The 562939-nt window shown below is 37.9% G+C and overlaps 2 protein-coding genes, 1 non-coding gene and 1 pseudogene across 9 annotated transcripts; 1 reads left to right on the top strand and 3 right to left on the bottom strand.

The window, feature by feature from the left end:
* Window positions 1-91079: 91079 nt before the first annotated feature.
* Window positions 91080-409968, bottom strand: NTNG1 (netrin G1). Of its 6 annotated transcripts, none has more exons than XM_063106026.1 (7): window positions 409723-409968; window positions 240491-241131; window positions 174053-174225; window positions 162331-162357; window positions 152779-152844; window positions 150396-150455; window positions 91080-91315 (listed from the first exon to the last, which is right to left on the bottom strand). In XM_063106026.1, exons 1-7 carry the CDS (start codon window positions 409966-409968, stop codon window positions 91080-91082), a joined length of 1449 nt encoding a protein of 482 aa, XP_062962096.1. The 6 variants fall into 6 exon arrangements, with proteins under 6 accessions (XP_062962096.1, XP_062962094.1, XP_062962093.1 ...); XM_063106024.1 differs by lacking the exon at window positions 150396-150455 and adding an exon at window positions 135748-135882; XM_063106023.1 differs by lacking the exons at window positions 150396-150455; window positions 152779-152844 and adding exons at window positions 135748-135882; window positions 142329-142496.
* Window positions 263388-264838, top strand: LOC134385262 (elongation factor 1-alpha 1-like; annotated as a pseudogene).
* Window positions 409969-494851: 84883 nt separating the features above from the next.
* LOC134385297 (U6 spliceosomal RNA) lies at window positions 494852-494958 on the bottom strand. The gene has a single exon (XR_010024290.1). It is a non-coding gene; the product is annotated as a U6 spliceosomal RNA (small nuclear RNA).
* Window positions 494959-502311: 7353 nt separating this feature from the next.
* PRMT6 (protein arginine methyltransferase 6) lies at window positions 502312-509420 on the bottom strand. Of its 2 annotated transcripts, XR_010024233.1 has the most exons (3): window positions 508312-509420; window positions 505883-506002; window positions 502312-502390 (listed from the first exon to the last, which is right to left on the bottom strand). XR_010024233.1 is itself a non-coding variant. In XM_063105536.1 (1 exon), exon 1 carries the CDS (start codon window positions 509389-509391, stop codon window positions 508264-508266), a length of 1128 nt encoding a protein of 375 aa, XP_062961606.1. In that variant the 5' UTR covers window positions 509392-509420; the 3' UTR covers window positions 507943-508263. The 2 variants fall into 2 exon arrangements, 1 of the variants encoding a protein (XP_062961606.1); XM_063105536.1 differs by lacking the exons at window positions 502312-502390; window positions 505883-506002 and having other exon boundaries at window positions 507943-509420.
* Between the last annotated feature and the right edge of the window lie 53519 nt (window positions 509421-562939).

The following is a 562939-nucleotide window of genomic DNA, read 5'->3' as shown; positions in this document are numbered from 1 at the left end:
CTCATAGAATAAGTGTGGGAGAATGGCCTCTATTTCAATTTTTTGGAATAGTTTGAAGAGAACTGGTATTCATTTCTCTTTAAAGGTTTGGTAGAATTCAGCAGTAAAGCCATCTAGTCTTGGGCTTTTCATTGTTGGAAGACTGCCAAAATCAGCTCAAAGTGGATTAAAGACTTAAATGTAAGACCTGAAACTATAAAAGTCCTACAAGAAAACATAGGGGAAACATTTCAGGATATATGACTGAGCAAAGAATTCGTGAATAAGACCCCCAAAATACAAGCAACAAAAGAAAACATAAACAAATAGGATTATATCAAACTAAAAAGCTTCTGCACAGCAAAAGAAATGATTAACAGAGTGAAGACAACCTATGGAATGGGAGAAAATATTTGCAAACCATGTATCTGACAAGGGATTAATATCCAGAACATACAAAGAACTCAAACAACTCACAGTAAGAAAACAAGTAACTTAATTTAAAAATGGGCAAAGGAGCTGATTTGAAATTTCTCACACAAAGATAAACAAATGGCCAACAGATACATGAAAAAACATTCACATCACTCAGCATCAGGGAAATGCAAATCAAAACCACATTGAGATATCATTTCATGCTAGTTAGACTGGCCATTATCAAGAAGATAGAGAACAACAAATTCTGGTGAGGATGTGGAGAAAGGGGAACCCTCCCACACTGTTGGTGGGACTGTAAATTAGTGCAGCCACTATGGAAAACAGCATGGAGTTTCATCATTCAGCTACAGATAGAACTGCCATGCAATCCAGCAATCCTACTGCTGGGTGTATACCTAAAGGAATGGAAATCATTATGCTGAAGGGATACCTGCATTCCCATGTTAATTTCAGCTCTATTTACAATAGCCAAGAGTTGGAATCAATCTAAATGCCTATCAACAGACAACTGGGTAAGGAAAACGTGATATATATATACACAATGGAATACTACTCTGCCATAAAAAAGAATGAAATTCTGCCAATTGCAGCAATATGGATGAACTTAGAGAAAATTATGTTAAGTGAACTAAGTCAGGCACAGAAGGGAAATAACACATGTCCTCACAAGTGTGAGCTAAAATAAAGAAAAAAGAAAGTAAGAAAGAAAGAAATAATCACAATAATGCATTGAACTTTCACACACACAGAAAAGAGAGAACAGAACTATAGTTATTAGAAGTAGAAAAGGGGGAAGGGGTGGGGAGTTGGCAAGAAATTAGTTAAGGGTCACAAAAGTTGACTATATTTGGTAAACATAAGTATACTAATTATCCCGATTTGATCACCACATATTGTACACATGTATTGATGTTCAATTCTGTACCCCACAAATATATATAGTCAATTATCTTTCAATAAAAAGAAAAAAAGAAAAGGAATGAATATCACTAGGAGATGGAAAAAAGGACATATGAGATTTTGTGTATCTTCTTTTTGGGGGAAAAGTTTATATTTTTGAATTGTATCATGTTATATAGAAGCATGATTTTGCTACTGTCTTTATTTACATATCAAATATGCTTAAAGAGGAATTTATGGATGCCAAGTTGACAAAGAATAAATTGTGCTGTATTAAGCTCTATTGATTTGGTTAATCTGGATTATACATTTCCCAGAATCTTCTTGTCTGTATGGTTCCTAGTTACAGCTGGCCAGACAAGGAACTTGGATGAGCTCTAGAAGATAGGGAGCAAGTGGTCCCTACTCTAAGAAGGCTTCGTGGTTAGAGAAGTGGTGATGGGTAAGCACAGGGAAGGCCAGCAGGTCCCAGCTTCTCCTGACTTTCCTTTACTCTGCCTCTAGCTCTTCCTCCTGCTTGCTCGCCCTATTGACCAAAAGTGGTGCCAAACCTAGTACCAGATGCTTGAATATGGATGCACAGCCGTGGTAGTTACATAGAGGCAACAGATTCCTAGATCTTTCCACAGCTTCCTTTGGTGGTCCCAATTAAGTGGCTTCTCAGATATTCCTTCAAACTCTGACCTATCTTCAGAACAGTGTCTGACCAATCTTCAGGAGGGCTGGTTAGTGACTTATTTTCTGATCCTCCAATTCCCCTTCCCAGACATTTACTTCTGTTATTGCTTGATGTCTAATTTCTATAATAAATCCCTTATCTCATAGCACTCATCATGATTCTGCTTCTTTCACTAACAGACCCGTTGACCTACCTAAAATTCTCCGTGGATAACTTTTACTATGTCCAATAACTAATGGCCCTGAATATCCCTAAGTTCTCATAGTAGCTCTATCTATTCTCATAAGAGAAGGATCTGAAATCATTTTGCTTTTCTTCTTGAGACTGGTTACAAGGAAAAGGGCAAGGAATGCATATTTTCTTTGTTATAAAAATTCCATGTAATTTTTTATTCTTCATGTTAAGTTGATAGGCATTGGAAGGACAGGCAAGACATCTAGTGTTTTATCTGACACCAGAGTTAGGAGAGCCAAAGACCTACCTCAATACATCTAACATAGTTATTATAAAAAGTCAAAGGTAAAGCAAATATCCTTGCTAGTGACACTAACTGTTTTTTTATGCAATATTTATTGCTATAGTGACTTATTTGTTCTTGAACATCAAATTATTTTTTCCTGGCTATCAGGCAATTCCTCTCAAAATAACTTTAGCCTCAGAGGAGAGTAAAGTTGTGTATCAAGTCCTACTTGTCAAGCCCTTGGGGGTGAAACTGGAAAGGACACCAAATCATGAACAGAGTGGTTTATTTTAAAAAAAGGAGTCGTCTCTGAATGACAGTCCGTGTATTTTCAAAAACCCAAGAATTGTAAATGTTGGTCAAGTGCTCACTTCTATTTGGAGTGCAGGTTAAGGGGGATTGAGTGTTTTTCCTGTGTATTTAATGGAATGATATCTCATGCTGTTTGACACAATCTACATGAACTGCGTTAAGTCATGATCCCAACAAAAGACACATGGCCCATGAGGAGAGTTTGACGAAAAGATGGTTTACAGAGCCCAGGTCAGGGTTCAGTGAAGCCAGTCAGGCTTGGTAAGGCCTCCTGGGCTAGGAACAGTGGAGAGCAAGGGCCAAGCCCAAAGGAGCAGTGGGACTAAGCAGTTTCAGGGGACCTGAGGTGAGTAAGTACCTTGACTTCAATATCTTCCATCCTCCTATTCCTGCCAGGGCCTCCCATTGTCCAAATGCAATTATATTACAGAGTGCACTGGACTCTAGTTGGCACAGTCCAGAAAGATCAGCCTTCCAGGGCCTATACAGGGTGGGGAAAGGTGGAGAGTAGACCTAGGGGTAAGCAGAGTGTCCATCCAGGCTATTGCATCCAGATGTACATGGAAGGAAACTAGTCTTCTTAATCCAGATGTAATGACCATGTTATAAAATGTCATCAGGGATGTCTCTCCTGCCATGGTTATGCATGAAAAGGCACTCTTCATGCAGCAGGACATAGTCAAGCTCTTTATCTGTTACACATCAAGGTTAGCAAGAAAGTAAGTGCTCATTCATTCAGGTGAAAACCACTTGGCTTGAATATTTCAATGTCTCTTTGTATTTTGGTCTTTTTTTTTAAGAGTCATGAGGGCATAGATTTTGAATTTTGCTGTAGTGTCCTATACATCAAAACTTACCAGCCTGTTTTGGGACTCTTGCATTTGGGATAGCTCACAGAAAGATGTAGGCATTTTATTGTCATTAAAAATATCAATGGAAGAGCACAAAAATCTTAATGATGTCTTCACAGTGACTCCTGGTCTTGTTAAATTATTTTAATTGGATATTTCCTCTTCATTCAACATTAGAGTTTTCATTGAATGTCACAGCATTCCAAATACCAAATGATTCTAATGAGCAAAACAATTCAAGCCATTTTAATCAGAGAAATGACATTCACTAATCACAAAATGTCTACATGGAATGACTTGTGCTGAGTATTAACAAGGATTTCCCTCCGACAGTGGGACATGCAGCAGCCAGGTCTGGTCTCCCTGCACATCTGCTGGCAATAGCAAGCTGGGATTTCTTATGGCTGAAAGCAGGATCCCTGATTCTTTCTGTCACTGGAAACAGTAGGCCAACATTATATCATCAAACCTCTGGGGTAACTTATTTGTCCATGATGAAACTACTTGGTTGCTGTCCTCCAATGTCAGGTTTTAGCATCTTCTATCCATCTGATCTTTTTCCTCCTTCGTGCCACTGAATAAGATTCTTATATCCAGGACCATCGTTATCTCCTTGTGTCTTCACAACTTTATTTGACGAATGATTATATTAGGTAAATCGTAGTAAAAAGCAATTATTTCTTAAAATTTCTACCAAGGTTTCTTACAGCAGAGGAAAGGAAATATGTACTTCTGGGATTTGGGGGAAGTGTGGGAAGGAGAAGAAGACAGGTGCATCCCATTGTAAACAGGAATTTCCTTTGAAGTCTCGTGTTTCCTCAGTAAAATTTGTATGGGTTTTTGTATTCTATGTCATGATATTGTGAAATGTAAAAATAATAGTTTTCTGTAAATCTGAAAGAATTGCAACTTCATGAAGATGTGCCATATTTTTCTGTGGCCTCACACATCCCGGCACACCACTATGGAATGTTATCTGAGAAGCATAGACTTTCACTTATCAAATAAGCAAAAATTAAAAACATGTATGCATGCACTTGATTACATACAGCTCCCAGGATTATAAGGTATTTATTGTGAGAGACAAGGCTTCTGGAAGAAAATTTATCAGTATTAGTCAAACATTCATATAATTTGACCCTGCAATTCAGCAGTAAGAATTTATTCTAGGAAAGTAATCATGGATATGCACAGAGCCACAGAATGTTTGTTGTCGGGGCAGCTTATAAGAGTGAAAAGTCATGGTGTCACGAATAACATGATTTCATTCTTTACGGTAAGTGAAATAAGTCAGGCACAAAAAGGTAAAGACCACATATTCTCACTCATATTCTCACTTTTTTTTTTTTTAAAGTTAAACTCATAGAAGTAGAGAGTAGAATTGTAGTTACCAGAGGCTGGGAAGGATGGAGGTGAGGGACAGGGAGAGGTTGGTTAATGGAGACAAACTTACAGCTACATGGAAAGAATGAGTTCTAGTGTTCTACACTAGTGCCGGGTGACTATAATTAACAATAATTTATTGTATATTTTCAAATGGCCAGAAGAGAGGAGTGCAAATGTTATCACAAAGAAATGATCAATGTTTGCAGGGATGGATATGCTAATTAGCCTGATTTGATCATCACAGTGTATATGTGTATTGAAGTATGACTCTGTAACTCATAAATATGTGTAATTATTATGTTAATTATTACATGACAATTAAAAAATAAAATTTAAAATAGAGTGAAAAGTCAGAAAGAAAATAAATGTCCAAACTTGTTTTATAAATTATGGCACATTCAAACATGGCCTACTCTTTGGGTATTGGTTAGCTGATTACCAGCACCCACTTCCTCCTTTTCCCTTCTTAACAGTACTCAGATTTTGTTACAGGAACACTCCCAGCCCATTTACTTCAGGCCATGAGCATATCCTCCACTCAAGGAATAAGCACTGATTGGTTCAAGCTAATTAGGATAAGCACATTTCTTGTGCTACAGTTATTGGTTCAGGCAAACAGACCCAAACCAATCAGTACAAGGTACTTCCCTCCAGTGCTTTCTTCTAGGATCGACTTTCTACACCTCTATTTTACCCTCTTTTGACTTGGGAGGCTAGAAATCTAAACACTGTATGTTCAAAACTCCTTGAGACCAGGTTTTTCCCATTAAGTTCTCCATAAGCTCATGTGAGATTTGGAAGCTGGCAGAAAGTTGGACCCATCTTTGTATGATGTTGTGGATAGACCTGAGTGCTGGCCATTGCCAGTTTCTCTGAACCTATTTTCTCATCTGTAAAACAGGAATAAATTGGATACCTCAAATGGTAACATGATAGATGCCTTTATGCCCTCTTTTTCAATGTTTCTCATCTAGATATTGTGATGGCAGTGTCACTCACCTGAGGGGTCTGAGAATTCTTGGATACAGATGGCTATTTTTGTCATGACTTCTTATGCCTGAAACCAGGAGTCTAGTTAAGGACCTGAGCCAAGTGGGTGTTGGCATTCGGGTCAGATCTGATCTGTTCAGAGCCTGGGTTTTCCACACCACCCTGTAGCTTCCTTAGGAACATATCCTGGGCCTGCCTGACAAAGTTCCAGACAATAAAGAATTGATTTTCCCACAAGAGAAACTGAATAGGGGCTCAGGACCCTATTCAGCTCAGAGCTGCTGTTGGCTCTGATCCTTTATAACTGTAACCTTGGGTAAATAAATTCACCCCTTAGGACCCCTGTTAGCTCATCAGAAGAAAGGTTTGGAATAGGTGTTCTCAAAAGGCCCTTCCAATTTTAGCAGCTCCTTATATTAGTGAGACAAAATCACTAATGCAAACTCAATCTTTATGCAAAACTCGATCTTTATGCAGCTGAAGGTCAGCCCTGCCATGTCTTTATTTCATATACATCTTTTAAAAATGCCCTTTAGTAAATTTACCCCAGAGTACAAAGTATAAAGAATAACAATTACCATGTACTGTACAGAATAGTAAGGTCCAGGGCATATTATAAATTGGCCCCTATGAAAATTGCTGATATTTTACCTTATTTGATACACAAATGGGCATTTTCATATGATTCAACCTAATAAAATCATTAAAATGCAAAACGTTTAATGTGTTGTGTTTATCTTGAACATCAGCAGATTAGCAAAAAAACTGACAATTTCATGTTTTTCTCTAATTTTACACATTGATGCCAAAATCTTTTGGGTTATTTTATTTTTTCCAGGGTTGGAGGGGTATATGTGGTGGAAGAGAGAAAGATAGAACCATATTTAAATTATTATAAAAGATAAGAAGATATATAAATTCCCTTTGTCCTCTAGCCAGAAAGCCCTCACCATTGATTCTCTCCTGCGCAGCAGACTCTGAAATGTGGCTGACCTGAGCTCTATGATATCTGGTCCTGCCTTGGTTTTCTGGGCATCTTCATGGTGACAATCATTGAAGCTCCTGGACACTGTGGCTAACTTGTCTCTTTGTGTCCTTTTAATCCATTTCTTTGCAGAGTAGACATAGAAGCTGTGTCTATGTCAACAATGTTGGTAATATTAAAGTAGTAAGTACTATGTAGAACTTATTACGTGCAAGGTACCAGTTGAAGTGCTTTGTACACATTAAATCATTTAATCTTTACTTTCCTATGTGGGTCGTACTATTATGACCCACTTTACAGATGAGGAAACTGAGGCACATAAGGTTTGCTTTACTTGCTCAAGGTCACACAGCTAGAAAGTGGCCCAGACAGAATCTCAGCCTCCACTGTAACCTCAGGCTTTGCTGCCTCTATTGTTATTAGCATATCAGTGTTGTGGAAAGAGTAACTGCCACCTACAATCCTAGACAAGTTTACAAAAGTACCTTACAATGAATAAACTGACTATACAGTCACAACGTTTATCTGCCTCAGTGCAGCTGGAGAACCCTCATGCTCCCTTTCGCATCTGTCCAGGGATGGAGGTAAGGGCCCTGTGCTCACAGTAGGTTAGAATTTCCCGGTTGGGGGAGGCTGGTGTAACTGACTTTCACGTCTGAGATTGTGATGTACTTTTTTAGTGATATCCCCATTTAAACCTCTGCCCTAGATATTGATGAAGAGCAAAATCGACTTGAACTATTTCCATTGTTTTTCAAGGTTTAGATGGACGAGAGAGTATCATTTAAACTAAGTTTATTAATAAAATTACTTCATCTTATTTGCCTAGTGCATTACTTATCTGTCTACTCTAGATGAGTTTTTAAACAGTAAACCTACAGCAATTTTTAATTCAGATGCAGATTATTGTCTTCAAAGCCCCCTTTGGGGAGCTCTATTCACATTTCATTGATTCTGCCTTTTTCTAGAAGGGTTTGGAAATGTTGGCGATTGGTCTTCTGAGCTGATTGGAAGACAGAGAAACGAGGCTAGTTACTTGATGAACATTAGTGAACACCATGAAATGTTATTCCTTCAATTCCTGTATGAGAACAGCAAGGGAGGAGCTGTCCAGCACTGCCCCAGGAACTCAGCTGGAGCCCTTGTCCTAGGGGTCCTTAGGAGAGAACCACTCATTCCAAATTGAGACATTAAAATTTTAATCTCCCCAGGGTCTGTCACAAGAACCTGCAAGTAGATGATGGACTGTCTGTAGAGCTTGGCTGTTTTCCTTGGATGCACTTTTAAGTCTGAGAAATTTGCACATCTTTTTCCTTAGCAAGCAAGTTATTTTAGGAAAAGAAAATGCACTCATCCATTTAGCATCGTAGATTTAAGGGAAAACTTTTATCTTTCCACAGGTTGGGGTTTTGTAATGTTTTTTCATTTTACTTGTACAGTGACATCTGCCCCTAATTTACACACAGAAGTTGTCTTATGGACTTGCTGGATTTGGGTGGTCCATCCTTAGGTCAAAAATGATTTTTCTACTCTAAGAAGTCCTGAAAGGACATTATCTGATGATGTCCTTGGTGGCCCAGGCGCAATGATTTGAAAACATGCCCATGGTTATCACTTTGCCTTCTTTATCCAGACTAGAGTCCTTTCACAGCCCCATCTGGAGTTCTTGGCTCAGTGTTATAGAAGGACAGATTCCTAGCAGATGGTTTATCAGAGGACCTGGCACATGGTTTGGCCAAGAAAACCTCATCTAATACCTCTGAGTTTGGGAAGCTTTAGAGTGAAGAGTAGCTCCAAGCCTTCTGCACAACCAGGAATGTTTTGCTTATTAGATTTTTTTAAAAGATGCTCAGAGTAAATATCTAGACAGCAGCAGTTCTGGAGATCTGGTGCCACAGATGGCGCAAAATAATGTATCCCCTTAGACCAGTTTAATGACATCTATGAAGTGTGGGGATAAGGCCAGAGCCTTGAGCCTGAAAGGAATGAGGCAAATCCTAAGAGATATTAGGCATTTTGACAAGTGATATTTCAATTTAAAAAATGTAACTCTGGTCTAAACTGTTGTTTAGATCTTGTATTTCTCTGCTTATTCTTTGCCTAGATGGTCTGTCTAATATTTAGAGTGGGGTGTTCAGGTCTCCTGCTATTATGGTATTAGTGTCTATTTCCTTCCTTAGGTCTAATAGAGTTTGCTTTATAAATCTGGGGGCTCCAACATCGGGTTTGTATATATTTATGATTGTTATGTCTACTTGATGGATCAATCCTTTTATCATTATGTAGTGGCCCTCTTTATCTCTTTTTATGGTTTTCAGTTTAAAGTCTATTTTATATGATATAAGAATAGCTACTCCAGCTCATTTTTCATTTCTATTTGCGTAGTATGTCTTTTTCCATCCTTTCACTCTTAGTCTATATGAGTCTTTACAGGTGAGGTGGGTCTCTTGAAGGCAGCATATAGTTGGGTCCTCCTTTTTAATCGAGTCAGTCAGTTTGGTTCTTTTGAAGGGGGAATTTAATCCTTTTATATTAAGAGTTGCTATTGAAAGTTGTTGATTTACTCCTAACATTTTATTGGTTTTTGTTTGGATGTCTTAAGTATCTTTTGTTCCTTTCTTTCTATTTTTTTTTTAAATTTTATTTTGTCGATATACATTGTGGCTGATTATTGTTACCCCTCACCAAAAACTCCCTCCCTACTCCCCCCCCACACTGATGTCCCCTCTGTTTGCTTGTCGTATCAACTTCAAGTAATTGTGGTTGTTATATCTTCTTCCCACGCCCCCCTGGTTTTTGTGTGTGTGTGTGTGTGTGTGTGTGTGAATTTATATATTAATTTTTAGCTCCCACCAATAAGTGAGAACATGTGGTATTTCTGTTTCTGTGCCTGACTTGTTTCACTTAATATAATTCTCTCAAGGTCCATCCATGTGTTGCAAATGGCAGTATTTCATTTGATTTTATAGCTGAGTAGTATTCCATTGTGTAGATGTACCACAATTTCCGTATCCACTCATCTGATGATGGACATTTGGGCTGGTTCCAACTCTTGGCTATTGTAAAGAGTGCTGCGATGAACATTGGGGATCAGGTATACCTTCGACTTGATGATTTCCATTCCTCTGGGTATATTCCCAACAGTGGGATAGCTGGGTCGTATGGTAGATCTATCTGCAATTGTTTGAGGAACCTCCATACCATTTTCCATAGAGGCTGCACCATTTTGCAGTCCCACCAACAATGTATGAGAGTTCCTTTTTCTCCACAACCTCGCCAGCATTTATCGTTCATAGTCTTTTGGATTTTAGCCATCCTAACTGGGGTTAGATGGTATTTCAGTGTGGTTTTGATTTGCATTTCCCGGATGCTGAGTGATGTTGAGCATTTTTTCATATGTCTGTTGGCCATTTGTATATCTTCCTTAGAGAAATGCCTACTTAGCTCTTTTGCCCATTTTTAATTGGGTTGCTTGTTTTCTTCTTGTAAAGTTGTTTGAATTCCTTGTATATTCTGGATATTAATCCTTTGTCAGATGTATATTTTGCAAATATTTTCTCCCACTCTGTTGGTTGACTTTTAACTCTGTTAATTGTTTCTTTTGCTGTGCAGAAACTTTTTGTTTGATATAATACCATTTGTTTATTTTTCCTTTGGTTGCCCGTCCTTTTGGGGTCGTATTCATGAAGTCTGTGTCCAGTCCTATTTCCTGAAGTGTTTCTCCTATGTTTTCTTTAAGAAGTTTTATTGTTTCAGGGTGTATATTTAAATCCTTAATCCATTTTGAGTTGATTTTAGTATATGGTGAGAGGTATGAGTCTAGTTTCACTCTCCTGCATATGGATATCCAGTTATCCCAGCACGATTTGCTGAAGAGGCAGTCCCTTCCCCAGTGAATAGGCTCGGTGCCTTTGTCAAAGATCAGATGGAAGTAAGTGTGTGGGTTGATTTCTGGATTCTCTATTCTATTCCATTGGTCAGTGTGTCTGTTTTTATGCCAGTACCATACTGCTTTGGTTATTATAGCTTTGTAGTATAGCTTAAAGTCAGGTAGTGTTATTCCTCCAGCTTTATTTTTTTTGCTCAGCATTGCTTTGGCTATGCATGGTCTTTTATTATTCCATATAAATGTCTGGATAGTTCTTTCCATTTCTGAGAAAAATGGCTTTGGAATTTTGATGGGGATTGCATTGAATTTGTATATTACTTTGGGTAGTATGGACATTTTCACTATGTTGATTCTTCCAATCCAAGAGCATGGGATATCTTTCCATCTTCTTGTATCCTCTCTAATTTCTCTCAGCAGTGGTTTATAGTTCTCATTATAGAGATTTTTCACCTCCTTGGTTAACTCAATTCCTAAGTATTTTATTTTTTTGGTGGCTGTTGTAAATGGGCAGGCTTTCTTGATTTCTCGTTCTGCATGTTCACTATTGGAGAAAAGAAATGCTACTGATTTTTGTGTGTTGATTTTGTATCCTGCTACTGTGCTGAAATCATTTATCAATTCCAACAGTTTTTTTGTAGAGGTTTTAGTCTGTTCGATATATAGGATCATGTCATCTGCAAACAGGGACAGTTTAACTTCATCTTTTCCAATCTGGATGCCCTTTATTTCCTTCTCTTCTCTGATTGTTCTGGCTAGAACTTCCAACACTATGTTGAATAGGAGTGGTGAGAGTGGGCATCCTTGTCTAGTTCCTGTTCTTAAGGAAAAGCTTTCAGCTTTTCCCCATTCAGGATGACATTGGCAGTGGGTTTGGCATATATGGCTTTAATTATGTTGAGATACTTTCCGTCTATACCTAACTTATAGAGGGTCTTTGTCATGAATGAGTGCTGAATTTTATCAAATGCTTTTTCAGCATCTATAGAGATGATCATATGGTCCTTGTGTTTGACTTTATTAATATGGTGTATCACATTTATTGATTTGCGTATGTTGAACCAACCTTGCATCCCTGGGATGAATCCCACTTGATCGTGATGAATAATTTTACATATGTGTTGCTGTATTCTGTTTGCTAGTATTTTAGTGAGGATTTTTGCATCTATATTCATCAAGGATATCGGCCTGTAGTTTTCTTTTTTGGTTATATCTTTACCTGGTTTTGGTATCAGGATGATGGTTTGCTGCATAGAATGAGTTTGGGAGATTTGCGTCCGTTTCAATCTTTTGGAATAGTTTGTAAAGAATCGGTGTCAATTCCTCTTTGAATGTTTGGTAAAATTGTGCTGTGAATCCATCTGGTCCTGGGCTTTTCTTTGTTGGGAGCCTTCTGATAACAGCTTCAATCTCCTTTATTGTTATTGGTCTGTTCAAGTTTTCTACGTCTTCATGGTTCAGTTTTGGGAGCTTGTGTGTGTCCAGAAATTTATCCATTTCCTCCAGATTTTCAAGTTGTATAGTTGTTTATAGTAGTCTTGAATGATTCCTTGTATTTCAGATGAATCAGTTGTAATATCGCCTTTTTCATTTCTAATTTTTGTTATTTGAGTCTTCTCTCTTCTTTTTTTTGTTAGCCATGCTAATGGTTTGTCAATTTTATTTATCTTTTCAAAAAACCAACTTTTTGATTCGTTGATCTTTTGAATTGTTTTTTGGTTTTCAATTTCATTCAGTTCTGCTCTGATCTTAATGATTTCTTTCCGTCTGCTAACCTTAGGTTTGGATTGTGATTGTTTTTCTAGTTTTTTAAGGTGAAGTGTTAGGTTGTTAACTTGCCATCTTTCCATTCTTCTGAAGTGAGCATTTAATGCAATAAATTTCCCCTTAATTCTGCTTTTGCAGTATCCCACAGGTTTTGGTATGATGTATCATTGTTTTCATTAGTTTCAATAAATTTTTTGATTTCCTGCTTGATTTCTTCTTCGACCCATATATCATTAAGTAGAATGCTGTTTAATTTCCATGTGTTCGTATAGTTTCCAGAGTTTCATTTGTTATTAATTTCTACTTTTAATCCATTGGGGTCTGAGAAAATACATGGGATAATTCCAATTTTTTTGAATTTATTGAGACTTGATTTGTGACCTAATATGTGATCTATCCTGGAGAATGATCCATGTGCTGATGAGAAGAATGAATATTCTGAGGTTGTTGGATGGAATGTTCTGTAGATATCTGCCAATTCCAATTGGTCTAGAGTCTTGTTTAGATCTTGTGTTTGTCTATTGATTCTTTGCCTAGATGATCTGTCTAATATTGACAGTGGGGTGTTCAGGTCCCCTGCTATTATGGTATTAGTGTCTGTTTCCTTCTTTAGGTCTAATAGAGTTTGTTTTATAAATCTGGCTGCTCCAACATTGGGTGCATACATATTTATGATTGTTATGTCTTCTTGATGGATCAGTCCTTTTATCATTAAGTAGTGTCCCTCATTGTCTCTTTTTATGGTTTTTAGTTTAAAGTCTCTTTTGTCAGATATAAGAATAGCTACTCCAGCTCGTTTTTCTTTTCTGTTTGCACGGTAAATCTTTTTCCATCCTTTCACTCTTAGTCTGTGTGAATCTTTATGGGTGAGGTGGGTCTCTTGTAGGCAGCATATAGTTGGGTCCTCCTTTTTGATCCAGTCAGCCAGTCTGTGTCTTTTAATTGGGGAGTTTAAGCCTTTTACATTAAGACTTGTTATTGAAAGGTGTTGATTTATTCCTAGCATTTTATTGGTTGTTTGGTTGTCTTAGGTGTCTTTTGTTCCTTGCTTTCTGATTTACTGTTTGGTTTCTGTGTTTGTTGGTTCCTTAGGTTGTAGATAGCGTTTTTGTTTGCTTGTTTTCTCTTCATGAATGCCATTTTTATTATACTAGTGGGTTTTGATTTTTCTTGGGTTTTTATAGCAGTGGTAGTTATTTTTCAGGAACCAAACCCAGTACTCCCTTGAGGATTTCTTGTAAGGGTGGTCGTGTGGTAGTGAACTCCCGCAGTTTTTGTTTTTCTGATAAATATACTATTTGCCCTTCATTTCGGAAGGATAGCCTTGCAGGGTAGAGTATTCTTGGCTGGCAATCTTTGTCTTTTAGTATTTGGAATATATCATCCCATTCCTTTCTAGCTTTTAGGGTTTGTGATGAAAAGTCTGATGTTAGCCTGATTGGGGCTCCCTTATAGGTGATTTGACGCTTCTCTCTTGCAGCTTTTAAGATTCTCTCTTTGTCTCTGAGTTTTGCCAATTTGACTATAATATGTCTTGGAGAAGGCCTTTTTGGGTTGAATATGTTTGGAGATCATTGAACTTCCTGGATCTGAAGATCTGTGATTTTTCCTATACCTGGGAAGTTTTCTGCCACTATTTTGTTGAACATGTTTTCAATGCAATCTCCGTTTTCCTCCCCTTCTGGAATACCCATGACTCGGATATTTGAGCGCTTAAGGTTGTCTGATATCTCTCTCAGATTTTCTTCAATGTCCTTGATTCTTTTTTCTTTCTTTTTGTCTGCTTGTGTTATTTCAAACAGCCCATCTTCAAGTTCAGAGGTTCTCTCTTCAACTTTGACAAACCTGCTGGTTAAACTCTCCGTTGTGTTTTTTATTTCACTGAATAAGTTCTTCAGTTCAGCAAGTTCTGCTACATTTTTTTTCAGGACATTGATTTCCTTGTACATTTCCTCTTTCAGATCCTGTATACTTTTCCTCATTTCATCATGATGTCTAGCTGAGTTTTCTTGTATCTCATTCAGTTTCCTTCGAATTATCACTCGAAATTCCTTGTCAGTCATTTCAAGGGCTTCTTGTTCTATAGGATCTAGAGTTTGAGATTTATTAACTTTTGGTGGTGTACTTTCTTGATATTTTGTATTTCTGGTATCTTTTTTTTTATGTTTATTCATTGTGGCAGGGGGTTTCACAGTCCACGGGTTTGAGACTAATGACTAACTAAGATGTTGCTGTGGTTGCCAATTTGTTATGGCTACCTCCTTTACTGCTCAGTTGGCCTCTAGTGCCTTGTGTGTGTGGCTGCCTCGGGTCTTGGGCCTCTCCTGGGAGCTACCTCTCTGGTCAGCTTGGACTCTGCTGGGCTGCTGGATCACGGGATGGTACTGCAGGGTGTGTGGTCTCTGCTGAGCTTCCATTTCCTGTGCAGGACTTCTCCCTGTTCTGTGCGCTCTGGCCCGAGCTGTTGGATCGTGCAGTGGTGACCCCACAGGGTGTGTGGTTTCTGTCGAGTCTCCGCCTCCCTAGCTGGACGTCTCCCCCCTCTGTGTGCACTGGGCTGGGCTGGGACGTGTCTTCTGCAACCCTCGTCTATCAGCTTGGCCTTCAAGACCCTGCTCGGCACTGCCTCACCCTGGAAGTCTACCAGGTTTCTGCTAGGCGCAGACTACCAGTCACTCTGGGTGTCTTTGTAGCACTGTGTAGATCTTTCTCAGGACTTATCACCTTCCTCCTGGTATCGCAGTTATTTGTGTACTTGTCTTATCTCCCACATCAGAGCGTGAGCTCCTCGGGGGAAGAGCCCACAGCACACAGTTCACCTTTGAATCCCCCCGGTGTGGACTGAGTCCGGTGCCCGCCCGCAGTCAGCTCTCCGGCAGGTTCAAGCGAACTTGGGAACTCTCCAACCACACTATTCCTAACCAGGAATTGGTTAGGTGTTTTTCTGAACTGGTGGCTGCAGAGATGGTATCTGCCTCCCAGTAACAGGAAGTTTACCGGGGGCCAGAGCCCAGGGTGCAGTGGAGTGACAGTCAGCCCTGCCTGCACTTCCCTGCCCTCTGGATGCTGGCCGGAGATGCCCCATGCCACCAGCCCTGCCAGAGAACCACGGAGGGAGTGGGAGGGGAGGCTGGCCCGCAAACCCTGGGAAGCCCCGCGCCAGGGCAAGCAAGTGGGAAGGCTCAGTGAGGAGCTGAGCCGGGCAAGGAGGACATGCTTGGACGAGCCAGGCCGGAGCTGCCACCACCTGAGAAAATGGAGGCAGCCCTGGGCACGGTCAGTGGCCTGGTGGAGCAGGCGGAAGCCGGGTGGGCATCTGCTCCCCGAGCAGGGCCAGGCTGGTGGTCACTCGCAGGGCTGTGCCGGGTCGGGTGGCTCCCTCTCTGCCTCTGCTTTGTCGCTGTCCCCGTTCTCGGCCGCCACTGCCTCGGGCTGCTCAGTCGGTCTTGCAGCACAGCTTGGGCGCTCCCAGGAATCTTCTTTTATGCCGGCCTGAAACCTCGAATCCTGAATAGGACATCTGGCCACCTTCAGTGTGACCCTGGCCTCCGGGATCCTGGCTGCATCAACAGCAGCCCTGGCGCCATGTTCCCTGTTTAGAGACTCGCTTTTGCAGCTAAGAAACAGTTCTTTTCCTGCTCCATACTTCAAAGCTGTTGCCTGTAAATGAGGCAGCCTCTCCTGCCAAGGGCAAAGTGGCAGTCAGCCCCCATGACCGGCCAGCAGCAGTGGTCCTCCCTTAAGAGACGGCAAGAGGAAGGTCCACAAGTTTCCCAGCTGCCTAAGGCCCAGTGGCCGCCTTTTCCACCTCAGCTACTCTGCGCCAACCGCCGCAGCCACTGCCATCTTAGGATCCCCCCTTTTGTTCCTTTCTTTCTGATTTACTGTTTGTCTTCTGTATTTGTTGGTTTCTTGGGGTGGTAGATAAACTTTTTTTCTCTTTATTTTTAGCATTTTAATTTTAATAGTGGGTTTTGTTTTTTCTTGAGTATTTATGGCAGTGGTGGTTGTTTTTCAGGTACTAAACCCAGTACTCCCTTGAGAATTTCTTGGGAGGCTGGTTGTGCAGTAGTGAACTCCCACAATCTTTGTTTGTCTTTCATTTTGTAAGGATAGCCTTGCTGGGCAAAGTATTCTCGGCTGGAAATCTTTGTCTTTTAGTATTTTGATTTGGACTTGGCAGATATCTACAGAACATTCCATCCAACAACCTCAGAATATTCATTCTTCTCATCAGCACATGGATCATTCTCCAGGATAGATCACATATTAGGTCACAAATCAAGTCTCAACAAATTCAAAAAAATTGGAATTATTCTATATATTTTTTCAGATCACAATGGGTTAAAATTAGAAATCAGTAACAAATGAAACTCTGGAAACTATACGAACACATGGAAATTAAACAGCATTCTACTTAATGACATATGGTTCCAAGAAGAAATTGAACAGGAAATAAAAAAAAATTATTGAAACTAATGAAAATAATGACACATCATACCAAAACCTGTGGGATACTGCAAAAGCAATACAAAGGGGGGAAATTTATTGCATTAAATGCTTACTTGAGAAGAATTGAAAGATGGCAAGTAAACAACCTAACACTTCACCTTAAAGAACTAGAAAAACGAGAACAATCCAAACCCAAAGTTAATAGATGGAAAGAAATCATTAAGATCAGAGCAGACCTTAATGAAATAGAAACCCAAAAAACTATACAAAAGATCAATTAATCAAAAAGTTGGTTTCTTGAAAAGATAAAAAAAATTAACAAACCATTAGCAAGGATAACTAAGAAAAGAAGAGGAGAAGATCCAAATAACAAAAATTAGAAATGATAAAGGTGATATTACAGCTGATACCTCAGAAATACAAAAAATCATTAGAGACTACTATAAACAACTATATGCCAACAAATTTGAAAATCTGGAGGAAATGGATAAATTTTTGGACACACACAAACTAACAAAACTGAGCCAAGAAGATGTAGAAAATCTTAACAGAACAATAACAGTAGAAGAGATTGAAACTGTTATCAGAAGTCTCCCAACAAAGAAAAGCCCAAGACCACATGGGTTCACTGCAGAATTCTACCAAACCTTCAAAGAGGAATTGATACCAATTCTCAACAAACTATTCCAAAAGATTGAAACAGAGGCCATTCTCCCAAACTCATTGTATGAAGCAAACATCACCCTGATACCAAAACCAGACAAAGATAAAACAAAAAAAGAAAACTACAGGCCAATATCCTTGATGAATATAGGTGCAAAAATCCTCAATAAAATACTAGCTAATGGAATACAGCAACACATGCACAAAATTATACTTCATGATCAAGTGGGATTCATCCCAAGGATGCAAGGTTGGTTCAACATATGCAAATCAATGAATGTGATACACCACATCAATAAAATAAAAAACAAAAACAGTATGATCATCTCTATAGATGCTGAAAAAGCATTTGACGAAATTCAGCATTCATTCATGGTAAAGACTGTCTACAAGTTAGGTATAGGTGGAAAGTATCTCAATATAATTAAAACCATATATGATAAGCCCACTGCCAATATCATCCCGAATGGGGAAAAGCTGAAAGCCTTTCCCTTAAGAACAGGAACTAGACAAGGATGCCCACTCTCACCACTTCTATTAAACATAATGTTGGAAGTGCTAGCCAGAACAATCAGAGAAGAGAAGGAAATAAAGGGCATCCAGATTGGAAAGGATGAAGTCAAACTGTACGTGTTTGCAGATGACATGATCCTATATATTGAATAGCCTAAAGCCTCTACAAGAAAACTCTTAGAGTTGATAAATGATTTAAGCAAATTTGCAGGATACTAAGTCAACACAGAAAAATTAGTAGCCTTTCTATACTCCAACAGTGAACCCAGAAAAAGAAATCAAGAAAGCCAACCCATTTACAATAAAATACCTTAAAATACAATAAAATAAAAAATAAAATACTTAGGAATAAAGGTAACCAAGGATGCGAAAAATTTCTACAATGAGAACTATAAACAACTATTGAGAGAAATTAAAGGTGACTCAAGATGATGGAAAGATATACCATGCTCTTGGATTGGAAGAATTAACATTGTGAAAATGTCCATACTACCTGAAGTGATCTACAAATTCAATGCAATTCCCATCAAAATTCCAAAGACATTTTTCTCTGAAATGGAAAAAATTATCCTAACATATGGAATAACAAAAGAGCATGAATAGCCAAAGCAATTCTGAGCAAAACAAATAAAGCTGGAGGCATACCACTACCTGACTTTAAACTATACTACAAAGGTATAATAACCAAAACAGCATGGCACTGGCATAAAAACAGACACACAGATCAAAGGAATAGAATAGAGAATCCAGAAATCAATCCCTACACCTACATCCATCTGATCTTTGACAAAGCCACCAAGCCTACACACTGGGGAAGAGACTACCTCTTCAGCAAATGGTGCTGAGAAAACTGGATATCCATATCACAGAGAATGAAACTAGACCCATACCTGTCGCCATATACTAAAATCAACTCAAAATGGATTAAAGAATTAAATATACACCCTGAAACAATAAAATTCATTAAAGAAAACATAGGGAAAACACTCCAGGAAGTAGGATTGGGTACAGGCTTCATGAATATGATCCCCAAAGCACAGGCAACCAAAGGAAAATTAAACAAATGGGGTTATATCAAACTAAAAAGCTTCTGCACAGCAAAAGATGCAATTAACAGAGTTAAAAGACCACCAACAGAGTGGGAGAAAATATTTGCAAAATATACATCTGACAAAGGATAAATATCCAGAATATACAAGGAACTCAAACAACTTTACAGCAAAAAAAACGAGTAATTCAATTAAAAAATGGGCAAAGGAGCTGAATAAGCATTTCTCACAGGAAGATGTACAAATGGCCAACAGACACAGGAAGAAATGGTCAACATCTCTCAGCATTCAGGAAATGCAAATCAAAACCACACTGAGATACCATCTCACCCCAGTTAGAATGGCTAATATCCAAAAGACTGAATGATAAATGCTGGTGAGGTTGTGGAGAAAAAGGAACCTTTATACACTGTTGGTGGGACTGCAAAATGGTGCAGCCTTTCTGGAAAATGGTTTGGAGGTTCCTCAAATAATTACAGATAGATCTACCATATGACCCAGCTATTCCACTGCTGGGAATATACCCAGAGGAATGGAAATCATCATGTTGAAGGGATACCTTACCCCAATGTTTATTGCAGCACTATTTACAATAGCCAAGAGTTAGAACCAGCCCAAATGTCCATCATCAGATGAGTGGATATAGAAACTGTGGTACATCTACACAATGGAATACTACTCTGCCATAAAAAGAATGAAATACTACCATTCACAGCAACATGGATGGACATAGAAAAAATCATATTAAGTGAAATAAGTCAGGCACAGAAAGAGAAATGCCACATGTTCTCACTTATTTGTGGGAGCTAAAAATAAATAAATAAATACACAAACAATTGGCGGGGAGCAGGGAAGAAGATACAACAATCACAATTCCTTGAACTTGTTAAGACAAGTGAACAGATATGATGTTGATGACTGGGAGGGGGGAGAGGGAAGGGGGAGGGAGGAATTGGTAAAGGGACATGAAAAACAACTACACTGTATATTGATAAAACAAAATTAAAAAAAATACAACCCTGATCAGCATGAAATGTCTTGCATGCCTATCAGGCTGCTTAACATTAATATGTTCAATCTTACCTCTTCCACAGTCTTCCATCTTCACATTTGCTGAGGCCAAAAACCATTAGAATCACTCTTGATTATTCTCTCTAGTATGCAACATCCAGTCCATCCATAAATCTTGTGAACTCTGCTTTCAAAATATATACCTAATTCAACCTCTCTGCTACCACCCTGTTTGGAACCATCATTGTCTATCAACCAGATGATGGCAGTAGCCTCCTATCTGGCACCTTGGCTCCCATCTTTCCCCCTCTTTAATCTACTCCCAACAGAGCTGTCTGAGTGAGATTGCTGAAATCCATGTCCCATATGTCACTCCTCTGCTGGAAACCCTCCAGTGGCTTCCCATTGTCCTCATTGTGAAAGCTCCACAGGCTTGCAAGGCCTATGTGATTGAACCCTTATGTCTCTGTTCTCTCTGCACTGATCTCTCACTGGCTTATTCTGCTCTAGACACACTGGCCTCCTTTCTGGTCCATCAACTCTCAAGACACCAAGGCATATACCTAGCCAGGACCTTTAAACTTTCCAAGGCTTACAGTGGGACTGAACTTGGCACATTTGAGGAACAGAAAGATCAGTGTGATCCAAGCTGAGTGTCAAAGGGGTGGGGGTGACCTTGGAGAATTAGGCTGCTCACAGTGTCTTAAGCCACGGGATAATGTCAGCCAGAGAGGTATGATATAAACTTATCTGAATGAATGTATTGCATAGCCCAGGTGAGGGAAAGCAGCCTTTCCTTGTCCGACCTTAGAACAAAGTCCATGTCCCCTTCTGGTGTCCATGTCCACTTCTAGTCTAACACCAGCTCTATGCTATGCTGAGATTCTCTATACCACACTTCTAGAAAGAAATAAAAAAGAGAGAGATAAAAGAGATATAAAAGAGGGGAAATAAACCACATCACCCAGAGCAGGTGGGGGGTGGGTGGGTGAATGATTGCATACCATCCCTGAGATAGTGAAACAGGAGGTCACAGAATGTTCTTGGTAACATAAGTCAGATCCTGTCTCTCCTTTTCTCAAAAGCCCCCAATATCCCTTTCTCACTGACTGTGAAAGTAAAAGTCATCACTTTGATGAAGCACGGTGTAAACTGGCCCCACTCCAATCTTATCTCCTCCTGCTTCTCCTTTCCAACCACACTTGCCAGCTGAGTTTCTACCTCCAAGGCTCTGAGCCTGCAGTCGTCTCTGCTGGGAATGCTCTTCCCCCATGTATTCTCATGGCCCTCCCCCTCACCTTATGCAGACCTTTTCTTAAATGTCACCTTTTCAGTGAGGCCTTCCCTGGATATCATATCTAAATCTTTAATACCCTCAACATGTAGTGGTTATTAATTGCTTTAGGATATACTTTCTATTTTACTCTATCTTGTTTAACCTCATCTCCTCCATTGAAGTTCATTTCCTGAGGGTGGATGGTTTAGACTTCTTTGTGTACTGATGAATCCCCAGCACCTAAGACAGGTGAGTGAGATTTAATTGTGCTTGAACATTTTAGGAAGAAGACAGTGATAAGGCAGGAGCTGCATTTGTAACCCTGGCACATAGCAGACACTCAGTAATTCACTGTTGAGTGAATGAATGTGTAATGATTGGTGTTAGGTGAGAAAAAGGACACCTCCTGCATTTTGACAGTCTGGGAGCAAGAAGGACAAGTATTTGCAGATTTGTGACAACTCTTTGAGGCTGCTCGATCTCATGGCCTCTACTCTCTTTGTGAAGTGGCAAGTGAAGGTGGGAATGTGGTAGCGGTATGAGGTCAGGGGTAAGGCATGGGGGAAGCTTCGCAGTGTTTATTGTGGAGAAGAGTGAGCTGACTGCAGAAACAGCGTAATGTTAACAGGCAGTGATGAGGACAAGGCTGACTCAGGTGGTCGTGAGTTTATAGTGGTGCTAACATGCCTGGATGGAAACGTCTACATCAGCAATCAGTAGGCCAGGGGCAGGCATGGAGAAGATGTATAGATGGAATTTTCCAATTGTTGTGATGACTGGATAAGGGACTTGCAGCTACCGGAAAGAGAGTTGTTGAAAAGGTGGACCACTGAATCTGAGCTGGATTGGTAGGAGGTAAACACAAAAGGAGGTGAGATAGACGAACTGGGGACTGATAGAACAGTCCGTGGTCTGAAGTCATGGCTCTCTCACCTTTGAGAGCAAAGCTTTATCCACTGACTTTATCGGAAGGATTTATTCTTTGTCTCGTTCCTGACATCTGTCAGCGTTGGGAGGCGAGGCCACTTTCCTCAAACCTCGATGCAATCATTGGCTGTATTCCTTCTATCATCACTTCTTTATAGCAGGCACAAATTGGAAGTAGGAATTGAGGGAAATGATTTGATGATTGGAGGAGTAAATAATGAATTCAGTTTTTAACAGAATGAATAAAGATGCTTATGAGATACCCAGGGGGAGACGATCTGTAAATAGTTGGATCTATGGGTCTGGAGTATAACCTAGATGGGGAGAGAGTTGTGGGTTGAAGATGCGTATTTCTAAATTATCCATATGTAGGTGGTGGTTGTAACCAAGGGAAGGAATGAGCCAAGAGAGACAGGGCCAGGACGTGCCATAGGGACCACTTGTGTTTATGAGGTGTGTACAATAACATCTATTGAAGAAGATTGAAAAGAAACCTTCAGAGAGGTGGGAAGAAGCCAGGTATGGTACTGACCAGGGGAGGAGAATTTTGAGAACAAGGGAAGAGTAAACAGGGACCAGTGCTGCAATAGATCAGGTAACACGGGGACTGAGAAGAGTCTGGGGCACGTTCATGAGGCATTCAGAGGCAGGGACTGCCAGGAGCCATAGGCACTGCAGCCTCAGAGAGAGCACTGGTTGGAAACAGTGGGGAATGTTCTATGAATTCCACCCCAAGGTTTGAGACTCCCTTCAACTTTCGTAAGTCAAATGAGGAGCTTGGATTAGATGACAAATTCCTTCTAGACTGAAAATCATGATTCCAAGATCTTTTACAGGAGTGAGACCCAACGACACAGCACTGCCCTTCACTGGGGAACATTTTAAAGCTGGTTCGTTAACGAAGCCACATAAACAGCCTCAAGTAATGAAGCCTTGATCTCACTAGAATTCTCTTCTGTGAGCGGGGAGTACAAACTCGCTGCCCCAGTGGAGGAGTGTGCTGGATCCTGACACCAGCATGCTGCCCTCTGCCCACTGCAGGCCTGCCCCAGGGAGCTCCGGGCCCCATGAGGGCTTTCGACATGTTGCCCACCGTCAGAGGGGGCTGCCACGTGGAGCGCTGAGCTGCTGGATGAGGTTGGATGAGGCTGGATGACTGCTTGTCTGGAAAGTTTTTGGAAAAATCCAGGCAGTTGGTGGCAGCTGGACTAGATGACCTTGTGGTTATTTTCAACCAAACAAGGCATGTGGTCTCTGAGGGAGGCCTCATTCCTGTTACTAATTTTGTCACCTTTCCAATGGGGATTCTGTCGCAAAAGACTTCTGCCCTGATTTCCACTCAGGGGGTCACTCAGCTGGCTTCCCTTCCCTGCTGATAGATCCTCTTCTTTAATATGAGGAGAGGCAAGGCCTCTGACCTTGATATGCCAACTCAGCTGAGCTTCTCTCTCCCCCCAGCTGGTATGTGGGACCCTTTCCTTCCCCAGGGGTATGCTTCATGCCTTTTTTGACTATGGTGGGGCTTCTGGAATTGGGGACTGGATCTCCAAGAATGGTGGCAGGGGGTAGATCCAGGGAGGCCACGGCTATGAGCCCCACGGAGGAGGCGTGTGCCCCTCCCAGGCTTCTTCCTCGCCCTGGCTGCAGCCCCCAGGCATGCTGTGCACCTGCTGAGGCCTCTGCCTGGAAGGAACCTTCTCTGCAAATTCTCTCACGCCTTGTCCCTCCTTTCATTAAGGTCTCTGCACCAACAACACCTCTCCCCGACTCCGCTGTCTGAAATAGCATCCCTGTTAGTCTCCGTACCCTTACATTGCTTTACTTTTTTCTTCTGAGCTCTTATCACTCCCTGTTATGTCCTCTAGTTCTTTCTTCACTAGTTTATGGTCTGGTTCCACCAACAGGAATGCGAGCACCTGAGAACAGAGGGTTTGCCCGCTTTGTTCACTGGAGCATTCCCAATGCCTGAAACAGTGCCTGGTATAAATCGGTAAATATCTGTTTATTAAACAAAATAAATAATCAATGAACCATACAAATAATTTCTAAATTATAGTTGTGAAAAGCGCCTCTAAGGAGAAATTCCAGTGTGCTTTTAGAACATTTCTCCGAGGGTGTGTGCAGGTCTCAAGATATAAATAGGGGATCCTGAAAGTTCTCTTTTGTTGGGTCAGCTTGACAAGCAGGCTGGTGGGTGTGGGGCTTCCCCCCTGCTGTGGAGATTCTGGGCCTCGTTTCCATGGGGTCACTGAGCTGTCCAATACATTAGCCACCAGCTGTGTGCGCCTATTTAACCTTAAATTAATTATAGTTCAATAAAAGTAAAAATTCACTTTCTTAGTCTCACATTTCAAGTGTGACTTAGTCACATTTCAAGTGCTCAGTACTTACATGTGATTAGTGGCTACCATACTGGGGAGCACTATTAGATAAACGCTATTTGCATCATTGAAGGTAGTTCTACTGGACAGCACTGGTCTAGAGTGTGTTTTCAACCAGCAGGCCAGTAGATATTGTACAAGCTAACTTCCACATTTAGCATCTCTACCCACTCACATTAGCAGTACCAAAATAAATAAATAAATAAATAAATAAATAAAAAGAGAGAGAGAGAAACAAAAAAACAAAGGACCTGCTTACTAATGATCCCCATGGAGTCCATGTCATATTTCTTGTAAACTTACTCTTTCCTCTGAATCCCAAAATAGCCTCTTCCCTCTTGTCTCTCTATCGTACCCCTGCCCTTTACCGTAGGAGCATTCTCTTATCACAGTGCTGGGCTCAGAAAAAGAATCCAATAAATGGTGGCCCTTATTGACATTCTCACATTTCCTACTAGAAGGAGAAAGAGGACATGCTTTTGATATTGATATTGAGGAATGAAGGGAGAACATAGACTTTGGATGAAGGCTTCTTTGTGACTAGTGACACTCCTGCTGAGAAGCAGGGAAGTAGTGTGCATTGCCCCTTTTTAGGCTGAAGTATAGCATTCTCAGGGGAAAGACTGCAGAAAGAGAGGGGTCCTTGAGCCTCCACAGCAAGGTAGCTAGGGAAGGATCAGAAATCTGTACTTTGTAAGCAGGCTGTTTTATGATTCTTACTTTCTCTGTTTATCCCTCTTTTGTACCTTAACTTTTTTTTTTTTTTTTTACAGGCCTAGCCAGGCTTTAACCAGGGACAGAAGATTTTGTCCCACTTGTGCTAGAGCACTCAAGGAGAGGCAGCCATTTCTGGGGATAGGCTGGTAGCAGAGGAATTTGATGTGAGCAAATCCCAAGGGGAAAGTGACACTCTGCCAAACAATATTGGATCTGTTTGGTGAATTATTTCTTCCTGCCTGGCGCTTCATCTTCTAGGGTAAAACCTTGCATGTTTTAATAAGAGAAGTGATAACAGCAATACGTTCTAGACCTGAGGTCTGGTAGGGTACAACACCTGTGCTGCATGTAACCATGGCGATGCATGGAAATCACATGTTTGCATATCTTGCAGGACCTGGTTGTGTGACCAGAAATGAAGGAAACTCAAAGGTGGAAATATTAATATACATATGAATTATTTGTCACCTCCCATTTGTAATAAAAGAAAATTCTATTACAAATATTCCTCTTGAGATTATATGCTAATGCTAATTTCTTATATAAATGCAGGATAGATTTTCCCAAGCAGTTCAGCATGCAAGTTTATTGGTGACTATGTGTCAATATGCTCATTTCCAGGGATCATTTACAAGCGATGAATTCTGTGCCGGTAATAGCCTTTGTCATAGTTATTGTCTCACACACCTCTAACTAGACAGCCCTCCTGGAGTCACTCCAATGGCCAAGGAGCAAATCGGAAAAATGAACCATCAATCAATTTAATACTAGCCTTTTCTTTCACACGAAAACCTCCACTCAGCTGATGATGACTGACATAAAAACTAAATCCATCTGCTTTATCACTCCTCGCCAAAAGGACAAGTCTGAGCAGCAAAGAAGAGGAGAAAATACGTAGGATTAGTTTTACCTTTAGTCACTGGTCTGCTGTTGTACTAATAATCTATCCATGTGGGGGGAGAAACTCAACTGTTAAAATATTCCTCTTATTATTTAGTGCAAGTTTGGTATAAAACGTGAAGATGTGAATCATAAGCAAGTAGGATTTTTGAAATATCCTGTTTAATATTATGGAAACCACCTTAAGATAGGGTCTGATAATATGGTTAGCTCATGCATTCATTTATTCATTCATTGGACAAATATATGAGGATATGTCAAAAAGTTGGTGGAAAAATAGCATTGAACGATAATACAAATCTTTCCATGAACTTTTTGAAGTACCCTTGTATACTGAGTACCTATTATGTCTCAAATGCACAATGGATGTTGAGGGTATGGTAGTAAACACCACAAAAACTGGTTCTTGCCTTCAAAAGCTTACAATCTGGTGGAGAAGATGGACATGTAATAAGTAACAAGTGAGATAAATGCTACCGGAGTGGAAGAATAGAGTATTTTGAGAGCATGTCACTGGACTGTGACAGGCCATGTGGTGGTAGTGCTGGACGGTGGGGCCCATATCTGAGAAGAAATACTTTGGATGGGACATAAGGGGTGGGAAGGACTGAGGTAGCAGGAGGTGGGGCAGGTGGGAATAAGAGAAAGAAACGTATATGTGTAAGTCCCAGGGCAAGAACGACAGGTGACATGTCAGGAACTGAAATGAGACAAGAACGGCTGGTGCAGAGAAAATAAGAGGAGAGTAGCATGTGATGAAACTGGAGAGGCTGGAAAAGGTCACCTCCCGAACAGCCCTGCAAAGCATGATGAAAAATTTCATATCATGAGAATGGGAATGGGGAAACAATGTATTTTAAGTACAGAATGCAATGCTTTAACAAGATCTCTCTTAGCAGCAAGAATGATTAGTAGGGCATAAGACCAGAGACATGCGGTCCAGTTAGGTGGCTAGTGCAGTAGTCTGAGTGGGAGATGACAGTGGCTTAGACTAGAGTAGGAGCTGTGAATATTTAGAGAACTGGTCAGATTCAACTGGTTCCCAGGAAGTAGAACCCACAGCACTTAATGATTGATTTGATGGTGGAGGGATGAGGGCAAAGAGGGAATTGGGGTGACTCCTAGGCTTCTGGATCAGGTGATGGGATAGAGGCTGATGCTCTTCACTGAGCCTGGGCAGTGGAGAAGCAGGTTAGGGGAGCTGGGAGAAACATGATGAGTTTGGCTGTAGAAAGGTTGGATTTAAAATACCTATGGAACATCTGAACAGAAGTGTCCAATAGACTGTTTGAAACATGGCTCTGGTACTCAGTAGAAGCAAAGGTGCATATCTATTCCATTTTTGTCTCCAGTTCTCTCTACTCATTTAAACAGAGAAGCACATTACAGATAATACCTGTGAAAATTACTTGGAATAAGTTGTAAAAATGGACCTATCCTTTAACTTCCCAATTTAACCTCTGGGGAATTATCTCAAAAAAACTATCCAGAAAAAGAAAAGAGCCATACACATTAACTTCTGGTTTATGATAGCAAATATTTGGAAACGATGTTCATGTCCAACAGCAGTTAGATAAATTATAGTTAAATAAATTGTAGCATACCTATAAAAAAATATTTTACAGATGCTAAAAACAGTAATTTTGGATATTTTATAGCAATTTAAAAGTGTTTTGTCATTTCAAGTTAAACAGCACAATTCAAAAATCTATTTATGCTATCATAATTTTCTAAAAATGATCATTATATGGGCAAATCCTAGAAGGGCACTTAAATAAACAAAAAGAGTTGACTTGCTCAGTGATAGAGTTATAGTGATATTTTCTTCTTGATTTATTAAAATGTTGTTTGTAAACATGCTAAACAAGTAAGATAAATAAGGCTTTGCTTTTTTGTGTGTGTTTGAAGCAAATGAGTTTTCTTCTTAAATAATCTTAGGCCCTGTCTTGCTGCATCGGAGACACGGAGTTCAGTATTTGTGTGGGGCTCAATGGACTTTGTCAACAACGATCGTGTCTCCCAGGTAAACACACAATTATGCAGTAGTCTCATTTCTGAGCATGTCCTAGTTTCTCCACCAAAAAAGAAGTCAGCACACCTGGGAGGACGTGTGAGTCTCCACTGGGTTCCTGTGGACTCGGTCCTTTAGCATCAGATCTTCTCTCATCCCAATTGCTTTTCAGTCTTGGGACTGAACACCTGATTGATCTATTTTCATCCTTTTCTGTATTCCTGACTTGCCTTAGGAAACTAGTAAGAATTAATGATCAAATGTCCTAGACAAGTTTTCCTCCACTTTGTTTAATGTTTTTATCATCTCCCTCATTGAAGGGCTCTCATTAAATATTTGCAAATGGTCATAAAGATGAAGAGCCAATGGTGTCCAAAGGAGAGATGCTCTATAGATACTGGATGCCCATTGTTACCGTTCTTGTCTATTCAATTATGTGCCCCTTGTGATCCACAGAGGACATACAGGTCTTTGCTCACAGGGAAATTTTATATAATGATAGTACCAGCAACAGCTGAATCAAAATGCAACACTCCTGGGTCAGATGTCATCCTGAAAGAGGCTGTGAGCAAGATCACCATACTGTCAGGATCCTTTGTTTTCCCCAAAAGAGAAGGGATGCCTGAGAACTAGTATAGAAAATGAACTCCAGTGGTAATGTATAGTGAGGACAGATTCATGTTTTTTCAAATAATCTGGGCTATGTGGCAAAGAAATCAATGCCAATGAAATAATGGAACATAAAGTCCCAGAGGTAACAGAGCTCTTTTTCATTCTAGGAGGAACAAAACAGAACCAAACAAAAATGGATTTAAAATGTCCTTGTCCTGTTTTATGACAAATGGAGAAATAAGAAGATTGGCTGGGTGGGTTCTCTTGGAAGAGATAACATGGCTGAATATTCAGATGTTCCTTTTCTTCTCTAGGGAGCCAACAAGAAACGTGCAATGAATGCCACAACGGAATGGTCAGGGGACAGGGGAGAGCAGCAAAGGAGCCCTGTAGGGCATTGCTGCAAGCAGAGTTCCCCCTCCAACTGCTCTCTTTCCCAGGCAGGGGGTGATTTCCCATGGCTTCCTAGCACTTGACATTCCCCTGGGAGATGGTCAAAATAATACTTGAAGTTTTGAGAGTTTTTGTGTCTTCTAAGATTGAATGCAATGCCCTCATAGGATAGCTGCCTGGGTACAGGATTTACAGTTGTCAAAGGGGTGGTTTAGTGCTTTTTTAAAAATGCCCAATAGCCCTATTATATTTTTAAGTTTTTATTTTGAAATCATTTGAGATTTGCAGAAGAGCTGTAAATATAATACAGAGTTCCCATATACCCTTCATTCATCTTCCTCTAATGTTGACATTTTATATAGCCATGGTACATTTTTCAAAAAAGAAATTAAGATTGGTACAGACTTTATTCAGATTTCACCATTTCCACTAATGTCATTTTCCTGTTCCAGAATCCAATTCAGGATACCACATTGTGTCCAGTTGTCTGGTCTCATTAGTCTTATCCAATCTGTGATAGTTTTTCAGTCCTCCCTTGTTTTTCATGACCTTGATACTTTTGAAGAGTTCGATCAGGTGTTTTGTGAAATGTCCATCAATTTGGGTTTGTCTGATGTTTTCTATGATTAATTGGGGGTTATGGATTTTAGGGAAGAATCCTACTGAGGTGAAGTGCCCTTCTTATCCCATCATATCAGAATGTGTGTGACAGTGACGTGACATATTACTGGTGATGTTAACCTCGACTTGCTTATGGTGGTATCTTTCAGGTTTTCCCACCGTACATTTACTGTTCTTCCCTTTCCATACTTTATTCATTAGAAGAGAGACATTAAGTCCAGCCCATACTCAAGGGGAGGGAAATTGACTTCCACCTCCTGAGAGAGAAGTATCAAATAATTTATGGACATATGCTACACTGCCACAGTAATTAATAGATGCTTTGGAGGAACTACTTGGAGGCTAGTTTTATTATTTTAAAAATAAATTTACCTTTTTTTCTAATTACGAAAGTATAAAGCGGAAAACCTATGATGGAGTTTGGATGTATTGTCCTCCCAGAACTCATGTGAAATCTGATCCCCAGTGTGACAGTTTGAGTCACGGGGGAAGATCCCTCATGAATGGATTAGTGCTCTCCCTAGGTGGGGGGAGTAATAAGTAAGATCTCGCTCTATTAGTTCCCACGAGAGCTGGTTGTTTAAAAGACCCTGGCACCTCCTCTCTCTCTCTCTCTTGCTTCCTCTCACCATGTGATATGCTTGTACCCACTGGCTGCCTGCCACTTTCTGCCATTAGTAGAAGTAGCCTGAGGCCCACACCAGATGCAGCTGTCCCAGAATCATAAGCCAAATAAATCTCTGTTCTTTATAAATTACCCAGTCTCAGGTACTCTGTTATAGCAACACAAAACGGACTAATACAACCTAAATCTCATTAATCTTGCAGAAATCCACACTTCAGCATTACTATATATTATATATAGCTGTGTGTGTATGTGTTTACTATTTGGTAACTGACTTCTTAAACTTAGTACATAGTGAACATATTTCAAAGCAAAGTTATATTTGGGAAGACCATAAACTATGGCATGACTCATTCATTGCCTAGCCCCTACCGAGAATGGGTGCTTAAGATCAATACCACTAGCAGGGGCTTAAAAATACAAGGGCTCCTAATTTAGAGCCATGTAATTGGGGGTAAGTAATCTAGATTGAGGTTGTCTGTGCTCAGACTGGACTTAGAGTCAGAGACAATGAGTGATCCTCTAGACCCCAATGCCACAGGCTCTTCTCTCAACTCCTGACCTCTGAGGCCACAAGTCTTCATCAAGACCAAAGCCACAAGTCTTCGTCAGTGGAAACAGACATTTAGACATTTTAGAATGCTAGCTTAAATCTCATTCAAAAGTGTTTGCTTTTCACTGACTGAAAAGAAAAAAATTCGATGCTTTCCTTCTCATCTTAGGATCCCTCACCTGGGAGGAGGGCACTGATCTGGTGACAATTAGGTCTCATTTCCCCATCAGCCTTCAGAGAAGCAGCAGAGCCTGGGTGTGACAGTCTATCTTTCTCTCTTCCTGGTCCCCCTCTTCAGGACACTAGACAAAGGTAACGAGTCACAAAACAATGCTCGTGCTATTGAAGAGGTTTGTGGGTAACTAAATAAATAACTCTCTTGGTCTGAGATTAACACCATTGACTTTGGTATTGATGCCAAGCAAGGTGAAGAACCAAATTAGACTACTTACACATTTTGTAAAAACGCTTTGACAAAAATGACCATATCTCTTGTCCTTTAGGATGAGTTTCAAGGTGATCAACAGGAACACCCAAGTGACATTTGAGTGGTTGCTGTGGCACATCAGAATCACGTGGAGGGCTTGTTAATGCAGATTGCTGGGCTCCATCGCCAGCATCTCTGATTCAGTAAGTCTGGGGTGGGGGCCAGGCAGTTGCATTTTTAACAAGTTCCTGGGTCTTGCTGATGCTCTTGGCCCAGGACTATATGTTAGGAATGACTCCTATAAACCAAGCTATTTGTGTAGATTATTTTTGGTATAAGTTTCAGTGCTGACTAGGTGGATATGATGAACTAATAATGCAACACCAGGACAAAACAAATCCAGTCTGCCTTGCTACAATTTCATTCTAATTAACATCTGCTCTCTCTTGGGCTCCCTCAAAAAACCTTTTCATGTTTGAGTTTGTAATCACCAAAATGAGCTTGATGCAAAAATTCATACAATTGCCAGTCATTTCATTTGTGATGACAAAGGATTTTCCTTATTTCTCTAATTTGAGAGATGTTTTATCTTCAGTGGTGGCTTGAGCAGGTGTTTCTTTCTGACATCTGCCCGGCCTCCCTGACTAAGAGTTTTCTGGTTTTTTCTCACCCTTTATTCTGCAGAATTATTATATTCTAGGGCCTGAGACTTGCTTTGTATTTTAGAGATCTTTGACAACTTAAACTGTTGCTCTTTAAGTCTCATAAATAAATATGAGCTCCTAAAATCTGAGTCATAAAGTCAAATGAAATAGTTTGGGATAAACTACAAGACCGTGCCATTCTTCGGGAATATGATCCAAGATCTTCATCATTTCTCAAACTTGAGAATTCCAAATGCGGTCTGTCCCCCCTCATTCTCAGCGAGGTACCCTGGAATGCAGCTCCAGGGACACTAGCCAAAACAGTAAGAACAACAAAAACATCTTAAGACAGCAATACGAAGAGTTCAGCAGATAGGAAGTGAGAGCCAAAAAGGTTTTCTGGAATGTATCACTGAAAATGAAATAGTGCAGGAGAGAGGGAAATGAAATAGTGCAAGACGTTAAATGATTCCTTGCTTGCCAATGATCACTCTTTTAGAGGGAAATGAAAATAAGGACATGAAATGGAAAGGGCTAAGTTGTCATCCTTACAATTTAGTGCATAAGCAAAAATGGTGCCCATTTGGGCTACAGAAACAGCTGGTATGGAGCCAAGGGCATAGTTTGTTATGGGCCTGGGCTGGGCTAGTGCCCAGTGTAAATAATCAGGCACGTAACGCTGAGGCTAGAAGTTAGTCAGACAAGTAAGAACAGGACTGTGGTTAGAGACTCCCGACTAAGCGGACAGGTGAGGGTAGGGGAGGATTAACTTCACTGAGCACTCAGCGAGGGCCTGCTTGGATTTGGAGTAGGAACATGAGTGTGCATGCCTGTGTGCGCATGTGTGCGTGTGTGTGGAGGGGGGAGTTAGGGAGCCGCTTTAGAGAATGAAACAAAGGCATGATCAGGACGAGGGTGCCAGATAAAATACAGAACACACAGTGAAATCTGAATTTCAGGTAAACAATGAGTATTTGGGACCTACTTATTATTTTCTTTGCTAACTTTGGTAACCCTGAGTTCAGGGGGCAAGGGTCAGATAAGGCAGGAGAGCAGCAGCCTAGCTGAGGTTGGAGGCACCCTCCTGGGTTCTGCTCAGGAGGTGGGCTTGCTGCGGGGTGCTGTGTAGCTTACTTGGTTAGTGGGGAAATCAGCAGATCAGGAGGGAAAGCTGTGTAGGCATCACTTCTGTGTCCAGCCGGGTTTTTTGTTTGTTTGGTTGTTGCAAAAAGCAAGAAAAGGGTAGGAAGTCCTAGAGGCTAAGAGGACAAGTGTGAATTCTTAGCTAGCTGGTAAGTGTGACCTGATATGGGGCAGAGGGGGAGAGGACACTAATGAGCATCTACTCTAGGCCAGGCATTTTCTATTTGCTACTGTATTTATTTTCATAACAATGGCGGTAACGCAGGGGAGTGGCAGTGCCTATGAGCCCCGTAGCACCCCACTCCTTATTGGAATCTGTTTTGCTTCTGCCTCCTTTCTTCCTCCCATACACACATCCAGAGCCTGGACTTGGCAGCTCTAGTTTCCATGTAAATCTTATTATCGAAACTCGGCATATAAGAAACTTTCCTGAAACTTTGAAATAAGATACAGAGACTGAGCCCCTTAACTGTAGGAAGAAAAGCTAGAGTATCATATGGACTCAGAATACTTGTCTGCCATTGTGGTGGCCAAAGTGATCCAGTGCATGTCGTTAATGGTGCAGAGAAAGCCGGTGCACAGAGGGAGCAGGAGGTGGAAGAGAGATGCAGAGACCAGCAGAGAGGGAGAGAGACGGAGACAAACTATTGGCAGCGTTCCAGTTCCTGCGAGATTCAGCTTTCCTTTGTACAATGGGCCTGGCTGAACCATTCCTTTATAATTCATCCCAGTTTTGTCTTTTAACATTTATTTGTACATATCTGCACGATCAATGTATTGTTTCAGTACATGCATATACCATACATTGCTTCACTTAGGGTAGATAGCCAATTTTGGTTTTTATGTCCTATAAACCAGTAGGTATCATTAACACATCATATGGCAAATAAATGGTAAAACCTGAAATTGACCCCAACCTGGCCAACCTCAACCGCCCTTGCCTTGCTCTTCTAAGGTGCCTGCTCTTTCTGAAGTGTCTTGCTGAATTCCTTCCTCCCTTCATGGCAAGAGATGATGTTGGGTGTTTCCTCTTCTGTTGGGTAGCCCACAGATATGGCAAAGGTTTACCCAGAGACAGACATGGGAGATAAAGGAAACAGTGTTGAGGTCGAATACTTGAAAGTGGAAGACTGGGCTGGGCTGGTCCAGCAGGGAAGACAGTGCTCTCCCAGCCACATGGCCATCAGAAGAGACGGAGCTGCTAGAGACTGCATGGCTGACTGTGGCAGAAGGTTCAAGTGAGACAGCAGCAGGGCCAGTGTAGGAGGTTGAAGATAGGATGATTCGGGTTGGCTAACTCCTGATCTCCTACAGAAGCTGCCGAGCACCTCTGTGCAACTGGCACCATGCCAGGCACTAGGGACACAGTGATGGCACCAGGCTGAAATGGTTCCTGCCCTCGGGAACTTACAGTCTAGTAGGGAAGAATGTAGTAAAGAATTATAACCAATTAAGTTAATTAATGCAGATGAGCTACACAATATGAAGAAAAAGTACAATGTGTAGCGGGAGGGGAAGGGGGTGGTGAGGTGATGACTGCAGCAGCTTAGCATGGCCCAAGAGGAGCCCTGGCCCTCCAAAAGCAATAGCTGTAGACCCATCAGATCAGGGCTTCAGAATTTGTCTCGGGAGTCAAGGGAGACCCACTGCTAGGATAAATGGACTAGTTCACCTAATGGGAAACAAGAAGGGGTAGTAGGTGAAAGCTAAATTTCGTAAGTTCCCTTTGGATTTCATGTTTTCAATCCATCCACCTTGGTTGAGGTGTTTGGGCTCTTAGCCAAGTCAATGAAAATCAATTATTCAAAGTCAATTCACCTAATGGCCACCTTGCTGAATAATCAAATTACTAAAATTGGTCAGATACATTCTTCAACGTGACATGGAATAGTGTGTCATAGCCATTGTGTGGGCAATGGCACGCAAGGTCAGGGCGAAGACAGGGGCATGAGGCAGGAGCAGCAGAAGAGGAAGAAATGGGGGGTAGGAAGAAATAGGGCAGAGCCCCCGAATCAGAGAGGGTGGCACACGCTACTGGAGGGAAGTTCATTCCATTGTCATATAAAACTTTTAGCCTCCAAGACATTCTAAGCATTTAAGATGTGAAATCTAGAGGAAGTTGATTCAACTTAGAAGACTGACATGATAGGTAAATGAGCTAATTGCTTGTGTAACAGCCTCAGAGAAGCCATGGCTAAACTAAAGCTTGGGGAAATCCTGTTTTGTGACTAGTTTCTTCAGCAAAGAGATTATTTGAAGAACTGGGTTTGGGCAAATTGGTTAATCAGAGAGTTGGCTTTAAAAATATAGTGATTCAGGGTACAGTCCTGTTTCCATCTGACTTGGTCCATTTTTTGGTCAAGACCCTTTTGCAAGTGATAGAAACTCAAAACAGCTTTGGCAAAACAGTAATTTACTAGAAGGATAAGGGAGTGTCCTATGTAATTGAAGGAAGATCCAGCAGCCAAACAGAAGGGACAGAGCTGCAGTGGGTTCTCAGGAGCTGCTGGTCCCCTGCTAGTGTCTGTCCATCCTCGCTCCTGGCACTGTGGTTTCTCCTCCAAGGCACTGATAGGTCCTGGCCTTACACCCCACAATTCCCATCCCTGGAGTAGGACTAAGTCTCTGTTCAGTGTTGGTCTGAAAATTGCAGGGAGGTTCTCTGATTAGCCAGCCTGAGTAAGATGCCCAAGACTAGATGGGGCAGGCTTTCCAGAAGAAGGGGATGATGTGGGCAGACAAAAGGGATATCTCTATGTCCTTTACAGGCCTTGTGAGAAGCAGGGAAAGGCGCCCTTGCAGTTTTTGGTGATATAGAAGGACAAAACCAGCCACCTTCCCAAATAAATAGATCCTCTGTTCTCCCTACTGGCCAGCTTACAATGGTGATCCCCTCGTCCACCTTCAGCTCAGAGGACAGCAGAGTGCCCCCCGAACTTCAGCTCTGTGGATAGCAGATGGATATTACTAGTGGGGACAGAAAACCTTCTGGCCAGGTTGAGCCCCACTTTGAACACGGCAATGGCTGTTTAATAAATTCCACAGGGGCCTTTCGTGAATGGGAAGAAAAGAGGAAGAGGGCCAGGGACACAGCCAAGGGGCGCTGTGGTGCTCACCAGAGCTTGGCGGGAATCAAGGTTGCCTAGCCGCCCCGAGCCTGGCCCTGAGAGTAGGCAGGTGTGCTGTCTGCATAATGTCCTTGATCTCTAAGAGACACACTGAAGGACCAATCAGGTGGCCACCTCCTGCTAGCGACTCTATTAGCCTGCTCTGGTGGCTGCCTCTGAAGTGGCGGCCGCTGGCTCCGCTTACTCTCTTGTTCACAACGGACATATGGGCCAGGCAGGGATCAACGGGGGAAACATCTGGCACAGGAACAAATCAAACAGCCCCAATGACTAATTTAGGAGTGTTGCCTCTCCATTGTTCTCTCTGTTGCCACATGCAAAGGTCACCCTGTGTGGCGAGCTCAGAAAAGCAGCCGCTCCATCTTCAGCAGTCCCCAGGATCCGACTTGTTTGCCTTGGAAGAGAATCGATAGCGTCTTCTGTGAGGGTGGAAGCAGCGGCTCCCTCTCACTGGATCCTGAATTCTCCCGTGCACAGTCAGCCCCTCCTTGCCAGCCCCTAGGCACCCCTGTTTCTTATTAGCCATTTATCATCTTGCCTCTGAAGCCTCTCTTTTTTTCAAAAACTACTGAATTCAAGTGCGACATGTTCTATTTCTGCAACTGAGCTTTTCCTTCTTTTGGTTCAAATAAAAGAAAGAGGAAATATTAAAGAGCATGAGAGAAAGGGCACAAATGCCTGGACCATTAGTAGACAAGTTTGCCTGTGGTTCTGATTTTGGTGGTTTATATAATAGCTTCAAATGCTGGTGAAAATAGGTCTCAGCCTTTTCATAAATGATCTTTAAATTAAGTCCATTTTCTTTTAAATTATCTTTAATGGCACATTAGAACCACATAATTTTCAGCCTAAAAGGAGGGTTTGGGAGGATATCTGGTCCTACCCTTTTTCTCTTTTTGGGTCAGGATCACATATCAGAAAGCTTATTTGTAAAATTCTCCACTGAGAATGATATACCTTTTCTTGATAATTTATTCTAATGTGATAAATGTGTGCTGTGGGATAAGCCAGGTCTTCTGCATTTGCCTGTCTGTGTCCTAGCTCACTGATAACACCCAGATGGCTGCCATGGCACCCATGCTGCCTGCTCCGTCTCCTCCTCTGGTATCACACTTTCATGGGTTGTGGGGGCCGAGGGTCATGGGCTCAAAGGGGTGATAGCCTACTGGTTGGCCAGTCCAAATTACACATCCCTCAGAAACACCTGGAAATAAACTCCTGATCCTCTTCCCAGTGGAGACAGCATATTCCATTTCCCACTCATTCAATTCCCAAGGAAAGCAAATGCTAGCTTTCTCTACTGATTTGTCTTGCTGTTCCCGTAGCTCCCAGGGTGATTCTGGAGTTGCCTTACTGGGTTATCTTCACTGGATTCCTTCATTGCAGCACTAGTGGCCCTCCCTTCCTTCACTTACATAGATTGGTGTCCTTTGTAAGAGAGGCACCTAGGCAGCTGGATGGTCCCTGCAGTGACAGAAGTAGATTCTAGTCCTAACTTAGTCATGAACTTGCTGTATGTTCAGAGACAAGTTATAACCTCTCCGGGCCTCAGCATCTATACTTTCTTTTAAGACATACTAATATAGATCTTCTGATTTGGCTATAACATAAGGAAGGGGTGAGTAACAAATTCAGGGGAAAAGAGAAACAGGAAAAGCTATCCTTCATAAGCAAGGTGATGATAGTGAACCAACATGAGTTTTGGAGGCCTTATCTTTGGTGTTCACAGCATGCCACGTGTGACTTCACTATTCTAAGCTACTCAGAGACATATTCATGAATCACAACATCCAATGAATTCCTCTGGAACTGGGAGGAACTGGAACTTGGCAGGAAGACAACTCGAGGCATTGTCTGGAGCTTGTTCCTCTTGGTTGTGTGACTGTCATTATGACTGCCTAACGATGGCAATAAGATCACTTGTCTAGTAATTACAAAGCATTTTCATTTTCACAGGATTCCCAACAACACTGTGGAGTAAACAGTATTTCCCATGTTTTAGAGATAAAAATCCTGAGGTTTAGAAAGTTAATGACTTATTAAATGATGCTCAGGTACTAAAGGGTAGAGTTGGGATGCAAAGCTACGACTTCTGATTTCTACTGTCATACTATTCTCATCTTGCTAGTGGTTTTCAAGCTGTGCCCTTGAAGGTCTAGTTTTGGGGACATATCTCATGGGGGCGAGGGAAGCTAAGTCAGTGGAGCTCAGACCCCTTGATTCAATCAAAGCACTTTTTGGGTCCTGTTCCATATTTATATGATTCCACGCTAAATTTGGTTCAGAGAAAAATGTTTCTGGTGTTAAAAAGAAAATTTGGGAGACACAGCACTATACCATAGCAGTGTTGAAAATGAAACATTTTTCAGTCCCCCATTCAGTACCCAAAGGATTCTTCACTCTTTGTTCTGACAATCTCAGCTCTAAATCATCTCTCCCCGAGGAGCTGACCACAGATGCTCTTACTTTTCTCAGTCCGGTGAGCCACGTTCTGTTTTGTGGCACAGTCACAGGAAAGTGTTCTGTGGCTAAGGTAGCTGACACCAAGCCAGGTGTTGTTTAGCCTAGACTGAAGCCCATTTCTCTCCTTAGAAAAATTGAAACACATGTTCCAACTTGCCTTATAAATATAAAAAGAAAAGGCTAGCTTCCATTTTAATTAGATGAAATAATTACATGTCACACATCTCCTAAGCAGTTTTGTATTTGCTCTAACTGTAATGCTGACATTAGCATTCAAAGATGCTGCTCACATTGTGTACAGATGTTGGGTTTACAGACTGTCGTGCTCCTTGTGGCCACAAGATGTCAGGCAAATATGGTCATGGGATGTAGGTGCAGGAAGGGGCCTTGGCTCCTGGAAATGCCACTGATGAGTTCATTAGCTGATTAAAATCCTTCCAATAAGCTTGTTGGAAGAGCCCAGGGAAAGTCTATGAAATGTGTCATATTGTTATCCTGTTGATGGAGACACTGAGCACCGCTAGCTGGTAATCAGATTAAGATCAACAAATATTGATTGTACATGCTTGCACGATTAAGTTCTGAATAATTAAAGGCCACTGAGTTTCCCAGCTCTTATTTTAGCATATGTTACCATAAGCAACATGTGCTGTGTTTACAATGTAACATGAGTGGACATGACTACAGAAAAGAAATAAGATCAGTTAGACAAGCAGTTGCCTTTGAAAGTTTTGGTTTGAAAATCTGGTGAAATAAAGAAATAGGTTTCAAGTTAACAGCTGTCATATAATCATGAGATATTTTATCAGCCCAAATATATTAAATTAAATGAAGCCATACATCTAAACATGTGCACACATGTAATGTAGATTTTTTTACTCCGTGACTTGAATGACTTGTTAGTTAGCGGCTGATCTGACACACCACCCCTCACTATTCTTTTAGTCTCTTAACTGACTTCCTATAGCAGCTTCCTTGGGGTCTGGCAGAAGGAAGCAGTCATGACAAGCAAGAGTTAGACTCAGTCAATATGTGGCTATTGGCTATTGAGTTGCTGCAGAGGGCTAGGTGCTAGTGAAGACACAGTCAACCTAGCAGACCTAGAGGGGATGGTCTATGCCCCACCGTTCCTTCCCTTCCACTTACCTTCCTTCTCTAATTTTCTGTGGTCTGCTTCTTAAACCATCAAATGCATCTTACTCCTAAATTAGAAGATAAAGGGATGAGCCTTTATTCATCTCCCTTTGGGAACACATTGACTTCCTGCCATATGCTAATCTTTAAACTTTGGCCTGAATATTCAAAGACTAATTTAAAAATGGTTCTTACCTTTCTGATAGAAGGAGATAGTAAGGGAGCAGACAAACCAGAAGTCCAATTTCAGCAGCATGTTGTTGGTGATGTAATCAAGTAAATGTGTTATGGCGTGCACAGGCAAGGAGGGATAGTTCTACTTGGTCCTGAGGAAACTGTGGTATTTCACAAAAATGGTGAGTTGGAGCTTACCAAGTAAACAGGGACAGGGCAACTTGAAGAATTAGAACAGGTGAAGGTAGGTGTGATTGGGTAAAGGGTAAGCTGCTGTAACAAAGAGATCTATAATGCAGTGACTTGAAAGAAGTCTGTTTGTCTCTCACGTAACAGTCTAAAGGTGGGTGGTCAGTCTGGCGGGGCAGCTCTGATCTGCAAGGTCATTCAGGGACCATGATCCTCGAGGCATTTTGCACACTGGTGGAGTATCGGCTGGCTTGCTGCTAAGTGTAAGTTCCAGTCCCAGGAAGGACAGAGAGAAAAGGTCCAGGACGAGTTAGTTCATTTTAGTCATGTGAGGCGGAAGTTGCGCATTTCTTTTTGTTTCGTCGGCTCTGAGAACAGACACACAGCCACATCTAGCTGCAAGGAGAACAGGGAAATATGTTTTTAAATATGGGCCTGTACTCATGAAAAAGAGAAAAGCAAGTTGTGGGGAACAACTAGCAGCCTGCCGTAGCAAAGGAGCATAAAAGGGAACAGTGTGTTGTGGAACTTGCTGGTGGTGGAGTGTAGGTGGGTCGTGGCTCATGTAACTGGTAAGTGGGGCCAGGATGTGGAAGGGTTTGAATGCTACATTACTAAAAAAGTTGTAATGGGCCACCACGCTGAGCTTCTTGTTTGGGGTAGATCACAATACCTGGTGGTTGAGCAATCATTTGGAATGGTTAGACCGGATGGAGGCAGTTGTTGTGGGTCCAGGTGAGAAGATGAGGACTTCATCAGGGGTGGGGATCTTGGAGAACTTGGAACAGTGAAATGTGGTAATATGGGCCTGGTATGAGGGTGAGAGTGGAGAAGATTTAAGAGACACTTAGGCAATAACTTGGACCGAAACTGGCTAAGTTTCTACTGGTCACCTCAATCGAAAAGTATTAACAAGCCATATTGACAGTATTTCTACTATTAGCAGAGCCTGTTAAACAGAAAATGGACAACTGTTTCTCCCAACCCCTGTCCCCAGCTTTTATTAAATGTGCACACTATGGAAATCAAAGCAGTGTGGTGGATTCTTTATGGTTTAAGTCCATGTTCACTATTCATATAATTCTCTTGGCAATCTTCCAGGGTGAAAACTCAGAACACATTGGTACATTAAGAGTGTCTCTGCCACTCAAGGACTGGGACACATAAACCAAGTTCACAGAGACAGACATATAGAAGCCAGGACATCAATGTAGTCATCTGGAATGAGAAATGCTCCTGGGAAGCAGACATATCTCAATCTGGCCTGCTCTCTAGAGGGTGCTCTACATGGTTAATCAAATTAACAGAAGATTGCTTTAGGGGTGTGGAATTGAACAAAGGAAATTATGTATTTGAATATTAAATCCTTTTAAGATCTGACAGTTTAATGAATTCATCTCCAAAGTGGGAATGCAGCTATCAGGGACACTACCCTCTTATGCTGGACTTACCAGGCATCTTATTCTAGATAAATCTAGGAAGAAATTTCCAAACTTGGAAACTTTGGAGTTTCCATCACTATAACCAGAATAGGGGACATTTATAATCAAGTGCCACACATGGAGATTCTGATAAAAACCAGGACCTCCAACCCCGATTGAGGAAGTGATAGGAGTGTAATTTATTCCAGAAATGAGCTGGAAGAGATCAAAGACTAAGAAATCAAGGACGGATCAGGGGCTCGCACACTTTTTCTGTAAAGGGCCAGGTAGTAAATATTTAAGGTATTGTGGGGCATATGATTCTGTCATAGCTACAGAACTCTGTCATTGTCACACAAAATCAGGCATAGATAATATGTAAATAAGTGTTCCAGTGAAGAGTTATTTATAAAAGCGGGCAGCAAGCAGGACGTGGCTCACAGGCTGTAGTCTGTGGACCCTGCCACTCCTAGATTACATTTGTTCACAAAGCCTTTCTTCAAAGAGGATTCAATAACTATTGATTTTTTTTCCTGCTGACTAAAGCTTAATTATGCTCAAGTTTTCCCTCCCTGGGTTTGCTCCTCAGACCACCCTGACTGAAATTGGGGTGTTCCTAAAGCTACGAGTCACAGAGAATCTCTTGCTTTACTCCCATAGACATTTGTCATGTCTATTGCATGAAATTCCACTAGTTGAGTTTTCAGCAGCCAATCTTATTTCTCTCCAAGTTCCAGAGTAGCAAACCCATTTCACAGATGAACAATCCAAGGTAGAGTGATGCTAGTAAACGGCAGAACTGAGACTGGATGCCAAGTCATCTACCTCCAGGTCCAGCACTCCTTCTGCTCTGTCCTCCTTTCCTGGGTACATTCTAAATCCATTTAGCTCAGTGTAAGGACAACAGTCACATGTGATAATATGGGCATGGTAAAAAATGATCAGGTTTGGGGGGCTATAAAAACAAAACAAAACTGAAATGTAAACCTGACTTCACTGCCTAACATCCTTTTGTATCTATGGCAAACATGACCCTCCTGGAAAAAAGCAAAGAGGTGATCTGGTCAGGTTTATGTGACTGTGTTTGGAGTTAGTCTCTGTACTTCACTGAGTGTGCAGTGGTGAACAACATGAGGGGGATGTGACCAGAAAAGTCCTGTATCTTCTGTGAGTGGCTTCTGGGTGCTGCCAGTCTTGGCAGATGGAATTCAGGAAAATGTTGATTCTATGTCCTTCACTGTGATGGCAATTGTGCTATAAATTGGAGTTCCTCATTCTGGCCAATGACACTCCTGTGTCATCCCGAGCCAGAACCCCACCATTGTTGGAATCAGCCACTCCCTCTTCTCTGTAAATCTTGCTCTATTAAGGCCTGTGACACTTTATGGACATCCATTTATATGTCTCTTCCTCTTTTCCCTTTGAAGGTAACAATTAGGTTGAATCTCTCCACCTAGCACAGGGTCTGGCCCTTAATGTCATTCTATAAATATTTGGTCAGAGGAAGTAAGTTTCTCAATGCACCTTGGCCCACCTTCCTTCTGTATATACACTCTCCCAATGAGTGTGTGGCAAGACTTGCCTCCTTTTTTCCTTCTGCCAGTTGGTTCTGTTTACCTTTGCATTCAGTCTCATCATGTTCCAGGCACTGTTTTAAGTGCTTCGCATGTTTTAGCTCCTTCAATTCTCTCAACACCACTCTGTATCTGACTGCATGCCAGCTCTAGCATTTGGCAGCTTGGGTTTGGATTCTGAATTCTTTGCTACTTAGTTGTATGACTTCCTGTGTGACTCTCCATGTCTTACCTTCCTAGTCTATGCAATCATCAGAAAAATGATAGTATTCAACTCATAGATCTCATGAACTTTAAATGAGATAATACATGCAAAGTGTTTAGCACAGTAACAGGCACAGTCAGAGCTCCTCAGATTTTAGCTCTTAATACTATCTATGCTTGAGAGATGATAGATATTAACAAATGAGAGTCTTTTTGGCTTTTAGATGTGTTATATTGAGGAACATAATGATCTGCCTAGCACCTACTTCTCTCAGTGGAGCCAGGAATACATCCCACAAACTTGAACCACAAGGAGCCACAACTAGATGGAGCCAGAACCTTGAGGAGCAGAGAGACATAAAAGAAAAAGGAGGGTGGAATAATGGCAGGGCCTTTCTCTGAACCCAAGCACAGCAATAAAGATATTGTTTGCCCCATTCTCTGGCTTGCAAGCACATTTGTGATTGGCTAAGAGTAAGATTGAATTCTCTCTAGTAATAGATGGCCTGGCCTTCCAGACATTGCACAACATAACGGCAAGATTACAAATGTCTTACTGAGGTGGTTAAGCAGTTGATCAATAATTATTTATGGTGTGCCTAGCAAATCACTGTCCTGAGAAAATATGTTCCCTTCTTAAAAATGGTCACACATAAACTTTGTGATAATGCTAACAAGAGTGGACTAGGAAGTGGTCTCCAGGCAGTTGTAGAAGGGTCTGCCCCTGCTGGAGTGACTCCAAGGTGTGGTTCATGGGCACGAAGCAGACTGGAGAGGAGATGACAAGAGTAAGACATTTCACCACACGAAGGTCTTCTGACACATACCATTCAAATGGAATTGAAAACCATTACAAATTAAAGAAAATTAAAGGCTCTTCTAGTTCCTTCCCCCTCCAGGATACATTCTGTGGTGCACGCCCCGGTCAAACAGACCAGAGAGGTCAGCATTTTCCACTTCCAAATATGCATCCGAGTTGCATTAAGGAGGAAACGCGTTGAGCTTTTAGAAGCTGAGGGCTTCTGAGCAGGCTCCAAGAGGAGAGGGCTTAGCTAGCACGTCCTGATGGTGGGGGCTTCCCGGGACCTCCATCTCCACTCCTGCCAGCTCTGGTTCCTGTCAAACCTACACAACTTCCCTAAACCGTATCTTGCAAGAGAAAAAAAAAAAATCACCCTTAATAGCATAAGCGGGTATTGTTAGGAAGAAGCATGTTTCCCTCTTGGATGTATAGGTGTCTGTTACAATATGTTATAAATAAATAATGTTTCTATAAGAGAAAAGAAGACAGAAGGGGAAAAGACAATGTTTATCAGACAGAAAACGTGCCAGTTAGGAAAACCTGGACTGGAACGTTAACGTGGATTAAACAGGAAAACATGCTGCTGGCGAGGAGAGCTCAGGTATAACCAGCTTTGACTGGGCACTGACGTGGCGTCTGCTGGGGAGATGCGTTTGGACTTAAGGCGTTTGCTGTCTCAGGCAGGGGCATGAGCAAGCCCCAGTCAGTGCTGCTTTGACAATGCAGGCAGCTCTGTGGGGGAAATGGCTCCTGCAGGGAGACAATGTAGGATTAAGGGAACCCTGGGTCCCTTTGAGAATTACCGGTGAGGGATAAAGCAAAACAAAAGATATTTACTGACTCTAGTAGTTATAAAGGGTAACAGTTGGAAAACCCATGAATCTCAGTATAGGAAAAATATCTGCCATGCATCCGTCTTAATCAACTCCTGACTTCCGTCTAGGGATGCGTTCATTCATTCGTTCATTCACTTATTCATCCATTCATTCAATAAAAACTTATGAGTACTTCCTATGGGACACTTGAGATATATCTTTGAATAAGATAGACACAGGAGATGAGAACATGATAAATAATAAACATATTAAATAAGCAATGTATGTAGTTTAGAAGATGATAAATACTATGGTAAACACAGAAAAGAAAAGAGTAATAGGAGTGGGGGGAAGGAGATTAGTTGACAGAATAAAAAGGCCAAGGTATTGAAGACAGCCACATAGCTATATGGGAAAAGAGTGTTCCAGGCAGAGCAAAGGCCCTAGGGTAGGAGCAGCCGAGCTTGTCCTGTGGAACAACAAGGGGCCTGAGAAGTGAGCGGGGGGGTGGGGTGGGGTGTAAAAGACTGAGGGTCTCACCGCATCTCCCCCTAAGCCCATTATGAGAACTTTGGCATTTACGTTGATGGCATGAGGAGGAAGTGGCAGTGGTTGTCACTGAGGAACTGCTCTCTTTCCATCTGATGTAGGATTTCTGAGATGACAGCAAGCAAAGGTTCTTGCTGCTACCACAGCAGAAAACTCAGCACTGTAGAGAGCTATGTGTGTGTGAGCGCAGAGTGGTCAGTTGTCTTCAAAACAATAACTGGGATGCAACAGCTTCTACCTGTTCAACTCCAAATGGCATTTTCTTTTGCATTTCAATTTGTTTTCCCTATGTTTGTCCTAGAAATAGGTGGTAACATGTTGAGTGTGAAAAATACTCGGATAGGAGTTGGAGATCATAGATCTTCCACCTTGCTTAGTCTTAGACATTTTTTCCCTCATGATAATAGGAGTGATTAAATGCTAGTGAGCTGACCTCACAGGCTGGATGTGAACATCACACAAGATAAGCTCGTAAAGCAGGAAGAGAAAGGGAAATGACATGTCAAGCATCCCAGGCACTGGGCTGGAAGCTTGATAAGGTTTATTTTGAAGGATTTTCTAGTAGAAGACCTATTGAATACTGAAAAATATTTTCTTCTTAAGTTGACAAAAATAATTGGGCTATCATTCTGAAGAGGCTTTTTTTTGGTGTGTATGTGTGACAGACTGAGATCTAAACCTAGGAAAAATAAACCCAGTATTAAGGCAAATACAAGGAGCCATAGGAACCTGGTGTGTTTTTATCAGAATGGAAATGGTGATTATATCCTAGAGAGTGAATTTCGTAACGATGGGATCTTCCTTTTCTTGGTCTATTTATGTCCAATAATTATGCCTTCATGGATAAATAATGAATAAATAAGAATTGATAAAGAAATAATGAGCCAACAATAAATGAATGAAGAATGGTTGGATAGATGGATGGATGAACTGATGTTTATTATTCTCCATGGATTGTAGTTTTCTTTGTTTTTTTGATGTAACTTTCTCACTTAAGGAGGCCTCTCTGGCTTAGGAAGTTATTTTTCTACTTAAAGAGTGAGAATTACAGAAAATAGATGCCGAATATATGGAAAGATGTGATAGGAGACCTTACAGCACCTGCTCATGATTACAACCTTGCCATATTGAAAGTTTCCTGAAGCATGCACTACGAGTTGAACTGAAAATATGGCCAATGCTTTTCTCCCTCAGTGAAGTTCATCTTTCAAAGTCATGATAAGAATGTTCACATGTGCAACAGTGTGCGGCACGCCAGGGACTTCCTCCCTGTCTCTTTCCTCATCCCCTTCACTTTTTCCTCTTATTTCTCTGCCTCTTCAACCTCTTTCTCCCCCTCTTTCTCTTCCACTTTTTCTCCTTCTTTTTAATTATTGACATGTGGCACACACTGCTGTAATGTAAGTCTCTTCTTCAATACATTTCTTTTATTTTGTTTTTCCTACAGACTCCCATGTATTTGCTTGACCTTTTTGAGTACCTCTAAGTGTCTCTTGCTCTGTTCCACTTCAGGTTTTCCCCATTTTAACTCTCCTGTTCAATTTTGCATTTTGATTCTCTTCCATCCTACCCTGTTAACTTTTTTTTTAAAAAAAGAAATGAGTAAAACTTGTTGTTGTATCACCAACTTCTTATTAATGTTCATGTGACCCAGCAATCTTAATTGCTTGAAACAAAACCTTTGAGAGACAAAGGTGAGACTGAAGAATGCAGTTGTATGTTCTGATGCCAAGTGTATTGACTTTAGGGTAATCTGTGCAATTCTAAGACATGGTGATTTATGAACTAATTAATGACACACAACAGAAATACGTACAGAAGCTTGCTCTACCCTCAGCTTAAAAATCTTCTAAACAACAGGAAATGGGTTTTGCATGTTAGGAAATTAAATTCAATATATATTTATGAGGCCATTCAAAATGTGCAGTCCTTTCCTACTAAGTCCCGAGTAAGCAGAAATGTCCATGTATCAAAACCTAATTGTGCCAGTGCTTGGGGAATAAATTAAGTCTTAAGCTACAAAAGACATTGGACATTAATTTTAAGGCTTATTATAGCTCTGATGATATGAGCATTAATAAATCCAACAGGAAGAAAGAATAAGGCAAGATGACAGAAAAGAAATGTCTATTGGTTTTCCCTGGCAAAATGTTGATTGTTGATAATTCATTTAAAGTTACATAGATATTTGTACACTCTAGGGTCATTGTTCCAGCAGCTTGTTAATAGGGACTGAAGAGGGTGTTGAATATTTCATGAATTCTTAGAAGTCCATTTCTTATTTCTGAGGTAGGGAGGGGATGAAAAGGATTTCATACTATTTAAAACATTCCACATTCATCCCACAAACCTTGACTGAGCACTTTGCACGATAAAGTGGTACTATAGGCTACGGGCTATAAAGGCTATGGTAAAATCTGACAGACATTCAGAGGAGAAAGACATTATTTCAGACTGGAAAGAGAATTGTCTTTAGAACTGGCCTTTGAAATATCTGTAGATCTTTAAAAAAAATCTGTAGGATTCAAGAATAGAAAAATGTAGTTATGAATGCTTACAAGATGAGGAAGCCGGGTGAATAAGCACAAGGATGGGAAAATATGGAGTATGTAGTAGAAATAGCAAGTAGCCTAATTATGTGATAAAAGAAGGTCATAATGGCACGTAATGGGAGATAATGCTGGAAAGGTGGTGGGGGCTGGACTGTGGTTAAGCCCAAAAATCTGGACTTTATGTGACAGACAATGCAGTTAGTGAACCAATTTTTATTGAGCACCTATTAGAAGGGTAGCCCTATGAATAAGATATGATGTTTATTCTCAAGGAGATTTCAGGTTTCTGGGGGCAATATCACAATTCAAAAAGCAATTTCAGTGCATAATGAAAAATGTATGATAAAAAAGTAAATGCAGGGTCTGTGAAAACACATTACCAGGGTATCTAATATATTCTTGAGGGGTTAGAAAGGATTTACTGGATAAATGACCTTAACTCTGAAGCCGGAGAATTTAAACAAGACAATATGGAAGAAAATCATGCTGTATTTGGGAAAAATGGAATTATCTCAGCAAAGGTGGAACTTAGATTGTGAAAGGGAAATAAGAGTACCTGAAGGTGAGCTTAGCTAGATAAGCAGGGGACAGACCAGACCATGCAAAAGTTAGCAAGCTGTAGCAAACCTTACTACTGTTCACTGAAGTCTTGCTGGCCCCTTCTTCTGGGCACAGGGAAGGACTGTACTTCTATACTCCTTGAATTTAGGCATGGCCATGTTGTTTCTTTTGGCCAATGCACATGTATGGGAAGAAACATTAATTACTGGTGCTCAACTCTATATCTGGTTCTTCTACTGCCATGAGATTATGAAGACATGTGTTGATATGGAAGAGCGACACTGACTCATCATATGGAGGATGGCTTCCTTGGAGCATCATTTGAACCCATATCAAACTTTGTGTAAATGAGAAATGATAAACAATAAATGCATTATTTTAAAGCAACGAGACATATGGGGATTGTTTGTTATTGCAGCAATTCTAGACTATCCTGACTGATACACAAGCCATGGTGAAGAGTCTAGATTTCATTATGAGGTCAATGAGGGTTAATTGGAATGTGTGTGTATTATCTTTTTAATTGCAGGGCAAGTGACACATATGTTCAGAACTTAGATTTTTGAAATACTACTTTCTAAGCAGAAAGTCATGTTCAACAATCCAAGCAAGAGGTAATGAGAGAAGGATTAGGACACTGGCAATGGACTAGAAAAGAGATGATACATAAGAGAAAGATCATAATTGAATCTACAGCATTTGGTGAGTGATTAGCTATGAGAGGTGAAGGAAGAGTCTAAGAGGACTGGATTTCACCAGCAGCACTAGAAGAACTGTGTGGCCCTTGATAGAAATAAGAAACAGAGTAGCAGATATGCATTGGGAGGGAAAGAAGAATTTAGTCCACGAACCGACTAGAATGGGAGAATTCAAGACAGAGTTCAGGGTTTAGAAATCACCTGCTTCTAGGTGGGAGCTGAAGTGAAGACAATGACTACGTAGAGAAGAAGGTGGACAACAGAAGCTTAACAACTTATTTGGCAGCAGGAAAGGAAGAGTGGCCAGTAAATAAGCAGAAGAAGGTGTAAATGTTGTGTCACAGAAGCTAAAAGAGAAGAGACTTTCTGAAAGGAAAGGATGCTAAATGCTGTGGAGACACTGAGCAGAAGGAAGGCTAAAAAAAAAAAAAAACTCCCATGGGAGTTGAGGTTGGCGAACCACACTGGAATTCTTTGAGGAAGGGGTTTCAGGAAAAACTACCAAGATCGGAGAACTGATTTTGAGAGACAGAGGGCAAGGGTGCTGAGAATGAGGAGGCAGTGGGTAGAGATGGATATTTTAACAAGTTTGCCAAAAAAGGGCCATAAAGAAATGGGAAAACTAGACTGAAAAATAAGAGTAGGATATAAATAAAACATTAACGTTTCTATAGAAAGCTGATTTATAATGGTAGTGACTGCAATTAGGGATGCATCATAATTGTTAGGGGTTTGGGCTGTGGGGTCAGACAGACCTGGATTGGAGTCCCAGTTTTGACAATGGCAAGTTTTGTGACCTATTACAAGAGGACTTCACTGGAGTCCCAAATCCTTGTGAATAAGGATTTCTTTTTGATCTGACCCCTGTCCACCTGTTTGATCTTGCTGGGTATCTCTCTGCTCTTTGTTTGCTGTGCTCCACCCATACTGACATGAAGTAAGAGTTCAATAAATAAGAGCTACTAACAGCCCTTTGGGTGCAGGATTCTTTGAACAGGGATGGAGTGGGTTTAGAGAATTTCTGGTCTTGGACTTCAAAGAACTTGCTGAATATCCAATTGCAGTTGATGTCCCTGTTTTGAGATGATGGTGGTGGCCAAAGCACCATCTGAGGACACAGGGAATTTATCTTAAGAACAGGTTTAGGTCCTGGCCTGGTCATGAGAATGGGTGGATGCAGGAAGGCATCACATGCTCTTTCCATCCTCATGACTAAATATGGTGCTGCCCAGGGAGCAAAGGGCCCCATTCCCTTATCTCCCAGCTATTCCCCTGAACACACAGAGGAAGCCTGACCACTGCAGGGCAGGGAGGAGCTCCTATATTGGCATGGGGAAATGGAAGCACTAGTCACAAAAGCTAGAGCACATCCTGGAATTTACTAGGTCATTACTCCTCTGATGCATTGTGACATTAAGTGTTGCACTGGAATACGTACTTTTCATTAAAAGAGATATTGCTAGGAGGATGACATTACTAGGAGGGCCTAAGGAACAATAGTTTCAAAGTCTGTTTTTTAGCCATGTAAATCCTTGGTCCCATTTCTGCTAGGCATATATGACTAGCTTTAGCCATTTTTACCCAGTATACCACCTGATAGCAGGGCAGATAAGGTTGTGCCCTGGATATCACAAAGAACTTCCCAGAGAAACATGATAAGTATATCTTAAGAGTCAGTCTTGCTGGCCAGGAGAAACATATATGACCATGGCAGAGAACCAGAAGTCCATGTGAGGACTGAATGTGTTGCTCAGAATCCCAGTTTTGGCCTCAAACTGGCCCTCTCACAGGGAGAAAGGAGTTTACCTGACAAAGAAAAAGAATGTTGTCTTTCTTACAGAAGGAGGCCTCTCTGGGAACCTTAACAACTCAGGTTATAGATCCAGATTTTTAGGGACTTGTATCTTTCTTCTGTTTTTGCTTTTTTGGCACAGCCTATCTCATTGGACCATTCATGATATCAGGCTACACAAGTGGCACTTTTATTTATTCACAAATATTTACTGGTCACCCACCATTCACTGAACCCTGTTCTGAGCACTGCAGAGAAACCAGACAACAAAATGAAGTCCCTGAATTAATGACATTTACGTTCTAATGGGGGATCAGTGAGAGAAGGATGAGTGTGTGTATGCACACATCCATGCACACTGGTAGTGCTAAGTGATATGACAAAGTAAAACAGGAGGGATATAATGGAAAGGGGTGCAGTTTGGTCAAGATTCTCTTCAGGATGATGACATCTGAGCAGAGGTCTCAGTGAGGCAGGGAACATACCATGTGGATCACTAAGGGGAAAGTGTTCCAAGGCAAAAATCCCCAAACTTCAAGTGCAAAAGCCCTGAGCTACAGATATTCTTTGTATATTTAAGGAGCAAAGAAAGGGGCTTGAGAGCAGGAGCTGGGAGCTGGGGTGAATACAGTCATTCCCAGCACTTACCGTTCTTGAAACAGAGCATGCTCAGGGTTTTGTTCTTGTTTCTTGTCAGTCTTCCCTCTGTGAGTACAGGAACTTTGTTTTCTCCACCTCTATATCTTCCATGGTGATAACCGTGTCTGTCACATAGTAAGTCCCAAACTGGCTTTGGACTCAGAAAGACTTTATTATAAATCCCATTTCTCCCCTTAAGATCTGTATATCCTGGGCAAAGCATTTAAGCTCGTTAAGTATCGGTTTCCATATTTGGGTAGAATAATAACAATACCCAACACGAAGGTTGTCAAATGGATTAAATGCAATAATTAAGGGTGACCACATAAAGCCCTTAGCCCAGAGCCTGGTAAGTGCTCAGTAAATGGTGGTTATAGGTAGATTACAGATGGTTATGGATGGGCAACGGGGTTCCAGTGACTACACAAGCTGTTATAGGGACAAGACACTGATCTCTATTAATACTTGGAAAAATTGCTTGGTAGATGATTAAACTTGGAGCTGCTCTTTCCAGTTTATCACTTTAGAAATCTAACAAGACTCCTTTACCATGTAGTCTCATTGTCTTCCTTGTTAGTAGCCACCATATGGAGCATATAAAATGCTGCTCAGAATAGAATATGGCTTTTGGAAATATCTTTTCTCTGGTCCTTAACTACTGGTTGAGTGCTCAGGGACTGGGTTCTGCTTTCAGTTATACCCAGTTTCCCTTGCTCCTAAGACTGGGTGAGATTTATCTTCGATGTGTTTTTACAGGTAGTCCATATGCTTATTCTCCATGTCAGCAAATAACACATTGTGTTGCAATTGCTGGTTTACAGGTTTTTTCAATTGCTGAAAACCATTCAATGGCAGAGACAGCCTGATGTTCATTATCGAATCTCTACCACCTGCATTGCATTTACCGTAAAGCTGGTGAAGCTTAGGTTTCACCTCCCTAACTTGCATTGTCCCTCCACTTGGAGGTGGGGAGATCCTTAACAAAGGTTCACATGGTCATTTATTTTTGGTAAAATTTGCATGAGTAAGATATTTTAACTACAATCAATTAAACTTACACATCTTTTCCCACTGACTTCTCTGTCACACTCTTTATCATGTTGAGTAATGTTGATGTAGCCAAGTGTGCTTTTTTAATTCAGCTAAGGGAAAGTTGAACTGCATATATGTTTAATTTTAGTTTAATGATATATATTTATGTGGTTCACATTCACTTGTTTGTGTAGCTAAGTTATCACTTGCTGATCTAGTCCAAGATCAGCTTCCAGAAATAATCCTACTGTCTCCTGTGCCAACTCATCTGGTGTTGGGATATGATGATAAAGGACTAGGGGTTGTACTTTGAAATGAGTGTGTTCCTATGGCTCCAAGCAGGGGAGATGTAAGGGTAGCAGAGGAGAAATAAGATTTGAACTCTATAGTACCAGAAGTCATTTTATAAAAAATTCTTCCAATCATCAGCTGTGTAAAATCATAGAGGATTTGATTCTCATTTCTGGAACCAAATCAAAAGAGATCTCTCCTTGATAGATGTTCTCCCAAATTTGATGACAGTTCTGAATTTTGTATTACATTACTAGTAATGAGTTGTGAATATGAAAAAAAAATTTTTTTCATCGTGATTCATCAGAAACAAATTTTGATCAATGATGCTGAAGGAAAGATGAAAATACCTTTTCTTTTTTTCTATAGAAAATGACATTACAATATTGTTATTATAGAAGAGGTGATCAAGGAATATGCAGCCAAAATTACCAGGAATAGGTATAGTAGAGCTATGTGTGATAGGCAATTATTTAATAAAAAAATACTATTTTTCTGGATTTTATGATGCTTGTATAATTGTTGGCTTTAACTTTTCTGTTCTTTTTTCCTTCAGTTCTGGCTAGTGTTTCTGTATTAGATTTAAAAAAAATTTTTTTAATTGACACATATTGATTGTATATATTTATGGGGTACAGAGTTACAAAGTTACATTTCAATACATGTATACAATGTGTAACAATTAAATCAGGGTAATTAACATATTCACCATCACAAAAATTGACCATTTCTTTGTGACAATAGCATCCAAGCTCCTCTCTTCTAGCCATTTGAGAACACACAATAAGTTGTTCATTATAAATGCTTAGCACTACTGCAGACCACTAAAACTTATTTTTCCTATCTAGCTGTAATTTTGTGTCTATTAATCAACCTTTCCCTCTACCCCCTGCCCTTCCCAGGTGCTAGTAACCACAATTCTACTCTACTTCTATACGCTCAACCTTTTTTTAGCTCTCACATATGAGTGAGAACATGTTTTTCCATTATTCTACATAAGTATTCATTTTTTGACATAATTATACATTCTACTGTTAAAACTGTGTCAACAGGGATCCAACCTGCCTATCATTTAGCATGGCACGAGGCTTATCATAGGTGTTTATTAAACGCATATAGAATGAATGAATGAATACAAATATGACCAGAAAAATCACTTGCACTCTTTGGACCTTGGTCTCTTTATCTGCAAAATAATGGAGTTATGGTAAGAAAGTTGGAGGTGATGTCTAACCAATATATCCTTTCAGTGTTAATGATTCTAATTCAGTGTTCTGGAATTTTCCTTGACAAGTAGGAGTCATATTCCCATGTTCTAAGTTTTCTTAGTGCAATCTTTGCCCCTTAACTAATCACCTGAGTCCTGATTTTATAGTGTTAAAACTTGCTACTCAAACAACTTCTGGGATGAGTATATTCTATTTAATATTTGTATTATTGCCACACAAACTAGAATGGTCTCATGCAATCAAAGAACAAGATTTTGAGCTTTCTTATTCTCAAACACTTGTCAAATCCATATCATTAGGCCACTGCCTTATTTCCCCAAAGAGAGTTTTAATATAATATATAAATATCCTCCTCTTCCACATGATTCTCTTAAAGATGACCCACAGGAATATAATAGCTGAATAAGGACTGACGTTTATATCTTATTTCTTATTAGCAAATTCAAAACAAAGACTCATACCACACAGAACCCTGGCTGGAAACTGTTTTAAAAAAATTAAGAACAGGATTTAACAGTGCCTTCATGTTGAATTTCTCATCAGCTGAATATCCTACACACTTTTGCTGAGAACATCTGTGACAGTCTAGCATGTGATTTTTTCTCAGTGTTTGACTTTATGCTTACTCTAAGTATCAGACACCTTCTCAGATCCTGTGATGTGTATTAGTACAGTATTACTGAAGAGAATTCAGTTATGCCTGTATCTTGAATAGTGTCAATCTGAATTGAAAATGTGCCAGTTTTCTCACTAACAGCATTTAATTCACCAGCTGATGATGTCAATAATGCTTTCCATTGATGGCTCAAGAGTCGAGCTGACCATGTCTTTTACTGTTTAAGTCTACAGTTCCTTTAAAACTAAACAATTTTTTTCAAATAAATGAGAAATTCAGAAAGAGCATGAAAGTGATTGATTTAAATTTGCCCCTCAGTGTATAATTATCTGCTACCTATCAACTCCAGTTACATTAGTTATTTATTCTAAAATTCCAGTATTTTTCATGATCTATGTTTATGTCTGATAGAGTTTGGATGTATTGTTCCCCCCAAACTCATGTGGAAATCTGATTCCCAGTGTGGCAGGGTCTGTCGGGAGCTGTTTGAGTTATGGGGGCAGACCTTCATGAGTGGATTAATGCTCTTCCTGGGGTTTCAGGGTAGTCAGTGAGATCTCGCTCTGTTAGTTCCCATGAGAGCTGGTTGTTTAAAAGGCCCTGGTACCTCTGTCCCCACTACTTCCTCTCTCGCCATTTGATCTGCTTGTACCCACTGGCTGCCTGCCACTTTCTGCCATGAGTAGAAGCAGCCTGAGGCCTGCGCCAGATGCAGCTGTCCCAGAATCGTAAGCAATATAAACCTCTGTTTTTTATAAATTACCCAGTCTCAGGTGTTCTGTTATAGCAACACAAAAAAGGACTAATACAGTGTCATCTTGTTCATAAGGCAAGAATTAGTTTTAGCAGGACGTCTTGGGGGTGTTAAGAATGAAGATTCTACCATTTTATTTCTTAGAGTTGTAAACATATATGCACTTAATTTAATATTTCTATTAGTTTGGCTCATTGATTGTGGTAAAGAAGTCAGATGCTCATACATAGGCTGGCATAAAAGGACATCCCCCCTAATATAAAATGAATCACTGTGCTTTCAGGACAACACACATTGAGAAGCAGTAAGGATTTTTTTTCTTTGTCTGTTTTTTTCAGTAACTTGTTGACCTCTGCTTGGTGCTCTGAGCATCAGACATATGCCAGAGGTTGAAAGAGCAGAAGGTAAGATGTGGGGAAGAGATGGGTCTCAGCAGGAAAAGGCAAGAAAAGAGAAGGGAAATATTTTATAATTTATCAAAATGAAAAATACTAGGAACACAGGTTTTATGAAACAATAAACATTGCCCTTTAAAAAATAAAATGTAGAAGTTCACATTTTACTTAGATTGAAATAAATAACAATTTTTTTTTGTTTTCACAAAGAAATAAGAATGATATTTCATGGCAGAAGGCAGAAGCATGCCTGGGGTCCTAGGCAAGAGCCCGGGCAGCCCCCACTGCCTGGCAGAAGGCAGGCACACACTCAGGGTCCTTGGCAGGAGCTGCAGGCAGCACTCACCACTGGGGAGAAGGCAAGAGAATGCCAAAACTTTTCAGCATGGGTGGTCCACCACAGCCACTGCTATAGCCACTGCCACCACAAGGGTGGCTTGCTGCCACAGTAGCAGCCACAGCCACTCTGCAGATGACCTGCTGCCTACTTGACTACATTGACACAAGGAGAATCATCAGCAGAGACCAGAAAAATATGAGGAAGTCTCTCTCCTCAAAACCCACTCCAGAGTAATACAAAAAGCAACTTCATTACCAGATGCAACTTCTCTACCTCTAGCCTTCAGAAATGAGGGAGAAATAGTGTATTTTCCAGGAAAACAAAAACTGCAGGAGTTCACCACCACACGAATAGCTCTACATGAAACCCTTAAGGGAATCCTGTATCTGGAATCTGAAAAATGATAATCACTACTGCAAATACACAGAAAGAACAAAACACACTGGTAGAACAAAAATGCAAATGAGAAAAAGAAAGACACTAAGTCTTACCACCTCAAAAACCCAATAAACATCAAAGACAAACAATAAAAGGGGAAGAAAAGAACAAAAGATATTTAAAACATCCAAATGAAAATCAGTCAAATGCCAGGAATCAAACAATATCTTTCAATAACAACCCCAAATGTATTTGGATTAAATTCCCCACTAAAAAGACATAAACTGACTGATTGGATTAAAAATCTAGACTCAACTATATGCTGTCTTCAAGAGACTCAACTCAACTGTGAAGACTAATGGTGACTAATAGTGAAGGGGTGGAAAAAGATATACCATGCAATAGAAACTAAAAACAAACAGGAGCAGCTATTCTTATATTGGATAAAATAGACTTTCAACCAAATACCATAAAAAGAGACAAACAGGGCCAATATATAATGATCAAGGGATCTATGCAACAAGAAGACATAACAATTATAAATATATATGCCCTCAACACTGGAACACCCAGACATATAAAGCAAACACTATTAGGTCTAAAGCAAGAGATAGACCCTTATATGATAATAGTAGGGGATCTGAACACCATTCCCTCAGCACTGGACAGATCCTGTAGGCAACAAGTCAACAGAAAAACACAAGATTTAAACTACACTTTAGACCAAATGGACCTAGCAGATATCCATACAACAATTCATTCAACAACAACAGAATATACATTCTTCTCATCAGCATGTGGAACATTCTCCAGGGTAGACCACATGTTAGGTCACAAATCAAGTCTCAACAAATTTTAAAAAATTGAAGTCACTTCAAATGTCTTTTCAGACCACAACGGATTAAAACTAGAAATCAATAACAAGCAAAACTCAAGGAATTATACAAATACATGGAAATTAAACAACATGCTTATGAATGACCTATGGGTCCAAGAAGAAATTAAACAGGAAATCAAAAACTTTCTTGAAAGTAATGAAAATAAAGATACATCATACCCAAACCTGTGAGATACTGCAAAAACAGTACTAAGAGGGAAGTTTATTGCAATAAATACTTACACCAAAAGAATAGAAAGATTTCAAATAAACAACCTAATGCTATACTTCAAAGAACCATAAAAACAAGAGCAATACAATCCCCAAATTAGTAGACAGAAAGAACTAATTAAGATCAGAGCAAAAGCAGATGAAGTAGAGACCCCCCAAAATGACACAAAAGATCAATGAAACAAAAAGGTTTTTTTTTTGAGAAGATAAACAAAATAGACAAACCATTAGCTAGGCTAACTAAAAAAAGAAGAGAGAAGACCCAAATAGAACAAATGAGAAATGGAAAAGGAGACATTACAACCAATACTACAGAAATACAGAAAATCAATACAGATTATTTTAAACAACTATAAGCCAACAAATTTTGAAAACTTGGAAGAAACAGATAAATTTTTGGACACATACAAACTAGGAAGACTAAACCCAGAAGACATAGATAACCTGAACAGACCAATGACAAGCAATGAAATTAAAGCAGTAATCAGACTGTAATCAGTCTCCCAACAACGAAAAGCCCAGGACTGGATGGCTTTACTGCTAAATTCTACCACACCTTTAAAGAAGAATTAATGTCAGTCATCTTCAAATTATTCCAAAAAAAAATGAAACAGAGGCCAATCTCCCAAACTCATTGTATGAGGCCAGAGTCACTGTGATACCAAAACCAGAAAAAGATACAACCAAAAAAGAAAACTAGAGTCCAATATCTTTGATAAAGATAGATGCAAAAATCCTTAGCAAAATATTAGCTATCAGAATACAGCAACACATCAGAAAAACTATACACCGTGATCAAGTAGGATTTATCCCAGGGATGCAAGGATGGTTCAACATACACAAGTCAATAAATGTGATATACCACATCAACAAAATCAAGAACAAAATCCATATGATTATCTCAACAGATACAGAAAAATATGAGGAAATTTTACAAAATCCAACATCCCTTCATGATAAAGACTCTCAGCAAATTAGGTATAGAAGGAAAGTGTCTCAACACAATAAAAGCTATATATAACAAACCCACTGCCAATATCATCCTGAATGGGGAAAGTTGTAAGATTTTCCTTTAAGAATGGGAATAAGACAAGGACACTCACTCACACTACTCCTATTTAACATAGTATTGGAAGTATTAGCCAGAGCAGTCAGGCAAGAGAAACAACTGGCATTCAGATTGGAAAAGATGAGATCAAACTGTTTCTGTTTGCTGATGACATGATCCTATATATAGAAAAAACCTAAAGCCTCTGCCAAAAAACTCATAGTGGATAAAAAATTTTAGTAAAGTTGCAGGATACAAAATCACCACACAAAAATCAGTAGCATTTTTATATTACAGTAATGAACTAGCAGAAAAAGAAATCAAGAAAGCAAGCCTATTTACAATAGTTACACACACATACACACAAAAACCCAGCTAGAAATCAATTTAACCAAAGATGTGGAAGATCTCTACAATGAGAACTACAAATCACTGCTGAAATTAAAGAGGACACAAAAAGATGGAAAGATGTTCCATGCTCTTGGATTGGAAAAATTAACATTGTGAAAATGTCCATATTACCCAAAGTGATCTACAGATTCAGTGCAATCCCCATCAAAATACAAATAACATTCTTCACAGAAATAGAAAAACAAAACAAAACAAAAACTCTAACATTCATATGGAACAACAAAAAATGCTGAATAGCCAAAGCAATCCTGCACAAAAAGTAAAGCCAGAGGTCCCCACGGTACGCCCCACTGAGAGGTGAGCTGAGCCCAGGAGACCTCTGTGGCTGCATGGTCCACCCTTCCCCTGTTGGACCTGGAGGTAGATGCTAGGTCCCTGTGGCATGCCCTGCTAAGAGGTGAGTTGTGCAGCTCATTCTATGGCCACAGATTCTGGAATAGGGCCCAAAGTGGTGTGATCACACCCACTCTCAAGTGAGAACCATACACCACCACAGTAACAGCCAGGGATCTTATATAGTTAACCTATGGCTCACTCAACTACACTGATAGAAGAGTTACCAGTAAATCCTGCAAATAGAGGAAGAAATCTTGATCCTCATAGCCAACCTCAGTGTAATAGAAGAAGCAAACCATCTGCCAAATGACGAAACATCAATGCTACAACTACAAATAAACAGAAAGGTATGACACCACCAAAAGAATACAGTAATGCTCAAATTTCAGACTCCATGGAATAGGGAATCCTTAAAATGTCTGAAAAAGAATTCAGAGCAATGGTCTTATCAAAACTTAAAGAGATAAAAGAAGGCTCAATTAGAGAACATAATGAAACAAGAAAAAATATCTAGAATATGAAGGAGGAAATCTACAAAGATATTAATACCTTAAAAAAGAATGTAGCAGAGGGCTGGCCCCACGGCTCACTCGGGAGAGTGCAGTACTGGTAGCACCGAGGTCGCGGGTTCGGATCCTATGTAGTGATGGCTGGTGTGCTCACTGGCTGAGTGTGGTGGAGACAACACTGAGCCGAGGGTTGCAATTCCCTTACTGGTCAAAAAAAAAAAAAAAAAAAAGAGTGTAGCAGAAATCCTAGAAATGAAAGATTCAATGAAATAAAAAACAGAACAGAGAGCTTGAGCAGCAGAGTAGAGCAAGCAGAAGAAAGAACTTCAGATCTTGAAGATGGTCTTTTCAAAATAATCCAGGCAGACCAAAAAACAAAAAAACAACAAAAAAAAAAGGAGGAGGAAAAAAGAATTAAAAATAATGAGGCAAATCTAAGAGAGATAGCAGACAACCTCAAGTGCTCTAACATCTGAATTGTGGGTATTCAAGAAGGGGAGGAGAAAGCAAAAGGTATTGAAAACCTATTCAAGGAAATAGCAACAGAAAACTTCCCAGGTGTAGGGAGAGATACAGACCTTCAGATCCAGGAAGCTCAAAGGTCCCCAAACAGATTCAATCCACAAAGATCCTCCTCAAGACACATTATAGTTAAATTTGCAAAGCTCAAAGACAAAGAGAGAATTCTAAAAGCAGCAAGAGAAAAGCATCAAGCCACCAATAGGGGAGCCCCCATCAGACTAACTGCAGACTTCTCAACTGAAACCCTCCAGGCCAGAAGAAAGTGGAATGATATATTCAAAATACTGAAAGAAAAAAATTGCCAGCCAAGAATTCTTTATCCAGCAAGGCTCTCCTTCAGAAACGAGGGAGAAATAATGTATTTCCCAGACAAATAAAAGTTGTGGGAGTTCACCACCACATGACCAGCCCTGCAAGAATTTCTCAGGGGAGTCCTTCATCTGAAATCTGAATGGTGATGACTAGTATGACAAATACACAAGAAAGAGCAAAACCCATCATTAAAACAAAACTGCCAATGAGAAAGAGAAAGAAGCTAAATCATGCTACATTATATCTCCAACTAACATTGAAGAAGAGAAATAAATGGGGAAGTAATGATCAAAATATATTTAAATCATCTAAACAAAAAGCAATTAAATGATAGGAATTAAAAAATACTTGCCAATAACTACCCTAAATGTGGATGGATTAAACTCCCCATTCAAAAGACACAGACTGACTGATTGGATTATAAAACTAGACCCAAGTATATACTGTCTCCAAGAGACCCACCTCACCTCTGGAGACACACACAGACTAAAAGCGAAGGGATGGAAAAAGCTATACCATGCAAATGGAAACCAAAAACAAGTAGGAGTAGCTATTCTTATATTGGGCAAAATAGACTTTAAACAACAAAACATAAAAAGAGACAAAGAAGGCCACTATATAATGATAAAAGGATCTATCCAGTTAGAAGACGTAACAACCATAAATACATATGCACCCAATACTGGAGCACCTAGTTATATAAAGCAAACACTCTTAGACATAAAGAAAGAAATAAGCCCTAATAAGTTAATAGTGGATGATCTGAACACCCCTCTCTCAGTATGGGACAGATCTTCCAGGCAACAAATCAATAAAGAGAGAGAAGATTTAATCTACACCCTCGACCAACTGGACCTGGCAGATATATATAGAACATTTCACTCAACAGCTAAAGAATATACTTTCTTCTCATCATCACATGAAACATTTCCCAAGACAGACCACACATACAAATCTAGTCTTACAAATTTAAAAAAACTGAAATCATTCCAAGTATCTTTTCAGACCACAATGGACTAAAACTGGGAATTAAAAATAAGCAAAACTCTAGAAACTATACAAATACATGGAAACTAAACAATAGGCTCCTGAATGACCTATGGATCTAAGAAGAAATTAAACAGGAAATCAAAAAATTTCTTGAAACTAATGAAAATCAAGATACATTGTACCAAAACCTGTGGGACACTGCAAAATCATGCTAAGAGGCAAATTTATTGCAATAAATGCTTACATCAAAAGAATGGAAAGACTTCAAATAAACGACCTAACACTATGCCTCAAAGAACTTGAAAAGCAACAACAATCCAAACCTAAAGGTAGTAAATGGAAAGAAATAATAAAGAACAGATCAGAAATAAGTGAAATAGAGACCCAGAAAACAATAGAAAAGATCAATGAAACAAAAAGTTGGTTTTTTGAGAAGATAAATAAAATAGATGAACCATTAGATAGGTTAAAAAAAAAAAAGAGAAGATATAATTAACAAAAATCAGAAATGAAAAGGGAGACATCACAACTGACACCACAGAAATACAAAGAACAATTAGAAACTATTATAAACAACTGTATGACAACAAATATGAAAATATGGATGTTATGGATAAGTTTCTAAACACATACAAACTACCCAGGCTGAACCAAGAAGAGACAGAAATCTGAACAGACCAATATAGAACAATGAGATTGAAGCAGTAATCAGCAATCTTCCAACAAAGAAAAGTCCAGATTTGGATGGCTTTACAGCCAAATTCTATCAAACTTTTAAAGAGGAGTTAATACCAATTCTCCTCAAACTATTCCAAAAAATTGAAGTAGAAACTACTCTCCCAAACTTATTCTATGAGGCCAACATAACTCTAATACCAAAACCAGATAAAGACACAACAAAAAGAAAGTTATAGGCCAATATACTTGATGAACATAGATGCAAAAACCTTCAACAAAATATTAGCAATCAGAATACAGCAACACATCAAAAAAATTATACACCATGATCAAGTGGGATTCATTCCAGAGATGCAAGGATGGTTCAACATATGAAAGTCAATAAATGTGATACATTTCATCAACAAACTCAAGGACAAAGACCATATGATTATCTCAATAGATGCTAAAAAAGCATTTGACAAAATTCAACATCGCTTTATGATAAAGACTTTAAACAAATTAGGTATAAAAGGAAAGTATTTCAACACAATATAAGCCATCTATGACAAGCCCACTGCCAGTATCATTCTGAGTGGGGAACAACTGAGGGCCTTCTCTTTAAGAACAGGAACAGGACAAGGATGTCCAGCCTCACCACTTCTATTAAATATAGTGCTGGAAGTACTAGCCAGAGGAATCAGGCAATAGAAAGAAATGGAGGGAATCCAGATTGGAAAAGATGAAGTCAAACCATGTCTTTTTGCAGATGACATGATACTATCATATAGAGAAACCTAAAGACTCTATCAAAAAGTCCTAGAGATGCTTAATAACTTCAGTAACATTGCAGGAAACAAAATAAATGGCCCCAAATCCATTGCATTTATATACTCAAATAATGACCTAACAGAAAGAGAAATAAAAAAAGTAAGCCCATTTACAATTGTCACACACACACACACACACACACACACACACACACAGAAAAGTACCTAGGGATCAATTTAACCAAGGAGGTAGAAGATCTCTACAATGAGAACTACAAACCACTACTGAAAGAAATTAAAGAAGACACAAAAAGATGGAAAGATATTCCGTGCTCTTAGATGGGAAGAATGTGAAAATGTCTATACTACCCAAAGCAATCTACAGATTCAATGCAATCCCCATCAACATGCCAATGACATTCTTCACAGAAATGGAAAAAAACAATCTTAACTTTCATATGGAACAACAAAAGACTCTGAATAACCAAAGCAATCCTGAGCAAAAAAAATAAAGCCAGAGGCATAACACTACCTGACTTCAAATTATACTACAAAGCTATTGTAACCAAAACAGCATGGTACTGGCATAAAAATAGACATTCAGACCATTGGAGCAGAATTGAGAATCTAGAATTCACCCCTCAAGCTTACAGCCATCTGATATCAGACAAAGACAACACAAACCTACATTGGGGAACAGACTGCCCCTTCAACAAGTGGTGCTGGCAAAATTGGATATCCATATGCAGAAGAATGAAACTAGATATGCACCTCTCACCATATACTAAAATCAACTCAAAATGGATGAAAGACTTGAGTATAAGACCTGAAACTATAAAATCACTAAGGGAAAATGTAGGTGAAACACTTCAGGAACCAGGTCTTGGCACAGAATTTATGAACATGAGCCTGAAAGCACAAGCAGCAAAAAAGAAAATAAACAAATGGGATTACATCAAACTAAAAAGCTTCTGCACAGCAAAGTAAACAATCAACAGAGTGAAACAACAACCTACAGAGTGGGAGAAAATTTTTGCTAACTATGCATCTGACAAGGGATTAATATCCATAGTATACAAGAAACTCAAGCAAGTACACAGTAAAAAAACAAATAACCCAATTAAAAAATGGACAAAGGAGTTGAATAGACAATTTTCAAAGGAAAACATACAAATGGTCAATAGATACGTGGAAAAAATGCTCAACATCCCTAGTCATCAGGGAAATGCAAATTAAAATTACATTGAGATATCATCTCACCCCAGTTAGATTGGGTGTAATCAAAAAGATGGTGAATAAAAAATGCTGGCAAGGGTGGAGAGAAGATAATGCTTGTACACTGTTGGTGGGACTGTAAATTAGTACAACCACTATGAAAAACACTATGGAAGTTTCTCAAACAACTACAGATAGATCTTCCATATGATCCAGCAATCCCACTTCTGGGTGTATACCCAGAGGAATGCAAATCATTATGTCGAAGGGATACCTGCACTCCCATGTTTATTGCAGCTCTATTTACAATAGCTAAGAGTTAGAACCAACTTAAATGTCCATTGATGGATGACTGAATAAGGAAATTGTGGTATATAGACACAATGGAATACTACTCTGCCATAAAAAGAATGAAATACTGCCATTTGCAGCAACATGGATGAGCTTGGAGAAAATTATGTCAAGTGAAATAAGCCAGATGCAGAAAGAGAAATACTGCATGTCCTCACTCATAAGTGGGAGCTAAAAAATAAAATAAAATAAAGAAAGAAAGAAACAAACAAAGATGCAACAATCACAATAATCCTTTGAACTTTCAATAGGAGAGGGCAGAACTGAGGCCACCAGAGGTGGGAAGGGGGAAAGAAGGTTAGTGAGAAATTGGTAAAAGGCCATAAAAATGTCAAACTCAGAGACAAAGAGAGAATCTTAAAAGCTGCAAGAGAGAAGCGTCAGATCACCTATAAGGGAGCCCCAATCAGGCTAACATCAGACTTTTCATCACAAACCCTAAAAGCTAGAAAGGAATGGGATGATATATTCAAAATACTAAAAGACAAAGATTGCCAGCCAAGAATACTCTACCCTGCAAGGCTATCCTTCCGAAATGAAGGGCAAATAGTATATTTCTCAGATAAACAAAAACTGCGGGAGTTCACTACCACACGACCACCCTTACAAGAAATCCTCAAGGGAGTACTGGGTTTGGTTCCTGAAAAATAACTACCGCTGCCATAAAAACCCAAGAAAAATCAAAACCCACTAGTATAATAAAAATGGCATTCATGAAGAGAAAACAAGCAAACAAAAACACTATCTACAACCTAAGGAACCAACAATCACAGAAACCAAACAGTAAATCAGAAAGCAAGAAACAAAAGACACCTAAGACAACTAAACAACCAATAAAATGCTAGGAATAAATCAACACCTTTCAATAACAACTCTTAATGTAAAAGGCTTAAATTCCCCAATCAAAAGACACAGACTGGCTGACTGGATCAAAAAGGAGGACCCAACTATATGCTGCCTACAAGAGACCCACCTCACCCATAAGGATTCACATAGACTAAGAGTGAAAGGATGGAAAAAGATTTACCATGCAAACAGAAAAGAAAAACGAGCTGGAGTAGCTATTCTTATATCTGACAAAATAGACTTTAAACTAAAAACCATAAAAAGAGACAATGAGGGACACTACTTAATGATAAAAGGACGGATCCATCAAGAAGACATAACAATCATAATTGCCATCAGGTATGACTGTTACCTAAATGTACTGTTACCTGATGACCAAAAAAGGGTGTTTACCCCTTTTCCTTTAAAAAATGGCAAAAACAATAAAACTATTGAGATTGAAGCAGAAGGGAATGGGAAATAAAAAACCACTTTTGTGCCAAAAAAAAAAAAAAAAGGCCATAAAAAATGATTATGTTGTGAAATGATAAATATAGTAATTATTCTGAAAAAAAATCCGGAGACAGAAAGAGAGAGTTAATTTATGAGTTGTTTAGAAAAGCCTCTGGCATACGCTAAACATTAAAAAGTTAGTTACTGCGATATAATGATATATAATGTAATCAGTGATACTATAGGAAGTGAGTTTAGAAAAGATATGTTGGAAAATCATAGAGTTCCAGTGAGCGAGTTCTAGGATGACCCTGGCTCTGTGGCTGTCAATGATTTAAACAGTAAAACATGTAGCTTCTCTGCTTTGAGAACCTGCTATTGGTGAGGCACTCTGTTTAAAAAAAAAAAAGAATGATATTTTATCTATTGCCTTTTTAATAAACTACAAAACATTTTTTTTGGGGGGGCACATTCTTCTAGCTGGATATGTCAAAGTGAAGCATGACAAAAGATGGCACAAACACAAACGGAAGAGTGTGTGTCCAGGGACTTTCCTCTGATTCTGTGATGACTAGAAAGCAAGTATCGAATACATACCTTCTGCAAAGTTTATGAGACAGTGTGTGGATGAGCTCAACAAAACACCAGATGAACTAGCAGCATCCAGATTTGGATGCATTTCTGCTGGCTACTTGATGAGTGCTTAATAAACATTTATTGAGTGAATTCGGTGACCTAGAAAAGGAGGATATATTTCTTTTTTGATGCTCGATTGTAGATATTTTCAGCCGCTCACGCTGAAACATATGTACTAGTGTCTTTGTGCCTCCTAATCTCTACCATAACCAAAAGTTTGTTTCTGCTATGGGAAAGCTGAGAACTTCCTTACTTCAAGATTTTTTGGTCAAATGATTCAAACTACTGTTTACTTAAGGAAAAAGCAGAAGCAATCTTCCAGTGCTTTGCTGGCTGTCTCCCATTCATCATAAAGAAGCCGAAGACTATGTGGATGGTAGAGCTACCTTTTCCTCTCACTCTTTGCTTTTCACTTGAAAAGGGAGGTGTTGGTCAGGCTTATACTACCTAAACTGTTCATTGTTCTTTTCTCTAGCTCTCTCTGCCTCACTGCCAATGGGTTTATTATTTATCCCTATGAGTCTTTGGGTTTGCATTAGTTGTTGGGGTGCTAAGACTATGTCTCAAAGGCAATTCCAAAGTTACCTTATGTGAGAGCACTAATGAGAGCAGGTGTGCCACAGACACCCTGGGGGTGGCAGGGAGGAAAGGTAAGAGAGGGAATGTGTGCAAGACCATAAAAAACAAGAATTGCAAGGATTTTTTTCTGGAGTTTTTGAAGGCCATGTATGATAAATAAAGCAGAAAATATCCAACCCCATAAGTTGAACATATGTTAGGAATAAACACCTAATTCATGTGTTGGTTAAACATCCATTCAGGGAGTCTCATTAGCAAACACATTAATTAGGATCTTGTTAACTTTTCTACTGTCAACAATTGTTTGTTTGAGCTAACCTATTCTACCTTCATTAAAGTAAAGCAACACCAGTCAGCACATGAAAATGTGGTTCAATTTTATAAGAAATTTAGAACCCATACAGGGTTTATATTTCTCTGCACATCTTCTGATCATTCAATATTTTAAATATATGAACAAGGCATAAGGTTTAACTTTGTTTAACAAGAACTGCAAATGAAACTATAAATTGTATGACCCCTTTTGTGGATATTTATTTTCTGATTGATTGATCAATTGATTCATTCATTCATTCACTCATTTGTATAATCCTGGTATTAAGAATGTCCAGATAAACAAGACATGGGCTCCTGTTAATGTGGCTTACAATCTAGTAGAAATCACATATATCAACAAATAAAACAAATATGTCCCCAGCCTCACTGTCTTGTGGGTACAAATAAGGATGGGATTATGTGATACCCTAAGCCTCAATGCTCTAAACTAGGGCTCAGCAAGCTGCTGCTTGAAGGCTGAGTGCAGCCTGACACTTGTTTTTGTAAAGTTTTATTGGAACACAGCCACACCCATTTGTTTAGTGGTTGTCTCTGGTTGTTTTCATCCTGCAGTGACAGAATTATGTATTTAGAACAGAGAATACACAGCCCACAAAACATAAAATATTTACTACTTAGCCCTTTGCAGAAAAAATTTGCTGCTGAGCCTTCTTCTCATGTCTCCAGAATGTCTGAGATTCCCCTGGAGACCATTCAGTCCTGGTCATGGCTCTGAGGATTCCCCGCTTAAGGACCTGGGAGTTTGCAAGGTCCCTTTGAGGCCAGGCTCAGACACCAATGCCCTCCAAACATCCTGTAGGGGTGCCAGGTCAAAAGGACCATCCACTCCCGTTGGCCTGGTGGCCTCAGGCCACACCCAACAGGAGGCATTCACTGTCTCCTCTGCACTGGCTGCCATGTTGTGAAACATGCTAATTGCCTTTGCGAGAACCAGAAACTTGTCAACGTTATGAGGGGCTGCCAGGCAGCCAAGACAGAACAGACCCCTGACAGTTCCTCGGAGATGCCTACTCAAGTCACTTGGGTTGACCTCAGTGAAGACTGTTTCTGAATGACCCAGCCAGTCAGGTTCTGGGGAGTGAGAAGGAAAACGTTGCTGCACATTCTCCCTTTGACCCTGTGCATGGGCCCTCCACCTTGGATGATCCTTTAGGGTTCCTTCCCAGATCGTGTGAGTAGGCTCCTTTGCCCTCTGGATCCCTGTTGGGTGTGGCCAGTGAGAGGCACTGGCAGGAGACTAAAGAGCAGAGAAGAATGGGAGCTTGTTCCTGAGGGTCCCTTCCTGCCAGGATGCAGGCTGGTAGAGGCTGTCTCCTGTATGGAAGCCTATGCCTCTCCTGAAGCTGCCAGTCCCTTTAGGTTCTGGTGACAGCTCTCTCTCCTCACCCTTCAGGCCTCTGAGGTGATAGCTGCTTCCCCAACCTGATACTTCACCATTTCTTTCTTCTTAACTTTGCCCATAGTCCTTTCATTAAATTCTCCTCAATTTCTGCCTTTGAGTGTCCCATCATTTTGTGCTGGACTGTGACGATACCCAGAGCCATTTCCCCAAGGCATCCCCTTGTCAGGAGGATGACCAGGTTGGAACCAAGCCTCTCTCCTGGCTTGGGCTGTGGCACTGACCCCAAAGTCATTTTCCTTTTATGGCTCCGTATGTCCTTTCTTGTAAATTGGTCTCAGGTATGATTCACCCCAGGTCAGTGTTCTAATAAATTAGACACTCAAAAAGGTACATGTGGGTGTAGAGGGACATAGACAGGACATTACCTTATTCCACTCCTTGCTAGTGTCTGAGCCCTAAACACTCGAGGCTGAGTGGGGGTAGGTGCCTCTTAACACCACTCGTGATATTGTCTGAGCTCTAGTTGAGGCAGATGTGAAGGCGGACAAGGAAGGGTGGTCTGCTCTTCTCCCCAGATATAACTGAGGCCCGGGTCCTGCTCAACCCAAATGTGCTGCTTCAAAAAAAGAAAGCACATCTGAATATCATGAGGCTATGAGCCTGTTTTGTCTGTAGTCCTAACATATACGCATGGCTGCGAGTTTCCTTCTAGGTACAGGTTCAGAGAAAAAAAAAGTGCTGTGATTACATTATCGTATTTACAAGGCCATGGTACAGACGCAGAAACATAAAACAGAAGTGTAATACTCAATAGGGCAGCCACAGTCTGCCAGCAAGAGAAGACTTGGCAAAACTTATAAACACCTCCCGATTCCACTCTTAACTGTGATCTCAGGGGAACTTCAATTCTGCTTGATTTCTCAGACTCGCCCTCTGCCCTGCTGCCGGAGGTCTCAGTCAGGAGACGCCTCTCGGGTTCGCCGTTCTGACTGATTTAATTTAGAAAATTTCTCGCTCTTCACATGGCAGCAAAGGTCTCGTGGCTTAGCTATTATGTTGTTCAGGAAACAGCTTCTTTACTGCTACGGTTCTGTAACATTGGGTGAAATCTCCCTTTTTGTGCTATTTTTTTGTTGTTCTTGGCTCTGAGATTATAAGGTCCTACCAAATAGTTTTATGGCCACGTTTGGAAAATCACATTTTTTTTTCCTAAGGCTTTATTGCCAGAGAAGATGAAAATGTGTATATGCACTTGCATAAATACATTTTTATCTCCAGAGTACAATTTCCCATCCCATAATGAGAGCAGTAGGTTGGGAATGGAATCACCTGCAGACAGTGAATTGGTGTGAACTGAAGGCAGCCGTATCAAGGAGAAAAGGGCCTGGATAAAAAGAGGGGAAGGCCTGGAAACCAAAGGAGCTTAGGTGCCATTGCTTATGATTTCATTTTATTTAGAAAGCTGGACTCTGCCTATAATTGGGAAATTGAGTTCCAGAAACCCTTCCATGGTCATTTCTTTGGCTCTGCTTTTCCTGATTTAATAGCACCCTTATAATGGAAAACCAATTCTACATTTGTGAATCCCACGGGACTCATTGGGGTAGGAATTTTTCAGAGGAGTTTTCAGAGCAGAAGACTGAGGCTCAAAGATTTTGTGTCACTTTCTCAAAGACACACAGCTCCTTAGAGGAGGTGAAACACCATCCTGGATGTGAAGGCTCTGGCTTCTTGGCTCTTCTCACCCCACCAGATGCAGTTTGCAAAGGGCTTCCAGTGGGCTGGTCCTGCCCTGCTGAGCTATTTGATTTGTCACAGAGTTTTGAGAGGAAATGGAATGGGAACGCTTAGGCATGGCATGCTGTCCCCACCATTCCTTATGGGTTTTACAACCCACCCCTTGTCTGACTGCTACAAGTGTTTGATTTGTGGCCCCTCTACAACACCATTCACTTTATCTCCCTTCACCTGGCCCAGCTGCTCTCCATTCTCTCTCAGATTTGTTCATTTAGTCTAAGTGATTCAACAGTTAATGAAACAACTCATTACTGGTAGCACTTTAGATAAGCCCCCTCTACGCAAGCACTGCCAGTTAGATGTATCGGATCGGACCCTTTCCACCTCTTCCTGACACACATTTCTGTGGGTCTCTGCCTATCTCTCCTGCTGTGCTGTCACCTCCTGGAGTGCAAGGACCAGTGCTCATCCTCTAATCCCTAGCGCCTGCGATGGTGCCGAATCAGAGAGGGTGCTCAATAAACGTTTGCTTAATAAGAAAGCAGGATATATGTGTTCTGGGGATGTTGACCAGCCAGATTGGCTATTGGACATTAGGAAACAGCAAGGCATATGGATTTTATTAATAAAATGGGCATCTCTGAGGGTTTTGTTACAGAGGCAGAATTGGAATTCTCAGTGTATTCCGTGCAGACCCCCTGGTGGCAGGCAGTGGCATGCACTGGCTGGGGAAGGCTGGGAACAGGCTATTGCAGTGGTCCAGGTGGCAGCCAGAGAAGGTATGAAATGTCATGGGGCAGGGAGGATGAAAGACAGGGGACCAAGACAAAACACCTGGTGGCAATCTAATCAATAGGATGTGTCGATTGAAATTGAAAGGGCAAATAAGGGAGGTAGCAAATATGACTATAAATTTTGGAACCTGGTACTGAGAGGAACAGACAATTCTCTTTTTATCACTACACCCCCCACCCCATTCCCTGCCATTTTACTGTTTGCTTAGCTCCTCAGTCCCTTTTTAACTGACATGGCTTTTCCCACCCATTTAAACTTGAAAAGGAAAAATTTCAAGGCAAGTTTTGCTCCTTTAGAATCCTGTAAGACAAAATTGGTGCATACTCTTTGGCCATTTGTGCTCAAGATTGTGTCAGGACCTCCCTGTCAGAACTGATTCCTGCAGGGCCCAGCCAGCTAGCCCTGGATCCTGGCTCCCATTCAGACCCAGGCTGGCAACTCTGAGGAGGGGGTTAAATAGAGGGAGGAATTGGGGGGTGTCCCCATAAGAATGGAGGCTGAAACAATGGGAGTGGATGACAGCACTAAAGGAATTTAATAGTAGCAAAAATACCTTATGATGATAATATCTAATATTTATTAAGTGCTTATTATGTTCTGAGCTTGAAATATGTAGGGATGCATTCAATTCCTTTAACAACCACGTGAAGTAGATATCATTATTAAACCCATTTTGCAGTGAAAAAGTTGAGGCACATTAGGGTTAAGTCAGTGCCCAAGATTGCGTATCTTTAAGTGGAGAAACTGGGCTACGAGCACAGGCAGGTGGACCTCGTGCCCACACTCCCAACCACTCTGCTGGACAAGGCAGGACATGTGGAAGGGCACGGGGGTAGGGGCCAGTTGGCAGTGAGAAGGCTGCTGTGCTATCCAAGCCTCAGCACGCCCCTTCTATGATTCAGGCATGTCCTTTGCAGTCCTGAGGGGCTGGCTTTCCCCCTCTAGAGGTGCTGGAGAAGTGGGGAACTGGATTTGCTGGGAGGGTGGTGAGCCTGGCCCTGCCCTGGGCACTGCGGTTGCAGATGATGGAGAGAACAGCGAGCCTGGAGTCCAAGATGGAGCTCCTGCTGCTTCTTTAAGCTACAGTTTCCTCCTCTGTAAAATGCATTGTGATGGGGATTGAAGGAGACCTGGTGTGTGAGAGACCAGGTGTGTAGCTGGTGTTTGGTAAAAGTTGTTTGTTCATTACTTCACTCAGAAAATGGATGCCTAAGGGGCAGAGGGCAGCCTTCTTACTCCCAGGGGAACCTCTTATGTTATGTGTGTTCATATGATAATGTTTGAACACTTAGCCATGGCTCAGAAAGACGTGTCAAATTGTCCTTATGTTTCCTCATAATGGCAATGCTCGTCTTTTACCCCCAGTTAGAGTAGGAGTCAGGATCTAGAAGAAACTCTTCTTGCACTTGGTATGTTCTGTGAAGTATTGTTTCTTTTTATTTGTCTCATGTAATGTGCTGGTAATTTCATTGCGTAAGTTGGCATTTCCAACCAATGTAATTACATTTAAAAACTGTTATAAGAGGCTGTTACTAAAGAAATCAAATGTTCCGCCTCTTTATGTAAAGTGGAGATAATAATTCCTCTTAATTTTTGTAACATGCTTGGAGAGCCCTGGCTGAAAGAGGTTTTGCAAACACAAAGCAGCGTTCACTGTCTCACTTTGTCCTTATTTAGCACCTATCACAAGAGTGCCATGCTGGTTCAAGGCAATGCAGAAAGCTCTGTCTCTTGGGACTTATCAAGCCATCATGCCGCCTGAGTGACAGGTGTTAACGTGAGAAGACAGGAAATGTCAAATGTAAATCAAGGGCTCTTGTCACAATCATGAGCAATACTCTCCTCAAACTTCTATAGGAGCATGGGATGAAGACGGTACCATGTCTTCACTCCCTGCAATCCAGAGAGATGCCAGCCCAGAGTGAGCAGCCACACCACTTTAGGCCATGCTAGTGGGAGAGGCTGGGGGAGGAAGCTGTGCTGACGAAGGCAAGAGGGTCCGGGAGCTTCTCTGGAGCCAGCTGGTGGTGAGGAGTGCCTTCTCTTTCCAAACCCTCAGCTGAGCATGGAGGAGATAGGGGAGGAACGCAGGGTATGGGGCAGAGTGCTTGACATATATTGTGTCAATTTGCAGAATTAAATCGAGGCTACCATATCAAGGGTTACTTTTTACATGGGGCAAGTCACACAGCCATCCTCAGTGCTTCTGTTCGTCTACTGAGCATGAGCTCAGCAAACACTTAACAGGCGCCTGTTAGTCCCAGACACTGGCAGGTCCACTCTTTGGGAACAGAGAGACAAAGAAAATAGTTCTTTCCATAAAAAACAAAACAAAAACAAAGGCATCCCATGGTTTAGTGCAGGGCTGGCATGTCATTTCTATTTCTTGCACTGAAATACTTTTAGATCATTCGTGGTCACTTGGAGCACTGCTCAGAGGGTCCTCAGGCCTTGACTGGGTTCTGTAGGCAAGTGCACTGCAGCCAGTGTTTTCCCAGAGCATTCATTTATCTGTACATTAATTCCACAAGTATTTATGGGGTGCCTTCTATAATGCCAGATGCAGTTCTGGGCGCTCAGAATGTAGCAGCGAACACAGCAGGCATTGGCGTGCAAGGAGACAGACAATGAATACATGGTATAATGCCAGTGGAGGTGAGTGGTACGAAGAAAAATAAAGCAGGATGAAGGACTAGAAGGTGGCTGATGAGGAAGAGGGGTCTCTCTGATGAGGTGACATTTAAGCCAAGTCCTAAATGGATTATGGAGAGCATCTAGGGACGAAGGCTCCAGGCTGAGGAAACAGCAAGCAGAGCCTTGCGGCAGAGCGCGCTTGAGGGGAGGGCGAGGAGTGTGGGCGGTGGCGTCAGCGAGGGCTGGGCTGGAGGGAACTAGGCCGGAGATGTAGCTGAGGGCTGTGCACGTAGAGCCTTGTGAGCCTTAGTAAGCCTTTTGGATGTTAATCTACCTGTGAAGAGAAGCCACTGGTGGGTTTGAGCAGAGGAGACGCACAGCCACATTTCCTTACTGAAGGGGAGATGGCGTGAAGGTGGCATGGCCAGGAGGAAGGGAGCAGTGAGATCAGGTGGCAGAGGCACTGGGTTCGGGATATGATGGAAAAGTGGGGCAGAAGGGCTTGACGTGTGGTAGAAAGAGAAGATTCCAAGCTTGGGGAGCTGAGAAACTGGGAGAAAGAACAAGCCACAACCTGAGATAAGAACGTGGGGCAAGCAGGTGGGGGTTGGGGAGGGAGGACACAAGTGTGGCATCTTAGACATATTGGTTTAGCTCTCTGATTAGACATCTGGGTGGGTGCCCACAGGCCATTGGATGCAGAGGCTGGATTCCAGGGAAAGCTCGAAGGTGTAAAGTGGAGGGCAACATCGGGGTAGCTGTGCCCTTGACCTCCTCTGTGGAGCTTGTAGTTCTGTTTCATGAACATTAAGATTTTCAGGATTTGCCAAGTTTCTCCTTTTGTTGTGGAAGAAATACAGGTTACCCTGTAAAACTTACTGACCCTGTTGTTTGAATCAAAACCCAGCACAGATGGTCCGATAAGTATCAGTAGTTCAAAGTTGAAGCTGTTTGGAATATCTGGATGCATTGTTGCCGAGTTGGCTCATTCATGTGTTCGTGAACTCATTCATTCCACAGCACTTATTGAGCACCTCCTGTACACTTTGCTGCTTTTTTTTTTTTTTTTTTTTGTAACTTGCACAGAAATAAGACTAATTAATGCAAAACTCTCTTCGGGGGCTACTTTTCTCATTTTATTTCCTCTGGGCATCAGAAATCCTCACTCAGGTATTTCATATAACAGTATAAAAAATACAAGGGCCCCGGCTGTCTCTCTTGCTCCATCCCCTGCCCTCCTGTGGCTCAGCCTGCCCAGCCACACGTCCTCCTTGCTGTTCCTCAAACGTACTGTTGCTCACAACTTCTGCTCTTGCTGTGTCTACCTCCTGTGGGGTTCTTCCCTCAGGTACTGGTAATCCCCGCTTCCTCACTTCATCTCGGTTCCCACTGAAATGTCATTTTGTCATGACACCTCGTCTCATCTCTATCCCAGGTGGCCCCCTCCTCCATCCCTCTCTATCCCCAGGTTAAGTATCACCCTCTGACATATCGAATCTGGGCCTTTGTTCTGGACGGTCACCCACCGCTAGAATATGAGCTCCATGAGAACAGGATCAGATTGACCTCCACTGCATCTTGTCGCTAGAAACAAAATCATTTCTGGCACATAAATCCTCAATGAATAGTTGGAGAATGAAGGGATAAACTTCGTGGGGGCTTTATTATTACTTTTTCTTTTTTAAACTCAGGACTTTAGATGGTATATTAGTTTGCGGGGGCTGCCATAACAAAGCCACAGACTGGGTGGCTTAAACAACAGACATTTGTTTTCTCACAGCTCCGGAGACTGGAAGCCCACCATCAGAAGGGTTGGCTCCTCCTGAGGCCAGCCTCCTTGGTTTACAGAGGTCGCTTTCTCACTGTGTCCTCACATAGCCTTTCCTCTGGGATATGTCCTGTGTCTCTCCCTCTTCTTATAAGGACACCAGCTGTATCAAATCAAGACCTCCCCCCTTATGGCCACATTTAAACTTAATTACTGCCTTAAAGTCCCTATCTCCACATACTGTCACATTGGGGTTAGGGCTTCAACAAATGACATTTGAGGGAACACAGTTCAGTCTGTAACATATGGAGAAATACTGCAGCTTAGAATGACGGACTCTTTACGGGATGAGATTAGCTTTTATAACAGCATTTTTAGTATCTGGAGCCTATTTCCCTTTGCTTAATCCAGGCTCGACTGTGCTAATGGTGGAGTTTCCTTAGTGCCTGGTCTGCATGAATTCTCTTTTCTGCACCCCACATTATTCCTGTCTCTGTTTCTCCTCCACTGGGAGGTCTCCTCCTCTGGGAGGTCTCCTCCTCTCCTGGGACCCTTGGCTTGATCATGGCTGGCATTTGTCTTTCATTACTCACCTCTGGTTATGGTAGGCTGCTGTGGCCGCTGGCGATCTCTCTGAGAGGGCTGAGTCTGCGTTCTCTTGGTCACCAGGTCCTCTGCTCAGAAACATTGCTCTTCCACATGGCACAGTGGGGCTGGGCTCGGTAATGGGGGTTCGATAACCTTTGGTGGAAGGGATATCTGCGTGCTTGGAATCCAAATCTAACAGACCTTTCATTTGGACAATGCTCAGAATGATTTTACTTAAGCACTGTGTCCAATATCATATGTGAGCCATGCCAGGCCCTGCAACACCATGTCTGTAGGGAGGTCAGGGCCCATCATGGAAGCTGGTGGGCTAAACAGCCTCACAGCAAAGCCAGAAGAGGGCATTGATGGAGAGCACAAGGTACAGGTGAGCAGAAGAGAAAGTTCCCAGCCTATTTGCGAGAGGTCAGAGAAGGAACAAGGTCCTACATTCTTTGATGCTTCTCCCAACGAGAGGCAAAGTCAGTGTCCTCTCCCCATGAATCTGGGCTAGCTTGTGACTCTGTTGAGTGATAGAACGTGACAGAAGTAACACTATATGAGTTCTGAGGCCAGGTCATAAAAGGTATCTTGTTCACTGGAATACTGAGCCTCTAGATAAGATGTCCTACCACTCCGTGGCTGTTGTGTCAGAGAAGCTTTGTGTAGCTGCCCTGGTTGACAGTCCCAGCTGAGCTCAGCCTTCAGCCACCTCCACCAAGGCCATCTTGGGAGTGGATACTCCAGTCCCAGCTGCCGGCCCCCAGTCATTTGAGTCACCCCCAACCGAGGTGCTGGGGGAGGAGAGACAAGCCATTCTTAAACTTGTTTTATTCCACTAAGTTTGGGGGTGGTTTGTTACATAGCAATAGTAACAGGAACAGGGCATCAAAAAGAAGGCGCTTCAACTGGGTCTTAAGGGATAAGCTCACCAGATGGGCATAGTAAGGAGGCACACATCAGGCAGAAAGGACAACACATGCAAAAGTATTAGGCCTCATGGCTAGTTTAACATCAGCACAGCCAGGGTAAGCAATTTTCCCCCTTCTCCCCCTTCTCTTTCCCTTTTCTGCTCTGGGAACTGAGATTCCTCTCCTGGGAAGGGGTAAGTATTACAGTTATCACCAAAGGAACGTCTTGTGGGCTGCGTCTAGCAGGCTTCAGGCTGGAATGCTTTGTACTGAGATAGTGCCTAATCGAGAGCCTATGACTTAACTTACCAGATGTCATCAGACCACAAGGGCTGTGTCACCTTGCATACCACTGATTTCAAATTTTCCCATTACTCTGTCTGAACCCTCTCTAAAAGTCTTATAAACCCCATGCTTTCCTTAGTTCGCAGGAACTGATCTGGTTCAGTCTTCCTTCCACTTTAGTGAAATAAACCATTTGGCTGAAATGGCTCCTGACTTGGTTCTCTCTCACTTTTCTCTGTCTCACCAAACCTAACACAAAAGCATGTAGGACATTAGAGACTGGTGTCTTCAGGAATTGCAATCACCTGTGCTGGGCTGGAGATGAGGCTGTAGAAATATGCAGGAACCGGGTAATAGGGAGCCTTTCATTTCTTGCAAAGGCCATCAGGCTTGATTACATTCAGGCCAATATAAACTTGCTGTTGGTCCACAATTCCTGGTGATTTATTTGTGCCCTGATGACTTCTTAGTGAAGTTAATTGTCAGGCAATACCTGAGATGCTACATGTAATATAGAAACTAAAGCAGCTCTTTATTTCCTATGTCACCGAACCTCAGGCTTCAAATTTCACTCCTTTAACATGTCAGTCCTGAATGTAAGACAGTCCTCCAGTGTCCATTATGTTGCCACCAAAAGAAAGGGTGCAAGTGTCAGACCTCTGCAATGCTGTGACTTCCAGGGGACAGAATGGACTGGGGCTTGGGGAGTCTCTCAAGGGTACAGTTATGATTGCTCTACTTCTTGGAATTCATTGTTCCTCCAGAACACCTCCATCACATTTTTTCTGAACTTACCATTTCCTTTCACTTTTCATAGAAATAAGAACTCCCTCCCTGAAAAGGAGGCTCACCATTCTGCATTCTTGTTGAGGCAATTTTAGAACTACCTTGCTCTGTGCTGCAGGATATTGTACTGCGTTTCCATAACACATTTAAAGGCTCACTCCTTAAAATTGTCACGTCTGGAGAGCCCTAGATAAGTCAGCAAGGACACAGACGTGATCACTCTCTCCTGCCCCTAGTATTACAGGCAGCTATCAATTCCAGCTCATTTAGGCTGATCCAATCCTGGCATCAAAAGCCATTTCCATATTATTACACTGAACTGAAAATTACAGAGCCTGTGTATTCCTCTGCAAAGTCTCCAATTTAGGCTTATAACTTAGCACTGGGTTATTAGTGACATGCATCATTATTCTCAAGATACAGTCTATCTGCAAAATTTTGTTCTCAAATCCTTTGGAAGATCTCAGCTGTGCTGCCCAGACTCTCCGCTAGGCAAGCTGCACTGCTCATGTTAATGGGCTCTGACCACAGGCTTTAAAATTAATTTTTGATCATTGATTTCTTGTGGTAACAGCCCCCGAGCCCTTCTAGTAGGTAGAGAAACATCACAGAGTGAGGCTATGGAGTGAGTCACTGGGCCAGCTGGAGTTGGAACAAACTGGGCTTTAATTACGTGGGATCTCACAGGGACTCAGAACCTCCGAGTGGAAGCTACAACCCCGGGCTGACAAGAAAAAAAAAAGAACCTCATTTCTATTTTTCTTTTAGTCTGGATGTAGCTTGTTTCAGTCACATGATTCAATTTAGGAAAAAACAAATATTCAAGTTGAGAAATGATACATGTAGTCTGTTTAATTGTTTTGTTTGCTTTATTGAATCAAGAAAGTAAACCAAAAAGTTTGACTATTTTATCTACTCCACAACATTTAACTACTTGCTCCAGAAAATCTCTAAGGTCTTTGCCCACTGTATGAATTTATTATTTTGTCATTTTGTCAGTGAAAATAGTTGAATTTAGAGATAAGAATTTCTAATATAGTTGGTTGTACATATCTGTGGGGTACAAAGTAGAATATCAATACCTGTGCGCAATATGTGATGCTCAAATCAGGATAATTAGTATATTCAACATTATAAAATGTAATCGTTTTTCATGGCCCTTTACCAATTCCTCCTTTACCTTCCTCATCCTTCTTTCACTTTCCCACCTCTGCTAACCTCAGATCTCTTCTCTCCTTTTGAAAGTTCAACATATTATTGTGATTGTTGTATTGTTGTATCTTTCTTTTTTTTTTTCCAGTTCCCATGTATGAGTGAAGATATGCGGTGATTCTCTTTCTGTGCCTGGCTTATTTCACTTAACATAATTTTTAGCTAGAGTTTTTGAGTGGGAGAATCTAGTGAAATAAATGCGTTAGCCATATTTTATGGTTAAGTTGAAAATATGTGGTTTCCACTCATATTTTCTGAATGTGAACCTCAAGTTAGGCAGTTTTATGTACATTGTATCATTTAATTCTCACTACAACCCTGTCGGGTCAGAATCACTGTACTCATGTTAATGTTAGGCCTCAGGCAAGGGGTTAGGTTAAGCCCAGTGAACGTCTCATTAAATTTCAGTGAGGTTTTTAATTAGCTTAAGCCAATGGTTCTCAAAGGGTGATGTCTCCACCAGCAGTATCAACCTCACCTGGGACCTTGTTACAACTCAAACCCTTAGGCACCACCCTGGACCTACTGAATCAGAAACTCTGGGGCTTGGCTGCAGCAAACTGTTTTACTAAAGTCCTCCAGGTGACTCTGACACACTCAAGATTGAGAATGATTTGCTCAAGGGCTACATATGACAAAGATTGAGAAATACAGATGTTTCTATTTCAAGAAAAGGAAATTTGAAATTACCTTCTCTAATTTCTAAATTTGAAATTAGAGAAGGTACATTGGTCTACACGGATCACATTATAAAGAACAATTTGCTTTTTGTAAAAGCATACAAAAGCTTTAATTAGGAATACTCTCAAAATGGATTTAAAAGAAGATTTGATCTGTAGATCTGTAATGTATATACATTTTCTTTTTAGGAAATCTTATCTTAGTTTTCACTTATATTACTTAATAGTTATATTACCTAAATAGCATTATTTGAATATAATGAAAGGCACACACTCAAATTTGTGTTCGACTTTGTTGCTTCAATCAACTAGACCAGGGTCTGGCACATTAGTGTTTGCTCGATAAATATTTGTGAATGCACGTAGAGAGCCCTATTATATGCAAGGTCCTCTGTGCGTGTGTCTGTATGTGAAATGTTAGCATTAACGTTTATTGTCTAGTAGGAGAGATAGCAAGTAAGCATAAGTCACACGGCAGGAACCAAGGAGTCCCTCCATTAAGTGTGGATGGACAGAAGCAGTGAGGATGATTTGGCAAGAGTGGTGGAACTTGACTTGAGTAGGATTTTTATGGGTGAAGAGAATTGAAAGGCATTCCAGATTTTTCTAAGAGACCTAAAAAAAGTCAAGAAGTTGATAATGTTCAGGGCGTTTTCCAGGCTCATGGGTTGGGAAGGGGGCCAGTGTGAAGATGGGATTTGAGTGCGAGGTGTGGAATGATCAGTTTATCTTAAAAGATTGTTAAATAGGGTGATGAGATAACAGATGTGCTATCTCACAAAAATTATCCTTCAAGCAGATAAAATTAATGTGAGTTTCAACAGTGGGATTCAATGATGGAAATCCTGACACCTTTCGCATTCTGCATGCGGTCTCCCTGTTATGCAGCCTGTGCTCGCACTGTCGGCTCAGTGTGCCTTTGTCCGCTTGACTGCTGCTGCTGAATCACATTCAGCATCTTCCACTTGTTGTATACTTGTATTACTTAGCAGAAGCAATTAAGTTTACAGAAAGTGAAATACAAGTTGACAATGTGTTCATAAGCTGTATTAATAGAAGGGCAGTGTATTCAGAATAAAGATGATAAAAAAATACTTAACACCATAGCTGGCTCAAGGCTTTCAGTACAGGTTAGCTGTGTTGTTGCTATTACTATCAATTTTATTACCATTATTATTCTCCTGTTGACATTGTTGCTGACGTATGCACCATGTCCAGGTCATGTGTCACAATCAGAACTTGAAAACAGTTGCATTCACCTTGGCTAACAACTTCTGGAAAAATCTGGAAATATGGAATAGGAGCTTGAAGATATCATCATGATTATCATCATCATGGTAATCAGCACTTTACACTCTTCCTACGCTTTACTATCTACCAAGTATTTCAAGCTCGTTTTGATTTTCCCATAACTCTGGAGAATAAATACTATTAATCCCATTTTATAGATGGGAAAATTAGATGTCTTAAGCAGTGTTGTGCAAAAGAAATACAAGTGAACTACATATTAAAAAAAAATCTCCAGTAGCCACATTAGAAAAAGAGAAACAGTTAAAATCAATTCTAATAATATATTTTATTTAATCCAACATATCTAAAATATTATCATTCCAAAATTGTAATCAATATGGAAATAATTAAAGAGGTCATTCACATTCTTTTTTTGTTTGTTGTGTACTAACACTGAGATCTGCTGTGTATCTGACATTCACAGGACATGTCAATTTGGACTAACCATATTCATGTGCTCAATAGCCAGAGGTGGCTAGTGCAGGTCTGAAGGATCTATTGGGAATGTGAGTGCCTCACATAGCCAGAGTAGTGCCTACAACTCGGAACCAGAAAGACAATTAGGAAGACGTTTGCTCCTGATCTGATGCTCATAAGCTAGAATAACTATAAAAATGAAACAAACTAGTGAAAAGGAAAATGACTTTGTGCCATTTAATCCAACTATGTCCCAGTGTCACATATGTTTTATTTTATTTTTTAAAAATTTTATGACAGGTATGGGGAAGAAAGAATTGGAAGACTTACTAGCAAAATGTCTGCAAAGAGAAAAATCAGAATGAGAGAGAGAGTGAGAACAGACTCAGAACCACATTATTTCAGACTTTTTCAGAGTGTGATCCTATTTCCAGTGACAGAATCTGACTAATGAAGAGGGATTTAAATCTATATGATAACATCACTCAGCATTTGGAAAATGCAAATCAAAACCACTTTGAGATACCATCTCATTCCAGTAAGGATGGCTAATTTCCCAAAAACTGAGAATGATAAATGCTGGCGAGGTTGTGGAGAAAAAAGAACTCTCATACACTGCTGGTGGGACAGCAAAATGGTGCAACCTGTATGGAAAATGGTATGGAGGTTCCTCAAACAATTACAGATACATCTACCATATGACCCAGCTATTCCACTGCTGGGAATATAACCAGAGGAATGGAAATCATCATGCTGAAGGGATACCTGTACTCCAATGTTTATTGCAGCACTTTTTACAATAGCCAAGAGTTGGAACCAGCCCAAATGTCCATCATGAGATGAGCGGATAAAGAAACTGTGGTATATCTACACAATGGTATACTACTCTGCTATAAAAAAGGATGAAATACTACCATTCTCAGCAACATGGATGAACTTAGAGAAAATTATATTAAGTGAAATAAGTCAGGCACAGAAAGAGAAATACCACATGTTCTCACTTATTTGTGGGAGCTAAAAATAAATAAATAAATACACAAACAATCGGGGGGAAGCAGGGAAGAAGACACAACAATCACAATTCCTTGAATTTGTTAAGACAAGTTAACAGATATGATGTAGATGGTGGGGAGGGGATCGAAGGAGGGGGAAAGAGGAATGGGTAAAGGGACATGAAAGTCAACTACAATGTATATTGAGAAGTTAAAATAAAAAAAAGAATTAAGAAATTGTACAAGATCAGATAATTAATAAAAAGGGTACAATCCAAACAAAACAAAACAAAACAAAAAACTGTATGATAACATCCTCTCATAGGTGAGCCTCAAATCAATTGAGTGCTGTCTGCTCTTAGTTAGAGGTAGCCCTCACTATCAATAATACAGGTATGGTATTGTAAATGTAAATATGTTATGTGCATTAAAGTGAGAATTTACATAAAAATATGTACATATTCAGTTCGAGTTGAAAATGATTGCCATATTTCATTGCCACTGAATTGGAATGAGTTATGAGCTATGAGGCTTTTATTATCAAAATATTAATGTAAATATTTAAAATATTCAAAAACATAGATTTTCCCAAGAGCTTTATTTGAGATCCTTTACTGGAACCAACACCCTTTGAACCCTAAAGAAAGGTTGGTCCAGGGACCCAGAAGATGTGAGTGTCCATTGGTCCTACATGTTACCATGAGAAACATACTGAAGTTGCCAAGGTATTTTTGATCATTTGGCACTCACACTGCAGTTCGGATCTGATCCATCTTCATTTTTATTTCATACCTGGCTTCCAGCATCATGAATGCATTAAAAAAAGAAAAGTATCCACACTTACACACATACACGAGGGAATATAGTTGCCCTTAGCAGCTCAGGGAGAGATAAGGTCAATACGAAATGAATAGATGAAGCTGATTGCTGGAAACCATGTGTTTTCATATACCTGCCTGGCATTATCATTCATCCCCTGACAACAATTTATTATTTAATAAGAGCTTCCACAGTTGGGGTAAATCTTCATCTTAGGATTCGAAGCAGTCATTCCTATGCTTTTAGGCCTTTTATAAATTTTTTTTTTTAAATAGGATATTTTCTCTGCCCAGAAAAAAAAAAAAGATCGTCTATACACAAAATCTTATACATAATTTAAAACACTTCATGATAGACTCCGTACATTGCCTTCCTCAAATCTGGTTTGAATTCTAGGTGTAGAAGTCCTGTTTTTAGGAGTCACTCATTGTCATGTGTTGTGCCGGGTCTCCTTGGCAGACTGAAAACCATTGATCAGAATACATTTAGATTTGATGGCTTCCCCAATTATGAATTGTAATTACACAGGATGTAAACATGACTTTAAGTGGCTGTAAAACTGCTCCAATACTTGTCACACTATTAATTTAATAAACTGAGTATTTAGCTGGGGTCTTCATAATTAAGCATCAACCGACGGAAACATTCTTGTAAATGTTGTCATACTATATTTGGACATCCCCTCTCCCCTTTTTCTTTCCAAAGGGAGAGAAAAAGAGATGGAGACTGATGGCACTAATCTCTTTGCCTCTAGGTGTTTATCACACCATGAAAGCCAAAACAATTACTCAGGGCTTCATGGGGGAGTCAGGACTGGTAAATAGCAAAATGCTATTTCCTTGGAGAGTGTTTCCTTGCAGCGTTTCACACTGGCAGAGGGAAAACCGTCCCCCAACAGGAGAAGCCCTCCTTCAGAGCGCAAACACAAACGAACAAAAATGACATTATGTTCTTGCCTGCCTGGGGCAAAAAAGAATCACCTATTCTTAACAGGACTTCAGGTGTGTGATTTTGTGCCATTTTCCTTCTTTTATTAGATTAAAATGACTGCCAGTTGTAAGAGCAAAGCTGTAATGTGGTACTATCAGGGCTGCTGGAGGATACAACCGTTGTACATTATGTCGTTAACGTAACTTGACACATTTCTTGCAATGCAGGAATTTCAGAATCTATTCAGACAGATATAGGAGGGGTAGTAATTATTTTTTCTCTTTCCAGTTGGTTTTTTTCCCCCCCGTAGAATTCATAGTTCACTAATTAAATAATAGTTAAAACGGATGCCTCTGAAAAAATGGAACTAAGAAAATGGGGATTATTTTTACTTCCGATCCTCTGCAGTTTGCCTCACCCAGTCTAGCTAAATCTTTAGTGTTAACATAATTAGGTTTTGCAGAATAATGGCCCATTTTACCAGCTATCATTTCAGGTTAATAAAAACATCACATAATTTTAAATGTTACTACTCCATTTTAATTCATTTGTCAATTAAAAACAGCTTTTGGGTACTGGGAAAAGGCAGGGGGGATTTCAGCATTTATTAAATGCTCAGCTATTTAAATCTAAACAACACCCCTTAAAATCATTTAAGTTTTTTTGCTAGATTTGTTTCAGGACCTACTTAAAAAAAGTATTAGGGGCAGAATTTTTCTGCCATAATAATCTCAAGTAATTGCATTTTACTCAATCTTAATATAAGTTTTTCACGGATGTTATTTTCTCAGTTCTAGTTAAATGCAATAATATGTTTTATACAACGAATATGTCTGTTTCTTAGTTATTTGATTCTTCAGATACAAAATGAAGATGGCAATATGTGAGTCACACCTTACCAGGTGTTGTGAAGAGTAAAAATTCTCTATGTTCCCAGGATTGTTGGCGAAAATTGAAAATATGATAGTTGGCATTCTTAACTCTTTCTGACATCATATTATGTTTATGTGCAGTTTATGCTGGGGATTTGTTGGCGTCTGTTTTAAGTAACTACAGGAAAAAGTTACTTTTAATGTAAGAAAATAAAAATATAGTTAAAAGTAAAAAATCATTCTATATGGATATAGTTTAGAACTGTCGGAATACTTATGTCAGATGAACATCTGATATTCCTTAGAAATAAAAATTGATTAGACTCTAGTCCTGATTTCCTGAAGCAAAGAAAGAGTTGTCCATAGCCAGATACTTGGATGAAAACCTTGGGGTTGTCTGGTATCTATATTTTTCATTCCTATACATTATTAAGGCTATCCAATTGGATTTCATAAACAAAACAAAACAAAACAAACAAACAAAAAAACAACATAGAGTTTTACCTGGATATTCGTACTATTCTAAGATGCAGCTTAATCTCTGCTGCCACTATTACTATCCTGTCAACTAAGGCTGGGGGTACCAATGGTAGGTAAAGAATTCTAGTTCAGGTTCCAGAAGCTGAAGCTTCAAATTGCACCAGATCATAAATACACACAGAGCTGCATACAAAACAAATATATAGAACACTCAGTTCACAGTTATGACATATCCTGTTCAATCCTGTGAGCAGAGAAACTGTTAAATAGGTATTTTATTTAGTATTTAACAACAGGTGAAGTACAACAACCCATTTTCCACATAATATAGAGCATCCCATTTCAGAATACCGAGGTTTTACAGCCCAATAATACTGGATGATTGATGGTGGAGGGTGAAGGAGATGGGACAAAAGATTTGATTTCAGGATTTCCTCACTGCTGTCCCCAATGCACCCAGACCTTCACTGAGGCCACAGGTACAAGGGCAAAGTGGTACATGAACTCTCCGGGCAGCTGGACTGTGGAGCAGATGCCTTCTTCCAACCCGCACCTGTCTTTATGTTCCCTGGGTGAGTGATTTGTGCCAGCATAGGGATTTGACTTAGGGTACCACAGGCAGATCCACTCCAAACGTTTGTAAGGCTCAGGGCAAAAGTGCCATCAGAGGCCCACATGCCATTTTTCTAAATATTTAAAATTTATACATCAAGCTAACAAAGTGGTAAATAAAATGTTCCATCCTGCTGCTTTGGCACCTATGCTTTCGTAACCATCGGAAGCACAGGTGGAGATTTAGATTTGTTAGCCTGCTCAGAGTTCCGTACCAGAGTCTGGCCCAGGGTCTCTCCTAGCTTGTGTGTGAACTCCCCAGTGAACACTGCAGGCCTCAGGTCCTAATCCACCCACACATATGCGCCCCTTGCCATACCTGTGTCCAGGGATGTTCACTCATGGTGCTGCCTGCCTTCAGGAGCTTGGATCCCAGATGAGGCCCACATGTGCTCTGAAAGTATGTGTGTGGAGGGTGGGTGGGGCTCTGAGTAGGGGACTCTAGGTTCCTGAACACTGGGACAAAGCTGGCAGAAGGTCGTGGGCCACTCTAAGCAAGGCCCCCTCCTCGCTGTATCAAAGTGCTTCCTCTAGGCTGTATAAAGTGTCAGAAATGAATCATTCCCACAGCATGGCAGGGAAGGTTCATTGCTTTCCAATAAACAGGAACACTGTTTATACAGCTGAGCCTTTGTCCCATTGTTAGAAATTTTATTCTCATCAGTAGTGTTGATGGAAGGAATCAACTGTGGGACAGTTGATAGATTAATTCATATGCAAGACTATATTAACCTACCTTAAGAGATATATCCCAGGAGAAACAGAGCAAGAACTGGGACCTCAATTGTGTGAAAAACTCAGTACCCACTTTTCACCCCAATCCTGTTCTTAGGACAGGATTGCAGACAACACCAGCTTTACAAGAAGGCTAAAAAACGGCAGGCAAATAAAGTCCACTGAGTTGGGATTTCTTCAAAGGAATAGGCCCTTTAGAAGAACTTCAGAATCCAGATTAAAAAGAACATTTCATTTCCACTTGTTGTATACCTAAAAGTGCATTTTTATTAAAAGTAGATCACATCACTTCAGGAAATTCAGAAAACTATATCTAAATACACTGAATGCAAGATATTCCTCATCAATTTAGATTCTTATAGCCTCATAAAGATAAAATGCAGATGACTTGATTTAGATCAGGCCTTCATTAAATTTTAGAATTAGCTTTTGGAACCCCACATATTGAAAGGTGCAGTGTCTGATTTCTGAGCATTGTGACAAAGCCATGAGTCGGTAATGATAAAGTGCATCGTTGCCAGAAATAAAACAGTCCGCCTTTGGTTTGTGCTAATAAACTATAAGACAACTTAAATTCCAATTTCAATATTAGAAATCCACCTCAGTATAAATAATCTCAAACTCTGTATGTTATCAGAATTTTCATATGTATTCTTTGCTGAGCCTGAAATATAATTTTCTGTTTATGCTTCTAATATAAATCTCCAATTTCTGGTTGGCCAGTATGGCACTAAGCCAAAGCTCTAATTTATTTCCATCTTTTCTTATTTCTTACATGAAAAGAGACTGTTGGTTTGAATAACAAACGTTCAATCGACTTAGACGTGGGGTGGCAGGCAGCGCACGCATTACCTGTTTACCTTTTATTGCTTTCTTTGAATTGGCTTTTCTGGGAACAAAACCAATAAGACATGCTGTTCCTTTGTCTAGTTTTTACCCAAGTTATTTATCAGGAGACATTTTCTCCCCTCCCTGTTTCAGCAAGGAGTGGCGGCAGGGTGAAGAATTCAGACTGGAACTAGGCTTCCATTCTAACACTATCATAGGTTATATTGCTCTATCAAGTCATGTAGGACTTCATTGTCCTTAAGACTCTGGCTTGGGCTGATAATTGTTTTTGATTCCAGAAGATGTTGCTGCTAACACATTCGTAACCTGTAGGACAACAGTGTGCTGGGAATGAAATACACGCTGTTTTAGCCTCTTTGAAAGTTTGTAGTGGTTCTCCCCACCTGCCACCCCTTGCTGTCTTGCACAGTAATTGGCCTAATAAAAGGCAGAGAAACAAGAATTTATTACACCTTGGGCAGTACTTAAAACAAACGTTATTCTCAGGAACAGCAGTTATGTCTACTTGCTGCTGTATATTTTGATATTTCCTCTAAATACTTAGTCTGAATATATTCAAAGTCAAACTGCTAATCACTCAATTTCTCTGCTACTTTCCTGATTCCTCAGGTTGCCTCTTATGATACTCCATGTAAACACTGTATTTGGAAAGATACGTAGATCAGCATCCCTAGAGTCACATGATCACCATCAATCTGTGAATATAGCATGACTTAAAAATAAAAGTCTCTTAGTACTTTGCCAACAGGCTTTGGCATAATCTTGGCAATCACTTAGATTTTTTTTTTTTTTTTTTGCTGTTATATTTTTTCCCAAGTGGAAATAGTCTCTATATTTTGCAGAAGTTGTCCAAGCTAGTGAACATCAATCCATCTTCCTGGATACTAAATTCATCAGCTGAATGTGTTCAGTCCACACAGAAATCAGTAAAGTGAGTGTGAGACTGCTTGGTGGCTGCTCCTTTCATCTTAAGAAATTGCAATACAAATTCCTGAAATCGTTTATGCAGGAATTTTTATTCTTTAAATCTTCCAGTGTTAAAGCAACAAGAAAACATTTAGAATGTCCTTTGGTGGAATCTTATTACACTTGTTATATATGTAAACTGATATTCTTTGATGCCAGCACGTTCGTTGCCCTTACAGAGAAATCTCTGCACAATGAAACAAAACAGAACGAAAGAGGACAAAATAAAATGTCAGTCTTTGCTGATTCGAAGTTAGATACAATAACAGATTGTCTGGTAACACAAATTGGCAATAATACAAAAAATCTACATATTACAGTATTTCAAGAAAAATAACTTCATTTGAATACAAAAGGATAGATACACTTTCTTTTTTCCTGTAGCCACTCTTGTATAGTGGGTGTGTGCTTGCACTGGGATGACTCAGTGCTCCTAAGATATACAGGGGGATGACTGGCTTGCGCTTTTGGAGGGGGCTGTTACACGTGTGCATCACTAACATCAGACAAAGAAATCTTTCAACCAACAGGGTTACAGAGCAACGTTCACTAAAGCACAGGTTGGAAGGGATTCAGGGACTGAAGCAGGCCAATATGGCAGCTTGTCGTAGATTTCATTATACCCACAATGCACCTGACAGCAAAGAATGCTATTTGGTTGGTCCACACGCTGGGCAGAGTGGCGCTAGGGTGCACCGCCTCAGAGTAGCCAATGTTTTTAGGTTGGTTTGACTTGTTTGTTTTTTGTCTTTCCTGTTTGGGGGGCTGTCGCAGCCTTTCCAATCCACAATAAGCTCTGCAGCTGGCAATGGGATGTGCAGTGATAATATCAACAGCTGCCAACTCCTCTGGAGTCAGAAAATAACAGTCTTGACTCGGATGTGCTGTCCACGGCTGATAAATATGGCTTAGTTCAGTTAGGCCTTCTTTGTTCGCTGTTTGAGTGGGGGTGTCTGGGTGTGTGTTTCCTGTGTTAGTAGCAAATGCTTGGATTGTGTTTGCTTCCCCACGGCACAGGCCCCTCGGGTGGCTGGATGCGACGCTTAGAACTCCAGGGGGCTGGCTGTCCCCAGCAGCGCGGTCAGCAGCAGCAGCAGCAGGGCCGGGGAGCCCCGCGGGGGCGCCCCCTGGCCCGAGTCGGAGCCGCAGCTGCCCGCCTCCTCGCAGCGCAGCTTCTCGCACAGGATGCCCGTGTATGCGGCGGGGCACAGGCAGCGCACGTTGTTGTGGCATGTCCCTCCGTTCTGGCAGTGCAGGAGCTCGTTGTCGCAGACATTCGCTGCAGAGTGAGGGGGAGAGTGGGCGGGGGGGGGGCCGCGGGGAGGAGAAGCAGAATCAATTTAAGTTCATCTGGTACATCATGTTTTCAGCTTTTAAAAAATCTCTATCGATCTTGTCTCCCGCCCCCCACCCCCGCCACAAACTAAGCATGTGACTCCAATTTCCAAACAAATGTAGTTTGCTGCCTTTGTTTTTTATCATGTTAGTCCTTTTCATACAGATTTTTTTCTTCTGTAATCTTGGATATTACCATTGTCCATTTCAGCCTATCAAATACAAAGTAATGCAATACTCCTGGTTTGTCAGTAACTTCTCTTGGTGGAACTGAGACCTGTTGCGACCTCCTGGGTTTTTAAAGGACAAGTGCCTGATACAAGAATGCAGAGCTTTGAAGCCAGATGAATGGCATTTAAAATGCAAAGCAGTATTGCTAAAATGACCAAGAATCTCTAAGGGGTGGGACCTTCTCTCTGCACTGATTCCAGCCACTGCATGCATGAAGACAGAGGCCACAGGGAAGCATGGGATGGAGGGTTGGGACGTGGGGAAAGTAGCATGTTTCAGGCAGGTGGCAGCCAGATGGAAAGAGAGAAAGCTCCTTTCGTGGGAGGAGTGTGAGGAAGAGCAGTCACATTTATCCCTGAAGCCTATTAGGATTTTTATCACTTTGTAAATATGGGAAGTAGAGCCCAAGGTTACCTTGATTTCTGGGAAGAGTAATAAGTGCAATGGTGAAACCCTGATTATCGAAATTTCATTATGTCCATCAATTAACAGAATCACTTTGAATAAATCTAGAGAAGCAATTCCAGAGATTAAAATTCACTCGCAGCCCCTGTCATGTAACTTTCACCTCTAATAATTTCTTATTTCTTCAGAATTCTGGTTATCCTCATTAATTCTGTGTCTCCTATTCTTTTAGATAATCAAGGTTTCACTGATTTAGCAGAATATTAAATAGAACCCAGGGAAATTAAGACAACAAAGAGTAAGAGAGCCAAGAACACTTCCCAGCAACATATGCTGCCTGAGCACTTAACATATAGAACCACTGTGGAATAGGAAGGGGGTAGGGCAGAGCAGAAAAAGTAGCTTTTTATAAAGAATAACATTTTTCATTTTTTTTAAATGTCATGGTCAAATTTCCCCAGGGGTGCTACATGAATTAAACACACACACATACACACACACACACACACTCACACACACACACACACACACACACACACACACACACTCATACACACACTTAATATTACTATTAAGTGCAAAATATTTAAAAAAAACCAACCTCCCCTTGCCAGCTAATAACTCAATGGAGAATATTGCCTTGTCCATTAATCACATGCAATAGTTATGTCACCTTCAAAAGAAGCTTCTTACACACAAACATGCTAATAGTTTGTGCACAAATGAGCTGAGAAAAAATGCTGGTGGATACCCACAGAGTTAATAACAAAGTGCCCTAAATAAGGCCCCGTTTTACCACCTTCCTCAACATATCCTTGCTGACCTCTGACACAGTTGCATAGTGTATTGGTATAAATTTCAAATGTATCCACACTTGCTATTTGTAAATGTCAGAAGTGACTATTAAGTCCTACTAAATCCTTCAGTCTCAAAATATTGATATACAGTGCAGTGTTCCATGGATTCTAATGATTATATAAGCTACCTCTCATTGGGTGGCTTAGAAATCATGAATATTAGACCCAAATTATAGTATTTTATGAGTCATTGTCAAAAAATGTCAAGATCTGTAGCTGTGAAGCAAAGTTCACAAGTGTAGTGTGGTTAGCCTCATGGTCAAAACTGACAAAAGCCCTCATTTTTTTGTTTGTTGTTAATTTGGAAAGCATAGGTAGGTTCCCAGGATTTTGTTTTGCTTACACTTCAAGAAATATCTTTTTAATTGGGGCAACTTGGAATAAACAGATCCAAATAACTGTTCCCATTTAAAGTCAAAGATTCTTGTTCCAGGCAGCAGATGCTGAATGGGATATTTCCTTTCATTTGGGCACTAGAGGTAGGGAAATATCTGCTCCATCAATATCGATAATTGCTTGCCTTGAATAATTGAGAAGAAATCAATAGTTAATTAAATATCATTCCCCTTAAAAAAAAAAAAGCTATTTTTCTTCTTCTTGGACTTGGATGTAAATCAGTTGTTGAACAGAGGTTTCTTTTTTCAAGAAGCTGATGATTAAGTTAAAATTCAATATCTTTCCTCCATTTAAATAATCTACTAGTTGATTTTGATGGTTGTGAGATATTTAAATAAGTATACAAGAAACAGATGTGGCCCAGGACTAATAATCTCATGAATTAGGGGAATATATTTTCTTTAAGGGATAAATAGAAAAAATAAAACCTGGAATGTATTTCATTACTTTACAATTTACTAGTTAAAACACATTTGGTCTTTTGATTGTGCTATTCTTCCAGCAAGTACAGAAATTTAGCATATACACAGAGCTCTGTACTGCTGGAATCATGTGCTAGAAGCAAATCTCACCCTAACTACAGATCTTACCTGCTATTCATAAACTCATGCTCCATCTTTATGTCATTTTGAACCAAAATTGTGGTGGTTGACAAACAAACTAGGTGGTTAACAAATATCATTGAGCTCTTCTTCAGCATATGAAATCTTGTACTACATACCATGAAGAAAATAAAAGAAATATAAAGCATGATATCTGCTCTTATGGAGTCTAAATCTGGTTGTTAAGATAGAATATGTACAAGAAATGATCTAAAATTAATTTCATTAAGCTGCCCTTATCAATTTCATCCAGCTTAATCAACATCTGCTTCATACCAGGCATCCTGCTAGATTTTATGGTTGTAACTCTAACTGCCCTAAAGGAGCTCAGAGTTTGGCAGAAAATAAACAGATATATATCGAGATATTATGATACAATATAAAAAGACTACAAAAGAAGTATTTGCAAACTGCTACGGGAACTCAAATGACAGTGGAAATAATTACTTTGAGGAAGATTAGGGATTATTATAGAAAAGAGATTGTATTTGAACAAAGGCATATATCAGGCAGATATTGGTAGAAAAAACATTATGAATGGGGACACCGTATGAGTAAAGGCAAGGAGATGGGAAATGCATTGTGTTGGTTATTAAGGAATTGTCTCTCAGCTCTAAATCAACTCTTGTGATGTTGAGGCAGAACCCTGCAGACTGTCTTCTGGAGTCCACCAACATGGAACACTACAGAGGGCAGAAAAGGTAGGAGAAAGAAAGAAGAGGTTTCTTTATTCCTGTTTGATGGCTGTGCCTAACAGTATTAGAAATGGCCCTTCATCCCAACAGTGACATTTGGTTCCAGTGCTCAGCTTTATTCAGAACCAGGTTCATTTGACCCTTAGCGGTTCCTGCACCAGCCCGGCAGCATCTCTTCCCTAAAGGGTTGAGAACTCCAGTTCCAAGGGGCCCCTGCTCAGTATTTCAGAGGTGGCAGCAGCCAGGCATTATTCCTCCCCAGAGATGCAGGTCCTGGGTCTATGGGATATCTCGCCCAAACTTTTAGTTTCTGATAATCCCATTCTCTTTCCTGTAATCCCTTAGCCCCCGAGGGATGGCTGCTTCCTGCTTATACATTTACTGTCTTGGAGTTAGTTCAGTGTTCTGTTCTCGTTCTTAAATTCTCAAATACCTGTTTAACCATTTCCTTTAATAAATTCTCAGTTGAAATACTTTGCATGGTTTAAATAATGTACTAGTTGATTTAGATGGTTGTGAGAAATTTAATAAATATACAAGGAACAGATGTGGCCCAGGATTAATAATCTCATGAATTAGAGAAATATATTTTCTTTAAGAGATAAGTAGGAAAAAACAAACAAACAAACAAACAAACCAAAACCTGGAATGTATTTCAGCACCTTAGAATTTACTAGTGTTCTGACTGGAGCCTGAATGAGGGACACATGGCACACGTTAGTGAATGATGAATGAACTGGTATGGCTAGAAAGTTGGATGCGCGTGGGGAAAGTGGAGATTGGGAAGGTAGGTGGTGGCCTGCTTGTGGAGTTTCTACATAACATGCCACTGAGATTAGGTAACAGGCACAGGAAGCTGTCAAATACTTATGAGCAGGGTGGAAAAAGGACAGACTGGAGGCAAGTATACCAGATACTTCAACAGAATGGGCTTGGGCTACGTTGGAGCAATGGAGAGAGGAAGGAGGGAACAGATTTGGAGATACGTTATGTAAATGGGTAAGAGAGATTCTAAGATTTCTGTTTTGGTATTGGGATGCATCACAAAGAAGTTTATTAAGAAAAGAAGATAGGAGGAAGAGATTGATCAGGGAAGAAAAGAAACTTTTTTTTTTGGACCTGTTGCTTTTAAAGGGTCCGTAGGTTTTTTTGTAGGTGTCTTGTTATTAGTTGGAAAAACTACTTAATGGTTCAGAAGATAAGTCACCCTGGGATACAGCTTTGGATCAGGGGTGGGGCGGTGGTTATTGTTACAAAAGAGAAAGCAAAAGAAATAGAAGACCTCATCCTGGGAGAATATAGACCAAGTAAAATGAGGGCTGCAGATAGAACACTGAAGAATATCAGCATTTAAGCCATAGGAAGAGAAAGACAGACCATGAAGGATGCTGAGAAGAAAAGATGTCAACAAAATTCAGCAATCATATGAGGGTAGGAAATAAATTGCAGAAGTTTTCCTGCTATAAATGACCATATCTAGGAATAAACAGACTGACTGGAAGAGTATAAAACGAAGGGCATTTTGAGTTGGGCAAGAAAAATATGAAAAATAAGCATTGTATGTTCTTGATTGAATCTGACAGAGGGACTTCAGAATAACTAGAAAAAGGATTTGAAAATTTTGAGAAATTAACATTAATGGAGGTCTTTGGATGTTCGTCTAAAGTTGTGGTCTCAACATTGGATGCTTTTTGCCTCCCAGGGGACATTTGACAATGTCTGGAGATGGTTTTGCATTGTCACAACTGGGTAGGAAGGGCACGCTACTCGCTTCTAGTTGGTGGAGGCCAGGGGTGCTGCTAAACATCCTGCAATGTACAGGACAACCCTCCACAAGAAAGAATTACTTCTCAATTAATGTTAGAGGTAAAATGATGAAGTAAAATGATTTCAGCCATAGCGATGAAGATGAACAGTTGTCCCTTATGTATTTTGAACAAAGGTGAATGTAGAAGCTGTGACAGTTGTAGATCAGAGAGACAGTGAATTTTCAGGTACAAAGCCATGGGAATTAGAGGCGACTGTAAATATCTGAAGTGAAATGTAAGAGTGAACTATCTTCTTGGGGGAATAAATACAGAAGATTGAGGTCAAAGACAGACCTTTTAGTACTGCTCACAATTAAATGATAAGAGGAATCAAAGCACCCTTGTTGTGTAATGTGTTCTCTGCTCTCATAGAAGCAGTCAAATCAGAGCTTTCTGGAGACTTTAGGAACCATCTAGACAAGCTCCAGATGAGGAAACTGAAAGCAATTTCAGGTAGAACTAGAACTAGAACCAAGGTCTCCGGATTTACAGATTCCTGCTCTTCGCACAGAAAAGAGCAGTCAAGAAAAACACAGGAAAGGTGGTTGCACAGTGCCGCATTCTGTGCTCTGCAGGACAAGTCTGACTTCTCCACTTACAAGAAGACATGAAGTTACTCTTCTGCAGATACTCAGAGGACTTTCAGTTTTATGGACTAACTGCTCTGCTCTCATACCACACTGTGAGGAGGTTGAGGTCTTTATTGATAGCATTCAACATTACATCTTCTGGAGTTCTACCACATTCTGGAGGAGCTCCAAATACATATCAATTTATACAGAAAATAGAACCAGAAATGTTGAAATGCTGAAGATCTAGGCTGGAAATGCAATTATGCTGACATCTATATTGTCATTTCCTCTTCCCCTGTACATAGGAGATTGCTATGGTTTGAAAGTTTGTGTCCCCTCCAAAACTCATGTTGAAATGTAGTTGCCATTGTAATAGTATTAAGAAGTGAGACCTTTAAGAAGTTTTGGTCTAGGAGGGCTCTGCCCTCATGAATGGACTAATGCCATTACTGTGAAAGAGGTGTGCCCCCTCATGTGCTCTCCCTCTCTCTGCCCTCCCACCACGTGATACCTCACATCATGTGACAATGCAGCAAGAAGGCCCTTGAAAGATGTTCGCACTCAATTGTGGACTTCCCAGCCTCTGTGAGATAGAAAACTATGAGGCAATAAATTTCTATTCATTATAAATTACCCAGCCTGTGGTGTTCTGTTATAGCAGCACAAAATGGACTAAGACAGAAATATAGCTACTTAATTATGGCATTCTTTTGCAATGAACTTCAGAATCCTTCTTAACATAAGTTTCCACCAGTTCATACAACTGGCATGAAGATAAACATCCATATATGATACTGGAATTATCTCCATTTCGTTCTTCATGTAGTTGCAGATTCAAGATCCAACTGGGGATTTCTACCCAACATGCGTCATTCAGTTATTGTTCTCTTTACTCGGCACCCTTCTATGTGGATTTACCTCAAACTGAAAACTCCGAACTTATTTTCTGAAGTACTTATTTTAAGCATATCCCAACTCTCTCTTTATTGTCACTGATAATATAAGAGTGTCCTATCTCGGTAAACAGGAAGGTTCATTTTTAAATCCCTCATATAACACGTGATCCAGTACTGGAGGTGAATAGTTATTTGCTAGACACGATTCTTTTTGTTATGGTAAAATATGATACTTAGATATAGGAAAAGCTAATACTGCGTTGGTAACAGTTTATATTCTAAGGGATTCTTTTTACTATTGGTAAAAATAATTCATTTATAGTATGCCCAATATCATACCATATGACCTATAATCCTCTGATGTTTCACTATTAGAAATGCTCTCAAATACGGTGGCCAAGATAATCTGTGGACTGTAACAGATGAGGGTATAGCATGAGTGTTAGACTCAATCAGAGTTATGTCGCCAAAAAGTGAAGTGTGGAACCCTGGTGGAAAGGTGAAGTGTTATAATAAGCTTTGATCACAGCTTCAGTAAGCAAGCCACAATAGTAGATAAATGAGCTCTTATGATTGCCATGAGTTTATAAAAACACTAAAAATTTCTACAGAGAAAGAACTGGAACAAGCAGCATTTCTTCCTCTCTAACTTCTATTTATTTTTCTTGTACCTTGGATGAGGAGAGCCCCAGGGACGTAGCTAAATTATTCAGTTTTTCAATTTGTTTGTGTGTGTGTGTGTGTGTGTGTGTGTGTGTGTGTGTGTGGAGGGTGGGGGTTGATTGTAACACATATTTCCTCTTCCCAAACTGCAATCTATTGTCAAAATGTGAATAATGAGACCTCGATTTCTTTTCCTTCTATTAGTCGTTTCTGGAAGCTATGGAAAAGCAGACCTAGGGATGGGTCCCCTATGATTAAAGAGAGCACCAGCCAGGACTTAGTATGGCTACTTGTTCTATTCTTTTTTTCTTTTATGACCTGAAAGGTCACTTATTCCCATATGGTCATGATGATCCATTACATTACCAAAGGGAAGTTTTCTTTTCTCTATTTGGGTTTTGTTCAAAGTTATACATTTAGGTTGACCCTGTCAGTGAGCTGCTATGCTCGAACAGTGTCGTGTCTGTATTTATAGACTTGAAAGTTTCTCTTTTTGGCTTTGTCTCCCGCACTTCAAGCAATCGATGTAATGCGTTACCATGACAGCTTGCCTTGATGGTTATATTAATAAAGTGACCTCTACCTTCACCACCTGAAACAAGCCCAGGAATGCTGAGGGAAAGAGGTTCCACATTGTTCCTGTCCTTTTCAAAGAAACGTCAAAGAGTGAATAACCTCCACCAAACAGGCTAATAACAAAGGTATGTTTGCTACATTCAGGTCTGATTTAGGCATTTGAGAGTATGTGGCAGGAAGCTGAAGAGCTGTGATTATGACCCATTTATTTAGGCTTTGTGGCTGTTTTACTAAGTTGTGAGATGCGAGATATAAAACTGAACCTACAGGTTAGCTCCTGGGGTATGGAAGAAACTTTATAGACTGTTATCTAATAGTCTCTTCTTTTTTGGAGGGGGGAGATTCTAGATATACTAACTGAATTTTGCCCCTTTTTTCTCCCTTATATCTGGCCATGGGAGGGGTGTGGTGTAGGGGGAAAAACATTGGTTAAGATCCATGAAACCTGAGTTCTAGTTCTGACTATTCATCAATTTACTGTAAGGCCTTGGATATATCATGAAATCACATCCATCCATTCATTCATTCATAGTGACATCCATCTATGCATCCCTCCATCATCCAACCAGGCACTGTTCTTGATGACAGATATATAGTGATGACCCAGATCAACAGTGTGGCTACACATACGGAGCCTGTATTCCAGCGACACCTGTAAAGCTAAAGATTTCTAAAGTTATCTTGAGTTTTATGATTTGCATCAATATTTTTAATGGGAAGCCCGTCGTTTTAAAGACAGAGTTAGGCATTCCTCCTCTTTGTGATGAAATATTTAATGACTGTTGGACTTCTGCAATATTAGGAGGTCCTGGTGATGATTCAGGTGACTGTTTCTATTTGATCTCCTTTGCCTGCCAGTCTTATCTGATGCTCCATGGAATGGGGACAGCTTTTCCCTCACACGCACTAAAAGCATGAGGTGGTATGAAGAGAACTGGGTGAAAGTCTTGTGATTCAATCCCATCTCTGTGGGTAACGGGCTGGGTGAACTTGGAGAAATCACTCAACCTCTTGGTGCCTCTCTTTCCTCACTTCTAAAGCAGGGATAGTAACACTTGTCCTGTTTACCCACCTCACAGTTGTTGGGAGCCTTGAGAAGAATTTTGTGGAGGTGCTCTAAAAAATATAAAACACAACCTAAGTATACTTGTTAAAGTTCAGTAACTTCCTCAATCCACCCTAATGCTAGAAGCTCAAGGGAGTGAGATGCTAATTACTGTCTTGGCCGGAATAAAGAATCCATCTTTACCTCTCTGATTTGAGGTACTTGAAGTGAAAAAGGAAGCAAATGCCCTCCCTCAAAGACAGCATCTGTGTATGTCTTCTGCAGGTGTGAATCTTGAGAGAGCATGGGGTCAAAACATACAGTTCTTGAATATTTGTATTCAACTATGGTGTACTCCACAGAGCCTTGCAAGGTCAGCTCGGAGTGGCAGTGCCCATTTTCTCAAAGGTGACTTTTATACTCTCCCTCAATGTGCATTCTCTCGTGTCAATAAGAGTACATAAATAAGGTGTGTTTCCAGAGTAGCAGTGAGGGGCTGAGCTGGAGACTACCAACCTGCTTCCACTGCTCTGTAGCCCACCTTTTGTCCTTTGCAATGTTGAAGGTGGGGGAGGGGAAAAGGCAGGTACAGACAGGAACCTGGGGCATCATGGGGAAACACCCTTGCTTTCCTGCTGTCAACCTATACTCTTGTCCGTGTCTGGATCTACCTGGGGACACTGTTACTAGTGGCATGAACCCTGTGTGACAGCATCCATCTTGCTTGGTTTCAGTGTGATGATGTCAAGGAGCAGAACTGAAGGGGCTGCAGGGAACAGGTTGGAAGCTGTCAGTTGGGTAAGCAGACATGTCTATGTAATCAAGTACAGCAAGTTCTGACCTTAGGGAGTAGCCATTCTATTCTTGCTCATCTAAAATCAAAGCACCTGTTATAAGAGTGACATTTCCTGTTGTCCACCCAGAGGAAACATTGCTTAAAACACTGTAAAAAAGCCCCATTCATCTTGATGGAGCCCATGTCTGCATTTTGCAGTACCCCAGCTAGCATGACAGAGGGGACAGGTGACACTCAGGCAGGAGCAAGAGGCACTGCTCAAACACCCCTAAAGTTTCTGGCTTTTGCAACCTGAAAAAAAGCCTCTGCTAATGTTGAGAAAAAATTAATTCACTGAGAATCCTACAAGCCAAAGGCTGGGCACCTTTCCCAAAGCGATCATTAATGATATATTGAAATCCTATTTAGGTCAACACCTTCAGACACACACATAGGCAAGATGCTCATAAAAGTGGTGCTGAGAAATCACAGAGTTTCTTATCCAGTATCAGAAAATGCACTTGTCTAGTTTAATAAAAGGTGCAACCTCCACTCTCAGTTCAAGGTGAAAGATGGCATTCACGGGGAGGCATATTCACATACAATGGCTACACACATCAGGCAAAAACCATCATTTCAAAGTACATGACATGATGTCAGGAGAAAAGCAGGTACAAAATGTTTATCAAGCACAATCTCCGTAAGTACAGGTATGTACTTCTACATTATAGAATATAACCTTAGCAAAAATACTGGAATGAATTGTACCAAATTGTGACCGGGGTTTTTCTCTGGCTGGTAGGAGTGCAGTTGATATAGTAATTTTAATTTTTGTTTTTATACTTTTTACTCTTTCCAAATTGCCTAGAATATAGTTCTTTGAAGATATTAAAAATGTTAATAAAAGGAATTTCTCTTCCTTAAAAAAACAAAAATATCTTTTACTTAGATGATAAAGGTAATTCGTTTCAGAAATTAATCATGTGATCACACTTTTGCCAAATTTTAGTATTTATGTTATTAACATATTTCTAATAAAACTAACAATTCTCTTAAATGTCCACAAAAATTTGTCTCAGAAAAGGCGTGAGTTCCTACATGATCCCACAATCATAAGAGGGTCCTAGACTCTGATTTCTTGCCTAGCCAAAGTCTCCACAGCCTCAGGTGTGGATGGAACCAGCAGGGCTTCCTCAGGTAAAGGGATCTGTATCCCAGTGGCTGTCTTGTTGGTAATTAGTGTATACTGATGCACAATGAGTGGACATTTTTACATTTGAAGATCAAACCACAGTGATGACTGTGATTGAATTTCCCTGCCTTCCCAGTAGAGGGGACCAAAGTCAGATGTAAACTAACTTAAAGAAAACCTATTTCATGCAACTTGAGTTTGTGGGAGACTCTAACCTGCTATCCTCATGCATGTTTGCACCATATCTGTTACCTGTTCACTTTGGTTATATCATTAGTGTTCAGCACTGTCCCAGGCACTAAACGGATGCTCAGTAAATACTTGTTAAACAAGTAAATAAAATTTGTCTTTTGTTCTCTGCCTCTTTCTGAATGGTGGATATCTATATTAGTAGTAGTTAGCTAGCTGGCTAGGTAGGAGAGGAAAGTAGGTAAAGACAGATTCAAATGGATATAAAGCTTGTATAAGTTGGAAGTTAGAAAGTGGAAGGAATTTTTCCTTGATGGCCTCATTTCAGTTTCTGGAAAATAGGAGATGAGGCTATCTGCTTAGCACAAGGAGGCAGTCAAAAAGGTGGTGTCTTGAAGGGAGAGGTGAAATATTTGGCAGGAAACGAGGGAGGAAACTAACTAGGAACACATGGGATAATTGCTGAGCAACTTCAACCCTTCATGGTATTCAGGTTGGATACCATGATTTGTCAGAGGTTCTAATACATGATTTTATAATGGAAAACATTAACAGGAAGAGAATGGTGACTTGTATTAAGGTATCTTCCTTCAGTTATATGATATAAACACCTGGGGAAGGGATGGAGGTGAGAGGAAGAAGCAAGGATGACCAGTGTTTTGAGCTAAGCAGTCAGAAACATTCCCTTAACTTTTCATTAAGCAAAATGCATTAGCTCTAATTAAAATCTGGGCATAGCAGGTAATTTGAAGGTGAAAAAGATTTAGTTCCATGGCTCTGAGGACCTGCAGGGGACTTGGTGTCCTTTTTTTTTTTTTTTTTTTTAATTGGGAAGGTGATTAGTTAACTTTTAAATGCAGGCTAAAGAAAAATCCAGATGGAGCTGTTCAATGTGGGAGTGGGATGGAGGTACAAGACCATTATGCGGACATAAAAGAATGCAAGCAAAAGGATTTGGTGTTCTTTGAAATGATGTGGGAATTATGAAAGACAATCCATGCAGCCCCATACAGTGCTGAAGACATTCTGGTTAGATAGTAGAGCAATACTATAGGTCTTTGATATCTGGCATTAAAAAATGCAAGTATCTTTGGCTGAAAGGAGATAATTGTGTCATTAATTCAAATGCATGATTTTTTTTTTAAAGACAGAATTTCAATGCCTTTGAGCACTTGGTAAAACTAAAATATAATTTGAGGTTCCTGTTTGTCTAGCTCTAGCCAAATGTCTCCTTAGAGACTTAATTTTTCCTATATATATTTGGCATGAGTGTTCTAAATATGGTCTAAGCCCTCTTAGGATTTTTAAACAGCAGGGATATTTAAGTATGAAAAATAGCTACTGAAATCACACAGCAGTAACTTTTCTTAATGATTTTTTTCCTGGGAATCACTGTAATTCACTCTTGTCTGCCGTAGCCTTGCTGTCACCATAACCACCTCCTTACAATGTCAAACCAAGTCTTAGGAGGTGATTTTATAATGTCAGGATGAAACAAAGCCATTTCCCTGTTAATGCCAATGTCAAGGTAAAATGAATTGGTGTCAATAAATTCAAGGAGAGGAAAACAACATTACAGAATCAAGAGAATGTGTGAAATGATGACAGGAGCCATTTAGGGATGCCTGACTCCAAGTAAAAACGACTGCTAATTTTAAAAAATGTATTTGCTACTTTACTGGAGACCAAACATTTAAATTTTTAAAATACATTAGCGAGGTTAAGGAAGGACGAAGGGATTACAATTATAGATGAGTCATACGCATACCTTTTCAATAAAGTCAGTGCTGAACACTGCAACTCACACTGTCCTTTCCCATTTACAGATTCCTGAGACACTTAATTGTTACTATGGTGGTGTCCAAAAGTCTGGACTTGAATACTGACATTACCACTGATGGCTCTGCAATCTGAATTTTTAAGCCTCTATTTCTTCATCTGTAAAAGAGGCCATTTTACAGGACTGTTGTGAGGTTGAGAGATCATTCAACTCAATGATTACTAAGTACTTCATAAGAGCTGGGCACTGCTCAAAGATCTACAGTAGAAAGACAGACTACAGGAGTCACAGAAATAGTGTTTACTAGCATAGGTTTGTGTATTCACATCTCAGAGAATGTAACTTCACATAGTCTATATTTGTGTGTCTTCTAGTTGACTTTTATCATTAATAATATCTAGCTTCCTTGTTGCTTAATAAATAGTTGTCAATTTGAAAATAAAATCATCTTTCTCTCCTGCAGTTCCTTAGATGAAAAAACAACTGCTTACCTGTTGAAAAGAAGATCTATTTGTTCATTTTTCTTTAACGAAGAGAAAAACAGACAAAAGCCCTTATTTAAGAAAAAGTTTAGATAAAGACAGGGATGTTAGACAATCTCATAAGTAACGTTAAGTAATTCTGTGCAATGTAACTTTTACCAAAACTAAACTTCACACATGAGGCATAAAGAAGAGGCACTGAATCCTTTCCTAATATCCAAAGGAACCCTTTCTTAAATGGTTAAGAAAAATGGTATATGAATGAGAAAAATCCATCTAGTGAATGGCCTGAAAAAGGTGAAATGAAGTCATTGCAGGTATACAGAAGGGCATTTTAAGGCTTTTCCTAAGAAGAGCAAGGCTGTTGTGTCTCAGGAGAGAGGTGAGCAACGTAAACCAAAAGCAGAGTCTGGCAAGAAATGTGTGGAAGCTGTGCCTTTGGGGATTTTCAGATCCAGCAGCAGAAAAGAAAACATTTATGAATAGCTTTGGATACAATTGGGAGGCTGTGCACATTATTTAAAACACGGTGAAAAGATGCTAGAGCTTCTCTGTAAAGCCGACTAAGACATACCAAGGTTAGACTGAACAGTGATGAATAAGATTTGGGTGGACTGATCATAGAGTAATCCCATGACATGCTTTTAAAATATCTTGTTCTAACACATTTCACTTCCCTCCACTTTTCTTATCCTTATTTTTTTAATGTAGTACTTTTATGTTAATAAAAAGTTATTCTAGAATAAAAGCTTCATTAAGAGAAGGATTTTGATTGTTTTGTTCTTTGCTCTATGTGCAATGATTAGAACAGTGCTTGGTAAAAGACTGTACACAATTAATATGAGTATTTTTGAGTTAACAAATAAGTGAAATTTTTAGAAAAAAATCATATATTCCATATCAATCGCTTCCTTGCTATTTCTAAAATAGCTTCCCAACTGTGTCTACTCTCTCTCCTCTAAATTAAATTGCACAGAAGTGCTGTAGCCAGATTGTTTCTTCACAAAGTGTTTTCACAATACTTCTCACTCATTCTCTCACTCACAACCTTCAGTGACTCCCCATTACTAATTGAATAATACTGTCATCAGGATCCCCCACAATGTGATCAGAATCTTCCAATCAGGTGCTTTTACTTCACAACATAAACTTTCTACTCCTAGCTAACATAGTCATTGTCTTAAATGCACACACACAATTAAAATTAAACTAAGTTATAAAATAAAAGGTCAGAAATTTTGATGTATGTTATCTCACTGAATATTTCCAATAATCTGGTATATAGGTATTATTATTATTATTATGGCAGTTTTATGGGGGACCTGTGGATAAGTCCAAGCCTGACCATCAAAGGCAGTACTAGAACTGAGGCCTCTCTGACCCCAAAGCACCGCCCATGTAGCCCTCCGGTGTCCTGACCACCACATGCTCACTCCAGAGTCGCTGTTTCTGCTCCTGATGTGTCCTTCCCTAAACTCTCTACCCATCCTTCAAAGTCCTGCTCATGGACAAACCCCACCATCAAGTTTTATTTCTCTGATTGTTCCAGCCTTCAGATGCCATCTAAAAATAGATTTAATTGAACAGCCTGGATTTAAGTCTCCGTTCCAGCAAATACCAGCTGGGTGAGCTGGTGAGAATCATTCAACCCAGCTTTGTTTCATTGATAAAATAGAGGTAACTTAATAAGTAGTTCCACCTCATAGGACTGCTGTGTAGATCAAATGAGTTAATACATATAACTCAATAGGAACAATGCAAACATACAGAAATCCTTCAGTACGTGGTATGTTTTATTTGACTCTTCAAAACCTACAAAAACCATTCCTTTTCCATGTGCATTTCTTGTCTCCTCAACTATAATAAGCGATCTGAGGGCAGGCCAGGTCTTACACCTCTTCTCGTTGTCCACATTGAACAGCATGGTGCTTGGCACAGAGGGGGGCCGTCTATCAACACATTCTTTGAGAGTAGTAGACAGTCCCTCTTTTATCTTTAAATCCTAAGCATCTATTCTTTTTTTCTGGCACGAAACAGAAGATTCTCAATGATTTTTTTTTTTCTAATGATTTTTCGAGCAACTTCTGCCTTTCCAAGGTCATGAAAGAATTAAATCATTCCTGAGAGTATAATTGGAAATAATCTGAGTTTTCATTTTCTGCCTCCAAGTAGTGGCTTCAGAAAAGTCCCTTCGCCTAGCAGTTTTTAATACCTTTTCCTTCTGTTTCTTGTGCTGTGGCAAGGAGAGCAGCACAGGGAGAGGCAGGGAGGACGGGGAAGGAGGGCTTGGGCTGACAAAGCAAAGTTGGGCTTGGGCTGACTGGGAGAGAAATGGTCACCTGCACCTACCCAGTGACCCGGGTCCTGTGCTCCTCTGTGAGCGCCTCTAGCTCTGTTCGTTTGGCGTTAGGGATGACATTTAAAGTTGAAAATTTCAAGGTCTTAAACTAAAACTGTATGTTGGATTTAGCTTGTATCTAGACTATTTTATTCCAAGGATCAGAACAATGAATGAATGTCATGTACTCCCCATAAAAGGCACAGAAGAGTGAAAGGCAGATCCCCAACCTATTGTACTCCCCAAAGTACTATTCAGACTCGTCCCAAGGCCAAAACTAAGAACCTGCACTTGAACAAACTCTTTTCTTGTCCCTGGATATGCTGCTGCTTGGTATTCTGTGTGATTCTATTTGCCATTTTATCTGGTTTTATCTTCCAGGTTCTAATTGTTTTTTTTTTTTCCCCCAGTCATTCCATGTAGGCCTCTTGGTTAATATAAAGTTTTTGCTCCCGTTCACCTCGTATTCCCTCCTGCTGCCTGTCACTACTGCATTAGATCCTACATGTGTGTCCAAGTCACTCACTTCCACGTGGCACTTGCTTTTTATACCAGGTACTTCTAATTCATCAAATCTTTTGAACATCACTCCGTCCTGCTGGGGTCTGTTTCAGGCAGGTCTCTGACCTGTTTAATCAAGCAATTTCTTTGTGCTAACGATGCTGCTGGTTATAAATCTGTACACTTGTCAAGTCTGTCTACAAAGTTTAAATGCTCTAAAGGTCAGGCCATGGCTGGCCCGGCTTTAACAAAGCAAGGCAAGATGGTTTATTCACAGATTGCAAAGAAAGAAAAGATTCACAAGGGGAGGGGATGGATGACAGAGGTTTTGTGAATATGTAAAGCTGATGTCCCTGCTTATGGTAAGTGGAGGGGAAGAAATACACAACTCAGAGGATATTGGACAAGACTGTTACTTCTAACTTGAATATTGAAGCCTTCACCCTGTCGCCTTTACTGGCTTTGATTTTTAGAAAATGATTATCAGAAGCCTCCTTTTTTTATAGTCTAGGGAGAAAGTAGGCATTTTCAAAATATCTTCATATCTTCCAAATCCACCAAAATGGAAAAATTAATATGTAACAATTAATACATTACATTTTCTCTGTATTGTGGGTATTCACCAATTTTTAGGGTCACTGATGATATGAAGAAGGAATAAGGACTAAAATTTAATAAACATGGAAGTAACTCCCAAGAAATAATTAGGACCCTTGTTTTGTAAGACCAGGTAACTGTTTGAAAAAAAAAAAAATACCTTGCAAAACACAGTACATTTTAGTTCTTGATAAAGGTCTGATGAGAACCCTGAGACTTTCTTTTGATCTAATGCTTAAACAACTAAAGACATCTTAATATTATAGATTTTTCATTTGCTATTTTAAGTCCAATTTTATTTTGGTGGGACAAGTGGAAAAAACAAAGGTACTATGGATTAAAATAATGTCTTGTTTTTTTCTAGCGTTACGTAACTAATAAGATAAAAATTATGACAAAAATTCAATCAGTAAAGAAGAATCATACCAAAATTTCAAGATAAGTAATTTTATGAGCAATTTATAAACTACAAGATATAGATTTAGTTTACAATGCTAACATCAATAGATCCCTAACTATATTGCCAAAAGCAATAAAGTGAGAATAATGGGAAAAGATTGGATGACCAAATGCAAAAGTAATGGATTTTTACTGATTTCTAACCTTTATCAGTTTATTTCCTAAGAAGCACCTGATGAATTCATTTTGGTGATGGGCACTTGTCTAATGACATCAAAATGCAGGATCAATACATGCTGCCTAGGCTAGGAATCTAGCTCAGAACATTCTTAATTGGAAACTATTCAAAGCACGAGGAAAACCTGAGCTGGCATGGGGTTAAAGGAAGGGAGAAATCTAATTTCCTGGTTTGTTTGCTGATGGACCCAAGAGACAACTGGAGGTGGCTTGGTATAGTTTGTCTCTTAGGTCTAGAGTCTCATCTTGGCTCTTCAACTCACTACTCATGGGACCCTGGCCTGGCAAGTAACCTCCCTGAGCCTTGGCATCCACATTTGCGAAACAGGCACATGTTTTTACCAAGTAAGGTAATTTTGAAGATGAGAATAGATACCAACAAATAAAAAGCTTACCAACAAATGGTAACTGTTTTGAGTATAGAGAGTTCTAAATGAGATGTATATGAAACATCTGGCAAGTATCACGAACTTAAAATGTTAGTTACTCTTCTCCTCCTAAGAGATATTAAAAAGAAACAATTCTCTACATAGTCCCTCTTCCTACCTATTTGGCTACTAAAAGGAAAAGCACATTTTGATATGTCATTATATGTATCACACTGGGAGGAGGGTCACACCATAATAATAATAATAACAATAATAATAATGATAACAAAAGTTAACATTTATTTAATAAGTATTTATTCTGTTCCTGGCATTATTCTAAGTGCTTTTCATGCACTGACTTATTTAATCCTCTTAACAATCTTATAAGGTAGGTATTTTCATCCTGACAATTTTACAGATGAAGACACCAAGACTCAAGGAAGGCAAACAGCCTAAGGCCACACAGGTAGTGCGGGCAGAGCCTAGGATCCCGTCCAGCACAGTGGTTAATCCCTTTGCCATTTTGCCTGACTGCCACACTCTACATCCATGTGCTGGGATGCTGCGAATGCTGTTACTTTTGTCCCTCTGAGTCTCACTCTGCTAAGCAGAAATAGGTAGGAACCATAATGACATGGTATCCGCACGGCAAGGGCAATGTAAAACAGAAAAGGCACATCTCTGCTGCAGAGCACCTCAAAATTTAGATTAATCCTGAGTTCTTCAGCAAAGGCAGGCACAGACTACAAGTCTTGAATCCATCCATTTTCATTATCTGCTTTGCTCCCAGCATTGTCCACGCCACTAACACCTCTTACCTGGACTACAGTAATCTCGTTGGTTCCAATCTTGCTCTCCTCTTCTTTCCCCCCTTAGAATCCATTATCCACACAGTAGCCAGTGTTACTATTTTTAAATTTAAATGTCTGTATCATGCCACTCTCCTGCTTAATGCCCGCTGCACTTACAATAAAGCCCAGACCTCTGGTCCCGGCCTTCAAGGACTGGTGATCTGGTGCCCCTCTCCCTCTCCTACCTCATCTCAGGCCACCTTCCTCTCTCACCCTCCAGCCACTCTTGCTTCCTTCCATTTTCTGAACTGACTGAGCTCCTTCCTACCTTCTGGCTTTTGCAGGAAGTGTTTCCTCTGCCTGGAACACACTTCCTCCAGAACTTTCTACTGTGGGCTTTTCCTTAACTCTCGAGTCTCAGCTGAAGTACCACTGTCCCAGAAAGGCGTTTGCTAACTACACAGTCTACAGTGGTCTCTGCCCACTGTTTGTTCCTTTACTTGTTTTCCATCCACCTCCCACCAGCATGTGAGCTCCTTTAGAGCAAGTTCTGTGTCTGTCTTCCTGCCACTGTATCCTCTATACCACAGCAGTGACTGGCACCGAATCCAGGCTTAAAACACATTTATTGAATAAATTGAAGGCTTCTATGGCTTGTTTCACCCAGCATCCATCCTTTAAGGGCCTAAAAATAGAGTAGAGATAATGGATTTTGTGGAGGCTCTCCTGGCTGGGATGGATTTTAATTGCTTGTCTATTCTGGGATTAGATAAACTCTTCTGACCTTCCGGGCTTTAAGACCTGATGATAACTATAGAACACAAATAGCACCCTGGTGCATTGGACTGCCAGACCCTCTAGGGTTAAATATCACAGGATGTGTCACAGCAGTGTTGTTTTATGCAGCTTTGCTCCAGGGGAATATTATGCACTTGGCAATCCAGCTGAAAATTCCCCTCAGAGAAAGGATCTTTCCTTGTGATGGATGGACAGTTTCCAGCATTGGTTTCCGCAGCAAGGCTACCTCCTAATTTCTAGTTTGGTATAAAAGTGAAAGCTGAAGAATGTACTGATGTCAAAAAAAGAATATCAAATAATTACAGCTGTTATTTCACCTAGAGCCACCTTTTCCCCTGGCAGTGCAGCTAAGATGCTGGGAATATAAATATTCGTAAGAAGTCAATATGAAACCATGGGCCATAGAAGAAATACTCTTAATTTCATATCCCAAATAGGAAACTATTGGATTTTTTGTGTGATTTAATTGCCAAAGTTATTCCAATGTGTAAAATCTGTCCTGCCTGATAAAATATTATGTCTTGGTGCTCAGAAGGAAAGCTGAGGAGAAATCAGCTCACCTCTTTCTGAGAAAAACTGCAGAGGAGCAATGTCATGGTAAACGAGGCGCTAATGACCTGAGAGTGCGCTGCTGGCGAACTGTCAGCGTGGCACTGCGCGGGGGCATGGCTGAGTCGTGGCGCCAGGGCATGAGCTGATTTTTATGAAGCTCAAGACGAGGACCAGGACCAGCCATCTGTGACTCTGAAACTGCCCCTGATGAAATGGGCCTCGGTCTGCACGCTCATTGCACCGAGAACTGTTTTTAGAGATTTTTCTCTCTTGGCAAAGCAAATTGTTTTCTACTCTCAATGTTCTAAAGGAGTGGAAAAGAATGAAGAGAGAGATCAGAAATAAAAAAGAACGACCATTGTATGTTTATTTCATACATTCATTTGTTCTCCCTGAGTGTACATCTGGCTAGTTGGGAAGCAGGGATTCTGATTTGTGATTTAAAATCCCCCACTGGAAAATCCACAGGGAAATAATTTGCTCTAGGAGTACCTGGCTGGTTCCATCTTAACATGCTGCTGTGAACACTTTTATTTAGCATTCTAAAACCGTTGTGTTGGAACAGCTCCTTTGTGCAATGTTCTAGGTAAAAGCACTCTGTTCCGACGGTGTTTTAACAAACTCTCCCCTGCCGGCTTCCTGCTACCGTCACTGCATAATACATTTTGTCAGGAGAAACTAGTGATGATGCTGCTAAGTCCTACCACCACCTGTAAAGAATCATTAATCTTGAATGTGAATAATTCTGAATGACTTGACCGAATAGAAATAACTGCAAATTGGAAATATAGTTTTTTTGTTTTTCTCTTGGCAACTTATTTTCTAGTCCTGCCTTCCTCCCACCCTCACCTTTTTTTCCCTTTTACTAGGTTAACATCTCTGTGTCCTGGCAAGGGTATTTTCAAAGACTCTCCAACAGCCATGAATGCAGAGAATGCGATCTTCAGAAAGCATATATTCTATTTTGAGGTTGAATGAATAGCATTACCTGAAGTTAGTGACCTCTGCGTTAGAAAACCAAACACAACAGCACCCAGGTTTTACAAAGGATATGTGAATAAAGTTATCCTAGGTTTAAGACTCAAATCAAATTAAATGCAATTTTTCTCTCTCTTTTTGAATAATATGCTTATAAATCTTTGCAAAGTTGCAAAAGCAGAGAAGCAATGAACTGCTTTAACTTTTTTCTCTTTGATACACTTCAAGTAATAATAGTGTGAACCAATGCCATATCAAAATCCAGTAATGCCATTTTTCAGAGGTAAAAGAGAATAATACAAATAAAGTAAAATAAAATAAACAATATGCATTGAAAATAGCTTTTAAATAGCATCCGTCCAACTTTCTAAACCGTTTTAATTCCTTCTGAGACTGTAGGAAGTAGAACAACATTAGGCAAAAATTAAATTATATTCTGTACCAGGGAATAATATTTTCAACTTCAAAAGGAAGTTTATATTTAATGAATAGGATTCCACATACAAGAATATTATAGAAATTGGAGTAATAAATTTTGCCCACCAGTTTTTGGCATGCGAAAATGTTATGCAACAAACCAACATATGGAAAACAGCACTAAGGTAATATGGAAATGGTAATTAATGGTAAGACATTATATGTTTCTTTTCCTCTTCTTTCTTTTCTCCTGAGTTCAGCTTCAAAAAGGCCATCAGGATAATTTTTCAACAATTGTTTTGTAAAGATGGTTAATACGTGAATTAACTGAATTTTCAGGACTTTAAAAAGGAAGCAGTGGACACTCTGCTCATTTCTGTCCACACTGCAAATGATACCAATTTTTTAGTTTTAAGCCAGATGGCCAATGAAGGCAGTGACCTCAGTAATAGCCAATGTAATTACCTACTTTATTTTCACTGAAATTGAAACTTCATTGAAAATAATTTTGTCCCTCAGTTTATTTATGGTGAAAAGTGCTTTTTACCTTTTGAACTTTAAGACTACGGGGCTGAATATAATGGCTAGAGATCTCCTTTAATCACCCCTAAAGGCTTCAAAGTAGGCTGAAGTTAAATTTAAAATGATATAGAGTTCTTTTGCTTCCCCTAGACTGGCAGTTCCTAATTTTAGAAGATTGCCACTGGAGTGGTATCTCATGTGTCATCCCCATTAATCGGACTGATAGATTGAAAAGAAGGGGATTTTGAACCAGCTTTTTTATTGTTCTGTGTGTTTTAATATTTGACATTAGACATATGGTGAATAACACTTCCAAACTTTCAGATGCGAACATGTTGGAATCGAGTATAACTGCACTTGGGCTATTAGAGCAAATGAGATCAACTTTTAATGGGAAGTTGAGTCTTTTTCTCTAATATAATGCATAAAAACTTACATCCTGAGGATGCATTCATTTTCTAATATCTCTTGCTAAGGATTCTGGGATATATAAGTGAAAAAAAGCCTTCAGAAAAAATTTGTTACAGTATTCCTAACACAAGAAGCCAAGAAATTAATGCTCTTCTTAGACATTGTGGCAAAGTATTAGATTCATAATTTTCTAATACATCAGGAGGGGAACACATCCTTACACTACAAACTAGTAAGTCTATTGATATAAAGAATTTATTATGGTGGCTTATGTATGATGAAAACTGTCATATTTATAAAAGTGTTGCAATTTTCTTGTTATAAAAAAATAAATTAGAGAAAAAAAACAAACAGCATTTTCTAGATCATTCCAAAAAAAAAAAAAAAAAGAGAGAGAGAGAAAACAAATCCAAAACAATACCTCTCTTGGTCTCTTATTGCATGAATATCTGATAGACACATTAAGTTATTATTAAACACAATATTAAATAATATTCTCAAATTCTGTATTAATTGACCATAAAACACATTCAACATAATCTTGTTGGGTGAGTGTTCATATCTCTTTATATCTACAGCACGGAGCACAGCACATGCACAGAGGTAAATGTGAAAGATGCAGATAGGATTCTAATGCATTGCTTCCAAACTTTTCCAAATACGTGCTACACTATGTAGCTGAAGTACTGGATTGGGATTTGGTATCAGAAGAGCCAGAAATTCATACTAGACAACCAGCTGAATGATAGATGGATGGCGTTTTTTCCAATTTGGATGTTACCTACTGGTCTTTATTTCTTACCAAGAATGCTTTCCTAATGAAGGAGAACTGATTGGAACAATTCTATGTATATGCACCTAACACAGCACAAAAAAGATTGTGTTGGACAAACAAGTTTAAGGTTTGAGATATGTATTTTCTTCAAATAATATAACATAGGTGTGCCAGTAATTAGAATCATGATAGAACAAAATAGAAGCCATTTCTTACATGTGTGAATAATAATGTATTTCTGCAGGAGAATAGTTAATTCATCTGTATGTTGATTTATATGATACAATACTTCAAATGTGTAATTCTATATACCCAAGATCTAGCATTCCAGTATGGTCTTATGAGAATGATTTTATGGTGAAGTCTCTGGTAACTACTGGTCCCTCAAAGCACAGCTGTTATCCAGCTTGGGGATTAAAGTCTTGTACTATGTTATGTAAGCAACAGCACTGCATTGCATAGCCAGACACAGGTGTTTGCAGACCATCATGAAACTGAATGGAACTGCAAACCCTGGGTTCCCTAGTTGGTACGCAATACTTCAGTCTACCATGGGAGTAAGGAATTGGATGAGGTGCAGTGTGGTATCTGCAGCCACATCAAAGGTTATTCTAAAATCCAGCTGGAAGTTTCAGTAAGTAAGCAGGCCAGCCCCTTGGTGGGTCCACTTGCTTATGATGGGAGCTCTCAGAGAGACTTGTCCAATTTGCTTGAATGAGAGTGATCCTACAATACCAAAGTCCCCAGGATTAGGCATGGATCTACAACAGACTCCCAAGTCAGTCTGAGTAACAGAGCGCTTGCTTGTGCTATGTCCAAATCCCACTTTCTCTTCAAAAGTTTGAAAATAGGGATTAGACATCCACTTGATTTCTAAGGGCTTTTCATTTTGTTAAAGCCAGGTGGCTTATAGCCAAGTGAGCCCATGGAGGGTGTCAAGGCCTCCTGTGGCGCTCTCTCATCTTGCTACTTATTCCAAGCAGATCCATTCATTTCACGTAAAGCCCCAAGTGATTCCAGGATGCCTCCCACTGCCCTATTTCACGGCCTTTGTGTTTCATTGTTCATCTCCCTTTTCATGAAGATGGTTTTCAGCTTTTAAGATGAAATGACTTATTTCTCTTCATGACAGGTCACTGTATAAGGGCCTGGAGAATATTTCTGTCCCTTCCTGAAATGGATACATCCTTCCAAACATCATCAAGGACTATTCCGTGACACCTCCCCATGTTTTCGAAGATCCTGTTTTCAGCATTTGCAGCCACTATATCGAGCCATCTCTACATCTCCTCATACTCCCTTCCAGAAGGGATGACAGGCTTAGGGAGGACATGGAGATGAGACAGTGTGTCTGCCACCAGCAGCTAATGAATTGATGATGAAGAGAAAACTTGCCAGTCCTTGTCTCCAGGCAACAGAGGGAGCCTGGCCATGCAGTACTGACATGACATCACGGAAGCTGCTACCACAATAAAGGCTCGTCCACATATTGTTCTTGCCATGCCATCCAATGCTGTCATCTCATTTCACAGGAGTAGCTGCAGTGCTATGGCAGTCACTCTCCATTTCACCACAGAGTAGCAGATAGAGTCACTTTGTAGTTACCCTGCCTGTTGGAAAATATCGGGCCTTCTAAGTGAATCAGGCACTTATTACTTCTCACAAACACTAACACTGCTGTTGAAGTACAAGCCTGCTACTTAGGAAAAAAAAAAGATGGGCACCTTCTTGTTTCCAGCATCCAACATTCAGGTCCATTTGACCCTAAAGATTCCACACTAGGCTACTGGACAACATTGTGAATAATGACTTTTTACTGCTTCTACAAATTGTCATGTGAGTGTCTGAGGTCCAGCAGTCCTGCTCACTGCACCTCACCTCTGGCCTCGGCTGCCCTGCGAGGTTCCCCAGTGAGCTGCCGCAGCGCAGGGCTCCGCACACGCACCGGATTGTGGATATAGGCTGATGTGGGCTAGAAGGGAAGAAACTGGGTTTGAGCCTCATCTTTCTCTTTTAATTTCATGACCTCAGTTTGTTTCACCTCTCCAAGCCTTAGCTTACTCATCTGTAAAATGCAGAAAGTGGTACCTTCTATTATAGTGATGTTGCAAAGATTAAATATCAGGCAGGGTGCTCACCATGATGATGATGTTGGAATAGGGTTGACTCTTTTGCCATATATGACCCAGTGAACTAAGTATATGACAGCTAGTTATGTATGCTGTTCCCTTCTTTGGGCTATTAATTTGTTAAGTGACATAGGGTCTGCTAATTGGGCCACAGTTTAACGTTGACTTATTTGAATCTTTGACATTTTTGAGGAATTGGCCAGAAAATATTTTCATGACTAGTTGGAGTAATGTTTTTGTGTGTAAAAAAAAGCAGGATTTTTGGCTTGAGTTGCATGATTTTCAGCCCTGGAATGACTGCCTGTTCTTTCTGCTAACATCCTAAGCCTGTTTGAGTTGTAGGGACTACATCTCAACGGTGTTCGCACCTTACAGCAGGGTCTCTCCTCGGCACGCATCTAAGCATTGGCCTTGTGGGGTGGGAATCTAAGCATAACTTGCTTGTTCAAAATGTGCATGGGAGGACTAGTTGTTGATTCTGAAATAAATTTACTACACATACATGGCAGTGAATAAACATTTGCTCCTGTTGGCAGATGATAAAGTGATAGTGAGAGAGAGTTGGTAACCCTTGTCAGTCGATGCTTGTTTTTATCCAGAATGCTCTTTCTCTGTTATGAGGTATTGTTTGTGTTCATGAACACTCCCATTAATGACTTCTGAGGGTTGTTTCCTTCTCACTGAAAGCAAACTGATTTTGTAGCTGGGCTGTGTTCCAAGATGAGAACACTGCAAGCTCTTATTACCCTCCCACTCTCAAGGAGAGTTGAGCTTAAAGTGGATCTATTTTGGACCCATCCCAATGAGTTTGTGTGGCATATGGGCAAGGAGTCAGATCTATATCTTGGTTTTATAACAGCTATCTAACCTACTAGTTGTTTGCTTTGAACAAATTAAACTCGCTCAACCTCTGTTTTCTCTTCTATAAAACGGGTATTAGTACTTCCTTGCAGGGTTATTGGGAGAATAAATGAAATAATATGTGTAAAGTGTGCAAGCACACTAATGGCACATGGTGTGTTTATTACCGAAATACTTTTGAATGTAATTTAATTTAGAAAGTGTTTAGAACATGGCTATATTTATTTCTAAGAGTCCAGCCTATTTTTCCTGTTTTATTAAAGTCATTGCATTTTGAAAAGAAAGACATAGTCAGCAAGAAAATCTTAAGGGCATTGGAAAAAAATTGGGCTTATGCTGGACTGAAGAAACCCCTGGGGGGCTTTGGTCATGATATCCAGTCATGTTTTCAAGCATACTCCATTGAGTAATGCATACTCTTGTAGCTGGGAACTAGGTACCTGCTGAGGGAAAGAAAAGATCCCCAGTGAACTCCTGTCTTCTCTTGAAAGGAAATGTGTTTGCAGCATCCTTTTTGACTGTCTGTGTCTGGATGAAGTTTTGCAGAGAAATCCATGCTCTAAAGGAACATTGTTTTCTGTACTGAGATTAAATTTAGAGCAAGGACCAGGAAGTGCTTACCTTCTTGATTAAAGAGAAATAAAAGACTACCTTTATATTCAGATTTATGAACAAACTTGAAGTGTACTGTGCTGTTTTACGAAATAATAAAATTCTAACTTGAAATTGTATGGAAGAGAGAACTCTTTCTTTCACTATACAGATGGTTACTGCCGACCAATGTTTTGAGACAATAAACTAGAGTCAGGAAAGTGAGCCACAGCTAATGGGAGATCCATGCTTTCACTTAGAGAACCCAGATGGAAGTATTCACAAATCCTGAGCAAGGCTGCGGGTCTCAGGCACTTTCTAGAACTTCATCGCCTCCCTAAAGCCACAGCAGCAGGCCAGCATGTCAGGTACCTCCTGAGTAAAGGAAGGACTTTCAACTCTTTATCTTTATGACACTTCCACTCCCCACTGAATATCAGAACTTTAAGGAATCCATATTAAGGGATCTATCCGCCACCAGAGACTTCCCACATTCCCCTGGCAAACCCACATAATTAATTGCCTTGTCAAATACTGCTTAAAAACTAACATTTATGGTGGGGGTCTCCATTTACAGGTTTAATGACTCTCACAGACAATTGCAAATCCTTCCTAGCTCTTCATCAAGGTTATCTACTGGCATTGCTCATAGTAGAGTAATACCAATAATAGCTATGATTCATGGAGCTCACTATACCCCAGGAATCATGCTCAGTAGTTTATAGCCATTTCATTTAATTTCCTAACAACCCTATGAGGTAGAATCATCGTTTTGAGAGAAGTGAAATCTTAGGTTGGAGAAGTTATATACTTTGCTAACAAGACAGCAAGTAAGAGGCAGGGCCAGGATTCTAACCACTATATTGGACAGATCTACTCAGATAAAACAGACCTAAAAGAGTTTCCAGTACTCTGGACAGGAAACTTCTGTTGTTTCACTCTATGATTTCATGCATTTTACTCCAATCTCTTTGAAAGCACAGGCTGTGTTAAACTTTTTTTGCATCCTGTATAGTATCTTTGATAGTGCAGGGTTCACATGGTCAAGAAATGTTTGGTTTTTGATTAACTAATTCCTCAACTCAAGGTCTCTCCTCCTACCATGCTCTTTCAGTGTGGTTCTTCTTATGTCATTTCTCTCTCCCCTGTGATTCTTCACTCAACTTGCAGTTGCAGTGACTAATATATAAACATAAAATAATAAGCAATAAAATAATATGCCAGGAGAGTGTGTAGAGGGACAGCACGTTTCAAATGCAGACTAAACCGAGATAGCTGACCCATGACGATGGTCCGGTGTAAGCGTGCTGCTCAGTGACAGTCACACTTACACTCTCCTTCCTTCTTGGAGGTTATGTTCCCTCTCATTTTTACAATTTGTGGTAACATTTTTAGGGTGGCAGAAATACAAACTTATCCTCTGTTCTTCAATGCCTTTTGGTTCATTATGGAGATTCAGCCTCACTTCTTTAAGGGCATTATGACATGTGGTTAAATTGTTATTCATACTTCTCTATTTTTAAAAATCTTCTGCAGGAATAAACAACCTATTCCCTTCAAAGATAGAGTCTCAATTTGAGTATCTTTCTAGTATAAGAAGAGAAATTTCAACTTTGCTGAAAAATAGCACATAGCATGAACTTGCTAAGAATAGCCAAAAAACCCTGTGGAAAGTCTCCTGAGGAGTTAAAAAAAAAAGAAAAATGAGAGAACTGCACACAGTTCTGACATACAAACCCCTAAGGGTGTCACTAGTCACCAAGCTGAAAATAGTCAGGTATCCAATAGTTCAGACGGTAACTCAGTGGATTGTAACTGTCTAATCATCACTCCTGAGAAATTGATTTATGTGCAAGTGCAGAACCCAGTCTGGTTTTTGGTCTGTTTTCGGGATCACCATAATCCAAGACCCATCTAGGAGGCAGGCATTTTAGCATTACAAAGTAATTTCCAGGACTTAGAACGATCCTAAAATTGATGAATTGCTGCTAAGGCTAGGGTGAATTTAATGGACAAAAGGGCTTTATTTTTCCTATTTGGAAACTGTAAAACCAAAAGGCAGTGATTGTAGACAAAATCTTAACTAAAATTTTGCATTTATAGATAGCAATTACAATTTGAAATAAACACAAAAAAAAAGACATAATAGATATTAAATTCCATACATTTTTTAGCTTTCTTTTTTTCAGGAAGGAGCCATGGCTATCACAACTTTCATTTTAACACCTCATTTGTTTGTAACTTGATTGCTTTCTTACATTCGTTAATCCAATCCCCATCATTTTCAATGAAACTTTGAGGTCAGGTGCCATCACTCTTAGTTTTACTGTGGCTCACTGTGAGCCCTTGCTATGTGACAGAAACTGGGTTAAACATTTTAATTCATTGTGTTATCTAAGGCTCACAGGTAATGAGATGAGTCCAATTCTTATCTGCATTTTACATGAACGAGTTGAAGCTAAGTCGCCCTCAATTTTTTTTTCAACACTAAATATATGAGAGAGAAACAATAACAGATCTCTACTTAGCTGGTTCTACAAGAATTTATGCACATTAGCCTAGGTTGCAAATATTACATTTTATTTCATTATCTTTAAAATTCTGTTATTGTCCATAATGTACTTCTTTATCCCACGATTTTAAAAATTAGCAAGTGTTAATGTATTTTAATAATTCCATTAATTAAAAAAAATAACTGAACATAAAAAGAGATTTCCGAAGAAAGACGACAAAGCTATCAAAAGGGATGAAGCAGCCATATTTTTTTTCTTTATACACACTTGCTTTCTCTTTTAGAAATATTTTATTGAGACGAGTATGCAATGAGGAAGTTGATTTTAAAAAATGGTAATCGGGAACGTGGTAAAATATATTTCAGAGTAATGCTAATCATGTGTGTCAAGATAAAGGAAATTAAGGTGGCTTAAGTTTTCAGTTCTCTTCAGAAAAATCAATTATAAAGCAGTTACGCTGCTGACACTAAACAATAAATCCCTGGATTTAGTTAATAAAAAAAGCTTCCACTTTTTGAAGGTTTGTTTTTTTATCCAGCAGAAGAAACTTAGAACATTGATTTTTGAGAAAGAAGAGGCTATTTAAATCAGGTATTTTAAAATCGAGACATATTCTTGATCTTAGCCTGTTTGGATCAGAAATCACTCACCGTCTAGGGAGCACGTCTTTATAAAGCTGCCCCACAGTCTGCAATGCTCTTGGCATTAGTGTGTGCCCTCTTTCCTCATACTCTAACTTGGGGTGCCAACTGGACCCTGGCTTGCATCTTACTTGGGGTTCTGAATATTCAGAGTCAATTCGTGGCTGAATGAAATCTCTCTGAGAATACACAATTACTGAACATGCAGTCCTCAATCCTGGCTGCATATTACAATCGCCTAGGGAGTTTTGTAAAATACAGATGCCTAGGGCCTACCCCCAGAGAATCAGAGTTAAGTATCCTGGAGTGGGGCCAGTGATAACTATTTCATTTCAATCTCAATTAACCTTTATATAGTCACTGAGATGTTCACTGTCTTGTTACTTTCTAGTTTTGGACAATTAGAATCTTGCTGTCATTCTTTCCCTTTTGTTCTCATAAAACCAATGACACAGAGGTTAAAGCCACTTGAGAAAAAAAGTTTTTCAACAAGTGCAGTTCTGCTCATCACTTTTCGAATGAGCAATTAATAATTCATCACAATTAACTGAGTTATGATTTTCTCTTTCAATACGTTTCCAAACATGAATAGATTAAATGGTAATTGCTGTCAAATTTTATGTTCTATTTCATGTGCCCAATAAAAGTTTATCTTTTGGAGCTCACTTTGTCTTTCCTCTTGATATATTCATAAGCAAATGCAATATACTATATTAAAATATTTATTATTAACCTATCAAATATTAACCACTTTTAAATTGTACGGATGAAAGAAAACAAATAGGCTTCTTGTTTAAGTTTTCATGATTTTCCTTATTTTAATGTGACTTAGATTTGTAGAACACATGCAGATAAAAACTGATGAGGTGAGATACTGTATGAGTTCCTGTCCCCATCTGAGTTTTCCCAAGGTATATGGATGCTCTTAACTACCCAGCCACCATTATTCTGTGAATACAAAGTGATGAAAACAAACAACAACAACAACTCTTGGATTTAGGAGTCAGCCTCTCCTAGGTGAAAACCCTCACTTTCCTATCTAGTCCTCTGCTTCTCACATTTTAACGTGCATATGAAACCCCTGCATACCTTGTTAAAATGCAGATCAGTAAGTCTGGAGTGGAGCCAGAGATTCTGCTTTTCTAACAAATTCCCAAGTGATGCTGATGCTACTGGTTGAAGGATCACATTTTTGAGTTGCAAGGATCTACTTGTATCTGCATGACTTTGTCCAAGTTACCTAGCTTCTCTGAGTCTCAGTTCATTTATCTCTAAAATGGGGATAACTGCTAATGGGGCCTTATGCAAATTAAACAAGGCAGTGTAAATAGTTTGACATAGTGCCTGGCACATGGCAAACACTTAATAAATAGTGGCCATTGTTGTTATTACATATTAATAAGAAAAGCTAGCCTATGATTTAAAATGAGTGGCTAAACTAGAATATTTCTAAGGTTCCAAATAATTATAACATTCCAAGGTTATAGGTCTGGGATACCTACAACCAGAACAGCAGCTAGAAGAGTAGTACTGGAAGTCAATGTTCTTATAGTCCCATTAGAGCAAGGTACTGTTAGACTTGAGACCCCTTTTAAACCATCAGCCCTTGGAGGCAGGGTTCATATTTTGTCTTTTGATGCCAAAATTTAGCATAATTCCTGGCACATACTTGGACTTCAATATTTGTTAAACAACTGACTGTGTCAATTAATGAATAAGTACATAAGTGAATGAATGATTGGGTGAACATGTGAATGATATGGGCAACCCCATAGCCAGCCCAGTTTGCTGGTAGGAGAATTCAAAAGATTTAGCAAGACTCTTAAGAAGCTCTTCCTATCACTTGGTTAAAGTGAATTCAGTAACCAAAGATGAAACAAAGGGCACAGTTTTCTTGTAGAGTTATTATTTGATATCATTTGTTGTACATGAAGAAACATATGGTATGGAACGTGGTTGATTTAGTCATGTTTTATTAGATATTTCTATCAAGCGAAGCACAAACTCCTCCGTCCTAAGACTTTGGACGGTTGTTAGAAAAATTGTTACTTCAGAAATTTTAAGGCCTGATATAATTAGATGGAATTCATACATTATGTCTATACGTAGTTTATCCTTGTTGCAAAATTGGCAACTTTAATTTTTATTTTAATCAGAAAGAATAGGGGTTCCATATTTCCTGAAAGACTTAATAGTACATCCAAATACTTCCATGTGAGCACTTGTACAAGCTGGGTCAGTATCATCAGAGAGAAGGCAGTGATTATGGCCTCCGACATTACATCACTAATAAATTGCCAAATCATCTTGGTAACAAACCCTCCCATAACTCCCAAATGTTGTCTTTTTGCATTCAAAATCCATGTGAACAATGTAGTTGTCCATATTATTGACTTTCATGATAAAGAATATGGAATAACATGCAAACTAAGTCCTTAGGGTCAACAATACTAATTGAAAAGACGTCTAAATATAATTCTTAAAAATGATTACATCAATATTTTACCATTTTTGTAGTGTTTTGTGTCTAAAACACATGCCCACTTTCCCAAATGAATTGTAGTTTAGAAAAAATATAACTGTGCAATATAATGTTAATCTTATAAATTTGCAGAATAGGGAAAGGAATATTGTTAAAAATACATTGTGTTAATTGTTTCTGTTTTAAAATGAACATCCAGTGATGTCTAGATGATCTTGACTACTAACTCTCAGGATAAGTCAGAGACTGATGTTGGATGCAGCTCAGATGAACCGTGTGTGTGTATGAATTTCTGTGTGTTTATGTGTCTGTTTGAGATGAAATCCAACTTTATTGGAATTTACATCAGGATAATCAATTGATCTGTATTTATTTATTTATTTATTTATTAATTTTTTTAGTCGTTTTTTCGTGACCGGCACTCAGCCAGTGAGTGCACCGGTCAGTCCTATATAGGATCTGAACCCGCGGCGGGAGCGTCGCTGCGCTGCCAGCGCAGCACTCTACCAAGTGTGCCACGGGCTCGGCCCTTGATCTGTATTTATATAGCCTTCTTCTCCCTACCTTGCAGCAATGGATAACTGAAAGTTGACTATAATTTTTGAAAACAGAAAACTTGTCAAAGATGGGATGAAAAGCATACATGCATTTAAATAGGGAGGTATGACATTATTCCTGTGGGGAATCCAGAATGACCTGGGCTCAGTGGGCTCAGTCATACTCAAAAGAGACCTGGGACAGAAAGGGTAGAGATTGACAGCATCGACATGTTCTTTATTCAGAATAATTACCTCCAATATTAAAGGCAATGGTAACAAACTACATTCTCAATGTGTTCTGTAGGTATTTTTTTTCCTTGTGCCCTTGGTGTTGTAGCCTGATATTATTACTGTAATTCTCGCTTAGTAGAGCTTTTTGCTGGTATTCAAGGTGACGGGTTGTTCCTGCAGAGTGCAATAGAATGATTCCTTACACCAACATGAGCAATCCTGATCATATTATGGCCACCCTGACTTCTCTTTCATTAGGTGCTGATTGCACTAAATTGATGCTAAATTGGCTTGGCTGGCTCTTAAAGCCTTTAAACAGTTGGCACTGACTGTGTCTGTGATCTTGTCCTGGAAATTATATGGTCAAAGCCTTCATGTTTCTGGGAATCCTAACATTTTTCTTAAGGTCAATTAGGGCCTTGTAAATATCAACCAGTTACAGCAACTCCCTGAGATATCCATGTCAAGATAGAGGATACATATTAATAAAATGTATTCCTTTTAAAAAAATTGTTTGTTCCTGCCTCCTGCAGGATAGATATTCTCTCCATTTTGTTTAACAGGTGTCTCATTTCTTCATTTCTGCTGTGTGAGTTCAGAATAAATCCCATTATGGTCTGTAGGCTAAATCCAACCTGCCTCCTATTTACACTAAGAATGGTTTTTACATTTTTTAAATGATTGAAACAAAATCAAAAGAATGACATTTCTTGACACGAAAATTATATGAAATTCAGATTGCAGTGTCCACGAAAGAGTTTTACCTGAACATAGCTACACTCATTCATTTACGTGATGTCTATGGCTGATTTTATGCCAGAGTAGTGAAGATAAGGAGTTGTGGCAGAGACCATATGGCCCCAAGAGCCTAGAATAGTTATTATCTGGACCTTTGCAGAAAAAGTTTGCCAATCTCTGGAATAAATCATCCAAGCTTCTGTTTCCATCTGCAAGGTAAAACTGATAACATACTGTAAAATACCACAGTAAACTTGATAAACAGTAAATATTCACTAAAAACTGGTGTACCACTTAGGTGTTTGAGTTGGTGGCATTGCCCTCTTTAAATCTCAGTTTTGCCATCTACAAGGTGAGAAAAATAATCTTACCTCCCTTGTGGGATGAGATAATGCATAATGTTGCTAACACATAGAAAGGGCTCAATAAATAATATTTATTATTTTAAAATAATTACATTTTTCAGAAATTGGTCCACATGCAAACACATCAGACCATTTGTAAAGTATCTGGATTATAGAATTTCAGACCAAGATGGAGACTTAGAACATTCCAGTCCTCTCTAGGATTTCACAGAAGGAGATGCACAGAGAAGGCTGAGGTGGTTGAGCCAACAAGCTTTCAAGAAGTGGTAGCAGTTACACCCAGAATCTAGACCGCTGACTCCAACTCTAAGGCCTCACTGTGTTGACTCCTAGCATTAAGTTTTCAAGATCCCTCTTTATGTGGTCTACCTGTGACTGCTCTACCCCAGAATTCTGCTCTGACAGGGGCTGAGGACTGGTCCTTCATGTAAATGAAAATTTTCTCCTGCAAGTTTCAAGCGGGGTGGTCCTTTTGCAATTGGGCTGATTTCTACACTTAAACATATCTTTATATATGCAGCTTTAGAAGATTTTGAGACTCTCTCTCTCTCACAAACACACACACACACACACACAGATGTGTAAAGAATGGCTCAAGGTGAATCTCCACTTATGTACTGTCTAAAATAAGGAAAGGGCTTTACATATTGTATTTCCACTTGGCCTCCTGATCATCTTCACCAGGCTGCTGTGTTGATTCCGGGCTACTAGTAGATAAAATTATGCCTGCATTTCTCTGTGTACACTGGCATGTCACACACTTTCTCTGTTAAGCTTGGATGGTTCTGTGGTGTGCAATGGTAGAGTCTGGGCATACTTGTCATTGCCAATATTCTCTTTAAATAATGGGGAAAATGAGCATGGATTGCCAAGTAAATATGGAAGGTTGCCCATGCAGGTCAGAGCTTAGTCTGCTCTATGAGCCGAGCACAGGACAAGCTAAATAGTAGGCAGGTCTCAGAATTCCAGGAGGTGCCTGGAAGTGCTGTCTAGTTGGTCCACCCTTTGTGTTTGTCCTAGGCTGAACTTCCACAATTCAGGAGCAGTGGGTTTGGGATGTATTCAGGATATTATCCCACTGTGGAGGGCACTCTGACTCATTCCTTTCAAGCTGGCTCTATCAGCATCTGCCCGGTAGGGTTGCTCCAAATGGAGTATTAGTATGTGAAGAGTTAATGCACTTTCCACAATCATAAGCCCTGACCCCACTGGTGGCATCAGGTCCCCGATGTTTTAGAGGTTGGTGGGCTTTTTCTAACAATTTCAAATTAAAGTTATGCTGGGAATAAGGGAAAACAAGAACTGCAACTGGAAAGCCATGGCTATTAGCATGACCCAGTGGCATGGCATCTTCCTGCTGAATCAGGAGAAATTTCACAACTGGGGGCAACCCTGGGGTTTGCTCTTCCAGCTGACAAAATGAGATTTTTTTGGTTTTCCCCAGGAGGACAACCCAGTATATTTGTAATGCCTACAAATTACCACTTTCTATCTTCTGTCTTCCAAATATTTCCCTTTTTAAATTACCTCTGGGAGGCTCCTACTGGTTCTGCTTAAGGAGCACTTCCTTCCCCTGCTTAGGAGTTCTACAGCAGTAACCTCAAGTGCCCTACTCTGAGTATTTACTTTTCATCACCATTATGTACGTGATGCTTAGCAAGGGAAATGATACTGGCCTTCAAGTTGCTATTATTGAAATTAAAAACCTGGCTTCAGTGATGCCATTCATTTTATTGATGAGATCAGCTTTTAATGGTAAAGATATAGGAACCAAATGAGTAAAATCATATGTCTAGGACTGCAAATGCTCTGCAGCATCACATAGACATCCCTGTCTAAGTGACATGCTGCTTGTCAAGGGATTCAACATGTGAGGTCAACTGGTGAAATGTGAAGTGGACATTTTTATGTAACACAGCAAATAGGAAGCGACAGCAACTAGAGGCAATTGAAAAATTACAAGTTAGACTGCAGGTATGTGTCTGTGGAAGTATAATCTTCCTCACACAGAAGCAATTGGAAGAATTATCCTAATATCTTCATGATCACAAGTTGTCAGGTCTGTAGTAGTTAATCTCACACTAAAAAAGAAAAGAAAAGAAAAAAGAAAACCTTCTAGACTATAGCAGCGGTAGAGCTATGATGGAAACCAATTAATCTGTAGAGTAAAAGGAGTTATATATCTTTAGTTTCTGACTTTAGGAAACCAGAAGTGAGGACTGAGAACATGACTAGTGAGAAGCATGAGAATGCAAGATCTGTGTGCAAAGAGAGATTAGAATGTAGAAGTTTTTAAAGACTGAGGGAGGCAGCCTCATGATATCTTTCCTCTGCCCCATGGGCTTGGTCTGAAGTCAGAGAAGGAAATTTGAAAAGGGCTGTTCAGTGGACTTTCCATTTAAGCCAAAACTCTCCAGAAAGCATCACTCATGGGAGCCTGTTCAGCTTCTACTTGAAGTTCTCCAGAGTCTGGGGAACTTATCATTACCTGATGCACCCTGCTATATTCTCAGACAGCTGGAGAGTATAATTATTGGAAAATGCTAAGATGAAATGCGCCTCTCATTTTTATGCGTGGTCCCTGTTCTATCTCCCTGCACCAACATGTCTACTTGTTACTTTATAGCCTTTCTAACGCTGGTTGACATCTGTAACATGCCAAATCATATGTTTACCAAGATGCTTCAACTCTATTTCATATGAAAAACCCCTCATCAGAGGGGACTCTCTTACATCAGTCTGTTATGTTAAAATGTTGTTTCCAAGGATTGGACTCTATGTGGGATGCTCAAGGCATGTTTCAGTGGGACTATAGCCTCCTTTGATCTTTGTTCAGCCTAAAATTGTGTTAGCTTCATTGCCACTCATGACATTCTGCTGCGTAGAATCGAGCTTGAACGTAAGCTAAGATCTTTACATTTTCGTCACTTGAACTACTGTTAACACAGCTCTATTGCATCTGTATTTTGCAATTTATATTTTTAGCTTAAATTTGCAGCACAGTGTATAGCACATTAGTAGGGACTAAATTGATATTCATCAGAATTTCATAAGAAAGGCCCATTTGATCGTCAAGTTGGTTACTTAAGAAGTTTCCCATTTTCTCTAGGTTATCTATTAGGACCAATTTGTGCTTTTATTTTAAAAAAATTAGTGACTGTATCAGTATATGTGTGTGCATGCACACCCATTTTTAAAGAGGATCTAAAATCTTACCTTTCTTCCCCAGGAATATTTTGAATTTTTCTTAATGTCTGGGATGATACTTCTTTGGTTTTTAATAGCATTTACTCCCTTATGTGACACTGTCATCTCCATGCTACCAATAAGTGGTACTAACAGTTCCCCTGACTGCTTCTTCCACTCATATGAGTGCAGCAATTCTCAAAGATGCAAGTCAACAATTTTAATAGAACACATTTTCTAGCAGATATCTTGATATTTGAATTACCTCATTTTGGAAAATAGAGTTTAAATTTTCTAATTTTCCTTTGGACAATGTACTCTCTAAATGGTCAAATAGTTTATAATATACTCTCACAATATATTTTTTATGTGGTCTTTGGTCTTGACTGAAAAACATTTCTACCTCCTAATGCATAGTACTAGTCTACACCTGCTTGACATATATTACTCGCCCCTTTCTAGTCCCGTTATGTATTTTTCTTGAGTATGCTTTACTCTTGCATATCTTTATTCCAAGCATGAGTTGCATCCCATCTCCATGATACCTGCATATTTAGCCCTGGCATTAAAAGCTGGCATTCTTGAGGATTATTGTGGTAAACAGTCCTACCACAGTAGGGTCCCCAAAGATGTCCATGTCCTAATCCCCAGAACCTGTTACCCTTACAAGGCAAAAGAACTGTGGATGTGATTAAACTAAAGACTTTGAGATGGAGATTATCCTTGATTATCTGTGTGGTCCCAATCTATTCACATGGGTCCTTAAAAGTCTTTTCCCAGCCGTGGGTAGAGAAAGCTGTAATGATGGAGTGAAGGTACAGAGATGGGAAGTTCCTGGCTTTGAAGATGGAGGAAGGGTGTTCATGAACAAAGGAATGCAGGTGGCCTCTAGACATTAAAAAAGGCAAGGAAACAGATTCTCTCCTAGAGCTTTCAGAAGGGTCTTCCAGTGAGACCCTTGTTGACTTTTTATTATTATTATTATACATACATGTGGGGTACAATGTTGACTTTCAATAATTGTGTAGAATGTGTGGTGGTTAGGTCAGGATGGTTGGCTTATTCATCATTACAATATGCAATCATTCTTTACGTCCCTTGACCAATTCCTCATTAGCCTCCCTCCCTCTCCCTCTCCCCCCCCTTTTCCACCTCTCTTCTTCTAAAAGTTCAGTGTATTACGGTGATTGTTGTTTCCTTCTTTCTTTCTCTCTGTCTCTGTTTATTGTTCTAAAACAATATATTTGTGTTGTTTTAAGCCACTAAGTTTGTGGTAGTTACAGCATCAGTGGAAAACTGATACTTACTGAGTATTCTCTGGTAAGGGATATATCTAAGCTATGAAGTTTTTTTCCCCAAACTTTCAGTTATTCTTCTCCTGCAAATAATTACTGTCTTTTTTTTTCTTAATCTCTGTGGTTTGCTATAACACCCAGTTTGAAAGTTTCATTAAAATATTTTCCCTGTATTCCACTTAAATTTAATGAAAAATATTCTTGATCAGGTCATTGAGTCTCCTATTAAACATGTGTTTTCTTGTTCCTGGTAATGTATGTACTAATCCCTTCCAAAAACCCATATTCTGATTTTGTAGGCCTTAGTCTGGAAACTGAATTTGTCTCCTCCTTCTATGTGTGCTTAGTTCTTGATTTTCTATAGCTGCTATCTTCCAAAATTATAACATTTAACTTGTGTCATCAAATCTTTTGACTATAATCTCAATATGCAGACTATAAACTCTTCTGAAACTACCATCAGTGGTCACATAAGTTAGGTAAAAATGGGTGAAAATTGGTGGCTTTAACAAACACTGCAGGATATTTCAATGTACCATACAGATTCTTTAGAAAGACAGCGTATTTCTTCACCAGCCTCATTAGTTCTATATGTGGCTATTTCCTTTCTCTCAAACTGAAAAATCACAAATCTCCCGTATGTCCAGTCTTTCTGGTGCTGGTAACAAGTGTTTCATTTCTTCCCAACACAAGTTAACCATTTGTATTTATGTGAAGCGTGGAATTCTGCTTCCTCTTTAGAAGGTTCAGCTTTACTTCTGGGACTTGATTGGCTATTGCCTCTTCTCTGATTTCAAGAGACATATATATATTTCTTAAAAACTTCTCTTTCTTCTCAATGTCTCATTCTCCTATTGGGCAACTCCAACAGTAATTTTGATTCTGCCAGGCTTCCTTGAAGTCTTTTTATTTCTGTGTTTTTTCCCCTGCATTATTTGTTCCGTGTTGTCTAATGACCATTCATTCTGGTGGTTTACAAGTATTTCACCTTTTATATCACAGAGACTAGCTTACATTTATGGAGCACATAATTGGTGGCCCCCTCAGGCAGAAAGTTCACCAATGAGCCTGGAGTTCTGTATTTCCCCTGCTGAAGCTACACAATTGCTTTTAGGGTCAGCTTAGCTTCAGTTTCTTGAATCATCCCTGTGTCTAACCAAGAGGCTCTTAAAAAACCCCTAGATCAACAGGTTGATACTTCAATAGTGCCCAATCTTGCTGCCAGCTCTGCACTAACACTGTACAATAAGTTTTTGAACATGGATTCTTCGAGTTCTTTGGCGCATCAACATGTGCTTGGATTTAAATAATAACAATCAAATGCTTATTATGTACCATGAGGTCCACACTCATTATTTTCCTTGAATTTTCACAATTACAACATGTGTTAGGTCCTATTTTTACCTTATTTTAGATGACAAACCAGGCTTAGAGAGTCCATGTAACTCCCTCCAAGTCTTGCAGGGAGTAAGAAGTGGAGAAAGGATTCAAGCCCAGGACTGTGTAGCTCTAGAGCCCTTCAAAGAGCTCAGTCACTTGGTTCTATCCATGGGATGCAAGCAACAGTGTCATAGAGGATGTGAGTGACTGTAAGTGACAGTAGGCACTTTCTACTTTTATTATGTAATAAGTGACAGGAAGTGACCAGATCCCCTTTCTTTATTTTCTATTCTCAAATCCAAGTCCTCTTGGGCCACAGTTCCACATTGCTCCTTTTTCTAGTCCTCCTGGGGGACTGAAACCCTGGGCCTGGACTCTTCCTGATCTTCTCTGGGCCCTCCCTGGAAGTGCCTACCTAAATGTCTGCTTACTCTCAGCTCATCCCTGCCAGTGCCACTGTCAGCCCTGCACTACCACTGTTTTTCTTCTTCTATGGGTTTCTTGTTGTCACGTTACTATCTCTGCCACGAATACTCTGGCGAACCCAAGGATGGGTTCAACTCAGGGCAAACAGAAGGGGGAATGGGGGGAGAGAAAGAGAGACACTTACTTGGAGGGCATTTTTGAGTGCATTCATGTGTATGAAGACACAGGAATGAAATGAAAAATATGTATCAACCTACCAGCACCAACTAATCAGAATAGACACCTGCTATAATACCGGAACCTATAATACTGAAATACTGTGCAGGTGCTGGAAGCGTGCTACCATGTCAGGTGTTAGCCTATTAATTGCTGGATCTTGGTGTGGTCTAAGAGATTCCAGGGTAAGGCACTTTGGAATCTTGGTGAAGTAACCATTTACCAACTGACTGAAGAAGTTCTATATTTTTTATTATTTTTAATTGATACATAATAGTTGTACATATTTATGGGGTACAGTGTGATATTTTGATATCCGTATACAATATGTAATGATCAAATCAGGGTAGTTAGCATATCTATCTCCTCAAACATTTATCATTCATCATATCTTTGTGTTGGGAACGTTCAAAATCCTCACCTCTAGCTATTTGAAAATATAGAATAAATTATTGTTATATAGTTTCCCTGCAGTGCTATAGAACACTAACACTTACTCCTCCTATCTAGATGTAATTCTGTATCCATTACCCAACCTGTCCCTACTCCCCCACCTCCACTCTTCCCAGCCTCTAGTAACTACTATTATACTGTATCCTATAAGATCAACTTATTTAGATTCCACAAATGAGTGAGAACAGGCATTATTTATTTTTCTCTGCCTGGCTTATTTCACTTAACATAATGTCCTCCAGTCTCATCTGTGTTACCATGAATTATTCCACTGTGTATATATACAACATTTTTTTATCCATTCATCTATTGATGGACACTTGGGTTGATTCCATCACTTGATTATTGTGAATAATGTTGCAATAAACATGGGAGTGCAGATATCGCTTCAACATACTGATTTATTGTCCTTTGGATACATATCCAGTGAAGAATTTCTGTATTTTAACATAGAATATCAGCACTATGTGAGTGGGTCTGAAGGAAGGAAAGATTTCAGAATCAGAAAAAACTCTTGTGTGCTGAAAGGTGTGTTTGAAATATGTTTTATTTATATATCATATCTAATCTCAACTCATTCTAATTCTTTCTTTACTGAGTAGCCAGAATAATCTTTCTAAAAACAAATCTGATCCTTTCATTCCTCTATTTAAAACCGTGTGATGGATCCCACAACTCCTCTATATGATGGCTCCCATTTTCCTCTCTGAGATGAAACTTCTTAGCCTGGAATTCAAGAAACTATATAATCTAGTCCCTGGTTGCTATTTTAACATCTCCTTCCCTCCCAACACACACACACACACACACACACACACACACACACAGACACACACACACACACACACACACACACACACACACACACACTACTTGTTCCCTAGTTATATCAAAACTATTTCATATTTCTGGAACATAGTGTGTTAGCTCATGCATCCTTTCCCAACACACACACACACACACACACACACACACACACACACTACTTGTTCCCTAGTTATATCAAAACTATTTCATATTTCTGGAACATAGTGTGTTAGCTCATGCATCCTTTCCCAAGTTCTATCCTGGAATGCTCTTACTAATCCTTCAGTACTGAACTCACATGTCACTTCTCTGGGAAGCCTTATGCCTCATCTGGGCTTCACTAATAAATTGCATGTACATACCTCTTCCTTAATTCTGGCTACTGTTTATCATAATTGTTGGGTTACATGCCAGTCTCTCACTCCAGATGGGGAACCACATGTCCACATGTCCACAGCTGCTCTTTTTTTTCATCTTTGTGGCCTCTACCATTGCCAATGCCTAATCATAGTAGGTACTCAGAGCATACCCCAAAGAATAAATGCATTTCCTGCCATCATCTCCATGATCCACATAATGAGTATGTGAAATGCTGGAGCTAAGGCATAGAGGGTTCTGTGATTTGTATATCACACAGCCCTTATGTGTTAGGGGCAGGCTGAAATCCACTCTTCTGATTCTGGAAGGGTAAATTTGGAGACATTGTACCTTTCTATAATATTTCAATAAATAATAAAGGAAAATTGGGTTAGGCCTTTTTTGGGATACATTTCCCCAAAGCAAGATTAATTTATTTTCCTCTCCAAAGTCTTATCCTGATTATACTCCAGAAACCCATTCATTAGGTCCTGCTGCATCAGGAAATTTACATGAGACTTTCTCCTTGAGAAGTGTGTCAATTGTAAAGTCTCCTTATTCTTTGTGCCTTGTGTCTTGGTGCTGGTTTGGTTCTTTTTTCTGTCTATCCCACCTTCTCTTCTCTTGGCTTTTGGCCTGTCCTAGACCTCAATACCTATCTGTTCTAGAAATGATGGCTGCTTCTGAGCCCTGGCTCAACATGTGGCTCCTGGGATCCACCAACTCATCCAGACCCATAGGGACTAGTGCTTTCTGGAAACCTACAAAGTATAGGACTTTTAAACCATGGCCTTATCCAGAGCTTATGTGCATGTGTGCTATCTGACTTGTGATGATTTGACTATCTTTTATTGCCACCCTCCAGCATGGCTGGAGACCTTAGCCCCTAGCTTCCTGGATTTCATCCTAACCTTGATCTGCTCAATGCTAAATTTCTCAATTTATTGCCACAGATCATTGCTGCCCATGGCATTTCACTTTGGCTTTACATTATGTAGAAGTGTAGCTGCTAGATAACTAGAAATTCCACAAGAAGCAAATAGAACATTCTATAATTTTCTATAGAAATTGGCTCTAACAGTTATTATAGAATTTATCAAAGAATTATTACATTGAATATAAAATTTATTATATTATAAAAAATAATATATAATTTTCTATAGAAATTGGCTTTAGATTGTTCCTGCTTGTTGATATTTTTTTCAAATGAAAAGTAAGCATAAATAACTCCAGAACTGTGCTGTCCAATGTGTAAAACACATGTAGCTATTAAGCCTTGTGATATGCCAAGATGTTTTATAAGTATAAAACACAAATCTGATTTCAAAGACAGTATGAAAAAAATATACTTATTGATTTTGATACTAATCATTAAGTTGAAATGATAATATTTTATATATTTGGGGTTAAATAAGTTGTTAAAATTAATTTTCCTATTTCTTTGTACTTTTTTAATGTTGATAACAAAACATCTAAAATTACACGTGTGGCTTGCATTATTCTCTACTGGACTGCTCTGCTGTAGAGGATATGCCTTGTGGGTCTTGAACATTAGTAAGTTAAATATGTATAGAAGGAATGGAAAGTTAGTGCAGAATTTAAAAAGCAGAAAAGGTTATGAATGACAGAAGGAAGCTTCTGCTCGAATTTTTCAATTTATGTTCCCTGTATACACTGACATGTCACCTGCCTTGACAAGCTTTTAAGAAGATCTGATAATCTCCAGAGAAATGAGGCTGAGCCAGATGGCATCTGTCTAAGGCTTGCTGCATGGTGCCTAACCTCAGAGGCTCAAAACCAATATTAACTTTTGTTGTTTATTTTACCTTAGCACTTAAATATCCCTTAGATTTATTACCTTTAGGTTTTTGATTAAGATTCAGTGATGGGTATGCTAGCAAGGGTGGTAATAAGTTATGCAGATATCACTTAATTTATGAACTCTAGAGTTCCAGAGTAGCTTTCAGTTCAAGAAATATATTAACCACATACACATCACCCTTCATTTTGCGGTGAGGATTTCCACGCTGGGTCCCTATTGTGCCACTTAATTTATGGTCTGGCCAGGTATATGGATCTCCACACAATATTTCAATATAAGTTGCTCCAGCTATCAGAGGGGATGAAGATGGGCTTCAAAGAAGCCAGCTGGACAGCTGATGGATTGCTCTCCTATCCACAGGCTGGGGTATTAAGTAGCTTCTAAAGCTTGTCAGTGGTTTTGGGTCTTTTTCTGCTCTGAGGCTGCACACACCAGCCTAGACAAGCAGAATCAGCCATGCTGCAGCAGGCAGAGGGCAGCTCCCAGAGTTACTTACGTTGACAGCCGTAGTGCCAGGAATTTCCCGGCAGACACTCATCACACTTAGGCCCTGTCGTTCCAGTCTTACACTCACAAAATCCTGAGCCATTACAACGATCATGGATTGAGCCCAAAGGGTTACAATAACACTCTGCAGAAACAAGACAACACACAGGCTGGAGACAAGTCCACATAGCTTATAGGTTATCAACACAGGAGCATCACTTACTTAAATGCATCACTTACTTAAATAATCATGTCCACTAATGAAAAGTTTCAGCAAATACAGCTATTTCAAGACCATTTATTTATTTTCTCAGCCTTCTATGATATCATTTTTATGATATGGGAGGAAATCAACTGAAAACTTCCAAAGAAATAAGACATCATGCTTTTCACTGGTAACAGATCATAATGGAGATTCCATTTGTAAGGGCATTTTTAGATGGTTTAATGAGCACCATGAGAAGTCTGTATATCAAGGATAAATCAATATGCCATCAGTGTAAAATCTGTTTTAAATTATTCAAATGGGCTTCTCTGTTACACTCAATATTTGGGAACTGCTGAACATTTTAAAAGTGCAGTATGAATGCACTTTGCTCATTCAAAGGTAGATTTACTTTATGAACTGGGACAGCATCTTAACTTATTTATGTATAGACTGTTTTGTGACGATCCTTTAGATGCTGTATTTGCTAGGCATGTTAGTACAGCTTTTATGCAGCCTAGATTAACAATCATGAAAGAAATATAAATTTTGTAATCCCAAATAAGTTTCAACATAGGTATAATTTGAGACAAGTATTTTTCATTATTAAGTCTGATGGCAAGACAATACAACTTAGTATACTAAAAAGTAAATTGATTGTTTTCTTGATTCCTCACATATTCTTATATAGGTCATTTTTACTTCTGAAGTTCTATTTTGCTTAAGGCTTGAAGCAGAAATGGGAATTCCTTAGGCTTCCATTAGTATAAAAGGTAGCACAGGTAGTTTGCAGCTTTTGGAATTTGTGGGCCAAAGTTACTTTCCTCAGTAACCCACTGAATAATCTTGGCAAATTATTGTGCCTCTGTCTCTGTTTCCTTTATTTAAAAATGGGCCTATTACGTGGTTCCCTTGCTAAAAATCAAACAAAAGTATCCCAACCAACTAACCAATCAAGAGAAGTCCTGAGAACTTCAGTTTAATATAATCAAATCTGGCATTTTACATTAGCAATGAGGACTCAGGATTTAAGATTATAGAGGTATCCAGGGGATTGGCTCTCACTTTGTGTCAGACACTAATTAGATAATTTCTTCAAAGAATGTGGAATACCTTAGAATTATGATTTGCTTCATGTTGATTAAGTCAGTTTTTGAGCTCAGCATTCTTATAAGATAAACATTTATAAGATTAATAGTGAATATGTAGGTAAAATAAAACTAAATAAATTCTAAAATTCTCCCTCTTTGCCTAACTTGGTTTTTACTTAATAACTAGGATTTTATTTTAAATGACATTTTCTATTTTAATGTGTGTATGTGTATGTGTGAGCTTTTTAAAAATATTTCAAAATAGTAATTTTGTTATGGCTTCAAATATTTGTCTGTACTTATGTATACTATAAGTTTATACGTATATCAAAACTGTAATATATTTCTTATTATTTGAAGTGTAGAAGTTGACAATGACTCACCAACAGTTTGTAAGCCAGGGAGCAGAATTACATCTGACCAACATGAATTCACATGCTACTCTAGTCAATTAACCCATAGCAATTAATTAACATAAGGTTTTATTTTATTATTATTTTATTTTATTATTTTTAAATTAATTAATTTATTTTGAATATTTATGAGATACAAAGCTGATTGTCCCCCCTCCAGCCCATGATGTGGGGGACAGATTCATATTGGGGGCATACCCATTACCAAAAATTACTATTGTACTCTTTGACCCCTTCCAATTATCCTCCACCCCCCCTCCCCTTCCCCCTCTCCCCTCAACTCCAATTTGTAGCCCTAGGAATGTTCCCTCCCTCTGTTGGATCATGGGACTACTGTGGTCTTTCTTTCCTGCGTTCCTTTCTCTCTTAGCTCCCACATGAGTGAGCACATGCAGTATTTATCCCTCTGTGCTTTGCTTGTTTCATTCAACATAAGTTTCTCCAGGTTCATCCATGTTGTTGCAAATGGGGGTATTTCATTCTTTTTATGGCAGAATAGTATTCCATGGTGTATATATACCACAGTTTCCTTATCCAATCATCTATTAATGGATATTTAGGTTGGTTCCATATCTTGGCTATTGTAAATGGAGCTGCAATAAACATGGGAGTGCAGGTATCTCTTCGACATGATGATTTCCATTCCTCTGGATGTATACCCAGAAGAGGGATTGCTGGATCATATGGAAGATCTATCTGTAGTCGTTTGAGAAACCTCCAAATTGTTTTCCAAAGTGGTTGTACTAATTTACAGTCCCAGCAACAGTGCAGTAGTGTTCCCTTCTCGCCACGCCCTCGCCAGCATTTGTTATTCACCATCTTTTTGATCATAGCCAGTCTAACTGGAGTGAGGTGGTATCTCAATGTGGTTTTAATTTGCATTTCCCTGATGACTAGTGATGTTGAGCATTTTTTCATATATCTGTTGGCCATTTGTATGTCTTCCTTTGAAAGATGTCTGTTCAGCTCCTTTGCCCATTTTTAATTGGGTCTTTTTTTTTTTTTTTACTGTATAATTGCTTGAGTTCAATGAACATAAGGTTTTAGATGCAAAAAAGTAAACAAAATTAAAAAAAGATAACCACAGTGGAACATCTAAACCGTAGTATATTCCAGTGGTTGTCATAGGAAAAGGTGGTAAGTGTAATGTTACTCAAATAGTCATGAAAATAAAAGACAAGGAGAGGTGTGCTCTATCCTTTGCCTTACATACATATAATTCAGTTAAAAAATATAATTTATGGAACTATGGTCAATAGTGGATGTTGGGGTAATAGAAATGGCCTTTGAGATCATATTTTATTGTATGAAACTAGGAAGAACATGCAGGATGGTTAGATTGCAAAAAACCTGAAATACTCTTGGGAACTTGATTAAAAAGTTATACTACAAGCGATTTATAGGTATTAAAAGTGTTTTGTGTTTGTTTTATTCTATGTAAGGTATCTCTTCATTGCCTAATCGTGGGTTTCAAGGAGAATTAAAAATAATGCATCATAACTTTGAGTTATGTTTAGCAGCAGCTGCTGAGCCCTGTGTTTCATTCTGATGCAAAGCTTGTTAGCAGGAATTATTAACAGTGATTACCCAAGGTCATGAACCACTATTCTCTAGCTTCCTGCTTAATGTTCAAGTTTATATGAAACAGAAGCATGCAAGGATGTCATCTTCATGTAATTGCTATGTCATCACAGGGTAATTACATGCATCTTTGAAGAATGGCTGTGTTTGGAATTTGTATGAAAAATGGGTAAATTCACCAGTGATCACACAGCAGCAATCACTGTGGCAACATGGAATAGCCAACTGCATTTTATGTTGGCCATAATATAAAATGATGCAAATATTTTAGAACATTTATTTCAAACATATGAGCTCTTCCCTCACAGCCAGGGTGGTGAATTTTATTGCCCATTGTTACGAAATGGCAATGTGCTTTTTTTTAAAAAGAAGTCTGAGGTGAAATTTAAAGTTTCCAAGGTGATTGCTTTATTCTGTGAAAGTGAATTGGGTAAATTTCCATTCGTTTTCATTAGTGCTTTCTAAACAAAAATGGTATTAAAATTAACTCTGAATTACTTGTGTCGTATCCTCTCAAATTTAATACTCAGTCCTGCCTCAAGCCCTCTGAGGAGCTTAAATGTGGAAAATAGTGAACAGGCCCATGCTGTCTCATAAGGCAAACCTTGGCAGCAGAGCCACAGGCTTCCAGTGGCCCTCAGAGAGGACACTCCAGCCTCAACCTCATGCCTACGCAGCCCCCTATCCCTGTTTTTGGCCCCTCAAGTGGGAAAAGTGGAATCTACAGCTCTTTTGGGAAACTGTTATTGATTCATTGGATGCATATAAAGACTAAAGATAAAAGATAGACTGTAGCACATACCAACTAATCAAATTTTTCATTTCATTCTTTAAAAACAATTTCCCCTTTAGGAAAAAGGCAACTGAAGGAATTTAAGTCTGTGGAGGGATGATGTAGCTAATTTAATGGTAGCTAAAAATACTCATCTTTGTGGTTACCAAGTACTTTCCTTTGATTGAAGAATACAAAATACTTAATAGAAACATGTTTGCCTTAATAAAATATAATTTTCCAAAGATTTATCACTTTAATTAACAAACTTCCTAGAAATAGAGATAATACATGTTCTTAATTTTTTTAAGTAAAAATAAATACAAAAGTGAATATTAGGCTTTCCATGTTTCCTCTATAGTTTATGTGATTTAAAAGACAAAAGCTGAATTAGTTGTCTTCTAGTCTGTAAATCATCATACACCGATTTCCAATAGAACTACACCTCTTAGAACTGGATAGGAAGATGCAGACTTTGTAGTTCATAGGTTACTTTAGAACTGGAAAAGGCCAAACTTCACAATAATAGAATTCTCTGAGTAAAACATTGGGATATTGTTAAGTTACCTGTTATAAGAAATTTCATGGAATAAAATATTTTATTTTTAAGGCCCTTAAAAATGTATTTAAAATAATATTAAATATTGTAAAACATTTTAATCTTGTGCATTTTGTAAAAATGATTAAGTTTTATTCCTGTGTTCTTGTTTATTTTACTTTGTTGTTTCCATATTTATAGCATGACTTTACATAATTTTACAAATGGCAGTCAGTGAAATGTAATCTGCATTCAAAAATCAGATAGCTATGAATCTTTTGGTTTTTATTAATATCCTCAAATCTTTGTAAACCAAATGTTATGAAGGCAATTGAACTTCTGATTACAAGCTGGTAGTGGAACTGCTGCTGACATCCAGAAAGCATACCATAAGTAAACAAATGCCTGACAAGCTTAGCTTTTCTTGGCTAATTGTGTCAGAGTGGTTGGGAGAAAGTGCTCAAGCTTTGATGTAAGGAAACCCTTTGTAAAAGCTGTCTGAGTCAGGTCAATTTGCCTCCTTTTTCTCAACTAGAAAACAGGGGAAATTGTCAGTGTAATACTTACCTCACTGTTTTTACTGTTTTGTTAATGAGGATTATGTGGAAAAAAACATATTCGCAAGTCAGTCCATAGTTTACGAAGTGTTTCCTGTGCATCCCATATGATCCCGACTGACTGGGAGCCTCAAATGACTTACCTAAGGCACACAGCTATTAAATAGCAAACTGGGATTTGAACCCAGCTTTCCAGCCAGTAAGTCCAGTACTTTCTCCACTAATTCACAAGTAGTAAATAAGGAAGTACTTTGAAAAATAGAAAATATTGTAAACGTAAACAGTATTATGTATACTTGGCCCAATTTAATTCAAAACAACTGTGTAACTATTCTATGTGACACTTGGCAAGAACCTGTAAGATCTTGACAATCCAATCAGAGAACAATAATCCTAGAGTCACAGATTGATTGGATTACTTTTTTAGAGGAAAAGATTACTTTCACTTTTCTGCTTGTACATTCTGTTTAATTTAGTTTCTATGTGACAAATTCTACCTTTAACATTGGATGCCTATGTAGCTACCTATTAGTGTGGTAACAGATACACACATATCCTTCAATATTTCAAATATATGTATTTCTTCACAGTAAATTATGAAGTGAAATTCCATTTATTGTTTCTTATTTTTCCACTGGTGTCTCTTTCTTAGACAGGTTCCACTGTGCAAAAGGTAGAAGAAAGTTTTCTGGGTGGGAAAGACACCTGGTTTTCCCCAGGTGACACACACAGTAATCACTTGCAGGGTCAGGGTGGGGTGTGGGGGAGTGCCCAAAGTACCCCTGCGGACCCAGTTTTCCAGGACTAATGAAACTTGGAGGCTTAGATAATTAATTGCCTAGAATAGTTTTGAGAAATTACTCTTCTTTTGGGGGGCTATAGGAAAATTCAATAAATGGAATTTCATTACTGTGGATGGAAAAGTCAAGCAGACTTACTTCTATGTTACCGCCTGCTAGTGGCTTTCGATTCCAAACGGCAACATTTTTAACCCATCAATACTTGTTAATCACAAATTATGTACAAGAGTTTGTACCCCAGTTTCTCACTTCTATAATTAAATCCTATATAATGAGTTTCCATTTCAAAAGTTGAATGTATAATTTAGGGCTATAAGATCAGGTTGAAATGACCAGGTTTTAAGATTTCATGCAAAAACAAAAGCACAAGGGAAAAAAGAAAAAAAATTCTTCATCTTCTAACCGTGATTTTTCAGATCATCTTTAAAGCAACAACACAAGGATTCAAAATGTATCCCCCAAATATGATTTCGACCAGTACAAGTGAATTTTAAGTCTATCACAAGGATATTTGCTCCATTGAGAAAGTTCATTCTGGCTCAGCCTTGGTGCAAATCACCAGCCTCTCCACCCTAAATAGTTCCCCATAGCTTGAAAGGCACAGAACGATAGCTGAAATTATAATGGAACTGACCTATGCACACATTCTCATCGTCCAGCTGTGCAGAAGCATTTCTGAAGTAGCCCAGCCTGCATAACTCACAGTGCTGCCCTCTAGTGTTGTGTTTACAGCTCACGCAAATGACTGTGTTTAGCAGATCGATATAACTGCATCGATTGGAGTGGCCGAAGCATTCACAGTCTTGCAAGGAAGAACAGAAATGTATACAGAGGTGTATACAGTAGCAGAATAATAGCACACTACATGCTCAGATAAAATGAGGGATGGAGAAAAGATGGTGGAATGGCATTACATACATGTGAATCAACATGACACATAGCGACAACAGGTGGTGTGACTGGCATGGAAGCAGCATGTTTCAAGCAGTATAGAAAGGTCGGACATTCAGAACGTGACTGAAGACTGTTAATTCTTGGCAGGCACAATGAACAGAAGCATTTGCAGGTGTACACCTTTTAAAATTTGGGAAGGTTCAATTTCCACTGATGCAAAAGTCTAATTTTTGCACATGGAGGACTTTACTGTCTTTCCATCGCTTCCCATTTTCTCTTCATATTTGCAGTCTTAAAAAAGAGGAAGGGAAGCATGTGAGTATTGAGGGTCTGAGTCTGCTATCACCCACGACTCCTTTGCCTCACTGTCATTTATGTCAAGACAGTAACTCAGTCAGGGTTTCATAGAAATCACGGCAAATTTACTAGGAATCTAGACAACTACACAAGTCCTTATTTTTGTTTTTCCCCAATGCTAAGAGAAGAAGATGGCTTTCTTAAGTCTTTCTTCAGGCCAAATCAGCATGTTTATGTGTGAGAGAAAACACACACACACAAAACCCAACACACAAAAAAACAGGGAGATTATTTGTATGAAAAAAAGTGCTCTTAAGATTTCCTTTTCTTTCAAGTTTCAAGCAAAGTCTGCTAGAAAGAAGGGTTAGGCAGCTACTGTATCCCCAGATGTCTTTTCCGTTGTCTCTAAAATGTTAGAGATGTCTCTGAGGCTTAGGAGTGATGGTGGTAGGAATTAGAAAGGGGGACAAAGAAAAGAGGGTGAGGACAGTTGGGGAAGGCTGGAGGATGACTAGATTTCCTCTTTCTTGCATCACAAGAAGTTGCTAAGCCAATTCAACCTTTTTAAAAGAAATGATGAAAACCAAAGACTCTGCTGTTATAAATACTCATCAAATCAAATAGAAAAAGAAGTGTAAGGGATAACTAGGTGGGAGATCTATCTTGTCTTCTCAAAATATGAGAAAGTAGGGAAATTTGGGGTAGGCCTAGCTGGACATTTATAAGGAAGGTCAACCATGATACTGCAAACTGTGTTTGTCTAAAAATACTTCTCTACTTAATGTCTAGCTTTTATTTTATCCCACTAGGAAGCCAAACACAATCACTACTGGAATTCACTCATTCACTCATTCATTCATTTATTCGATATTTTATTGATTTGGTCTACTATGTGCCAGGAACTATTTTGGCCTACATAAAATTTTGGGAATATTGCATTTTGATAACCACAGTAAAAATGAATAAATGTTGTCAAGTAAGAAGAATAAGGAGGGGGTAACTAGCTTAAAAATTTTTTTTATGACTATATTACCACTCATCAGAACAGTGTGGATTAATTTATTAGTGAGCTAATTACTACAACGGGGAGTTGAAGTCAAACTTCTGATGGAATGAAGTCAAATTTGGTTAGCAGCAGAGGAGGTCACTGGACATGGTACAGAGTGGAAGATGCCCAGCGACTTGGGGATCCCAGCTGCTTAAAAGAGAGGCAAGAAGAAGGAGCAGATCCTGAAGCCAAGCCACTTCCTTTGTTTCAGGTCAGCTGTATCAGCATGTCCACGTGTGCAGGGAGTGGAGGGTGGGGGTGGGGATGGGGAGCCAGAGTGGGCAGGGGAGGCCTTGAGACTCCAGTGCAGCAGATAAAGTAAGAAAATACTGGAATAAATTTAGTACCAGGTTAATTAATAACAATGCTAACAATAATAGAGTTACAGATTACCAAATTAAATTCTTTTGGAAAACAAGAAGCATTTCAGCCTAATCCACTCTACTTCCCTGATTTACACCTTGTTTATACTGGTATTTCTGACTCCCTAGGAAACCAGAAAGGCTTCTAGAACCTTCCTTGGTTGAGACTTTGACACAGGGAGATTATTCTGGCTTGGAGCCTCCTGGAAGCAGTGGTTGCAGGGAGGAGACCTAAGTCTCCAAAGCTAATTGATTTCTGAGGACATCTTGAGAGTGGCCTGGAATTCCTGAGGAGGTGGCCATAACAACCCTGTACCCAGCTTCTCCCTCCTCTGGAAGATGCCCCTTATTGGTTGTCCTTTAGACTCCTCAACCCAGGCTGGTCCTTGGTTCACCTAATTTAATTAATGCAGCCTTTTTCAAAAGCGTCTTTTTTGTGTGTATGCAAAAATTCATTCTAGGAACTTTTTGGAACTACACAGAAGCTTGTTGTCAGGAAACTTGTTTCGCAGGTAAGACACATGTGCTCAGATAACTAGAAAACAAAATAGTGACACAAAGCAATCTAGGTAGAAGGAGAAATTCATTTAACTTAAGGAAAATAGGAAAAATGTCCTGTAGTACCCTGCAGTACCTGACTCTTTCTTGAGGTAAGGTTTATTAAAAAATAAAAATAAAAAAGTGGGGAACGAGCATTTTGGGTGAAAGGAACAGAGTGAAGAGTGTGCAAAATTGAGGAAATGTAGAGAATAAGACTGGAGAATTTTTATAATATGGTTCCTTTATGGATATTTAAAGGATGCTGTAGGATCTGCCCAGTGACCAGAACTACAGTCTGAGCTCCATCTGACAAAACTTTGTCCAAGAAAAAAAAAGTGTCTGTAAGGTTTCCATGTTCAACACTATAAGACCCACTCCATGAATTTCCATAAACACATCAAATGTGACATTGTTGCCTACTATTATTTAAATTCAATGACTAGTATACATTTCTGTAATGACATTAACTCATTTATGGGATTGTTGAAGACCAATTTGTTAATTTTGACAGGACGAGTTAAATAATTATATAAGAAACCACACTCAGCTAAATACAATACTATAAACATTCCAGAAGATAAGTGGATATTTAAAATGTTTAATAAACATTAGAATGTTTTGTAATCTAGGAAATGGGCTAATGATAACTTGTTTCTTTTAAGACTTCTGGGACTTTTCTGACACTTTGATAGAACTATCTTCTCTGGCCATGATATATTTGACAATGCAAAATGAGAAAAAGATCTTTGAAAGTGATTTGAAAAACATGAGAGCATGATATAAATGCAAGACATTTCAAGTATAAGTATTAGACTGCTTTATTATTTTTCAGTGTTCAGCAGAAAAATAATTCACCACTCCTTAGTACCTAAGTCCTTCCACATAGACACAGAACCCATTAATGATCATGAATGATCCAGTTTGAGTTGCATTATCATATTAAGATTCTGAAGGGATAATATTAATAGTTTAATAATTCTCTTATGCTCCAGTTCACTGACTTACCATGTCCTCCCTTCTCTTCTTATAGAGTTCACAGTCATCCTTATAATCACTTCCTTTTATAACTTTTTTTGCCCTCCCAACCCCGAATCATAATCTCCTGGGAAAATCTGATCCTGATTAAATTCTCTGCCTCCCATGCCTGCATCCCAGCAGCTTAGAGGTAGCTGGAGCTTTTTTCCAACCATTCTGAAACAAGTCTCACTTAAAGTTCATGACCACAAACCTCAGTGGGTTCCTCTGGCAATTCTTCCTAAGACAGGGGACTCTGGGCCACTACTCTCTGTTGGTTCTCCGCCTTCCCTACCCGTCATGGCCCATTTCTCTTTTTTGCCTTTTGTTCTCATCTCCTCAAATGTCTCAAGGCTTAGTCCTTGGACATCGTTGCCCTTTAGGTTCACCCTAAATGTTTTTTACTCAGCCCTATCACATTAAAAACCATCTACATGTGAACCACTCTAAAATAGTTATTTCCAGCCTGGACCAACTCCCCAGTTAGTGAGATGCATTCACATTCATATTCTGTATTCAACTGCCTTCTCAGCAACTCCACTTGGATGTTTAAGAAATGTGTCAACATTACCATGTTCAAACTGAGCTCTTGGGTTGTCTTTCTAAACCTGCTGCTCACCCAGGCTGTCGCATCTCAGTAAAGGACAACACCATTCTTCCAATTGTTTAGCTCGAAATGCTTGGAGTTGTTCTTGACGCCTCTTTTTTCCCACCCTTTACAACCAGTCCATCAGCAGATGCTTTTGGCTACGGTTTTAAAATACATTCCAAATATCACGACCTCTCATCACCTCTGTCTCTTGTCCTTAGTTAAAGGCAACATCACTCCTCACCTGGATTGTTGCAGTCTTCTCCAAACTGCTCTCCTGGCTTCCACCCTTGTGATAATCTCTTTTCCACACAGTAGTCAGAGAGACCGTTTCAAAATTTAAATTAGGTCATAACACCCCTCTGCTCACAATCCTAATGGTTTCTTATTTCATTCAGAATAAAAGAAGAGTTCATTCATTCCCAAGTTATGTGGCCGCGGCTTCCCCGGGGGAGTCACTGCTCTCTCTCCACTTCCCATGCTGTGCAGTGCCTCCCTGTTGCTCCTCAAACAAGTCAGCACCGCCCAGGGCCTTTGTGCTTGCTGTTACCTCTATCTAGAATGTTCTGCCTTGCTCCAGACACCCCTATCACTTCCTTCCTCACTTCTTTTATAGGTTTCTAGTCAAAGAAAATTCTCTGGCCACTTTATCTGAAATAACAGCCCCCAACCCAAACACCGTAATCCCCCAATTTCCTAATCCTGCTTAATGTTTTTTCATAGACTTTATAACATCTGAAAAGTATAGTTAAGAAAAAGATATTCTCCCCCTATGCTCTGGGTGTAAATACATCAGTGCAGACGGTGTCTGCTTTGCCCATAGTTGCAACCACAGAATTTAAAACATCGCCTGGCACATACTTAGCACTGAAAAAATGTTGTCTAAAGAAAGAATGAATGAATGATGATCCTGAGGCACCTTCCTCTGGGAGACAGAGGAAGACACAGAGGAAAGTTATGTTTAAATTCATTCTTCCACCATTCAAATTCTCTAAGATTCTGGCTATATCTTATATATTAAAGAGTTTAGGAAAATAACAGCCACACAAGAACATACAACTGAGTTAGTGATTATTTAAGCTCAGAGTTGACTGTATATCAATGCACAGATCAGTTTAGGCAGAAAAAAGCAGATTTCCAAAAATTGCCATGGTTTTATATAGTTTTTAATCTCAATTGCATTGTAGACTGCATATATATATATATATATATATATATATATATATATTAGCTATCTATATAGATAGCTATATTATTTATGTATCTCTCTATATACACGTACCAGACAAGTTTTATTACTATTGTGTGAACAGAGCTAAAGGGGCTCCCTAAAATGCATACACACGGTGTCACGCAGCAAGCATTGGCAGCACATATTTATTGAGAACTACACTGTACCAGGCACCATGTACTAAGAGACAGAGTGAATGAGGCCCAGTCCTGCAGAATCTAGAATAGGGTTTCTCAACCTCAGCGCTGTTTTGACATTGAGGGCCAAATAATTATTTGTTGTGTGGGGCTGTCCTGTGCATTGTAGGATATTCAGAAGCATTCTTGGCCTCTATTCACTAGATGCAGTAGAAACCCCCAAGCTGTGACAACTGAAAATGTCTCCTGACATTGTCAAATGTCCCCTGGGGGGCAAAATCTATCCCCCCCCCCACACTGTTAAGTGCCATTAATCTAGTGGCCTAGAGGGAAGATAGAAAAGAAAAATATATATAGATATATCATATATATGATATATATTGTATCATATAAAGCAGTTATGACCATAAGGTACTTAATAACTAAGAGACTAAAAAGGCTAGAGGTGTTTTAGAAGGGGAAAAGTTCAATGTTGGCTTTCCAGATCAAAAAAACCCCAAGTCTCTTCTAAAATTTAAAAGGTTCCTTCTGGCTAGGACTGGCTGGGGAAGACCTAGGCATGTAGGAGTTACACGGAAATGAAAGGTTGGAGACAAAGAGAGTAGAAGAAAAAGAATGTTACGAAGAGGGGGGGATTAAATTTCCCTTTTGTGTCCTCTTTCTTACTGCTCTCCATGTTGCCTGTAAGTACATTATTATACTACTTGTGTAAATATGAGGGTATTTCAAAAAGCTTGTGGAAAGATTAAGACTGTTTTTAAACTCCCTTTTTCCATGAACTTTCTGAAATACCCTCATGTAACATAAAATACTCTGACTGTGGAACATGTAGTTTTTTTTTTTTTTTTTTTTTGCCAAATGAGGAAAGCTTATTCAAACCCTGAGCTGGTGAAAATTCATTTCAGTCATTCAAAAGAAAAAGGGTTTGGGAAAAAGACTTTAGATAAATAGGGAATTAGAACTCTAAAAAGTCTTTTCCTCTCACTGCATTAACAAAGCGATGCCTCCTCTGGGGCTGAGGGGCCTCCCCCAGGGGTGGGAATGAAGAGACTGTAGCATTTTCTTGTTCTTTTTCCCACCCAACCCTCTTGCAGCCTTATGTAGATATTGAAGCTCTTCCCCGCACATCCCTTGATGACATGTGGATTTTTCTCTGAGAAGCCTACTTCATTAGGTAGCTTCATCCTGCCTCCAGGGATGTATTTGGACCTCATTAGTGCTATGTCCTCAGGAAACTAGAGACTCAAAGATGCAGGGTTAAATTCCAGGTCAAGAGGCCTGTTGTATATCCAGCGTGCTTCACATTTATGCTTGACATAAAAGAGAGGGACTTGCTCAAAGTCCCTTTTGCTTCCTTTCTCCTTCACCTCTGTGGTTTCTTTCCATAGATTTGCATATGATAGACAAGGAGGAGCATCCCTGCTGTGGCTTTAATGACTGCCTGCATGACACACCAGACGCCCAGGTCGGTGTGTTACCCTCTGAACCTGAGGCTGCTCTGTTCCCAAGGAACTTATTTCCCAAAATTTCAAGCCAATTTTAATTCCCATTAAAAAGGCACCTTCAGTGTTGTGTAATTAAAAACACATTGTGATGAAGTTTAAGATGTGGTTTAAGTATCATCAGTTTCCCTTTTCCCATCTCCTTGTCTCTATATGCCACAGAAGGACAAATTCAACATTGATTAAAATCTGAAAAATGACTTGACTAAATTCAGTAAGGAATATGGAAGCTATGATGGTCATTTTCACTAAGTGGGTCAAATTAATTTCAGATTTTGCTAATAAATGTATTTCTTTGTAAGAGGTGTTTCATGAAAAACAAAAACAAAAACAAAACAACAAAACCCAAAACACAACATATGTCCAACAGTCAAGAGTGAAAAACAAGACACACGTATTATACAGGACATTTAAAGGGAAATGGAGAAATAAAAACAGAAGTTTTTATGTTTCCTGAAAAATCTTCATTGTGTGAATGACAGATGCTAATTGGAATGGGCCATTCATGAGTCAGAGATGAGATACTGTTTGCTTTCATTAAAAGAAAGTAATTGTAACTATTATTTTCAGATCATATAATTGATGCTTAACCCAGTGCTGATCTTCACTGGTATTTTTCAATTTTAATCAAAACAACGTTTAGAAGTATAAATTGCAAGGTGTTTCATTTGTCACAAAGTGAAATGGGCACCATACGTGGAACCTGCAATTCTGGTCTCATGAAAAGCATCCTTGAAACTCACTGTTAGTGGGTTTCTTTATTTTCAAGGCAAATGAGTATCAATGTTAATGCTCTAACATTCATGGTCTAAACAGGAGCCTATACTGTTATAACTCTTATTCACACATTAATCTTTCAGAAAACAAATGTTGCAGCATTTTTAATTGCAGTCCAATTTCTGAGTGAAGCATTTATTTTTCTTACAGATGACATTCTCATTACTATTTGATGCATTGATTGATATCAGTCAACATGCCTCACCAATAAGTTAATGGGTACACATCACAGATATTCCAGATTCATACAGTGCAATGTTTCACAACACATAACACCATGAAATCACTGTATGAATCCAAGAATTCCTACCTCTCTTGTGGTTTGCAACTTGAACAGAAGAAACTGTTGACAAAGCTAATTTGGGAGCAACTGGATAGGTTTAAAAGAATGAACAGCAAATTAGAAACAGTAGTAAAACGTTCAAACTGTAATAATTTATCACCAACCCACTTGAAAAGTAGCCCTAAATGAAGAGATTATTCGTATCTGTTGTTTCTGGGACTTTGTTTCAATTACAAAGGAAGGCTTGTATTTGGCTAAAAAATGGCTCAACATTGTCAGTAATAAAGTTTAGAATCTTTATTTTCAGAGCAAAAATAATTGCCATTTAAATCAAGAATCCAGTTAAGAAAGAATAGTTCCCATAACAATATGTATATTAGGATCCGTGTTTGTGCAATACCACAATTTTTAAAATAGTAGTTGTGCTGTTGAGTTAATTAGTAATATCATTCCCTTAATTTGCCATGTCATTCTTTCTGTCACCATAAACTAGTCTACATATAAACGAGTTAGACTATTTTTGCTAACCTGGTGAGACATCACAGAATGTAGTCAGTCACAATGGTCAACCATTCAGCAGTATTCAGGCCTTGGTCTCAGAGTCATTTTGAATATGTGTACCTTTAAAAACTGTAGTCTTCTCAACAGTTATTACCTTTGTGATGATATCAGTTTGTTAATGGCAGGGCTTTTCTCTCTAAGTTTGCCTGCCATTTCTTGTCCAATTACTTATAAAGAGTTGCTTGTGAAAACAGCAAAAGCAGAAGAGAGTCAGATGTTCTTTGCAGATGCTGACAAGATAAACTATGGCTGTGCAGAACTGGCCTCTGCTACGAAGTGCACCTTTTGCTAAAATTTCAAGTTCAAGCACTTTATTCAACTGTGCTGCTCCTCAAATAGATTAATTTGAACTCACTGTCATCACTCTAAAAAAGAGCCACTGGCATTACCTAATGATATTTCTGAAAGCTTTTTGTCCTTAGAAAACATAGCTAAATAATTAAACGGGTTTATTTCAGGTTTCAAACAATGCATAATCATGTTCAGCTCAAAACTCACAGTGGAGAAGTGTTAAGTCTTAGATCTTGTCTTGTATAATTTGTTGAGCTATGAAATTCAATGGGAAATACTGAGTGACATTTCACTGAAGTTGCTGTCATTGAACTTGCCAAGGAATAAAGCCACTAAACCTCCCCCGAATCATCACAGAATTATACTAACAGGGTGGAGCTTGATCTGTATATCTTCTTCCACATATGTATGCAAAAACTTGAAAAAATTCATTTGGAGCAGATGATTAAGATAATTCTATTTGCTAGTAATATATGTATCTAGGACAGTCTCGATTTCATCACTCTGATCAAGGACTGCAAATGCAGCCCTTCCAATTTGACTCCTCAACAAATTGCTAATATATTTTGTTTTGCTTAGCAGCTATTTCCTGGTGCCTCCTTTTGCTCATTTCCTCCTCCATCTATATTCATTAGAGTTTAAAAGAAACATCCTGTGTATAACTAAGGAAGGTAGAAGCCAAAGATGTGCCTTTTTTTTTTTTTGAGAAGAAAGAGGAAAAACAATACAATTTTATATTAAAATAAACTATTTACGCATGACTATATACATATGTGTGTGTGTGTATTGAGAGATGTTAATGTGAATTAAATATTACACTGTAGCTTATAAAGTGTATTGCCCAGTTTTTAAAAGTTCTATTTTTTTCCTGTGTAATCACACAGCTGTCTGTCAGTGTCTTTTTCTATCTTTCAACATTAGAAATCAGAAAACAATTACTGCTCTAAGGACAGACAGAAAACAGTTTACTTTTAATGCTGGTAGACATGAATGTTAATTGATAAAGGAGAAAAAGGGGAAAGTCCCAACAAAGAAAATTTACTGTGATGTGGAAGGGAGAGAAAGACAGAGAGAGAGATTGCTCTAAATTTTTGCCTCAATATGGAACAACAGTAAAAGAAAATGGATCTATTAGATGTGACAATACTATTGTTTTGTATTTTCCCAGACCGTCAGTACAACTGAGGTACTGGTCAGTTTACTTAAGAAGAATAAAAGGGAGACAGTGGAAGGATGCCTGTGACACTCACAAGTTTCTCAGACTTATTCATACTCCGTACTGTGATGGCTACAGAACTCTAGGCTTCTACCGGGACTGACTGACATTCACTGTAAATTTGGTAAAGGGCTTATAACTTCTATGCCATCTAACTTTTTCCTGTCTTTCACTTTAATAATTCTGGGATACTCTTCCTATTAGAAAAATGATTTGAATTATGATTCTTTCAAAGACATGGCATTTTTGATAATGCTCTTATTTAGTGTTAAAAAATGGTATATGGGATTTTCCCCCAAACATGTGGGATTTTATACCAGGAGGAATTTTACGTGCTCCTACCTTGTTTTGGGTTAGAAACCTCAGGGGAAGAAATATTCGGCCATATCCTATTAAACTTTGGAGGATCTGCATGCATCAGGAAAAATCAGGGTATGTTATTTTCAGCTGTAATGTCATTTGATCTAAACAGAAAATTATATGGACAAAGACACAAACCACACAGCTGTTCCGTAACTTAGCTGTGACGCACTTAAACAAAACATGACTCCCGCACCAAACAAGAGCAAGCAATTGATGATTCCCAAAACATTGAATGGACATTAAATATATAGCCACTACCCTACCAAAGCTGTACATTTACTTTTGAAATAAGCTAGAGTGTTCTTACACAAATAACCAACTAGAGACATCAACTCTCTAAACTGTTATGTAAAGCTAGTGCCTGAAACTAGAAGATAACACTAAAGACATAATTTCTCACTTGAGAATTCCACTCTCTTCAATTTATATTTACAGATATAAACTGGTTGCTTTAGTCTTTTGTGAGGGAGTCTGTGGGGTATGTTTTAAGTGCGAGCCATTATCTCTAAAAAGTAGTGGATCTATTTTCTATTTTTATATATGCAATTTCTCAGAGAAGAAAAGGGAGATTACTGTTGGTTCTGGCTTAAAAAGAATAGTCCAGGTTGCTTCCAGTCATATCTAAGGTTTGTATATATGGGTGTATGTATGTTTTCATGATGCTGTTACCTCAAAATGTTTCTAGAGTTATTGGTTCCAATCCACAAATAACTCAAAGCATTGTTTAATTTAAGAATTGATATTATTTCTTTCTTGGATCCATGAGTATTTAAAGAAACAAACCAACCAACCCGAATAAGGAAGGCAGGAGAACAGCTAGGCTTAGGATTTGACGTTCTAAAAGTATTTTTGTTAAGGTGCCTAGGCCATAACTATTAAAGCAGATATTTCATGATTCAAATCCTACCATCCATTGAGTCCTGCTCAAAACCACATCTCTTGTGTCATCCTTCAGGACTACCCAAGTCCACAGTGACAGCTCTTGCCTCCAAACTTTTGTAGCATGTTACTGTTGGTACTCATGATTTCTCACTGATATGTGGACAGGCATGGATTTTCCCATTGCAAGTTAAAATTTCACAGGTCTCTTTTTCATTCTCCTAATTAGGTTGGATCTCTGAAGTAAGGGCAAAGTCTTGCAGAGAGGGCTTCAGTAAATATCTGATAATTGAGAAACTGATATCAAGTGGCTAGGTTACTGTAAGCAGGTATTATTAGATTGTGTTTTCCATAATTATATATAGTGAATAACATTCTTGTAAGACATGGGATTTTCACTATAACTTTATTTTTTAAATATGTATTAGAAAAACTGATCTAACAGATCTAATTGAGCTGTTGCTCTGTTTTATTCTGGTCTTATACACATATACACAAAGGCAAAGGAAATCTTAATGATATTGCTATATCTATCTAAATTTATGAATGAAAAAACAATGTAATAATTTTCCACATTTGTATCCAGGTATTAATAAATACATATTTGGTTAACTTAATATCTCATTCTTAATTTTTAAAAATTTTATTTTTTTTTATAATTGCAAGGTCAAGTAAAAAAACAGCTTAAAATTAGCCAATTACTCTCTGGTTACAAAATTACTCTAAGATTCTGGCCTGTAGTAAATATTCAACAAATATTAGTAACAAATGTTTAATTCCCAGAAATAAATTAGGCACATTGGAGGCTATATTAACAGTATAATTGAGACAAATTCTCTTATTATACCTAATTCCAATGAAAGTCTTTGCAAAACATAAAGCTTCTGAGAATTCTTAGCCAGCAGGCCAGTTGTTTCAAGTAGTTTTAATGTACAAACAGCAAAAAAAGTTATAATGCATTAAAAGTACTTGTCCCTTTGGGTGAACTGTTGCAGAATTTATTAATTTCATTTTTTTCACAAATCAACTGGGGAAAATCTTTGGGTCAATGTGAAGGTCTCAGAGTCGTAGTTTGTTACACGACAAAAGGCACTGGGAAGATGAGGAGTCTGGTCCCAGTTCTGCCACTGAGGGACTGTCTGGCTGTTAATTTCTCTGGACTCCAGTTTCCTTATCTGTAAGATGTAGATGCCGGATAAGAGATCTCTAAGGGTTCTCTCAGCCGACAAATTCTGTCACTCCAGTGGTTCTCTCATGGCCTAGCAGCATCACAGTAAAGTTCATGGAAGGATGAAGCCTGTTAAGATGAGGCATACACCCTTTGGAGCATCAAGGGGACTAAGCATCCCTGTGTGAAGGGGAAATGATTGCCACAGCTTTCACTATGGACCTTTCCACTGTCACAACGAAACACAAACTGGAGTTGAAAAGCTATCATTAGAGTGAGGGGAGGGATCACTGTATGCTTGCACATGACCAATCATTCAGAATAGACTTTTATGGAAATCCCTTCTTAAAGATTTGGCTCCATACATCTGGGAAAATGGCCTGAATTTCTGTTGACGATCTCCTCCACGGGACTCAAAAAACTATGCCTGTGTGTATGGAGACCACAATCACCTACCCCACGACTGCCCCCTTTAGAAATAAACAAAATATCTGAAATGTCCATCAGATGCTATTTTTCTATTGTTATTTTGAATTTTCCAATTACATTTATGGAAAGCCTAGAACATACCTATGTAGGGGAAAATTATTTAAGATATGGTGCATGTAAATAGAGCTCAGGCTGGGCTGGAACCCCAAGTTTACCACTTGGACAAGTTCTTTAACTTCTCTGTGCCTAAGCTTTATCATTTGTAAAGTGGGGATAATGACACTACCTGCTTGGTTGTTGTCAAGGCAGAATGAGTTCATCTTTGGTTGGTATTGTAGTGAGCATGCAGTAAATGTTAGCTCTTATTCTATTTGTGGTTGCTGTTGTAATAAAAATCAGATTACTAGAGTATAAACAGTTCCCAAAGCAAATGATTCTGATATGTTAAAAAAAAGTTCACTTAGGATGTAGCTTATTTAAGGCAATAGTCCAGTGCTAGGGCCTGTATCAATTCATACTATTGTTCAGAAAGCAATAAAAATTATTTTATAATACTGTGGGAAATATTTGATGTTTAAACTTTAAAGATATGAAAATGTTAATTTCCATGTTTCAGTTTACAAGTACATGAGCTTAGATTATGAATCAAACATTCAGTTTTTCTGAATTTTTTTTGTTGTTAAGAACTCCTCAGAAAACTGTTGTTAACAACTTAGTTATGGCACTTGAAGTCCATTTTCACGAATCAGAAAAATTGAGATTCCAATTATGAAAATGAGGATCTGGGAGAAAATTTTTTTTCTCTCTGCCCCAAGGAAAGCTCTCTGCACTGTAAGTTGGAGAGAACTATGTTAGAATTGCTAAATCTGACTGTCTAGTGCTGGCGCCATAATGAATCAAGCTGAAAGCAAGCTTGAAGCTGAAACCTAAGGACATTTTATTTATACCAAGGAAGCTTTAGAGGTAGGGTTGCTTTAGAATAGTAAGTTGCCTCTATCACACGGGGCATTCATTAAGCATGATTAGTAGGCAGCTTTCAATTTACTGGGCAAGCAGCCTCTAAGACAGAGTAAAATGTGACCATACTTTTCCCATCAAAGCAGAAGTTTACTCAGTTTTTTCTAGAATAATCTACCATGTACAATCTCATACTTTAGTAATTTAAATAAATGAAAGAGTAGATTTTAATGTTATGATAGAATGTAAAAAGTTCTAGTTTGGAAATTAGACACTGAGCTGGAATCCTAACTGGGCTACCATCCAGATGATTTAGACAATCCATTTAAGCCTTAGTTGACTTATCTGTAAAATGATGAAGTTGGATGAGTTGCTCTTTAAGTTTGCTAACAATACTAATGTCTACATAATTTTTGGTTCTAAAATATGGCACCCTGTGAGAAACCATGATATGAAAAGCCATTGCTGAGAGAATGTTAGCAAGCCTTCGTTAAATGTTCTTCTTCCAGGGGCATATGAAGAGAGTATCAGGTGGACATAAATTCACAGGGTCCCTTTGGGTTTAAACAGTCACTGCTGTTGTTCCTCAGAGAATCTGAAAATAGCATTATTGATGCCTAGAAAGGAGTCTACAGGAGATCTTAAAGCTCTCCAGGAGAAATCCCTAGAGTCTTGGAAGTAATCTTACTATCTTCACAGCTAGCTGCCTACTCTCAGAAACACAGCATCATTCAACTGATGGGGAAAATAGAGTTTAACGTGATAGTGGTAGGTCTTTCTTTGAGATGGCACATAGAATTTTATTTTGCTGTAAGCAACTATCTCGATAGAGAAAACAATTTGGTTCACTGTCATAGAATATGTATAAGCATGTTTTATAATTTGCATAGCTAATTTCATGAACTGTTTCAGGTTTTATAATATATCTGACATCTATACGTTTCCCCTCATCCTCAGTATATGGGGATGTTTCATGCAGAGGAAGGGCATATTTTGATGGTGGGTGGGGAGAGTCACAGTGCCCTGTCCCCTGTCCTCAGACACCATGCTTGTAAGTTCTCCTGTTAACAATACAATGAGGTACCAGAAAATAAACTACAGAACTCTATGGTTCCTGGCACAAAAATGGGTCATTTGGGAACAACGGATCTTTGAAGGTGCAGTGTAGTGGACTGAAAAAGAGAGTCTAGGGTAGGAGTCAATAAATCTAGAATTTTTGTTTTCTAATCTCTTCTTGGTATAATGTTATGAGGGTAGCCTTTGGAGTCAGGCATTCCTGCCCATGTTACACTGGGCAAGTTACTTGGCCACTCTTAGCCTCAGAGTTGCCATTAGTAAAATGGTATTCTGTACACATGTGGGAATTTCTCCCTACAATTCTGCAATTCAAAGCAAAAAGCTCTGCCTAACTTTTTTCATGAAGTGGAGTGCTTAGTTGGAAAGCTTTCCACTAATACTCCAAGAGGACTTCAATGGATACCTACACCGTTGAAGTGATTACTTCAGTGAGAGAATACACAGATAACCTCTTTGAAGTTTTATCATAGGACCTTTTGGAGATCTTGGAAAATCTTGTTTAAGCTAGGAATTCCCTGATCCCACAGATAACCAGCAAAGGCAGAGATATCAGCTCACACTTAAAAAGTGTCTTGACATTCTAAATTCACCTAGGAAAAGGTTAATAAGTTAAAAAGCAAATTTACTCAAGGTGGGCAGTTGTTGTCAATGAAGATTGGTAAACCCCTCAGAACTCTCAGCATTTTTATTTATTTTTTTTAAGTAGGAGATTCCTTTCTGTCCTCCACTGAAATATTTGATTCGTTCTTCAGGATAAAGAGGCAGCTATGTCCTAATGTTCATTCAATTTTAGGATAACCACAAAGGTTTCATGAATGTGAAATGCTAGATACACAAATATGAAATGGATCTGTGATGAGGATCCTGGGTACATGATATAACAATCCCAAAGGCATTTCACCTGGGACCTTAGCTTTACTTCTAGAATATCAGCAAACAGTTCAAAATTAATGTAGCACACCATGCAATTTATCATATCACACTATCCTGATAATTTTTCTCCTCATTATGTAAAACCTAATTAGTTAAAGGGCAATTCAAATGAAACTTTTATTTGAGGGATTTAGAAGTATTTAAGCAAAGAGAAAAACAGACAAACAAACACTACAGCTCTCTGGATGGTATGAACATGATTATTAATGACCCTTGGGTGGGAAAATGATTAACCTTGTTATTTTCCTCACGATCCAGGTTTCTACAAAAAATGGTACTGCACAAAAATATTTGGATGCTGTATGGAAAACAACTTCTACAAGGTCTCCAACTGTCATCAAATGTTTTCAAGTATGAAAACATCTCTGGGCTTTCTCAACAGGCTAATGGATCCCTGCAGGTAGCACTTCCCTTGTTTAATAGTTCTGCCAATTAAATAAAATTAGAGATGAATTTTTATCTCTGTGATGAAGGCAATGCTCATTATAAGAGAAAATGGGAAAATGGAATATTTCCCTTAAGTGAACTGCTTCTAATTGAATAAGTTGGGGGGGGGGGGCAGCCAAACACCTTCTTCAGTATACTATGCTTTATCTACTATCATGTTAGTCAGTTGAAAGTAACTTAAAGAAATCTATAATTAGGTTCGCAAAATATTTACATCTCTCTTTCCTTTTGTTGGTATTCTAAGAAATATTTCTACTTACTTAAAAATTCCAAATTTTTTGAAATGGTCTTTGTTGATGTGTGATCTTTCATTTCATGAATGGTTTACCTTTAACCTTTGACTCATCTGTCATCTGCTTTTTTAAGAAGTGACAATCACTCACACAGAGCTATTTGCACATTAGGCCAATTCTTGCTCGTCTAATTATGCTCTTTATCATATACTGTTTAACATAATTAGTGCAATCATTTGCTTTTCAGGACTGAAGATCAGATACTATATGTTAGAAGGTAATGATTAATTTATCACTTTAACAAAAACACCCACACCAAACCAACAATTAATTTGGGTCAACAGCATCAACAAATGTTCACTTGGATAAAATTGTGAATATTTACGTATAAGTGCATGATTCATTTTATAAAAAAAAAACCAAAAAACAAAAAACAAAAAAAACCAACCAAACAAACAAAAAAACCTGAACGACTTACTACCACATCAGGTAAAGTAAAAAACATAGATTATAAGGCTCAACTGTCTACAGATCTATTTTGGGATTCATTAATTGCTGACAATATCACCAATATTTTTTTGGCCATGACCAAAGCACATCAGAATGACTGAGTTTAAATAAAGTACCCTTGGAATGATTGGGAAACCTATTTCCTAATAGATAGACAACAGCAGGTACAAATGACCTTAATGGGAAATTTGTTTCAAAACCATTTTTAGCAGATGATCGGAAAGGATGACCACTCTGTCCATGCATTTGAATCTTAATACAGGAATTGACAATTTGAGATTGATACTGAAATCTATGAGGGCTCCAAAACGCTTAGTCATTGTGAATTCAGCATATGTATGTGAACTTATGGTTACATACATCAATAATTTACATCTATAATACACATCATATATTTACATTGAGATATGCTTTGATGATAAGAGTCTCATGGATGTTACATCTGTTATAACGATACCTTCCTATATGGTTGGTGGAATTATATTCATTGATTCCTTCTTTGGGGTAGAGGGAAAAATCCCAGGAAACACTCAAACTTAGTTAATAATCCAAGCAGCTTCCTCCTCTATGGCTTGCACCTTGAAAACCCTGTTCCTATGCCCTCTAGAACAGGCAATGAGTGATCTACATGTGAATTCTTGCCCTTTGGAGAGGAAAGGAATCTACCAGTGCACAGAACAAGCACCTCATAAGCCCACAAAGAAGGAACTTGCAAATGCCATTAAAGCAACATAGAAGATACAATCATGTTTGATGGTTTTACTGGAAATCTCTTTACCTTAAAAACCAGGCAACAGGCAAGCTAGGCATGTGTGATGTTGGGCAACCCCTGGAAGCTCTTATGTCCTGCTTGCTGGAAATCTGAGGAAAAACCCATCTCACTCCAACCAGAACAGCTAGAGGCATATCGAAGGCAGGGTACAAACTATCACTTTTAGTCACAGGATTTTTGTTAGGTCTTAGGAGTTAAATTTTCCTAGGTTTCTTATAATAAAGATTAATACATTTTTCAAAAGGCACAACAAAGCATCCTTTCAGGTCACCACTGATTTCAAAATAAAACAGTGCAAAACAAAACTGGAATTTCCCGATTCGATGTGTAAAAGGTCAACATCTGCTGATGCTCAGAGATGGGGATGTGGTGGAGGCGGCCAAATGAGATGTCGAGTGAGCAGTACAGTCAAAGGGTCCATGCAACACACAACTGACATTCCGAACAGAAACACACCCCGATGCCAAAGAACTACTTTTCCATCCATCCATTTCTGAAATTTTTGGCAGGCCAGGTCACGATAGCAGTCTCAATAATTTGTTTCAGCTTGCTTCTATTTGGTTCCTTTTTGCTCTAAAACGCATGTGCAAATGCTGTTGTCAAGGCCTGAAAGGAGCACATTTGGGGTATATCTACAGGTACACAAATGCCAAGGGAGGTATTAAAACAGAAAAATTAGACAATTAGAGATGAAGATTTTCATTTGCAAGTTTGTAGCACTGATGCTCCTTCAACAAGATCACAAAGAGGATGCCCTAACATTAGGCCGGTATCTAAATGGGCAAGAACAATATTTCTATTTACACAGCAGCCACTTTTCATAGCATTTAACACATCTGGTGCTTAACAAATCAGTGTCGGGGACTATTCACAAGCTTAAGCAAACTGGGTTGATTTGTAAATTGGAAGACCTGACTGTGCATTTATAAGAAATTGGAAGTTGTTTTATCCAAATTATCAGAGTATTGCTTTTCTGATGGATGTTGGGTGTTGCAATTCTTCAGCTGCTGCTGCTGTTAACACCGCAATCACCCTACAAGGCACAGCACTTATGACATGGGCTGTGAGGGGTAGGGAACACCACAGTGAAAATTCTCTTCACTTACAGTGCATAACCCCAGCTTCCTCGGTTCTTTATTTCCAATCAGTTATTCAGCAGTTATTCCAAGGTTTTAGCCATCAGAGATTAAGAGTGCAATATACAAAAATATGTAAAATTCTGCTCTTAAAAGTCCTTGGGCCTTTTCTTAATGGGCATTCCGGGCTTGGTGTTAGGGTGTCATCGTTTTACACATGAAGAAGGAGCTACAATCTGGTTCTCCCATGATAGTTGAGAGAATGTTCTTTGCAGTGATACTAGAGAAGGGTTCCACAAAGGGTTGAAGAGGGATTTCTCCTCAATTGTTTAGATTTCTAATAAGAGATTTCTTGCAAGGATTTCTAGAACTCTGACTCCTAAATTCTGCAGGTATTTTTTTTATATCCCTTCTGTATGAAATTGGAACCTAACAAGTCAAGAAAACATGGATCACTGTATCTTAGGAGGGAGAAATGGATATATTAATTATCTTTTTTCCTTCATTCCTCCGGAAAGACTAATGATCATAAACCTGCCTCTTTCAGGCCTTCACAAAGCCTAGAGTTTAATGCATTAACAAAATTCCCTCCTCCTGGTTTCATAGCCTTTTCCTTGGGTTCTAATGAATACGCCCAAGGCATTCATTGACATTCATTCTCTGCTTTCTAAATTATGTTAGAAATCCACATCCCGTCCCAGAGAGACAGTTCAATTTATTTGTCGTTTACTAAGTATGGGTAAATAGGACTATTTATATTTTTGTTAAATGACCTATGGTTGCCTAAGTAATTGCACCTCTGTACAGGTGTACTTCATTGATCAAAAGTAGTCAGGAAAGCTGTGGCACTTCCATGTCCACGGAAGAGTTATGTATAAATAACTATTTTATCTGTGCTCTCACCATATCTGTGCAGAAAACCAACACAAAAATGCAATCATAGAGAAAATACTCTATTACATCAGAAATGGACCCTGGGAAAATAGATCTGAGGAGCTGAACAACACAGCAAAGCTGGCCCAGACTTGGTTTGGTGATTTTTTTACTTACTACCAATACTGGAAATACTGGGGATACCTGCAGAGAAAGAAAACAATAAAGAAAAGCAGTTAGCTATTTATTAGTACATGATATCTTTAACGTAGCATAAAAATCTCAGAAACCTGAAACTTGGTAACATTCAGACCATTAGTAAATCAGCACAGAAAAACTGTACATATATCCAGCCATCAAAAATATTTTGCTTTAATTCTAGATCTCCTAGGCTCATCAGAGTGGAGAAGTTAATGATCAACTTCAACAGCTGGTCCGAGGAAGCCTCATGACATCAAACATTTTGTGCTTGCCTATAAGGTTAATGAACATTTGCACGTGGTTCAAAATAGAGATTGAGCTAGGTTTATGTTCTGGGCACAGAGTACCAAATATACACCATGTGGACCTGTGCAAAAAATATCCACATATGCAATAGATCTTTTTAAAAGTGTTATGAGATGCATGTGTTAGCTGTTGAAAATCATTTGGTACTTTATTTGATTAATTTCACATAACCATCATTTTTATTCCTCATTTACTTGTCAGATATGTGGATTAAACTCTGTAATAGAAACTTAATTGAGCAGAATAATTCAAGAATACATTAGGTTGTTCATACTGATCATGTACATCATTGATTTTCAGCTTTCTCTTTAATTCACAAGTTGTGCTAAGGTAGTGGAGCCATCTCAGAATGTGGTTGGACTTGGTATAAATGTGGACATGAATTTAGTCTGTTTCCAGATTAAAACCCCTAGCCAAGAAATATGGTGCGGTGGCCTAGAGCAGGGGCACGGGAGCCAGGCTGTCTGGGTTTGGAGCTTGGCTCCAACTCCTAAATTCTCACTGACTGTGTGACCTTGTGGCAAGTTGCTTAACCCCTCGGTGGCTCAGTTTCCTACCTCTTAGGGTTCTTGTGAGCATTATACAAACTGATAGATGTGAAACACTCAGAGCACTGCCTGACAGGAAGTACGTGCTATAGCTGTCTTGGCTATGATTACTAGTACTGTTCTACCTGGTTCGTAAAGCCACATCATGATAGACATTGCTAATTGAAAGACAGAGTTTTACATACTGGCCACTAAATTTGGGTAGTGGTTTGGATGAGAGCATGAGATGGGAATCACAGAGACCTGAGTGAGAGTCCTGCCTCGCTACTGACTAGTTGGGTGATTTTAGGCAAGTTCCCCAGCTTCTCTACACCTGTCTCAACATCTGAAAAGGGGCTAATAATATCTACTGCATAGGGCTGCAGTGAGGATTGAATGAGATAATCCATAAAAATGTCTGACACATGGTACATAGCCAATAAATGATAGCTGTCAATGAGTTGTTCAGACTCGTTCCCCACATCACTGAAGTACAGTAACAGGTGGTGACTCCAAAAATCATTAAACTTCTACTTTAGTATTTATCTTTGAACAACTGCCCTCTGCTTATTTTAACTAATCATTGTCTTGTTCAGAGATTTCTAGCTTTCTATTCTTTAAAAACCAAGAGGTATTTTTCTATTTCTTAATGGGAAATGGGGAGGAGGGGTAGAATGAGGAATTAAGGCTTACTATGAATTTTTAAAAAAAAACTCTGGAAAGAATGAAATCTTATTTTTGGTTCTTAGATACATTAAAAAACCTCTTGATTTTCGGTCACAAAAAAAGGACAAAAAAAAAAAAAAAAACCTCTTGATTTTAAATGCTCAGAGTTTATAGTGCCTCAGCTTAATTACTGATCACTGATCAACTCAAACTGGAAAACCAAATTTTCATTTCCATGTTTTAGCTCTATCCCATGAACTGAATTTCAAGCTGAATGAGATTTCTGCAAAGAATTGCTGCATTCCTGTCCTGACACTTTGGTAGACTATATTTGCTGCAGTGTGATAGTGACTTGGTACTGAATCTTTATTTATTTTTTTCTTTGCAAATCCCCTGTTGAGTGAGGTATGATGTCAGCATCATAATTTTAGTATCAATCGCAGAAGCTCCAAATTTCTCCATGATTGAAAATCCTGCTCCATTGCAAGGAACTGCTTGCCTGTTGTAATCTGTCAAAGAGAATGGAAGTTAGGATGGCAGGAAGAGACCTTTCATGTGTTTTCAAACTTACATGGAGTTAAAGGGCCGTGCATAATGCAAGGCAAAGTTCTCAGGGTGTTTGGCCAGACACAATGGAGACCAAACCCCCAAGACCATTTGATGCAGTACTTGCTGCAGTTGAATACTTTAAAAAGAGGCAGAAATACTTCCATTCCTTTGGGAATACCAGTGCTGGAGAGCAATGTTCATTACAAGTATAAAAACCTCACCAAGTGAGGCTGTTATGAGATCCTATTTTCCTCATGAAGATGTTTTCTATTACCTAACATTGGAAGCTTAAAATTCAGGCTCTTCCTCATTTTGTGGATTACAATTTTTTGAGGTGCTGCCAGATGAGTCACTTTCTATTTTACTGCTGTAAAATGGGAATGGCTTAGAAAAGATTTTTAAACTGCTTATTTGAATAAACAGTTTTGAAGTTCAAAGTATCTGAACACCAAAGGACATCCATTAGTGTATATTCAGACGTTATCTTTTTTCTAATGCTTCTTATTTTAATGTCCAAACACCTTGCTTTTGGTTCTGTACAGACAACAAAGAATTCAGTAAACCCACCACATTCATTTAAAAAGGCTACAAGTAAGCTATGACAAATCCTTCAAACACTCAAGGAAATAAGACAGGAAGGCCTAGAAATGAATTGCAACAACTCACGGGGTGTCTTCGGGGTCTGTGAAAAATAAATCAATGAATGCATCCTATAACAGCAACTTCCCTGTGCAGTGACAACTATTATCTAAAGAATATGTTTACCTTTAACACTGAGCTCAGAAGTCATTTCTTCCCTTCCTTCTCTGTATCCCTGATGTGAGTTAGCTACTCTCTCCTTCGTGATCCCACAGCTCTTTGTACAGGCCTCCATGACCAATTTATCAACTTATTTTTGTGATTGTTTGTGTGTTTGCCTGTGAGCTCCAAGGGGACAAGCTTCATGTTTTATTCTTTTTGGTACTTCTCATCTCTGCCTGGGACCATGCCTGATACAGAAGAGTTGCTTGATGTGTATTCGAGCAAAAATTTACTACTTGTTTCCATGAAGGTTTCTACCATTGTGAAAATACCACTTTTGGTCATAGTATAACTTTGACCCCTATAAAATGCTCCACTGAGACATTTCTCAGAGTTCAGGATTAATGAATAATTTTGTAGTTTTTGAACACATCCTCCATTCTGACAGCAAGAGTTATACAATATGCAGATTCCTTCACTGCTCTTTCTTCCATGCAGCTCAGAGGCACAGAGCTCACTTGAAGCTCAGCTGGGGAAACCGGGTAGCCTTTAATGTTTGGCCTATTTTCTTTCTATTCCTTTTCTCAGATCTTCCTTCTAATTCCTATTTTGATACTCTTATTAGTATTTTTTTTTTTTTCCTAAGCCACTCGGGAGTAAATACAGATTTTGTGGGACCTAAACTGTATACAAATCTGAGAGCTCTTTTTAATAAAGAGAACATAATATGAAAAGATGAAATTAGATATGATATTGAATTTTTTTATTTAGAAGGAGACCCATGAGGGACCCTGAAGTTTAAGCATCATTAGTTTAAATCTACCACTGGAACAATCCCAAAGATACTAGGGAAAGAGAAGTAGAGGATAAGTAGATAAAAAAGAAGGGAAGGAAGAAACTGGGAAGTCTAATTCAGAAGGGGAGATGAAAAAGTGAGAGCTAAAAGATATTTAAGAAATCATCTTATTCAGCTCTTTCATTTTACAGAAGAGGCATAAAGAGATGCAAGTGCCTTGTCCAAGTCCACTTCTTTATATTCAGAATCGGAGCATGTAATTCCCAGTCCCTGACTGAGACATTGTAAACTTGCACTGAAGAAATGAGCACAAGTGTGCATGAGCTTTAATGAAGGGTCCTGCAATACATGGTATATGATTTAGTACTAATGCTCCTTCTAGAATAGAAATATCACTTCAGTCTGTAAAGTACATACAGGTTGAGTAAGCCAACCAGGACCAGGATGCCACCATGTGCCAAAAGAATGAGAAGGTGCTCACCTTGTAGGTATGTGCAGTTATTCTCTCCTCAACCAGCCCTTCCCACTCCCACATTTATTTTAATGTTTATTTTAAAGGAATTCTGCTGCAAATAGGGAGATGGGAACCTAGTGATAATACGATATTTTCTTTATTTTAAAAATTTTACTACTCACCCTCTCCCTACCAGGTAACTAGCTAAAGGGAACATAGTTAAGCTTATGGGAGTCAACACGATGGAGACCTCAAAAATAAATACCCTGATCTTCACAAACAGATTAATGCAGTGCTAAAAGCATTTAGTCCTTTTGAGAATCAACAGAAGCTTCAGCAGCTTTTCAAGAGGAAAGCAGAAGGGATAAGGATTCAGCATGCTTCGAACGGAGAGGAAAAGTTACCACTGTTATAGATGGTTTGAAAAAAAAAACCATCAAGTAGGTGACTAGATCTTCTTGTAGTCAGATGGCAGCCATTGGGAGCTCTAACTCAAAAAAGGCCAGTCTAAGAAGATGCAGGTAATGAGTAAGAAAACATTCTGCAGACTCATTTGTATTCCAGAGGAATTACTGCCAGTATCCTTCTAGCCCTAGTCCCTCGTCCAAACTGCTGTTGGTAGAAGGTGCAGTGAGTTGTCCTCCGGGAACTTGAAAGTGAGGGAAATAAGGTTGCCCTCACAGAATTATGCTGTGAAATCCTCATATAAACGATTCAAGCAGAGATAGCTAAAGTCATCTTATAGCAATAGTAGGGCTCTGAGGCCTGAGCGTAGGTGATGGTTTTGACAGAGTTGACATTAACCTGACTTACCGTATTAATGTATCTGAAGAATGAAAGGAGCCATCAAATGGTGGAAGCCTAGAGAAGGGAGCATCCTGAGACATATGGTGGAAGTACTGGCCTAGCCTTATCTCAGGAGGATGGAGTGGTAACCTGTAACCTTTCAAACCTTCGGTGTTCTCTTGGCATTTGGAAAGCTGACCCTGTGGTAGGACGGATGTGTCACGATGTTTCAGCCTGATGTTTTCACATTCAAGTCATTTAAATTTCCTGACCCCATGCTCACGAAGCAACCTTCTGATTATTATCTGGCTCTGCACGTAGACTTAATTACAGGAAAGAGAATACAATGGTCATAAGGACTTGAATATTCTGAACACTGTGTAACAATTATTTCATATTGTGGATGCATAAACAGGCATTTGGCCACAATTTATCTCCTCATATAGCTGCTGTATCCAAGAGGAGAATTTGCTGATCATGTGCTAGATCTCAGGGAAAATAAAATGACCATAGCAACTAATTCCATTGTGTGCTTACTATGCACCAGGCACTGTCTAAATGCCTTACACGTATGAATTCATTTGATTTTTATAGCAACACTATGAAGTCAGTAATAATACCAATTTTACAGATGGGGGAAACTCAGACACATAGAGACTAAGTAACTTGCCCAAGATCATCTCAGACAATTGGGAAAGAATCTAAAGTTGGAACCCAGAGGTCCAGTTTCTAGAGTTTGGGCCCATAACTACAACTCTATACTGTCTCTCAATTTACTGCAGGCCCTGATCTCTTATCTCCAGTCCTCAAATCAAAGAAACTATGAAAACTGAAAGTTTTTTTTCTAAAATATACTTTCAGCACAACCTAACGTGATCTGAACTAATTTGGTGGCAAAATTGGACTGGAATTGATATGAGGTTATTATTTACAGTCTTCTGTTATCCCACGTGGTGAGAATAATAATATGCTTGTTGCAGAAATATTAAAATGTTTGATTAAGTGGTGCTGCTTGATATTCTGTTGTAGATATTGTTGGAATATAATATTTGTGCATTGTATTGCCTCTCTAAAATCCTAAAATGTTGGATTCCAAATCATATCTGATTACATGAGTTTCAGATAAGGGACCACAAACTAGTAGTTTTGCATCAGGAACTTGGTATTCTAGATTTACATATTGGGCCTATGAGCTTATTTCATACAAATAAAGCCTCGTGAGGAAAAACTTCTGCTGTGCTGACAGAATCAGGATTCTGAGCCTGAAATGCTGATGGTTAGAGCCTGACAGTGGTCATGTCACCGAAGCACTGAATGCCACTTTGGGAGTCCTGTGAAAATCAGCCAGCTCTTATGCCATCTCTAGATGGCTGGATGGGACATGAGCATCAGAAAGCCTTTTTCTTATTAGGTTTCCTCCAGGATCTCAGATGGTCTCTCCCTATAGGAGATTGAAGGCTCTTGTGTTAGAGCAGCTGAGCTGAGATGGCCACATATATTCCAGGAGACACAAGACAATCAATGGGAGGCCAGTGTGCCCACTTGCACATTACAGGGTTATTAGGTTTACTTACTCATCCACCAAGATAACTAATTCCACGAACATCTATAAAAACATGAATAAATCATGGATCTGCTCTTAAATTGCTAAGGTTTTAGCTCCTGTAGTCAGGTAGACCTGAGTTTAAACCTTGCTCTGTCATGCGTTAGGTGTGAGACCTTGGGCCAACTTACTTAACTTTCTGTGCCCATGTTTCCTCATCTGTAAAATGGGGATAATAATAGTACACATCCCATGGGGAAGTTGTGAGGTTTTAAGGCAATAAGGCACATAAAACACTTCACGAGTGTAAAAGCCTATGGTAAGCTTAATAAGTAGTAGTTATCATCATTGCCTTTATTATAATAATTTTGGTTACAGATAGTCAATGAGTTGTAAGTCTACATACATTATCAAGAATCCAGAGGGAAGAGCAATTGATTTTGCATGGGAGAGTCGAGGGAGGCTTCATTGAAGAGTTGGCATTGAGAAGCAGCCTTGAAAAATAAGCAGAGTTTTAACAGAGAGTGAAAAGAAAGATGCTTTGGGGAAAGGAATAAATTTAGTGCCTAGCATGTTGACTCTGAGATCTTTTCAGACAGCTAGAAAAATTGGCCTGGATCCACTAGAAAGTCTGAAGCTAAAATTGTTTGATTGCTATTAAATCAGTAATACTAAGAAATAAAACCACAGGAATAGATTGGAATGCCAAGGAAAAACTGTAGACTGAAGATAGGCAGGGATAGGGAACATGAAAATTTAAAGGAAGAACAGAAGGGGAATCTTTGAAGGTAGAGAAATAACAAGCAGAGATCTAAGAAGAAAGAAGGTTTAGAAAAGACTGACTTGTTGAAACAAGTGTCAAAATGAAGCCTAAACACCAACTGGGGACAGAGAAAATCACTCAAATTTAACCCGAGAAGCAATATAGTGCAATGTCTGGTCCTTGGTATCAAGACACAACTGGATTCAAATCCTCCCTCTCACCCTAACTAGCTGTGCAAACCTTCAACAAGATACTTTTCCTCTGTAATCCTAAGATTTCACATCTGAAAAATAAAAGCAGTAGTATCTATCTTATAAGATTGTTGTGAGTTTAGAATGGAGTAATGTATGCAAGGCACTTAAGAAATTGTTTGAATGATACACACATGCGTACACCTGTGAAAACATAAATTGGTCAATGCAAATTTAATATCAGAGAAAATAATAGAACAATCATCAAATTACTTCCCATCACTCACAGGAGCCCTAGATACTGTGTAACAATTTAAGTTGGATTTCTGAGCAGACAATATCAATATCAGACCAATTTAATTTTCTTTCTTTGAAGACTGGCTAGGTAAGAAGAAAGTAAAAGACTGAATACAGCTGAACTAGCTGGGCTTTCTGTCTCTCTCCATGACATTTCTATGACTAAACTGCAAGAAATTGTTTAGACCAGCATGTCCCCAAAAGAGTGTTTTACAGAAAGTTATTAAGTGGTGCATGAAAAATAAATTTGGAAAATATTGAGCAAAATAGGTTACTGTAGGACTTCTTAAATGTTTTTAATAAGGTAATGGGAATATCTAAGAGTTGGTATAGCGTACAGCATTTTCCAAACTTATTTGGCCATGAAATTCTTTTAAGGGGAGTAGAACAGTTTGAGAAGCAGTGGTGTAGATATTACACCATCTTTGATGGAATTATGGTTCCTATAGAGTCATTATTAAGTTTTAGCATCATGTGTTATTCCATAATGACCAGAGTTTAAAGAGTGTTACTTAGTAGTTTTACTCATAAGCTGGACAATGGGAATCAAGAGAATCATGATTAAGCACAAAGTTGAACAGAGTTGCTATTCCTTGGAAGAGAGAAATGAAATTCAAAGGACATTCAAAATAGAATTCTATCAAAATTCAAATGAAGATCAATAGGGAGAAGAAGTAAGATATCTTTTTTACAAAACATAAACTTTGTAGAAAAATAAGAAAAATATTTTGATATACATGTATATGGCTTTAAAAGATCAAGAAAACACACTGGGTCTTGAATTAAGGCATGATGAATAACAATATCAACACGATGATTGTCACTTCTGCCTCTGCCAAGTTCATTGTAATGAAAGGCATAGCATAATAGAGTGTGTCTCACAGACTGGGGTGGTTGTATTTTAGAGTGCTGCTGTTCTGTACTCTTCTCTCTTGGTTCTCCATGCTTCATTCCTTGAGTTGCTCTGGAATGCAGGACCTCCAAAGCTTATTGACTTCCAGCAAAGTCCCAGTCTAGGATATCCCTAAGAGGTGGGGTTAGAGTCTTCAGAGGGGAATCTTATAATTCCCTGCCTTAATGAAGGTTTCCTATTTCTCTTGCTAAAACTTGTGTGATGGGCAGAAACTGACCATGCTATTCCCAAATTATCCTGCCTGCTTGAAATTCTACTAAATCTAGAGATTATCCAGGATGAGTGGCATTTCTAGGCCATGGAGTTTATGTTGAAGGACCAGAGGTGTAGCTTCCTTTTTAGGTTTTGTATTTTTGTATTGGGTATGGCATATGCTAAATATTAGTCTTAGATAACTGGCTCATAATGCACCAACTAGTCACGTGAGTGTGTGTGTGTGTGTGTGAGTGTGTGTGTGTGTGTGTGTGTGTACATATATGTGTATGTGTAAGAAAAAGCCAATACAAAGTGAGAATCATAAAAGTGCTGGAAGTCTTGTGCTTGGCTTTCAATACCACAATAATGAATTAGAGGACTGCCAAGGCAGGCAACCAGGTAAGAGACATGAAAACATCATCTTATGAAAAATGGAGTTGATGGTGGTTAATCAATCGGAAGAAGAAATGAAACCGGGGTCAATGTAGTTTCTTTTACTACTTAAAAACAAAGAAATGGTTGGATATTAGGAGACACTCAACACTGATGTTAAGAAATAACTTTAGGGGCCGACCCTGTGGCGCACTCAGGAGAGTGCGGTGCTGGGAGCTCAGCAGTGCTCCCGCCGCGGGTTTGGATCCTATATAGGGATGGCCGGTGCCCTCACTGGCTGAGCGCGGTATGGCCAGTCACAAAAAGACAAAAAAAAAAAAAAAAAAAAGAAAAGAAAAGAAATAACTTTAGTAACAATTAAAACTGTCTAGCAATGGACAAGGACTGCCTTATGAGAAAATCCTCAAAATAAAATTATTTTGAACACTTATTTTGTGATGGTGTTATGCTAAACACATTACGTGCATTAGTTTATTCAATCCTCAAAATCGCTATGAAGTAAGAACTATATTATCCTCACACTGCAGATGGGAAATGGTGTTGCAGAGGTTAGCTTACTTTTTCAAGGTCACACAGCCAGTGAATGGAGGAATTGGGATTTGATCCTGGGACTTACGCACCAAACAACTAAACAGGAGATAATTTCTAAAATTTTTGGTCAAATTTCTGCCATATTGATGATTGAAATATTGATTTGAACCCTCTTAGCTACTGGGTCCATCTGCCACCTCCTTATTTTTACAAAAAGGTAGAAAAGTCCAAAAGTCTAGAGAAGGCCAGTAAAAACTGAGGGATGAATGGACAATTGGACCTACAAGGAAACTCGAGTTCCTCCAGCCAGTGAGTGACCTGGTGATCTTCAATATGCAAAGAGTTAGTTGTGTGTAAGTCATTCCATGCAGAACGTAACAAGAAATCCATTTCAGTGAGAAGCCTTGGCTGTAATAAGAAGGTCTTCCCAGTGAAACTGTCTTGAAATAAAGACTTTGAAGCACAGTTATAAGTAGAAGACCAGGATCGTATTAGAATAGAAGTTGGTGCCTTCAGTAACAGCCTGCTCCAGCTCCTTTCTGGTGGCTTTGGCAAGTTGGCTGCTTTGAGAATGAGCCAGAATGCCAGCAAGTGTTTGTGAAATTCACTCTTTCACCTTGTCCCACTAAAGAAGCAGCAGACAGTGAAAAGGGAATCTGAGTTATTTTCATTTTGGGAAAGCTTTAAACTAAATCTGACAACTGTAGTGATAGGGGTTCTTAGGTAGCCAGTCACAGAGTATTGCAACAAATAACCTTGTACCATCCCTTCTGAATTCATGAGTCTCTGGCCCTCAACAGTTGAGGAAAGCCCACAGAATCTCCATTAATAAAACTGCCTTGAAAAATCAACATTTCTGCTCAACAGAGCTTTAATGTATTAATTTTAGGAGCAAGAAGTCAGTTTTTTTCTTTAATACAGAAATAAAATGAATACTCTTACAAAGAGAGATTTTTTAAAGCCTTTGAAGGATTTTTTTCTGCTTTATAGAAATTTTGTCATAATTTCATGCCCCTGCACTTTATGGCTTGTTACCTGGTTCATTACACTTACATTTAACTTGATAAGGTCCTGGTTCCTATGATACTAGTTTTTAGGTTTGGTTTCTCACAGCTGCTGCTTTGAAGTACCTGATAACATTCTTAGCCTTGCACGGAGCCAGTGGCTTTTCAAGCTTCTATTCTCCTGCGCTCACTGTCCTGCTGCTTCTGTTACTTCTCACCGAAAGGTGTATTCTAACCTTGCCCTTTCTTCATTTTGAAAAGAGGGAAAACCTTGGGTGTTTGCAGGTGGCTGATCAGTCCATCCATGGAATTGGGCAAATTGTTTTGGAAATAATCCTTTTTCTCCTTGAGCATGTCAAAGCTTGTTTTCTATGGCTATGCAAGGATTTCAGTGGGGCACACATATGAGTGGTAATGGGGCATCTCACATAGTTCCTGAATGCCTGTGTTCTTTCACATACACACAAACATCTCTCCTTAATGTCGTACCCACAGGCCTACAGTCGTGTTCTTTTTCTAAAGGGGGTCTATACTCACAGGATCCATGGGTAATTATTTTACTGGGAAAAGTTAGGGCCCCCCTAAAATTGGAGAGAAAAGCATCTTCTCAACAAAACATCTCTTGGGTTAGCCAGTATGGGAAATGGGATTGTAAGCATTCCAAGAATTTCTGGAAGTTGTTTATGGCTAAAATTAAATTAGAGTGGAAATTTTTCAAGGGCTTTGTTATTTTAATAGGAAATTAATTTGGGGGAGGAATAAAATCACCTTCTGTTTCATCCACTTAGAAAAAACTGCTTCTGCGATTTCAGTAATCATTTCCGAGAACATTTAATGGAAATGCTAGGAGACTGAGTTTAACAGATGATGAGAGTGCTAAAACATGCTTACAAGTGGTAAAATGGGGACTAAAACATTAGCTGAATTTTGAAGAGAAGTAAGACAACTGATAAGAGGAGTAAAGTCACAATTTCAAGTAAAATTGAGAGGAACTACCAGATTATTGTGCACAGAACATGATGTTACCGAGCAAGATTACTCACAGGTATTTGCAGTGCCTTTGGGGATAGGGAGATACGAGCCTGGACTCCAAGGTCGGCCCTGATAATTCTTCTTGCATTTCCCACAGTCTGGACCTGTAGTGTTGTGCTCACATTCACAAGTCAATTTGCTGTTGTCATACACACACACAGTGGCATGGAGATTACACTTGCACCTAGGCGAAGAAGAGAGACAAAGAGTTCTTTGTAAATAAATTTGGTCTTAGTGACCTCTGAAGCTTTCTTGGTCTATCTCCTGGGATTGTGGCTCTCAAACCCTGTGGTGCTTTAGTGCTACATAGAGGTGTTTGGCAAAATGTAGGTTTGCAGGCCCAGACCTCAAAATCTTTTCAACAAGTGCCTCTGTGGAAGAGGTGGTGTTGGGGTGGGGTGGGGGGTGTTATGGTGCAGCCTGTCCTCACACCAACACTCTGAGGAAGCTTGATAGCACCAGTCAGTTCAGGGAGGCCCTGCTGAAGCCTCTGTAAGACAATTGTGCTCCATGGCCAATAGTGTCCCAGTTAGGTATCCAAAATATTACAACTAGTGAGAGGTTTTTCTGTGATATCATCGAATCTATGACAATTACATGTGGATTTCATCTGGATTTAACAATGTTATCTTCTTTCTTTTCCCTTTAAATCATTAGGACAATCAGTTGTGTAAAGATGAAGCTAACCCTTAAAACAATTTGCTTTTCAGACTTATTCTTATAGACCCAAGAGGGTATAATCAGGTATTCTCATTCTGGGTTCTAAAATAACATTGCCTTAGATCAGACGTTTTTCCACCAAAGCCTCTAACTGACCTGAGAGAAGGTGAGACACTGATCCTCAGATTCATGGCAAATAATGTAATCACAATGGTGTCTCAGAAATAGGCCAAATGACTCTAATAAAAGTTGCTCAGCATCCTAGAAGATAAAAAAACTATGTGTGCCAGGGGTTTGAAGTCATTAGCAAAGGCCTTGCCTTTGCTGCCTGTGAATACAGCCGTGATATATGAGAGGCAGCAACAGAATATGCAATTTCCACAAAAGCACATTCCCATATCTGAAGTCTTTGACTAGAAAATTGCAAAGGCCAACTTGATATTTGTTGAGGCAGCAGGTTATAAATTATATCACACTAAGCATGGGCCACATCCTCTGGAAAGGTAAAACCTAAGTTGACAGAATGACCATGACCAGAGGTTAGAATAAAGTATGTGGGAAGAGATGTGTCCACACGAAGGAGAGAATCTGGGCACCCAGGCTGGGGGATAAACTACCAGGATATGTCATATGTCAGAGTCAGAACCAAAAATGTTGTGTGTGTGTGTGTGTGTGTTGTGTGTGTGTGTGTGTGTGTGTGTGTGTGCGTGCATGTGTGTGTGCTTGTGTTTAAAAATGAACCAGGACTCTTTCAGGAACTAGGACAAAAATATAAAAACTCAAGTTTCATAAAGACCAAGAAATATTGTGGTGTTTTAGTTTTTGTTTTCTTTTGGGGCAGACGTCATGAACTGGGAAAAATAACAGAATAAGCAACTGATGTTGTTTTTTCTAATGTCTGTATAGCAATAGCTAAGTTTTTCAGTTGTGCATCGGTCATCCGTTTGGAAGCTGACCCATACTTATGATGAGGAAGAAAAGGATGGCTAAGCCTAATACTAAGAGCTGCTGAGCTCTCTTCTAACTAAAAGGTGTAGACCCTAAAGCAGTGGCCATCCACTCAAACCTCTTTGGGAAGATCAAGCCTCAGCTTCCATAGGGGTTTACTACGATCTGTAACTCTTCTAGCAACACTCTGCCCTCTGCGTACTTACAAACTGTAATAAGCTGGAAGGCTACTACTTAAACAACACCTATTTAGTTACACACGCAAACATCACCTTTGAAAATTAACATTCGTACAATCTTTTAAAAAGGCAAGTGCAAAAATAATTCAGTTAAATAGTGCTTAATTATGAGCTAGGTCCTAAAACAATCTCCTATGTGCAGGGAGTTACTTGTGCTAGGTGGCTTATTAAAGGATCTTTCTCCTTCCAACATTAGCACCTTTATTGAAGGGTGTGTTTATATATATGGAGGATGTTTGAAACCTGAGTGATAGACACACCAGTTTATACTGATTTAGTACCCTATCTGGTGTTAAAAATTCCAAACGAGTAAGTGAACAACGTGACTGACCCCACAGAATATGCTGGTTTCATTTGTGAAGACCAGAATGCAAGTAGTAACTGTAAATTGGATTATATATCTTGTAATGGTTAATACTTTCATATTTGTAGTCACTCTCTGAATTACAGGCAATTTCCATTCTAAAGACATTATATTAGCTGAGAAAACATTCTTTGAATAACAAAAGAAGGTGAAAAAAGGCTAGAAGAATGTTTAATCTTATTTTTCTCAGATTCCTTTCAATTAATGGCTCATTCTCACCTGTCCAAAAACTTAGTAATTCTTCAAGGCTCAAATCAATTCATAACCCTTCCCTGAAATCCATTCTGACCACTGTAGGCACCCCAAGTTCTAATTCTCTGATTTCCTTAAATATTTGTGTGTGTTTGGTTAAGATAATTATTACTTAAGGATCTTTCTGCTTTTAAAATCTCCTGCTCATTACACAAGTCTCTCTGATCTTAAGTGGGGAAAATAGCTACTTTGTACCTGGTCTTCTTCAGCTACCTCCTTAACACTCTTCCTTCTTGAGTTTCCTATAGTTTTCATCTCCATATTCTCATCTCCCACTCACTCACTCTTTCCAACTGATCACAACCTCTCTCGCCAAGATCACCCACGACCTTCTTGTTGAAAATCCAATGGATACTCTTCCTGGCCTCGTTTGACCCTCAGGAGCATTGACTCTGGATGACGCCCTCCTCCCTGACAACCTCCCCTCTGGATACTCAAGTCCATTTTCAGGACCCTCTTCTGCCTGTTCTCTACAAGTGCTGTTCTTCAGCTTCTGGCCCAGCGCAGTCAGCATACTCCCCCTGGGCACTCTTATCTAGGTTGCCCCTTCAATTTCCCTCTGTGGTACTTAACACCCTTTGGGTTACAGACATTTTAAAGCAAATTTACATCATCTTCCCTTCTTTCACCACGTAAATACATATCAAATAAGCTAAAAAATTTGAAAACATTTTAGGACACTGAGAGAGTCTCTGTTATACACAGGGATTCATAGAACCCCCTCCCTCCATTATCACCAGGTGAAGGATATCTGATCAATGTTACTGATGAGTCCTGAATCTGTTTCTCTATGACAGAACTCTCTCCTGGGCTTCAGATTTATTCATTAAAATGCCTCCTGGACACATCAGACTCAACATGTCCAAAGCGGAGCTTTTGGCTTCCCTCTCCCACCTACTCCCCTTTCAGCGTTTTTTCTCAGTAAATTGTACATCCTCCCACCCAGCTGGCCAAGAATAACTCTATTCTCTCCCTCTCCTGCCACACCTACTACGTCATTACTCAATATCTTGATTATCTTTCAAATCCATTCAGTTCTAACAATTATCACTTTCTTAGTTGAGATCATCATCTTTGATCTGGTTTGTTACAATAGCTTCTAAACAGAACTTTGTGCTCCAGTCACACTTCTGTCTAGCCCAGTCTCAACACAATAGTACACACAATATTTTACACAAATATATTGGGGTCACTCCTGGCTTAGAACCATTGCAAGATTTCCCATTATCCTCAGGATCTGCAATATGTCTTGCAACCCTCTTTGCAATTTACCTGTTATCCCTCCTCCAGCTTCATTTGTACCACTCCTAACTCTTCACTTAGTTCTTCAGACTTTGCCTTCAGGTAATCTTCTAAGCTGTTTCTTCTGCCTACATTATTCTACTCTCCTACCCCTACCTCTTTTATCTGGATAATTCTTCTCTTCAGATGTTAACGTGGATATCTCAGTGCCTGGCACCTAGCTGATATTCAAAAAAACACTCTACTGATCAACTATCTGAATAATTTTCTGACCCACCAGGATGCTTTTCTTATGTGCTTTATGACACTAGGCAAGGCCAGTTGCATAATAAAGTCCATACTATCTCTGCTATAGATGTAGGCTGTATTTTAATTGATTATTCTCCTGTCACCCTCACTAGAGTATAAATTCCTGGGAAACAGGAGTCATGTCTGCCTCATTTATTGTAACATCCCAGCATATGTCCAGATGCCTGCTGCATAATTACTCAAAAAATATTTGATGATTAAAAAATGAATAATAAGCAAGTAAACTCCCTGAAAGCAGGAACTTCATGTGCATGTTCTACGGCAATGGACTAATAATAGAGAATTAGTAGGCACTGTACTAAATCAAACACTCTGTGATGTGTGCTGAAAACTGCCACAAGCACTCATCATGAGTTTTCACAACTAATCTTACATTGAACAAAGGGACCTCTATAAAATTGGTGAGACCTTGTAAACCCAATTTAATTTAATTTAAACTCCAGAGGATTTACGGGATGACTGAAACCCAACACAGGAACTGTCCTAAAACAATGCCTGAAAGACCTAGGACAAGAACACAGATCAGGGGAGAGGAAAAACAAAGCATTTGCTTATTATAATTTTCCTGCAGCTTCTTTTAGCTTCATCTCCTCATGCAAGGATGACCACCCTGTTTAGCTGAAGTTTGGGGAAGCATTGCTTGGGCACTGGCTAAAACTATAACTTCTCCAGCAGTAAATGTGGTGACCTTGCTCAGCTTTTGGGCTGCCTTTTTTCATTCATTGTGACCATTGCTGTGCTGGGACTGAGCACTGAAAGTGGACTCTGAGGCACCAGGACAATGGCATGTATTTGGAAATGGCTCTCTTTCATTTTCCACAGTTCAGTTTATTCTCATCACCCTCATTCCAGACAGACACTAACATGCTTTATTTAGAGCCCTTGCCAGAATGGCTTTTTGTCCAGTGGAAAAAAATGGATTTCGCAATGCTGGGAGATTGCTCTCAATTCTTGGTGTTGCGACCTCCGGCCTCGTGATGGGTGGAGGGCAGATTTCTATGACATCCACTTGTTTCTGACAGATTCATTATCCATTTCCACAGCCATTCAGCTCCCATGCCCACTGTCACATCAGGAGGGGAGGAACAGTACATTGAAACCTAGAAGGCTTCACTAGCAGTCAAATAGCTGATGTTCTGGAGAGCTAAGCCTGTTCACTGGTTCAATTTACACACATATAACTCATACCAAGACACTGCAAAGAGAACTAATTGACTTGCATATATCTTGAAGTTCAACTTGTGTGTAAGAGACAAACAGCAGATACTGTAAAATAAATGCATCACTAAGACTTAAAAAATAAAGTAAGCTCTATTCTGATGCAAACTTAATGAACACCAATGTGTTCTTGCTTTCATTTCGTCTGCACTTCCTGTATTTTAGTGACCAGCTGTCACAAGTCAATTTAATCTTGCTTATAAAAAGACTCCAACATTTAGTTCTGTGCCACCTGCCAGTAGGTATGAAAAACCTATACCGTCTGCTTGCCTTTTTTAAAAAAAAAATAAGTTAATATATCTATTCTCGGAAGCCAGCTATCCGCCAGAATTTCCTGTGAGTTAGAGGTCTGTAGAGTCTATTACTAATGTTTCAAATAGAGGCACCGAGACAAAGAAAGTAGAAGCCGGCCCTTTGTGAAGCAAAACAAAGGCAGGCCAGCTTGCTGCCTTGCAGGTCAGGGTTTAGGCTACTTTTGTGCTGCAAGAGCATTGACCATAAAGTGAATGAAGTTTAGCTTTGGGGCCCTTCCAAGGCCTTGAGGAAGCCCCTATCAATATGTTCACATGGTCATATGCTTTGGTATCATTTGCACAAATAAGGTATTACTTATTTATTTTTATTAATGAGCCTTTCTCTTAAGGAGGTTCTCTCCCTTCTCCCAAAGGACATGAGTTTGAGGCATTACAAAATCTGTATCAGCTTCTGCTTGCACCTCCTTCCTCAAATGGGCACTAGCTATACAAAATGCTTTTAGAAAATGTGTTAATACAAATACTGGAGCTTTGTAAATATCGTTTTTTAAAAGGTTATAAATTATACAACGTTTCTCACACACTTTTTCTGCCTCTGCAATCCCTTGTCCTTCCTCTTCACGTTGACACATGAATTTCTGGTTCTCACCTCAACACATTGAAATGGGAGATGCATAGCAATATAACTGAAAGATTATGAGTTATGACACTAGAATCAGGCAGCCCGAGTTCAAACCCCACCTTTGCCACTTGCTAGCTGTGAGGCCGTGGATGAGTCACTTAACAAACAGTTAAACAGGGCTAACACTGACTGAATACTTCCAAGCACCTGACATCGTGCTAAGTGCTTTTTGCATATTTCACACATTATTTCATACAGACCTCACAATAATCCTGTCACAACGGCACTAGTAATTATAGATGATGCATTTGAATATTGAGGGATTAAGAAACCCATGTCTTCCAGCTAGCGCAAGATGGAGCAGGGACTCAGACCATAGGCAACGTGCTTCGCCTCCAGAACTGACCCCTGACCACCACAGAGGGCATTCTGTCTTCCTAAGTATGGCTGAGCCTCAGCTGCCTTGTCTGTAAAACAAGGATGGCAAATAGATGTGTTTCAGAGGACAGTTGTGGGGATTGAACAAGATAATGCATGCAAGCCCTTAGGATAGTATCTGACCCAGAGTTCTTAGTAAATATTAGGTTCAATTATTACTCTTATTTCCATAATTACTATGGCTATGACTATTGACCTAGGTTGTCTGATTCATTTTGTAAGCATTAATTAATGGCATATTCTATGGATAGCACCATGAGAAGTCTCATGGGGATTCAAAAAGAAGATGGCATATGGTCCTAATCCCCAAGAACATACACTCTGTTGAGGAGAGAAGATGAAATATACACAGAATAACTGCAGACCATAAACAGGGTAATATCCTTTATGTCTAATCATGACCACACAGGCAAATAGGGTAACGATACTTAATTGTTTCTCCATTGATAGATGATGCATTTGCACTAATCAGTCAGAGGGGAAATCTCTACCATGAAAGGCAGGTGGATGAAAGAAAGCCACTTACCAAGGTCTACTGTATACCTGGAACTGTAGTAGGTGCTTTAGGTATGTTATTTCACCTCATCCTCATTACTGCTCTGAGAAGGAGGTATAATTATCTGTTATTTTCAGAAATGGACATTGTGGCTGAGAGTAGTAAAGTAACTTGCTCAAAGAAACATACTGCTAGTAAGTGGTAGGCCAGAGTCAATTCCAAAGGCTGGAATCTTTCTAGGGCATCACCTTATCTGAGCCCAGAACAAAGCAAACTGGTTCATGTAAGAATTAGTCCCATGGTTCTAGACAGTGATGTTAATGCTTATACTCTAACGCTTGCCACTCAAAGTGTGGACCATGCAACAGCTGCTTCAGTATAACCCAAGGGCTTGTTAGAGATCTTAGGTCTCCCTCAGTCCTACTAAACCAGAATCTGCATTTTAACAAGATCCCCAGGTGATTTATGTGTACAGTAAGTTTTGAGAAGCACTGCTGGGCTCACCAGTGACAGAGTTCTGATAAACAGGAAAACTAAAATATGGTGTCCATGTGTGTTACACAGTTTTCTTTGGGATCGTAAAATAAAATCTGAGATTTTGATCAATTCTTCAGGGACACAGTGATCTTATGGTCTTTTAAAAAATATATAAAGCAGTTGGCTTGTTGATGAAACAAGTACCAAAAAATCTTCTTGTACATTCAGCTAATAGATGACTTACACATTCTGGCATTTTAAAAACCCTCTAAAAGTTCCATTTAAACCTAAACTTGCCTATAGTGAAGCTTCAGATTACATGATTCACAAAATTGCTGGTTCTTCTAGATAATATTAAAAATAGCTTTTTTAAAATTTCCAAGCTTGCTAGGGAGGCTAGAGTACTATGAAATAGAAATAGGAGCTTATAAACTTGAGATAATGCACTATCCAAGACGGGCAGGTAGATGATGGTGCTTTGTGGCCATTTACTACACTCATTAGGAAATCTGGTTAGATAAGGGGTGCTGAAGGATAAAAGACATAACAAGATAATTACTGAAGTTCAGACTGCCACTGTTCTCTGCACAACAATCTGAAGATTGGGTGGTAAGGAGTTTGTTAAATTAAAACTAAGCTAACCCAAGGCCAATTAGCAATTAATAGATGACCCTAAATACTTAAAATAGCACAGGTGTGGTAAACTTTTATATTCTAAGTCTTTGGGGGAAAACAGAAAATTTAGGGGTCTCTAATCCCGGAAAATAAAAATGATTAGAGTTCAAGTAACCAGCGAAGCATGGTGTTAAGAGCTTGGACTCAGGAGACAGGGGGGTCTGAGTTCAAGTCCTACCTCCACCATGGGGTGCCCCCAGCCGAGTCTCAGTTTTCTCACCTGTAACTTGGGACTACTATTAGTACCTATAACACAGGACTGCTATGAACATTAAGTGAAGTAGTCCTAACAGTTATAAAAAAATTGATGTATTCAAGCTATTTTCATACTCATCCATTCTGTGGTTTATGGTAACCAACTCCTATATTTTCTTTTTTCTCTTTATAGAACCACATAGGTGAAGTATTTCTTTCATGTAGGTTTTTATTTCCAATTTGATGTGAATGATACCATGATAATTTCTTATATACTTCCTTGGATTAAACAATATAATTTTCCTTTTTTTCTAGGCGAAACTGGGATAAAAGAAAAATAGGGCAGAATAGACCTAATGTTCTCTTGGGTTTTGCAAAGCCACAGAGTTCAGTCGGGCTCTGGCTAGAGGGCTAAGAGCCATCTGACTCTGTAGATGAGATAACCACTTTATCAGGTTAGATTGTCAGGTAAGTTTTTCCCTCTCCTAAATATATATATTTTCCCACTTACAAAACATATCATCTCTTCAAACGGTTGTATTAGAGTCTGATTAAAAATGGATCAGGCTGAATCAATAGCTGTACGACTAGGAATTTTAAAAAGTCAAATCTGTGTAAAAGAATACTATTTCACTATGGCAACTTTATTCGATACTTTTAGTTTTCACTACAAAATTTAAGAGGAAATTGAATTAGATTCCCATGGGTGGTATGGAAAATTGGGGGAAATAGCTTTCTTCTAATTCTCCCTTTTCTTAGAAATAAAATAATATCCAATAGAGAAGGGTGCACTTAGCAAAGCCTTTGTTTTCTTTTTTCTCCTTATTTGGTGGTCTACTTGCTAACAAGCCTTGTTAAAGTTGAAGTTTTAAAGACAAAAAAAAAAAGAGAGAGAGAGAGAGAGAAAGAGAAATACACCTACAAAAGGAGCCTGATCTTACTTGCCATGACCAATGACCCAAACTGTGCTACTTAAGATTAGAAAAAAAGACTCTAAAGGAAAGAAACAAAGCACCCTGAAAATAGAAATGAATAACAGCAACGAGTTCTGATATGATCCAAGAGATAGGAAATGGCCAAGAAAAAATAACTAGATAGTGGCTGCTGGATTTATGGACACTGTTGTAATCACAGTCAATGCATGTGGACTTTCTATCTATGTGGTTAAATATTTAGAGGTGGGGTCTGCACCAAATGTGTGATAATGTTTTAATGAAACGTGAAATCTAAAATAACTTAACATGAATTAAGGTCATCTTTGAGTCAAATGATGTATGATTGAGACCTGGGTTTAGGTCACCAACTAGCTGATTCACTTTGGGTAGGCTGGGCTGGCTTTCTGGGGCTAGCGTTTAATCACTCACCAGCTGATTCACTTCAGGTAGGCTAGTCTGGCTTTCTGGGGCTAATTTTTTTGTGAAGTATTTGGTCTATGTTTGAAAAATACCATACATTTACTGCTTGGTTGACCCCACCTTCTGGCAATATCTAGACTGTGGTGAATACGCATGCTGTAGATTTTGCATGCCCCATATTCCTTCTTTGGTAACAACCCTTTGGGATCACCCCTCCTCATTCTCAGGCTAAGTGGTTCGAGGAGGGGATTCCAACTTCCAGCTCCAGGGTGAGCAGAGACGGCAGGCTCAGCTGATCAGTCCATTCTATCTTCCTGGGCACAAAGATTAGTTCAAGGGTGGGAATACAACCCAATCCCTGTGAAAATTGGCCCTGGGGACTTCACAGCAACTACGGGAGAGAGAAGTCCTTTTTCTTCCAGTATTGCTAAACTCATAGAAGGTAAGCTGGAACTGCTCATGGTTATCCTGGCCACAGCATGGAGAATCCTGGCTTAAGAGAGCAATAGGGGCAATTAAGAGACAGCCCGTTCTCCAACCTGTCCAAATCTAGCTATGTCCTGATTCCTAGTTATGTGAGCCAAAATAGGCTTTATTTCATTTAAACTAGTTTGAAATGTTTTCTATCACTTGCAACCAAAAGATCTTGACTAAACACCTATCTATAGCACAGAAGACACCATGTTATTTCTCCATGACTCCACCACCTCCCACGCTGATTGAGCTAGACAGGATGCATGACCCAAAAGCAATTTCATGGATTGGGCAGCAATCTGAAACTTATGGCCTGGCTTGTAAAGATGAGCTGGGCCAACCAGTTTTTCCTGCTAAGGATTTAGCATTGAAAAATAGAGAAACATTGCCATTAGGAAGTGAGCATTAGAATATGCTAGATAATTTCAAAGCCCATTCCAGTTCTAACTTATGGAATGCTTATAATTTTTTTTTTTTTTTTTTTTTTTTTAGTAAAATTAACTGACTTTTTAGTTAAGGCGAAAATTGCTATATTTCAGAGTTAGATAGATCTGGATTTGAATTTACCCTTAATCACGTTTAAACTGTTCGACCTTTAATTAGCGACTTTGCTTCTCTATTTCCTCATCTGTAAAACAGAGGTAACAATAAGTGAGTCATTTGGTTTTATTGTGACTTTTGAATGAGACAGCATGTCAAGTGCCACCAGAAACAGTTCATAAGTAGGTACTCAATAAATTTTAATTCCTACTTGATGTCATCATCAATCATTATAAGATATTTGTTAAACACTCACAATATGTAAAGACTGGTGAAAATTTTGCTATTTCTGAGCATTGAATCATGAATGAACAAGGAAAACAAAGCAAATAAACCCTTCAATCAAACAATATCCATTGACAAAAGGGACAAGATGTTTCAACTGAACTATCCCAGAGTCATTACATTTTCTCAATTTTGTTTTATATTTAACAGAAGGATGAGAAGAAACTTTGGTGCCCTGTGAGGCGCTGTGGTGTGGAGGAAAGGGATCAGGACTGCGAAGTTCATGAGGGCAGGGGATGACCAGAGCTAAATGCACAGGGCCTTTTCTGGTGCCTGGGGTGAAGTAGGCCCTTAATAAATGCTTGCTGAAAGAATCGTCTAATTCCATCCTCTCATTGTCGAAATGTGGAAACACAGGATCAGAGAAATAATAACAACAGTGACACTAACAATAATAAATTAATCAGCATTATTGATCTTACTCTGTTTTTAAACACGCATTCATAAGAGTACATTTTCCTAATGGTCTTTTATTCAATCTATACAACAGCTTCGTGAGAAAGAGACAGGCAGGTATGACTATCCCTATTTTATAGATAAAGAAAAAACTCAGCCCTATTTTATAAAAATAAACTTGTTTTAATATGGAAACAGAACAGTTTAGCTCTTCTCCACACAACTCCCTGACTCCTCTCTCCAAATCCCCTTAGTAGTATTTTAAACAAAGTAAGGCAACTTTTTCTCCAAATGTTTAAAAACTGAGATAATTTTCTCCTGCTTTTAGGTGCCAAAGATTTCCTCCCTGGGTTTAACGGGTTATCAAAGTCATTTGATGGAAGGAAAAAGAATAGGGTTTTATGCATGAATGGATAAAAAGTGTGTAGCGGAAACATCATTGCCCCTAAAATTTTGCTGTTGTCTCCCCAAAAGCTCACCACAGGCAGTCCCCCCATCATGCCAGCTTCCTGGGCTCCTGCCTCTTGCCTCAGTGTGCTTGCTGCTTGGCCAGCAAGATGAACAAGCCAGAGAAGTTAAGTTCCCAGGAGCAATCCTCAAACAACGAAGGATGAATGTTTAAGGATAACTACTCCAGTGTCCTTCCCCCTCAGGGAGACTGTTCTGAAAACAGCATCTTATTGACTTTCCTTCCTGCTCTGTTTAGTTCCCATTCCCTCACAGTACTTTCTGGAATTATTTCCCAAACATATTATTTGTACCCACATCCTTGTCTCAGGGGAACTCAGAACTAGGAGGACAGAAGGGAAAAAGCCATAAAAGAGTTAGTAGACTGCAAGATGGACCACAGAAAGGACACTGTTCCGTTGTCCAGATGTCAGGTCAAAGACCTCAGCAGGAGTAAGATGCTGTGTCTGCTGATCCTTTAGTTGGCATGTGGGAGGGAGCTTTGTTCTTTATGCAGCAAGTCTTCACTGACTGACTGCCTCATCCTGGGGTTCCTGAACCCTCCTGGGATGTTGGAAAAGGAACCCTGGACCTTCAGAAGCTAACTCACCACGCCTAAGAACACTCTAGAAATTGGGTGGTAGCTGGTGAAACATCATCATTATTTACACTTGCCCAAATGTATTAGGATCTAAATTTGTACCCAGGTCTTTTCTGTCTCCCAAGTTCAAAATGCTTCAATTTGAATTCTGGCTCTATCACTTGCTGGTAGTGCGACCTTGGGCAGGTTAACTTTTATGTGCCTCAGTTCCCTCATCTGTAAAATTAGATAACAATATTACCTACCTCATAAGGTTGTTATGAAGAAAAGCAAAGTATTTTCTGGGAAGCATTTAAACACAGTCCTGGGCACATAGAGAGTTTGCTGTCATTACTAACATCCCCATCCTTAGTATTATCCTCATTCTTTCCGTCATCATTTTGGTTGTGGGAAGGAAAGCTAATGAACGGGGCACTAGAGAAAGCCAAGGCTTCCAGATTCCTGACTTGCCGACTTCTATGTAACACTAATGCTAAATTATCACATGAAAGGTTTCTGGGTACACCTGGCTGACAAAGCGCTTGGATATTACCAATAATACTAATAATGCTTTTTCTCTCTTACAAACTGTGTAATTAGGAAACGATTTTAAACTTTGAAGTGCTTGAACCAAATCTGAAGGATGCAGTTGGTCCCTGATCCTAGGGGAGTGAAGATCTATCATCTGAAACTATGGCAGAGGTTCTGGAAGCTTCACAGGCCCCTGGTTTTTAGGATTCCATTGTGATGGCAGCAGAAATGAAGTGACCTGTACTTTTTCTAATAAAAACCATATGATGGTGACAATAACTGCCACAATGCAGTCCCGAGCCTTGAGGTTTCCCTTCATTTGAGGGCCTGCCTGGAGAGCAGCCCTGCAACAAAAGCAAATGGAAATTGCCTCTCCTGCGGGACTGGAAATATCAAATGCAGAGTGTGGTGTAGCCTTTTAATCCACAGGGTTGCAAAGTAAAGGTCAATTACCTCACTTAGAGGAATGAAAGGCATGTAGTAAAAGTCAAATAGATATGCCGTTAGATAATGTATTTCAAGCATGAAAATGAGGATTTTCTATTGCAGGGTTATATTTAATGCACTGGTAAACACAAGAGCTTTATGACAAAGAGTAAGATATGAGGTTGATAGGGAATCTGCATGACAGGGTGCCCTCTGTTCAATGTATGAGATGGTGCGGTCACCACTGATGAGTGTCAAGACCCTGCCAGGAAGAGGCAGGCTGGCCCACAACCTGCAGACAGGCCAGGAGGAGCAGGTGCTTCTGCGGGTGATTCTAGGGATTTAATCTGTCAAGATGCTCCCAGCTGTGCTAGGACATACTCTCAGTCTCTAGTCTGTCCTGACCTGTGTACCTTGGGCTTTTCTCCTTCCCAGTCATTCTTCTCGTGGTCCTGACATTGGCTCAGCACCCAGCTCTGCTCTCCTGCATTGGTGAATCAGGTTTAGCTTCCACCTCCCATGCCTGTGACTCTTTATTCCAAGGCTGTTCCCCTGTCCCAGGTACCCCAGATTTAAATTACTACTTTTACCCAGGGCTAAGGTGCATCTGTCCAGATTTCTGCACTTGTTGATGATTTGATCTCGAGTGTTTGACCCTGATTTTTGCATCTGATCACTTCTTTACGAAGGGCATTTTCCCTTAAAGCAATCACCTGGCTATGTATCTGGATATACCTTCTCCCTGGCTCTGCCCTCAGTTTTTTACCTCATCAGAAACATCCTCAAGGGACACAGGCAGGGGGCTGAGGCTGAGAAAAGGATGCGCTTCTGTTGCTGAGATAGAAACTCCCCCGAGAACCTGGCATTATTTCATCTGGGGAAGCACTGTGAGTTTGTTGGCCACTATTTAAGCCATGTCATTTTAGTCATGTTGTTTAATTTCTCTGATCTTCAGTTTCCACATTAAAAGCATTCAAAATAATTCCACTTTCCATTTATTTATTTATTTTTAAATAAGCACTTATATTAAATGGGGGTATTTATTTGGTAAATAATGTAGCATTTTGATATTAATTGAAGCTGCAAAACCATCAGCTGGGGGCTCTGCCAGAAACATCATCAGTAGATTATATCTGTGTAGTGAAATCTACTTTAGTTCTGGAAATCACACTTCGGTTGAGCTTTTCATTCATGCAATGTAATGCAAATACCTATCCACTCTTCTTGGGGAAGCTCTGATCCTGTGGCATACTCAAATGCAGATGCTTCAGCTTGAGATGATAAGCTGAAGGGATGTAAATTTGGAGTGCCCTTTGCAGATCCAAGCCTCTGAGGAGATTCCCAAGTAAATCACACCTTAGGCTGCCCTATGCCTGAAAATGCTCACTTACTCTTGGGAGATACATGCATCTTTTTGCCCAAACACTTGCTTATAGGAAATTAGGAGAATGTACAGCACAAGGATGAGTGTGGTAGACTGATCTGTTATTCTCTTGTTGGAGAAAACACAATGAAGAGGAACCAGACAGCTCAGTGCATGTTGGGCTAGGGCTCAGACCCTTCAAACCCATTGTACAGACTGGGTCACAGACCCTCACATGCCAGGCTGGGTCACTAGACTCCTCATGTGCCGGTCGTGAGCTAGGTAATTGGGAAAGACCTTGGGAGCCACTGGCAGAGTTGACAGGTTCATTCCAACGAAAGCTCAGAGCTCAGTCCTCAGCTGCCTCAGCAGCAGCACAGCCTATAGCAACAGCCTCCAGCAGCAGCAGAGGCCTCCCTGTGGCCCCTGTAGCACATACTGGGGAGGGAGGGCGCTGTGGATCAGAGCTGCTCATCCTTTATACTTAAGCCCAATAACCCAGGACACCTCGATGCAAGTCAGAAAACCCAGGAACACCTGGACACACATGTACAGTTATATTTACACCAAATGCTTGGCAAGATTCCGAACCTCCCCCCCAGAGGGAACCTGACCATTTACTTCCAATTTCCCTACAAAGCATAAACCCAAACTGGATTTTGGTGCCTCAGATCATTTTCAGAGAAGGAAACTGAGGTCCAGAGAAGGTGAACACTTGTCTAAGGTCACACAGATAGAATCTAGGTCTTCCCACTTGTTTATCTTCCTGCTATTTTCCTGGCTACCTTTGTCCCTGCTGTTATGCAGGATTAGACAGACTTGAAAAAAATGTACTGCCGAATACAGCAATTGCTTTTACATGGGTCAGGAGGTCTGCCTGCATTTTCTGGGTTGGAGTGAGAATTTCCCTTGAAGAAATGGAATGTTTCCAGACAACCCTCTCATGGCAGGAAATTAGGTGAGATTTGGAGGGATAAGGGAAGTCTCTCTTTGATCTCTGGAATCAGGGAGTGGGGAACCTGGACTATGAGGTGTGGTGGCAGCTGGAGGTTCCAGCTGGTGGTGATGAAGATGCTTCTCCCTTCCCAGCCACGACATAGTCACTGCATGATGCCTTCTGGGAGATTCAGTGCGAGGCCTTAAAATTAGTCGCTCACTCTTGGTAAAGTACTTCAGTGCTCCCCAAACCTTCCATAAAGTGTTGTTAAATTTAACAACCTTGTTTTAAGGAAGTACGTGTTCACAATTGGAGAAAACAGGTATATGACAAGCAGCTTGATTCGCCCCTTGTAAGCCAGTAAGAGGAATCAGAAGGATGCTAGAGCCACACATATCAGTCTCAGGGCATTTAGTCTCCCCCTGGTGAGGGTGCATCTCCTTGTTCCTCTGTCTCACTGTTAATCCAAATGAGGCTCTGCTGCTAAGCCAGTGAGTAAGTGGGCAGAGGCTGTGATCATTTAAGAAGAGGTATTAGAGAGTTTGGAATGAACAGAACTGTGAACATGAGGAGCAGGAGAGGAAGGAGCACTTACCTGTGCCTGGGCCTGTAGCTGGGGAGCAGCAAGAGAAGACTGAAGGGTGGAACCAAGGGAAATGGACAATTACCTGACAAAGTTCACTCTAGGTAATATGTCAGCAACCAGGTTAGAAATCCCAATGTCCTGTCAGAAACTCAGTAAAAAAAGAGAATTCAGGGGAGATGCAAATTCCAAAGTTGAGGGAGCCTGGGCAGAAGAAAGGTAACACAGCAGAGTGGGTAAGATCTTGGATTCCTTAGCAGGGCTTCCTGATTGGAATCCTGGTCTATGCCTTTTTAACTAGTCACATGACCTTGGACAATTTTCTTATCTTCCTAATGCCTCAGCTTCCCCATCTAAAGAATATAATAGCAATTATTTGGAATTATATTAGCAATATATATATATTATTGGGGGAATATATATATTATACATAAAATATAATATATATATATATAATATAAGGGAATATAATAGCAATATTATACGGATGTTTTGATGATTAAATGAGTTAATAAGACTAAAGTACTTAGAAGAGTTCCTAGCACAATATAAACACTCAATAAATATTAGCTCTTACTATCATTACTACTATTGTTTTCTAGGTAGATATGATCTAAGAGCAACTGATTAATGATCAAATATCCTGACTAATCACCTATTCTCTATCTTCCTCTCTTCAAAAGGAGTAAGAGTTAAACAGGAAGGAAGGAAGAGGTTCAGCTCAAGAACTTAAAGAGCAGGGAAAACAGTTAAAAGAACAGAAGTGTGAAAACCAAGAAGATTATGATTCCCAGCTGGTCTGATGCCTGACATAATGACTTCATATTTACTTCCTCTTGGGGTAGCTAAAAATCCTGCTTATTATCAATTATCAGTCAAATGACCACTCTCTCATCTAAAGGAAGAGGCATTAAAATAGGTTTCATTGTGAGCAGTGATCCCTTTTTCACTCACAATCAAAAGGTATGTCAACATGTTTAGCCAAAAGATAATAATAATAATACAAACCTTTATGTCCAATGATGGCATTTTAGCCAAAGAATCTACCACTTACAAATTGTTGGTCAATACCAGCCATACAAGCAAACAGAAAAATGACACAAATAATCAGCCAAAATCAACTCAAAACTGACACATATATTAGAATTAGCAGACATGACATTAAAATAGTTGTTTGTAATTATTAAAATTGGATTCCATATGTTCAAAAGTTAACTACAGAAGTGGAAGATATAAAAAAGATCCAAACTGAACTTCTTGAGACAAAAAATACAATTTCACTATGAAATATAATTTGGATGGGATTAAAGAAAAGATTAGTAAATTTAAAGACATAGTAATAGAAACTGTTTAAAATGAAACATGCAGAAAAGAGAAAACACAATTTAAAAAATATACAGAGAGCTTCAGTGAATTGCATGTCAACATCAAATGACCTAAGACATGTCAAAATAAATGTTTAAATAAATAATTACCAAAATTTTTCTAATTTTTACCAAATCCAAGAAATGTGAAGAACCTCAAGCATAAGAAACATGACTAAAATTACACCAAGTGGAGGAGCTAGCTTCCCAATAGCTATGTCCCTTATGCATAAGCTCTCTTCTCTTTAAATAAAGCATTGCTTGCTTTAAAAACAAATAAATAAATAAACAAACAAGTAAATAAAGTTACACCAAGCACATCATAAACAAAAATACCCAAAACCAGTGGTACAGACTATCTTAAAAGCAGTGACAGAATAAAACACATGTTGCATACAGATTTCTCTCTGGAAGCAATGCAAAGGAGAAGACAGTGAAGTAAAAATTTTAAAACAATGAAAGAAAAAAAAAACCCTGTCAATCTAGAATTTTATACCCATCAAAATTCCTTTCAAAATAGAAGGTGAGGGATGGGGATGTCCTCAAGATGGCAGAATAGATAGTCCCCAGTGTCACTCTCCCCGACAATGACCAATTAACAACTGTTAAAAAGTAAAGACTGCCAGCCTGGGACTGTTGGAACTCAGGGGAAGAGAAGGAGAGATGAGCTGAGTTTATGAAGGTGGGAGAAACTGCTTCAACCATTTCAAGCCCTGGCCACTCCAGGGCCAGCACTGTGAGAGGCAGGAAGAAGTCACAGCACACATGGAGCAGGAGTCAGCAAAAGCTGCAGCTGAGCCAATTGACTGAAGTTTCCTGGAGTATGCAGGGGAGAAGAGAGCCTCAGAGCACACTATACCAGCTCCCAGGCCAGTGAGACAACTGATAGGGTTCCTGTGGACCCATGTAGGAGCAATGGGCTGCAGATGACAGAAAAAAAGAACACCCAGAAAATGGTGAGTCATCATGAAGGAGTCATCATTTGGAGTGCAAAAGGGAGCCTGGACCTCTGGGTTATCATCGGGGAGCAGAGTGGGCAGCCAATTTGCCTTTCAATCATTACGATCCCACTCTGTGGAGACTGGTCATGGCAATAGAACTGCAGGGGCACAGTTTGGTTGAAAGACAGTCCTGGGACAGCTTTTCCACACAGTCCAGGTGTATCCGACCTCACAAGACTTGGAAGTGATTAAAAAGCCAACAATTAAAATCTGGTCTGTACAAAGAGCCTTCCACAGAGAATCAGCAGCAAAGTGGCAACTTAGTGCAAACACAGAGCTCAAGTTGTGGTCCCCACAGGAAGTTCCCCCAATTTTGGAAGTAACCAAAACCGAAGATCAGAGACAAAGTTTTGATGTTAACCTGTAAAGGTAAAACACTTGTAAAACCTAGAAGAGATAGCAGTCTCCTCAAATACCTAGGCATCAATGTGAAGACACAAAGATTGAGAAAGAACAGTGAAATATGATACCAACAAAGGAAACAAATGAAGTACCAGCAATGGACCCAGAAGAACAGTGGATTTATGAAGTGTCTGACACAGAATTCAGAATAACTCTCTCAAAGATGTTCAGGGAGTCACAAAAAAATACAGATAAAAAATTAAATGATATCCAGGAGCAGAATGAGAAACTTGACAAAGGAGTTGAATCAATTAAAACAAACAAACAGAAATTCTAGAAATAAATAATACATTATCTGAACTGAAAAACTTGAGAGTAAGCTCCCACAGCAGATTTAATCAAACAGAGGAAAGAGTCAGTAAGCTAGAAGACAGAATATATGAAAGGGGAGGAGAAGTGGTGGACTAACAGGTACAAAAGTATGCTATCTACCCTCAGTGAATCATTGTGCAGTACATACGTGTATTGAAACAACATACCATACCCCACAAATATGTATAAGAAAATGTTAAAATTAGAAAAATAAAATTAAAAAGTCAAAATAAAGACATTTTCAGATATACAAAATCTGAAAGAATTCACCAGCAGACATGCACTACAAGAAATGTTAAAGTCTTTTAGACAGAAAAAAAAAAAAATAACAGGTGGAAATCTGGATTGACACACAAAGGAATGAAGAGCTGGAAATGGTAGCTACGTTGGTTAATCCATAAAATTATTTTCTTATTATTTAAAAAATAATTGTTAAAACAAAAATGATAATATGCTGTCAGGTTTTTAAGATATAGATATCGATAAGTAAAATACATGAAAACAAAAGCTTAAACATAGGAGAAATGGAATTATACTATTGTACGGTTCTTATGCTACATCTGAAGTGGTATGATACCACCCGAATTTAGACTGTGGTATGGTATATTTATATATTATATACCCCAATCCTAGAATAACAAAACATACAGGTGCAATTAACAAGCCAGCAAAGGAGTTATATAAAGGAATTATTTTTAAAAATCTATTAATCCAAACAAATGCAGGAAAAAGGTAAAGGGAACAACAAGAATGGGACAAATAGAAAATAAATAGCAAGATGTTAAACCTAATCATATCAATAATCACATCAAATGTAAATTTCCTAAACACTAATTAAGACAGAGATTAAAAATACAAGACCAATGATAAAAGGATGGAAAAAGATATATCATTAATCCAAAGGAAGCTGGAATAGTATGTTAATATCAGCCAAAGTAGATTTCAGATCAAAGACTACCACTGGGGTTAAAGTGGATTATTTAAAAATAATAAAGGATTCAACTAATTAAGTGAACAAAATAATTAATTGTTTATGCCTCTAAGAACAGAGTTTTAAAATACATCAAGCAAAATTGATAGAATTTGAAAGGAGAAATTTAAAAATTTACAACTATGGACAGAGATTTCAATATTCCCTTTTCAATAACTGACAGAAGAAGTAGACAGTTAATTAGCAAGCTTATATTAGACTTGCACAACACTGTCAACCATCTTGATCTTATTGACACTTACAAAAAATTCTACCCCCAAACATCAGAATACACACTCTTCTCAAGGATACAGAACATTTACCAAGATAGAGCATATTATGAGCAATAAGTTGAAATAAATTTAAAATGATTAAAGTCATAAATGTATGTTCTTTGATTATAATGAATTAAATTGGAAATCAATAACAGAAAGATATCTGAAATATCCCCAAATATTTTCCAAAATAAATATATACATCTAAATAAACCATGAGTCAAATTAAAAGTTAAGAGGGAAATTTTAAAGTACTTTGAACTGACAAAATAAATCAGAATTTATGACAGTGCTAAAACAGAAAACATGGGGGGGGGAAGGGAACTTATAACATTAAATGCTAATATTATTAAAAATGAAGAAAGGCCTAAAATCAATTACCTCAGTTTCCATCTTCAGAAACTAGAAAAAGAAGAGCAAATTAAACCCAAAGTATGCTTTATAGCTATCAAAGCAGAAACTAGTGAAACAGAAAACAAAAACACAATAGAGAAAAATTAATGAAATGAAAAGCTAGTTCTTAGAAAAAAATCAATAAAATTGATAAACCTCAAGCTAGACTAATCTGGGAAAAAAGAGAGAAGACATAAATTACCTGTGTAAGAAATGAGAGAGGCGACATCACTACAGATTCTATAGCTAGTAAAAGGATAATTGAGGAATATTGTCTAAAATACATTTATATCCATAAATTTGACAACTTAGTTGAAATAGACAATTTCCTTAAAAGACACAAATGACCACAGCTTATTCAAGAAGTAACAGATAGCTTGAATAGCCTCTTATCTATTAAATAAATTGAATTTGTAGTTACAAATCTCCCCACAGAGAAAACCCCAGATCTAAATGTTTTCACTGGTGAATTCTGGGAAACATTTAAGAAAGAAATACCATGCTACACAAACTCTTCCAGAAAATTGAAAAGGAGAGAACACTTCCGAAATCATTATTTGAAGCAAGTAATACCCTGGTACCAAAAAAATGATAGGCCAATATCCGTTATGAACATAGATGTAAAAATTCTAACCAAAAATATAGCAAACAAATTCGACAATATATAAAAAGGATAATACATCATGACTAACTGAGGTGTATCCCAGAAATGCAGGGTTGTTTTAACATTCAACAATGTATTAATGTAAGTCACCATATTAACAAACTAAAAAAGAAAAAGCATATGATCATCTCAACAGACACAGAAAAAAACTTGGCAAAATTCAACATCCACTTTTGATAACTCTCAGCAAAGTAGGATAAGAAGGGAACTTCCTTAACACGATAAAAGACACCAACATTTAACATTTTACTTAATGGGCAAAGACTGAATGCTTTCCCTTTAAGATCAGGAACAAGATGGGATATTCATTCTTATCATTTCTGACTCCTAGTCTGTGTAAAACATCTAAAAGGATCTTTTAAGAAATTGACAAGCTCATTCTAAAGTTCACATGGAAATGTAAAGGGCCTAGAATAGCTGAAACAATTTTGAAAAGGAACAAAGTTGGAGGATGAACACTACCTGATTTTAAGACTGATAAAGCTACAGTAACTAATGTGATATTGGTGTAAAGGTAGGTTAGAGAGCAGAATAGAGTCCAGAAACAGACCACACATATATAGACAACCGATTTTTGACAAAATCGCAAAGGCATTTCTGTGGAAAATGATTGTCTTTTCAATAAATGATGCTAGAACAATTAAATATTCATATAAAAATGAGTTTCTTTGCATACCTGGCACCATTTACAAAAATTAACTAAAAGCTGATCACTGGCTTAAATATGAGACCTAAAACTATGAATTTTTTAGAAGAAAACATACAAGAAAATCTTGGTGACCTCTAGCTAAACAAAAGGTTTCTTAGATATGGCAACAACAGTATGAACCACATAGAATCACAAATCTATACATGATTTTTAAAATCATAAAAGTGATAAAATTAAAAAATTCAAAAGACAATGTTAAAAGGATGAAGGAATATGTAGGGAGACCCATAGATTGGAAGAAAATATTTACGAAGCATATATCTGATAGAGGATGTGTATCCAGAATATATAAAGACCTTCACAAACTCAGTAATAAGAAAACAGCCAATCCAATTTAAAAAATGAGCAAAATATTTGAACTGACACGTCACCAAGAAAGATATATGGCAAATAAGCAAATGAAATGTTCAATGTCATTAGGAAAGTGTCAACTGAAATTCCAAAGGGATACCATTAAACAATTATTAAAATGTCTAAAACTAAAAAGACTGACCATTCCAAGTTTTGTGAAGGATGTGGAGGAACTGGAACTCTTGTACATTGTGAATGGGAATGTAATTATGTTACAGCTACTTTGGGTATCAGTTTGACAGTTTCCTAAATAGTTGAACTTATATTTAACATATTATTCAGCCATTCTACTCAAATGAAAACATATGCCCATACAAAGACTTGTACATGAACGTTTATAACAGCATTATTTGTAATAACCCAAAAATGGAAACAACCCAAGTGTCTATCAATAGATGAATGGATAAAGCATGGAATGATATGAATATACAGCATTAAAGAGAAATGAAACATGACGCGGGCGTGTCTCAAAATACTTATGTTATTTTAAAATTAATGAAAGAAGTAATCAAAAACGAGTCATACTGTACAATTCCAATTATATAAAACTCTAGAAAATGCAAAATAATCTGTAGAAACAGAAAGTCGATTGGGGGCATGAAGAAACTTTTGGGCATAATGGATATGTTCACTGCTTATCTTGTAGTGGTTTCACTGACGAATACACATAAGTCAACACATCAAATGGTACACTTCAGTTTATTATATGTCGATCACACCTCGATAAAACTGTTTACTAAAAAACAAACAAACAAAACAAAAAACAGTTGAGATCTATGGTGTCAGACTGCCTGGAATTGAATCCTGACTGTACTATTTACTATGGGCAGTTTACTTAACCCCTTGGACCTCCGTTTCCTTATCCCTCAAACCGGGATAATATTAGTGCAACTCCTGATATAAAGAGTAGGTGAAACAATACATGGAAAGGACTCAGAAGAATGCCATTACATAGACAGTACTCGGTGCACACTTACTGTTAGTACATCACTTCTACAGTGGCTCTAACAAAGGAGGCAGCAAATCATAGACTTAGAAGTCAGATGTAAGGGTAGACTAGGGGTCTTAAATTCACAGTAAAACTTCAGGTGAGTTACTTAACTTCTCTCAGTCTCAGTTTTCCTGTTAGTAAAATGAGGATAGCCACAGTACTTACCACACAGGATTGTTACGAAAGAAGGTAAAGAAGGTGAAATTAGAAACTCGTACTAAATAATTCTGCCACCATTGTTTTTAGGTAAGGAAAATAAACAAATGTTGCTTTTCTGCACACCGGAAATTCATCCCTGTTGCACACAGTTAGGTTCATGTAGAGAAGACAGAACACCAGCCAGAGGGAAGAGAAAGAATGAAGATGGGGGATGAAAGACACTGAAACCAGAGGTAATGAGGAGACAGGAAAATCTGTCAAGGACCCTGGAAATAATGGGAATATGGGAACAGAATAAAGGATTTCCTACTGTATGTTGGGTGGATATTTTAGTCATTTTTATTTAAAGATTTTAGCACAGGGTAACTCCAGTAGCCTAGGGACTAGGGGAAATCTGGATGGCTTATATATGGGTCCTTTATAGGCCTGTTTTACAAATGAGAAAAATTTTCATTCTATAAGAATACCACTGACATTCCATGCTTAGTCATGATGAAACAGGGATTTACATGCACAAAGGTATTCAAAGATTTAAGAATCACACAGGAAAAGTTTTCCTAAGGGTAAATCCAATCACAATTGTAAATGAAGTTTGTTAGGCCATAATGACAATCATTCACCCCACAATTATTTACTGGTTATCTGATATGAACTAGGCATGCTGGTGTCAGACATTCAGAAGATTCAGTGCCCTTCTTCAAGTAGTTTTCAATCTGCGTGTTTCTTCTTCCTATCTCCATTTTTTAGGGTCCTGTATGAAAAAAAAATCAATTTCAGGCAAACATTAAAATCTACACTTCTTGTTTTGGGCAGGTGTGGGTTTGAATGCCCGACTCTCCTTTCAGGATGTAGCCCCCTTAGACCATTATATCTGCAGACAGTACTGATTTATCATTTGGCTTGATGTCATTAAACATTTATTAAGCACCCATTGCTAGAAAACAGATAAAAGCCATTGTTCCTCCTTAACAGCCCTTTGTAAAAGAAGACTAATGAATATATGCCTATTTAATAGATCAAGCAATAAATAAACATTTTAAGAAATTTATAAATATTTAATCAAGATTTTGTACAGTAACTCTGATCGAGAAACCTAAGCTGCTTGTAATACTAAAACAAGAAGAATCTGACTAAAAATTTAAAGGTCCACAGATTTTGTGGACAAAATGAACTAAAACATCTTGAAGTGGATATTTCAAAATTATTCCATATAATTTTTCCTACATTTCTCAGAAAAACGTTTAAAAATCAAAGAACATCCCAATCCCTAATAGACAAGATGAGTTAATTCTGTATCATTTCAGTCTAGACATAATATGTGGAAGGTTTCATTTTATCCTAGCAGCTTATATGTTAATAACTTGGTAAGAATTTGAAGTCTACCTTTAAATACACACACACACACACACACACACACACACACACACACGCACACACACACACACGCACGCACGCACACACGCACACACACACACAGCTTTACAGAAATAGGAGTTTTTGTCTACAGACATATAACCTTATCATCTTGGCATTTTGTGACCCTTTGGAACATCATTCTTGATTCTAAACGCTTTTGTTCTAAAATTAATTTTAGCTATGAATTTCCAGGTCTCTGGAGAGAAAGTGTCACAACAGACTTTACTTTGAGACAGATTTTTGGGTCTATATTTAATTAAAAGTGCCCTTACATCTGCTCAGTAGCCATCCTAAAAAAGTCCTTCTGAGATGTGAGTGATGACCCACAACTTCCATTCTATATTTATAGGTAGTATTCCATAGCAGCAACTGCCAGCTGGTAGCCTGCACTTTTCTCCTTACTGTGCCACTGAAAGGGAACAATTTGTTGTGTGGGAGGTCTAAAATTGTGGAGATTAAATTACCATCTGAGTGGACATGGTTATAATACCGTTTAAAAATATGACTTAACTGTCTGCTATGTTTTTATTTTCCCCCACATTCACAGAGCTACTCAGGTGAGCAGTTACAGATCTATGTCAACTTCTATTGTTGCATGGAACAGACATGAATAGCAGAATCTTTATCTGTCATCAGCTTACTGGAGAGGCAAAGTAGAGAAGGTACTTTGACACAGTGGGAAATATAGTGCATTTATGAACTGAAAGGAAATTGAGTTTCTGTTGAATTGTTTACTGTTTCTGGAGAAACAAGAGAGGTTAATTTCATACTGTTTAATATAGCTTTGAAAGAATGTAAAATAAAATAATGTTTGAGCAGAACAGTGGTATGCTTAAAACTTGCCCTCCCCCAAGCAAAAACACTCAATGTAGTTTTAGACCTTTAAAATAGATTTTAAATTCTTATGAATTCAGATCCTGAGGGATTATGTTAAGTAGTTGTTACAAATCATATCTTGTGCCAAGTGGCATATAGAAAAAATATGCAAAAATATGATTATGTTTCATTGAAGATTCTGTCTATTCTGTATTATGGTTGAATTTGAATTTTTATATTTATAGACATCATTCCATCACATATGGTTAGGGACTGTAAAACTGCATATATAAAAATTATATTGGTTTACCTATATGCAAATCAATATGTACATTCATGTGTACAAGTTTTTTTAAAAAAATTATTCTTTAACTTCTTAAAAATGGGGCTGGAATCCAGTTGCTTCTTTATGGGCCCTGTAGTGCCAAGAAGTATTAATGTGTACCATCAGTAAATCATTCACCACACTGGTGGCCCTTGGTTGTCTTTTCTTGGTAGAGACTATACATTTTTTTTTGTTGTCAATTCCTATTACAGGATGAAGTTATGGAGTTATGATGTGAATGAAGACAAGATACTAGAGTTGATTTTGTCCATTCTGAATAAAGTTTTTCAGGAGAAGAACTCTGCTCCATAGTCTAAGACAATATATTAGATCTCAACTGTCTTTTAGTTCAGCACTTTGTGATACAAATGTCATGCGAGCCACAAACACAAGCCCCATATGTAGGTTTAAATTTTCTAAATAGCCACATTTTAAAAAAAGTAAAAAAGTAACAGGTGAAATTAATTTTAATATATTTAATCCAATATATCTAAAACATTATTATTTAATATTTTTTCTAATACTCAAAAAAATAATTGTGTAACTGTGCATCACATAAAATTATTTTATTTTCCATCACTGCTACAGGTGCTATAATTTGGGAAATATTTTTTTACCTAATGAAGGATGAGTGGGAGACAAAAGGTAGACATACAATTATGTGGGTGTCAGAATAATACCTGATTGAGATTAGATAAGCATGTACGTCTTCACTGTAACCTATGAAATAAATGGGAAAAGGCCAAAAGTTTAATAATGAGTAAACAGCTGAATAAAATTATGGTTCATCCATATGAGGAAATATTATACTTTGTATCATGATGCAGTTAATGGTGATAATCATGAGGATTACAGAAAATTACTGAAATGATTATGGCAAATACAAATGAAAATTCAGAATACTAAATGGTAAGTGTACTCTGATAGAAATTACATAAAATATGTATGGATATGAAAAGGTTTAGAAGGTAATTTGCAAAAATAGAAACAATTGTGTTAGGGTAAAGTGACTTAAGTTACTATTTAATATAATTATATTATATTTTCAACAAAATAAGTGTAAGCAGTTTATCTCAGAAACACTTATATATTCTTATTATTCATTCAAGCAAAAAAATATTCATCTAGCACCTATTCTATGTTGCTCTCTTCACTAGGCATAGTGGAGCATCTGAAATGAAAAAGGGGACAGTTCTCTGTCCCCCAAAACTTTTCCTGCACCAACAACACAAAGTAATTGAACAAAACAATAGTAAATAATGTAAGCTCGGCAGTAATTGTGTCTTATTATTATCTTATTTAATAATCAAAGCATTGTATATAATGTCTCAGGAAATATATATATATATGTATAAAATGATTAAATGCTCAGTTGAATTGAGTTCAGGTAAGGTGGAAGATGGTGACCAATGTGAGATGGTGCCTCTTGGTGGAGATTAGCCTTGGGCTGAAGTTTGAAGGATAGGCAATCTTTGTATAAATGGCAAGAAAGGATCCACATTACAGAAAGGGAAAAAAGTGAATAAAAGCATAGAGTGAATGTAATTAATCAGAGATGAGACTGATATTATTGGCAGGTCTCTTTTTTGGGGAGAAACAATAGTGGGATAATCATTCATTTTACTTAAATAACATTTATTAAGTGTACACTATGGTTCAGATAAGGAGATTGAATTAGGCATGATGCTGAAAGCAGTTATATTGCAGATTAAATCATGTTTCCTGTGTTCCAAATGATGTTTGGATTGAACTGGGTGACCCCTCATATCTCTCATGATTATGAGATTCTGTGATGATATACTACATGCAGCTTTCTGACACAAAGACTATACAATTCTATACTCCCTTCATATGATTATATCAGGATGCAGTTTTATTATATTTGTACCTGCAATGGAGCTTTTTTCCTTCAGAAAGAATCTGAAGAATAAGGCCTTCCTTCACTCTGTCATACATTCATAAAATTTGGGTAAGAAAATGCTTTATTTTGAAAAGTGTAATTTAGACTAATTCATATTTACAAAATAAGGAAAAAACCTCGTTCTTATTCTTTGACTAATTTTTAAAAAGAAGCATCAGCAATATGGAGGCGCGACAGTCAATTTGACAAGATACACAAAAGGCCCTGCAGGAATACAGGCAAGCAACCTTCTGTACGACAAGAGAAAGACCCGAAAAAGCCATGAAACAGAAAGCGGGGAGAGGGTGAGGCACTAAGACCAATTCAGACATTTGCTCAGAGAATTCTCCAGAGCTTATCCTCAAGCAATCAGCCAAAATAAAAACAGATAGTTAAAAAGGGCAGAGAAACTTAACAAACAAACAAACAAACAAAAACTAAAAGGTCTTAAAATCTTCATCTGCCCTTATTCTATTTTTTGCTTAAAATGAAAATAGCATCTTTTGCCTTGTGCTTTACAGTTTAAAAAGTGTTTTATATAACCTGTGTTTAAGTTTCACAACAGCTCTGGTATTTTACAGATGATGTAAGAGTCAGAGGCTGGAGACCTGCCCACACCTCCCCTTCCTCAAGCAGTGGAGACGGAGCATGCACCTAGGTCTGCAGACTCCATGGCTCATGTTCTTTTCACTACACATCATGTACCTGTCAGCTTTGGCTTGTGTGTGCGGGGATAAAGCACAAAATAGTTCATTTTCCTACTTAGATCCTGCCATACTTTAGTGGTGGCTGAAATGAAGGTTAACTAATGAACACCCCATCTTCCAGTAATGAAAGCAGTAGGACAACTGAGTAGTACTCACCATATCCAGCCAGGGTTTTAGGCATAGCATGTACCCAACAACCACATGTATCTGGTCTACCTCATATTAGACATCTAGCAGTGGTATTCCAAAGTGAATAAGAAGCCTTCTCCATAATTCTTGTATACCGTCTGCAAATGTATCCAGAATCTCCACCATTTGAGTTATTCCTTTGGGTAAGGTATAACCACCCTTATCCAAAAACAATTAATTATATTACTAAGGTGGAAATACTGTGGCACATAAACTTGAAATAATTTATGAGAGAGAGAGAGAGAGAGAGAGAGAGAGCGCTCTAAAGAAAATGAGTAGAGGTCAGGGTAATTCTGATGGGTGAGTGGGTTTCAGAGATGAGTGCTTTGTGTGGTGCCTAAGGAATTCATGATGGTCATACAATGAGTGCGGGGTGGATGTGAGGTGGGCTTTACTCTTTCTTCAGCTTTGTTCAGGGCTTTTTCTGTCCCTGCCCTTGTCTCTGCCATACTTACACCAGCTTTTTCTTGCTGAGTGTTCCATAGACCCTTTCAGTCACACTCTAAGATTCTACAAAACAGCATATCAGAAACCAAGATGCTAATTTGATAGGACTCCATGATTATGAAGTGATCCTCAGAACTGAAATAGCAAATAGTCTTTCATTGGGTTATTGCAGTATGATGCAGACTGGTTTTGTCATTTCTCCCATACAGAAATCATTTCCTGAGTGTCAAAAATGACATCAGCTTTGGGCCGAGCCCGTGGCGCACTTGGTAGAGTGCGGCGCTGGGAGCGCTGCGATGCTCCCGCCGTGGGTTCGGATCCTATATAGGGCTGGCTGGTGCACTCACTAGTTGAGTGCTGGTCACGAAAAAGGACAAAAAAAAAAAAAAAAAAAAAAATGACATCAGCTTTCACAGGATGAGGAGGTGCTGGCAGTGATGAAAAGATTTGTTTTTTCAAACCCATTTCAAAGATCTTTTGCCTTTTTATTTTTCCTGGAACTGTGAACTTCCGTACTAATAATATGAGAACTGATTTTTCTTCAAAGTGATATAATTAACAAAAGAGTTGAAGAAGTGACACAGGAGGTCCATTAGAAGCAGACATATGTGTCATAAATAAGGTTCTCAAATCTTTTTAATAATTATTGGATGAAAAATGTAACCTATTTTGGAGGCAGAGCATAGAGATACTCAGTGACTGATGACTGGATGTTAAAAAACATTCTAAGCTCTTTGAGCCAAGGACCGTGTATTAAGTGATCATTACACCCTAACCAGAGCTTAGCACCAGATTTTGCACATATTAGGTGTTCAATAAACATTTTCTAACTTCTATTGATGAGTTAAGCAGATAAACTTTCAGAGGCATTTAATTTTACAAACCCTTTTGAGAATTTAAGTGAAATATTTATGAATTAGAAGTTATCCATTTATTACCATATCATTTATCATTTAAATTACTGATTTCCTTGCTCAAATCTTCCAGTGGCTTCCTATTTCCTTGAAGTGGCCTGTAAGACCTGAACAATACGGCACTTGCTCCATTCCTCTACAACAACTTCTATTACTTTCCACCTTTAGAAATCCACACTATACTTCCTATTTCTCTTCAGCATCTTTACACTTGCTGTTCTTCTTTTTGGAATGTTCTTCCCCAGATATTTACATGGCCCACTTCTTCACATCATTTTAGTTTAGCTCTGCTATCCTGCCTCTCAGACCATCACTCCTAAAGTGGCTGTCTTCACATTCTCTTTCCCTTACTCTAATTTATTTTTCTTCATGGTATGTAACACTGCCTGAAATTATAAGATTTATTGTTTTGCTTGAGTCAAGTTCAATACCTGGCATATAACAGATACCCAGTAAACATTTCCCTCAAAGAATCAATGTTTCCTAGTCAAACTACTGGATGTTTTAGACCGAGGGATTATAACTCAAATGCCTTCAGTTGTTGGGCAGGCAAGCAGACCCTGTATAAGACAACGAGGTGTGGTGGGAGCAGCAGCCATATGGATAGTTTAGGCTCCATAAAAAGGTATTCAAATGAAGAAAAATCACTAAAATGTTGTGCTGTTGAGTTAACCAAATAATATACATCTGAGAACCAGATTGGGCCTGACTGCTTTGGGTTCGCGTAAGTTATACACTTAATAGATAGCAATAATCATTTATTGATAGTTTTGGGGACAGTATTGTCTCCAATAAATATTTACTCCTACTTCTCTCCTTTCCTTTCTTTTGTCTTATTACTGTTAGCATTTTTCCTTAAGATCTGAAGTTGAATTAGCACAGCGTATGTGTTCAGTTTTGACTGTTCAGCTCCCTGATGATGTGAACAAGTTCTCTAATCACTGAAACAGGAAGCTCCAAACTTAAGAACAAAGAATCAGTGATGAAAATGGGGCGGGTGTGAGGGGCTGCAATGGGCAGGAGTGCTGAATTTGCCAACAGCAGACAGAAAATAAAAAATGCCACCCATCACTTCTGATATCTACTCTCAAGTCTGTAGAGAAGGAGTAATTTCCAGAGGAATGATCATCCTGTAAGTATGAATAAGGTATATCAGGTTATAAAGGCTTTATTTGACCACTGGACCTGTCCAATCTGTATCCATGGCCTCTTCCTGGGAAACTAAGGCTGATCTTAGGAAATGCTCTGATGTCCTAACTAGTCTGTGTTAGGGTTCAGAGTCAGTCAATCTAGTATCATCCGCTGTTTATATTTCTCTGCAATTGATGTCCACGCGACGTTGCTTCAGGCTGTGATTCACAATCATAAACTGTAGTTTATATTTATCAACTTCAGTTATGAGAAAAATTGGGCAGGCAGGATGTAATTACATTGTCACGAGCTACTAGAAGACAAACACCGAGGCGCACACATCAGTGACCACGGAAGTCTGGCACATTCTCAGTTTTTGTGTCTGAATCTCTACAGCTCCACTAGCATCAAGGGAGGTTCAATTTCCTGGTTTTTAGTTGCCTTGTTCAGATTTCTACCAAATTGAAATAACATTTTATGATAGAGATGTCAGCATTTTCAACAGGACTTTATGATTTTTTGCAAGACAATGATCAGCCTTTAGGAGTTTGCCATAATTTAGATTAATTTATGGTGGGGCTGTCAAGTCCAGAATTAACAGGGAGAACTGAGCAAAAACTAATCTGTCAGTTCAAGGCACAGACTACAATCCTTTAATCACAGCTACACTCTTTTACTTTTGGGGAACCAAAGCTGTCTTCACAGCAGGAGTGATGGCACATTTGTAATGTCTAACGGGTGCAAATATGCTCAAACTGCAGTTCAAATAATGTGTTGTTAAGGAACAGCAGCTTGTTGATGTTGTTAAACTCTATGCCTTTTGTTTCTTTTCCTGGATTGATTTGATTGTCATCTTACAATGCTCTTTAGAATTCATTAATTTCAAAACAGATATGCTAATTTAGGCTTTTTTTCATAAGACAATAATTTGTAAAAAGATGACCAAATTTACAGTGGGCTAGATCAACACTAAAATGCAGTAAATGAATTGGTAATAAAGAAAAATGTTATGTTAAACAGACTCATCCAGAAAAACAGAACAGAAAACCCCCACTCACGACCAATACTATGTGCAAGTGGCTATTTGCTGTTGATTTATTCTAGTTTCTTCAAATAGGGAATCATAGATGTCAAGAAAAACAAATTACGTGCTATCTCCTCATACCCATCTATTTTCCAGGGCTCAATTCTAGAGTATCATCTTTATCAAGAAGAATTGATGAACTAAAGTCCAAAAATAACTCAAACAGAGGTGGCACTTTATACCAAGAGAGGAATATTTTTCCCAATTTTTTTTCTCCACAAAGATTAAAAAATCCATATCTTTGGTATTTACTTTCAAATTTAGCTCATTGTTGCATATAAAATCTCTCTTGCATTCTTAGGAATGTAAACCGTTTCCTATAGTATTTAAATGGAGTCACAACAAAAGTTTATTTTAAATTTAATGTATTTCAAAATCTTAATCATTTATTTGAATGAAATAATCCATTACTTAAGAGTAGTAAGAAATTTAAATGATGTAATCTGACTTACATAGTAGAGTATAATGCTGTAAAGAGTTTCTAAAAGTTCCTTAGATCTATGAAACAAAGTGTGACTTCAATATTCTATTTAACTAAATGACTTCATCTATATTTCAAATGTTTCCAATCAATATTTTCCTTCATTTTATATCAACTCACCATTATAACTACATATAATTGAAAATTTAAGGACCAGATAGACTGTAATGAATAATTTACAGTTGTCACTGTGAAAAACAATTTGCTAAATACTGCTGACAAAAAGAATATGTTGACATTTTTATGTTAAAAAATACTTTTTTTCGAGTTCACCTGCTTCTCTCTTAGCTTTTAAAGCCAGCCCATCCTCTTTCTTTCAACGTTAACTTTGTCATCCAGAATTTCTGCTCATTTCTCAACTACTTTTATTACATCAGTCCAGTAAAGGAAGAAATTATAGGTTTTTAAGGAACTGTGAAATGTCTGTGGAAGAAATAAACTAGTAACTAGTTAAAACTAAAACCTGGCTGAGCTTTCATACCTTTGTGAAGATTGTGGGACCCATGGCTTTGATAAAGAGATATTAGGATCAAGGTATCCAGAAAAGATGTTATAATACTGAATGATTCACTTTTAGCCTGTTTCCTTTCTCATGCTCACTGCATGCCTACTCATCTTCTCTGGCCCATTTAAGATAAATTTAGGGATGAGTTTTCATTGAGGTCATGGCTGAGTGAGGTCAACTATTATAGTGGATCTGGCGTGCTGAGAAGAAGAATGTCTTTCAGATAGCACTCATGTGTACTGTAGGCCAGTGTTCTGTAACCTGAGGAAGGAATCCATGTACATGATTGTCTGTCCAATTCTGATTAGGGTGGGGCCTGCTAGAAGATACATTTATGAATTGTACTTGGTGATTTGTGAATTGTTTAGGAATTTCCTATTGGGCCCAAATGGAAACAGGCTTGGTAAAATCTTCCCCATCATCAGATTGGCCTTTTATACCTACACCCAAAGGACTCAATATATTTCTTCCAATGACTTGACTCCCTTCAGAAAATAGCCCAATTCTTCTGTAAAGGAGTTCTTTCTTAAGAATTCATTAATTAATCCAATAAATAATTTTTGAGGGTATACTTTCTACCAGATATGTTGAGGTCAATGTTTTTCAGTCCTCACTGCTCATTAAAATTTTTTAAGGAGCTTTTAAAATATGCCTATGTTGGGTCCCATGCCAGACGCACAGTCATGGGTTATGATCCTAAGCATAATCAGGATTGAGAAACACTTCCCAGGCACTGAGGTTACAAAGGTAAAAAGAACAGACTAAATCCCTACTCTCATTGTACTTTTATTTTAGTGAAGGAAACAGCCCAAGATATTTATATACAGACTTTTGTTTCTGCCATTATGGCAAACTAGAACCTTTTGACAACACAATACTTAATAAATACTTTAGAGACTGCAAAAGAGTATAGAAAATCCATCCACTGAGGTCAGGAATAAACCATTAAACCAGAGAAGTACATGAGTACTGAAGCCACAGGACTACTGGATTTCTGTGGCCTGTAGCCTGAGGGTGGTGGTGGGTAGATTGGTACTAGGACAAGACTTTGAGCCCAGTGGATCAAAGACCACCTTAAACAAAGATGGAACCCAGGAAAGATAAAGGTCTCATGAGAAAGGGTAAATTAATGTGAGTGCACACGTATATACACATTGACACACTCATCCACACTCCTTATAAATGCTCTTGCGGAGGTTGGCAAGGGAAGTTATTCATCTTGTCTTGGTTCTAAGTAGTGTTTATCACCTGAGCACTATCTCTGATTGTTTGTGGTCACTGCTCAGCCCTCATGGGCACTGAAGTTTGAATATACCCTGTTTGCACAGTCCTAATAACTTCAGTCTGTGAATTATAACTTTAAATAGGCTCAGTCTACATTGCCCCTAGGTGCCAGAAAGAGGAAAACATAAATCCACTTTATTATTTAAAGAATTAGTACAGATAGATTGCTATTAATTATGAGTTAAGAATAAAAAATGAAAGTCACAAAGCTAGCAGGAAACCACCACCATATGTGAGAATTGATGTAAAAAGTTAAAAGAACGATGTCAATTTAAAAATAAATGAACATTTTTTAAAAAGTAAAAAGAATCAGACCTGCCAAGGCTTTGAAAAATGGAATAATCAAATGAAATCCAAAATAAATATGCTTGATAACCTTAAGAAATAAAGAGAAACTTGAAAACACAAGTGGGGAACAAGAGTCTATCAAAAATAATCAGGCAGGATTAAAAGGGAAAAAAATTAACTAAACACAATGCTAGAAATACGATATATATACAGTGAAAATATACACTCACTGAAATAAAAATTCTATCTAAGAATTTTATGTAGAGAGAAAACCAATATAAGATAGTAGTAGCATTGCTTATCAACCAGAAAAGATGAATTATTCTTAGGATACTAACTGCTGACCACACTGTTCTTTCTCCTTGTAAACGATACAGGATACAGTGTTAAAACACACCACACTAAAGTATGCTATCATAAGTAACTGCAATGCTTATTACTCATTCAAGCAAGAGGTATTCCCTGGGTGAGGGGTGGAGCCTACCACAAAGGGCTCTCCAAGGGTGTCCAGTAGAAGCGGGTGAGAAAGCACACAGGCCACAGGCACGAATTTTCAATAACGCTGGAGGTAGACCATGTTCTGGCAGACCATCTTGGTGAAGGCCAAAAAGCAGGTAGGAAGGGTCCCTTGCATGCAACTTATTGAGCTGCAGCAGAAATAAATACAAGTGTCATTTTGACAACCCCATGCAGCTGAGCATCTATTGGGTTTTGCCCGTGGATGCAGCTGAGCAGCTTTGGGTCTCTACCCAAACTGACAAGTGTTTAATGGTTTAATTAATGTCATAATATTTAGGGTGATTTAATTCTACATCTCCACAACTATTCAAATATATACAGTATTGTTAACTAGGGTCACTATGCTTCTGTACATTAAATTTAGAACATATTCATTCTGCATAACGGAAACTTTGTATCCTTTGACCAACATCTCCCCATTTCCTCCACCCCTCTTAGCTCATGGCAACCACCATTGTATTCTCAGCTCCTATTAGTGTGACTTTTTCATGTTACACATATAAGTGAGATCATGCCGTATTTGTCTTTCTGTTCCTGGCTTATTTTTCTTAGTATAATGTCCTCCAGTTTCATTAATGTTGTCACAAATGACAGAATTTTCTTCTTCTTTAAGGCTGAATAATATTCCATTTTATACACATAGTATACTCCATATTTTCTCTATCCATCTGTTGATGGACACTTAGGTTGACTTTATATCTTGGCTATTGTGAATAATGCTGAAATGAATTGGAAGTATAGAAATCTCTTTGAGATACTGATTTCAGTTCCTTTGGATATATACCTAAAAGAAGAATTGCTGGATCATATGGTAGTTAAACAAAGATTGAATTTCTTAAGTGAAACACAAAAACATGCTAATCATAAAGGAAACTACTGATGAATTTGATCAATTAAAAATGATGAACATCTGTTCATCAAGTCACCATAAAGAGAACGGAAGTTCAAACATTACAGTGGAGAAGGGAAGATAAAACTGATGAAGAATTGGAATTCTAATTCTATATTCCTATGAATCAATTAAAAATAAAAGATAAGTTACCTCATAGAAAAGTAGACAAAACACAGGAAAAGACATTTCACAAAATAACAAACATGAATGGTAATAATTAGAGGTGATGCTTATCTTCATTAGTAATAAGACTGTTAATTAAAACAACTCATCATTTTACATTCATGAAGCTGTGAAAAAAATTAGTATATCAGAAAATATGAAGCGTTAGTGAGAAAGTAAAAGTTTTAGACCTTCTGGTGAAAATGTAAATTGGTACAACAACTTTGGGAAAAAAATGGGACTCACAATGTGGAGTATGTACTGTATACCCTACACAAAACCATTGCCTTCCAAGGTGTTTCCACAGACACATTTTGCACACATGTACCAGAATGTTCTTAATGGGGATAGATATAAAAGCAGTAGTTGAAAACAACTCAAATGCCCATTGACAGGAGTATGGATAAAGGAACTGTGGTAGTCACACAATGGAATTCTATTTTATGAACATTTGTAAATCTCAGAAGCATAATATTGAATGAAAAAAAACAAGTCTCAGAAGAATATATATACTATAAGACTTGAAAGTAACTCAACAGTATGTTGTTTATGTGCTAAAACTACATGTAACTATGTGCTAAAACCACAGTGCAAAGCAAGAGAATGAGAAAAAAAAGAATAATTCAAGACAATGGTTGATCTAGATGTGAGTGTGGGAAATCAAAAAGTCCGGAACCTGTAGCAGTGTTGTATTGTCCCTCTGGAGAGGTACACACAATGGATTTCAACAATATTGCCAATGTTCTATTTCTCAAATTCTGTAGAGGGTTCAAAGGTGACTAATTTTATTATTCAACTCCCTAACTTGGATATATTTTATATATATTCTTTGTATGTTTTGTTTAAAAAGACTTTATGCATATAAGCTAAATTATATTTGTGTGTAGAAATGAAAATCAATTAAAAATAAGTAAACAAATAGATAATTTAAGATAATATAAGTTAAGTGCTATGAAAAGTCCAGGGTAACATAACTGGGGTGGGGTTGCTGTTGGAGAGAGAAGGCCTCTCAGGGAGGTGACCTTAGGGATGGGATCCGATTGATGTGAAGAAGTACATGAAATGTTGGGCAAAGTGCATTGCAGGCAGAGAAATCAGAAGCTCACGAAGAGGTCCTGAAGCAGGAACAATTGTGGCATTCGAGAATCAGAAAGAAGTCTCTGTGGCTAGAACTAAGTGATCAAGGGGGCAATAATCCCAGAGGAAGTCAGAGAGAGAGGTAGGGGCTGACCGGGGAGGGCACTAGAGGTCAGGAGGTAGAGTTTGGACATTGTCTCAAGCACCCTGGGAAGCCACTGGAGGATTTTAAGCACAAAAGGGATATGATTTAAGTTTGTAAAAGATACTTTGGCTGCAGAATGGAAAATAAAATTGAGAGAGCCATAAGTAAAAGCAGAAAGACCAATATAATAATATTCCTATCAATAATAGTAATGATAATAATAGCAGCCAAGATTTATTATGCACTTTCTATGTGTGAGACACACAGCTTTATAAGCATTATCCCAAATCTCTTAAGCAGAGGCAGAGTTCAACTTAGTTATGAAATTTGGTATCCTTGTACCATGTCAGAAATCAGTTTACTTGAATTAAATCACCAAAATGATCATCGCCCATTGTCATCAGCAGGGACAATGACATTCAGAACAAGACAATGTTTGCAGGTGGGAGGAGGTCTGAGAGCTTGGTGGCGGGTGTCAGTGCATCTGACGGTGGCTGAGGCACAACAGTAGACATCCCTTGATGACAGTGAAGCACAGGAATGACTATAAAGAAAGTGGCCTAACATAGAACCTGGGAAAATAGAGATATTAACATAGAAATCGAGAAGGGTGCCAAGGTGAGTAGAGGAACAGAAGATGATGAGGAGTCAGAGGACAAGAATGCCAGGACCACAACTGAATAATAATGAGTAACAATTCCTTACCTTGTATGTGTCAGCCACCATGAGCAGCATTACTATGTTATACACGAATTCTCCCAACAATCCCATGAGGCCACTTACTATTCTCACTATACTGATAGAGAGAAGTAAGGCATCGCCCAAGTAACAGTCAGCGGATGATGCAGAGATGGATTTGAACCAGTTTGTTACGCTCACCAAGTACTAGGAAGCCCTGCTGTGACCACTCTGTCCTCACACTGGAAGACTGCTCTTCCTGCTTGCTCCACCTTGTTCTTTTATACCTTCCTCTTCCTTCCATCCCTAAAACATGCTGCAGTTGCTTCTGCTACCACTATTTTCCAGGGTCGATGCACCCCCAAAGAAAAGAAACATTTTTTTTTCTGGGATAGGAAAGAGGTGATGGAGGGGTGGAAAAACTAAGAGGGAACTGCTGTTTTTTGGATTACTACTATGTGAGGGTTCTTTACAAATGCAGATGCAAAATAAGGAAGTCCTGGCTGTCATGGCAGCAAGATTAAAGATATCTTTCAGCGATCTTGAAGCGATGTGTTAAATAAGAGGTTCCTTGCAATAAACCTCCAAATGCTATTCTGATCCCCTCAGCCTGATCAAAGCTTCTTTTTAAAACAGCTACTGAACATTTTCTCTTGGATATAAATTTTTCACTTGTTTTGACATCTCTAAAGAGTTTTCTAAAACGTGCCAAAACCAAAATCTATATATATATAACAGATTTGTGAGCGCACCTTGAGAGAAATGTATTCTAGATCATAACACCCATCACAGCCCATGTAGTCATGCTGCCATCCGAGAAAGGGGCCACAGGTTGTGTCTGTGCAGCCACCCGGAACATGCTTTGTGGGTGAACTCCCACTCAGCATCTGGGTTGCTCTAAGATGGGTGGTCTTTTTCTCCAGTCTGCTGCCCAGAAGGGTACCAGAATGGCTTCCTCAAGAATCATTTTGCGGGCCGACCCTGTGGCACGCTCGAGAGAGTGCGGTGCTGGGAGCGCAGCAGTGCTCCTGCGGCGGGTTGGGATCCTATATAAGGATGGTGGCTGAGCGCGGCGGTGCGGCCGGTCACAAAAATGACACACACACACACACACACACACACACACACACACACACACACACACACACACACACACACACACACACACACACAAGAACCATCCTTCCAGAGCTGCATTAGTGATGGAGAAAAACTTCAGTCACTGTTGGTGGGCTGTAGTTCAGTATCTCTTAGTCTTGTTTGTGTTTCCTTTTTTGATATCTACAGAAATTGCAATGCCTGGTGAAGTCAGACTGCAATAAATCAGCCACACAGTCAGGGGGGCTGGTGTCTCCCCCAACCCAAACGGAGGATTACTGGTGTGTCTTTTTTCTTTGTTAATAGTTGAGGCAATTTTTCTGATATGTTAGGGCCTAAGCATCCTCAGGAAAACCCTTCTCAAACAGATCCACAAATTACACAATCTGTGCCAAGTAAACTAATGAACATTCTCAGTTCTGAGAACACTATACCCTTAGTCTGGAAATGAGAAGAGGGTATTGCTTACCATGTCAGATACATAACCTAGCTTTCAAATAAAAATGTTTTTAAAGAAAAGATTAGAATAGCAAAAATCTAGGGCAGGCAGCACACTTTTTATATGGGGATTAGTTGAGGGAAAAGACTCTCTAAGGTACTGCAAAGGCTGCATATAAAATACAGTGGGTGATATTCAGACTGTTTAGGATGAGGACAGTTATCAGTCTGCAGGCGGGTTTTTTAGAACAATGGTTCTGGACTGGGGATTTGCCACCCTGAATAAAAGGAAATGTCATCGGACATTCCCATCCCAGAAAAATGCCATTTCAAGAGAGAAAGCCAAAGTAACCTGCTTCCCCTTGCTGCTGTGTTTGTAACTTCTGTGCCACAGTGGCTCACACCTGTTTGGTAACCTGCTGAGTGTGCTGCCTTCCAGCACATTCCTCAGAACTTTGAAAATCACCCTCTGGGCTTGTATTAACACAAAGAACAATAAGCATTGGATATTCTGAGCATTAGCTAACAATAAATAGTTCCAGCTTATAACTTCTTTTAAAATGTTAGCTCCCCTCTATTTTGATAACATTCTGGCATCAAGCAGTGTAGAAACAAGATACCCGATACTACCCAGATTTTCCATATAGCTTTTGAAAACTGGATTTAAATTTCCAGGTAAATAAATGCAACAAATGCAAACATCTGGAGAGATTTTCATGATCAGATCAATGGCACAATGCAAGCCCTATTCTCTCTTGGAATTATTGGGCCTTATCCATCTTGGAAAGACAAAAATACCACAAGTGACATTTTGGAACTACTCCAGGAATATCAGCGTTTGAATGGTGTGGGACTGCTTTTCCTGATAGTAAAAATGAAACACTTTGTTTTGATCTGTTTTTTTAAAAAAACAAGATAAAAAACAAGATTCACAAACCAATCTTTTCTACTATTTTAAAGGGAGAAGGCAAGGTTTAAAAATTAACCTCATCATTGAGAATGAATAAATGCCTGCCTTCACCCAAGTAAACAGCTTGACTTTATGACCCAGGGGAGTTTCAGAACAAAAGTGAGATAAGTGTTTTGGAATTGAGGACACCAACAGTATAAAACTGTATTAAGGGAGGGTTATAAAATTCTGCTTTGCACCTCTAAGATATTATTGGGCCCAAGAAGAGGGCTCGAACCTCAAAAATATCACAGTGTGACAAGCTTGCTGACAAAAACCTCATCAAGTGCGTTTAAAAAAAATTAAAACACCAACAGATGGAATGTGTCTGAATCTCCTCCCTGCTGGTGTGTGTGTGTCACTAAATATTAGCTGAGTGTACTGGAGAGGCCCCATAGGGTCCTGCCAAGAAGCCAGCAATGACCCCAATGTACTCCCCTATACAAAGACTCAAGGTTGATGAATGCAGCTGTCTTTGGTTGGCTCTTCATATCCTCCTGGTACCCTGTCCTTTCTTAAAACAAACAAACAGACAAACAACAACAACAACAAAACAGAAAAATCAAGCTATAACGTTAGATCAAAGAAACTTTCCATTTATATTTCTGTAAAAACTTTGGTAAATATCATCTGTAGGTTTAAAGAATCAATCCTCCTGTTCCTTGTATTAAATGGGAAAATGAATTAGTAATTGTTTCCAAACATAAGCATTAAAAACAATAAATATGCCTCTATGGTGAAGATTTCCTTTTGGAGGGGAAGAAGCAACAAAACCTAAATTAAATTCAAGTGGTGTTCTGGGAACCAAAGTGATACTACCGCTCAATACACTAATGTGATTAGACAATCTAAGATTTTTTTTTGTAGGCTCCAAGTCTAAAACATGGGCTTTGTAAAGGCTCAGGATCATTGTTAGAATCTGATTCAATATTCCAGCTTCTCAAATTCTCAGCCAGTGCACTGTGCCTTTAAGGTACTGCTTGTCTGATTATGGTGCCAGTCCCTCAATCTCCAAATGGTTTTGTGTAACTTTCAAATGCACAGCCCTGTTTGGAGAACGACAAGTGTTCATTTTGAAATGGACTCATCAAATGCATGCAGCCTTCAGGAGGCTCCTCTTTTCATGAGAACAAACAAAAGGAAATGTTTTTAGTACAAAATCCCTTTTTAACAAATAAAAAGCTTGTATTGCACTGCAAGGCTGCCCACCTCCACAAAGCCCTGGCTCTTTTTGGTGGCCCTCAGAAGCAAGCATTTCATTGTATAATTCGTCCAGGGATAGAGCGTCTGCTGGGCTAATGAGCTCTCCTGCAGCCTCTTCTCCTGCAGGCGAAACCCCAAAAGCACAGCCTTAAATCAGATAATGTAAAAGCCAAAAAGGGGAGGGAGGATGAAAGAAAAAAAAAGTAGGGTCAAGAAAGCCAAGTTAGCAGTCGGCCAATAATCATACCTCGCATCTGGCTTCAGTGAAGTTGTGCGCTTGAAGATTTTCATCCACAGTTAATTTCTAAGCTTGTTCCTTCATGGCCAAGTTTCTGTTTTGAGTATTGGATCATCTGAGCACAAGCTCCAGTGGATATTAATGTAATAGATCATCATGGCAGCTTGCTCTTAAATATACTGATAGCAACCTTGACCAGGAGCTGATTAGAAAGGGCAGGATTAAGGAGCATTCCCTTTCTGCCAGAGAGTGGAACATGACATTGGAAAACTGAAGGCTCTGATTCCTGTCCTATTACTAATTTTCCCATGTTTTACACTGTCACCAGTGAGTCCGGCAGACATTATTAGGAAGCTATGTGACAGCATCTAATAAAGTATGTTGGGAGAGAAATCATGGCTCCCTTTTGCACTGATGATCTTCTGGAGAAATACAGTATTGTAGATTACAGGAGGTGGAGGTTGCAAACACTGATGATACCCGTGGTAATTCATCATCAGCCAGCAACTTGTCAGTGATCTACTGTTATAAAGAAATAGCTTCCAAGAGGGACAGGGATGGAGAGTCTGTCTTATTCATGTTTGCAAAGATGTCCTGGAGAGGATCGTTTGGTTATTTATTGGTGTTCTAAATTCCTGAACACAATTTTAGGACATTGCAGGTCTCTGTGTGGTGTGATACCTCTTTAGGATATTCTCCCTCTAGAAGTAGACAATGGGATGGCTTAAAACAGCACAGACTGTGTTATAAGTGGTTTAGCGATGAATTTGTAGAATGGAAAAGGCCAGGGGGTTATTAGTAATGTTGGGGTTAACAGAGGCAGCTCATTTTAGAAATTTGGTATTTGAATTTTTCAACATTATCCAATGTAGGTTCACCACATTCTTTTTAACAAACTCTCCAGCGCGGAGCAGATGGCTCCTCTATTAACAACCATTTGCATTTAACATATTGCAATGATTTATGTACCACATGCCACTGAGCAAAGCAAAAACATTCAGTAGAGACTAATTAGTTAAGTGTAAAGACACATATCTCAATGTACAGAGCCTTCCTATGTTTTATATTTTTTATAGTTTACTGTTTTATTTGTACAAAGCAGTTAAATCTGAACTATGACATTCCTCTTATAATTATGGCAATGTCTCTGTAATTATAGCTCTTCTAATGCTTCAGTCATACTTTTTTTTTTTTTTTAGGAGGTTAACATTTGTATGTTAGAATTTCACTGGACACTGATAGGTGGGCCACATTTTATTTTTAAATAATTACAATGCTTGTAAGTTACTCCCAAACCCACAAAATATATATTTTAAGAAGTCCACTTTGCCTTGCAAATAGATCATAGTCAATATAAAATGGATATGAAATAAGACTGCTAATCACAAAATGATTTACAAAGACTAATTTTAACTGTGGCAATAATGCCATATTAATATATAACATCTTTTTTATCATATCTTCTTCAGTAAATTGTCCGTATATTAATCAAATTAATATATGATTATATTGGTAATATAATCATATATTAATATATAACATCTTTTTTATCATATCTTCTTCAGTAAATTGTCCACGCTAATATGCTCACATAATTTTTCCCTTTACCTGCTGAATCTCTGTTCTAATTCCCTCACAACTCATTGATTTGCCTCCAAATTGGATGTGTTTCTTAAGTTCGTGAACTGTGAACCTCCCCAGGTTATGCGGGTTTTGCTCCCTTTCAAAAGCAGCTTTCCTGAAGCCAGAGTTCTCAGAACTAAAAATTGCCTTAGTTATTGCATTCTTAGAAACGAAGTCTCAAACTCTTTTTCTCTCTTTGGTGACCCTGAGACATTTTCTCCTCCTTTGTGCTGAAACACAGGGTCAAGGAACATTATGATACTGTCACTGTGTGTCAAGGTGACAATGTTAGGACTGTAGGATGAACTGATGAATCTTTTATAAGTACGATTTTCATTCTCAAGAGCCATCCATGCAAAATGTCAGTGTAGGCCATCCATCATCGGTGAGGATAAATGTACGTCTGTGACCCATAGGAAATGGGACATAATATAACTGCATTTACCCAGGACTCAAGGAGCCAACCTTAGAAAACTGAACTTGCTCTTCTCCCTTTGCAATTGCTGGTTTTAATTTTTATGTGAAACTTTACCAGTGGAGAACTCCAGAAATATGGTAACGATCAATTTAACATGCTGAGGTCTTTAAAAGGGGAGGAAACAATTAAGACAGATAAGTGCTCATTAATGAAGGTACAATAGAGTATGAATTATATATTAGTATAAATATAAACTAAGTCCATCAATATAGGAAAGTAGAAAGAATTAGCAGAGAAAGAAAAAATAGTAGTTAGGACTGACAGGGCCAATATGTTGTTGTGAGACTAATAAAACAAGATAATTGAAAACAAAACAAATCTTCTGAAGTCATATATTCAATTTTAACTACCATTCCTGGGCCTCATGGTAATAATCACCATTTATTTAATATGTACTTGCATTTTATTTACATTAATAACCTTGAAAATATCTTATCAATGTGAGTTGCATTCATTCCATTTTATAGATGTGGGGACTGAGACTCTGAGATATTTGAGTTATGTGATTTTTCTGAAGTCTACCAGTAGCAAGAGGAGGAGCTGGGATTTGAACCCAGTTCTGTCTGGCTTAAAGCCTTCTCTGCTGCCTCTCCATGTGAATCAGAGTTGGTTAACAAACATATGCCACTACTTAATACTTTCTTATTTTAGTTTGTATCAAAAACTCACCTGTGGTATGCAATTTCCTTTGGTATTTTATTTTGGTAGTAAAATAATATCAGAATCTTTACATATGCTGTTATTAGTAGCAAAATCTAATAAAATAATCAATATGAAGGAAAGAAGCAAATAATCAAATTGCAAAGAAGCCTCTTGGTTTAAACTCATCAATGCTAAACAAATATAAAATGTCTAACCCTGAGAGAGCTCCTTTTGCTTCTGCAAAACTCTTGTTTTCCATAAATAACATTTATATTTAATGAAAACGGGATTAACTTTGTATTGAAAATTGAGCCTGTCATTCAGTCTGATTAAACAACATGCAGTCTTGCAAATCCACATTTAACTCAATATTTCTTTTGTGTGTCTGAAACCAACTCTACTGTGAATCAATTTGCTGGATATACCTATATTAGGAAAAGGAGAAAGAAAACGTGTCTAAGTGCATATATAGATCTGGTACTAAAATAGGGCATTAGATATTTTTAACCATTAGATAATATTCAACCATTTAAATAATAATGACAATTTCATATGGTTCAACCTAACATATGGAAGTAATTGTTCAGAGATAGCCTTGATGAAGATGAGAATATGAGAATGTCCTCCAGAAAGCTCCTGCTCTCCCAGAGGTCTTAGCTGGTGCTTTTCTTCCTTCATGCAATTGCTACAGCAACCTTATGCACATCCTTATCACTGCACAGACCACGCTGCTTTATAATTTTCCTCTTGAAGTGTCTGTCAACTCATCCAAATGGCAGCAGATTGAGGACAGGGACTATGGCTTTTCATCTTTGTATCTCTAGCAACTGGCAAACTGCCAGAACTAGTAAGCACAAAACATCTAAGTGCTTACATTTATTTGTATTGGATTTTGCATTTTTCAAAATTCTTGAAAGGGAAACAGAGTAGATGATGCTATTTCCCATGTTACAGTTCTGGCATTGGAATCCATGTGATCTGATTCCCAGTTAAATGATGTTTTATTCCTTTATATTCCTACCAATTGCCATGTTCTCACAATGCTTATAAGATCATTTGTAGTTTAACTAAACATAACCTGTTTTTCTTTCCTTTCTTAATCCACAAACATAAAATATTCTTAAAATAGCAAAATGTCTGCATGGTTTTAACAGCTTTAATCAAATGTTTATTGCTATTTCAGATGGACCTCTTTTCTTTTTAAATTATAGTGTATTTCTGACTTGCCTAGCCTATTTTCATATAATTTTTCTGTTTCACATTAAGGGCTTTTATATATTTTACATTCTAAGTAGTGCTGAGGTTGAGAAGGTCGTTGTCATGGTCTCTTTTGACATGAACACTACACACTTTTCAGCAAGTTTCATCTCTTCTTCTAACTGGGTCACCCTGGAAAACACAAAAGGCCCTGTCTCATAGGTGACTTTCCAAATTCACAGTGGCTGGAGAAGTGGGCCAAGCTGTGAGAACCGAAGAGCATTTGAGGGGCTGTAGTGGAGGGTATGTGCTCTGCCGTAATATTCCCCCCAATCTGTAGTCAGTGATAACCAACTGAGTAACCGGCCAGCCTGTTCTTTTTTGTTTTTGTTTTTTAAAACACTTTTCCAAAGTAAATCAAATATCCCCAATATGTTTTTGTAATATACTCTCCACCCAAAATCCATTCTCTATGCTTATATTATTGGTGTCTTTTCCAGCTGAGCTGAGAAACTCATTAGAGAGTCACACCATTGTTCTATAATACCAGTTATCAGTGATCCAAATGCATTCAGGGTTAGACACAGGGTGAAAATACTTTCTAGGTATTCTGGTGTCATTCTGAAATACTGGGGCTACAATCAGTAAAGCTAATAATTACTGTCGTCTGCTTGTTTCTATAAAATGTTCATACTTGGATGGAAGTTAAAAAATGTAAAATAGCAATTTACCTTATCATCTATAGGCCAGTTTACTCATACATTCACTAACAAATATTTATATTTAAATCTCCTCTCTACCACTATTAAATTAAAACATGAGCTCATTGTAGTCTCAAATAGGTACCCCTCTCAATTTCTAAGATATTATCAATGGCACCATTAACCCCTCTGGTTTCCTAGGATAAAAAATGTGCAGGAGGAGCCACTGTTCTGCACCTTGACTTTAGAGGTCCCATCCATCACGAATGTAGAAAGATACTTTTTTCCTTTCTGTTCTCTTAAGAAGATTTTCTGAAAGTTTGATAACAGATTAAGCAGATAGGAGTTATGGGAGGGAGACTTGACAGCTCACCTGAACCTTATCGCCCATCCCCTGACCCTTACCCCCTTTCAACCACTGCCAAAAGATGCAGGGCTGAGACAGCTCAGGTGAGTATGTTGGGGGTGGTGGTAGGGATGTGGGAAGAAAAAATTAAGCCTCTGCTTGTTGTTTTGTTTTGTTTTCTGATTTTTAAAAAATATTGGGCACCCCAAATCACCATGAGTAGATAGATGTCTATGTAGACAGGTTCCTCAGATAAGTGTTCTTCCTTTCTCTCCTGAGCTTGGGTGGTGTAGTTTTGGCTTGATTGTATAGGGCTCAAGATATACCTCACTGAATTATTATTTTTTTATGTGATTGCTCTATTGATTAGAATATATATCTTTAATTTTTCCACCATCTATTTAGAATCAACATTGTACCATTTCATGCTAAATATAAGAACCTGCAACCATATAGGTCCATTTATCCCCTCCTCCTGTGTTTTATGCTGTTGTCCCACTTGTTATACTTGCATACATTATAAATCTCACAATAAAATGTTACAATTTTTGTTTTAAATAGTAATATGTATTTTAAAGAAAGAAAGAGGAAAATAATCTTCTTGCTATTCTTCATACTGGATACTTTCTACAGATCTATCTTCAAGTTCACCGATTCTTCTGTCAGCTCCAATCTACTCTTAAGTACATCTACTGACATTTTATAAAAAAAAATTCAGATATATTTTGTCAGTACTATAATTTCCCTTTGGTTCCTTTTTTTATAGTTTCTATTTCTCTACAGATACTTTATATCTTCATTTATTAAAATTATATTTTCTTACATTCATCAGCATAATAACTGCTTTAAAATTCTTGTGTGCTAATTCCAACATCTGGGCCGTGTTAAGTTTGGTCTCAATCACCTTTTTTCTAGAATGTGGGCCATGTTTTTCTGTTTTCTTCATATATTGAGTAATTCTGGATTGTATCTAGACATTATAAGTGACACTTTGTAGAGACTCTGAATTCTGTTATGTTCTTCTGAAGAGTATTAATTTTGTTTGTTTGTTTTGTAAGCACAGAATGTAGCTAAATTCAAATTGCACACTGTCTCGTCTGCAATATTAGGTGAAATCTCAGTTCAGTTCTTTTTGCCTTTTCTATGCTGCTTAGAAATTGCCCTATACACTGATAATTGAAGAGTTAGCCAGAGGTTTAGGCAGAATTTATACACAGTATTTGGGGTTCCTTCCTCTCTGGTTCTCTTTTTTCATATTTTAGTTGCTGTGGTTGCTCCAATTCTGTCCTCTTGTTGTGTGAGGTAATAATAAGATAAGATTTTCAATCTGAGTTTCTAACTGCACCTTCCCTTCCCCATCATGCATGGCACCAAATGAGGCCTGCCCTTAGAGAAAAGCAGAAAAAAGCGAAACTAACCCAATGCATTTCCTTTCTTCCAAGTATTGACTCCCATCCAGTATGTGCCTACCTCCAATCACTCTCTGGGGTCTTCAAATAATTGTTTGATATTTAGCTCAGAGTTTGTAGTTGTTATGTGTAGGAAAGTCAGCATGATAGGAAATGCTTGTTCATTACCAGAAGAATAACCCTTGCTGTAGTTTGGGAGATGCTTAGAACTACCTGGAAATCCTGAAATAAAGCAGCAAAGCATGAGAGAGGAGAACTTTTCTGCCTTAGCCTTGTAGTTGATTGCCTGGATAAGTTTTCACTACATGTTTAGGCAGATCCAGTCACCACTTACAAGTCTTGGGCCAAGAACACAGCTTCTACCCTCCTCTAGCAGCACCATGTTACAATCAGGCTTGCATACAGAAGAACTTGGCTGTGGTGAGTGATGGCTCCTTCTGCCTTACTCTGGGGAGTGAGCTATGGGGCCCTGGGTAGGAATATGAGCCAATTAGTGGAATAGCTCAATTTATAATTTATAAATATTTAGACATACAGTATGCGAGATGTTATTTGTATTCTTTCCCCAACCTTGTAAGTATTAGGGGCAGACGTGCTCTCTGTATTAATAAAACTTGTTTTTTCATATTTACTTTTTCCTTTCTATACACATAGCCATCACTTTTCAAGAAGGTTATAGCAACAGTCAGTAAGATTTCCTTTCCAAGCCATTTAATGCACAGATCATAGCACAATTTTCTAAATATTTTTTTTAAAATTAGCATCCTCCCCAACATACAATACTTTACAAGAATCTACAGTAGTTCCCAATTGCTCACCTGTAGTATGAAATCAAAACTCAGTCTGCTATTAAAGGTCTTCCACTACTATTACAATATCTGTCCCTTAAGCCCACTTTTTTTCTAATTATAGTTCCTTTCTCCACTACACAGAGGATTCTCTCAGACATAAGTTCATCTGCTTACTAAATTCTCTCTCCATATTTTATTGCCTGCCACCTCATGGACCCTGAATATCCTATACCCTCCAACCAGACCCCTCATCACAAAACCCCTTACAAACTCAGAAACTTGCTGCTATGGCTTAAATGTGTCCCCCAAAAGTTCATGTATTAGAAATTTATTCTCCATTTTAACAGTGTTAAGAGGGAAGGAAATCAAATTATGGTATTTGAAAGGTGGGGCCTTTTAAGATGTGATTAGATTGTGAGCTCCAATACTTAGTGAGTGGATTGAGCCATTCATGGTATAGTGAGTTGATGGTTTAATGAGTGGTCATGGTCAATGGGTTCTGATGGTTCCATAAGGAGAGTGAGTGAGTATGTTAGCTCTTTCTTGCTCAGCTTATTCTTGCCACATGACACCCTGAGTTGCTGTATAAGACCCTCACCAGATGTGTTCCCTGGACTGGGGACTTCCCAGCCTCCCAAAGTGTAAGAAATAAATTTCATTTCTTTATAAATTACTCAGTTTCAGGTATTCTTTTACAAACAACAGAAATGGACTAATACACCTGCTAACATCTTCCTCTATCTCAAAGCCAAGAATAATATTAAGAGTGGGAAAGGACTAGGATGATGTTACATAAGAATAGAGAGGAAAGGCACATGGACATATCAAAGAATTTCTGTGTCTTACTTTGTTGACAGTATTATGTTTATGCTACTACTTTATTTTTAATTTTGTTAAAATATACATAACATAAAATTTACTGTTTTAACCATTTTTTAATGTAAAATTTTGTAGCATTAAGTACATTCACATTGTTGTGCAACCATCATCACCATCCATCTCCAGGACTTTTTCATCTTCCCCAACTGAAACTCAGTACCCTTTAAACACCAACTCTCCTTTCGCCCTTTCCCCCAGCCCCTGAAAACCACCATTATACTTTCTGTCTCTATGAATTTGACTACTCTGGGAACATCTCATCAGTGGCATCATTCAATACTTGACTTTTTATGACTGGCTTATTTCACTTAGCATAATATCTTCAAGGTTCACCCATATCGTAGCATGTGTCAAAATTTGTTTACTTTTTATGGCTAAATAAAATTCCTTTGTATTTGTATTTGTATAGACCGCATTTTGTTTTTCCATTCATCCACTGATGAACACTTGGATGGCGCCCATCTTTTGGCTACTGTGAATCATGCTGCTATGAATGTGGGTGTACAAATATCTGTTCCAGTCTCTGCTTTCTCTTTCTTTGGGTATATATATCCAGAAGTGGAATTTCTGTATCACATGGTAATTCAATGATTATTTTTTGGAGTAATCACTATACTGTTTTCCACAGCACTGCATCATTTCACCAGCAAAGCACGAGGGTTCCAATTTCTTTACATCCTTTTCAAAACTTATTATTTTCTCTTTTTTTGATAACAGACATCCTAATCGGTGTGAAGTGGTATTTCATTGTGATTTGGATTCGAATGTCCCTAATGACTAGGGATGTTGCACATCTTTTCATGTTCTTATTGACCACTTGTATATCTTATTTGAAAAAATGTCTATTCAAGTCCTTTGCTCATTTTTTAGTTGGGTTTTTATTGCTGTTGTTTAGTTTTAAGAGTTTTTAAATATATTCTGCCTAACAATCCTTATTGGATACGTGATTTGCAAATATTTTCTCTCATTGCATGGGTTGCCTTTTCACTCTGTTAATAGTGTCCTTTGATACACAAAAGTTTTAATTTTGGTGAAGTTCAACCTATCCATTTTTTATTTTGTTAACTGTGATTTTGGTGTCATACACAAGAAATTATTGCCAAGTCAAATGTCTTTCCCCCTGTTTTGTTCTAAAAATTTCATAGTTTTAGCTCTTATACTTAGGTCTTTGATCCATTTTGAGTTCATTTTTGTATATGGTGTAAGGTAAGGGTCCAACTTTCTTGGTTTTTTGGGAGGAGGATGTAGATATACAGTTTCCCTAACACCATTTGTTGAAAAGACTGTCCTTTCCTTACTGAATGGTCTTGGCACCCTTGTACCAAATATGTGTGGGGTTATTTCTGGACTGTCTATTCTAATTATTTGGTCCATATGTCTATCTTTATGACGGTAACACACTGTTTTGATTACTGTAGCTTTGTAGTAAGTTTTGAAATATAAAAAACTTGAGACTTTCAACTTTATTCTTCCTTTCCAAGTTTTTTTTTTTTTTTTTTTTTTTTTTTGTGACTATTCTAGCTCCCTTGAAATTCTATACAAATTTTAGGGTAGATTTTTCTATTTCTGCAAAAATCATTATTGGAATTTTTTGATCGAGATTTACTGAATCTGTAGATTGCTTTGGGTAGTTCTGACATCTTAACAATATTAAGTCTTCCAATCCATAAACATAGAATGTCATTCCATTTATTTGTGTCTTCTTCAATTTCATTTTGCGATGTTTTGTAGTTTATACTGTACGAGTCTTTTCCTTCCTTGATTAAGTTTTTTCCTAACTATTTTATTATTTTTATTCTATTGTAAATGGAATTGTTTTCTTAATTTCCTTTTTGAATTGTTCATTGTTTGTATTTAGAAACACAAGTCATTTCTGTGTATTGATTTTGCATTGTGCAACTTTGTTGAATTTAAACTTTATTTTTAAAAATAACTTTTTTTCCCTGATGATCTGGTCAATGAATAAAATGTGAAAATATAAAAAATCACAAACAAATTTTTAAGAATTATCCACAATTTCACCATTGTGAGCTAACCATATGTTGCGTTCTCTCATTCTCTCTCTCCTGCCTCACAATTAACCTGAGTATTAAGATTTTTTAAGTCTTATTTTGCCAATTAAAAGTGTATAATATACTTTTATTATTTTAGTAAAGACAGTTTATAGAAGGCTAAGCAGAGAAATCTATATAGTTGAAGTTGGTAACTGCCTGTTTCCATGTCTCCTCAGCTTATACTCTTTACAACCCCAACCCTGACTCCATCAACATTTAAAGACCTCATTTAAAAATTGTAAAACATTTTAAAGCATTTTAAAACTCCTTGGTTGACAAACCCAAGAGGCAAACATCATTTGAAGGCAACGTTGGAACACATGGTGATACTGTGATTTTACTAAATGTTACTTGAGGGTGAGCAAGAGTCAGTTTCTTTTCATGAACTTCTCCTCACTCAGGAAAGAAATTAAGAGTCACAATTTCTGGTCTTGAAATGACCAATCAGACAAATAAATAAAGAAACCGTGTGTGTGTCTGGGTGGGATGTTACTCAGTTATCCAGAATGTGTGTGTGTGTGTGTGTGTGTGTGTGTGTGTGTGTGTGCATGTGTGTTTGTATTACTGCGATATCTGGGGTAGATAGATTTTATTCTTTAACTTTGGACAATTGGTCGAAGCTTTAAGCTTTGCAATTCTGGTGTACTGGATGAAATGGCATAACAAAAAATACTAGGCTTAGTCCCAATCCCTTGTAATATTTTATGGGGAATATGCAAAGGTGGCCACAGGATTCATAATGGGAAGGGTGCAGATACTCTGGATGGTCATTCACATCATGTTAAGAAGGGTTTTCCACAACCATTCACTCATCCCTTCAATAAATATTTATTGAACCCCTAAAGGTGCCAGGCCCAGTTCTAGACACTAGGGGCATGTCAGTGAGCAAGACACAAGTTCCATCTGGGTCTAAATTCTCATCCTTGGCTACTTCACTTAACCATCCTGTTTCACATCTGAAAAAGAGAGAGTTGGATTAACTTATTTTCATCATTTCTTTCCGTTCTACAAGACATGATTTTGCAATGCTATGACTCTTTGGCATACAAAACACCCATACAGTTCCAATACAGGAGTTCATAAGCTGCCTCCTCCCAACCTGGCAAATCTCTGACCTCTTAGACTCTCCACTCCCCTCATCTCTTGGCCACCCTCCCCCCATCTGTTCCCTGTTCCCAGCAGCACTGGATGATCTATAATTACACATGGATGTCACCAATATGTTATAACAGCTTGGCTTCTCTGATATTCTGGTAGAACTAAATGAGTAAAGCAGTTAGGACAGCAACAAATTCCTAGATGAGATGATATCCCTAGCTGTTTACAGTGTTTAGTTTTTCCGGGGTCTAATCTGTAATTCATTAACAGTGTTAAGGAGGAAAAGAAAGGCAATGTGCATTTAACTAAAATTAGCCTGTGGTTTCAAGAATATCTTCTAATGCAAATAAAAAAAAAGAATATATTAAAAACTAGTTAATCTTATATTTCTTTAAATACATAATTTTAGTTTATTGCTGTAATTAGAGTTTGAGGAGCTTAGATACAGGAGGAATAGAAATCCTTTAGCATTTCTATTTATTTCTAAAATGCACCAGATTGTACCACTTGGCATTTCATTTTTCACATCTTTGCTGACTCTTCCATCACAATTTTTCTAGCTAAAAAACAAAAACACAAAAAACCTCCCTATCTACTCCAATACAGTACTTCACTTCCTATAATTCCTAAAGAAAGATACACAGTACACCCCAAGGTTCGAAAAATAAGAGCAACAGTTAGAAAAAGAAAGATACTTCCTATCAAGGCTATCCTTTCCATAAGATATTTTCATTTTTCACTCAATGTAGCAACAATATAGAAAAGAAGACAGCTAAAATTAGATCTTGCTATTTAAAATCAATCTGTTCTTAGTACTGCAAATAGTTTAAACACACACACACACACACACACACACACACACACACACAGAGGATGTTTTCATTTATTTGCTCATATGATATGAAAAGTCCAGTGATGTTGGAGCTTGAAGAAACCTTGTTACCCCTACATGAGTTCTGTGAAAACTAGTTCTTTGGAGTAGTAATAGATATTTTTTGGCTAAATAAGTTTGGGAGGCTCTGACTTAAATAAAATGGAATGTTTCTTTACTGTAGGACATCTCAGAGCCTTGAATATACTAACATGCATTGCAATTCTCCTGCGAGGAAATATTGTGAACATTTCCCAAATGTATCAGACCATTGTGGACTTTATTTGAAGAGTAATTCTGATCTACTTTAATACTCTGGTTTTGTAGATGAGCAGACTCTGCTTATAGTAGAGCTCACAAAGAGTTACTAGCACTGCCAAAACTAGAACTTATTTCTCTTGACTCCTAGCCAATGTTTCCTTCTAAAATAAGACAGATAATGATTTGAAATCCTAATGATTTGTCCTGTCCTCTCAATATATTTCTAGCACAATATCAGTTGTCTTAGGCACCAGACACAAAGAAAGAAAGAGCCAACACAACACAATAGCTATTGTAATTATATAATATTCTGGATTGGGATCTTTGGACCAGTGGGGTTTGTAAGGCTCCTGTATCACATATTTAAAGCCTGTCTATCCATTCATTCAATATTTTTCAAGTGGGAGTTCAGAAACAAATTCATATGCAAATATGAGTAATTCAAAATTTTTCCTTTCCCCTCTGCTAGTGATTGATTAACCTTGTTTAAATGAAGTTTGCCTATCTATAAAAAGGAAGCAGATATGGCAACCATGAGTTTATATGCAGTGCAGTCACTTCTGGTTAAACTAACATACATAGTTCTAAAAGTGACTTACTGAATTGAAACACAGACCCATGTTGCAGTGGAATCAATATATCAATCTATACATCAAATAACTATGATAAAACCCATGATATTAACACATTTATTCTTGTATTTGAAGAATGGATGGAAATGGCCTCTTTTCTAGACCATTGATATAGACGTAGATTTGTGACACAGATCCACAAATGCTCTTATGTTGAATATCAATCAATGGCCATCATCTCCTAATGTGTCAGGAAATACTTCCAATCCTAGGGACCAAAAGTAGACCTTCCAAAGATGCCAACCACTGAATTAGGATGAAAGACATGGCTCCAGAAGTTAGGAGAGCTCACTGTATTCCTGTCTCCCATTGTTTGGGTATGCAGATGTAGCCAGAAAGTAGCTTTCTATACAAATGCTAAGTTAAGTGAGCGAGGAAATTATTTCACTTTTTCATTATGTGGTATTTTGCCTAAATATCCTCATGTTTCTTTAAAAGGAGACATCTTTCCTTTAATGACTCATTAGTTTAAAAAATCTAGAGCACTGGGGAATTAAGGATAAAGAGACAAGCTCTTAAACTGGGTTGTTTTTCTGCATGCTAATGAAGTTCGTAATTTAATTGGAGGAATTATTAGATACATTTTTTCCTTATAATGGTGCAAACCTCAGAGGAAAATGAGCTGCTTATGCATATACTCTCTTTATAATTCAAGAAATTCTCAAAAATTTAAAAAAGATGCTCCAAATCAGAATGGCACTCAGTTGTCATAAAATGTCTTAAAATGGGTGCATACCATAAATCTTTACTGTAAGTGTTTTCACTGGAGTTAAGTAGCAATACTTTGTGTTGTTTTTTATTTTTAATTATGGTTGCTAAGCTTTTCATTTGAATACTCTTATTTATTGGACACCATTTTCCCTTTAAAAGAAGAGCAAATTATATTTTGGATGGTACAGTTGTTAAATATCCATTTAGCTTAAAAAAAGAAAGGCCTGGGGAATAGGATTATTGACTGAAAATTTATGAAATTTTATTATATGAAAAAGGCAGCACAGTTATTCATTACAGTTCCAGAAGAGAAAATGTGAACTGATATGTGGAAGATAAAAGGAAAAACAGATTGCCCTCACTTGAAAGATGAGCTTTCTTAAAATAAACTAAGGTAGTTGGCCATTTCCAAGTTTATCCACTAATATCTGTGACTTGTTTTAGTTTTTTATGATGCTCATTAATAGAAAATAGCTGCAGATATTAAAAGCTTATGGAGAAATATGAGAGAAAAATTAATATTGAGAAAATTCTGTCCATTAATTTATTTTTTCTCCCCTTAGAAAATAAGAAGCTATCACCATAATTTGATTTTATCAGTAAAAAAACTAGATCTAACACATTATGACAAATTAGCCCAATCACATACTCTAAAGTTGATAAAAATGAAGTAAGCAATTAGAGTTTAGATAAACAAACTGCAACCTTGTAAAATGGAATACGAAGCCAAAAGTCATGAAGAGCTTGACTCCCAGAATGTTCCAAGAAAGGAAGAGCCATAAGATTTGTCGATTCCTTGTTGCTATTCAAAGATGGCTCCTTCAGGATATTTTTGTGTCTTTTATGTGGACTGAGCTTACTTCACAGCTCAGGTTGCTGTGACTACAACGGCATAATGTTTGGAAAAAGCATAAAGTATGTGGTTAGCAACCTGATTTTGACACGTTATATGTGTATGATGTTACAAAAAAAGTCATGGAACTTCTCTGGTCCTCAGTTTTCTCATCTGTAAAATGGGGTTAAACACTACCTGCCTCCCAAGTCTCTTATGCAAATTAAAGGAAATAAGGTCCTTAACAAAAAGCTTGTTACCTGAGTGCTATACAAATGTAACAAATTATTACTGAAATCTTAATGGGGACTATTAGAATTACCTTAACTCGTTCCCCTCTCTTCTGATTTTCTCCTGTTTCTCAGATCTTTTCTCAACTTCTTTCAGAAATTACCTTTTAAATGACAGCTTTCAGCAGGATTCTATAAATGTTCTATAAGTGACCATAGTCATTTTTAAATATAAGGGAAAAAAATCTTACTTTCCCTACCTTATTAGAAAGGATGTCACTTTATTAGATGACATCCAGCTCCAAGACATCAACCATCATATTTCAGGTGATGATTTTCAAAGCTATATTTCTAACTCTAACTTCTTTCTGCAATGGTGGAGCAGTTTTTTCAAATCCTTAATTTAAATCTCCACTTGGATTCCTACTACTTGAAATGGCACAACAAAAATAACTAACTAAATCACCAATGAACTAAAACCTTGTTTCAGTATTTATTCCCTATGTTAGTGTACGGCCTCATCATCTTATTGACTAAGAAATCTTTCCTTCAGCCCTTCCTCAAAATCTGATTGGTCACCAAGTCCTATTGACTTTGTAAGCAAATCTCAGACCTTTGTCATTGATAGTATCTGTGGAATTTGGAGAGCTTTTCTGGGCTCAACTTGAGAATCAGGGCTTAGAGTCATAGTTGCTCCACAATTAAGCAATGTTATAGCTCTCCAATCTACACAGCCACACTGGAATTGTTTCTATAATCATTGCCTTAAAATCTTTCTCATCCACACTCAATTGATATGTGAGAATCCATATAATTTTAGATTTTTTATGACATGGGGGACTCAAAGAGCATGATGCAGGAATCTGTAGGGAAAGTGAAGGAAAATGGTCAGGGCCCCTCAGATGTTCAGAATCTTGCCGAGCATTTGATGTAAATATGCACATGCACCTAGGTGTTCCTTGGTTACTGTCTAATATAGTTGCATATATGCACACAGATGTCCTGTGTTATGGACTTAAGTATAAAGGACGAATGGCTCTGATCCATGGGGCCCCCTGCACCCCAGGATGCACCCCTGGGGTGGGGCATGGGGAGGCTGCTACTGCTGCTGGAGGCTGAGGTACAGCAGGTAAAACAGCCCAGCAGTTGGTGTCATGGGTAGGATGCCACGCAGGTAAAGGAGCCATTAACCCCTTAGGAGGGGAAGGAAATATGGCTGCCCTTGGGCATGTGGTGCCTGGTGGCTGCTTTCCTGTTGACCAGAGTCTGCCTATTGCTTGCTGTACTGCAAGCCAACATGGACCAGAAACCCCACGAAGTGGCACAGTTCTGAGACTTGTAGCAGAAAGCAGACCTGTTAGAAATGCAAGTACATGCCCTGGAGGCTGAAGTGAAGCAACAAGTCATCCCTGCTTCTGACACCAGGGATGATGACGGACCTACTGGTGAGCTGGATGATGACGAACCTACTGGAGAACTGTGTGTCTCCTGGAAGGACCACCTTATCAGAAAGCGAAGCATGAGCAGCCTATGGGACCAGGCAGACTGGTAGGTGACTCACAAGTGACCCAATTCACTACCTATGTCCCATATACCCAGGCTGAATTGGTGGGCTTGGGGAAAAAGTAAAGTGGCAGACACAGGGAGAGGCCCTGAGTGCTGCAGCTATGGGACCTAGGGGTAAATGGTGTGATGTGCTCTGGAGAAGACGTAGTAAATGCATGTAGCATTTGTCTGAAGGCAAATGGCTCAGAGGGGCCACTAAAGCCCAGTGGCTCAATGGGTGCCATATAAACCCAAGAAAGCAGATGGCTCAACAGGTGCCGTATAAACCTGAGATAAGAGTGCCACATGCAGATGGACAGAGGACCTGAGGACGGGTGCCCCTGCATAAATTCAAGTATGTTTTCACCTGGTGAAATGGTGGAAAAGTTAGCCTCGATTACAACATGCCTGTCTCTGTGGCAGTGGTTACAGGATAGTTGCAGATATGCACAGGAGCAGGGCAGCGACTCCTTGATGGAATGAGTAAATGCAGCTGTTTGAACTGTGCGGGTGAACACTGCAGAACTGCCCAAGCCTGAGTGAATAGCTGGTATAAGCTGAGCTGATTCAAGTGATTCAAGAGCCAGGGATGAAGCAGCTAGATATTAATAGTCAAGGCAATGGGAAAAGGCCCTGAGGGCATTTCAGAAGTTTGGGAATGTGCTCCTCCCATCACAGAGCTGGAGGCCTAAGAGAACTGAGTTTCTCTGGAGGACAGACCTGGGGCTCTGCTGCCCTTGGGAAACTGCTCCCTGAATCTCAGCAGCTCTAGCTGGAGCAGCCCTGCCTCGGGTGGCCCCAAGTGTGATTTGTGCATCAGCTCTGGAGAGCACAAGCCAGAAACCGTGGTGGTGGCTGCATTGTGTTGAGTCTGTGGGGCCAGCAAAACTTGAGAGCAGTAGAGGCGTGGCAGCCTCCACTCAGATTTCAGAAGATGTATGAAAAAGCTGGGGGACTCAGACCTGCTGCAGAGGTGGAGCCACTGAGGAGGTCATCTACGGAGCACTATGGAGCAGAAAAGTGGGTTTAGAGCCTCCACAGAGAGCCCCCATGTGGGAAATGTATAGTGGAGCCAGGATGGTGGGACTGCCTCCAGGAGCCCAGAACTGTGGGGCTGCTGGCAACACGCAGCAGCGGCCCAGAAAAGCTGCAGGCACCAGGGCAGCTCAATGGGCTGCACCTGGCAGAGCTGTAGGAGCAAGGCTGCCCAGTGCTTTGGGGGCCCAGTTGCCCCAGTGTTCTTAATGACTGCCCTGTTAGGTTTCAGATTTGTTTGGGGCCTGTTTTTCTTTCTTGTCTGTTCCTCCCTTTTGGGATGGGAATGTGTACTCAGTGTCTGTCCCACTGTATCCTGGAAGTAGATAAACTTGTTTTTGACTCTTTACAGGTTCACAGCTGAAAGGAGTTTTGCCTTTGGTCTCAGATGAGACTTTGGACTTTTGAGTTGATGCTGCAATGAGCTAAAGACTTTTGGGACTGTTGGGATGGAATGTGTAATATATGAATGCAAGGGTCAGTTATCCTCACTAAGGGAACATCGTGGAAGATTCTGAATGTGTAGACTGTACAGCGAGGGACCCTGAAGGGGTGGATTGTAGGGAAAATGAAGGAAAATGGTCAGGGTCCCTCTGGTGTTCAGAATCTTGCCAAGTATTTGATGTAAATATGCACGCGTGCCCAGGTGTTCCTTGGTTATTGTCTAATGTAATTGTGCATGTGCACCCAGGTGTCCTGGGTTATGGACTTAAGTATAAAGGATGAGTGGCTCTGATCCATGGTACCCCCCAACCCTGAGATACCCCCATGGGGGCCATTGGTGGGGAGGCCACTATTGCTGCGAGAGACTGTTGTTGCAAGCTATTGCTGCCAGCGCATCCGTGGCCTTCTGAGAGGCCGCTGCCACTGCCAGCTCTGTAAGCTGCTGCTACTGCTGCTGCTGTGTACTGAGCTTGTGTTGTCTGCCAATGGCTCTCGGGATCTTTCCCAATTACCTAGTGTGGAACCTGCATGTGAGGGGTCTGGTGACCCAGTCTGCACAATGGGTTTGAAGAGTCTGAGCCCTAACCCGACAACTGGTGTAGTTGTGCAGCTTTACAGTCTGCCTAGAATATTCATTCTGCTCTGGCTGCTTTGCACACTAAGCCACATATTTCAAGACACTATACAAATGTCACATCCTCATTAAAGCTTTTACTATCCATGATTAAATTAGTAGTTCCTTCTCAGCTACTACAGCAATTTAAACATTCAGATGGTAGTGGTACTTAACCCATATTGTCAACATTTTTTTGATTACAAGTCTGTGCCCCTTCTGGATAGCAGCTCCTCCAGAGCAGGGACTATGCTTTGTGCGTCTCCGTATGTCCACAGTCTATTCCAACGTCTGTCCCACGGTGGAGGATAAGTATTTACTCATGACAGAGAGAAGGAAGGTGTTACAAAAGCAGAATCTGTTAAGTAGTGGTAAAGCCCAACCTCAATAATTAAGACTAATTGGGAAAGAATGGATAAAGGCCAGGCTCAATGCTTTAAAAGCATCTTGTGGGATGCTGTTTACATGAGAGGTAAAATGTAAATATTTTGGTAGGTTTATTTGAGTTGGGGTTAGGAAAAAGACTTAGAGAGCTTGCAGAACAACTGATAAACCTTTTGAAATTAACAAATCACTTCTGCATCACATGTTTTTTTCAAAACTTTGAAAATTGTACTGCTTTTATACTTTTAAACTTCTCCAGGTGTTCTTGCTTTACATCACCTATTTTTGCACTAACCATTTGGAAGCTTTGCTTCAAGAAAGTGAATGTCAGCTTCACCTTGTCCTAATTACAGCAAATACTGAGGCGGTGACATTCAAACAGTAAGGGTTTATAAATATAGGCTTGAGTCCTTCTCATAGTGAGATGGGGGCGGGGGGGCTTTCTCACTCCTAAACCACAGTCAGAATGGCTCTGTCTGGGGGGCCCTTTCCAGGCCCTGGGATTAGGCAGGGAGCATGATTCTGAGCTAGGGCAGCCTGGAAGTAAAGGTAGCAACAAAAAGTTGGCTGAAGTGGAGCTTCTGTGCTAATGCTCCTGTGCTCCTTTCCTGAAGGTAAACAATGCAGGCAAAAAAGGCAAAAAAATACAACTTACTCTTACTATTTTGACATTCAACTATCTGTGAAGAGGCCCGGGTAGGCACTGCAAGGGATAAGAAATGAATAAACACCATTGAAAAGAAATTGCAGATAATTATCTGTAGGAATATTTTGTAAAAAGGCTAGTAGTGGAGATATCAGTTAGAGATTTCTAGGCCACTGAGAAAAGTTCTTACAAGTCTGTCTTAAAGCTCTTGTTAAACAAGATTGTCCATTATCTTATGTCCGAAACCAGTAACTCGATAAGTTCCTGATAGCCTATATTAAAAATAAATGAACAAATTACCAAATGTTCATTTCTTTTTCAGATTTAAAAATTATTACAAGAAATCACATTGCTTCTTTGAAATTTTCACCTCAAAGAAATAATAAGTAAGGTTGAGTTTGTATTCTATAAAATCTATGCATTTGACAATTCAATGTTCAATTTCTCAATGGAAAGCTTAGAAGGAAACAAAATACATAAAAATCGTAACTCAGAATTTTATAACTAAAAAAACATTTTGGACATTATCTATACTTAACAGCTTTTAAATTTAACCCCATCTGTATAAAAAGATGTCCAAAGCAAACATCTACTCCTCCTGTCTCCTTTCACCCCTCATCTGGGTGGATTTTATTTATGCTTTGGACGACCTTTTTTGGCCATTAGAACCATCTTGCTTCAGCAGTTAATTAGCACAAGTACCATAATTTAATACAGTTAATGCTACTTGATGACCTTTAATGTACCTTCCATTAGTGATATTATTGTAGTATTACCCTGTAAATTAAAACGAGATCAAGACTGAGAGAGCTGCTCTTTAATTAAGGCACTGGCACACTGAGCTCGTCTATTATTCACTAGAGAAAATCACCCTGATTTACTGATGCAGGACATCCATAAGTCAGAATTAGTCCATGAGGATTATTAGGTTTATTGAACAATGTAAGTACTAGGAGTCGCTGAGATTGCCAACAGCTATGTTTCCTCTTTTTCCTCCATTATCTTAATAAATTCACAATGAGAAGGAGTAAATGGAAGCAAAATAAGTGGTAGCAAAAGAAGAATAAATTTTTTTGATAAGATTATAGTGTTGTCACCAGTAAAATAGGTATCAGATGTATCAAACGCTAAAAAGAACATAAATGCTACATTAATCTAATGGAAATAAAAACATGATGTTTACACCAAACAACATTAGCCAGTATAAAACATAGATGTGCAGAAAGAAGTGGAGAATTGGAATTCATAGTCAATTGAAAGATTCTCCAATGATTTTTGTTACCTAGTATAATATTTCCAGGTAAAAAATCCTGTATTCTCTGTTCACTATTTTGTAGATATTTATATTTGGTTTCCATTCCACTTTCCCGAAATAACTCATGCTAATTCCCACATTATGTGGTAGTGGTGGAGGAGGTGACCAGTAGAAAAATATCATTATCATGATCAGATATAGACATGTAAAGGCATATTAAATGTTGCAATCATTTCATGGTATGGAGGTGCAGGGAAAACAAAGATCTCAGTTAGATTTTGGGAAGTTTATATTTGTGATAGTCTTGAAAAGGAAACTTTAAAACTTCCTTTAGAGATCACTAATTAATATTTGATCGTCCTATAGATGATTTGTTATGTAAGAGAAAGACAACCTAGACCATTCATTCTAAGATAATTTTCAAGAGTAAAATAATTATATCAGTTTCTATGCTGAAAGGTTATATGAACCAGGCAATAGCTCAACATTTCCCTTTAGTGGCTCCATCATGAGCAGATCTTCCTTATATAACTTAAAACCTGGAGACACGCCTGAGCCATCAGGCCTTGCTTCTTTAGTCCCTCCCCAAATACTAAAAATACTCCAGCCATCTGGTGCCTAGCGCAGTACATGCCAGCATCAGTGTTGCCCTGAGGAATTTGGACAGAGTTTGGAGGTGACAGAGTGGGACCTTATGGAAGGGGCTCACCTCGACTGGACCTTTCTTTTTCACCCAGCTGCTTCTCACTAGCTTGCAGTTGACTGGTGAACAGGAAAGGACAGGGGAGCTGAGTACCAGAGAAGGGAGGAGGGCTCCTCCAAACTCCTCAGAACCACTGCAGTGCAGCTGGAGGATGTGACTCGGATGAGGAATAAAAGAAAAGTAAATCTGGAGAAGTCTACGTTTCTAACATGTCACCTGTAGGTGATGGCATGTCTGACCCCAATGAAGAATGTTAAAATGCCTTTGGCTTTAAAGTATATTTTACAATTTCTTTTAAATAATTAGATTAAACAAAAATGAATACCAATAACAAAAATAAGCCCCAACAATGGTTATTTCCCAATCAAATAGCTGCAAAAGTTTGCCTTCTTTACAAGTGGCAAATGAGAATGTTTGGGAAAGGATCCCTTAATAGGGATTTGGGCTCAGGTTCAGAATTTCTTGAACTGCAAGGAAACTGACCTAGTTGAATCTACCTAACAAAGCAGATCACACTAGAATTCAAATTCAAATCTCAGCTTATCAATTTTGACCTTTATTCTTGTAGATAAATCGAATACTTGTTACTTCATTGTATATGCTATTATTTATAATATAACATTAATCATTTTCATATATCCCCAAGAGTAAAACACTGGAAATGGATAATTTTTTGTTAAAATGTTCATGATAAAATAGCTGTATTCTACTACAAATAGCAAACATGTTTAAGGCAACAGCTCCATATTGCCCTGTCATGGTACCCTGCTTATAATACATGAACTGTTCTATACCCTGGAACCTACAAGCTCAATATTGTATCAGTGCTTATTTCTCTCAAAAATATTATTTTGCTTTAAAGATATATTCATGATATATCACCAAGACCTTAGTTAAAAGTTTTTAAAAAGGCTCCATAGTTAAAGATTCCTGATTCTTCCATGAAAAACATGAAGCTAGAACAAAGCTGAGAGCAGATGGCCACCAGTTTCTGCTCCTTTTCCATAGCTAAGACTATGAAACCTTTGACACTATTCTGAGAGGCCAAGCCCCCCACTCCATTCTGTGTCCGCTATGGTTCTTACCTTAACAGCAATGATCTCTTCTTTCTTTTAGCACACATAGGTGAGGCAACTCTCTGAAAGACCACAGAGTCTCAACAGTTCTCCAGTTTCTGAGGACTGGGCTGCTTAAGGGATGCTGGAAGCCCAAATTGAATTCTGCCTCATCTGTTTAAATTCTTTGACTGCATAATGAAACCTACACGGTATACATGCTGTTTATATCCTCATCCTCACATATTTTGGTTTAAAACTATCGTGGTATTTTCATTGGCCTAGTATTGCTTTGCACGTGTTTCCTTTTTTCTCATTTGCTGGATTCTCCATTCTTATCTTTAGTTTTCCACTCACTATCTCAGCCTTCCACTCTCATCAGTTGGTTATTCTGATAATAAACCACACTTAAAAAGATGGTTGACAGTCTCTATGTTGGTGGTCCTGATTCTCATTATTCAAGTTTTTAATTTAAACTTTTTCAACATTCTTGGCAACTTGCTCTATTATATCTCTGGTATATTATTAAAACCAAAGGTATCCCTGACTGTGGCTATTACTGCGTTCAAACTCTGGTCCATTTGTAACTGATCTACAAAATGAAGGGAGCCTGACTCAGGCCCATATTTTATATGCTAGTATATCTTTTTAACGTAATAACATCCCAAAACTTGAAAAGTAGACCTTGTCCCTCTTTAGCAATTGCATTGTTTCCTAGATGCTTTGGTTCTGATTTAATAAATTAAAAACAAATACAACTTTCATTTCCAGAATTCCTTTGTGCTATACAACAAAACACAAACAGATTGTTATGCCCTGTTGAAACCCTCTCTTGCATTCGAAAACAATAAGATGCATTTCTTGTTTTTCAGTCCTTTTATAGAGCAACTGTCTTTGCTCCCCCAGCTTCATTGCCTTAAAGACTTCAATCACCTCCTGACACAAGGAGTTCTTTCATCTCAAATAAGAAGCTTTTTGTTTCCATTTTTGTCTTCCTTTTGTTTAAATTCTAAAGAACCCTGCCAGGTTCAATGACAGCAAGTCTGGGATTACAAATTACTGCTGAGTCCAAGGGTTTCAAATGCCTTTAGAACCTACTTCTACACGGGTGTTCCTGAGAAAACGTTGCAGTAGAAATCGACAAGTGTCACTTGACAGCTGTGGGACCAACACACCTGCATTTTATTTGAACACACCCATTTCCATTCAAGGCAGACAGACGTTCACTTACCTTCCTCGCACCTTTATGTCTGAGATCGCGTAAAAGTAGCGCGCCAAGTGCAGCTCATCGACAAATATCTCCCCAACGGCTGGTCTCAACAGCCTTATCCTCAGGTCTGTGACTGTAAAGAAATCTCGGAGTTTCTTGGTCGTGTCCAGCTGTCCGTAGAGGGAAGCCATATTGCGTAGCCGAGGTCCCGCGAAAAACGCGAACCTGTCCTTGATTTCAAAGTGGATGATTTTGCTGTTGGTCGTATACCCCGTGGAGTACTCTTCTGTGCAAATGATCTCTAGGACCGTGTGCTGTGACAAATCCCTCACGGACTTGGGATCCATGTGGAACGCGTCTAAGCAGTCCGTGGCGTAGTACTGATAGGGCTGCCACGTGCGTCCGTAATCCAGAGACTTCTCCAGGATCATCTGGTCCGGGCGCCCCGACTCGAAGGTAATAACTATGTTGTCCGTGAGCTCGATGGTTTTGCTCCAAGACAGAGTGATGTTAACCTGGAGAGGCTTGGGGTACTCCTTCCAAGTGGCAGACTGCCAAAATGTCGAGGGGTGTCTTCCTTCAAAATCGAACATCAGCTCGGGGGGGTGCGCCAGCTCGGGGGTGCTCGCGTCACACTCGTTATTGCACATGTAGGGGTTGCCCTAAGGAAGAAGAAAACAGAGTGCGTCAAAACACTGGCGCCACATAAGCCTTGCCCTAGGTGTGGCCGAGCGACGGGCTAGGAAAGAAAAAGAAAACCTGTTTTCAGTGATCATTTGTATTGGACCTAACTGAATTTTCCTTAATAGCTTAAAAAAAGGAAAAGAAAAAGAGAAATTCATATGGTAATTTTCCTGTCTTGTTTCCTTCCACGGGCTTTAAGAAATGAAAGCAGTTTATTTATCCCATATGTGTTAGACCCATCATGTGGTCACAGAAGCACAAAGACACCGAGCAACTGTCTAACAGCTCAGTACCTCCGCTTCCTCTTAGAAAGATGCTATAGAGAATCAAGGGAAATCCCTCTCTGCCTCAAGGACATTCCTTAAAAGCACTGTCTTTAAAATGTCATTTTTCAAGCAAGGCTTTAGAATTAGGAATGAACTGTAGATACCTGTGTCCTGTTTGGGAGACAATACCCTCATACAATGCTCAGCTTCTCTTGGCTTTGCCTCAAATCCATCATAATTAACTCGGTCCCCGCTTCATAAAGTCTGGTTTTAAAACATTTACTTTGTTCACCACAAATCATTAAAATGTGGTACACTACAGGCTCTGGGGCTTGGTCCAAACATCTGCCATCCTATTATATTAGCTAGAGATAATGGGATTGCTCAGGAAAGGGCTGCGGGTGTGTTCCAAGTTAGCAGGATGAGAAAACCCACTACTACTGCATTAGGAGGGTGGCCCACATCAAAGCACAGCCACTTGATGTGTTTGTTGCTCTGTGCCAGCCCATAGGCAGCTCTCTGTGGATGTCAGTTATTGTTAATATTCTCCCTCTAACAAAGGCTACTTCCTTCACAGCCCACTCAAACAAGAAGCTGGAAATAAATCTCCTTGTTATATCACAAGTTAGAACACTGCTTACGCTACGCTAAATGGCTGCTCTCAGCTTTCATCAGCAGAGTCTATGGTAAATGACTGGTTCTCAGATTTTTGTTTATTTGGGTTTTAAGAAAACAAGTACTTTCATTTGGAGTCAACTGTTCAAGTACTTCTCTCTTATCCTGTTGTAGGTAATTATGAGCATAGAATGGGTGACATTGTCCTTAGGCTTTCTCTCTTGTAACTACAATTATATATATATTTTTCTTTTTCACGAACTGTGAGGATTCATGAGCTAGGTCTCAAATAAAGAATTTATGTTTTAGAAATTGACACTCAGTTACTAGCTGACGTCTGTGAAATATAAGATGAACATTGGAGAATGGCTTTGGCCTCTCTAGAGGCAACTTTTCCTACCTCCTACCTCGTCAGCTCTTTCACTCTCTTTCCCATTAATGCAACTGAATCCTAAAGCTGGCAACAGGTTTGGGGGACTCAAGTATAATTGAGATGGGGCAGGAGAAAGGAGAGAAGGTACATTATTTGAAGAACAGAACTGTTTTAAAAATACACTCAAAGAATCAGTGATAATGGAAATGTTTCTGTACTTATCTCAAGAATTTCAGTTCCCTATTCTTGATCCCAGCGTCTGTGGCACTATTTATAGTATCCCCTTCAAAATGAGCCAAAGGGGGAAAATAAGTTTCTGTTCCAGGTGGAATAAATCACCAAATTTATTATTATTTAAACTCTCTTAAGCATACCAGAGAGCCAAATTCAAAGCTCTGCAAACTGGCAAAGGCTTTTTATGGAGGGCTATAAATATTGTGGAATCTGTCAGGATTTATAAATTCTAAATATATGTAAATGTGCATTTTACTGGGAGGGGTCAGATTTGCACAAATCACACCTTCATTTGAAATTTACTGAGAAAATATGGTCACTTCAAAATCTGTCAGCATGAAGCCATCTGCACAGTCATTAACTTGGATGCTACCACCTTCTTCTTGACAAAAGCATCTTTGACTGGGGTCAGAGGTAGGGAAACAAAGGGAATCAACTCTGTGGGATACTCCAGAGTGAGTTATCAGACATTTGTATAAAGTTGTGTTGAGAGACAGCATTTGTTCACCTTCAGTATAGGTGCACAGAGCTTTTCAGATGAGGACAGGGCGCTGGGACCACCGGAGGAGGCATATCAGACTGATTCTGGGGATGAGTCAATACTAACAAACCTGTCTTAAAGATGTGAATGAAGAGATCTGTCCAAAAGGGATTCATTCCTATATTCAATAAAAGGTGTTGGCAATAACCACCATTCAGTTAGCAAACATGCATCAGGCACTTTATGTACATTATCCTGGGTGATCCTTTTCATTCCTACCTTAAGGAAGAGGAAATTTGAGGCATAGAGAAGTTTTAAGTAACTTGCCCAAGGTCACACAACAAAGAGAACAAGAGGCAGAACCAGAACCGCTCCTCCTATCCTTGCCTGGCCTGTTCAGTTTCCAAGTCAATGGAGTTCCCTGTGTTGTAACCCTGCTTAGAAACAGGGTTGACTGGTAGAAAGGAAATGTCTAAGAACAAATGAGTTTGGGAAACACAGACTAAGATCTTCTTTTCTTGGAGAGCCCTAATGAGCATTATCATACATCTGAGATACCTTGAAATTAAGAACCTTGCTTAGCTTTACATAATACCTAGTTTCATAAACTTATTTGATCATGGAGCCCCTTTTTGGTTTAGTAACCCCTATTTATATTCTACAGAAGTAGTGTCCTAGAGGGTATCCTGTCCTGGAGGGCATCCTTTGAGATTCTATGCCTTGCATGACTCTTAAAATTGTAAGCATGTGGTGATCAAACAGACTGCACAACCCAGTTTTAGCCCTTTAATGAAGGCATGGCCACAGAAAGCACTGGGCCTTTGCTTTTGTTCTGCAGGAGCACCCTTCCACTGGGGCTCAGCGGGACAGACAGCTCAGGGTAAATGCCCATATTTATATCAAGTTTTTCACTGATTTGCACAGATCTGGTGCTCTAGACACCCAAAAATGAGAGAAAATTTTCATGCATTCAACAGTTATTTATTGATTGCCTACTATATTACTATATTTAAGGCACTTGGCTTAGCTCTCAAGATATAGCAGTAAACAAGCAATTAAAAATAAATAAATAAATAAAAGATATAGCAGTAAACAAATCCAAGCCCTTGCTTTCTGTGGCCCTTCCATCCTAGCTGGGGGAGATGCACTAAACAAACAAACAAACAAACGTATAATGTTTTACAATGTTAACTGATGATAACTGCTATAGATAAAAAGCCAGTTAAAGGAGGGGATGGCTTTGGGAGGATAGTGATTATAATTTTATATTGGGAAGGTCAATGAAGGTCTCCCCAATATTGTGACATTTGAGCAGATTAAGAACAATTCCCAATTTACACTGGAGATGATCAGAGAAGGTTGACCAGAATGACAGTTTCATCCTTTATCTGACTCTAGTCTTAGTGATATTTTCAGCAGCACAATAATTTATTGAAGTCGATGGATAAACAAATCATTTCAAATGAGACTCTGCACCAAATGACTGTAGATACAAAAAAAAAAAAATCAATTTGACTGCTCTTATTTCATAGCACTCATGCTTTTTAGAAGATTAATGATTTGATGGCCATTAACATAATTTACTGAGAGACAATGACATTGAGAGAAAATTAGCAGAGGAAAGCAAAAAAAAGGGGGGGGGGGAGATTTCATTTTCATCCCTGTATCTTAGGTGAGAAAGGAAGAAGAAAAAAAGAAAGCCTAAGAAGCTGAAAATCTTACCATTCCCAAAAGAGAAAGCTGGAGAAGAGATTATATGCTAAAATATTTAGTGTAAATATTTCACACGGGTGTGATCTGTAATACTGTTATTACAGAGAATTATCAATATGAAAACAATCCCTGTTAAAAGGATTAGATTAATTAAATTTTCAACTACTTCAACCCCACCCTAATCCTCTTTAATAGCATCAACAATGAAATTTATACAAGAAAAAGCAACTTTCCCCTACTTATGAAAACAAAGAACACTTCTTACTGCTAAATGTAACAGATTCAGGCATTAGCAAGGTAAGTAATTATTTTGTGGCCAGCAGGCAGCCTTAAATAGATCTTAATTTAAATCCTAAAGCAACAGATCCATAGCTGATTGTCTATGGACAAAGCAGAACATATTTATGACTATGCTGATAATATTTATATTACTAAGAGATTCCTGAATAATTAAACAGATATTGCTGTTAAATATTTTTATAACAATTAGAAGAAGATTGTGATGTTTAATTTCATTTAAAAAATGTTAATATTTTACCTCTGGGAAAATTGAAGTTAGTTACTAATTAGCAATTTGTAGCCAATAAGGAATGCTGTTATTCTTCCTTAATGTGCTTTCAGAATTTAGAGGGATAAATAAAATTTGAGACATGCTTTTACTGTTTCTATTGATGGAAGGTGTCTTTCTTCTGGCAAGTGACTCTGATATAAACATCCTTTCACCTAAGATCTCCTAGGCCCTTCAGAATTAAAAAAAAAAAAAGTCCTACATAAGGGATACTGATGTGACATTTGGGGTTGCTATCATTTGACCTTACCCTTCCAAGCTTTACCTATTGGCAAACTATTGGGAATGACAGTTGGAAATGAAAGGAATTCTCATGGAAGATTTGCTACTGAACTGTAAGTTACATGCCAAGCAGGCATGTACTTATAAGTGGTTGTAAGAAGCATTTGGATTAACACTTAAACCGATCGTGAAAAACAGTGTCTTACACCCATTTGCATCTGGCTCATTCTTGCTTGTTTTATTGATAAGTGATAGTCAAAAAAGACACAAAGGCAAGAGGCTGAATTCTGGGATGGTATTCCCAACCTGTTCTTGTTATGATTCTGAAATAGACGCCATTAGGGCTTGGCCAATGCAAAGCCTTTAAAAGGGTGCAAAAATTGGTGGCACAGCCAATTACTCATTCCTCAGAGAGACAAAACATGAGCACCATGATTACACTGCTAGGCTGGGGCACTGTCTTGGGCAGATGGCTTTCTTTTTTCCTTCACTCCATCTCCCTGGGAGCCAACCAAGCAGAACAGTTTCTGCGAGGTTGGTGATTGACTCCTTTATATCAGACGTATAATTTTTGGTGGAGCAATTCCTACTCCCAGTCCCTTCTTGGGACTTCCTGGCCACCACTCCTTGCCCCAAGTCCTTCTGCTGCCAGATTTTTGCTTGTCTATAACATGGAAGGCCCCCACTTCATGACCTTTCTGAAACACTCAGGCTATTCTGAGTCTGAGAGCTGATGTTCAAGTCATGCTGAGGTGCCTTCATGTCTTATAGCTTTGTTACTAGTAATGGAGAGAAGAAGAGGGAAGCCAGAACCAGATATAAGTCCACAATATGAGATAGTGGACAGCTCTTCTAGAAGTATGAAAGAGAAATATCAGCACAGTACAGAAATATTGGCCCCCGTGACCACAGCTATACAGAAAGACTGTATATCCTTGGACAGGAAAGGGCCACAAAGCAGCTTGTTTTTGAATTACCCGCTGGCCCTTAGGACGCCAAGGGCATGATCTCTACAAATGGCCATGCAGTCTCATTTTGTAACCTGCTTTGTGAATTGGTATCTTGGGTCCCAATGTGGGTTACACATTTGTTAACAATAAAGCCCGAATACTATGGGACTATCCCAACATTAGATACTCCAAAACTGCTGTGACAGAAGTACCTATCTATGTATTTGTCAGAGCATGAGTCCCAAATTTTAGTCTGTAAAATATGGCCATCCTAAGAATAGCGCAGGATAAAGAGTTTTGTTTTTGTAACTCTGGAGTTGAAAGCTGACTGCTCTGTTGTGTAATGGAAGCCGTTGTTCATCACAGACTCCTCCCCGGCATGGACACAGGCTTAAGGCCTGATTGAAATTGTCACTTGTTTCAATCTGCTCCCTGGCAATACTAACACCTTGTGGACTTTTTAACTCAGGAATAAAGACAGGAGGGCTTAACCTTTCTGCAGTGAGAATACTGGAAGCCAGATCACAGATTATGGGCCATAACAGACACCTGTGTAAATCCCCACAGAGGATTATGGTTAGGATTTTCAAACTGGTGAAGGCCGCAGAGGTCAAGAAAACCAAGTTTCTAAGAAGGAGCCAAATACATTCTCAAGCCACAAGCCACATTGATTCCTATATAGCAATCTAAATCATTACCTTGCACGTACTGTAGAAGAAATAAACATTAACAGAATCAGGTGGGGTTAAAAGTGAATATCTACAGAACAGCACTGTACTAAGGGGACATTATTGTAAGTAGTAAGGAAATTGCTTTTTAAAAATTATTTTCTTAAAAAAATCACTTACAAGTGATTATACAGTATTTTGCTGTATAAATAGTCTTAAAATAGGTCAGAATACAGATACTAAAATGTTAATAACAGAACTGAAATGGGCTGTCAGCATCTAAGATAAAGCAACTTGTGAGAAAGCAGGGGAATTAAAATATCATTGAGGTGGAAATGTTCCGAGTCCTGATACCATCAGGCATCATGGGAGTTAGTTTGAGCATTTTGAGTCTTGACCTGATGCTCAAAAACAGGTTCCTTCTTCTCTCACATGAGAAAGCAAGTCCAAGACCTGCTTGAGTCCATTTGCTGAAGGCCACTGGTTTTGAGAGAGTCTGGAAGACCCAAAAGCATCCTCTGCTCAAGTGATCACTTGATCATGAGAGGCAGGAAGAGAACTTCCTAATGTGGCACTCCCCAAAAATGATGACATCCTGATTTCTCATACTCCTTATTTCTTTTAAACTCCTCTTTTCCAAATTCATTAGCTGTTATTGGATACCAATCAACACCAATGTTAAAAACATCATGAAGAACACAGAAATAATATAAGATGTTTGCAATTTAGTGTGGAGATTAGATATATACAGGGAATAATCACGTGTTTCTCAGATGGGTTACTCATGCTCCTGAAGAGAGTATTGTGTGTCCTTGAGGGTAAGTAGAGTCACAAAAAACACAGTGCAACTTTCTAGAGTGTCCATTTTATTCTGTTGTACATAGTTAAATGTAATTTTATATTTAAAAAAAGACAGACATTTTATAGAGTAAGACGTAAAAAGAATTTGCAAGCATTTTTTGGAAAAAAACGCAAAGGCATTTCATGTTTGGGGTAGATTTGGAGGTATGTTTTAAAACCCGCTGAACAAGAGTATGGAGGAAGAGGAGTCTGGAAGCCTTGGTAATAATTTATTCCATTCCATAACCCTCCTGCATGTGATATTTCATCCAAACCACCTTGAACTGGTGGCAATAAAACTAGTCTTTTCAAGACTGAGAACTGAGAGTTTAACCATCCCAGCATCAAATTCCTAGTAGAGGGAAAATATTGGCTGTAATCCACCCGATGGCAATCTGGATGATGTTTGTCATACTTGGGACTTCCAGGTAGAAGACAGCACTTGGAACACTAACATTTTTTAGAAATGTCATTTATTCTTGTGGTAACAGGATCCAGTGTGCATTGGAGTCACCTGGGGCATAATTACAATATTGATTCTGAGGACCCAGCCTCAGAAATCTGATTCTCTGGCTCTGAGGATGGGCACGGGAACTGCTACTTTTAAATATGTACTCCCAACCTGGGCATTAGGGAAACATCTATTTATTAACATCATCTTTATTTTGGTGGTTTTCCTGAAGAAGTGCCCTTTTTTTTGATCTCCAGAGTTGAAGGCTTTCTGGAACCCAAAAGAGTACTTCTTTCATAAGTACTCTGATCTTTTACTCATTTATTCATTCATTCATTCAACAAATATTATTTAATGTCTGTATATGTCACACACTGTGCTGTACACTGGGTGTAGTGTGGTAAATAAAACAACTCAGTCCCTATTTAAATTAAGCTTACAGTTTAGTTGGAAAGGCAGCCTCTAAAGAAGTAAACAATTATATAATTATAAATGAAGATAAATATGGTGAAGAGAAATAATGTAGCTCTACGAAAGAAAATAATAGTGAGGAGACTTTAATTAGGTGCTGGGGAAGGACTTTTTCAGGAGGTAACATTTAAATTGAGACCCAAAAAGTGAGAAAGAATAAAGAGTCTAGAGTCTGGGAGGGACTAGAGTCAGGGAACAAGATCATTCTAGGCAAAGGGAATAACAAATGCCAGCTCCCACACTGGACTAGAACTTGGGGTTTTACAGGAACTGACAAAGAGTGATCGGTCCTGCATCATAAGCTAGAGAGTGAGCAGATGGGATGAACTGAGGGAAGCAGGTGGAAAAGTGATCATTCACGAATCTGAAGACTGGATAAGGACTCTGGCTGTTACTCTACGTGGAATGGAAAGCACTGGGTGGGTTTCCAGGGGAGGCCTGCCATGATCTCATTTACATTTTTGATGTTCTTTCTGTCTTCTGTGCTGATAATGGACCATAAGGGGTAGGGACCAGAAACAGAGCAATCAGGAGGTGGTTTACTAGTCTTGAGTGAGAAATGATGAGGGCTTGAACGAGGATGGAAGGAATGGAAGTGGAAAGAAATAAATGGATTGAAAGTGTATTTTGAAAGGAGAATCAATGGAGCTTTATACATCTGCTTAATATTCATGGCAGGATTAGATATGAGGTAGAGATGAAGACCAGGAAGTGATAAAGAACAGTTCTTTAGGTTTTTGATTTGTCCAAGTAGTTGTTTGGTGATACTTTTTACTCAGATGAAAGTAGAAGACCATGCTTAGAATGTGGGGAGAGCAAGAGTTCAAGGTTGGAAATGTTAAATTTGATATTCTGGGGAGACATACAATAGAGTAAAGCTTATGTAGTGCTTACAATGTACCTGACACTGCTCTAAATGCTTTAGCCATATTAATACATTTAATCTTCATAGCAACACCAGGTAGATACTATTATTTGCCTTGTTTTACAGATAAGGCAATTGAAGTACGAATTGTTTAAATAACTTGCTCAGAATCACACAGCTAGTAATCTCAGCATCAGGACACAAGTGCAGGCAAATCAGTCAACAGAGTCAATGTTGTCCACTTCCCTGCTGTACTGCCCCTCTAGACACTGAGACTTTCAGGTTACTATGGGTTTGGACCTCTAAGGAAGGGTCAGGCAAGAGATTATAAACTTACGAAACATTAGCTTACAAAGATTTCACTTTTATTTGAAAACGAGAATGAATGAGCATGCTGGGTGGAAAAGTGTAGGGATAAAGAAGCAAAGACCTAGGACGGTGCCCATGTTAGCTCATACAGGTAGCCAATGCTCAATGTATACTAGACCCAAGGGTGTTACTCACCACTACCTGGAACACCAGCTGTTAAGTAGGTGTGTATCTCATTTGTAAATAAAGCAGACTTGAGTGGGAGGAAGCTAGATCATACTAGAGGTTAAAATAAGGGAAAATGTTGACTTTAATAAAGCAAAGATGTTTTACTTTGGTTTTGAGAGAAGATAAGCTGTTCAGTAGACTGCTCCCTCATGATAAGAAAGAGTGTAAATAAATACCTGCTGTGGGGAAACAAAGGGCTTTCAGAGATAAAAGATAAGTTGTCTTCAAATGTTGTATCAATTTTTTGGATTACTGTATTTAAGGCTATGAGAGAAGGAGCAGACTCCATTTAAAAGAATTATAAGAGCATCCACATTATCAGTGAAAGTCCAATTACAGGAAAGGGGAGTAAAAGGAAGGATGGTTCCAGGAAAAGGTCAATGGGAAGGGTTAACTTAATGATGAAATCTTCATTTCCATTAGTTTTCCTAACGCTGTTTCACTATTTTTTTTACTTTCCCACCATCTGTTCTTCTTCACTTTCCTTTGCCTGTTCTCTTTCCTATTTTAGACCCTCAAAACTAAGGTTCACCTATGGTCTCATCCTTTGGCCTTTTCCCTTCTAACTCCATATGAAGTCCTTCGATGAGTTAATTCACATTTATAGCTTCAACTATCACTCATAGTTTGATGGCTCTAAAAATCTATCTTCAGCTGTAATATTCATGTGAACTTCAGACCCTTCTATTCAACTACTTATTAGACATCACCTAAATGATCCACAGGAATCTCAAACTCAACATATTAAAAAGTCGACTTTTCCTCTTTCCCCTCCTGAATAATTCAGTCTTAAAGCTATGAGGTAGGTCTGAGAAAAGCAGGTATCACTTCTATAATATTCCTGCCATAGATGTATGATCTGAATCTAATCATGAGGAAATATCAGACAAATCCACATTGAGGGGCATTCTACAAAAAAACTTCACTGTCGTATCTAAATGAATCATGAAATGATTGAGGAACAGTTCCAGATTAGTGGAGACTAAAAGTGATCTGACAACTAATGCCACCCAAACTAAATCATTTTGCTGTGAAAGACATTATTGGGACAACTGGTGAAAATGAAAGGGGGTCTGAGGATTATATGGTAGAAAAGTGTAGCAGGTTATGGGGCATCAGGTTGACAATTTAGTCAGATGGTTCAAGAAAAAAAAAAGTTGTTTATATTTTATGTGCAACTTTTCTATGAGTTTGATTTTTTTTCTAAAAAAAAAAAAACTAAAAATCTCCATATTAAGAAAAAAGTGAATTTCTTATCCTTCCACCAAGCAATAATATATATTAGGTATTGCAGTAGTATTTAAACTTTAAGGTGCATGAGAAATACCTGGTGAGTACAGTCCTCACCGATCAGGAATTCTACTTCAGTAAATTGAGTTGGATCAGGGAACCTGTATTTAGCAAGTTCCCTAGATTATTTTGATGCAGGTAGCTTCTGGACTACACTCCAATTAACACTGATACATTGTTAAGAACCAAGGCTGTGGGTCAGATCTGCCTAGGTTTCAATTCCAGCTCTACCACTTCACTATTGTATAATTTTAGACAAGCTACTTCACCTTTTGAGCCTTAATTTCTTCTTTAAATTCAACATAATAATATGTACATCATGATGTTTGTTTGGTATAAAATTACATAATGCATGTTAAGTGCTTAGCATCTTCTTGGCACGTAGTAAGTACTCAGTAATTAGTAGTTTCAACTTGTGTTCCTTGACTCTAAGAATGACAACAAATTCTCTCATTTCCCAAATAGGAAACCTGGGAATCATCTTATAGTCCTTATTCTTCCTCAATCTATTTACCAAACAAATTCAACAGATGTAATTCATCGCCACAGCTTTGTTCATAATGCCATTGCCTTCAGTTTTTAAAAAATATTTTTCTCCTCAATTACTGTCAATAGCCTGAAAATGATCGCCTTCTATATAGTACTGCTATCTTATAATCTATTCTCTGCATAGCGGCCAAAGTGATCTTTCTAAAATCCAAATCTAACTGTATCATGTCCATTCTTAAAGCTATTTAATGGATTTCTCATAACTCTCAAGAGTACAATCCAAATTCCTTAGTATAGCATCTGAGTTAGATATGGCCTCTACAAACCTCTGAAAGTACTTTTTATTTTTTCACTCACTTGTGTTCACATCTCATGAGTCAATCATACCAACTCCTGAGTGTGTACATACATACCTCATAGTAGACCATGTGTGCTGCCTAGCAACTTGTCATATTAAATTGCAATTATTTTTGTCTACTCCACTAGAGTTCTGTGAGAAGAAGAATTGGCACATAGTAAGTGTGCAACAAAATTTACTGACCTAAAGAAAGTAAGGAAAGCAGAAAGACAGGAAGGCAGGGAGAGGCAGGATAAATGAGGTCGGTTTGGAAGTATGGGATAAGATGGGAGGGATTTGCTCTTAGATTGGTGATTGGGAATCAAAGAGATAACCAAGCTTAAAGAACTAATCATCTTCACAAGTTGTAGATGGGATATGTAAGATGTACTTTACAATGTAAAAAAAAGGAAAAAGTCCAGCTCTAAGTGCCTTTGTGTGTGATTGATGCAGTTACTGGGGATTCTGGTGAGGCTGAAGGACAAAGACAAATGGTGTGAGCTGCAATTACATCCCAGTCCTTTCCTGGTGTTCATTTTATCTCCATTTTTCTCCATCAGTCAAGGCAGTATTTTTCTTAGTGGCTTTAGAGAGGAACATCTCTTTTCCTAATCCCATCTTGCCTTACTTATCAACCCACAGCATCCGTCTGAGTTTACAGGAGGACCTGAACACCAAGAACTTGATTTGTTCTTGACCACTTACGGAGAACTAAATGAAAACTGACAGAAGAAGCAATGAATGGTGTGGCTGTAAATTTACACTGCTAAGGCCAGCAGCGGGGGGTGGTGGGGGGAGTACCTCAGTGGGGCAAATCCTTGAAAACATGTGAGATGTGAGGCGTGAAGGGGTGTAGAACATGGAAGCAAACATATTCTGCTGGAGAAGAGGGAAGTAGTCTTTGTTTATTGTTCCACAGCTTAAGTGGATAACTACAGACATCCTGAAAGTTCTAACTGGGTCCAGAAGTCGATTCATCAGTAGCTAATAAAGTTTACTCCTTATGGCTACTCAATTACACAAGCTGCTTCTCAGGCCTTGTGCGTAAGTTTGTATTTGTAGTTCTGTATTCCCCTTTTAAAAATAGGGCCCCCAGAATTGTATAGGCTCCGGGCTCTTACAACCTGATTTTGCCATTATCTGGGACAGGGGTAGTTAATCTCAGGACCCACTGAACTAAAATGACTCTTCCTTCTTCCTTTGTATCCCTTCTTTTCAATTTATTTCATTTATTTTTTCCTCTAAGATGTTCCATTCTCAGCATTTTCAACCTTGAAATGCATTTTTCCTAAATCCAGTTTGTAAAATTTTACTTGCCCTAGTTCATACCTGATATATAATATACCAATATGTTATTAAAATATGAATGTATTTTATTCAGCTCAACAAACATAATTCCCTTGGTATATTACCAACAATAAATATAATTTTCACTTATTTGTAAGGCTGGGGTGGCTGTTTGTAAGTCTACCAGAGCCACCATCATGAACCAAGTTAAATTTAATAACAAAAAATATTAAGGAGCTATACTGTGCTAAGCATTTTGTGGGATGTTGTAGATTAGTTGAAAATAAGGTTGATTCTTCCTTATCAGATACAGTATAGTAGCAAAACAGGATTGAGAAAGATGTATCATTTTGGAAATATGAAAATGTACTATAGAAGGCTACTTTAGGTAGGTTATATAGAAATGAAATAGCAGTTAGTAATTGTGATATTGTGAAAATATGTATTTGGTCTTCATCCAAGCCTCTCGACATATAACTCCTAAAATACTTTAAATCTCCAAAGTGATGAGTCTTTCATATGCTAATGATGGCTGACAGCCCTTAGGTAGCTTCAGGATAAGGGCTGGTCACAGGAAAGACCAACTTGCAGTGGGAGGAGAGAGGAGGGGTTGAAGGTTAAGTTGATCACCGGTGACCAATGATTCAATCAATCGTGCCTATGTAATGAAGCCTCCATAAAAACCAAGAGGTCTGGGATAGGAAAATTTTCTGATAGCTGAACACGTGGGGGTTCCTGGAGGGTGGCTTGCCTGGGAGAGCATGGAAGCTCCGTGTCCCTTCCCCCATAACTTGCCCTATGCATCTTTTCATCTGCATCCATTGTTATATCCTTTTTAATAAGTTGATAAATGAAAGTATGTGTTTCCATGAGTTCTGTGAGCTGCTCAAGCAAACTAATCAAACCCAAGGAAGGGAATGTTGGATCCCTGATTTGCAGGTTGTTTGTCAGAAGTTCCAGAGGCCTGGACTGGCATCTGTAGAGGGGGGGCAGTTTTGGGGCCTGAGCCTTCAACCTGTGGGATCTGACGCTATCTCCAGGTAGTGTCGGAATTGAATTAGAGGACACCCAACTTTTGTTGCTAGAGAATTGCTAGCAGGGAGAATTGCCAGTGGGGAGAAATCCCTACACATTTGGTCACAGAAGTTGGTCTTCTGTGTTGATGACTGTGCTGTGAGAGTAGAGGAAAGACAGTATGTTTTTCCAGTTCAGACAGTAATATTCTAATTTGCTGACAATATGTGCAAAAGTCTATTGTTAAATAGAGAAACGAATATTAGAAAGTTATGATGAAAGATTTAGCGGAGGTAGACTCTTGAGTTTGAAAAATGTCACAGGTTTGCATAGGCAAAGAAGGTACATTCTCTTTTTTGAACTAAGAAAAGATCAATGATCATTGAACACCTTTTATGGTTAGGAATTGTGAAAGGGGCTTTATATTTGTCATTTCATATAATCCTCACAATTCCCCAGGATGCAGATATTATCCTAATTTTACAGATGAAGAAACTGAGGTCCAAATGGAATCTAGTCAGTGTAAATGATGGAGGTCAGTCTGTAAAGATGAAAACAAACCTGCTGTTTGGGAGTCCAGGGGTTGGGCTGTGAGGTAGTGGGAGATAAGTTTAAATACACAATGAGAAGTCGATTTTAGAGAACATTGAAAGCTGGACAGAAATGTTTGGCGTTTGATTAATTGGAGGAAGAAAGCCATGAGTGGCTTTTATAGCAGGGGTCTCATAAGTGGATAGCTTCCTTCATTAGTTTTCCAGATTTCTTTCTAGAGAAAACAAAAAGTTCAAGTGAGTCCAATATTAGGAGTCATCTGAATTGAGTGAGAGAGAAGAATCAAAAGCAAGATTCAGTCAGACTTCTAGGAGTAGACATAGAAATAATCCTACACATAACTTATCATCTTTGTATCCAGCACAATTCTTGGCACACAGCAGATAATCAATTAATTTAGATTGACTGGAAGTAGAGAGCAAAGGAAAGGAAAGAATCAATGTTGACGCAAAGGTCCAATGCCCAGAAGATCATGAAAATGGTGGTGACAAGGCTTCTATTTGAAAGTTGTGTAAGACTGGGACTCTTTTAAGACTCTCTCCAGTAGTTCTATTTGCAGAAACATACATTTGGCATCCAATGGAATTGAAAATCAAGAAAATGCCACAGAGATTCAATTCATAATGTTTAAAAAAACAGTTTTCAGTTCTCCATCCTCATTTTTGTCTAAGTATCCCACATGCGTAATTATTGACCCCTAAATCTTTCCTACCTTACTCCAAGCTCCCATTAACTCAGTCCCAAACTCAGCTTGCACTGGCTCCCTTATTCCTCTTGGTTTCTTCCCCTTCCTCTCTTTATCTTCTTTTAGTCATGTGTGCCTCTTTCATTATAAACCCATCGTTCCTTTGGTTTTTTCCAAATATCCTCATTACACATTACTCTAGTTTATAAAATAAAGGCTCAGTATCCCAGAGGGCAAGACAAAATCCTCAGAAGCCAGTGCAAGAAGCTGTGAATATTCTTAAGGAGCTATGTGGGCCCAACCATATTTTAGACAGGAGGCTAGAGCTTGGAATTCCAACCTGAGGAAGGATCAAGGTATGTTACTGTCCCCAAAGTAGTCATGAGAGACTAGAAGGCCAAGTACAAATGCTAAGTGGAAAGAACTTGAGTGGAAGTGTGAACAGGACTAAGTGTTTGAAGGCAGAGAGAAAGCAGTGAAAATAGGTGTAGGTTGGGAATAAGTTAAAAATAAGCCTTGTTTGCTGGAAACTCAAGATGCACAGGGCATCAGCTCTGGACAAACATGGAGTCATCATTTTTAAGTGTAGACATTTGGAACAAATAATTATTCTACCAAGGAGTATCTGTCTCTCCTGTCGTGACTAAGAACACAGAACTGCTTTTCTCAGTGTTTGCATCCCAGCCCTGCATGAATTCTTTTTGCCTCAGTTTTCTCATCTTTGTAATAGGAATAATAATATTACACATTTCATAGTGTTTTTGTGAGGACTAAATGAGCTAATATGACCTCAATAAATGTCAGCAATTACTACCATCATCTTCATCATCCTATCTTTGCAATTCTTATGACCTTTTCAACTTGTCATCTTATAAAAGCCTCCTTTGGAGGGTACAGTGCACCACATAATAGTTCATCACTCAGCTCTTTCGGCTAATAAAACAGAGATATGAAAGTTAGTCTCTTCATGTAATAAATAGAATAAGTCAATCTCTTGGGGATCCAAATGCAAATAACAATTTATTTTAGTTATGACGTAACTGTACAAAGTCCCAAGGTGCCCTTTGTGGACAAATATAAAATATAAAAACATGCCCAGATGGCTCTGTTTGTGCATCATACCTCTCTCTCAGTATCAAGCCTATTTTACCAGCTATGGCCAACCTGGAAAAAGCACGATGCTCTCACCTTGTTAGCCAACTCAGAATCCAGTGTAACTAAAATCCAAGTGGGAAGAAATCAAACCCGAGACTGAATCCACACTCTTGAATTTATAAGCAGAGTCACCTTGAATCTAACTTTCCTGAGCCTCTGCTTGATCAGGTACACAATGGAGACTACATTTCACTCCCAGGTAAAGATTAAAGTAGCTAAAACATTAAAAACAAAACCAAAAAAAAACAAAAACAGACAGAAACTGAAATATAGTTGGCAATATAGATTCATTTTCTTCCACTTCCACTCTCTCCTCCTGTTAACAGTTCAGACCTGTGTTGTCCAGTATGGTAGCCATTAGCCACATATAGTTATGAAGGACTTAAAATGTAGCTAGCCCAAAATGAGATGCGAAGTAAATATAAATTACACACTGGATTTCAAAGACTTAGAACAAAAAGAAAATACTACAGAAATACCCCATTAATAATCTCATATTGATACACGTTAAAATGATAACATTTTAGATACGTTAGGTTAAATAAAACACATTATTAAAATTATTTTTACCTGTTTCTTTTTACCTTTGTTAAATATAAAATTACTTATATGAATACATTACATTTCTACTAGACAGTGTTCGTATAAACAACCAAGTGATGTGATTAAAAAGACGAAATCTCATAGTGGTTCTTTCCACTTCTCATTGCTTCGTTTAAAGTGACTTTTGCCATCAGGTAGGTCGTTGAATGTTTGCTTTGGGCAGGAATCCAACAAACGGGGTCAGCTCACTCACAAAATAGATAAAATACGTAAATAAATAAATAATAAAAGAATAAAAAACAACAGGAGTATGGAAGGCATGAAAACATGGCCCAACCAGCTGATGAAAACAGAGCCTAAGATGAGAAATAGAGTGATAAGGAGTCTTTGAGAATTGTCTGAGCCTCCTATTTTTCATGGTTGAGGAGGTCAAAGAGAGATCAGCCACATGGACCAAAAAAATCCTTCAAAATCTTGCTTCTCACCTCATCTGTATCAAAAGACTGCTCTTCCATCCTGTGAGGTTTATACTATTTCTGTTTTTTAATCAAAAGGAAATCACCTAGAATCAGCAGGCAAAAGAATATTTTAAAAGCTGTTACCTTCTAGGGCCAGCCCGTGGCTCACTTGGGAGAGCGTGGTGCTGATAACACCAAGGCCATGGGTTCGGATCCCTATATAGGGATGGCTGATTCGCTCGCTTCAGAGAGCATGATGCTGACAACACCAAGTCAAAGGTTAAGATCTCCTTACCGGTCATAAAAGCTGTTACCTTCTAATGACATATTTTAAGCACAATTTTTGACCTGTACAGGAGAAGAATTCATTCCAAAATTAAATCGGAATGGGTTACAGAATTGTCACTTAAGCCATTTAGTGGCTAATTCTCTGTACCCCACTCACCCTATGCCCTGATCTGTGTATGCCCTGATCTGTGTATTCCTTTTTGCTCCTTTATATTCTGTGAGCTTGTCTGGATGTTTTTTATACCTAGATTTTACTGGATGCATTTACCACTCCTTCTGTCCTTTCCCGACTGCCACACTTCTGTTTCCTAACCCCATGAAGCCGAATTCTGTCAGTCTTTTAACTTTTGGTTGGACTAAAGGCTGAAACAAACAAAATTACATGAAAAATAATATCAACTGGATGGCCAAGAATCAAACTGCAATAAAGATGCCTTTATGTGCATCCAGAAAAGTAGTCAGAAATTCCTTCACAACAATATTAATAAGTTATTCCACAGTTTAGGGGTAGAGGCTGGCGTTACATTCTCTGGAGGTGCCTCTCCTGCATCCGTGTAGGGGGTTGATCCGCTCCCCTGGAAAAAGAAAGAGTCTATGTATTTGATCATAAATGTGAAAATACCATATCTAGTTAGAGCTGATTTTATTGGCAGCTTACAACTCATACTTGAGTTACTACATATAATTTAGGCCACTCCAGATAGTTGAATGTGTGTACAAGGAGAGACATAAAAATTTAATCTGACCTCTAAGAAAATGAAAAGGCAATTCATAACCTAGAGAATAAAGAAAAAAAAAATTCTTTTAAAATGCCAGAAGGAAAAAAAAAAGTGTGTGATCGATAGTGCCAGATACTTGAGAGAAGATAAGGAGTAAGAAAAATCTTTTGATTTGTCTTGAAAGTGGTTGTCGATGATGTTGGAAATACTTGTTATAATAGGGTATTAAGGCAGACATCATCTCACTAGAGAATGGTGCAATGATTTAAAAAAAAAAAAGGTGGCAAAGGTTCAAAGCACTTATTAGAGAAGTCTGAAAATGAAGGCAGGGAAAATGGGAGAGTAGTTTAAATGGGCGAGAGGATCAAGCAATGTACTTTTAAGACTGATCAATGTTTGATGACAGAGTGCAAAGGAATGTAGTGAAGAAGGAAAGGATAAATACAGTCTTGAAAGAACGGCTAAGTATGGGACTAATTTGCTAATATCTACATTGTAATTTTGAAAACACAGGATATGTTCCTAATGCAAAAAAAAATCTCTCTCATTTATTGGCTAAATCTTTTTAGTTAGTAACCAGGATGCTCTATGGCTAAGATTATTGGATAAATGTCTTCTTTATTCCTCACCTTCTAATCTCATTAATCTGCTATGGTTAACTTTCACTAACAGAAACCAATAAAAGGATTGATTTTAGGCAATTTTAAATCTTCCTCAATATTAGTTCAGGACCACATCAGCAGAAAATCTACTTGTCCTGAATGGATTGCACTGGTCTACTCAAGTGATTTCAGAACTGGGAAGTCAGAAGATATTGAATTTTAAATATTAGATTATTTTATATTGGACTCTGGATCTAATATTAGATATTAAAGTGTAAAATCACATTGTCCTTATTGCTAGCCTTCTTTTTTACGTTGCTGCAGGATCAGTATTGTTTTAGTACAGTATTTGATGGCTCAAGAGCCTACAGGGTAAGGGAAAATATTTACACTTATTACTGAATGGTGGACTGCCCAAGCTTTAAAACAAATGTTGCCAAACTTTAAATGCAGTAATTTATTAATATCTGATGGCCAAATCATGTTTTACTATTGTAGCGAAAGAAATATAAAACAATACAAAATGAAACAAAATACCAAGGTAACTTAAAGAAGTGAGGAATATTTTTGTGAGTCATCTGTAGTCTTGCCTTCAAAAGGAAACATTCCTCCCAGAAAGACTGCCTTTGTGCAGTGTGGTCTGTTGATGCCATGAAAAAGGTAGTAGATAAAAACAAATGGAGAGGATAATTATTAGGATACACATCAAAAGACCAAAGTGGGTCAACATTATTTTTCTACTCTATTATTTTGACATATATTAAGAACAATCAGTGTTGAGCAATACTTGAAAAATTATTAAAACTAGAAATAAAATGTGAACTTTTGGACCCTCACATAAAACACAAATGTTTGTTTTTATTGAATAGGCCCAATTTTCTTCAGAACACCTAATACATTTGTCTAAAACAACAACAACAATAATATTTATGATAATAATAATTAAAAGTGAATATTTTGTTGTTGGCCTATGATGTGCCAGGACTGTTCTGAGTTTCTATTCTAATTACTTCACATGTATTAAATCATTTGATTCTCTAAACAAACAAACAAACCCTATTAGAAATATACTGTTATTATTTTAATTTTTACAGATGAGGAAACTGGGATCTGTTGAGGTCTCATGGCTAATAAGTGGCAGAATGTGGATAGAACCAAATCTAAGTTTTTTTTATTTAATGGATCAGAATATTGGTACCTTACAGTAGTCCCTGAACAGAATCTAACTAGTATTTTATTTTGTTTGAGCCTTGAAAAGTATTTTCTCTGTACAGCAGAAGTTTAAAAATTTTTTTTTGGAAATGGTCAGGTGTCAGGCAGGTTAGCAGTAACCTGGTTATCATTAATGGAGTATAAAGGGGGGTCTGGGTCCCAGGAACAAGAAGGTTATCAGAATAAGTGTTCCTATATATGATCAAGACTAAACAGGAAGAGTGAATTTGTGGTGAGTCCCAAATTATGGGACAGATTTACCTTAAATTCCTTTTACCTAAGACCAGGATTCATCCTAGAAACTATTGAATCTAGGCTGACAGGTTTTGTCTAAAGCCAAGGTAACCCAATTGCACAGGCAAGAGGGGAGCAAAGGTTAAGACCTAAACAGGGCTTTTTCAAAAATATCTTATTTTCTGGGTGCAAAGGGGACGGCATGGGAAGAAAGGAAGAGTCAGTGACGTGAAAGGCTTGCGATACAAAGAGGCTGGGAATTGTTGAAAAGGGTCTTCCTGGGGTTATATGGGGACCCAAAAGAAAGAACTGGCAAACAGCAAGCAAAGATGATCTTCAGAAAATTTGAAAAGAGCAGGATTTCCCAAAGGGGGTCTTGGAGGAATATTAGCCATGTAGATACTCTCCCTTATAAAGATTCATGACAGGATTTTATATTAATAATGTAAGTTATATGGCAAGGAATTTTAACCTAGCATTTCCAAACTTACTTGACAATTAAACACTTTCTAATGAAATACTTATTAAAATGACATTAAACTGGTGTCGCATAGAATAGACTTTGGGAAACAACTGGGAAGACACAACAAAGAGTGCACGCAGTAGTCCGTTAGGGGAACTGAAGAAAATACTGGAACGTCTATTTCTATCTCATCCTTTAAAACTTCTTATTTTGATATGTTTTATAATGTACAAAATGTATTATTGCAGTAGGGCATTTATTCAATATTCATATAAATAAGTGTGTGCATATTGAGGGTACATGTTTCCTACTTTTTGGTTTATTTATTTATTTTTAATTGAAAGATGATTGTACATATCTGTGGGGTACGGAGTTGAATATTCATCCCTGTGGGCAATATGTCATGCTTAAATCGGGATAATTAGTAAGTTCAACATTATTCAACGTAATCATTTTCTGTGGCCCTTTACCAACTTTTTGGTAACCTCCCTGCCCCGCTTCCCACCTCTGGTGGCTTCAGTTCTGTTCTCTCCTTTTGAAAGTTTAATGAATTATTGTGATTGTTTTACCTTTCTTTTTTTGTTTATTTATTTTATTTTTTTGAGCTCTGACTTATGAGTGAGGACATGTGGTATTTCTCTTTCTGTGCCTGGCTTATTTCACTTAACATAATTTTCCCTAAGTTTGTCCATGTTGCTGTGAAAGGCAGAATATCATTCCTTTTTATGGCAGAGTAGTATTCCATTGTGTATATTTACCACATTTTAAAAATCCAGTTGTCTGTTGATCATGTTCCTTACTTTTTTACTGAAGTGCACATCAAATGGGTTTGGAGACAGCCAGGAGAGGAAGGAGACCATTTCTGGGTGGATGCTCCCTACCAGAATGCAACCCTAATCGATGCAGACTTGGAGGCTCCTCCTCATTCCTCCCGCATTTTCGTTTCTTTCCGTGTTTGTCTGGGATTCACTTTAGCCTCCTATCGCACCACTCTCAGCCACTGAAAGCTGCTAGTGGTAAGCACTGATATCAACTCGAACAATGACATATGAAGGCTTTCAAAGACAATACAAATGCTTACCCCTCCAGAGTAAAAACGAAAATAAATCTAAACATTGCATGGTATTTTTCTTTCTAATAAGTTTTTAAAAGAAATAAATATACCAATAATGTGTTCCTATATAGGTATTCTGTATAAAAATCAACATTTTTTTCTAATTGATATCTACCTAGAGTCTAATACAGGACTTTTATAAGCAAAAAATGTGAAAAAATACTGATCTCAAAAAGCCCTCAGCTTCTGGGCAGGAAAAAGAAAATCTATTCAGTCACTGCAGTTATTTGGATTTATAAAATCCTTTTTTCCCAAAAGCCCTTAAAATTCTCTCTAAATAAGTTTGCTGATATACATTTTAAAAATGCAGTTTGGATTTTCAAGAATATTATTAACCTTTAAATATCTTATTGTAATTAGTTACTAAGTCTTAAAATTTTAACATTGAATCTGACTGTAGGATCTTAGTACGTGAAAGTAAAACATAAAATTGTTAATTTTGGAAACACAAATATTACTCTCCAATTTTAAAACACGGGCAATGGGTTTGCTGCCAGAACACAGGAGTCATGAAAACCACTGCTAAATCAAAGCCAGAATGAAAAAGGAGAAGACTCATGTTAACATTGTCATCATTGGACACATTGGTTCAGGCAAGTCCACCACTACTGGCCATCTGATCTATAAATGTGGTGGCATTGACAAAAGAACCATCAAAAAGTTTGAGAAGGAGGCTGCTGAGATGGGAAAGGGCTCCTTCAAGTATGCCTGGGTCGTGGATAAACAGAAAGCTGAGCATGAGTCTGGTATCACCACTGCTATCTCCCTGTGGGAATCGGAGACCAGCAAGTATTATACGACTATCATTGATGCCCCAGGACACAGAGACTTCATCAAAAACATGATTCCAGCCACATCTCAGGCTGACTGTGCTGTCCTGGTAGTTGTTGCTGGTGTTGGTGAGTCTGAAGCTGGTATCTCCAAGAATTGGCAGACCCATGAGCATGTTCTTATGGCTTCCACGCTGGGTGTGAAACAACTGATTGTTGGTGTTAACAAAATGGATTCCACTGAGCCACCCTATAGCCAGAAGAGATGCAAGGAAATCGTTAAGGAAGTCAGCACCTACATTAAGAAAATGACAGCTCCGACACAGCTGCAACCCTGACACAGTAGCATTTGTGCCAATTTCTGTTGGAATGATGACAATATTGTGGAGCCAAGTGCTAATGTGCCTTGGTTCAAAGGATGGAAAGTCACCCAGAAAGATGGCAATGCCAGTGGATCCACACTGTTTGAAGCTCTGGATTGCATCTTGCCACCAACTTGTCCAACAGACAAGCCCTTGCAGAAGGCCCCTCCAGGATGTCTACAGAATTGGTGTCTACATCTGCCCCTCCAGGCTGTCTACAAAATTGATAGTATTGGTACTGTCCCTGTGGGCCGAGTAGAGACTGGCATTTTCAAACTCGTATGATGGTCACCTTTGCTCCGGTCAACATTACAATGGAGGAAAAGTCAGTCTGTTGAAATGCACCATGAAGCTTTGAGTGAAGCTCTTCCTGGAGACAATGTGGGCTTCTATGTTAAGAACGTGTCTGTCAAAGATGTTCTTTGTGGCAACATTGCTGGTGACAGCAAAAATGACCCACCAACTGAAGCAAATGGCTTCACTGCTCAGGTGATTATCCTGAACCATCTAGGTGAAATCAGTGCTGGCGGTGCCCCTGTATTGGATTGTCACACAGCTCACATTGCTTGCAAGTTGGCTGGCCTGAAGGAAGGGGTCAATCGCCGTTCTGGTAAGAAGCAGGAAGATGGCCCTAAATTCTTGAAATCTGGTGATACCACCATCATTGATATGGTTCCTGCAAGCCCATGTTGAGAGCTTCTCTGACTCCTCCTCTGGGTCATTTTGCCATTCGTCTTTTGAGACAGACAGTTGCTGTGGGTGTCAGGAAAGCAGTGGACAAAAAGGCTGCTGGAGCTGGCAAGGTCACCAAGTCTGCCCAGAAAGCTCAGAAGGCTTAATGAATATTATCCCTAATACCTGCCACTCCAGTCTTAATCAGAGGTGGAAAAATGGTCTCAGAACTGTTCATCTCAATTGGCCATTTAAGTTTAATAGTAAAAGACTAGTTAATGATAACAATGCATCATAAAACCTCCAGAAGGAAAGGAGAGTGTTTTATGGACCATTTTGTGTGTGTGTGTGTGTGTGTGTATGTGTGTGTGGCAGTTTTAAGATTTTAGTTTTTAAAATCAGTACTTTCTAATGGAAACAACTTGACCAAATATCTGTCTCAGAATTTTGAGACCTATTAAAACAAAGTTTAATGAGATAAAAATAATAATAAAAATAAATAAATAAATAAATAAATAAACAAACAAACAAACAAACAAACAAACAAATAAATAAATAAAGGAATGAGGCACATGCTTGATCTGGAGCCACCTTTAAAGGACTACCACATATATTTCTGAACCAAATATCATAAAACAGATCTAACTTCTTCTAACTTAAAAAAATTCTAATAGTTGTCTGCAACTGTCACAGTTTGTTGTTTTCATGTAAATAGCTGTTTTAATTACCATGACCATTTAGATTTGAGGTCAGGCATATGGGCCAGACAAGCAAAGTGTATAAAAAGATCGAGTGTCTGTGTTTGGGTGAACTGGGGTGAACTGGGGAACTCAGGCCCTGGGTTAGGGGAGCAATAGCTACTCAGCTGTAGCTAATTACTGCCCTGTAGGTGTTCAGATCCAGTACTGCCAAATTCTCTCATTTTTTTCCAGAGAAAGTACAAAAATCCAAACTTTAGGTGATTTCTCAGTATTTAAAAATTGATATTGCTTGCGACAAGCCCACCACCTCTACAGGCAAAATTCAAACTGCAAGCTGCCAGTGTGCAACCTCTGCTGTAGCAACAAGCTTACTTGCCGCTATTAGTAACTATGTTTAATCATTTTTGGAAAATCAAAGACCATGGGCTTTTGTGGCAGATATGTCTTGGTTTGCATTCCTGTTTTCCACAGAAGTGTTCTGGAACCTGGCACAAGTTATCTGTCCTCTATAAGACTTCATTTCTTCAAGCAGTTACAGAGGAACATGGTAATGGTATTGAAGCACTGTTGTGATGATTAAACAACGTAAACAAACAGCCTAGCTCCCTCTTAAAATTTACTCCATTTGTTTCAATCAGTTATGCTGCCAATGGTGGCAATAATGGGAATTGTGTGTATGTGTGTAGGGTTTGAATATTTACAATGGGTATTTTTGAGAAAGCCAGATATAAGGTGGAATAAACAGAATAAGATCAGACCATATTCGATCATGAGCTTATTGCATGCTTCTTGCAAGCTGCTTAACTTTTCTGGGTCTCAGTTCCTCACCTGTACGTACATAAAGTGAGCAAAATGATGTTCCTCATCCTAAAGTCTTTCTAAAGCACTGATATAGGGGTTACAGGTTTGGGCACTGGAATCATACTGCTTGGATTTGAGTTTGGTCTCTGCTGCTTACCAGCTGTCAGATATTGGATACTTTACCTAACTTTCCTATGTTTCAGTTCCTCCATCTGTAAAGTGGGAATAATAAGAGAACCTGCCTTACAGGGTCCTTTTAAGAAATAAATAAGAAATGTAAAGCCCTTAAAACAATGCCCAGATCACAGCAAGTGCCTCATAAATAATAGCTATTTCTGTAGTGCATAGAATCTAATACACCAGTGATTGTAAGAAGTACCACTGTACGTACCACTCAGGAAGAAAAAATTGCTTCAAACTAAATTATGACATAATACTGTGCTATTTAAATTTTTATTTTATACTTAAAGAAAGGCTTCTAGACCTAGGTGCATATTTGCATCAGACAGAACTCTTGTGCATATATAAAAATAAAAATATACATTTAATTGGTTAGATTGACTTTCCTGAATCACTTTGCAACTTTGAGTTACCCATATTAGTGCTTTTCTCCCCCAAATCATCTGGGCAATCGGGAGCACTAGGAATGAATTATCTCCTTTTCTTCTCTTCTTGATCCTTCTTCTTCTTTTTCTTCTTCCAATTTTTAAAAAGACTTTAATTTCAAAAAATTTCCAAGATGCATATTAGTCGAGAGAATAGGATAATGTACCCGTAAGCCAAGGCAACACTAGCCATATATATCCATAATCCAAGGTAACAAGATACTGTTTACCACCTGCAGAATTTTTCTCCCAAGGTGTTAACATCATTTTTCAAATTTTGATTCTTGTATTTTCTTGATCTTACTAGAAGATGACAATAGAAGGTTTTCAGGCAAGAATCAGGATTCGTTCCTTTTTCCAATTGCCCTGAAATGTTTTGTTTTTTGAAACATCAAGGAGCTGCCTTTGTTCAGTCACGTCAACAGGGACTCCAGCCAGATTTGTGCATGTGCAGGCAATGAAAACTATATCACAACTGCCACCTGTCAAACAGTAAATGTAGGACACCATTATTGGAAGATGCATCCTGACTTCAGCAATGTTAAAATGAGGGGAAAACATGCAGCTTAGAACTAACGCAAAAGAATATTATCATAAAATATGATCTAAAGGCTATAAGAATCTTTTCTTGATTTCTTCATCAATGATTCTAACTATATTTGTGAAGACTTTGGCAAAATAGGTTACTGAGTCACATATTCTCTGCTATGTTACACATCTGAGGATACCTTCTCATGTGAGTAACAACTCATGATTTCCTCCCAGAAATACTAGAGTTGCTCCATTGTCTTCAGGCCTATGACAGTGCAGATGATAACTAAGAAAAAAGGCAACTTTCACTCCTGTTGAAGTTACCTGACTTTTCTACTCTGAAACTTATGAAATTCATCATCACGGTCTTTGATAATTTAAAGATTATAACAAGATACGATTTGTGTCATTACCCTGATTACTCATGTTACCTGGGACATGATAAATTCAACTGCTAGTTTTGGGTCTTATTATCCCCAGAATTCTAAAATACATTTTATTATAGCTTTAATGATTAATTTTGATCCATTTGTTGAGTCTATAGGTTTTATCATCATGACTGACCTCTTTTCCCATTATATTCTGAATCATTTTTTCAATCCGTGATTTCATTTTCTAGCATTCGGGGGGAGGGGTATGGCTGATTTGATTATCTGCAATGTCAGGTCTGCTTTTTAGTACTTTCAAATAAGATTTTTATTTCAGTTATTGTCATTTTCATTATGTAGCATGCTCTTTTTATCCAGGTCTGCTTTCGCTCAATAGAAACAATGTCCTCTTTTATTTCATTAGGAATAACAAGTAGGTAATTTTTAGAAACATGTCTTCTATTTCATGAAATAGATCAGACTTATTTCTATGCACTTATAACTTGGCTCTGCTGTGTAGCAGAATTGCTGCTATTGTTTTCATTTTTGAGATTGATCTGTTGATATTTTCATCCTTGAAGTTAAGATTTTTCTTGGATGTCTTGAACAGCAGCAATTGTTGTTTTGGAGAGAAATGGATTTATTAGAGAAATAATTCTGACATCTTAAATCTCAGTCAGTCACTCTTAAATTTCAGAGCATGTAAGAATGACCTGGGGAGCTTTTTAATAATGCAGATTCCAGGGATCCTCTCCCAGTAATCTCGATTCTGTATTACTGGAGTGGGGTGCCCAGAATCATCATTTGTTACATTTTTAATATAAAATTTTCAAACATACACGAAAGTCAAAGAATAGTATAGTGAACAACCATTCACCTATCACCCAACTCCTGCAATTATCAATATTTTGTTCATCTTGTTTCTTTTATCACCCCTGCCCCTGTTTCTTCTCCTCTCTTTTTAAAATTTTTTATTTTTTGCTAGAATACTTTAAAACATGTATCTTACATGTCAGGTCATTCACTCTTAAAGCTACAAAATGCATCCTTAACTGTTAAGACAATTTAAAAAAAATAACTATAATGATATTATCACATCTAACAAAATTAAAAATAATTCTTAATATCTCACAATGCATAATCTTATTCAAATTTCTCCTAATGATTCAAAAATGTCTTTTTTACATTTAAATTGCTGAATCAGGTCCCATACAATGTGCCTTGTATTTGGTTATTATGTTGCTTATGTTGGAGCAGCTATTTTTGAAAGTTGTCCTCTAGGTCCTGGGTGAGTTGTTGGCATATGATATCCTCCAGAGTAAAGTTCTTTTTGTTCCCAACATAGGAAGACAATTCTTATCTTCTAGCAATGCTGGATATGGACATAGATTAATTAAAGATGTGAGTTAGAGAACAAAATCCAGGGCTAGTTAGAGAAGGAACCCTCAGTTCAGAATGGTTTATAGCACCAAGGATACTCCCTACTTACCCCTCACAGTATTAAATTAACAAATATATAAAAAGTGCTTATAGAGACCTGGCATAAGGTAAGCTCTCAATAAATGCTAGCTGTTTTATAATTACTCAGTGGAACACAGAGGATGAAGTTTGGAAGCTTGGGTCAGCAACAGGTTTCCACGCAAAAGGGAAAACTAGCTGGCATTTATATTTGTTTTATGAATTAATGCAGTTTTCTAGCGAGTGAGAGAGGGCAAATATAAGAGAGAGAGCTGAATGGAGAGGTGGGAGTTGGCTCTATAGCACAAAGCAAAGCAGGGCCAGGGAGCACACCACATGCAATGAAGATAATTCTCTATGGTGTTCATACTTACCCCGGTGGTATTTCGAGAGTAATAGAGAACCAACTTAATTCTCATTAATTTTTGCATTTGTTGCTAAAGCATCTTTCCTTATTTAGAGTTTCATAGATAGTCAAAGTGGAATTAGGAAGACAGAATGCTGTAATTAGTAAACAACACTTCATGTTTTCCAGGCACTGTGTTAAGAATAAATGATGTGAAAACAAATGAGATTAAATTCATGCCCTCCAGGAGCTCATGGTCTGGTGGGAGAGACAGATAAATGGGAATCTGCAAAACAATGAAAATTTAAAAAATAATGTGATATATCTAGAGCAGAGGAGGAGTGCAAAGGGCTATAGAAACAGAAAATAGGGGATGCCTAGCTTAGCCTGGGAACAAGTAGGGAGATCATATAATGTATCATCCAACTCTATGAGAGTGAAAGGTAGTGTTATTAATAATTACAGAGAGACAACAGGTGTAAACTAAGACTATCCTTGGCAAACCAGGACGTATGGTCACCTAGACTATTGCAAAGAATATCTTTATAAGTCAGACAATATGTAGGTTTTAAAGGGAAGAACTGCATTCTCCAGGAAAGCACAGGAAGAACATGTATAAGGTCAGAGAGGTGTGAGAGGCCTAAGGTTGTATGGATCCAGAAAATAGCTTAGAAATAGAATAGTCCAGAGTAAAGGGCATAAGAGGGGCAATGCTGAAAGAAGAATCTAGAGTTAGGGCCATGAGATAATTGGTCAGCTAAGCAGATGTAACTGAATTTTATCTTAAAAGTTATTGGGTGTCATTAAAGGATTTTAAGCAGGAAAGTGACATAGTCAAATTTGTATAGAAAATAACAGTAAATAAATTTTACTGAGGTTCCCTTCTATCACATATAATTTCAAATTTAATGTTCCCAGCAATCTGATGATATGTATATTATTATCCCTATTTTATAGCCATCTAAAATAAGTCAAATAATTTGACCATAAAGAGTGGAACTGGAACTTAAATACAGGTACATCTAATTCAAAATCTATGCTATACTATACTAAGATAACAGGGTTGATGGCAATCTGGCAAGGAGAGAAGGTAGTGAGGCAGCAAGTCCAGTGAAGTGGCTACTGAAATTCAGGTAAGAATTATGGAAAAAAAACTAAATATGAAAGAGGCTGGGGGATGATCAAGGAAGAAATAGGCATACCATATTAAAAGAAATAACAAAATTGCACGATTTGGTTGATGGAGCTAATAGTAAGGGGCAGTAAGTAGTTTTGAAGAGTCTGGATTTCCGGCTTGAGTATCTGAGTAAATGGTGATATCATTCATCAAGATGGTCAATTAGCTGAAGGTGAAAATTTTATGAAGGCTCAATGAGCTTTCTTTTAGAATATTGGTATGGGATTACTGGGCGATAGTCAGTAACTGTATGTGTACCTGGTGGTTACTAGTGAAACTGATAGCCAAATCCATGGAAGATATATAAAATAAGAAGATCAGAAGGTTGAGGATGGAACCTTGCTCAGTGGAGTAAACACCACCATTAAAAGGATGAACTGAGGCAGATAAGAGCCTAAAAGAGATGAAGATGGATGAGCCAAAGAGGTTAGAAGAAAATAAGGAGAGAGAGTAGGAAGAGAATCAAGAGAATAGGAAGTTTCCAGAGAGTAAATGTGGTCAGCAGTGACAAATTTTGCACTAAAATAGAGTTAAACAAAAGTGTTAAAATGCCTACTGAATTAGGCAACAAGTAGCCCACTTTTGTAACCTAAATTTAATACTTGTTAAGTGTAACAATTGTTGAAACAATTTTGATTCTTGATTCTGTCGTATTTTACATTAGCTAGTTTTTTTCTGGTTTGTATCATTTATACAATTTATACATACATACATATCTACTTTATATGCATTCATAATGATAGCTATAAGTTATAAATTCCTACTATATCTCTGGTTCTTTATATTGATTATTGTTAGTCTACAAACAATCCTACAAAATTTATATTATCATCTCCATTTTCAAGATGAAGAAACAGAGTGTTCCCATAACTGTAATTCAAAGAAGCAGAAACTGAAGCTAACTCAGACAGACGTCCAGACCTGCTCTCCTCATGATTACACCACAAACCCGTTGCTCCCTTCAGGTTTCAATTGCATAAGCCAAATCTCATCACATGCAGTTTCTTTATGGCACCGGAAAACCAGTAGCAAACAGCAAGGTTATTTGATGTTTCCAACACTTGAAAGAAGCTGGATTATTTAATCCACCATAGAAGCAAGAGGAACTGTTAATATGAAGCAAAGCAAAGATGGATATATCCACAACAAATGAACAAAAAGGAGTGGACCAAAGATATAGGTAACGAAGCAAAGTTGGGCCAGATGTACAGAAAAATCAGTGACATAACTTGTTCCACAGGGATCCACTTTAAAAAAGAAAGAACATAAATGATTCTTCCCACACATCCCAACGAACCCTAATGTAATTACACAACCATTTTCTGACACTGAAAACTGAACACAGTGTAAAATCCATGGGATGATTTTAATTAAAAATTATTTTCAAAAGCAAACATAAATGGAATTTCCAGAAGGGCAAATAAGAGCTGGACAGTTAGCTCACTTTGGAAAGCATGATGCTGATAACACCAAGGTATAGGGTTCAGATCCCTATATCAGCCAGCTGTAAAAAAATATAAACAAACAGAAGGGCAAATAAAAATCAGATGTCTGAGTCTTGAAGAAATTTTACTTACTAAATACACTTAGGCTGATACTATTTTGGATGAAAGCACTTCTGACTCCTATCAGGTCAACTCATTTTATATGTTGGAACACCCTGAGCTTCAGATGAACTCAGATCCATAGCATATTATAAGGTAAGGTAATGTTACAAAATGGCAGATAAATAAATGATACCAACAAAATCACAGGAAAATGCTAGAGGATATTAAATGAACACTGAACAATTGCGAACTCTCACTAATCTCTGGAAAAGCAAAATTACCCTGCCTTTTAAAACATGAATCCACAAAACTGATCACGTTTTTATATCACCTGCTTCATCAGATTTTCATCAATCACCTTATTTATTTTATTTATTTTTTCCCACTGCCAACATCATCCTGAATGGAGAAAAGCTGAAAGATTTTCCTTTAAGAACAGGAATGAGACAAGGATGCCCACTCTTACCACTCTTATTCAGTATAGCATTAGAAGTATTAGCTAGAGCAATCAGACAAGAGAAAGAAATAAAGGGCATCCAAATTGGAAAAGTCAAAGTCAAATTGTCCCTGTTCACAGATGACATGATTGTATATGTAGAAAAAACTAAAAATTAAACAAAAAAACTCCTAGAGCCGATAAACAAATTCAGAAGAGTTACAGGATACAAAGTCAATATACAAACATCAATAGTGTTTTTTATATACCAACAACAAAGCAGAAAAAGAAATCAAGAAAGAAAGCCCATTTACAACAGCTACCAAAAGAATAAAATACCTAGGATTAAATTTAATCAAGGAGGTAAAAGATCTGTACAATAAGAACTATGAACACAACTGAAATAAATTGAAGGCACAAAAAGATGGGAAGACATTCCATGTTCATGGATTGGAGGAATTAATATTGTAAAAATGTTCAGGCTACCCAAAACCATCTACAAATCCAATGCAATTCCCATCAAAATACCAGTAACATTCTTCACAGAAATAGAAAAAACAATCCTAACATTCATATGGAACAACAAAATACCCTGAATAGCCAGAGCAATCCTGAGCAAAAAAAAAAAAAAAAAATACAAAAAAAAAAAAGCTGGAGGCATTACACTACCTGACTTCAGGTTACACTACAAAGCTCTAGTAACCAAAGCAGCATGGTACTGGCATAAAAACAGACACATGAACCAATGGAACAGAATAGAGAACCGAGAAATTAACCCACATACTTACAGCCAACTAAATTTGACAAAGGTGACAAGAACATATGTTGGGTAAAGAGCATCCTCCTCACTAAATGTGCTGGGAAAACTGGATATCCATGTGTAGAAGAATGAAACTAGACCTATACATCTCACCATATACCAAAATCAACTCAAAATGGATTAAAGACTTAATAAAAGACCTGAAACTATAAAACTCCTAGAAGAAATCATAGGGTAAACACTTCATGATGTAGGACTGGTCAAAGACTTTATGAATAAGACCTCAAAAGCACAGGCAACAAAAGAAAAAATAAACAAATAGGATTATATGAAACTAAAAAGCTTCTATACAGTAAAAGAAACAATCAGCAGAGTGAAAAGATAACCTACAGAATGGGAGAAAATATTTGCAAACTATACATCTGACAAGGGATTAATATCCAGAGTATACAAGGAACTCAAATCACTTAACAGTAAAAAGCAAATGATCCAATTAAAAAATGGGCAAAGAAGCTGAATAGACATTTCTCAAAAGAAGACATACTAATGGCCAACAAGTATATGAAAAAACTGTCAACATCACTAACCATCAAGGAAATGTAAATGAAAACCACATTGAGATATCATCTCATCCCTGTTAGACTGACTATTATCAAAAATAAGGAGAATAACAGATGCTGGCGAGGATACGGAGAAAGGGAAACTCTTCTACACTGTTGGTGGGACTACGAATTAGTACAGCCATTATGGAACACAGTATGGAGGTTTTTCAAACAACTACAGATAGAACTACTATATGATCCAGCAATCCCACTACAGGGTATATAGCCAAAGGAACATAAATCATCATGTTTATCGCATTCTATTTACAATAGCCAAGATATGAAATCAATCTAAATATCCATCAATGGATGACTGGATAAGGAAAATGTGGTACAATGGGATACTACTCAGTCATAAAAAAGAATGAAATTCTGCCATTTGCAGCAACATGGATGAGCTTGGAGAAAATTGTTAAGTGAAACAAGCCAGGCACAGAAAGTGAAATACCACATGTTCTCACTCATATGTGAGAGAGGGAGGGAGGGAGGGAGTGAGGGAGGGAAGAAGGAAGGAAGGAAGGACAGTCCCAATCATGTATTGAACTTTCAGAAGAAGAGAACACAACTGTGTTTACTAGAGGTAGGAAAGGGGAAGAAGGAGGGGGGTTAGTAAGAAATTAGTCAATGGGCACAAGGAATGATTCCTTTTTGTAATGATAAACATGTCAGTCATACTGATTTAATCATCAAATGTTGTACACAGGTATTGATATTCAAGTCTACCCCACAAATATGTATAATCAATTATTTTTAAATTAAAAACAAACAAACAAAAAAAAAACTGCCTTATTTAACCATCAAGGTCTCATTTCTTTTTCGCTTACTATTTAGTGAAGGAGTCATTACAGACTCAGTGATAACATGATGTATGTTTTGGGTTTTTGGTTTAGTGGCCCATTCATATTCTGAACTGGCCCAGCCTTGGTTAGACATATGGCAATAAACAGGCATGCAGCCTGCAGGCACACAAAACAGCTAACGATGGAAGTCCCTTGGGGATGCAACATGGAACTTTGGCCTCATTCATACCATGCTCTAGCCCAAGGGTTCTCAAATTTTGGTGTGAGTTAGAATCACAGGCGGAGTCGGCATTAAAAATTTAAGCACTTGGATCCCACCTCAGCCCTACCAAATTAATATCTCTGGAGGTGGGCCCCTGTCATCCCTGCTGTTCTCAGGCTACACTGTTGATGCACACGACCACTGCAGAACCACTGGTCTGGCCACCAGGATACCCCTCCTGGGCCAGGACTCTGAGAACTGGCTGCCTGGCAGATGGTGCTGGCTCATGAAGACTCTGTCCTGCTGCAGCCTGTCTGGTTTACTCTTTCTTTGCAAAATCCTTTGTCTATCTTTCACTTGAAAACAACAAAAGAAAACACAACCCAAACCAATGTACTTTAAAAAATCATACGTGTAGGGAGATCTGGAAAATATACACAAGAAAATAAATCACCTATAATTGCGCCATTCCAAGGTAACTACTTTTAATGCTGCAGTAAATTACTTTCACTGTCTATTCAAACAGTTACAGCCATCCTCTTATGGAATCTTGTACCCCATTAAAAAGTAATAGTTAATTTTTATTGAGTTCTATGCATCTGTGCTAAGTACGTTATATTCATTTTCTCATTTAATTCTCACATCATCCCAACATCCCTATAAGGAATGAACAAATATGCCCCCGTTTTATGTAGAGAGAAGCTTAGGGAAGTCACAATAGATAGTGGCAGAGTGCTGGACTGAACCCAGGAACAGTCTCTTTTCTCACTCTAATGTTAGACATATGCACATTTCCAAGATATTGAAAACATTTAAGTAACATTTATAATGGTCACATATTCTTCTGATTTAAGACTACACCATTTGCTTTCCCAATGCTCATAATCCAACCATAAAACTATAAATTGATATAATGTTGCAATGAATATCTTTGTTAATTTAGCTTATCTGTTTTTCTGATTACTTCCTTAAGAGAAATTCCTAAGAAAATGAATATGTCAAAGAGTATAAATATTTTCAAAATGTATTTCTTGATGGGCATAGCCAATTTGCTTTTAACAAAAGATTATAAAAATTTCCTCACACATATTTATCTGCCGTGGACAAAATGCCCAGGTAGCCATTTCTCATTTTTCTTGATTATAAATAACTCCTAGGTGACCATATTTTTACATTTATCTCTGGCTACATTTCTGATAATTTCTTAAATTCCTAAAGGTGGAAATGCTGGATCAATGGGTACATACATTTTAAAAGCTGTTAATATTTATGGTATTTCTTAATTGTCTGCTAGAAAGGTCACGTGTATACTCCAGCCAGAATGTGAGCGACCATTTCTTCACACCCTTGTCAACAGAAAACTTCTTATTTCTATCTGCATTTTTAAGAACTAATGAAGTAGAACGGATTTTCATATGTTTATTGACCCATTGCTCTCCTCTTTTCTTTCTTGTACATTTCTTATTTATGGCCTTTGCCTTTATTTTTTAAAAATCTTTTGGTTGCAAGTCACTTTCTTATTAATTATTAATTTGAAAGAGTCTTTAAATTAAGATAATTAACTCTGTTATATACATTACAAAAGGTCTCCAGTTTGTCATCTGCATATTTCTTATGAATGTTTTTGATGTAAAAGAGTTTAAATTTTAATATGATCATGTCTGTAAGTATTTTTCTTTCCGGCTTCTACCTTTGGTTTAGACAGAATTTAGAAAATTTATTCTCACTTCATTAAATATAAATATTCACATATATTTTAAGTATATATATGGCATCATTTGATCTTTAATTCATTTGGAACATATTTTGGGAAAGGGTATAATATAAAAATTCTGCTACATTTCTACTATATTTCATGAAGTTAATAAAGTAAGTCAGCAATATTTCTTGAATAATTAATTTTTTTCCCTATGTGAAATGCTACTGATATGCATTTATGAAACACACACGCAGACACATATGCATTGTGTGTATATATACCCATGCATATATGTATAAGTGTATACGTATATACATATGTATGTACACATACATATATATGTGTATGCTCACACATATATGCACATATATACATGTACATATGAAATACTTAAAAATATGTCCACATGTATAATTGATATTTAAACAATCATTCATTGATTGATCCATCTGGTCTTTCATTAGTTTATTGAATGCATATTCATAGTAGGTTTTACATGCAAGCACATGATTAGATGCCTTTTTTCAATCTTATTGTTATTAAATAAGGAAGAGGTCCTACCATTTTATGAGAAATTCTACTTTGTAATAAATTCTATAGCACGGATTTTCTCTTCTGTTCATTAGGCACTTAATCACCTCAGGTATAATAGTATGTTTTCATTTAATTTTAGAACCTTTTGGTTTGTGTCCATGTGAAGAGTACAAGCTATTTGTGCATAAGTACCGTGCCTGTCTTCTCAGTACTCACAATGCTTAGCGAATGTGTACTTTCATGCACAATACACTTCTGAGGTGAATGTATCCTCTTAAATGTTAATGTAAATTATTTATACTAATTTTGAAAATGAAGCAGATTCAAGGAGGATAAATAACTTATCCAAGTTCACACAGCTAATTGCTGACTTTGTTAGGGCCCAGGTCTTTTAGCTGTCACTTCAGTGATGTTTCTATCACCACACTTTTTTCTAGCATTTTGACTCTTCTAGCTGGGCTGCTCTGCTAAAATATTTGGCATGAAGGCAGGGTCCTTGAGGCTCTCAAGCCATGAGTGCATGTTTTATCAAATCACAGGGAAACTCTCAATGGATTGTGACATAATTATAAGTCTGTCCTATATCTCAGTATTACAAACTTAAGCATTATGTGTCTGGTTGACCAAGTTATTAGTGGTCTAGGACAATTAAATACACAAACTGAAAACTTAAACACATATGGCACAAAGATAATGCTTGTTGAAGTACATACAGAAATATTAATGATGGTTTTATCATATATTGAGGTCAACACTTTTTTAGTAGAAACATTTGAAATTATAATTGTTCTCAGTAGAAAATATGATTTCATATGATAATATTCCTTGCTTTAGATCTAAAATCAGTTTATAAAGATCAATTAATGTAAAAATCAATTGGCTATAAATCTATTCTTTTGGTAAATTACCTTATATGTGCTAAGGAATACATGTATTAATGAGAATCTGTAATGAACATTCAACAAAAATTTTCTGAGGTCTTACTCTATTCCAGGCTATATGCAGTGCTCATCATATAAAAATGAACAAGTCATTATCATGCCCTTGCAGAATTTACAATCTGTTAGGAAAGAAAGACAAGAAGTGATTACGACTGTGGTAGGTATAATAAAGAAGAGTGGACCAGCTAGGGCTGAGAAAAGACTATTCTAAAAAAGTAAGATTTAAGTTGAGACTGAAAAGGTGACTATAAAGAAGCTTGGGATGGAGAGAGGAGTTGAGAGGCAGGAAGAAACATTTCAAGCAGAGAAACTTGCAAAGGCAGGAGGCAAGGAGAGGTCCTGTATGCTAATGACTGGCCAAACTTTATGAAGCTTTGGAATTAACATCAACTTTGTCATAAAAGAAGCTAGGGAGGGAGATAGGTAGTAAAGGGAGGGCTTTACAAAAGAAGTCAAGGTGAAGGTGCATCTATATGAGGGTGAGGAGATGAGTGATAGCACAGGGTTCTTGAGAAGCATGGAGGAGAGAGATTCAACACAGTAGGTGAAGGGATCAGCCCCCTCCCTTGGAATAAGAGGAAAGGAAGAGCCAGGATAGTCAGAGCACAAAAGTTTTTAAGTTTGATGGTGGAAAGTTGAAAGAATCAGCATATCTGATGGCTTGTGCTTTCTCATTGAAGCAGATTGAGGAGAATGAAGAGACGGAAGAGGAGTCTGGATAAATGTGCAGACTCTGAAATAATCATCAAGGTCAATGCAAGAGACAACTGACTAAAGAAAATCATACATTATTAAAGTGAGGTCTCTTGGGCGTATACTTGTATTATGTAGTAATCTTGACCTTTGTCTATAAAATTGTCTGAGAAATTAGGGAGGAGGAAAACTAAGACTAAATAAATTATTGAACCTTGATTCAAAAAAGAAATTTAAAACAATTATAATCTAATGAAATTGAATGTATACGCTTCCAATAAAATAAGTAAATTAAATCTTCTCAGAATAAAAACACTTCTTCACTCCCATTCACTAGCAAATTTCTTTGAATGGTATTTTATACTTGTTTCCTCTTAATTCCCACTCATTCCTCAGTCCCTTGCGATGGAGACTGAAGTTTCCACAGATACAGATAATTTAATTGCAGATTCATTGGCTTCATCCTACACCATCTTTCCTCAGGATCTGGTATCCTTGGAACCCCTTCCCTCCTGCCATCTTGAAATGCCTTCATTGATTTTTAGGACACGATTATCATCTCTATTTGATTCTCTTCCTGCTCCACCATAAACGTTGGCATTTCTCAGTGTTGTGATTTTGGATTTTTTCTCTTATAACTTCACAATATTCATGTTACATATTTCTTGGCTTCAATTTGTACCTCACTGCAGATGCCTCTCAAATACACAGCTGTAAAACCAGCCTTCCACTGTACTACAGGTACTCATTGTCAACAGTCCAGCCAGACATCCTCATCTGAATGTCCTAGTGGAAATTCCACACTCTACTTTATCATTTTACTGTGTTTCCTAATTTGTGTCAACATCCTCCTACTCCCTTGGGTTCAAATTTTTGAAATAATTTTTTCTCTTCCTTTCCTGTAATGCGCATATCGTTATCCTGCCCCATTGATCCTAATCTTTTATAACAACCTTCTGTACCCTACTTCACATTCTCAACAACATTTGCTTGGACAATTGCAACATCTTTAGAATTCTGTTCTTCCTTCCTTCAGACTTCCTCCACTCTATCTTACATGCCACTGTTGGAATGATCTTCCTAAATTACAGGTGTGATTATGTTACTCCCATGCTCAAAATTCTCCCATGTCTTCCCATTAGTGATAGCTGTAATTTGTTAAGCTCTTCATCAGTGCCAGGCAGTTTGCAAAGTTATCCTATATTACCTTATATTGTTGATCCTCCCCTCATTATCATCACCTAAGAAAGGAGTATTGCCCCCATTTTACAATTGAGAGTGCTACAGGTCACAGAGATCAACTAATGGTAAAGCCAGAATTCAAATAAAGCATCTGGCTAACTGTACATTTCTGCTCCTAACCATTACCTTCCTACCTAGAGAATAAAGGTCAGATTCCCTGGCTTTACATTCAAGATCTCCAAGATGTATTGCAAATACACATCTTCAACCTTTTATCCTACAATCACTCCTCCAAATATAAATGAGTTTTACAACATTTCTGGTTGGGATGCCAAGTAGTGCAAAGTCCTTGAGGTGCTAATGCTCCAAAGAATATGCAGTAGTTAATCAAAGGCCATTTAACTTTGGTATTCTGTGCTGCACCTGATTAACAAAGTAGTGATGAACTGGTTACACTTTAGGCCAATTTTTAAAAAATGTGTATTATCTCTATCCCCTCCCCTTTTGTTTGGTTGGGGAGGAGAGATATTTTAAAAGATAGTAAATAATTTTTTGTAATACTTTATGTAAAACCACACATACACTGTGCACAATTTGTTGAGCTTTCCTCTCCACAGCTAGTATAAATTATTCTTCCTTTTATATATGAATATATCTATTATTCCTTTCTATCAATAGGTATTCTACATGTGCAAGAGATAGAAGTCTTCAAAACACCTCAGAAAACCTAATGCAGCTATAAATAGCTATATAACTTTGCACATGATTTTAAAAGTTTTTATAAATATATAAACATCATTATACAAATATGTGAAGGACACAGAGTTTAGTGTTATTTGAATACCGCAAATTTTTATTGGCCCAAAAAGTGGATTAATATTTTTCATCAATTTGCATGATGAGGTTTACATTTTTCTTGGCAAAATCTTTGGAATTGAAATAAAGGAGATTATGTATGTCACAATGAGTCACATCAATAACCAGGAATTAATATTTATTTGTAAGTCTTTCTATGCAAAGAAACTCACTACCAGCAGACAAGTGATAGCATATTTATAAAGGCACTTACTTTGTTGAAATATTCACCCTAAGGAACTGACTTTACAATTCATTTCTCTCTTCTTACTTCCACTCATTTATTATACAATCCTGTTTGTTTCTCTAAATGTGTAGCTATAACAAATATTCATACAATGCCTCTGCATAATCTGTAGGAAATCAGATAGAAATTACAGAAAGACAATGAGTGGAAAGCATGCAGTCCTCCATGGTGTTCATTACTGGGTGCTTCTGACAAGGCACTGTCAACTTCAGTTTACTAATTTTCCCTTGGATGGTTCCTGTGTCCTCACCAGAAAGCTTAGGCATCACTAGGATAGCTCACCATCGGTGGCAGGAGCCAAATGACTTTTTTGTCAGACTTGCTACAAAGCAAAGGGTTGTGACTGAAAACTAGAATGAGGTCCTTGGGTCTTACTTACTTAGTGAGTAGGAGAAAAAATTGTCACAGTGAATTAGATGATCCCCCTTATACCTTCAGCCACTTCTACACTACTGAGTTTCCCTCATTTTCCCATGGCACCTGGATAATTAAGAAATCAAGGTTTACAGGTGGCTCCTAGATGAATTTAGAAATAGAAGTTAAAATTTAAATAGCTCCCATAGCCCTGTACACCTGGTTAAGGGAACTTGCAGCAAAATACCTTCACAAATGACAAAGTGACTGCAGGTCTCCCACAGCCTCTTCATAGTCTCTTTGATGTGTTTCCTTCTTTTTGATGTGTTTCCTTCTTTAGAAGGAAAAGCTGACATTTATTTGTTATTGTTAATTCTATTGCTAATTCCATGAGGTAGGGGTGAGGACTGCCATACATCCAGATGAAAAAGAGAACGAAAGCAAAAACAACAAATGAAGGCTCCTTCCACCCCCACTTGGGATCTCTGAAATGCACTGCTGGGATTGTCTGCAATTACGAGCATTATTCGTGGGCTATTGATTCTACACCTGTGGATTCCATGCAAAAGTGAGATTTCTAAAATAACAGCAATTTCACAGTTGTTCATAAAGCTTTGATTATTCTCGACAATTTCTGACCTGCTTCTATGCTGCCAATGTGTCTGCTGCCATTTTTAATAAGCTTTAGTGTTGGTGGATTAACACTGAATGTCAAACACCACAATTAGAATTGCTGATTGCACGCAGAAACACCATTTTAACATATTAAAAAACTACCTTATGTTTACCACAAAATTCAGCACTCACTTCTGTTGTATTTGACCATTTTTTCATGCACTTTTTAGCTCTCAATAACCCTTCTGTGAATACAAGCCTTTGAAAGGGAGAAAGTTATCATAAATAAAGATGACAATAGTTAAGCAGAACCTAATTTCCTTTCACTTGTATAAAAATGTGCATTAGCCTGTTTAGTTTGTTCATTTTTCCTGTGATTCATCATCAACAGCCACATAATCCAAAATCTATGAAAGAGCAAATTTGAAAGCTGGACCACAACAGAGTAAAGTATACCTCCTTAGCATGGGTTGGAGTTAGGTTTTCTTATATTTCTCTATTCCCTATATTTATAGAGCATAATTCTCTAGAAAGGAGTGATGTCACTTATCCACTCTATTTCATATTATTCTTGATAGTTATAAAAAATTATATCTGAATTTAACCCATATTCTCCTATAGCATCAAGTAGGATAAACTCAATTTTGGGGGGAATTCAGTATTTCTTAAGTATCTCACAAATATTTTTCATATATTGAAGGGCAATCAATGGATATAAATTACTCATTGAGATGTACTGATGACTAATCTAATTAAAAATGGATTTAATGTGGAATCCTTTACTCCCCCTCTGAGATACACCATTCCCTGTTCCCTATTCCAAGTCGGTGGACTAATCAACTATTAGTAACTATCAATGAGTTAGAGTTCTTTCTATTAGGTATTTTTCCCTCCCTTTTTATTAATACAGGTCTACTATATTCAATAAAGAAATGTTGGAATATGAAAAACACTATAACAGAGAAAAGTGCACCCACACTTATGCCAGTACATTTGCCCAATAATACTTTAGAGGTGATCCTCTCTTTCCCTCAGATCTTTTCTCATGTATGTATATTTTTAAAATACAGTCAAATTATACTATATATACAATATTTATCCTACTTTTCTCACTAGGAATTATGTAAACATTTTCCCCATTACTGAAAACTATATATAATTTTAATGGCTATATAATTGTCCATGAAGTGAATCAATCATTAGGCCAATTTTTGTAAGCACAGATTTGCTGAAGATTTACAGGTATTTTTTACCTTCTTTAGTCCAAATACCATTATTTGCATATATACAATGAAAGTTTCTCCAGCTATCTGTAAACCTATCAACACTATGAGATAAATTATTGTGATGGGGGGTGTTCAAGCCTGATGTTATGTATCATGAGAACTAGGTTCTATTCACTAAGAGTGGCCCTATTTCTACTTGCCTTGGTTCTCCTCAAACTTTCACAAATTGTCTTCATTAAGTGACTGCTATAATAATTACTTTCTTGGCACTTCCTTGGTATATGACACTCAATAATTTATTCACTTATTATTTATTGAGTATCTTCCACATGAAAGATAACTGTGTAGAAACACTGGAGCGTGAAGGAGCAGTACCTTCCCTCAAGCAGCTAATACCAAAAAGTATACTTAAATGGACGGAAATGATAGTAAATAAAATGGAAGTTCAAAAGGGGAGAAGATCACATTTGTCTGAGATAATCAAGTAAGCTTGTCTGAAGAAAGACCATTTATACTGAGCTTTAGAGGATGCATAAACGTGAATCAGTAGAAAGCAAGAAGACAGACACTACAATATGAGCAAAATTAGAAGCAACAATTACAGGTATGTGACGAATAACTGAAGGACAGCTTGAAGTACAGGAGTCAGTGGCTGAGTTAATGATGTGGCTTCATTATCAGGCTGTAGTTCTGTAGTTCTTGAACTCCATCTGTTATGCCATGGGGAGCAACTGTATGTTCTTCAGGACAGGTATGAGAATTTGTGCAGCAAGTTCAGAAAACTAATATGGCAGTAGTGTGTAAACCGGACTGAGTAGAGAAACAGCAACAAAGTATCTGGGTCAGACCTATTGAAATGGCCTAGGCCTGACAAGGCTAACTCATTGGAAATGGCAATACAGATTCGATCTGACCTGCACATTCCAAGGCAATCATTATATACAAAAGAATAATGTTACTACATGTATTTGGAAAATGAAAAGTGAATGAAGTGACAAACTAACAGGGTTATTTGCACTAACATAATCCATGTGTGTTTGATGCTCCTTATCTCAGGGAATGGGCAGAGTGGAACTTGCAGGTTGGTTTAGCAGGGCTGGAGCAGGCTGTTAAGAGTCTTCCTAAGCAATGCCCTGCATCAACATGACATCCTAGGAAAAAAGAAAAGGTAGGTACCAAAATGAGACAGAGCTATGGTGCCTGAGGAAGGTGACAGAGATTCTAACCAAGTTGGACTAGAGTAGCCTCTTCAGAGTTGAACTGCATGGTAGAAGTCAGTGGGAAGGTTATCTCAGTGGAGAAGGATTAGGTGCTATTCTGGGAGAGGAGTGCAAAGATTGTAAGAGTCCTACTACAGTCTGAATGTTTGTGTCCTCCCAAAATTCATATACTAAAACCTAACCCTCAATGTGATGGTATTAGAAGGTGGGGCCTTTGGCCTAGGTCATGAGGGTGGAACCCTCATAAATGGGACTAGTGCCCTTATAAAAGAGGTTCCAGAGAGCTACTTTGTTCCTTCCATCTTGTGAGGTTACAGTGAGAAGAAAGTCATCCATGAACCAGAAAGTGGCCCTCATCAGATACCTTAATCTTGGTTTTCCCAGCCTCCAAAACTGTAAGAAATCAATTCCTGTTGTTTATAAGCTACCCAATTTGTGGCATTTTGATATAGCAGCCTGAATGAATGGCTTCATTTAGAAACCAGGCCATTCCAGGAATTTGGTCTGAATGAAACAAAAGGACAGGGCCATAACATGACCTTTGGATCTGGAGCGAGCTGGAACCAGTGGCGGATTGACACCAGAGAGCGAGTTAGGGTTTGGTGGGCCTTCTCTTCAGACAAGAGTGCTCAGGCAGAGAACAAGAAACCTTGAGTGCCTTCAGCAGAGGGCTAACCATTGCCTGATTACACCATATAGTGTCTATTCAGGAGGTAGTACCTGCTCAGTAGCACTGCAGAAATGTCTTGCCTTTCATCAGGAGGCAGAGATGGAGAAATCATTTCCAAACTCTAGGGGGGCTTACGATGGAAGGCAAATGCTGATGTATTAACTCACTACCCACCTCACCAGCAAAAATACCCACAACAGTTTTCAGACTCCAGGGCATTAATTAGGATCAGCTAGCATAAAGTCCCAGGAAGAAGGCTCTTAGGAAGAAAGATAGGACAGGAAAAGGTTGGCAAGAAGCAGAGGCCTGAAACAGTTTTAGCTATTGTCTCATTGGCAGCTTAAATGTCTGTTTTCTGTTGGGCAAACCAAAGGGATTTATGGAATTTTACCAAACTTAAAAATAGCAAAACTTCCACTGTGAGAAGTTAGCAAAGCTCCCTTCATTGTTTTAATAAAGAGATATACAACGAAGCATCCTATCTCTGAACAATCATGGTAGTTTTCATATTTAATTCTAAGGAAAATGTGTTAAACTGAACTAACATTTTATAAAAGGCGTTCTCTGCCGGGCACCGTTGTAAGTCAGGTCTACCAGCACTATCAAAGTGTGGCCTGAAGACTGGAGCTGATCTGCAAACTGTTACCTGTCTGTGATAGGATAAATAGTTTTTGCCAAAATGTTAATTAATGTACTACTTCCTTCCTTGTGAAGGTTTCATCAGAAAAAATATCAGCTAACTACAATGTGCTTAGTAACTTAGTTGATTTACATTCTGGTGCAAGTTTATTATCTTTTCCTGGACAGGTAACTGCAGCTCATTGACAAAGCAGTAGTCCGTAGAACACATTTTAGGTAAAATTGATTTATATATATTATACCATTTAACCAAGCACACAGGTCAAGCCTAATATGTAATTGAAAACATGGGGGAAAGCAGACATTTAATTTAGGATTGGTTCATTTCCTCACAGTCTTGTGCCAACAGCATGAAAATTCTACAACTCTTAAAACATTTATGTAGTGGTAGAAAATCCTTAATAATCTTGAAAACTCCTGAACATAACTACCAAGTCTCACAAAGGATAAACAGCAGCAAACAAGTGCATTTTTCTTTTATTAAAGAAAAGACTAGCCTTTTTTTTTTCTTTAAAACGTCCCTACTCAATATGAACTCCAAAAGCATTTAAGGAACCTGTGGGAGTAGATGGAAGATTAAGGATAGTCATTCATCTCTTAGTTTTACTGGGAACCCTGAAGTAATAGTATTTTATATGTACATAATAACATGGAAGTATAAAGAGAAATAGATACATAACAAAGATAAATGATTTCAACACATATATGGAAGAAAACAAATGCTAATGTTGATAGATAAAACAGACAGAAATGCAACAGCCCAGAACGTGCTACAACAGGGCCACCGACAAGATTAGCATGATGGAAACCAGGAAGGCTCCAGGCTCATGGCTAAGAGGTTAGATGAGAGTAAGGATGAGAAGTGGGGCTTGAAACAAGGAGAGAAAGTGAAGGTTTTATATAGAAGAAATGCCTCCACTTCCATTATTCAGAGTAATTGGCAGCCTGGCATTTGTTCCCAGCCAAAATTAAAACAAAATAAAGTAAAATCAGAGGACTCTTTTGGAAGTCAATTAAATAAACTGTCTAGGAACAGCCTAAGCTTCTATTATGAGGGTTAGCACCCAAGAGTCAATTCCTCTTCATTTTGGCATCTGTGATGCTGTGGCTTGCAGCCTGAAGTCTGACCTTTGGCTTTCCAGCCACTCAACCAAAAGAGAAGCCTGCCAGTTGGAAATACCTACCCAACAAGAGAGAGCTCCAAATTAGATTTCTTACTCATAGAGGAGTGGTAGGATAATGTACTTGTATGGTGGCCAAGCAAAGCCATGCCAGTTTCCCAAACACTGACTCTTATATAAAAATGGATAACCCCCAAATCACCAGACATTGGGGGAAGAGTTTCTGCATGACTGAGAAAAACCAAGACAAATACAAAGAAAAGTGACCTGGAAGGAAACAGAAATAATTCAAAAAACAGAGAACAGAATAAAAACTGTAGTTAATTAATATAGTGTACCTAAAGAGAGTCAAAGATAGACACACACACACACACACACACACACAATTATAGAAGAGGTAAGTAATATAGAGATTCCACCTAGTATATCTAAAATACATCTAATAGAGCTGCAAAAGGAGAGAGCACAGAACATGTAGAATAAGAAATTGTCAGAAATAAAAAGAAAAATTTCCACAAGAAGCAAATTAACCGTCAGATTGAATGGCTCTTTACAATGACCAAAACAGTGAGTGAAAAAGGACAGCATCACAATGACATATCTCTACATCTTTAGAAAATCTAAGAAAATCAAGGCTAAAAAGAGGCTCCAAAAAGGTTTAGAGTAAAACACACACACACACACACACACACACACACACACACACACACACACACACACACACTCACACACTCACACACACATTTTATAAAGAAACAGAAATTCAGAAAGCATTAGACTTCTTTCACTATCAACACTCAATGACAAAAGCCAATGGAGTAATGCTTTAAAAATGCTAAGGGAGTATTGTTTTCAACCCAGAAATCTATTTCCAGCCAAACTATCAATCCAGAGTCAAGGTAAAATAAGACTTTTTATTTTTGTAAAGTTAATTTTCCCAATTTTTCTTCTGAGGAAGTTGGAGGTGTATTCTAGAAAAATGAACGAGAAAACAGAAATCAGGAATGTCAAGACAAAATTCACCTCAGAAGAACAGAAAGGAGTAATCCTAGTGTGACATCTGTGCTACTGACTTAGCTCTCTAATCATTTACTCTGAGGTTGGTAAGCAGGGTTATTGGTCTGTACAGACAGGAATACCCAGCTGGCTATGTATAAATCACCTCTGCCCTTATTGGTCAGTAATGATATCATGCTAGTTTTTAAATAATTTGACTTCAAGGTGAATCCAAGAAGGAAGTCAACAGGAAAAATGGTGACAATAAGCACAATAGATGAATAACTTCATACTATAGCAAATATACATTCCATTGCCAACAAGAAAAAAGGAGAAAAAGAAAAAGGTGTACAAAAAAAGCACAGAGATTTTACACGAAGTAGATGTAAGTAAAAAAATAATGTGGCATGATTTTAAGCAATTGGAGGTCATCTGAAAACAATTTATTTTACCTTGGAGCTAGAAATATTCCATGAGAGTAAGGATGAGAAGTGCAAGTACTTCTTGTACTTGCACTTCTACTGCAAGTACCTAGCACATGTAAAATGTGCTTTTATAGGAGCTAAAGGAACACAAATGGCTAATAACAATATTTTGCCTTATTTTTGTAATCTTTAAGAGAAAATTGGGAGAATAGAAATCTGTAATCTTTAACAGCTCAAGATATCCTTAAGAAAGTAACATATTCATATGGGTGGGGAAGAAATGGAAAGGGCTTTTTCAACAAGATAAAACTCATAAGAAAATATCCAGAGATAAGACGTAGTGAACACGTGGCTAAGCGCAGGGGATGGTAAGTGGAGTGTGTATTGAGCAGAGAAATCACATCACGTAGCTTTAAATAGCACTGCCTTCTAGAAGTTATACCATATATTATCTTGAATCATTTCTTTCTGGCATGAAAAATGTTATGTGAAATAATGATTGGGTTTTATTTATTTATTAGACTTAAGTTTCCTTCTAAGAGAGACTGGTTTATTTATAAGAATGCAAATTTAAGAAGCCTTCTGGAATTTAGAAAAGGCTTTTCATTAAAACCCCTATAAATTAGATACTCTCTATTCTATACAAGTTTTACATGTTCCTTCTCACAAGATATGTGGTATCGACAATTTGTTAAATGTGATTCTTTTGAGGAAACAATTTGCATTTAAACTCTAGGATCCAAAAAACTATGACCTTAGTCAAATATCTACTTAGTAGAAACTGCATGTAAAAAAACCTTTGATTTTTCTCTGAATGATATTCATGCTCACAATTTCCTGTAGTATTTTCATTTTATTCAGGTCAGTATTTTATTGTTCTCTAACATGTCAGAATTAGTTAACAACTGAAGATTACCTAGGACTATAAATAACCTCAAATGGATATAAGATCCCCATGCACTGTCTATTGTTTCATTATTTAAAGTGTGTTTTATGTATTTAAAATATATTTAGATGCCACCTTTAGAGCTAATAAAGGACCTTTCTTACTGACTCAAGGGTTTCAAATAATTGTGGTCACCATGAAAAATGTGGGCTGTCAGATCTTCAACTTCAGGGATTGTAACTGACTAAAGACTCCAGCTGCTGGGCCCTGAAATCCATCTGAGTTTGACCGAGGAGTCCACATCTCCAGCAGCTGCTCCCAGCCAACAATTGAGTGAAGCAGGAATACTAACACCACTTGTTCCTAACAGGTGCAAAGCTTCTCTGATGAGCGACTTTTGGTTCAGCTCCCCCATTGGCTTTGTTGAAACTTTCTTAGAACCGCACCATAGTCTAAAACTTTTCCTACCCAACCTTCATTCCCTCTCTCTCTCCTCCAGAAGAATGAGACCTGCCTGGTGATCTGACACTTTCCCAGCTTCCTTGCCTTTTTCCTTCATGGGAATTCTCCCCAGTAGATCTCTTGCATAGCTAATCCTGTCTTGGTATCTGCTTCTTGGAGGACCTTAATTAACACACCAGTAAAGATCACATCTTAATGCACCAGTAAAGATCATATCTTAAGAGGAACTGCTTTTCCCATCTCTTCTGTAAGACAGAGAGGAAATTTAAATGACCTGTAGAGGGTCAGGGAATACTAGGAAATGAAAATTATTGTTAATAACTTCATTGTAAACTAGCTGATCCTGCCAGTAAAATAAATAAATAAGTAACTTTATTGTGCACATTAGTTTATTCATCCAACAATTATTGATTACTTACCCTGTGCCAGGTAGAGTGCTGGGTTCTTGGGATGTAGAGATTGAATATGACCTAGACTTTGACCCCTACAATTTCATTGATGGGGAAGGAAGGTAATACTCCCTGAACAAACTCTAGTGGAAGTGGATACACAGTGGTACAGGAACCCATTTGAAGACACAATTGATTCTTCTACAAGAGAAACATTGAGGGTGGGGGATACAATAATCTAGACCTTGAAATTTGAGCGGCATTCACCATGTGGAGAAGGCAAGGGGAAAAGTTTCCACTCAGTGTACAATATAAGCAAAGGCAGAAAAGTAGGCAAGCATATGTGAAAATTGGTGAGTAGTAGGTACAGTCAAAACTTAGAATGATTTGGGGGAGGGTGGTAGAACTGAAAAACTGTGGCCATGATGAGATAGTGATTGACTACTGTGCTGAACTCTAGTAACTAAATGTCTGGTATACTGTTTTCCTCCTCACACAAGAAAGGACTTAATCAACAAGTACATATGGAGTATCCTTAGTATGGAATCAACTTTAGAGCAAAAGCTATAAGGGTCACAAAAGAACAGGTCTGATCTACCTGTTCTGTACACAGAAACTTGGTAGGGAGGTTATCAAATATATACACTCAAGATAATGGAGAAGAAAACAAAATTAGTTAAAAATCTATTTATATCTTATTTGTCCAGAAAATATTTTAGGTGGCTAACATAGTTATATTTGGCACCTTCTCTATTCCAAGCTCTGTACTAAGTGCTGGGGGATTCACAGGAAAATAAGAAAGAAACCCTTTTCCCTCTCTTATTAGAGCTCATCCTTTTGGGTGAAATGATGAATGTATAATGGTTAATTTTATAAGTTACTTTGACTGGGACATAAGGTTCCTGGACATTTGGTGAAACATTATTTTGGGTGTTTCTGTGAGGATGTTTTGGGATGAGATTAACATTTGAATTGGTAGATTAAGTAAGGCAGACTTCCCTCCCTAATGTGGGTGGGCCCCATCCAATCATTAAATACCTGAATAGAATAAAAAGTCTGACTCTCCCTTGAGTGAGGGGGAACTTCTGCCTGACTGCCTTCTAGCTGGAACATTCTTTTTCTTGCTTTCATACTTGAACTAAAATATCATCTCTTCCTGGATCTGGAGCCTGCTGGCCTTCGGACTGGAACTATACCATTAGCTTTGGACTCAGGCTTGAACTACACATTGGCTCTCCTGGGTTTTCAGTGTCCTGACTGCATATCAATTTGCTCACTCCATAACTGCGTGAGCCAATTCCTTAAAATAAATTTCTTTATATTACACACATGCACACACACACACCGTTGGTTCTGTTTCTCTGGAGAGCCTTGACTGATACAAAAGGAAATCACAAAGGTGTGGTAAGAGCTATGAGAATGAGTATTTCTGAGTCCTCAAGGACAACTGAGGGGCATTTATCCCAGAATCAGAATAGGAAGTGGATGGGTGGTCAGGAGGTTTCCCAGAAGAAGTGTCTAAGTTTATATTCAGTGCAGCCACCTTTCTAGATAATCAAATGCCAAACAATAAATGCTCAAAATAATTTTAACAGTGGTCCAATGCCTGCATAGAGTCGAATGTAAATTCCTCAGCCAACATGCCTAAAACTCTCTATGGTCTGTCCACAGTGGGAGATTACTTGTCTCCCGTGCTTTCCTACTCATTGCCCAGAGAAAATCCATATGGCATATATACCTATGGCAGAATATGTTGATTCTTTGCAAAGTTCCTAGTTGCATCATTCCCTTCATCTGGGCAACCTGTCCTCATTCCTTGCTGCTGCTCTAAACCTTTCTCTCATCAGCTGGGTCACCTGAGGCAAGTTATTTAACTGCTTGTGCTTCAGTTTCCTCATCTGTAAAATGAAGGGATGATAATAGAGCCCAATTCACAGGGCTGTTGTGAGCCATAACTGACTTAACTATAAACAAATGGTCCTCAGGACATGCTAAGTACCATATAAGTGTTTCTAATTACTACTACTTTTACTTAACAATTCAAAGTCAACTTCTGTCTCTTCCACCAAGTGTTTCCAAATAGCACACCCACAGGGGTATTTTATTTTCCTGAAATCCAATGTCACTTCTAAAATTTTTTTTAAGTGAACACTTAGCACATAATACCTTGCCATGTTACTTGTTTTCTCAGAATGGGCCCTGATACAGCCTGGATTAGGGTGTCAGTGTTACGCCTTGTAGACGTGGGGAAGTCAATCCTCAAATTCCAATTCCCTCATTTGTAAATTGTGAACAATAATAATAATACCTACCTTATAAGTTCTTGTATAAACTCAGTGTCAAAATATAGTCCTTAATGGTAAAAACTTACTAAATGTTTGATATTAATAAATCACAAGTTCTCAGGGCACAGAGCTCTGCTTAATTCACACATTTTCAGCACTTAGTCCACTAATGACAAATCACTGTAGGAATTCAGAAGAGAAGAAAGCATTGTCAGAGGAAAAAAAAAAAAAAAACATTCCAAAGTAACACTACATAGCTCAATGGGGATTCTGTTTGTTTTTAATTTCATTTTATTTATTTTAACATTTATTTGTACATGTTTGTGGGGTACAGTGTGTTGTTTCAATACATATATTTACTATCCATTGCTTCACTTAAGGTTGATAACATAGTTTCAGTTCCTTTAGCCCATATTCATTGAGCACTAACTGGGGTTACTATGGTAGTTCCATGACTATGACTAATATGCAGTTGGCAGGAGGCCCCCAAATGAACAGGTCAGATGACATATATAAAAATAAAACCATTTAAGGAAGTACATAACTTATAATGCAAAGTTCAGAACTGTGAGTACACACCTCGTTTGTTCCTCATTCATTCATTCAGCACCTATTAGGTACAAGTCACTGCATGAGGACCTTCCATGGAAAACTTGAAAAAAAGCAGGGAAAATAGGGCAGGCGTGGCTACTGTTCCAGTTTCCTGTGCCTTATATTTAGAACATCTGACTAAACTAACCCCTTTCCCACACAAAACAACAACAAAACTATGTTGCTTCATATTTTGCACTTCCAAGGGCATATGTCCTGCAATCCCCTTAACAAATCTCAGTGGTAAGTTTTTAGTAACTTCAGATTGTTTATAATAATTTGTCCTAATTCACAAGCCAATAAATTCTTTCACCAGGACTCAAGCACCCTAACGTCTGATTCCAGGTTCCTGTTCCCAGTCCTACACGTTTCCCATGATATTGCTCAGCTGCTCTCTTTCCCTGTTCCTCTCGCTGCTCAGCCACACCTTACCATGCCTTACAGGACCTCCGTGCCTTGACATCCATCAGCTTCTGTGTTACCCACACCATGTAGCAAGGCCTGATACTTTTTTTCTTAAAAAAAAAAAAAAAAAAAGAAAACAACTCAATAGCCTTCATATAGGGGAAAAGCAGATAGACATTTGATTCCTTTGTTAAGAAAGGGGAAATTATTGATATTTGCTTCTGTCATCACGCAAAAAGCAAAGTGCGTGAAAAACAATGCTAGTAAGGAATACGCTAAGCAATCTTTAAGTATTTATGATGCTTTAGATTAGTTTTTATTATAGACAATTTTACCAGAGCTTTTAAGTGCTTCCGACTTTAGTGCTATAAACTGCTTAAGCATTTATACGGAATGGTTACAACATGATAATGCCTACTCTCTTAATATGACAGCACTGAAAGCCAAATTGGTACATTACATATCACTTTTAAAGACTGTTTTTTTTTCAAATGACTCAGTGAGCACTATCAAACCTCAACATCAACCCTTGACAACTTTTTCATGAGTACAGATTAGCTTTCACTTGGTCAGTTCTGTATACATGGGGAAATGATTCTTTCTGAGGGTTTTCAGGTATTCCACATAGCCAGGCTGAAGCACATAAGTAAACCTCCCAAGAGAAGTTCCCCAGGGAACTTCATCATCTTGTTCCACAGACCTATGGGAATTCACTGGAACAAAATGCCCCAGAGGACTGATTTAAATATCATTTTCTCAGTGGAATTCTTTCGAAAATGCTTATTTATTAACCACAACTGACTCTGACGCTTGGATCAAATCAGCAGAGAGCTAGAAATGTGGAGCAAATGCAGAGAATCATTAGTTTATAATATAAACTCAGGGAAGGAACAATGCTGATTATTCTGTGTTCTGAAAAGAAGCCCAGAGAAGGAAACACTTTACCACATGGAAAAAAAATTTACTTGAAAAAGGGACTGAACAAATCTCGTTTAGTCCATAGTAGCAATAGTATTAATGATATAATAATTATTCAAAAAGCTAGATAATACTATTATTGCTCATAACTAACTGGGTCGTTTGGAAAGGCATGGTATTGACACAAGGAGGTGCTTAATAAATACTTGCTGGAGAGTCACTTAGGAACATCAACAATATTTTACCAAAGCTGATTTCCATTTGACTTTTAAAAGTTCTTTGGACCACTGTTTGGTCAGAAGAGAATTTTAACTAGAAGAGACGGTTTTAACTTAAAACTCTGAATCATTGTTTTTAGAACAAGTACTAAACTTGACAGAACAAGGTCTTACTTCCCCATAATTCCCCCTTTCATTAATGTCATTTTTTTCAATGCCTTTAAAAGACAGTGCATGCCCTAGATTCTGAAGTCACTAATATATATTCATGAGACAAACGTGATTGGAGTGTTATTCTGCAAAACTCTATACCTTATCATATTTTTGTCTCCGATTAGTAGCACTTTTTGACCTAAAGACAAGTAAATGTCTGTATAATCAGACTTCGTAGAATCAACAACACTTCTCCGTGTTGTATATTTAGGCATGATAACTTTACCTCTGTTCTTATTTTTAATTAAATATCAATCCATACCCAAATAACTGTTACAATAGAATATATCAGTTTGGTATTGTAACTAAGTTATTTAGAATTCTTACTCATCTGCTGGTCGGGTTTATTGAAGTTTTTGATGTCTGCCAGTTGCCAACATGTTTTTGTTGTTGTTTTAAATACAACTGATGAGTATATGGTATTAATTATTCATAAACTGAATCTGGAATAAAATAGAAAAGGGAAACATGGAGGTTATAAGCAAAAGTGATAAATGCCTGAAAAGGATAAATTTGTTTAGGTTGGACTTGTTGACTTCCAACTGGTTTTGTCTGATAATAATGCTTACAATCTCAATTAAAATATATTTTGGATTGATTTTACTACCTGGAGTCCAAAATTGCAATCTGTATCTTTATAGACAAAGTTATTGTAACTTTAAACATTTTTTTAGTTTTAGATTTATGTCTAAATATTGTTGCCTACTTTTTAGTGGTAAGCGATCTGCCTTTCAAATCCTTCTGGCTGAATACGTAGAACACCTTCCGATGCTTAATATGTTCTTCAGTACTTGACGTAAACTCATTTGGTGTATAGTCTAATTCCCTTATCATTAGAATCATTCTATAAGTTGTATATTGTTATGGATAAAGGGTGCTTTAGCAATACCAGCATCTTCTCTTAAAACAAATATTATATCACTCAAGTAAAACAAAGAACATGCTAACTTGTCTACTTTCTAGAAGACGATTGCACCACCACTGAAAAACTTAAGCTTTAAGTTAAAAGAAATATGTTAGACTTTGACTAGGGGAAAGGAGCAAACAGTGCATTTCAGGGAGGTAAATACACACATTCAGACTAGTAGGTTTCGTTTAGGAAGTGAATGCAAAGTTTATATCTTGGAGATGAATCCAGCACCAAATTATAAACTATTAGTAAATTGTCTTCCTACAGTATAACAGATCCCATTAACAACAACAGAAATACTAGCAAATGCAATATTGAGTGCTATATATGATTTGCTTATTGCAATCATCATAACTACCTTATTATTCCCATTTTATAAATAAGAAAACTGAGCCTTAAGGATGTTAAGGAATTTTTCTGGGGTTACTGAGATGAGAATTCAAAGAGCTTGGATTCAAACTGAGACCTGCCTGATTCCAAAGCCTGAGCTTTGAAATCACAATTGTACATAAAGAAATAAGCCAACCATGGTAATCTACAATGGGATTTTTATATCTTACAAAACTATTTGAAGAAATGATAGAACGAATTTTACTCTAATAGGAAAAACTCAATACAAGTTACAGGTCAGAAAAATGCTAAGAAAATAACAATAATACTCTAATTGGGTGAACACATTGTTTGTTTTCTGTTTTAAAAGTTACTCGCTGTTTTACATCTGTCTTTATGCTTAAGGTGACTTGGATTTAGTTTTCACCAAATTTGCAACAGTTTGCTGTGCAGAAGCCCAGCTTGAAATAAAATGGCAGTAATGATATTTTTCATATTGGCATACTTTGTGTAATATTCAGTGGCTTTTCAATGGCATTTGGAACATAAATAGAAATTACTGAACCAGCTATCCTAAAAGCAAAGTAATTGCTTAGACCACCATTGTGAGATCATTAATACAGAACTGCTTTAAAGCTGCTGATGTCTATGTGTTCGATTAAGTTTATGACGTTTAAAAGCAGAATTCTGAACATGGAAAGAAAAAAAAATCTCTAAAAGTAACCCAATCAGGGAAACTAGTAAGTATTCTAAAGATATAAAATGTAACATGCCACGTTTACAATCACAAGAGTCTTACTCCATGCTAGTGTATTTGAGCTGCAGAGTTAGAAGGAATGACTGACATCCTAGTCTCCCATGGTCAGCTAAGGGGCTCATTCATTCTATTCATTCAGCAAATATTTTTTTAATCACATTCCATGTACCCAATATTATTCTAGGTGTTGGGGATAAAGACAAATAGCGGGAGGGAGCCTATAAAGTCCCTGTCATCATGGAGCTGCCTTTAAGTGGGTAATAATAGCCAATAAACAAGCAAATAAACATATGTCAGGGAGAAGTAAGTGCTACAGAGAAAAAAATAAAGCACAGCAAACAGAATTGGAATGCCAAGGGTGGATTAAGGATACTGTTATACTTAGCTGAAGTAAGATTTCACTGAAAAGGTGACAAATGAGCAGAGAATTGAGGAAAATGGGAGTAAGCCATGTGGATTCGGGTGGTAAGAAAATTCCAGGCAGAGAGAATGGTAGATGCAAAGGCTGTGAGGTGAGGGCATGCTTGGACATGTAGCTGAAGTCAAAAAAGAGGCCTGTGGGATTTGCAAACCAAGCAAGGAAGAAATTAGTAGAATAGGAGAAAAAGTCAAGGAGGTAGAGGGGCCATTGTAAAGAGTTTGACTTCTCCTTGAACTTGCTAAGACATGATGTAGATTGGTGGGGGGAGAGGGAGTGGGGTAAGAGGAATGGGACATGAAAATCAACTACACTGTATAGTGAGAAGTTAAAATTTAAAAAATAAAAATAAAAATAAGAGCTTGACTTCTATTTATTAGAGATATTAAGTTACTGGAAAGTATTTTAACACAGGAGTGCCATGGTAGGCCTTACATTTTAAAAGAGTTGTTCTGAATGCCAATTTGATAAATGACGATAGGGAGTAAGGAAGGAAACAGTGAGACCAGGGGAGAGGTTACTGCAGTAATTCACATGGGAGATGACAGTAGCTTGGATGGTTGGATTCTGGTTACATTTGTTGATAAATTGGATGTAATAAAAAGAAGATGCAAAAGTTCTGGGTGGATGGAAAGAGGTGATAGAGGACTGCAAGACTTTGGCCTAAGCAGTTGGCAGAGTGGAGTTGCACTGAACTGGGAGTGTCTGTGGGTGAAGAGGTTTTGGACAAGAGGTGGGAATAAGGAGTTTTGTCTAACATGAGTTCTGCTTGAAATGCTTAATGGAAACTCAGCAATGAGAAATAGGCAGTAACTGTGGGTTTGGTAGTGAGGGCTGGGCTTAAGCTATTTGGGACTTATCAGCATACATCTCATATTTAAAGCCATGAGACTGATTTGCTAGGAAGACAGAGAAGAAGAAACAGAGTATACATTAAGAAGTTGGGGGATAAGCAGAAGCCAGCAAAGGAGAACAAAAAAGAGTGATGAGAGAGAACCAAGATAGAGGCATCCAAAAACCAACTGAAGAAAGTTTCAGGGAGGAGTAATCAACCCAGTATAACGTATCCATAAATCAGGAAAGGCAAAGTCTGAGACATTACCATGGGATTTGGTAAGATGGAGATCAGTGGTGATTTAGACTAGAGTTGATTTGTTAGAATGGTGTGAACAAAAGCATGTTTAGAGTAGTTAGAGAGAAAATGGAAGTAAAGAAAGTGGGGAAAGCCAGTATAGACAACTGTTTGAAGGAGTTTTGTTGTAAACAAACATAGAGAAATAGGGTGGTGGCTGAAAGGGGATGAGAAGTCAAGGGAGTTTTTTCTTTTTTTTAAGTGAGATATACTTTTTCATATTTGCATAAATGTTTGAGAGAGGAAATGATTATGTAGGAGAAAAAGGAGGAAATATCTGTAGTAATGTCTTTGGTTTGGTGAGAAAGTTTCAAGTGTTTGAAGAGAGAGATGAGTCTTAGACAGGATGGGGGACAATTCATCCATAGCATGTGAAAGAGGATAAACTTTGGGAGCATCCTGCAGGAAGACTGTTAGGTGTGTGCTGGGAATTGGTGGAAACTGGGCTCTTATTTGAGGTTTAGAAAAGTGCTTTTTGAGCTTACAGTCTAGTGAAGGACAGAGAGAAATACACAGGCCATGAAATGTTAAGATGACCTACTGGATGTGTGCTTGGTGTGGGCTCAGTGTGGTGAAGGAAAGGTGGCCATGGGCTACATGCTCTATGTTAAGCAAGGAGTATGTCCAAAGACCCTGAGGCAAAAGAGTAGAGGACACTCTGGGGACTGAGAGCAGCTGGAGGGATCATGGGTGGTGAGAGGTGCTGGAATGGAGAAATGCAGCGAGGACTGAGAGTACTGTATAGTTTGAAAGATATTTGGAAGTCAGAATTGATAGAACGTGGCTGTGAATTGACTATTAGGGATCAGTATGAAGGTAAGGGACAGTCACAGTTGATACCCAGGTTTCCGGTCTGAACAACTGGGTTTATATTGGTCCTTGCATTAGCTCAGCCACCTCTGAGTCTTTACTCCTGATTTACCTCTATGCAAATTCAACTTCTGCATTTAAATCTAACACATGCCCTGTTTCCCTCTGAAGCCCTCTTATACTCACTCATCCAGCCCACACTGATCTCTTTCTTCCTTGAATAATGATCAAAAGTGCTAGTATTCATTGAAAGTCTTCTCACAACCAGAGACTGGAAATGGTATTTAAAATGCATTATCTCATTGATCTCTATAACAACTCTATAGATAGGCCTTATTATCTCTTTTTACAGGTGAAAAAAATGGAGACCCAATTTGGACATTTTAACATGTCTCCCGATGCTCAATTGATACAATAAAAGTAGATGAGGTGCAGTTTCTGAATGTCTATTCTCTAGATTTTTTGTACGTCATACTATAATGTGTTGACACTATGGTCAGACTATAGTTTTTGAGGGTACCATTAATGCCCCTTTAACTCTTTACCATTTCATGCTTTAAACATATGAGGGAAGTCGATCAATGTTGACCTGAAGTGAAAGAAATCTGTAGATGAGTTCCATAACTTGAAACTTTAGGTAAACCAATAGTTTTTACTAAACATGTTTAGGGAAGGGACTGAGACCCAAAGTGCACTCCCATTGGCTGAAATGCCAACGTAATAACACTAACTGAATAGCACTTTAGAGATCTGAAAGCAGCCCCTCCATAATCTCTCTTTTGATTCTTCTTTGTGACTATTATTTTCATCTTATGAACAGGAAATTGAAGTTTAGAGGGTTAAATGACTTGATCAAGGTCACCTAGTTGTAACACTGGGTCTAATTCAGAAAAAAATGAATGTCCAGTACACTTCCCTGATATACCATTTTACCTCCCATATCACTATCAAAGTGGTACTTCTCAGTGGTCCCCATTTCAGCTAACACATATTGGAAACTTATAGGAGAAAAAAGATAAATGAGACACAGTACTTCACATTTCAGTAAAAGGAAGAAGATAAACAATTAAAAAATTACTCCAAAATGTGACAAGCATGCAATTAGATTGGTGTAGAAAATACTAAAGAAACACAGAGATTGAAAAGATGAATTTTGTTTGAGGCAAGGATGAGAGGGATGAGTGTGGTTTCAATTTGCCCATTAAGTCCAGGATGTGCTTTTCAAATGTACTGATAATTACTGGACATTAAATTAAAGAGAAGCACCTAGTGGTAGGAAACAGAGAGAGTGCTGCAATTTCTGTATGCACTCATAGTTCTGCTTTATTTTCTTATATATTTCTGAAAAAAAACATTTTCTTATATTTCTAACAAAAGAGAAGCATGACTGAAAGTGTTAAAATAACATACATTTTGAGGCTCAAAATTCTTATTCCTAATATTGAAAATTTAACAGAAAGTTATCCAATTTATAGTAAGTTGTAAACAAATGATTTCAAAATAACTAAGGGTCAATATAACCAAATCACCTGGCAGAAAACTCATTGCTTGTCAGATATCTCCATGTGACATTTATCTCACTGTCTAGGCTTACAGCCCTGAAAATCTTAATTCATGATGGAGAATTTTCAATACATATGAATATTCTGTTAATCATAATTTGTTGGTTATTTGTTGACTCCCTTTCAGCATGTCTCCCACCATTCCAATCCATCATCAAATTAATAAAATCAAGGAAGGGGAAGTGCTGTATTTTCTGCACAGCAAAAGAAACAATTAACAGAGTTAAAAGACAACCAACAGAGTGGGAGAAAATATTTGCAAAATATATATCTGACAAAGGATTAATATCCAGAATATATAAGGAACTCAAACAACTTTACAAGAAGAAAACAAGCAACCCAATTAAAAAATGGGCAAAAGAGCTAAGTAGGCATTTCTCTAAGGAAGATATACAAATGGCCAACAGACATATGAAAAAATGCTCAACATCACTCAGCATCCGGGAAATGCAAATCAAAACCACACTGAGATACCATCTAACCCCAGTTAGGATGGCTAAAATCCAAAAGACTCTGAACGATAAATGCTGGCGAGGTTGCGGAGAAAAAGGAACTCTCATACACTGTTGGTGGGACTGCAAAATGGTGCAGCCTCTACGGAAAATGGTATGGAGGTTCCTCAAACAATTGCAGATAGATCTACCATACGACCTAGCTATCCCACTGTTGGGAATATACCCAGAGGAATGGAAATCATCAAGTCGAAGGTATACCTGTTCCCCAATGTTCATCGCAGCACTCTTTACAATAGCCAAGAGTTGGAACCAGCCCAAATGTCCATCATCAGATGAGTGGATACGGAAAATGTGGTACATCTACACAATGGAATACTACTCAGCTATAAAAACGAATGAAATACTGCCATTTGCAACAACATGGATGGACCTCGAGAGAATTATATTAAGTGAAACAAGTCAGGCACAGAAAGAGAAATACCACATGTTCTCACTTATTGGTGGGAGCTAAAAATTAATATATAAATTCACACACACACACATACACACACAAAACCGGGGGGGGGGGTGGAAGAAGATTTAACAACCACAATTACTTGAAGTTGATACGACAAGCAAACAGAAAGGACATTGTTGGGGGAGAGGGGGGGAGGGAGAAGGGAGGGAGGTTTTGGTGATGGGGAGCAATAATCAGCCACAATGTATATCGACAAAATAAAATTAAAAAAAAAAACAAACGAAATTTGATAAGATAAAATTAAAAAAAAATAAAAAATAAAAAACGGCAAGTCAAAAAACTAAATAAATAAAATAAATTTTCACTAATGAAAATCCTCTATTTTCTGGAAGAGTAATTTGTACAGCCTGGGGTGGGGTGGGGAGTAAATGTGTAACAGTGCACCAAAGTACAGAGGTAGAGCCTTCTAGATTCCTTTCCTTACCCAACCACTGATTTATTATACATTTTTCTCACCTTCTACTACTCTGTAATTCATCAGAGAACTCAAGGAGGCATTCTCCCAAGAGAAGACACTGAGATAGAATATCGGAACCATGAGGAAACAGGGTACAATCACCACACCAAGATTAGTCCTTTATGCAGCATTCATTCATCTGCACATTGACTCATTCAACCAGTTTTTGTTGACACCTGCTGCATGAGACACTGAAGGATAGAAATGTGAGTAAAAGACACAGGCCAGATGCTCAACATGGGGTAAGAGAGGCAAAAAGGCAAAACTTATCACTGCACCCACATCGCAGAAAACGTCCTGCCTGTATATTTGGTCAAAACCTTTATTTCAGTGGAGACAAGCTTTGTGTCTTCAGGTGGGAATTCTCAAGGAAATGTCACAGGTGCACGAAGTGTTGGAAGGCTGAACTCAGCTTCTGCTTCTGCCCTCACTAATCACAGATGGGGCGACATAAAGGCCAATGGAAAAGAAATGAAAGGAAATGGCCTAAGGATGCCGTAGACTAATGTAGATTAAGAAAATGTTGAGATCAGCTGAATAGATGCGAAATGATTTCTATTTTAAAAACTGCCAATGATAACTAAGAACAAGGAGCGATAGCCAGGAATTCTCCTCAGGGAATACAGGCTGAGATGATATAAAAGTGCAAGGAGCACTTATAAAAAATAAAAGGAAAATCCATATCTAGTCTCTTAACTTCATAGGGAAGGATGTGGGACATCGATTGTCATACAATTATGAAGGATTTTACTCTGCAGCTAAATGTCTTAATCCACTAGAACTTTGGGGTTGTTTCTTTAATGAAGCCATCTCTATAATGAATGGACCCTTCAGCCTCCACAAAGAAAAAAAAAATGGCAGGGAGTGTGTCAACCTCCAATAGATTGTGTGGGAGGTAAGATGATCGATAAGAAGTCTCTCTCATTGTCACCTTAAGGAGCAACTGGCTACAGAAATGTGCAACAGGGTGGAAAAATGGTGGTAGTGGGGAGTAGGGTTAAGAATTCTGAAAAACAGTAGGATGTGTCTGTGTGTGTATTCTACAGGCAAGAAGAAAAGACAGTGGCATTAATCTGTTTAATCAAATAACAATTGAGACCTAGGACTACAGATTAATCTCCTGTCATCTACTAACATCTATCAAATACAAGACAGCTTAGTATCTATAATTCCTTGGAATGTTTCAACAAATTATGATAAAAACAGCCCTAAGAGAAACAGTATAATACATTCTTTTAAAAGATATGAAATTTTAGAATATTTAATCAAGGTGTGTTTGGGTCATGATTTATTGTATTATACCTTCTTTTATTTTTTTTAAAACAAAATCCCAATAACAACACTTATATCCAAACCCCAAATTCTTGAATACCTCAAACATAAAAATGAATGTTAAAATAGATTTTTTTTCATAAAATTAATAAAGGCAAGTGCCGTGAGCATAACTCTCAAATACATCTTTCCCATGGGGAATATCTGGGATTGCCTCAGGTTATAAGGCTTGTAAGGAGACAAGAAATGCTAAGTGGGAAGTTACACCGTACAAGACTTAGAAAGAATTTTTTTAACTTGCCTTGTTAAGGCTAATTACCTTAGATGAAAAGAGCTAGATAACTTAAGAGTATTCATTCGCTCTCTCACTGCACCAAGCAGCCATCCCCAAAGTGCTAATATCTTTCCTACTTCATTCTTAAAATGTTTTATATTCACTATTCATGATTCACACTTTGAAAAGACCAACTTCCTGATTAATGCCTAAATGGAAAGAGTATAAAATGTGTCTCAAAACTTAACACAGTCCTCAAAGGTGTAAGCCTGCCTATCTTAAAGGCCTTAGGAAAATTGAAAGAAAAAAAAAGACAGACAGACAGCTAACCTAGCACTGTTACTGGCATTTCCCACAGTCACTCACCTTCACATTCATATGTCCTTCTCCAAAGAACGGTGGTGATGCAGCCACACACTTGGAGTACACTTATTGGGATTTGCCACATTTCAAAGCTTTGGGGTTCCATGCACTCCCGTTCCCCTTCCCAATAAACACAATATTGATGCCATGGCTTTCCCCCCTATTTCACCAGAATTGTTTGCACCATTAACTCACACATGAGTAAATGGCCAACTTTTCGTTATTTATCCTAGATAATGATAAATACCCCTCGGCCACCAGATCCTCACATGGGCTGATTTTTTAATTCAGTTATCACTGCAGCGGTTCCTCTAATTACAAACATTCCTAGCTCTGAGTAAAGTTGTGCGCCAGAGTAAAACTGTTTCCACTCTGTCCACTTCCAACAGACGGTAAACCAACAGATTACCAATAACCCTTTACTTATCTCCTCCTCCCCTTTTAGAAGTAAGGCAAGAGATTGGTTTTCATTTGTTTTGTCTTTTTTTAAACAGAAGCAAATATGCTCCTGGGAAATAAGCATACCACAGTCTCAAGTCAACATAAGTGATTTTTAAGAACTTCCAATTCATGCATTTATTTCTTAATTCTCAGCTACTGCCTTGAGTAATTAAAATTTATTGTCACCATCATTATGTGGGCTGTGGCCAGACTGATTTTTCTACTTCGATCATAACCCTCCCTTGCCCCAAAACCTTCAATGGTGTAAATTATCAGATAAAATCTAAACTCCTTAGTTGGGCACTCAAAGTCCACCACAATTAGACCCCAATCTACCTTTGTAGGTTTTTTATTGTCTTTAACAATAACATAAATCTCAATTTTAGCCAACTGGCCAACTGCTTGTCCCCCAGACATACCTTTAATGACAAAATACACTGTTTTTTGTGCTCTTCTACCTGACCCGCCCTGCTCATCCCTATCCCTTATACAAATGCTTTTGGCTTTCCTAACCAGTCACCTCGTCTCTCTCCCAGCCTCCACTCAGGTGCCCTTAACTTTCTGGAACCATTCAGACTTCATGTGATTTACATGTACAATAGCTTTGTGAATATACTCTTATAATACTTTTTATGTAAATATATAAATCAGAACAAGTCTTTATCAGCCCATGAGTTGTACTTACCTAGGCTAAAGCCATAGTTCACCAAGGTGCTCTAGAGTCTTTCCTTTGCTTTTTCCCCTCTCCATGAATTAACTTTGGTGAGCAGTCCCAGCTGGGACCTCCTTGTTCTGTGTAAAATACTGGCTTTGAATCATGATTTCCCTTTATCAGATTTGTCAGGCAACAGAGGTAGCAGAAATGCCAACAGAAAAAGCCAGAGTCATACGTATGTGTGTGGTCTTGAATGGGGTACGAACCTGATGGATTTACTTTTTAGGTCTTTAAACACCAATATCTTAACAATAGTATTGCCTGGTAATGATGGTGCAGATGCTGTTATTCCTGAGCCTAGAGAAGCTAGATGGGAGAATGTCAAACAGGGGTAGCTCAGCCCTAGCATTCTCAGGAGTAATGTGTTCTGGAAACAAATGGTTTATAATAATGGTGGTGGCGGCTGCAGAAGACTCTGCTCACCCCTATCCCATATGCAAATGCTTCTGGCCTGTCTAACAAGTCTACCTGGTCTCCCTCCCAACCTCCACCCAGTTGCTAGAGGCAGATGCTTCAATGGGTACATGACTCCAGTACTTACTTTTGTCTTATTGCTGATGCTACAACTGAACTTCATGCCATGAAGGCTGTTGTTGATACTACAGCTCTTGTTGGAGGCAGGTAGACCCTCTTCCTGCTGAAGAATGTCAGAGTGAAATAAGGATCCCATTGTCCCTATGTTTAGCTTCTGAGGTGTGTGTGAAAAGAAGTTCCGAAGCAACCCCAGAAAGTAGCCAGCAAGAAGAGGATCATCTCCTCCCCATCCCACAAAGCCTCTTATAGTTTGTATTAGTACAAATCACTTGTCAGGGCCAATTCAGGTAGGATATCTGGAAAGCTGGAAAGATCAACGAGCTCATTCATTTTTATATGACATTATCACAGAAAACTACTAGTGTGAGAAGAAGAAATAAGTGTTTTTACTTTCCAATCATTGTTTACTATCATGGAGACATGGACAAAATTTAAATTTTCAGTGTGAGCTTGTGCATTACAGAGTCATTTTTTTAGATAACCTATGACTTGCATTCAAAAGGAGAATGAAGTGTTCGCACAGCCATAGTTCTGTGGTGTCTCTCTGACCTAGCTCGTATTTATAGCAAGTTCTGACTTCAATAGCAAGTTGTTATTCTGGAGTTTGAATGAATAGGATTATAATTAAAAATAACAGAAAGCTGAATTATATTTCTGTCTCAATATATAAAGAATACTGTAAAGATTTTGATAATCATGTGAAGGTGAAAAATAGAGACTTAAAAAAATGAATTCTGTCTGCTAATGATCTATGGCAGCTATGACACACACATCTCACACATTAGAGAGAAGTAGCTGATTGGTATTTGAATGAAGCAAATAGCAAGACTGTGGTTTTATCTTATGGAGAAGGAACATATAATGAGAGTAAAACAGAAGTAAGTAGCAAATGTGAATTATTCATTACCAGCAAAATAATATTTTTAGGGAGGAAAAATAAAGAATCGATCTTGAGGGAAATGACCTAGAAATGAGTTCTAACAGGTTCTGGGTTTATATCTATGAAAACTGGATATAAACAGCAAGTACATAGTTAAACTAAATGACTATAAAGGTACTTTCTCTGCCTAATTTTCATGATTGTGTGGGCTAGTAAATAAAGCTGCCTTACATTTCATGCCTTACATGGTATGCTTCCTAATACTGATGATTCTTTCAAGGAACACCGCCAATTTATTCCTGTTATTTATAATGCTGAGCTTTTTCTGAACATATTTGCTACCTTGATCTAGTAAGCACTTTACTGTGAAAGGGCCAATAATGCATTTGGAAACAATTAGAAGTTTTTAAATTACAGAGTGCTTTGGAGCATTAGTTGAATAAAAATAGAACAGGAACACATGGCAAAAAATAAAATAAAATAAAAGGAAATAATAACACTATTATAAAAATGATTGGCATCCTTAGGAACTGGTGCTTACAACTATAATGGTTTTCTGAATTTTAAATCTAACCATTCTTATAGTGCATTTTTTCAACCAGAATTTTCTAAATGATATTTCTTTTCTGTTCCTAATATCAATCAAATTTTGGTCACTCCCATTACAGAGTTGATTAATTTTTAGGACTCCTTTCAAGTATTACCTTAGTTTATTTTCAAATTTCCCTTTGGATTTTTCAGATGAAAAATGTTGTATTCTCTGTAATTCTAACATTTTCTTCCTCCAGAGATTAAAACAAATAAATAATAACAGCAGCAAGAACGACAACAAAACTACTTTATTCTCTTTGTATGAAGATGGTCACACTAGCAGATTAAATTCTGTTCCTCCTTAGACTGGGCTGGCCAAGTGTGCTGCATAGAATCTGAACTCTCCTTTTAGTCAGAGGCATTCGATGAAGTGGCCAGTTGTCCCCTATGGAGATGCACCCCTGAGTTCAAATCTTGCTCTGCCACTTGCTTGTTTATGAACTCCAAGAAGTTATTTCATTTTCTTTAAGGAAACAAAAGGAGCCACTTTAAATATACATTTTGTGAGAAAATAAATACTGGCACATTAAAATTGCAATATGAGTGTTTGCTGTCATTATAAACTGTATCTGCTTACACATGACCCTAAAAAAGATACTCTGATTTTTTTTTCTTTTTTCAACAAACTGCAATATAGAGTCTATTATGGAGGTGTTTTTGATTTCATTAAAATTTTGTGTGTGTGTGATTATGTCTGAGTACATAAAGTAACATGCTTTAATTCAGAGAAATGAACCTCCATTATTTTAATGCAGTGACAATTTTTTAGCAACATCATGTGGATTTTTTCCCATCAACCACTATTAAAGTGAAAAAAAAAACTTCATAGAGCCATGGAAACACTTATTAAGAATAGCTCTGGGCAAAAGTTAAATAAAAGAATTTATAATCCTGGTAAGAGCACTTAATTTAATGAAATTTATCCCATAAACCCAAATGTAGATAATCTTATGTACACAGAGCAAGACTACCAATGCTATTGTAGGGTTAGGGATTAACCTGAGAGTGTGCTTTCAAATAATGTTTTAATCCCACTTGCCCAAAATTTTAAAATCGGAAAGGAAGTCCTATTATCATTGACGATGTCTTAAATAATAAAATAATTCAGGGGAAAAAGGGCTCTCTGTTTTATCCTAGGCCTGAGGCTACTGAAACAAAGGGAAAGCAGGGGAAGAAATGCTAGATTACTAAAGGGGAAATGTGGGATACTTCTTCCCTGCTGAGGTCATAGAGAGAATAAGGTATTTTGATTGTGGTAAATTCCAGCCAGCTGCATCTAAAATTTTGCCCTCTCTCCTGCTTGTGCAGGACATTTTCTTTCCCCGCTGCTCTGAGTCTCCCCAGCTAACACAGGGGAAGGTTTTTCCTAGCTGGGTCCATGCAAAGAGGGCTCTAATCCTCCCCACATGGCGCCCCTCCTTAGACCACATCTACATGCGGGGATCAAATTGGCTGTGCAGAGTCAAGTTGGTATTTTTGGATATATTCACAATCAATTTCAAATCAACTGACTGGAACAGCTGTGCAGCAATTCAATTTATTCATTAAGATATCTAAAATTACTTTATTGACAGGTTTTGATCCCGTCATTGTTTTAAATAAAAAGGGGGCAAATCCTCTATTTCCAAAGAGCTAACTGGGAAATTGAGGCAAAATATTAAAGAGATGAGAGGAATTTTTATTTCCCTATCTATACTTAAACTATGAAATAAATATTTGAAATGGACACACATCAGAAGGCAGATTTCTCTCAAGTATTCTTCTAGCCCTATTTGTTCTACAGTTTTGGGATAATTTTAACAAAAATGGGTTTCAATGATATTCTCACAGTGACATCTTAAGATTTTTTCTAGTTTTAATGTTATGAATTATGACCTAAACTGCTTTCTAAACTGGTTCATTCAATCCAAATAATTATAAAGGCAGGTAGTTAATATCATATAAATAGCATATATAATCTTTTAAAAATATCATATATGCTTATTTTGGGGGGCACATTTAACTTTCAATTTAGCATGGGAAAAGATCTCCAGCAGGTAGCTGAGAAAGAAAAATAGAAGTTAAAAATTCAAACTAGAAAGAGAAATCTCCATATCTTTCAGATAAGCAAAAACATGTCAAAGTCAAATCTGTCAGACATTGAAGTTGGCTCAGTTTGGACAATAAAAAAAATAACAGTTTGGACATTTTGACAGGTATAGAGAAGGCATTAAAGTATGGCTGATTAATTCAGTTAGAATATGATACTAATTGGACAGAAGTCATTCTCTTGATTAAATCCTTCATTTGCTCTCCAGTTTCTGCAGGGTAAAAGCCAAATGAATGGCTTAGCAAGCCCTTCCCAGTGGATTCCTCTCTGGCCTCCTGTACCTCTCTCCTCCTCCTCCAGACTTAAGGAAATACTTGAGCAGGGATCTCTCTGCAACTGCCTGCAAGTGCAGCACCCTCTGCCTGGACACCCATTTCTCAACCCTTCCATTCTAAGAGTTCTTATTCAGTCTTCCCTGGGGACACGTTTATAACCTCTCTGGGCTCTGTCAGGCTAGTTTCAAGGACTCTTTATGTTAATTGCTTGCTCCTTTGCAGGTCCTCTCACAAAACTCTGAGCTCTTTGAAGGCAGAGATTATGCTTTCCATTCATACAGAAAATGAAAGCATGGAGTCTGGAATCTAGTAAGTGCTCAATACATTGAATAATTACATTTATTTATTGACTGAATGAATGAGTAAATGAGTCCAGTTAGCAGCTCATAGTTCCAGAAAACACCCAGTACTATACTCCCCACCCTGGCTATTGCCTTCTGAGAGATATCTTTGATTACATGAGGAAATTAATGAGAGGCTGGTAGAAGCTCATTGTCCATAAAGGGAAAAGGCACTTAAACTAAATTGTGGGTTAGGAGTAGCAATGGATCAATAATGTCATTTTCCTTTTCAAAGGAGAGCCACATTTAACTATCAAATAATTACATAGACCTTTAAATATTTGAGGTGTGACCATAGAGTAAGGAAATGACTTTAATAAACAACACATGAAAACCATTTTCATAACAAAGTCCCACTCTCACAAATACCTTTAATATGCTGCTTTTACAACAATTAAGACAATAGCTTACAAAAAACCCAATGAGGTTCTAAACACCTATTTTCAATTTTCTCAAAACAGTTATATTTTAAGAGTGTAATGATAATTTTAACCAACTTATTTTAGTAGAATAGGTTTTAGTTATAAAAGATTTAATAATGTATGAAAAGACCAGTAATAGAAGGTATTGGGGATGCTGTGGAAAACAGGACTTATTTCTCAGAATTCCAGGCTATTGCTAAATGTGCTGAACTTGAATTTTCAAATCACAGAAAACTTGTTTTATAGTCAACTTTATTCCCACAATAGTCTCAGCCCCACTTCCCAAGATAATAGTCTGTCAGAACCGAGGAATGTGGGGGTAACTGTTGAAACACCTGAATTACTAGAATTTCCGATTGGACTTGAACTTAGACAGGTACCCTCAAAGAGACAATAGAGCAGTTAATTAGAAAGGAAGATATTTAAAGAATTAATTCCCATCTAGTTCCAGCTTTCAAGTCACACAAGAAAAGAAGAATTTAATCAAAAAGGTCCTAAATACATTTTCAGCCTGGCTGATGCATTTCTTTTATTTCCGGTCTTTGCACCACTGTAGAAAGCCAACCAACTCAAAAACAACCCCCCCATCCTCTTCTCATTTATCACTGTCCCAGTATCTATGCTCAGGTTGCTTCTCCTTTGGGCAATTACTGTATCTTTATGGAGGAAACTATCTTTGCCATAATGGCATGATGGTTATGATAATAATCTTAAATTAATAATGTTAAATTCAAAATGATTTTAAATGCTAAAAAGCATGTTTGTGTTTGTAAACAGCTTATCTTCTGAAATCTCAAGCAATAAAAGACTGTGACTAAAACATAAGGCAAGTTTTATTTCATTTTCATTAGTTTGCTATTTTAGTTATTGTCTTCGCATTTGCTAGGAGGTATATTAGTTAAAATGATAGCTTAGTTTTAATCCATAATATTAAAAGTTGTAAGTATCTTCAGTGCCCTACTTCTAAGTATTTTGTGTTATTGTTGTTGTAATTGTTTATGACTATGATTAATAGACCTAAATGATAAGGTCAAAAGGCTAGGAAACATAAAAATATTCTTTAGTCTTTCTCTTCTGGGGCAAAGGTAGGGTTTTTGTCAAGGATGCGTGAAACCTCTTTTAGTCCTAACATTGTTAGTCTAATACAGCCATAAGCATTCAAAGTCACAGATAGGTATAATAAACAATCATGTTTAAGCAATGTATTTTTGTGTCCCCAAATGGAGAGATTAATCCGGCCTTTCACTAAACAAAATGCTGTTCTATTTTTAATCCTTAATTCATTTGTTTCTTTCAAAAATACTCTTCTATTTAAATTTGTTATAATCCCTCATTGCAACACAATCTTATTATCGTAAATCCTTTCCTAGCACTGGCAGTCACCCCTTGAACACAGCAGATAATGCATGTTCTTATGCATCACATAACCCCATGTAGTTTCTTACAGCAAGGCAAGCCCCTCAGAGGCTGAGGTGTGGATTCTTCAGAAGGACCCGGGGGGCTCCTGAGCCCCATCATGAGGGCAGACTCAAACAGCAGCAGCAGCAGCAGTGGTCCTGTGGCTGCCACTGGGAAGTAAGGTACACGACAGTCAAGAGGTAAAATGACAGGAAAGTCACCCAAAGAGTTTTCTGGTTTAGCTCACTGGAAACCAAAAAATCTTGGGAACTGCTTATTCACCTCAATTTTGCAATCCAACGGGTGTGCTGGGTTTTCAAATTGTGTAGTTCATATTAACTCAATTTTATCATCGATTGCTTCTCCTGATGTTAAACAGATCTGATGGCTACCCTAGCCACCACTGTAGGTGTTTATTTAAAGAACACATTTTGCTCAGCCCTTCTCCACTTTACAGCTTTACTGGAGCATTCTCTTGTCAACCTAGCCCCCTGGGCTTTTTAGAAGTGATGAATCCTAAAAGATGTTTTCCCCACAGAAACCACAAGGTAAATGTAACAAGTAATCAATCTTCTGAGCAGCAATCAGGCAACCACTTAACAAACATACTACACAAACAAAATAATTAATCTAAGCACTGTCCCGAATAGTAATTAATCTAATCGGCTCCAAGTGATGTGTTTGTTCACTGTACACTGTTTTGTTTCACAGTTGTCATAGTTAAAGGTGTCAGAGACAGTACAAATGTGTTAACCAGTTTAAAAGAATACTAATTTCAAGAGGAAAGTGTAACACAAATGTTTTGCAGTGTGGGATGTTCGTTCCTTTGTTTGCAGAGAGGAACAACACATATCAATGTCAGAGTAAAACAAAAAGGACAAATGCTTTAAAATAAAAGAGGAAATAGGAGCAACACTAGCAAATATCAGGCAAACCATTAAGGACCTGCGACAATTATAATATGATTTAGACCAATAACTGCCTTCTGGGAAAGGGCAGGTAAACTTAATTATAAATGTCCCAATGAATAAAAATGAAATGAAAAATAGAGAGAGTCAAAAGAGGACTCTTCTCTAAGATTTGTGACACACAAATTGGGAAGAAGAGTTGGTTGATTTTCCAGGAAAAATGGGTTACATGGGGGCTAATTCTGATAATTTATAATAAAAGGATAAGCAAATCTCTTATTAGAGGTTTCTTTTTTTGGATCCTGAATTCAATAACTTCAAATGCAATTAGGGAACTCTTATCATTGAACTTCACTTTATGTCATGAAGACCAGACCTTTATCACAGGGTGGCTGCTGCCAGGAGTAAAAAGGAGTCACCAGATTGCATTTATAACTGAAATTTGGTTCCCTGTCATGTACAGTGGAATTAAGGCTTCATTTAGGCCAGAACTTACTGAATAACAGATTTTCTCAAGGCTGTGTTTTAAGCCATGGAAGCCGAGTGAAGCTACCTTTTGGGCCTTTTTCTGAGAAATATCCATAAAATTAAGATTGTAGATTTTAAAATGCTTGGTTGTGAAAAGTTTTCTCTAGCATTCTTTAGTTCTTCTTGGGTGGGAAAAGGGGTAAAGAAAGCAGACATTCTAGAAGGAAGCACTAACACCTATCTTCTTACAGCAAAAATAGTGACAAGATGTATGTCTATTTGTGGTGTCAGCCCTGGGCCTATGCCCATCCCTGGTATTGGTGATATTCCCCATCCACTGATCCTGCAGGAGGGTTGATCTAAGTGGTCATGTTTGTACCAGAAAAAGTTACAGCTTGGTCTATAGCTAACTATAATAGGAGTGGATAATTGCACCAGGGAACCAAACCATAGTCTGCTCTAAGCCAGTAAGATACTCTTTCCAAGAAATTTGGAATTCAGGCACCACGAGACAAAGTTTGTTAGTTGTTGTGAGTCCTGATACAAAGCCAAGTGATGTTCAGGCAGGAATCAGTGCCTTAGCAAGCCAGATCCACCCACATGCAAGAAGAATATGGAGAAAATGGACAGAGAAAGTCGGTCTCCTAAGAGAACTAAGGTGGGTCTCAGAAGCAGACCAAAACAGTGTGAACTAGCCTAAAGTCGGAAGGAGAAGTCTCAGTCTAACCCCATATGGCCTAGCTTTCTGCAATTCCCTGTTTCTGGATGTTGATATGATTGCCTGGTGGATCTATTCAGTAAAAACTGTTTACATGGTTTCTATGACTTTCAATACAATATAACATTTCCTGAGTTAGAACAGGAAGGAATCACCAAAGAGAAAAATCTGGGACCAGGCATACAATTAGCAAGCAGCAAATCAATTGCTGGGTTAAGAAAAAAAGATGTACCATGAAGCTTCAGTGAAAGATTCCATAATAAGAAGGAGTGTCAGTGAAGGCTTTAATAAGACCTGACAAAAAGCGACAATAATAGCCAAAATTTACAGGATGCTTACTGTCAGCCAGGCACTCTTCTAAACATTTACATATATGAGCCATTTCATTTTCATAGCATCTTCTGATGCAGATGCTATTATCCCCATTTCATAGATGAGGGACTGATAAAGAAAGAAATTAAATAACATACTCAAAGTCATACAACTAGCTAGTAGGCAAGTGAATCATGGAGGCTGGTTCCAGAGCCCACCCTCTTAAACTATATACTCTTCAGTCCTCAATATGTCAGTCGGTGGACCTTTCTCTGCCTTCAGGAGTTTACAGATTATGGGAACAGTAAAAACTGTGTTCAAGGATAGTCCAATTTGGTTGAAAGTAGTATGCTCACAGATAACAGAAGGAGGAGAAACGGGAAAGGTCAGTGAGGGCCCTACATGCCAGGCCGAGGAGTCTGGCCACTGAGGATTTTGAGTAGTGCAGTGACATGATCAGAGCTGAGTTATAGGAGACTGGTCTAAAGCTATAGGTTCAACTGGGGACATTAAGTTAGATATAAATGTTCTAGTCTAGTTAGAGTTTTTATGGCCTTGAGCTAAGGCCATGGCCCCAGAATGAAAAGAGAGGGAAGATCCTAGAGATAGCCAAGATACACAATCCATGGGATTTGTGAACTAATTTGCTAACTAGAAGGAAAGCAAAGCAAAGGAATGGCTTCAGAAGTTGATTCTGGGATTACAAACCTGGGTGACTTAGAGAATGGTGATTCCAGTGAAAAATTCTAAAAACCAGAGAGAGGAATTGGTTTGGCTGGAATGCAGGTGGACAAAGGAAAGTATGTGTGAGAGGGGAGATAAAACGCATTTCCACAAAGAATACTATAGGACCCAAACTAATAAAACACTCATCAAGGAAAAGTTCTATTATGCACAATTCAGCCTTTTCAATAAGGTACAGATATATGAGAAATATTTTAGTAAGATTTCCATTAAAAATAGTGCTTAAAGTTTTGGCACTTAGGTAAGATTTTCAACTAAAAAGTCAGTCATCTGAAACATATTCTTTTCCCAGTGATTTTGGATGATTTGAAGCATGACTGCATGAAATTTCTTCATTATAAATGTATTCTTTTAATATTTTTTCTTAAAGTATGTTTTGCATGATTAAAGACATTAAAAGGTATTAACCTAACATAAGGATAACAGTGTATTAAAATAATTTTTATTAATAAAATTTTTAATAAAGAAAAACTTGAAGTTGAGCTCTTTGAAGTGGATAAGGCAATGCTACCCGGACCCCCACTTCAGAACCAAGACACCCATCCACCCCACCAGCTGCTCAGCCCGTTGGCTGCTTTCACCTGAAGTGGCCTTGACCAAGGTCATTCTACCACTCTACCTTGCCTGGAGCAGCTCACATCCAACGACTGGTTGATGTAGAGGTACTATTGGGAAAATATAAGGAAAATGATCAGGACCCCTCCGACATTTGCAGTCCTGCCAAGCATCTGAGGTGGGTATGCGCATGCGCACGGGTTTCCTTGTTATTTTCTAATATAATTGCACATGTGCACCCAGGTGTTTTGGATTATGGACTGGAGTATAAAGGACTAACGGCCTGGATGCAGGAAGCTTCTAGAGGATACCCTGGGAAGCCATATTAGGTTGGCTGCTCCTAGCTCTGAATAAAGCCTATTATTTCTTCATCCACGGCTCTAAGGACCTTTTCTTGTTACCTAGCTGTAAACCTGCGTGTGAAGCGTTTGTGACCCAGTCTGCACAATGGGCTCGAGGGGTCTGTGAGACCTAGCCCCAGCCCTCTTGCCTGGATTTGGGACATCTCTGAAGGGCCAAGCGACCTGAAATTGATATTGTAAAGCGACCACAGTTCAACTTCTCCTTCTCTCTTCTTCCCTTTCTCACAGGGGCCCTTCTTGAGAGCATTCTTGATGGCTTTCCTGTGTGCAAACCTCAGAGTGTCACAGCATGTGTCCCAGGAATACACCTGCCTCCTTCCTTTGTGTATCACTCCTTGATCACTCCCACCTCTCTTCCTGCCACCCTTAACTACCTGCCTAACTAAATTTGGTGTTGATCATTCCCATATAGTTCTTTAGTTTTTTTATTCAAAATATTTTAACATTTACTTGTACATATTTGTGGGGTACAGTATGTTGTTTCAATACATGTATAAACTGCACAAAGATTCACTTAGGGTAGATAGCATAGTTTTGTACTCACTAGTCCATCACCTTCTCCCTCCCATACAGTTCTTTATATTTTTACCAGAAGTTTCTGATTTATACATTCTTTTTTAAAATCACCTTTCTCATTGTCTTTTCAATTTGCAAACTTCCTTGGTTAAGATAATCGCTGTGTTAAATCTGTAAAGAGAGCAACAATCTGGACCTACACCTCAAGGTATAAATTTGTGCCAAAGAAGATTTAATCAAAGATTGTAGGTAAACTTAGATTGAGAGAAAAGTTTCTGAAGCCTATATATGACAAGGAAATTACTTCTTCCCACTCCCACCTTGCATTGGTGACTGTCACCATCAGGAAAGACTACTGGAATGCACTGACTTCCGAGTGAATATCTCTTAGTACCTGCTCTTCTCCCATATAAGCTCAGCATCTGTTGCTGAAAATAGGTGATGCAAAGAAATACAATATAGCAACATTATGGTGACATTTCCCAAAGCGTATCTAATAAACTATTAGTTCCAGGGGATACTCATAGTTTTTATTTTACAGGAAAGGTCTTGGTGGTCAGATAAATTTGTAAAACTCTGGGTCAGACAATGTAAAACAAATTCATTTTCTCAGAAATGTGCAAAGTTCTTAATGTGCTCATATACATGTGGATTTTTCAGAGGGAGATATTTTATGCAGTTCTCTCCAAATACATTTGGGGCCCAGAACTCTTTTTACGGGTGGTCTCATCAAAATAACACATTTGGAGAACTTCTATTTTAGGGAATAATGCAAGCAGTAATTTCTTAAGGGTTAATGTCCAAATACATACATAACTCCCCAAACTAACTTTCAAATTTCAATCAATATACTATTTTAACCTCTTATGAAGCATACAGGGAGCATTCACAAGATTTTATAAGAAGCCAGTACACAAGTAACCCCCGTTCCCATTCTTCCCATTCATGAAAGAAACATTTGAAAGTCAGCACTTTGGATATGAAGAAACATTGTCTTTTATTTTTAACACATTGCTGGACTTTGAATGTGACCAGAATAAGAAAGCTGAATAATAATTGACAGGTTAATAAAATTGCTTATATTTTGATCATCATTATAGATTCAGTGAACTCAATTTGATAGCCAAAAGTAATGAAAAATGCTTGTCTTAAATCACAGAAGACTTGAGGACAAGTGGGTAGTAAATGTATAAATATGTAATCTTAATTCCTTGGTAGGATTAACTCCTCATTACCTGCTTTGTCTGCAGTCTTTCCCAAACCAGACCTGGCTTCCCCACCTGCTTCTTCCCTCCCAGCACATGGAGAAGACATCTATTTCATAAGTGAACTTTGCAGTAATTAACGTGTTGCTTCCTCTGACCATCATTGAAGGGATCTGAACAGATCCTCACATTCTTATCCTGAAGTCAGTTCCCCAAACAAAAGCATCTGGTTAGCTGAGTCAAGGTACCAGGACCAAGCCTTGGCTGCCAACAGGCCCTGAAAAGTTTTATTTCCCTTTCTTGACTTCCATTCTTGGAGACAAAGTACTATATTCCAATGAAACTATACACAGTGGGATATTCTCTTTACATAGAAAGGCACATTGGCAGTATGATAGCTAAAAAAGACAAAATTCCACTGTAGTGACGAGGGACCCATTTTGAGTGACAACCCCTACATAGTTCTGTGGGAACTATAAAACTGATCTAAATAAACAGTTGTGGTTGGTGAGGTTGAGCCTCTACAACCACTCGCCACCTCACCAGCCTCTGACTTCCTTGTTTTGGCTGCACTTGAAAAGGTGAAAGTCAGACACATATCAACTGGGTAGAGAACAACAGAGCTTCTAAGGACCAGATGGTTGATGGAGCCCACAGCTGAGATCCTTGCTTCTCTTGATACTGATGTTGTTTCTCTTACAAAAGGAGTCATTTGTTAAGAGTAAACAAGATTCTAACATTTATGTGGCAGATGGTTGACACTGCAACTTTGACATTCAGGAAACCAACAAAGAAAAGCTGACCACATGATATGGAGAGAAGGGAAAAGATTGAGTACTGGGACCCAATCCTTTGGTATCCTGGCAGAAATTAGAACAGAAGGTCCATGTCTCTGAGTATAGATCTGTATGGAAATCACCAAATCACACTGCAAGGTACTGTGCTTATAACTACATGTATCATCTCATTTGAACCTTCCAACAGTCAGATGAGGTGGGTATTATCATCATACCCAGTTTGCAGGAGAAGAAACTGAGTCTTAGGTATTTTAAGTAACTTGTCCAAGGTTATACAGCTCATGTGTGGTAGGGAATCCTGGCCTGTCTGGCTCCAAGCCCTATGCTCTCCATTCCATGTTCCTCTTAGCTTGTTTCTCTCCCATTCATTACTCTGTGACCCCATTTTTAACATATGGCTGAAAGAGAAAGAAAGTAAAAAAAAAGACTGGCTAATTAAGTAATGATTCTTTCTAGGTAGGATTGAGGGTGCTATTGTGGCATAACTAATGGCTCAACATTTCCCACTTAGTATTCAGGAAACGACCAGTCCTGTGTGTGCAGATGGAAAGCCTCAGAAACACAAGATTATTCTTATGGAGAATTACCCTTTCAGCTTCTTCCACCAGAGCCTCACAATGGTCTCCTGAAACGGACGTCAGTGAAAAATCAAGCAGAAAGGCAGCCTCATCTCAGAATTCACTGGGTTTCTAGGGTGACAGCCACATCAATAAATCCACAGAGAAGTGGCAGAAAATGTGACATGTCTTTCTAGGAATAACCCAATGCCTGGCTGAAAGCTGTAATTCTCACCAAGAAATGAAGGGTACAATGCACTTTACAATTTACATGTGGGAGTTGTGTATTATGAAAAATTAAACTTACTATACAAATACATTTACCCTATTATAAAAGGGATCTTGGATTTTGTAAGATTCATTGAAAAGATCCTTAAGTAGCCAGTTTCTCTATTTTATTTACATTTTTTATAACTTATTAGACAGGTGCTCTGAGATAGCAAAATTAAAGATTTCAGCATTAGTAGCTACTGTGATAAAAATTTCCGCATAAATAAAAAAATACTTTAAAATTATAATATTACAGGAAGTAAGAGTAAATGAGAAAAATCAAATTGGAATTCAACCTCCCAAGATTATTCCTACTAAATGAAATGAGGTTTAGATGTATTTCCCCATTGTAAAACAGGGATTAATAAATTTATAGTAGTATTCCTTTATGAACAGCTACATTTAAGCTTTCATTTTCCACAAGGGCCCTTTTTGGCTTAAACAAAGAGAATAAAACTCTAATGTAGACTTTATGACATGAGCAGTCGAACACACCTAACATTGCCCCTAGGTTATCTGCCTGTGCATAAACTTGCATAATTTGCCACAAAGCCATAATTAGATAACTGACCATTATATAAACAGTATTTCTAGACACTTTATAGCCTCCACTTAAGAATTTAAATAAATTCTCATGTAGCAACAAATGCTTTAAACAATTAACTTAGAGATTTAGAATTTACCACTAAGGTATACGAAATAAATTTTGTTTTAATAAGATAATTACGAAAAACACATATCATTTATTTAGCACCTAACCTGTGCCCAGCTCTAAATCAGTCTCTTTACATTCATTATAACATTTATTACAACTACTTATGGGACAGGTATTATTATTCCCATTTTATAGATGAAAAAATACTGACAGCATTAACATTTAATTTACCCAAAAGCCCATAGGTGAAACATGTGACAAACCATTCAAACTCTGATGTGTTTCTGACTATTATTTTCTACTCATTTGCTCCTCACCTTTGTCTACCTAAAATAACAGCAATGAAAGTATTTTCCTAGATTAACATTCTGTAAATCATTCAACTACAGTGGCATCAAATATTATTGATTACAAGCAATGGTAAAAATAAACAAAATAAGTGTGAATGGAAGGAAATAAATACAAATGGTAAAAGCAAATTAAACTTGAAAAATCATTTTAATTTTAAAACTCAGCAGTGATGGTAAGAAGAGATTTTTTTTTTCTTGTAATAGCCGAATGGGCTGATGGCTCATTTCATTGTGCAGCAATATTCTGATTTTTCTCCTGAAGCTGGAAATGCCTATTTACCAAAATGAGAAAAATACTTACACTTATGTAAACTGCTGCAGTAAATTATGCATGCTCAATTAATCCACAAGTACAGCCTTGGGTTTGCTTACGGTTCTTGAGGCATAAGATGCAGGTGCTATGATGATAATTTATCAACCGCTGGATTTTTAGTCATCTATTCAGATTAGGCTGACTGCGTGTGAAATGTTCACTGTTTGAAAGGAATGGCATGGGTAAGTTCCTGCAGCTGCCCCTCCCCCACTACACAATTCATTACTGAGCCCCACGGATGTGAAAGATGAACACTTCTGGGTCTTTTTCGATATAGTTCTGAGAAAGTACCGTTAGCTAACAAATCCAGCCCATAATAAATCTTCTTTATTTACTGCCCACCTGGTTATGGCTCTATCAGTATCAGCAGGAGAAAAGATAAAATCTTATCAGTGAACTGCCCTGACACCAGATGCAGTTTCCCTTTCAGGACTTGGGGTATGTGAATTGCACACTAGTTCTATCAGGCTCCAAAGTGACAGCTAAATTCTCCAGCATGAGATGCACCGTCCTGCATGTGCCACACTAAAGTTTCTGCTGTCTGCTCCATACTCTTCACCTGATTCAGAAGATCTGTGAATGGCATGTGTGAGAGACAGGAAGAGCAAAAGTGAGACAAAAACAGACAGATAGAGAAATACAGAGCACCTCGAGGAGAGGGAAGGAACCTCAAAAATATAACAATACACAAAATTACTGAAATAATGGATCATTTATTCCATAGAAGAAACTGAAACAGAAATATAAAATGGAAAAATTTAAATCTTTAACACAATCTCACATAATGGCAGTGTCTGTGTTAGAGAATAAAAGGGGGCCTATTATTTCTGAACAGCAGCACTGGATTGTATGGAGCAGCAGATGTGGGGACATAATACAAGATACCTCACTTGGCACATTTCAGAGCAAGTTAAAATTATGGGGGTTGGAGGGGAAACCAATTTGTCAACACTTTTTCAATTTTTCAGAATTGTGAGTTTTGGATGTGTGTTACAGGCAGCATAAAGAAAAAAAAAATAGTTCAAACTTTTACATTTATCTATTTTACTCGTACTTTTGTCTCCACAGGATAACTAAAAGTAGATAACGCTAATATTTATTGGCTTATATCTATATAAAGCAAATATTTAAAAATAAGCAATAAGCAACCTCATATATGAAGTTAGTAACCTCTACATTAGAAGCAATAATAGGTGTGTTTTTCAAATCTATTTATCATATCACTATGTTGTTATCTTCCCGTAATTACTGCCATAGATCGAAAGATGCTTTATTGCTATATGATTAATTTGCCTCCAGGTTTGTTAGTAATTTAGTTTTTCATTTCAAAACAAAATTTTTCTGACTTGTTATATAGCCACCTACACTTTACTGGACAAAATGCCTAGTTTTGATGAAATTTGGAATATAACTAATACATTTAAAGATAGTGTAAGGAACTGAATAGTTCTATCTGTATGTATATCTATCCTCATACTAAAATTGTTTAAGTAGAAAGGGCCATACAGTGAAAAACAAATCTCTCAATCTCTTGAGCTCTAGCTCCTTTCCCTTCCTCAAAAACAGCATTACTAATGTACTGTGCAATTCTTCCAATATCCTGTGTATACATACATGAAAATATTGTGAGAAACTCAAGGTATTTAACAGCAGGGGCACTTTTAAAAAATTTCAATATATCTTGGATCTGATCTTTTAAACTGACAAACAGAGTTCTGTTTTAAAGATGTATTGTAATTTATTTAAATAGTCCCGATTCATGTTGATTTAGGTTATTCCCAGTCTTTTTCAAGCTTAAAACATTTTTAGAGCCAACTTTTGTGGTTACTTTTCCTCTTCCAAAACTTACTGCTTTTTCTAGAAACGCTCAATTCAACTCAATCACTGACATTATAACAAGTATAAAGCCTGCACAGGAATAGCTGCAAAGCTACGAGGAGAAACATACCACATGGAATATAAATGTGGGCAAAAAATATTTTGTATAATTTTTCAAAGGAATAAAAGTCAAGTTCACAAGTTACAAGGATTTTCAACAAACCCCTTGATGCTCTGATCAAGCCTTAGAAATTTAAATCAGAAACCCTCTGGCAACCTTACCTCTAAGTAATCAAAAGCTCACTTTCCCTGTATATGACATATTGACATACGGTAACCTCTTATTCCAAAGAGTTATTTCTTCTCAAATCAGGCTTTTCATTATTTTGTTCCCTGGTTGCATTTAATCCTTCAGTATAAAATTTTTCCCCTTTAATTTGGAAATGCAACAAAACAAAGGGTATTTTTGGAGCACACATTTTCTCACTTTAGCAGCTCAGTGAGATCTAGCCACAACATCAAGGAAATGAGGTGGTCAAGTGGCAAGAGGGAAAAGATCTTTTGTTTACTGTAGCAGGTCCTCATTTTATTCATTTTCAATACAAAAATACAGCAACTACCTTGTAAGCATAGAGCAAGGTTAGGATCAGAGTGAGCCCAAAGCATTACGTACGTTCATTTGGCAGACCACAAATACAGGAAACGTAAACTGGTTTGCTCTTTTACTTAACACATCTTGCATGAAATTACCTGGCATCTGTAAAGCTCAGAGGCTGATCTGCATTTATCATAGTATTTAATACAATTGTGTGGTAGGAAGACTTTCTCTTGCTACAAATTTCTAAAGCCTTTGAGTTAGGTGGTATTTGGATACTATTCATCAAGCTTTCCTTTACACCATATATGCATATACATGTAAACATCAAACATATTCTAGTATATGTGTATTTCATAATACAAAGTTTAACTAAAAAGTCTGTGGGTGTTGTGATACAGGAGGTCAGAAGTTTTTAATGTCAGTTCAGGCTTTTAAAGACAATTACGTGAACTCCCCTCCCCCCTTTTTTTGCCGTAAATTATGTTCCTAGCATCAAGTCATCTCCCAAATCGAGTCAAGCAATCAGTCAATTTTATTAAAATTTAGTATACTAGTGATGCTGTTGATCCAATGATTGCACGTTCTTCAGGGAGTGAGTGTGCATTCCAGGGAGAACTGTGGCTTTGGTCACTGTAGTGCTTTGCTCTGTTTGGTTTGAGTTGTGCTAGTTAAAGTTAGTGTGGAGCTCTCCTAACAGCTTTTTGTGGGGCCAACAGACCATGGTTTATGGTTGCTTGTTCTTGGCTTCTTTACTGATGTCCTATCACAATGTGAGATTCATTTATATTTGGACATTCGTTGTGTAGAACATTAACTGAAGGCAATTGTTCTCTGCACAATAAACATCCCTGCTTCCTCCTTTCCGTTTATACCCAGGTTTGGCTGTTCCAGGAGGTCTCCTGTCCGAGAATCCATTAGTAATTTATCAAAAGAGCAAATGTCATTATGCAGGAAGCCAAGGGAACTATTTTGCATTTGATTTCTGGTTCTGATAGCATTACTATTGATTTAGTATTCTCCAGCATGACATTGGCTAGACACAAAAGATCACTGTATTTTTGAACTGTCAGTCACAAATGATCCAAGATTTTCTAAATAATTTGAGCCTATGAGAGTTGAAGGTCTATCTCACAGCCTGAAAACTAAACTTTACCTAAAATTCCCTAGCCCCAAAGGATGCAATAAGGGGTTGCTTTATTCTCTATTTAAAAAAAAGATTTTTTAAAATGAATATATCTCAACAATTACATCCAAAAACCTTTGAATTAGGAGGAAAGGTAGAAAAAGTTCTAAGAAAATCATGTAATATAATTAGCACTTTTTAAACACTCAAATCTGAAGTGACTAAATATATTTATCTTAGACTTGTTATCTCCTGAAATAAACTAAGAATACAGAGGGTAGGTGAAATGAAGGCCCTCCACATAATTTCTAAGTAACTGAGAAACTGAGGAATTTTTCCAGTACATGGTAGTAAATTTTAAATTAAAAAAAAATATTTTGATTGGTTAAATTTACATTAATTTCCATTATAGAAAAAATAGTGTGTTTATATTGTACATAAAGAGTTTGCTCACATTTTTTCACTAACTGCACAATGAAAATTAAATTGGACTCATGAAACCCATGTTTTGCTAGGTATTAGTGAAAAACATTTAACGCATGTAATGTTTTGCAAAGATCGAGAAGGATTTGCAGAGGAATGTACACATTTTTTGGTAAAAGTGACATTACAAAGTACAATTGCTGCAGCAGGGCACTGCCTAAGCAGAATATACAGTCACTACAAAGCTCAGACACTGGCTGTAAATAGCCAAAGGTGCCCACCACCATGCTCACTGGCAGCCTCTTGGTCCCATATGTTGCATTCTGGGATGTCTTGAGCAGGCTTTGGAGTTAAGCAGCCTGACTTCAATTCCTGACTCTGCCGCTATTTACTGCCATTGTGAAGTGACTTGCCTTCACTAAAACCGAATTTCCTAATCGGTACATTTTCATCTGTAGTGAAATGAGGATATTTTATTTACTTGAAAAGGTCAGATAAGCATCCCTACAAATGTTTGTTGGCAATGTTGGGTCATTATCCTGCAAAAGCTTTACTATTTTTGTTGCTAAAAAAAAAAAAAAAAAAAGCTGCTTTGCTGTTGTTTCTGGAGGACATGAATTGCATTTCTCTAGTGCATCATCACACCCCACATACTTTACAACATTACTACCTGATAGAACTTTCTGCATTGATGGAAATGTTCTATTTCTGTGATGTCCAACATGTTAGCCACTAGCTACACATAACTATTGAGCACTTGAAATTTTGACTAGGTTGACTGAGGACCGAAGTATTTAATGTTATATAATTTTAATGAACTCAAATTTAAATTTAAAAAGCTAGTGACTGTGTCACTGAACAGTGCAGTTCGAGAGAGCCTAGTGTTACATGTGCTAAACTCAGTTTCCCTCATAGTTCATCTCATATTGAGCTCCACCTCCACTGTAAGGATAATTCGTTCTTTTTTAACCACCTGTCCCAAGCTATTGTCTTAAGCTATTGTGCTCCACACCCCATCTTTAACTCAACCTGGCCAGCACACCATGAGTGGCTTCTTGTTCTCTCTCTAGTCCCACTAAACATAATGGCTTCGATAGCCACATAGCCCATACCAGTCCTAGTCTGATGGACATAATAACAGATGATGAGCTCTCTTTTGTTGGATTCTAGTCTACACAACTGAGAAATTATTTATCTATCATCGTTGTGGTTGTCAGAAGGATAGGGCTCACTCCCAGGTGAAGAGCTAATGTTTCTTCAGAAAACAGACTTCTTACTCTTGGATCAAGAATGCCAAGTAGGTTTAATTTCAGGTGTTAATAAAAAAAAAAAAATGGTTTAGCAATGTGGAGTACTTCAGACCTTCTATTTAAACTCAAAATGAGGTATTAGAACCTGCCCCACCCTTTTATTTCTCTTCCGATCTAGTGTTTCTCTGTCTGATCTGGCTCTTCGGCCCTGAGAAACAGAATCCATGGAAATGATTTGAGACAAAGCATAAAACATTCATTAAATATTCTAAGTCATACATTGCTAGTGTTCCATATCTGTCATTCAGATTGTTTTCCTTCTGCTAGCCTATATGGCTCTTCAGGTTCTTGTATGATATGTTCTACTCCTTCTAGGCATAACTCTCATGGCATCCAACATCTGTAGCTTTCTTGAAAGCCCGAGACATTATTATTTGCTCCCTCGCATGTGACTTCTTAGCATTTTCTGCACTCCTTCACTCTGCCAATTATTTCATTGCTTGATATAAAGTAGGTGTTCAATAAATGTGTTGAATAAATGAATGAATGGGATGACAGTAGTTTATGTGTCTACACCTCTTTCTTGACCATACCTTCCTAAATGTATGGATCGCAATCTATTCATCTTCTTATCCCTAATGTGAAACAGTGCCTGGAATATAGGGAGCCTTATAAATCATCTTTCAGCTTAGATGACATGCAGGGGATTTCAGCAATCTTTTCTGTTCTGACCACACTCTGATTAGGTTCCTCCAACTCTGGCTGTTTGGATTATCATCCATATGCTTTACTCTGCCTTTCTGTTTCTTTAGTGCTGCTCGTTTCTGATTCTGCCCAAATCTTTAATAAATTATTTGCCTTAGTCCGCCTGCCTTTCTGGTTTCTGACCCACTGCTTAACCTCATTAAGCACCTACTTTACGCCAGGAATTATACTTGGAATTTGGTTTACTAACTTGATGGGCTTATTTATCAGACACATTTTTTTTTACCAGTCATAGTTAAAAGTTATGAGTATATTTTAACTCATTGAATAATTTTATTTGATTGATTTCAGAATCCCAGCTCGGTCTTAATTGTGGGTTTCTAGGCAAAGCCGAATAGAGACCAAGCGCTGCTGGGATTAGGTGCACACCTTCATTTCCTGCCCCACCCTCCTTCCCTTTCTCCCATCTTTTTCTGCCTTCTCTGGTTTCAATTGAACATTTTATGCAATTCCGTTTCCTGTCTTTTTGGTATATCAATTTTGCTTATTTTTTTAAAAAAATTACTGGTTTCTCTAGAGTTTACAGTACTTTTAAAACTAATCCAAGTCCATCTTCAAATAACGTTATATCGCTTCACGTGTAGTGCAGGTAGCTTATCACAGAATATTTCCAATTTCTCCCTCCCATCCCTTTTGGCATTGCTATCATTTATTTCACTGAACCATATGCTATAATCATCCAATACACTGTTACTATGATTATTTGAAAGAGTTATCTTTCCGATCAATTAGAAATAAGAAAAATAAAAATATTTTCCTCCATTTTTTCCTTCTCCAGTACTCTTCCTTTCTTAATGTAGATCCAAATTTTTGACCTATATCCTATTCTTTTTGCCTGAAGAACTTAAAGTTTCACTTTCGAAGGATAATTTCAAAGGACATAGACTTCTAGGTTGATACATCTTTTGTTCAAGACTAAATATTTCACTCCATGCTCTCGCTGGCATGATGTCCAACCAAAAGTCCACTGTAATTATTAGAGTTTTCCCTCTATAAGTAAGGTGTTTCCCCAAATCTGGCTTCTTTCAAGATGTTTTCTTTCTGATTTTCTGCAGATTGAATATGATATGCCCAGATGGGGAGTGTGTGTGTGTGTGTGTGTGTGTGTGTGTGTGTGTGTGTGTATGTGTGTGTGTAAAACGTATACAGGTGTCCTTGCTGTCTTCCCTCAGCTATAATCCAGTTATTATACTGGGGCCCTGTTATTATGGCGGCAAGGTGTGGGACAGGAAGTCATCCTCCAAACATCCGATTAAATCTCAGTGTTTTAATGGGCCCTCGTCTCCAGGTTGTCATGTTCCCTAGGTTACTCTAGGGGCATAGGTAATTGTCCCCCCATCTCCCTCTCTACTTCCCTGGTTGCAGTGGTCCCAATATACTTCCTTGAAGATCGGGTCCCTGTGTTCTATTTTGTCCCCGATTAGATGAGATTGGCAGACTGGAGGGATCTGGAGTGGAAGGAATGTCCTTTCCCTAGCTGAGGAGAACATCGCTTATCCTGGAGAGTAGGCATTTGTTACGGAGAAGGCTCTAGGCATATTTCACAATAATTCCTTCCAGCCAGAGCATTGAAGGAATCTTCACCAAGAGAACCTGGTGGAGTTCCTGGAGATAAAGTCTGTGAAAGTGTAGGGTCCCCGCTGAGGTTGGGTTCCTCAGAATTTCTCATATTCACACCAGTCTATACTCAGCATCCAGCAATTCATTGAAATCATTATTGAAGTGCATGGCTCCAGTGGCTTGGGCTGCTGGTATGCAGATCTAGGATGTTTCTCTCTGAATGTGTCTGTCTGTCCAGAATTTGAAATGGTGATTTGTCCTGAAACCTCATCTCTGATGGGTCCCCAAAAAAGTCATTGCATTTCCACTTTGTTCAGGTTTTCCTTGTTGTAAGAACAGAGTGATCGCTTCCAAGCTCATTACCAGAAATGAAACCAGAAGTTCTAGAGCATCCCCTTTGAATTCACACAAATAAAGTTTGAGTTCTGCTATTGTCATTTAGCAGCTATGAGGCCCTGGGAAAATTACCTAACCTTTTGAAACCCTAGTTGCTGCATTGATAAAATTGGAATAATTATAAGAAGCTTAAATTAACTAAGGCATTGTATTACATGGAATCTAGCACACAGAAAGTGCTCAATAAAAGTTAGCTGGTGTTATTTCCCAAGGGTCATTTTCATTTGTGCTTATGCATGAACCTCTGCTGGAGGCCTTGCCCCATCTCTCTCTATCTTGTTTCCTTGTCCCATTCCTGAGGCTTAATACTGCATAAGTAGCTCATGTTGACAGATTTGGAAGCTGTGGGTTTAGTAGCAGCCTCCCCATTTTAATCACTGGCCTTTATCCAATGAAAGACAGTAATTCTTGGCTTTCAATTTTTTGCTTGTGGGGACCAGCTGACCTTGGGTTTATATGGGAATCCGAGTGTGTTGTTAAGAGTGGGAAGAGGAGATATTCAAATATTGCTGCTGTCATTTTTCAGTTTTATCACCTTAGGCAAATTACTTACCCTCTCTGTGCAAGTTTTCTTATCCAAACAATAGGGGGGAATAGTGTCTACCTCCTGGAATGGCTGTGCGGACTAGAAAAGAGGAACACATAAAACAGTGCTTGGCACAGAGTAAGCGCTCAGTAAGCTTAGATAAATGTGATTATCATTGATCATATACGTCTGAAAAGAAAAAGGTGAAAAAGCTTTCTTGACCATCTCTTAAGAGCCCTAGGCCATTATTTCATTATGTTATTACATTTATAAGTTATTCCTTCTCCATTACAAAATTTTATCCATAAAAAGGTAGAAATCAATGACTAAAAAGCCTATCTCCAGTGTATAAAGTGACAGAACGACATAAGCAAAATTGGTGCAGGTAGTTCCCTTCCCTTTGATCTAATGCACCCCTTGCTTTAAAACAAAACTCCTGCATTGCTTCACAGTAGATACCAGTGAAGACAGGAACATGAGACAGGAAAGGTGGTTCGAACTACATGACTTCCAGTGAGAAAATGTAATATAAAACGGAGCAAAAAAAGTGGGAAAAAATGTCAAAAGCCAGATAGTCATTAACAATCCTGAACAGGCAACAGATGATTAAGTAATTAATCCATAATCAAAATCTACAAATGAATTTTCTATTTGATGTACACTCCCTAATCACTGTATATGAAAGCTGTCTGGAGAGGAATTCTGTCTTCTAGGTGTAGGGCATAGTAAAAGACCATGATTGTCAGGGAACTCAGTAAAAGATCTTGACGACCATACTGAATGTTTTCCAAAATGCCACGAGCACATTTCTTTTCCAATAGAGAGTGTAATTTATCAATTGTTAAGATTGATTTTCTCAGTAAAGCTCCTTTCTGGATGGGCTTTGAAATTGTACACATTGCATTTCTTTTTTTAAAAACCGTAATCAAGGATGCTTACTTAAGGACCTAAAAGTCTGAATATCATCAAATGATCTAAAGGCTACTCCCAGTGGGATGCCAGAGTTTAACAGACTTCATATAAAACAACAATCATATGAGAAATATTTAAGCTCAATAAAATTATTTTCTGAGACCCATGAAGCACAACAAATAGAGAAGTGAAAATGCTTAAAAATAGTTAACTAAGTCTCTGACTGCCTAGTAACATTTCTTCCATTTTATCTCCAAGGTTTTGCTGATTTATATAGACCTGAAATTGAAAGCTGTTATTCTCAGCACAGGTCTATATGCTTTAATGTTCCCATAATCTCATATTGATGGACTTTAAGCAAATACATCAGTCATATAAGAGACAACCCTGAAACAAAGGTAAAACACTGTTAGTAGTCTCTGAAAGGAAATTCAATTAAGATGATAAAAAGTTAATAAAAATTATATTATTATCCATAAAACAGTAAAAAGGTATTCTGATGAGATTTGTGCATAAACCTTATCCTAAATAAAACGAAGTCCAATATCTGAGCTTCCAGCTTTAATTTGTTTCTCTGTAGCCTGAGCTATATGCACTGTCATTAGCAGATAATTTCTATGCAGCTGAATGTTATTAGTACCCTCCATTTTGACTAGACTATTATATTACAAAACATGAGACTGAACAATTTTACATCTACTCCTTTTATTGACTCTGACTAGTAAGTAGGCAATCAATGGTGATTACAAGATGCAAAGAATTCCAGAGTAGAAAGAAAATTAAATTTGGCTCATCACTTCTCTTAACTATACAAATATAATATCTTCAAGATGAACAGCAGGCAGAGTTTAATATAAATAAATATACCATTTAAGATCCCAAATCAGCAACAAAATTTATGAGACCACTTCAAAATGATGATGTATTTAAGAGGAGATTATATTTTCAAAGGAACTGCCCTATTGAAATTGTTAGCAATATAAGCACATGGTAACACTAATTAGTGGGTGAAAGAACATAAGGAATATTTATTGAGAGAAAAGAGAGAAATCATGGGAGGCAGGACAACCAAAGCTTCTGTTTTCTATGGAAGTAGGGAAAGATATACAAGAAGAGCTCGTTTAAACAGTTATTCTGGTTTCTCTAAGCATGGAGTACAACCAATTCCTTCTTGGATTTTTTCACCTATATAGAACTCTATTCTGCATTAAGTGTCCTTTATATGTTGTTATTCTAGATCTGTACTTGCCTTCACTTGAAAAGACATTATTATAGTAAAAAGGATCTGATCTTAAAGCATTTTAGTAGCTAGGAAACAAAGAAGGTTACACATTGAATCCCTTTATTCCATTCACCTTGACTTAAGGCAATAAAGACCAGGTGACACTAACCCTGGAATTTGGTCTTTTAAATATTCGCAGAGTACCAGGCTGCTATCGACAGTTTCTGAATCAAGAGACCTTCACTATTCTTTCTGTCTATAGTAAAACCATCCATAGTACAAAATACCACAGATATATGGGAAATGCCTGGAAAGTCTCCAGACTGATTCCATTTGAAGCTTTTTATTTTTTTTTTTTATTTTTTATTTTATTTATTTATTTATTTATTTTTTTTTTGCCTTTTTCGGGACCGGCACTCAGCCAGTGAGTGCACCGGCCATTCCTACATAGGATCCACCATAGCCCGTGGTGGGAGCGTTGCCGCTCTCCCAGAGCCGCACTCTCCCGAGTGCGCCACGGGCTCGGCCCATTTGAAGCTTTTTAAATAGAGGGGTCATGCTATGGGCTAAATCTGTTTCTTCTGTTGCAGCCATATATTAATTTCATTGCATCCTCTTTGGCAACAATATGCCTTCCATGGCCTAGAAGTATCCAAGATGGTGAAGAAGAAACAGATGCTGTTGAGGAACACCTAGCAGATCCTGGGAGTTGGCCTTCCTTCAATCAGCACACCTCATCGGCCTGAGCTTGATGGCTACCATCCAGGGGTTAATCTGTTTATTTGTCTGCCCTTCTGTGTGAGGCAATGTAATTTAACAAGGGGTGAAGTTCTCATAATTATAATTAATTTGGTAATGTATGATAATCTAATGTACTAATATCACAAGAAGCAAATGACTAACCATCTGAGATGAATTAGCCCCAAGGTGCAATAAATAGTCCTAGAAAAAAGTGTGCAATCTTTTGAAAAGATACACAGAATTGTATTCAGCATAAATCACTTATCTGAATTAACCACAGTTTACCAGAAGTAAATGAGAGTCAGGAGTTGAAGTCAGGCTGCTTAACTGCAAAGCCTGTGCACCTGACCTTTGCGCCCCAGACATCCTAGAAGGCCACACACAGAACTGAGAGGCCACTCATGGTCACAATGGTGAATACCTCTGGCCATTTATACCAGCATCTGAACTTATTAATTAGAATTGACTTTCATGATCATCATCATGTCCAACATGGTCATTGTATTCATCTTTTATCGTATAGGTAGTCTATGTGAATTATCTCTGCAAGATAGGGATATTTACTTTTGTTTTACAGGTGAGGAAGCTAAGGCTCTGGGAGTCAGTTACATCATACATTTAATTATTACCTGAACCTGGCTTCAAATCCATCTTTATCTCACCCCAAAGTCCAAGCTTTTTCTTATTCTGCCACAATACCTCTTTTGTCCATTGGAATTCAAAATATGGATAACACATTAAAAGTTATCCGTTCTAGGAAAACTTTCACGATACAAAGAAAGCTAAATACACTCATCTCTGAAATTATTTAATAATTGTTCCTGATGCTGTTACCTACCAAGGCAAAACAGTGAGTCAAAGGCCAGCTACTCTCCACCTCTTGGTACTCAGCATTAAACTAGTATGTGTTCAAAGTTTTCCACAGACTTAGAATAGCTCGTTTTTAAAAAACACATTCCTATGTAATGCACGATTTGAAAATTACAAAAACCCATCAAGGTGAATATTATTATTCATATTTCCATTTTAAATATAAGAAAACATACCTAAGGTCAAAAATAAAAAGAAAAAAAGGTGAGGAAATAGAAGTTTAGAGAATTTGTTTGGCTGAAAACATACAGTATTCAAATCCTGAATCAATGATTTCCAGAATCCTAAAAATGCTTGTCTGGGTACAGCTTCCAGCTACCCCGTACCCACTCTTCAGCCTCTTTATTCTCCTAAAGATCTCTCTGGTCTCTCACATGGAACAAATCCTGGAAGAACTGCAGACTTTCCAGTGGTCTGTCTGATACAGACAGCCCACCAGGGACTAACTGGAACCTGCTGCAGTATAGGGCATCACTGCTGTCTTCCCCGCCACATGCTGATATGGGCACCTTATATCATTGTCACACCCAGAGATGTCCAGAAGTAAAAATGTCAGATGCTGTCATTATTTCTTAGGGATATGAGCTTCAATAATTATTTTAAGGGCTTGTAGAACTAGTACAATAAACAGGTACAATAATCCAGCAAATAAGAAACCATATGTTTTAGGAATACTAGTGTAAACACTCGGTTTCCTCAATTTGTATTCTATATTTTGCATCAGTGAAGAATCCTAGGACCACTCTTTTCCATCTTTACAAATAAACCAAATTCTTAAAGACCATAGAACAGTGTTTGTAAAGAAACAAATTCAGGGCATATTCCTATGAGACTACAGAGCAGAGTAACTGTGGGAAAATGCATTCCTTCCTCCAGGAGAGAAGCCATCACATCTTTTTCCAGCCCCCTCTCAGAGGAGCATTCACCATTTCCAACAGAATTCACAGTAAATGTAGAAATACTCGACAATATGACTTAAGTAAAGGAGTCACTTGGGACTCTAAAAAAATACATATAAGCTAAAACAAACAAACTAAAAAGAATCCCCCAAAGTTTCTGTGAACTGTCGTGGCAGAGGAACCTTTTAAGAAGTGAGAAAGGAAGAAAAGATATTTTAAGGATCAGCTTCCCCACTCCCCACAGAACAGCCTAACACACTGGTTCCTCCACCTCTAAGCCTTTTCCAGTTGTTTCTTTTTTCAGAGCAGAACCCTTTCCAGAAATCTTCATTCGAAAATAAATAAAAGCAACTTTGAAATGCATTAAACACATCATGAGTTTTTACAGTATAAATAAGTCACTCAGAAATAATGAGGAGCCTGAGAGGGCAGCAAAGGAACCCTCTCATTCCAGCTTTTGTATTGCTCGCTGCCTTTTATTTTCAGGGAAGGCATACTTGATGAGAAAATGACATCAAGTGTATAACAGATGTGACTGAAAAGGCCAATGCTGGATCAACTGAGGACATGCACGTATCGAGCAAAGCATTGATTGTCCTTCAATCAATTAGTAAGTGGAGCTGCCATCCAGAGTCCTTTTTCGTTTATGACATTTCCACTTTTCTAGACTTGCAGTCAGCCCAAAGTCTTTGCTCAACATGAGCAGTTCTAATCTGTCCAGGAACTTGCTAGGCTGGGCATGCATGCCTTCCTTGAAAGGCATCTAGCATGAAGCCAGTCCGAGGCTGTGTTTCATGCATACTGAAGGCATATTTATGAATTTCCGGCTTGTGAGGCAGTCTTCGCTCCACTGAGAGGAGTTATTCAGATGTTATTAACCATGATCAGCCCAACGAAGATGCACTGCAGACAACAATGCTACCACCCCCGGAGGGCTGACCACAGTAAGGGACTTCATTCATTACAGTGTAGCCTTGCTATTTATGTTCACACACCCGGCTCATACATGACACCAGCTGAGACTCCCTGCTGGCTGATGGTGATGTTTTTGGCTGATCCAGGTTTTACAGCCTCATTGGGATTAGAAAACACTATTAATATCTGGACATGAAGCCATGTCAGTGCCATATTTAACTTCCCTGAGTCTCAGTTTCCTTATCTGTAAAGCTGGAATAATGGTACTACCCACCTCATGAGCTTATTGTGAGGTTATTGTAAACTACCTAGCCCAGGCATGTAGTAGTCACTCAATTAATATTAATTATTATTATTTTTGTTTCTCAGCTTCTAGAAAGCTGACTTCAAGTGTCTAGAATAAGCTAACATGCAAGGAGTTTACTATAGTCTAGATTGGAATTTTTGCTGATGTGTTAGATCAAAAATGATTGTATAAATGGGTTTTATAGTTCACAAAATAACACTTGAGTCCAACCTCATAGATTTAAACTTTCCTGTCATGTAACAAGCAATGACTGAATGGTGTTTCAAATATTGAGAAAGATCAAGAAAGTGAGAAAGAGAAGAATAAGAGATTAATGCCCAAGTTCAAATAAGTTATTGGTGAAAGGGATAATGCTGTTTTTGTGTTGGAGGTATTGTTTCAACTTTGCTTTACAAAATAAATCCTTGTGATTTGAGTCTCGTTTAGGAAAAAAATTAACATGTTTTAGAGTTGATGCAAGAATAACTTATGGTGGATCGCCTGATACGTAGTACTTAAATCAGAACAAAAGAAGCAGATGATTTACTATCTAGAAGTCATATAAATAGGTATTCTTTCATAAACTACTAAAGTGAATGTTTTCATTAGTCAACAGTTCTTGAATTCTCACTTCAGGTAATTGAAGAAGAATCAATTAGCATCAACGAAAGATTATTTGGGAGTTTTCATGTAAAACACCATCATTTCACAATGATGTTTCTGTTGAAACTTCAGTGACAAAGTACCTTTGAGTGAGATTTAATAAGCATTCAAGTACATCTAAGTCAATGTTATAGTCAAATTGTAATGGAAAGTTTCAGGTGCTGCAAAAATGTATCCTTGTGTGTGTGGCGGGGGAAGGGGGATTGAGTGCCTGTTTCCAGCTTGAGACAAAAGTAAATTCAGCCAAAAATTCAAACATCAGACATATCTACATCTCTTTGGATGCCCGCTGGAACAGTTCCAACAGGATTGATTTGCTTAAGGGACTGAGGAGCTAGCTAGGCAAGAGTAAACCCTAAGGAAGGAATAATAAAGGCACACAACATAATTTAAGGTGGTGCCACAGAGTTGGAGACCAGGGCGTTTCTGAATAAAGCCAAGTGCTTACTACTCACAGCCTTCCACAGCCCATGGCTGATTCTAGGGAGAGGCTACAAGTACAAAATGAGAGAGCAGAAGATTAAAATCTCTGCATTCTCCTGGAGTTGGAGCCAGTTTGATTTGAGTTCCTATGTGATAGTAACAGTAGCCAACATTTACTGAGCCCTCACTCTGGACTAGGTGCAACCCCGGGAGGTAAGCATTGCTGTTAATCCCATTTTCCAGATGAGGCAACCTAGGCAAGCAGAGATGAAGCCACTGCCCACAATCACACTGCAACCAGATACAAAGGTTGAAACTCAGACCCAGGGAGGAGGGAGTCTGACTCTATACTCCTACTCTGGACCACTACAGTCGATGCGGGAAAACATCCAAATGGAGAACTGGGTTTTCCCTCATTACTTGAAGCATACAAAAGTGGATTTGAGGCTTCAACAATTCCAGAGAACACAGGAAACCATTGGTGCTGCTCAGCTGCTGCACCAAGCAGTATCCTTAAGACTTGATACGTTTGCTTGGAGGCAGCTTCAGAAACATGGCAGGCCTGCACAGCGCCATCATCACAAGAAGACAGAACACGTGAGGAAGAAACCAGCTGACAGTCTTTGGCATCTGGGGAGACTGTTAGTGAGCAAATCTCCTTGTAACGACTGAAGGAATCTTTACATAGGATGAGGTCAAACAATAACGAATGGGTAAGTAGTCAAAGAAATATAGTTTACTACTAATATTCTGCCAATGTATTTCACCCCTAGCTGACGTGGCCTGGGGGGAACCACCATAGGTGCTAAGGAAAGAAAAGTTGCTAGAAATATAGTCGGGGAGGAAACTGCCATTTGTGTGCCTTCTGGGTGCTCAGCTCCATGCCTGCACGCGATTGCCCTGGAGGCATGTGAGTCGACATGTGTTTTATTCCTGAGAAATAAAACTTTTGTCACATTAATAACAAAATTCTTCTCTTACACAATGAGAGAGGGGAATAAAGGAACAAGAACATGCATTTTACTTTACCATTTTACTTCCTGACTGCGTTAATGGTTGTATTTGAATAGCAGGGAGGAAGAAAAATACCTAAAACAGTGCATTATATCTAGCATTTAACATCTGGGATCAATTCAATCAAATTAAGACTCACAAGAGTACACCAGGACATCATGGGGGTTCTCTTGCTGTTCTGCAGTACAGTCATAATAATATTACATTTGTACATGCTACACAACTGACACTTTAAATACAACAGACCTCCTCTCATAAGCTGTATAACTTTGGGTAGAAACTTAATCTGTCCAAGTCTCATTTTATTTGTCTATAAATGCAGATGACATTTGCCTATCTCACAGCATTAATGTGAAGTTTGCATAAGGCATTACTTGGCTGGTGCTTGGAACAATGCTTGGTACACAGAGCCCTTCCACGTGTACTTCTTTAGTCTCTGGGGTTGTCCCTAGCTGCTATTTGAGCAATTCAAATGTTAATCATTTGGAAAAGGTCCCACAAAAAATCTCTATTCAAATTTCTGTATCAGTAGAGTAACTAATTGAAAAACAAATCCTTGATTTTATCTCGACACATATGAGTACTTTCTTGGGATAAAAATGTGTAGTCTGCCTAGATACACACCAATGTCACATTCACATATACAGAACAATATGACTAACATGTATTGATTACTTACATCATGCCATGCTCTCTGCTAATTTGCTTTCAGCATCTAAATTCATTCCCACAAAGGGAGGCAGATATGGCTTACAGAGGTTATGTACATTGCTCAGGGGCTCACAACTAGTAAAGTGATTTATCTGGGATTCAAACCCAGATCCGTCTAATTCCAAAGCAATGTTTGAACCCATAATCCATGTTGTCTTAACTATCCAAAAGGCTTCCACAGACATGTGTACATAATTTTACACAGAACCTACCACTGAAGAACAGCAGGGTTTTTTTTTTTTTTTTTTCCATTTGTACTTCATTTTCCTTTGTCCTATGAACAGGGGCCCCTCACCTATCTTGACCTGTGAGATGGATGTAAATATCCTTGACTGTGAGGTCTGCTAATCCCAGAACTGCCTCAGAGAGTACCTTTCCAAAGTCAAGTTCTTATCCAAAGTCTTTGACCACCAGAGAGAAATTGCTAAGCATTCCAATTTCATCCCATCTAAATCTAATGTTCTGGTTAAATGGAGACAATGTTTTTTCTTGGAGCAAACTTCTTTTACTTTCTTGGAGATATTCTCTTGGTGTCTAGATTAACAGTAGCAGCAGAAGTAGTAATCACTAACATTTATTAAACATTTACTATATGCTAGGTACTATACTAACTGATAAATATGCATTATCTCATTTACTACTCACTATAACCTTATAAAGGAAGTGACTATTATACAACTCTCAGAGTCTCGGAGCTAACGATTTGCAGAGGTGGGTCTCAAACTGTCGGACACCAACATCCATATTTTTAAACCCTACAGATTCTGCCTCAGTTGTAAAATGAATTAGGATGCTATTTAATTTCTCATTAATCTTGCATAATTAAATGAACACACTGCAATCCTGCAGCTTCTGTTAAATAACATGCAATACCTCAGAAGGAAAAGCAGACAGTAATCCAGGAGGGAGCACTTAAACTGCAGCATTCTAGGCAGAAAAACTGAATCAAATCCCATTTAGTAAAATCTTTAGGGACCAACAAATGTCCGATCACAGAAACTACTCAAATAACTTCTTCTCATGAGACTGTCCTCCGTAATCCTCTCGATGAGTTCTCTGTGTGGTGAAAGGTTAGAGAGGGAGAAACAGTCTGAATATCCAGGAAAACTGAGATTCATTACATGGGAGATGTCATAAATCACCAGCCTTAGAAATCAGTGGCCAATGCACTAGAGTGTCCAGATACGTATCAATTTTCCTGAAAATGTGTTTCTTAGATCTCCATAGGAAAACACTTTATGGCAGTCCTTTTCAGGGAAAGGAATGCCCAGAATGTGGGCCTTGGTTTAGAATTTTATATCCTTAAACCCAGACTCATCAGGTCTTCAGACTCATCAGGTCCTGTGTCAACCTGGGGTACCTTAGCAATGGTTACACATGAGCTCTTCCTTGCATGATGCCAATAAATTTGCAGTAATCTATTCATCGTCTCTTGCATGGTGTTCTTTCTGACCCTTGGCGTCTTCTTACGAAACAGGTGTCTGATATAAGGGTAAATTATTTAGCCTGCAGGAATGGGAATACGTTAACTGGCCCATTAGGGAATCAAATCCATGACTGTTATCTAATAAAACATCTTAAAACAACTGAGTTAACATTTTCAAAATGCCCACATGAGGGATAAAACCTTTATTCCTCAAGCTGTCATTTTTATTTCATCAGTTCTCTCCCTATTCCTTCATAAAATGACTCCTTTCTCCATTCTAAGGATCACCCCTCAATCTGACATGATTCCAAATAGATTTTTCCAGGATTTTATTCTCACCTCACTCCACTTCCACCTTATCTTACAAGCAAGCAGAAATGTTCTCTGACCTTAAAAAAGAAAAGTCTTTCTCTCAGTACTGTTATCCTCGGAGATACTACTTTTTTCTGCCATTCCACTCAGAAAAATTTTTTAAAATGTTTATTTTATTTTTGTTATAAAATTGATATGTTAATTATAGAAAAATTAACAAATGTTGCTGAGGAAAAGGATGAAATTAAAACTGCCATAATACAACCACTTAGATATACAAAAAAATAGGATTATTCTGATTTACATATTTTACTTAAAAACATGTCACTAATGTTTTTCCATGTCATTAAGTATTCTTCTATTCATGAAACAGATACCCTCTTTCCAATTCCCTCATGCCCTAATCTCTGGTCCACGGATAAAATTCTCATCTATGACTTCTGCTTATCAGACCTATTCACTGTCTCTCATTTCTCTGTTTCTCTCCTTTCTTTACCAACTTGTCATATCACGTGGGCTACCATGTGATGACCATACTTTCTTCCAGAAACCCTTTACTTTGTCATATCATATGACCTCCACACACACACACACACGCGCACACACACACACACATGCATGCGCACGCACACACACAACTCCCAACCTCTTGATAGCCTCCTTATAGACTACCTACATCACAAGCTGCTTTCATTGCCTGTTCTCTCCTCCCTTCCACCATACAAAAGGTAGATATTATTCCCATTTGACAAGGGCAGAAACTAAAACTTAGAATAAATGATTTGTCCAAAGTCACAGCAGAATCATCCAAGCTATTTGTTACAATGCATATTCCTGAGTTCCACCATAGACCTACCCTATAGATAAGAATCTGTCCAGATAAAACCCAAAAGCCTGCCTTCTAACACTCTCCCGGGGTTATTCCAATGCACGCTAGGGTTAAAGAAGCACTGGCTCAAAAGAGTCCTTCCTCTTAAAATAAAATTCAAACCTAACTCACATCTAAAATTTCTTTGCTGAGCTCTAGGACTAATGTTGAGCTTTCTATAAGACCTGTAACTTGGTATGCTGCTACGTGAATTCTGAATTGATCATCTTTTTTTCAATCACCACTTGTGTTCCTATTCTGAAAAGCACCACTGGTCTTCCCATGCCCCAGGCTTAGACCCTAGATAGTCTGTCTTCTGCCTTGCCCACCTTCTAAATTAGGCAAGTTACCAACTTCCTTTGCCTCTTATCTCTAACACATTTTTCACACCTACATCTTCTTCATTTCCATGGGCGTTATTGTTTCAATCCTCCAACAATACTTGGCATGCCTATGATGTGCCTGGGAGTGTATGGCCGTGGAGCACTCTAGGGGTACAATTGTAACTACTAGCAGTGAAGTTCTAATAAGTACTTATGATGTATTAATGGCATTCCAGGCACTGTGCTAAGGACTCTACTATGCCACCACATTTAATTCTCACACCAGCTCTTGAAGTTAGGCTCTGTTATTATTCCCATTGCACAGGTGAGGACATAGAGAGTTAGCTACATAAAGTAATTCACCCGAAGTCACTGAAGTACTAAATAGCAGAATCAGGATACAAAACCAAGTTTATACTTATCTCTCAACCACTGCTATTAACCAATAACTTATGTATTCCTCATCCTGCCAGAGCTTTCCATCTGAAGTGGTTAGGAGACAGGTAAAGAGACACAGTTAAGATGAAACACAGAAAGTGCTAGCATGTGGGAAGCACAACATGCTATGGGCGTCCCCAGGAGGGATGCCATCCAGATTTGCTGGGTAAGAGCAAGTGAGAGAAGGCCTCCTGCAAGAAGTGATACACCAGCTGAGATGAAAGATGAGCAGGAGGTAGCAAGTGGTGAACAGAAGGAGATTCCAGGCAGATGCAACAACATGTGTGAGGGGTTGAGACACAAGAAAAAGCTCAGCAAGTTGAAGGAACTGAAATAAGCAGAGTTAGGCCCCAGTGTGTGTGTGTTGGGATGTGGTGGGGGAAGGAAAATTTAGAGATGAGGACAGAGAGCTTAGCAGGACCCTGGACAAGCAGAAGTGTCTCTGCCTTTAGGAGCTTCACTTCAAGCTTCCAGGGACACATGTTTACTTAACTCAACTTTCCAAAGGATGGCACTGACAATTGCACTCCCTTGGTCAAAAATGTCCCACTCTCCTTGCTTACTGAACAGAGCCCATGTCCCTTTGTGGGCACTGGTTCAAGTGCATATGAAGTTGAAGTTCCTCAGCCACAGGCCAGGAACTATGCTGAGTGCTGATACACACGGACTCTGTCTTTCCCCTCCAAACCCAATCCACCTGCGTTCCAACAAAATGAATGATACACCTTGCACATTCCTACCACTCTTTCTGTGCTTTGAATGTTCCCTCTACCTAGAAAGCCCTTTCCCTGCATGCTGGTAGGTATACCTCAGAGCCCTGCTCAGAGGTCACCTCCTCCATACGCCATCCTCAATCCTTCCAGACAGTGATAGTCTACCATTGTTGGAATCTTCCAACACTTAACCCATGCCATTGTTAGGGCATGCATCAGTTTTGCCTTGTAGGTGTTTGCTTGTTTGTTTTTAAACAAATATTTTCTCTTGCCCTACAGGAGTGTGGCCTCTCTGTGGGCTGAGGCCCTGGGGTAATTGTCTCTGTACCATCACAGCCCTGCACAGTCTCACCATAAAGGCTAATAAATACTGTGCTCTTTTCACTAGGTTGAATTGTATGAAATTGCCTTTTTCATAGGTCAAAAATGGTGAATGTTGGCAATTTCATGTGGTTTAACCTAAATGTAGGCCAAGTACTGAGCTAAGCAATTTACATGGGCTATCTCATTTAATCCTCACCATAGCCTTAGGATGTAAATGCTGTAATTACCTCTATTTTACAGACAAGTTAACCAGGCTTATAGAAGTTAAGTGATTTGCTCAAGGTTGTATTGATAACAAGTAGAAGAGTTTAATTAAAAGTTTAAAAATGATTGGAATGAAAAACTACAAAATCGTAATATAAATTGCCTCAGTGGTGGGGTAAAGAGAAATACATGTAATTTTTATTCATCTTCTATATTTTTCTCCTTTTCCTTTATAACTATAGAGAGCCCGATTGTGAATAAGAATTATAGAGCTAGGGCTGGGTCTGGAGCTCACAGACCCCTCAAGCCTGTTGTCCAGACTGGGTCACAAACCCTTCACACACAGGTCTACGAGCTAGGTAACCGGAAGAAAGGTCCTCAGAGCATTGGTTGAAGAAAGAGTAGTCTTTATTTCTGCACACACATATCTCAGAGCTAGGCAGTCCAAAGAGAAACTCAGAAACTCAACTGCTACTGGCAAAGTCCAAAGAAAAACTAAGCAGCTGCCAGAAAAATAAACACGCTCTTTTTTAGATGTGAGCTCTCTGCTGAGCCAGCAGTTCAGGGATCCTGCTCCACACACTCTCCAACACACAATAGCAACAAAACGAAAAAGATACATTTGCCTGCACATGCACTAACTCCACTCCCGCACACAATTTGTTTACAAAGAATGTTCTGCACCACACCCAACCAGACTTGACGCAAGGGGGTCTGACTAAACTATTCTATTTTCTCAACAAGAATGCTATTAAAATAACCAAAAAAATGCATAGTGTTATAATAATAAGGCTTATTAAGGCTTATAATTAATAAGGCTAATTGTGTACCAAACACTGTTCTAACTCCTTTAAATCACTTAATGTTAACAAATAATCCTATAAGATATTGTCTTGACAAATGAAGAAATGGAAGCTAAGAGAGGTTAAAAACTTTACCCAAGATCACACAGCTAATTAAGTGGTGGAGCCAGGACATGGCAGGCAGCCTCACTTCAGAGGCAATTCTCTCAACCTTTATGCCATGTACATGCACAAAAGCTGACACTGTATATAAAGGATATATTTAAAATGCCAAGAAGCACACACATATGCTAATCTAAATCAAGGTTACGAATGCATGCAAAAATGTGAATGAATTTGGTACCTTAATTCCTCTTTGCTAGGGCTGGTATAAAATCACAGCCTGGCTCTCTTCGAAATGTTGTACTTTCAAAGGCAGACTTACTTCTTGTTTACTAGCTTCTCCAAAGAATAATGATTAGAAAAGCACAAAGGCATGTAACCATACTGTGTACAGGTGATGGCTCAGAATCCTGAATACAAGTTTTTTCTAACTCTACCACAGTAATTTGTCAGCTAGACCTAATTAGGTCCAAAGTATCACTGAGGAAGTAGTCATAGATAATTTAATAACTTGCCTGGAATAAACCAAGCAGGGAGGGGGAAGAAGTGGGTGTGGAGGGGATTAGTAGGTACCTAGAGAAAAATCTGTTTTGGGAAAAGCAATTCCCAAGCAGAGTTTGGGGAGCAGCCTTCCATGCATTCTTCATCTTTCTGTCTACTCCTATGTGTGATGTGGAATACAGAAATGGAGCAGCATGGCTGGAGCTTTAGCGCCAATGGTTAGCCAAGTCTTAATAATATGTCCTTTAAACATGATTTTTTTGTGACAGTCTCTTTAGGCAGGCTGTTGTGCTTTTCATAGCTTCCAGATGTTAACGCCATGATGCAAAAAATTGAAACAAGTGTAATGAGCTTGATTGTGCAAAATCAGATCCATTCAAATTAGTTTATGAGCCCACTAAACATTAAGAGTCAATGAGTTTACAAGAGATTAAAACTGAAAACAGCGCTAACTATAGTATTTCATGACAGAATGAGGAATTTAACGGCTAAAATGAAAATATTTTATTTCACTTTTATCTAGCAGCAATTTTCAAATCACCCCAGAATATGTTCGGCTGTGAATCTTGGCATTCACCACCATGTCTTTTAAAAGCAGAATCCCAAGGGAACAGGCAGCATTGCCCTGGGCTGTTCCCAATGGACATTACCTGATTACGTCTGTCTTCAGAATGGTCACACCCATCACCCACATAACTCCTCCCTCTCAAGTGCGTCAATACAACCAAAATCCTAGGTGTACAGTGGGCACACAGTAGGTGCTCAGTATGCAATGTTTTATTTTCCCTTTCTCCTACACAGCAGAAGAAGCCCTTTTCTGCTTGCTGTAGGAACATGTGAACACAGGCAAGTATAATTCAGGTTAAATGGAATTATACGCAGCTGGAGTTTTCTTCTGTAAATTCCTGGGAAGGCAGATTTTTTGGGCTAAGTCCAGAAGCTCCAATGAATAATTCACTATTCAAAGCTCAATAATGTCAAGATTCTTATGAGAAAACAAGATATGTCTATAAACTTTTCATATGTTTGGTGACACCAAATTAACACAGAGAAAAATGGCTTGACATTCTGTTCATAGAATAAAATTAAATGAGCATAGATTTTGGAGCCAAAAGGACCAGAATTTGAATCCTGGTTTCAACACTTTCTATGTGACCTTGGATAAATCCCTTAATCTCGCTGGGAGTCACTTCAAATAGGTATTACTTTCATTGTGATGTTGTTATGAGGATTCAAGAAAGATGTGTAAAGTACTGGTGCAATCTCTGTCAAATAGTAAGCACTCATTAAGTGATATAATATTATTACAATGGATATTCAAACATACTCATTACTATTAAGTTTACATTTGATAACAACAGTAATATCATAGATTCAAACATTTTTCACAAAAATGTGGCATGATGTTACTGCAATAGAGAGCAAATGGGGTTACTTGCTGTGTGGATTTCACCAACTTCCCTAAGCCTTCAAGCTTTCCTCCAGGAAAACAATAATATCTAGTTCCGATTTTCTCCTTAGAGATTTATGAGTATTAAATATATTTTAATATATTTATAAAGAGATTTAAGATCTTTTTGGAAATAAAGGTGAAGGAGCCATTGATCAGAGTTTGACATGGGAATAATTTCACTGCTGGGCTGCATTTTTCCAAATACGTTTCTCCCTATAAACTGATGGGAAATTCAGTATTTCATTTTCTGAATATTGCCCAGATGAATTGTGGAAGTCCAGCAGAAGTGCTTGATTGTACTTTCATTAGACTTCTTTTCCTTTAGGCCATACAGGTGCAATAAAGAAGAAAGAAAATTAATTAAATTTATGGGCATGTTTATACCCTCCAGGTGTCATAAAATGTACTGGCTCAGACATTTTTCAAGTAATTAAGCAGACATCTCTGTGTTTCCTAATGAGTTGCTGCCCTTCCCTTTTTAATCTGGTGAGAGATCTCATCACCTGCTCTCTGTCCGCTGCTGGGCTTATTCCCTGGATAAGCTCAACCTTCTCCTTGTGCTGCAATGTGCTAATAGGAATGCATGGATACAAATATGAGATGCTCTTTTCTGCAAAAATCCCTCCCAGTGTTAGATAATAATTGTACGAGGCGTGATGGTGTAGGGATTTTAAAATAAATCTGTCTGCCTCTTATATGTATTATTGGAGATGCTGCTTATACTGTGTGAGAAATATAGTGACTGATATATGCTCAAATATTCAAATATATGTTATATATATGTATACATATATACACACATGAGTATATAATATATATGAAGAGAGAGTAACTAATTCAATGCAGTCTGGGGCTTAGCTTCAAAGCTGAGGCACAATTTGAACTGCATTTTAAAGGATGTGTGAATGGAATTTTGCCAAAGTGGGGGTGGGGGAGGATTTCAGAAGAGGTGACGACCTCATACAACTGATTCATATGATGCCTCCACAATTTACCCAGCACTGTTTCAAACACCAAAGACTTGGGCCAAGCCCGTGGTGCACTCGGGAGAGTGCGGCGCTGGGAGCGCGACAGCGCTCCCACCGCGGGTTCGGATCCTATATAGGACTGGCCGGTGCACTCACTGGCTGAGTACCGGTCACGTAAAAGACAGAAAAAACAAACAAACAAACAAACAAACAAAAAAACCACCAAAGACTCTTAAGGAGCATGAGGTTTAGTTGAGAGAGCAAACTAACATATATGAAATAATTAGGGCTCTAAATGATAGAAAATATGTATAATTGATTGCATTACATAGGAATTGAGCACAAGGGGATGTTCAGAGAAGATATACAAGGGCTACAGTACAGAATACAGTATGGAGAAGAAAGGCATCCTAAAGGAATGGAGGCCTAGCCAAGCTAAGTCAATGGATAAAGAAAGAAATGAGAAAGGGGATTCCAGATAAGGCAGTGTCATGAACTCAGCACCTACAGGAGTATGGAAGGAACTGCTCTCTCCAGAGCAGAGAGTGTGGCATGTGGCATATCTATAAGCAAGATTACACAGGCACAGGGAAGCCAAATTAAAATAAAAGGCTTAAAATACAGGAAGACGGGTTAGTAGTTGAACTTTTGTGTATATTCCTTGGCAGTGTGGCATATAATCAATTCTTTAAAAGTAAAAAAAAATCACTTGAAAAAATTTTAAAGATTAACTAATCTAAACCTAGCTTGACTGCAAAGTCTTTTCATAGATGAAGTGTATTAGTCCGTTTCTGTTGCTTATAACAAAATACCTGGAACTGAGTAACTTATAAAGAAAATGAAATTTATTGCTTACAGTTTCAGAGGCTGAGCATTCCAAAGTCCAGGGAAGACATCTGGTGAAGACCCTGGTGGTGACAGTGACCCAGGGGTCTCACATGGCAGAAAGGCAGAGCAGAGAGAGAAAACTTCTCATGTGTTCTCCTTTTAAAGCCCTCAGAACCATGCCCATGACTAGGACATAGTTCTTACAATCTAACTACATCTTCAAAGCCCCACCTTTAAATGATCATAATAGGATTTCTCACCTTCAACAGTTACTGTGAGGATTAAGCTTCAATGACTTTGGAGGGCCATTTAATCCATCACATGAAGAAATATATTGAAAATAGTATTTTATTATGATTCATCTGGCAGTGACATAAGGATTACTTGTAGCTTCTGGCAGTGCCTCATCTTTCCTCCTGACTTCTGCCTCCTGCATCCCTATCTCAGTGGAATGATGCCTTCATCCATGGGGTGGCCTGGGACCTTTGCTAGCTGTTTGATCTCTTTATTCTCTCTCTCAAATACATAGCTTTTCTCCATCCCCAGTACCACTGCTGTATTCAGATCTTCATCATTTCTGACTAGAGTAACACAGGAGTTGTTTAACTTTTCCCCTTGCCTTCGTTTTTGTCCCATTGCAAGTCAATCTCCAAATGACCTTGAGTGAAAAAAGATTACGGTACCAAAGTTATCTTCCTAAAATGGATTATTTTATTATTTGTCTTCAGGGTAAGCTGCCAAACTCCTCTGCTTGATCTTGCAACATCCTTGCAATAGTTTCCCGTCCCTCTCCACCATGTTCTCACCATTCACCTTTACACAGGGTGGCAGCCTTTGCTCAATGTGCTTCCACTTTCTAGAATGCTCTTCTCCTCCTCCTTCCACACTCTAGCATCAGCTCCTTTAGGAAAGATTTAAATCACATCTCCTTAACTTGCAGTTGACTGAAATCCTGAGCCATCACATCCTAAACCATCACACTTGAACAAAATCTGAACCAACTTAAACAAAAAGGGGGAATGTGCTGACAGAAAGGACGTGGTGAAGCTGGCCTCAGGTGCTGCCTGATCTAGTGATGTACCTGTTGTCACATCTCCCTCTGGACCCTGCCTTCCTTCCCCACTCCCACAATGTTATGGCTTCATTTCTTCTTCCTATAGACAGTCTTTCTTCATGGGTGGCAACACGGTTATAGGTAATTTCCTCTGGGCCAGAGAGGAAAGAGAATTCTTAGGAAAATGCCAGGGGAATGTCCTTAGTTGGTCCAGCTAAGGTCATATGTCTATCCCTGGACCTATTATTGTGGGAAGGAGGATGAGGTACAAAAATTGGCTCAGTCAAGGCCATACGTCTAGGGCTGTTACCAGGAGAAGGCGATGAATAAATGAATGCTGAGCTGAGGAAAAACACGAGCCATAGCTCGTGGGAAGGCTTTTCTTGTCTGTTAGGGCTGTCAGCCCTCCTATATGCTCCTTCACACCTTTTCCACACCACTCTCTGAATTACCATTTTATCATCATCTCACTCCTCAAGGATATACACTGAGGCATATCCATCATGACAATCATGCTTAGACAAAGTGGTCCCTCGAAAAACATTTATTGAGTAGACCAAATAAAGTTAAAATCTATGACTGACCAAAATAGAATAGGGTAATTACCACATAGCGGTAGTAAAGCAATAGGTGAGGTTTCAAATGGGAGCAGAGGAGAGGAGCAAGGACCCAGGGCAACACCAAGTGTGTATTTGCAGTTAAACAGGGTGAGGGAAAAGCAAATGCAGCCAAGAAGAAAAGGCAAGCAAGAGGTTTGAAAAAGCACAAAAGAGTTTGGAATCTCAGAAACCAAGCAAAAAAGCTTAAGAACACAAAATACAAAATTTGAGCTTTATTTATTTAGATACTGTATAACTGGGAATGTTCTCTATTTTTCCCTAAACAGATATGATATTTTACTTTCCTAAATAGAAAATAGTATTTTCCCTAAATAGCTGTATTTGGTGGCAAGAATAGGAGTCTCACAAATAAGTGATGTGGTATGTGGGCAGAGGCATGGGGGCAATAGCGGTTGCGGAGTCCCAGAAAAGCCTACAGAAGCTGCCAGCGTGCTTGAAGCAGACTTGTCTGTCAGATGAACTACAGAGTCAGCCCCCACAAAAGACTACTCGCCTGAGAGACTGAGGCACCCTCTGGGAGGGACTCTGCCTAAGAGAAGGGAGAGCAGAGGAGACAAGCCTGACACAGGAACAATGCCTTGGTCACTGGAAGGGGAAGATGATTCTGAGTGCAGCATGGAGCTGGTCACTTGCATACGTCTCTCAGCCAGGCCTTTGGGGATAGGAACAACAGATGGAAAATGAAAGAGTTCCTTCATTAGAAACCGAGTGAGACACTAGGGCATAAGGAGTGTTGCTTAGGGACATGTTTGATAAAGGTTAACAGTGATGTGAGCAAAGAAGCATTCTCCCTACTTCTGCATGAGTCAGAGTATGACCTTAAACATTGAGGTCTCTGGAGAGCACACAGCCCTTTGGCACCTTGAGCACTTCAGCATCAGCTCTGTTCCCAAGTGGAGGCAGTGGGGAGATACGGGTGCCCTGCAGAAACTATTCTTCTGGTTGGGGAGAAGTGGGGAAGTGGGGGTGTCTTGCAGAAACCACTCTTTTGTGAGTGCCAGAGATAATAGCAGCAGAGGCAGTGGAACAAGAGCCAGGGTGGAAGAGGAAGAAAATTCAGCTGTCATGCTGTGTCTTTTAGGACTCGTTCAAATCCATGGTATGCAGAAAGCTTCCGAGGGATTTCTAACTATAACTGAGGGAAAGTTCATGAGGTCAGAAATCCTAAAATAGTTTACAGGTGCAAGATTCAGTGAAACATGAGTGGCGGAAGTATTTATTACTTCACAAGGCACAGAGGGAAGGCACATGAATTATATAATACTGTTGAGATATGCATGTGCTATGGTTTGAATGTATCTCCCCAAAATTCATGTTTTGGAAACATAATCCCTACATTCATATGTTGATGATATTTAGAGATGGGGCCTTTGGGAGGTTATTAAGATTAGATGAGGTCATGAGGGTGAGGCTCCCATGATGGAATTAGTGGCTTTATAAGAAAAGGAAGAGAGAACTGAGCTGGCATGCTTCTTCTCTCTCACCATGTGATACCTCATGTAACCTCTTGACCTTGGACTTCCCAGCCTCCAGAACTGTAAGAAATAAATCTTCTTTTCTTTAGAAATTACTCAGCCTGTGGTATTGTGTCATAGCAACACAAAATAGACTGAGACAGCACATCACATCCTCTTCAACAGGTAAAAAGTTTTGAATCATTTTGAATATTAAATTAAAAAACAGCCAACATTTATATCCTAGGTACTAAACATGTGTAGTTCCTCATGGAAGAGTTCATTGCTCCTTAATTTCTGGAGCAGAAGTTGATTAAAAAAGAAAGGCACAATGAAGAAGTTCTTTAAAAAAATAAGTAAATGCAGAATGAGATCTCCAACCAGGCACCCTGAGGAAATTGGCTTTGTGCCATCACCTTCACAGTTACAGTGTTCTTTTGGGAAGTGGCTGTCCACAGTCTGAAAGTCATTTTTTCAGCATGCATACCGACTTCATAAAGAATTTGAATCCACAGAGGAATTTTTCACAGATATGGGAAGAAAATGGGAAAGTGTTTGAGGCAAAATGAAATCTCTCTAGGTGTCATAGTTAGTGCCAGAAAGAGTGTCTCTTCAGCGTGGAGGCCACTGTTCTGCTATTATAGTGAATAATAAAGCTGTGTCAGATAGGGAAGAGGATTTCTTTACTAAAATCCACACTGACACTTGAGATTGGCCAAGATACCTGAGAAATTAGGTACCAAGTAAGTGGATGTTTTCATCTCTGTGGTGCTCTTTTACCTGCCCATAATCCTGCCGACTGGGTCTGGAGCTCACAGGCCCCTCAAGCCCATTCACAGGTCATAAACCCTTTACATGCCAGGCTGGGTCCCCAGACCCCTCACATGCAGGTCCATGAACTAGGGTAACCGGCAAACAGGTCCTTGGAAGCTGTAGGTTGGAAAGCATGGCTGTGCCTAGTGGCGACTGCCTAGGGCAGACGTACCACGCAGTACCACGCATGCACACCAACTCCACCACACACAACTTATTTACAAAGAATGCTGCACCACCCCCAACCTGCCCCGAGGCAAGGGAGCCTGACCAAACTATTCTATTTTCCCAACAATCTCCAAAACATCCTTCTTAGCACTTTTAAAAAAATCTCAGTGAAAAATCCTTTTATTTTTCTTCTAGAAAATTACTAGGCAGAAATCTCTCAAGAACAAATTTCAAAGTGGACTCCTTGTTCATATGCTTAAAGGGCTACATATCAGCTTCTTTTCCTCCAATTGCACCAGAAAAGTGGGGGAACAGACACCGGGATGTTATATCAAAGGAGGACTGACTCAAAACCAGCACTTAATCTAGGCTGGCATGTGATCTAGATGCTCCTTGAATAAGGGAATCATCTCTGATTCACCCATAAACCTTCTGCCAACACAACCTCATACTACCCAATATGAATTAGGCACTGAATAAATATTTATTGAGATTTTTAAAAATGCTTGAAATCTAAAATTTACACACTTGATTCTCAAGGAATAATTCTAGGGATAGTTACCAGGTACCACTTGGGATATAGAAGTTGAATACCCTACATGTTCATTCAGTTAAGCAGACATCTATGTAAACTGGGTGAAAGGCACATTAGAAAAAAGACATCATGGCAGGTTTTGGCGATGCAAAGGTGAATGATATGAGCCCTGCCTAGAAAGAACTTCCAGTCTAGCTAGGGAAGATAGTCTTGATTAAAAATGCATTATAGTAAAGGGCATGTTAAAACTACGCAAATCTTCATCCACTGTAGAATGGACAAATAAATTGCCACAATGAGGAATGAGAATGAACAATCTACAACTACACACAATAGTGCAGATTAATCTAAAACACATAACGTTAAACCAAATTAGTCTGATGTGAAAGGCACATACTATATAATTCCATTTATATGAAGTTCAAAAATGAGCCAAACTACTTTATGCTGTAAGAAATGAGAATAGTAATGATCTTTTGGGGGTCAAGAGCAATTAGTAAAGCTGAAAAGAGCATGAGAGGTGTTTCTGGAAGTGTTAGTAATGCTGTTTCTTAATCGGGGTGCGAATTGCACACGTGACTCAGTTTGTGAAAATTCATTGTTCGGTTCACTTATGATTTGGGCACATTTTTGTGTGTATATTAAACTGATTAAGCAGTTTAACAACAGCCTGCTTTATACACTGAAATAGAATTTATTATAAAGATTAAAATTAAAAAGCCATGACCAATTTTTGGTTTGACCTCTGGAATTTAAGGAGCTTGGAAGTCATTGTCACCATGCTTACAATAAGAAAAGGCTAGAAAAACTAAAAATCACTGACTTTTCTTGGACCTGTCAGAGAACTGAGGTCACATGGCAAACCATCATTCTGAAACCTGGGGACACAGGCGCATCCAAAGAGACACAGCCTAGGTATTCACACCTGGAACAGAAGCCTCTGAAGCCATAAAGTGGTAGAAACTCTTATAAGGGATTGTTGATAAATTGCTGGAGGCCAAGTGTCAATGAGCATGAACATGAGACAACCTGGGGACCCAAGTCTTGTGTGGGGCCCCAGACTTTCATGGGCTTTACTTCCAGGAATCCCAACAAAGAAATCCCCTTTCTGAGAGGGAAGAGAAGATACTGGAGGTACTGCATAGAAGCCAGGATCTAGGCAAAACTGCTTCTGGCTCAGTGATTCCAGTCTGCAATCTCTCTGGTATCACCTGCACACAGGATCTCTAAGGCATAGTTCTGGACTGTGGGATGGAGAAATTTAATGAAGCATCCCAAAAGCAGTAGCCAGGAGGATACATACAGAGATTGTGAAGGAGTGGGTAGTGGGCGGGAAAGCAGATTGATGATCCTGCCATATTTCTGTTATCTGTTGCTGTGTAACAAAATACCCTAAAACTTTAGTGGCTAAAATCAATTACCATTTCATTATATCTTATTTTGTGGGTCAGAAATTTGAGCAGGCCTCAGCTGGGTGATTCTTCTGCTTTACCTGGTGTCAATTATGGTAACTTGATGGTATTCAGATGGTGTTTGGAATGATATAAAGGGTCTTGCACAGTTTCGTGCACATGCCTGGTTCCTTGGAAGAGATGGCTGGAAGTCTAGGATCGGTTGGGCCTCACTCAATCTCCATGGAGTCACAGGGTCTTTCCACATGGTAGCTGAACTTCTCCCATGGTGATTTAAGGCTCTGAAGTGTCTGATGCAAGAGGTAGGAAATACCTAGAAACTGGCACAGTATCACTTCCACCATTGTCTATCAGTCAAAAACTGTTACAGATCCCAGTAAATTAAAGAAGAGACACAGATCCATCACTCCATGGAAGCAGTGTCAACTAATTTGTGACCATCTTATTCCACTATAGTCCTCAGACCAGAACTCCAAAATAGGTGATGAAAGTTAATGCTAAAAATTACAACAAAAGCAATCAACAAGTGGGAAATAAATGTATTCCAAAGGAAATGAAAACAATAGAAACATCTTGATAATAACTTCAGCATGAAAATATTTAGGATTTTCAAAGAGATATAGGGGAGTAATAATGTAAAAATAATAGAACAGTGTATTATAAAATTCAAACAAGTAGCTAAGAAGAGTAAGTAGATTAGAAATCTTGGATATAAAAATAGACACTATATTAAAAAAAATAAAGCTCATTTAGTGGAATAAACTAGAAATTGGCCACAGTCAATGACAAGAATTAATGAACTGAAATTAGGTATCAAGAAATTCACCTCAAATGCAATGTAAAAAGATAAAGATATTTTAAAATATATAAAGTGCAGTTAGGAGACATGAAAAATCAGTTGAGACTCTCAAGTATACTTCAAAAAAGAATTGAAAGCATAGAATAAAGGTAATGAATAAAAATTTCCAAAACTGAATAAAAATAGACATTCATAGATTAAAAGTATAAAGCAATGGTCAAACTGAAAACCTAAAAATAAAACTGTATTTAAGCAGAAGTTAGTGAAACTGCATGAAAAATAACTAAAATCCTTTAGAGAGAAAAACTAATTATCCACAAAAAATAAAATGGAATTGACAAAATTTGCAGTAAACTTTCATTAGCAACAGTAGAGTCAGGAAACAATAGAAAACTTATTTTTAAAATGGATGGAGAATAACTGTCAATTTGGAATTCTACCTCTGGGTACACTATCATTCTAAAGTGAAAACGTAACAAAAGAGACATTTTCAGACACAGATGAAGAGGGATTAGTACTAACAGACCCTTGTTGAAAAAACAATTAAGAAACATACTTCAGTAAGAAAAATAGTAGATACAGAGGGGTAGAGGGATGCAAAGCAAAAATGAGTGATTTGAAAGAACTGGAAAACATTCTTGCTAAATTTAATTATCTACAAAACCAAAAAAAAGATTATGTTTTAAAAAGTAGAGTTAAACTTCTATACAACAGTAACAAGAAAAACAGAAGGAAGAAGGGTCAGTGTATGTGCAGCTGGGATCTTTTTGTTTAACAAGACTGTAGACATACTGAGTAATTTTAAATTTGGGTAGAAATTTTTATCGTTACGAAGTAATAAACAGATCTTCACAAGGATTGATCTCAAAGGTACTATTCAATCTCAAAAGATTACACAGTGTATGATTATATTTAGATGAAAAAGGTAAAAGTAAATCAGTGATTGAAACAAAGCAAACCAGAGGTTGGGGTAGAAGGAGGGTCTGACTACAAAGGCCAGCATCAGGAAATTCTGTGGAGCATTTGGAATTGTTCAGAATCCTGATTGTGGTAATGGTTATAAGATGGTGATACATTAAAACTCAGAATTGTGCACCAAACAGGTGAATACTATTGTGTATGTATATATGTGTGTGTATATATATATATATATATATATATATATATGTATGTGTGAGTGTGTGTGTGTATATATATATATGAAATATTAAAGAAACAAAAAGTAGGTAACCAATACAATAATGGCAATAAGATTTGTAGTTTCAAATAAGCAGGGTTGGGGGGGTAGAGAATGAAATAATTAATCTAAGGTAAGGCAGGAAATGATAGAAAGAAAAGAAATAAAAGGCCTTTTAAGTAGAAAACACAAAATGAAATGGTAGTAGCAGTAGTAGTCTTGATGATAGTAATATGATTCATTGTGCATACACTATGCACTATTTTAAGCATTTTATATATATTAACTAATTGAATCTTCACAATAAGGGAGGTACTACGATTATCATCATTTTCCAGATGACAAAATTAAGATATGCAAAGGTTAAGTAACTAATCCAAGTCACACAGTTAGTAAAGGTTGAAAATGGGATTTGAAAATAGAAAAAGTACAAATAGATCAGAAATAACAATAAATATAAATGGATTAAATTTTCTTATCAGACTGGAATTTAAAAAGATCAACTCAGAGATGGGTAAAACAAAATTACATGAAAAGGCAAAAAATAAATACATTTTAAAAATCCTATTAATAAAATTCTAACTAAAAAGTATAAAACAAAAGATGAAAATGTAGCAGTACTAATATCAGACAAAATAAAACTTAAAGCCAAAGAATTGTTAGAAATAAAAAGAAACACTGCATATTATAAGAAGAATAATCCAATAAAAAGATATAACAGAGAAGGAAGGGATTAATTTTCTCACAGATATTAAAGAACACTTCACAGAGCAAGTTGCATTTGAGCTCTTCCTTAAAGAATGAGCTGAATATCAGGATGGATATGGATGGAGGGAATGTTATGAAAATGGGAAAAGGCATTATTTATAATGTTCCTGAAGAAATATCTGTGTATGATTAAGTATATTTGTGTTTTAAAAAGATAACAGTGATAATATCTGCTTGTTGAATTTCCCGCATGGGGCAGACATTGCAGATAGAAGACAGGTGAGGAGGTCTGAAATGTTTTAGGCAAATGGTTATGTGAAATAGGAGCTCAGTTTTCTTTCTACTCCCAACCTGATTATTCACTGTATATGATCAGTAATACAGAATTGATGATGTGGAGCAAAGGGAATAATAACAGTACAACAGATAACACCTTTGGCAGTCTTTACTCTCTTTTGTTATGGAAATGACTACCTGTTTCTCAAACACAGGAATTCACAGGACAAAAGGGAAATGAAGAAGAACCCCTTATAACACAATGAGGGGAACTTATACGAGGGCTACCACTGAGAACTGGAGGGCTATTTAATAAGTTGACACAAGGGTAGAATTAGATTCATATTGGAAAATTGAGCTGATGGTAACTTGGAGTTGGAGGACAATTTGAATGTAGTCAGAAGACAAATTTAGGGATTTTAGCAAGAGGGTCCTGGAGACAAACCCAAATTATACATGAAAGAAAGGCAAAGATCCAGGATGTCCATGCCTAAAAGTGATAGTTGCCCAAGGAGTGAAGTTTGTTTCATCAGTATCTTTGAGAATTAGAGAATAGTAAAAAAGCTATGTATTTAGATGATAATGTTAAAAAAACAAATATACATGTTTTTGAGGATAATGTGGATGGGACATGAAGAATACTTGAATCATTTGCTTCAGTTCTTAATAAAGAAAATATTGGGAAGATTTGTGCTTTGTCTTAGAATCCTAGGGCAAATAGAAACAAACACAGTAAATGTGCCATACAAGACACAGACACAAATCAAGAGAGGGACACCAATAACAAACACAGTGCTGATCAGAGAGTAAAGGACTGAAGAAAAATATTCTGACTGACTCAATTTTGTTTCTATGTAGTGCTAGCGCACAATGAGCATTTGGTAAATATATGTTGAATAAATGAATAAAAAAGTCATGTTAGAAAGTGAGAGAAAGGGCTTCTGGAGAAAAGCAAATAATTTTTGAAATGGGAAGTCAAGCCTTCCTTCACATGAGTTATGTGAAGAATTCATGAACTACACGAACAAGGGGCAACTAATGGCCCTAAATTCTTTTAACTTTAAAAAAGCTTTGAAATGTTTGTCATCAAAGAGTATTAAAAAGACAATGAAACAGAATCTCCAAAGGATTGGCCAAGAAGAAATAACAATTTGGTCAAAACTCTTCCCTGGACACACCTTTCCCTAATGTAGTCCTGGCAGCCTGATAAAAATCCTCACTAAAATACTCAAAAAGAAACCCAAGACATTGTGAGTGAGACAATGCAGACTGTTCCCACTCAACAGCACAGCGTATGATGAGTTGATACGCCACCAAGGATCACCAAAGAATATGTTATTTTGAAATGGGGGTGGCTAGGATTGTCTTTGTTATCTCTGTCACTCTTAAACTTAACCTAGCACACAATGGATGCTCAAAAAAAGCCTCTATTGAATAAACGAATGAATGAATGTTAACAGTTATCTAACAATGGAGCCCACTCTAATGTATTAGAGATAAGACTAAAAGAAAGGAAGGGTTACAAAAACAGTATATGAGAACCTGACATGGTTATTGGAGTATGTTTCTGGCTAAAGAAGGAATGGATCATATTCTCATGGCAAGTACTTCTAACAGGTTGATGGATCCACCAAAATCAGTTGGAAGATAGCCCTGAAAGATTCTGGATAAAAGTATCATTGTTTCACAGAGACCAAACAAACAAATCCTGGTCCAGAAGGCTACTGATTGATAAAACAGATTATCATAAAAACATTGAGTAAGCAGAGAGGTGGTAATGGATTTCTTAAGAATATTCCATTATGGCTTTTACTGAAATAGTCACTTCACTTTATGAGGGCCAGAGTTGGGACTCTGAATTAATTATGGTAATTTTGAAGTAACTATGCAAGAGAAGGACTGTGTGTATGAATAAGTAAGTGTCTCTTAGTAACATTTTCTGATGAATAAATCAGTTTAAAATTGGAAATTTGTGTCCACTGTAATTTCTTCTAAGCCCTCTTTCCTGTGAAATCTCTTTTCAAAATTAACACACCTAGAAGATATTCACTAAACATTTGTTGAATGGATGAATTTTGATGTGACATTGAGATAATACTTTTAATATCACTATAAAGTAGTACCCAATGCATATTTTTCATAAGCAAATATTTTATAATGATTATAGGACTGCAATGAAATTCAATATTTGGGTAGGGGTTACAAAGACATAGGCCTACAGTGAGTTAGGGTTTGTGCTTCACATAGCCAAAAGTCTCACCTTTGTTTTTTTAAAAAAATGGCATAGGAACAACATGCATAATGTGTTCCAACCTATAGAGCTAGGGACAGTCCAAAAAAGAAGCAATAAGACTAGGGAAGAGGACAATGTTCTGATACATGACAATACGCAAAATAATTAATTTAAAAAGCTGGGGACATAATTGAAGGTAACAAACTCATAACATGATATATAAAGAGCAAATATCGTATTATTAAGAAAACCTTGGAATACTAAAATAAGGGTGCACCCTTTGAATCTTGAAAGAGTTTATTTTAGCAACACACCAAAAAATTTCAGCTTTTCAAAGAGAGAAATAATTTCTATAACTCACTGTTGATTAGGCAATATCAATAAAAAAACAACCAATTTCAGAAGAAATTAAATGATAAATTCATGTACAAGAGGTCTAAAGCAAGCATGCCATATTTTGGTGTCTTACTACTAATATTTTTAAGTTAAAATATTCCCATAATATAGGGCATTGCTCTTATTAACAGGGATAAAATACAGGACTAAGCATACCATCAGTAAGATGGAATTTGAAAGCCTGTGTGAGATTTCAGTCAAGCAATTTTAGAGATTAATGCCCTACGAAACCACACAGTACAATGTTCTCATTTTACATAATGAGAAAACTGAGGCCCAAAGAGATTACGTATTGATGGAGTTTGGATGTCTTGTCCCCTCCAAAACTCATGTGGAAATTTGATCTCCAATGTGGTAGGGCTGGAAATTGATTGAGTCCTAGGAGTGGATCCCTCATGAATGGATTAATGCTCTCCCTGGGGGAGGAGGGGTAGAGAGTGAGTTCTCATTCTATTAGTTCCTGTGAGAGTTTGTATGGGACCCTGGCACCTCCTGTCTGTCTCTCTCTCTCTTGCTTCCTCTCGCCATGTGTTCTGCTTGAACCTGCCGCTTTTCTGCCATGAGTAGAAGCAACCTGAGTCCCGTGCCAGATGCAGCTGTCCCAGAATCATAAGCCAAATAAACCTCTTTCCTGTATAAATTACCCAGTCTCAGGTATTTCTATTATCGCAACACAAAACGGACTAGAACATGTATATTGCCTAAAGTCATACAACTAACAAAAGGCAGAGACCTGCTAGAATCTAGACTCTGAGTCCCCAGTTCTAAATTCTTTCTATCATACCTTGACTTTCCCAAAGCATAAGAATACAAAGTAGGAAAAAAGAAGTAGATAAGCAAGTATTAGACTTTAAGACAAATATTATTTCCGTCCCCTAAACATGAGTATTAAAATCTTTGATTTCTTGTGAGATAATTTTGTTTGAGCTTTGTATAATCAGACTAGAGTTTGTGGATCAGGAATACAGTTTTAATTGCTTATTCCGGAAAATTTTACACATATACAAAAGCAGACAGAATAGTATAATAAAACTGTCATGTATCCACCATCCACCTTCAATAATTATCTCATGGCCAATCTTGCTTTATCTATTCCCTGTTTAATTCCACCTCTTCCCACAATATAATTTTGAAGCAAATCCAAGAGTACATTGATAAGTATATCAGCATGTACCTCTAAATTAACTACAACACCATTATCACAAATAAAGAATTAATAATGATTCTTCAACTTCATTGTTAAAGTCAATGTTCAAATTTCCAGTCGTCCCATAGATGTCACAATTTTTAGAATTTGTATTAAACTAAGAATAATTTACATTTTACTAAATTATTAGAAATACAGAATAACTTCATAAGCTGTAAGTATGAAAGTCACACTACAGTCTACCTTTGATATTGCACCTTGAAGAATGGGAAAAAAATGCATTATCAAAAAAGTCTGGGAATAAGATGATTATATTGTTGTATAATCACATTAAGTGACCCAATTTAATGCATAGAAGAGTATTTTAATAGAGACAAGTTTATGATTAAAAATAAAGTGGCCAGGAGAATGGCAATGTTTACACACCATGGTGCACCAAACTATCAATTATGTCCATACACATCCAAATGATCGTGGGCAAGGTGCCACACAGAGAGAATAAAATGGATCCTCCCTTGTCACTGCATGAAAGTATATTCTAACAAGTCATGACAGGGATTAGATAGGGAACGCTGTTGGAGAAACTCTGCAGGGGAAAACCAGCGCTCCCTGGAGTCAAGGGGACAGAAATTCCAGCCTAGCCTCAGCCAGAAAGTGTCCTTCCCAAATCTTTTGAACTCCCTGGGTATCAGGTTCCTTTAGTGGTATAAAAAGAAGTAGCCAAGATGGCCTCTGAAGTCCCTTCTATATGTAATAATCAGTGATTCTAAATAGTATGCTAAACTTCAAAGATAGCATTTCATTATGAAATTAAATGTTGAAAAATCACTTCATCTGCCACACAGTTTCTGAAGAATAAAATCCCAAAGTGGTGACTATTGCTATTTCTCATTAGATTTTGTCTAATGACAGGGCTCTGTTTCTATGCAATTTGCTGCTGCGGAGTGCAGCATTTGGGAGTAGTACCTAGTTTCAGCATAGCTGACCACTGTACTATAAGGGCTGCAGAACTAATCCCAGCATATTTCCTGTATTACATGCCTAAGAGCATCACACAGAAATATACTAGTGCCCCCTATAAGTTGGTCAGATCTAGCAAATAAAAATATTGCATGCCAGATTAAATTTGAGTTTTAGATAAACAATGAATAATTTCATACTAAAATTTTATATACTAAAAATTTGTATACTAATAATATTCATTGTGTGCATAGAATTCAAATTTAACTGGATGTCCTGTATTTTACTTGGTAATCCTACCCCGCTGACACCCATGCACACCCACACATGCAAACACACATATACACACACACGTACCCACTAGAATCACTCCAAGTTTTCACATGCTCTTAATTTGACACTAGCTAGAAAAATGTGACTCATATTAGGGATGATACTTGGGAGAAAGCAGATCAAGTCCTGAAAGGTACAGTTCATCCATAATTAAAATAAAATATTTTATCTTTATTTATTCATTTTATCCAGAATTCAACTTTTTTTTTACCCAACTTAGTTACTTAGTTTATTACTAAAACTCATAAAAGCCTTTCCAAAGAGAAACTAAATGGTTTCTTTTTGACAAATAGCTCTTGTGTGGATGTTATGCTGGCATTATTTAATGTACTCCTCACAAGACTATGATTAAAACTTATTTGATAGCTAAAAAAGTTAAAGCTTAGAAAGGTTATGTTATTTTCTCAAAGTCACACAGCTATTGAGTGGCAGAGAGAAAAGAGATCCAATGACTCCAAATCCACCACACCACACTTCCTCCCACCATCTCCTTACCCCAACTCCCATGTGATAAGATATTAAATAATCAGCATATTAATGGTTACAGCTTACTGAGTGTTAATTTTGTACCAGGTATAGTGCTAAGTAGTTTATTTATGTTATATTATTTAATCCCTATCATAAGGGATGTTAATTATAACCCATTTTATCAACAGGGGAAAAAATGAGTCTCAGAGAGTTTAAGTAAATTAAGTAAATTAAACCCACAGATCAACATCTGGTAATTGAAAGAGCTATATTTAAATATAAGTACATCTGCCCCTCCCCAAAGCAAAATTTCTCAATCACTGTGTTGGATGTACAATACAGTTTATTTACCATATTTCAGGATGGTAACCATTGCAATAACGTGGAAGGGAAATAAGATGGAGTGACTGCTATGCAGTAGATCTATTTTTATATGGATTATTTCACTTAATCATTGAAACAACCAGAGAGGTAGGTAGTCATTAAACAAAAGTTATCGAGTGCCTACTCTGTGCCAGGCCCTGGGTTCCAAATGTTGGAGGTACAACGATGAGGAAATAGTACACAAATTCCCATCCTCCATGATGCTAACTTTCTAGCTGGGGAGATAAATGAAGTTAAATAAGTAAGGCACATAGTAGGTTAGACATTGGCAAATGCTAAGGAGAAAATACAGCAGAGGAGGACGTGAGGTATGGGGTGCAGGAGAGGCTGCTGGGTATTTTAGAAAGGGTGACTAGGAAAGGCTGTACTGGGAAGGCAATATTTGGGTCAGAGTTGATGTAAGTAAGGGAGCAAGTCATGTGGATGTCCAGAAAACATCCAGGCAGGGGAAACTGCAAGTCTCTGAACCTACCCAGAGTACGGAAGAGCAAAGAGAGCAATGTGGCTGGATAAAAGTGAGCAAGAGAGAGAGAAAGGACGCTAAGACACAGATTGAAGAGGGCGTATGTGTGTGAACATGCGCACGTGTGCACGTGAGGGGGGACGGGAATAGTGACGGGCAGGAATAAAATTATATAGGGCATAGTAAGGACTTTGGCTTTTATCCAAGTGAAATGAGGAGCTTTTATAGATTTTTAGACAAAGGAATAGCTTAACTAACTTACTTTTGAATACGTATACTCTGACTACCAAATTGCAAATAGAGGGCAAAGGCAGGAGCAGGACAACCAAATAGGAATCCATTGCTATAATCCAAGTAATGTTGATGATGACTAGGACCAGGATGGTACACGCAGATGGAGAGAAGTTGTAGGACTGTGAATATATTTTGAAAACAGAGCAGACATGATTTACTAATGGAGCAGATGCAGGATATGTGAGGAATTCATCTTCACTTTGTAGATGAGGAAACTGTTTCTCAGAAAGCTTAAGTATCCATTAACAGAAAAAATAGTGGCAGCTATTTATTTATTAAAATAAACAAATATATCAAATAAAATATATAGACATATGTAAAAATTAACATATTAAAATAAATAAAATATTTATTTATTTAAAAATAAATAGTGGCAGGAATCCAAACACAAATCTGCCTAACTCAAAACACATGCAGTTTTCATTGTATTTTCATTGCTCTCTTAGCAAATATGGAAAACAATTAAAATTTTCTTTAAATATGCAGTAAAACTTCAACAAATTTGGATCTAAGAAGACTGCAGATTCCAGAAAGGTTATGTCTCAAAATCTGTGAGGCAGCTATTTAAAATTTGGAAGACCTTTTTTTTCCATAGAAACGCTCTTACAAATGTATATTAGTTTCCAGGTCACCCCATAAAAGTCTGTGTAAGCCATATTCTGGTTGAATCATCACAGATACTTTTAATTAAAAATATAGTAGAAATCAAGTATGTTGTCATATTAGCAATTAATATGAAACTAATAAAAACCATATTCTTTATTTTTAACGATGCTGGAGGAGGTAAAGCAAATTGTGTTGAGACAGATCAGAAGGTAATGAAAACATTGTGAAGACTCAATAGGGTCTTCTAGAAATTTTGAAACACATTTACACATGGATGCTAATGGTGTGCCATGCCAATTACACTTTTAAAAATTTTGGATTTTCTTTTCTTGGATACAGATGACTTGCACTCAGTGGCGCATACTGTCTCTTTGCTTTCTGATGAAAGGATATGAGGGAAAAGGAAGAAAAAACAAGAAAGCAGAGAAGTATTCACCTAGGTGGCTGAGTTAACTGGAAAACTTTTAAGAGAAAAGGGGAGACTGATATGTATTTGTATTTCTCTAAGGAAGTACTGATTTAACATATAATTAACAAAGGAATGATAAAGAAAAAAGCAAGGGAATGCTATGAATGCCACAGGGGACGAGATCTCAAATCAGAAAGTTCCTTGCACTTGTCATTACCTGACATAACCTCCAAAAACATTTGGTTATTGTACCAAGCAGCCTTGTGGAAGTCCAAAGCCCAGAGTACTACAGGACCACAGTGGGGGTTGAGGGGCGGGCATACAGGTTGGGTTCTGAAGAATGATAGGAGTTAGTCAGTAGGAGAGGAGTTCTAGGCAGAGGAGGAAGGGCATGCAATGCCATAAAGATCCAGTGATAACTTCAAGCAGTGTGCTATAGCTGGAAGTGATTTGTAAGGAAATCAGTAGACAAATGGTGAGACAAAATCCTGGGCAGGAATTCAGGGACCTGATCATAAAGGGCTAAGGAGTTTGGATTTGATTGGGAAGGCAAGGTGGAGCCTTTGAAAAGTTTAAGAAGGATAGAGACATGATTAGTCTTTTCCTTTTTAATCAGTCAAAAGGAAGGAGGGAGGGAAGGAGGAAGGAAGGAAGGAAGGTCTGGAAGCAGTAAAGAATGAATCCAAGAGAGGTGAAATTGAAGGCAAATTAAGCAAGAGTTGTAATATTCTAGGTGAAATTATGAGAACTTGAACTAAGATAGTGGAGTAAATACAGAGAAGAAATAAATTCAAGAGACTTTAAGAAGTTAGATACGTAGGACTTAGTTGACTATCTTTGAAGGTGGCAAAGCACAGGACTGAAAATATACGCCCTGCAGTCTTAATGTCTAAACCTTCACTTGGAGCTCTGAGGCAAGTTACTTGACTTTGCTCAGCCTACATTTCCTCATCTGTAAACTTAGGATATAATTAAGTACACTTCCAAGGGTGGTTGTGTATGAAGGTCCCAGTACATAGTAAGTGACAACTAATAGTAACTACTTCCATTGCTATTGCTAGGGGAATGCCAGAGAAGTGGAGGGAATACCACAACAGTGAGCAGCAAGGAGGAGAGGACGAGTTTAATCTAACAAAACTACAGTTTCAATTTATTCTGAGATGTGGAAATGTTCAGTTGGCAGCTGGGAATCCAGGCTTGGAGAGGACAAAAAGGTCGAAGTCAAAGAAACAACAGTAACTAGGTGAAACTCAAAATTGTGTCAAAAAGACTACAAGAAATGAGAAGAGCAGTGAGCAAAAAATGTAATATGGAGATGCAGCAACAGAGAAGAAGTTGTGGAACGGGTTAGCAGAGAGGTAAGAATACCAGGAGAGAAAATCATCCTGCCATCTAGGAGAGAACGTTGTCCTACCATCCAAAGGAGAAGACAATGAGGCCACCCGTAAAGGTACTTTTAATTTCTGAATCCAACTATTAAACAATTGGTGTATGTTCAAGGACATTTATTTCACTATTATGCCAGTATATGTTGAATTATATTCCTTCTGTATCTTATCTCATCTTACCTATTAGTCTCCGTTTACTTTGTTTATGATGCACATGGAATTTAAAAGGAAGAAAATTTAATTATTTCAAAATTAGTCAATGATTCTCATTTTTCAGGAAATCACAGTAGTCTAACTTCCATTATTCAGAATTAGTCAGATTTTATTGTATAATGTGAGCCAACTGAATTAAAGTGAACATTAGAATCTAATCCCATGGCATCACTGGTAATTTCCATGCGTGCACCAAGTACTCACACATATGGAATAGTAATTGTGACAAAGACCATTTCACCCACTCAGGGATAGCATTTGTATCTTACATTTTAAAACTAAGTATGCATTTTGGATATAAAAGGAAAACAAGATAGTGAAAGATGTGCCAGAAAAATAGCAAATACAGGAAAAGAGAGAGATTCCAGGCTAATATAGGGCCACTGTGAGTTGAAAGGAGAGAGGTAAGAGCTAACTTGGCAAATGGCCTCCAGACACTGGCATTCCAGGCTCACAATTGGGAATCTGGGGCCAGGAGGTTATGAGAAGACCTCTGAGAAAAACCATAGTGAGACACATTAGAACGTATCAGCCCTTGGGATAAGGCTTCTGAACCAAGTCCATCCACTTTCCTCCTAGGAAACACTCTGGGAGAGCTTATCCTTCCAGGACGGATGTGTAAAAAGAAGGAGGCCACCAGCACAAGGTACAAGTCAGACACGCAGGGGCACAGACCCAGGAGAGAATGTGAGACGGTGCTAAAAGAAGCTCATGGGCTCCTGGCTTCTTCCAAGACATTTTGCTTCTTTCAATGCTGTTTTGTTCTGTTTAATTGTGGCAAAACATACACAACAAACACAAAGTTGACCATTTTAACCATTTTCAAGTGTAAAATTCAGTGGAATTAAGTACATTTATATTGTTGTGCAACCGTGACCACAGTCCCTCTCTAAAACTGTTTTTCTTCCCAAACTGAAATTCTGTATCCATTAAACAATAACTCCCTATGCCAGCCTCCCCCCAGTCCCTGGAAGCCACTGTTCTACTTTCTGTCTTCATGAGTTTGACTACTCTAGAGAACTCAAGTAAGTGGCATCATACAATATTTGTCATCTTTTGACTGGCTTATTTTACTTAGTATAATATCTTCAAGGTTGATCCATGTCGTAGCATGTATCAGAATTTCATTCCTTTTGAAGGCTGAGTAATATTCCAGTGTATGTATTTATCACATTTTGTATATCCATTCATCTGTTGATGGACATTTGGGCTGTTTCCACCTTTTGGCTATGGTGAATAATGATGCTACGAACATTTGTGTACAAATACCTGTTCAAGTAAGGCACCCTGTTTTTTAACTTTTGACTTGCTAGGTCATAGCTGTTTGCTTTACCAGTCTTAGGACATAGAGAACTTTCTATTTTTAGGTATAGTCAAGCTAGAACTGTCTATTTGTCCAGGGTGATGTATAGGGGATTCTTTTATCAGATAGGATGCTGGACAATTGATGAATTATACACCTAGCAGATCTTTCTTAGGAATATACAATATTAAAACAATTTATGAACCTACCTGTACTATCACATCACTATGCTCAAATGCTAGAGGAAGAAATTGAGTTAAATACATTAGCAAATTGTCAAAGATATTTGAGCAGCAAAGAGTAATTTAACAGGGCTGACAATTTTGACTCCCATTTTTCTAAAAAGAAAACCTAAAAAGAGACAACTGGCTGCTTATTTTCCTTTAAAAAAAAAAAAAACTAAGAGTTACTTATAATTTTGTCCTCAAACTTTGTTTGCATTTCTAAATTCACTCAGTCTCTCAGAGTCCCCCAAAATATGACAGGACACCAATCAATGCCTATTCTTTCATATACTGGATAGGAAGCCCTTCAGATGGGATGGAATTAATGCTCTTAAAAATTCCATTGATTTGTATGCCACTATCTAAAATGAGATTACCAGAAAGGACCATTTTAAATTTAAATGAATGCTGCCTTAGATGGAATAACTTACTCTTGATCCTCACATTTGTAATCAATAGGGAACTCTTTGGCTGCATTTGATTTTTCACATTTTTCAGCTAAGTCAGGAATCCTAATGCAAAAATCTGCTATGTTATGTGGATTTGTGAACTGTCTGGAGGGTTCTGGGTCCATTAACCAACGGATAGATTACCAAGAGACACAAATATAATGTTTTCGTCTCCAACAGAGACAGTCTTGCTCCAAAATTATTCATGTGATTTCAAGAAAAGTGGTTGCTGTTTTCTTTAGGCTCACACCTGGAAATTAATAAAGAGCAAGGCATTTCTCTTAGTATTAATTCAAAATTCTAAAGCAAAATTAATTACACATGCACTTTTAAAACTCTGGATCCTGGAGCTAGCAGTGACAGCATTTTAGAATTTATTCATTCACAATCCCAGAATGAATGTGCCTAATAGGAGGTATTATTTATGCAGAGTGTGAAGGACCTGCAGCATCTGGGGTCAAGGTATAGATCTGTCACTTAAGTGAGAGACACATTACACTCTGGCCATGACTAAGACAAGACATCCAAGCATCAGCCTTTGTCTTAACACCCTGGTACTGCATCTAGCCAACATATGTCAGGGCTTTCATACCCTAAGTGATAAATACAATCTCACCAAGTGCTACAAATCCATTTGGATCTCTTGTCAAATTCACACCTATCAGGACTGTGGGTGTGCTGGTTTAAAAAAGATGATTCTTTTGTGATTAAGAAATGTCAAATAAGATGTTGTCTGCAGTGCTAAGTGGCATACACTGGTTTAAAAAATAATGCCTATGCCATTCCGTATTACACACAGGTAAATAATGGGAGAAATCACAAATCTGTCTTTTGTATTATCATGCGGCATACAAATCTAACAAATATTCTCAAGAAAATTTCTTTCCCTAGCCAAAGCTGCAACTGAGCATTTTTAGGCCTAATGTGAAATATAAACAGCTTTTATCCCTTCTCTCTTTTCACTCCTTCCTGCTCCAATCTCTGGCATCTTTTCCCTTTAAAGGGTAAAACAAAGTCATACTGCCCTTGCTTCTGAATCATATGTGTCCTTGCCAACACCTGAGGCAGTGAAAAAAGAGGAAGAAGTGACAGTATCTGGTCTCGGTGTTTCTCACCACATTGTTGCGGAGATATTTAGTATCTCAGATACAGCAAGTTAACTCTTCATTGTCCTTTTGCAGCTCTGATAACAGCTGAGCTTTCTGAACTCTCATATCAATGTGTGTCATCTGCTTGAAACTAAAGCCACAAGGGTTTATGGAAAGAGGGAAACTCCTCTGTCTCCTTGAAAACCAGTTACTCTGGGTGCTCTACTCTGCTCTTTGCAATACTATTTCGTTCGTTCATTCATTCATTCATTCATTCATTCATTCATTCATTCATTCATTCAGTGATAATGCCAGAGTTTAATTTTCAAGAATATTGTAAGCCAGTTGTTAAACTGTTTGCAGCTTGAAATGGGCTGGTTGTAAGAATATGGAAATTCAAAAAAGCTACATATCAGCCCCCATCCCCGCCCCCAAAGCTAACTGTTAAACATTTATCAACACATCACTGCATGTATTCATCAACTACTTATTGGGTACCTACTACGTGCCAAGTACTGTGCTAGGGGCTAGGATACAACTATGAAAAACAGCAACAAAAATCTTCAATACTAGTGGAAAAGATAGGCAATAAATGAGTAAATACATAAATATTAAAAAAAAATAACTACAGAGAGTGATAAGCAAAATAAAGAAAAGAAATAGATGCTATAACTAAGAATAAAATAAGGAGCAAGCCTCTCTGTAGAAGCAGCAGAGTCTAGTGGTTTAGAGGGCAGCCTCTGAAGTCAGATAATCTGAGGTATAATTCTAAACTCTGTGGTGCATGATATACCATATACAGCATAAGTATGTTAGTAGTATAAATTTAGAAACCTTCTTTAACATCTCTAAGCTTCAGTTTTTTATCTGTAAAATAAGAATGATAATAGAACCTCTTTCATAGAGGGTCATAAGTATTTAAGGAGATAACTCAGATTGAACGTCTATCTCCAGGGCCTGGCATATATTTTGAACTAAGCCCCCAAAATGTTAAATATAATTATTATTATCATTATTATCCGAAGAGGTAACATTTAAGATAGAACTTAAAGCATGCAAAATGTGAACCAAAGAAAGATGAAGAAACAAAAAAAGAGATTTCAGAGAGGAAAACACAAGTGCAAACTCTTTGTACAAATAGTCCTTGGTCCAAGAACTATGAGAATCCCCGATGGCTGAAAAGTAGCCTATAAGGAAGAAGATGCTGGCATAGAGTCGAGTCAAAGAGCCAGGCTAGGGAGAGATCATGCATTTAGGCCACTGGGACACATCTGGATTTTATTCTACATGCAATTGGAAGTTACCAAAGAAATTTAAACAAAGGAGTGACAGGAGTCAATTTATAGTTTTAATATCTCTCCTTTGTAGCTTGGTGGCAAATGGGTCAGAAGAGGCAAGAGTAGATGCAGAAAGATCAGATAGGATTCTAATGCAAGAATTCAGATAAGAGATTTTGGTGCTTTGTATAACTTGGTGGCAAAGGAGGTAAGTGAACAGGTTTGGGATATATTTTGGAGGTAAAATCAATAGAATTTGGTCATGAACTGGAAAAGGATGTGGTAGCTTCCATTTTTCAAAGACGAACACACCACCACCTCATATCCCACATATTCTTCTACAGTGTCACCCTGGCAGTCCCTCATCCATCAGGAGAATGTCATTCTCCCTTTAAACCTTGGTGTAATTTGACTGCTTCAACCAACTGGAGCACAGCGCAAATGATGTTATGTAGCTTTCAGGGCTAAGTTATACAGCCAATGTGATTTCCACCTTGTACTGACAATAGTGTCCCACAAAAATTCATGTCCACCTGAACCTCAAGATGTGACCTTATTTAGAAATAGGGGTTTTTCCAGATATAATTAATTAAGATGAGGATGTACTGGATTAGAATGGACCCTAATTCCAATATGGCTTGTGTCCTTCTAGAAGGAGGAATGGGCACACAGAGATAGGTACACTGAGGGAACAGGCCATCTGATGAGGGAGGTGAGATCAGAGTGATGCAACTGCAAGCTAAGGAACACCAAGGACTGCCAGCGAGCAGCAGAACTAGGGAGAGGCAAGGAACGATTCTTCCCTCAAGCCTTCAATGGGAGTGCAGTATTGCCAACAATTTTGATTTCAGACTCCTGGCCTCCAAAACTGTGAGAGAATAAATGTCCGTGTTTAAGCCATCTGGTTCATGGCATTTTGTCACAAAGCAGCCCTCAGAAACTAATACACACCTGTCTGCTATGACACTCACTTTTGAAACTCAGAGCTGCCATGTGGCAAATTTGGCTACTCTGAGTCCACCATGCAGTGAGGAAGCCAGACCACATGCAGAGGCCACATAAAGGAGCTTCAGCAAATAGCCACTGCCAAGGTCCCAACTGACAGCCAGCACCACTGCCGCACATGTGAGTGGACACACCAAGATGGTTATAGGACCAGATGCTGCATTGCCACAGCTGTTGAATTCTCCCAGATGAAACCCTAGAAATTGTGGAAAAGAGACAAGCCATCTTTATCATACCCTGTCTAAAGTCCTGATCTACAGGGCCTTTAAGTATAATAATTCTGTCTCTAAATTTTGGGGTGGTTTCTTATGCCATAATGGCAAGTAGAACAGAAATTCGGTACCAGAATGGAGTGCTGCCACATCAAAATTCTAAAACATATTGCCCTGGCTTTGAGATTGGGAAGTAGGCAAAAGCCCAAAGGAACTTAAGGAGACAGTTGGTAAGAGTTAGTGAAAGCTAGTGAAGCTAGTGAAAGCACTTAGTGAAAGCTGGAGGAGCCTTGAGGAAATTTTGATGAAAGCTAGAAGGAAAGGGAGGAAACTATTATTGGAGGCCAAGAGAAAGTTAACTTTGCTACGTAGCTGTAGAAGGTTTAGCAACCTCACTGGCTGCATCAATATGGAAATTTTAAAAAATGCACTTAATAAACTGATGGATTTAGCTAAGGACATTTCTCAGGCAGAATGCTAAAAGTGCCAACCTGTTTCTGTTTGCCATGTATAAGACACAGAAGGAGATAAGAAAAAAATGAAAATTGTTCAGTTTTTGAGCAAACTTCGGAGAATATATTAAAGGCCTGCTGGGTTTGGAAAAAACAAAGCAAAGCAAAAAAAAAAAAAAAAAAATTAGACACTGCTTATTCAGTGTCTCCCAGCAGAAGGGGCCTCAGTGCAAAGATCAAACATCCAGGGCCTGTTAAGAAAATGTCTGAATGTTAGGACGAAGATGATAGTGTGACTGTAAAAACTGCCATTAACGTTTCAGAAAGATTTAAGATGGTGCCTCATAAACCTTTCAAATACACATGAAGCCTTTAGAATTTAAGAGCTTGCCTTTTTTAAACAATAGGCACCTCAGAATCTTAAGGGCGATGTCCCACAGCAACTTCACAGGAAGCCCATGGTAGAGAAGGATTTATGCTCCAGAGAGCTGTGGGTGTTATCTTTTGTCTAATATTGTGGATTTATAAACTGATACACAGGAAATGTCCAAAAGTTTTAAAAGGAACTGCATCAGCTTGGACTGACTGGAAGGAGCTGATAAGATGAAGGGGTTGGGGTTTCAGGACCTATGAACTACATTGGGCAGGAAGCAGGATGAGAAAATTATTCAGCTATAAAAGTGGGTCATTTGTTATGGAAAAGGAAGAATAACTCAGAGAGTGGGGCCAAACACCGGGAAGGTGTATACAATAGCTGGGACAAATGACTCCTAGGAAGCAGGTTTAAACCCTTATCAAGGAACTGGCAATGACAGAATTCAGAATTGCCATTGGACAGTGACTGCTGTGCGCCTCCCATTTCTCCCTCTTTTTGAAGTGGATGTTTACAGTGGTTATCCTACACCTGACCCCAGTGCCCACATGCTGGATATGTGGGAGGAAGATGATTGGCATCTTTTATTCACAGCTCTTCAGAGATCGAGGGAACCATGCCAGAAGAATGGCATCTGAAGAGCCTCATCAAAACTGGCCCTGATTGGGATGACAGTATCCTAGACTTCAAGGAATGAGATGAGACTTTGGGAATCCTGGGGGAAGCATTGGGTGCATTTTGCATGCAGAAAGGATATGAATACTTATGGACAGAAGGTGGATGGTGGCTGATTGCATTTACTGAAGATTGCTACAAAAATATTTTTCATTCCACATGCTCTTCTTTGCTTTATGCCACCAAGTTTGGGGGTGGTTTGTTACACAGCAATGGTAATCAGATCATAGGAATGAGAGAAAGGGGAAATTAAAGATGACTGCTGGGTTTTTGGCTTAGGCAACTGGGTGAATGGTGATACCATTTGCTGAGATAATCAGCAATAGATTTTTTTTGGGGGGGTGCTGAGGAGGGGAAATCATAGTTGTCTTTTGACGATGTTATTTTTGAAATGTGTATAAAGCATTCAAATGTAATCCCCTTAGCTCATTCAGGATTCTCAAACCAAAGTATGATTTCTATAGTGGAAATAGCTCACCACTGACATTTTTATGAAGGATGGCACTACACGCCCATTGTGACATTAACAAAAACAAAGATTGATGTCCTCCAAATGGCATAATCATCCAAAACTAATACAACCAAGCATACTCCGACCCACATTTTTGATACTGTTTGTTACTTTGAAAGGGCACTATTTGGCCCTAGTTAAGTAAGTAAAATGAAACTTCATCATTTGAAAACGTTTGAATGCTTCATGTGGAAAAATACGTTTAAATAATAACCCTTGCAAGAAAAACATAATTTGAAGTTGATCTAACTGATCAGTTGCAAAAATTAAATCTAGGACAGGATTCCAGTTTCAGTGGAATGCAAATGAGGGTTATTTCAAAAATGGTGTTCCTTATGGGGATGCCAAAAGACCTTACACATTGCGGTATGCCAGATATAGCCATAAAGAAGAGAAGTAGCTGCTTTGCATCACAGTATTAATCACAGGAACTAGACAGGAAGGAACAGCAGTTGGGTGAGGGGGTGCACCATGAACAATGATAATAAACATTTGTGATGACCTCTTCTGCCACTGAATTAAAAACTTTGGGATACATGAAAAAGTAGAGTAAAAAAATTAATTTGACCTTGTTATGTGTTGTGATTGTTAATTTTAGGCATCAATTTGAACAGATTAAGGAATACCTGGAAACCTAGTAAAGCATTTTGTGGTGTGGCTATGAGGATGTTTCCCAAGAGATTAGCACATGGGCCTGAGTGGACTGGGTAGGAAAGATCTTCCCTCGATATGGCCAAGCACCATCCAATTTGCTGGGGTCCCTGAGAGAACAAAAACAGGAAAAAAGGCAAATTTCTCTCTACCTGCTGGAGCTAGTATGCAGTCTGCTCAGGCCTTTGGCTTCAGACTGAGAATCACATCATCGGCTTCCCTGGTTCTGAGGCTTTTGGACTTGGACTGAGGCACACTACTGGCATCCAATTTGCAGAAGGCCTATCGTGGAACTTTTCAGCCTTCATAATTATGTGAGTCAATTCCCCTAAATAATCCCCTCTCATATATTTATGTACATATCCATTGGTTCTGTCTCTCTGGAGAACCCTGACTAATACACCAGTGTTGATGAAGCAATGTGCAATTTGTATGAAACCTTTACTCAAAACAAAACATCTCAACCTGCTAGATGCCATGTTTCTGGTTACTGTGTCACCTTAATATCATTGGAATTTTCTTTCATTTTTGGATGTTGTGATTGATCCATGACAACAGGTTCACTGCAACCTTCAACAAAATGCTACCATTTGATCAGGTGGCAACTGAACAGCAGGATATTAACAGGCAGAAGAATGAGTCTCTGAGTCCTTTGCCCCCACCTCTCCTGAGAAGGATGAAAAAGGTCACCGTCTACACTGTGTCCTGCTTCTCCTTTGTGAATGTGCCAATGGTGCCAACTGAACATGTGATTATGGATCAGTCTCCTATACAGCTCACATCTCAAAATCACTAGAAGATGATTTAATAAAGCCCTACAGAACCTGTGCCATAGTATGGTGAGTGCTTAGGAATTTACTAGGACCATGGGGAATTGAAACCAGAGGCCAAGGAAAGAAAAAGGATATTTTATTATTTTTCTTGTGCCTAACACAGAAACTCTAGAGGCCATCACAGAGCTCTACACATAGCAGGACATCGGTAAATATTGTTTTTTATAATGATGGGACTAAAGCTTACAAGATAATACAAAGGTACCTCAAAAAGCTCATGGAGAGATTCATATTGTCTTTCAATTCTATTTTTCCATACTTTTTGAAATACTCTCAAATAATTATAATTGGCAAAACAATTAATAAAATAAAATATAAAGCAAAATTTCATTATTTGGATTTGACCACCAAGGGGGAGGAATTTATAACTCGCAGTGTCTTCTAATTTGTGACATGTTTCTGTTGCTAGGAAATTTCTCTAAAATGAGACGTAGGGAGACTTAAATGCTGTACTTGTGCCTATACTTTTTTTTTTACCACTTCCTCCTCCTTCTCATTCCTAATGTTAGATACAGATCGTAAATGTCTCATTTTGCATTTCAATAAAATATATTTATGCATTCAGATCTTTTATCAAACGTTAGAGCTTCAAATATTTTAAACACAAGGGGGAGAAATGAATATTGGTTTGGAAGTTTGGGAGTGGTTAGAGTTTTTTTTTGTTTTTAAAGAAAATTGCAAGTGATGCAGGACAGCAATCAAGCTTAATTTCCCTAATAATTATTATTAATATAAAAAAATTGGGGAAATCTGGAGCATTCTCTGGGATTTTTTCCACCTAACGGAGAGAACCAAAATGAGATGCAAATCAGTGCTCCTATCTAATGAATAATGCAAATGAGTGTTCTGCATATAGCAAGTCAGTCTGCAGGAATTCTCTCTGCCTCACCTCACATTTCTCGTGGATTTAAGCACCGCGTGTCACAAGAAATTAGAGAAAGGAATTGCCAAGTAATGACAGAGCCTCTGAGCCCCAAGTCAGCATAGACAGCAAGGACATTAAGATGCAGAGTACAGCAAGGGAGGGAGCTAACATCTCATTAAAATGAAAATGTTGCTATTTTTCCTTCAGCTAGTTAATGGAGTTGTATGACACTGTAATCTGCGCTTATTTGTGTGGCTATTACTTAAAGAAATCCTCAACAACACTTTTTTGGAAGGTTCTGAAAAACTCTAAAAAGCTATCTTCCTCTCAACCCCTAGGGAAGGAAAAAAATATTACCTAGGAGTATTTACTTTCTCTTCCATACAAGTTAACCAGTTCTTGAGGTTTTTTAGTAGCATGACAGAATCCACTTAAAACTGTACTTCATACAACTTTCTAGCTACTTGAAAGGTACTCAACTGCTAAAGTAAGAATTGAAAACAAACCCACATGATTATGCAACACGTAATCAATTGATGTTAACCATGGGTGTGCTCACAGTTACTTTTCAGTCATAGGTATTTCACTGAAATGTATTTTTTTTTTGTGTGTGTGTGTGTGTTTTTCGTGACCGGTACTCAGCCACTGAGTGCACCGGCCATTCCTATATAGGATCCGAACCCGCGGCGGGAGCGTCGCCGCGCTCCCAGCGCCGCACTCTCCCAAGTGCGCCACGGGCTCGGCCCTTTTATTTATTTTTTAAAATTATATAAAAATTTTTATTAATAAAATTTATACATTTTTATTGTACAATATATATTTTTATTTTTTATAGGAGTATTTATTTTATTTAATTAGTTACTGCTATAACTGGACAGCATCTTGCTATTTCAATAGGTGAAACTTTGGAAAGTGGACAAACACATGGAAAGTAAACAATATGTTCCTGAGCTACCAGTGGGCCAAACAAAAAATCAAGCAGGACATATCTCAAAACATTTCTCAAAACAAACGAAGACAGAAACACATCACACCAAAGCCTATGGTGTACTGCAAAAGCAATACCAAGAGGGAAATCCACAGCAATAAGCACCCACATCAAAAAGTAGAAAGCTTTCAGATAAACAACCCAACTTTACATGAAAAGGAATAATAAAGATCAGAGCAGAACCCAGTGAAACAGAGACCAAAAAATGATACAAAAGATCAATGAAATAAAAAGTTGGCCTCCTGAGAAGACAACAAAATTGACAGATGACCAGCAAGACCCACATTGTACAAGGGCACTTGAAAAAAGTTCATGGAAAAATAGAATTAAGAGATAATACAAATCTTTCCGTGCACGTTTTGAGGTACCCTTGTTATGTGGCTTTCCATACAATTAAAACAATTTCATATCTTTCTTCGTGGATTATTGCCATACTAAAACCATCAATGAAAATGAAAGAGCGTATAACATTTCTGAAGCAGTCTTTTTTACTTAGAAATATGTTTTGGGTATATATGCAGTTATGGAAAGATTTTCCTCATAACAATTCCATTTTATCTCAGGTATTATTCTGTCAGAAAAAAATGTTTAATGTTCCCGATATTGGAACAGGAAGTTTGAGATAAAGAAACATGCTTCAGATTCAACACGCACACCCACAGTACCATTTTCTCACAGGGAAGTGAGAAAATCTACTTTTGAGATTGTACAATTTTTATGAAAAAAATCACCATTTTTATGAAAAAAAATTACCATTTTTATGAAAAAATCATTGAAAGGAAAACTAATTTTCTTTTCTGTAATTAATACCGATCACAGAAGCATCTACTAACAAAATTCCCCACTTACAAAGTTTCAAAATACTGTCTTGTTCTATTTATGATAGCATTTGATCTGCCCTATATTGGTATAAGGAAAGTAAAACTAGTGGAAAATAAAGAACAGCTTAGTCAGCCTCACTCACCTCGCATCTGTTACAAATAGGCAAGATCAGCACATTCATTAGAAACAAGTTATAATAAAGTAGGGTAATTGCGCATGTGTGCCCATTTACTGACTCTGCACGTTTGTTGTAGTTATGGTATGCATTTGGCTTGCGGCCACTATTGTGTGCAGAGAACATAAAAGTAACTGCTCTGAAATGCTGGTCGGCAGAGCACAGAGGATTGGCAGAGCATGGAGGGTCAGCAGAGTCGGGGCAGAGCCTGAGTTTGTCTTGCAGGAACAAAGCATGTCTGTGAAGCTCACATTTGAAGAATAAAGTATGGCTACCTTGCATAAAGCTGCCAGAATCTTCTTTCAATTACCTAACTCACAACCTGCACAGGAAGGGGTAGAAGGATCTGAGATTCCTGCCTGACAATAGGCTCTACATTTTCATTGCATTTAAATTATATGTGTAGATTGCTTTTTTCATATTAAGTCATCTCTATATAAATATTCATAATAAGGTAATGGACACAAAGAATGATTACATTTTGTAATGGGGAATGTGCTAATTATCTCAACCTGATCATCACACATTGCACACAGGTATTGGCACTCAATTCTGTACCCCACAAACATGCAAAATTAACCACGTTTCAGCAACAAAAACTCAGTGTCAAAGGTGTTATTAATTTTTTTCCAGCATATGGTGGGGCCTTTAGCTTATTCAGTTCAACATGCCTTCCCAAGTTGACCATTACATCAGCAATCCAGAGCCCCACACCTATTCTCCTGGGTGTTCCAGTGTTCTGCACATGGTGAGAGTTCATCAGGGCCTAAGTGAAGTCTTGTGGCACTATAACGTGTTTCTTTTGCAAGTGGGAGAAATTCTCCAAGCTGATAAAGTAGTTTCACCAGACCGTTTGAGTAAAATTGGCCTATTCCTGGAAACAAGGGACAGGAGGTGCTCACTCGGTGGAAACTGAGTGTTCTGCAGTAATGACTCAATTCTCACCTGACAGCTGCACTCTCGAAACATTTCCTTCCAGTGCCCTTTGCCAGATTTCCACTCAGCACTTTTTTTTTTACTCTTCTTTAGTAATGGATAGTTGTGAGGAAGTATCCATCCCCCCCCTTTTTCCTTTTTTAAAAATTGTAGCATAGTTGATTGCACACATCCATGGGGCACAGAGTTGAACATTTTCCTTATCCAGTCATCTGATGATGGCTGTTTAGGTTGGTTGCAACTCTTGGCTATTGTATTTTTGATTTGGAATTCACTGCATTGTCTCTAGTTTTCTAAGAAAGCAGCTCTGAATACAGAATTTATTTCCTTGTATAATATATCTGCACATGCCTTATGTTATTTGTTGAATCCCTTTGTCTGCTGGCCTCAGATTTTAATCAATCTTAAAGAGTGCTCAACTAATCTTTTGTAAGTGTGATAGACTCTATTTTTCACCAAAATATTTAGGGGACCTTTCTGCATGAGCAGCCCCTGCCAGAGGATAATCTGCAGCACAGTCCTTGGATTATTTGTTTCTAGACATTCTTAAGGGGACCTCTAAATACAGAAGTGGATCAAGATCAAGCAAAACAGGTTAAATCTTTTTGATAAAAACTGTTTGAAATATGTTGTAAATTCCATGCCCTAAAACAGGTGATACTGAACTCACAATATACTAATTAAGAAAATGTCCTCATATATCTGTTATTATCCTACACAATTATTGGGTCACTTATGCATTTTAATTTTAGGATTTTCTTCTAAGTTTAAATTTTGGAGAAAATACCCAGATAACAAAGCTTGCTAATAATTATGTTCAATACACATAACAAGGCTCTAAGTTAATCAATATTGTTAAAAAATAAAGGCAAAACCTTCAGAGCAGTGATTTTGTGACATTTATTTGAAAACCAAGACAGCATTTTTATTTACTTCTCAGGATCATGTTCTATAGCATATTTTTTACACTATGAAATTATTAGTAAGTCAAAAAACTGGTTTATAAAACCAGTAAGTCTCGATCAGAATTTTAAAATCTCAAATAGAAAAGATAATATAAAATTGCTTTGTACATAGTAAGGCATTTTTGTGAAACTTTTATTTCAGTTAAATGCATATTTATGTTTATATGTGTTTACCGAGTCTTGATGTAAAATGTATTACCATTAATTTTAGATTAAAAAAGTTTGTTAGTCTGTGCTCTAGGGCCCTTCATCAAATCATCTAACATTCACATTGACATTGGGAAGGAGCATGGAGAAGCCAAACCAACTTGATTATTATGCTTGCTAAGTAGAAGGGTTGACTGAGACTTCTATATCAGTATAAAATACAAACTTTGTGAAATTCGCAACCTTATAGAAATACAAATGCATTTTCTAAGGGTTCTGCAATAAGAAGCATAAATTTTATTATAAATCCTATGTTGTTGCCAGGGCTGGATTTCAATCCATGTTCATGTCTTCAGGCAGGAAAATGGTGTGTAGGTGGTAAAGGTTAAAAAGGGCTTTGAGGTGATTGTCTTAGCAAAGGTGAGGCTCTTGGAAACTGTGTGGACAATGGAGTTTCAAAGTGGAACCTTAGCATTCTTGCATATTGAACAACCATCGCCTGACATGACCCTTTTTTATGCAGAACTGGACTTACTCCTTTACAATGCTTCTAGTCAGAAACCCTTGAAAAGAGTGTCAAGATAAACAAGCAGAAACGCTCACCCTGAGGGAAATGGAAATAAATCAGGAAACAGAAAAGAATATTAAAATAATCCAATGAATCTATTCAGAGAGGCTCAAGAATGTTTGGGGAAAAAATGATCAAAATAATAATTTATTGTCAAATTTTTTAAAAAATCTATTGAAATAAATGCCTAGAAAGATGTCATAGAGCAAAAAGACAAAACAATGGAACACATTTTAAAAAAACAAAAAGATAAAAGATACATGTAAAAGCAATTCAGATGTTTTAGCTTCTAGGAGTGATGAGTGGAGAACAGGAAGGAGAAGTTACTAAAGAGGTCACCAAAAAATCTGTCCCATGAGGAAAAGGTATGAGTCTTTTGGACTGAGAGGATTCACCAAGTTCCCAGCATAATGAATGAATAAAAGAACCATCTGGAGACATCATTATAAATTTTTGGAACACAAAGTATACAGAGAAAGTCCTAGAATCTTTCAAGAATGTGGTACACTGTATTATTATTCCTAGTTATGCACCGTCCCTCTCTCTAGGGCCCATCTTTCAAGGACCTTCCCTGGGTCTTCTCCTTCTGGGGAAGGAGAGGCTAGAGGAAGAGGAGGAGGCTTGGAGATAATGTTTCCTTCTTCATTAGTGTCAGGCTTGAGCATGTAACTGGCTTGCAATATGAGTGGAAATAACGTATGCAATGTTCAGGTAGCTTTAATTGTCAACACATCGGTCTACCACACCTACTCTCTCTTGCTAAGAGGTGAGCATTCACAGACAGGGCCACTGCTTTAGTCTAGATCTCAGACTTAAGTAAACTCATGAGACAAACCTAGAGCCAACCCACAGCTAACATGTTGCAAGACACTAAGATTTGGGGTTAGTATGTCACCATGACCTAACTATTTTTAACTTAGAATTCTATGCCCAACCTATCAATCAAGGTGAGGGTAGAACAGAGAAATTTTTTGTGTCATGCAAGGACCCAGGAAACTTTTCTTCTCATATACTTTTACTTTGTAAGTGAGTTGAACCTATGCCCTAGAAAAATGAAGATAAAATAAAAATTATAAAGACATGGAATCCAGGAAACTGGGGGTCCTACCTAGGAGAAAGAATAGAGAAGTCTCACGTATGGGTTTGGAATCTGGGGAGAGATCGACATGATAAATGTGAAAATATAATGAAGGAAAATAGGCAAGTAGTGCAAGAAACAAGGCAAATAAACACTAACAAGAAAGATGTTGGCTATTTATGAATCAGTGTGAAATATAACATGATTTTTCACAGCTGATGAGAGTCGAAGAAAAAAAATTCTCTGACACTGACACTGATCATTTTCCTTCAGATGATGCAAGGATCATGACATTGAACCTATGGAGAAGAAAATGAAATTATAGCTCTGTACTTGACCTGGCATTGACCTGGCATCATACTGGACTATTTGCATAGTAATAACAACATCAATTCAGTTTATTGGTTTTCAGCTTAAAGAGTCAATCAACCTGGAAGGAGGGGAAACAGGGAGGGGGGAAAGAAGAACAGATAAAGGGACATGAAAATCAACTATAATGTATATTAAGAAGTTAAAATTTAAAAAAAATAATAATTAATTTTAAAAAAGAAGGCAAAAGCAAAATTTTTAAAAAAGTCAATCAACCTAAGAATAAAGCACATAAAACTTGGTTGTATTTGCAAGGCAGAATGAAAATCTCAGCATTCTAACTGGTAGTGTAAATAAAAATATGCCTAACAGAAGGTGAGAAATGGAAAGGGAGAGAAAAGGTAAAAGCAGCGGGTTGAGAAATACTATCAACTGGGTCTTTAGTCCTGCCCAGCTCCAAAGGGTGCAACATGGTGGTCCTGATAGTTGATTAACTAATAAGAGGTATTTTTAAAAGATTAACTTACATAATGACAAATAATCATCTAAATATCAAAAAATGGAAAGAGAAGAGGGAAAAAGTCAAATTATGTAACTGAGCTTTAACTTCATCTTTAAAACAGAGAGACAATCAATATAGCCTAAAATTGATAAATCAAATAAACGGAAGTAGAAATATAAAGTCATGGAGAAAACTGCTAGAAGTAACACAGAAACAGTTTTTCAAAACTTGCCTCTCGGACATGAGAGTGGGGGAGGAGTAGGGCAGGAGACTTGCTTTTCATAGCTCTGCTGTACTCTTATTTGTTAACATGTACATGTAGTACTTTGCTAAAAATGAAGCCAAAAAGATGGGTGGGAGCAATAATGGCTTTGAATATTAGGGTAAGGAGTCATTCAAAGTTTGAGGGTAAAGGAGTGACATGTGGCTGTCATTAAAGTAATGCTTCAGAATCATTAAAATATCAGCCTGGCTATTGCAAATAGAGCTGCGATAAACATGGGAGTGGAAGTTCCGCTTCCTTAGACGTGATGACTTCCATTCCTTTGGGTACATACTCAGTAGTGGGATTGCTGGATTGTATGGCAGTTCTATCTGTAGTTGTTCAAGGAACCTCCCTACTGTTCTCCATAATGGCTGTGCTAATGTACAGTCCCACCAAGAGAGCAGGAGTGTTCCCCTTTCCCTGCATCCTCACAGCATTTGTTATTCTCCATCTTTTTGATAATAGCCAGTCTAACTGCGGTGAGGTGATATCTCAAAGTGGGTATCATCTGGGGAGGGTGAAAGAGTGGGGGGTTAATGAGAAATTAATGAGAAATTGGTTAACAGACACAAAGAATGATAATGTATTGTAATGATGAATAAGCTAACTATCCTTATTTGACCATCACATATTGTACACAACTACTGATATTCAACTTTGTAGCCCGCAAATATGTATAGTCAATTATGCTTCAATAAAAAGTATATTAAAAAAATAAATAAAATAGCAGCTATCATAAAAGAAGTTGAGACTGAGGAAGAATACTGAGGAAGTTAACTTAGGTGAATGGTTCACGACTGGGCAATTTTGCCCCTTCGGATATTTGTCAATATCTGAGACATTTTTGTTTGTCACAACTGGATGTGTATGCCACTGGCACCTACTGGGTAGTGGTCAAGGATACTCCTCCACATCCTACAGTGAACAGGACAGCCACCACCACCAAGAAATTATCCAGCCCAAAATGTCAATGTTCTAAGGTTGAGAAACCCTGCCTTAGACTATGTACATTTGTTTAGATGAGAGATAAAAAGGTAAAAAACCAGACAACTGGCAGAAAGGACTGAATGAAAGAATGAATGATTAGGAGGAATTGGTAGTATTTTGGGCAATCTGGATTTGATAACTGAAAATAAAAAACCATTGAAAATACAGATTGTGAAAAATTATACTCTGTTTATCAATATTAGTGAATTCATAATATAGTACAGCATTGCATTTAACCTGCAAATTTTCAAAATACTCCAATTCAGATAAGCACTACAGCATCCTTAAGCCTGATTGTAAGTGTACATGCCGTTCATTCTTATCAGCTAATGCACTTAATAGTGCTGTTAAGATTTCTACTTTGATAAACAAATGAGTATAGGCAATCCTTGAATTTCTTATTTGAAAATCAATACAACTAAGTTATTTATAAGGGTTAATTCAGAGAAATGCTTCCTTTAAAGCATCTTGGACCAGATATTTAGTGTAAAGGTATGCTCTTTGTGGAAATGCATAGTAATTTTTATTTTAGTTTCAAAAACAAATAATGTGCATATCATATTTATTCCTAGCCTCCCTCATCAAATGAGTCTATTACAGCTGAACGTAAAAAAAGGGTATTCATAGAATAAAAAAGGAATAGAAAACCACCTAATTTTCTCTAAATCAATCTCCCTTACCATTGTGCTACTCTATTAATCTAGTTTCTTTGCAACAAGACTTGACTTTATAATCAAAAGCTGCAGTTTTTCTACCCAACAATAAGTTCCTTGAAGGTAGGAAACGTATCTTACTCGACTTCCTTGCCCTCTAAGTGCCCAGCCTTGAAAATAGTGGGCCCTCAATAAGTAGTTATTGATTTGTATTGAACCGCTGAATTTAATTTCATACAGCCCCCAGCAAGAATCTGTACTTGTCAACACTAAAATTACTTATGATCCTATGCAGATACATAACTAACTGACAAATTCATGAATTTTTACCAAACTGGCCTTAAAACTACTTGTGGTTCTATGTCTTTGTCAAATGAGTCTGGAAATTTCATGCCAAGTTGAAATATGTTGCCGTAGAGAATTTCCATGATTGATGTCATTCAAGTAAATTTACTCATTGCCCCCCAACACCCCACTATTATTAGGGACTGGCCTTTTGTTTCAAATTATGTAATAGCTTTTCACATAAGACATCTGTCTTGTAACTCATCTAACTCTCTTAAGAAAAAAAGCAGCAAAGGGGAAAACAATACCTCAGTGATATTAATTATACCAGCATGTTTTCCAGTGCTTTGAAAAAAGGATTATGAACATTGATTGCCATTGAAATGAGACCTGAAGGATATATTACAGTCCTGAAAAACCCACTTAATGTTCTTATGGCTCTACAAAATCTAGTAATATCCTGATGGCTACCTAAGGGAACAATCAATTTCTCCTATGAAGTTGCTCAAGGCAGTAGCCTGCTGTGTGCTGGTGCCAGGTTCCTTTTGCAGATTGTTGAATTCTAAAATGCCTCTTACTTTCCGACACAAAATTTGAACAGGATATAACACACCAGTAGGTAAAGGTCCTCAAATCCCAGATAGACTTACAAAGAAATCTCACATTCTGATTGCACTATTGTTAAACATTATTCATCTTAATGAACTGCTTTTTTTTTTTTTTTTTTGAGTTTAGAGTTCTAATGAAGCATCATAGAAGAACCACTGTGTTGAGCTCTGCTAGGCAAATACAGTTTGGTTGTGGAAATCAGAAAGCCCTAGCTAAGTTTGAGTCTACTATTATAAACGCTGTCCAATTCTTGATGATATTCCACCATTCATGCATTATTCAATCATACATTGATCAAATAAATAAATAAATAACATATTTATATTGCAAAAAGACATGGTAAATCAGCATTTTAAAATTCATGCTGTCATTCATTTATTCAAGCAACCATTATTTATTATCTGTTATGTACCAGGGATGGTATGAAGTTCAGGGAACATGGCTAAATTATCTTCAGCCTTGAAGAATTACAAGCTATGTTCTCAACCTTAAACTTGCATTAAAATTACCTAGGCAAGGGAGCTGGCCAGTTAGCTCAGTTGGTTAGAGCATGGTGTTGGTAACACCAAGGTCAAGGGTTTGGATCTCCATACCAGCCAGCCGCCAAAAAAAAAAAAAAAAAAAAAAAAAAATTACCTGGGCAATTAAAAAACAAATCTTTGAACTTCATCCCTAATGGTAGGTCCCAAACACTGGCATTTTAAAAAAGACCCTAGGAGGTTCTAAGGTGAAGCTGGGAATGCAATCCTTGCTCTACTAGGTGAACCACACAAAGAAACAGGAGATCATAGTACAGAGTGGTAAGTGCTATCACAGGCATAGCCAGGATGTTATGAGAGCTCTTTGGAAGGTCATAAAACTCAATCTTGGAGGTGTGGGGGGTAGCCAGGGAAAGTTTTACCAAAAAAAAAAAAAAAAGTTTAAAGCTTCTACAGAAAAATAAAAGAACTTCCAAAAAGGGCCAGGAAAGGAGGAGGAAGACAAGAAAACAAAGAAATAAGTAAGTAAGAAGATATGTATATTTAAGTACAATTAACTAATGGGCAAACATCCAGCCAAAATGTCGCATTTCATAGTTGAAAGAGTAGGGGATTCGGCTCAAGCACCAGCAGTGTGTCCCTGGGCAAGTTATTAAACTTCTTTGACCCTTGCCCTCATCTATAAATTGGAGATAATAATAGATACCTCATAAGGTTGTTGTAATAATAAGAAATGATACGTAGCATGAAACAGACACTTAATAGCTGGCCATCATTAAGTAGATACAGATGATTCCAATCCAGATACTATTTAAATAAAACACTAATTCAGTGAATTCTGTTTGTTCTGAAGATTGAAATCACAAGACTAAATAAAAACAATCCTGACATATCTTTATGTTGTGGGATATAGTATGTATTACTTTTTATGCCACATTAATCCCGAACAGGGCTCAGGTTTTCTCTGCCTATAGTACTATTGACTAGTTTAATATGCTCTCAATAATCAAGATCAGAAAATTCTGGTGGAACTTAAATTCCATTTAGAAAAGTAAATTATAAAACTCAAATCTCTCTTCCAGGACAATGAACAAATCCTCAAGGTGGCATGGAAGTCTTTTGTTCATGCAATCTTTTGATGCTTAAGATATGCTTATCTATCTTAGAATGGTGGGCAATGGTTTTCTCACTGTATTTCACTGCTCTAAATAAAAACTGCTTAAACACCTCACACTACTTGCACTATGTGAGTATGGTCTTCCTTAAGATCCAGAGAGCTGTAAAACTTTCACTTCCAAGGTATCAGGTGTACTGGGACATTACTGAAGGATGCTGGGTCTGGCATGTAGTTTTTCATGCAATGCAAAGTGCTATGAATCATACTTCGTTGTCAAAGAAACTTTAGTCCAATCCTTTACGCCTTCCCAGTCCCAAGTAAAAAGTGTTCCAGGTTATTCAATTTATCTATTACTGAAAAAGAGAAACATCAATCCCTTTCAACCAGGGTTCTGAAACGAGTATTTCTAAAAAATCACCAGTCTTTCCGTATCCTAAACCAGACTATATCTAACCCTGCGGGGGGAGGGAGGGAGGCGGGGGGGGGGGGGAAGAGAACACAAAGAGAAAAAGGTACAAAACATAAAATGGGAAAGTCTGCTAAAACAGTGAATTGTGAGGTTTTCAGGTACATTGATCAACAACGAATCAATCAAATATTCCTGGTTGGGTATATCTCCAGAAATCCTGAAGCACTGCTCCAGGAGTCTGACAAATATCACATAAAAGCTTGGAAGTGAAGTATAATTTCAATTCCTACTACAGAGCCATTATGATGTTCTTGTGGACTGGTTAATTTATTACCAAGCTCTGCTGTTCCAATCTCATACCAATCTGGAAACAGAAAAGTCATCTCTTCTGAATGAGAGGATTTCTCTAGAAAGGCAGCTGTTCTCAAGAGTCAAGTTCACAGCACAGAGACTGCAGAGGGACACTATCAAATTCTCTACTGTAGAGTTTGCCAAGAAAAATTACTTTTTTATACCACAAAAATTCTACCAAGTACCTACTGCTTAAAACAATGCTAGTATTTTTTTTTTGTATTTTCCAGCATAAATTAACAAATTTATATTTACAAGAGTCCCTAGTGACATGTGGGACAAGCAGTCTATAATTTTAGGCAAACCTTTAATCAGGTTGATTCCATAATCATTCCATTTCCTTTTAAGACAACTTTTAAAAGCAAAGCCAATATTCGCCACATTCTAAGAATGCCTTAACCAAACCACTGATCCCTAATTTTGCCTAGTGACAGTATAAAGACAATTTTAAGTCTTGGATTCTGCAACTTGACTTCGCACATTATGAAATACAAATTAAATATAAGAAGTCAGAAACCGGACTGCCAAGACTTTTGCTAATGGTGTGACTTTGGACAAATCACATAACTTTTCTATGCCCTGCTCTCCTCATTTGAAAAGGGGGGTAATAACAGTACCTAATTATTGTGGTTGTTATAAGTTAACACATGTAAAAATCTTATAGGAGTACCTGACACCTAGTAGATGTTCAACAGAAGTTAGCTATTAATATATTATTATATGGTCCCCAAGAATTCTTTTGGCAAAGAATACAGTTTTTGGATTAGGGACGAATCCCACCTCAGTCCTTCATTAGCTTTGTAATGATGGACAAAATTATTTGAACTTTCTGAGCCTCAGTGTTCTCAATGTAAAACAAGGACAATAATACCTACATTGTAAAACTGCTTGAGGATTAAACAAGCAAGGGGCAGGATGCTGAACATATTCTTATGTAGTCAGGTGGTTACTCGAATAGCACATAGCAACTAAAGTGAATGAACAGCATATGTAGTGGATTGTCAAATTGGCAAAGGAAGGGAAACAAAAGACTGAGAGTAAGTTCACACACACACAAAAAAAATTCAGGCATTTCTATGTCTCAATGTGAATGCACATACAAAACTAGTGCTGACTATAGTCAGTTTCAGTAACCATATTGACTTGGATAACGTTAACAATTGTCACTTCAGAGTCTTCAGAAATACTCTGGGTTTTCAGAGGGCTGAAGGGCAGTTGTCTGTGAGGGGCCAGGAAATGGAGTTTAGAGTGATAAATGCAGCGGGTGTGCTGTGGCTAACACTGAGAAAGACCACAGTCACAGAGCCCCATGGAGAGGCACAGGACAGTGGCAAGACTCTGAGCGCCCCTGCAGGGACACACAAGGGCAGAATACTGTGTCGCTGAGTCAACCAGACCCCTTGAGAGAGGAAAAACCTGAATCCCAAGTCTTCAGTGTCCTTTTTGCCAAAGGCTTTAAGAAGAGGGTGAAAAGCCAGGGGGAAGGGAAAAAGCTATTTGCCGGGAGATGGAAAGAATCTAAGTCCAAAATTCAGAGCTGGTGCAGAGAGAAAAAATTAGCAAGTGTTATAATTATAAATATATACACAATGAGAAAAAAAGAAAAATATTTACTGAGCACTTTTAAACATCCATAACTCAGCCATTAATATTTTTAAATATTAAAAAGGGCACAGAGTATGGTATTTATTTGCAATAGAGAAAATGTCAGGCTAAAAACTGTACCTGGCTTTCACCTGACAATTTAAAACCAGTCACTGTGATATTACCACATAATAAGGGCTAGACTTTAACGCAATTAAATTTTGTCTTATTAAAACATGGATGGGCTAGTTGGTTAGCTCAGGTGGTTACACCGCGGTGTTGTAACACCAAGGACAAGTGTTCGGATCCCCGTTCAGAACAGCCACCAGAAAATGAAATAAAACATCAGTTGGCCCACTAAATATTTCTGTGGAGCTGTAAGTAATGATGATCCCATTATTACGAATGGAGAATGTATTCCATACTAGAATCTCCTAGAGTTCCAAAGAAAGAAAAGGTAATTCAAGCTCGAATATATCCCTTAATGTGAAAAATACCTGCCTGTATTTTATTACAGGGTCAGCAATGGCAACATGGTAATTATAATGTGTTTTCTGAATCTGACCTATATAACAGCTTTTAAAACAAAACGTATAAATGACACCAAATAGTCCATCCATTTATTTCCAACTGCTTTTGATTATTAGTATCAATAATCATGTTCAGCTTGTATCTGATTATTAATCTTAATGACATTACATCTGCTATTTAAATAATTACTTCTTTTACCAGTATAATCAGTAACAATCATTTTTTGCTTATAATTTGTTGATATGTCATTCATTAAGACTGCTAATCAATTTTGAACAGCCTTCCCTTCACTTAGTAAATCATCATCCACAAGATGATCATAAAGATAAATAAAATACTGCATAGACACTGAAATTTGTCACTCACTCGAATTTTTAGGCATGACATAGATGTGGCCCAAGACAAAAGGAAATTATTTATCATCTTTGGGCTCTAATCCCCTTTCAATTTCATCTCCTTTAGGTCTTAAAGTACATTTTTATTTAAGAAACCTAAATAGCCAATCCACTCTGAAAGTGGTTTTCTTAGTATTCCTCAAAAGCAGATGTGATGGTCTTTTTAATGCATCAACTCAGCTAGATGACAGTCACTACCTATTCAAACACTAATCTAGGTGTTTCTGTGAAGATATTTTATAGATGTAATTAAAGTCCATAATCAGGTTATTTTAAGTAAGGGAGATTATACTAGATAAACTAGGTGGATCTGATTCAACTGGCTGAAAGGCTTTAAGAGCAGAACTGAGGCTTCCCTGAAGACGAGGAGATTCCAGCTGTGGAGGGCAGCTTCAGACAGTGCCCAGGAGTTCCAGTCTGCCCTTCCTGACAGCCTACCTTACAGACTTTGGACTTGTCTAGCCAGCCTCACAACTGCAGAAGCCAATTCCTTGCAGTACATCTCAATGTATATATCCTACTAGTTCTGCTTCTTTGGTTGCAGAAAAGATTAGCAGTCTTAATGAATGGCTAACCCTGACTGATACAGTAGGCTAGTTTAAGGCGTTTTGGGAGTTCTATCAGAGATTAGAGAAAGTGAAAAGTACTCCTTGCCTTAAAATATGCACCTCACTATTTTAAATTTCATTACTGGATAGCCATTCACTTCTTTGTGAGAGCCAATAAAAATGCAGATATTTCTAGATGGGTAATACCAAAACAATTACTATTAAGGCCTTCACCATTAGAGGTCCCCTACTCATGCTTGAGGCACAGAGAGGTTGGAACCCAGGAGGGAGAGCTCTGAAGACCAGTGGAAGAAAAGGCGGCAAATGGAGGTGTTGCTACCTTGCAGCTTGGCCAAGAGCCAGTCCTCTCAGAACTAGTACTATCCATCCAAATTTCCTTGGATTCCTGCTCAGTTATAAGCTTGTCTTCTCCCAGGTGGCCAAGACCTTACAGGGACGTATGGGATTTTATTATTAAAAAGACAGTTCACAACATGTACCAAAAAACTTTAAAATACTCTTGCCATTATTTGTAAAATCTACAAACTCAAGCAAACAGAGTTTGATACAAAGACTTTAGAGTCAAATAACACACATGTAGGTTAAACTGTTTGAAATAGCTAGTTTTGTTTTTACTAATACCAATAAATGTGGGTCCAGGTTTGATAGAAAAAGAAGGCTAACCCACATATGGGGGACTTAGTGATGGCTTCAGCAAATTTCAGTCTGTCAAAGCATGGGGTATATTTGAAATTTGATCAATTTCTCAAAATGTCATGAGATCACCAAAAAATATCCATTCATTTCAAAACATTTCTGTGTTTTTTTGCAGTGTTGTTTCTACAAATCAGCCCTCTATGTTTGAGAGACTGATAGACCCGTCTGAGTTGGGAAAATTGAGCAAAATAGGAGAGAAATCACAGACATTGCTATAGATAAGGAAATAATTACACGATATGCTTGTTCCTATGTTCATCTAGGATGGAACTCAAAACATAATTATTTTAAAACAGATTTACTACTGGATTTATTTTTTCGTCCTTGGTAAATGTCACCTCAAAATAGTTGCACTTTTATTTTCCTCAAGGGAGCAGAGATGTGCATGAACAGGTATAGACAGAAGCACACTGTCAAGTTAAAGTAAAGATACTGTAAATTTCTGTTGAGAGAGAAAAATACTCTTTGGATGTAATAATGTCTTATCTCCTAGATTAAAACTATTTAATTATAAACATGAATTTATAGTTTCCTGAAATTATTTTTATTAGAATATAGTGCTAAGGTCTTTTTTTCCTTGACATTATTCTTAAATGCAAATGAGGACTTTGCCAATGATTTCCTATGCTAACTGGGGACTTTCACAAAAAAAGAAAAAGAGAGAGAGAAGGAAGGAAGGAAAGAAGGAGAGAGAAGGAAGGAGCAACAATTGAGAAATACCTTGCTCATTTTAGACTACAACTACTTGAATAATCTACTTTCACAGTAAAACTTCCATTAGTTATACTGTGAAATCAAAGGGTACTTGTCCTCCAGAGATCATGAAGTTCTCTTTTAGTATCAATTTGTCAATAGCCCAATGCCTCTGATCCTACAGTGCCCAGAGGAATCCATTCTAGCATTATTTCTGTGGAAGTCTTATAACAACCCAAGGTAAGAAGCATCAGTAATGACTGCAATGTTCTTTTGCCAAGTGCTTACTTAACTTACAAAAAACATGTACATGAAAAGAAAAAAAGAATGGCTTTGAAAGAACATTGAAAATTCAAGGGCAATGTATTTACATCGTTCTGAAATTAACTCAAGCTTTCATTCAAAGATTAAATTAATACATGTCAGGCACTTAGTGCCTGGTGCAATATACTCAATGAAAGTTAATTTTACGGTCTTAAAGATACCTGATAACCCAACAACTACCTTTTATTAGTTATTGTGACTTAGAGCAAGTCATTTAACCTTTTCAAACCTTGGTTTCCTCATTTGTAAAATGGGGTTTTTTTCACCTGTGTATTAGGATTAACAAGACTCAAGATACATGAAGCCATTTTTAAGTCATATTTATACAAATATGAATTATTAGTATAATAAATACAGGGCTTGAATTTAGGCACTTTAGGAATTTTAACACTAATATTAATAAATCAAATATCATATATATTATCCCAACTATTTAATAAACTGTGGAAAAGATAATACCAATGTCCTGTCATTTATAGATGGATTCTTCTAAAACAAAGTTCTTCTTGGTATCATGCATAAATTTGTACCACTCTAATGATGACTGCAGGCAGACTCACGGAGTTATAAAGACTTGTACTGGAACATTGCAGAGCAAATCAAATAAAAAGGCATTTAAGCAATTTTATAAATGTTTCTTATCGGAAAACAATGGTAAAACCAACAATCCAGTGTACCAGTGAAAATGTCACGTAGTCGTGAATCAGTATTTTGAGAGAAGAGGAAAAACTGAGATTTGGGCTAAGATTATGCAAGACAGTCTGAATTTCAGAAATTATGGACATATGCCAGTTTAGGTTGCTTGTATCTGAAATCTATGCTCATTGTAATCCTTCTGATCTTTCCTATCTCTCAACAGGGACACTTAAACGTAAGGTACTTAATGACAGTACCAGTAACTTCAATAGTTAGTTATTCATCTGTTGTTGTGTATTGCTCAATTATGTAAGTCTCATCTCTACAGCAAAGTTTTTGGTAGGCAAAGGCCTGGGTCAAACCAAGGGTCTTATATGTAATAAGAGTCGCTTTTTCTTGTGCTGTATTTTAGGTTTCAAAATTAATTATTTTAGTTAATCTTCACAAAAACCATGCAAAAGAAACTGAAATGCAGAAAGTTTAAATAGGTAACTTGTCCAAAATTGTACGGCTAGGCTTCCATAAATATTTATTGAATTGAGTCTTTATATAATCTGTTAAGCACTGAGCTTGCAAATAAATACATAACATGAATTATTATAACTTACCTTTATATAGCACTTTCCACTATTTTATACAGTACTTTGCATTTTATAAAGTACCTTCGCCTATGTGATTGTATATCATAATTGATATATTATAGAATGGGAGAATATGCCAAGTATAGGAAATGATGCTACTCTACTAGGTATTGGAAAACATAAGGACAGCTGAGCAGGATTAGATTAATTCATGAATGGTGAAGTCATAACGTTTGTTACTATTAAGATAGATCCACAAAAGGAAATTATTTTAAAAGGTAAGCAAAAGACAAGGCTTTGCAGTTTCCTCAAGCTGGAATGTCCTATTTCTCCTTCTATCTCAGAGCAGTCGACTCTTTCCTCAAAGCTCAGCTGGCAAGCCTTATCCTTCTATGAAGCTATCATTGATCCTTCTGAGTTTGCAATGAATTGCCTCTCTGTGTGTTCCCATAACTCTTTACACATAGCTCTAGCAAAGTGTTTATTTTCTTCTTCTTTGTAAACAATTATTTATAAAGCTTCTTGAAGGCAGGGCTGGCCTGTCATCATTATCTCCATCACACCCAGCACAGGGCTCTGCAGAGCAAGGAATTTCATAAACACATGCAGAACTGAACCATTTGGAGGGAACACCACTAAGCTGGAGAATGTACAATGGAGAGTAATCCCTAAATACTCCCATAAAATATCCCCAAGGGTCACCTTCCATCAGATTCTACATTAGGTTACTTCGATATCATAAACGATGGCTAAGACAGTGGAAAGAAGAACAAAGTGGCAGATAAAATTATTAAGTGACAATAATAAAAATGAAAGGGTAAAAGGGGAGAGAACAGAGATTTAGGAAACAGGTAGAGGGATTCTTCATTCCACAGTTAGATATAAAGAGGCCAATAGGCACCAGGCACTATACTGATTGCTAAGGATACAACAGAGAACAAGGCTCCATTGCTGTCCTCAACGAGCTTACGATCTGGTGTTGGGGGCACACTGGTAACTGATAATTACAACATGAAGCAGTAAGTGCATCGCTGAGAACTCCCTACCACAAGAGGAAAGAAACCTTGCTTTTAAATTGCCTTAAAAACATAGTTTCAGTGAGGAAAAAGAGTTGGGGTCTAGATTTCTAGTTTTGTGATAGCAAAGCTATCTTACTGTAGGAATTTCAATAATAAAGTTGCATGTCTTAATAGCTTTAAGAATATAGATGTAAAACTGATAACATCACTCAGCAAATCTGGCATTTGACAACATTCAGACTTTTCTCAAGAAGAATGGTCTTTACTTTCCTAAAACCACTAGCATTACAATTACATATTCTCATAGTGACTTAAATTTTTTGTTAAAACACTGAACCATTAAAATCTCAGTGCAAATGTCATCTCATCCATGAATGATTATTTTAATTCTGTGTTATTTAGAATACATTTCATTTACTTTAAAACCATAGTTGTGAAATTATTTTTTATTTTAAATACCTGGCTTGGAGCCTGAACCTCATAAGCAGTTATTTATTAGATACACGAGTAACATCAAGGAAGGCCAGACAATTCACAGAAAGGGGAACTAACAGGAAAACATTCAGAAGATCCCTTTGAAGCAGAAGATGACAATCAAAATGACTTGAACCTTTTAGAAACAGAAATGATAACCACAATAATAAAGATAATTAATATTTATTAAGCACTTACTGTATGTCAGGCACTGTGCTAAGTACATCAATATCTCATTATTCTTCAGAACAAAGTGAAATAACGTAAGTTGGAACTTGAATCTTCAGACTTGTTTGAATCCAAATAAAATATCCTTAAAGGCATGCGCTTTTCCATGATAGACTTTCCACTTTTGAATACCTGGTTCTACATATCCAAAACACAATGATTCCAGAAACTTCCTCTCTAGAAGAGGGACAATTGGCCCTATTTTAGGAGGACATAAAGAGGTATAAATTCTAACTGTTGCTCCTCCTAAAATAGTCCTAACTCCCCACAAACAAACTAGAAAATTTACAAAATGTCTACTTATCTGCCTCCCATGTCAATCTAAATGGAAGCTTCCTGGCTGTGGTTTTAATTGGATATGGAACCCTTCCCTTGCTGTTCAAATTTATTACAGTTACACATCACTGTCATATTTTCATCTATGAGACAAGTCATTCTGGTGATGAATTAGGCAGTATTTATATATCATCTTGCAAAGTAAGCAAGGAGACTTCCAGAAAGAAAAATAACAATTTGTGTTAATATGCTTGTGATAAATAATATTAAAAATAAATAAATAAATAGATAAAAGCACTGTAGGGCTATTGTCATAGTCCAGTAATGAAGACAATGAATTTGGAAAAAATTATTCATCACTAAGTATTAAAATCAATTTTTTAAACTGTGATTTTTGTATAAGTTGTATAAGTCAGAGTGTACCTTTCAATTCAGGTGGCCAGATGTAAGGTGTCATTTAAAAAAATTTTTTTTATATTTATACTTTTTATTGACACATAATTGATTATACATATTTTGGGGATACAGTGTTGACTACCATCACCTGTGTACAACATGTGTTGATCAAATCAATATTATTAGCATATTCATTATTACAAATCATAATTATTCTCTATGACCCCTACCCAACCTCTCCCCAAACCCCCTCTCTCCCTGACTCCCACCTCTAGTAACCACAGATTTGTTCTCTCTTTCTAAAAGATCAGTATATTGTAGGCTTTTCTTTCTTTGTTTCTTTCATTCTTTCCTTCTTTCTCAGCAACCACTTATGACACACAGTATTTCTCTTTCTATGTCTGGATTATTTTACTTAATGTAATTTTTTCCTCATCTGTGTTGCTGAAAATGGTAGAATTTCATTTTTGTTTTTAAATGGCTGAGTAGTATTTTATTAAGTATATATACCCTGAAGAACTTTACTTATAGTTTACCTCAATGTTTATTTTTCTGAATTTCATGCTTTTTCCTATTGACTCATCATTCTGAATATTTATGAGTGAGGCTCATACAACTTCAAGTGACTTACTATTACATAATTAAAACAGAGATAAGGGATGAAGAGCCTTGGTATATATAGTTTTATCAAAAATCCTCAGTTAATTATGGTTGCTATGATAGTTGATAAAATGCAACTATGAATTCCATGACAGCTAAGGAAATAAGAGAAACACTCTTTCTTAAATATATCTAATTACATAATAAGAGGAAGCATATCAGTAAACAAGACAAAACTTATTAAGGAGAATTCTTACAATCTGTTGGTAAGAATACAAAATGGTACAACCATATTTGATGGAAATGCTCATACTCTGTAATCCAACAGATTGGCTTAGGGGTTCATACCTTGGGGAAAACAAAACAAAAGTAAACTCTTGCTCAAATGCACCAAAAGACTGGTACAAAGATCTTTCTGAGGAACGTATTTAAACAATGGAACACACACACACACACACACGCACAGAATTTTAATATGAACAAACTAAATCATACAGATCAAATGGACAATTTACAAAAACAATGTTGAATGAAAAAGCAAGTTACAGAATAGTTTTTTCATGATAGTAACATTAAAAAAAAAAAACCAAATCAAAACTATTTATTGTTTTGTACACACAAGCTTGGCGTAAAAAATATAACATGGACTAGAAGGAAATACACCAAATTCAAGACACTGGTTTTCTTTGGGAGAAGGAGGTAAGGAACGTATTGGCGAATGGGGACAAAGATGATTTGAACTCTGTCAGTAATGTCCATTTATTTTTTAAAAATCTTGACAAAAACAATATAATGTTATCATTATTAATTCTAAGTGGTGTCTGTATATGTATTTATTATATTGTTTATGTATTGATAATATTTTTAATTTAAAAATTAAAAACAAATATGATTTTCTTCAAGATCACTAATCATCAGGGAAATGCAAATCAAAACCACATTGAAATACCATCTCACCCCAGTTAGACTGGACATTATTAAAAAGACCGAGAATAACAAATGCTAGTGAGGATGTAGCAAAAGGATAACTCTTCTATACTGTTGGTGAGACTATAAATTAGTACAGCCATTATGGAAAACAGGATGGAGGTTTCTTAAACAACTACAAATAGAACTGCCACATGATCCAGCAATCCCACTTCTGGATATATATCTAAAAAATGGAAATCATTATGTCAAAGGGATATCTGCACTCCCACGTTCATTGTAGCACTACTTACGACAGCCAAAATATGGAACCAACCAAAATGTCCAGCGACAGATGACTGGATAAGGAAAATGTGGTATATATACACACTGGAATACTGTCATAAAAAGAATGAAATACTGCAATTTACAGCAACATGGATGAGCCTAGAGAAAACTATGTTAAGTGAAATAAGCCAGACACAGAAAGAGGAATACCACATCCTCACTCATAAGTGGTTGCTGAGAAAGAAGGAAAGAAAGAAAGGAAGGAAGGAAGGAAGGAAGAAAAAACCACAAATAATACAGTGAACTTTCAGAAGTAGAGAACAAATCTATGGTTACTAGGATGTGGGAGAATGTGAGGCAGAGGAGGGTTGGGGCATAAAGAATAATTACAGTTTGTAATAATGAATATACTATTAATATTGATTTGATCAACACATGTAGTACAAAAGTGGTGGTAGTCAACACTGTACCCAAAAATTATGTATAATAAATTCTGCTTCAATTAAAAAAAAAAGATTAAAGGCCTCCAGTACAGGCAATATACCCCAAAGAGCACATGTGTAGTAGAGCAATAATCTTTGATATCAATGTTATGGCCAAATTAACATATCTCTGTGTTTATTATTATTATTATTATTATTATTGGTTATGAATATTCATGAGATACAAATCTGATTGTCCCCCCCTCGTGCTCAAGATGTGAGGGCCAGATTTATACTGGCAGCATGCCCATTACCACAAATTGCATTTGTACACTGTGTCCCCCACCCAATTATCCCCAACCTCCCTCCCCCTCCCCCTTTCCCCGCACTGCACTTTATAGCCCAAGGTATGTTCTCTCCTTCTGCAAGTCCAATGCACCAACATATCTCTGTTTTAACAGTTCATTAACTCATTCAACAAATATTTACTAAGTCTTACTATGGGCAGACACAAGACACAGTTCCTGCCCTTTGGAGTTTGGAGTTTGTATTTTGGAGGAGAAAGAGATATAAATAAATACATAATGTAATAAATATCAGATAGTTATAACTGGGCTGATATTCAATTGGAAGATAGCCAGTAAGGCATAAGCATTGACGTCTCTTCTGACTGTCAGTGTTTGTGTCCCAGTTGTTAAATATTTCTATTATCACCTCTGTAATAAGTACAATGAAGAAAAATCAAGCAAACTCGGGATAGATAAAGGATGTGGAGGAGACGTATTTTATATAGGGTGGACAAACAGGCCCCTTTGAGGTTTTTTTTAAGCAGAGATCTGGATAGAAGGTGGGAACTAGCTATGGGAGGATACTGAGAATTCAGATCCAAACAAAGAGTCGGGAATAAACTTAGTTTTATGAGAAACATCAAGAGGGTGCAGCTAAGAAGACTTAGCAAGGTGGGAGAATCAGAGGGGAGGTTAGAGAGGTATACAGGGACCAGATTCTATAGGACCTTTCAGGCGGTAAGGGTTTGGATTTAATTTTGAGTGGACACAAAGTAATGGGAGGAAATTGAACAAGGAAAGGACCTGACTGATTCATATTTTTTAAAAATTACATACACATGTACAAACATATATATATATAAAATTATATTACATATAATATTTATATATTATAATATTTTGTTTTGTTTTATATAACATATTATATATTAAAAAATATATGTGAATATGACAATTGGACATAAGTTGGAAGCAGGGAGAGCAATTAGGAGACACTGCAGAAGTCTAACCTACAGAAGAAACTGGAACCTGATTGTTAGCAGGGGAGAAGGCGAAAAGTGGTAGAATCTGTGACGTATTTTGAAGGCTTCGTTAACAAGATTTGCTGACGTGTTGTGAGGGTTATAAAGGAGTTAAGGAGGACTGCTAGATTTTTCTTCTTGTGCAGCTTGATGAATGTAAGTTGCCATTTACAGATATGGGAAAGACTAGAGGCAGAGTCAATTTAGGGAGAAGAAATCAAGAGTTCTATAATAAACACATTAAGTCTAAAATGCCTACTAGACATCCAAGTAGAGACAGCATGTAGGCAGTTAGCTATATGTTAACAGTTGTTATTGATACTGTAAAAAAACAAAAACAAAACAAAAGCATCTCACTAACTACTTTTCTCAACACCTCACCCACAAGAATATGATTTTGTTAACCAGCCAACAGTTGCTGACTTATTCCGGTTTTAGATGGTGAATACAATATGTACTACACTCCCTGTGATTTCTAACAGCTTATTTCCATTTATATGAACACGTTAATGGAAAAGAAAGCAAGAATGGAAACAAACACTGTTGACTGGTTCTCTTATCCCTGAATGAAGACACTCATCATGTAATGTGCATTTCTAACATTCCATATGCTCTGTTTAAGGATAAGATAGGATTGAGGATTACAAGAACCAACACTGTCCAGGAGTTTAGTACAGTGCATGGCATCATGTCAGTTCTTCACAAATGCCAGCTACACATATTATTTGTAAAAATATAGCACAAGTTCAATTCAACAAGTATGCTTTAAGTACTACTATAGGCATCACACCGTGCTAGGCACTAGGAAAGCACTGATCCCCATGATGGCTAAATAGAACATTACTCTGGGCCAGACGGTAGGTACATTGATAAGCATGCTCCCTAACGCCTCATATAAGATTAGTCTTTCTAAACTCTGAAATTAAAATCCACATGGAGTGATCCAGGCATCAACAACCAACCTCAGATTAACATACTGGCCAAAGCTCATTTTCTCTGTGTCATGCACATATCATCTTCTGTAACTTGTGCAGACCACATATGTTGGACTCTTCTCTCCCTTGAGAAGAGTACATAACACAAATGACCTCAACCCACCCTGACTCACAAAGAAATTCATAACTTCTGAATGTCACTTTCAAAAAGACTGAGGTTCTCTGGTATAACCTTCACATGACCTACAAATCTCAGATCTCCGTGTCTGGCAGACAATCTATAGCTTCATACATCCCACATTCATGTTTTCTGGTACCTATGCACACATTAAAATATCTTTCTTTAAAATATGGAATTCTTTTTCTAGAAAAGTCTTCTAACTTCTCTGCAGGTTTCATATTCCTTATACTTGTCCAATCTTTTCTACCAATTTATGAATTCTTCCCTCATACAAACAAATACTGAGAAACTATGACAACATTGTTGAAACACAAGATTAATTTTTAGACCATGCTTGGAAGTTGTTTGGAAGTGTATTTGATTTATTCATTTTATCATTTCCAAGAAAAAAAAATAAAGTGACAGGAAAGAAACAAAAAGTTACATGTGATGATGGAAAATCATGGTGCAGATATAACCTGATGATAATGTAAGCAGCTGGACTTCTCAATGGACCTCAGTCCTCTGGGAAAAAAAAGGGCTATTTCTTTGTACTGGAGCACTACTCAGCTCCGTTCTGCATTTAATATTTAAGAAGTCAGCTTCAAAGTAGGTCAAAGAGTGAAAACCAATTCTAGTTCCTTCCTCAGCTCACATCTTTAATTTTCATGGAACGGATGCCATGTGAATCTATCTATTCCCAGCAAGATGAGAAGAAACTTACAACCTGCCAATCTCAGTAAGTTCTTTTACTATATTATGCTTGTGAAACAACTTTCATCATATTCTTCTTTTGAAAGAAGAGAAACTCTGAAATTTAAAAATGGCATATGAAAAACCAGTCTGCCCATTGGTCTGGTGAATTAAAACCAAAGCAGATTTCACACCAGCAGCTTCATACAAGGAATATGTTTCAGTGTGCAAATGTTTCCAAAAGAACTGATTCTAGGTGAAAACGGACATTTTGCTTAACGGTAAATGATAACTCCACAAAATTCTTACATTAATAACAAAGGACACAGAAGCAGGCACTCGATTGATCCTTTCTTAGCCCTGAGAAGATGGTTCCCTGCCACCAAGATCCAGTGTGAGAATACATAACATTTCCACAAAAGAAAGGGTGTGGAAAAGTCTCTTAAATTATATCTATTCTTCTGGCCAAAAAGACATTCATATTTTGAACTGATTAAATTGAAAAAAATAAAGTTTGTGCAAAAGGCCCAAATATTACACATATATTTTTAAATTGGTGGCTTCAGTAGACAAGTTAGAAAAGGAGCAAAAAATACAAAGGAGTAAAACTGCTACAGTTAGAAGTAAATTTAAATGGCCAAGAAACATATTAAAAATCAACCTTCACAATAAGGTTGCATCTTTAAAAAACAAAATGTCATTAAAAAACAAAATGCATCTTTAATAAACAAAATGCCATTTTTAACTTTCAAATATGTCCATATATCAATATCAGATATTAAAATTTATAACCTTATCTGAAAGGGTGGTGGGAATTAGGATAATTTTATCATTATCCTTTTTGGTAAACTATATATCCTCATTTATCTGCTAAGGGCCTGTATTAGAAGAAACTTTAAGAATATAATGTACAGTATTGATGAGGACTAGTGACTAGCACATTTTCATAACATGCTGGTGGTAGTATAAATTGTTGACTATCTTTCTGGTGAAAAATTTGATAATACCAGTCAAGAGCCTTAAAGTGTAAAAACCAAACAATCTAAACGTCTATAAATAGAAGACTGGTTGGAGAAATATCCATGTGGTAGAATACAATACAACAGTTTATCTCAAAAACATAATGTAGAATTTAAAAAAGAAAATTATACAGTGATATGCACAGTATTTTCCCATTTATCCAAGTTTTAAAAATGCTACGAATAATAAAGGACATTGTTGGGGGGGAGGGGGGGAGGGAGAAGGGAGGGAGGTTTTGGTGATGGGGAGCAATAATCAGCCACAATGTATATCGACAAAATAAAATTTAAAAAAAAAATGCTACAAATAATTTGAGGATCATAATTAATGTATAATTTTTAATAATTTGTTAAAAAAGAGAAAGGAATATAAAGGAAGAAAAAATAGCAAAGGTCATAGCACACAGACAGGGTAAGCACTGTTTTGTAAAGCTTTTGTTTTGGCTGTGTGTGTGTGTGTGTGGATAAGTGTGCGTTTACTGAGTTCCAACAAAAAATGTATTTCTCACTGAGGATCAATTTAAAGCAAGTTTTAAAGCTACAGGTATAGTTTACAAGGTGTAATTTACTCATCTACAGCTTATTATTCCTAAAGAGGTCTCCTGACATGACTCTCCACCGTGGGGCCAAAGCCGTCTTCCTTCTACTACCAGAGGCACTCTCAGGTCCAGACAGAAGACTGCAAGGCCCAGACAGAGGGACCTGCCTAAGTCCCAGGACACCTCTTGCCCCATGTCTGACATATAGAGTGTCCATTCAATTTAGTGGCGATTCCATCCTTGAGCACAAAGGAATACAGCTCTTCCCTTTAGCCGCAACTAAATACAGTACAATGAGCTCAATATTCTAAAAATATGTTCATTTAATGCGCAAGGTTTGGTAGTGGGAGGAGGATCTGTTTAGATAGAGACTATCCTGATATATGTTCATCACAGCATTATAACCAACAGAGAAAAAAAAATGGAAAGAACATCAAGTTGTCAAGATGGGAAGATAATTAAATAAATATTGTATGTACACATAATATAATATTTAGAGCTAGTACAATCATATTTTGAAAACATATAATAACATAAATAAATGTGGAAAACATAGTAGTAAGTAAAAAAAGGATGAAAAACTACATGTGACATGACTCGAAGTTTGTAAAACAAATTGTTATGTTTATGGAGAGAGACTTCTAAGAAATATGGCAAAAATAATTTCAATGTTGTATGTTATGCCTTTATATCTTTTTCAAATTATCTATAATAAATGAGAATTATTTATATCAGAAAAATATTATTAAAATATTTAAGTATAAATGGAAAATAATCCCTCATATATAGTCTAGATAGATAAACAGACACATAGACGATAGATACTCTCAGCATCAGATCTTAGAGTAGATTTTGCCTCTACTCTCTTTTGAGAACATTATCATGAATTGCCCAAGTGCACTAGCTAAATTTTTCTAGTTGTCTCTTAATTTACAGAGGAAAAAAACATACATTAGATTTATGACAGAAATTCTCAAGAAACAGAAAACATTCGGGTAATCAAATACTATATTCAATCAATTGATCAACTAATCAGCTAAAACCACATTGTTATTGATTCATTGCCTAGGACTACGTTAAATTCTATGAGGTATAAAAACAACATAGTCTCTGCTGCAGTCCTATTATGCATCAGCAAGTATGGTGGCTCTCTCACATATTATCTCATTTAAAGAGTCAGAGATGTGGTTAAAGTGTCAGCATACAGCAAACACGAAACAAGTGTGCAAGTGGCTGTATAAATCCATAAGATCTGATAAGGAGTTAAATGGCGGTGTATGGTAGAGGAACAGGTAATGCTGATGACTATATCTATCTATCTATATATCTATCTAGATATACAGATGTATAAATATATAGATACAGATATAGATGATACACAGACAGAAAGACAGGTAGACAGACAAGTAGTTGGATATAGCAGAAGGAGTTAAAAGGTCAGGAGAATGATATAAGCTGAAATTGACAAGAGGTGTACAAAGAAACTAACTCTAACTAGACCTTGAAGAATGAGTGGGGTCAGGGTACGTGTAGAGGAGGACCGACTATACCAAACAAAAGGAATGTCTTCTGCTTATCCTGGTAAAGATGGGAGTTCACATGAGAAGAGGGTCTGCTTGTGTGATGACACTAGTCCTCCAAATCAGAGGATCAAGATACCAGCCTAAGACCCATGTAAAAAAAAAAAAAAAAAACCCAAAGAAAAGCAAAGCAAGCTCCTCAAAAGTCTGGATAATATTGCCTGATAGACTTAAAACGGTCCAGACAGACTATGGTATTTTAGGACACTGCTTCTCACATTGTTCAACTGACATTCGTCTAGATGAAGAACAGATAAGGTTATGTCTTGGGGGACTCAAGATGGTAACTCAGAGTAGTCAACCACAAGGCAGTCATTTTTCTGAAGTCTCGTGTTTCACCTTTAAAACTCTTGCATTTCTGCATCCAGTTAAATGTTTCCCCTAATCTTTACATAAATCTGGAGCTCCAGGTAGGTGAGCCATGATGATCTTTTTCAGAATACTCCAACATCTCCTAAATTAAGATCTATCTATCTATAAAGGTACTTCAAAAAGTTCATGGAAAAGGCTGGCCCATGGCTCACTCAGCAGTGTGGTGCTGATAACACCAAGGCCCCGGGTTCGGATCCCATATAGGGATGGCCGGTTAGCTCACTGGGTGAGCGTGGTGCAGAAAACTACAAGTCAAGGGTTAAGATCCCTTTATTGGTCATCTTTAAAAAAAAAAAAAAAAAAGTTTATGGAAAGATTCGTATTTTTCCATGAACTTTTTGAAGTATTCTCATGTATACATACATATATGTATATATGAAATATATATGTCTAGCTCATCAGGTTCTATGGTTTTTTGTTCCTCTTTCGTCCTTCTAGATATAAGAAGTCATTCCACCATTAACCAGGCCACCAGGTTGTCATTAAAATGGTGTATCTCCATCTGCTCCATCCAGCTTTTTCCCTCCCTGTTTCTGACACTGTTAAACATTAGGCACTTGGCTATTTGATAGTATTTTCCAAGTGGCCCTCTGACATGCTTCAAAATTATATTTCATCTTTAAATTCTGACTGCTGGTCTTACTTCTTTATTCTCCCATCCCGTGGATACACACTGCTTTGTATTAATTTTGCTCAGGACTCTACTTCTTTTGGCAGCAGGATCCATGTATTATTTGACACTGCTTCTCATCACCACCACTAGGTTTTGCACATGCTTACTGCTCTGTTCACTTCTTTGCACACACAGTAGTCTGCAATAATATTTGTGAAGCGTTAGGCCAACAGAAACAAGAGCACTTGTGCATAGAGAACACTGTCTGGGAACAGTGAATATGAGGTAGTTTCAGGTTTTGTTAGCCCCACCGTGATCTTTATCAGCTCTTTCTCAAGGCCTCCCCCATAAACAGTACATGCTATGCCAGTGCAGCTTCAGCCCAAATCCAGTAGGCACCTTCCAATCAGAATGCCAGCCCAAGTCCCCTGGACATGCCATAGGGTCCTGATGGAAAGTAGTGGGAAATAAGGCTTTATGCACCCAGATTAAAAAAGCAAATAGTATACTTCTGGATGCAATTGATAATAAGGAGCTACTGTAGACTCCTCAACAAGGAAATACTTGATACAGTGATATATCAGAAAGATTGATTTCCATGGAAATTAATTCATTACAAACATGAATTAAACTTTTCTAAGAAACAAGCCTAAATAATGAACTAATAACAATGAAGTGTTAATAATGAAAGAATTTTAAACATTCCATTCTGGCATAATTAAAGGATAAATCAGTTCAAATGAAAGATGTCACTATTATTAAAACTTCATTGATTGAATTATTTCTCATGTGAACAGAGTATATTTTTAAGATTATTTGACTATTACGTAAATCAGTCATTTCCAGTTTTTGGAAAATTGATATTAATTCCTTGTCAGTGAAAATGTTACTGAGTTATCAAACTGATTTCTCATAGGCCACCCAATAGCCACCAGATGGCAACCTGAGTGGATGTCAAATCAGAAATGTAAGTTATGGATAGCCCCGAGACTAAGCATTACCACTCATTCATCCCATGGGATTCCTCTGAAATCATAACACACAAAGGCTTTCTACTACTTTGTAAATTCCATTTGAACATAATGAAATATGCTCTATTCACACTGCTTACAGTAATTAAAGTTTTCTTTCTCTTAATAAGAGTCTATCTAGAAATAGCACAATATAGAATGATCATTAATAGACCTGTTAAGGTACTTGAATAAATGCCTATCAAGAGCTCAGGCACACATTAGTAAATTTCCTAAAGAAAATCCATTTTCATTTCAAATTCTGACACTTTATTTAGAAAAATTACATTCTTTCTTTTAATTATTTCAGTAAACATAATGAGAGTGTTGCTAACTACACCTCAGAGTACTTTATTTTCTCCATTTTTTTTAGTAATATGAGATGACTTGTAATTAAAGGCGTGCTGCACTAATGATGCCAAAAGTCTCCAAGGGAAACATTTAATGTCCACCTCATAATATTATGCCAAAATTACACGCACAGAAGACTTTTTAATAATCTTTGTTTCCTAATTTAGTTTTGATTGGCTCTGAAATCCATCGCACCACTCAAGGGTTCCCATTTCTACAGTCATCAGCACTTCTGGGCCATAAATTGTACAAATGCACATGACTTTTTCTGTCTGTAGGCTTCTTCTCAAAGCTTCTGTTTAACTTATCCAGAAAATTAGCTGCAGGCTGGAGAAAATTGCAGATAATTTTGCCATTTTTAAGCCACTGGTGTGTTGCATGGAAATATGACAGCTAAGTTTGCTTAAACATAATGAACAAGTCATAGCTTCGTGTTGTCCCTTCAGCTTTATACACTGGTTCAGATCATTCTATCTGCTCTTTATGCAAATTGAAATAAATCGTAGTCACTAGATGATCTGTGTCTTCTGACAAAGCTATGCTACCTGAAGTGTTTAAAGTGGCTGAAAGGACAGGATCTATACAAACATTTTATCCCAGCCTAAAAAGACAAAAAAGGTTAGTACTCCTCTACCTTTCAGATTCTTCTCCCTTAACAAAAACAGAGATCTTTTGTAGCCACCATGAACTTAAAGAAATGTTAAATTTTTTAAAAAGTATGATTTTCAGTACACATAATCCAGACATATGTGGTTTTCCTCCTTATTCCACTGTCATCAATAGAAATGGCAGAATTCTCTTGGAAAACTAATGTTTATAAATAGTGGTACAATTAATATACAACAATTTTAAATTATTTGACATTGCAGATTTATTAAGTATGTCATCTAGGTTAACAAGCAGAGACTTATTGTTAAATGCAATCATATGCTCATTTTCCCCTAAGATTTCACTCTCTATTAAAATAAATGCAGCATTCATGGATAGTCACTGGCATGTAATGATGGAGCAAATCCAAAAAGCAGCAACACAGACTCTTACCGCAACACCAATGAACTTCAACTTGATATTAAATAAGTCAGCTATGGGAATTATAGGATATTTCTCTAACCAAATGTCCCCTCGGTGCTTGGAATTGTTATAGTCACAGCTAATAAGGGTGTCACTACCTGAGCAAGTGATTTCTTAAACCATCGTGCAGCAAACATTTGCATATAGGGACTAAGTATCGATTGTGCTTATGTGGCAGCTCCCCTGATGTAATAGGCCATAATGACTCCGAGGGAGCAGGTATGGATGCAAGTGTCAAGGAGGGGAGAATGTGTAAGTCATAACACAAATGACTTTATGGATCCCCATTAGACCTTGGGCTAAGGAGCACCTAAACAGGTCTGATATGACAGCATCCTGAGACAGTTTTACAGCCTTGTGTCAGGAACCCTTACACTAAAGAGTTTTAGGGAAATCCAAAACTGCAGAGGAAGTGTTGCTATATTAGACCATTATCATTGACGTGGCATATAATATGCATACAAAGAGTTATTTGTTATGCCAAATCACACGCATATTAAGGAATATAAATTAAGCATTGATAGATAGCATCTTACAAAACATACACTTTCCCTTGGAAAGCCATTCTGCTCAATAACCAGTGTAAATCCACCAAGGTTTCCAAATATTTGCATCATACTAAGATGCAGCCTTTTAAAAGACTGTCCTATGAGGTTTTGTGTGAATATACGAAGTACACATGTTACTGCACCTGAGAAAGCTGAGAGATATCATTTTCATTCTTTTTTTCTCATTTGGTCTCTAATATCACCTAGCCAGTGGATTGGTAGGAATTGGCTTGTTTAAGGAACTGAGACCGTGTCCCTGTAAAAGGCAGGTGTGGGAAGGTCTGTAATGAGTCCTTTCCTGCTCATGGTGGGACAAAGAGGCATGTGAAGACACCAAGTGAACTCTTCAAGTTGACGGACAGGCACAGTGCTGAGCTAGCATTCTCTGGCCAGAGGCTGAGATCAGAGAAACTGCACAACAAATCACACCTTTAACACATCACATAGGGCAAGTGGAAACAGCACCCTGAGAAAGGATATTTGCTATTTTACCTAGATCTGCAAATTATTAAACAATTCCAGAAGAGGCATACTGTTACAAGTGTCATGTAAACCGATATATAGAGCTAGACTACTCTTAATAACACGAAAAGTTGGCCCAGAACTCGTGCTCTGCTATATGTGGTGGAAGATTGCACAGCAATTTCACCCCAGATTTGCAATGAGATCTTAAACCTGACCTTTGACATGAAATGATTAATGATTTTATATAAAGCCAACAATGCCCCTCTGCTCCTTTACAGATTTACTATAGTTTTGCTAATGTGTTTGAATAAACTCCTTCTCTGAAAATCTCTGTTTCTAAAATGCAACTTCTTTGCAAAGCACATACCTGTTTCCCAGAGAGACGGGTCCTCTCTTTGAAATATTTAGTCTTTCAGGGCACTTTAGTCATAGTGACACCTAATAGCCAAGCTCTTTTTCTCACTCTCCACAAAATCAGGTTTAGACTATAATTCAAACCAGTTCCCAAAGGCACTTCTGAAAAATGGCAAGTCCTTAGCTTTTAGGTGAAAACACTCTTTATTGCTCAAAATTGTTTCCTCTTACAAAACCTTTTCTATAGTGCTAAGTCTAAGATGATTTTATGCTAATTTAACTCACTGGGGACTGTGAACAGATGCTACGTGATTAATAGTTTCACTATTCTGAAAATGCCAGGCCAGGTTCAAGATAATAAAGTCAGGTAAGAACACTATTAAAATCTGCCATACAATTATATCTGTTATGTGGAGAAAAACGGGATCACATTTCTTGCATCAAATAAAGACCCCCTAAAATAAAAAACAACAACATAAACCAAATGAACACATTGAATTCTTTAGCACATTAATTTATACCGTTTTAATCACCAAACTCTTTAGTAATACCTTATAGGTATATTTTCAGCTATGTCTTTAGTGAAAATTCAATGTGTCACTCTGGTGTTACCTTTCCACATAGCATTTAAATTTACACCCAGAAAAAGACTTGCATACACCATGAGAACAATGAATTCTGTAACTTTCCTTATCAAAAGGGTAGTATCTGAATTTGTATGCCAAGGTCATTACTTTTCAGCAAATGTTTTTAACATTCATCTTTAAAATACCCATAGAAAATTGCCACCTTTAAGAATAAGGGGCTGTGTGTGTTGGCAAATAAGTCTTTTCTGGAAAAGTTTCTTAGAAGGCTTCAGTCCCTCTCTCCCCTGCTTTTCTTCTCGCTAGTCTCCGAACCAAGGACTTCTCCTAACCAAATCAGCTTCCTGATGAAGAAACCATGAGATCAAATCTAGCCTTGAACTGTGAAATTTGGGACTGGCCTTACACATGTATGTGAAAAAACCTTTGTGTTTTTAAAACTGGTGTGCCAACAGATTTTATCCTTACCATAAAACATCTGACCTAATCATATTCCCAACTTCCTATCTGATATTCAACCTTCAATTGGACTTTTTCTTTTACAATACATATATAGTTCACCTGCCTCAGTGAAACTTTTGGTTTGCAGGGAAGCAGAAAGTTCCAGTGCATCAATCACACAGTGCAAATTGTGATTCCAGGTAGTGCAAGCCTCCACAGAGAATGAAGCTAGCCTGTTAACACAAATCGGCCATTTGCAGATGCAGCTCATTGCATAAATTAAGTCTTCACACTCACCACATTTGTATGCATACACGATTAGGCCTCATTTATATAAAATATTCTATTCAAAAAGGTTGTCTCACCATTGCACAGAATGTCTCAGGAGGGTCTCCACAGGTAATATCCGGAGGATCCAGTTTCACTTTCAGATATTTTGTCATGTCCGTGGATTCCGGCTGACAGGCCATGTAATCCCAGACTTTCCCTTCTTCTGTGTAAATCTGAGTCTTACACACGTCATAATGTCCCCACACCAAAGGGTAGGGCTGCATCACTGAGGACACTGTAACCCACAGGGCATGAATCGACAGGAATCTTGACAAATACATCTCTAAATTCTTTGTAATCTTGGTGGAAACTAAAGCAGAGTTTGCTTATCTGTGATCTGTGTCTCTTTTACATATACATATATATGTCTATATGTAGGTAGGTCTGTATATTTAAAAAACAAAATTTAAAAAAGAAGAAGAAGAGGATGAGACCTCAAAGCAGATTCCAAAACCAAATGTGAAGGTTAAGGTATTGTGCATGTTCAGGGATACTGAGGACTTTGGTGGAAGCCTAACATACTTGTGTGTTAGACGTTAACAACAACTGGCAGGTTTTTCTTTGTCCTAGAACATATCTATTAGACTCAGGTCTAGTTTGGTTTTTGTAAAAGATGTCCAGTAGCAGATAACGATTTAGAAAAGTGATGGCTCTCCCATTGTACGTCCGATAACCCTGAGTGATCCTCAACGCTCACAGCTCACAAGAGATGCTCAGAGGGGCTGAGATATCAGTATCGGAAGCAAAAGGATGAGTGTCTGTATCCCGGTGTCTGTTTCCCATCGATCATTCTTTTCTTCTGGCTCCAACACCCTTTTAGAAACAATAAGAATAAGAGTTATTGTCCCCGAATCAATGCACTACAAAATGTATGATATGTTGACATTTTGGAGGTTTGATGCAATAGAAAGCAAATTGGTGTACTATGGATAACCTTTATTCAGCTGCTTTGCTAGAATGAGCAAACCTCGGAAATCATTCACATCAGGGAGAATTTCTATAAGAGGGATTTAACTCTTCCATAACAAAGACAGATGTGTGTGTTCCAGGTGAGTTACAAGTTTTCGCTTCAAAAATTACATTTCCATCTTGACAAGACTGAGCGCAAGCAGCTAGATTTTAAATATTTCTCATACACTGCAGTGCTAGAAAATCTTCCAAGAGAACAGTGGGGGAAATGGGTGCTTTTGTAACAATGACGAAAAAATGACAACTACTTGTATGCCTTTTGTCTCTTGGCAAAGAGACCCCAAAACTCTCCAAACTCCTTGTACGTCTCTTAGCTTTTGTTAGCTGGAGTGAAAAGCAGCATTGTTGGCACAAGCCTGTCCCTTTAGATTTGCTCATTATATTGGAAGAATTTAACATCTTTTGTGTAGTTTCATTTAGTGATAAAGATACTTGGGTTTCTGAAAAAATATTCAAAAATAAAACCAAAGGAGCAAATTTTCCTATGAATTTTCTATTTTCTTCCATCTTTTAATAGCTATTACATCTGCATTTGCAGTTACTTTCTGTAACAGAAGAGAATTTGTCCCAAAGGCAAACATTATATGCTGCTTTAAAACTAAAAGCTCTGTAGTAAAACACAGAATTTAAAATGCACATATAAAAATAGCTGAGGGTGAGTTAACAGGCCATGAAGCTGAATAATATCACACTAATTCTAAGAGAAAATAAAAATTACTGTTTAAAAGTACTTTTGTTTAACTGATAATGCAGCCTTTATAAATGGGTACGAGTTACTGGTGAATTTAACTGGCAACTTTTCTCATTAGAGGTCACTATCCAAATCTAAACAAATACTAATATTTGGATTCTAAGTGTTAAAAAAGTGTGTTTGCTTAATTAGTTGGTTCATATTCATAGTCCAAATAATTGACTATTTTTAAAACAATTCAAAAAGGACAAAAAACCCTACAGTATTGGAAAATTCCATAATAGACCCTTCAATTCACATTGAACAGTTTAAATATAGAAGTTCACTATCTTCAAACAGTCTTATAAAGGGAATTCACTATACTCAAATAGTGTGCCATCTTAAAATGAACTAAGCCACAGAGATTATGAAATGCCAACAGATGGTTGAATTGTGTTTCCATAGCAAAGTAATTTATAATAATTGCTTTATGGATGCGAGTGCAATTTTCATAATATTCAATTCATAAAATGTTATCATACAGCTGCAATTTGTGATATTTTCTGTTAGGAAAAGTGTTGAATATTTGAGTTCCTATGAAGCAATAATTAGCAGTTGGTCTAAACATGTATAAACTACAGATCTGAATCTGCCTCTTCCTCGTAATGTACAGACTACACTGTGTTGAACATATTTTGAAATCTTAAGCTAAAAAGAAAAAACTCACAGATTAGCATGTGTTGTGGCTAACACAGCCTTCTGCTTTTTTTCAGATCCATTAGTACCATAATTTTTAAGTTGATATTTTCAGAAACATCCAACAATTTGACAATTAATAATCTAAAAAGATGTTAAAATGATACAAATCTACATTTTCTAGATACATTTTCTAACTGTGTTTATTTCTTTATTATAAGAGGAAACAAGACTTTCTGGGGGTGGGGTGGGGGGAGTGAGCATTACAGCTACAGTGCTGTAAAATGTACTAGGTCAGAAATTATTAACTTCAATTCTTAGTTTCGAATCCTCAGCAACTTATTTATCAAGAACAATATAAACTTGAAGACCTGGAATTGACTTTGAGTTTGAACTGAGTGAGCATTATGTGTTGATTTTTAATATTATTTTAAAAATATGACTTTAAGTGTACATTTCTGAAAGCCGCCTAAGATTAGTCTTCACTTTAAAAAACAAACAAACAAACAATAAATGTTGTTCCCTTAATCCATTCATTCTTGTTTACTCTGTCCTCATCCACATTTTGCCTTACTGGAATCTCACAATAAAGTGTAATCATACATTTGTACATGAAAAATGTGGACACTAAGGAAATATATGTGAACCTGTTACTATCTCCTGACACAATAAAATCCCAATATAACGAATTCTCATTAAAGTATACCAGAATTATAATGATGGTCATTACACAGAATTATGGACTATACCACTGATCGAATTTAGACAACTGACAAGGAAAAATGCAGAGGGTGCAAGATATTTGAATTTTACGCAGTTGCAGGACTGCGCGACCGACATTCTTGACAAGAAGCAGCCAATTATAGCTTAAATTTCTGGCACATAACCAGTTGTGATTAATAGTTTTCCATTACATTACAGACATATTATTAATGTATTAAAAATGTCAAGCTTTGGCAAGCACTAATATGGCATGGCTCAGTTAGTCTGCAGAATTTACATTTAATGAGCTCCCATTGACACAGAAAAAGATATTGACCACAGCATATTACAGATCAGGAGCAGAGAGGGTCACTAAGCCGTTCTTTAACATAATTATTTGATTTCATTATAGTTTTTATGTTTGTAGTATTGCCTAATAGGTATCCTTCATTTCAGGGTCTCCTTACTTTTTAGTGCCACATATACTTCAAAGAAAATTCTCTTAACTTCAAATTAGTAAGAAATTAAATCTATGAACTTCCACGACACACAGTGGGAAAGATGCCTCTGTGAAAATCAGGAATTTGCTAGAAATTTTGCTTGAAAACTATAGAGTTTTCAAAGAAAATAAAATGATGTAAAAACAGGACATTATTTACACCTTAATCTCCACTACCTAATGGCACTTGTTCCCATCTGGTTATGCTTTCAACCAGGTTAAAATTATCAATAGCTTCTTAAAAGCTAGGTCATCACAGCAAAAAGCTAGGCAAACCGATTATGAGAAGGACATTCAATGACAGATTTTGGGACTTAATATACTAACTGCATCCCTTCCTGCCCATAACTGAACTAACTGCCAGTTATGTGGCCTTTGAATTTGTTTCAGGTGTCCATATCACCTAAACAAGAGCAGCTTCAGAAAAGCTCTGGACAACTCCAGTTCTAGCTCTTTATTTTGCGAACCTTGGGAATTACTGAAATCAAAAAATGCCATCATCTCTACCTGTGAACTAAAGTCCTGAGAAGTCCTCTTAGATAAAAATACCCATTAACATGATGTGAGTACTCCATATACTGCTGGTGTATAAACTTGTGGAGCCAATGAAAAAATATAAAATTATGTCATGGCCTTCAGGTTGACAGATACTACTGATCAGGACTAAAACGGGCTATAAAATGTCTTTGCATAGAACACAATACATGGTACACATACTTTTCCAGGATTTTGTAACTAATTCCTTTCCACCTTGGATTAACTTTGCAGAAAACATTTCACAGGCCCTTTATCTCATTTATCAGAATAAAAAAGCCTCCCATAATATTACATGGAAGAAATAATGGTTAAAATGATAGACAATTATATTCCAAAAGCAACTGCCAATTTCATCAACTGAGAGAAAAATACTGCCAGTAAATCTACTAACTTTAACTGGGTTTCAGCATTAGTTTTATTATATAATCTCACTAGGAGGTAGGGGTGGTGGTAGTAGGCTATTTATTTCATAAATTTTCAGCTCTTCAGGAACACCTGAAATAGACAGCTATTGACTCATTTCTTATAGACATTAAGAATTTTATAAATATGCATGTTTCTGAATGGGAAGGAACAAAAGGAAAATTCACTGTAATCATACATCATTGTGTGAAACATATAAAGAGGTAAAGATATACAAACTCCAAAACCTATCAAAATTAGTAGCTTCCAACACAGTCATAATGAAATTTATTACATGAGATATTTTAACATATATTAAATGCTCTTTGCACTTATTTATCTGTCGTGAAGAAAGCATTTTCCAGACACCTTAAAGGGAAACATACATTTCTAACTCTCAAAATATAAGGAATTTAACATGTACTTCAACATCACTGGCATATCTTACTCATATTTGATTGGATATTATGAGCAACTACCTATCATGAGACTCTTAATAAAACCAAATAACATACCTTAGTATTTGAAAGATCTCTATATCCACTGAGAGAAGCCTGATAAGATAAATTAGCACATATTTTGCAGGGTGTTTGGAGATGTGATCATATATAAAATTATTTCAGAATCAGTTTAGCCTAGAAGAAATCTGGCATTTAATTATCAACTGAACAACAAATCTTTCATTCTCATACAGGGGAGTGGAGATATCCAGGGTCTCAAATAGAGAAAATCTATACCCACCTGAAGTTTTGAAACACAACTCTGGATTCTGAAAATAAAATTATTTTTAAAAATATGCTAAATCTCTTACTAACCTAAGACTTTACTAATATAATCTTTTGTATTAAACAATATAATGGACACACGTGTATTTCTCAATGTTAACATATAATTGGTTTTCTGACTTAAATGAAATTTTATTTTTTTCCAAGTGACTCAGTGCTTTTGTAACTCTAAAACTCCAAATTATAACAACACTTAGAAAACTTATCAACTAAATGTGTGATGGTTTAACTTTTTTTTAACATATTACCTGATGTTTTTCAGAATAACAGTGAATGCAAAGACAGATATTTGCATCAATGGCAAATATACAAAGGAAAACTGCAAAATATATTAGCCTCCACCTAAACAAGAACTAACCTGAATCACTTTAACACATATGCCCAGTGAAAGCTAACAAAACTGACAAAACAAAAATCTCAGTAGGAAAACAGCTTTATGTCCAAATAAAATAAACTGTTTCCTTACAAAGTTTTTAAGATTATTCCTCTTAAATTTTACAATAGAAAATATCACTAAGTTAATAGACCCATATACAGAATCCTGAATGTCCTTATGTTGGTCATTAGTGGTAAAATATTCTCATTTCATGGCATCTAGAAAAGAAAAAATATATCCCTTATGTGTGTAAGGCGGGAAATATTTGATGCACTGTTTTCTTTGTATGCTGATCCACATGCAGAGATCCAAATTTTATCTTAATGAAAAACTGAAACTTGCCTGTCTTCAAAAAGAATCTTGGACAGTTACTGAGCTACTTTTCTTTTACCAAAGAGAAAAGGAGGTAGGTAAGGTAGTCAAAGTGACACAGTTCAAAATACTTAGTGAAATGTGGGGCTGTTAATTCCCTCACAGGTTAGAGATGCTCCTTAAGAGCCAGGCAAATCAGAAAAACCTTGCCTCTCCTTCAAAAAAGAGGATTTCTGGAAAACTTTCCAACAAGCTAAACCACTAAGCATATTTGAATAAATGATTTTGATGGAAGATCTTTCTAGTTTTTTTTTCTTTCACTTCTGTAAGTGAAGAAAACTTTTCATATTTTCAGTTATAAAATGGGGCTTTATGTCTAGAGCAAATCTACTGCCAGATTCACCATATGTTTAGTGGAATTCTGGATCTTACTCAGAATTTTCCGTTCTAAAGATTGACAAATTGTTATAACTAGTAGCTCCATTATTCCCTGTGTAAAGAGAAGAACCGGGAAGGAAGGGGAGAACAAAAGCCTCTGTTCTCTGGAAATCTATATCTGAGGCAACAATAGGAACTCAACCTGCGACTTTTGCAAATAAAGTTGCTTTAAAATCCCCGCTAGGAATTTTCATCCCTTGCCTTGTAAGATGACAACCTACTCTTAAGTGGATTTCTGGAAGAAAAAAAAAAAAAAAAAAAAAAAGGTCCCCGGGTGAGGTTACTAAAATAGACAGCAGAGGGCGTACTTTCTTTTTTTTCCTAAGTTTTCGCTCGTATGAATCACTTAATTGGTTATTTTGGGCCCAATAATGTTCAGTGATACCTGTATTATATATAGATATCCACAGATCCATACTGGAGAGCAATTCAATGTCCCTAGCCGAAACCATCAACTGATTAACATGATGCCAGGAAAGAATCTGAGAAAATCTTCCAAAAAGCATTCCTACACCAAGTCTTTCCTTCTTTCAATTTTCCCTTCTCCCTAGCTGCACAACATGCGATAGTAATGCTTTAATTTCGCACCAATAAAGGAGATTAAAAGAAGGAGACTTCAAAAGCTCTCGGTGTGGCCACCAGCTCCACAGGCCGGCTACAGGGCAAGTTTTTTTTGTTTTCTGTTTTCCCCCAGAGCAAAGACAATTGGCGAAAGAAACAACCACCACCACCACCCTCCCGCGCGTTGTGTGGGTCAGGTGCGTGTGAGCGAGAGACAGCGCGGTGTGCCTGCGAGTCCGCGGATCGGGGCACCGACCGGGCGCCGGGCTCCGGACACGACAGAGCTCGGGGCGCTCACCCAGGAAGACTCGTGTGTGGGTGGGAGCGCGTGCGGGCCGTGTGTGCGCGCAGAGGCTCCGCGCGCTGCCTCCTCAAGGCGCTTTCCAAAGTTCCTCGCCCACCCGGAGCCTTCCCTCCCGCCTGTGGATTGCAGCGGGGGGCGGAGGGAGGGAGGGAGCCCGCTCCGGGGAGTGGGGCAAAGACGAGAGGCGCGGGTCGCTGAAGGAGAGGGAAGCCGCGGCACTCACCGTGTGGCCCGCTTACCCTTGCGCGGGGCCGGGAACCCAGCCGACCGCGCGGGGCGTCGGCCCTGCCCAGCCTGGTCCGCCTCGGGCGGCGGCCGCAGCAGCGGAGCCCGCGGGAGGAGCACGGGCGGGCGGCGGCAGCTCCCGCGGAGCCTCCTCCCGGGCGCGGGAGGAGCGGGAGGAGTGGGGGGGTGGACCCGAGCCGCTGCCGCCGCCGCCCCGGGGTCCCGATCGCTCCCAACCGACTGCGGGAGGGGACCCTGCGGACCCAGCACCCCGCGCCGGCACGCCACTGCCCGCCGCTTAGTTACCTTCGCCTCCGGCCCCCGGGAGGGAGCCTCCTGCGCGTCGCCCCCTCTCGGAGCCCGCACCGAGAGGGGGGATTCCTTCCCGTTGACGTCCTCTTCCGAAATGCAAAAGATCAGTGACTTTGACAGGTAGATGAGGGGGAGGGAGTCGGGGTGGGCGGAGAGGAAGAGAGGACGAGAAAGGTGCCTCTCCCTCCAAAAATACAGTGATATTGATAATGAAACCGCAGCCTTCGGAGGTCTGGCCGGCCCGGTCCCCTGCTCGCCGGCTCTCTCCGCGCCTCCTCGCGCCGCTGCCTCTGCCACTTCTCGCCTAAACTTTTACTGAGGGATTTTTTTTTTTTTTTTCTATTTCTATTTCTTCTCCCCCTCCCCCACCTTTTTTAAAGCTGCCGGACGCTTTCCTGATTCCTGGGGATCAGAACCAGCGGCCAGGCGGTTCTATCCCGCCTGGCACCGCTTTCATTTTATTTCAGATGAAGACGTTGAGCTTAGGCAGAAGGGGCATCAATCAGGACAATTAGCCTTGGCGCCAAGAAGATCCTCTAGTACCAATTTCGCCCGGGCTTCCTTCGCGCATTCCTCCACTCAAGTCAGAAATGTCACTGCACATAGCGTTGATGTCTGCGAGACGCGACGCACCCCAAGTCCATTTGATGAAATATACATGGCCCGCGATGCCTCTGGATTGCGGCTCTCCGGCTCCCCGCCCCCGCCCGCGGCGCCTGGCCGGGTCCCTGCTCTGCGCGGGCAGCGAGCTCTCGGCAAACTTAGGGGCGCGGACAGATTAAAGAGTGAGCGCGAGGGCCGGAAAAGGGAGAAGCAAAGAAGCAAGCCCGAGCAAGCCGCAGCCCTCGGAGGGGTGGCATGTACGTTTCACTTAAAAAGCAGATCTTCTTCTGCAACTGGCAGCAAGTGGAAGGATTGCAAACCTTGTACTACCTCGAGACCCGGGAGCTCCGAGCGGTCCTAACTCCGTCCCGCTCGCTGTTGCTGCTGCTGCTCTGGCCGCCGCTGCCTCCTCTCCAAGACCTCGGGGTGCTGAGGCTACAAGACCACCCTCCACCCTACCCTCGCCCCCACCCCTCCCCAGCTCGCCCACAGCAGCGCGGTTCTAGTAACTCCTCCTGTACCTCCCACTTCTGCCCCCGCGTGTCCCACCCCTCACTCCTCTGTCCCCTCCCCAAATCATTCCCAAGCACATCCCTCGCCCTTAGCAGTGATCCCAAAGGTGTTTTTCAACCAGCAATTCCTTTGCCCAGCTTGAGGCTCCAAGAGCGCAAACCTCGAACCTCCACGTTTAGAAATTCGTTCTCCTTTAGAAAGTTGAAGTTCAAGAAACAGCTGTGCATTTCAGGCCTCCTTGCCTTTACCAAGAGAAAGTCAAATGACCTGGGACCCCAACGCTTCATTCCCCATCAATGGGGGCTCAGACTCACCTGGGATCACTCTTAACTACACGCTAACCTCAAAAAAAAAAAAAAAAAAAAAAAAAAATCAAATCCGGACTTTAGATAAGATAGGAAGAGACCTCTATTAGAAAGGATGACTATTGCAATAGGGAAAACGCTCTGATCCCAGAAATCTGCCAGTGTCAAACCCAAACAATTCGGCGATTGTTCCTGTATGGTAAGAGGACAGAGCAGCAAGGGAAAATTGGGCAGATGAGAGGGAGTTAACTGACCGCGTGACCACCGTGGTTGGACAAGAAATGCATCTCCGTGGTCCAAGGATTTGGGGGATAAGCTGACCAGGGTGAATGTTACGCGTTTTAGAGCTTGCTCAGATTTGGGGTCCTGAGGCAGGAGAGAAGTCTGGCTCAAGTTTGGTCAGTGCAAAGCAGAGAGTAATAAATAGGCAGCAGTGAACAGTGGGTCACCAACTAAGGGCTCCAAAGTGAAGGCAGAGGGCTAAGAGAAGTGAGGTCATTTTTGCCTGATGACTGGGGGTGGTGTTGGCAGAAAGATGGGGGTATGGGGGGTGGTGTTGAACCGGGCCTTTAACCAGGCTCTCGTTGAACCTAAGCAGACAGGAAGGAGGCAGAGATTCCAAGCACCTCAAGCCTCCCCTCCAGCACCTGAGAGGCCACAGTGAGTCCTCCCTTTCTTGATTCCCTCAGTGCACTTGTCTGGAATTTCTATATTTTTCTCCTTCACACCTCTCTCCTTTAGTGCTGACATTGCAAGGAGTTACCTGCAGGGGTGGAACTCCTAGAAGAGGCTCTTAGACAGTGGCCATTCCCCAACCTTCCCCTAGTCTCTGGCCACACTCATCCAGGTTTGAAACATACTGATTATATAGAGATGCCACTCAGTACCACACCCTCCCTTCCAGGCCCCCACAGCTCAGTCCCTTCTGTGGGTGCCTTTGGCAGAAGGACTTGATAAATAGCACCCACAGTGGCCTTCCCACCTCTCATTGGCTCCCTGGCCTGCTGGACACTGAAATACAGACAACTCTTCAGCCTTTCTCTCCCTCCTGTCCTTTTCTCTCAAGCCAAGAAAGCTCCTTCCAGCTCTCCTTCTCAGCTTCGTCTGATTCTTATAGGGCCTTCTCCAATAAAAAGAAAAGAAATCTGTGCAGAGATTAGGAAATTCCCTCCTGGGATATACCAAGATCATTGTGATATTGGCTCCCAACCTGGAAATGTTCCCTTTCATCTATCAAAATCTTGGAACTAACCTCCTTCCCTCTCCTCCTGTATCCTCTTCCCTCATTCCCAGGGTTCATTTGACTATCAAGCAGACAGCAAATAAGTCTGACATGTAAATGGGGACCCTCTCCAGTTAGGTAATATCTCCCGCTACAGGAGTAGGAGAGTCTTCCAGAGGTGAGTTTTTCTCTCAGACATGTGCTCTGACCTTTTCACAGGCTCAGTAAATCACCAACTAAACACGTGGATTGAAACTCTAGGAAGTAAATCAGAATCATTGGGGACTTCTCAACATTAAGATCCTTCTCCAGATCTTGATCCCTCCTGGGGATGGAGTGGGAAGAACTTCTCTAAAAAATGACTTTAGATGGATCTGATATACTCCCCCAATGAAAGTCCTTGAATTAACATGTATTTTTGAATACATTGTATATATTTTGAATACATACAATACAGCTTTCTTGAATATATTTTTGTGTATTTGTTTATATAATATACACCAATCAGAAATTTATTTTAGATATTTCGTTGGCATCAGGGAAAATAATTTAGAGCAAACTTACTTACCCTTATTCTTTTCCTTCTCCACCCATATATATTTAGCTTCCTTTGGAAAGAATGACTTTTCTGTTTTTATTTAACCTTTCAACTCTACTTTTTTTCTCTCTCCTTTTAGAGAAGAATGGTTTGATCTTTCAGTTCTCTGGCTTCAGATTTCTGGCTGGTTTCCATGCATTTCTCATACTTCTTTAATTTAGATATCCATTTTTTTTTTTTTTTTTTTTTTTTGTAATTCTGTTAGGTCTCTAACTGCTGTTCATTTTTCTAGGTTCATAGCTGCCTAAAAATCTTCTCTTTAGAGATCTGGCAGAGTTGTTTAAATACTTGTAACTTCAATACGCCAATCTGATAGTGATGGCATGTTTGCAATATATCTAGTCCAACAAGACATGTGTATTTTTTATAAATACTGTAAAGTACTTAACATAAAGTAGGCATAAAATAAATGTTCATTGCAGGTGTGAATAATTTTTGCCCATTCCCAGGATTCAGTTATAGCCTCCTTGGTAACAAGAACTAACTCCCACCATATTGAGTTAAGACTTAGATGTCCGCAATACTCAAATCAGGGGTGTCTTAGGTAGTTTGGGCTGCTATAACAATGTACCATAGACTGGGTGGCTTATAAACAGAAATTTATTTCTCAGGTTCTGGAGGCTGGAAGTCTAAGATCAGGGTGCAAGAATGGTCACGTTCTGGTGAGGGCCTTCCTCTGGGTTGCAGAAAGCTGACTACTTCTCGTCTTCTCACTTGGCAGAAAGAGGGCTAGAGAGCTCTTTGGGGTTTCTTTTATAAGGGCACTAATCCCTTTCATGAGGGCTCCACTCTCATAACCTATTTACCTCCCAAAGGGCCACCTCCTAATCCCATCACATTGGGGGTTAGAATTTCAACATACAAATTTTGGGGGAATAGAAACATTTAGTCCAAAACAAAGGACAAGTTCTTTTTGACCACTTGTATACTTCGTGATATATGCTTTTTATAACTGCTGCTTGCGTCCCATTAGAAACATTCTTCCTAGCAGTTGTAAAACCTTTAGCTCTTTCTTGCCTCCACTTTGTGCTCAGGGACATGTTTTATTACAGAGCCATTAACAATGTAGTTTTGACAGGTTTTGGAGTTCCTTACCTGACAGGCTTTTTTAATGCTTAAATATTTTGACATTTAAACCTCTAGCAAGCCCTAAGCATCTGGTCTGGGCTCTATCACTAGACTATACTGGCGTTTTCCTGCTATTGTAGTTATACCGAGGATACTTGCCTTGAAACTTTAAATTTACAAGCCTGAATTATCTGAGAACCAGGCATGCCCAACATGGAGCAGTCTTATTTAGTTCCTTTCAGGGTTGATAACAGAACAGAGTACATACTGTTTAAAGGACATACTTACTGGGTTACTGACTCTGGAACACAAAGAATAGCAAATGATCTAAGCCATTGACAGTTAACGACTGATGCAGGGAACATGACCTCTAGCACCCATGTGCTTTCTAATATATGGCACTGTGTAAAATAGTTTGGAAATAATATAATTTGCTCTTTGATTAAAATAATATTTTAAACATTAGCAAAATGTGGTTTTTGTATTTTTTAAGAGAAAACATGCTAATTTCAAAGATGGCTAATTTTCATGTCTCTTTTCTATTCCAACTTTAGGACCCTAGAAGTTGTTAATGGAGAATAAGGTTTTATTATTTTTGTTTACCCTCTCTCATCCATGAGAAACCAACAGAAATCACTTCTTAATTTTTATGCTGTTAGAGTATATGACTGGACATGTTTTTTATTTAACCAATAAATCTGTCAGAATCATGACACCCCAAGCTTCTATTACTCATTTCATTTTCTTTGAGAATCAGAACAGGTAGTCAACATTTGTTCAACAGTTTATCTTTCTTCTAAGACTACAAAAGAGAGCAACTTCCCAGCAGGTTTTGGATAATACTATAGTCTGGACAAACTGAGTAAGCTTCCATGTACTTATATTTTTTGTGCTTAGTTTGTCTGCCTAGATTATTAAGTTATTTCTTGAAAAGGGGAGATCCCACAATTAATCTAGTGTGTTGATTGAAAAAACTCAGTCTTAAAAATCAACAGCTGTGTAGATTTCCTCAAATGTAATTTTTAAATTTTTAATTACAACCTCAAAATCAGTAACCTTTTCAAAATGAGAAGGAAAATACCTGGAAGAAGACTGAGTAACATTTCTTGCCTAATTTAGAGATCTTTCCCTCATTCCATCACAATAGTTCTCTTCAATTCAATGAAAATTGATGGAACTCACATTGTCTGCTGGGAACTCTCCTAGGTTCTGAAGAAAAGCAAAGCTCTCAAGTCAGGATGCTCATGGTCATGTTGAAAAGAAAGACTTGGACAACTAATTGCAACATGGATTTTTAGTATTGCACTAGAAATAGCTTAAGGAAAAGGTAACTGTATTAGCCAAATCTAGAGACTCCTTTTGTACCCAAGATGGGGTAAATGTGCACAAAGACACAAAGATCTCTTTTGGACCCAAACCAGAATAGAGTGTGGCCCCTCTGATTTAGCAGACTCTGTAGGAAATTCTAGTACTGTAGTATAAATGTGGGCTCGAATGCAATAACAGCTTAGCTAAAATTCAGTGAACAGTTGCAGTAAGAATATCCATAATAGAAAATATTCCAAGAATAGAAAAATATCAGACATGGAGAAGAAATCTAAGATTATAGGGCGCACTTTACCCAGATGTACTTTACACAGGTGTATCTTCCTGCTTTTCTTGAATTCCTGCTTCTGGGTTTAGTTTGAGGTTTACTGTTCTGAAATTATTACCTTGACTGCTGTGTTTAGCAGCTCTATTGCTCCCATTCTTTGTGTTGAATGGAGGCGGTGGGGATAAGCTGAAAGTTGGATTTTAGTGAGTAAGATGGACTCATGCCAAGTGGCCTTTACTTCCCAGTAGGCTGCCATCTCCTCTGGCAAGAAGGCTCCTTCTCCTACAGAAAATGACTAATTATCTTAAATCCTGCCTTAATTTGTAAGGGAGAGAAATAAAATCAGAGGCATTATGAATGTTCTTACTTCAATAAGCTGGGAAGAAACTCAACTGTCAGTTCTCCAAACGTCAAAAATCCCATAGAAAATAACACGACTGTAAGATTCCTATGATCTTATAGAAATTATTTCTTGTTCCCCCTCTTACTTTCCTTTATTCCTCCTCAGACATGAATTTAATGACTCCTGAGTGCTAAAGACTGCATAAGAAATATGATGAATAAGGCAATCCTTCCTCTAGCTTACCATCCATTGGAAAAGACAAACTTATTAACAAAAATGTAATACTGCTGTAGGAACTGAGCTTGAAACCCACAGGTAGCAGGTGAGCCACAGAGGAAAAACATGTTTGTTTCTCCTTGTTCATCTGGGGAAAAGCTGGGTAGATGAGATGATATGTAAGCTATACCTCACAAGATGAGTAGGTGTTTATCCAGGAGACAAGGAACAAAAGATATTCTGACCAGGAAGCAGGGGGAAGAAAGTCAGGAGGCCTAATGCAGTGGGTCATATTTTGGCACTTCCAAGTAGTTTGGTGTGACTGCAGCTCACATACAGATGGTGAACGCTTACAAGCATTTTGACAATGAAAATCTGTAAAAAGAATTGAGGGCAATAGCAGAGAAAGTCAAAGAAAAAAGTAAGCATCCTGTGTTATTTAGGGTAGACATATGAACACGCCAATAACTTACCACTATTGACCTACAAAAAATAGCGATGTCATATGTCTCAATTTCATAGGATCAAGTACTTCCCATTCTGTTCTCAGCAATCTGGGTTAAGAAAAGAGAATAATCTAAAACAGCAAATAATTTTAAAACTTCTATATTTGCTTTTGGAATACATTATATGCCTTCTTTTGGCAGGAGACATACCTTCCTAATGAGGTTTTATGCTTAGATTGGTATTAAAATTAGTTGGATTTCCCTGAGTAAGCACTGACAGCAGGAGGACGTGGCTGCACAGCAGACTGGTGACCAGGAAACCCAAGGTTCATGCACTTAACTAGGGATAAGCCACGCATGAATAATGGAGAGTTGAGTAATTAGTAATTATAGATACCAATTAAGCCTTAGACAAAAAGAGACAGTTCCCAATCTTTCTACCACCATTTGCAGTTTTGCTATCCTAAGTCACTGTGTTTATCCCAACTCCTATTGAAGACCTATTTGTCAACAAAAAGGAAAGAGAAAATAATACAACATAGAAAGTGATGCTCAAAATTTAAAAATGTAGAAATCACTATGCATAATGGAAAGAAAAAGCAACAAATTGATGATTACAATAATGAAATACTTCTCTAAGTCAAAGCAGAATTTAGGTCATTTCCCCCCTTTTTTCATAGAGACGGTTGATCAGGCTCTTAAGTGGTTTATGACCAAAAAGTAAGGAGGTATATTGGTGATGAGGGAGAAAATGAAACTTTTTTTAACCTGCCCTCCCCACATACTCACACACCTTCTGCATTTGTAAACCTCAGTTTTCTTGATATCTACGTAAAATGAGACTTTGGAAATCACCTCTTCCTCAGCCACCACCCTGACACTAAATCTGTCCCCACTAGTCTGAAGGCTGAGTTTGCAATAAAGGAAGAGAACTAGACTGTCAGTTACCATATATCATGGAATATATATTACATTTATCCTGGTATTAAAAATTGATCGATAGGCAGGGAGCATCAGATGCTCACAGCTCATTAAAGCATTCAGAAGCATAACCTAGGACTTCAGTAACAGAAAACCTGGGACTGACTTAAATACAGGGTTAGCTTAAAACCCATGATATGTTTAGATACTGCAAACGAATTTTTCAGAACTTCCAATGAGATGCACTCTGAGTAGCACTGGGCTACTCTCTAGCCAAGAGACCAAGCCCATGTTAATGTACATTCTTGCTGTGTGGATTTATATATGTCATTTCATTTCTCTAGGTCTTAACAACCTCATCTGTAAAATGAGGAAAGTTGAATATGATGACTCTAAGGAAGTAGTTCTCAAAGTGGGTTCATGGACTTCCTGCCTCAGAATGACCTTGTGGGCTTGCTAAAAAGTAGGTTCCTGGGTCCATCCACATTGAATGAATCAGCATCTCCCCAGGAGATTCTTATTTAAGCACATTAAAGGTTGAACATCACTAGCTTTAGGTTTGCTCCAGATTTTGTATTTTGAGTCTTGCTTTGAGGTTGGGATTAATTTAAATGAAAGCTAAGACAGAAATAAGTCTATCTTTTATATTCTTGGATAAAAGAATAGGATTTCTGATTTCTAAAAGTTGTGTACTGTATAAAAATTTCTATATATTAGAATTAAGTGGGATATATGTTTGATTCCCTGAAGAATTAGATAGAATAAAAACCAAGGACTTTGAAATCATGTTTTTAAGACAGAAGGAAATCAAGCATTTGCCACATAATACAGTTAATTTGTAACCACGCTCACTGAGACCCAATTTCTGGAACATATGTATTAGCTATAAGCTGCCATAATCTCTCCTAGAAGTATATTACTTGACTGGTAAACACCAGTTCTTTGAAAGCTATCATAAGATGTAGTCATGAAGTGTTAAAAGCTTTTGAACATTTTATTCCAGTTGAGTTTCTTTAAAATCAGCCAGTGACTATTGGACTTTTTTTTTTTTTTTTTTTTTTTACCAGCACTAGCTAGTATATCAATGTAAAATAGCCTTGTAAATTATTACAATCAGATTTCTACAAAGGTCAGAACTTCCAAAACATTTCAGATAAAAAAGTTACCAATTACACTATAGATATATGTGTGTGTGTATCAATTACACTATACGTGTGTGTGTATGAATATATTTTCTGTGTATTCAAGTTACAGTTATTGTGAAATGTAGTATGACATAATGGCAAGTCTCTAAAAACCAGAGTTCAAGTCCTTGATATGTTGCTTAAGCACATATCCTTAGTTGTACAGCCTTAGGTAAGTAACTGGCTTAATATTTCTGATCTTCTATTTCTTCAGCTGTAAAATGGGAATAATGGGAATAATGCTGAATATCTTGTAGGATTTCTGTGAAGAATAAATGTGATATTTGGTTAAAACAACAAAAAAACACTCTGCAAATATTAGCTATTATTTACTTTCCATATCATAGTTTTGAACTTTCCATTATTAATATGTCAGCATAAAGTCTGACATTTACTTACTTAATAAATGGGCATTTGGGGGCCATTTCACATAACACTGTATCAACTACTCTGAAAAATAAATCCAGGAGAAGTACAAGTATAAGCTATAATTTCTATCCTTAAGGCACTGAAATTTTACTTGAGGATTTTACAACAATATCACACAGTGTATGGTTAAAAATTGAGCCACAAATTTTAGAAACTGGCTAAACATGAGTACAGTTGGTCTTCTAAGATCAGGTGGTGTTTGCCTGAAGCAGGTGGGATACTGAGCTAGACCGCTTAGGGTTTGACAGGTAGATTTCAGCAGGAAGGAGACTGTACAAGGCAAAGTCAGGGGAGCCAGAAATGTCAAGCCATTTTCAGGAGATGGTGGGGGAGCAGCAGAGTGGTTAGAAGCAAGGTATCCTGTTAGAGGATAGTGGACATACATTCGGAAAATTAGATAAGCTCAAAGGTCAATGCTCCTTGAATTCCCCAGTGAAGAGCCTGAAATTAATTGAGGAGATAAGATGGAGCAATTAGAGTTCTGAGCAGGGAAGACCCATGAATAATGTGGTGATTTTTTACAAATTTTCCTGGAAATAATGTTCATAGTGAATCAGAGCAGGGAGATACTAGAACCAGAGAGAGCAATCAGGAGGCTACCGTATGGAGCCAGGCAGACAACGATTTTTACTAAAATGGTAGCTGTTGAAATAAATAAGGAAAAAAAAAAAAAAAAAGGATATGTGAGACTGTGAGACAATGGAGAGATTTCTGACAGAATTTATTAATTTTTTAAGTTTTAAATTAGATGAGAATAAAAACAGTTCTATAAAGCTCTTAAATTCTTATTTTTATTCAAATGTTCGAAATGCACATACCTTTCCTTCATTCAACCAAAAATTTATTGAATGCATCTATGTGCATTGTTCTAGGAGCTTGAGATTCAATGGTGAACAAAACAAAGATGTAACTCAGGGGCCTCAGATTCTAATTGGGGACAAAGGGTAGAAACAATAAGTATAATTAATAATTAAATTTTCCATTATGTTTGAAAAATAAACATATATGCAAACAAGAAAAAATAAAACAGAATATGAGGGATTTGGAGTGATGTGTTGAGGGCAATCACAGTGTAAAACAGAGAGGTCAGAACAGACCTCGCAGAGAAGTGGCGTTGAGCAAGAGCTTACGGAGGAAAGAGAACGAGCCCACAGACATTCGAAGGAAGACTGTTCCAGGCAGAGGAAACAAATAGTGCAAAAGCCCTACCCCTCCCTAGTGCGTTGAAAGAGCCCAGTATGGCTACAGATTTAGGAGTTTGTTTCTAAATCCAGACAGAAACTTAGGACAAATCACTTTTTAAATTCATGTTTAAAATAAATAAATAAATAAACAAATAAAAATTCATGTTTATATCACTCTTTGGGTCTTAACGATATTTGTACTGTTTTTATGTGACACACAGTCCTAGAAGGCAAATTTGAGCTTTTGGGAAAAGTGCCTGCATGTATTTAGTATGAACAACGGTGTGCTTTTTACACTTAATGTCAGCTAGCGTTATTATTTTTTATTAATATCAATGATTTTACATGGCGATTTCGTTTCTGTAATTTTCTGGGGTTTTTTGTTTGTTTGTTTGTTTATTCTTTTCAGTTTCTTAGTTGGCACCACCACCATATTCCAGAAAGGATTTTAGGCCATTTACAAGGGTACCTAAAATATGATCCATAAAAAAGAAGCAGAAACAAAGTGGACGGAGTAAGAAATGGGGTTTAAAATGCACATCGTAATATGCATGTACCACTAATTTTTTTCTGAGTTTACTAGTAAACAATAGAAAGAAAAAATCTTGTAAGTTAATTGATAATATGTATGGGATTTTAAAAACCTAGGTATACAGAAAAAAGTATAACTGTTTTTTTTGTAATAAGACTATACATACATTTTCCTCTGGGGAGTCCTCAAAAAAGAATATGATGTGATAAAATGACATTTTCAACTACGCCCTTGTTATAGATATGAATGTAGAGGAAAAATGTTTCATAGGAAAGGCAATTTAACTCATGACTTCAAGTGATTATCTTGAGCACTTCTGGCAAAGGCATGGGATACACATGAAATACTATTCGTTTTAGCAAAAAATAATCTATTTTCTCACTAAGGATGTCACATAACCACATGTTTACAAATTCTACAAATTACATCTATCTCTTGTTCCATATTAAGACACTGAATTCAATCTAGGGCAGCTTGGATGGGACTCCCAGTTTTGTTATACATCTTTGTATGAATGCCTAAGAGTGAGAGACTAGAACGCTGTGTGTGGTGCTGGCAAGCTGCTAGGCCTGAGTACCACAGAGCCCAGAAACCACAGCATCACGACCAAGGTCAAATTGAAAGCCTTAAATGTCCCACTTTTCAGTTTCTACCAAACCTGTTAAATCTGATGTCATGGGAAATACTAAATATCATTTGTGTCTGTGGCCAGGAAGGAACAACACATTAATACTTCAGAAGAACCAGAAAATAAAATCAGTTGTTGTAGAGCGGCTGCAAGGCAGAATTATGATAAAAATCACAATTTAAGAACCTCCACCTACTGATAATACTCTTAAAAGTTAAATTTGAGAGCACAGAAAAATTTGTCAATGGTTTTATAGTATGTATTGGATGTGGTACTCATTACGTATTTATCATGATTTGCAATGTTTGCCACATTCTCGTCTCTTAATTATGTTTCATGTGTTAGATCTATGTGGAAATCATTGCAAATGTCTACTCACTAACCCTATGAGTTTTGTTTTCCATAGGGGCACAGATGACCAGTTAGGTATGTAAGATAATATTGAAAGGACAGATGGGAAATTCCGGAGAACCTGATTTCAAGTGGGGAAATGGCAGCACATAATAAATAGTGCACTGCCTCTGTGGGCCCTGGAGTGGAGAACAGTGATTTCATGTGGCTCCCTGGCTGATCTTCACAAATACAGGTTGCTTGGAATAAGGCATAGCAAGTAGAGGTCTTCACACCCTGACAGCTTAACATGAGTTGTGATTTGTGGTACCACTGCAAACCAGTAAAGGGCAGCACCAGCCAACAATTTTACCACACTGAACAACAAATCCTTACTGTTATTTCAAGTTGTAAATAATAGTTATTGACTTTGTTAAATGTAAAGGTATTTGCTGCAAATTAATTATATTATGCTAACAGTGCTGATTGGCTAGCTGTAAACAGTATCACCTTATACACACACAAAAAATTATAATTAACTTGACCATTTGTCATTTCAGAATCAGTTGGTTCCTACAGAACTTATAGAGAGAGGAGAAGAATTTTTTCTGCACCTATTCCGGGAGCACCTAACAAATGAAATATTTTCTCACCAGCTAGTCTGCCATCCAAAAATATATTATTGAATAGAACAAGCATCCTAAGACGTTATTGATCTGAAATTGAAAATAAAAGAGTAATCACATTCAATGGAACATCAATTGACAGAGTTCTAAACTCAATAAATTATTTTTCAGATATCATTACAGTTCATGACTCAAACTCACATTCTTTTGCCATAGATTAATAATGTGTAGAAGAAAAAAGGAAAAGTCATTGTAATAATTTTTACACTTTGCCAGAGATCTATGATTAAATTAATTTGTCACCACAGTATGCTAAAAGGTAGGGGGGAGGGAGGCATTTATGGTAAGTGATTAAAATGAGTCAGAAGTGGGAAAGGAGAACTTGAAGTCACATCTCACTTTAATTTTCTTTCACTGGTTATAATCATGATGAAAGAACTTTTAATGGCCTTAAAATATTCTAAAATAGGTGGCTAGCCAGTGTGGTGGACTGAATTATGTCCCCCCAAAACTCACCGAAGCTTGAATTGTGTTCCCCAAGTTTTATGTATTAGAAACTCAGCCCCCACTGTGACTGTTAAGAGGGAGGGAAATCATATTATGGTAACAGAAAGGTGGAGCCTTGAAGAGGTGATGGGATTTAAGGACCATGCTGTAGTGAATGGATTAGGGGTGTGGTCAAGGGCATGGTTCTGAGGACTTTAAAAGAAAGGGAGAGTGTCACTCTCTGCTCTCTCTGCTTCCACCATCTTGCAATGTGAGACCCCTGAGTCACTGTTGCTACCACCAGATGGACTTTGGACTTCCCAGCCTCAGAAACTGTAAGAGATAAATTTCATTTTCTTCGTTTTCTTTATATATCACCCAGTTTCAGGTATTTTGTTACAAGCAATGGAAACAGACTAATACAGCTGGTTAGCTCAGCTGGTTAGAGTGTGGTGATGATAATACCAAGGTCCGGAGTTCAATCCCTGTACGGGCCAGCCACAAAAGAAAAAAAAAAATCTGTGATAGACAATAGGAAATATGTCTAGGGTTTGGACTTTCTTATAGAGAAGACAAGTCTTTGGAGGTAGACTGCCTTGATATGATCTCCAACTCTTCTACTTAACCCTGTGTGATCTTGATAAGTGACTTCATTCTGTCTGAACTTGTTTTTTACGTATAAAAGGAGATAATACATAACTCATACAGTTATTAGAAGGGTAAATTGGCCTATGCCTGTAAAAATGTTGTTATTTAACATAAATATACCAGAAAAATCAAATAGAGAATATATTATATAACTTTTGTCACTTCGGATTGTTTAAAAACATATGGAGCAAATACAACCCTATATAAACCTTACATATTTACTAATGTGAACATAATTATTGCAAATTATCCTATTTGATAATTACTTACAAATTAACCTATTGAAATAGAAATTCGTGATGCTCAATCATTTCCATTTTTTAAAAAGAATCATGTAATAATTTTAAAAAATAAATAACAGTATTGTTTATTGGAAAATCTTTGTTGATCTTTGCAATTTATTTGTGGTAACTTCCTGAGAAACTAAGCAAGAGGCTGATACCACAGCTCTTTTGCAAGGACCCACCAGGGTCATCTATCTGCTCTAGCCCTGCTTTGCCTTATCACATTTCTCTTTCAGTGTGCACTTCTGGAGTACGTCCAGCTCAGTAGCAAATGAGTATGTCTTATAAAATTTGTGAGATTTTTACAACGTACAATAGCTCCTGACAGAGTAATTTTCGAATTGCTGCATTAAGATCAACATCATGGATAGTAGATTGAGCTATCTTGTAGTTGTCTCTGTTGCCTGGTCTTCCTTTCAGTCTTAGTAAGAGAATCTTAGCTTAGGACATTTCCCCGCTTTGCTTAAATAATTTGTAAAACTTCCAGGAAGTATCCTTAAAAGGAAGGAGTATGTCCTACCTTTCCTTTTGCTCCTTCCCTCTGAAATGCAGATATAAAAGTAGTAGCTGGAACAACCATCCTGAACCATGGCATGGAAGCCAGATGTTGAGGTCTACAGAGTGAAAGATAACAGTTCTGCCTCCCTGATATAACAAACCACTACATTAGCCTTGGACTTCTGTATTACGATAGCATATGAGATGATCTTGAATCTTGTTGCAGTGGCCAAACTGCACCTTAACGAATACAGCTTCTATGACATCAGCACAGAATCTGGGTAAATCACAGCCAGGAGGACAGTCACTACTCACCTAAAATACACCAAATCATTTCTCAGTTACGATAGTGAAATTATTTTTTAAAACAAATAATAATTTGTTCAAAAATTTAGATTGATTCTGTTATTTGGACATTCTAACATATGTGGTAACTTAATTCTTTTTCTTTCCACATCCTTTTAAAAATATTTTTTGTCTATCTTGAGTTTCTCACTTTTTAAAGTTATTTATTCTTATAAGATAAAGAAATAAGGGGAAACTATTATATCTTTTCATAGTGAGCACATTCTAGACTGTCTGACCAGTGGGCTTTTAAAAACTGATTAGAAAGTACGTTTTCCTCAGAAACATAATAGTTAAATGCTTCCTACTATAGCCTTGCTTATTGACGTGCTATTTTGTCCTTCCCTATTTAAAGTATCTTCTGATGAGTACTGTCGCCACGTGATGGGTCGTGGATACAGTTTGTACAGCATGTCTTTAACTGCAGTGGCCGGTGTCAATAATTTATGATCAGATTATTATAATCCCAACTAATCACACATAAAGCTTCATTTGAACAGGTTTAAACAATATGTTAAAGTGAATAATTCTGGAAGGCTGTGAGTGCAGTTGAACCAGCATGAGTTTTGAAGTCAGCATTGGTATTTATTATCCTGTTTCCCCTGGATTATGTCCTTAACTTCTCTGAGCCCATGTCTATAAATGGGCGTAATGACAATTGTTTCACAGTCCACTTGAAAATAGCACTTCATTCCTGGTAGGCGCTCAATAAATATTAACCCCTTCCCACTGCTAGAGTGTTCTGACATAATGACTAGATGTAAACATGAAAATTTTGACCCCTGATTCTTAGGATTTACCCAGTGGATTTATCTATTGTAGGTATTGAGGGATATTGCTGGCCTTGCTCCTGGGTGTTGGAGCACTCACCTCCTTTTGAATTACAAAGAAATTTATGGTGAAGGAACAAAGTGACTGAATGTCCATCCCTCAAAACTCATTTTAACAGTGCTAAGAGGGTGGGAAATCTGATTGCAGTATTGGAAAGATGGGGCCTTTAAAAGATGATTAGATTGTGAAGACTGTACCCTTGCGAATGGATTGATCCATTCATGGAGTAACAGACCATGTCCTGATGGTTTTATAAGGAGGGCAAGTAAGAAGGTTAGCTCTCTCGCTCAGCACGTACTCACCACGTGACTCTGGTCGCCTGGTCACCATGCGACTCTGTATAGAGTTCCCACCCAGAAGGAGGCCTTCTGGACTTCCCAGCCTCCCAAACTATAAGAAATATATTTCACTTTTTAATAAATTACCTAGTTTCAGGTATTCTGTTATCAGCAACAGAAATGGACTAATACAGAGCAACTCCACACTTTCAGAAGGGCTACTGTCCAAGCAGATAACTCCTCTCTTCCTCTACCTCTCCCTCACCCCACCTTGTCATTTCCTGGTGGATTTTGGACAGATTTCCTCAGTTGCTTGGGCTTCTGTGGTGAGCATGTCTCTTTGAGTAGATCCACCACAGCTCAGCCCACTCAGGAGCTGTGTAAGTGGGAAACAGAAAAACCATATTATCACTTCCATCCTGCCACTGAATATGGGTGTGATCCTAGGCAAGGAAAGAGGAGCAAAGAATGTTTTTTGAGTGCTTACTATGCACCTTGCCATATGTTAGACAGTCAGCATCATTATTTAATTTCATCCTCACAAGAGGCCTGTGAAGCAGTCATTTTCACACCCTTTCCAGGTGAAGAAACCAAGGTTTCCCTGCACTGAGTAATCTGCTGGTAAATTATGGAGTCACAAATTGAAGCCAGCACTGGCTAACTTCAAAGTCCTACCCTTTTTGCTATATAGAATGCTGCCTCTCTGACCTAACTGAGCCTTTATTCCCCTGAAAAATGTTGTCAGATGGATGTTCTCTAAGGTTCCAAATCCTATAATTCCATCCTTTTTAAATGCTGGAATATAAAACTTACTAAGCTTTTTAAGGACCTATAATTCTTTTTCCAATAAATGTTCACACTATGATTGACTCAGTATAGTAGATACTTTTAAATGTGGAAGATAAAGAGTAAGTACATATAATTGGGGGTAGGGAGTAAAGAATTAGGGACTTACTTTCTGTCGGCATCATTTTTCGGTAAACTGTTATTTAAAATCTAAATACTCTTATAGCTTTATTTTTTAAAATTCTGATTATACAACAGAGACAAATGAGACAATTCAGAACCCATGCTGTGTTGAATGAAAAAAGGGATTCAACATGTACAATTGAACCCAACAGGAGACACAGTTACAGACATGTTACAGTTAAAGGAGCCAGGAATACAAAAGATCATTAGTTTAACTCCATTTTAGTCTTCCAGGGTTGGCTGGGCAGTCAACACAGCAATATCTAACACTTAGCTTCCTTCATTTGTCACACACATTTTAAGTTCAAATATGTGAGTCTCACACTGATTTTTAAAAAAAAAGAAAAAAAAAGACTTTCTTACTTTCTTTGGTACCGTAATACTTTATTTCTTTTCTTATTGAATAGAGAAACCAGTTCAGGGAAGACTTTGCAGGACTGTGCTGAAGCTCAACTATATACCCTTCAAATGACAAAATTCAGTTTTATATTTATGGATTCATGTGCCTTAGTATAATTGGTAAGTCTCCTTTGGGGTCACCAAGAAATGTTGCATTTGGTGGGGATTTATTACTTCTACTCAGTGCTCTTTTGTGTATCTATTTGAACAATAGAAGGAGGCTACTCTTTTCTTTCTTTGTGTTATCATCAAGTTTGTGCTTTTGTGAAACACTAGAATTTGCATTTTGCTTTCGTTCATAATATAATAATATTGGAAACTGCTGGGAATTAAAAGCATTTAAAAGAGATGCAGAGACATTTTTTCAATTACTCAGTAGGCTGTGTAGGCAGACTCTTGATGGAATGAGCATTTAGGTACAGTGACAGAGGTGCAGAGGTTGTAGCTTCTGAGACAGATGTTCTGTGAAAATGTAACCTGGTCCATTTCACTGCAGTTTCTTTAACAGTAGAATTTATGATATACTCTAGATTACTCACTTTATGGAACATATTTCTGCAAATGTAAGATTCACCATTTTGGTTTCAGGTTTTATTATCACCTGAACGCCCTTGGCACAATGCACAATTTTCATACACATGAGGTTTTCCACTGGTGTCATGTGCATTGTGAACTTCGGGCAAGGACAAATGACTCAACTCTCACCTAAAAATGGAATTAAAGGGCTCCTTACATTTCTTCCAAATTTTGCAATTAATCAGCCCCACAAATACATTTTGGGTGTGTACTTCATGCAAGGACATAAATACTACAGAATGGCTTCTGGAGTAACTTGATTTATTATTGATTTAGTATGGCAACCTACTTCAACTGTCCCTAGACTACCCCTAAGTTTTGACCTAATTAAGCAATCTTTAACACCTGGTGCTTAAAAAAGAAGGCTCATTTAAGGAGTGGGTGAACAAAAAGAAATGGCACCAGCTCTTCCTCCCCAATCTGTCATTCCTGAGAGGGAAAGGCTCTCACAGTCCAGGCATTGGGACATCTCCTGATGGATGTGGAAAGCAAAACATGCGATGATAGTGATCTCTCTGGGATCTCACATTGGTGTTGGGCTCCCAAATTCATTTACTTTGCCTTTTTTAAAAAAAATGGTGAAGTCAAAAGAAGTACAGTTGGATCTTAAAGCATTGTCTAAACTAGTTAAATGTGCTCCACAGCAGCTCTAAACCTGACCAGGGCTCAATTCTCAGCTGCATAAGAGCTCTGTTAACATTCAGGCTAACAGTGGGATGAGGATGGGGGCCTCCTGTACAAGAGCAGAGTCTAGTCAGAGGAGAGAGCTGTTGTTCAGATAGGAGCACTGAGACCCAATTCCCTCCTTCTTGATATCCCCTGTCAAAACTACCACAGCACCCGGCAAAGGGGGACACATAACAATAGTCTGCAGACGAAAATCCCTACCACGCAAGTCAATACCTCATTGCTCTTTCTCCTTAAATCCGTGGTCGAATAATTGCAAACTGAACTTTAAAACTATCCTGTTACAAATGGGACTGACACCCAGGCATATGACTATTCCATGGATCCCATTATAACTTGGTCATCATGGTGCTTTAAAATGTACAAATAATTTTTTATTTAATAACCACAACAATGGGTAACATCTAGTGGGACCTTACACTATGCCAAGTATTGTTCTTAAGTATTGTTTATAAGCATCTTCTCCTTTCATTCCCATGGCAGCCCACACAGAGAGAGATAGTTTGGCTTTGGATCTTGGCACCATGACCTTCTAGCTGTGGGGCCCTACTGCCTTCCTGAGTCCGAGCTTTCTCTAATCTTCACAGCTACCTGTATGGCAACAACAATGTCCCCACCTTACAGATGTGGAAATAGAATCAAAGATGTTAGAACAGTAGCTTGGATTTGAATGCAGTCTACTGAAAGAAAATCTCATGTACTTTCATATGCTCTCTATTCCCACTACAAGTATTTCAAAAAATTGCCACTTACCAGACCACTGCACTAATCACCTGCTGGCTTCCCTCACTCTCACATTTGCCCAATGCCTCCCCTCCCACCATTGATATGAGGCAGTCAGAGCGATCTTCTTATAAACACATCTAATCATGTGTCATGTTCTGCTTATCACCTTTAGCAGCTTGCCATTGCTCCAGGGATGAAAACAAAATCTTTAACATGTTCTGTAAGGAAAGGTGTGCTCTAGCACCTCCTACCTAGTCAGACTATCTCACAACACTTTGCCCCTTGCTGTCCTTAATAAGTCAAGAAAGGTAAAAAATGTGGGCATCTTGTCATCTGAACCACTTTCCAAGAATAAGCCTAGTGTAGAAAACATTAGACACAATTGGCTCCTTGGGCACTCATCACAGGCTGGCTGATTCAGACTGTCCCCATCTAAAATGCGCATATATAAGTATGCCCCAACTGTTGTCAACTGGTTGCTTGGGACAGAAAATGCATTTTCCCATGGACTTAATGTTATAACAATCAGTTAAATTCCTTCCAAGGTCATAAAAGCCTATTTTGCCTGAAAGGTAGCAAAATTCTTCTACTGAAAGTACTGTAGCTTCCCATTTGACAAAAGAATAATACTCGACAGAATAACAATATTTGACAAAATAACAATAGCTTATATTTATTTACTACTTACAACATACCAGGTGATATTTTCAGCATTTGGCATAAATAAACTCCCCCCAAAATTTAAGAGGGAGTTATTATTATAATCCTCACTGTACAGATTTTTTAAAATGAGGCACATAGTAGATTCCAATGAGGAAAAATAATTCAAACTAAGGTAAACTACATTCATAGTTTTTATAAGAAAAGTCATGTTTGTATGCTTTCTATTCTGATTTCGAACATTAATAGGATAGTAGCTTAAGTTTCAAGCATAGTTTTGAAGAATTTTTGTTTCCTATTTCATACTTTGAAAAAAATATATACTCATTTTCTAATTAAGGATTCAATACTTATTTCTCAGCCTTTGGAAATTCTCCCATAACAGCGACAATAAAACAGTTCTTGCTTTTTAGTGATTTACATTTTGCTCATGTCTCTTCAAACCTGTGGCACAAAACACACCATCCTGATCCGCTCATTCAACAATTGCTGTTCGTGTCTGAACAGGTGACAAAACAGCACAGGCACAGTGAAGTATCCATGAATGCAGGGGCAGTTTCCTCAACAGTAACCCCACTTATGACATAGCTTCTGGGAAGACATAGAAATAACAATCCCCAAATGTCTTGTGATCGTCTAGTTTCCTCTTCTGTCAGATTGGGGTTGCTCCCTATGGTGTGGTGCTAAATCTGCTTAGCTTTGTTTGTTTGCTTGTTTTTTTAGAGTCTTAAGCAGATTCTGCATGTTTACAAAGATCAGATCTAAGGTTATTCATATTTGAGCAACTGCAAAAAATTAAGCTAAAATTCCAGACAGCATCACTGATTCATCTATCGCATTTGCTGTGTCACACTTTGGGGACTATTTGGCTAGGGTCTGTGTGATTGGGAGAATTATTAAAAAGTGTTTTTACTACCTACAATGATATTCAATAATAGGTCAACAAATGAAGGGATTTAAATACATGTTTTATTGAAAGTTTAAAAATATATCAGATTCAAAGTGATGCTCTAATATAAAACTGTAAGGTTTTGAAAACACAGAACTGCTTCTTAGTTGTGAATTAATGTAAGCAAGACGGGTAATTAAATATTGCTTATGCGTTTAATATTCTCAACATAAATTGTAACCAGGAACATATCATCTAATTTTTTCATTCCATCCTCTGTGCCACTTTTTCCCCAACACTGTGGACTTTATACCATACTTCCCTTTAAATAAATACTGTGAAGATAGCATAATGTGAAAGAAAATGTTATGTGGTTTTAAAAATAGAGTTAATATATGTAAAAATATACATAACATATATCATAACAAGGAATAGTTAAGTGTTTTCTTCAAATCATCATAATGTCTCAATAGACTAAGAATCTTCAAAATATTGAAATTCTAAACAACTAGTATGGCCCAGGCCCTTACCAAAGAGAAACTACATGGGGTCCTGTTTAATGCTGTGTCAGGAATAAAACTTTTAGTTGTGGAAAGATGGGACATTAGCAGTCAGAAGGTACAAGGTGCTCATTACAATAGCTATTTACCAATTAGTGCAGAAGTACTTCAACATTTTAACTCACCAAATGTCTATACTGTTGCATATCAGTGTACAAAAGCCCTGATAGCAGAGTGAGATCAGTTGGTAATATGCAGCCTAGGAAATCCACCAATTTGCATTTATTATCTTAGAATCAGTAAAAAAATAAATAATCCAATTAAAAAATAGGCAGAGGAGCTGAATAGACATTTTTCAAAGGAAGACATACAAATGGCCAACAGGTGCATGAAAAAATGTTCAACCTCACTAATCATCAGAGAAATGTAAATCGAAACCACATTGAGATATCATTTCACCCCAGTTAGATCAGCCAGTGTTAAAAAGATCAAGAATAAGAAATGCTGGTGAAGATGTGGAGAAAGGGAAACACTCCTACATGGTTGGTGGGACTATAAAATAGTACAGCCACTATGGAAAACAGTATGTAGGGTTCTCAAACAACTACAGATAGAACCAGCAATCCCACTTCTGGGTATATACCCAAAGGAATGGACATCATCATGTCAAAGGGATGCTGCACTCCCATGTTCATCACAGCTCTATTTACAATAGTCAAAATACAGACCAACTAATGTCCATCCATGGACGACTGGATAAGGAAAACGTGAATACTCTCTAGCCATAAAAAAAAAAAAAAAAAAAAGAAAAGAAAGACCATTTGCAGAAATGTGGATGAGCTTGGAAAAAATTATGTTAAGTGAAATAAGCCAGACACAGAAAGAGAAATACCACATGTTCTCATGCGTAAGTGGGTGCCAAGAATGAAGGAAAGGAGGGAAGGAAGGAAGAAAGGAAAAAAGAAAGAAGGAAGGAAAGAAAGAAAGAGAAAGAAAAGCCCACAATAATACATTGATCTTTCTGTAGGAGAGAACAAATCTGTGGTTTCCAGAGGTGGGATTGGGGGAGGGGGAGGGGGATTGAGAAGAGATTGGGGAAGGGACATAAAGAATAATTATGATTTTTAATAATGAATATGCAAATAATATTGATTTGATCGACACATGTTGTATACAGGTGATAACAGTCAACCCTGTACACCCAAAATAATCAATTATGCTTCAATTAAAAAAATTAATTAAAATAAATCCTATGTTTGCATTGCTATATGAGAGCCTAGTGCCGTGACAACATCTCTAGCCCCGGCTTATAAGGGAGAGCCTCTAGTGAACATCCCATGAGGCCAACAACCTTTCCTCAGCAGTGCATTCCTTACTGCTTTGGTAAACGGAGTATCTCAGAACATAGGTGGTGGGTGGGTTTCTAGGCTTTACGTAACACATCCACTCTTCTATGCCTGCTTCTCTGAGCCCTTGTTTCCTTCTACTAAGTATCATTTCAATTCTGACCTTCCTACTTTGCTTGGTAGGGGCCACTGCTTCCTCCAGTAATGCTAATGTTTTTCCTGAGATCCTTTGCCAGGAGGTTAAATCCTGTATCCCAGGACAATGATCCTACGTGAACATATTCTTTATTTGGCTTTATGTTCTGTCCCTCTTAATCCAGCACACTTTGCATCTGTTTCCAAACATTCTCTTGGTTCCTTCTGTTCCATGTGGACTAGGTCCTAAAGCTTCTTGGGTGTCATTTTCCTTCCTTATCAGATCTAGTGCATTCCTTGTAAGGTTATGTTGTGATTTTAACTCTACTGTTGTTCTGGAGGCAGGATAAATCTTTACGTAACACACATTGTCTCACGGTGCCCAGGTTTCTGTGTCACTTTCATGCAATGGGGGAGAGCCAGCCTCAGATGGAGAGGAGTGAACAACTTCTGCAGGTCCAGAGGGTTCACTGGAAACTGAGGATTTAAGATTTTCAAGTGCATCCTGTATCTCAGTATCCCATTCTTTCCCAATTAATGTCCTGACATTGACATAGAAGATTGCTTAGGCTTAGAATTCAACCTTCTTTGGGGCTCTGCTACTTTTAAAAAAAAATTGAATTTGGGGCCTAGTTCTCAGAATTTTTTGCCATCCAGCTCCAAGAGATCTGAGTCTTTTTATATGCTGCCAAAGAGGACTTCAGGCTTTCATACCTACCCATCAATGGCTGATTAACTACTCTTAGACTTTTATTACTTTTTCCAAAGCATCGATTATCCCCATCAATACCAAATAATTCCATTACAATTATCTAATATTTCTCAAACAACTGATATGTTGCATCCACCAGTGCATTTTCTTCCACTGTTATACCAACCCCATTCACCACCAATGAGTATTTTAACAATTTCACTACTACCTTTGCCAGGAGCCCCATCTACCACCAGTGATAGGGTCCTCATTGTCAGGAGACTGGCAGGTGGTCAAGCTCCATTTTAGTGTCTGCATTCTTTAGCCACTCCTGGTATCAGCTGTTGTTGGTTGGGTTCCTGAAGAGGCAAAATCTGAGGTGGAGATTAGCATGCAAGACAGACACCTGTGACAAAAGGAAAGCAAACGTAATCAGGCAGAGTGGGGAGTTGGTCTGCAATGCAGTCTCTATAAAGGCCTCAAATGACCCATGGGAAGTATTGAAACTGAGATAGCCCTTCTGAGTTGTTCTAAGTTGGAAAAAGGTTAGAAGGGAGTGGGACTTTTGTCAAGGTAATTTTTATTAGTCTAGGTCAGTGACTTAAATGTTAGCCTATATCAGAATCGGAACCCAGGAGGGCTTAATAAAACAGATTGTTAGGTCCTACTACCAGAGCTTCTCGTTAGGTTTGGATGGGGCCTGAGAACTTGCATTTCTAACAAGTTCCCTAGTGATGCTGATACTGCTGGTCCAGAGGTCATACTTTGAGAATCACTGGTGTAGGTCATTTCCTGGAAGGGCCTGTCAGCTGGCAGCACTCCCAACAGCTGGGAGAATAGTTTCACCAATCCCAAAAAGGGATCTGGGAAGCATATCGTAGCATCCATTGCCAGCATGGACTCTGGAGTCACACAGAGGTGTAATCCCACAGATTCTACCACTTACTAGATCTTTACCTTGGGATGTTATCTAACTTCTTTGAGCTTTATTTCCAAAATGGGCATAATAACACCTAATGCAAAAGATATTGTGAGAAAAATTTGCTACTCTTTATTTGATCCTTAACTCAATGATTGGAATCACCGTCTTACAAGTTGCCAAGTAAGAATGTTGGGAGCCATCTTGGATCTTACTTCTTCCTGCCTTCTAATCAATGCACTGAAGCTGGGCAAATCTACCATTTCAGTGTCTCTTGATCCATCCACTTCTTTTTAAGGGCATTGACAATACCTTTGTTCAGGCCTCAATCACTCTTCACCTTTGAACTGGTCCATCTGCCACCATTCTTTTCTTCTATTTTATTTTTTAAAGGCATTCAGAGTGATGGATTCCTAAAATTTTAATTTGATCAGGCCCTCACATGTTTGTCTTTAATGGCTCTCTATTGCTCTCAGGACAGAGTGTAATTATGCCAAATTAGTTTTGCCCTTTGGAAGACCTTTCCATGCTCACATATCACCACTCATACCCTCGTAATCCACACTCTAAGCCTGCTTAGCTATTTGTAGCTTGCAAAGTTCTTTTTTATTTTTCACCTTCAGGCTTTGCACATGCGACTTTTCTCTTTATGGATAACCTTTCTCTTACCTTTTAAGGTACCTTTTCATGACTTCAAAATATCCTTCAGGTATCACTTCTTCTGGAAACTTTTCCTGACTCATCAAGACTGGTTGTGTCCCTACTATGTGTTCCCTTGGCTTCCTATGCTTTTTCTAATTTTACTACAGTTAACTGCCTCCTTATTTTTCTATCCCTTAGTCTCCACCCTTCCTTCCACAAGGTGGAGATGGTCTTTTAAAACATTATTATAGCCCCAGTGCCAGGGAAAGCACTAGGTACATAGCAGAGCTCCCACTTCCAAATTCTGGAGGGTTAAATCAATAAATCATGTGACTGATACATGAAAATTATTCAATAAATTATAGTTATTATTATTTAGTTGGAGTCAGAGAGAAAAAGTTCAGGTGATTTGGGGAAGGGAAATGGAAATGGAAAATGCATCTGGTTATATCTAAGTGGGAAGTTCTTAACTGAAACAGTTCTATCACGGTTATCTTCCCTAACCCAAATTCAAATGATTTAAAAAATTTAATCTTTTTTAAAAAATCTCATTTTTTATCCTAATGTCATTAGTAAAGATATTAGCAACATAAAAACATTACAATTTTATAATCTACCATGGAAATGAAAACCATAAATAAAACTGGAGGAATATAATAATCTGGCCATTATTATTGTTAATTTACTTTTCAACTATTTTTTAGTTATACTTAATGATTGATTCAACTTTTAAGTATCAGTACAACACTTTGCAACCACTATATGTTTAATAAACTTAGAAATTACATGCTATATAAATAAACCTAATATTGTTTGAATACATAGTTATCTAGGAATATCCCAAAGGAATAAAAGAGGAAGAAATCAAAGTCTAAATTTTTAACCACAGTAGTCATATAGACTGCCTCCATATACTCCCCATGAAAAAAGAAAAAAAAAAAGAACTTTACCAGAATCTGTGAGAAATAAACATAAACAGGATCATTGTGGATAAGAAATGAATAAAGGAAATTAGAAGCCAATATGGTATTATAATATTATAAACTAGATAAATTTTCACTTTGGTACACAGGAGTCCTTTATGCTGTTTACTTTCTCCATTAAGGACATTTTCTATTCACTCTTCTGTCCTCTTAGTCACTCAGAACTGTTTTACATCCTTTACTTTCTATCAACTGTCAAAAATATCTTCGGAAAATTTTTGATGCAGCACTTCTCCTCAGGTCCTTTTCTATAAAGGGAATTCTGTTCCTGGTTATGGTGGGCCCAAGAGAAATTCTTCTGCTAGATTTGGAGGACAGAAGAGAAACGACAGCCATTCTGTAGTCCACTCACACCAGTGATCTGCTGGTGCCCCATGCTGGCATGAGGAATTGGCTGGGCCTGCAACTGCTCCAACTGTTCCTGCATCTTCCTTCTGCTTCTCTGACTCTTGGGGCAGGTGTGTGTGTCACGCTTCCTGATGAAGGGTTCTGGCTTCTGCAGGACACACACTGCTGATCAGAGGCAACAAGAACCAGAGATGGGGCTCAAGAGTGAGTTTCTGCTCACTCTTACCAGTTCCAACTTATTCTCGTCCTTCACCACTTCACATCCATCTTCCCTATGACTCTTCTTGCCCTTGGGACTAAAAAGTCCACCATCAAATATGAAGAATAAAGCTTCACAGAGACTGCTTACCTAACTCCAGCTCTCTCAATTGCATTAGATCAAATCCCTGTAACAGGTATCTATCTGTCTGTCTATGCATCCATCTATCTAATTTCCTGGCGGGGTTCTCTTTCTCTGATGATATCCTGCCTAATACAGAATTTGGTACTAAAAATGGGGTGGGTCCTGAGAACCAAAATTTTAAGAATGAGTTTTTTATACTGGTTCTGGGTTTTCTAGAATCGATTCTCTGATGAGATTAAATTTAAAGGTGTTAATGATCCTATATATTATGGTGAAGAGGGCACTGGTAATCCCTGGCATGCACTGACAACATAGCAATTTAATTTATGACCTGCAATCAAGTGCCTTTAGAAGGCATGACATGGTTCTGGGTGACCAAGTATTTGCAGCCTTAAAATATTTTAGTGAAAATATGTAGTATTGAGAAGCAGGCTAGAACAGGGACTTGCCCCGGGGAGGCTGCTCATGGATGTTCAAGCTAAGCAAACAAACAGTAGCAGCAGCTTAAACACTCTATCAATCAACTCACCTTTCTTCAGAGCTCTGTGGTTTTCTGAGCAGGAAACAAAACCACAACCATCCAAAATCTCCTTTTTTTTTTTTTTTTTTGTTAGAATAAAGCTTACACTTGCAAGCACACCCAAAACCCCCTTTTCTCCCCCTTTTTTCCTGAATATTCTTCCCTTAGTTAAGCTAGAGAAACACCTCCCATCCCAGAACAACATATAAACCCTTTCCTAAGAATTCATGGGGTGCTTCTCTCTCATGAGGATGCCTGCACACCCTTCTGTGTATACTTTCACTTTGCAATAAACTTTGAGTGTGAGTGTGATTCTCCCATGTGAACTTGAAGTTATTGTGGGTTCCTGACAGGAATTTTCCCTCGGGAAATCTAAGAACCTGCATCTCCAGCATCAGTATCATGGGTTTCATTGGTTGCTTCTAACTATGCTGGGGAACTTAAGGCAAAATAATGAGTTCAGTGCTTTAAATTCTCATCTAAAGGTTTATATAAAGGACTTGAAAACTTCTATGACTACTCTGAAGGAAACTCTTATTTCCTGTAATGGTGGAAGAACAAGGTTTCTGGGAAAAAAAACCCAAAAAACAAAAACAAAGTCTAATTGTATAGATGGCTGAACTATGATGCAAATTGAATTCACAACTGTCTAGACTCTCTTTCTCAAAGTTATGGCTTTGGTTGGGAAGGGATGAGATCCAGAAAATTGGAATGGGGTATATGGACAGATTCTGATGACCCAATCTGAAGATCTTCTGATCTGTCTTTGCCAATGGAAGCAGCTCTTTCATCTCTGTCTGGATAGGTTACTTTCTCTTTTCCTGAAGAACGTGTAAATAGCTTCCCCTGATGTAGTTGCTTGAAAGGCACTGCTGATCATCTTCTGGACCTGAACTTACACTTGCCATAATTCTAGATCTGTAGCCAGTCTCAAGCCCCAGCACGCCTCAAAATGCAAGGTACAAATTGTGACCTGTTATACGTACAATATGCATCAAGAGAATTGCATGATTTTCCAGTTTAACTCAACAGAAATCTGGAGAAGATATGTGGGAATAGATCTTAAGGGTGTGGGATCAAGGTGAAAAGAATGTAAAATTATATAAAGCCTAATAAATTCCTGTAGACCCACTAATTAGAGATTCGCTGTAGCATTTTTTTTTTGATAGATTAATTTAAATATAAATCCAGAGTAGCCTATACCAAAAACATTAAAATGCAAGAACTTTCTTGGAATACTGTAGAGAAAGGCATCAAAGACTTAGAGTGATTGGAATGCTGATGTGGTTTTCTCATGTAAGACCTGCTTACCTTCCTCAGGAGAATCAGAGGACACACCCCCCACTTTTTAATCATGATGTGGAGAATAAATTTGAAAAGCAACCTCCAGCATCCCTGAAGGTTTTTGTTGTAGCTCTTTTCTACAGGTCAGATATAACAGTTGGAACTGTTACCATCAAATTGGGATCCTGAAATGCAATGAGTATGGTTGGATCCCAGGAACCAAGTGGCATCACTTAATCTTCAAAAACGAAAGGGTGGCATGGTTACTATAATGGACATTGAAGCCAGTGCAGTGATTAGTATAGTCTGACTCATAGAGATCTTTGGTGTTGGCCAGTTTATCATGGTGTCCCTAAAACTGAAAAAAATGGGTGGTCTACTAAATCTTACTTGATCTTTATAAGTGAAAAGTTCTAGGTCTAGGGCCAGCTCGTGGCTCACTCGGGAGAGTGCGGTGCTGATAACACCAAGGCCACGAGTTCGGATCCTATATAGGGATGGCTGGTTAGCTCACTGGCTGAGCGTGGTGCTGACAACACCAAGTCAAGGGTTAAGATCCCCTTACAGTCATCTTTAAAAAAAAAAAGTTCTAGGTCTAGTGAACAGAAGACTGACTTGAATCACCAGAAAAGAATCTCCATAATTCCCAAACTTGAGCCAGTTCACACACCAATAGCCTCTTGAATGAAGGGGAGGCCAGGTTCCCTTGAGAAAAGACCCTGCTACCTTTCCAAAAATTTACGCTGTTACTCAATTACATTAACGATGTGGTGTTGTATTTATCGGACCTGGTGAGCTGAAAGTAGGAACTATCTAGACAAGTTGGTAACACACTTCCATGTCAGATGGTAGGGAATAAATCCTATAAAAATTCAGGGACTGCCACCTTGGTAAAATTTCTAAAGGTGCAATGGCTTAAGGCATTGCAAATTATTTTTTCCAAGGTGAAGGAAATGTTGATGCACCTAGCTACTAAGAAAGTTGTGCATAATCTAGTGAGCCACTTTGGATTTGTGAGAGAAATGTGCCTCATTTGGTGTACAACTTTGACCCCTTTTATTGAGTGATCTAAAAAACTATCAGTTTGACTTCAGCAGAGGATTTTTGTAATTAGATGGATAGGATGACCATTCTGCGAACAAAATTAGCCTCCTTGTCTAACCCCTCCTGTCATTGCCTAGTGGACTCATGAACAAATGACCATGACAGCAGAAACGAAGGTTATATATGTATTCGGCATCATAGACTTCCTCTCACCAAGGTTGCTCTGGCTATAACTACTGCTGAGTGCCCAGGTGTAGCAGAGAATAGCTACAGATACCAACACGGAGCTATTAGCCCTTGATGTGGCACTGATCCTGAGGGGGATCAGCCAGCAAGTTCATGTTAGCTTATTTACATTGGCCCATATGATATTGTGAACTATATATTTGGTCTTCATCCCTGTTTCCTAACATACAACTCCTAAAATCCTCAGAATCTTCAAAGTAATATGTATCTGTTTGTATGCTAATGAGTTGGCTGATGGCTGGCTACCCCTAGGTAGTTTCATAATGGGGGCCCATCACAGAAACCCAGGCAGGATTAGAAGGTTGAAACTTTCAGCACCACCCCCAGCCTGCCTCCCCTGCCCCCAAACTACATGGAGGGGAAAGAAGCTGAAGGTAAGCTGATCAATCATGTCTATATAATGACACTTCCATAAAAACCCAGAAGGACTGGGTTTGGAGAGCTTCCTGATAGCTGAACATGTGGAGGTCAGGTGCTTGGTTCGCCTGGGGTGGACATGGTTGCTCTGTGTCCCTTCTCCCACACCCCACTCTATGCATCTCTTTATCTGTATCCTTTGTAATATCCTTTATAATAAACTGGTAAACGTAAGTAAGTGTTTCCCTGAGTTCTGTGAGCTGTTCTAGCAAATTAATCAAACCCAAGGATAGGGCTTTGGGAACCCTGATTTACAGTTGCTTGTTTGGAAGCCCAGGTAAGCAATTGGCATCAAAAGTGGGGCTAAGTCTTGTGGGACTGAGACTTCAGCCTTTGTGATCTGATGCTATCTCCAGGTGGATAGTGTCAGAAATTGAACTGAATTAGAGGACACCCAGCTGATGTTTGCTGCAGAACTGAATGCTTGCTTGGTGTGTGGGGAAACACTCCCCCCATCTCCCACCTGGTGTTAGAAGTGTGTTGTTAGAGTAGAACAGAGGAAAAACAGTTTTTCTACTCAGAGACCACTTCCATCATAAAACGGGCAGCACTTACTTTCTCCTAAAATAAACAGTTCTAGATAAGAATTTGCTTTCCCTAATGCTTCTGTTAAAACTATCAGCTATGGACTTCATGGACTTCAGAATGCCTTGTCTACACTCATGGTATTCCATATAGTATCCCTTCTGAAAATGGATTCATTTCACAGCAAATGAAATGTGGCACTGGGCCCTTGCTCATGGAATTCACTTGTCATAACATGTTCCCCATAATCTTGGAGCAGCCAGCCTGATTAAAGACTGGTCCCAGGTGAGTGGCAACTCCTTGAGGGACTGTTCTTCTCAAATCTGGTATATACTGTAAATTGGCACCCAGTGGGGCTGTTCTTTTATAGCCAGGATTCATAGGTCCAGGAATCAAGTAGAAATGGGAGTGACTCCTTTCACTATTACTTTAAGTGATCTACTAGCAAAACCTTTACTCCCCATCTCCATGACTTTAGGCTCTGCAGGGGATACAACAATGTTTCTGTTCAACTAGTAGCTGAAACTGCTGCCTGGACCCTTTGGCTTCGTCATGCCACTGAATCAACAGGTAAAGAATAGGGTTATTCTATTGACTGGTGTGTTTGATCCTGACTATCAAGGGGAAATAAATTGCTGCTACACAATATTCTAGCAGCAGATGCAAACACAACAGTTGTGCAGAGACTGCTTAACTAACTAGAGCTTCCAAATTGTGTAAGGTCAAATCTCTGTAATTAACTACCTATCTGTCTATCTATCTATCTATCTATCTATCTATCTATCTATCTATCTATCTATCTATCATCTATCATTACCTAATGATCCTGCTTTTCTGATTGAATCTTAATTGATAGTGTACATTTAAATGACTGCAAAGGAATTAAAGTGTTAACTTTCTAATAAGGATCTAATCCTTAAGCCCCTGGACAAGGGGAGAAGTGCTCTTGGAAGAAGGCTTTTGGACAAATTACTACTATTGTCGAAAGAGATGTTTCCCATAGGAATCTAGTACATGTTTTCAATGAAACAATGTGCATTAAGCTAAATATAACTGCTATTTTTTTTGTTAAAGAGGCACTATAGCTTGGGTGACTCTAATTAGCCTAATAGCACCAAGTCATATGAAAATGTTTTCTGTGTCTCAAATAAAGTCTGAAATAGGACCTCTAGGATAATCTATTTTATTTTGGGGATTGCTTGTATGAAAAAATCTATGAAAACAACCAGAAAAGGTGACCATTCAATAGAAGGGATAAAATCACAATGTAATTTTCTTGGGAATGTTTTTCTCTATTAACATGTTTTGTACTATACCTTGGACTAGGAGAAGTTGTTTTAGAGAGAATACATCAATTTTTTAGATCTGTAAACAATAAGGGTGTGACCTACTTTGTGAAATCATGATATTACTGTGATGAGGTAGAGAGTGCTTCTCAAAATCTCACTAATGTAATGAATATTTACCTATGTTTCCAGTGTCGGTAAATATTGAGACGTGTGGACTTGTCCTAGCAAAGGTCAAGTGACTGCACCTTGTACAGGGGACATTTAACACGCCTCATAGCCCTTGTTTCAGGACTTTATCTGATTATGGTAAATAAATTACGCTTCCTAACTTTATCTCAGTTTCACAGTCACTTCACAAATGTTCTAATTTTATCTAAGAATTCATGAAAACAACTTATTTTTTTATCATTTAACACATTAATATTTAAATTTAGACACCTTATTTTTTGGGCTTCCCAGGCATTTCTGTTTTCAAACCAGGAGCAGAGTTTCATGTACAAAGTTCTGCCTCGCCTTTCAGTAACAGGTGCTTTTAATCATTCCAATCAGTCATAGTCTAACTATGATTAAAATCATATATTGAATTACCAGTTATGCTGGAGCTCCAGGAAATATGTAGCTTCAGAAACATTTGTACTGAAGATCACAAAATAAAATAAATATATTTAACTCTTTTCTCCTCACTTCTTGAATCAACCAAATGATCAATACACAATAGCATCTGGAAGATTCATTCAACATGTGTTCATCATCAAAGGATGCCAGAATGGCCTTCACACTGAAGGAACTTCAAGCTCAAGAACTATACTTCCAACAAGGTTTACAGTGTTATTTTGCAAGCCTCCTTACCAAATTTATTTGAATATAATATCCCCAGGTATATTTCTTTTCACTTCAATTTTGAGGAACGAACATATTTTTTTATTTGGTTGGTTGGTCTTTAAGTTATTTTCACAGCAGTGAGCTGCTTTGAATGTTGACAAAAGTAGTTACTGCTCTGAAAGAGACTTGAAAGACCCGATTTGCTATAAGAGAAAGCAAGAGTGTATATAAACGTAGTAACAATGCTTGAGTGACTTGACATGGAGGACATCTAGCTGTAAACTGCAGTACTATGGTCCTGGGGCAGCCATAATCTCTTTCTCTAACTTTTATCTTCTACTGACCATCTTCTTTCCTATTCCTATTTTAGGAGTGAAACATTGACTTAAGAGGGCACAGAAATTAAGCCCCATGTAAACACTAAGTCGGGAAGGGATACAGGTCATAAAGCGATTCCTATTCTGAAGATTTTCCTCATTTTAGAGATTTCAAAAATGATTCCAGGAGAATTCTAAGCATTTGGTTCATCTCAGCAGTTCAAGGATTCAGAGGGTAACTTTCTCAGCAGGAAGAATCTGAAACATATTTTGAAATAAAATCATTAGAAACATTGTTTTCTAATATATTTCACAGCTTATCCATGCTGAGCCATGTAAAAAGGGAGAGAAAATACAACAAAATAGTGTTTTCTTCCTAATCATATTGGTAATTAGAATATTATGAGGACTAGTAAACAACTTGAGAGTGAGTTGCAAGCTCCAATGTGGTCTAGCACATTATTGATCAGTCAGTTGCCATTGCATTTATTTAAGCTAAATGGAATTGAACCATTTTAACTAAACTGGAATTGAACCATTGCCATATAAAATACATATAGCCTGGTGTTTTAACAGACAAAGTTAATGTGTAAAAAGAGGTAGTGTTAGAGAAATAGTTTTGTGTTGTCTTTTCTAATCAATGGAATATGAATGCAATTTAGCATGAAAAATGAGTAAAGAAAAGATTATATTGGTACAAAAGGAAAAAAGATATTTCTGCTTCATTGAAATCAATTTGTTTCTTCATGATCTCAGTGTTCTTCTGGGAATTTACCAAATCATAAAATATTTCTGAGTGACAAAAATGCTCTTTTCTATTCTCTACAGTAAATTAAAAGAATGCTTGGCTCTGAATTTACACGGTTCACTTATTTAATAAATGAATTGTGAAATTGTGGTAAAATTCCTCTTTTGTAGCCATGAATAATAAAGGCTGTTTCGTGTGATCCTTCGGAATATTGCCTTCATGACAAACACAACTAACAATGAACCTCAACTCTACAAGTTACTAAATGTGATCTTGGGCAAATTTCTTAGCCTCTCTGAATCTTAGTTTCTTTATCTAGATGATGGCTAAAACAATAGTCTCTACTCATAAGGTTATATGAAAATAAAATGAAGTAATACCTAGAAAATGCTTAGCATAGTATCTGGCACAGAATAAAAGCTCAATAAATGTTTGCTGTTTTTAAAGTTGCAAACTTATATAACCTTATAATACACATAGTATGCTTGTAGAGTTCAAATTTATAATGCATTGGTCTTTAAATGGAGCAAGGACCCACAAATTTTAGGTGTAAGATGACCAGGTAAAAAATTTCAGACAGAGACAAATAAGTTCGTTGGTCTCTGAAGGTCCAAATGAGATGGACAGGGACTTCCAGAATTAATCATAAAGATAATCAGCTGGCTATCTAATAGCCTGAAATCAGCTAGGGGTAGTGGAGATCTGTCTAGGCAGGAATTAATCTTACGAGCAGGCAAATAGTTAGAAAGGTTGGAATGGAGCACAGGTAAAAGATAGATACAGAATCCTCAAGGGCATATAGCCAGGAAGGATGGTACATCGGCCCATGTATAATTAAATCAGAATCAAAAAGCTGGGTAGGAGAATCACTATGTAATAGTTGAAGAATGAAAGCAAATACTGGAAATCAAACAAAGAGCTAGCTGAAGGACCACATCAGCTGGCCACACCAAGGACTGAGGGACAAATTGAGGGTGAACCCTTTGATTTATTCATCTAGTATGTGCCAGGAGCAGACTAGTTAGAAGAATAAAACAATATATTCACCGAGAGAGAGGATATGGGACTCAGGCATTTCTCAGTTTCTGTCCATTCATTCATTCAACAAATATTTATTCACCACTTATTTTGTGTCAGGCTGCATTCTAGACATGGGATATGCAGTATTAAATGAAGAAAAATCTCTACCCTCATGGAGCTTACATCCTAATGGGGGAAAAACACACATTAAACAACAAATAAATGAAATATATTACATGATAGATGGCAATAAGTGCTAAGCAGCAAGGGGAATAGAACGTGTTGTGGCGGTGCTTTTATATAGGCCTCACTGAAAAGCGACCTTTGAGTAAAAACCTGAAGAGGATGATGAGGCACACACGTGGGTATCTGGAAGAGCAGCATTCCTGTGTGATGTGAATGCTGCCTTGAGTGTCAGCGGGCTTGCCAGGCGACCCACCATGTCAGAAGCAGAGGCTGCAGAAGAACCACCAGTTCAGGCTGCATGAAGAGTCTGGGGGTCACCAAAGTGCCTTCAGCCGCACTGAGATTGAAATAGTCAAGGAGGACTTGCGGGCCCTGGCCGAGCAAGAGGGAGACCAAATCACGTACAGCACCATCAGAAACTTGAGTAACAAAATGTCAGCATGGCCTATATATCCCTAGTGGGCAGGTCCCAAGTTGGATCTGCATACAGCCACTAAGCCTTATCTTCCCCACCAAGTCCACAAGGACATAAATGCCATATGTCCCCTTCTCTCCTTCCTCCAATTCCAACCACTTACCCAGACAACATTTAAGGGAAAGAAGCAGAGAGAGGAACCTAACTTACTGAATATTTTATCCCAAAGAGGCTGGACACTACCTAAAAGTTACACTATACTAAATTATATAATTTATAATATATAAATTATGTAATGTATAAATTCTATAATTAACAAAGCTTTAAACTGCAGTAGACATTTAATTTATTTTCTTCCATTTCTTCCCTACCCTACACCTATAGATGTAGCCCCAGAGGAAGAAATTTGAATTGAACTGTGAGTAAATTTGTGACTGTAATGAATTTAAATTATCAAAGCATAGGGAGATATATGTTTCTTCAAGTACCACAGTATAAAAAAGACAAGTGTTTTCTTTTTAGTTATCTGTAAATTTGTTCTAATTGTTCTTTTTTTCTTTCCCCATCTTAGACATGTGCTTAGTCCTCTCACTTAACTACTTTAAAAATTTTTTGCTCCAAAATAAGATGTTCTAGCAGCAGCTAAATGACAAGTAGTATTTTGCTTATCCAATTCTTTCTACCTCTATTCTGGGGAATGTACCTTTCCCGTCTTCAATGATGTCATTCTAATGGGAGCTTCCATGATAGTGATGATCATAATAATTTAAAACTACTATTTGCTATTTTTTTTGAGCATTTAATATGTACTTGATCTTGTGCTAATCACTTTATGTACATTAATTCATTTAATATTCACATTTGGGAACTAGTATTTCTTCCCTGTTACAGATGAGAAAAGGGAGACAGAGAGGTTAAGTAACTTTTCCAACATCACACAGCCAGTAAATGGTGGAGGCCAGACATGTTCCTATATTACCCTTCCTCAAAGGTGACAGTGCTTAGTCCATGGTGGTTACCCGAACCAAACTGGACCAAAGATATTACTTTACCCAAAATTTCAGTTGATTTTTTCTAATGGGGAGTACATGACCCAAGCCATTAACTTTTCTTTTCCAAACTGGAGCTGAGGAAGAAGAATGGGCAGTAGTAGCAAGAGGAGGAGACGTTGTAAGTTGAGAGTTTTAGGTGCTGCTGGCAGCCATGGTTGTCATCAAATGGAGGAAGCCAGGCAAAGAAAATGAAGACAAAATTAGCAAGTTAGAGTACGGTCGCACTCCATCGTTCTAGCCCTGGGTTCCCGCGGTTACTAAGTTCTAGCAGCAATTCCTACTTTACATGATGCAGCTCAAGTTCGGTTTCTATCACCTGCCACCAAACACAAAGGAAAAGAAAAGGAGTTCAAATGTTAAATAGTCTCCTGCATCATAACGACAGCAGTGACTGTGTGGTGATCCAGGGCCTTCAGAGCTTCAGCTTTATAACTTTTAACTTTGAGGTCCACGTTAAGACTTTCATTATTTCTAGTAATGGTAATAGTTCTTTGTTTAATATCGATGGTCAAGATAGTAAATTTGTTTTGAGAATAGCAGAATTTGAAGGTACGTGGAGAGGACATCTCTGTTCCCCTCCATCTTCAGGAAACAAATCATCCTTCATGGTTTAACTCAAATAACACTTTCATTGAGATAATTTTCTCTATGCCCCAGTTAGAATTAATTACTTCTTCCTCTGTTTCAGTCCATTTCTGTTGCTTATAACAAAATACACGGAACTGGGTAATTTATAAGTAAACAAAATTTATTGCTACGAGTTTCAGAGGCTAGGATGTCCAAAGTCCAGGGAACACAGCTGGTGAGGGTCTTGGTGGTGGTGACCGTCACTCAAAGGGGTCTCACATGGCAGAAAACGGCAGAGCAGAGAGAGCGAGAGAGCAACATTCTCATTCACTCTCCTTTTGAATCCCTCAGAACCATCTCCCTGACCACCATTATTAATTGGTTCACTGCAGCATGGTCCTACAATCTAATCACCTCTTCAAGGCCCTACCTTCAATTACCATTATAGGATTTCCCACCCTGAACAGTTTCAGTGGGAATTAGGCTTCTAATATATGGACTTTGAGGGACACAATTCAATCAACCCACAGCATCCTTTTATCTTTAAAATATTTTTTCTATAATGTTAATATAGGAGCTATCATATTATATGGATGTTTTGATAGGCACAAAAATGTATGTTGCAGCTTTTTGGCATTATATTTTGATATTTAGCATCTACCTAGCATCCTCTAGATATTTAAGATATATTTATTAAATACATTAAATAGCCATCAAATCTAATTTAGGATAAGGAAACAGGTAAAAATGAAAGATACAAAGAAACTTAAAATTCATCTAATATAAAATTCTTAGTTCATAAATTAGCAAACCAAGGCCACAGAATTGAAGTGTTTGTTTTGTTTTGTCTAAACTCACATAACTTATTACTGGCAAAATTGGAATTAAAACACCAGTCTATTCAGCTACACCAGATTGTAACTCCAAGGAGGTGTTTCTCAAATTAAACTTCTCATTTTAAACCTTGTGTGATCAATTTCTGCTCTGAGAGAAAAAGAGAGAGCACATGAACCCAAGAAGGGCAGCCCCCTCATTCTCCATAAAGTTGTACAGAATGAAAAATCATTCTCCTTCTTGATGTCTCATTTGATGAAAACCGCCTCAGCCTTGTAACACTGAAGAGGAAACATTATTCCGTGCATGTGTCATCTAATGGCATGTTTTCTATTTTACGTTTGCAGTGTTTAAATTAGCTTACAGAAAACTCCTCTGTGTTGGAAATGTTTAAAAGTATGGTATTTAAATAACAGTTATGGGTTTGTTTTAGATATTGTAAACATGCTTCACAAGTTTGATAAGCCTTCTTGGTGAGATTGTATTTTCTTTTATTTTAGAGCACTGCATAATCTTTTTTGTATTAGGCATAGTTACAGATGGGACTCTTTTATTTCTGTATGTACTATTCAGGATCTATGTGACCTTGGTGTTCAACTTTTGTGATGATGATGGATACTGAGGAGGACACTATTGGCACTGAGTAGAAACACTAACAAGAAGTTAATATGGTGCCTTGGCCCAGGTGGGGATTGTTGCCAGAAGGAAGCACTATGTCTTTAATTTATCCAGAACATTCAAGGGGGAACTAAATGTAGTTCTTAGGGTCAACACCTCTGAATTGGGACTAATATCTCTTTTGATAACAGAGTCAATGATGGTGGAATATGGATGTGGATCGCAGAGGAAATGGGAAAAAGCTGAGGTGGATCATGAATGAGATTACAATGTGTAGAGGGTTTCACCTATATGAAATTTCATAAAAATCTGAACTGGATTTGAGACATGCATCAATTACCCTCATGCTGCTGGTGTGAATTACAAGGTTCCTTCTTAAATTCCGTAAACTGGACGGGACTCTGAGAAACCTCATGGAGACTACAGATATTATAGGGAGCTAGTGTAGGTTCTGGTACCAGACATGCTATGCTGCAGTCAAGTTAGCTGCAGAGATTGCAAGAAGGGAACAGATGGACACACTTGTCCCTTTGTGTTGTCTGTGACCTCCAAGACTTTCAGGAGAGAACTGATTCCCTACGTTTATACCACAGCCAGTCATCAAACCTAATTTTTATTACAGGATTTTATTTCTCCTTTTTTCTATTTTTTATTACATTTCTATTTTATTCCATTTATTTTTTCTACATTTTATTACATTATTACATTTATTACATAAAAAATAGTTTTGCTCATATATCACCAATATATTTCAAATAGAGCTCTTATTAAATATTTATAAAAACACAAACATTTTATTTTTCTGTACACAGTTATTAGATATTTTTTCGTGGTATATGTATAAATAGTACATTTAAAAAAATTATTAGAGGATAGACCTAAACTCATACAATGTTCTTGAGGGAGAAAGAATAAACGCATATTCCAACTATGTTTTAGAAGACTGACATATTTTATGTTTCTTAATTATCTTTAAAGTTCCCAATTGCATTACTGTTGAAAAGACTCAATTTACTATGTGCCGATGAAAGAATAAAAGAACCTCCCAGACAACTGCTATTTCAGAAGAGAAAGTATTTCATTCCTTTGTGCTGTCAGAATATAAAACTTTCATGTGAAGGATGTTTTTAACCTTCTTTTGTTCTACTCAAAGTCATGGCATCGTTCAGGTCAAGACTGACATTCAACACAAGTATAAAATATTAATTTAATAAAATTTTCCAGTATATAGATTTCCTGTATTTATTAATTGGCAATGCCTTTAGGTCTTTGTCTCAAAAATATTTTATGATACATGAAAGCAATCAAAACCACCTTGAAAAAATTGATTAACCTTTTGAGGTTTCTACTAGCCTACTGAGAATTTTTAAACCTTTTCGCAAATTTCCTGTTCTTTCACCAAAAGTTCACTTCCTTCAGAATCTTACTTTGTACCCTCTGTGACCCTTTTCACCATGTGCCTTTTGGAAATACTAGAGTGACTTTGATTAATCAATAATAATCTGTAGGAATGGCTGCTGAACTTTTTGTTCCTCTGCTATGGATCAGTAGCACCAAGCCTACCCCTTCTTCATTTACATTTGTGAAGTTTTCAATCTTCTACTAATCATATTAACTATAAACCTATTTGCATAATTCATTATACAGTTTTTACAGTTGTTTTGCTTATAATTTCTTTCATCTTTTTGGATGTTAGTACAGAGACTTGTTTTAATCACACGTTCATGTTCATGGCACACTGCCATCATCAGTCCTCGTTTTAATGAACTATCTCTTTCATCAACAGTCACTAATCTCTGTCCTCTCCTGTCCCTTCCTCTCACCAGACACTTACTCTATGTTGTTTAAGATATGACCATTTGTATATCCTATCCTTGTAGAATATTGTTTTGAATATTATAAAAAAGTGTTTATGTAAATGGTATTACATCTTTCTTTTTCTGTTTCTTACACATTTTTAAACTCATGAATATATTAACATCCATGCACAATTATGAATGCATATCTAATTCATTGCTTCTAGCTTTTTCATAGTATTTTGCCGGGTGTGTCCACCATATTTAATTATGCATTCTTCTGGCAATGGACAACCAGGTTGTCTTATGTCTCTGCTAATCTACCATGACCACTCAGGTGTTGGAGGTGGAGGTAAGGGAGAGCTGTTGGTATAGGAAGTGCCCAGGAGCTAGACAGTCTGCCTGCACCTGTTGACATGTTTTTAATAACAGTTATGGGTTTGAATGCCTCTCTGTTTTGCCTCTACTATCCCTAGTGCTGGCTTGAGCTGCTTTTCCCTGTTTCACAGTAAGAAAGGGCCAATGATGATCTCCCTGGGAATTCTTTTTTGTTGCTGTTAATTTTCTGGAGTGAGAAATTTTATCTCATCTCTATGGCACATCAAGCACTGTATTTCAATAAAGGAAACTGGCAACCTGTGTTAACTCTTAGCATTTGGGGGAACTGGGAATCTAGAATTATTTTTAGAGGACAAATTCTTGTTTATAGTGTGCAGATGAGTTTAGACATTTGGGAAAAACAGACATGAAAATGTACTTTTGTTGGGCACATTTAACATGCGTAATGTTGAGCTGATATCTACTCTAAATAAACATTAGGGCTATTAACCACATTAAGAACCGCAAATCTCACAGGGAAGAATTAATGGCTGTACAAATGACCACAGATTTATTTGAAGTGATGAGAAAAAAAATGACTCTTAGAAAGATTTCTCAAAACTATTGCAGCTATATATTTTCTGGTCATGTTCTCACCTTCCAAGCAAATTTTGATCTTCATGATCTCTTTTATCTCTTTGATCTTATTCTTTGAAACAACTCCTTTTTCTTGGTGGGGGGAGCACACACTGACTTTTCTCTGCTTGGTGAGCTCTGACTAAAACATTCAAACGTTACCTAGAATCCTCCACTGTAAAACAAAAAGAAAACAAAATCAAGCAAACAAAAACAAGCAATAAATTACCTTCGTTGATCCTGTATCTCTCCTCTGTTACTGTCTCACAGCCTTCACAGCCAAATTTCTTTGAAGATACGTCTTACATTCCCAGTGCAACCTGCCCTTAACACGCCACTGAAATGAATGCTATCCTAGGATGCCAAATACAACACTTTTCATTCTTTGCCCTACATTTTCTCATGACAGCAAATGACATGGAAAGCACTTTCTTCACCTCAAAACTCTCTAAAACATTGTCTTGCTCAGTTTTAATTTCTAACTCTAGAAAATTCTTCTGTCTTTTTTCTCTCATAAAACATCCAACCCTGAAATGTTTTTCAGTCCTCTGTCCAAGGTGCTCTTCTCTCGTCGCTCTACTCTTACTTCTTAAGCAATTGTATAACTTCATTGACCAGATATCTCTTTGCCAGAAATTTTCAAATCTCTGTCTCTAGTCCAGGTATCATTCCTAATTCCTTATATCCAACTATATATTAACTCTCCCCGTGGGTCGCTCATAGGCACCTCAGTCTAAGGTTGCTCAAACTGAATCCTGATCTCACCAATCCCTCACTCCCACCCTCCAGGCCCCTTCCTTCCCCCGCCGCCCACCCCCCGACTGGTCCTCTTCCAGTTCTTTGTAGTGCTCCATATTTGGTACAACTATCTATTCAGTCACACAGTCTATACATAGATGAGTTGTCTTTTTTTAAAAAAGATAATTTATTATACATGTATGTGGGGTACAAAGTTGATTTTCAACATTTGTGTTCAAAGTGTGATAGTTAGATCCGGATAGTTAGCTTATTCACCGTTATGATACCTAATCATCCTTTGTGTCCATTAACCAATTTCTCGTTAGGCCCCCCTCTCTCTCCCCCTCCCCTTCCCTGATGAGCTGTCCTTTAAATTGCCCTTTTCTTTTTCAATCCTGTTATATAGCAATCACCAAATCTTATCAATTATACCTCCAAAATATATTTAAAATTTATTCAATTATCCCCATCATTTCCCTACTTTCATTCTGGTCCTCTTTAAACTCATTCTGCACATGGCAGTCATAATGAACTTAATACGTCTTAAATCATATTTTAAAATGCCTTCAAGTGGTATCTATAGCCCATATGATGCCATTAAACTAGGCTGTCTATCACACTGTGTCTCTGCTTGTCATCAGACCCAATGCCTTTCAGTTCCTTGTGCTCACCCATCTCTCCACCTGCATCATGATTTTCCCTGTGCCTGGAATAATCTTTCTCTATCACATTCCCCCACTTCACCTGAATAACGCTTATTTGCCCTTTACCACTCGTTTAACTTTACCTCCTCAGAAAAAATGAGGATTCCTGTTTGAGGAGCATATACAGAATCATGTACTTTTCCTTCAATAATGTTATTTAATCTTATAATTATTTTTTAAAAATTAACTCTACATGCTACAATCTGCACTTCAAATAGGCAAAAACCATAACTTTCTTATTCTCCTAGCATGGTATCTGGTACCATAAGCACTCAAAAATATTTGGTGAATGAATGAATCAACGCCTGGAAGAGGAGAAATTCATTCTTCGAGATTTATTCATGCAAAATTTCCTCAGGAAAGTCTTTCCCAAACTTTCCATTTTGGCTAAGTGCCCCTTCCCTTTATACTCCTAGCACTCTAGACATGCCTGTATGTTAACCTTTACTAAATTATGTTTAAAATACCTGCTTCAGAATCTGTCACTACTGGACTCTTTCTCAGAACTAGTATTGATTAAAAAGAAACTGCCTTGGCTTGAATTCCAGCTCTGCTACCAAATAACTAAATAATCCTGGAAAAAACCTACCTCAGTTTCCCCCTCTATAAAAAGGAGACCATAATAATTCTTATATTGTAGTTTGTTGTTAGGATTAAATGACAACAATATAGTAAGTGTTCAATAAATGTTATATACCATTATTACTGTTTGTACTGTTTTGTATATTCTGTATTGTTTTGCTGTGAATCAGAAGGCAAATTGCCAAAGGCAGCAGAGAAAGAGAAAAAGAAATGAAATTACAATTTAAATTAATCCATTTATTCTTTCATATAAAGTATGCATTTGAGTACCTATTTCTAAATTCAATCCAATTCATCTTCCACACTGCAACCAGAATTACATTGTAAAAACTCGAGCTCTGTTTTGCTTTTCCCTAATCAAAATTTCTCCAATGATTCCTTATCACTTATAGGAAAAAATTACAAAAGATTTAGCATGAAATGAAATGGTCCATGCTAACCTTCCCTGAATTGCGTCCTCAAAATTTTTGTTCCATCCTGTTCCTCTCTCTTGCTTCAACCATATTTATCTCCTATTTTTAAAAAAAGGAAAAGAAAAAGAAGAAAAAAAAGAAAAAGAGAAAAAGAAGATCAATGCTCTTCTGTCACTGAAGCAACAGATCTTCATATGATAAATTCTACTTAAAATTATTTCTGAGATTTATTTCCTCTCCTCCACCTCCGTCTCACTCTAACCCACCCCAAATTATATTCTCTTTTCTAAATTCTCATGGCATCTTGTGTAGGCACATATTATGATACTTGTCAAATTACATTATAATTATTTATGCATCTATATCTCTACTAGATTCTGAGCTCCTTGAAGGCAGGGGCTTTGTAGAGCATGGCTGTTAAAATGCAAGACTTACGTTTAAATCCTGGATTCATCTCTTCCTAGCTCTGTGCTCTTGAGTCAGTTTATTTTTGCCCTCATAGAAAATGAAGATAATGTTAATACTTATCTGAAGATTAAAGAAGTGCCGAAGACATAAGAAGAGCTCAACAGATGCTAGCTATTATTAATATATTTGTTATGGCTACCTAATGCTTCATGATAAATTATCCTAAAACCTAGTGGCTTACATCAATAGCCATTTTATTATGCGTCACAACTCTCTAGGTCAGAAATCCAAGCAGGATTTGTTTGGGCAAATTTCCTACTCTTTGCAGCATTGACTGAGACCAGCTGGAGGGTCCATGACAGATTCATTCACGTCTGATATTTTGTCAGTTTGAGAAAACTGATCTCGGCTAATGAGTTGACCAGAGTGCCTACACATGGGCTCTCTGCCAAGTAGTCTCAGAGTAGTCAGACTTCTTACATGTTGGCTGGCTTCTCTTGGTGCAAGAGTTTCCAAGAAAACCAGACAGAAGAGGCATGACCTTTTGTGCCCTTGCCTCAAAAGTCATGCATTTTCATCTCTGCTACATTCAGTTGGTTACAAACACATCCTAAGGCTAGCTGAGTGAAGGGATGGAAAACTAAACTCCACCTCTTAAGAGAGTGGTGGCCAGGTCACATTACAAAAGAGCACATGGAACAGGAGATACTGTTGCTGCTGCCATCTTTGGAAAATATGGTTCACCACAGTATAACAGGTACTCAATTCACACTTGAGGAATGGGTGAATGAGAGATTCTAGGGGAGGAAAATAAAAGTAGAACACAATCCTTGCTTTTTAGGATATTTTAACTCTGTCTTTACTAGCTGCTAAAGTCAGAGACAATCACAGTTCGGGTCTGTGAGAAACTGAAGAAATAGGCTTTCCTTTTCCTTTTTTTCTTCTTCATGTCAAATAAATCTTAGTGCAGTGTTTTGAAACTGTAAATGAAACAGAGTTTGCTCCACGACTGACATCCAGTGCTCATCCTCTCCAGACACACACACATGCACACGCACGTCTCTACTGTGTTTTAAAATTTAATTAAGTTTTTTATGAGTTATCTTACTAGTTCAACACAAAGATACATAGTTTTTTTTTATTTTATAAGAAAAATAATAGGAAATTTTATGATAAAGGATTTGCCATTTAATTATTGCTTTAGGAATATGAACTATAATTTAAAATAATAATTAATATTGTAAGTATCATAAAATATTTTGCAAGTCCAAAGTTATATTTTAAAAAAGAATGAAAACAAAAAACCAATTGATCTAAAAGTCTCAGATTAAATTTTTGGTGTTAAAAAAATAAACAAGAAAAACTTAGAACAAAAGGAAATCTAAGTCCATTCATGGAATTCCCCTGCCCATGTGTCCACGTGAGCTTTAGGTTCTACTTCCTGATAGGAATACAACTAATAGGTACAGTACTGGACAGCATATCATATTTTCCAAATTTACAGCTATTACACAAAATATTATTTAAACAGGAATTAAAATTTTTAAAAATAATAACTGCAACACAGGAAATACTTATCCAAAGATACATAGATAATAAAAGGGCATGTCCAAATAATTGCATAACAATCTGAAATCTAACAAGACTAAAAAGAATTACTTCTCAAATTGAGTATGGTATCTCATGCCCAATGAAAACAAGTTATCCAATTTCATTATTCACATATATTGGTTAGTTGCATCTTCTTTGAAAGTTGGAATGTCCTGCTGAGCAGTGAATAAGCCAAGGCTCTAAATTCAAGATTTTCCTTTCTCCTGGACCACAGCCCAGCTCATTGAAATGGAGAGCTGCATTTATTATAATTCATCAGCACCTAAGGAACTGAAAAGAATAATATGCATTGCTTTACTGTAACTATTGCCTGGTATGATTTGTCAGAAACCAAGGAGCACAAAAAATAATACATCTGTAACATCTACTCCAGCAACTGCAGGGAAAGTAAACTGGTTTGGCTGTGTGAAATTTAGTGATGTGATTTGTTTAGTCATTAGTTTTGCTGTTTAATCTCTGCATTTACCATTTAATCTAAATATTGGTGAAAATATACATGTTTAACATTTCTATTGATTGTATCTAATTCTGATTAAATATAAATGAGTATAAACGATTCCTGAATGAAATGTATTTGAACAATAAAAATGGGCATAAATAGCTCCCGAATGACTTGTAGGCAAATGTTACTTGAATTTAAGGAAGTAGACATAACTCTTCAGTAGAGATTCTAAAGCAACTCAACCAGATATCTGTTTAGTAGGAGTACTGGCTATGCAATGAATGTTGGAGAAATCCTGTTTATACTCATTCGTTATAAAACTTTCCCTCAGAACGAACTTAGGCATGGAACCCTGTTCTCCCTCCTGTCTTGGAACAAACACCAACAGCTTGTTTCCATTAGACATTTCACCATTAAATTTGAAGAGCAGTGGGTGTTGGTTTGGCTCATTTTGACTATTTGGAGTCAAAATAATCTTCGTTTTTTTTTCTTTTTTATGTTAGTTGTTTAGTTCTTTTAAAGTCTTGAGTTTACATTTAAAATATAAAGGACTATTAATTAATTTATTAATGTATTAATTTGATCATGAAGTAAGAGAACATTACTGAATTATTATGTGCCAGGCACTCTGGAAGTTACAATCATTATTCTGAGTTTAAAATTAAAAATAAAAGAAAGTCATTAAACTTCAGTTGCTCATGTTGGGACAGGATAATTATAGGTAACTATATTGTGCTATATATAATAAATATACAGCATACACACAGGAGCATATACCTTATGCAATGGAAGCTCATGGGAGAGGAACACCACCCCTGGAGAGTTACAGAAATCTCCTTGTAGAAGGTGATATTTTATGGGAAGGAAGTCTTATGAGATACAAGAAAAAATCAGAATTTGATTTGCTCTTATGTTTGATTTTATTTTTAATCAGAAAATATACATTGCTAAATGGAAATGGTCTCTATTTCTCCGTCATTCTCACCTAAAAAGTTGATTAACATTAGTCTGCTCTGTTTTCTTGTCCTTTCTAGCATTCAGAGGCTGCCTGCATTCCTTGATTTGTGGCCTCCTTTCCATCTCTACAGCCAGAAATGATCAGTTGAGTCCTTCACAGATTGCAGCACTCTGACACTTACTCTTCTGCCTCCCTCTTCCACACTTAAGGACTCTTGTGATTACATAGGCCTAGCCCAAATAATCCAGGATAATCCCCCCATCTCAAGGTCAACTGATTAGCAAACTTAGTTCCATCTTCAACCTAAATTCCCTTTTGCCATGTAGCTTAACTTATTCACAGATTCATGGGTTTAGGATGTGGGCATCCTTGTGGGGTCATTATTCTGTCTACCATAGACACCAAACATTGGGATTTAAATTATTGTTCTGTAGTGACATAAAATTAAATTCAGTAATAGCACATTGTCAATCATTACTCATCCATCCCATCTGAAACATTTACAGAGTTTGAGGGGCTTGAGTAACACAGACTTGTGCATCAGTCCCATATTTGCCTCTTCTAGTTTTATGAACTTGGACAAAATAGCTAGACTTTCTCAGTGCCATTCTGGGTCTGCAAAATGGCAACCTGTGTTTCAGGAGTTTTGTAAGGAGTAGAGAAATATGGAGAGAGGCAATATAAAATTTGTAGGCTGTATTAGTTCATTTCTGTTGCTTATAACATTTCTTATGGTTTTGGAAGCTTGGAAGTCCAAAGTCCAGGGAACACACCTGGTGATGGCCTTTTTCTTGGTGCTGACTCTCCACAGCAACACAAAATGGGCTGAGCAAGAGAGCGAACCTCTTCACTTGGTCTCTTTTTAAAGCCATAGAACCACACCCATTACCACCCATTAAACCATCAATGGATTAATCCATTCATGAGTGTACAGTCCTCACAATCTAATCACCTCTTAAAAGGCCCCACCATTCAATTGCAATTGTATTTCCCACCCTCTTAGCACTGTTACAATGAAGATTAAGTTTCCACTACTTGAACTTCTGGGGGACACATTTAACTCATAGCATATGCCTATTAAAATTATTGACTTATTCTCACTATTTTGAGAGGATAGGAAAAATAGAAGAATCGCTAAACCTCTTGGTTCTTGCTTATCTTGCTCCAGTGGTAATTAACAGCAACTTTAAAGAATATATCTGACACCACTTTGAAACTTTTGTTAGAAAAAGATATGGGGCTGCTCAGGAAAGGGAAGGAATAGAAATGAGCATCTGAGAAGGTGATGGAGGTGGCAAGACTCTGAACCTCAGAGGACACACGTGTTGCTGGACTAGTAAAGGGGCTGTGTTTCCCATTGGTACCAGCATGCCAAGGCCAGGTATCATCTCAAATGGTGATGGCTTCTTGTGTGCCAAGGGAGGTTGGGACTCTTGACAAAGATTCTCATGGTTATACCTGGCACAGAAGTAAAGCACATACATGCCCCATAGAGGAAAATGAAGACCCGGGCAAGGAGAAATGGCAGAACGGTTCCCACAGACTTCGGGGTTCTTGAATTGTAAAAGGAGGGAATGTGGATAAATATCTTTTGATTTTGGAAAATAGGAGTATTTCATATTTCTTCTGTTATAAATCTGAAATATAAGACACTCAAAAAATACTATTACTCAATTAAGTTTTAGTCTGTGTGATCTAATTTGATTCTTTCCAAATACAGTGAATGCTGAATAAAAAACTTCTCATTCATTTGTATTATTTTTTCCTTCAATGTCCTTAATAAATAAGGCTTATTGAAAACCACATGGCAACAGTTTTCAGATTTTCACTCTTCATGAGAATGGCAAAGTAATATTCTCTTTTTATTTGACCAGACATTTGCTAGTGTACTCTTTGCTACTTGTCATAAAATGCAAAAACAACATTTCTGAAAGATTCACTCAGTATGGTAAAGAATGTATTTGAATGACTCAAAAGACACTTATTCTATTTAACCAAGATGTGTATGCATTTTGATATTATTTTATTTTAATTTTTAAAATGTACATTATTTATCCAACTAATTAGAACTATTCTGGGTATGCATTTATTGATGAATGCTTTTAAAATTCCAAATGGCTCATAACAGCATATTTGAAACTATGAGAGTTGATGCTCTAAGTGAATGTTAAGACTCATAACCCAAATGAAAAGCTGTTATTGCACAACACTCAAGTCATTTTCTAGAGCACAATAACTCAGTAATTTTTAAAACTTTTATTCAAGATACCAAAAAAAAAAAAAAAAATTAAACAATATAATGGCAATCCCTTTACAAACTTAAATTGTTAAAATCATTCTGAAACCACCCTACTAGAAAAGATGAAATAAACTCACAAACATTTATTAGCATTACAATAAATAAACATTGTCGATGGCAATAAAGATGCCATAAGAATTTTTACGAGCCAAGAAAAATAATTCTTCTAAATAATTTTTTAAAACTATTTAATTTTTTAAAACTAAATAATTTTTAAAAATAACTCTCTAAATAATTTTTTATAACTCTCTCTCCATAGCTAGGTTATTCTATAAGAGAAGACATATAAATCTCTTCTATAGGCTTAAGAGAGACAGTTGTATGGTTAATATGGTCCATGTGGTTTATCACTGCACAATTTCTGGAACATCATACCCTTCACTAGTTTTGTTCCATGCAGTAAATATCACATTTATTAATGTGCATATTCTCTGAACCAGGTTATCCCATTTTTACTACAGTATACTATCTTCTGGCTGGAATGTATTTTTTTATTTGTAAATATCAGTTATAGAAATTTATACACAGCTTTCACTCTGTTTGGATAAATTTTACAGAGCTAGAAAGCTCCAGATAGTGGCTCTAAATCGGTAATTCTCAAACTGGATGCAATTTACACCCCTGCCCCCAATCATCCTAGGACATTTGCCAATGTCTAGAGAGAATTTTATTGTGAAAACTGAATAGGAGGTACTACTGGGAGTGTCAGGAGAAACCAGAGATGCTGCTAAGCGTCCTCCAATGCACAAGACAGTCTCCACAACAGAAATGATCTGGCCAAGGACATCTCAATGGTGCCAAAGTTGAGAAACCCTGCTCTAAATTAAATGACAAAAATAAAACCCGTATACTCGGTTATTTTTTTTAGTAAAAATAATTGGTTGGCTAGTTAATATTATTTACAGAATGTTGCCCATGGCAAGGAGAGATGCTGAAAAATAAAGGGCCTCTTACCTTGAAGATTTTAAAGTTTTAATGAGATAGTTGGTCTAAAATTTATTCTGCTTAGTCTTTCTAAAATTTGGTCTATAAATGTAAATTAAAACATAAACATAGGAAACATAAAGCAAACATCTCTATATAAACTTTGTATATAGTAGAGTCTCAATAAATATTTATCTAGTAAAGATTTATTCAGTGTCCGCTGTGTTCTTGTCAGAATCACAGCCAAATGAGAGAGTCCCTGAAACTGAAGAGTTTATATTCTGGTAGGAGGAGACTGACAGTTAAATAAATGCAATTAGAGGAGAGAAAAACTTGGATTAGAGGAAAAAAGGTAGGGGGCAGAATGCAAATAGTATTGTGTAACATAGAAGTTTAAATTTTATTTTATAGACAACTGTATTAAGAACCATCTGGTGGAAGAGCAGAGAATGGCCTGGAGTAGTACATACCACTAGGACTTTAACACCCAGAGGAGAGGTGTGAAGGACCTGAATTAAGATAGTACCATGAGGACGGAGGAGAAAGGAATGTACAAAAGCTACAAATGAGATTGAATTGAGTGAGCTTGGTGATTAATTAGGTAAAAGAGGGAGTAGGGGATGGAAAGAGGAAGAACAGAGATCTAGGATGACTCCCAGGTTTCAGGGTGGGTGGTATGGTATACATGTAGTCCCTCCAAAAAACAGGTGTTAAAAATTAATGGCCAATGTGATGGAATTAAGAGGTGGGGCCTTTAAGAGGCGATTAGGTCACAAGGGCTTCTCCCCTCGTGAACGGGGTGAAGGTCCTTGTAAAAGAGACTTCATGCAGCACTGGGCTCTCTTGCCCTTCTGTCTTCCATCAGGTAAGGACAGCATTCCGGAGGAGGCAGTAACAGGCGTCATATTGGAAGCAGTGAGCAGCCCTTACCAGACAACTGAACTTGCCTTTGTATTGATCTTGTTCTTCCCAGTCTCCAGAATTGTGAGAAATAAATTTTTATTGTTTGTAAATTACCCAGTCTCAGCTCTTTTGTTATAGCTGTACAAAACAGACTAAGACCGTGGATTGAATGAGTAGTTATCCACTAAGATAGGAAATCAAAGGGAAAGTAGAGCTATGAAAGAATTTTAGTTCACTCTCAGTAAATTGTGTTTGAAATGCTTTGTGGTATCCTTGTGGTGTTGTTCAGTAGGAAGTTGTACGTGTGGGTCTAGAATTCAGAGAAAAGAGCTTAGCTATGTGGGGAGACAATTCTTCGTACATCTGTAACAATTCTGTATGTGTTAAAGGTAGAGACATTAGTGGCTTTTGGTTCTATGGTATCTTTTCAAAAATGCTTGTGTAAGAAACAGCCTTCAAGATAGAGATAATAATGTCTCACATTGGAGGACAGGGCAGGTTTCTTTGGTTTAGACTAAAATAAAGATAACGTGTCAGAGGAGGATTCTGGGAAGATGGTGTAGTAGGAAGGCTTTTAACTTCCAGGTTTGGATAGTAATTGCAGTTAATTATGATCAATTTCAGCTTTTAACAGAGTAGCAGCTACCCATTCTCTCATCCCCAGTCCCATGGCAGGCTGCTATGCATATGTTGCTGAAGCAGCTTGCAGACAGATTGTAGGAACCTGGGTGGTCAGAAAGAATCCCGTCCTCCTAGTATCAGGCATCTATGCTATGATCATTGATTGCTGCTTCTGATCACAGAAGTGCAGGCAAAGAGTTGGGCAGCCACTGGCATTACACGTCTCTCCATTGGTGTAAGCCCCTTCTCCAGTTGCAGAAACTTCAAGGGAATTTAAAAGGCTGGCATCAGTCTTTCCCCAGACCCCTCTCATTTTTCTCTTTTTCCCTTTTTGAGAGCCACACATTAAGAACTAGGAAATTCAAAAGCAGCTGCATATATGGGCAAGGTTAAAAAGTGACTGCACATGCACAGGGAAAAGCACAGACTCAGAAAAAACCTAAGGAGATCTTAAGTTTATACTTCATGGTGATCCTTGTCACAGAGAGAGACTACAACATAGTGCAAAAAGAGAAATAAAAACAATTGCAAAAACAGCAATTTTGGGGGGAAGGGGAGAATTTGATTTCCAGAGTTACCACATTATTAGATCCAAATGTCCAGTTTTCAACAACAACAACAAAAATCACAAAGCATACAAAGAAAAAGAAAAGTATGGTCCATTCAAAGGAAAAAAAATAAAGCAACAGAAACAGTCCCTGAAAAATATCTATTGGCAGATCTACCAAAGACTTTAAAACAGCTCTCTTAAAAATTCTCAAAGAACAAAAGAAAGAGGTGAAGAAAGTCAAGAAAACAATGTATAAACATAAAGAGATACCCCCATGCCTCCCAAAAGAAAAGAAATTCTGTAGCTGAAATATACAATAACTGAAATGGAAATTCACTAGGAGATTCAAAGGCAAATTTGAATGGGAAGAAGAAAGAATCAGCAATAAACCAACTAGATCTAACAGATATATACAGAGCACTCTATTCTACAACCATAGCATACACAATCTTCTCCAGTGCACATAGGACATTTTCCAACATAGGCCATATGTCAGACCACAAATGAAGTCTCAACAGATTTGAAAAGATAGATATCATACAAAATATCTTGTCTGATTACAATGGGATGGAGTTAGAAATCAATAGCAGAAATGAAACTGGAAAATACACAAATTTCTACAAACTAAACATACTCTTGAACAAGCAATGAATCAGAGGAAAAATTATAATAGAAATTATAGAATACTTAGAGATGAATGAAAGTGAAAACACAGTATACCAAAACTTATGGGACACAGAGAAAGCAATGCTAAGGGGGAAATTTATAAACGCTTACTTTAAAAAACAAGAAAGTTCTCAAATGAACAAATTAAGCTTGCAACTTAAGAAACTCAAAAAAGAAGAACAAACTAAACCCAAAGCTAGTCAAAGGAAGGAAATAATTAAGATTAGAGAAGAGATAAATGAAATAGAAAATAGAAAAATAATAGAGAAAATCAAAGAAAAAAAGTTGGTTCTTTGGAAAGATCAACAAAATTGTCAAAACTTTAGCTAGATGGACTAATAGAAAACTCAAACTGCAATGATCAGAAATAAAAGGAGGAACATTACTACCAATTTTACATAAATAAAAATAATTATAAGAGAGTATTGTAAACAGTTGTATGCTAACAAATTGGATAACCTAGATGAAATGGATAATACTTAAAAACAAAAAACCTACTAGGACTAAATTACACAAAAACACAGAAAATTTGAATTGACCTGTAACTAGGAAGGAGATTGAATCAGTCATCAAAAATCTCCCAACAAAGAAAAGCCCTGGACCTGATAGTTTCACTGGTGATTTCTACCAAACAATAAAGAAGTAATACCAATTATTTTCAAATTTTTCTTAAAAACTGAAGTGTTAGGAATACTTCCTAATTCATTGTATAAAGTCAGCGTCATCCTGATACCAATGCCAAAGATACTACAATACCAAGAAAAAGAAAACTGCAGATCAATACCCCTTATGAACATTGATGCAAAAATCCTCAACAACATATTAGCAAGCTTAATTCAAAAGCATATTGAAAACATACTAAAAGGATTATATACTTTGACCAAATGGGATTTATTCCTGAAATGCAAGAATGATTCAACATACAAAAATCAATCAATGCAATACACCACCTTAACATGGTGGGAAGGGAAAGCAAAAATCTAAAACACATGATCATCTGAATTAATGCAGATAAAGCATTTGAATAAACTAAACACTCTTTATAAAAACACTCAAAAAATGAGAAATAGAAGGAAACTATCTCAACATAATAAAAGCCATAGATAAAAATCTTAAAGCAAGCATTATTCTCAGTGAGGAAAGACTGAAAGGTTTTCTCTAAGATTAGGAACAAGGCAAGGATGCTTGCTTTTGCCACTTTTGTTCAACATAGTACTGGAAGGTATAGCCAGAGCAATTAGGCAGAAAAAAGAAATAAAAGGTATCCAAATTGGAAAGGAATAAAATTATCTTTGTTTGCAGATGATATTATCTTATATGTAGAAAACCCTAAAAGATTCCACAAAAAATTCCTAAAACTAATAAATGAATTCAGTAAAGTAGCAGGACAAAAAAGTCACTCACAAAAATTAGCTGCCTTTCTATAAACAAACAATGAACAAACTAAAAAGAAAATTATGAAAACAGTTTTATTTACAATAACAAAAATGAAATAAAATACTTAAGAATTAACTGAGGATGTGAAAGACATGTGCATTAAAAACTAATATTGCTGAAATAAACTAAAGAAGGCATAAATGGAAAGACATCTCTTGTTCATGGATTGGAAGACAATATTGTTCAGATATCAATACTACTCAAAGTGAACTACAAATTCAGTGCAATTCCTACAAAAATCACAATAATGATTTTTTGCAGAAATAGAAAAACCCATCCTAAAATTCATATGGAAGCTCATGGGACACTGAATAACCAAACCCATTTTGAAAAAGAAGAGGACTCACACTTCCTGATTTCAAAACTTACCACAAATCTACAGTAATCAAAACAGTGCGGTACTGGCATAAAGAAGACATATAGAGCAATGGAATAGGATAGTGAGCCCAGAAATATACTCTTGCATATATGGTCAAATGATTTTTGACAAGAATGCCAAGGACATTCAATTGTGAAATAATAGACTTTTCAACAAATGGTTCTGGGAAAACGGGATATCCACTTCCAAAAGAATGACATTGGTCCCTCACCTACACAATATACAAAAGTATCTCAAAATGGATCAAAGATCTACATGAAAGACCTAAAACTATAAAACTCTTAGAAGACAATTTAGGCAAACACTCCATATTAGATTTAGCAATGATTTCTTGGATATTACACCAAAGGCACAGGCAACAACAACAAAAAATAGACAGATTGGATTTTATGAAAAGTAAAACATTGTGTGCATCAAAAGATAGCAACAGCTGGTGTCAGAGCTTTCTCCCAAGTTATCGGAGGGAGCTGGAGTGCTTCTCCCAAGTTGGTGATCAATTGGTCTTGTTCCAACATGTAGAAGTGAGTGAGGTGAAAAGAGCTGAGCAGATTGGTCATGAGGATGTAAGTGTGTTTGAAGGCTTCCAAACCCTCTACTCCAGGACAGAATCATGAATAAACTGGAGGATAAGCAGGACCAGATAATACCATGAAGAGAAGTTTACAGGCTCTCTATTACCAACTGTTAAATTAGACATCAACAAATCAGTGAATATGAACTTGGGTATGAAAAGTCACCAGTGGAGATGTTTAAAATACACATGACTACTTCTGGTAAAGATGGTGGAATAGACAGTCCCCAGCATCACTTTCTCCCACGAATCAACTAATTTACAACTATTAAAAAGCAGCAACAGCCAATCTGGGCTGCTAGAGCTCAGGGGAAGAGGAGGAGAGACCTATAGAGTACAGGAAGGCCAGAGAAGCCACAATGTAAGAAACATAAAACCCTTCCAATTGTTTCAAGCCCTGCCCACTTCCAGGCTGGAGCTGCTGAGTGCATTGAGGAGGAACCAGCAAAAGCTGCAGCTGTGCCCTTTGGATGAAATTGCATGGAGGCAGCAGGGGAGAGGAGGGCCTTGGTGCCCTCCAGGCCAGCAAGAATACTAATTGGGTTCCCATGGACCCACATAGGAGCAAGGAGCCACAACAACTAAAAAAAAAGGAGCCACTCAGAGGCTGGTGAATCATTACAAGGGACCTACATACAGCCCATCCCATGGGAAGTGTTTGCAGCATGAGCAGTGGGGGAAATGGGCCCACTGGGAGAACACTGGGGCACAGCAAGGATAGCTGATCTGCCCCCCAATCAGCATAGGACCACTCAGAGGAGACTGCTCAGGAATATAGAATTGCATGGGTGTGCAGTTTTATGAAAAGACTCAGGCCAAGACCAGTGTTTCTACACAACCTAGGTGCATTGGATTTCACTAAACCCAGAAGTCTCATAAAGTCAACCATTAAAACCTTAGCTGCACAAAAAGCCTTCCCCAGGGAATCAACAGCAAAGTAGCAATTTAGCTCAGCCATAGAGCTCAAATACTGGTCCCCACAGGAAGTTCCTCCACTTTAGAAGATAACAAATTAGTTCCAGCACAGAGTTTAAGTGCTGAAAACAGCAAATAATCTGACAGAAATTGAAAGAAAAAACAGAGTACCCATGACCAGAGACAAAGTTTGATATTAACCAGTAAAGGTCTCATTTCACCAAAGAACACCTATAACACCTAGGAAGACCAGAAGTCCCCTGGGCTACCAAGCCAGAAAGGGGAGACAACCAGGCACACTGCCATCACCATGGGACCCACTGGGGGCCCTGAGGCATGGATCTGTGGACCAGACCCCCTCCCACAACCAGGCACACCACCAGCTCTGTGGGTCCTGCCCAGAGTCCTGTGGTATGCATCTGGGGACCAGACCCCCTCCCACAACCAGGCACACTGCCATCACCACCACCAACTACATCAGGAGCAGGCCAGAGGCATCACCTCCATGTGGGTGGCCCACCACAGCCACCACACTGACCATGGCTGCCACAAAAATGGCTGGACACCACAACCACCATGCAGATGGTCCACCAACCACTGTAGTGCAATGACACAAGGAGAGTCACCAGTGGAGACCAAAGAAAAGAGGAGGATGTCTCTTTCCATGGAGCTGATTCCACAGTGACAGAAGAAGCATCTGCTCTGCAATAATGTTGAGGGACATGAATACACCTTTCAGCATTGGACAGATCATCTAGGCAACAAATCAACAGAGTAACCATTGCTTCTTCAGAAGAAGAGAAGAAATCTAGGGTAATTAGAGAGGAGAAGGAAGAGGGAGAGGGGAATGGGGAGAGGTTGGACAAGGGGCATAAAGAATAAGTACCATTTGTGACAGTGTATATGCTAGTAATATTGATTTGATCAACATATATCAACTTAGAACCCCCAAAATGTGTATAGTTAAGTATGATTCTATATATATAGTCTATATATATATATACAGTCTATATAGTCTATATATATATATATATATATATATATATATATATATGATAGCCACAGAGTAAAAAGGCAACCCACAGAATGGGAAAATATTTACAAATGTCATATCTGATAAGAGATTAATATACAGATTATATAGAGAAATCCTAAAACTCCACAACAAAAATGTAACTAACCTGATTCAAAATGGGCAATAGTATTGAATGACATTTCTCCAGAGATATAAACTTGCCAATAAGCATATGAACAGATGAACAGATGCTCTACATAACTAATCATTAGAAAAATGCAAAGCGAAACCACAATGAGATACCACCTGACACTCATTAGGATGGCTGCCATAAAAACAAAACAAATCTGAAAATTATAAGTATTGATGAGGATGTAAAGAAATAGGGATTCTTTTGCACTCTTATTGGAAATATAAAATGGTATAGCCCCTGTGGAAAACAGTACGGCGGTTCCTCAAAAAATTAAAAATAGGATTACCATATGATCCAGAAATTTCACTTGTGAGTATATACCCAAAAGAACTGAAAGCGTGGTCTCAAAGAGATATTTGTACACCCATGCTCATAGCAGCACTTATCAAAATAGCTAAAACTTGGAAGCAAGACAAGTGTCCATTAGTGGATGAATGAATAAACAAAATGCGGTATATGTAGACTATGGAATGTTATTCAGCCTTTAAAAGGAAGCAAACCCTGACAGGCTACAGCATGAATGAAACTAAGGAGAACATTATACTAAATGAAATAAACCAGTCACAAAAAGACAAATACAGTATGATTCTACTTATATGAGGTATTTAGAGTAACCGAAATCATAGAGACAGAAAGTAGAATGGTGGTTGCCAGGGGCAAGAAAAAAGGGGCAATAGAGAGTTATTGTTTAATTGGTATAGAGTTTAAAGTTTACAAAATGAAGAGTTCTGAAAATGCATGGTGATGATGGTTGCACAATATTATGAATGTACTGAAAATGTATTGAATTCCACAGACCTGTACACTTAAAAAAAAATAGTTGAGATCATAAATTTTATATTATGTATATTTTACCACAATACAAAAATGGAGAGAAGGGAGATAATGTCTTCCTCTGGAGCACAGGTTGGACAGGTTTGCTTGCAGTCCATTACAAAATTTTGAGGCTTCCTAAGCTCAGATTTTCTCATTTGTGATGCAAACCCACTGCATGAGCAGCATCCACGTGGGCCTCTCCACAATGTCCCCATGGATGGAAAAGAGGAACTGGCATGAAGGAAGCTTATTCAGTTTGCTGTGTTATAACTGATAAAGTTCTTAGTCTCTGTCCCAAGTGTCTTGTGTCTTCTGCCAGCATCCATGAAACTGTGGCAGTCTTGTTAGCATGAACGCAGGGTAAAAATATCAAAATCTTCAAGGTTCCCAAAAGGCTAGAAATGGAGATTTGGGAGTGATCAGAGTAGCAGCAGTGGTTGAAGTCTAAAGAGTGCCTAAGATCCCCCAACACAATGTGAAAAGATCGGAATTCTTCAACGTGGGATACATAACTCCTCCCCTGCCTTCTTCTCTCCTCTCTTCTCTCCTCCCTTCCCCTCCCCTTCACTTCTCTCTTCCTGCCTTCCTGCCTCCCTTTCTCTTTTTCTTTTACTCCTCCCCACCTTCTTCTTCCTCCCCTCTCTTTCTTTCGCAATGGCAGATAAGTGCAGGAGGAACTGGAGGCAAACTGCATCTCTCTCTTTCATCATTGTATGCAGAGATGCCATTCTTTTCCTTGGCCCAAACTGTCTTCTCAGAGAAACTGTCTCATGAGGAGTTTAGAACATTCAGCCCTACCAGAACCTCATAGTCTGGCCGTATAATACATGGAGATGGTCAGATAAGCTGCTTCCACTAGAGAGGACACAGAGAAGGCAGATAAAAGCAAAATAATGCATTGTGAAACCAATTGAGAAGAAAGCTTTGTTCATGAGGGTTTCAGAGAAAATGCCGTTTATTAAATCTCTTCATTTCTCTACATTGACATTGTAGCAGAATAAGAACATTCTATGTGTTTTAACACGGCAAAGTTAATTAACATTTTAATTTTTTCTCCTTTTCTTTGGTATCCTGGGACTGTTTCAGATAAGCTTGTATTTTTATTTCCGATGATTTCAGGTCTTGTCTTCATGAGCCCTATTTCTGTTATTAAAGGAGGAGATTAATTTATTTGGATAGCAATTTTGGTGATGGGGGCAGTATGCAAGGGACATGAATCATAGGACGAACTCTGGAAAAAGAGAAACAAGTTTGTGTTTTTGGAGATGGAGTAGTCAACAGACGTTGTGCCTATAGTTTATGAATTGATACCAGTAACATTTTCAAGAAGTGAGAAGAGGAGGAAGAACCTGATGAATGGACATGAGGTAAAACCACTGGATAAGATGCTGAAGAACCTCCCTGGGGCTGGGTCTTAGTGCACCAACCACTCAGCTTTAGTCAAGCCAGAGCATCTCATAGTCAGCACCCAGGCACTACAGTAGTTGAATCTCCTAAAGCCCTAAAGAAAACCTATCTTTTATGACACGTCCACATCTCCTTTCACTCTGAATGCCCAGCAAAAGTGATGGTCATTCATGACACAAATCTTTATTTTTCCCCTCCAACCTCTGTGCACACTGTTACACATATACATACAATATATGTATATATATATGCAATGCTACAGAACACCAGCAAGTCCAAAGGGACAGGTCATCAGCTGCAGCCATCTTAGGCAGAATTATTTCAGGATTTATTTATTTTTGTGAAAGAGAAATATTTTTAAGTAAAGCTTAAAAGAAGAGTGAGCACTTTTCCAGGACAAAGAGTGGCATAAGCAAAATATGAATTTTTTCATAAAAATGGTGGTTGTTTTGCAAAAAAGTGTGAATAAACCTGAACCAGTAGTGGTTTTATTAATAGTAACTAAAAATTTATTTCAGTCAACTAGGGGATTATATTGCATAAAGGGCAAATTAGCTATTCAAATTCTGCAATGCCAATTTTTGGCAAGGGATATCCCTGAGTGCAGATTGATGAAATAAATATAGGATATTTCAAGCCATTGCTGCTAAGTGCAAAATGTTATGTAGTTTGCACATATTTTATATTTGTGGAGTTACTCTCCAAAATGAAACCACCAGAAAAGAAAATAAAGCCAGGGATATATAGTAGTTAAATATTTCTAGAAAAAAAATTATTTTCTTCTATTCTTAAAAAAAAAGAGGGGCTGGCCCGTGGCTCACTCAGGGGAGTGTGGTGCTGATTACACTGAGGCCATGGGTTCGGATCCCATACAGGGATGGCCAGTTGGCTCACTGGCTGAGCGTGGTGCTGACAACACCAAGTCAAGGGTTAAGATCCCCTTACCAGTCATCTTTTAAGACAAAAAACAAACAAACAAATAAACAAACAAAAAACCCCAGTTATGTACAGTAAGCATTTCCACAAATAGCATCATAATAACGCAAGAAAACGCTTTCCACAAAAGTATGCATCCCTCCTTTCTACACATTTGTATCAAAATCTGGATCTCATTTTCCAGATGTTATCTTTGAACACTGGAGCAACACTTGCATATTCAGTTCATGTTTTTTTCTGAGCTTAGACTTTTTGCATACTATGATCTATGAAGGCTTGTGATAAGAATGCCTGTTGCAAAAATATGGACTCATTGTTTCTGCAAATGCGTGCTTGACTAAAAGCTGTCAATAAGTGTTCATCAATATGTCTTACTGGCCAGTATTTTTTCCAGCATATGCAGTTCCTGTAATGTGTTGTGATCATGCTGGTTTAAAATAGCTATGGTTCCAGTCAGTTCACATTAACAGTAAACAAACAGACAGCTCACCAAAGAATGAATCTTCTTTTCCAATAACCCAAGTATGCTACATAACATACTTTTATAGATATTACCACTTTTTAAAAAATATACCTTAGACATGTCACTCTATCTAAACATTTTTTTTTTTTTTTTTGATAGCTCGTTGCTACGGGGATCTGAACCCTTGACCTTTAGTGTTATTATTTAAACATTTTTTTTTAAGTAAGAGTTCTTAGAATGTTCAGAGTAAGTACAAGATTAAAAGCTTGTTTGCTGATCTGTAGGTTAAGGGAGAAGGAAAGGAACAACATATTTAATTTAACAGCTGTGAACACAAGCCAGGTAGTCATGTAGCAACCCCATCAATAAATTGTTCATAAATTCCCCTATGTAATTAGTTTATTGGATGCTGACAGGTGGTGTATATCCTATCCTTGAAAATACCTGAAGGAAAAAAAAGCAAGTCCTATTATCACACAGTTATATTAGGATGTTTAATAAACCACAAATATTATATAACATGCACAACAAACATTAAGTGAGGACATTTCTGGGAAAGATACAGGAATAAGAGAGGCTTTTAACCCAGCCCTCACCAAAATCTACCAAAATTAACAAAATAGGAAAGAGAATTGAAATTAGGGAATCATTTTAAACTTATATCACAAACTTCATGGAATGTCTTTTAGCAACAGCATACATTGAACAAAATTGATAGTAAACACTGTCATTTGACATTAAATAATGTTTCTAAAGGCAATGATTCAGTGTCTTAAGAAGCAAGTGAAGTAACTCTGGAAAATCTTCAATAACATTTCCCATTCTGGAAAGAGATCTGGAGGTAGTAACTAAATTAGAGAATGATGAAGAAATCTTTTTACTAAGAGTTGAGTGTCATGGGATTTGGTGCTCAATATGTATGCTCTGTAAAGAAAAATTCCTCCGAACATTCAGGGAAAAAAAAGAGGTTACTTGGAAAACAGTAAAGAATAGTTAAGTTGAATCCGTTTGGGGATCTTTGGGCTTCCTGTTTTCCAAGTAACCTGCTTCTTTTCCCTGAATGTTTGAGCAAGGGAGGAAGAAGGAATGAAGGAAAGAAAGAAAAGACAACAATAATACGTTGAACTTTCAGAAGGAGAGAACTAACCTAAGGATACTAGAGATGCGGGGGAGGGAGAGAGGGGGTTTGGGAAGTGATAGGTTGGGTAAAGGGGATAAAGAAATATCACAATTTGTAAGAATGAATATGCTAATAATAAATATTAAAAATTTTTTAAAAGTAGGTTGTCCTCAGACTTCTCCTTAGCAACAGTGGATACCAGAAAAGCAATTCATATGGACAAGAAAATGTCAGGAAACAGCTGGAAATATGGTTTATAGCTTATAAAATAGGTCTGGCCTAGAGATAGAAATCCTGCTATTGATCTCTACCTGACTGGCATTGTGAGAAATTCTAGGCCTATATTGACAAAACATCCAACTTTTTAAAAGAAATAAAAATTCCACATTTTTAAGTGAAATCTTTTGATTCCTAAATATTTGATTTTAAACTATTTAAGTTTGTAAAAAAGAAAATATTTGAAGGCTGACACATCGTTGGACCAAATAAAGTAGAGAGGGCATTAATTTGAATATTTTGTAGTAGAAAGAGAAGGGAAAAAAGGCACCAAAATTAGCCACAGTGAACTCTTACAATGATCAGATTTGTCAAAACATAGTATAAAGCTATATTTATTAAAAGTATGATACTTGACCAGGGATAAATAAATAACACACTGGAAAAGTTTCAAGAGTTACCAAATAACCCCAAATTTTGGGAATTTTAGTATGATAAAGTTGGCATTAAAATTATTGACGTAAATGAAAGTTATTCAATGTGTGATTTGTGGACACTGTATAACTATTTGGAAAATAAATTATGTTGCAATTTTATCTCACATATCGCAACAAAAATAATTCCCACTTGAAGATGCAAATGTACAAAAATCATAAATGCACTAAAATAAAATTTAGGTATATATATCTATAGGTTAAATTGGGAAAGAACTATCTGAGCATAAACCAAAGCCATCAGATCAGTTATCTATTGCTGCATAACAAACCACAATTTAAATAATGATTTATTATTTCTTACAACTTTTTGGATTGGCTGGGTGGTTTTTAATGCTTGTTTTGTCTGGATTTACTCGGGTGACTACAATCAGGTCATAAGTCAAAAGGTGGCTGGGCTCAGCTAGGGCAAATGGGATGGCTGGTCTTTCATTTTCAAGGTGGCTATACTAGGTTTCTTCAGAGTTTAGTGTTCTCAGGATTTCAAAGAGGCAAAAGCAGAAAATGCAAGGATTTTTGGGCCTTACTCCAAAGTTGCACAAACTCACTGTGCTTCATTCTAATCAATCACAGCAAATCACAAGATCTTCCAGTCTCAAGGAGTGGGATAGTAAACTCTATTTCTTGATGAGAGAAGCTACAGAGGGTTTTTGGCAATTTTTAATGCACCACAGGTACAAACCCCACAGGATAATTTTGATTGTTTTGCTGACATAAAAATTTAAAGTTTTACAGCCAAACTTCCATAATAAAAAAGGTTGAATAACAAATACCAAAGTATTTAAAAATATTTTTCAAATATCACAAAGGATTAATATTTCTAACACGTAAAGAGCTCTCATAAATCAATGAAAAAGGTAAAAACTAATTAAAACAATGGGGTTAACCAATTGTAATAGCAATACACAAAAGAAATATCAACATTAGTATGAAAATAGTCTAACTCTAACCCACCTAGAAATTCAATTTCAATTTAGGAATTTATTTCAAATAAATTCAAAATAAAAAACCACAGCAATATTTTTTCCACCAATAAACCTGGTACAAGTTAATGAGACTGATCATGCACTTTGATGGAAAGTTTTAGAAAAAGAAGATTCTCCTTTACTGAAGGAATGTAAATTCAAATTTCCTTTGAGAATCACAACTTCGCATTCTATCAAAAGTATTTAAAAATATACACGTCTAACAATTCCACTTCTAAGAATTGGTTTTAAGAAAATTAGACAAATAGACAAAAATAAATTATAAGAATGTTTCTTCCAAAGTTGATCACAATAGCCCAAAAATGAAAACAAGAGCAATACTTATTCATACATTTATTTAACAACTACTTATTGAGAGCTTGCTATGTGTAGGCATTATTGATAAACCAGAAAAAGTCTCTGCTGTCAAGTGTTTGTGTTCTCACGTGGGAGCTAACAATAAACAATAGCTATTTTAATAGTGTGGCCTGGGAAGACCTCTCTAATGAAGTTATATCTGAACATAGACCTAATGTAATTCCAAGAGATATGACCCCACAGATCCCCATTCAAAGAGGAACTTGCTGCCCAGCAAGGCAGAGACCTTCTTTGTTTGGTTCAGTTTTATCCTTAGCCCTAAGTACTGAGCTCTATACTTAGCATATAGTGAGAACTAAAAACAATAAGAATATTTCCATTAAAAATTAATAGCTCAGTAATGCTATGTAGACTCAGAATACTGGGTAGACTTGGCATATAAAACTTGTGCTTTGCTGCTGTATTATTTTCCCCTTGGACTACATTTGTTTCCTGGCTCAGTCTTAGACCTTTCCTGGGGCTCTGCTGAATGCGCTGAATCACTGGAGTGACCAGGTGAGTGCCTCTCTGGTCTGTTCCTCTGGGACTGCATCTTTCCTTTCCAATGCCACTAGCTTCATCTTTCTGGTTATTCATCCAATAATGTTGATATTTTGGACTTCTGGAAAGCATCACTTTGGGGCAGTAGAGGTTGCCCTGTAGGCCCATTTTCCACCAAACACAACAACCCTCTCTGATATTGCAAGGGACCTTGCAATTCAACTACTTTCTCTCAAAGCAGCCAGTCTCTTTCTTTTTTTCCCTTCAATTGTCTTGTCCAGAAAATCACTTCCAATCTCTGCTGGGTCCATAAATGGCCTGACTGCCTACTCAATTGTCCTCATTCTTCTCTCATATAATTCTTATGTAATTCAGAAGTATTAGAATTAAATAACTTAAATTTTATTAATATTTATTGAATAGTACCTACCACACCTAAGAAACTGTTAAGTAATTGGGAACATATCAAGATAGCATAAGAATAAGCATCAATCTTCAATTAGCCACCATGTCACTGAAAATATCCAAACAGAACTAGCAATATCAAGTAGTACAGGAGGGAGATCCCCCCACTGGGATGGTAATGACTGCTGATTACACAATTCAGGGTCAAATATATAACATGTAGTTAAAGCTTTTGTTTTTGTTTTGTTTTGTTTCTTTTGCTTGAATTGGACAAGAAATTTAAGCAATTTTATTTGTTCCAGTGAAAATTAGTGAATTAGAAATTCATCATTATCACTAGCAAAACAACCACAACAACAGCAGCAACAAAAACTGTTAAATCTAACAGCACCAACATAGGAAGCAACCTGTCATTTTACATTTTAAAAAGCAGTGACCTACTGAATAAATCTAATATGTTTGGGGCCTAAGCTTCTGTTTTAAATGATCAGTAATTGAAATTTTTGCCTCTTACAAAGTTCTAGATGCCTTAAACATAGAAGATCTTCAGTCCATAATGATTGAATTGAATTGAGTCTTCTGGTAAGTGAATTCAGACGACAAAGCAGGTGAAATTGGAACCTCCTTTCACTGATCTCCTAAATGTTTCATTTAGTTTACATATTCATGTTTATACATGAAAATTTTGTAGTGTAAGAATTATACTGTAAATCAAAGAACATGATGGATATGGGGATAGTATATTTAATGTCTGCACTTTAGTTTCTTTTTCAGAGAAATAAGAATAGTAAAATCTGTCTCTTCTAATGGAAAGGTTGTAAGAATAAATTTTAAAAAATCTGTGAAAGAGCTTTGCATTATTCAGAAGCAAAATACTCTACTAATTTTGTAATTCATGATGCAAAGGCAACCACAGTAGGGAAAATCCAGTATTTAGAGATACAATCATGCATTATCCTATTAAAACAAAAAAATTAGAAAAAAATTCAGCCTGTGGTGGAAGATATTCACCACTTCTAGAAAGAGTCCTTTCTATGCCTTAGGGGATAGTTTACTAATATTCTTGGATCAAGTTATTTCCTGGATTAAATCAAAGGCCCAGATTACTTCTGTGAATCAAATCAAAGTAATCAAAATATTTCTTGAAAACAAACAATTGTGTTATGCTTTCCCAGTAGAGTCACTTTTTTTCTAAGGTACCTATTTCATTCCTCTCACTCCTTCCAAAGGCAATAGGTTGAAATACATATCCCTTCTATGATAAAAGCATGGTTTTGTTCTTTGGGCTTTGACACTAAAAGATACTCCCAAAGATTTATACCCCTCAAAACAGCATTCCAGCACACTAACTCTTCGTTGCTGGCACTCGCAACCTTAAGTCAGTCCTCAAGTTAGGGGAGAAGAAATTTGGCCAAGAAACAATACATTTTTTGCCCCTCTGATGTTTATGCAGGCAGAGAAGAATTTGAATGTAGGAAGCTGAGCTTTCAGATATTGGGATATCATCAGCTTATGGCTCGACAGAGGATGGACAAAATATTGCCTGACTGGAAAGCCAGACTATCGAAGTAACTGCTCTATTTTAATTGAGGCAAAGCAACTACTTTTTGGGGCTCTGGGTATTAACCGATGTCAGTGTTTAGGGTCAAATGCTCATCTACGGACACAGAGTGAGTCTATCATTTTCACACACTCTTAAGTCTTTTTTTTTAACAACTCATTAAAAGATGTTGAACATTTGAATCATATTGCATGGTGAATTTCAAGCAGCCAGAATAACTCCTATTGCATCACCACAAAAGAAACACTCTTTTAATCAATTAGCACATTACATTTGACCATAATTTAATCATCACTCTAAAGTAATTTGTTCATAATTATCAGACTTATGAATCCCAAATCCATCTCATCACAAGAGGAAGGCCCCCTCCTCTTTTTTTTTTTGGCAGATGAATTGGCCCTTTGAAAGAGATTTTATAGTATCTCTTTTGATGGATCAATTCTCAAACCTTCCTTCATCAACTGACTCTCTAACTCCACTGGCAACTCTCATCACTAAGAAAATAGAGCGATCAAAGGGGACATCCCTGCTGACAGCTTCCCAAAGTGACCTGCCAACTCCACTTGTGTCTGTCTTCCTTGCCTTCCCCTCTTTGTTCTCAGAGAAGTGCTCTGCTCCCATCCGTCTTCCTCTTGTGCAATGGACAAAACAAAAATCTTCCTTCCTTTACTCCTTCTTTCTCCATCATTATCCATCTTTCTCTTTCTACTAGATCATTTCTATTACCAAACAAGAATATTCTCTTATTTCCTCTCGAGAAAAAAACAAAAAACAAAAAACACATCTTCCTTGACCCAAATCTTCTACTAACCCCCACATTAATTCATTGCTCTTCAGGGTAAAGTTTTGCAAATGCATTGCCTTCATTCGGTAGGTCCATTTTAGTCTTCAACCCACTTCAGTTACGTTTAAACTTCTCTTGTTGAAATTTCTAACTTTATGATGCCAAATACAATGGATCTTTTTTCTTTTGCTTTACCTCTTAGTCACATTCCACACAGTTCTCCATATTACATGAATGGAACTGCTCTCTTGGCTTTTTAGGTGTGGCACTTGCCTGGCTTTTCCAAGTCTTCACTCTCAGGTTACCTGGGATGCCCAACCTCTAAATGCTGAATTTCTCATTTTCAGCCACTACTTGGTTTAAGCCATATCTGTATGCCAATGAATCCCAAATTTAGTTTTTCAGTTCTCTCTCCTGACCTCTGGAATCATATCCAATGATCCACTTGACGTCTCCACTAGGTTATCTAATGCACATTTCAAACATATCAGGCCTTGAGGTAGACTGAATAATGCCACACTTCCCCTCCCAAAGATGTCTGTGTCCTAATCCTCAGAACTTGTGAGTATGTTACCTTACACAGCAGAAGAGACTTTGCAGGTGTGATTAAGTTAATGATCATGCAATGAGGAGATTGTCCTGGCAGGCCCAATGTAATCACGAGGGTCCTTTTAAGAGGGAGGCAAGAGGATAAGAGTCAGAGTAGCTGAAAAAACCATGTAAGTAGAGGGAGAAAAGAAGATGTGATGCAAGGTCACAAGCCAAGGAATGAGGACAGCCTCCAGATGCAGGGAAAGAAAAGCAAACAAATTCTTCCTCAGGGCTTTCAGAAGGAAACAGCCCTGCAGACACGTTGACTTTAGCTCAGTGAGACTGATTTTGGACTTCTAACCTTCAGAACTGCAAGATAATAAATTTGTGTTGCTTTGAAACATTAAGTATGTGGCAATTTGTTACAGCATTAATAGAAAATGAATACAGGCCTCAGTGTCTGAAACTGGGTTTTTAATCCATCCCCAAACCTGTTCCTCTGTGGTTTAAACTAACTCTGTAAATGATACCTTCTCTAATCAATTGCTCAAATCAGAAACTAAGGAATCACCATTGATTCTTCTCACCCTTCATTGCTTTTCATCAACAATTCCTATAAATTTTGAAAAATATCTCAAATCTGTATACTTCCCTCCCTTTCCACTGTGACCATCTTTGTCTAAGTCATTATTATTTCTCTCCCAGAGGACATAAGTAGCCTGTTAAAAAAATTTCTTAGGGAAAAATTTAAATATACACAAGATAAAGGAAACAGTACATAATAAACCCCATATACACACAATCCTGCTATACCACTTATAAGTATTGCGTTGATCTTCTTTCTTCTCTCACTCCTCCTTTTTTTTCCTGTAGTATTTTAAAGAAAATCTCATGTATCATGTCATTTCACCCTTGACTATTTTATTATGTGTCTCTGATAAGAACATTTTTTTTAAAGAACCTCATTGACATTTTTATAGGTAAAAATTCAACAATTTCTTAACATTGTTGATATAGTCCATATTTGAATTTCCCTTATTGACTCAAATGTGATTTTTATAAATGGTTTGGTTGAATAACATACAACTAGTTCCTCATGTTGTTGTTCATTCAGTTATTATGTTTCTTAAAACCCTTTCATTCTAGAACAATTCTCTCCCACCACCACCACCGCCTTTTATATGCCATTGATTTGTTGGAGAAATTAAGTCATTGTTTTTCTGTAGGACTCTCCCGTTCTACATTTGGCTGATTGCTTCATCATAGTGCTACTTAATTTATTCCTCCATTCCTTATATTTCCCTTAAATCTGGAAGCTTAATTACATTCAGGTTATTATTTTAGGTGAGAATACTTCGTAAGTGATATTATATGCACTTCCTGTTGCAATCATCATATTTTGAGACACACAGTAACTAGTTTTTCCACTTTTAGTGATTAACTCTATTGAGGAGTTCTGAGCACGTAAGCCTGATTCCTTCATTATGAAACTCTCCTTACCCACTCTCTTCCTGGTTTTAACAGCTATGTGTGATAATTGCAGAGATTCATTACATGTTGGAAAATGGTGATTTTCTAATTTTATCACTTGTACTGATTTATTTGCTGGAGATCTATAAATAAAAACTTTCCCTCACCATCTATTGGTTATCTTGGAATGCATCTTGTAAAGAAAAAGCGAAACAAATGTTTTTTTCTCTCTGTTCATTAATCAGTTTCAGTCAAATGAGGGCTGGCTGATTAGCTAAGTTGGTTAAGGCATGGTGCTGGTAACACCAAGGTCCAAGGTTCAATCCCTGTATTGGCCAGCTGCCAAAAACAAAACAAAAGATTTCAGTAAAATGAGGTAGTACCCTAGCAACTTCCAACGATGATCAGTGTGTGTGTCTATGTGTGGTTATATTTTTATAATAAACTTCATGGATTTTATATACTTGACTTGTTTTAATCCATGCAACAACTTCTTTTTCAAATTGAGATATGATTGACATACAAAATAGCTGTACATAGTTAACCTATAAATTTTGATCCAGATAAGTATACACCTGTGAAACTATTACCATACATAATGCCTTCAACTTAATTATCACCACCTTTCGAGGGAATCCTCCCTTTCTCTCTCTCTCTCTTTTTCTTTTTTGGCAAGAAAGCTTAACATAAGATCAACCCTCTAAACAAAATTTTAAGGATACAAAACAAGAGGTCTTCAAAAAGTTCATGGAAAATATTGAAAATGCATGTTATAAAAAAACTATGCATGGATTTCAAGATTTTCTTGCACCAAAATAAACTTGCATTAACTGGTTATAACACATCTAAACAGGGTCTAGTTTGAGGTACTAAGAAGAATAGACATCAGTTTGAAAAGAGCCCCTATCAGAGCAACATGAATTCTATTAAAATTGAAGCAAGAATAAACATCAAGTTGATTGTGAAACTTGGGAAAATGAATGGTGAAATCATTGATGCTTTACAAAAGGCTTATGGAGACAATTCCTCAAAGAAATCAGCCATTTATAAATGGATAACTTGTTTTAAGAAGAGACTAGACAACGTTCAAGATGAAGAACATTCACATCAATTTGCAAGGAAAAAATTAACCTTGTTCATACCCGAATTGAAGAAGACTGATGATTAACAGCAGAAACAATAGCCAACACCATAGACATCTTAATTGATTCCGTTTACACAATTCTGACTGAAAAATTACAGTTGAGCAAACTTTCCACTTGATGGGTTGGGGGCCAAAACTGTTGTGCCCAGATCAGCTGTAGACAAGAGCAGAGCATTCAATGGAAATTTTAAATAAGAGCGATGAAAATCCTGAAGCGTTTCTTAGAATTGTGACAGGAGATGAAAGATTGCTTTGCCAGGATGAACTTGAAGACAAAGCACAATCAAAGTAATTGCTACCAAGAGGTGGAAGTGGTCCAGTCAAGACAAAGTGAGCCAGTCAAGAGCAATGGTCATGGCAACGATTTTTTGGGATGCTCAAGGCAGTTTACTTGTTGACTTTGTGTAGGGCCAAAGAATGATGACATCTTATTATGAGAGTGTTTTGAGAAAGTTAGCCACAGCTTTAACAGAAACATGTCCAGGAAAGCCTCTCCAGAGAGTTCTCCACCTTGACAATGCTCCTGCTCATTCCTCTCATCAAACAAAGGCAATTTCAAGAGAGTTTCAATAGGAAATTATCAGAATCCACTTTACAGTTTTGATTAGGCTCCTCTTGACTTCTTTTTTGTTTTCTAATCTTAAAAAATCTTTAAAGAGCACCCATTTTTCTTCAGTTAATAATGTAAAAAAGACTGCATTGACATGGTTAAATCCCCAGGACACTCAGTTCTTTAAGGATGGACTAAAAGGCTGGTATCATCACTTCCAAAGGTGTCTTGAACTTAATGAAGCTTATGTTGAGAAATAAAGTTTATATTTTTTATTTTTCTGTTATTTCCATTTTTCCACAGACTTTTCAAAGTCCCCTCGTATTGTTAACTGTATGTACTATGTTGTACAGAAGATCCCTAGGATTTTTTCATCTTGCATAAGTAAAACTATGCACCCTTTGATCAACATCTCCTCAATTCCCCTCCGTCAGCCCCTGGTAACCACCATTCAATTTTCTGCTTCTATGAGTTTGGCTATTATCCATGCAATAGCTTCTTAGCTGGCTTCCTTGCTTCTATTGTTACCCGTTTCCAATCCATTATTCATGGAACACCTGGGTTGATCATAAGGGGAAAAACATGGAAATCAGATTGTTGCATTCCCTTATTTAAACTTTTTCATGGTTTCCTTTTGCTCTGAAAGAAAACCCAAATTTCTAAACATTGTTTGCAAGCCCTGCCTGATTTGGCTCCTGCCCATCTTTCCAATCCGTTTGCATTTCATTATCGTTCTGTACATTGGCCTTCAGTTCCTGGCCAACATAGAGACTGTTTTCCAGTCAGTTTCTGGAAAATCCCAGTCCTTTTCCTACTTCTAGTCTTTTTCTTTTGATGTTCTGTCTGCATAAAGTGCTCTTCCTCCAGATCTTTGAATATTTGTATTTTCTTGTCCTTAATATTTCAGTTCAAATATTACCTCTGCCCTGCCGTGAGGACTTCTCAGACCACCAGATCTAAAGTTGCCACTTCTAGTTATTCTCTACTTCATCTCTTGGTAATTCCTTTTAAGGCATTTATTACAAGATGTATTTATCTTCTTTCCTCTCTCTTCCTTCCATCCCTTTCTATCTTGCTTTCATCCTTCCTTCCTTCCTACCTTGTTGTGTACTTCATTCATGTAAGCTCCTCTAGGGCAAGGGATCTTGTTTGGTTTGTTTTTTGTTTTATCTCTACTGTCCTAGCACTAATAGGCACTCAATAAATATTTATCAAAAGATTATATGATGGAACATATAATGACTATAAATATGTAAGTATTATATATTATTGATTCTTCGAAATTTACCTTCAACATCATGGAATCAGAATATAGAATTTATGGAAAGATGGCAAGAGTTAAAAGAGTTCATTACTAGAGGCTACTCTGAGTCTTTCTAGATATTTGACCTTGGGAACGTTATTCTGCATCTCTCTGCCCCACTTTCCTTAGTTGTAAACTGGGATTAATAATATTACCTATCTCACTGGATTGTAAAGAGTAAGTGATTTGGACTACACAGCACATAGATGGTTACTAGGACATAGAAAATGCACAATAAATATAGCTATTAATATTTATTGTTTCATGCAACCATCCTTACAATCAGAGCACATTTACTGAATACCTTACTAAACAAAAGAAAAGCATTGGGAAGAAAACAAACACAGTTTCCAGTTTCTGTCCTTACGAAGCTTTAAATTTTGTAGGAAAAAAGCCAAATGAAATAATATCATATAAACTGATATGAGTTAAATAAACAGGGTACTTAGATAAAGCACAATCACAGAGGAGGCGTGTACACTTGAGTGGATAGGGCTGTGTCTCTGTGGAATGGACATTTAAGCTTAGATTTGAAGAATGAAGAAATTTGTTCATAGTAAAAATGTTCTAAGTAAAAAAAACTTGTATGTGGAAGCCCTAAGGAGCCCGAAGAGCTTGTCATGTTCTAGACACTACCAGCATGCCAGGGTGACTTCGGTGTTCTATGCAGGGCAGAGAGGCAGAGGAGGTTTTGGGGGAGAGGGCATGAGGATGAGGCCAAAGAGAATAAGATCTCGTAGATCACAGTATGAAGTCCGGGTTTAGTTTTTAGTCCACTGGGAAGATAGTAAGTCGTCTAAGAAGCTATTGTGATTGGCTTGGCCAGAGGCTATGGTGACATAGACTATGATGATGGCAGTGATGATGAAGAGGAATAAATGGTTGCAAAATGTTTTGGTAGTAAACACTCTCAGTATTTGCAACCGATCAGATGTGGGGGAAGAATTAATGTGAGACTGACATCTAGTTTTCTGGTTTGAACAAAGTGTTGGATGTCAGGGCCATATATTGAGATAGGAAAGCTTTGTGGGAAAACCAGATATGAGAGAGGCTGAGACAAATGAGACAGACATTAGAGAAAGAAGAAAAAGGCCTTCATACTTGTTCATTGTAATAATATTTGAAATTAAAAGGAGTTTCCAAAACAACAAATGAATTTTCAAAAAATTTAGAGATATAGGGAAATATTTCAGCAAGTATTCAACCAGTTTTATATCTGAAATACCACATCTAGCTCCTCAGTCATGTTGCTTCACTGACTGTGGCAGCACCAGCCAATGTTATTACAACAGCACATTCGTTCTTCTAAAAGTTAAGCGTCTGTCAGTATTTCCACTATAAACTTCAATTTTCATGGGTTTATAACTTGGCTATTTTAAAATCACATCAGGCTGAAACTTGCAAGTAATAAAACATTTTAAAAAATAGATTTAATGCATTTTTGTCAAGATCTAGTTAAAATATTGCCTAATTGTTCAGAGATAAAATGAATTTTAGTTAATATATTGTGATACAAATGTTTAATTAAAAACACTTTTTATTTTAAAATTTCTGGAAAAAATTACGCTTTATAATAATGTCGCATTTCATATATATAGATTAGATATGATGGACTACAAACATTATACTGAAGCAATTTTAACACATTGTACCAGAACTTGGAATATATGCATTGCACTTTTGGATAAATTCCTTCCCAATAAAACTTGCTGTAAATTGGTTAAGAATTTTCTAAGGAACAAAGATGTGTTCTATTTTGCTTTATAAATAGATATTTTATTATTTTACCAGGCAGAACTTAGTCTCAAAGTTATTGTTCAGTTAAAAATATACCATCTTCAGCTTGGGATACAATATTTTTATTTCCTTTTAGTAATAGGATTTATAAATATATGGATGCCAAGTTCACCTAAGTCCTTTCATAAAATCAGTTAAGCCAGAAAATCTGCCTCAAAGTACAAAAACACTCTGCTCCTTCATGAAGAACACAAAGAAACACAAAATGCTACAGAATAAAAACAATCAAATACTATATGCTAGGCAAAATGCAGAATGCAAAGATGAATAAGAAATGTGCTCTGCAAAATGAACTCTACTGGGTAGGTACCTTGATGATCAAATTTAGTCCCCAAAAGAAACTTTCATATTGCGGGGATTAGTTCATAGATTCTATTTCATAGTGGCAAAAGTATTCCAGTCTAATATACAAAAAATTGATATTGGGGCTGGCCAGTTAGTTCATTTAGTTAGAGGTGATGCTGATAACACCAAGGTCCAGGGATTGTTCCTTGTACCGGCCAGCTGCCAAAAAATAAAACAAAAAAACCGATACCATATAAGTGTGATTTTTTAAAATATATGTATTTAAATGGCATTGGAATTCTGTAGTGGATTGAATTATGTCCCCCAAAACTTCCTGAAGCTTGAGTTGTGTCCCCAAGTTTTATGTATTGGGAACTTAGCCCCCACTGTGACTGTAAAGAGAGTGGGAAATCCTATTATGGTAATTGTAAGGTGGGGCCTTGAAGATGTGATTGGGTTGTAGGACCCTGCAGCAGTGAATGGTTCTAAGGGCTTTAAAAGAAGAGGAGTCTGTCTTTCTCTCTGCTCTCTCTGCTTCCACCATGTTGCAAGGTGAGACCTCTGGGTCACTGTTGCCACCACCAGATGGACTTTGGACTTCTCAGCCTCAGAAACTGTAAGCAATAAATTTCATTTTCTTTATAAATCACCCTGTTCCACGTGTTTTGTTATAAGCAACACAAACGGACTAATACAGAAACATAAGCCAAATGACTCAGTATATATAAAATACTTGCCCCTTTTTATGTGGAGAATTTTGTTTTTGGTTACAATCTCATTGAAGAAAACCTCTACATGTCCAGAGACAAGGTCCATAGGATGCATTCACCCAGACCATGTAAAATGTAAATTCAGCAATATTTAAAAATTTTGTTTCTGGTGATTAATATTACATATTATTTGGATCAATTCTCTCATATCTTTTTTTTTTTTTTAGGGCTATCTTCAAACTTTTAAAAATTTGTAAACTTATCTGGAGGTTAAGAGCAGTATTTGTAAATTTTAAAATAAATATTTATTAATGTTAATAATAAATGACAATAAATACAAACATTTATTAAGAAAAAACTATCCTTTAAAAGAAAAGCAAATGTCAGATTATCTTAGAAATAATTGTTATTTATCATTAAAAAGATTACATCATAGCTGCCTTAGGCAGGAAATAACTAATATGAACAACACTTTTTTGAATCACAAGTATTAACAATGATAAGTTTTGTTTGTGCTGCAGGTTTTATTTTTACACCCTTTCTCTTTTCTTTCTTGGATATTTTGTCTCATCTCCTGCATCTGTCTTCTGGACGTCTGCTGAGTTTGTAAACTCCAGACCTTTTGGGAGAACATTTCTTATTTATGCTGTAGCCTTCCACTGTTATTTTGATCCTGCTCGACATTTACCTACTTCTTTTGCACTCTCTTTTCTGACTTAGGATGTTTTTGTTTCTCTTTTCTTCTCTTGAAAATCTACTTATTGCAGTTTTCCATGCATTTTCTTACACATAGTTTTCCCCCTTTCTCCTGTCTTGCCTATTATTGAACTTATACTTTTTCACATTTCTGAAATGCTGATATATTTTGTGAAGAGCATTGATACAACTGATGCTAACGGTGAAATCTAGTGGTATTTATTAAAAGGATTTTATGGTTTTACACTGAAAACAAAAGAATCTTTACCTCAAATTGTTAAACAAAATAATGCTACAACTTTCATAGGGATTAAATATCTAAATTTAAAAGTGAATTAATGAAAGTGGAAGATAATTTGGGAGCATTTCCCTAACATTGGATTAGGGGAAGTCTTCTTAATCAGAAAGAAAACTCAGAAGCAATAACAAACAAGGTTAGTAAGATTTGGATGAATAAAAGTAAAAAAATTCTAAATGATTAAAAAGGGAAGTAAAAAAAAAATAAGTGAAAGTATTACAGCACATATGATAAACTACTCCTAATAAACAAAGTGTCCCACAATAGCCATAAAATCCAGTAGGAAAATAGGTAAAGCAAGCAATAAATTTCACAGAAAAAGAAATGTAAATGGCCAATGAATATAAAGAAAGAAGCTCAACCTGCTAGGTGTTAGGGTAACAAAAATTAAAATTAGAAGGTAACATTTTTTAACCTTAGATGAACAGAAATAAGATTAATAATAAAATCCAGGTGAGTGAGGGTATCAGGAAACAAGGTCTTTCCTACTTGTATAACATTTCTGGGAATGTGAATTATATGAGCCTTTTAGAGAGCAATCTGCAAAGATTTATTAAAATTGAAGATAAGCAAATATTTAGGGAAATCTACCCTAAAGATATAGTAACAACAGTACATAAGACAGTATTTTTTTTATGAGATTCTTCATTATACATTACAAAAATATGAAACGCTTCATGAATTTGTATGCCATCCTTGTGCAGGGGCCATGCTAATCTTCTCTGTATCGTTCTAAATTTAGTATATGTGCTGCTGAAGCAAGCACAATAAGACAGCATTTAAACATTTTCATTAACATTGATTTTCTAATGCATAAGAGAAAAGAGGATTCTGCTCTCTATAAAACTTAGATTTTATTTGCAAAACGTCAATATGAAAGTAAAGAAATGAACAAAATAACTTTAAGTGGCAATAGATGCTATTTGGAAAATAAAACGTGGTTATATGAGAATTAAGTAAATTAAGAGTTGTAGAAAGCAGCATGATGTGATTTTTATAAAGTTCAAAGGCAAAACAGGAATGCTGTTTAGAGATATAGATGTATATGGGTAAAATTATACCTATGTAATTATATATACAAAATTATATTTATGTAACCAAATTTTAGTTATATATGATATATGAAAGCTTGGTTATATAAATATGTAACATATATAAAAGTTTGGCTATATTAGGTTTGAGATGCCTATTATGTCCAAGTGGAGATGACAATTAAGCAATTGTGTATATGAGTCTAAAACTCAGTGGAGATGTCAGGATGACAATATTAATTTGGAAATCATCAGCATATAGATGATAAACTGTTTAAAGTTTTGGGACTGGATGAGGTCACCTAAGGGAGAGAATAGAAGGAGCAGGGCAAGTATAATTTGTAATAGCAAAGAATTGCAAACAATTGTCCATCAATAGAAAATTGGTTTAACATGCATACCATGAATTTGCATATTGCTATTAGTAAGAATAGGTTATATGTACATGTATTAACTTCTTGTGATATTTGTATGTGTTTCTTAACCTGAAAAAACAATTTTAGAGTAACAGGAGTACAGTTGTGTCTTTGTCTGTTCATGTTGCTATAACAGAATGCTTAAGAATGGATTTTTAAAGAAAAAAGATTTATTTGCTTCAGCATTCTGGGGAAGCCGCATCTGGTGAGGGCCTCAGTCTGCTTCCACTCATTGTGGCAAACAGGAAGGGGTGCTGGCATGTGCGTAGGGATCGCATGGCCAGAGAGCAGCAGGACGGTGGGCGAGGGTGGGTGCCAGGCTCTTTTTAACAACCAGCTCTCCTGGGAGCTAATAGAGGGAAAACTTACCTCTGAGGAAGAGTGTTAATCTAATCCTGAGGGACCTGCCCCCACTACCCAAACACCTCCCACTAGGCTGCAGCTCTCAACACTGCAACATTGGAAATCACTTTTCAGCATGAGTTTTGGTAGGGACAAACAACATCCAAATCGTAGCAAGCAGTTTTCATAAGAAAACACAGTTTCTCTTTGTGCGGGTCAGTTCTCCAAGGTCAACCGCGTGTGAATTCAGCCATCTCCTCATCACCACAAGGAGGGCGAGCACAGCAGCACAAGGTATTGTAAGTGAGAGACAACGTTCACCTAACTTTTATTACAGAGTATCGTTGTAATTGTAGGGACCCAAATGCCCCAAGGGATCACACCCTGATCACATAAGCCCTTCTCGGCCACACCCCATCATGGCGCTGGTTGCCCTTCTCTTCCGTATTCTCCTTCCTGCAGGCGCGAATTACACACCAATCAGCTCCCCCCCAAACCCCATGAGGTATGCTAAGTAGGGAGTGTATTTTAAGCCAATCAGCTTTCCCCTTAAAGCCCTATATATGTGTGTGTGTGCTGCCTAATAAACGGGCTCTCTCCAGTGGATCATCAACTGGTGTTGACTCTTCCTTTCAGTAATTGTTCGCTTTTATTATTACTGTTGCTAAGCTCTTACTGTGCCTGATTTGTAGGTTAAACTTCATCATAGTTATGTATAGGAAAAAGCAGTACATACATGGTTTGGTGCTATTCAGGGTTTCAGGGATGCAGTGGGGATCTTGGGGCTTATACCCCTAGGATACCTCTACTGTAATGTGTTTACATATTTGTAAAAAAAATTACAGAGATATTTGTATAAAGTTTACGTAGTGGAAAGATATACTCTGAACTGTGGAGAATAGGGGATTACTAACTTTTTTCCTCTGAACATTTTGTTACATTTGTACGTTATTAAGGCAGCTTTAAAAAATCGAATGAAAGAGGAATGCAAACAAAGCAAATGTGTATGTAATGACTTTAGAATGTAAAGGAATCTTAGAAAGGATATTTACGACTGGCGATATCCTCTCAGTGCTCCACTTATATTCCTTTGTATCCTTTAGCTTTTTTTTTTTTTTCCCCCTTTCCATATCTGCTCCCCTAGACCTTTCATTCTCAACCCTCAGCACTGCACTGGCAACCCTCTGTTGGGGAACTGTCCTTAGGCTGTGGAATCTGCTATGGACACCCACATAGAAAACCAGGGAATGCCTGGGAATTTATGTCTCACCAGGAGCAGTCATTAGCCAGTGACTGATGCATGAGAAGGTAGGAACGTTCCAGATCCCCTGCTCCCTTGCTAATTTGGGACATTCTGAGGTGTGACTGAGCATTTCTTAGGATTTTGCTTGATGTCCCATTCTAGCCTGGCCTCCTTCCTTTCCAAGTCCCACTTCCCAACTGCCCTTCTGCCATTTTCTGGAAACACTTTCTGATAAACACTTTTACACATATCCTTATCTCAGGGTATGCTCCTGGGGAACCTGACCTGGGACAATGACCAGTCTATTTTAAGTGCCTACAGATGTCACTTTAACTCTTGAGAGCCCAGGCATCATGGATAGGACATATAGAATAGAAAGTTAGATGCTCAGATTTTGAGAGGTGAGTCCCAGGCTCTGCCATTTACTTACTGCGTGGCCTTGGGCAATTCACCAAACTTCTTCATGCCTTTGTTTTCTCATCTGTAAGGTATGATTTATAATAGCACTACTTCATAGAGCTATTTCAAGGAATAAATAAGATAATGTACCTAAAGTGCATCTAACATGTTAGGCACTCAATAATTATTAAAAAATTAACTAGCGTGCTTTATATAAATACCATGAATGCTTGTCTCTATGTAGGCTGTGGCATGTCTCACAAAAGGAGGCATTTCCTCTACATAAAAATTTGTAATAGATTTGGAGTCTTCCTCAGGATGAAAGTCACTCTTTACATAACATTATTTTATGATGTATAACTCATTGAAATAAACAAAGTTAATACATCATTGATTTTAATGGAACTTTGCATGGTTTGATTAATATACCATTATTGCATAGAAACATTCCACATGCTGAGTAGCAGCGGATGCATTAGAATACCATTTGGTGTAAAGTTTCAGCATATACTATTTTCACGATATATCCCTATGAATGCATTATCATCTGGTATAAAATAAATAAAATATAATGGATCAAAAAATGAAAAATCATATCCCATTAACAATCGTATCATATATTTTAGCACTGGACAATATATTGTGTTAATGTCTTAAATGACATCACCATTTTTGGTGCAAGGACCACATCCTTTATGAGTCTAGTTTTACTTTTAAGAACTTACTTTTAGAAACTTTTAAGAACTTGTTTAGAGTAACTAAACTATTCTATCTCTTATCTGTGTAAGGACCTACCATTATGAAGTTTTACCATGATATTTTCCTTGGACCTAATGCCATGGAATTAATTTACATGTGAATCTGTCTTATAATAATGTCTGGGCTCTATAAAATCCCTTGGTTGTGGTTTCAAGCAAAGCTAACTGATGTTTAATTCTATTTATTACAAATAGCACATTTCCTGATGGTTTCTAATTTCATTTTGCATTAAATCCCCTTGTAATTTCTGTCATTCTCTCCTTGTTCTCCTCTAATTATTCTAACAAAGTAAATTCCCAATTATTCAGGGACTGTATATTTAATCTGTGGATTTTCCAAATCCTCTCTTTTTAATTCTTTTACTGTATATTCTTGACTATTTAAATGTTTCTTATTTTTATAATTTCAGCAAATGATATATGATGGTAGAGTGAGAAGTTCACATAAAAATAAGCAGTTGGCCATTTTTATAATAATTCCTGATAAAAACGTCTGATTCCAGTGAATGCATAAAATAAAAATTTTAACCATGTGTGTGTGGATCTTAATCCTTTCTCCATCATCATATATGAGGGTATTTCAGAAAGTTCATGTAAAAATAGAATTAAAAAAATAATACTGGGCCGGCCGGTTGCTCACTCAGTAGAGTGTGGTGCTGATATCACCAAGGTCAAGGATTCGGATCCCTGTACTGGCCAGCCACCAATAAAAAAAAAAATGTCAAAGATAATATGAATATTTCCATGAACTTTTTGAAGACCCCTCATAAAGTTGAAACTCTACATACTGTTCTTATAATAGTTTTGTAATATAATACAATAATTTATATATCATATATAATTATATTAATAATGTAATTAATATATGTAACACAATTTTACCATGAGCAAAGCTGCAAGTGTTTAAAAAGAGGCCTACTAGTCACACCACTCCATACCACCCATTATTATACTGCACATAGCTTGAAATAATGGGGGTTGGAAGGTTTTGTTCACAAATTTGAGATGACTGAATAGTTCTTACACAGAAGAGTCCTTAAATAGGTTTAGAAATTAAGCTGAAAAGGGAGGTTAAGGACAATGTCAAATATCAAAATAAGCAAGTTTATTTTTTTATTTTATTTTTTAATTTTTTATTTTATTTTATTTTTTAAAAATTTTATTATGTCGATATACATTGTGGCTGATTATTGTTGCCCATCACAAAAACCTCCCTCCCTCCTCCTTCCCCCCCCAACAATATCCTTTCTGTTTGCTTGTCGTATCAACTTCAAGTAATTGTGGTTGTTATATCTTCTTCCTCCTCCCCCGTTTTGTGTGTGTGTGTGTGTGTGTGTGTGTGTGTGAATTTATATATTAATTTTTAGCTCCCACCAATAAGTGAGAACATGTGGTATTTCTCTTTCTGTGCCTGACTTGTTTCACTTAATATAATTCTCTCAAGGTCCATCCATGTTGTTGCAAATGGCAGTATTTCATTCGTTTTTATAGCTGAGTAGTATTCCATTGTGTAGATGTACCACATTTTCCGTATCCACTCATCTGATGATGGACATTTGGGCTGGTTCCAACTCTTGGCTATTGTAAAGAGTGCTGCGATGAACATTGGGGAGCAGGTATACCTTTGACTTGATGATTTCCATTCCTCTGGGTATATTCCCAACAGTGGGATAGCTGGGTCGTATGGTAGATCTATTTGCAATTGTTTGAGGAACCTCCATACCATTTTCCATAGAGGCTGCACCATTTTGCAGTCCCACCAACAATGTATGAAGTTCCTTTTTCTCCGCAACCTCGCCAGCATTTATCGTTCAGAGTCTTTTGGATTTTTGCCATCCTAACTGGGGTTAGATGGTATCTCAGTGTGGTTTTGATTTGCATTTCCCGGATGCTGAGTGATGTTGAGCATTTTTTCATATGTCTGTTGGCCATTTGGATATCTTCCTTAGAGAAATGCCTACTTAGCTCTTTTGCCCATTTTTTAATTGGGTTGCTTGTTTCTTTCTTGTGAAGTTGTTTGAGTTCGTTATATATTCTGGATATTAATCCTTTGTCAGATGTATATTTTGCAAATATTTCCTCCCACTCTGTTGGTTGTCTTTTAACTCTGTTAATTGTTTCTTTCACTGTGCAGAAGCTTTTTAGTTTGATATAATCCTATTTGTTTATCTTTCCTTTGGTTGCCCGTGCTTTTGAGGTCATATTCATGAAGTCTGTGCCCAGTCCTATTTCCTGAAGTGTTTCTCCTATGTTTTCTTTAAGAAGTTTTATTGTTTCAGGGTGTATATTTAAATCCTCAATCCATTTTGAGTTGATTTTAGTATACGGTGAGAGGTATGGATCTAGTTTCATTCTCCTGCATATGGATATCCAGTTATCCCAGCACCATTTGCTGAAGAGGCAGTCCCTTCCCCAGTGAATAGGCTTGGTGCCTTTGTCAAAGATCAGATGGCAGTAAGTGTGTGGGTTGATTTCTGGATTCTCTATTCTATTCCATTGATCAGTGTGTCTGTTTTTATGCCAGTACCATACTGTTTTGGTTATTATAGCTTTGTAGTATAGCTTAAAGTCAGGTAGTGTTATGCCTCCAGCTTTATTTTTTTTGCTCAGCATTGCTTTGGCTATGCGTGGTCTTTTATTGTTCCATATAAATGTCTGGATAGTTTTTTCCATTTCTGAGAAAAATGTCTTTGGAATTTTGATGGGAATTGCATTGAATTTGTATATCACTTTGGATAGTATGGACATTTTCACTATGTTGATTCTTCCAATCCAAGAGCATGGAATATCTTTCCATCTTCTTGTATCCTCTCTAATTTCTCTCAGCAGTGGTTTGTAGTTCTCATTATAGAGATTTTTCACCTCCTTGGTTAACTCAATTCCTAAGTATTTTATTTTTTTGGTGGCTATTGTAAATGGGCAGGCTTTCTTGATTTCTCCTTCTGCATGTTCACTATTGGAGAAAAGAAATGCTACTGATTTTTGTGTGTTGATTTTGTATCCTGCTACTGTGCTGAAATCATTTATCAATTCCAAGAGTTTTTTTGTAGAGGTTTTAGGCTGTTCGATATATAGGATCATGTCATCTGCAAACAGGGACAGTTTGACTTCATCTTTTCCAATCTGGATGCCTTTTATTTCCTTCTCTTCTCTGATTGCTCTGGCTAATACTTCCAACACTATGTTGAATAGGAGTGGTGAGAGTGGGCATCCTTGTCTAGTTCCTGTTCTTAAAGGAAGAGCTTTCAGCTTTTCCCCATTCAGGATGATATTGGCAGTGGGTTTGGCATATATGGCTTTAATTATGTTGAGATACTTTCCCTCTATACCTAACTTATAGAGGGTCTTTGTCATGAATGAGTGCTGAACTTTATCAAATGCTTTTTCAGCATCTATAGAGATGATCATATGGTCCTTGTGTTTGAGTTTATTAATATGGTGTATCACATTTATTGATTTGCGTATGTTGAACCAACCTTGCATCCCTGGGATGAATCCCACTTGATCATGGCGAATAATTTTACGTATGTGTTGCTGTATTCTGTTTGCTAGTATTTTAGTGAGGATTTTTGCATCTATATTCATCAAGGATATGGGCCTGTAGTTTTCTTTTTTGGTTATATCTTTACCTGGTTTTGGTATCAGGATGATGTTTGCTTCATAGAATGAGTTTGGGAGATTTGTGTCCATTTCAATCTTTTGGAATAGTTTGTAAAGAATCGGTGTCAATTCCTGTTTGAATGTTTGGTAAAATTCTGCTGTGAATCCATCTGGTCCTGGGCTTTTCTTTGTTGGGAGCCTTCTGATAACAGCTTCAATCTCCTTTATTGTTATTGGTCTGTTCAAATTTTCTACGTCTTCATGGTTCAGTTTTGGGAGCTTGTGTGTGTCCAGAAATTTATCCATTTCCTCCAGATTTTCAAATTTGTTGGCATATAGTTGTTTATAGTAGTCTCGAATGATTCCTTGTATTTCAGATGAATCAGTTGTAATATCGCCTTCTTCATTTCTAATCAAAATAAGCAACAGTTTATAATGAATTAAAATACTCAGTAATTATATAAGCCCATGATTTAAGAAGAAAAACTTATCCCAAGGAAGTGGTGCTGTAGGCAGAATGTATGCACGGGGATACTATCTTCATTCTTGTGCTTCTCTCACTAGCTTCAGGTTTTCTTGGCCCCAAGGCATTTTTGTGCTGTACACTGACTGCAGAAAAACAGCTATTGTCTCCAGTCCCATCTATTCAACTACCTCCTGAACTCAGGTAGCTATACTCAGCTATTTTCCTTTCACTCTACACAGGTAAGAATTGGCATTCCCCCTTCCTATTGTCTTTTCTGGTGACCAAAATAATAAAGTGAATAAATTCACACTAAAGTGTGGTTATAGCCACCTGCAACCCTCAATTCCACTTCCCTTCAGGAAATTTGCATTGAAAAGATATGTAAACCCAATGGAAATGTGAATTATTTTAATTTCTGGAAATTGAACAAAGGACAGAATGTTCTGGTACAATTCACATTTCTGTAAAATGAATGAACTCAGTTGGTAAGTAGAGGAACGATGTCAGTATATAATGTGGAAGATGGTTGACTCATATGCTGTCATTCCCATCATTAATACGTAGCACCACAGGTAACAACCCCTGAGCACAAAGTACACTGACGTACTTGAATGCAGCAAGCCAAAGAGGAATGCCTTGCACCCTGCATTCTTCCTAGTGGCTGTTTGTCCACATTCTGTCTGACTCAGGGATATCTGTTAAGCCTTCTCCCCATCTTTGTGAATTTTACTTTGTTTGCATAAGTCTTCCTTATTTCCTTCCATCAAGCTATCTCTACTTATATTTATTGCAGTCTTTATTAGAAAATTATCCTTTTTAACTACTATTATTTTTAATGTTTTGTTAGTTCTTGGTTACAAAGTTACACGTTTTGATGGTTCACCCAACCTGTTTTTCCCTTAAGCTTACTATTTCTAGTGAACAGTTTTGCAGAATGTGAAAGTTTTTCACAAACTCATAGTAGGAATCCCTGTAAAGCATATAAAAATCCACGGGGAGGATTTCCTTCCATCCCACCTTCCTTTTTTTGTCCTTCCTTTCCTTGCAGAAAGCATCCTGGAGATAGAGGAGGATTTTTTTTCCCTCTCACAGCTCTCTGTATTTTAAGTGTCTGTTATAAGTGTTTAAAGCTACTCAATCAACTGAAATCTTCACCAATCTTCCCTTACTGTCAATAATGATGAATTTAATTATCAAAGTTTCCAAAGGAGCACAATTCCAATGTTACTGGTCATGTCATGTCTTAATTTTTATTCAAATTCTCTTAGTGTTTAATTAGGTCCAAGATTCTTTGTTGCAAATGTCTTTTTCTATAAGCATGTATTATATTTTGAGAAATAAGCTTAGAAAGAGCTGAACATTCAAGCTTTCCTCAAGATTATCTACATGTCTTAGAGTTTTCACATATATAGAAATCTTGATTCTATGAAATGTAAAATGCTGTAAAGTTGGCTGAAAGGATGGGATTAAATCAGCTACCCATCCATATGAACAAGTTGGGTCAACGCGTTTGTAGGAAATAAATGGGACCCAGCTCAGTGTCTTTTGGTACTTTGTATAACCTCCTCACCCTCAGAGCTTCTGCAGTTATCCCAGAAAAGAGGAAAATATTTTCATGCCAAAAAGAATTAGAGGCAAACAAGGTTACATTAATTCCAACAAAACATGTAATATTTATTATCAGTGAGAGAGAATAAGTCAAGAAAAAAAGTGCAGTATGGAAATGAAGCTAGATACAAAGTGAAAAAAAGCACAAGTCAGTCATAAATTTGGCTCAGCTTTCTAGTAGTCAATGTAAGAAGGGTCGTCTACCCAATATACTTTCTCCATTAGCTGAAACTAGGCAGTTATTTAAAGGATATAGACTTATTTTTGGAATTAATACCAGAGAGAATTTTTTTCTGAGTATTTCATAATCTATGTGATGGTTAAGTAATATTTTTCAATGGGGAGATGTTTTAAGGATAAGAGGGCTGGCTTCTCAACTTTGTTTCAACAGAGTTAAGATTTAGTCAGAATGAAATCTTTCCAGGCTAAAGAATGTATGCATCTTCCCTCCGAGGGTAGAGGGAAAGAAAAAAAAAAAAAGAAAGAAAAAAAGAATGTATTCAGGCTGGCCGGTTAGCTCAGTTGGTTTAGTGTGGTGTTGATAACACCAAGGTCTGGGGTTTGATCTCTGTATCAACCAGCTGCCAAAAAAACCATACAAATTATTGATGTACGTAATTTTATTTCCCCTACTCTGTCTTAGCTTTTTGAAGGCAGTACTTGCTTATTTATCATAGAACTTAAAAAATGTTACATAGTTGGTGTTTATTAAATCATTAAGTGAACGAATGCATAAAATAACGCACATGTGGAAGGACTGAGGCCTGTCTGTGAGTGCTTTGTAAGACTCATTTCTCTTTAACACTGGATGGAATGAAGTGTGGATACTAATAGGGCTGGCTGTAAGCAAAATGTTAGGCTGTTTTGTTTGCTGGAGGTGCCTTTCACATGCACCCTTGTGAACTCCTTCTGCCCACTTTCAGTTTCCCTTTTAGCCTCATCAGATACCTCTCTGCTCTCCAGCACCAAGTACCTATGGCCAGCATGACACAGAGTTCATCTACCTTTGCTACTGTATTGAGGATTCAGTTTGAAGGGTCGCTGAAAGAGTACCACATTTGACTATCTCATAAGGGAAATAGGTATAGAGGGTATTTCAATGAGTGCATACTATTTGTCAACTTTGAGATCCTATTTACTGCACTGAAAGTGGTCCTTTGAGACCTATGAGATATATCTCCAGTAAGACTTCCTTAGGCTAAGGACATTCCCCTTTCTTTCATTCATCAAACCATTAAAAACTATTGTCACCCCTTCAAGAGGTATGTGCTTTGCTGTTTTTGACTGAAGCACACAGGATTAATATAATGAAAAAGTGAATTTCTGTTTGGGGATGGGAATTGAAAGACTTGTGTTCAAGAGTCAGCTGTCAAGAATTAGCTATGTAACTTTAGGCAAAACCTTTGTTATCTGTGTAACTCTTTTTCCTAGTATGTAAAGTGAAGATAATTACTTGCCCTTTCTAACACCAAGATCATCCCAGTATTTAGCCTATTATTGTTTATTTTACTTACTAGTCTGTTTTCTGAACATACCTATTTGAAGGCAGAAACTATGTTTTATTGGTTTGTATCCTAAGTGCTTATCACAATGACGGTATATTCAATCAAATGTCCACTGATCTAATGAATTAATGAACATATTTGGAAAATTTCACTGTGCTAAATAAATGTAAGCTGTCTGAGGGAAGCAGGTAGAACTTAACCATGTATGTTTTACTCTCCTTTGGACCTGGTAGTTCCTGCCTGTGGTTCCTAATGGCCCCAAGCAATCAGCACCAGTCCATACAGACAGGTTGGACAGTGCCTGGATGTTGACACATCTTACGCTTTCATCCTTCTGGAAGTGTCCTCACTCCAAAGGTCTTCAGTTTCCTTTGGATCATCTGGTGTCCACTGTCATACATTGCTCCTCATGTATAGCCATGCTGATACTGTTGAACAATACCTGTAAAAAAACCAAAATTTTGAATATTCTGTAAGCACATTTTGTATGCATCCAAATGCTCCAAGTTTGCAATGTATTAACTCATTGTATCTTCGCATTTCTATGAAATAGGTAATATCATTATCTCCATTTTGCATACAAGAGTTTTGAAGTTAAGTATTTTCCCCAAGGTCACTGTTAAAAGAATGGTGGAGCCAAGGTCCCTGCATGGGCTGTCTGGTTCAAGTTCAAGGTCTTAATCACTATACTCTACCACCTCTTGACTAATTGCTTCAGTAGCTGTATTTTTTATAATTCATTTTTCTTGGGAAAGAGTAACAAAAATTTTGTAGCTTACTTTGCTTAATCATGAAATACCTACCCCTTACTTCTAAAGCTCCTCATTTTAACTGGGGTTTACTTTATTTTGTGCACTTATATTGGTAATGAGAATTCTATCGTATTTATAAAATGTATTTAAAATATGGAATTTGGAAGAATGTTTTCATTTGCCCATATAGTTAAGGGATTGTTATAACAAGTTAAAAAAAAACAAAAAAACAAAAAACAAACCAAAACAAAAAACCCCACCAGAATCTACTCAAAATTACACACTAAAACTAAATGTTTTATTTAAAATATAGATGACCCTAAAATAAAGAGCTTGTTTTTTTATTTTACCTCTAACTTAAACCAAGCCTATCTTGTTAATTATCTTGACATCAAAATGGTGACAATTATAACTGTACTGCTTGCCAATTATCTTGTAAAGTTGATGATTTTGTACATGTATGTTTCCCTTCATAATGGAAGATCTCATATGTTAAACAGCACCAAATTTTGGCAAATTAGTTATAAAACTTAAGTACTTTCATATGTAAGAGCAGAAAACTCAGAGTTACAATAAAATGTTAGAGTACTTCAGAACATTGGTTTTTCACACCTGTTCTATCAGCATACAAAAGCTACTGGTATGCAAAAACCATACATAAAGCATAGTTTGAATCGTCCTGGAGCTACATTCTGAAGGGCTTGACAATATTAAAAGGCAAAAACACTGTAACTCATAGACATACACAAGACTTCTTACTTCATCTATAAAAATAGTGAGAATGCCAATGTTTTATTTGCTACAGGGATAGGGAGGGAAACCATCAGTTTAATAAATCTGATAACATGACTCACACTTCATTACAAGTGATTTTCCTAAATTCAAGACTTTCACATTTGCCTGAACTAAAAACAAAAGAAAAAAAACTAAAAAAGTAACTTTCACTAGAAGTAGGCCAAGTCACATGGTCCCTGTAAAGGAGAGTTCAAATGAGAATGAGTGCACTTTTCTAGCTGGGAAATATTTTCCTTAATATAGTGAGTTTAATAATTCATTGTGGTGCTGAATAAGCCCTTGGATTAGGTTCAGAAACCTCCCCTATAAGCCTGTTTCATGAGAATTACACAAATATTTATAATGGAACATAAATTTTCTTGGTTAAGCTTTTATAGTAAAGACAAAAATTTAAAAAACCCATCTACTTCACTGTCTTGCAGTTCTTTTTCTTCTAGATGTACCCTCTGAATTTTTAAATGCTGTACAATTACATAAGATCCATTTTACTTAATGGACTCATGTGTTCATCACCTTTAGCACCCTATGAAAGTAAGAAGAGTAATGAGAACAGGACTATTTAAACTGCTTCCTCATCTCCTCCCCTTCTTTAGCAGTACTGAAGTTTATTTAGAAAACAATGAGGAAGAAGTACCCTAGCCCAGAGGCACCTAGGAACAGAGGTAATTCAGTCAGAGACGGAGAAAATATGGCTATGGAGAAATATTAAAGTCATACTGGGAATTTATGGAGTAAATGAACCCTTCTACCCTTCTCCCCAGTTTCTGACTTAGATAAGGTGTGAGGTAACAGGGATATGCATGGACCCTTCATACACTGACATTTTCATCCGTGTTTATTTTTCCCCGTGAAACAAAAGAAGTGGAAATACAAGTGCTTGGTACCACATGCTTTTGAGGCTTAAAAGCCCATTAATCAGCACGCCGTATCAGTCGTGGGGGAGGGGAGGCGTCACTTTTCAAATAAACATCGCCAGAAGAATCTCCTGGAAGGGAGAAAGAAGTCACTCTCCCTCCCCAGGAGCATGAGGGAAAAAGGAGACAGAAATAGCGTCCCCTACTTGCACGTGGGATTTCCCTTTCTCCTCTGACCTCCCTACGCCTCTCCCACGCAGGTCAGGCCGCCTTAGGAGGTAGCTGGGAGAAAAGGCAAACGCTCAGTCCTCCATGGCAAAGTCTTTGGTCTTTTCCTCCTGGTCCCCTACTTTGTAGCGCAGCAGCATGCGCAGGCGACGGGGGTTGTCCTGGGAGGGCAGCAGCGTGATTTCTCCTGAAACGTCCGTGTCTTGCTCCACTTGCACCGGCTCGTTCAGATACAGGAGCGCCTGCTTCCAGTGCGTGGCCGGGTGAAAAGGAGAGGTAGACAACACCAGCGGTTTCTCCGAGTCCCCTCCAGGGAAGGTCACTTGAAACCAGACGGCAAAGCCATGCATGGGCGCTGAGCCATAGCAGCTGCAGCGGAAGCGCCCGCCCACCCCAGCCTCTAGCTCCTGCTCCAGGCCCGCGCGGGCCAGCTCGAGCTGAGCAAAGCGCTGCGGCCGGGCCAGCACGTCCTCGCCGGACAGGCCTTGCACCACGATCTCCGAGTGGCCCATGAGGCAGCGCGTGGCAAAGCCCTCCAGGCAGCTCATGTCCACACCGTAGTGCTGCTTCACCTGGCTCCAGAAGCCTAGGCGCCACTCCAGCATCTGGTCGCTGATGGGGGCTACGAAGAGCTCGGCGGAAGCCGGCAGGAGAAGACCGCCTTCCTTAAGCCACTTGGTACGCGCGTGGAGCACGGAGCTCAGCATGGACTCGTGCAGGAGTCCGTAGCCCATCCACTCGCTCACGATGACATCCACCTGCTCCGGCAACTCCACCGTCTCCACCGGCCCCGGCAGGACGTGCACACGGTCCTCCAGCCCGTTGAGCCGCACCACCTCCCGGGCTTGTTGCCAGATGGCGCTGGCTTCCACCGCGTACACGCGCCGGGCCCCCGCCTGGGCACAGAAGATGCTCAGAATGCCGGTGCCCGCGCCCACATCCAGCACGGTCTTGCCACGCAGCGCTGCCCAGTTCCGCAGGATGCCCAGGCGGTAGGCATCAGTGCGCACGCGGTCCGCGATCATCTCCTCGTGGACCGATACATCCGAGTAGCACTCGTAGTACAGCTGGTCCCGCTCCCGCTTAGTCCTCCGGGGTCGCAGCAGGGCCGCCTCGCGCTCCCCGCCATCTTCCTTTTCGGTTTGCTCCCCTCCTTCGCCGCCGCCCCCCGACTCAAGCTTTCTTTTCTTGGGCTGCGACATCTTGGCCGCTCCTGCGGCTCCCGGCGGACGTTGCGCGGCACGGCGCCGGCTCCAGGAAGCGGGGCCTTCTGGGACTTGTAGTGCGCGCTCGCACTTCCCACTTCCTGCGGGGCTGCCACGCCGGCGCCTACAGGATGCCTCAGTCGTGCTGTCCTCTTTTGTCCTGGATGTCTTGGCGTCCTTTTTCCACCGACTACACCCGCATTCTGCGATTCTTTCAGTTTCCCTCATTTCCTTATCTACACATTTCTCCTTTGTTTTCTCTCCCTTCCTGAAGTAGGCACGCCCGTATAATACTAAAATCCACTCTTCTCTGTTTAACCCAACGGTTTTATTCCTCCGAGTTATCATGGCGGCACCATTCACACACTACAACCTTACCTGGACAGTCGCAACTCTTAAAGCTCTCTAGCCGCAGCGAGTTAGAAATTGCACTACACGTTTCTCTTTTGTTTTCAGTGGAGTTAAGGTACAAAGAAGGTGTAAATGGAACAAAGTAAAAACCTAACAATGCAAAACCTTAGTTCTGATTCTTAGTTCTGAACACTAATTAATTGAATGATTTAGAACAAGTAATAAAACCTCTCTGGCCTTCAATTACTCATTCACCCACCAGCAACAAGAAATCTTCATTGCCTATGTTTCTGGCCTCTATTTCAGAAGAATACTTAGTTGGCTCTTGTTCTTGCTCTGGTAATTCTGTGGCTCATTCAAGGCTTAAATCTTGGAAAGGGTGCAGACGTAAGAGCAGCTGAAAAGCACCAGTGGTGTGATATAGTAAAACACTTTGCCAGGTATTTTCTGGTAACCAGTTATAATATTTTTTCTCCCAGAAATAACGGAATCCTTCAGCCCTTTTGATCACTTTTCCACTGTATCTCTGAAAAGCTACATGACTACACCAGTTGTTGGGTTGAGGCAATAGCTACGTTAATTGTATGGCTAGCCATTTCATAACTTAAGTCAAAACGTTTCATTATTTTAGTTATACTAAGTTTCCATTTGTATTGTCAGGGTTAGGGCTCAGACCCATCAAAGCCATTGTACAGATTGGGTCACAGACCCCTTACGTGCCAGGCTGGGTCACCAGACCCTTCACATGTGGGTCCATGCTAGGTAATTGGGAAAGATCCCAGGAGCCATTGGCAGATGACAAGAGCTCAGTCCTCAGCAGTAGCAGCAGCAGCTTACAGCAGCAGTAGCAGCAGAAGCAGCAGCGGTGGTGGGCTCTTGGGGCATCCTGGGGGCACTGGCAGCAACAGCAACAGACTCCAGTGGCAGTAGTGACCTCCTGGTGCCCCCCACCAGGCATCCCCAGGGCGGAAGTCCTCTTGGATCAGAGCCACTCATTCTTTATACTTAAGTCATAACCCCGGACACCTGGCTGTACATGTACAATTACATTAGACAAAAAACAAGGAACACCTGGGTGCAAGTGTATATTTACATCAAATGCTGGGCAAGATTCTGAACATCTGAGGGGCCCTGACCAATTTCCTATATTTTCCCAACAGTCTCATTTTTTCATATGTGTCTCCATGGCTGGGCAAGATTGATACTGTCCTCTTCCTCTTCTGTTTTTCTTTTAGTCAACCATCAACTGTTAATCTCTTCCCTCTTTGTTGCTCATAATAAAAATAAAATATATTTTAAAGTATGTGTGCTGTCTACATGAGCATGTTCTTAACAAGTAAGATGAGAATAACATTTTCCCAGAGCTTAAAAAAAAATCACACAAACAAAATTTACTTATTTTCTTGTGTTCTTGAACTATGCTATTTAACCAATGAGCCTGTGTTCCTTATCTGGTGGGAAAGCACTGTCACTCCATTCTCTCTGTTAATCTTTCATCAATGGAATAGGTTTATTGATGTGTTATCCTCAGTTGTACTTGTATTTCAAGACCCTCATTAAAATGGTTAATTCTGGCTGCTCATTAGAATCCTAAGTGTTGGAGTGAGCAGGACTCTCCTGTTGGGACAAAACTGACTGGGCTGCAGGAAATGTTAAAAGACAGATTTTTTTTCTTAGCATGCATTTCTCTGAGTTCCCTCTTTTCCCTTGATTATTTGATATTTTGAACCTTGGTTACGGGGCAATATGACAAAGTTGTTTTCCAGTCAGCCTTGAGTTGCAAACTTGCTAGGAGACATGTACTTGCCAGACTTTGAGAAACCATCAGTAAAACTATGCTGATTCCACCCAGTTGAAGGCACAGAAGGGGGCACTCAGTCACTCAGCTCCTGGCTGAGGCTACCCAAAATCTGTTACTGAACTCAGGTCTGGCTGCTTGCTCCCAAATAAAAATAAACAATTCAAAAGTCAAATGTTGGTGAAAATGGAAGTTATCTTTAAATCAGGAATACCAGTGACCTGAGGAGAGGTGTAGGATTAACTCATCTCTCTGGTAAAACTGAAGGAGAATGGTCAGACTGAAACCATCTCAAAACCTCAGATTTATTGAGGGATTTTTAAAGAAGCAGGTTGAGGGAATGGAATGTGGGAAATCAAAAGCAGGAGGGAAGGGGACGTGAGCTGCGGGAGATCTGTTCAGGGAGTTGGGTGCAAGGTCTTTCCAAGGCTCCACCTGGTTTCTGCTCCTGTCTTTGCTGTTACTTCAGGGTCTTGCAGGAGGAATGGAATCAGCATAGTTGTGCTGATGTCTTCCTTGGTTTCCAGGGTCTGGATAGTACCTGCAAGCCTGCAGGCTGACTGGAAAACAACTTGACATACACGTAAATAATGTCGTTGATGGAGTTTGGATGTGTTGTCCCCTCCAAAACTCATGTGGAAATTTGATCTCCAATGTGGCAGTGTTGGAAACTGATTGAGTCATGGGGGTGGATCCCTCATGAATGAATTAAGGCTGTCCCTGGGGGAGGAGGGGTTGTGAGTGAGTTCTTGCTCTATTAGTTCCCGTGAGAGCTGATTGTTTAAAGGACCCTGGCACCTCTTCTCTCTCTTGCTTCCTCTTGCCTAGTGATCTGCACGTACCCACCGGCTGCCTGCCACTTTCCAACATGAGTAGAAGCAGCCTGAGGCCTGTGCCAGATGCAGCTGTCCCAGAATCGTAAGCCAAATAAACCTCTCTTCTTTATAAATTACCCAGTCTCAGGAAATTCTGTTAGCAACACAAACGAGACTAAAACAGTCATCATGTCAGCATGAGAACCATTGTTTCTCACTAAAATGATTTTCGTTAAATCTGACTTGCTTATTTTCATTGGGTAAATTATACTCTTATTTGTCTGGTAGCCTGAGCTTAACCACTTAAGGCTAAATCAGTTCCTTTCTCTTCTCTGGTTTAATACTTTGCTTTAAGAAAATAGAGGCCCAGAAAAGGACATGAGATTAGAGTTGTAGATGTGACCACTTTAATGTTATTTCCAGGCTGTTACTTAGTCTGTCTTTCTCCCATTCTTTCTTTTCTCAAAATGTCACCTTCCCCTTTTAAATGCATTCACCCCTCCAATCAATTTTCCATTCACTTCCTTGTTGACTCAGGAAAATTCTGAATATAAGTTTTGTTGGTTCTACCTCCAAAATATATCTTGAACCTATCTGTTTTTCTCCATCTCCATTGCCAACACCATAGTCTACACTTGCCTAGAAATCAATCTTCTTAGGGATCTCCCAGCTGCTAATCACATGCCTATCTATTCTTTTTCTCCACGTAGCTGCAAGAATAAACCTTAAAGAAACCAAACTGGACCAGTTGGAACAATCCAGTAACTTCAAGTAACTTCCCATCTCATTTCATACCTTTCTTCCTGGTTCCTCATTTTGCTCAAGAAATACTGGCTTTCTAATAGCACGTTTCATTCCTTTGTCAGGACTTCACTTACGTTCCTCCAGTGCCCAGAAAGTTGGTTTTCCCCTTAGTGGCTTTTTCTAATCTTTCAGGTCTCAACTTAAATGTTACCTTCTAAGCAAGGCCTTGCCTGGCTACTTTAAATAAGATAGTCTAACTGAAGACACTATTTTTTTCATAGTTTTTATAATATCTGAATGTATTTAATTTATTTGTTTTCATACAATATAAACTTGAGGAGACTTGGACTTTTGTTTCCCCGCTATTGTAGACCCTAGCACTAGCACAGAGGCTGGCACGTAGAGAGAGCTCAATAAGTAGTTTTATTTTTTGTTGTTGTTTTTTTAGGCATCTGGCTGGTACGGGGATCTGAAGCTGTAACTTTTTGTTATAAGGTTCTATCAATAGTCTTGAATAAAACTATTGTGGATGCACAATCAAATTGTTATTCATAGAGGAAGGAGCAGAGAGAGTTTTGCTTTTTTAATTCAGGATGACATTGTGATACTGGTAAACTCTGAGATAAGTCCGGATGTAGATCAAGTTTAGGATGCTCTCACGAATGAGAAGAGTTTTATTTTCAAACACTCTTAACCCTGCCAGGTAGGATAATGGTAAACCAAAAACATTATACCCTGAATAAAGAAGAAGAGGCCTGTAGCATTTTGACTTCCTGTACTTTGCCTTGATATAAACAGGGAGTTCTTTACCATCTTTTCTACCACATTGAGTTGTTTTAAGTAGGACAGAGGCCTAGGTCATAGTCCTTACCTAAGCATTGCAGCTCAGCAGCAAACCACCTGGATTGGAAAAGATTTGGAGCTGTGCTGGCAGAGCATTCTTTGCCTTTCCATTTCAGTGGTCTACTTGGCCTATCTGTTCAATGCTACACCCAATGTTTTTCAAACAAATGATCTCAAACTCAATCTAGTGCATTTTGACCAGCATGAAAAAAGATGAAATAGATTAGAAAATATCAGATGTGTCAAATGAGTGAAGGTAAGTATTATTTCATAAAACTTGTTTCAGTTAAGTATATTCTGTGTATTTCTTGCTGCAAGTTATGGTTAGAAAGTTTGAAATCTACAGCTTACTGTTCTCCCAAAACTGTAAACTTAGACATCTCTGTACCTTTGTTTTGGGTGCTCTTACTCTTTTGTCCTTTCACTTGTCTTTTTAGGTAAAGCTCAAATGTTATTTATTTATTTTTTTTGTTGTTGTTGTCCACAGTTTTTTTTAATTACTATTATTTTTATTTATTGAATCAAAATTGATTATACATATTTTGGGGGTTGAACATTGAGATATGTTGATTAAATCAATATTACTAGCATATATATTGTTACAAATCGTAATTATTCTTTATGCCCCTTGTCCAACCTCTCCCCTTCCCCTACTACCTCCCCCACCCCCTCTAATTGCCCTAGATTTCTTCTCTCCTTCTGAAAGAATAATGGTTACTCTGTTAACTTGTTGCCTAGATGATCTGTCCAATGCTGAGAGATATGATTAGGTCCCCCAATATTATCATAGAGCAGATGCTTCTTCTGTAATGGGTTTTGTGGAGAGAGACATCCTCTTTTCTTTGTCTCTGCTGGTGACCCTTCTTGTGTAAATGCACTCCAGTGGTTGGCGGACCATCTGCATGGTCAAATGTTATTTGTCACTTTTTCAAGCAGTCTGTGGCCCTATAATAAATACATGTAACTCTTTTCACTTATCCCATTATATCAGAGCTATTTACATATCTAGCTTTCCCATGCCAGACTGTGGACATATGAACACCAGGATTTTGAATTTTTTCAATTTTATATTGTGAACCTAGTGCATTTTGCTGAAATCTGAACCATTTCTACATTCCAGATTGTTGATTCTGAGTATACTCAGAATCATGCTTTGTATGAGTGGGAGAATCATGATCAATTTTCTGTATCACACACACTCATTCATTTGTTCAATCAGTCATTTATCAACAAACATTCTGAATTGCTACCCTGCACTAAATATTATTCTAGAAACAGGGAAAATATCAGTTCCTGATATGTTCAGACTAAAAGACAAAAATCCTTACCCTTAAGAGCTTATATTTTTGTGTTAATGTTATGTTATCTATTATTCCTATGCTTTCTTACTAGCAAATTATTACACCACTTTTAAATCTCAACACTCCCATATATTTTATTTTATATTTGCTGATATGACTTCCTCACACAAGTAGCATATTTCTAATTTCTTTTCCTTTTTAATTTGACGGTTTAAAATGTATTTTAAAGCCTAGTATAAGGATCGAAGATAGTTCCTCCAGGATTTCAAGAATTCATTGTAATTCTCGAAGTGTGTGTAGAGGAGGGTAAAGGAGCAATGACATTAAAAAATGTTATAAATATCTCTTTGATATGAATATTCATTAAATGGTGTAGTTCTTGCCATTCTGAAGTTTCTTGGAAGCTGCTAGCATAGAAAGAGGCACTTTGGTCAAAAACAAAAAATCCTTTATAGAACATAAAGACAAAAGATTGGTGATGTTTGTATTTAAACAAATTGAAACATCAAATATTAAAAACCTAAGTACATGTTATTCTCTTGATGTGTATAGTGTCTTTCAGGTCCATCGTGTATTGGCCTAGCTATTAAAACCAATGCTAAAACAGATAAATAGTTCTCTGATGATATTATTATACGTGGGTGTAATTCTTTAAAAAAATGTTTGTATTGAATTGTTTGGGTAGTGACAACAGGGTTATTATAAACTTAATCCATAATTATCAATTTGGCTTATATTTATTGAGCCCTCAAAGCATAGAATATGGCATTATAACATTTCAAATACAAACATCAGTCATGGCATTTTAAAAATTTCTGCTATATGGGGCCGGCCCATGGCTCACTCGGGAGAGTATGGTGCTGACAACACCAAGGCCACGAGTTCGGATCCCATATAGGGATGGCCGGTTAGCTCACTTGGGAGAGCATGGTGCTGACAACACCAAGTCAAGGGTTAAGATCCCCTTACCGGTCATCTTTAAAAAAAAAAAAAAAAAAATTTCTGCTATAAATCAGGCCACCATAATGAAAACAGTGGGGAAAAACAGGAATGTAAATTAGAATGTGGGGGAAAGTAATGTGTCGGTGCATCCATGGAAATAAGCACTTGATCACCTGCCCCAGGCATAATGTGAATCAGGTAGCTTAATGAAAATCAGATATTAAGTCTAATGAATATCATTTAATAAGATCTTCCCTTTTTTTTCTCTTATGAAAAGCTTTAATATGAAAGAAAGCTGATTATTTGCTTCAATCAGATGGTTACGTTCTAATAGTTTGCTACTGAGGGCATTTAAAGTGCATAGAAGTAATTGTAGTCATGGTAGTATAGTGGCTCTCAAAGTTTGCTCTACAGACCAACAGCATCAGCATCACCTGGGAAACTTAGAATTACAGAATTTTGAACCCCACCCTAAATCTAATGACTCAGGTATTCTGTTATAGCAACACAAAACGGATGAATACATTGCCCCAATGCAAGTCTGTAACTCCAGGCTGACTGGAAAACAACTTTACATTTATGTAAATAATGTCTCTTTCCCTGTAACCAAGGTTCAAAATATCAAATAACCATGAGAAAAGAGGAAACTCAGAGAAATGCACGCTATGATAAAAACTGTGTCCTTTTAAAATCTTTCAGAGCACAGGTAGTTTTAGGTCCTAACATGACTTCAGTCCTGCTCGCTCCAACAGGTCTGCTGTCTTTTCTGCTGTAGTGTAACAAATTACTACAAATTTAGTAGCTTAAAACAACACACTTAAAAAAAAAAAAACTCACAGTGGCCATGAGTCAGGAGTCCAGGCACCACTTAGGTGTGTCCTCAGAAAGGCTGCAGTCAAGGTGTTGACCTGGCAGCCTTCCTTTCTGGAGCTCGAGGTTCTCTTTCAAGTTTGTTTGTTGGCAGAATGCAGTGCCTTGAAGTTGTAGGACTGAGGTTCCCTCTTCCTTTCTGATTGGCAGGTGGGAGCTACTTTCAGTCTCTAGAGGCTGCGGGCAGTTCCATGCCACGTGGCCCCCTCCCAGGCTCTCTCACACTGCGGAAGCTTACTTCTTCAAGGCCAGCAGGTAAAGCTTTCTTTTTTTTTTTTTCCTTTGTGACCAGTAAGGGGATCGCAACCCTTGGCTTGGTGTTGCCCGCACCTTGTGAACCCGAGGTCTCAGCACTCCCAGCACCGCTGGCTCCCTGCACCGCATTCTCCTGAGTGAGCCACGGGGTCGGCCCAAGCTTTCTGACTTAAGGGAGAGCCCTGGTCCAAGTCGGTCGTCCCTCCCACTCGTGCCCCTCTGCCCGTACATAATCTCCCATTTGTTTAACTCAAGATCAACTGATTTGGGACCTCAATTATATCTGTAAAAAATATTTTCAGCTGGAAAAAATAACTTAGGGTAAAGAGATCAAGGGTGTGTTTCCACCAAAGGTTGATAAGCTCGAAATGTCTTCATTAAGTTTATGTCTCAGTGAAATGTGGCTGTGGCTCATGGTATGTGGAGATGACTAGATCAAATAGACGAAAATCAGTGTTGAACAAGATGCGCACCACATCTGAGCAGAGAATTTTAGTGAAGCTTGCTGTGTAGTTTGCCTCTGTTGCCCTTGAGTTCTGAACCCTATCATGTGAAAAGCATGCCCCAAATAGTGGCTACTTTTCTAGCCAGGGTCCCAGAAGAGAAGATTCCTGGAACCAAGCCAAGCTGAGAAGAGCCCAACAGAACCCAAGAGAACACAGTAGACTGAATCTCATGTGATAGAAGCAAGGAACAAAAATCCTTTGTTGTTGTGAGCACTGAGATGTTGGGGTTATTTGTTACTACAGCAAAGTTGATTATTACAAATGTATATACAGAATGAATTCTCATTGCAGAACCACTACTCAGATCAAGACATAAAACGTTACCAGCACCAGAGTCTTCCCCGTGTCCCTTTAATCCTATAATTATCTTCTTTCCCAAAGGTAAGTTTCCTAATAATACCATAAAAGATACCATAAAAATACCATAAAAGTTTTTGAACTTCATATACGTGGAATGTGTTCTCTTGTGTCTAATCTCTTTTGCTCACCACTGTGGTTGTGAGATTCATCCATGTGACTGTGTGGCAGTATTTTTTTTTTTTAAATCACTTTCAGTGCTTTATTTAATTTTAAATTATGAATATACCATAATTTACTTAACCATCTTTCTCTTGTTGCACAGATTTTTAAAAATGGAAATAATCATCTTGCAAGGAATTTCATAGTTTTTTTGGTATTTTTTTTCTGGTATTTTTAAAAACTTTCAATATTTTCTACTTTATATAAACGACTTAGTTCTATTACTATCATATATGTTAAGCACCCAATGATAGCTAAACTTGTGTGTTTTTCATGTGCTAAGCATTGCCTAAATATTTTATATGCTTTATTCATTCATTCATTCATTTATTTATTCATCAAATATTTAATGAACATCTGATACTGTTACAGGGCACACTCAGCTCCTGGCTCAGGCTCCACAAAATTTGATACCAAACTCACAGGTCAGGCTGCCTGCCTTCAGGCAAAAATGAAAAACCCCAAAGTCAAATCTTGGTGAAAATGGAAGTCAGCTTTTATTCAGAAATACCAGTGACCTGAAGAGAGATATTAGGCTAACCCATCTCTCTGGTAAACCTGAAGGAGAATGGCCAGACTAAAGCCATGTCAAAGACTCAGGTTTACTGAGGGGTTTTTAAAGAGGGGGATGAGGGAATGGAAAGTGTAAAAATGAAAAGCAGGAAGGACGGGCACGTGAGCAGTGAAGACTTCATGTTAAGGTCTCAGGTTCAAAGTCTTGCCAAGATTCCATCTGGTTTCTGTTCCCATTTGTGCAGTTATCTCAGAATCTATGTGGTATGTGAAAGTCTGCAGCTTCAGGCTGGCTGGAAAACAACTTTATATGCATGTAAATAATGTCTTGCCCCATAACCAATGTTCAAAATATGAAATAACCATGGGAAAAGAGGGAACTCAGAGAAATGCATGCTAAGAAAAAAAACTGTCTTTTAGAAATTTACCTACAGCCCATGCATTTTAGGTTCCAACATGGCTTCAGTCCTGCTCATTCCAACAATACTCCACAGGCTTTAAAAGTATAGGAGTAAACAAAACAGATAAAAATTTCTTCTTTGTGGAGTATAGATTTTAGGGAATGTCTAATTCTCAAGATCTATGAGATGGTAATTGTTATCCTTATTTTTACAAATGGGGAAACTAAGGCACATAGCAGCTAAGTCTGTCATTTATCTCTTCTACTGGATTGTAAACCTTATAGGCAGGAACCTATCTCTCCATGTTTGGTGGAGCACCGTACATATGATATTAATGACTTTGATGTTGATTTGTATAGACAAGAGACAACTCAATCTTCACAAAACTTACATGGTAGGTATTGTTACTATCCTCATTTTTGAGACCAGATAACAGGAAAAAAAAAGTTAAGTAACTTGTCTTTGGTCTAGATTCTTTTGTTCTACACTATGTGTGTTGAAATAAACTCACAGTTGCATATAACAGTAGTTCCTTCATTTTCATTGCTAAGTTCTCAGCTTCCTGTAAAGCCACTATGGTATACACCGTTCTATACATATGAATGACTTTGAGTAGACAAGGTAACTGAGCTTCTGGTCTCTTCCATCTCTGTTCTGCAGTGACTCTATTTTTATACACCAAAGGAAAAAAGCACTTCAGACACTGTGCTTTTATCTAGTCTTTACATGTGTTTTACTCCACAGACTCATAATGTGGAAATTGTTAGTTATGCTGTAGTAGACTGTATTTAAGAATTGTAGCTGCTTTATTTCTTTAACATCAAGCTCCTTCTACAGACCTAGCACTGTTGGAGTAAGCAGAACTGAAGCCATGTTGGGACCTAAAACCACATGGGCTCTAAAAGAATTTAAAGAGACAGTTTTTTTTTTTTTTTTTTCCCCTTGGCATGTATTTCCCTGAGTTCCCTCTTTTCCATGGTTATTTGATATTCTGAACTTTGTTTATGGGGCAAGATGACATTATTTACATGAATGTAAAGTTGTTTTCCAGCCAGCCTGAAGCTGCAGGTACTTCCCAGACCCTGAGAAAACAGATGGAGTCTTGGCGAGACTTTGCACCTGAGACCTTGCATGAAGCCCTCCCTGCTCACGTGCCCCTCCCTCCTGCCTTTCATTTCCCAAGTTCCATTCCCTCATCCCTGTCTTAAAAAACCCCTCAGTAAAACTAAGTCTTCGAGATGGCTTTAGCCTGGCCATTCTCCTTTAGGTTTATTGGAGAGATAGTTTAGCCTGACACCTCTCCTTAGATCACTGGTATTCCTAAATAAAAGCTGACTTCCATTCTCACTAAGATTTGGTTGGTTTACTTTTGTCGGGCAGACAGCTGAACCTGTGTGTTTGGTATAAAGTTTTTGGGGCCTCAGTCAGGAGCTGAGTGGCCCCTGTAACAACATCATGCTAGGATTTAGGAGAGGGAGGTAGAATCAGTTTCAATTTTCCACTTTAAGGAGCTCACAATACAAAGTACACATAATCAACGTGGCAGTCCTTTAGTTCATGTTTGTCTATGGTTTTCTAATGATGTTGAGTGCCTTTCTCAAAGACTTGAGGATAATTCTTGTATTACCCAAACATCTTTCCTACTTGGCTCTGCAGATATTTAATTTGCTCTGAATTTTGTTGCTTGTTTGAGGAACTATTGTTAGTCTTCTGAGGAATACTGTTATGTTTTCTACTTAGTTTTCTGTCTATATGTCTTAGGATATTATTAGATCACGTAATGACCACACTTAAGGATTTGTTACTGTAGTGGATTGAATTGTGTCCCCACAAAACTCACTGAAGCTTGAATTGTGTCCCCCAAGTTTTATGTATTAGAAACTTAGTCCCCAATGTGACTGTTAAGAGAGTGGGAAATCCTACCATGGTAATTGAAGGGTGGAGCCTTGAAGAGGTGATTGGATTGTAGGACCACAACTAGTGAATGGATTAAAAATGGTGGTCAGGGGTGTGGTTCTGAGGGCTTTAGAAAGAGAGTGAATGAGGAGGTTAGTCTGTTCTCTCTGCTTCCACCATCTTGCAATGTGAAACCCCTAGTCACTGTCATCACCACCAGATGGACTTTGACCTTCCCACCACAGAAACTGTAAGCAATAAATTTTGTTTTCTTTCTAAATTACCCAGTTTTGAGTATTTTGTTATAAGCAACAGAAAAGGACTCATACAGTTACTGAACTCATGTCTGGCTGCCCACCCCCTTGTGAAGAAAAACCTGATAAATCAAATGGTTGGTGTTAGAAAAACAGATGTATTCAGCTAAAGGAGATGGTAGGCTATCCCATCTCAAAGACTTAGATTTACTGAGACGTTATTAAAGGGGAGTTAAGGGAATGGAACGTGGGAAGTGAAAAGCAGGAGAGACAGGGCCGGCCCATGGCTCACTTGGGAGAGCGTGGTGCTGATAACACCAAGTCAAGGGTTAAGATCCCCTTACTGGTCGGGTCCATGAGCTACGAGAAATCCATGTCTATGAGTCAGGAGGTCTCGCCAAGGCTTCTTCTGGTTTCTGTTCTCATCTTCACTGTTATCTCAGGACCCTGCAAGATTTTGATTTGCTCCAGTGTAGAATCATTTTTTCTTCAGTCTTTTGTGTAGTTTCACTTCCTAGAGCTCTGGTTGACTTGGCTGGTGCCCAAGGTCAGCTTCCAGTCATTTGGCCTTGATCATTTCTCAGAACTCTACAAGTCTCAAAGAAAGAACTGTTAGCTTTGCAAAGTACTGATTAGCTTCTCAGCCTTGTTCTCCTATTTAGCAAACAAAATAAGAAAGTCAGGGGATGGGGAGAAAGAGTGGGGGAAAAAAACCTGTCCTTTTAAAAATCCCCTCCTGCCCCCACAGCCCATCCAGTTTTAGGTACCAACATGGTTTTAGCTTTGCTCACTCCAACAAATTCAATTTTTAAATTCATGTATATAAAGCCCTTGTAAAGTGCTAGGGAATGACATTATGATTATTGTTGTTGTTGGGTTTATGCTTTATTGGCATAGCCAATATGAGGAAATACCCGGATGACTGAATTTTTTTTTTTTAAATGTTCACTGAGTTGAAGACTCTCCAAGGACAGGAAGCAAAATTTAACATATGCTTTGAGGCTTCTCTTTATATTCTCAAGTATGGTTTACAGCCTCAAGCATGGTTGTCCTTACTTATAGAACTGCCTTTGATCTTCTTTTTAGAAGATAAGATTAATCTATTTTTTAAGTTAGTGCACCACTGGCATTATATCCTTGTTGTAGGCTTTTGGAATAGGTAAAGCCTCTTTGTGTTGTATTATTTAATGTGCAGATATATTCAAAAATACAATGAATGCAGTGAAATTAATAACTCTAGAAGGGTGCAAAGTGATAGTATTCACACTCAATTACAGAGATGATCCATTACATTAATATAATACTGATGCTATTCAAATGCAATATGGTGAATAAAAATAAAGTGTCAGGCTAACAGAATTCAGCTTTTGAGCCTAGAAAAAAACAAGGAAGATAAATGGCTAGAAGGCATGGTTAATAGCTCAAATGCGTATGCTATAAGCCCTTATTTCAGTGTCAACTCTTAGCAAAGGACACCAAAGGAACTTGAATATCCGTTTGATTAACTAGCTTCTTAAGAACTGAAATAAGCTTTTATATGCGTTGGAAAGAATTGCTGGCAAAAAGGATAAAAGGATGGTTTTAAATGGAGGTAATCCTCTAAGAAATTACTCCTTAGCAGTTAGATATACAGAAAAGCAAGATAAACTTGAAGAAAGCTTGATAAGTTCTATTTTACCCCTTGTCTTCATTTAATATATACTTTGGATCTGGATTAAATTGTGTTCAGTAGTCACCCTGAGAAATCCTATATTTTGGGTCTTCTTCTTGCACCCCTCCTCTTACCCAACTAATGATTACTTTCCCACCTGTCAGCTGTAAATGAAGTTACTGAAGTGAATCATTGGGTGGAGCCTTGGTTCTTGAATTAAGAACATGGAGCTGTAATGAGCTTTCAGGTGTTCTGTAAGTGGTGACTATGAGACTTGCTCAGACATCAGAATCACCTGTGTAGCTTGTTAGAAATATACATGCTGGTCTCCTTCCTGTAGATTTTTGGATCTGGGAGGAGCCAGGACAGTTGTATTTTTTAACAAGCTCAATCAGTGATTATGATGAGTGAACAGGTTGATTCAAACGATATACCATAGTTGATTCAAACTATATTTCAGTGAGGGAGAGTGGGGAGGAGGGAGGGGGAGGGGGAGGGGGAGGGGAAGGAGAAAGATTGGATAAGGGGCATAAAGAATAAGTATGATTCATAACAATGAATGTGCTAATAAAAAACCACAAAAACAAGAAAACAAAACAAAACAACAACAACAACAAAAAGAACTTCAGTAGGTCAGGGCTTCAACTGAGTCGTTCAAATGAAATGAAGCAATTTTGTAAAAGAAAGGGAAAAAAAAAGAAAAACAGTACAAAGAAATACCATTAAACTCTTGACCATCTTACTAAAAAATAACAAACCTATATTTCATAAAGAAGGGGGGATTTAAAAAAAATATATTTCAGCATTGATTTGATTTTGTATTGTTATGCATATAAAACTGATTTTTATTATTCAAGTAAGACCCGTGTGCTGTAGAAACATCAGAAAATATAAAAGCAAAAAGAAGAAAATAACTTTAGATATGACCACTGTTAATATTTTAAAATATATAAATGGAAATTTAGAGTTTAACTGTAGTATTAGAACATTGCCTTTGCAATTGGAAGCAGAATTCCATAGACGCTCCATAGAGTTTTGTTTTTCTTGTACATCATTAGATTTTATTTGTTCAAATTGTCATTGTTTACTAAAGGGAGGATCCCATCTTTCCCTTTTTTCTCTACCCAAATGTTCTGGTTCTTTCCTTCAGGGAAGTATAGCTGAGTTGAGCCTGGGGGCTCAGCAAAGCTGATAATGGACTTTTGGGATTATCAGTCCTGGTGACATACCAAACTGGTGTGACAGCATTCTGCTCATCCATTCAATTTATTCATTCAACAAACATTTATTGAACACCGATTAATATGTCAGACACTATGCTCTGTGTTGGTGACACCCAGTCCCTTCTCTAGAGAAACTTTATATTCTAGTATGGAAGATAGACAATTAAACACAAAAAGTTATGGTCTATTGTAATGTGCTATGAAAGATGTATGCCCAGGATATGTTGGATACACAGATAAGGGGCATTCAGAACTGGGAGTTGGGAGGATGGATATAAAGAAAGGATACGAAAGCTAGGCGTCAGAGCCAGAGGATGATAACCTGTGGCCACTGCTGATCTGGAAATCATACAGGGGCATACTAATGCCACTTCTTGTTGATACCTGCCTAGGGTGGAGAGGAGGAAGCTCTTTGTTCTCTGATGTTCTTTTTTTAAAAAATAGTATTCTGTTCTCTTTTTCATAGATGCATTATCTTTTATTATATCTCTAAGGGTCTTAATAATAATATTTTGAATATTTCTCGTCCCTGCATAGTTTCAGTTTCTTCTGAGGCTTTTCCTTTTTGTTTGTTTTGGTTCCCATTTTTCTTTTTTCCAAGTTTGTTTATTTCGTCCCTGTTTTTCAAGGTAGATGTCAGATTCTTCTGAGAGAGCTCTTCCAATTTCCTTCTTGAAGGGTTACAGGCCTGGCTGTTGACTTCTGTGAAGTGCATGAGGTAAGAAGGCAGGGGCCTCCGACTTCTTGTAAATGCTTTTTGGGGGAAATAGTCACCCAGCTCACCTGGTGACATTACAGGGAGATAAGTGGCTCTTGAAAAGACTTTTCACCAGTATTTGTACGTTGGCTGTGTTATCACCTATGCCTCGAGAGGAGCGCAGTTCTAAGGTATAAGTAGGAGCGCTGTTCACTGTCCCCATTACCTGCTTTGCATTTTGCCTTCCTGTGGCTGCTCTTAAATATCATTAGCCAGTTATCAGCTACTTTCTGCTTTCCAAACTTTTGTTGCTTTTCTTTACTCTTCTGTTCTCTTTGTGCTTGTGACTTTGTACCTTGAAAAAAACAAAACAAAGCAAATCAGAAGAACACAGCTCCAATATGGTATGGTTTTAGAAAGGAGAGAAAGTAAATTCGGGTATTTGGTTTGCTCTTGTATCTACATCTAAAGGCTTTTTTTGGTAGGACACTGTGCTAAGAACTTAATTCATAATAATTCCATGTAACAGACGTTATTATTGTACCATTTTTGCAGATTAATGAACTAAATTTTAGAGGTTAAATGGCCAAAGAGCTAGTAATTTGTAGAGCTATTAAGTGGTTGATAAGTGTCTCTTAAATCTACAGATTGGATCATAAAGGTTTTGAGGTCTCTCTTGGCTACATTGTTATCAAAGACAATCTCATTCTTTTCTTGCATTTGTCAAAGCTAGTGCTGATTCCAAACTCAGCCTTGGGCACTTTGACAGTAATGACCTATAAAGGGAAAATTGGGCATGGAGGGCTTTGAGAGAGCCCCAGTTCTGTATAGAGGTGACTTTTATCAGCTCTATCACCAGTATGGATTGGTGTACAGTTTGATATAAATTATTTCTTTTAGGAGCATGACAAAGTTATGTTTTGATGATCTATTTTAGTATTTTACTAATTATGAAATACAAGCCACCTGCTGTCAAAAGACGGGGCTGAAATGGAGAGTAATAGAGATGTAAATATGATGACTTTTATGGGCAAAAGCAGATTTTTAGCAGCATGTTTAAAAAAATTAAATATATAACAGCTGTTTTGCAAAATAAGTGAAATGTTTCCTTATTAATAAATGTGCACAGTTAGTTTATTTTAAAGTAAAACTTGTGGCTTCATTTCACTGTGTTTAGCATCACTAAATTAAATAATTAATTTTATTACTGACCAGATTCTAAATCTCTGCTCACTTAAAATGTTGTTTTGTATGAAACATAACTATAAATTAACAAGACCATTTTTCTTATGTGGCTTGTGAAATTAACCTCATGTCTTTATGTGTATAACTGGTATAAAATAGAATATACGTTACCTTTTCTAGGAATGAATAACAGGAGAGAAAAGGCATGGAGTGTACAAACATTAATAAAGCAAATGTATTTCACAGGGCCTAGGTTCCAAAGCCCTGTAGTTTCAGGTGTAACCTAACTTTTTAAAATTACATATAGAAATGTTAAGCTTGCAAAAGACAAGAAACTCTTCAGGCTAAAGTCTCTGTTGTAGATAAAGAATTGTAACACAGCAAAATTGCTGGCTCAAGGACAGATGTCTTTGGTTAACCTACTGATTGATATGTTAAGAAAGTTGCTTGATTGTTGTATAAAAATCCTAAGGAAATTGCTGTAAGAACAGACAGTGTTTGCTAAAAACAAGCTTTTGTTGGTGGATTGACTTAACCTTTTACAAATTGTGTTATGGAATGTCACTTTTTTTATTTCACTGATGTTACTAGTTTCCATTTGTTAAAACTGTGCTTAGCCATAATTCTGCCTATATCATTGTGTTCTTTGTAATGATTAAATCAACTGAATTTTCTTGTGAAACTTCCTTGTCTTTACAATAAAAAGGAGAGGCTAACTTTGAATTGCTGCTGCCACATTCAGCTTTCTCGTCCTAATGGGGAAATTACTGAAGTGCAGCCCTTCCGGGCCTCTCAATGCATACATAGTGCTTTGAGTAATCACGTAATTCTTTTTTCGTCTGTTACACAGAAGGAAGTGTAACAAAACGGGGTACAAAATAATATTTTGGGGGGTAATATTTGTAAAGTAGAGGGTGAATTTTTGAGTGGAGAAATGTTATTACATATACTGAATTTAAAATACAAAAGTGATATAAAATAATTAAAAAAGCATATCTTTCCTATACGGGTTTCATTAATATGCAGATCTGTTACCCAGAAAGTGGTTTATCTTAGCTCCTTGCTATGGACTGAATGTTTGTTGTATTAGTCTGCTTTTGTTGCTTATAACAAAATACATGGATACTGGATACTTTGTAAGAAAATGAAATTTATTGCTTACAGTTTCAGAAGCTGGGAAATCCAAAGTCCAGGGAACACATCTAGTGAGGGTTTTCTTTGATGATGGCTTTACAAAACAATTCAGGAGTCTCACATGGCAGGAAATGGCAGAACAGAGAGAAAGAATCTCTCATGTGCTTTCCCTTTAAAGTCCTCAGAACCATGCCCACAACCACCAACTTAATTACCTCTTTGAGGCCCCATCTTTCAATTACCATAATAGGATTTCCCACCCTCTTAACACTGCCACAGTGATGGCCAAGTTTCCAATACTAGGAACTTTGGGGAACACAATTTAAGCTTCAATGAATTTGGGGGGGACATTCAATCCATGGTATTTATGTACTCTCCAAACTCATATGTTAAAGCCCTGAACCCCAATGTGATGGTATTTAGAGATGGGGCCTTTGGGAGGTAATTTCAGTTAGAGTAGGTCAAAAGGGTGGGGCCCTCATTATGGGATTTAGTTTCATATAAGTAAAGGAAGGGAGATCATTCTCTTGGTACCATATGAGGACACAGTAAGAAGGTAGCAGTCTGCAAATCAGGAAGAGAGCCCTCACCAACACCTGACCATGCTGGAACCCTGATTTCAGACTTCTAGCCTCCAGTTATGTGAGAAAATAAATTTCTGTTATTTTAGCCACACAGTCTATGATATTTAGTTATGGCAGCCCAAGCTGACTCACATTGCATTTCATCTTGCTGTAAGCTTTGTAGGCCACAGCCCTCCATCAGTTCCACTCACATAGCACTTCTTCTGTCTTCAGTGTAAAATACATCCCCTACAGCTGAAACACATCTTCTCCTCAACACTTGGCAGTCCTCTGTGTCCTAGATTTGAAAATTCATATTTTTATATAAAATTGCCTAATGTTTTAAATATTGACCTATTTTATAGAACACATTTCTATGTTGAATCCATCCTCAAACAACCACTTTACAGCCTGTATGTTAATGTGAATGTCCAATCTCCTAAGCTCCTTGAAGGGAGGATCTGTGTTTTATTTAAAGAGAAATTAGAATCTATAATTAATTAGAAATTATAATTAAATAATATTTGTTTTTATTGATGCTGATTCTAGTTGCTCTTTCTTTTACCCCTCTCTTCTTTACATAAAATAATCCCAATTCCATTCATTCTTACATTCTTCTTCAATTGTATTTTTAGTTCATTTGGTTTCACTCCTTTGACCTCTCAGATTTTGGTGAAGACTCTTATCAGGAGCCATAGCAGGAGAAACCTACTTGTCCTGTTTACCTTTTATTTCCCCCTCCGTCTACCCCCTGTTTAACATCTTTTAACATTGTACTTTGGGTCCCAAAGGTGGGAGCATTGGTGTAGAGGTCTCTTTTGACTATTGGATTTGAACTGTACATAGAATGGAATTGACTGATGCTAAAGATAAGGAAGGTTTCCTCACTGTTTCTGTGTTTTCCTCCTGTTTTCATCACCCACTGTCTTGATTATTATTTCAAAAACAGTGCCAAGTTACTGCTCTGTGGCCCAATTTCTCTTGATCTCAGTGGGAAGGATTCTCTTTTATGTATCTATTTGTTCCTATTATGTGGACATTATGCTTTAAGTGACTATACACCTTTTTATTCATTCTGCAAGTGGCATTGCTCACTGTCAGTGGTTGTTTTTAAGGCTAATATTGCTTCTTTCCTTGTTTTATTTGGGTTCCTGACATTTTTGCAGGCCTACAGTATTTAATAAATAACAGTAATGAATTCTTTACCAGTTCCTGTTCCTCCCTCACCACAATCATTCTGGAATCAAAATGAAGAAACCTTCTTTTTCTCTGGTTTTATATTTAGTACTATGCATGTAAATTGTTTAATCAAGGTATTTATAAAATGAAGTCAGTTGTATTTCAATAATGTAGTAGTGATGTGATTTTGTTATGTGCTATTTGTCTGCAACTTTTTTATCATTTAATTTTTAGGTAATACTTTTTTGTAGTTCAAAAATAGTATAAAAATGAAAAATAATACTCAGTGAAAAGTCTCATTCCCACCTTTTCCTCTCCTTTGCCCAGTTCCTACTGCCCAGCTCCACAGAAAACTACTTTATTTTTTTTATGTATTCTTCCAGTGTTTGTTTATATACATGTGCTATGGTCTGAATGTTTGCATCTATTCCAAATTCATATGTAAAAATTCTAACTCTCAAAGTGATGGTATTAGGAGGTGGGGCCTTTGGAAGTTGATTAGGTAATTAGCATAAAACTATCATGAATGGGATTAGTGCTCTTATAAAAGAAACCTGAGAGAGACTTTTTGTCCCTTCCACCACATGAAGACACATTGAGAAGGTGCCATCTATGAACCAGGAACTGTGACGTCACCAGACACCAAATCTGCTGATGCTTTGATCATGAACTTCCTAGCCTCCAAACTGTGAGAAATAAATTTGTGTTGTTTATAACCCATCCAGTATATGGTATTTTGTTATAGCAGTCCAAATGAACTAAGGCAATATTTAAGCAAATGCAAATGTATATCTTTTCCCTGCTTTTTAAATAAAAGATACCATTGTTTTTCACCTTACAGAATTTACTTAGCATTATATTTTGGAGTTCCTGCCATATCAAAATACTGAAAGCTAAATTCATTTATTCAGTTGAGTAGTATTTCATTTGATGTAGGCACTACAATTTATTTAACCAATGTCTTACTGGCATACATTTGTTTTGTTTCTAGTATTTCACTAGAACATGTAAAGTTGCAACAAATAACCTCTTACAGACCTCATGTCACATGTCCTAAATAGATTTGTGTAGGATAAATTCCCAGAAGTGGTACTAGGAGATCAAAAAGTATATGCATTTTTTGTCAGATATTGATAAATCACCTTCCATACGAATTGTACCAGTTTATATTATTATCAGCAATGTGTGAGAGTGTTATTATCATGCTCACATATTGACTACTTTATCAAGCTTTTGGATTTTGCCATTCTGATAGGTAAATATAGAATCTTAGGGCAGTTTTAAATTGCATTTCTCTTATTATTAGAGTAGTTGGGCATCTTTTATATGGTTAAAGGCCATCATTATTTTCACTTATGTAAACTTTCTATTAATAACCTTTACCTATTTTTCTGCTGAGTTGCTAAATTTTTTAATTTCTAGAAGTTATTTATATATTATAGAGATTACTCTTCATCTTTGATATGACAGTCACGTTGTTTTCTGTGATTTCAGATTTGTTTTGACTTGTGATGTTTTGATGTTCAAGAGTTTTTCTTTTTTAATTATTCAATGCATTCAGATTTATCATTATATGGATTTAGAATTTTGAGATACAATAGAAAGGCCTTTCCTATACTCCCCTCCCCAACACACAGAATTATATTCTAGCATTTTATAGTATCATTTTTTTAACATTTAAATTTTCGTTTGGTTCATTCATTCAGTAAACAAATATTTATTGAGCATCTCTCATGTACTGTGAACTGTTTTAAATATTTGGGGTATATCAGTGATCAAGACAGTCAAATACCCTTGCCCTGTGGAGCTTTCATTCTAGTGGAGGAAGATAAACATATATTCCAGTGAAGGAAAACAGATAAAAGTAAGTGAAATAAGTAAGTTATATAGTATATTTTGAAAGTGATGAGTGCTATTAAAATTAAAATAGAGAAAGCAGGTTAAGGGGAACTGGAATACCAAGTGGAAGGTATAAATTCCAATTTAAACAAGATAATCAATGTAGATAACTGAGCAAAGCCAGGAAGGAAATGAATGGTTTTCATGCAAATCTTTTGGAGAAGAATGATCTAGGCAGTGACCCTAAGTCAGGACCATGCCTGAGAAAGAGCAAGAAGCCATTGAGACTGGAGTGTAGAGAATGAGAAGGAGAATAGTTGGAGATGAATCCAGAGAGGCAACAGAGATCAGATCACACAGAATTTTCTAGATTTTTGCAAAGACTTTAGCTTTTAGAGTGAAATGGGATGGGTTCAGAACTCGCAATCCATCCCAGCCAGCCACCAAAACAACAACAAGAACAACAACAAAAATATGTGTATATAAAATAATAAATAATATTTAAAAAACCCCAAAATAGAGTGAAATGAAGGATAGTTATTGAGTCTTGAGTAGAAAGTTTGAGTTTTGAGTTTCAACAGATATGACATGGTTTTAAAGGATCACAGTGGCTGCTGTGTTGAGAATCGATTATAGGAGAGCAAGAGCAGGGATGAAGAGACCTGTTAGAATGCTGTTGCAAAATTCTAGGCAAGATGAATTAAAGATTGAGAGCAGGATGGAGACAGTAGAGATTGTGGGGATGTGGTTACATTGAAATACTCTGTAGGATTTACCAAGAGAGATTCCTGATGGATCGGATATGGGAAAAAGAATGCAAGGTTAACTTGAAGGCTTTCCTGAGCAATTGGAAGATTGGAGTCATCACCAACCAAAATGGACATGCTGTAGATGGGGAAATTTGGGAGGAAAAGGAGGAATGCAAATCAAAAGTTCAGTATGAACTTGTTTTACTATATAGGCTTTTTTTTGTGTGTGTGAATGGCCAGTACAGGGATTGAACCTTGGATCTTGGTATTGACTGTCGGGACCACACTCTAAGCAACTGAGCTAATCAGCTGGCCATTTATTTTAGATTTTTAACAGATCTCTGGGTAGTGATGTTGAGTAGGCACCATGAGATTGCATGAGGTTGCCAAGTGAACGAGTAAAGGAAAAGCCAAGGACTGTAGTCTGACGCACTTCATTATTAAGACTGAGGAGAAGAGAAGGAACTAGTAAAAAGCTGACAAGGATAGATGATTAAGGTTGGAGGAAAACAAGGACACACTGTGTCCTTCAAAATCAGTAAAGATAGTGTATCAAGGGTTGCTGATAGCAAAGAGGATGAGGGCTGAGAATTGACCACAGGATTTAGGAATATGGAATTATTTAATGAACTTGTGAAGAGCAGTTTTGGTAAAGTGGTGTGGATGAAAACCTGATTTGAGTGGGTTTAAAAGACATGGGAAGAGAGAAATGAATGACAATAATTAGATATCTCTTTCAAGGAATGTTGTGTGGGAGGAAAGAAATTAGGTGGTAGCTGGTGGGGAAAGTGAAGCTAAGAGAAAGTTTTTAAAAAAATCGTTGTTTTAAGTTGGGAGAAATAATAGCATGTGTGTGCTGATAGAGATGATACAGAAGAGAAGATGAATTTGGTACTGAAGGGGAGAGTGGTAAAAAGTGCTAAATGATGCCTTTTATTAGGTGACAGGGATGAGATCTGGTGCACAAGTAGGGGGACTGGCTTTAGATTATTAAGATGGATGGTTAATCTATGCCAAGGGGAAAGAAGGAAGACCTGTGGGTGCAGATGGGTCAGGTGCACATGTCATGATGCCAGGATTTTTGAATGCTGCAGTTAGTTCAGTGAGGTAATGTCTTAGTCCTTTCCAGCTGCTATAACAAATTTGCATAGACTTTGTGGCTTATAAACAACAAATATTTATTTCTTACAATTCTGGAACCTGCAAAGTCCAAGATCAAGGTGCTGGCAGCTTTGGTGTCTGGTGAGTGTCTGCCTCCTGGTTCTTAGACAACTGTCTTCTTGCAGTGTCCTTGCATGTGGAAGGGGCAAGGCAGCTCTCTGGGGTCTCCTTCATAATGGCACTAATCCCGTTCATGAGAGTTTCACCTTCACGTCCTAAGCACCTTCCAAAGACGACACATCCTCCCATCACATCATCCTTATGAAAAGAGGAGATTAGGATGTATAGAGAGAAACACCAGGGATGTGTGCATGCAGAGAAAAGACCATGTGAAAGAGGCAGCAAGAGGGCAGTCATATGCAAGCCAAGGAGGGCGGCCTCAGAGGAAACCAATCTGGATGGTGGATGGCTCCTTGATCTTGGACTTCTGGCCTGGAGAACAGTAGGAATATTGATTTCTACTTTTTAAGCCACTCAGTGTGTGGTATTGTTTAATGGCAGCCCTAGAAAACTAATACAGCATGTTATTGAATCACCATGAAAGAAGGAAGCAGTAGCATTTGGAGAAAGTGACAGTGAGTCCGGGGCTAAAACTGCTTAGTAATTAGGGGAAATGATCCAGAGGTGTCATTTGACATATGACGTGTCAGCAAAAATGGGGAATATTTGGTAAGATCATTTGATGACAATAGATTCAAAGCTGTTCCTCCCCGTGCCACCCTGCCTTGGAGTGGGGATGGTCTGAAAGTGAGGGCCTAGGTGACTACATCACTTACAGGCCCAGTGATCGTAGCTATGAACAAACACTTGGGCTATGGACCCACCTGAGAGAGCTTCAGGGAAGCAGGGTCCACGGGGGAGAGCCAGGTTTCAGTTGGGGAAGAAGGTGAAGAGCATAGGATACTGCTGCTAATGGACCCGTCAGTTTCAGAGGGTACAGTGGAAGGGTTTCATCAAATTGGATAGCTTTGGAGAAGGGGGCAGAAAAGAATGCAGGGATTCTGATTGAGATTAGTGTAGATGGTCTAAGAATATGCTGATGGCCATAAACAGAAATAAAGACACAATAAAGTAAATCTGGGAGTATCCAAGGCAGAGAGCTCCATCAGGCCTTAGAGTTTAAATCAAAGGGGTTGTATTGGGGGTGGTGGGGGGAGGGCGGAGGTGAGTTTCTAATTAAGGAGATAGGAGTCCTAGCAGGCTTGGTTTTTAGATTCCTGACCTTGAATGGAGTGGTGTTGATCTTATGCAGAATGTGCTGTATCTTGACCCCATGTTGATGGCCTTGGGGACTTCTGGGGAAGCAGAGATTTACACTAAATGTGTTGGCTGCTTCACTTCTGATTATTTGGAAAAATTTTCTGTTCTATTGTGAATTATTAAATCAACTTCATTTTGTTCTTGACAGTTACCCAGTTGGCTTAAAATGTTTCTATGGATAGTCTTTCTTTCCCACTAGGATTTGAGATGCAACATTTAAAATATACTAAATTTCCATATATATCTTGCATTTTGTGCATATATGAGGGCCTTCAAAAAGCTCATGGAAAGATTTGTGTTATGTTTTAATTCCATTTTCCGTGAACTTTTCGAAGTAACTTACTCTGTATTGTTGTTAAAGCTATTGTGATTAATAAAGTAAATGTTCTTTTAAGAGTGTTACATAATTTATAGAAGCCTTTTGTTAGTGTGATTTTTCTCAAAAGGTAGGTAATAAAAGTATACAATTATTATTTGCTGGAGATGAAGAGTGTAAGTCACTAAGATTTCTTTATGTTATAAAAGAATTTTTATACCAAAATGTTATGAGAACAATCTTCTTCACCACTTTCTTTCATCGGGATTGTAATCCTGCAGATGCTGGTCAGTACTTTCTTCTGTGCTAGCCTGGCATTCACCATCCAACAATGACAGCCACGCAGCAGAATTCCCAGGAGTAACATGATCACAAATTGCCATCTGCCATAAGGTAAGTTAATAATGTAAGGTTGAGCAAGCCCCTCTCTAAAGTAACCAGTATATTCTGCCATGGTCAGTTATTACAGTTTCATCTGGGGAATAGGTTGTTTGCACTGCCATCAACAAATTGAGATTTACAACTGTTCAGTAATGGTAATAGTGATGATTACTCAACCACACCCCCCTCCCCCTTTCTCATCCTCTCACCCTATTCTCCTAACCTTTCCTCGCTCCCCCTATACCCATCTACCCCAACTGCTCCACAACATCTTAGTATGTAAAAAATAAATAAATAAATAAATAAAAAAATAATAATCATGATAGTAAATAAGTATATTTAAAAAAGCAGAATAAACAAAACAAAGAACCCCAGCTACTAACGGTAATTAAACAAGTGCCAATTTTTGAGTATCTTACTAGGTGCCTGGTCCTGTGCCTAGGGTTTTGATAGTGCATGTTTAAAAACAAAAATAAATAATTACCTTGGTTTTACGGAAGAGTATGCTAAAGCTCAGGAAAGTCGAGTAGCTTGGTAATGTCAAAAAGTTAGTAAGTGACAGGACGAGGACTTCACATAATGTTTGTGATCTATTCAAAGTAGCGTTTTTTTCTTTTTTAAAACTTTCTTGTCACTTCATTGCTAAATATTATAATATTGTTTAGATTAGTTATATGATAGAGAAAAATCTCATAAAAGACTAGCCTCCAGGGCAAATCGCATAAGGACACCTTAATTATCTTGGTTTTATATAAGTAATTATAATTCTAATTTAATGTGTTCATAAAATCAGTATATACATGCTTTAACTTATCTATCTGCCTTTTTTCTTCCTTTCTTTCTATCTGTGTTTCTATCATCTATCTATCCTCTGTGCCAGAATGAATTTGTATAAATAATTATGCATATAGAAACACTTATGTAAATTAAAATATTTTTAAAAAGCAAAAAAAAAAAAAGAACTGGTGGTTTGTTTTAATCTCATAAAATCCAGGATTGTGGAAATCCCAGTGGCAAAGAAAAAGTAATTGAGTGTCTTTTACTTGGTTTTTATGAAACACATACCTCAAGAGAGGACATCTTTATTAATAATGCCTAAGGGAGTTTAAGAATTACAGTCCAGCTTTATCTGATTCTGAGGTCTTTATTCCAATTTCCCATAAGTAGTGAGTGGATTTTAAAGTATTTTTCCACTTAAAAATTGAATGTAACTTAAAAATGTTCATTAAAAAGAAACATAAAGAGAATATTTATCTCTATGTAAGAATCTTTAGAACATCTAAATTTCATCATTTATTGAAACACTTAGGGTACATTAGTATGAATAATGGTTATGAAAGCGCTTTGAAGTGATTTTCAGATGTAAGATATTATTATTATTTAACATTTTTACTGTGGTGATTTGGAAAATATCCCTTGAACCAACATTAGACATTTTATCTTTATTTTTAACAGAGAACGTTTACTTATATTGTTGAAAACTCACTCCTAAATATTTAAATTTAAAATCATGGAAAAGTCTGTTATGAAAACATTTGAAATTTTACTATTAATGTAGCTTATTTGCTTGTAATTGCTGAAAACTCATCACTAAATATTTGAACTTAAAATCATGGGAAAAAACATTCTGAGATTAGCAGTCTTTTTAGTTAAATGCATTCTGCCTCTGTTGGGATTTGGTTTTCATGGAAAGTCATTTAGACCATTTAACAAGAGAGCAAACCCATTAAAAATATGCAAGCTCTTGGAAAAGAAAATCCAGTATACTAATTAAACCTATTAAGGCAATTACAGAGCATTATAAATGATAAAAAAGTTATGTTGGGCTCCTCATGGTACCAATGACAAAAGCCAAGGAATTCCTGTTTTTCTAAATAGGGATAAAGAGTATGGGTGATTAATTTCAGCACCATTGAATTAATTTGCAATGAGTCACCAGCAGAAAACATTTCCACGGGCATCGAATAATGGTAGAAGATGGTTATATTACCACTCGGTGGTAATATAGCTTTTTGTCAGGGAATGTTTTAGTAATCAAGAAAGAACTATAACCACCTGTTAACAAGAAGGAAGAAATAGAAAAAGTTTCTTGCAATGGTTTGCGGTCTTCAATTGTATCCAAATCTCTGAGGTTTCCCTGACTAGTACGCACATTTGAGAAGATTCTTAACTGCTGCCTTAATGTCTTTTGATGGGTGATCAAAACATTATGACTTCTGTTTCAGAAGACAACTTCAGGCTTACAAACTAGTAATAGAAATTTCAAACCTGTTTCCTGAAAGGCAATGATTATTATGTGGTGGTATCAAAAACTACCTTGTTTAAGGAATATAAAAATCAGGCTGAGGTCAATAAAATCTTGAAGAAAATGTTATGCATAGAGACGTGAGAGACCCTTCTTTAAGTACTTCAAAAAAACCGCTCCATTATTGTTTATTATCACTCTGTGCAGCAATTGCAATAGGTGTAACTATCCCCACCCTTCAGATGAATGATTGAAGTAGGAAAGTTAAAAAATTTCCCCACGATCTTTCAGCAAAAGAGGAGCAGAAGTATTAGATCAGGACTCAGCTTTCCTAAATCCTAGTTTGGCATAAAATGGCTACGGGAAGTTGGTCCATGATGACTATGTGATTATTTCCCCAATGTTAATAGCCTAATGAATTTTCAGTTGTTTGTGCTTTGCAGCATTACACACTGCAAAATCATATCTGTTATTATTCACCAAATTACAGCAGATGTGCAAAGTCAGCCAGGGCAGAATAAGCGTGAAGGAAGGGCAACTAACAGCATATGTGCAGATGCAACATCTATTATAAAATCATCTTCAGTGGTTTTAGCAGGGAATGAAAACCATCAATAGAACTGCTTGAGGCTGCAGAATCTCATCCAGCCCTCACCTCTAGAGCTAATCACAGCGGAACAACTTAGTTGTTTTGGTGTTGCATTAGTGATTGTCACCCCCATTTAATGTGTTCATAAAAACAAAGTGTATACTTTTTAATTGGTATATACCCATGACAAAATAGAATGGTGTAAGAAAATGAATGCTAAACATAATTAATGGCCTGTTTTAACCTCACAAGATACCGGATTTAGGAATCCCAGTTGCAAAGACATAGCTAATTGAGTTGCTTTTACCCAATTGCTGCAACATACATTTCTTAAGAGTGGCTATTTCTTAACTGGGGCCTTATTAAAACTAACAACTTTCTTGTTCTCTGACAAGGTGTAGATTAATAATAATGTGGAGTAAATTCTTCAGGGATTCCACAGTCTGTGAACTGAGCAGTTCAGTTCTTGGTCTGCCTTCAGATTGAGTGTTCCATAGAGCCTATAATCTTAACACACATTGACCATGTAAGACCTTTTTGTCGAGTTTCCATTCCAGGCTAAAAACTCATTGAGGGCAGAAAACGCCTCTTCCACCTTTTTATTGCTCTGGCTTCATATCACACCACAGGCATTGAATAAATGGTACATAAATGAACAATTTTGTTTCCTTTATTTTCTTTTTTGAAAATTAATTAATTTTTTTTTCTTTTTATTTTTTCTTTTGTTTGTTCTTAACCAACAATTTTATGTCTGATCAACAGTCAAAGTATTGACTGAGAGAGAGATACGTGTAGTCCTGAAGTGGCTAATTTGAAAGAGGACTATGTCTTCAGAGCAATTACACAGGGGATCTGATGAAAGTTATTAAACATGATTCTGATTTTACTGTTTTTAAAGGATGAATAAAACCTCCAAAAAGACCTGGAGAGGATGTTAGGGTTTATGACTCGTGTTTCTCTTTCTCCGTATAAGGTACACACTATGGAAGAGAAAGGAGAATATGTTTAATTAAGAACTTGGTTGCTAGATGATATCAGAGTTTTCTTAGACTATGATTTAAGATTACCAAAATGAAGAGCTCATGATAGGGAAAATGGAGCTTCAAGGGTGGAGAAAATTAATTTACAAAGAAATCTGCCAGATTGATCAACTGAAAATAGACCACAGATTCTTAAAAATGCAAATACATTCAGTTATCCTAAATTGACCCAGAAATAGGAATAACCACAGGAAAGTTCCCAATAGGTCATACTAGAAATGAAAAACAGAAAAAAAAAAAAAGATAAATACTTAAAATAGCAGAAGGTGGAACAACTTGGTTATATGAATTTAAAGTTATTACTGAAATTTGGTATAATGAGACAGACTATAAGAATTTTGTCTAAGGAAAGATTTAGATAAATGCTATCTAAAAAAGCTATTATGTGAGCCACATATGTAATTTAAAATTTCTAATAGCCACTTTGTTTAATGAAGAATTTGACCTTGCTCAAAGAGAGGTTTAGCTTTTGCCTTTGTTTCTAGAAGGTAATCTATGTCACACCTGAGAGGAGTGTCTTTGTTTAGGTGGGGGCTGGTCACACCAGATCTTAACTTGGGGTCAGCCATATCCAGTAGTCTTAGAGTGGGACTGGCCATGCCAGAAAGACCGAGTAATTTAGGGAGGGGGCTTTGGGTTACATGGTATCAGGAGAACTGTAGGCGGAGTACAACCATATGGGAAATCAATCAATCATGCCAATGCAATGAAGCCCTAATAAAAACTCTGGGTATTGAAACTCAGGTGAGCTCCCCTTCTTGCCAGTACTCTGCATATGTTGTCACACATTGATGCCAGGAGGGTAGGAGAACAATGGAAACTTCAGGTTTGAAACCTTCCCAGACTCTGCTCTATGAGACTCTTCCCTTGAATGATTCAATTTGTAACCTTTCTCTGTGATAAACTGTGACCATGAGCGTAATAACTTTCAGTGAGTTCTGAGAGTCCTTCTAGCAAATTATCAAAACTAAGAGGCTTTGTAAACCCCACAAACTTGTAGTTGGTGCCTGAAATAAGTGTGGTTGTCCTATTAACCTTGTAGTTGGACTACAAGGAATTAGCTCCTTGCAATTGGTGTTGGAAGTCTTGGGCACACTTGGCAGTCTGGAGGACAGTGCCACCAATTTTGCAATTCTGCTAATTCTGGGTACATATTAATAAATTAAGAAGAAACAGGTGAATTAATATTACTAATATATTTTATTTAATCCAATATATCCAAAATGTTATAATTTCAACAGGAAATCAAATACAAATTATTAATCAGCTATTTTACATTTTTTTCCTCATACTGTCTACGGGCTAACGGCCACAATGTTAGACAAGGCAGATATATAGAAGTATTGTTAAAAAATAATAGCGCTGTAAGCAGAAGAGATAAAGTAATGGCATTTGTCAAGATCTACCATATAAAAACTCATGAACCTGAAGGTTCACTTGAAGGTTTACCTACCATAAGAACTCATGAACCTGAAGGTTGAGGCACATTGAAGAACATTTGGGTGCAGAGTAAATGGAGAAAAGAATATATGTAGCAGAAGATTATATGTCTGGGTCAAGAACATGAATTGTATTATATCCCTTAATCTGATTACAAAACTGGCACAGAGGCACTGTATGACAGCAGCACTGGGGGACATCAGCCATCAGACCATGTGCTGATATTCTCATTCGGCTCAATGCAATGCATGGGATAAATTCTTTCCATTTGTTGCAAAAAATATCTCCTCTCTTTCTTTCTCTTTCCTCCTCCTTATGGTTTTCCCTTTCCCCTTCCCCTCCCTTCATCCCTCCTTACTTCCTTCTTCACTGTTTTTTTTCCTTTCTTTTTTCTTTTTTTTCAACAAATATTTATTGCTTCCTTATTTCTGTGTCATGAGCTATTTTTCTCCTAACAATTTTGACCCCAGCCCCAGTGGACTTTTGACAATGTCTGGAGACATTTTTCAGTTGTCACGACTTGGGGTGAGAATATTATTGGAGTGCAGTAAGTGGAGGCCGGGGATACTGTTAAACATTCTGCAATATACAAGGCTGTTCCCCATCATAAAAATTGATTTAATCCAAAATGTTAATAGTGCCAAGGTTGAGAAACCCTGTCCTAAAATGTTCTAGAGATTAAGGGAGCTACTCTTCTAGGCATAATTTTGATTAAAAAGGAAAAAAAGAAAAGGAAGTTAAGAAAGTCTGTAGAGAATGCAGTAATAAAGAATAACAGTAACAATGATGTCACAGCTAACACTTGTGTGTTTACTATTTTACATTGACTGTGATAAGCATTTTAAATATTTTAATCGCCTTAGTCTTTGGAGGCTATGAGACAGACATTGTTATTACCTTCATTTCATGGATGAGGACACTGAGATTCTTTCCCATTCACTGAATCTAAGAAGTGGTGGTGTCATCATGCTAGAATAAATAGGAGAGAGGAATAACTGGCTTACTCAAGTATTTACCATAGACACTAGGGAGATAGCCTTCAAAAATGTAAGGAAACATAGTGAGCTTCTATGATCTGAGGCTGTAACAGAGAGGATAGCTTCATGGGAGTTGGAGTTTTTGAAAACATATTCTAACAATTGTATAGGGAATAATCTCATTATAGGAAAGAACGAATGTTTTCAAAAAAGCTGTATTCATCATCTTAGTGTGTTGTAGTGGATGCTGTCAGTATCCTGTTCATATCCACTAGACACACATGGTTCCTGGACTTGCAGACTTGACCCAAGAACTTCCTACTGTAAACAACTACAACTCTTTGAGGTTTTTCTTGGGAAGGTAGAGGGTTTTCAGCCTGCAAGGGGCAGCCCAAACGTGTTTGAGAGTTAATTTCTTCGGGGGAAGACTTCCTCTAGTGGTTGACAGGAGTTTTTGCATAAAAAGCCAGCTTTACTGCTCCTCTAAGATGGGCCGTATGCAGTCTCCCCAAGCTCCTCATCGGAGTTCAGTCCCGTTGTCCACAGTGGCATCCTGATGTTTAACATGCCTTGCACTGGCTTCCTTCCTTTCCTTGTCTCGCTTACTCAGTTTTTTGTGGGCGCTTCCAGTTATAACCTTGCTCAAGGTCTTCTAGTGGAACCCAACTAAGATGGGTGTTCTCAGATTGGGCCAGATTTCAGAAATACATTGCAAAATAAGAAATGAGAGACAGCTTAAGGATGAATATGAATAAATCAAAGAACTGTAAAATCTAGAAAAGGTTTATGAAAATTGCTGGAGACCACTTAAATGGCTGTCTTAGGAACCAAAGTAAGAGTGATAGAGATATGAGAACTAATGTTTTCAAACGATATGTTAACTAATGTCAAAAACAAACAAACAGAGAAACAAAACACAACAAAACCAGTGTTGCTTCTTTCTTCTCTGTTAAGAGCAATTATCCTTATCTTTAATGAAGAGAGTAGAATCAATACAAGTGAAAGGGAATTAAAGCCCATGTTTCTTTTGGAAGTAGAGACTGTTCAACCCACAAGGGGCAGGCCAGGTGTGTTTGAGAATTAATTTCGTTGGGAGAAGACTTCAACTAACGGTTGACAAGAGTTTGTGCATAATAACCCTGTTTCCTTGCCCCTGTGAAGTGTACCTTATGCTGTCTCTAAAGTCTGCAGCAACCTAAACTTTTTTTTTTTTTTCTTTTTAAGTATTTTGGTGGCTGACTGGTACCGGGACCTGAATGTTTAAATATCTTGATTCAGACAAATTATATTGCAGGAAACAGGAAACTTGAAGATGATATTACTGAACTTCTTTTAGAAATCTTAAGAGAATTATGAAAAATATGTAAGGACAGATATAATGTATGTTTTCAATTAGTATGAAAAATTTTAAAATCAGCTGTAGTTCCCTTAATGCATCTAGGCAGGATTCTAAAATTAATTGTAAAATAATAATTTATGAGCATTTGTTAAATAAAGTTGTAATCATATGGGTTCTCAGATTGTTCCTGGTGTACCTCGACCTGTAAGGAGTAAAAAGACCAAGAACTCTTGCTAATGTCAGACAATTTGGTCCACTGATTATGACCTTGACTGTTATAGTTCCTAAATAAAGGAAAATGAGATGTAAAACCACAGACCTGATTTTTATCTCACAGCAAAATTGCAGCATAAGAAGTCTTAACAAGATGGACGTAGCTAACTACCTTTAAAAAAAAGCTTCAAAAGAATTAAAAAGAGTGCATTCTGAAACAGCTTTATTTCATTTTATTTCTTTTTATTTTACTTTTTCCCATTGACTTCTCAGAGCTTGTGGTAGCCTAAAAGACCAAAGGAAATAAATTTAATAATAAGAATGTTATGTAAATTATAAAATAAACTTTTTGAAATTATTTTCATTGTATTAAATTATTAACACAAAGACACAATTATGAAACTTTGCAGCCCTGTAATTATAGGATGATGATTCATATTTTTCAGTATAACTTTAATGACTGGAATGTCTAGTGACAGAAATCATAAATAACAGTATTCAATTCTGTTGTTACTTTTGTGCCCTGTTTTTTTTTTATCTCATTTAATTTAGACCTCTTTGCATTTTGTTTGAACTGTGTGGAAGGAAATTTCTGTGTGCATATTTGTGATTTAGTATGAGCCCTCTATAAATATTAAAATATTAATTTATTCGAAAAACAACACACTGTTCTCACATATTCTTAGATGTATTCCAAAATAGCAGATCCAATGAGTAGAAACACCTATGATTCTCATGGATACATTCTGTTTTTCCTACTGTTTGCTCATCTCTAAATGCTAATTTTTTTTGTATTTTATGGTGGTGGTGGCAGGGGTGAATGAGAGCGTGGGTCCTGCTTCATGTGAAAGTGGCTTGATCTATTAGTAAGATGTTGGTAATAAAAAAATTAGGTAGAGTAAATTAACGATTTAAGTCATGAAGGGCTTAGATATCTGCTTCTCATCGGCACATAACTAGGAGGAGGGCTGTGGCCACATCAGTACTGTCCTTTCACATTAAGTCTCTAGAGGCTGAAATTAACATATATGAATGCCTACTCATGGTTTGTAAAGCTCCATATTGCTCTTTAAGCTCCTCCAGAGACAGAGCATATATAGATATTAGAACCCAATTGTAAGCAATCCAACAATTTAACTCACTCAGTGTTTTGTAGCATCTTCTTCTGATGTAAAATTGTTGAGCTATCAGAAAGGTCTTACTTTGTCAACACATTTCAGCTAATTAAATGTTTATGTGCCCAGTAGACATATTAAATGCTATGTGGGTCAGTTGTTTTCTGTTTTACTTTCATAACTTTTGTCAAAGCTCATTCTCAAGTCAGCTTCTCACATACTCAGAGGACTGCTGGCTGCTCAGAAGTGTTAGAAATGGGTTGTTCTGATTACATGAGGAGTTTATCCAAATGAAATTAGCACAAATAACAATTTACAAGTAACACAAAATTATTGAATACAGTTTTCTTTTTTTAAGTCAATGTTGTAGATTAAAAATTTTTACCAAAATTATAGATATGCCCAATTTAGGAATCAAATAATTTAAAAATTTTAAGAATCAAATAGTCAAATTAAATAAATAATATTTGGTGTGAAAAAACAATAATCTTTCTCTCTCTTTTGTTCATTTTTCCCTCCCCAGAGAAGCCACTTTCAACTTTAAAAAAAATATCTCTGTGTCTATCTATCATCTATCTATCTATCTGAATGCATGTGTTTGTGTGGTATTTATCTCATAACATACTTACATTGTTACTTTTTAATTTTTCAGTTTTAAGCATCATCTACTAACTTGCTGCTATAGAGAGTAAGGGTTTGGCTCTGTCTTTCCTAGCTCCCATCACACACAGGTACCACACACCACAGCGTGCACACACAAACACACACACACACCCTCCTTCTACTTAGCTCCATCCTCTCAAGATAGCCATATTATAATTTTATCCAGAGCTGTTCTGTATAGTAAACTATGAGTTACTGGAGTGCTGCTGTTGAGAAATCCACGTCTACTTTGATTCTTGTTCCTTTGTATATGAAGTATCTTTTTTTTCCTCTCTCTGGAAGCATTTAAGATCTTTCCTTTGTCTTTGATATTTGGTAATTTCTTGGTGATGTTCTATGGTATGGCTGTATGTTTATAATTTTGGCTGGCACTTGAAATTTTCCTTTATTATGTCTTGGATGATTTTTCTCTCAATATTCTCTGTTCTTTTTGTTCTATCATTTGGAGACTGGATTATCTGGATTGATATTTTCATTTTCTTATCTTTTTTGCTGCTGTTTCCCATTTCTTTTTTTCCTCTCATTTCTGGCAGATGTACTCAGTGTTATCTTTTGAGTTTTGCATACCTGCTATCCTATTTTTTTTCACTTCCAAGAGCTCTCTTTTTGCTTTAAAAATAATATTCTATTCTCGTTCCATAGTTGTAATACTTTAATACTTGCTTTTGTTTCTCTGAGAATATTTTTTTTTTTTTTTTTTTTTTGCTTCTGGCCTATTAGGGGATCCAAGCCTTTGACCTTGTGTTATCAGCATCACACTCCAACGAACTGAGCTAATGGGCCAGCCCTCCCCGAGGATATCAGTGGTAGTTTTTAGAAGAGTTCTTTTCATCCTATAGTCCATTTGTCCTCCTATTTTTTTTCTTGTTTGATTATTTTGACCTCAATTTCTAATGTTAGATATTCTCCTCCAATATCTGGTACTATTCTGTTGTCTCATTTTCAAAAGTGGGGAAATACAACTCTGCCTAAAAGCACTGAGACTCTAGAGAAAGTTATTATCTATGAACTTTGCTGTAGAATAATCTGGCTGGACTGCTTGACTGGTAAGACTTCCATATCTCCATCTTTAAGGCTTTTACCTTAGGCTTCAGAGAATGATGCTCCAGTCACTTGCATGGAGATGAAGGATGGCTGCTAGAATTCTGGGATTAGGAGCTTTCTACTCCTAAACTGTTCGGAGATTCTGAGATGTAAATGGAAATTATTTTAGCTTTGCCTAGTTTCTATTTATGATTTGGTTATGTTCCACTGTTCCTTCTACTTTCCAACTTCCAAGCCTTTATTGCTACTGTCTTTTTTCCTGTACTACTCATTATTGTGGGGCAACACCCTCCAAAAGTCCACTTATGGGCCAGCCCGTGGCTCACTCGAGGGAGAATGTGGTGCTGATAACACCAAGGCCACAGGTTGGGATCCCATATAGGGATGGCTGGTTAGCTCATTGGGTGAGCATGGTGCTGACAACAACAAGTCAAGGGTTAAGATCTCCTTACTGGTCATCTTTTAAAACAAATGAACAAACGAACAAACAAACGAACAAAAAACCCCAATAGTCCACTTACTATTGTTTTGGTGGGATGTTTGGAGGGAGAGAAAGAAAAAGACTACAAGGTATTTGATATATTTATCTGAGATCTTAATATTTCTGAAGTTATTCTTTGGAGGCTGAAGAGGGAAGTCCTGCATTTATCGAGGTTATGTTCAGGCTTTCTGGGAAAGCTGTTCCTAAATTCATCTAGTCAGATATGCACTTGCCAAAGTGAAAGCATATTCAAAGAACAACATTGGCTTGTGATAATGATAATGATTGACATTGGGTAATGCACACATGTGAGTTCATCGTACATACCCTCTACTATTACTATCGCACATATTTAAAATTCCTCATAATAAAAAATTTTTAAAAAGTTTTTATTCTGTAGTCCCCAGTAAAAGTGTTTTTCAACCTGAGAATCAAGTAGTTTTTCCTTAAACTTTATGTGAGTATATGTAAACTATATGTGACGTTCTGTCACATATGTTATATATTTAAAGGCATTTAAATTATATGCCTCTAGGAAAGCTATGGACTTCAGTGAAAACATCGCAAGATCTTTTTGAATTAAAAACAAATGAACTTCCTAATAATCTAGTGCGCCACTGCTTTTGTCTTCGGTAGCCACTAAATTGTTCACAAGTCCACTTTTTAAGTTTCTTTTTTTCCTCTTCTGCTTGTAACTCTGCCTTAAGATGGTATTCTCTTAATTACAGCCCAATACATCTAGTACTTTAATTTAGATGCTCAAATTTCCTTTGCCTTACACTGTTTCCTCTGCATGTCAGCTGGCATGAAAAAGGTGTGCTTGAAAAAGACTGTATTGCACCATAATAAAATAAATTCAAAGTCACTAAACATCTATGCACAATACAATTTTTCTAAGAAAAGTATATCCTCCACATGAAATAAAACTCATTGTAATATTATGTAAAATGTAATTTTTTAAAATATAGAATTTGTTTGTAAATGCATCAGTATTCTACTCAGAGTAGTGCAAAAATTTAGTTATAATGTCCTATAGCAGTTTCTCTAAAGCCAGCTCTTTGGACAATAATACATCTGATGAAATGTGTGAAAATATGTCATGAAGACTGGAAAATTTTGGCTATGAATAGAATTTACTTTAGAGCTCAGAAATTAGAAGGAACCAGATAGAAATTCAAAGTAGTAACATTACAGAGAAATGTCAAATCTATGAAAATGCTCTTACCAATCACACTAAGTCAACATTTATTAATAAACATTCCGTTCCACTGGCTGCACCCATAGCTTTATGTTATCATGTACTGTTTTGTCTCTTGAATTAATTTTGATTTAATTTATCAAAATGCAAGTTACCTATAAAATGACATTTCTTCAACATGAAAAGTCTGGGAAACTTGAGGTCTCAATTTAAGGAAAATGTTTTATTGAATGAAATAATCAGAAGAGGTTTTTTGTTGTTGGTATGTGGGATATTGAAGAATCTTAAGATTGGAAAAAACCTTTGGAAACCATCTTGTCAAGTGGTTTTGGCCAGGGTTGGTTATAGCTCCTACAAGGGTGTGTTTGGAAATGTTTGGGCATTTTCCATTGTTACATGACTGAATGAGAGGGATCCTACTGGATTTTAGTAAGTAGGGGCAAAGATGATAAACATCCTGCAATGTTCAGGATGGTTTAGGATAATGCAGAATCATCTTTTCCAATTCCCGATCAGTCCAGTCACCACGTGATGCATGAATCATTTCCACATTGTGGTCTTACCATAAGAATGATGAATAGGACATTTAGTTTTGGGATTACAACAATGCAACTCCGAGAAGTTGATGAGTAGCTTTAACAGTGGAAAACAGAATAAATTCATTATAATTGGAAGGTCACAAAATAGAATCTATCTGTCATCTGTCTATCTGAAAATTAAGGTTCCCTTATGGTTCCCAAAGTTGTCTGAACACAACTACTTCATTTCTAAATTTATATCTATTCAAATTCATTCAAATATGCTAAAATAACTATTTTCCCCCAAGTGGAATTAGTTGTCTTTTCTCTTGATTAAAAAGACAAAAGCAAGATTACATACTTTTTGTAAATAATCCAGAATATAGAAAAGCATGAAGAAGGAACAAGAATCACTCTTAATTCCATTACCCTGAGAAACTATTATTAATGTTTGGATCAGTTTCACAACAGCAGCACCGTTAAAATTTTAGGTTGGATAATTCTTTGATGGGTAGCTATCTTGTGCATTGCAGGTGCTTTTCAGAATTTATGGCCTCTACTTAGATGCCAGGAGCATCCATACAGTTTCCACAACCAGAAATTTCTCCGGAGATTGCCAAATTATTCTTTGGTGGGGGTGGGTAAAAAACACCCCTGGTTGAGAACCACTGGTTTAGAGATCACCCCTGGTTGAGAACCACTGGTTTAGAGATGTGTGTGTGTGTGTGTGTGTGTGTGTGTGTGTGTGTGTGTGTGTGTGTGTGTGTTTAATCAGTTTGTCATCTTGGATGCCATCAAAAATTCCAAAGCTTAGCTAAACTAGCTATATACCATAATGTATGTTGCAACATTTTTCATGGTTCTGATTTAATGGGATTCCTGAGGTTTAGTGGTTTACATGGGTTCTTCTACACACATAGCAGAAGGGCCTTAGTATGGTTTTTTCTTTACCAACTAGCTCCTCTTTTAGATGTGGGACAAAGTCTCCAAGGATGATGATCTGCATAGGTAAATTATCTGGCTGAACCTGCTTGGAGAACATCTTGATCTCCCATCATAGTCATTTAGTTGTTGTATTGCTATTATTTTTCTTTTTCTTTCTGTATTCTCTCAATTCAGCCTTTATAACTCTCGTTGAATATTATTCATTGGTTCTTCTCTGTGCTGCTTGCATGAGGTGAAGACATTTTTAATATAGCAACATACATTATCTCCTGTACTATATTGGCAAATTTGAATTCATTTCTGCTTAAGCAGGTACTAGGCTGGCTGATGAGAATTCATTCTCTGAAAGAGCATGATAACCATTTTCTACTTTTTCCAAGTCATTCAGGCTGTGAATGCTGTTTTGTGATTTATTAAAACATGAAAAATATATGTTGGTAAGTAATAACATGCAGTAAGTTTACAGTGGTAGATTCCAAATGGGTATATCAGGAGTTTATCTTTTGAACTTTCCTGCATACATGGAACTAGACTCACATGACAAATTCTTAAGATAAATTAAAATAGCCCCTTCATGCCTGACCTCCATATCTCATTTCTTTTTTTCATGGCAAAATAGGCAGGTTGGCTTCTATTGACAAGCTACTCAGATCTCTGCCTTCAGCCTAACTCAAAGTCTCTGAAAGAGTGATCATTTACCAAAGATTGTGTTACCAAGTTGCTGGGAAATTCAATGTACTCCAAGAGCAAGAGGTGCTAAGATTGGAATAAAGCTACAAAAAATGTTCTTTTATCATGAGCAAAACTGTAGCCTTAGAAAAATCTCAAGTAAAGAGGGAAAGCATGAACAGTTCCAGAAGTTCAGTCTTGTGTCAGAGATGGTTAGTGCTCACCAACTACCCATGTGCTCTTCTACACTTTCCAGCCTCCCTTGCATATGATTGTTTTAGACAGTCAACTATAATGTGTACTCATTGTGGGCTAAAGAAGTTAAGAGCCAGTAAGCCACCTCAACCACGTATTTTCCTGCCATGGTAACTTTAGAGCCTGCATGCCCCAGTTGACATGGCTATACAATGGAAGCAGCCTAGATATTTAAGTCACCAAGTGGAGAACTGTACAAGTCCTGACCTGTGACCTGAATAAGAAATTATTTGTTACTGCAGCATGGCTTTGCCTAACCTAAGACATAAGCCAGCCTTAAATGGCTAGAAAATGAAAAGAAAGGAATATGAAGCAGACAGACAAATAAGGGAAGTTGGAGCAGAGATGCAATTTGCTCAGTTTGAGAATTATGGAAACATTTTAAATAATTGTTTTCTTTGGAAGCAGAGAGATTTTGTCCAACCTTTAGTTTATCTATGTTGGTGATCAAATCTCCTAGCAAATTTTTGGGAGGAAAACCTCATTGTGTTGATGTTTTAATATTCCATTTAAAATTTTTTAAAAATTTGAAAAGATCCAGTGGGACTATTCTTTTTCAACTCTGTTTACATTTAAAATGTAAGCAAAACCTAAACAATCAGCTAAATTGATAGTTCATTTATTTTACGTGTTTTAACAGAGAATTTACTGCTGTTGTAGCACTTAATTCCAAATAATTACAGGAAGAATCAGAAGACAGGCAAAAATTTAGAGATCCCAGATCTTCACTTTGGTCTTTTAAAAAAAAAAACTCAAAAAGCAAAGAAATAAAATCTGGTATCTTACAACATTTTTAAAGCTGCAAGAAGACAGAATTCCCCTATTTTGTCCTCCTCAAAAGATGGCAGGAGGAATTGGCAAATGAATTAAGTCTGGGAAGAAGGCCACCTGGCTTTTGTACGTTAGACAAGAAGGAATAAGTCAAGCCAAAGGGTTTTCCCCATAAGAAGACAGTGGTAGTGAGGAGGATTCTTGAGGGATGGAACGAGACAGGGAGTATGAGAAGCTGGAATCCAGCCTAGGTCCACACGTGATTTGGAGAGCTTGATTTCACACCAAAATTGAGCCAAGGCTTAGTGAAAGCTTTACTCTTTAGCAAATGTCAATTGAGTTTCAGATTTTGAAAAAGAGCCTAAAAGAAGAAGAAACAGAGCTTTGGCAGTGATGGTAGTTAACTGGCAATTGCTACTGCTAGTGTTGACCACACGAATTGTACTATCCTCCCCCCATCACTGAACCAGTCCAATGTGCAGGGGTACATTTTTGATTTATGAAAGTTTGTAGCAGTAGAGAGAATCATGAGTTCTTAGCTCTCTGGATATTCTTCATGTTGAAAGCAGCCTAGTTCTCAGGACTTTTGACTTGAACTTGAATTATATCACTGTCTTTCTGGTCCTCCAGTTTGATTATGGTGGATCACAGGACTTCTCAGCCTCCATAATTGTAAGAGCCAATCTCATAATAAATCTCCTCTTATATATTCATATATATATCCTATTGGTTGTGTTTCTCTGATGAAGCCCTTATTTAGTTATCCGCTTTTTTTTTTTCATTATCTTCCAGTCCACAATCACATAAGTAATTAAAATAAAGATATAGTCAGCTCTTGGCCATTGGCTATAATATCTTTCCCTACAACAGCTTTACTATAATACGGTAAATTGGCCAATTAAGTTTGTTTCTGGGTAATGTGCTGAGGTGTTAAATCCAAGAACTGGGGAGGCAAAAAGTAGGAGAGGGTAAAAAAAGGTCTACGTGCATGGTGGCAAGCAAATGGAAAGAACAAAATGAGACGTATATCCAAATATATCTACAATCACATTAACTGTGAATGCACTAAACTGTCAGTTGGAAGAGAAATTGTCAGCTTGGAATTTTAAAAATATCTAGCTGTATGTTATTTGAAAGGAAAAAACCCCACATATTTAAACAGACAGAAAAATTGGAAGCAAAACAATTAAAATGTGTAACAGTCATATATTAAACAAAATCATGCTTGTATATTAAAATCAAACAAATAGACTTTAGGCAAAAAAACATTATCAAGTTGTTAAGGCATTTTTGTTCAGAGATTCAAAAGACAAATAGAATAGAGATCTCAGATCAGACTCAGAAACTAGATATATGACAGAGGTGGCATTTCCTATCAGTAGAGGAAGGTTGTTCTAGTAAGAAAAAATGGTGCTCAAACAACGATTCACCCATAAGGAATAAAATATATATTGGATTTCTACCTCTTACCATGCTTAAAAGTTAATATCTGGCAAGTTAATAAAACCTACTGTGCAAATTAGATCTTTTAGAAGTTACAAAGAATTTCTGTGTTAGAAAAATCTTTTAATATATCTAGAGGGGGAATATAATGAAGACCATAATCTATAAAGAGAAAATTAAATTTGATTTGATAAAAATTAAAATTTTAGGGGGCTGGCTGGTTAGCTCAGTTGGTTAGAACATCACCTTGTAACACCAAAGTCAAAGGTTTGGATCTCATACTGGCCAACTGCCAAAAAAAAAAAAAAAATATATATATATATATATATTTAAAAAGTATATGATAAAAAGATGCCATAGCAACAATGGAAAAATAAAAGTGTAAGTCATAGACTAGAAGATAATTTAAATGCATATAGCCAGGAGGGGACTAGAATGCAGAATTTACAAAAATCCCCCGTAAATAATCATAGTAAAGATTAAAAACCTGTAGAAAAAAAAATGGACAAGATATTTAAAGAGGAACTTCAGGTGGCCAACAAATAAGTGAAAATATGTTCAGCCTAACTGGTAATAAAAATGTAAATTAAAACCAGAATATGATATAATTTTGCACCTATTAGATTGATAAAAATGAAACAAAGAAAATAAAAAACACCAAGCATTGGCATGGATGTTGAACAATGGGAGCTCTTATACACTGGTGGTGAGAATGCATATTAGTAATATAAGGTAGGAGATTTATTTCATAATGTGTGGTCAAGTTTAAGATGCAAGATACTATGTAGTAGATATGAAGGAATCCCAGCATCCATTTCCACATCTATCTACTGTGCCTTTCTGTTCTGTTAAAGCTGGAAAGCCAAAATCAACATTTTTGTGACTTTAAGGAAGTTAGAGCTCTGGAAGCAAATCAAATTCTGTCAATTAGATGCTTTTAGTCAACATTTTCAAGGTAGAAATGAGGGCCATTCTTGCAGCTTTGTTGTGGTTGATAGGCAAAGTCACAGCAAAAGACAGTTTTCGTTTTGTCCTACAGCAGCAGTGAATGTCAAGTCACTAGTTTTCTCGAGTTGAGAGATAGTTGTATTTCAGAGGTTTTGATTTCCTGATCCTGGGACCACAGTGACAATAGTTTGTTCTTCAACTCAACAGTTCCAATATTGGCCTCCTGACTTCCTACCTTCCTGATTATGGTGGAATTCTCCAGTTAGGTTCATTTGGTGGTATTGTCCACCAAATGGTGGAATTCTCCATTGGGTTCATTCTCATGCGGAACCCAGTCCTTTAGCCTCCTTAATGATTTTGCAAGTGCCTAATACTCTCTATCAGATCTCTCTCTTTAAAATAGTTGAGGTGGTTTCTGTTTTCTATATTTGAACCTTGACTGATACATCTCTAACTTTGGAATTCTACTTATACATATATACCTTAAGGAAACTCTTGAGTCTGGAAACACATGTGAGAATGTTCATAGTGGCATGTTTTGTAAAAGGAAATATGTGACTTGACAGGAGAACAGATTTTAAAAAGTATAATCATGAAATCTCTGAAATATTCCATAATAAATTAAAAATAGTGATCAAATACATACATTCAAGACATAAGATCTGCCCTTGGTTGAATTACCAGAATATTAGCAGTTTTTAAGTACAAGACTTTTGGAATTGTGATCAGCATGAGTTTCCCCATCCTCAGTCCTTACATATTCTTGAAGTTCTCTTACCAGCTTTTGTTTCACCTTATCCTTATATTCTCTTCTGAGGCTTTCTCATACACACACGTTTTTAAGTACACTGTATATGCCGATGATTGTCAGAGCTATATACCTGAGCTTCCTACCCATGTCCAACTTACGACTGGATATCTGCCTACTTAGGTGTGTTGATTACAAGCTGATTGTAAGTGCCAAGGATTTAATTGAAATAGTAGATATGTAGGGCAATCTATATATCTTCTATACCTTTTTCCCTCTCTTCTTAATATGTACTAAAGTCTACTTGATAGCAGTAAATAGGGATATTGCTGATTTCTTTCTATCACTATTAGTATTACATTTTAAAATATATCATTGTTTATTTAACTGGTAAGTGTGGTATTTTTAAATCAATAGAGAGAAATAATATTCTAGAAGGGACAATGCAGAAAAGTGTGACTCATTTCTACCCCTTGCAACTATTTTTCTCCATTTGTAAATGGATTTAAAAACAACTTCCCTACCTATCTCATCTGTTTTTCTAACAGTTTTATTGAGGTATAATTGACATATAATGAATTGCACATATTTAAAATGTATAGCTTGATAAGTTTTGACATATGCATATACGAATGAATCAATCCATCAGCATAATCACGATATTAAACACATCCATCACTCCCCAAAGTTTCTTCCTGCTCCTTTGTAAACCCTCCCTAAAATTACTGTCCTTGCCACCACCAAGGAACTCTTGATCATATTTCTGTAATTGTACATTTGTTTGCACTTTCCACAACTTTTGTAAATGAGCTAATATAGCATGTACTTATTTTTGCCTGGTTTCTTTCACTCAGCCTAATTTTGAGATTTATCCATTTTTTGCAAACATCAAAAGTGCAGTTTTTTTGTATCGCTCAGTGGTAGTCCACTACTTTTTATCCACTCATCTGTCAATAGACATTGGGTTGTTTCCAGGTTTTGGCTGTTACTAATAAAGCTGCTATCCACATTTGTGTATATGTCTTTATTTGGACATGTACTTTCATTTCTCTAGGGTAAATTTTTAGGAATGAAATAACTGAATCATACTGAAGGTGTATGATTAACTTAAAAACTGTCAGTTTTCAAAGTGGTTATGTCACTTACATTGCCACCAGAAGTATATTATTATTTCTGTTTTAATATATCTTCACCAACACTTTGGCCAGTCTTTAAAAATTTTTTTTAACATTTTATAAACACAGTTTTTATTTATTTTTCTTTATTGAAACCTAATTGATTATACATATTTGTGAGTTACAGAGTTAACTATCAATACTTGTGTACAATATGGGATGATCAAATCAGGATAACTAGCATATTCATCATTACCAAACATAATTGTTCTTTGTGTCCATTTCTAATAATTGTGTTAGTCTAATAATGTGCATATCTTATTGAGTTTTACTTTACATATTCCTGTGATCTGGAACATCTCTTCATGTGCTTATTTGCCACATCTCTTTTATTGATGATTATCTTCAATTTTTGTCTTTGCTGTTTTTTTTTTTTCCTGAGAATTCTTTATACATCCTGAGTACAATCCTTTATTAAATATATTATTTGAAAGTGTTTTCTTCTAAAAGGTGGCTTATTTTCTCATTCTCTTAACAGTGCCTTTCAAAAGAAGAGTTAAATTTAATGAAATTTAATGAAATCCAGCTTATCAATTTGATTTTTTTTTATGGATCATTCTTTCGTTGTTGTATATAAGAAATCTTTGCCTAAACCAAGGTCATAAAAGTTTTCAATTTTCTTCTACAAGTTATAGAATTTTAGGTTTGGACATTTAGGTATATGAATAATTTTGAGTTACTTTTTCTTAGTAGACTTTTTTTTTAGAGCAGTTTTTAGTTCAAAGCAAAACTGAACAAAAGATTCAGAGATTTCCTATATCTCCCTCCTCCCACACATGCATATCCTCTTTCAATGTCAACGCCCCCACTGGAGTGGTACATTTGTTACAGCGATGAACCTATATTGACATATCATTACCACCCAGGTCCATAGTTTAAATCAGGGTACACACTCGGTGTTATAAATTTTAGGGGTTTGGAAAAATGTATAATGACATGTTTCCACCACCACAATATTGTACAGAGTATTTTCATTGCCCTAAAAGTTCTCTATCCTCCACCTATTCATCCCTTACTTCCTCCTAACTGCTGGCAAACACTGATTATTATAACATTTCCATAGTTTTGCCTTTTCCAGAATGTCATATAGTTGTAATGAAACAGTGCATAGCCTTTCCAGATTGACTTCTTTCACTTAATAATATGCATTTAAGTTTTCTCCATGTCTTTTCATGGCTTTATAGTGCATTTTAAAAATCACTGTCTAATATTTCATTGTCTGGATGTTCCACAATTTATTTATTCATTCACTTATTGAAGGACATTTTGGTTTCTTCCAAGTTTTGGCAATTATGAATAGTAGTGCTATATACATCCCTTTGCAGGTTTTTGTGTGGATATAAGTTTTCAACTCCTTTGGGTAAATATCAAGAAGGATGATTGCTGGATTATATGCTAAAAATACATTTAATTTTTATAAGAAATTGCCAAACTGCCTTCCAAAGTTGCTGTACCGTTTTGCATTCCCATCAGGAATAAATGAGAGTTACTGTTGCCTTACATCCTTGCCAGCATGTGGTGTTGTCTGTGTTCTGAATTTTGGCCCATCAAATAGGTTGTGGTATCTCATTGTTTTATTTTGCATTTTCCTGATGACATATGATGTGGAGCTTATTTTCATATACTTATTAGCCATCTGTATGTCTTCTTTAGTAGGGTGTCTGTTAAGGTCTTTGGCCTGATTTTTTAATTGGGTAGTTTGTGTTCTGGTTGAGTTTTAAGAGTTCTTTGTATATTTTTAATAACACTCCTTCATCAGATATGTTTTTTGCAACTATTTTTTTCCCAGTCTGTGGCTTGTATTCTCATTATCTTGACAGTGCCTTTTGCAGAGCATAAATTTATAATCTTAATAAAGTCCAACTTGTCAGTTAATTCTTTCATGGATCATGCCATTGGTGTTATATCTAAAAGGTCATTGCCAAACCCAAGGTAGTCTAGACTTTCTTTCTGTGTTATATTCTAAAAGTTTTACAGTTTTGAGTTTTACACTTAGGTCTGGGATCAATTTTGAGTTAATACTTGTGAAGGGTAAAAGATTCATTTGTTTGCATGTGGATGCTCAATTGTACCAGTACCATTTGTTAAAAAGACAGTATTTTCTCCATTGTATTACTTTGCTCCTTTGTCAAAGAACAATTTACTATATATATGTGGATCTATTTCTGTGCTCACCACTCTCGCAGTGCTCTATTTGTCTGTTCTTTCACCAGTACCACACTGTCTTGATTACTGTAGCATTATAGTCGGTTTTGAAGTCAGGAAGTGTCGGTCCTCCAACTTTATTCTTCTCCTTCAATATTTTGTTGGGTATTTTGAGTCTTTTGCCTCTTTATGTAGAATTTAGAATCAGTTTGTCAATGCCCACAAAATAATTTGCTGGGATTGCATTGAATCTATATATCAAGTTGGGAAGAATTGAAATCTTGACAGTATTGAGTCTTTCTATCCATAAACTTGGAATACCTCTCCATTTATTTAGTTATTCTTCAATTTCTGACATCATAGTTTTGTACTTTTCCTCATATAAATCTTGCACATATTTTGTTAGATTCATACCTAAGTGTTTTTATATTTGGGGGTGCTAATGTAAATGATATTGTGTTCTTAATTTCAAATTTCATTAGTTAATTGCTGGTATATAGGAAAATGATTGACTTTATATAGTGACCTTGTAGCACGATTGTATCCTTCAATCTTGCTATAATTGCTTATCAGTTCCAGTAGGTTTTTTGCTGTTGTTGATTTTTTCAGATTTGCTACATAGATCATGTCATCTGGGAAAAGGACAGTTTTATTTTTTCCTTCCCAGTCTGTATTCCCATTATCACTTTCTCTTGTCTTATTGCATTAACTAAGATTTCAAGTGTGATGTTGAAAAGTGGTGGTGAGAGTGGACATCCTGGCCTTGTTCCTAATCTTAGTGGGAAAGCTTTGAGTTTCTCCCCATTAAGTATGATGGAAGCTGTAGGTTTTTGGTAGATATTTCCTACCAAGTTGAGGAATTTCTCCTCTATTCCTGGTTTCTGAAGTTTTTATCATGGATGAGTGGGAAATTTTTTAGAATCCTTTTTTTGTATCTGTTCATATGATCATGTGCTTTTTACTCTTTATGCTGTTGACGTGATGGATTATATTAATTGATTTCTGAATGTTAAACAAGCCTTACATACCTGAAATGAATTCCATTTGCTCTAGGCATATCATTCTTTTTATATATTGTTGACTTTGGTTTGCTGACATTTTGTTGCGGAGTTTTGCATCTATGTTGATAAGACATATTGATCTATACTTTTATTTTTTCTTGTAATGTCTTGTTTTGGTATTGACCTCCTAAAATGAGATTGAAAGGTTACCTTTACTGTAAAAGATGATAGAGAACTGCTATAACTTCTTTCTTAAATGTTTGGTAGAATTCATGAGTGTATCCATCTGGCTTGCTTTCTGTTTTGGGAAGTTAATTATTGATTCAATTTCTTTAATATACATTATCCCTTTTCTCTTGTGTGAGTTTTGGCAGATAGTGTCTTTCGAGAAATTCGTTCATTTTATCTAGGCTATCAATTTTTGGGCACAGAGTTGTTCATAATATTTCTTTATTATCCTTTTAATGTCTGCGGGATCTGTAATAATGTCTCTCCTTCATTTCTGAAATTAGTAATTTGTCTCCTCTTTTTTTTTCAGATTTCTCTCTAAGGTAGATTCTTTTAAAAAATTTAATATTATTATTATTTTTTACATTCTGTGATTTTGTTGTGAAGCAGTTGGGGGGCAAAGGGAGAGGGAAAAGGGGAAGAAATAGAGTGAGAAAAGGAGGAAGGAGGAGGGGTGGAGTTGAGGCCTATGGCAGTTGGTCTCCTACATGGGAGACCAGGGGGCTTCCAGTAGTAGCCCAGTAATTACTGAGCTGGGTGCAGATGTTGGAGGGGTGTGGCTGAAGCCCTCCCTGCCCCTCATCTTTCCAGCTTGGGAGAGCCCAGAGTGCTTCCTGTGGTGGCTTGGTGGTTGTCACTGGCTGGATGTAGGTGTCAGTGGGGTATGGCTGAGGCCCTTGGACCCCCACCCTTGGAACTGGTTGTGGGTGTTAGGAGGCATGGCTTAGGCCCCCACACCTCTCCCCTCCCTGGCTTAGTAGCCCAGGGGACTTCTAGTCCTTCTAGCTTTTACAGGTGTTCTTTGATGATGTGAGACCTTTACAAGTTAATATCAGACTTTGTCTCTGTGGGTTTTTTTTTTTTTTTCAGTTCGGTGTTGGATTTTTTGCTGTTCCTACCACTTAAATTCTCAACTAATTTGTTGTCCTTTGCTTATTTCTAATACGGGAGAATTTCCTGTAGGGACCAGCACTTGAGCCCTGTGATTGAACTAAATTGTTGCTTTGCTGCTGATTCCCTGGGGAAGGTTTTTTTTGTGCAGCTCAAGTTTTAATGTTTGACTTTACAGGTACTTCTGGGTCTCAGGGGATCTGGTTCACCTGGATTGTATAGAAACTCCTGTCTGGGCCTGAGTTTTCAGCAAACTGCACCCCCTGCAGCTCTATGTTTGTGACAGTCTCTACTGAGTGGTCCTATGTTGATTTAGGGGCAGATCAGCTGTTCTTTCTGTGCCACAGTGTTCTCCCAGTGGGCCTTCTCCCCCACTGCCTGTGCTCCAAACACTTCCCATGGGACGGACTGTGTGCTGGTCCCTTGTGATGACTCACTGGCCTCTGAGTGGCTCCTTTTTGTCAGCTGTTCTGGCTCCTCACTCCTGTGTGTGTCCATGAGAACCCTATCAGTGATCTTGCTGAGCTGAGGGCTACCAAGTCCCTCTTCTCCCCTGCTGCCTCCAAGCAACTTCATCCAAAGGGCACAGCTGTAGCTTTTGCTGGCTTCTGGTCCGTGTGCTCTCCAACTCCAGCCTTGAAGCAGCCAGGTCTCGAAGCAGTCACAGCAGTTTCTCTTTCTCTCATTGTGGCTTCTCCCGCCTTCATGCACTCTGTAGGTCTCTCCTCCTCTTCCTCTGATCTTTAGCGGCCCCAGCTTGGCTGTTGTTGTTTTTTAATAGTTGTAAATAGGTTGATTTGTGGAGACAGTGATGCTGGGGACTGTCTATTCTGCCATCTTGACTGGAGGCTTTTTTTTTTTCTTCCTTAACCTAGCTGGAGGCTTATTGATTTTATTGATCTTTTCAAAGAACCACCTTTTGGTTTCAGTGATTTTTCTCTATTGATTTCCTGTTTTAAATTTCATTGATTTTTGGCTCTAATTTTCATTATTTATTTTCTTCTGCTTGTTTTTGTATTTAATTTGCTCATTTCCTATGACAGAAGCTTAGGTGAAGGTGAATGATTTTGGATCTTTATTCTTTTCCAATATATGCAGTCATAAACTGCTGTAAATTCTCTCTAAGCCCTTCTTTTACTACATCCCACAAATTTTGAAAAGTGGCATTTTCATTTTTATTTAGTTCAAAATATCTTTTGCTTTTTCTTGATATTTCATTTTTGAACCATGCATTATTTAGAAGTAGACATCTATTACTTAATATTCAAGTGTTTTTAGATATCTTTCTGTTATTGATTTCTAATTTAATTTTGTTGTGGTCTGAGAACAGACATTGTATGATTTCTGTTCTTTTAAATTTGTTAAGGCATGCCTTACTGCCCAGAATGTGGTCTATCTTGGTGAATGTTCAATGTGAGCTTGAGAAAAATGTGTATTATGCTTTTTGGGGGCAGTCTGTAGATGTCCATTATACACATTATAGATTGATGATGGTGTTGAGTTCAACTATGAACTCACTGATTTCCTGCCTCCTGGATCTGTCTATTTCTGATACAGGGGTATTGAAGTCTCCAACTATGGTGGTAAATTCATCTATTACTCCTGGCAGTTTTATCAGTTTTTGTTTTATGCATTTTGATGCTCCATTGTAATATATGTCTTAGAGAATTGACCTGTTTATTATTATGTAATGCCCTTTTTTTATCCTTGACAACTTTCCTTGGTCTGAATTCAGCTGTGTCTGAAATTAGTATAGCTATTTCTGTTTTCTTTTTTTAGTGTTAGCATGGTATAGCTTTCTTCATCCATTTACTTTTAATTTATATGTGTCTTTATATTTAAAGTGGGCTTCTTGTAGACAACATATTGTTGGGCCTTATTTCTTGATTCTTCCTGACAACCTCTGTTATTTAATTGGTGTATTTAGACTATTGACATTCAAGGTGCTTATTGATATGTTTGTATTAATATATATCATATTAGTTATTGCTTTTTATTTGTAGCCCTTGCTCTTTTTTTTTTTTTGTCTTCCATTGTCTTTCTTCCTTTTCTGGTTTTAATTGAGCATTTTATATAATTCAATTTTTGACCTTTTTAAACATATGTTATGCTTAAAAAAACCTTTTTTAGTGGTTGCCATAGAGTATACATTTATAGGTAATCCAAGTTTGCTTTCATATAACACTATACCACTTTACAGTAATATGGTATCTTATAATTACAAAATAATCTTAGTTTCTTCATTCCGCCCCTTGTAACATTGCTGTCATTCATTTCATGTATACATAAGCATATATATCTACATAAGCATATATGTGGAATAAGAAAAATAAAAAATTTTATTTTATTGATTGTAACTTATTCCTTCTCGGAATAGTTTTTCCTTTTTTTTTTTTAAAAAAAAAAAAGACGACCGGTAAGGGGATCTTAACCCTTGACTTGGTGTTGTCAGCAGCACACTCTTCCAAGTAAGCCACGGGCTGGCCCAATGCTTTTCCTTTTTTTATGTAGATCTGAGTTTCTGACCTTTATCATTTTTGTTCTCTCTAAAGAATTTCTTTACATATTTTTTTCAGGGCAGGACTATATGTTTTGTTTGCCAAGAAAGTCTTTATTTCTCCTTCACTTTTGAAGGATAATTTCACAGGGGACAGAATTCTAGGTTGGTGGCTTTTTTCCCTCAACTCTTTACATGTTTCACTCCACTCACTTTTTGCTTGCTTGATTTCTGAGAAGTCAGACAGAATTATCTTTGCTCCTGTACAGTTAAGGTGCTCTTTTCCTGTGGCTTCTTTTAAGATTTTTTCTTTATCTTTTATTAAATATAATTTGAAAATAATATGACAGGTGTAGTTTTTTTCTTTTTGGCAATTAACCTGTTTGGTATTCTGTAAGCTTTCTGTACCTGTGGTTTGGTGTTTGACATTAATTTGCGGAAATTCTCAATCATTATTATAAAATATTTGTTCCTTTCTCTCTTCTCCTTCTGGAAATCCTAGTACAAGTATATATTATACCTTTTGTAGTTGTCCCAAATGGATATTCTGTTTGTTTGTTTGGTTGGTTTTGTTTTTAGTTTATTTCTCTTTGCTTTTCAGTTTTGGCAGTTTCTACTGAGATATCCTCAAGTCCAGAACTTCTTTGCCTCGACATGTTCAGTCTACTGATAAGCATTCTTAACTTCTCTTACAGTGTTTTTGATCCCTAGCATCACTTTTTGTTTGTTTTCTAAGGATTTCCATCTCTTTGCTTACATTGCCCATCTATTGCATGATGTTAAGTTTATCCATTAGGGCCTTTAGGAACTTAATCATGGTTGTTTTCCCTACTTCAGCACTAGTTCCTGTGGTGGTTTGCACTTGTGGGTTTCTGCTCCGGCAAAGTGTGATTCTGTGAATTTGCCTTTTCTTGTAAACTTCTCCAGTTTGGGGGCAGTGGTTTGCCCTGTGACACCCACCTATCTGACAGATCTAAGGAGAGCTGTTGATTTTTCAGAATGTTCAGGTTTTTACTTGTTGTTAGGATGAAGTATTGACTGAAAGCTTCTTATATGTCAGAGCAGCTGCTAATTTTTTAAATATGGATTTAAATTCCCTTTTTCACATATGGATATTTAATAGTTCCAGCACCATTTGTTGAAAAGCCTTTTCTTTACTGAATTATTTGCCTTTATTGAACATCGGATTTTCATCTACGTGTTTTCATCTATATCAGAATTATATTCTGTTAATTTTATGTATTTTTTAAAAAATCTATATGTCAATACTTCTCTATCTTGATTAGTATAAGAACTATAGGCAGTGTTTTTCTTCTAATTTTGTACTTCTTTTTCAAAACAGTTTTAAGTAATATTGGTCTTTACATTTCCATATGGATTTTTGGATCAGCTTGTCAATTTTTACAAAAAGCTTCTAGGGATTTCTTTTGGGATTGTGTTTAATATAGAGACAAATTTAGAGAAAATTGACATTTTAACAACATTGAGTCTTTTGACCCATGAACAAAGCATAGCCATCCCTTGGTATCCATGGGGGATTGGTTCCAGACCCCCTGTGGACACAAAAATCTGTGGATGCTCAAGTTCCTTTAAGCAACTTGGTGAGGCCTATGGTCCCTTC

Source organism: Cynocephalus volans, chromosome 8 (assembly GCF_027409185.1).
Source record: "Cynocephalus volans isolate mCynVol1 chromosome 8, mCynVol1.pri, whole genome shotgun sequence".
Classification (NCBI taxonomy): Eukaryota; Metazoa; Chordata; class Mammalia; order Dermoptera; family Cynocephalidae; genus Cynocephalus; species Cynocephalus volans.
This window is presented reverse-complemented; position numbering and strand designations above follow the sequence as displayed.

Coding starts and splice junctions, on each gene's coding strand:
- NTNG1 (XM_063106023.1), bottom strand. CDS start 409,968: ATGTATTTGTCAAGATTCCTGTCGATTCATGCCCTGTGGGTTACAGTG. Junction 174,226..240,490: donor GACATAAAGGTGCGAGGAAG/GTAAGTGAACGT, acceptor TTCTTCGCCTAG/GTGCAAGTGTAATCTCCATG. Junction 142,497..162,330: donor CAGTATTTCCAGTATTGGTA/GTAAGTAAAAAA, acceptor CTTCCTTGCAAG/ACTGTGAATGCTTCGGCCAC.
- PRMT6 (XM_063105536.1), bottom strand. CDS start 509,391: ATGTCGCAGCCCAAGAAAAGAAAGCTTGAGTCGGGGGGCGGCGGCGAA.